The sequence below is a fragment of the Leuresthes tenuis genome, unplaced genomic scaffold (assembly GCF_036924035.1).
Source record: "Leuresthes tenuis unplaced genomic scaffold, fLeuTen1.0.hap1 SCAF_21, whole genome shotgun sequence".
NCBI classification, from domain to species: Eukaryota; Metazoa; Chordata; class Actinopteri; order Atheriniformes; family Atherinopsidae; genus Leuresthes; species Leuresthes tenuis.
Genome location: NW_027325375.1, coordinates 21,692,347 through 22,269,062, shown reverse-complemented (window position 1 = coordinate 22,269,062; position 576,716 = coordinate 21,692,347). Strand labels below are relative to the sequence as shown.

Sequence of the window (576,716 nt, the reverse complement as noted above, 5' to 3'; positions counted from 1 at the left end):
CTCCAGAATACAAATATTTCACCTCGGTTGACATCATTCAAGCAGCTGTTCAATATTTAAACCACCAAATGATATCTCAGCTGGGTATTTTTGTCTGGGAAAAGTAAAGCGACGATGTCACAATATTTCACTGAACCTTTAATGTTTTGTGACACGAGATCCTACAGAAATCTTCAGAAATAGGTGTGACTTCAAATAGTGTTTGTAGAGCTCAAAAGCGTCTCTGGTTTAATAGATTTGAATAGCATATAAATGCTAAAGCTTTTCCAGTCCTCTGCCCGAGAAGGTCTCTCCGTAGCGGGTTTGGAACAAACATTTCCTTGTATTATCGTGCAGAAGTGGACGTATGGGAGACTCGGATCTGAAATTGCAAGTCCTTACAAGAGCGATGGGGAAATTCTCCGACTCTCAAACAGCTGTGTGCCTCAAGCTGCAGCTCGCTGCTTTCAGGTCTCGGTCACAATATTGTGACAGAGCCTGTTTGTGTTTGTGCTTGTGCTGACCACATCGCTGTCTGCGTGACAGTTTGTGTGTGTGTGTGTGTGTGTGTGTGTGAGCCGAGCAGCTGTAGTGTCACTGTGGGCGCCTCTCCATTCGAGCCTCTGTTTTTTGGTTTTGTTGGGTTTTTTTTTGTTGTTGCTGCCTGTCCGTATGCGTGGACTCGTCTCCGATGACTGGCAATTTCGTATCAGGGGCTATCTCACTTCATAGGCGTTTGCGCGTGTGTTTTATTGTGACACTACAGTCCACATTACAAGACAGTGGGATCGCTACAGTGCGTCCTCCACCACGGTCAAGCAGTTCACTGCAGTGTGTGTTTGTGTGTGTGTGTGTGTGTGCTGCTGGAAAAGAGAAGAAATTGATCAGCACGGGGAGGAACGTGTTCACCAGCAAAGGCTGGGTGGAGGGTGTGTGTGTGTGTGTGTGTAAGAGAGAGAGGGAGAGACAGAGCGAGGGCTGTCGCTGCAGACTCCTGCTGCAGTATCTCACTTTGGCCAAGCAGCTGCAGACAGGGAGAAACAGACCAGCGAGACAAGCAGACAGGTACAGACCTGGTGTGATGGGAGGGGATGGGTGGAGGGTGGGTGGTGGGGGGGGTGGAGATAGTGATAGAGGGCTGTAGAGGCAGGACTTGGGGTGCAAGGGTCAGGTGGGGGAGGGGTTGAGTGCAAGGTAACGGGGTTGTGGCATCGGTGGCTGGAGGAAGCGAATGTTTTTGGCTGTTTTTTTTTGTTGTTGTTTGTTCAGTGATGGCAGCACATCGTGTTGGACCTGTGAGGATGTAGGAAAGAAGGAGAGAGAGGGGGGAAATAAAAAGTAAAGGATTTAGATGCCAGTGTCACGACATGGCTGATGTCCCAGTGTCTGGAAAAGAAGGAGGAGGAGTTATGGTAGTGGGGGGCTAAGATGCTGAGATGGAGCTGACAGCGCAAATGGGATGGAGCAGTACTCTGTGCTGAGGGGGGGGGGCGTCCCACCTCATTGACCTGCGTTTGGCTGCGGCTTCCCGCGGACTCCTCAGCTTCAGCACCCCCCCCCTACCCCCACCCACCCGCATCTCTTTCTTTTACACCTTTTTTTTTTTTTTTTCTCTCTCGTCTTCCAGCGCTGCCCTTTTTTCTTCCCCCCCTCTGTCCCTCCTCATCCTCAGCTCAGAGGCGGATAACAAAAGGCGTAGTCGGTGGCAGACAGAAGAGTGAGCGTGCGAGGCAACGCGTCAGGTGGCGCGGAGCATTCATTTCCGGAAGCCTCCACTTTGCCTGGCGTTCCCTAGAGAGATGGAGACAGTCAGAGACATCTATCCGACTCCTTTTTTCTTTTTTCTTTTTGGACTGGGTGGGAGGAGTTGTGAGGTTGGTGGTGGGGTGGGAGGGTGGGGTGGAGGGGGTGGGGACAGTCAGTGGTGTGTTTAGGGATACGATAGTCAGAAATTACTTTTCCATTATGAATTTGATGATTTTTTTTTAATCCACTTTGGCACTTTATGCCAGATAATATCTGGATGCTTTGGCTCAGTCTGTGTTGCATCTTATTTAAGTAGAAGCTGTTTGATATCCGACTGAAGCTCGTCGCCTTTGACACTGACAACTTACTGCGTGCCAAGCTTGCCGCCGTGGCTGCACAGTTGGGCTGGCAGGGTCTGGCGCTAAGAGTAATCGAAAGAAAAGTGGGAGGGGGGGGGGGTCAAGTTTTGGAGGCAGCTTTGCAAACCTGAGCTGGAGACGAGACCTGCTCGTTTCTGCACTGGTTTTGCGAAAAGCTTTCTTTTTATGTGGGGTTTTACCTGCATTCTGCTTAAAGCCGTGCTGCCATGGAGCAGAGCATCAAAGCTGTGATTCGTTTTGTTTTATTTATTTTTTATTGAATATCCAGCTGAACCTGTTTGTGCCAGCACCATTGATGGAAAGCCAGAGGCTGAGGCTGCTGTGTGGCTATCTGCACCCATCAGTCAGTGTAAACGGATGGATGGTCCTGCTCCAGCCATCCTGGAGGGGAGAAATTTTGACTGGTGATCAGCTGACGCTCTTTAGGACAAAGAGGCGAGCCCGGCTGCTTGGCTGGGGGGCTTTTTTTTTTTTCCTTTTCCAGCACAAAGGCTAGTTAGCACAGAGCAGGCAGTGCAGGCTTGTCTGTTCGTCTGAGCCTCTGCCTCCGTCTGGAAGCTGCGATGAAGATCATTTAAGTCTGTCCGTCTCCGAAGAATTTACCGCTTTGTCCAACAAATTTCGAGTCATTTCTGCACAAATTTTCTGCCGCTGTTGTGTTTTTTTTTGTTGGTATCCTGTGCTATTGAGTGTTTGTAAGCTAATGTCTGAAAATGTTTCTACCTTTGCATCTCTTTGTCCGCACAGGAATCAAGCTGAGCCTTCTGAGCACAATAAGTTATCTGCAGTGGAGGAAAGGAGGGAACGTGGGATCGTTTTTCAGAGGAGAAAAACCTTCTTTTTTTTTTTAAAAAAAAGATTTATTTTATTGCATATCGATACATTTTGGCAGTGGGTGTCTGTGGGCCATAATGGGGTGCTTGTAAGCTGCAGTGGTTTTGCAAGAAACCATATTTGTGCATTTGTAAGTGAGGAGGAGAAAAGGGGGGAAGGAGTCAGTGCCACTCACTGCCCTGCAGCTGACTGCGGCTCCTCTGTAGACTCTGTCGTACTTCACCTGCTCCCTGAGACCCTAACTTGTGAGCTCTCCTGATAAAAAATCACGGGTTAGGCTCTTGGGACGCGGGCGGAGGGCACAATCGACTTTCTACCAAATGTTCCAAGGGTGGAGTCGGAAAAAAAAACACAGGAGCTGATTTACTGTACAAAAATGTAAAGCCAGTAGGGACGATGAAGAGAAAAGAAGGAAAAGTTGACACATTAAAAAGATACAGCTGAGAACCTTAAAGAGAGCGTGTGTGATGGTGTTTCATCAGCCCCCCCCCCGTCATCATTCATAAAGTGTTAAACACACTGCAGCATTTCTGAAGCTGCGTATGCAGGAATGTGCTTGTTTCCGCCTGAAATTCTAGGTTTTTCCAAAAATTCGTGGAGGACACCATTCGTAATCGCAGCAGCGTCGTCGCCACAAAAAAACCGAAGGACCGGCGGACGCTCCACTGCTGTCAGCCAACACCGTGATGACTTCTTTGTGTCAGCATACCTGCTTGAAATACCAGTCTAATAACTCACAATCGGATTAGAAATGGCAGGATAGTTCGAACCAGCACCAGCCGAGACTCGTGCTGATCAGCTCCTGTCACCAGCTCGCCATAGTTCAATGTATCAGATGCTGTAAATTTGTGAACTCCAGCTTGATTCAGATGCTGCAGGAGCATGCAGACACTAATCCCTCTGCTGCTGCTTTCAACACTGTCAAACTAAACACTCAGAACATACGTTTCACTGTTTTCTTCTTTTTTTTTTTAAGCAGTCCACTAACTTATTCCCTTGCCTTTCTTTTTTTTTTTTTTTTACAGTCCTAATCATACATGTTTGTTTTATAATGTCATTTATGGTTCATATATTGCTGCATATCTAAGTCAAGTTTGAGCCAATATAATAAATTAAATTGGAATCATAAATATAATATATGAAACATAAAATATTGATTTTCAGAAGCAACGTCAGAAATGCACCCTGTGATAACATTTCCTTGAAAAACAAACTGAATAAGTCGCCAACGTTCTTGTAGTTTGTGAGCCAAAAGCATCATTTTTTGTAAAATGTATAGTTTATTGTAGGAATTCACTCATTTAATAAGAACTGTATTGTGCACAATTTCACATATACTCCCTTCATGGTTAAAACTGATCTGAATAGTCGGCGTGTGATGTAAGATATTGGCTAATCGTCGACGTAAAAAACAACTGACCGGCAGAGTCAGGACGCAGAAGAAAGGTTTTTGTGAATTATATAAAAAAAAGAATCACTGTGCACACGTTTTATGGGTTGAATCAGTTCCACAGGAATTGTGAAAAGTGCCATCGCTGTGAGACGTCACAACCAAACTGGCTCGTGACCCAAATCAATAGCTTAACCTGGAGGCTGAAGACGACTCAGACGCTGCACAGCAAGACTGACTTTTCAAAGGAAGAAGCTTGAACACTGACTGTAAGATGAAAGCTTAGTCTGCTCTTTTGTGAACTAAAACAATAGAGGTGTAATTAGAATATATTAAGCCTGCAAAAGAAAAAGTTGAATTCGTTTACCATTCCAGCTTGACCTGGTTTTAAACTTAGTTTTTTCCCAAGGCAACATGCTTTTCTCAAAACCTAATTTCTGCTAAATTACTCATATTAGGAATGCAGTTCAAAACAATTGATTTTCTCTGTAATACTCGCCCCCAGTCTCCTTCTCTCTCTAATTATGTTTTTTCTTTTTTTTTCTCTTCCTGTACCCCCATTTGGTGTCGTAGTGAACAATGCCGATGCCATCTAATCAGTGTGTGCCTATGCCACAGAGGCCCCAGCAACAGCTGAAGGAGTGCCATGCCCCATGAATACCAAACAGCCAGGCACAGTGCGACAAGTGCTGAGCAGACAGACACAGCACAGCCAAAATGGAGCTGGTGCCCACAAAACAGCCAGACAGTTTTATTAGGGTCTGTCTGACACGCAGCGAAGTCTGGCAGCGCCCGAGCCCACTGATGAAATCCTCACGCTGCCCCAAAAGTAACAAAGCAGCACGCTCAGAGCAGTCCGCCAAGGATCCAATAAATATCACCCCGTAAAAATCAGCTCCCGGCTTGTTTGTTACTCCGCTGGATGGGGAATACGAACTTTGTTCAAAGTCAAACAAGTTAGCACCGAGCAGCTGCTGGATTAATGTTGTTTGTGCCTCTAAACAGCATTACTCTGACAGAGCCGTCAAAAAAGCGTTTCATCAGTTTGGTAGATTTTTTTTTTTTTGCCTCTTGGAGCTTTTATGTCAGATTCATTTTAGCTTTTTTTTTTCCTGTTAAACCGATGATCATTCTTTGAGGAAAAAAAAGCAAAGACGGAGCAACCGGCTTGATTCCCCCAAAATGGTCTGACGAAGAGTGCGAAATGGGAATTATTTAACAGCATGATGGGTTCGGTCAACCAGCACTGGTCATTTAACCTGATTTTGAAATGCTTTTCAGTGGTTTACTGATGATGCAATAAGATGCAGTTGTAGTAGAGCTGAAAGTGTTTGCTGAGGTTGAACGACACAACGACGAGGCGCAATTTACTTTGTCCTTCAATAGAAGTGCTTCATCAGGCCGAAACGAAAATCAGGACAGTGTGCAGTAATGTGGCTGCGTATGAAAGGAGTGACAGAAAATGAAGCTTTTAGATGTTATTCATCTACGACAGGTCAAAGGCTGAAATCAGGACGCAGAATCTTTTGTGCTCGGGGGGGTGCAGCGCCTCAGCTAGAAGTAGAATGTAAACACGGGGTAATACGCTTTCATCTTTACCTTCCATAAATAAGCTGCCATCAGTGTGCGGTTTGTGTTCTCAGGTTTCAAGTTGGAGAGTTGGACTCAGACCTTGAATCGGTGTCGACAGACTAAAGGTTCCTGCTGATGAACCCGTGTGTGTGTGTCGCAGGGATTACGCTCCATTGTTCAGAGGTGGTCAAGCAACACGCTCAGCTGCCGCAGCGCTCCTTAACCAAAGGGATAAAAACAAGTGAACATTTATCTTGGGAATTTCTGGGATTTCACCTGGAGCTGACATGGAAGTCGGATAGTTTTAGAGCTTTTTTGTCTTAGTTATTTGCATCTATTTTCAGGTTATCAGCTGAAGCGGCTCAGTCTTCGGTAGGTCTCTTATCACAGCTGGGTGGAGGAGGAGGCGCAGGTGGTGGTGATGGGCGGGGGGGGGGGCATCAGGTATGCTCAGGATGGAGCGACGTGGGGGTGCGGCGTCTGCGTTTCCAGACACTGCGGCAGGAGGGCAGACAGTCACCTGAACACACACACACACACACACACACAAAAATGTGCTGATGACATGGCAGACATGCCCCAGTGCAAAAACACACTGCATTTTATACACAACCAATTCAATTTAGTTTTTAATTCAATCAAGGAGTATAAATCATAGTGCCACTTGAAATGCAATTATCCCCATGCATCGAAAGCACAAAAGTTTCTTTATTATTCTCAGGGCGACGGGGATGAGAGATAAACTCCATTAACTTTTAGAGATTACGGTAAGTGCTCGGGGAGATAGGAGTGTCTGTGGAAGGGACAGTCGGGCGGCACTGAGGCTGGAGGATTTTCACAGCAGGCCTGTGGGTACGGAGCGGGAATCTGAAAAGTGGAGCTGATGATTGAAAACCAAACAGCAAAGCTCAAAGGCCTTGGCAAGACCAGAGGTCTTAGCACAGCCAACTGGAATATTCTCAGACGCGCTTTGTTTTTGTGTGCACATATGTGTTTGCTTTTTTTATTTATTATTTCCTTCAGGTTGTCTCTTCTGCCCCGGCTCCCTCCCAGAGTCCCACATTATCTGCCCTTCTCTCTCTGATCCTCACTTCTTAGGCGTTGCCAGGGAAACCTGGTATCTGGCTAGCAGCTTGATGGAGTTATTGAACTGTGGCTGGGATAATTATGCTCTGTCTTGCAGGTTGGCTGTCCAGTGGCTTGGACACGAGTGTGGCCCATAGCTGGTTGCAGAAGGCTTTGAACCCTTTGGCCTCCAGACTTTGGCAGAGATGTCCAGTCCGACTTTGCATTTTGAGCCTCCCTTTTCTCATTCTTTTTGTTATGATGGATATTCAAAAGACCTGACTTCTTGTTGAACGTCTCACTTAAACTCCTTCAAACTCATGTTCAGCTCACCTAATCACATGCTGACACTTTACTTTATGTTCCGGTCATAACAGGTCGTGACCACGGTTTTCTTGTGTTTCCTCATTTGTATCTGCTGATCCGCAGCACCGGGGAAATCTTGGCTGCAGCGTGTTAACTCGCAGGGATGTTACAGATCAATTCAAGCAGCATTGTCGTATTTAAGCTGAATTTCTGTCATTGTCGCTTCTCGTTCTGAAGCCCTGGAATAGTTTTTCTTGGTGCTTAAAGGTAAGACAGAACAAAGCTGGCTGAGAGACGCTTACATCAAAGTTTTATGTATGGGATTTGCGCAGTTAGTGGGCAAGAAAGGGGAATAGTGTCTGTTTGTGCCTTGTTTTGTTTGCATATTTTCAGAAAACTTGTAAGTCAGTGAGTGTCAGACTGCGGTAACAGACGGCCTGTGCAGGATAATTAGCCCGGAGTCATTTGGAAACGGCTCAGCTCTGCCCAGGTGCCCACTGCGCACAGAGAGACCAGACGACCTTTTACTCGGCTCCGTCCCACTGCAGTCACTTAAAACAGTGATGGATGGCTCCCCCTTTACACCCTGCTCCCCAGCGGCTCTCGCTCTGCTTTCCTCTCCACCCGTCCCTCCCTCATCCTCCCACCCCAACACCTCTCTCGCCTCATTTTGTCCTTCTCCTCCTTGTTTCTCCACCATTCTTTGCCTTTTACAGCCCCCATTTTCTCTGTTCCTCCAGAGTGATGAGTGGGAAGAGGAAGAAGAAAGGTGTGGTGTGTGTGTGGGGGGGGGGGGTTTAAGTGAAGTGGCCGACGCATTTACTGCTCACGAGAGAGAGAGAGAGGAGTAGAGTCAAGCGCCGCACCCCCGCCCCCACAACCCCTCATTAGTATGCGCAGGCTGTCGCTCAGGTGACATGGCCGCTGGATTCGGTCCCGACTGCAGGAACATCAGCAGTGTGGCGGAGAACAGGACAGCAGGTAAGGACAATGAGAGCAGGAGGGAGAAAGGGAAGGGAGAGGTATGTGTGGACAAACTCCCCAGGACATGCACCCTTTGCACTGCTGCAATACAAGCATTTCATACTTAAGCCCAACTATTGCTCTTTGCTGAACTGAGGTGAAGTTAGATTATTGTTGGAAAACACACGTGGGATTGAGCCATTTTATCTGTGGTTATTATTAAAATATTCTGAAAGTAGCTGTGAGATGTTTCCACAGTTTCACATTCATTCACAAATGATTTCCCTTGTATTGTATGTGTTGGCATGAAATGATTTGCAGATGTTACTATAGCTGCTCTTCATATTGTAAAGAGTGATTTCAATAAATCTCTATGAATGACTATGTCGTGTGTGTGTGTGTCTGGTTATTTAGAACTATAATGTGATCAAACAATGCAGAAATCCTGCAGTTTCCTCTGAACATTTTCATTGTTTTCACTTGTGAGGCTTTCATTCCCCTTGATATGTAGGATATTGGTTTTGTTGCCAAAGGCAACAAAGAGAGAGGTGTATTAGACAAATATTCATACACTCAGTGTGTGTTAGAGGAAAATGGGAGGCAAGAAAAGGGAAAGAAAGAGAGGAAAGAGTGTGTAGGCGTGCTTTTGTTTGCTCTATTTCTCTGTATGCGTAAGAACTGGAGACAGACTGTGTGTTTGTGTGCGTTGGGGGAGCAGTGCGGCCAGGCTGCAGATATCATCCATCTCCCTGTCACCGGCCCAAGGGCTGCTGGGAAAGTGGCAGACAGCTCGCCGGCTCTGACAACGAAGGCTGCATCCTAATTCTCTGACAGAGAATGCTTGAGAAACCGGCGCCTCTCCTCCCCTCACCACCCAGTACGGAAACCCATTAACCCCGCGATCTGGGAACAAAGCCGCCGAGCCCAGCCCAGCCCAGGCCAGGCCAGGCCACCGCAGGCTCAGAGTCCTATCAGCTCCCATCATCCGCCAGCCATGACGGAGCAGCAACCCTCTGCATGAACTCGGCTTTAAAAAGCAGTCCGAGCCGCATTCATACAGCAGACACACTGAGCACAAAATGATATTCCTTCAGTCGGATCTAATTAGGTGGGCCTATCACGGATTCTTGATGACAGTGCAAAATAAAAATCCTTGAAAACGCCGCTCTAACTGGATTACATGGTTTGTGGTTAGCTGTGACTAATTGCATTGTAAAGCTGTTTTTCAGACATTCTATAGCATTTTTACTCGTGTTTTCTACAGTTTATCTCTCTGGTCCTTGGCATTATATGATAATTGGCATGAGGATTAAATGCTTACACATTCATGTGTATCGTGTGCAACTGTCAGGGACTCTTTTAGTCATCTGGCGAACCAGAAACTCAGTTAAGATGTGTAGTTTCACTTTGTACTGAACTGCAACATCTCCACCTTCAAAGCCTGATGTGAAGTCTTTACTGTTCACTAAATACCACAGAGGTCAGAAATATTATTTGATTCACTTTTAATTGATTACAAATGACAACATTTCATTTTCCAACACTGATCTGTTTTTTTAAATGCAAACAGTTGATTGTTGGAAGTGGTGCACTAAAGACTCTATGATGGGAATGTTAAATCTTTTTGTTTTTAAAGCCATTAAAACAAAGTCCTGAGTCACAATTAGCCGATCCTTTCAAAGCATAAAAAAAAATCTTCATATTCAGGCAAACTTTAGATGATAATGACAGCGATGCAGGATTGCACCTCATGTTGTAATAAGTCGTTAGTATTCAGCGCAGCGCCTTTTCATTCTGAGAGCCTTTGCAGGTGGAGCTTTATTTAGTCTCAGATTAGGGCTGAAAGTGTGCAGGAGGAGCTTTAAAACCTCTGACTTTTCTTTTTTTTTCAAAGACCCGAGGACAAAGCCTGCATTAGATCTTGGCTCATCGTTAACAAACGGTAGAACATGCTGGTGAGATCAAACGCATTCAGTGGTGAACAAACCGTACACATGTTGAGTGGGAGGTGGTGCTGCAGTGGGACTGCACTCTTCTGCACATCTGTGCATGTTCTCCAGTTTGTTCTAAATGCTTTGAAACGGGACGTAAGTGGTGTATGAACAGGTGATGAAAGACAGTGTGGGATATGTAAGGTTAGTGTGATGTATTGAATTAGTTTATATTAGACTGACCGTTTTAAATGTGTTGGAAAGGTTTTTAGATCATGTGCCTTTAATATGCTTTACAACTAATATTTGTCTAAAATAAGGCAAATTCTGGCAAAAAAACCACATTTTTCCAAACACATAAAGTCATGTTATAGGGTAACTCATTGTTAATAAACTCTAACACTGATTGTTATCTTTAAAGGCTGAAAACAGCCCAGGTAAGTGGATTAAAATGACACTCACTGCAGCAATGATGCTGCATTCAGGCGATGTGGGTTAAATACTGCAGGAGTGTCTGACTGTCTCACCAACTATAAACTGGGCCTATGATTAGTCAAGTGAATTAAACGATACATCCATCTAAAATAAAGTAAGCCAGAAGAACTGCGTGACCTCAGTCTTTTTTTTCCCCCTCCCTGACCTGAAAAAAATAGCACTGGAGCGCACAACTCTCTGGATTTGTCATCTGCGGTTTACATTTCTATGTTTGACTCGCTGTAAAACATGAACTCCCGAACTAAGTGCACATGTGAAAGGGCTTAATTTACAGACAGCTGCAATCAGCGTGTCACTGCAGCTTCAAAGCAGTTCCAACACGTTTTTGCTTTTTATACCAACAAGTCATTTCCTCAGTTACTGGCACGTGACTAAAAGCACAGTCTCGGCCTCTTGTCCTTTGGCATTCTCACACAGGGATCGTTTTATTCAGGAGGTGGTGTCTTCCTACCATAATGCTTCTGCCTCTTTTCATGTGTCTGTAAGGGAAATGTAAATATCATTAGCACGTAATAGATAAACTACTGTCAAACACCAGCGCCCCATCCCCTGCTCCGTTTAGATGCATCACTGCAGCATTTGTCTGTGGAGTGTGGAGGCTTCGGGAAGGAGCTTCCCGGTTGTTGTGAAGGCCCTGTGACAGTGATTCAGCTGCAGCTTGGAAACGCTACGCTGAGCTCTAAAAGCCCTCTGTGAAGCCTGGGAATCCAACCCCAGCGAAGCACAAAGGCCACTTTGATTTCTGATGGGTAAAATAAACATCATGCTTGTACATGTTATCAGAATCTGCTGACTGTGTCTTTCTAAGTGGCCTCTGGGAATCTCACACAGAGGGAGAGAAGGGGAAAAAAAAAAGTCTAAGTTTCTTAAAATGTTGCCAATGAGCCTTGAAAACACATAAACTCCCCCAAAGAGTACGTTTTAAGGCATGCGTGTTTACAGCCCACAAACTTCTGTGAGTGCGACTGGTGGTTTCAGCAGGAAACCTGACAGCATTTCAATGTACACACTTTACAGTTGTGCTTCTCAGCGTTCAAAAGTCAAGGAGAAGGACTGGGACCTTTTTACATTAGTAACAGAACCACAAAGCAGTAATGTGTTCTTACAAATAAAGGTCCTGCCTTCAGAAGTGATCAAATCATACATAAAATCAAATCATACATAACAATGGTAAATTAACCCACTCTCCAGAATTTATGAATATAATTGCATTGCAACTGTTGCTGAATTACAAATGACAGAGAGAAAATATATCTACTTAATTTACTACAAATATCACACTGTATTTATAGCCAATACACTATAAATTTAATATTCAAAGTGCATAGAAATTCATATGTGACTGGCAGACTTATCAGTACATCATCTAAATTCCAGCCAATCCGAAAACTGTATAAAACTGCAAAATAATAATGATAAAAAGAAATAACATGATTCAAACAAATAAAAGAAAGAGTGGCAGATCTTCGTAAGTGAGATGCTGGTATCATGAAAGTTTTGGCATCTTTGTTGTTTAAAAAATAATGTTTTATAATAAAATGATAAGTAAATTAAATAAATACCACAACCTGAAAGTTTGGCTTCTTTATTTACGCCTCTTTGTGTTCTTGAATTTTCTGCAGGATGACTTCAACATTAGATTTTAGAAGTTATTTGTTACTGAAGCTGAAGAGTAAATATATATATATATATATATATATAAGTTCAATAGTTTTGCCCTGAAAGGTATTTCAAGAGTAGTTTAAAAGTATTCTGCTGAGCTGAATTTATTTTGTAGTTTCTCTGTATTTGATTAAATTGTAGAAGGAATGACTGGAATTTTTTATTCCAATTCTTCGCTTTTACAGCGGGTTTTTACAAAATGCCACGATTCCACAAATTCTAGCTGTTGGTTTTTAATGCTTCACATCATTTACAGACAAGTAAACCATGTTTTAAAAAGTACTAAAGCTTTTGTTTTGAGAGAGACATTTTTTTAAAACACCACTTTGGTTCAAACTTCGAGGTTTCAACAACTTTCAGCCATTCATGTTCCACTGAAATTGACTTCATGGTCCTGAATTGTCCTTAATTTAGTGCATTAAGGAGCCTGACATTTTTGCTTTTCAGTCAAAAACAGAAGTTAAAAGAAAAGAAAAGAAAAGAAGAATGAATAAATATGGGTTTGAATTGATATGAACTTTAGTTATGAATGAATTTTTTGATAGTTTCTTAACGTTCTATATGAGGCAACAGTCATAAGGAAAACATTTCCAGTAACTGGTATATTATCTTTAATTGCATTTTTTCATACACATGGTCAGTTTTGATTTATAGTGAATTTGTAGCTTTGTGTTTTTAGCTGGAAGTGACATAAACAAATGGAAACACTCATGAACTTGTATTTATCAGTTTTTACTGCACATTTGTTGTTTTCTCTCTACGTATACATTATACACTGTATATATGTATATGTGGACATTTCTGTGATTTAAAGGAAAAAGCCATGTCCACAATTATCCTATCCTCCATCAGCAATCAGTGATAAAGAAAAAGATTTGCAGTCACAGCTTATTTTGGACCACTCCTCTTCTATGACGATCTCCAGGTCTTCGAAGTTGGAAGGTCTCCCTCTTCATCAATCTGGTTCATGTCTGAACTCTAAAACTCTGACACTGTTTTCTGTTAAACCTTTCTTTACCACTTTGGCTGCAAGGGTCTATTTCTACACAAGGCCAAGTTTTCCTGATATTTTTTGCCTGAATCTTAATGTCCATACTGTATATAAATACACAATTGATGTATTTATACTTTACTTAAATTCTTTTCATGCCTCTTTAAACTATACAACAAGTTTTTGTGTTTAGCACAAAAAAACCCCACGCAAACACAAAATATGTTTTATTATCAACTGTCATCAGGCAGCACTTAATTTACTTGTTATGGTGATTTTCATAATTTTTTGAAAACGAATAACCCAAAACACTTAATGGATAAAGTAAAAATTAGATTAATGCACAATGATAAATGGTCATTAGTGCCAGTTCGGCATTAAATTGTTCAAAATGAGCTCCATCTACAGTTATAGTTTACAAACTCGGCTTTCAAACTGAGTAATCAGCAGTGAAAAAGATTTGGAGCAGCAGCTGTGTTCAGGAAAATAAAAGACTCGCTTTACAGAGTAAATAAGAGAAGTAAAACCTTTTTTCACAGCAGTTAAGCTTTAAAGCTCTAATAAACACGTCCGCACAACCCTACGGGAAAGTGCCACATCACTGAATAGTTAAAATGGTCTTTTTAGCTTTGGAACGTTTTGAGTGAAATGAACCAGAATGATCTGAGTAGCAGCCACGAACCGAGCTGTTTGATTTTCTGTTTGAAGAGAGGACTACTCTGCTGCCTTCATGGTCTCCTTTAGCATAAGAAACAATGGAAAATCCTTTATGAAAGCAAAATTTGGACAGTTCCCTTCCACAATTCTTTGGGGCTGCAACGGTCATAATAACGCTATTGTCTTCATACAGATGTACTAACTAGAATTCATCTAAATAAATATGAGAATATGGTTCACTTTTGTGGCTTTTTTGCTCCTGTTTTGAATTACTGACCTTGATGATGACGCACTGTTTCATATAATATATCTCAGTATAGTAAGATTATATTATAACATGGCATCAGTAGAAGTACCTAATGCCCTTATATGGAATTTCCTTTGAACAACTATTTTCTTGGACAACTGAAAAACTGCGGTTTCAGTGCTGTGGACAAATCCCAACTTAGTTTTAAGTTTGGTCAGACACTCGCTGCATCTTTTCCTAAGGGTTAGGTTCTCCTAACATCTTATTTCAACAGCATGGAGGCTTACAGTGAACCAAGGAAAAGTGCTCAGAAAGAGACGACAGGGGGTCATTTTTCAGACCATTCGACCATATCCTCTGTGTGTGCACGGCTCAGTTTCAACCAAACAGCCAAACAGAATGAAGAAAGGAGAAACAACTTTGAATTGAATTGCTACGTGCTCATAGTCCTCACACTTTCATATTGTGATTAGCTGGTGTATAAACACACTGTGGCCAAAAGATGCTGCCAAAAAACTTCACAAATAAGAAGAAAGCAGGAGAATACAAAGCAAGAAGTAGTTCTGCTGAGAGATACACCAAACACACACACACACACATACACACATACACACTTCTACTGAACAAGAATGATATATTTAAAAAGCAACTCTACAATGTTCCCACTTGTTTAAACAGTGATAAGAAAAGAACAAAAATGCAACAATCACCTGAAGATTAGACTGAAATTTTGACATCTGCTACTATGTTTTAAGCACATGTACAGTCTACAAGCACAATAACACACACACACCCTTATATATATATGTGTGTGTGTGTGTGTGTATCTGCAGGATATTGATTCATCTTTATTTCACAGACTCACTCAGCAATGATGGCAACCACAGCTCACCACGCAGCCAGGCGAGCGTGTACCTCCTCTTGTCCTGCCATGCAAGCTGAGCAGCACATTGCAGGAGCAGAAAGCTCAGATATACAGATGTCTCCATCCTTCACAGGCTCAGCGGTGCCTGCACACAGCACCGCGGCTTCTGCTGCTCAGGCAACAGCCCGTCCGACATTCGTCCATCAGTGCACCGACAGAAAACACTGCCGTTTCACCGCGGCTCTGTCTCGATGATGTATATGACTGAAGAGGACAGACTTAGTGTCAGAATTAGCTGCTGGAACAGAGAAGACAGAGCTGATACGCTCTGTGTCTGCTAAGGAGATGGTGCATCATCTGTGCTCATGTTTCAGCTTAGAGATGGACACATTTCAGGCTGGGAAAGCAGCTGACAGCTCCTCAAACCAGAGGATAACTGATAACAGATGTACAGTTAGTAGAGCGCTTAAAATAGATTTCAGATGTTGACTAGAGCAAATGTCCTCCTCAGATGTCCCTCAGCTTCATGCAATAGCAGATTTAATGGAAACAAAGACTCAATGACATTAAATCTCTTAAGTCAGATTCTCATGCAGACTGCATTGTCATTGGAATGGATTAAAATGTGCTGTCTGTTGACAAAAAGGAGCTCTAGCACCATCTTGTGGCACAAATGCAGGCATCGACATTTAATGCTGTTTCCTTTTCACTCATTCCCAAAAACGTAGCATTGTACAGCATCCATGAACACAATTTATCAGCTCTTATCTCACAGCTGCAGCAACGTATGCAGAACTGCCAATACCCCTGAAAGTTTGCTCAGTTTTAGGTGTTTGTTGGCATTTTGTTCCAGGAGGTAAAAATAATGATTGTAGAAAATGACTGAGCTAAGGATCACATCTGTGCATGTTCTCCAGTTTGTTCTAATGGAACATGGAACAGTTTAAAGCAGTAGAATTAGCAAAGGACTCGTGGTTTTGGTGAGATTTATGCTGGTTGCAGGACAGACCATATTGGTGTAACCTGAAAGATGTGGATCCAGTGGATAAAATGCAAGACCGATCCCAGACACGGCAAAGGACACACAACCCTCAGAGAGGCAGCGTTCACGCCTCTCCAAACACCACTGCAAGACACTGAGTTATGATCAGCTGGGGACCAATGTGCTGTCAGTCAAGCTTCTCTGCAAAGTTGTTCAAAACTCTACTCACGAATTTGTCTGATCTGATGCAGTGACTATCTTCTCTGGCAGAAATTTAGTCTGAACCTACCACTGGAGCAGACACCATGACTATCCATCAAAGAGAAAGCTTGAGCCAGCAGCTGGTGAGCAGCAGCTTCACAGAAACACTGGAAACAGATTTCTTGGCTCAGTCCAAAAAAAACTAAGACCTGCTTTCTACTAAATGTGGTTGGTTTAATCTGGATATAAACAAAATGGGACTGCCAGACTGTTTCCTGGAAGGCACTGTGACATGTTGCAGATCGAATAATAACACTATTTCCTAACTTTTTAAATTCCAGATGATAGTGAGAGTTTTCTCAGAATTCTGAACTAAAGCGAACAGCTGCTCATAAGAGAGCAACCAGGAGAGCAACTCTTTCACCATCTTGAACAACTTAGCCTTAAAGATTTCATAACGGTTTGAGCAAATAGTGTTTCTTACATGGTATGAGATAATTAAGAGGGACTGGCTCCATGTGACAGTACTAAGCCTAACCAGCAACGCTGACCGTGTTACACGGGACATGGAATGTGTCGCAAAATGTAAAAATGTAAATGTAAAATAAAAAAAAGATGTACTGACAAAGCAAATAACTAAAAATCTAAAAATCACAAGATAGCATGGGTTTGATCCACTATGAAATTCTTAAATTTGAGGTTTTTTTTTCTTTTATGTAATTCCTTCTTCTGTGACCCTGTTCAGATGGATACAGGAGCATTGAAGAACTTTTTTCCTGTTACTCACAAACATGAAACAGAAACATTACACCAAATGCTGGCTTACAATCTCTTAGCAGCATTTTTTTGTGTGTGTGTAGGCGATAACCAGGACTAGCTCTTTCTCTCCGACTCCCACACCTGAGACCAACTTTTTCTTCTACCCTGCCTGCTTGGAGACTTGCTTTTTTCACAGCGCCCCCTGGTGGCAGAAACTGCACACGAAATCCAAACTTTTCATAATTGACATGTAGAATCCGATCATCGTGAGTCATCAACAATGACTGAACTGAATTTAACGTTTACCCTTTAAAATGAACTCAGTGAGGCCTATACTTTAGTATAGGTCCCTGCATTAAGAGTAACTGGGCAAAAAGAAAAATAAATAGTGAGAAAAGAAAAGCAAACATCTTGTGACTCACAACATGTTGACAGTTCTGTTTCTCCTCAGTTAACACTGCAGTGCTTTAACTCAGGCAAGCAAACACATGTTTCTGCTGCACACAAAACATGAATTGAGTTCCAGTATTAAATGTGGCAGCGAGTGAACCATCATGGTGGGACTGTAACCAGCTGTGGGCTGAAGGAAGCGACCGCAGAAGCTTAGAGATGTAAATGAGCTTAATGTGCAGAACCAGTGTGTTTACAAGCTCCGGGGAGGAATGAGCTCCTCTCGCTGCCACACTGTCACCATGAATTAGTCTGACATTGCTCTTCTCACACAGATCTACCAGCAGGTGACAGTAAAGCACCTTTTTACATCTTGACAGACTGCAGGGTCCTTTGTCACTGCAGCTGGGTTTAGTCGGCCGCTTTTCAGAAATACCCTCTTGAAGAGCCGGCCCCCTCACTCAGCCCTGTGGGGTGTGTACGCTCACATGAAGATGTATTCCGTTAACTTTGTGGTTCATCACTGAGGAGCACGAAACGGCGCGACCGTCTGGAAATCAGCACGCAATCAGCACAACACTCCTGGTAGAAAGTGCAAATGACGTGAGCCGTCACCTTACTGTTTACTCAAAGAAGTAAGCAAAGAGCTGCTCTGAGGTAGCTCAAATACTGAACCATCCTTAGCAAATTACAATGGAAAATATTTTCCTGGTATTTGCAGTGTGTTTGTATGAAAAATGCCTGCAGCAGAATGACAATGAACGCTGAATATTACAGCGCATTTCTGGATTTTCTGCAACAGTTCTGTTACATCTCAGATCCTGAGTGATGAAAATCCTCATAAATATATGGTGATCAGCCTTGCATTCCCTCTGATTCCACTAACAAGCCAGAGTGAAAGGCAGCGTCTTTGAGGCAAAAAAAGGCTCGCATTTGACGACGTATCTGCGAGAACAGCATTGAACTGTTTCAGAAGCAAGGTTCTGTAAAGGAATTATAAAAGGAGATCTGTCATCTTTTTTTTTTTTAGGAGCTTGTTTAATGTGTCACATTCAGTGAAGAGTCACTATTTTGTGTTACTAAAGTTGAGGCAGCATTAGTTAGCCCCTCTCTGGATATGAAGGGAATAAGAAACTGAGAAGAATTTATTATAAATGCATGAATGAATGAATGAGGCTGAAAATGCAATAAACATATCTAATCTATACAATACAGAATAGACAGATAACAACAATTCCAACAAAGCCAAACTGCAGAGATAGATCTCAACAGTCTCTGTTGCCCTCACATCCTCAGGAAGGCTGCTGCAGAGATGTGGGTCCTGCATTTCCATAGTTTTCTTAACGTGTGGATTGGCAAAGTATGTTTTACATATGAAAATGGGTCTGAAATTGTTCAGATTTACTCCAGAAGTTTGTTTGATGGTTTGCTGTATGATGTTTTAAGTAGAAGCGGCAATGATATGAATTGTCAAAAATGTCAGAGGGTCTGAGTCCTGTTGAGGTTTTAGTTCTACCTGTTTGAGGTGGGAGTGTTTCTTAATGGGCTGATTTTCAGCCCTTATTTTGACACATTTAACCATTTGACAAAAGAAAAGAAGAAAAAAAAGGAAAATTGTGTGAATTAGAGCAGCTGTACTGGGAATGTGGCTGTATTAATACGCACATATGTTTTACCGTTTTCACAAAAAGATGCAAAATATCCTTTGTGGTTATTTTTTTATTGTTACCAGCTTCTTCTTATTCTCTCTACACTGGACAGGAACTGTGGCATGTACATGCAGTAGTGATTCCATCCCCAACCACATAACCTGAGTGTCTTATTCTGATTAACATACACTATATTGCAAAAAGTATTCGCTCATCTGTCTTTACACGCATATAAACTTAAATGATATGACGTTGGCCAACCCTTTGCAGCTATAACAGCTTCAACTCTTCTGAGCTTTCCACAAGGTTTAGGAGTGTGTTTATGGGAATTTTTGACCATTCTCCCAGAAGCGCAGAAGCGAGAAGGCCTGGTTCCCAGTCTCCACTCTAATTCATCCCAAAGGTGTTCTATCGGGTTGAGGGCAGGACTCTGCAGGCCAGTCAAGTTTTTCCACACCAAACTAGCTCATCCATGTCTTTATGGACCTTGCTTTGTGTACTGTCGCAGTCATGTTAGAACAGGAAGGGGCCATCCTCAAACTGTTCCCATGAAATTGGTAGCATGAAATTGTCCAAAATCTCTTGGTATGCTGAAGCATCCAGAGTTCCTTTCACTGGAACTAAGGGTCCAAGCCCAGCTCCTGAAAAACAACCCCACAACATAACCCCCCCCCCAACAAACTTTATGCAGTCAGACAAGTAACCGCCAAACCCAGACTCATCCATCAGATTGCCAGATGGAGAGGCGTGTTTCTTTCCTCCAGAGAACGCTTCTCCACTGCTTTAGAGTCCAGTGGCAGCGCTTTACACCACGGCATCCAATGCTTTGCGTTTTGGTGATGTATGGCTTGGATGCAGCTGCGCGGCCATGGAAACCCATTCCACCAAGCTCTCTACGAACTATTCTCGAGCTAATCTGACGGCCATTTGAAGTTTGGAGGTCTGTAGTGATTGACTCTGTGCACAATGAGCCTCAGCATCTGTCATTTTACGGGGCCTACCACTTCGTGGCTGAGTTGCTGTGGTTCCCAATCGCTTCCACTTTGTTATAATACCACTGACAGTTGACTGTGGAGTATTTAGTAGTGAGGAAATTCCACGACAGGTGGCATCCTATCACGGTACCACGCAGGAATTCACTGAGCTCCTCAGAGCGACCCATTCTTTCACAAATGTTTGTAGAAGCAGTCTGAATGCCTCGGTGCTTGAATTTTATACGGTGAACACATCTTCCAGTTCTCCTCCAAGCCTTCCTCTTCCAATTCTACCTCTCTCTTCTCTCTTCTCCACCTGCACCTCCTTCCTGACCACTTCTGACGTGTTAACACTCTTTTTTTCCTTCTATCTACTGGCATCTCACCACCCACTTTCTGTCTGTTCCTCCTCCATCTTTCCTCTGCCAGCGTCACCACATTGACTTACACCTCTTCCTTCCAGACAGCACAGTGTCTCAGTGTTTGGCACTGCAGCCCCACAAAAAACACCTGCACCTCCACCTAAGCCGCGTTGAATGTTCCTTCCATGTTCTTCCTTGGGTTTCCGCCAAGATGCTCCTGTTTTCTCACACAATTCAAGTGCATAAATGAAAAAATAAACACAAAATAAAAAAATATTAATCATATTTATGTGTCTGCTTGTACTCCACATAGTTGTTGGGATGAAGATTTAAATATGACTAAAGCTCTACTGTGTATTATAGCTACTGAATATTGTGTAATAAACAACATTATAGCACTGAATATGACTCAAATCACATTATGTAGCTGAGACAAAATTTTATTCAAATAAAAGCAAACATATTGCCAAATGAAATCTATTAAAGCACATCAAGAACGCAGTGTTTCCAAGGAAGACTTTGGTGCAGTACACCAACAGAGAGGCAGATGGTGCAACAGATCCCCAAAAATATCCTGAATACACGCCGGGGTGGGAATTTGGTGTAGAATCCTATCGGGTCAACCGGAGGCAGCGTTCAAGCTCAAGGAGTAAAGTTCAGAAAAATGCAGAAAGAGGGAGGCTGAACAAAATGTATCTCTGTATGCCTTCAAATAACATCTGGAGATATTTTAGTTGAAAAGTTTTGTACGCTGTAAAAACAGCTCATCAGTGATTGTTGGGGTTTGTGGATTTTCAGTTTAGTTTGTGATTTTTGTTTTGGATTTTCATTTTGGAGTTTTTAATCTTCATTGTCTCCTTTATTCTTTGCTTTTTTAGCTTCTTGATTTTCGTGTCTTGCCCACTTTTGCTGTCATAGTGTCTGACCTTTGTTTTGTATTGTTTCTGTGAGGTTAATTAATGTATTTTTTCTCTATTTTTGTGAGACAATATTTTCTGTTTTATCATAATTTTTTTTTTGGTTTCTTTTTACTGAGTTTTGCTTCATGTGTTGACTGGTTGGTATTTCTGTTCATGTTTTCAAGAACTTGTATTCCCCGTGTTTCCCTTTTAGTTTGTAATTATTTTCTCAGTCCTTCTTGGTTCAGTTTCTAGTTTATTCTGTCTTATTTTCCAATATTCACCAGTATTTGTCCTCTGTCCAATTTTGTCTCTTGCTGGTCTGCTTTTGGGTCTAAATCTCTCGACAGAGAGTTTAACAGTTAAACAGTTAAAATGGTGTTGTTATTGTTCAACTCATTGCAGAACTCACTTATGTGATTCCACTTGTTTTTTTTAAATGTACAAAAACTCTGATACTAAAACATCTTTTCATTTTTTTTTCAAAGCCTACTTCTACCTGCATGCTTCCACAAGTCCCTAAGATTTTTAACCTGCAAGTTGCACTCGATAACAAACAAAAAAATCTATTCACTAGACCTGTTTCTTTTTAGAAATGTAATATTCTACCCTCTGAAAAGTGTTGTTTCACCTTCCTCACACCTCAAACACTGCACTCAGGCTTCCTAAAAAGTCATTAATAGAAGTATATATATGACTCATAACAGTGTCCTGTAAAGTGCTGCCCCTACAAGAGGCAGAAGGGAACTATGACTCATGAGCAGACGTCAAAGACTTTCATTTAAGAAGCCAAGGTGACTCGCAGCACTTTGAGTCATACGCTTTTGTGTGACAGGCGATTGAAGGTGTTATATGACATTTCACATCTGAGTTATAATCAGTTAATACGACAACACCACTAAAACATCTTGATTTTGGTTATGGTTAAGACTAAACACACTCTTTTTACAACACGACAATCACACTCACGAATGCCATTTTCACACTTCATGTTGCATATTCTCCAAACACAGTTATTGGTTGCACCTGCCCGTCTGGACCTATGACCCACGAGCGTGTTTTGGCGAGGAAGACCGACTCGTTTTAAAGGTTATAGGAATGACAAGTCCTCTAAAAACAGACTGTTCTTTCTTTGGTTGCATTTGCACTGCAGATATGAACACCAAAGTGACGTAAGGGACAGCCAGTGGGTGGTGGATGACTGAAGATGTAATTCTGCATGGCATACAGGCTCAGTTCAAGACTTCACTCTTCGTACAGTCCTCTGTGTTTTGTTGAGGATTTTAGAGGCTAAGATTAAGAACCATTGTTTAAATAGGCAACTTTTTACAGCTGTTTATATGTTTTTTGTATTGGTTCATAAGTCCAATCATCTTGTAGTTGCACCATCTTCATTATTCACTATACAGTTACATCACAGATGTTTCTACTCTGAACCTGGAGCTGAATATGACCCAATGAAAAAGGAGTTCTATGAACACGATTGACCACAGTTCCTGCTGTGCACACACAAAAAGTAGAAGGAACAACCTTCAATACTTATGAGAATTATGAAAAGGTGCCAGCAGTTAGAGCTCAGCTTGCCAGTCAGTTTCGTGGAGAAGAAAGTGAAATGCTAAGCTAAAAATCAACCAATAGCTCTCTGTTTTAGGAGTTGTTATTTATAAAGTGTGTGGCGGAAGAGTGGAGAGCAGTAGTGATGGTATAATTTGTGGTTACAATGTTTTGGTAGCACAATAAACCAGGTTTGATCACAGAATTATATTTTCACCTAGACTGAAAGTGTTAATTACACTGATATTTATTTTATCAGGTACTAACAGCTACTAACCTACTCTTGACCCAATTGTACTGCCAGTGTAGTTCTATTCAGGCCATATTAGCTGATTTTAATTAAACAAATCAAAGGAAAACAAACCTCTCAGGAAAGGTGTTGGGTCACCATTTGTCACAAGTCTGTCGGACTCTACTGGATCGGTGTAACATCATCCTTCCAGTAGACATTCCCTTGTTAGGTGTTCAGGTGTCGATAGTGGAGAGCTTGTTCTCTGAGATTCAACCAGAACTGTCAGCGCGGGCTCATCTAACTTTCTGTGAGTGAATGAGAAAGAAACAATATCTGCAGTCTGCCTGAATCTTTCTTTTCTCTCATTTGTCCTCCAGTGGAACTTTATTCCAGCACTTTTTTGCACATCAAATTATTTTCATGTTGACTTCTCCAGTGGGGATCAAAAATCACTTCTGACATCACACACTGTTGAAGCAGATGGTGCTGGGTGTCTTAATTCAAGTCAGCCTAGCTGTCAGTCCACACTCTGTTGAAGACAGATACCTGACTGTGAGGCCTTATGGCATTGTTTCGCTAATTAAGCTTACTTTGAAACTTTCCATCCTCTGGGAATAAAAGACCTGCTGAAGACAATCAACATGATGGGCCATGTCAATCATCCTCCGACAAGCCACTTTTAGCTTTATAGCTGCTGCTTTAAATCACTAACACCTACAATCTTTTTTTTTTATGATCGCATGCTACGTTTTTTACTTTCCTTGGACCACTATCCATCTCTGCTGGAAGCAACATGTGAAGCTAATGTCTTTATTTGGAACACAAAATTAATTTCATTATGACTCGTGTTTACGGCATCTTGATCAAAGTCCAACATTCAATCTCTTTTAACCCTGGTTTTGTTAGGATTTGTGGATTTTCTGACTTTGGATTGTTTTTTTCTTGTCTTTGTTTCAATTTTGTTTTATTTTTTGGACTCTTCTTGTCTTGAATTTTTGGTTTAAATGGGTATTTATTCAGTTTGTATTTGTCTTGTTTTGTCTTTTCTTTCATGATTGCTTCATGGGTTTTTGTACTTTGAGTTTCTGGTCTTTTCTATGGTTTAATTGTTTCTCAGTTCTTTGTTTTACTCTTCTGTGTTTTTTGTGTCAGGAATTTCTTTGGTTTGTATTTGTCTAGTCAATAGTTAGTTAGTCTCATGGCTTGTCATTGTAGTTTCACTTTGGTCAGTTAGTCTTGTCTTGCCTCAGTTCTGTTCAGTTTCTCGTTCTACCTTCACACCAGAAGTTGTCCTCAGTTCCCCTGATTGGTCTCTGCTTTACATTCACTTGTATTCATTCAGCCTCAGTTGCTGTCACTCACTAATCAGTCCTGCCACAGTATTTATGCTCCTTGTTTGGTCACAGTCTTTGTCAGATCCTCGCTGTCACAGCCCCATGGTTTTCTCTTGTTGCCTTGTTCATGCCGATTATCATTGTCAGCTTTGTCGGTTCTTTAGTTTTTGTTTCTTACTCAAGTTTAGTTTCATGGTATTCCAGCTTGGCTGCGCATGTTCTTAATGTTCTAGAATAAAATGAGTCAAGTTCTCTCCTGCTGCCTGTTTACTCGGTGTCTGCATTGGGGTCCTATATTCACTTCATCTTCACAAACTGTAATAGTTTTAGTCTCTCTCAACTCCTAAAGGGTCTAATTTGGTTGTTTTTCTACCCTTTGCTATGTTCTCTGATCAGTCTGCTGATGCTGAACATGCAGTGTACAGTTGTTGTTTTTGACCTTTTTAATCTAAAAAACAAAGTATGCTGAATGCCATGAGAGAAAGATCCCAAACAGTCCAAAACCCCAAAACACTGAGCTTGAGAAGACCCGAAAGGAAATCCACAATAAGATTCTACAACTCTAGTTTCTAGGTAAATTGGGATAGAGTGTAAAATGTAAAAAACAAAACTAAATAAAAACAGAATGTAATTATTTGTGAATCTCATAAACCAAGATCTCATACATAATGGAAGAGAGAAACAAATTAAATGTTTTGTGAAAAATGTTAGCTCAAAATTAACTCGATGGCAGCAACATTTATCAAAAAAGTTGTGACGGTAACATGTTTACCACTGTATAGCATCCCCTCTTTTTCTAACAACAGTCTGTAAACATCTGGGAACTGAGGAGACCAGCTGCTGGACCTTTGGGAGTGGAGTGGAATGTTGTCCTATTCTTGTCTGATATGAATTCTAGCTGCTCAACAGTCCTGGGTTTGCTCATGTCCTGCTGTTGTAACAGATGCAGCATGTGGTTTAACATTGTCTTGCTGAAATATGCAAGACTTTCCTTGTATATAAAACCTGTACATGCCTTTTAGTACTGATGGAGCCTTTCCAGATGTGCAAGTTGGCAGTTCCAAAGACGCGACTGCAACCCCATACCATCAGAGATGCAGGCTTTGAACTGAGTGCTGATAACAAGCTGGATGTCCATGGGTTCCACAACTAATTTTTCACATTTTGATCCATCTGACCACAGAACAGTTTTCCACTTTGCTTCAGTCCATTTTAGATGAGCTTTGGCCCAGAGAAGCAACAGTGTTTCTGGGTCATGTTCACATTTGACTTCTTCTTGGCATAATAGAGCTTTAACCTGCATTTGTGGAAGTTACGCTGAGCTTTGTTCCCAGACAATGATTTCTGGAAATGTTCCTAAGCCCAATCAGTGATTTCTACAACAGAATCATGTCTGTTTTTAATAGTGCTTCCTTTAATTTTGCATAAACTACCTCACTTTCAACATTTGATGTTTTCTATGTTCTGCTGTGAATGGAATATTGCTTTATGAGATTTATAACTCATTGCTTTCTGCTTTCTTCCCTTTATATTAAAACAGAAAGCATTTATTTATATTTGTTGTGATGGGATGTTGCTGTGAGAGCGTACATTTTATCATCATGTCTGAGTGGGAGGAAATTGTCAGATGTGTTTATGGAGCTACTTACTCATAAACTTATGGTATATGATACTAAGAAACGATGCTGACCAGGCAGAAAAAGGTGAATTTGACAATCCAAAGCTACGCACCAGCTGTCTTTACTATCTTTGTAACAGAGTCGGTTTTGTTCTTCAGATGGATCCACAATGTTTGCTTAACTTATTCCAGCTTGAAGAAAGCGTTTAAATCAGATGAAAATATGTTTATGATAATGATCCAGTTCACAGAGAGGGTGCAAAACAGCTTATAAAAGCAGGGATTCATATCTTATCTAGGGTTTGGATTTGGCGTAAAAGTTGCTTTGTTTTGTGCTTCAGTCTTGCAGCTTATTAGTAGAATCAGTGGTTTGTTGTGATCCTGTGACAATGAGTAAACACAACAATTACAGCCCAGCAACAGATGTAATATTTGAGGAACTTGTCAGACCAGAGACTATGATATTCCACAGAAATATATTCACGTCCAAGCGTCCTTGATATTTTATTTAAACCCAAAATATTAAGTCTCAACCAAAAGGTCATAGTCTAAGCTACAAAAGGGTATTCATTTTTTTCAGACAACTGCAATGAATATAATTAGTTTTTAATTCCCCAATGCCATCACATGCATAATCTGACTCTTAATATTGTCCTAGTCTATTTCTCAAATTGCATCTCTGTGTATTCAAATGTTAATGGAGAACCCTGTTCAGAGTGGTATAGATTTCAATCATTTTGTTCTGATCGTGTCATTGCATTCTTAAATTCAGAGCTAATAATGAAAATAGATTAGCCTTTGTTCCTCTTAATGTATTTTCAAAATTTTTTACATATTTTTATTCAACCAGCAGGTGACACTGTTTTTCCAAGTGAACATCAGGTATGTTTAAAAGAGCGACCTGCACTTCCACAATATTTGAGTTCTTTGCTGGCAGGTTCACAGTGACCACAAGTGTTTGCTTCGTGCCTCCGTTTGGAGTCAAAGATTTTAAGACTGTGGGTGCACAACACATCTTAACCTTTAAATGAAATGTGTTCTGATAAATTGCAAGCAGCTGTATACACAACCTTGCTGAGATCACCTTTGTCAGCTGTAATGGTGAAATACATTCAGGTTATGCCGAGGTACACAACTTCACTCAATTCAAACTCAATGCGTTTAATGGAATAAAATGGTCGTAGGATTTCATACACAGTTTAGAGATGTTTCTTTTTGTGAGCATATTTTTGCATTCAAGTACAGTCAAACTGGCTGCATGGAGAGTCAATCTGAAGATTTTATCCATCATTATCATAAACCCTTTAATAGTGCTTCTGTGTTTATCATCTGTGTTAGTAAGGATATTTCTATGAAGATGGATGTATGATAAAAACACAATACATGTACTAAAGCAAATTTATAAAGAGCCAGAGATAGTCAATCCTGTATTTACACACTTATATTTGTGCAGTCGGGCACTTTGCTGGATTATCCAAATTTTGCAAGCTGACAAATCATGTCAAATCCTCTCTGAGTATTTGTCATATTTGCTGCTCTCAGAGAGGTGGTCAAGGCCGTGAGGCTTTCATGGCTGTTGAGGGATTTCACAATGAATTGTCATGTTTTTCCTCTGACCTTTGATGTGTTTCCATGACCCCACGGCCACACATGGTGCCTGGCATGTCAAAGAGTGAGGTGGGCCTCTTACATCAGTCAGCCTATGTCTCTTCCCTGCTGAGAATTTGGTGCAAAACTTCCCTCTCTCAAATCACTGCTGAAACAGTCATTTCAAAGATTACCTGTAGGACATTTTCAGATCATCATCTGGGAAGGTATTCCTCTGGAAGTCTGCTAAAGTTCCTGCTTTGTAGTGCCTGATCAACACTTTGAATGTATGAGTCAATGATCTGTCTCATGTCAGGAGTGAACGGGTCAAAGGAAGGCTGCTGCGCCCTTGAGCGCTTGAAATGCCCGTCCTGGTTGCTTTGTGCACATAGAAGCCTCTCCTCAGTGACTGTGACATTTAGGAAAGCTGTGATGAGACGGAGCTGGGGGAAAAGAGCTCTCTGCAGATCCTCATAATGCACTACCAGCAGACGCTGTCCAAACTTCAGCCAACTTAGAGCATGAGATGCCCACCACGGAGCGTAGTTGAAAACAAATTCTGGCCATTCTGCAGGGAAAAGAGGGCACCTTTTAGGGTTATTTACTGCTAGTTACATCAGGTATACTTGTTAGATTTTAAGTGTTTTTTTTATGAACTATCTTCTTCTGTTAATGTTAAAAGATGAACAGCATACAAAAGTTTGATGATTAACAATAGAAAAGACATCCTCCAGTTTAAGAATTGTCTAAATTGAATGTCTTTCAGTTAAGAATCCTGATTTCAGGGGCACTAGGGACATTTCTTGGCAATAAACAATACAGTACAGTGTTATTGTCCTATTTTTATCAGTATGATGCTGCAGCAGTAGTTCAGCCTGCAGTCTGTATAATTTGCATAGTCTACAGAACAGTTTACAGATTATTTATTTGGTTGAAAACTGTACAAAAACAACATGTTATATTCCTTTAAATTAAAATTTTCAGTGTTGTCAGCATTAGTGATATTTATTCCTGCATCTCCATTGTTCTTGGATGAAGGCAGAAGGTTATCTCAAAACCTGTGCAAATCAATCCCTAAACTTTTTGCCAGGCATATTGACTTAGATCAATGCAAACAGATCTTGTAAACACTCAACAGTCTTTTGGTTAGTTAAAATGGTAGATTTCACAAAATGGGGGATTTTATCTGTATCAAAGGTTAAAAGCAGACTCCCGCACACATACGATCTTGCAAAGATACATTTATATTTTGTTGCTAGATGTTTGAAGAGATGTTAGAGGTTTGGAGGGTTGGATATGCTGTCAAAAAGTACGTTTTGTTTTGCATGGGAGTCTGTTGGTCACTTTTGGTCTTATCATCACTCCTCCACACACTTGTCTCACGTATTAGATGTGCCAAGTGTTCCTCTCTTCAGATTCTCTGTGTAGGAAGTATAGTTGAATTGATGCCGAAGTCAATTGTATTACAAGTTAGGAAAAGGCCTCCCAGGTTCGGCTGATTAAAAAAAACTAAGTCTTTATCTCTTCAATAGAGAATCTTTCACAGAGAACAGTGAGAGATTGTAGTCGGTGTGACCACAGTATAAAAGATACCAGAAGTGCGGGCCTCATTATAAGAACGTCTCTGCTTCTCTGGTGATACTTTACAGCACAGAAAATGACTATTCTGTGACAAAGCCATAAACCACTTGACTCTATGGGAGTGCATTACCTTTACTGTTCCACTGTGCATCTGAGGCATGTCCCAAATGTCCGGCACACTTGCGATTGAATTCAGCCATCAAGGAGCGGTAAGGGTTTCGAATCAGCAGGATAGCAGAATCAAACATTTCAATGTCTTTCTGACCACTTTCATGGGTCTTTACACAGATGCTGCGGCCGCTCTTCCAGTAGTCCTTCTCTCCTTTGAAACCTGGTACCAATGAATAAATGAAAACATAATGGTCAGCTCTTTTGGAATAATTCACCAGGCACTCAAATGCTCATTACAAGAAGAGAGCCCTCCCTACCCCTGTTGTACAGAGTGCCATCGAAATAGAAGCTGCCAGTGTAGTAGCCTGTCACGAGCTCGATCAGGTGCCGAACCCAGGTGTTGCCTGCGCCAGGAAAACTAGAAAGGGCCACCAGGGAGGCAGATCTCTGAGGCAGAAACATCCTCTCTTTGCACCTGGAGTCTAGAATAAAATATTGTCTGCTGTATCTACACCAGTTGAGAATCTGACGTGAAGCATGAGTCATTTTCAAAACAAGCAACACAAAAAGGCCCGTGTGACACAAATTGCGGCATGATTGCGAAAGCAATTAAATGGATCAGAGTTGAGATGTCAGGAAATTTGGGATGAAGACTGCTTTCAAGTGTAATTTCCTCCCCTGTCATTCACTTAATGGTGTTCCCAAGAAAACAGAATATGGACTACTGTCATTGTCATCACAGGCTATTCTTATTGGACGTTTTATAAACTGAAAGCATGACTGGAGCTTTCAGTTTGTGATCTGTGAAAATGACAGACATGGCAGAAAATGATGGGAATAAAATAATCAAGTATTTATTCTACTGTCCTATCACCATCTGTTAAACCAATCATTACAAGGTTCTACTTTTACCCTGTTGCATGCAGATAAATGACAAAAGTCTCACCAAGCACAGGAGTATGATACACCTGGTAGTAGTCATCCTCTGTTGGGACAGTGGGTGTGGAGGTGGGGGTGGTGTAGTTCGGTCCAGCACTCTCGACACATTGCTTGTTGTCTGACTGCTGGTTGATGCTGAAGAGAGATGACGTCCACATACATAGACAGTGGGGCCTCTTGAACACAGCCAGTGGGAGCTCCTGCCAACCAAAAGCACAAATTCTCCATGTATTTCTCTCACTTTCCAAACTGATTTCTCTCTTCAGACTTTCTATTTCAGCTAAGAGTGATGCGTTAGCTCAGTTCAGCAGGACAGTCTGCAACGTGTCCCCATTACCTGCCTCATTTTTGTTCATTATTATTTCTCACTTTTCCAGTCACAGAAGGTCACATTCAATGTTGAAGCGTGGGGAGGATGCAAAGTTTTCATGCATCCGCACACACTTCACGATGAGAATGAATCACATTGCAGTCAACACCACATCTTTCCACCAGCTATTTCTCTGTTTTTGGAGGAGCTGCAGCCGCTAACATCTTAGTACTGGATTCAGAGAATCTTTTTCTCATTAGAGCCACATAAAAGCTGAAATATTCAACAAAATCCTAGGAGCTCTGCGCTCCCACATATGATCCCATAGGGGTGGAAACAGCTCTGTGAGCTGGCCTATGCTGTCTGACGGGAGAACGGCCTGTAGGCTGACTATCAAACTTCTAATTTCTAAAAGAGTCATTCAAACCTTATCAGTGCAGGTCTCAATGCAGGATTGTGTGGTTAGGTTCAGTTGAAAAGTGTGGATGGGGAAGGTGCTGATGGCGCTCTTTGTCAGCTTGAAGCAACCACTGTAGTGAATGTTTCTGACTGGGGACAGAAAAACACAAGAGGATGTGATAACTGCTGAAATGGGACTGAAACTGAGTAAAAGACAGATTTTCAGAGACATGTACATCCAAAGTATGTCTGCAGTAATTATTTTTCTGTACTTGACTGAATTCTGCTACACTGTATAATGTATTCATAACTCTACTGCTAATCTCAAGAGACAGTGAAACTTCCAATCATGAATATTAATACTGTTTATGATTATGAACTCCTTTTATAACATATTCGTCCTTGCCAACACCAGGAAGGAGGTGTATTTTAAGAAGCTGAAAACACATTTTAAAAGAGCAAACAATGGCCTTTCAATGTTGCAAAGTGGGTCATTTTGAAACGGGTTACAATGTGCTTTAACCATAAGCATAAACATAGAATATGCTAGAATAACCACGTCTTACGTCGAAAGACTTAAGATGGAAAACATGTGGAACATACAGGTTAAAATCATGGTGTTAGGCTTTAAAACTCTGACACACACGCTGAAGCAGCCACACTCCAATCAAACATGGCCAATTAAGCTTAAGTCAAAGATGCATCTGTTTAATCAGCATACTAAAAACCTGAGTGTAGTCTCTGTCAGACAAATCAACGCATCTTCTATGCTCACATTTTTGTCAAGAAAAAACCTTGCTGTTGTGAGAATATAATATAAAAAAAAATTGTAGCTGGATTGAATTCTTCTTATTTGCAAACAGGAGAAGAGAAAAACCACAGGTTTCAGTGTATGATATCTTACGCTCTCTGCTGCATGTCTTTTCATCTTTTCAGTCACAAGCATTAATTAACAGCTGGGCGCTGTCGTGTACAACGACCGTTGATTATTCACATTTAGTGCTCTGGTGCAGTGGTTCTCTAAGCATACAACTGATTGTTGCTAGTTTTGTGATATGAGGCTGCATTTACAGTGGCTCTATTTTCTAATGACAGTTTCGAATGGATCACAACAGCTTGACGTTTATGCATTTTTGACGTGGCTTAGACTGCTGATGACAGCTCACAGACGGCTGTCAAGAGTACTGTTGCGCACTCTCCGGCACATGAGTTTTTCAGGTGCACATCAGGCAGATATAATGACTGTCAGAGCTGTGATGGAAAGACGGGAAGACTTGTCACCTAAAAGAAAGAAATGCTCACACATCTCAGTATATGTGAACAGTTTACAGATGTAAGGCTTGTGGACAATCTATCTCCAAAACTGTATCTGTGTAATATCTGCCATGCCAGATATTATGGCGAAGTTTGCAAGGGAGGAGTTAGTGAGTAAGGGTCTAGAGTCAATTAGAACACGAGAGACGAGATGAAGGTAAAAAAAAAAAAAACGGAAAACAGGAAAATAACAAACAGAACAAGAGTGCTGAGCAAAAGATAGAGGACAAGCCTTGATTGGGTAAGCAGAATGAATGCTTCGAGAATGGGGTTATTATCACAATCAGCCCGAGAGTAGGAATATCAGAGACTGAAGTGTATACATCTCCACATACAGATGGCTTTCTGTTAGATATCAATATGGCAGAGAGTGGGAAAGTAGATCTATGGACAGCTTTTTCCAGCACATGTTAGAGAATACTATTCACAGTACACACAAGTATATATAGATGGGTAAAAAGATCCAGAGCTTTGCACAACTGGGAAAGTATTTTCACTTCTTCATAGGCAGGTTGTTGCAATATAGGGCATTTTAAATCATTTACGGATTTACACAGTAGAAATATTGTCTGCACTCCTGGTCCTACAATGGATCAAAGAGAAGAGGCAGAGAAATACTCCAATAGGCTCAGACTCTGTTTGGGTTCTCAAAAGCTAAGGGCCCTCCAACTCCAGTTGCGAAAATATCCTGAATATAGCATTACAAGTACATTCCAGACTCATTTAACAAGGTATGTCTGAAGGGGCCTGAGAAGAAAATTCACCAATACAAGCACTGCATAGAAACACCTTAGATCTTATTCAGTCAATAAGAAGTCAATGCATGCTTTGAATAAAGTGATAATAGAGTGGCAAAGGCAATGGAACAATAGTATGAGGGGGCATCTTAATAAGAAAGTTACTATAACCGCAAGAAAAATATGTTGGCCAAGTAAGGAGGAGGTAATGGCTGACAGAAAAATGCTCAGGAATTCCAATTCAGACATTACACAAGAAATAACAGTAAAACATCCAACTGATTTAAAATAACATTGTCAGATTGTGGAAACATTCACGTGATATATGGACTCATACAATGTTTAAACAATGTTTAAAACAACAGTTAAACTATGTTTAAGCATAATAAAAGGGATGCAGCATACGGTAGAAGTTAGGAAAGACAAAATAGAACTTACATTTGAAACTTTAATGAATCTGTCCTGTCTCATGGCATGAATACATGAATTGTATCTGATTTTATCAAACAGACTGGATGAATAGACAGGATCTAGGCTTCCACACTCTGGAGCAGAAGGTGGCAGTAATGCAACTGACATGGTAGTTGCCAACTGCTATTGAAAACCATAGAAGAAGAACAGACAAACAAACATGGTGAAGACTTCTCAGGAAACTGAGCAGAATTTGTTTAATAGTTGGCGAGAGCACCCATGCCTCTGCGATGTTTCTTGCATGGAATATCGTGACAGACTCGAGAGAGAAAAGCGGGAGAGAGAACTTCCCTTTTCTTTTCAACAAACAGGTGAGAAAAGCAGATTTCATCAACAGGTGCTACTTGTATCATAATGTAACATTAATCATAAGAGACAGACTTGTTTTCATGACAGCTGGAACTGACTGATAAAGATCAGTCAAATGAGTTGGGGGTTAAGTCTGGGGAAAGATCTTGTAGTATCAATGTAGATCTTCCTGATCAATAGAAAAACACGCCATGTAGTGTGAGCACCACAACAATCCGCGCCATTGAAAATATTGTGGTGTGAACATGTCTTTACAGACAGCGTGAAATAAAAGAAGGAATACCTACATTTATAATAACGCTAAAAATATGGAAAAAGAATTGTAAAAGCACATTTCTAAAAAATATGTTCGGTGACCTCTGAGTGAGAATGAGAATTTCCAGGAAATTGTGTATCTGGGATTGAATGAGAATGAGCTACAGTGTCCATGTCATGGACCCCAGCCACACATTGTGGCTGTTTTAGACCAATATTAACCTCAGAGAAATACGATGTGCTGCGTGAATCTGTTTTTACATCTACGTCTTGAATCCATAGTGGATTTCTATTCTTTATTTTGGATTTACAATTAAAAAGCAATGGTGGATGTCTTCAGATGTGTACATACATCCACAGTGCAGTTTGTGCATAGTATAAATGGCAAAGAGTACTGTGTCATCATTGAGGAACATTTACTCACATTTTCTGTGACCTGGCGGCTGCTCCTCCACCATATAAATGGAGAGACGTCCCACACCGCCACAGGGTGACCCCCTCTCACCACGGCACACCAGATTACAGTCCTCCTCCGGAGCCTTTTGGCTACTGATCCGGTTTCCACAGTGGCACTCCGTTCCATACTCAAGACCTGCGAACTGGTACCCACTAACCACACACACATGCACACACACATAGATAGCAGTACAGTTATTGGCTTAGCCAAGGACAGTTCATTTCCTTAAACTGTTAGCCTCAGGCTAAGCCATCCTATAGGACACAATGAAGGATTTCAAGCCTATCCTTCAGCTCAAACTTCCCAGCTTTAAATTCACTGTTTACCATTTTTATATTTGTTAGTGCTTCTCCCTCTCCACTCATCTGACTACGTAAGCCCCGTTCTGGCTGAACTGCCATCACCTCTGATCTGTACTTTACATATCCAAGCAATTGTGACTCATCCCACCACCCCCTCTCCTTTCATCCTGCCTCCTTGGGAAAGACAGAGACCTCTTCAAAACTGACCTTTTCATGTATGTCCTTTGAAGCTTCCTCATAAATTGCCTTGACTTTTTACTTTTGCTCGTCGCAGTAATTGGCCCGCTCAGGTAACGAGTGCAGCAGCTTCCTATAGGGATGGGTGGTGGGCGGGCTTCTGTGTGCACTCAGTGGGTTTGAGATGTAAGCAACTGACTCTAAGTCTGACTGCATCCATCAGTCCTCTTCTGCTCTGTTTTTGTGGGTCTACACTGCTGCCTTGCTGTGACTTAAAAAGGAATATTCAAGCGGGTCATTCCTTGAGTTTGCTTTGAAACATTCCACCTGCCACTTTGCATTTCCTTGCAGGTTTATTAGAAAGCCATACCAATGCTGCTTATTTAGCTCACACTGACCTTATTGGTGATTTTCAAAGCATGGCTGCAGAAAAAGCACATTTCAAACCGCTGATTTATTCACCAACTGCTATAGTCAGCTCATTAAGCTTTCTACCACATACACACGCATCCCTTTTCCCTTCTTCTGCAACTGATCAAGCCTTCTGTCCTGGCCCGCTCTTCATTCTCCCCTCTCCCACCCGCCTCATCTTTTACTGTCACCCAGCCACCTGGCTCTCCACTAGCTCCAAACACAGAAGCCATTCATGGAGGAGACTGAGATCCAAAGCATTTACTCAGACAGCAAGGCCTCTGTTGTCCCTTCATACAAGACAGCCGTGCGTGCATTACCTTTCTGAGCAGGTGTCCTGACACAGAGAGCTGGTCATTTTGCGCAGGTCATAAAGCATGGTTCCTCCCAGGGCTCGATCACTGGCATTGTGCAGGAAGCATCCCATGTAGGTTCCTGAATGTGTCAAAAAAGTAAGATTAAAACTCAGTCAGGCTGAAAAGTTTCTTGTTATGGCACTCAGAAAACATCCTCAAAAGGCAGAGGCTCTGAGTAAAACTGAACTGATCAGTGATCCATGAAAAAAGTAACCGACAGTAGCTTCAATAATGCCTACTTTCAAAACAAATTTCTCCATTTTTCAGCTTGTCATATGTGAGAAAGTACTCTTTTTCTTTCTTTTTGGCAATGTTTTTGGGGTTGTTGGACAAAATATGCCATCTGAAATTGTCACCTTAGACTCTGGGAAACAATGAAGGAAATGTTCTCTTAGATTTAATTGAGTAATTAATTAACTGATTGAAAAAATAATAAACTTTTGAAGCTCTGATAATGTGACATATACCTGTCATCAGTTTTTATTTTGATCTGAAATTAAGCAAATTCCCTGAATCTTAATAAGTTCAGGACAAACACACAACATGCTTGTTTCACTGTCTTTGTGGGGACCGTTGATTTAACAATCCATTCCCCTTGTCCCTTACTTTATACTAAACCATTGCAAATTATTTCTGAATCTTAACCTTTACTGTACACCTAACTAGCCATAAACTAATTTGAACCCTAACCCTAAAAAAAAGTCTTAACCTTCAAATAAATGGTAAATGTTTACAGAGAGTCCCCACAAGCTGACCTCCTATCTGTTAGTCCCCATAATGACACAAAAAAAACCCCAAAAAACAATAACACACACACAGTTAGCTGTATATGCTTCTTAACACTCTCTGTTGATTTGATTTGGACATAAATCAGCCTTGCAGTGTCTTTAGTTTGACTCTGGACACATTCCCTAAGAGCAACAGCCCCAAAGCAGTCTTTCCATCATCACTTACAGTAAGAATGCAGAGCAGCATTTACTGTCAGCCATAATTCCAAGCTAATTCACAAGTGACGTGACTTTATTTATTTTCTGATTATTCTTAAACCTACAATATATCAAGCCTTCATACTTTCTCTGGAATAGAAATCCCCCTTACAGAGAAAAAGAAGTAACACATAATATGCTACAGAAGATTATTTTGATGTCTTGACAAGATCAAGGCGCCATATAAAATGTCACCCAAATTCAGTCTTTGATGTTATCCTTTTCTTTGCTACATCAACCTCCATTCAGCTGATGCATAAAAGCCTTCTTTATGAATGCCATTTTCTGTGTGGAGGGTAGCATATGTATTTCTTTTGTCTGCAGACTTCATTTGCATCTTTTCCTCGGGTCTGAGACCAGTATATTTTTAGGTTACGTGCTAAATGCTTTTATTTATACAGAAACTGTATACTGTGAAGGGGTTGACGTATGTCTTTTAGTGCGTGGAGTGCATGCTGATAATTCCGTAGTGTTGGCTTTTAGGTTTAATGCACAATTCCTAGATTAGATTTGTATTTATAGACTATTTACAGGTTTCAAGGACACAGAGGATTTGGCTTTCGATGTGAAGTTTACCCCTTGCACTGAACGGACTCATGCCAGCAGCTCAAAAGGGGGATTTTAAAAGTGTTGGAGGAAATACATGCCACTGGGACTGAGGAGATGTGGCAGCAAGGTGCGCAGACAGAATGGAAGCAAGCAATGGACTGTGAAATCTCTGGCAGCCAACCATCACCATATCGAATTCATGATTCAATCAGTCTGCGATGTCCTCTGAAGCCCATCCAGCCTGTTGTGCCGGGGGAGGCTGAGCCACCAGCCGCCTGTGCCCCAGGAGACTAATGCTGGAGTATACCAGCAGTTACTGCTTGAAAGCACTAAGAGGCAGGGGCTGCCAAAGTCGGTGGAAAGAAGTATCTCTAGAGACATCACCCAAGGTGAGACTCCCCTTCGCCCCCCTAGCCCGTCAACAGGGTAGGTCATTGCTTTAATCAAAGTGAAGGAGAAGCCCCAGGCAGTTGCAGCTGAGGGTTAATGGAGGGAAGCAACCTGAATTCTCACACATGATAGAAATGACTACACTTAGGCCTGACACTGTGTGGCTTTTTTAGACACTAAGACAGATGGCTGTGCTGGAGCCGATTCCTCCCTGCAGGATTGGATGGAGGAGGCTAATGACAGGATGGCCAAGTATGAGGACGTGTGCTTCTGCCAAACCTAGCAACTGTGTATGTTCATTAAAGTGGGCGCAAGGAGGATTCACAGTGATTCTGCTGGGTTTTCGATATCTCCACAATTGTGAGAACAAGCATCAAAAGCATAACTGAGGGAGTCCGAATGCATAGAAGGCTGACCTAAGACAGAGTTAGGGAGGGTCATCTGAACAGGATTTCAGTTTCAGTTCTTACTTTGCCACCTCTCTATTCCTAACTGGTGATACATCTGCACATCTCTAGGTGTGATATACTTGTGGAATGCACATTTATTTTTTAGGGAATTTGTGACTCATCTATGCAAGGCTAAAAGTCTCCACTAGCAGACACAGAATGCATATCTCATTGTTATTCTAAAATGTTGAAATGAATAGGTAGAGAGACTGAAACTATGAATATCTGGACCCCCAAAAATGCATGAGGGAACCTTTCCACAAGGCCGTGTAATATCATTACTGTGGCATGCTCTGTATGAGCTAAGCCTCTGAACAAAATGGGGCAAAAGATCAAATAAAGATAATTCTTTTAGGTATTTTTCAACCTTATGCTTGTCAAGAAGGGAGCCTGACTGATGTCAACATGTCACAATCAATAAAGCACAATTGTTTAAATGTTAAAACCTCAAACCAACAGGTCGGTCGTTCCAGTTGTATACTCATTATGCATCCGTTTTTCTCAGTGTTATCGTTGTTTCCACATCATGAGTCTATATGCGTGTCATCATGACACGGTGTGGCCTTAAAGACACTGCTTTTTTTTAAATGTAGTTTACAAAGCCAATATATGTATTCAAGTCTATCTGAACTATTCCAACCAAGCAGATATCTATAAGAAAACCTTAGAATTGTATAGCTGACACCAAAGTATTGAGCGAGTTCGAAGATAGATGTGGTAAAAGAACTACACAGGTTTAATCCCTTCAAAAGAAGGTCTCTGGTCAGCAAGATTATTTCTCTTACTTCTAGTTGGTATTCTGAAAAAAAGTCATTCACAGTTCTTTAGTGAAAGGATTCTTATGTTTTTTTATTATATAATCAAAACAAACAGCGGCCAATTATTTTTGATGAGATTTTTTTAAACTCATAAAATAATCAGTACCATCTCAAACGTTTGGGCTCTCATCCAGGGATTTCCGATGTGAGATTTGGATAACGAGATTGTGTTGGATGGATGAGAGCTGTTAAATGACAGCAAAGCTTGGCTGAGTGCTCTATAATAGTCCTTACAGTCCATTGTGAGTGCTAAGGAAGCAAGTGCTTCTTAAACCATTTAAGATGTAATTCCACAAATGATGAGTACAACCAAGACAGTTATTTTCATATTGATTTATCTCTTTCTTTTGATAAACTATTTTGCCACGCCGTCAACTAATTGCCTCAGTTTTTTGTAGGAGGTGACCTCTTCCAGTGACCCTTTGGTTGGAGAAACTGTTCAAAACACAGAGATAATCAGTTGACATCTCATACATGTCAACATAGGATAAACTGGTACCTGCAGACATTTAGTTTGACATTATGGTACTCATGCTTTCTTGACACAAATAAGTTGAGCAGATTGATATAACACTCATGTCTGCATGCCAAATATGAAGTTACAGCAAATTAACTGTTATCTTAGCATGAAGAGCCAAACTTGTGGAACCAAGTAGCATGGCTTTAAGATGTGCACCGTGAAATGCCTCTTTAGTGCGACAGTTAGCATATTAAAAGCTATTTGTTTCATACATCCAAAAAAAAGACTTCCTCGTTTTATGAGATGTGAGCTGAAATACTTTTTGATAAGAAGCAGTGACAGCTGTGGAAAGAGCGAAGCTAGTCGTTTCCACGCTAAAGACCTGCTGGCTGCAGAATAAATGCATTTTCTCGACAGATGTGATCGTAGTATCCATTTACATTTACTATTTACCGAAACAATTAACACATTTGCAATTGGGAATTAGATGCTTGGAAATCTACTTGATTGTTAATTTGCTAATTGTTTTAGCATCAGCTGAAACCATTAAAAAAAAACAGGTTTACTGTTCATGGTTAAATACCACAATTAGGAGGCGCTTAACTTTTCAACTAGTTACTTCCAGGGCAAGTGCCACAACAGACCGGAGTAATTGCATTCTGTGTCCAGAGTAATTCTTTTAAAAGCGAGCCTTTGGCAGAAGGCTCTTACTGAAACTGATCTCATTCCTGCTGCCAACGTTTTTCTTCAGTATAACCCTATTTAGTGACTGAACGGTCATGTAGTGTCTGTTTTTAAAAAAAAAAAAGGATTAAAAGCTCTTGTAGGATGCTTTTTAAGAATGAGCTGGAAGAACAAACATTTCACTGGAGGAAATTCTGATGTATTTATCATTTCAACAAAATCGCAAAAGCACTGACAGACACTGTTTAACAATCGAATAAATCTCAAGGGATACGTCTAAGTACTTCAATAATCATGATGGCTACTTGACAAAGAGCAAAGGCAAGATACTGTGTCATTTTTATCTTTGTGGTCACTCATTTATTTTGTAAAAGTTACTTTGGCTTTTGAGAGAGGATTGGTGAGCTCTTCCCCTCGTCTACAAGCTCTGAAGCGCTGACATTAAATGTCATATAAATGTATAATGAAGCTCTTCGAAGTGTTCCAGGGTCATGATTATCTGTTCATAAATGTTGCGTAGAAACTTGTTGAGAGTCCTCTGTGAGCATTACGAGTCCTGAGCAGGGAGTGCATTTCCTTGGCTCCCGTATTCTTTATGAGCATAAAAAAGTAAGGCACAGAATAGAGGATAAACTTGTATATTTGCTGCTTCATATATTATTGACCAAGAAAATCACATCTCACCTAGCACAAGATATTTCTTTTTCCTCTACCTTCCACTTTTCCGTTCCAGACAGCAAGAGTTGTCGCACATCTTTTTTTTATTTTAATCTCCTTTAGTTTAATGGCAAAAGAGATGTACAACCTTGGCTTCACACTTCCAAAAGCAATTAATAATTGGTAAAACTACACACAACCGTAGGCCTGCTTTGGAGGATACATTACAGTAAAAGTATCTGACTTTATAAATAGGAACCGATTGAACTGATGAAATAACATTTCTGCTATTTTCAACCAAATTTATTAGGCTTGCCTCTTTTCTGTGGTGTGAAATCCATCACATTTTGCATTCGCACAATGCTGGTGAGTCTGAAAGTGTCAGGAGTGACACTTGTGAAGTTAAAACTCCCCTGCTTTTGATTTGCGAGCCAAGCTAAGCACACGGCCGTGTTTCATATAGAGACCAAATTTATTCAAAGACTCAGCTGAAATATCTGCAGTTATTTACCTTTGTGTTTGCTGTTCCGATGCAAAGATACTTTTTGTTCTGGACTTTCTGGCAACAGATTGTGAAACCAGCGGCGGTGTAAGTGCTGGACCCCTAGGCTTCGAGAAGCTTGCCAGTATTGCCCTGCCTTGGCTCCCCCTCCGGACACAGACTGAATAGTGGCCCATCTGGAACGTGCCCTTATGCCCAGGCCCGTTGTCCTGAGGGCAGTTGGAGGTGCTGCAAGAGACAGCAAGGGTGGCAGGCTGGCAAGGTTTGGCTGAGCCACTCTGATGCTGGAGCGCTGCAGGAGCAGGATGCTGCCTGCCATCAGATAGGCGATTCCCAAGCAGAGCAGCAGCATCTGAGCCCTCTTCAAGAGGCAGTGCAGCTTGCAGAAGGGTGCCCCCATACTTGCACAGTTCTCTGTCTCTCACGTCAGTGAAAGTCTCTTTGATGAATTAGGAGCTGTACGAATTTTGCAGAAACTCGCAGCATCCGGCTGTGGCGTACACATCCATCCATTATTGCCACACAGTCCAGCAGCAGTAGTGGAACAATGGATGTGTCACAAAGAGGGGGCGTTAATATCCCAGGCTGCGGACAGTGACTCCAGGAAGATATCTGAGGGAAAGCTGGGGGACAAAATGGAAAAAAGAAAACCCAAGCAGATGTATGTAAAACACAACCATAAGTCAACATATGTCAGTATATTTAAAAGGACACAAGTGTAAGGCTGGTGGAACAAATGCACTGCTCATTTTGGGGCATGGGCTTGTGTTTCTGTCTTGCAGCATTTTCCTACACATCCTTTGGGGGTCTGCAGCTTCATTGTTTTCATTCCTACCATTTGTACTCAAATAAAGAACAACCTTGAAGTTGCACCCTGCTATTCCTGTGACCTTTCTGTGCTAACAATATTTAATGAATAAATAAAATTAAAAATTGAACCAAACCTAATATATTTCTTTTTAAATAAGGGATAACACAGGTTTTACGCTACCAGATTATGTGTTTTGACCATAAATATACCAGAAATATCTCTGAGCCTCATAATCTAGGTCTTGGTTTTCACAGAGAAATAACATGAAGTGATAAAACCTGTCTAAGAGGGCATTATGGGCGCTCATGAAATGGGGATTATGATAGCAGCATGCAGACCAACTCTGGCTTCATCCGTGGATAAGTGATAAAAACATGCAAAGATGAGATGCCAAGGCTCTCTCGTGATTAGGATGCAGAGCACCCATGTGTTAGCAGTGTTTTATGAAGCTTGACACTTTGAAAAGAGAAGCAGCGAAGTGAATATCCTACTATATCCATTCATGCCTCGTTGTCTTGGTGGCCCTCACTCTCCGTCATGCCCTTCAAGCTCTACTTTTCCTGATGGGGCTTTCGGGACAGACTGCAACACCCCACAAACAATACCAGGGGTGCGGTAGTGCTCCCGAGGACAGAAGCAACAGTTTGCACAATGAACAGTCTCCGATCAAGTCCGGATAGCCAAGTTATGTTCAACTTCAACGTTTTTACTAATAAAACAGGCCTAACTCACAAACGCTCATTCTATTCCTAAACACACACGCGTGTCTGATTTGGTTGAGTGGGATGGATGGCACGATGAAAGACAAATGAGTGTAAACACGCATCACCTATTTAAGAAGCCGAGGTCTTCCATCTTAAAAAAAAGAAACCTCTCAGTGTGCCTCCACCATTTACAGTAGAGGGGGTTTGAACGTGCGGCTTACCTTTAGTGGTGGAGCGGTGCGCATCCTTACGATCACTCATCAGTTTGCGGCCGTTATGATCGCTGTTTTCCCCGCTTTGTTGACCAGTGGCAGTCTACTCGGCTCTCCAGAATTTCCCAGAGCTGGTGTTATATAAGCTCCGTCTTTCTCACGCAGTCCAACTCTCTCACTCTAAAAGAGCCTGCGTTGCTCTCCGTCGCTCCGAAAAGGCTGCCACGGTGATATAAAGCACAGTCAGTATGCGTGCGTGTGCGTGCGTGCGTGTGTGTGTGTCGGAGAGGAAGAGGAGGTAATGGGGTGGTGGAGGAGGAGGGGTAGCCGGGCTCATTTGCATTGGTGATCTAAACGCGTCACAGCTCGTCCACTGTGCAAAGGGGAGAGTCGTGTCCAGCAGTACGCAGCGTGTACTGTTCATAATAAAGCAGCGGGTGCCGCAGCTCCTCATCTATCGTCCTGTGCTGGACAAACATATAAATGCATGTAAATCTAAAGTTCTATCCGGACTCACGCTCCCAAAACTAGATGGGTATAATATTATAATATAACTCAATCTGGAAATCCAACTGTCGGGTAATTTGCCATCCTGACCGCTTTATTCTCCTTATTCATGGTAGCCTTTACTTTAACCGAAGCGCGACATGAATTGTCTTGATTCATGCATGATGCGCCATTCAAGAGTGGTTGTTGACCCGTGACTTCAGCACCACGAACAGAGCTCTGTCACAGCCCTGAATGCATGACTGTTGTGTTCACGGGTGCAAAGAGCCAAAAGCACAAGCATCTGCAGTCCTTTAGATGAGCAGTAGTGCCTCAAAATCTCAATTCTGTTAAGGTCTGTTTCACAGAACAGCAAGGAGATCTTCAAAAATGACTTTTTGGTGTCCTTTAGTGGATTTGAATTCGGGTAATATGGGACAGGTTTGGCAATTTTGACTTCTACAGCTCATTCTGATTACTAACACGTTAGACCAACACACTAGACGTTTCTGAAATCCGTGAGATGTATTTTGTCCACTCATAAATTGTATTTATGAGGAGATACGCCACACCTTTTTGGATTTTTGCTACAAAAAAAAGCCTTGATTTACAATATGGGAAGGTTCCCTTTGTAGTGTGGCACACAAGTTCCATAATGAGTGCCAAGATATATCACAAATCTATCTAACCCTTATTATAAAAGAATACTATAGAGACAATAAAATCATTCATAAACATTTTCATGGTGTTAGTTCATATAGAGCATACTGTAGTCAAACTGTGTGGCAACTAAAACTGAACCAATAACTAGCAAAAAGTGTATTAACCTATCATGTGTTTGGCTGTTCAGTTTAAGTCATCTGATCCATGTAAAAAAAAAAAGATAATTTACAGCACAAACTATTATTTGAGGAGTGTGAAACATTTACAACACCGTGAGACTTATAAACATTGGATATCTGTGTAGATATGCAACTTCAACAATTCCACAAATACTATTTTTCCAAATTTTCAATTACTGAAAATGACCCAAACCACGATGTCCAATATTTTCAATCATATTTGATAAATGGAGACAGCTAAGACTATGATTAAAAAAAAAAAAAAAAAACTAAAACACATTTTCAACATTTTGATGATCATTGTGTTGCTTGGATAGACCATAAACATAACTGTATAACAGTTATCTTTTTAAAATGTCTCTAAGATTGTCATGTGCTTCTGAGGGGAGCGTTACAATTGAAAGGTGCTCTAAATCTGACATTTTTCCTCACATTATCCACACCCAACCTGTCATTAAGGTTTTGGTGACTTGATTATAAGGCTAGAGCTTCAGTGTACCACATGAGTCCACACATACAGTCCATTTAGAGCTCTCAGGTTGTCAGGTGGTGATTATCTGATGGGAGACACTATGAGATCCAGATGCCAGCTTCACAGAGACATCTCAGACTAGTCTGTTCTGTCTGTGTTATCTAAATCTACTTCTTACAAGTCAGACAGTTTTACAAACAGGTCTGGGCTTTTGCTTCATGGAAACAAACCAAAGACATTTTCTAAACAGTATTTACTGGGTGAAATCATGACAGTCAGGCAAAGTTGTTTGGAGCATCAAAGTCCATGTAGGGAGGGATTGATAAAACACTGGGATTTAATGTTAAGACACTGCTGCTTGCATAAAAAGGCACCTCACTCAAGGGATGTGTCTAAATATAACAGATAACTTAACAAATAGTATCTTTAGACACTTTGTTACTAGCAGCCTGTTACAAAAACACCTGATTTATGCCAATTTATTTAGTTGCATCTCTGAAAAATGCAGAAGAGCACACATTTTCAAAGATATAAAATAGTATCTTTGCACCAACGAGGTGATTCCCAGCTGAAAACGTGTGATATCTCAGCATTGTGTGCACTGTGTCCTTAAAAAATGTGAGGAAAACGGACAAAAGGAGTGTCAGGTCTAAAAGACTATTTACAGCTGATGAAAAGTATCTGAAAGACACGTCCTTCAGAAATAGAAAAAAAAAATCCAGCAAAGACCTGAAACTGCACCTGAGAGATGCATCTGTGTCATGGTCTGTGGGGTTTGTTGTGTTTGGAGCTGTAGTTTGTTATGCCCCTTCTGTTAATTCCAGTTAGTTTTGTTTACTCCACTTGAGTTTCAGGTTTTTGTTTCTGCTCTACATTAAGCCATTTCTTCCCTCCGTGTATGAGCTCCTCGGTTTGCTTTGTGCAGTGCAAGATCTTTGCCATGGTTTGCTATCTTTGTTCCACTGTCTTTGTCAGTCTATACATATATTACTACATAAATAAATGACAAGAAAGCTTGTCTGAAAGGGTTGTGTCGAGGGACAAAGGTGGCCATGCCAAATATTGACGTTCATATTCATTAGAAAAGTACAAAAAAACCCTTCTTTGCCTATATACTGTGTTTCCATAAATCTATGCTGGTTTCAATAAATCCCTGCACTCATTTTCCATTTTACTGTCAATAAGGAATAATGAGAGGCTCAAGATTTTTTTCACAGTACCTTAATTCTACCAATTCTTTTTTTTTTTATGCAATCCAAATCAAAATGGCTGGTTTGGGCAGCAGTTATATGTTGTCTCTTATATGGAATGAATCAGAAGACAGGAACAAATCATCTATATGGTAATTTCTTTATTTTTTTTTCATTTTAGAGCATGTAGTACTCTTTTGGGAATGCAATGACTTTGTCAGTCACTTTAATTTGGTGGTTAGATTGACAAGTCAGAGGAAGTACTGAGTCCTGCCACATCATGAAGCTAGGCCTCCACTGACGTCTCTTTCAATTATTTTTTTGTCTGAATTTTCAAAAACAGCCATCCTAAAGGCCAAATCCCTTGAATGGTCTGACAGTATAAGTTAAATATATAAATGTTTGTGTCGGATGGTTGCGTTGGTTTGTCAGAGGATGGATGGTTGTAATCTATTCTCATGTCACTAGCACTTGAAGGTAAAGCTAATTTAATAGCCCTGTGGTAAAATGTTTTATGTAAATAAAGTATCATTGCTTGGCCTTAAAACCACTGCGTATTGTGTATTACTGTCTTGGTTTGTTATTTTACCAAGTGGGAGTAAGCTGTAGAAAACCATTAACTTCCTGTTGCCCCCAGTTGACAGGTGCTTTGATGAGGTTTGTTGCATATCCAGTATATGAGGAGCAATACTGCCTCCCCCACTGAGCTTAATAGCTCTGTTATTCTTCCTATCTACATTGATATTGCTTGGCATTAACTTACACCTACACAATAGGGTTGCAACCTTTTGTAACTCGTCCTCTTTGCATGAACAACAGCGCAAAAAAAAACAACAGGCAGCTCATCCACAGCAGTGGAAGGACACAGGAAATCCTTAGCACTGTCTCTTTTTCTGTCTACGCTCACTCCCCGCTTGCTTTTTCAGAGGGACAGGACCATCCGTCCCTCTCGTTGCAGTCAATTTAACCTTTTTCAAACCCTTTTCGGCCAGCTAGTGCTCAGAGCAGTGCAGAGACAGCAGGCCTGAGCTGTCAGTCTGCAGTCTGGACAATAGAGCTCATCTCTTACGTCTCTTCTTTTCTGTGCCGACATTGATCACCTCAGACTAGTCAGAAACACTTGCTGCTTTCGCCGTGCTGCACAATCCCTCAGTCTCTCCTCCATCCTGTAATTCTTCTCCTGTCTCCTACAGTAATGCTCTTCTTCCTTCTAAAATGGAGAGTCATGCCACTGTAAGTCTTAAATTAAAGAGGGTGCTTTATGACCATAGAGTGTCTGTTTTCCAATGCAGCTCCTTGCAGAACAGTTGGATTTATTTAAATGCAAACGCTTTGGCCGTTCCTGAAAAATGATGAATATGTGCATGGAGACAACACACATATAGTTGAATCTGGATTAGTATTTGATTTTTTACAAAATAATCAGTCTTGATTAGTCTCTATGATTCAGCATGAACAGCACTGAGATCTGTAATGAGCAAAGTCAGGATATGGGATTTTATATAGTATGGCCAGTTTCATGCACTGATACATAATAAAACAGATGCACTAAGCCTTTTGTTTTCTTTTCATGTTTTAATCTCCAGTGATTCTTGATGTTAATCTTCAAAAATCAGATTATGGCTGAATAAGGCAGTCTATGGTTTCGCATGAACAGACAGCCTTGACACGATACAGTTTTTGCCTGTTATTCACTGACTTGAATCCACTCCAATCATAGCCTTGGTTTCCCAATCTTTTCATTATAATGAAATCTTTTCATTCATGACTCCTTTTTTATGAGTTCCAAATGGATCTTTTCATTTGTGAAACCTACAAAAGTGTAAACGGAATGCCACTAAATGTAAGTTTTCAGTCCACGAAGATGTTTTCCGGCAGCTTCATGACCTCCCTTGATAGAAACACATGTTATTATGGCATTGCATATAAATAACAGATCAATGTGGAATGTCAACACATTGATTCGGCATGGTTTTCGTGCCAGGTCCTGTGAATTGAAATGGACATAAATATGTAGTACTTTTCATGTTTTCTTTTCATTGTGATGTGATGGTTAAATATCTACGCATTAATTAAACCTTCAGATGAACGATGAACTGGACTTTTTTACTCTATGCTTCATGAAAGGGAATTTTTACTATATTTATTGTTGATACATTCACATGGGTTGGACAGTTGTATATGAATGACACAGCTAATCGTATTATGTCCTGTTTCACCTCACTACAGTGTACATTTGTGTAATTATCATTACCAAAATATTTTTATGATAATGTTTTTCAGCTTTTAATATTACAAATATCATTCTCTATGCATCTAAAATTACCATCCCAAAACTTGGCAATATTATCTTTAGCAACAAAAAGTAGAAAGTCAGTCTCAACTCAAAATTCAGAAGAAAACACGCGTGAAATCATACAATTTCTGTAAAAAAAAACTAGCTTCTGTCTTTTCGTCTCAGGAGTTATTTGCAAATCACTTAAACTTGTTGTATAATTCAAGCTAGCTCAAAGACATCAGATCACATTTAATTTACAGTTAATGTTTGCCAGAAGGTAATCAAAAAAAGGAATGCGGAATTCGGAAACGGGCGGTCCTCTGAACCAACGACACCAATAGGCTTGAATGAGAATGAGACCAAGAGGCTTGAATGAGAATGATGGGGGAGTGAGGAAAGCATCCTATCTCATCTATGAAACATGGAGGTGGAGGTGTAATAGCCTGGGCATGTAAGGCTGTCACAGGAAGCTTATCTTCATCAATAATGTAACTGCTGGTGGCTGCAGCAAAGCAAATGAACTGTATTGAGACTCTAAACATACAGTTCGAGCAACAGAGGATAAAAATGGAAAGAAAATTTGCAATGACAGTCTGCCATTTTTACCCCAGTTCTGTGAATAAAGCACAGGAACAAGCAGGATATGATGATGATGGCATTTTAGGCCTGTCAGAACATCACCAGATAAAAAACTACGCACCTGGTGATGTCTATGTATTGCAGGTTACATTAGTCACATATTTATGACACAGTCCAAACATCCCTTTCCTCTTAAATGATGGCGCTGAAAATAATAAGTGCTGTAAATTTTGTTGGTGAAACCAATTCTGTGTGCAAATATCCTCAAATGAATTCTGGAGAATATGTTTGAATTACAAAATTTAGAGAAGCAGTCCATACACAAATGATGTCCCACCTACAAAAGTTCATCTGATATCAATTCAGATATTAAGAAATTATTAAAGGAAATTAGCTTTAATCTGTGTGGGTAAGAAATATGATAAATAGTAATAGATATGCTAGTTTGGACTTAATTTTAAGTTTTCAGAGCTAGACTTCCATTTTTATCTGGGATTATAAAAGTGTAGAGAAAATGTAATCTGAAAAAGAATCTATTAGTAACAGAAGTCTGGGTTTCAAAGATGACCTCAACGTAAACTGCTCCTGCTTTGAAACCTATGAAGGCTCCTGCCATTTTAGCTCACCAAAGATTTCTCGAGATTCAAAAACTCCCCAGGCTCTGTGCTGTCACTTAGATCCCCTGGGCTACAATTCTACTGCTGCCTCTCTTATCCACAACTCTGCTGTCAGATACTGTACCATGGCTATGCTGACAACAAAAAAACTCTTCTCCCATGGACACACATTTTGAGCCTTGTACCTCTGCTGACGTCTGCAGCTGGATCTCTGCCATCCACCTCAATCTTGACAGATCTTTCTTTTTCAAATCTTTCACTTAGAACTCCTCACTGGTTTCTGCTCAGACTACCAAGAGTCTTGTTGAGAACTTTCAACCGCAATTATTTCCTGCTTCTCTGCTATCCAAATTTCAGTTATTGCTTGTCTGTACCACTACGCCTCTCTCCTGGCTTGGCTCCCAACCAACCTTTCCTCAGCCTCTACAACTGATGTGGAAGGCTGCAGCCCGTCTTATTCTAATCCACACTCAATTCTTCGATTTCATCCCCTCCTCGCTCGCTCTGTGGCTCCTCATATTGAATTCCAAACCTGAGCTCGCTTCTTCCCTGTTCCCAGTGGTGCAATGACCTCTCCACCCCTGACAGGACTACACAGTTGATTTCTGTCTCTATTTCTATACTAAAAACTCTGTCCAGCTTGAATATTTCAAACTCATCTTTACTTCACCCTTCTTGAAAACCTGTATCTGATGTCTCTTTAGAAGGATACACAAGGGACCTATTTCCCTCCCCTACATTTCTTTGCCAACATGATCCTCTATACGTGAACAATCAGCATGCATGAATATCAGAGCGTGGGTAAGGCTTTAATGTTTCTCATCTGCACTGCAGAACGACCTTTCAAACAGTACATATATAAATTGTATTGTTTGATATACATTCATGAAAAAAGAAAGTATATCTTATTTCAGTTGAAAGCTGTTACATATCTGTACATGATAATAATTTAACAAACAAAAGCGTTGGTTCTTACAGGGTCTTAAAGATAATTAAATACAACTTCAGATGATCAACAACACATGACATATTACACGGTGCCAGTGCTATTTAATAAAAATATCTAGCAGCAGTGTGTGAAAAACCCTTTGTAAGTAAACCCTTTGTGTTCCCATAGTAAAGCAGCAGCCTAGCGCTTCGAATCAAATACACCTGATCAGTTGAACATCAGCAAGCGTGAGCACCCCTATAAAAGCAGATGTGTTGAGAAACTGTCAAGGAGGAAAGACATCAGAAATTACCTTAAAGAAGCAATTGTTGCTGCCTATCAATCTGGGAGGGATTATAGGACAATTGGCTGTCCATCATTTTGACAGAGAGAAAGATTATTCAGAAAACCAAACACAGCATATCATCACAAACACCTCATACCAGCTGTCAAGCACGGTGGTGGAGGTCTGATAATTTGGGCTTGTTCTGCAGCCACAGGACCTGGACACCTTGCAGTCATTGAGTCCACCATGAACTCCTCTGTATACCAAAGTATTCTAGAGTCAAATGTGAGACCATCCGTCTGACAGCTAAAGCAGAAACTGGGTCATCAACAGAACAATGATCCCAAACACAGCAACAAATCTACAACAGAAAACAAAAAGAATCAAGATGTTCCAGATGTTCCAGTCACAGTCCAGACCTCAAAGTGATTGAAATGTTGTGGTGAGACCTGTGCATAAACCACTGGTGCAAACTAAAGCAACGTTGCAAAGTAGAGTTCCTCCACAACGAGGCGAGAGACTGATAACATCATACAGAGAATTGTTCCTTCAAGTTATTGCTCACTAAAGGTGGTTTTACAAGCTGTTGAATCATGGGGTGTACTTAGGTTTTTTTTTTTTTCACTTCTGCATTTTGTCTTAGTTTTATAAAATAATGAAACTGCCATGTCCTGTTGCTCAGCTGAGGTAGTTTCTACCTAATTTTAAAACATAGAGAAGACCAGATGATTTGATTTCTATTCTGTCCTGATATGTAAAACCTTAAAATTAAAAGACGATATACTTTCTTTCTCACAGGACAGTAGATTTTGCTATTTCTTGAAACAGGCAAAAAATTATCAATGCAAAGCTTCTTTAAATCGTTTTGCACAAGAAAGCCTAAATGTTTCGCCTGGACAATATTTACATTATAGCAGAGGGTCCATTTCATGTAATTACCAAAGGCATGCTACTGCAAACAGCTTATGTGTAAACTAGACACTCAGAATAAACCAGTATAATCTGAATAAACCCAGAAAATACCCAGACTTTTCATCTCTTGTGATCCCCATTTTCTGTTCTACCTTTTCAAAGGATTTTCTCAGCTGGAGGAACCTGTATCATGAAACGCAGTCGTGGTTACACGTTTAGTTGCCTGGCTCCTCGCTGAATGTTGGATCAATGGTTGACTTGTCGGTATATTCAACATGCAGCACAAGAGAAATGTTACGCTGAATCAGACCATGGCCAAAAGTAAGATGAGGTATGTTAAAAGAAAAAATGTGCCAAAGTCAAAGAGCTGTAAAATGATGTTTTTTAACCATGAAAGATCTTTCTTTCTAAAAACATGATTTCTCACGTCACACTATCATTAATCTTTAAAAAGTTTATTCGATAAGCTTTTTCAATTTGTAGAAGATTGATATGCTGACATAAAGCTTTCATACTAGAAATAATTCTTAGACAGATCCTTGGGAATCTCTCCATTAGTCATGCATCTGGGGCACCAGCGCGGCACCCAGTCAGGTGAACTAACACCCTTACAACACAGCTATAATGTATTCTATCCCTGATCAGTTGTTTCTATTCGACAATTTTTTTCCACAATTTTATTGCACACATAAACACATCAATTTTTTCTGCATTGATTACAATAACTGCAATTTCAGTCAAGTCATCAGACCTCAGTGTGGAATAGTTAAAGGGCTCTAAACCACTCTGCTATCTTTGTTCTTTGCACCATGCATGATTTCTGCCAACAAGGGCCTGTCAATCAAAAAAAACAACAAAGGCAAAGAGCGCTTATCATTATGCTAACAAGTCTCCTTTGCATTTGTATTGCTTCTTTGCATCTTAGCTTCTCCCTGCAAGGATGTGAGAGACCGAATATAAGTGGGGACAGAAACGTCAAAACAGCCTAAGGAGAAATTCTTTGTTTCACTGCATCAGATTAAAGTGTCAAAATGTGTGCTACACGTAGAGTCGTGAGACTTATATGTTAGGCTAACTAATAAAAAGGCAAATGTCTCCAAAAAGTGGATCATTAAGAGACTGGAAATTCCTTGCAGACCCTGGAAGGATGTGATTTCTTGGTCGTGGTTGACAGGAAGTGACGAATCGTAAGTTACTGTCAGAATTTTCTGATCAGTTCCACCAAGAAATAAATACCCACTCCCATGGACACCTGGCTATGTTGCTTAAATTGGGGGAGAAAACTTGGCAACTGTCAGTGGGTCCTCACCAGAAGAAAAGAAAGGTATTCAAAAGAAGTTTCCAGCATGTCCATCTAACCAGCTGAGTTAAGCCAAGAAACAGCCACCTGCATCAGCCAAGTTTTGTTAGCTGGAATGTGCAGTGGAAACTAGCAACGCTGGAGAGGAACTGATGGAAACTGAGAACAGCCATGCTTGAAATGATTTCATTAATGTCTATTTCTCGACATCAAGGTTTAATTATCTTACTATCTTGAGATGATAAAGCTCGTTTAGATGTGATAACACGTTAATTTATGCAGTCTCGGTTTAATAGAAAAGTGTTTGTTCAGGATAAGAAGTTAATCATGAGAAAGCAAAGAGACTTCCCTTTTTGGTTAACAGGCATGAGGAGTACCTTGTCAGAATGCATGGATCCTGTGTTGACAACTGGAGCAACTGATTTAAGCTGAAAATGTCAGATAGCAAAGAGGAATGAATGGCCTTATGTCTTCAGCAGTTACGTCTGATGTCTGGTATATTTGAACAGCTGCTGGCTGAAGGAAAGAAGTGGAAACTGGTCAGTCTTATATTTTCCTAGTATAAGAAGACAGCGTCTGTCTTGGTAAATTGCAGTAAGACTACACATTAATGCCATGATGTAGTGTTCACTTATGGATCACCTCCAATTCTACCGATCTGACTGCAAAAGCTGAAGTCAGTGTGAGCAAAAAACATCCACTCATTTTCAAATTATTCAACTGTTCAGTGATCTTGTTTTCATGACACTGCTTCCTGAACAATCTCACAAGGAAATCGGATAAGAGAAAATTGAATTATTGAGTATTTTTTTTCTTGAGACAACAAGAAATTAAATTTTTGCTTTGTTATCTCAATAACATTCAAATAAAGGCCTTCAAAGGTAGACTGTTCTCAGCTTCCACCGGTTATTGTGGTATTTCTATGTCGTATTTCACATGCTAATTATATATATATATATATATATATATACATATATATATATATATATATATACATATATAATATAATATATATATACATATCATATTTTGAGCTCTACAAAAGGAGGGGAATGACTAACTTCCTGCCGTCTTATTGTTGCAGTGTTCAATAAGGTTGCTCTATAAGAAATCACCGCTCTCAGCTAAGAAACTGCTAAACATATTACATTAAACAATTTGAATTAGATTAAAGTAATTACATCAGCTTTTACGGTTGATTGGAGCTGCGCGTGGGTAGATTTGTTTAACTGTAGGCTACCTTTCAGTCTTCGTTCTAAGTTAGGCTAACTGTATATTGATATTACTGAAGTCACGATTAGTCGAGAGGCGTCTCGTGGTGTTATTATTGTTAAGCACTTTTCGGTTACAACACCAGTAACATTTCAGTTCGGCAACACACATACAGAATCAAGCATGTTGACTGGTTGAATGTTTTACAAAGCCTGGTCTCCAAGAGGTTGTCGGTGGACTGGAAAGAATTCTGCTTCCCCCACAGAGGTCTCAGAATGGTTGCAGCAGGGAGACAGAGGGGTGATGAAGCTTGAAATCATGACAGAATGACTAAAGCTGTAGGCTAATTGGAGAGTAATTATCCTCAGCAGCACTGCAGTTAGCAAATACGCTTTGTGAGTTAAAGTCAAATATCGAGCTGCCAAATGGTACAGAGTTGTAACCGAGGAAATTAAACTCTTTGCAGTCACACTGCTTTTTCTGCTCCTATGTACCCTGCCTGCTGTTCATTTCAGCCTTTCTGTCACAACATGTCCTGCGATTACTGTTTTGTGGGCAGACTGTGCCTCTTTAAAACTAAACCATCAATGGCAAGTTCTTCATGCAGACGATTCCTCCATCTTTCCACTGTCTACTGGGTTATTTGCCAAGAGCCTCTCCTTTTCTTTTGACAGAGCATAAATCACTGATGATAGAAATCATTTTAATCTCTAAGAGCATTTTTCTCAATAGGATGCGTTTACTTTATCTTTCTGGTATTTCACCACCCCTTGTCCTTGAAAGAAAAAACTACAATGAATAAATGGCACTTTGCTTCTTCACTGAGAACACTATTATTCTGCATATTGTGTCCTAATGAAAGTGTTACTGCAGTATGCCAGCTAAAAACACAACATACAACATACAGACTTTATTTCATTTTAAATGCAAAGACTAAAAGTTGTAAAACTGTCAATGTCCTCCTGACTGTCTGATATGTCCGTATAACAATAGCACATCCTCATCCCAGTCATGACGGTGAGCCTATTTATCAGTAATAAACACTTGTGGTTCTGATATGTTTGGACCAACCTCCCTAATGAACCAGCTCTGACAGACCAAAAACTGCAAATAGGCCCTGTTCACATTTAGTGCTAACATACATCCTGGGTGATCCAATCGTAAGTGAGCAGCTCTAAATATGTGTATTAACACCTGACATTTCAGTGCAGCCTCATAGAAGATAGTTCTGAGCACCACTTGTTAACGGATCTCAGTTACCTGCTCTTCATGCATATAAATGTGCAGCTTACGTCACACAGTCAAGACGTGAATGTATTTGGCATTTTATAAAATCCCGAATACATTCAGTAACAGATTAAACGATAGTACCTCTGAAAGGCTCTTGCTTTTTGCTTTGCCATCATCATCAAATCTCATAAATAGTTATTTCGTACACTGAACTAAAAAAAAATGAATAAGTTAATAATGGTCTACCAGTACTTTCTAAAAAAGTTTTAATATCTCAACAAATTAGAATTTTAAAATTTGTTTAAAAAAACTTTATTTAATATTTTTACTAGATGGAAGTTAGAAATTTCAATTTCCCAGTTGTCCTTGAATGGATCATTATTACAGCATAGGTACTTTTTCCAAAACGAACATCAGTGAAATATTGGCCATAGAAGCAACAGTTGTTAATGTTTGCCTCTAAGAGTTTATGGAGCCGATGTGGGGTTGGAACTGTGATGAGTTGTCAGGAGTGTTATTTACTCACAAGCGGCTATTTTGACCTGGACTGTTAGCAATTTGCGACAGTTTAACACGACTTGCTACAAGATTGTGCTTCAAAGAGGGATTAAGGGACCTACCAGCTGTTCATGGTCCAACTGTATTGAGGGAAATATAAGGATTTGACAATAAGATTTTAATTATATTTCAGTTTGGTGTGCGGTCTGAGCTCTCAGTACTGTATGTTGTTTTTATACCTAAATATGTGCTCCAATCATCATCAAATTGTACAGATCTCAAAACAAGCTGACCCTGAGGAAGAGAAAAAGTGGAATCGAGTGGGTCACTCTGCACCCTAAAATGATCCCTACTGATTGAAGTGTAAATGAATGGGTGAAAAATGAGCTGTTGTAGTGTCACTCTGTTATTTTGACCACAGACATTTTAATAAGACCTCTGGAAATTGTGTCGGCTCATAAAAGAAAGACACAACATGTCTCCTTTAACACGTTGGTTGTTGGTACACATGCAACATACTGTTGGACAACTAAGATTTTTTCTAACCCTTGCATTAGATAAATGTTTCCTGGACTCATCTGAATTCAGCCTGAGGGATGGGATCTGGTGGCAGTGGCAAGGAAAATAACCATAAAGAATAAAGTTGGTTTGACTCTTTGCAATTTAAGATTTACCTTTTACCATGCTATTTTTTTCTAAATTTGTATTAAATGAGTTAGGCCTTAGAAAAAAATAACTGTATACATTTAAAGTTTGCAGGCTTATCTCTCAGAAAAAAATAGAATTAGTACAATGTCTTTAATACAACACCATATAAACAATACAAGTGGAAAGTCAGTCAGCCACTTTGTTCAGGTGGGCCTGATTAAAGAGGTAAAAAGACTGACCAAAGTCTATATTTGGAGGGAGGAGAAGATGTTGGCAGGGCCGCACAGATGCATCCCTTTAAGAAAGAGACCCAGTTTTGAGTCCATTGTGGAACCAGTGTTCCATTTTCTCACTTTTCAATGTACTAAAGACTGTTGTATGAGTGAGTATTGAGTTGTATTTACAGCTGCTGTGTAGTTTTAGTAGTTTTTAATTAAACCTCCATTATGTGCTTTAAGATTATTCCAAAATAAACCCTAACCGTAACTTAGGACAAGCTAGTGTTAGCTGACCTAAAACATGACAAAAGCTCTCAATTTTAAAGTAAAAGTCAAAACCACCACATCAATGTTATTAATATGTATAAAAATAAAGTCATTACAATTTTTATTGAACTGGACATTTATTTATCTACCCAATTTTTATGACATTCTGTTAAAACTGGTCAAGACTGAGAGCCAAAAATGTCAAAATGCTTGTGAAGCAAGAAGAGTGCACTGAAGTCTGGATAACAAATTCTCAAAGGGCCATGAGACACTGCGATGAAAATTCATAGTAATTCCTTAAATCAGTCTATTGATTTCCCTCAGTCTGGACCAGAGACATCTATTGACTGAATGTCAGACAGAGCTATGTCATAAACATAGCTAAAAATGCCAACATCAAAAAAGGAAAAACATTGTATGTCTAATTGATGAAATTAAGCTTTTCTGCTTCTAGGTTTCTCACCTTTCTGCATCAATCTTGTCTTCCGATGACACAGCTACTCAGGCTCCTGCTTTCTGATTTAATCAGCAGGTTCTAGTTTTAACGAGAGTCGTTTTTTTTTTTCAGGTGTCCATCTTGTTGACATGGTTCTGCCGTAAGATGGCCAATGCTAACTGAGCAATCTTGTTATGTGCTTGCTCAAGGTCACTGAACAATCAAGAGATTGACTATGAGAAAGCACACTTTCTTTTTTTTTTATCTCAAAGGGATAAACTGGATTAAAATATTGTGAGAGCTATGCAGTTAAAGCTTTAGAGATTGAAAACACAACCAGCGTGTCTCTACATGCCTTCCTTCTTTCAATCATCCACATGCAATCATGGCATGGATGGAAACCCCCATCCCCTTTGCAGATCAGACAGAGAGGAGACGGCAAAATCTATCATCTTTGTAATACGTCTCTTACGGGCTTTGTGTGCATCTGAGTGGATTCACATCTGCTCAGCTCAGTTTCCATAATAACACTCAGCAGATATGGACATTAAAACTTAATCATAAGCAGTGAGTCATCCAAAATGTGACACTCTGTCAGTATTAATGTTAAGAGCAATAATCTAGGATATAATTAACCTCAATATAAATATTGCATGACACATAATCCACATCTGACTCTCTTGGGTGTTTAAATGTGTGATTTAACATCACGCATGAATGGAGCCACTACATTATTTCCAGTTGTACTGCTCCACCTGTCTCTCTGACTTTTTCTTTCAAAGCCTGTTTAAGGAGCTTCCACTGAGATTTCCATGTAAAACGAAGATTTTCTATCAAAGAAGAATTGTCATCATCAGTCAATTTAACCTGTTATAGATGTTGAAGACGGTATAGAATTTTGTAGGACAAGCACATTTTCACTTTCAAGCAGTCTGAAAGTAATTACCATGTCTCTTATCTTGTTTTCTGAGGGAGAAATCATGTCATGTTTGCCTACCAAGTATATACGTACCAGTCATCAAAAGTGCAGATACAACCAAGGGACACCCCTGCGGCTCATTCGTCTACCTTTGTGTGCGTGCTGGAAACATTTTTTCTCATCTCAGCGGTGACCCATTTTTACTTTCTGTTGTGCACAAGAGTCTCTTCATGTCAGACATGTTTCAGTTATAAAACTGTGTTTGGAGCCAATAATATTCAGGATACCAGAGACTCGTAAGATTCTCAGTGTTCCTGTGATGTCTGTCTGTCTGCAGCTGAATTTAAGCAATCTGTGTATAGGCAAAGTAGAACAAAAATTTCCCCTTAATGTAGAGAATAAAGATATCTGTACAAAGCCCTTTTGCCACTGAACAGTAGAGTCTGATACCAATATTGGTGGCTTATAGTTCAGACCATATCTGCCATATTGCATTTGTTATTTGTAATTTCTCATGAGCTGCTCTACCAGGCATGCGCTCCATTTACCCCTGCTATCTTTTCTATTACATGACTTTAATCAGCACGGCATTAAGAAATAAGTAAGATTACACAAATGTGATTAAAGGGATCACAGGAGTCACTTTTTTTTTATAGTGCTAGCAAAGTAAATTGCAGAATAGCATGCTAATGTTAGCACTTAGCTGTGCCAAATGGGTTAGGGTCATTTCTACATAGCTCTGTGTATGTCCAGTCCATTAATTTCTATTGGAATCCCCAAGATATCTAATGTGCAGAACACAGCCTGGAAGATACCACAAGTATGTCAAACATTTTTTGGAATAAAACAAATTAGCCAACAATTACCTGCTTCACTTCGTTGACGGTCATTAATTAATTTTTGAGTGATATATTAAAGACCATGTTTAGCTAACACTGGTACATCATTTTTATAAATTGCTAGGGTGCTATGCATCATACAGACAGCATGCATCTTTCTTTAAAATATTTTGCAAAGCTCGCAACACACATCTTAGTAATATGCAGTTACTGCAATGCTACTTTTGGTCCTGTTTTTGTCATGATAAAGATCTGTTTGCATATTCCATGAATAGAAAAGATGAGAAAATTTCCCAAAAACATCTCCTTATGTTGTACAGTAGGGCCATAACAGCCACAACATAACCTATCTCAACCCAGTCACACAGCACAATAGTCAAGAAACAGAAAACTTTGTATTCATGATGATACAGATAAAGTCTTAATTTTTTCATGTCACCCAGCACAACTTTTAGAGTTTTCTGTATGGAGAGGATGGGTCAATGCAGCCGGTAAGCTAGAAAAATTGTTTTGATATGATATGTTGTAACAGTCTCTGTTTTAATGCAAGCCATGATGTTTTCTTAACATTCATTTCAAAGTAAAGTTGTTTTAAAACTGATTAAAACTAATGATGATTTGAATTTGCTGATTTTTTTTTGTTAATCTTAGACCTAGTTAGCTTTCATAAAATGTTCTTTTTTATTTGTTTGTTTTACTTGCTGATAAATCTTTTAGAGGGAAGAGTAATACAAACTCAAACTATCCTTCAGAAAGTTCACTTCATATTTTGAGCAATTGAAGAATTTAATCAGAGCAGGTTTCAGGGGAGTATTTCTTCTAATGGTCTGGTGCTTCACAGGCTTAATTGTTGTCAGTATAGGAATATTGACGCCATCCTTTAGAGACACCAAACCAGACTCAAGGTTGAAATCCCTCTGTAAACAAACTTTAATATCTCAGGTAAAAATAAAAAACAAGTGTGTAACCCTTGGTAAACCACGGCATTTTAATTTTTTAGTTTGAGTTTTTGATTGTTTTGCAGCATAGAGGACAAAAAGTTCCTGAAGTACAACTGGAAGTATTCAAAATTTCCTACAAACGGTGAACGCTTTGTACGGGGCAGTTTATACCGCAGTGATTTAACAGCCTTTATTTTGGAGTTATGGCAGAGGGACCTATTTGGTGTTCAGAGTCATGCCTTGACCTCTTGGGATAAAAGTAGAAGGATGTGTTTTGATGTGCACAGTCACATCTCTTTCTTTGAGGCCTTTGCTCTTTCATCGTTGTTGCACTCCGCTCGTCAGCCCATCTCTCACGCTCTCTTGAGCTGCAGTGATAGCCTCCAGTGTTTACGTGTCATACCGCATGAGTTATACATGAAGAGGCTGCTCTTTATTCATCTTTGGGACTCCCACAGAGTAAACGCGGCTCTCCACCGTCTGTATCACTTCAGCTGTTGTGTCTTCCCTAACCTTTTCATCTTTTCGCATTTACAGACTTTAACTCGACATGCACTGAAACCGAAGAGTCTCTGGGAGACCCATGGAAGTGAAAAGGACAGCAAAAGCAGCTGCCTTACACTCTCTACAGTTTAGATTTTAAATGTGTGTTTGGTTTATATAGATTATTTTGAATGATTGACAGTTTTCTTGAGGTTTTTTTAAACAAACTTGACATGCTTGCTGGTGTATGGCACCTTGATGTTCTACATCTAGTTGCCATTACTGAGAACCCATGGGTCAGACCACAACAATTGCTTAACAAACTGAATACAAACGCTGCACAGTTGTGACGGTACTGTATTGGCAAAATATGTCCACTGACAGAAAGATAGACAGACTAATAAAAAATAACTTACAACTACACATTTGTGCTCTGTCACACATTATGCTTATCTTAAAATATTCAATTCCATAAGTCTGGCAGCAAGGTCAACAAGAAGTATGACGTTTTTTTAAATTGGGAAAAAGTGTGCAGCATTTCTGACTGCACCAAGTAAGAGAAGACATTCCTTACTGTAGTGGAATGTATTTCAGAGTCATCTGCACTATTATTAACTATGTTTTCACATGTTTCTGCAGTACCAGAATCATTGGCATTCTTCAAGGTTTCGTTTAAAGCTAAATCTCTTTAAAGAGACCTGTCAGTCAGAGGTCCTGCTGCTGCCTTGTCATAACATTATATAGTTTGAACTGGAAACATGATGCATAACAAGTCTTTTTACCTCATTTCTGAGTTGCCACTCCACAACCAGCTTTTTTTGCGGGACCTTGGACCTTACAGGTAATACAATCTATTAGCTCTGCTGATTCCGGACAGTGCAATGGATTCAAATTAGTGTCAAAGTCACTTTATAGAATGAAAGAAGGTGTCTCTCAGGCAGCAGAAGGCAGGATGCCGTGGACATATAGGAAGTGTTGCAGAAGACAAAGCTTCACTACAGGTTGTACCATCAGCAGATAAAAGAAGTGACTGACATCCAGAAATCCTACCAGTGGCTAGAAAGACCAGTAGGAAGTACAGCACAGATCATAGGCTCTGATCATAGCAACATAACAGAAGGTCCTAAGTGACAGAGCTATAGAGGCAGGTCTTTACCACAGGAAATTGATGCCCCCTGAAACTGTACAACATATGGTAGCAGGATGTAAGATTCTATCTGAGAAATGTGTTCTTTTTGTTTGCTAAGCCGATTAAAGCAGGTCTTTGAATCATTCAAGGATAAAAAGTCACCGAACTCCAAGGATTAGCCATCCTTCACATAACAGACAACTTCTCGAATAATCTATTTTACACTGTAACTTTTCACACACACAGATCATCTTCACAGAGAACGCAACAAAAGGCAGCCACCATCCAAAGAAGAGCTTTGGGATGTCCTTCAAGAAGCCTGGAGAAATATTCCTGAAGACTACTTAAAGAAATGACAGAAAGCTTGTCCAAGAGGGTTCAGACTGTGTTGGAGAATAAAGGTGCTCACACCAAATATTCACTTTAAAACAAACTCTGTTTTTGCTTCATATACTATATTTACATTTATTTTTACACAATTAATGCCTATTTCCTGTTTTCTTGGCTATAGATAAAAAAGTGAGAGATGTCTCAAAACTTTTGCACTGTACATAAGCAACTACAACAGATGTGGAAACCCATAAAGTCCCCTTAAACTGAGATGAAGGTTTCAAGAGGTTCAGGCTCAGTTCCAGTATAGCTAGGATACTCTGCAGTACCTCACACCATTCCCTCAGGGGAATAAAGAGGGACATATTTTCTGTTTATATCATATTTATTGTTTCTTCCCCCTCTGGCACAGTGATATCTTTCTATAAATTTCCATTACATTTTTACATAAAGGTTCACTCTCAGCCACCCTTTCTCATTAGAGGAGAGTTCAGACTATTGATGAAGAGTGCATTTAGAAAATTATCTACCACAAATACCATTAAGACCGTCTACTTTCTTTTAATCAACAATTAATTTTGGTTATTTTCTCTTTAATCTACTGTAATGCTTCTTCTGTGAAAACTTGATCAATATCATAGCTCTAACAGTTTTAATGTGACTTATCCTTCTTTTTGAGAGGTAACAGGGTTAAAAAGAGACCCGTCACTCCATATTTCTTATTTGATTTCTGTTCGTATCTATCCATTGTGTTAGTTAAATGCGAAGAGGAAACTGTTGGATTTGCAGCAGTGAGTGGGCATTTTTTGCTGCTGCGATTGATTTATTTTGGTCACAGCTGGAAATGCCATTTCACAAGTAAAATTTCCAGTCAGACCAAGAGAGCTCTTCAGCATACTTACATCCATTCATTTAAGTAGGTAGTTGCTGCAACTACAGATTTCCTCTCTTGTAAAGTTCAATCCCAAGCTGTTTTCAAAGGTGGTGATTTGACTTACTAAAAAGCTTACTCCAAAATCTATAAACCTAAAACAGGGACATTAGAGAGGCTTGTTTTCTGTTGAAGTTAAACTCAAAATGGGATCTTTTCCCTCACAATAAACCTGACAAACATCCAGTTTAAGTCAGAAATATGCAACAACTAGCTGAGTTTCCATTTGATGAGCACATTCACTTGTTATCCATATTAAAAATAATGCACCAATGTCTGACAACGCCACCTTATTTGTTTTATTCACTTATTTAAAAAAAAAAAGCCATTTATAGAACATTTTTAGTATGAGAAGTCTAAAGTGATTCATTTTAATTTGGGGCTGTATCTGCTCCATCTGATATGTTTGTTTATCAGAACTACACTATGATTAATTGCTATTCCTCTTGCAGAGAACTTAATGAGACCTCTGATGAAAAAATTAGTAATGCACTGCAGGAAGCGTAATTCTTAAACTCCCGCATGTTATATAATTCTATAATGATCTTAATAAGCTGTTTGGACTTGTTGGATGTTGCCTCAAAATATAATCGTTATAGAAAGGAGCGGAGGATGAAGATGAGAGACTGCAAAACCAAGTGCATCAAATGTTCATAGTCAAAAGGCCTTTTTGTCTTAGTATTTTCTCAGAGAATTATATATAACTCTTTTCTCACTGAAATAAATTAAGCTTAGTTTGGGGGAAATCAAGGCTAAACTTGTAGAGAAGACAAAGGCACAACTCAAGATTTCATCATCAGCATTAGCTAATGAGACTACTCACAAAGCAATTAGTCTGATCTAACTCTACCCTCTCCTCCCCAACATGTTATTAGGCTACACTAATGGGCTCATAACCCTCGTTACATAAAGGCTGTGGAGGTGCTCAAAAGTTGAAAATGTTTCAGAGCTGATTACACCTAATGAGCTCATTATATTTGGCAGTGTAGCCTCACTTTTGAGTTTCAGTATCTTTGAAATGGATCATATCATATCATATCATATCATATCATATCATATCATATCATATCATATCATATCATATCATATCATATCATATCATATCATATCATATCATATCATATCATATCATATCATATCATATCATATCATATCATATCATGGCTTCAAAACCAAAGAACATGTGTCCAGCAGAAGAAGTGCGAAATGGTATATTTGTCCCTGTCTCATTTCCTGAACCTTCTCTGATACACTCTCCTGTGCTCTGTCTGATGATAGTCCTGCTTTACTGTACCTTGACAAACAACAACAACCCAGACCGAATTTCCCTTGACACTCTGAGAGGCTGAGCTCAAAATGTGCCTCAATTTTATGTCACTGTTATTACTGCCATAATTTGTTCTCACATAAATTGCCTCACACCTGTGTGCAGAGCTCTTGCACGATATAAGCCTTGCTATTTTTATCTGCAGGTTTCCTGTCGAGAATACCAGATTATACCCCTGATGGGGCCACAGCTTGTGTGTACAAGGGGTTATTGAGGTCTTTTACATCAGTAATCTTATTCATGCCTGGGGGTCAGAAACACGGAGATGATATACAGCAGATTCAGTGAATCATCGCAGGGCAACAACAGATTTATTTTTCAGCGTTTTGCCAGACTGCAATGGAAACTCATTTATGTGCTGTTCTTTGCAACTTACTCTGTCTTTACCATCTGATTTGAAACCATGTGTTTTTCTAAATCAAGAAACAAAGATAAGAAGAAAAGGAAAAAAAAAAAACATTTAATGTGTTGCTTTCACAGCTTATATAAGAGCAGAGTTGTCATGGTGAAAGGAGCAGTGGAAGTGGGTTTCCAGGGCCCGAACACGAACAACCGGAAATACAAGTTTGTTCTCATTTTTAATGGTAAATCATCAACATTAAAGGTGAGCTGTTTGTACACCTTTGTAGTTGAGTGACCAAAAATACTCTGAAGGGGATACACAACCCGACTCTCATGGTAAAAATAGACAGTGAACCTGGCACAACTTTCAAAGTAACATGTTTTAATGGAGGTGTCTTTCCTTCCTGCAGTATGTTAGTGTCTTTCGCAGATGAGGCAGTACTTTTCTCCCAGTGAGTCGGAAAAAAAGACATTTAGATCACGGAATACATTTTTAAAGTGTATCTAGTGCAAGCCGTGTGTTTTAATGCCTGTGTCTAACCAAACAAAGTAACTAATGTTTGAACCAAAGACAGCCTCAGGTCTACTGGAATAAAGTCACACTATTCTACTTGTGTCGTGCATTCAGGTGATCTGAAATGATCACCTGAGTGTGAAAGGAAACTATCTGGACATTTTCCGTTTTATTGTCTTTTTCTTGTTTGCGTTGCTGTCGTTCTTGCTTGTGTTAGCTATGTTAGCTATTCAGAGATTCATTATGTTGTCTCACCAGTTGAGCTTTCAGATCTGTCATGCCACTGATTTATTCCGTTGATGCGCTACAGACATTTGTCCAATATTCCTTCATTCTTGTAAAATCCAGATGATTTCTAAATGTTAGTTTTAATGGTGCATCATAAACAGTGTAAGCGCTGAATGTTAAACATGTCTTTCTTTTATGATAAGCAGTGGTAGTGGGCGTGTACCCTACTTACGCTGCTAAGTCTGAGTGGGGCATCTGGCAGTCGACTGATAAGTTGTTTGAATGGTGGGAAGACTCTACTTATTTGTCTCACCTCTGATGTAGGAATGGTCCACTGACATTTTTCTCTCTGACGCCAATATAGAAATCTCGCTTTGAGACTATTGGGCCATGCACCAAGCTAATTAAATCATGTAAAAAAATAAACAAGTTGAATTAATCAAAATGTCATGTTTTTCTTTATAATGTACACAAGTAAGATGAAATATTGGAATATAGAAAAGAATGTGTATTTCTTGGGGGGGAAAAATCCCTTCCGTTTTTGCTCGAAAGCACATATTTGGGTGTCTGAAGAGACTACCAAACAAAAGAACTTCAATATGACATAATCCTGTTACTTTGTTTGGCACTGACTAGGTCTGAAAATATCTCATTCAGTGAGCCGTTCAGATTTGCAGCCTAAAGTTGGCCACAGCAATGGCTCAGAATCAATTTATCCAGCCTCCCCATTTCTATCTTCACCCATAACATCACATCAAGCTGCATTAGCTGTGCCTCAGTAGTATAAAGTGAGTACTCTTTTTTTGTTTTATTTTCCCCTTTGCTCTGAACAGAAGTTTCTCATCAGCAGTTATACTGTTCACGTTATGTAATGAAGAATTGTGCTAATGCTCTAGTAGTGTTTTTTTTAAATGTTTTATTAGATTAAGAATAACAAATCAAATTTTGTGTTTACTTAAAAAGCTATCTTTTTGTTAAAATGACTTAAAAATCTAGTTGGATTAATTAACCATACCCAACAAGGAACTCTTAGCATTTTCTTGGAGTTTTCTTAAATGGAAGTTGGAAATTCCAAGTTCCTATTAGTGAAGTAAGCCTCTAAAAACTTCAGACATAGAAGACTGGACAGATAAAACCCAGAATTTAAAGAACCTGTATGTGGGTGGACATGATTTTGACTTGTCTGTTACCCGCTCACTGACCATTTTATTACTTCAGCATTTCTATCTGTGGTATAAGTTCAAAGTATGAGTCGGCACAATATTGTGCTTAGTACTAGCTATCCATGGTCCAATAACTGCTCAGGACTAAAATGTAAGCATTAAGTATTTTCAGGCTGATGTGTGGTTTGCTTTGTGCTCAAACGTTAGTTTTAAATTAGGCTCTGTTTCTAAAAATGTGCTTCAGTGGTTACTGGATGTAATCTAAGTTTGGGTGGTAGTGCAAGACTATACTACAAATCTCAGAAGAGGTGCAACCCATAGCTGCTATGAACACTTCTGTAAAGAGTGGACTGAGAATAGTGCTGTTGAACTGTATTCCTACGGTACATAAGATCTCATGTAAAATCTATTAAGCTATAAACTGCATTTTAATTATGGAAAGGCATTATATTTTCATGACTCAGCAATTCTCCTTTTTTTCTGCTTATATGCACATCTAGTCTCCCTTAAGACTCCTATTACCTGTAACAAGTAATGCAAAGGAGTTATCGATAGCTATTCATCTCCATACATGGAGCAGCATTGCCTTTTGCAATAATATTTTTTGCTGAGCTTTTCTGTTTGAAAAAAACAAAACAAAAAACAAAACAAGAAATGGCAAAGGGAGAAAAACACCACTGGAGGAGCTGGGAATAAACAGATCCATAGATTCATCCCTTTTTTTCTGGTCTATTTTTATGTCCTGGTCTGGATTTTATAGCTGTCTCTAAATCACCCCATGATCTTGGACTACAGCAGCGTTTTACTCCAGTAGACATTTTAATTAATCAGCCAGGCTCCAAAGCACAAGAGGAGGGACAAATGTGGAGGAAGGTACTACCTCAGTATTTTTTCCTTTAGAGTATCAGGTGCAAACTTTGTCAAATAGGTTTTGCCTTTTGATAAAGAAGCAGAATTGTCATTTGAATTCCAATTCTTGGTAATACCACAATTGTCTTAAGACAAAGCTTTGCTGTAATTCACATGACATCCTTCATCTCTATTAAGTCTATGTTTTATTCAACCTTGGGCACAATCTGCCTTTGCTCACGCAGTGCATTAGCTGTCATTTAAGAGCATAATGACTCACTATCCACTGTTCCTCCAGGCACCATCAAAGGTCATCCCTTCAACTGTGTCACAGTCACTCATCGGAATACAAAGGCTGCTGCAAAAACATATCTCATCTCCTTTAACAGGTGCCTTTTCTTATAAGCTATGTCACAGCAGTGGAGCATTTTATCAATCTCTGCACAAAATGCGGGTTCAGACAGAGACTCAAAAACTGATCCAAACAGTTCTTTGTTCGAGGACATTTTGAAAATAAAACCTTCCACTCCCGAGAAGGAGATAAAGACACCCACTGTGGCAAAGACACCCACTGTGCATGCTTTGAAGATTATAGAGACATGTGGCAGTGTCATTTAAATGAGAATACATTTTTAAATCTATCGTTATTCTTTTTAGCCTGTCATTTTTCCTGTTAACAACTGATGGTGGATGGTTCTGAACAAATCGACAATCACTTATGTAAAATGTAAATCAAAACAGAATGAGCTAATTGGTTATTCTCATAAACCAATAGTTTATTCACAACAGAACACATCATACATATCGATAGTGAGACATTTAACTCTCTATGAAAAATATTAGCCAGTCTTGATATTGATGGCAGCAACATGTCTGCATGTTTGCAAGTTACCAGTTCCATTAGCACAACTGCACCTCCAAGCTATCAGAGATGCAGGTTTTTACAGTAAGCAATGATATGAAGCCTCCCTCTACTCTTTAGTTCAAATTTTCTGTCCACAGAAATGGTTCCACTTTGCCTCGTTTTTCCCTGCATTTTTCCCTGAATTTTTGTTTTTCTCTGGAAACAATGTTGATGAACAGATTAACTGAAACATTCACTCTGTGCAACTGAGTCACGCTTATAGACCTTGATGCTTCTGTAAGGCTGCATCAAAAGTGCAGACTTGAACCCAAAGTACCTTTGAGCACAAATTGTAAACATCTACATCTACTAATATCTACAGTTACTGACAGAGTTGCCTCAGACTCAAGCTTTAGGTTTGTTTTATGCAGGAAGACAGATACCAACATCTGATTAATACCACAGAAGAGTTACACGTCGCAAACAACGGGGAATTTTTCATCACAGAGTACATGCACTCTAAAGCCAGCAAACAGATAGTTCTGCCTCATGTACAAAAGCTAAATGATAACCATAAGTCAGAGGCAGCATTTCATTGAACAGAAAGTCTTTAGCGCTCATTAATCTATGAAGCTTTGCATACATCATTCTGCAAACCCTTGTTTATAATATGTTATTATCAGTAAAATAGCATGGTAGACATTCTCTGATGGTAAAGCTACAGCCTTTCTCAGAGGGGGTAGAACATATCTGTGCACTGTGGCAACTGGAAATGTGTCTCCAAATGTCAAAAGGAATACTTTGTCTGTGAAAAACGTTTTCAGTGAAATGATAAAAGGTTTCTGCAGGATGCAGCCGAAGCAGGAAACCATTTTTTCCAGCTGATGCGCGCACGCACAGCAGCCATTAGGCTCCAAAACTTGAGAAAAGTAAAAAGTTAGCAACGCTTACACAACCAAAGATTTTACTACTTCTCCATTTTTACGCTTTGGTTTTGGTCAGTTTGAGGGCTCAGGACACAGAAACACAGGCTCGGTCCATTTTAAAGCAACTTTGGCTCAGAGAAGACTTTTCAGGAACATATTATACATGGCTTCTTCTTTGCATGATTCAGTCTTAACCTGCATTTGTGGAATTATTTTCAATTCTATGGTTGAGTAACATGATTCTGAAATAGCTCCACAGTTTGAAGATGCAGTTTTTTTGCATGTAGCTAACCTTCTGCCCATCTTTACTTCTGAGAGACTCTGCCACTCTAAGGTGCTCTTTTTATACCATGTCACATGACTGATCTATTGCCAATAGGCCGAATCAGCTGCAACATATTCCTCCTGCTGTTTCTTTTTAGTACAACTTTGCAAACCTTTTGTTTCCCTCGTTTAAGATGAGTTCATATTTTTCATAAACTTATAAAATGTCTCACTTTTCAGTATTTGAAATCCATACAATGCTCTTTTTTCAAAATAAGATATTGGTTTATGTTATTTGCAAATCATTGTGCTGCTCTCATTTACAACTTTTTTGGGAACTGGTGTTGAATAAAAGGCTTAGAAGTATTTGAAAAATTCAAATTTTTGCACCAGTTAACTTCTTTTTTACATTCATTTTCTGCTCCGATTCAGTCAGCTCATTTACATCAACACTCAGCAGAGCTGAGGATCCACGTGCCAGCTTCAAAGACAGTTTTGGTCCCAGAGGAGCCGTTTTGGAGATGGAGGCTGAACAGACTGGGTGCATATCTGCTCGGCTGCTTTCACTCCCAAACCACACAACCAGCTCATCTCTCCTGGTCTCACTCTGCCTACTGTGCTTTTCTACAAGACAGCTAAGAACACTTTGTACTGTATTCCTCTTTGTTCTTTTGAGACAGACAGAAGACATAAGATGTGAAATACAGGGATTTCATCCTTTTGACTAGTGTGTCCAGCCTCCCACAAAACACCTTCTTTTGTCAACATGTTTATTTGCAATCCACCAATTCCACCTTTTGTAATGTCTTCTTTGATTCCTGCATCAATCACTCAGCTTTCCTTAAGCTTGGGCATTGCCCACAGATTGATTACCTTTCAGGAGTTCAATGTAATGACAGGGGGCCAAGCTAATTTCTGAAGTGATAAATGGCAAGCTAAGTGACTGCAATCCACTGGGAGCAAATAATCATCGGGCTGCTTTCTGATGGGATTCCAGCTTTGTCTGAAATATCTAATTCCTTATTTTGAGTATAAGGAAAGATAAAGACTGCCACTAAACAAAAATGGAAGAAAAACAAAGAGATAAAATCAGCCAGAATGAGATTACCTCTTCTTTCATTTTAAGCTTTCAACGAAGAGGCTTTAAGGCCAGATATGTAATGGCAGAACAGTGAAAACTAATGAAACGTCACATCAAGCATTGCTTCAAGGGGATATGGGATTTTAGTGATAAAATGTTTATAATTGCAGGAATAAACCAGGCCTGCAGTCGAATTTGAGATGGAAAAAGTGCATTCAAAAATTGGATTTCATACCTGCTGCTGTCTTACCTTCAGGTGAAGTAGTTATATCCCAAATGTAGGATGATGTGTTCACTCTGATGTTCAAATATAAACAAAATTCTTGTTGTTTTCTTTTTTTCTATAATGTTTGTGCCTCATGGCCGCCTCTCATTTGTGGCAGAAGGTTTGTACTTTCTGAAAATGAAAAGCTCCATATGGCTGAAGAAGAAACTAGTTGCATCAAAGCACACTCAACTAACCTTTAAGATGACATCCCTTATAGACTTTTAACACTTCCAATACTGTATTCTGTTTTTCTTCTGCCAGCAGTCTGTGAGTGAAGTCAAATAGTTCCTGCTGTGCATAATACCAGCTGCAGCTTAGCTGACTACCAGCTTACATCTTAATAAGCTTTCTGATTATTCCCCAGCTCCCTTCTATGCTTGCAATAAACGATAAATATTCTAAAATGCAGTAATTGATTTTCCTTCACATGTGTCAATTAACGTTAGCACAATTTACAGATATGAGACTAGTTTGTGATACAACAAACTGCCTTGGCATACTAAGAAAAAGGTAATAACTTAAAAGAAAATGTGTTCAGCTATTAGTAATTTATATTCACCTATTAGTCTTCTTTTAAGGAACCAGCTCCCACTCTCTGTTGGGGTCACTGTTTGCTTTTGGGACAAAGCTTAAAACTCTTAAAGAACTTATTGTGACAGTGTATTGTCTTTTTAACCATTTTTTTCTTTAGTTTAACTTTTTTATTTGATCTTTATCGCTGTTTTTATTGTTATTTGGTAAATGTTCACAATCTATACTTCATTTCAACATTTATCTGTTTAAGTTTTGCTATTTTGCACTTGGGGCTGCACTTGAGCTTGAAAAGTGCTTTATAAATGAATAAAGCAAAGTCAAGTTTTCCACACTTTAACACAGTGACTGAACAGAGTCAAGCCACACGGTTTGTCTTCACCCATTCTGGTTGTACTTAATTCCTCACTGATTATATAAATCATGCTGTCTACCAAAGTCTCTCAATTTTCAGGATAGTTTATTTAAATTCTTTGTGGCATTTCAGTGGATCCACTGTTAATTGATTTGGACTGTTTGTTACACAATGTTGTCAGATTTCCCTATCATTTATGGACAAAAGACTTCTTCCAGCCTCTTCCTTTATCAGGAGTCGCCACAGCGAGTCAATCTCGCAACATCGATTGGCGATTTACGCCAGATGCCCTTCCTGACGCAACCCTCACCATTTATCCGAGCATTTATGGACTGAAGACAAACGTGGTTAAAAAAAGTTGCTCCTACAGTTACATTTTCTCTAATTCTAACCCAGTCTCACTTGAATATGTGCTATTGGAACATTTGTCTCAGTGTCCAAAACATAGTTATGTCTTAATCCACAGTAGGAAATTGTGAGACGGTGACGTATCCCTGGGCTGTTGTTTAATGCCAGGCAGCACTCGCATGACATGATGAGAATCACAGGTTATGAATTATAAAATGTGCAAGCCCGAAGCATGTAGTTTTTTAACATATAAACAGCCTGCATTAATTCTAATTCTAACCATCAGGCCTGTCACAAAGAGCTGAGAGGCCTGTGCTCATACATTTGCACGCACATGAATCACAGTAACTTGGACAGTTGCTCACATTATCTTATTGCATTACAGAGAAAGTATGCCTGCTTTAGATTTTAAGGTTTTCTGTATAAGAATATAATCTGAAAAATCTGAAAAATCCTCTGGTTGTTGTGGGTCTTAGATAAATTCGATAAATACAGACATGTTATATTTATTCAACAAAAAGTAATTCATACGTAAAGAACTAAGAACACCTTCTTGTGTCGTTTGGCATACCTCAGCCTTTTCTCCCTGTTTATCTTTGTTAAGAATGGCTTCTTGACAGCCACCCTTCCATGGAGAACATTTCTGATGAGGCTTCAGTCAACAGTAGATGGATCAACTAAACGTCCAGATGCATGTCTTCGGTCCTGTGTCAGGTCTTTGCTGGATTTGTTCCCCCTATTTCTTCAGGACATCACTTCTGGACACTGTTCATCTGCTGTAGATAGTTTTGTCCTCCCCTTGTGCAGCTTCCTAAAATTTTCTAAGGCCACACTGCACACAATGTAGAGATATGCATAGTTTTTATCAGTCCTTAGGTGCCTTTTTATGCTTGAATGATTGCCGTCAGTGTTAAGAGGCTTGACAAACACAACAAAACACATTCCTTTGACTGAAAATGAGTGAAAAAGCAGCCAATGTCCAAAGAAGAAACTTTGAAAGACCTTCAGAAAGCCTGGAGAACTATTGCTCAAGACCACTTGAAAAGATTACAAGAAAGTCTAGCTGCTTGGAAGCAATATACGAAGAAACAAGGCGTGGCTCAAGAATTTTGCACAGCACTGTACATAGATTCAATAGAATTGAGACAGCTATTGTGCATTTATAGGGAATTGCCACAGATACCTCAAACAGAGAGGGGAATAGAGGTTTAATTTGAATTTTAGTGCAAGTTCTTTTGCTACATGTGCAAATTAAATGTTTGGTTTGAAAAAAAATAAGGCAGTTTTACTGTTGTCATGGTAGAGGTCCATCAGTGATGCCCAATACCTATGAAAGCGTAAGTGGGCTGGTCATTATGTGCATTAGGAGCAAATTAAATAGATTAGCAGTGAGTTCCATTCCCTGGGTCTGTCATGCTCTCTATCTGCCTCTGCTCCATGATAAGAATAACTAGATATTGTAACAAAAAAAGCTCAATTTTCAAGCAGGTTTTAGATTTTGAAACCTATCTTCTAATGAGGGTTGTTGTTGGACTCAAATAGCATTCTGCTAATGGACACGCTCTCAGACGGCAATCTCTGTTGACCCACAGTCATCTCAGTCTCTTAGCCTGCTTATCAGGGTAAGTGTACAGCACATGCAGGCAGGTACAGAAGCAGAGCTCATTCTCCCAGTTTTCAGCACACAAACTCATTCTGCTTTAATGTCGTCTCCTCCTCGTAAATGATTTCAGTGCATCCCAAGTACTATTCAAAAAAATCGCTTCTAATTTTGTGTGACAGGAAATTTAATAGAACCGTATTTCTTTAATATGCTATAAAGTAATCTTTGGCACATGCTCCAATTAAGGGTGCGTGACAGGTGTCATTATTTATCATTTTATAAATAATTTCCCCCTTATTTTAGTTATATCTCATATCATCAAAAAAAGAGTTTTTCTCCATGCTGTCTTATTGAAAAAGTAGTCTACATAATTAGTGTAACTTATTATTATTGTTTCTCATAAACTGTCTGCAGCCTCCAATAAACCTCACAGTAAATTCATTTGACAAGCATGAGAAAAAAATGAGAAAACGTTGTTTTCATTTGTAATCAGTACTGAAAACAGGATATCTAGAGTTACAGTTAAGGCTTACGGTGTGTAATCTTTTCGATTCCAAGAAATTATACGCAGACCATCCGATTAAGAATAACTCTTTATTGGAATATTAATTTACCATGATAATGCACTTCCCTAAATAGTAGCGGGGGCCAAAGAGAAACCTTTATTCACTCCTTCTTCATTACAATGTGCAGAAATTTTGCATTTGTGTGAGCTCATGCTGCCCACTAATTAACTGCCATTCGTCGAACAAAATGATCCATTTCTTCCTCCAAGAAATCAATCACAGATATTTTTGTACAATGAATTGGATCAATGCCCTTAATTATTGGAGTGAATTCTGCTTGCTGATTTGTCTCTTCAGTTTTCATTAGGTTGCTGAATCATGAGCACAAGTCAATCTTGTTCATTTCAAGTAATTTCTAACAAACAAAGCAAACTTTTATGACAAAATGTACCACAAATATGGAAACCATAGTATGATTTGGGCGCAAAAATAAAACAGTAAAAATCTCTTCTACAGTAATGTATGTAAAGAGTTTTGCTCACAACATCCAAACAGAATAACTTAGGAATATAGTTTTATAAGCATATATTTATAGCACTCATTGGTGGCTCTAAGCTGTATACTGCAGCGACACAACACTATGCCTGCATGTTAAAAATAAATCTGCTGTTATTTTCACTTTAGCTTAAATGGTTTCACTGGTAAAGAGTTTATTCTGTATTCATCACTGTAATGAGAAATAACATCTTTGTGGTTTTGATAAGTGGTCATGCATTGCATTAACATTGAAAAACATCAAATTACACAAACGCTCATTAGATGTGAGTCAGTTTCACATTTAACTAAACTCACTGGGTTCCAGTTCACATCCATTTCTAAAAGATCCAAAGGAGCTTGATGAGCCTCTCTCAAGCCTCAACACTTGATCGACTGTAATTTTGTGCAGACCTCTCATGATAAGGTGTCATGTTTCTCGCTGACTGAGAAAAGACTTTTAGAAAAGACTTTGTCCGGACCAGATAAGATCAAAGGAAGATCCTGGTGTGATGCAGTGCACAGTTACAGCTTGTGAACTTCAGGTTAGGCCAACTTGAAAAAGGGATTCTACAGCATGATATCCATTTGAATTGAATACATCAATGAAAAGCCAGAGAAATGAGAAAAAAAAATCAAGGATAACGTTGACCTGCGCTGAGAAAAAAGGCCTGATCACTGCCGTGTATCTTGAATCTGATATTTTATCTTTCACTAGAAATCTTTAATCAATGTCCAGTAAGTCGTTAATTCAAAACTCGTTCATTCATTAATTTCCTTTTACTCACTTTATCCTGTTCAGGGTCACAAGGGGGATGGAACCTGTCACCTTAATTTAGAATAATTTATTTTCAGTGTCATGATCAAAAAGACTGAGCCTTCTTCAAACATAAAATGTAATGGAGCAGCCTTTGCCATGTACAACATTTAATTATGAATCTAGAGGTTTAGTCAAGTTGGAATGAGGTAAAAGCTGAAAACTTTTGCCTGGAGTGCAAAAGCTTTTTTGTGGGCTTTATTGGGGCTGTTTTTCTGTACTTTTAATGGTATGTTATACTGTATAAAAATAACTTTTTGAAACATGTTCAGAAGAAGTTTGTCCCACTTCAGAATTTGGTAACTTTGCTCTTTCACTGCCCCTGTAGTTGTGGGATGTAACATTAAAACAAGTCTCTGCACTTGGACACCTACACACTAGAATTTGTTGTTATGCTTAAGATTCTGACAAAGACACCACCAGAAGCCACCAAAAATGTCAAGTGACAAGGTAATGTACCAGGAACTTACAAGAATTAGACTGCGTGTTTTATGTCAGTGGTGAACAATCAGAAAAAGACAAAAAGAAAAACAGTAGAATTAAACATATACAAATCTTTGATTTCCCAGACTAAAAGGGAAGCAAAAAAACACTGCACACAACAAGCGAGCTAATCGTTTATTACTTACCAACAGCAACAAGTTGCACAATATTTGGCATGACATCCGCCTAACATCCTTCTTTTTTCTTTCTTTGAGCTCTCTCCAAAACATAAAAGTCAATCTTGCTGACTCTTGTCCTCTGGGACCTTCAAGGCAGTATGAGGCCCAAGAATGTGTATAACGAGCATCATTGTACTTTAAAATGAGTCCAATGCACATAGTTTGAAGGTTCACTCACTTGTCTGGTTTTGTAGTTTTATTGCAATAGTTTTAAAAAGGTTTTCTTAGGGTCATTCTTCTCTGAAAGATGATGAGGGATGAACACTCATCAGCCATAACATCATGACCTCTGGCAGGTGAAGTGAATAACATTGATTATCTCTTATAAATAGCACCTACCAGTGGGATATATTTGACCACAAAAGGACATTCTGTTCTGGCAGTTGGCGTGAAACAGAAGAAATGCGCAAGTGTAAGGTCAAACTGTGATGGCCAAGCAGCTGGGTCAAAACATCACCACAGTTTCACAAATGGTCTGCGGTGGTCTGACTTATCAAAAGTGCCAAGGAGGGAAAACCAGCAAGAGGATAATGGACGGTCGATACTCATTGAAACACTAGGGATAAAAGGCTGGCCCTTGTTGTCTGACTGAATAGAGGAGCTACTGTGGCTCAAACTGCTGAAAACATTTATGTTGGTTCTCATAGAAGGTGTCAGAACACACAGTGACTTGCAGTTTGTGGAAACAGTTGATAATAACAGCAGTCTCAGTCAGCAGGATAATGTGCCCCGCCACGCTGTAAAAATGTCTCAAGAGTGGTTTAAGAAAGACAAAAATCAGTTTGAGGTGTTGGATTGGCCTCCAAATTCTCCAGATGTTGAAACAATCAGGCATCTGTGGGATGTGCAGAACAAACAAATCCAATCTAGTGAGACCTCACAACTCGCAGGACTTCATGGATCTGCAACTGACAGCTTGGGGGCAGGTGTCTACGGTACCAAGTCAAGCCTCAACAGATAAGAGCTATTTTGGTGGAGACAGGAGACCTACTTAACATTTTACAGGTGTTTAAAATGCCATGGCTGATCAATGGATATTTCCTTGTACAGTTGATATTTTGGATTTATGCATTAAGAGGATGACCATGATGATACCAAGAATATCTGATGATATATATAATCAATAATGTCGCAAATTCCATGATGCAAACAATTATTACATTTCAACCACAGGTGACTGTCAATTTTACAAAGCAGATCATGAAATGAAATGATGACACAATGGGATTCAGGAATCATAGGGTTAATCATTGCACTCTGATACTGTAATAAGTTTTTCAGTTTCAAGCAGCCTTCAGACTCAGCTGAGACTAACTCAAGTGACATTGCTGGAAGCCTTTTATCAGATTGTGTGCAGTCAAGACTTTAATATGAAAAACTGTGACTTTACCTTTAATGATGCAACAAAGCTTATGTAGAGTTTCTAAGTACCAAGAAACAAAAAGTAAAACCTAATTTTGGATTAGCTTAATCATAGAATATAGATTTTTGTGTATTCTGTTTAGGATTAAGTTACATAACATTAATATGACTTGGTCATCCTTTTTTAGACATTGCACTGTTGCTGATTAAATCTAGAAGTGTTGTTAAGAGAACAACGAGTGTCCTGATGGCTAAACTCATTGAAAAGAAGCATGTTTTTTGCAAGCCCACTGTTTTTTTTTATTTTTCATTTAAAATGGCGACAACAGTCCCTTATGGTCATTCCATTAAAGGCCCCATGACTTCTGGGACTGTTATGCCTGTATCTAACTGTTACTGTGTCATATTACACAAGGGTTTCTCTGTCTACAGCCCTAGCAGTGACAGTAGAGCTCAAAGGACCCTCTCTTTATGTCGGGCCTTTTTGGGTGCTCTATTCATCTTTGAAGAAGACAAAAAAAAAAAAAAAAACACCAATCCCTGTCCCTGCTGTTCAGCAGCTCCTCAAAGATCAACTGCTCAACTGTCACAGGGTTCTACTGCCAAATGTGGGGGCTGATGGATACTAGCCTCTCCTTCAGATGGCTGTTTAGTCTTACAGTCTTACAGGCTTTATGGCTGACTCTTAGCTGTTAAAAACTATAAAAAAAATAAATATTTTTTTACCCCTTTAAGTGCTGTCTGCACCATTTTGGATGAAATTCTTGAAAAGGAACGGTTTCTCTTGGACTGATTTAAAGGCTGACCACCCTGCATCCAGCACATTTGGAGGGTTTTATTGAACTGCAGTTAAAAGTGCAGCTCTCCAACTTTTGAAGCTGTTCCATTTTTTTAATTAAAAAATGTATTCAAAAGCCAGAGGACACACTCACATTAGTAGAATGCCATGACTAAAATAGTTATTAATTATTGTTGTTCATTTTAGTCTAATGGAAGGAAGATAAAATGCTAAACTAATTCCTAAATCATAGAGCCCTACTTCTAGTTTACCTCCAGCTCAACAAAATTAATGAAAAAAAGAAAAATGTTCTTTTATTTGGATGAAATTTTCAGTGCTCAAAGCAATAACTTGTGGAGCTGTTAATTGAAAGTTGTACAAATACCATCTGTTATGAGGTGCAAATGGCGATCGCCCTCTTCATCACAGGCCCAGGTGTTTGCTGTCCGCCACTCCACCTCCCGGTGACCGGGTTCAGCGTCACCGGAATAACTCACAGACTTTTCCTTGCTGGTTTCTTGGTGGAGCTATTTAATGTGCCCCCTTTGCTCCCCACATGTGTGTTCAGTCCCCAAATTACTACAGTCTGTACATATCTTTTTTTACCAATCAAGCCCACATCAGCTCCAGCTTTTACATCATTCCCAGCCATTTTTCGCTCCCCTCTCCACCCGTCTTTTCTCCATTTAAAGGGCTCCCTCTCTTAATTAAACTCCTCCCCCATAATCATCAACCTCCGGGTAACAGGTGCTCCTTATCACCTGCAGCCGACATAGATTCCCCCAATACACAAAAATACTCATACACAACCACCAACATAACAGATTTTAGATTAGCACCCATCAGTGCCAGTGATGTCCCAGTCTCCATACTGATCCAACCCCAAACCCACAGACTAGTAGGTGCGCACCCCTAATAGCCTGCAAACTATAGATCAGGTCCTGGGAAATGAGGGACGGGGTCACTCCGTCACACCATCCTGATTCCAAAAATTATTGGGAAATAATATGGATATCTCATGAAACAATTTTGTATTCACAATAGATCATCCAAAAATTTGAAAAACAGATAAAAAAGAAAGAGAAACTTTTAATTTCATGCAAGATTTTAGCTCATATTGAAACTGATGGCAGCGACTCCTACAATCCATTTTTGGAAAAGATTCCAAAAATCCAACATGGGATCTTCAGGGCCTCAGGCAGCACTGCATTGAAAACAGACCTAATTCTGCCATGAAAGTCACTGCATGGGCTCAAGAACACCTTCAGAAATCATTGTCTGTGAACACAGTTCACCGTGCTATCCACAAATGCAGGTTAAACTCCTATCATCCAAAGAAGAAGCCACATATGAACCAGATCACAAAACACCTCTGTCTTCTCGGGATCCAAGCTCATTTAAAATGGACTGAGGCGAAGAGGAAAACCGTTCTATGGTCAGACAATTCAAAAGTTTTAATTCTTTTTAGAAATCATGGACACCATGTCCTCCACCCAAAAGAGGAGGGGGAAATTATCTTGCTGATTATCAACACTCAATTCGAACGCCTGCATCTCTGTTTGTGTGAGGATGTATTAGGGCCTATGGAGCTGGTAACTTGCACATCTGGAAAGGCTTCATCGATGCTAAAAGATATATAGCAACATATGCTCCTATCCATACAACATCATTTCAGGGAAGGCCTTGGATATTTCAGCAAGACAAAACTAAACCACATACTGCATCTATTACAGCATGGCTCATAGTGGAGGAGTTCAATTGAAAACTTTTGGAACATCATGAAACACAAATTATGACGAAGAAGACCCAGGACTGTTGAGCAGCTAGAATCTTATATCAGAGGAGAATGGGACGACATTCCTCTCCCAAAGATCCAACAACAAATCTCCTCCGTTCCCAGATGTTTATGTGCTGTTGTCAAAGGAAGAGAGGATGCTAAACAGTAAGAAACAAGGCTTACCCTGTTGAAAATGCACATGCACAGTGTGTTTACAGCCTTTTTGACAGGACTGATCTTCACCCTTCAGTGTATGGGCGAAGCAGCTTAGCGACTGCAACAACAATGTCTGGGACATATGACAATCCTCTCGCCATTTTTCAATGACAAGCACTTCATTCTCAAAGTTGTCCCACCATCTCAAGGTCTGACCGGGCTGCCGTCAGGTTCTGTGTTGAATTTCTGTGGCAGTGTGCTCCGTAGTGCATTTTCATGCCTTGATATAGTTTGCAAATAACTGTAAATTTTTTTCAAAACATGTAAAAAGTCTTGTTAACAAGTTTAGCACCAGCTTTATATTTATATTCAATTTAGAGAGAGATAGGGGGGGGAAAAGGGAGGTGCGGGGGATTAGCACAGTTGGGACTTGAACTGGCAAGCACTGCAACTACCCATTATTCTCATATTGCTCCATCTGGGTTTGGGTTTGGAATGTTCTTTCAGCCACAAAGTTTAACCAAGCTTGTTTTTTTGTTTTTTTTAGATGACAGCAGTTACTGAAATATACGTCCAGCAGAAAGATGGACATAATTGATCATTTACAGCATTAAATTGTACCCACAACCAGTCTCCCATACACATAATCACCTTTCTGGGCCTCACCCATGAAACACAACAAAAGTTCAAATACATCGCAAAAGAGCAGCAAACAGAGATGTTTCACTATATATTTGAGCTACAAACTGTACATGCTGATGCTGGCTAAAAGAGGGACACGTCTTTACATTGCAGCAATTTCTATCTGATTAAATCTGATCTCAACTGATTGTCATTTCAAAGTCTGATTGATGTTTTCCATTAATTAACTTGTCTAACTTTTTTCCACACACACACAGACACAAATGTAATTCCTTTATGGATGCCACAGCCTGCTGTGTTCTACTCACCGCTTTGATATCCTTACTCAGCAGACACATCACTCCTCATAGTGTATCAGCTTGTACCCTCAGTACCTGGCAATTCATTTACTGAGTCGATGAGCTACAAGATTAATCTCTCTCTGCACCATCTTTGTTTCATCTGTTACCTGAAAATAACATTAAGCACAAGATGAGTTGCAGCTGTTTGACTTATAGATTCAACTCAAATGGTACAATTCAATGAGATGGGAAGACCTATCTATCTGTAGATGTAAGCAGATGATATGAATGTGTAACACTTTTCATGGTCCCATTTCACATGGGTGTACGTTTACGTTTTTGGAGTTACTTATATTGCTGACTGAATATTTATTGTCATCTGAGAGAAATTTTCAGGGCCTTTGATGGCCACTCAACACATTCGACTTTACAGAGATATATAGATAGAGATAGAGATATATATCTATATATATGTACTTCAATCTGTCACCTGACCTTTTCCATTCTATCCTGTCTTGTGGTGTTTTCAGATTCCTCTCTTCAAGCATTTATCACAGTGTGTTACTTAGCTGACATGAGTTAATGTGCTATTTTAAGCCAGATGAAGCTCGCAGCGGCTGATAACACAGTAAATTGTCCTTGTCTTAATGAGCCAGTTATGCGCTACATTGTCATGGACAATCTATTATCTTCAGAGGCTTCAGCATCCTCATTAGTGTCTTGTGCTTTGTGTGGCATAATTTAAAATGAATACACCAAAAAGATTGCCTGGGGTGATGCAGACGTTATCTTGCCAGTTGTAATCAATTAATACAGCATCTTCTCAATAAAAGCGTCTTCGTGGCTGGAACAAGGTATATATGAAATCCTTTTGTCTTATATTATGACTGGCTAATTTCAGTTTTATGTTTCATTTCAATTCTTTGGCCAGTTATTAATTAATTGGCCAAATTAATTTCTCTTTTTGGATCTTAAAATTCCATCTAGTGTGTGTGTGTGTATGTGTGTGTGTGTGTGTGTGTGTGGGGGGGGGGTTACAAGAATTCATCCATTTTTCTTTATAGGGTTTGTCTTGTCAATAAAGCCAAAGCGATATTTTCTAAAAAATCCATATCTTAGAAAGAGGACTTGGTATTAAATCTTATAGATATCCTTCTTTAACAGAGAAAGCCTGAAGCTGTCCTTATTATCAGCGCTACCTATGAATTGTCTTTCAGGATCATTGACCAGCAAGCTTACTCTTTCTTCAATAAAACAGCTTGACATTTCAATAGAATCAACCAAGCAAAGTACATTAGCTCTGCAGAGTGTATTCTTTTACTTGCAAGACAACAGAAGCAGAAAGAAAATTGATGGTGCCGGAAATTTTTCCCACTTGTGCTGTTAAACATAGTATGTTAAGGATTGTCGAAGCTTGACATTACAAAAAAAAAGATAAAAGGTTCCTTTAAATTTATTGTACTTTAATGCACAGCACACAGTACTTCAAAGCTGATTTAGCAGCAGTGTTAAGTGCAGTAGGGGACTCTCACAGCACAAATTTTGAATAATCATAACAGATAGAATTGTAAATAAATAAAAAGAATGAATTGATTATATTAACAATGACCCTGTGCCGTTCAATTTTCCCAACAAGCTGCTGTAAACCATACTGGCAGAATAGCGGAAAGGACTTTGGTTATTAGCCTTGTTAGGATGCCGCTGTATGTAGGTGTGGCGGGTAGGGGGGCCTATGACGGAAGCTACAAATGGTACCGTTTAAAGTTTGTCCGATACCACCACCTGGTTTTTTCACCCTCAAGAAATTAAAGATAAGTATAAAGCACCCAGGTTCAAAAGCCCACCAACAGACGTGATTCCAGTGTAAGGTGACCAGACGTCCCCGATTTCTGGGGACAGTCCCCGTTTTGGGTGACCTGTCCCCGGTCAAAGCTGTCCACGAAAATGTCCCCAAATTCGACACTGAATGGGGGAAAATGCACGCAGACTCAAAGTAATACCAGTTATTACGGTAGTCATTTAACGCATCGCCAGAGAAGACATCATATGACGTACAGACGTAGCAGCGTCAACAACAACAATCTTGAGCAGTGTTGCCAGGTGTACGATAATTATCTTATATGTACGATAATTTTGCCCAGTGTACGATGTACGATCAATAATCCCAATGTTGAATGTGTGGTTGTTATCGGTTGTAATCAGCCTGTCGCAACTGTCTGTTGGATTTTTTTATCATTTCCCTTTCCATGAAGTCATTTCCATTTCCATGTGACAAGTTTCAAACCACAACCAGTGTTGTAAATTCACCCGTTCCCAGCCTCGGCCAGTCATACAGACCACCCCCGCAAACGTCTTCTCTGTCGTCTGGCTTTTTGCAATTTAAGCATTTGTTCTTCAATATTTGTGAGCTCCAACTGCAAATACAGCTGCTCCACCTCGTTTGCCATTGTTTACTGTTGTTAACTGTGACCGGACGAAAAAGCAAGGATTTGGCTATAACCCCTGAAACCACACAAACATACAGCCACACCTCCCTACCGGCATGATGAATTGCAGAACAACGTATTCCCTCGACACAGAACTTCGAATGCTCAGTGAGGTGTGTGAGGGATGTCTACAACAGCTGGTACATCGGGAGAGAGCTCCAGAACGACTGGAGAGACAGCTGCTGCTACAGAACCAACAGGTTATGGGCCCAGGCATGCCCAAAATGCACACATCTACGGACGCGAATCGCCGCCGCGGTTTGACGGAGATGAAACCAGATATCACATCTGGGAAGCTAGATTCTTAGCTTACCTAAAAACGATAGGCCTCAAAGAAACTATGCTGGGAAGGGACCCAACTGATGTAGCAGCCACGGAGACTGGTAAGAAAAATGAACTTGCGTATGCAGAACTGTGTGGTTGCTTAGACGATAAAACACTAATGCTAATCCTCTACGAAGCCCCAGATGACGGAAAGAATAGTTTAGAAATACTGAGGCGCCATTTTGAGTCACAAGAAAAAAACGCGAATTGTTGGCTTATACACAGAACTGACCAACATGCTAATGGCTGATGGGGAAGAGCTAGTTGACTATTTGGCCCGCTTTGAGAAGATAGTCGTGGCGTTGAATCGAGCAAAAGATACGCTCAGTGATGCACTTGTGGTGGCAATGGTCTTAAAAGGCCTGACGGATGAATATAATCCTTTTTCGGTGCATGTGACTCAGACTAAAGAGACGTTAACCTTCACAGAGTTCAAAACTAGGCTGAGGAGCTTTGCACACTCTGCTACCGTAACAGACCCCGAACCGATAAAGTGATGATGGCAAAACACAAAGTGCCCCGACCGAGTATTAAGCCAGGATGAGAAATACTTCAACGGAGAAAGCTTCATCTGTGAGAAAGTGGGGCAGACCTAAAAATGTGGCATGAAACGTGGCATGAAATAATGGGTCACTGTAATTATGGTGATGTACTTGAGTCTGTAGTAGATGGCATGAAAATCAGAGAGAAAGCGAACAAACCTGGTCAGTGTGAGATCTGTCAACAGGGAACATTTACCCAGACTAGAAACAGAGAAGGAGATGTAAGAGCTAAAGCTCCATTAGAGTTGGTACACACAGACCTAGGAGGTCCAATAATTCCAGTGTCATTTGAGGGGTACAAATATGCCATTACTTTCACTGATGACCACTCGGGTACCATTTATGTGTACTTTCTAAGAAACAAAAACAAAGCAGTTGAAGCAATGAAGCAGTTTCTAGCAGACATAGCACTTTATGGTAAAGTGAAACATCTCAGGTCAGACAATGGGACGGAGTTTATTTCTGAGGAGTACTAGTCACTACTGAGAGACAATGCTATAAAGCATGAGAGGTCGGCTCCTTACTCCCCCCCATCAAAATGGGACAGCGGAGAGGAACTGGCGTACATTGTTCGAAATGGTCAGGTGCATGCTGATCGATTCAGGCTTGCCCAAGGAGTTATGACCCTATGCAGCCAGGATGACTACAGTGATAAGGAACAGGTGTTACTGTAAAAGAATAGGGGAGACACCATAGTTCCTATTCACTGGTAAGAGACCAAATCTGTCTAAAATGAGAATGTTTGGTTCAGTGTGCATTGTGTATGAACAAAACAAGAAAAAGTTGGACCCAAAGGGCAAAAAAGGGAATTTTTCATTCTCCAGCAAACCTGTTTTTCCCAGAAACCAACAAGGTCCAAAAACACAGACTGATACACTTCATCACAAAAGAAAGAACAGAGAGTTATACAGACTGACACAGAACAGGTGGGAGACTACTACACAGAGTGGGGGACGACACTAACCGAAGCAGTTCAGTCGCAAACAGAACAGATAAGAACTGATAACAATCAAGAGACAGACCAAAATGCTGACATTTTTGACACAGCCGCTGCGAGAGAACCAACAGTTTTCATATCTGTCATTAGTGAAGCTGTAACGTTAACATTAGCATGAGATTACCAGGTGATGATATGTTTTTCTCATGTTCCCCTCTGCTCTTATTCTACCCAGGCTCCTGAGGTGGAGGTAGATGAATGAGGAGATAACTGTAATGTCACTAATTTTTATTTTATTTTTATTTCCACCTTTTGTGTAATAAAAGATGGTTAAGATACATTTTATTTCATAATGATGATACTTGATGATTTTTCATCACTGCAATGAAAATGTCCCCAATTTTCATTTCAGAAATCTGGTCACCTTATTGTAACCTATATTACGTTTTAAGCTCAGGCTGTTGGGTGAAAGCTTTGAGCCTCTGAGAACGTGGAAACTATGATCACAGGACTTTTAAAGACTTTTAAAGTTTAACAAAGATGCTCAGGATTATGAGTAGGTGGTTTCAACTGTGGAAGCTCTGAGACTGAATGATTTTTCATCCGAGGGCTGGATGGAAAACGTGGAGTTGATTTCATTCTGCTACGGCCACTGAAAAGATCTGTCCCTCCTCTCAGCATCAAAATTGAGCTGTTTAATGCCCAGTCTATCGCAAACAAATCCTGCCTCATTCACGACCACATACTGGATAAACATCTGGATTTTATGTGCATCACAGAGACCTGGCACCAATCTTTTCCTCCTTAAATGAGAGCTATCCCCCAGGATATAGGTACCTCCAGAAAGCCTGCAGGTCGTGGTGGCGGTCTGGCAGTCATCAATTGCTGCGATCTGGAGCTATCTCTGCAGCCATTACCCAAACTCTCTTCGTTTGAATGCCTTGCATTCAAGTCTAAGCCTCCGTCCACCGTGCTGTTCCTCCTGATTTACCGACCACCAAAACCAAACTCATCCTTCATCCCTGAGATGTCAAACCTCCTCAAAACTCTTTGCACATGGTCTGCAGATGTTATCATACTAGGTGATATGAACATTCACGTTGACTCCCCTTCCTGCCTTTTTGCCGCTGAATTTCTTCAATTACTGGACTGTTTCAATTTCACTTGTTGATGCCCCCACACACCAGAGGGCACACCTTGGACCTAGTAATCACAAACTCTGCCCTCTCACCAACCTGCAGGTGCATGACCTAGGTGTTTCTGACCACAAGGTTGTTTCTGTGGAGTTGCTATCATCACTTGGAGAGGTTCTCCAAGCCCAAACGCAATATCTGTTTTAGAAACCTCAAAAGGATAAACCCAAAACACTTGACAGCAGACTTTCAGCATCTTTCCACACACTTCTCATCACCCGACGAAGCAGTGGGATATTACAACAGCCACCTCAGTAGCCTTCTGGACCACCATGCCCCTGCTAAATTTACAGGTGGATTACAGATGAGGATGAAGGCAGCAGGGCGGATCTTTGAGCGGCGCTAGAAGACCTCTGGTCTCACTGTTCATAAACAAATCTACTGGGAGCATCAGCAACAATATTCAAAGTCCTTAAAAGAGGCAAGGCCATAGTTTTACTCCAATGCAATCAGAAACAGCCCAGGAAATTCCAAACAGCTTTTCTCCACCGTCAACCATTTTCTCAAACCACAACCCCTTCCACTTATTGGCACTACAGCAAAACAGGGCAATCTTTTTATGGACTTTTTCACCACCAAGATATCACTCAATCGCTCTTCTCTTTCTGATCCCCTCACCCAAACCGTTCCTCCAACATCCGCATTCCCCCAACCCCTGAGCTCCTTTCCCCTGGTCTCTTCAGAAGAAGTACAAAACATCATCAAGAAGATGAAACCCACCACCTGCGCCCTGGGTCCCTTCCCAACTTCCAATCTCCCCTTCATATCTAAAGTACTTGAGAAAGCAGTGACTAGCCATCTTCAGAACCATCTAAAACTCAATAACATCTATGAAAAATTCCAGTCTGGTTTCCGCCCCGCCCACAGCACAGAGACTGCTTTTGTAAGAGTCACAAATGACCTCCTGAGGTCATCAGATTCCGGCTCCCCCTCCCTCCTCATTCTCCTGGACCTATCGGTTGCATTTGACACTGTCGACCATGCCATCTTATTAAACCGCTGGACTCACTGACACTGCCCTCAGCTGGTTCCATTCATATCTCACAAATCGGACAGAATACATCTCCATGGGCCACTCCATTTCAACCCCCCACACAGTCACCTGCGGTGTTCCCCAGGGGTCAGTTCTTGGTCCCATCCTCTTCATCCTCTACCTCACTCCCCTTGGTCAGGTCATCAGCCATCATGGTCTTTCATTTCACTGCTATGCAGACAATACACAGGTCTATGTCAATGCCACTGCTGCAGCCCCACCCTCATCATCTACATCCTTCCTGTCTCAACTCACCACCTGTCTGGAGGAGATAAAGGCATGGATGGGGTACAATTTCCTCCAACTCAATAGCTCTAAAACCTAAGCTAAAACTCCTCACCAAACCAAATCATCACCAATAACCAGCATCACCTTTTATGGCTCCAATATCCCTCACAAATCTTGGCGTAAAAATCGACCCCCGACTCACCTTTAAATACCATATCAACCATCTCTGCAAGACCTCCTTTTATCACCTCCGAAACATCTCCAAACTCCATCCCATTCTCTCCCTCTCAGATGCTGAAAAGCTCTTCCGTACCTTTATCTTCTCCAGACTGGACTATTGTAATGCACTTCTCATCGGGATCCCTAGTAAGAGCCTGCAGAGGCTCCAACACATCCAAAACTCTGCAGCTAGGATCCTGATGAGAGTGCACAAATATGAGCACATCACCCCCATCCTCCACTTACTCCACTGGCTTCCTGTCTCCACCAGGATTGAGTGCAAGGTTTCCCTCCTCACACACCAATGCCTCTATGGACATGCACCCTTCCTACCCCAAAGAACTCCTCCACCTACAAAAAGCAACCCGTTTCTCTTGCTCCACTCTCTTAAACTTCCTCTACCCACCCAGAACCAAACTCAGGACCATGGGAGATAGGGCATTCTGTGCTGCTGCCCCACGCCTGTTGGATATCCTCCCTGACACCCTGAGGGCACTGACTCTTTTAAAAGGGGCCTAAAGACATTTCTTTTTAGCAAAACATGTGGTCCCCCCTCTTAGATGTCTGCCAAATTCTTTTTACTTTTATACTGAACAGATTACTTGTTTTTATTTCTTTTTTTTAAACTGTAGCCCTTGTGGACCACCACACTGTAGCACTACAAATAAAATGTATTATTATTATTATTATTATTATCCAAAGAGTAGGTCACCTGTCCCCCAACCCCAGCTTAATGAACATATGGTCAGAATTTATGAGCAGAGCAGGCAATTAAAACAGTACATTCCTGAATTGGGTTAAAGAAATTAAACATCTAAACTTGCAACACATTCTCCAAATGAAAATTAAACAAATAAACCCAAATACAAGTGAACACCAGTTCAGGACTTCAGTACCGAGCAGTGCAAGTACAGATCCTCCAATCTTACTCATAGCATATGGCGAGGTGAAGGTATTACTAATGATATGATCAATGGCTCTGTTCTCATTGTTAATATTCTTAGTAACACTTGGGCTTTTCCAATTACAAAAATTCCAGGTATTAGCCACAAATTTACAAACAGCACAGTTGTTGAAGATTGAGTTTGATACCATGTCTCGGTCATGGTCTTGGTATCAAATGTATGTATTTGCTTGACACCTCAGTAGCTCTGTGTTGACCCAAGAAAAATTATTTTTATTCTGTTTGTTCAGTTTCTTACATTTACAGTTCATGCCATGCTGTTCTTTCTGCACATCCACAGAAATGGATTTTCTTTTATTATTCTGTTAGAGTTTGTGGATTTTTTTTACTTTGAATTTAATTTCCTTGTCTTAGTTTTTCTGTATTTGGTTTGATTCTGTTTTTCTTGTTTGGGTTCTTTGTGTTTTGAGTTATTGGTTTTGAATTAGGACTTGGTCTGTTTGTTTTGGTCTATTCTTGATTTGTCTTCTTGATTATAGTCCATCTTATGGTTTGCCTTTGTTGCTATTCTTGCCTTTGTCTGTACTCTTAGTTTCATCAGGCCTGCAGTTTGCTGTCTACATTTGGGTCCTCTTACCTCCACCACCTCCCAATCGTAACACTTTCATGTGAACTATTTCATGAATAAGAGTTTTTACAAAAAAGCTCATCAGAATTCTAAAGAGTGCTGCATGAATTTTATTTTGAAGCAGAACTATATCAACAAAATTATAGTGTCAACAAAATCGTTTTTTTTTAACAATCCTTATCACACTTAGTGTAACACTGTAGAAGTAAAACTGGGACATCTGAAACAGAACAATCTGAACCTTTAAATGAGCATAATATCAAATGGCAATTGTTTCCCACTGACATTGAACACACAGTTTTGTTCCTTAATGACATTGAACTCGGCATTCTCTTGCTAAACGTCACCTCCGCCACATGAACGCGCTACTTTATCATATAATCCTCGGTCTCACACTGATTCAGTGATATGAAGGGTGAGTTGAAACTGTTGTATTCAAATACATGTGTGTATAATAAATTACATCAATATTTGTATAAGTTGAGAAATAGCTTTGTAGTGTGCAGCTGTATCAATATTGCAACTACCCATGTACAAACTAACTTATATAAAAACACCTGTTGTGGCTGAAGCAAAACAACAGAGATCGGGATTAAAGGTATACTTACCAATCAATTAAAAATCACCTTGACGGAAATGAAGTGTACAAAGTGATCTGATAATGATCATCAAGATCAGACCTCAATCTGATATCTGAGATTGGATCATGACATCCCTAGCCATTACACAACATGATTAAAAAACAGAATACACAGAATCAGAAGGTGATAAGATTAAACAAATGGAAAACAAATCCGCCCCAAGATAAAACTAAGCACTCAAATACCGAAAGCCTTAGATCATGATGCAGCTAGCATCCTGCACGAGGGAACTTCAACAGTAACTTTTCATCTACAAGCTTGACATGTTACACAGAAGCTGTACACTACATCAGTGGAAACATACCATGAAGCATGGCAGTCTGGAGCTAGTAACCATGTGATTTAACGGGATTTTCTTGCCTGTTGAGCATCATAATACTCCTCAGACATCTCAGCCGTGATGTGGCTACTCTCCTCCTCTGTCTGAGTGGCAGAGTTCCTGATATTTTTGGGGCAATATGTACCAGAACCATATTTGAATCTTTACTTTTTCAGTCTAAAGAGTAGACATGTCGTGCGAGCTACAATATGGCCACCATGACTCTGAAAACAGTTGATGACCTGTTGCAAGAAGCTGCAGCCCATGATTAGGTAGGTGGACACAGCACAACAGCCGCAAGTTATAGGTACGACCAAATTTGTGTCATAAAGTTTTATGTCAGAGTTGTGAAGAGTTTTGACAAATACAAAGTCCCCTCAACCAATAACGACAAACTTGGACTGCACTTCACCTCAGGTTTGGTGTACATATCCTGCTATAGTTTGTTTACGCGTCACGTCTTTGAATATTTGATGCATGATTACAAGGCACCGCTTCATTCAAGCACTGTCTGAAGCACATCAGCAGCTTGTTACCCCATAGTGAGTCCTCTCTATAATGAACACTAAATAGTGAATGAGTGTACAATCTGAACACTGCCTACAGAATGCAGAATACAGAATACAAACTTGCTAGGGGCGATGCAGGCACAAGCAACTCATTTAATGATGTGGAGTAGGAGTTTGATAGATAGATGAAATATCTGAATGAGGGCAATTCACCTGAGGGATGACTTCATGTCCAAAAATGATTTCACAATATCATAACCCACCTACTCATACAGACAGAGAAACCAGATGGGACTGAGGGTCAATGGAACTTCCTAAGTCTGTTAAATTATAAATGAGCTACTTTAGTCTCAGCGTTTTTTATAACGGGGGTCTTTGGTTCTCATCTTACCTACAGTTCATTCATAAAAACAAATACAGTGTGATTTGCAGAAAACAACACACAGCTGGTAAACGACAGCTGTATGTAAGTGGCAGACCCTGTAACTGTACATGTTTTGCTTTTTTTCCTGATTACGGGCAGTGGAAATGGAAAAATAGCGAATATAACTTTTTGAAGGCAATCTGAATAACAGCAGTAATTCATAAACTTTTGATTTTACTTATGAAACCATTTGCACTCCTTGAAGAAAAGCCTGACTCCTCTTCAAAGAAGATGTGAGGAGTATTACGGTTTCTGTGGAGCCATTTCAGGGTCATAATGTATGTTCATTTTGAACAAATACTAGAAATTGAAAAAATGTGTTTTGAAACCCGGAGTCCAATGTTGAACTTGAAATTTGAAAATCAAACAGATGTCTACAAAAGAAAAAGAAGTACAGCAAAAATAATTGTATTTTTCCTTTAATTAAGTTGCATGCATTTTTTTCAAAATATATTTTTCTATTTCCAATTTTCCCTTTCATACAATTTGTCTCTAACGCTTTAGGAAACGTGGAAACTGCAAGAACTTGTTTGACACCCCTCATACACGGTATTAATGGGATTCCTTGGATGCATGTATTCTTGTGTATTTGTGAGTTTCAATTCAAAGTACACATCGACACAAGAAAACTCCAAAAATATTTGGATGTGCAGCTTAAACGCTCTGCCTACACGGAGGAGGCTGCTGACTGCCTGGTCAACGCGAGTCTACCCACCAGAGTCATGTGAAAATTCTTTGACAAAAATACACACCTTTAGATACCAAAACAATTTATGAGGTCATCATCACCAGTGAGGAGAAAGAGAGATACTTTTGTGTGAGGCTAAGTAATCCTTTTTAAGCATTCATTTGATTTTCTTTGACTGTAGGAGAAGCTTTTTGTCTCCCTGGTTTTGTCCTGTAGCTTTCTGGTAAAGCTGTCATGGTCATTGTTGCGAGTACTGAAATGCCTGCACATAAAACTACATCTCGTAAAAAGGTTGAAAACTGGAAAGCTTGTCCATGTTCTTTCTTAAGTTTTCATTCAAATCCGAAGATGCATCAGGTAATTTGAATTTAGGATTTGCGTTTGAAAATATATTTATGGAAAGGCTAAAAACTGCAATAGCTACTGTTGAATCAATCAGTTGATTTTCAGCAAGGTATGATGATTTTAATCGTGGACTGACCTTCTAGCCTTCACAGACATGCATGGCTGCTCTTTATCCACCATGAGGTATTCATTTGGGGCTTACAAAATGCTCTGTGGTCACACATGTTTTGTTCTACTGAGTGAAGTACAGTACCGTGTTTGATACTTATATTGATTTCTGAGCCTGTCAGACGGCCAGCTGATTATGAGAAATAGCTAAAGAAACTTTTGAGAGCTTTGTTTTGCATCTGTAATTTGCACAAAAAAAACTTTCAATGCATATTAGATTCTCTTATATCGGATAGCTTTATACTTCTTATAACTATTTGAATTTTGACAGGAGTGACTCTCATTTTCCCAGGGGTCTGGATCCCCCAAAGAATATTGCTGGCTGAGAGCATATTTTCTGGATGAAAAGAAAAATTGAAATCATACAATAAAAGCCTCATGAATGCAAATGAAAACCTATGACAAGTGTCTTTGATCAGACATTTTATTCATTTTTAAGCTGTTTTTACACACTCGTAGATTGATATTCTGTAGAGAACAGCTTTATGCATGCAAGCTAAAGCTTGACGTCATATTTGGAGATCATTCCTTTCAACCACACAGTCAATAGCCTTTTTAACTTACCAAAGCAAACAAAACCAATCGGTCTTCTTTTGACAGTCGGGGTTCAATTCTTTACCCTTTTCATATTTTCTATTTCAGTAATTGTCTTTTCTTCATATTTCTCTGCCTCAGTAAAGGGAATTGATTAAATTGTAAGTCTCAGGGGTAGAAAAAAGGAAAAAAAGGAAACCTCATCCAAAGAAAAATACAGTAAATCCCCCTAGGCCAAGTAAGTCTGGCATATAATGCATCTTTATCTATGACTAATGACACGACTTCTGCAGTATTCTCATTACTGCGGAGTCCTTTGTTATTTCTCTCAGAGGACCCACATTTGAATGAGATTGTATGAAAGTGTATGAAAATCTATGTTGCCCTAAAACATCAACTCTCATCCTACCCTCATTTGAGCAAAGGATGTTGAAGTTCAGTCAGTAATGGGAATTTTCTCTCAGGAACTGGGATGCATGAGTTTAAAATAAATGGGAAGAGGCAGATCATGGATTGCAAGCAACTGTTGGAGCCTGTTAAGTTACAAACATAAATGATATTATATCATATATATCAGTATATTTACCATACTGTTTCCCTTCATGTCTCCACTGAAAGGCTTTACCACCTGCTCCATCCCCACGTTTCCTGCTGCCTTCTCCTCTTACAAAAGGGTTTTTAAACCAATTTCCCTTAAAAAAAAATCAATGACTTAGAGGTGGATTCCCAGACGAGGAGAAAATTAAATAATTAAGGTTGTAGCAGTTAAAGTAGCCGCCGAAATGAGCCTGTCCAATCACTTAGCAAAGTGTCGTTTTATATCCCAGAGAGGTGGCCATGTGTCAGAGTACAGATAATCTTTAAAATACCAATTTACTTTTCACAATTATTTAGACACAATCTCTTAACTAAATTACCAACTTTAAGCTGTCTGGCATTTGTGACACGGCCTGCCAGGGAACTTAGGGTGGACAGGGAGTAAAAATTCTTTACCTTGGTACATTCATCTTAAATTGTATTACTAAAAGTAACAGCTTTTTAACAAAAATATTCTTATTTAAACTTATATAGATGCATTTGTATGTGATGAAATGAAACATAAAAACAATGAGCTAATAAATGTACACCAATGTCTGACATGTCTGACATCTCTCACTGCAAGTCATTTTATTTTTAGCAAACTGAGTAAAATAAAAGCTCCTCATGGGAAATGCTCACAGCTGAATGCATCTCACATCATCTCAGTGAAGGCTTGTATTTACTTGGCTTTGAGTGAATAGGCAGTGGATTTTGGGAAAGAGGCACCCTGACAAGCTGTCCGTTTCAGTTAAAGTCTGTTTGTTGTATTATTAGGTACCTTGCAAAGTCTCTAACTGGCTGCTTACTTTTAAAACGCAGTGTGGAATTAGCAGTCGCAGGAGAATATCTTTTAAGTGAACACACTCAATGTTCGATGTGTTTTCTCATTGACTCTCATTTATTTCCCCAAGGTTTCTTCAACATATGGCTCAGAAGGAAATGGGTGCTTTATTGACACAATCCATTCATTTCGCCTGGCATCCTTACTGATGATGTTCGCGGGAACATTGACGAAATAGCATCTATCTTCAAAAGAAAAAAAGAATTAGGAAATCATGATCCTTACTCCGGCTTCCTCCCACCATCCAAAAACATGCATGTTAGGTTAATTGGTGTCTCTGAAATTGTCCTTAGGAGTGAGTGTGAGCGTGTGTGTGGTTGTTTGTCTCATTTGTCTCTGTGTGGCCCTGGGATAGGCAACCCGACCGACAGATTAAGCGGTTATAGAAAATGGATGGATGGAAATCATGATCTTTTGTGTATGTCGGTAAAGAACAAATAATTAATTATTGTGTTTGTCTGACCAAGACCCAAAATCTAAACTGCATGCAAACATGTTAGTCACTTGCATGTACACACTCAACAAGACTTAAATGGCTTTAGCTGGTCTGTAAATGCTCCAAAGTTTAATCTTTTTGTGAGTTTTTTATGTAAAAACAGCTAAACATAAGTATAAATGAATACAGCTGAATTTCCAATAAAGCAGCTGTCATTCAAATTCTCAAGTTTCTTTTATCAGATAGCTCAACACATCAGAAATGATGACTGAAATTCCACCCATTAAGGCTTTGTTCTAATAAAATCCTGATTTCATAACCGCAGTCATCTTTAAAGACATCGGTGCTGTGAATTTGGCTATATTTAGAGTATAAGAACGGTGATATCCCACAGAGAGGTAGAATATGTTGAATATTATTTTGGACATTTCACAGCATTGCAGCATACTGAGTTTAATCACTTGATTCAGGCCAATTGTGTGTGTATGCTGGAACAAATAAGAGCAACAGGTCCAGTTGATAAGCCATGATGAGCTGAAGCCGTGGTCAACTCAACTGTGGATGTCAGTGTGGTTTGTAAACCAGGCAAAAACGCTAAGGCTAGAAAAATGAATATGATGTTAAAAAGCATATGATTCTGTACAATGCAACATTGGTTAAAAAAGGTATAGTCAGAGGCTCAGCAGCCTCTCTGTAAAAAGTGTCGTTGAAGCCATGTAAATGGACCTCAAGCTCAGCAGTGACACAGACATAAGAAAGAAACCTCAGCATGGTACCTGCAATGGTAGCCTTAGATTTCAGGCTAGGCATGTGGAATTTCCGCATTCTGTTTTCGCTGTGCACTGGATAAAGCCATCTTTGAGTACAAACGGGTCTCAATAGCAGGTTGCCAAGCATTTGTACTGAATGTGTTTCCACAATAAGGATTCCAGTCACAGAGCTCAGAGGTTGTTTTTACATATCTTTTTTGAATGTGAAGCTCAGAGAAAATGAAAAGAGATTAGGTGAAACTGCTTCTGCTCCAGAAAAAGAGCAACTCTTGTCGTTTGTAATTACATTCATAACTGAAAACACTGAATATGTTTTTCTAAATTTGTTATATGTGTTTCTGCAGCTGTATCCCTGAATGAATTCTAATTTCCCATTAGCCCTAGACATCAGGAATTATTCGCCACAGCTGGTTTAATTTTATAAAATGCCAATCATCGCTTCAAAAAAAGGATTTCTTCAAATACAGCCGACAAACTAAAACACAGAAAACCGAACACAGTAAGCGAAGGCAGATACAGTAAACCATCCATCCATTACTTTGGGCTGGAGCCCATCCCAGTTGACATTTGATGAGAGGCCCCCAGGTCAACAGTCCATCACAGGGCTAACACAAAGAGACAGACAACCACTCACACCCACATTCACACTTACAGCCAATGTAGAATCATCAGTCAACACAACATGCATGTCTCTGGATTGTAGGAGGAAATCAGAGCACCCAGGGAACACCCACGCAGGCACAGTGTGAACATACAAACTGCAGAGAAATGCAACAGCTTATTTGAACTCTCTCAGAGACAATGAAACACAGCACCACCGGATTGTCGGGCAAGTACAGTAAACAATGGAAATCTAGCTTCCAGCACACAGAGGTTTTAAGGGCACACATTGTATTGTCAAACTGGCAAATATGTTTATCAGTTTGATGACCAAGCCACTTTATTGAGCCATCGTAACCAGTGCAGTAATGTATTAGATTAGTGTACTCGCCAATACAGTTTTCCTATTTTTTATGACAGCTATTAATAACAAATTTCTTATACTGTGTAGTGCACACAGTTGCAGCTTTTGCTGGGAGACCTCAACACAGAGCTGTAGGCAGGAGTTTTGATGTTTTGAAGGATGCCCCGTTTGTTTTGTTTTGGGGGGTTTTTTGTTGTCAGATTCTCTTAATCTTTTCATGATGGAGGCTTAATTGAAACAATCTATCCACTGAGCTGAATCTCAAGTGAATTCACTGGACAGTCTGAAGGAAATGAACAGAATAACACAAAGAATGACTGACAATGCAAAAAACATACTTTAAAGAAATACATAGGCAAGACTGAATGAATAGACCAAACATGTCACAAAGCACTCCTCTGCAAGTATGTGTCTCCCAGGTTTAGTTATTTCTTCCTGCTGCATATCAACTAAAGACCAAATAGCTTGCTCCCATCTCAGGGCAGATAAACAAGTCATTCCAAGCAAAGGAGACATTTTACTGAAAATGCAAAGTTGCAGGTCATAGGACTGTGAGAAACCAAAGCTAGAAAATGCATTTGGGATGAGGCTACATTCATTTTACCTATTCATGATGCAAAGGCCTCTGCACCGTGATGCTGAATACAGCCTGTCTCATCTCAGAGCCAGAGCTGCCACCCTCTATTCCCAGCTTATCCCCATGTCTCTGTAACCTAAATGCCTGCCAGGCAAGTTATCCATGGTGGATTGGGAGATGTGTCATCTTGTCAGAGTGTCACCTTTTTGCTCTCATGCCACAGTGTGCTAAAGCTTAGCTTCACACTTTCTGCAACTGTCTCTGAGGCATACATGGTCCTTTTACGGTCTCTGTTTTCATTGCTTACCTTGTCAAAATCCTAAAGACTAAACAAGTTCTTCTCTCATTGTTTAATAGATGCATGCAAATTTAACTCCATTGCATTCAGTTGTCCCTTTCCCTTCCGTTTCATGTACCTCAAGAAGTGGTTAAAATACCACAGGGACACAGTACAGCAGCTTTCTTTTCAAACATGTTTGTACAGCTCTGTTCATCTGTTCTGAGAGCTCACACTAGCATACACTGAAAACCAAATTTAGATTGAAAGACACCAAGTTGATAGAAAAATATTTGAGAGACAATTTTATGCTCAAATAGTAGCATTTTCCTCCATCTGAAGTTTGGCAACAGACTACTAGTAGTGGTCGCTCTCTTAAGCACAACCTCGCTCTGACTCATGAACTGATCCAGGTTTTTGTAACACTGCACCACAGATGGAAAAAACATAATAATGTTGTAATTATCAACTTGATAAATGGGGAATAAAAGTTTTAAAAAAGAAAAAAAATCAGATTTCCTACTGGTAAAGCATTACTAGCTCATTTCGTTCTTGAGTGACTGAACGAGAAATAACGTTTAATGGTAAAAGCGTACTTACTATGCACTCCTGAGATCCAGCAAATACAGTGTAATCTGAAGCTGAAGGTGGCTGGAGATGCACATGTGGAGACTTGATAATTCTACTCTGAGCTGGTACTTTGATTTAAAAATCCTGTGCAAATTTTAACAGCTCACTGAATGACATATTTTCAGCCGTTAGATGCCCCAAACAATGTGACTGGGTTGAGTCATGTTTCTGAGCTTCTGAGTGCAGGTCTCTTCAGAAACCCAAAGAAAAGCTCTCTGGCACAAAGAAATTGATAATATCATGCCCCGTTTAATGCACTCAGAACAGTAGTTCTCACAATCTGAAAGCCCTACTTTCTTCCATTATTTACACTTATTACAAGAGAAATACCATTTTACTCTTTTGATAAACATTTTTGGAATTGAGACTGACTTTGTCTTGCAGAAACTACTGAGCATCTTTTTTTAATCAAATTCATAAATCTTTGATGAAAGTATCTAAATTGGTTTATGTGTTTCATTTTAGATCAATTTCCCCAAAATATAACCAGACATGTTTTGGAAAGCACTGATATTTTGCGTTTTGTAGAAATAAGTAGCTATCCTGCTGTTATATTTCAGTGCAACCTCTTTGAAGTTGTAGTCAAACAAATACTCTTGACAGATGCCTGTGAGTACAATGTACTAGTGTTTAATGTAACAAACATGAGATTTCTGTGTTGTCCCTAAACAAAGATATGAGGTAAGTTGAGCAAGCATGTCAGTGTGCTCGCAGATTAGCCACCCAAACCTTCGTTGATTTGCATCCTCAGATTCACACGAAACTATTTGTAAAATTCACATAGAGAGATGCTGCTGTGATCAATCTGAGGTTTGTCTTTGTTTGGCTGAATGATGGTTCTTTGTGAAACCACTGTTGTTTCAAATTTGCATGGCATACACATACTGTGACAATTTTAAATGGTGGAGGGCTCGCTCTGTTGGTACTCCCAATAGGAAGTCCGTGGTAAATCTACATTAAGTTGGTGGTGCAGTTCAGTCTCACAGCATTAGTAGCATTCAGCACAAATAGCCGAAGACGAGCCCTGGAGCAGCAGATGTGGCAAAACAAACCTTGTAGCCTTCTGCTGTTTTAACTCAGCAACAAATGCAGTTTGGTCTATGGAGCCCACAGTGGGGATGTGGCAATACATATCCTCAGGTTTCAGAACTAACAGTAGAGGACAGAAGTACAGGATGAGGAAATATCCCACCAAGTGTGATATTTTTTCAGCGGGACCATGATCCCTGCTGTCCATGGAAACAGTCTAGTGCTCTCTTAGTAAATAAAGGGTGTGAAATCAGATAATTCTTTTGTTACATTTTCAAAATTTAGAACCAAAAAGCTACACTCAGGGCCAATCCTCTTTCCCTCCTTGCCTGTACAACTTATTTTCACTTTATTGTGGTAATTTATTTTTCATTATAGAGCATTTGTGAATGTGAAAATAATTATCTAATTTAATTTTGACATATGATACTTTCATATTCAACCTCATTTGATTCCACTAAAAGATCTCAACAGCCAAATACAGCAAGATGGTGCTCAAGCAAAAACTTATTGCATCTTGTGTGGAGGGAGAATCTAGATACAAGGATTAAGAAAGAGTAGATGGGTAAAGCAACAATGCCTTTCTAGGAATTTCACCCAGGGAAAAAATTCACAGTGGTTACACCAACCACAAGCCACACAAGCTTGTTTACATAAGGCAGGAGGGAAAAGGAAATTTTATTAGAAAACCTAGTAACCACAAGAACTAACATGCATACAGGGATAAGGTGAAATGGGGGAGGGGATCCTATTCAGTGCTGAAGCTTACCAGTGGGAGAAATGGGTCCAAAGGGGGATGAAAAGTCCCAAAAGAACAAAACAAAATAAAAGGTCACCCCAATGGCAGATACAAAAAACCTGGGGGAGACACAGCACAGGAAGAGGGGAACCACCAGCTTTGGCTATCAACAACTGAAAAATATGGAGAATGGGGATTAGTGGGGTTGCACTCAAACAAATCAAATTATGCCGCCAAAAATTATCTAAATTTACAATTCAGAAAATCAACAAAATAATCAATTACCATAATTACTCATGTAAAGAAAATATGAAATTGCCTAAATGAATTAAAACAACAAATTTATTTTAATTAACGTGCAAATTGAATGATACAATTTAATGTCAGACGATACACAAATCATACAACTTCAATAAATCAACAAGATACTGACATGAATTAAACAAAACAACATCCTAATTACCACAAATTAACCTTATATCAAATTTAATCAATCTAACAACATTCCAACAAAAAATAAGAAAAGGCAAACTTAATCCCAAACCACTCAGGCATGTTTGATAACAATTGTAAAAAATAAATTGTTGTGTCACCCAATCAGATCATGTTAGTTCAACTAAAACTGTATGAAACTCAAAAACCAAACCAACACCCGGATAATGTATCATCTCGATTTAAATGAGGTGTAGTGCATCTTTTTTTGCAATTTTTTGTAAAAACAGTGAAACTGTACCAAGTGCATCTTGGTACAGTTGAATTACCAATACAGCTGCTCTCATTCACAAATGTTTCTGTTTCTTTGGTTAGACTGCTAAACAGAAAATATTTATGATAAAAAAAAATAATTCAGCCCACTGAAATTACATGTCAACTCACAGTGACTTAAAGCATTTCTAGACTGTCACTCTGCTCTAATAAAATCCTGATTTTAGGACGAAAGCATCATCTGACCAAATTAATATAATTACAGACAGCAAATGTGTAGTGAATTCAGCTGTACTTACTTGTGTACAATGATCTCCCACAGAGAAATTTAAAAGTGGCAGAATGTCTTGCACATTTTATCATGCAGTCCACATTATTGCGGTGTTGGACATACATCAGTCAATAACTAAATTCTGCTCCCGTGTGGACTGGGACAAGGACAGTGGTCCAGTTAAAAAAGCCAAATCAAACTCCAGCTGTGGCCCGATTCAACTGTGCATGTAACCGTGATTATTGTCCCCAAGACTGTGACATTTTGATGTATCAAAATAATCAGGATTTCTTTTTTAATAATGATATTTTTCCTAGCACACTGCATTATAATACTGTGATTGGAGTGTGGAAAATGTTGTGAGACAGGCCTGAGGGTGTTTGTGAGGGGGCAGTCGTAGGGCAAACTGACATAGGTGGCTCTTTTCTGTGCTCAGCATTTGGAATTTGGAAGGCTTTCAAGTGGAAGGTGTCTGGGATTCAAGGTGACTGAAGGTGCAAAATTTTCAACAAATAAAAAAAACAATTTTTCAGTTTGTCCCAACCTGTCTAATGACTGAGCACCCTTCACTTTATACACACACAGCATCATATGGTGCAATGGGCTGAAAAACACTGTCAGATATTCTACTTGTGGTTGTAAAATCATAAACTATCTTTATTATAATTTCAAACTATTTTAGGACATTTATCGTTACTTTTAAACTCCCTGGTGGTCAGGGCCAGCTGCTGTATATTATCTATGATAATGAACTCACATGAATAACAGCAGCATTTTTATTATGAAATGTGAAATAAACAGTGTCAGGCGTTATTATTGCCATCAGCTACCAGATAGCTCTATAGACACATTTGGGCCATATATGAGCTGCTTGGCAATTATGGCTCAGTTATGATACTGAATAGTGTGAATGTGTGGCTCAAATGTAGCTCATATGTGATAAGTAGGGCCAAACTCAGTTATGACAACTGGTGTGACATTCAGATTTGGCCCAAATGCCCAGAGAAAATGCAGATTTGTGCAACATTTTGGGGGGTCTGTGGATATATTCAGTAGCCTTTGGTCATTCAAAACCAAAGGGAGGCATAAGAAAACTGTAGATGTGGGCCCAGCTTGGGTAAAACATTCTTTCCCCTCAGTGTATGAGCTGAATAAAAATATCTCGGGCATTATGTACTCTGTGCTCTATGGTCTTGCTTCCATCTAGTGCTCACAGGTAAAACTGCACACTATGACTCCAAATGCAACAGAGCAAACTATATATTGTCTCAATTTTCAAAAGAAAGAGGAAGAGATAACACTTTATGAATTAATGGGGAAGTTTTCATATTCAACAAAGATGATGTGAAAGTAGAAGTATAAAAATGAACACCAGAAAATGTGTAGAATTTACTTTTACTAATGCAACCTCTGTCAAAGGATCAAAGGTTCTAAGATGGTACAATTTGTGAATCCCACATTCTGAACTTATATTATTTTTTTCTTGCTATGATAACTTGGTTGTGATTTGATGGGATCAGCCTCTGGACACTGAATGTGTTTTTGTACAAAAGCAACAATCAAATAAGAAAGTGAGTAATGAAAGGCAGTGATTATTGTGTTGTGACTTGTGGGAATTATAGCTGTGTGTTATCTGTGTGTGCTGTAACTGTGAGGTTTCCTGGTGCTTTCATGATCTAAGGCTAACAATTACTAACAATAACAAGGCTAACATTAACAATGTAAGTGTTCTTGCACCTCTCTGTGTGTGGGTTATGCAAGTCAAGCTTACTTAAACAATGGCAGCTGGCTGCAGCTGACAATAAGGAAATAACAAAGAAATGTAGTCATATATGCAGTTTCGTGATAGTGGGTTTGTTAAGCAAAGTCTAACAGATCATCACGCTGTGTGATTATTTGCAAGAGTGAGTTACGTAGGCTCCCCCGCAGGATCTGCATCAATCAGGCACTGAAGCATAAATTCAGCTAAAAGTATGTAAAGCTCAGTCAAGAAGCATGAAAACCGGTTCCAACGCCTGGGACTACAGTGCACAATGGAATTGCAGCAATGCATATTTCCACAAGATTCAGATGCTTTCTCCTGACTCGAAGCCACAGTTGAAAGCTGCTAACACTAAATGTCTCACCTACTTGTGCAACTTGAATGACAAGATACACAAGTCCAGAAATATTTGGATGCTAACACAATTTTTATTTAATCTGTTTAGCAAAACACAATCAGGCTACAGCTGAGTGAATATAGGCTAAAATTGCAGAAGAGGGTATTCACTTCCAAACGGATGGATTTATAAACTGTAGCTCTTTAACTCATTCAGACTGGTTGCAGTATATGTGCGTATCTCCCTTTCAGACCTAGAGTGACTGGGCTTGTTTTAATTTTACAAGAAATGCAAATAGTGTATCTTAAATTTAGTGGTTTTACTTTCCTATTTATAGTTTCCTCAGCGGTTCAGACATAAGTTTCTTAGTGGACTGTTTTTTTCAGAAAGGCCCAGGTTTAAGGAGGCTTTTTTTTCTAAAGCAGTGCTTAGATTTTTGATTGATTTTTTTCAAATTAAGTCTTAAACATGCTTTGGTAAAATGTGCACTGATTATACGCCTCTGTTTACTGGATATAAGTATAACAGGAGAAGTGTGCATCATGTTTTGATCACTGCACGTCAAAAATAGCCTCTTGGAGATCAACAGTAATGCTCAAATCACCTCATAATGTTGTTTTCAATTATATTTCAAAAAGTCTGCGCTGTAGCTTTTAGCTAATCACTTTAAACCAACTCAAGGAAGGACAGGGACACTGTTTGCATTCGCCTTTACTGTCACGTCACTTCTGAGACACCGAACATTGTAAATATTTAGATGACACTTTTTCTGGAACCTGTGCCAGTCTGAACAACTAATGTCTGATGATGAGTGATTTAAACATCTCTGTCTGGACAAATTCCTCCGCAACATCCAGCCTCCCAAAACAGCTCATCACCACATTACAAACAATGCCATCTTATTTAAAGGGGAGGCCTCAGATGGTAGAGTAATAGTCCCCTCGGATTGACTATTTATGCATTTAGAAATCTTTCATTTAAAAAGATTTGAAAAAGCTTACTAAACATAATAAAGTTGCAATTTCCCACAGAAGTCACCATTTATTATGAATGATCATTTACCTACGTCTTCCTGACTTTTTTTTTTTTTAAAATAAACTTCCTTTGATGACACATGTTTATAATTGAATTTTACACTCTGCAACAGTCGAGACAGTAACTAGTAATTTAGGTTCAGCCGTTGCACGTCATGGGAACAGCGTTAAGACAACGCCTTCCCTTTTGGCACCTGCAGAGGAGTCGCAACACTTTTACAAATTACATCGTAAAGGTGTTGATATGCACATGTCGTGTGCTGTTTGTGTGTGTGAGTGTGAGGGATCAACATCAACATGCTTCTTGAAAGCTGACTCATCCCCCATATATCACACAAACACTGTGTCTTGACATCATTTCTCTTGTGTTTGCTTGTTTTCGTTTCCATCTGAGTGGCTGCCTGGATGTCGAGGAGGCAGAACAGTCTGAAGAAACGATGCATCACTGGCAGGCTCATGTGTTGTAAGTTGTTGATCAGTGAGGTAAATCCTCAGGTGAGTCATGAGCCAATGTCGAAAGTTGACCTGTTAAAGTACCCTCTGCAAAGAAGGATTTTCAGACTGCGTTGAAAGATCTGTTATGACTAAGTGCTTTCATCCAAACTGCTACTTGTTTGCTTGATTTTTTTCCAAAATATGATTTGATTTTTCTTTTTTTAATTTTGTCTACAAGGTGTTTGCAGATTATGGAAAATGTCAGTTACTGTTGGTCAACAATATTTTTCACGAACTGAAACACAAAACAAGTGTGATAAATGTTACAAAAGTTAACAAAAAGCCCTGCTTATCCTATTGAATTATTGTTTAATTATGCAGTTTTCACTTGTAGATTAACCACAAAAATCCAAGTTGAGCAAGAATCAGCTATTGTTATGTGTACCTTTACTGAAGTTGTGGGTGACCTTTTAGGCTGGAGTCACAGTGCAGTATCTGATTCCCAGCTCTCCCCACATGTTCAGTTCAACATGTTGCTCATTGTTATTTACTTTTGTTGCTGAGTTCAAAAGTTAATAGAGAGCCAATAAAATCCTTTTAGTTCATCTGATTGCAACTCTTTTGTAAGGGAATTAAGGGACAGTGTTTCCTGCCTGGTGTGGATATATTCTGGGAGTTCTTCTTCGTAAACAAACTCAAAAACACCAGACAACAGTTGCTGTTTTAGCACGGTTGCATGATACCATCAGCCTACTTTCACTCTGGAGTATCATGAAGACCCCGATGGGCATCGGAGGGAGTGAAGATGAGCTTTTGTGCCAAAAAGGGAGGAGGAAGAGACATGCCGTCACCGAATGCTCTCAACCCCACTTGTCTCTCACTGGTGAGTCAAGGCTTCCCAGTGATTCATGTCTGTGCTGAGGCTAAACAACAGGCTCAAAGTGTTGTCACTCTTCTTTTTCTCACCATCTACATCCTCCTCTTCCTATTATTTTGCTCCTCCTCTCCATTCATCACTTTATCCGTCTACCCTCTCCTTCCTGCCTGCTAATTGCTGATGTACCATACCAGTTATTTCTCCAATGAAGTTCTCCCTGGGCCAACACTTTTCAGCAGCGTCTTGAGGCGCTTGCTGTTAGACCTCCAGGATGTTCAAAAAACCCATAACACACCCTGCTCCATCTGCAGGCCGGTGCAACCCAACAGGGGATTTCACCGTGCTGATGACGGGGCACTTTCTTCCTTCCTGAACCCACATAAATCTGTCGCTGGGTTCTGTCCTGTAGTCTAATATTAAAGCTGTTTTCCATTACATGCTGCTCTGCTGGGAAGGGAAAGCTATTGTTGACTAACATGATCAAGTATGGCCAGGGGGATGGGCTGTAGTTAGAACTCACTCTTCTTTGTCACAAAAAGACTCTCTGAACCTTTTGTTAGAAGTGAACGCACTACTGCTGATGCATTTGAGGAAATGCGGTGGATTTGAGAAAAAAAAAAATGCACTGTTCATACTGCTGTATTGCTTATTAAATTTTAGGTTAAAATCCTGTCAGTGATGTCCTTCTTGCTATCTACTAATGCTTATATTTAGCTGTGTGTAAATAACACCTCGACTTCGCCTCTCAGAAAAATGACAAGAATGGACTTGTAAGGACATTTCTCAACTGAGTGAAGGACCTCTGTCATCTCACAGAATGGTAAAGACTACCATCCTTAGGCTATAATCAAACACACACCTCTGCAGGCATGTGTACACACATGGACATGCATGCACTCATTCAAGTTTTGTGTTAGCTTGATATGAGTGATTTGAGAACCATAAATCAAAAGTAAGTTGTTTTTTTCTTTTGAATAAAGGAAGCATCGCAAGAATCGCACAGTTGTAACATTTAATGTCAAAGTTTATAGAACTGAAATGAGGCACACACTTCTTAAAACGTAGAAAAACAGCTGATGCTTTTTATGCAAAAAAATAGAATAAATACATTGGCAAATGTTGCACTTTTGTACCAGATCCTAGTCAAATGCTCTTAACATGCATGTTCTACTACATTAAAAAAGTAAATCAACAGTTCTCTTCATTTTCATGGTCTTACATTTTGTAATGCAACACAGTTTTCAATAATGCAGATTTTGCAGAAGGCCAAAAACATGACAATTTTATGACTTAAGTACAATCTTGGAAATAATCCACTGCAGAACATTCTTGAAATGCATGATGAAAAAATACCTTTCCAAGTGCATGCAACATTATGCAGTCTATTTGTGTGTTAAATTTAAATAGCTCTGCTCTAAAATTACAGTGGTACTGTAACACTGAGTCAAGGTAACAGCTAAAAAACCTCACATCAGTGTCCTTTCTGAGACTCTTGCTGTTCTTCAGTCTTCAGGGCTCACAGTGCTGAATTTACCCTGTCACAGTATATCAGAGCACAAAGGGAGGCTGTGCTCCGGCTCCTGCAGGTAGCTCACCTGCCATGGAAGCCCAAGAGTGGGTGATGGGTCCATAAAAGTGTCCATGTATCCCTGAGTGCAGGAGGCCCACATCCCCGGCTGGTACCCCATTGCCTCGCCAACCTGAGGGTATCGCACTGGACTGGGCGGATGATCACGGGAGCTGCTGCAGTGTCCATGTGAGGTGTAAAGCTGTCCCTCAGTTGGATAACAAGGGTAGTGGGGTGATGGGGGACATGATGTCACGGTATTATCCATGTAGACATGTGGATCCGTGGACAGCCTGTGCATGTGAGGTTCTTGTTGTGGCTGCATCTGTTGAGAAACGGATGCATGCCAGGGGACATAGCTCTGATGCTCCACACGAGGAACAGTTACCCTGGTCTGCTCAAGGCGAGATGCTCCCATCACTGCTGACCCCACAGATGACCTGTGACACTCCCGGTGAGTGCAGGGCTTGCAAGGAGGATTAGAGCTCAGGAATACGGAGAGAGCAGAGATGCGATTGATGGCCCTCTGAAGAGTGGCAATCTTGGATAGCCGTTTGCCGCTAAGGTCATGATTCAGAGCAACACGAAGAGCATTGAAAGCTTGGTTGTAGTCCATTATGCGCTTTCGCTCGCGGACATTAGCAGCCATCCTTCGAGCTTTGGAGCGTACAGGTCGATTGCGCTTCTTGGTGTGGCCTTCCTCTGGGTCACTCGGGCTGCTGGTTGAACTCTCGCTGTCTTGGAAGGATGGTTTGGGACTTCCTTCGTCTTCGCCTTGTCCCAGCACGCCGAGTTCCAGCTCTTCCTCAGAAAATTCTGAACCTGCAACACTGCTGCAACTCATTGTGTCAATGAAGCAGACCTTCGTCAAGTCAGAGCAAAAGTCTCCTTACTACCACTACTGTAGATCTGTCACTGTTACAGTGACGAGAATTTGTTGGTAAGATGAGGCCTGCACGGTGTGCTGTGTTGGCAGGCTCTTAGCCCTCCTCAACACACTCCTTGAGAGCCTTGTGGCTTGTTCAGTGGGTCTGTCAGTATTAGTTGCTGTGCCGACAGCCCAGATATTCTCTGCCTCTGACTCCTCTGGTGCTCTGCGGTTACTTGTACTCCAACAAGACAGGTTGGCCCGCTTTTTAAAGATGTTACAGTCACATGGTACAGTCACCTGTGTGGAATGGTGCACTCTCTCTCCCTTTCCAGGTTTATGGGTACCCTCCAGGCAAATGGCACTGTCACCTCCTCCTCCTGCTCTGACTCTCCCTCACAGGATCTTACAGAAAAGTTTTAACACTCCTTGTCTTTGTGAGGTATAATCAAAAGACTCTGGACAAAATATTTGCAAATAATGTATAACCTCACACTTTAATATGTTTATATAGGATTTTATTTGGGTGGTTATCGCTGTTCGACAGTTCTCTAACTTTCTGCTTTCTGCATTCATGTCCTTTTACTTGAAACGTTCTATTAATATGAGCTGTTTTGTAAATTACTGCATGGAAATTCTTAGTCTTTCAACTAAATTTACAAATAACATATTCAGAGAAAAAGTAAAAACTTATTTTGCTGTATTTCATGTTCCATCTTTTACTTTTTACAAAAATGAGAAATTAAGGAATATAAATGTCAGTAGATACTCCATAAATATTTGTCTCGGGAATATCTGTGACAAATTGTACACTTATCCAAGTGGCCTAATCTGTTATATGCGTTTCCCCGTTTGTCAAGAGTGGGAAGAGAGGAACCCTCTTATCTCCCGTAGGTTAGATCCATCCTGGCAATTAGCCGTCTCTACAGTGGCGATTCTTCCTCTCGCTGTCTCTCTTTGCTCAGGTTTAAGGGCCATGTAATTTAGAGTAGCTGCCCTGGAACCCATCCCCATAAATCAGGCCTGGGCAGCACCTGAGGACAAGAGCAGAGCAAGCCAGAGACTTCAAAGAGAGAGAAAAACAAGGGTAAATATTTCACAATTAGGACCTGTGATTGCTGCCGGCTTACATTATCGATCTTTCACAGTCTTTTGCTCATGAAGATGAGGATATATTTTGATGGAAATGTAACACTATCTGTCAAGATACTGAATTAGTTTCACTTTTGGATTAATTACCCTGTAAATAAATTACTTACAGGTAATGACTAACAAATGACTGTTAGATACACTAGAGAACCATCATTTACCATACTATCTCCTTTTAACAGAAAAATCTCTTGATTTCAAAGATCTGTGTCTCTTGAGCAAAATCTTGTTTGAAATATTAGAGCCACCAATGCAAGGTGATTCCATTACATTCAGTCAGAGTTGTGACCAGGTTAACTAAAAAGCAAGCCCTCAGACACTGAACCGGGGGGGGGGTCGTTGACAAGCATTGCTTCCTTCCTGCACTCTTCCTTTTATTGTATGTGTAGCACTCTGAGACGGCAACCTTTAAAACAATTACAGTCCAGAGTTTCATTCATGGGAACATTTTCCGAGCCTTGTTACTGCTGTATCCAGGAGTTCAGTGTGCACTTTAATGTACAAACTGCCGGATGTGTAGACATCGAGGATCAGTGAAGATGTTTTGAACAACTTTTAATTTCTTTAACGACATGAACTTATCTGAAAGTATTCAAGAACTGTAGAGAATTTACACTTGTAGTAAACTCCTTTAAAAGAAGCAAGGACAAAATGATAACTTTTTACTTTGAAAATCTATACCCCTGACATGGTCAAACGTCAACACTGCATTTAACTTTATGCTTGTATTTCCAAATTCAGATCTAAATCACAGTGCTAAACCCATTTAGATTTATAGGCAGAATTACGTTCATTTTCAGTGGCATTTAATGCTCGCAAGTTCTAACTTGAATGATACATCTAAGCAGCGGAAAATATATCCATCAGTTATTTCTTGCATCGGATTTTTTTTTTTTGGCAGGCATCAGCTAAAACATTTCTTACCAATTGCGTGTTGAAGCAAACGTGAAAATTTCCGACGTGAACTTAAGATCATTGTGAGTCAAAAGTGCTGTGGTTAAAGTCTCATTCACATCCACTAACAATTGAATCTGAGAGATGTTGTTTAAGCATTTCAATATTTGTCTGTCTGACTTTATGATGTTCCATTCCTGTGAAATCATAAAGATACCACTTACAATTCTGTGCTTACCACACCTATTTTGGATACTTTTATAGCTAAAATTGTTTGAAATGTTTCAGCCCATGTCACTCAGCTCTAAGGAGTGCATAAGCTTGATCATAGGCTGTGATTTATGGCTTCACAAACATGTCAGATTTATTGCTGTGGTGTAAAGAGCATGAAGACTACAGCCTCGGACTCTCCCTGTCCATTCATTTTTGACAAGTGACAAGACACCGGTAATTATCAGCCGCCTGGAATAAATCACAAGATTTTATCACGCAGCTTGCCATGCCCTTGATGGAATAACCATTTTCAAGCAGGGGGAACTTATTCAACGCAGCTGAACCTAAGATTTGTAAATCTCCTGCTCAAGCCCCCATAATGACTGGTTGTTAGCCGTTTGTTATTAGAGGTCTGTGTGCCAAAAGTTATAGATGTATATTTCCAAAGGGGTAGTTACGGGTAATAAGTGAGTAAGTCCAGGTTCGCTAACCTTGGCTTTGCAGTGGTATGTTAATGCATGTTTTTGGTGTCTGCCACGGAATTTTCTCACCTCAATAAACTGGTTCCTGTCAACAAAAAAGTGGGATTATTTAGAAAAAAAACTATCAGCGCATCAAGTGAATACCTCTATTCTGTGGTCATTTCATGGCAGTGATGTTATCAGAAATACTCCAATACATTTTGTTTCTTTTTTCCCTTTATGATGGAAATTTCCATTTTGTGTTTTCATGCACCAGAAATACTATGTATTGGAGTAAAATGGACACAAATGTACACTGTTTTGAAGTTGCAATTGGTAATATTAGTCGTTGGATGGCTCTGATGAGCTGATTCTGGTACCGAAGCAGTCGGTGATGACAAATCAGAAGGTGACCACTCATTCAAGCAAGACAATAACTCACGTGTCTAATACAGCTACTCACTGGATCATCTATTGCCTTGGCTGGGCTTTAGCATGTCTAGGCTAGGAACTAACATGCCAAGACTGTCAATCTACTAAATGTTCTACTGCTTTAGGAAATAATATGTTGAAGTTAGTCTGCCAGATCAGTTGCTGGCTTTGTAGGCAGAAATATAGCCTCAACTAAAGGTGTAATGCCTCTGCCAACTGCTCAATTGTCTGGATTTTTTTAACCTCATAATGCACCATGTACGATGCACCGTGTACCACAGCCTCTGCCACCTAATGGACTCAGCATTGTCCATCTCTTACAGGTCACGTCTAGCTCCAAAAAATGCAAAAAGAGCTTAACAGCTTATGCAAATAATGCAAAGACCTAAAACTGAAGCCCACAAACCAATAGCTCACATGAAGTTGGTTATGGTTAAGTTTTATATAGTCCGTGATCCCCTCATCCTTTGCACTTTGTGAGTAATTCACCAGATGCAGCAGTGCAAGACGTTCTCAAACTTTAACGTATAAAAGAGTCCAATGTTGTACTACCCTGCTCCTGTTACAAGTCAAACAACATTATAATACTAAATTAGTTTTAAAAAACTCTTGACCAGATTAAGCCCTTTTAGAGTGTTGTCACTCTGTCATCATATAATATTACTACCTTGACCTACTTACTACCTCGGTGCATTAGTTTTCAATCCACAGTGTACCTCTTAAGTGTAATTTCTTTTATGTCCACGGTCTTCTGAACTGCTAACAGTACAGTTGCTGGACTTGTTGCCATGGAAACGTGGAAAACGTTGATAAGGCTTTCTAACCATGATGCCAATGCACCGTTTAAGGGATAATTGTGCTCGACACATGAGACACTGCACCAGCAAATTTGTCACATTAGCAGAGCGCCATGACTTTTTATACCAAGGTTTTAGGTATACTGGACTAATGGCAGTCTACAGCCTGAACAGGGGGTGTGGCTTACATGAATAAAAAGAAGCATCCGATGATTGACCAAGTTTGGATCCATATTTTTTTAAAGTTGATCACATATTTTATGTGTAAAGTAACAGGAGTTGTTGCAGGACTGCAAGCTGCTCTGCAGATCTTTGTCAATTTATCACTTTCCATCTTTGCTGTCAGCACTTGATGTTGCCTGGCGTGTCTGTCTCTAAAAGAGATGATCGTCCTCTTTGAGACACAAAGTGAGACCTAAAGTGGGAATCCTTTGAACATTTAGAAAAATAAACAAGTTGTCACATTGGTGTGAGGAATGGTCAGATTTAGTGTCAGCTGATCAGTCAGCTTGTATTGCAAAGGCATATTTGAGTGAAGCACTTTCTCTTTTCACATGACTGTATCTGCACCAGAGATCTTTTCCAATATGTAAAAAAAAAAAAGACAAAAATTTAAAGACAGCAAGTGTGCTGACACAACGGTAGTGAATCATCCTGTCTGAAATTACTGGCAGTTACGTGTAGTTGGCTGTTGTAGCCACTCACAATGTGCACACTAGCTATAAAATCTCAGTTGTCGGGTTGAAACAATGCTCTATGTATGTAAGCACGCACAGCTCTGCACTGAAAGTGTTATTCACAGAATATCTGTCATCTCCCTGTTAGCTATTAATCACAGAGGCACGTTGAAGTTTATTCTGAAACATTAGAGATGTTTCCAGTGGTTTACAACTCTGAGATCTTGAAATTGCTTTGATTTATGTGGAAAATAAACCTTAAATGGGATACAAGGAAAGAGAATTAGAACGTGAGTAAGGCTTATAAATTTGTTTTTGGGGATTTTTTCCACGATGTACTTCATCGTGCTAGGGTACTGTCTGCTGGAAAACAAACCGGCAATCTTCCATATCAAGTAATGGATCTCTGTACCTTACCTTGAACAACTTGGTATCTATTCTCGTGTCAATATTGATCACAAGTTCAAGTTCAAAGAGTAGAAAACTGATTAATGGGTTATTTTTCTTGTTTGAGTCAGGTCATAAAGGCAGGCTGGTTGCCATGTGGAGAAAAACAGCACGCTTAAGGTTTGGGCCACTAAAAATCCTGGAGTCTTTAATTTAGCCATAAGCGCAGCGTTACTATAACCTTTCCTCTTAGTGATTTATATTGTGTAGCAAAACCATGCAAATCTGTCAGCACTGATGTCATGACATGTCTAACAGTTTCCTCCACACTGGAATGTCAGTACATTTCCTCCCCTGCCCTAAATACTTGAATCATGATATGAATCACTCATTTTTACTAGATAGTATGTAGAAAAGTATCATATTAACAGCAAACTGAAGGGGTCGCTGCGAAGAAGTATATTTATTGGGCACACATTAAAGTGCTCACTTAAATCATGTTTCATTTTGTGACATGCACATGCTGAAATTCATGTTTTCTGCAGTTTTCTGCGCTCAACAAAAATGCGCAAAAAGGCGGCGGTGTGTATTCATAGAGCATTCCTTCCGAAGAGAAGTCAGTCATTACTCTGGGTTATCATTAGAGGGTCCGTTTGCAGTGTTGGAACATGTGGTCAAGGTTAACTGTCTGTAGGCTAGTTCCCACACAAACCTAAGCACTTAAAGTAATGCCTCCTGACCACTGAAGAGGTAACAAAGCATGGCTGTGGTTAAATGAGTCTAAAAAGTTTACAACACTCTCTTTGTGCAAATTGTTGTATCAGAGACGCAGGGATTGGTTGACAGTTTTTAGAATTCAGAAGTTTGATAAAGTGAGGAGTTACAATGCAGTGTGAGTGATTGTGAAAATGAATAAGCAACAAATCAGGACAAATGTTGGCAATGACAGTGAGTCTATTTGTTTAAGACCAAAGGAAAGTTACAATAATTCTGTCATTACATGGGCAGTGATAATTGTAGCTTTGCTCTTCAGGTCAGTGGGTCATAACATTGTCTTGCCTCTGGCCAAAAAACTCTTAATGCAAAAAGCTACAAACCCAAACTACAAATACAAAGCACTACAAGTTTATGGATGTGAATAAGATAGCTTTGCTCTTTCCGAAAAGACTCAAATTTGACATTGACCACATCAAATTTAGCCTTGAAAGGACTGGAAACTCTGTGGCCATTTTTTCCTATATTTTTCCTATACCAAAAATACACAAATGTAACACTGACTTAATCAAATTTAGACAACACAAACATCTTCGCTATGTTCCTTTATCCTAAAGGTAAAATTATTCCAACAGGAACTGACCTTAGACCTTAGTATACTGAAAGATTAACATTTTCTGTTCTCTTCTAAAACAAATGCAGACATTGGATGATCTCTGAAAAATACTTGCTTGCTTTAGTCATTCTTCTGCTTTTTACTGGCTGTTTAAAGCTTAGACTGTTTTGTTCACTACATATTTAAAGCTTTGAGTGTGTCTTTTGACCGTCACATCGTAGGTTTTTCTTCCACAGGTGAAGTACTTGGGATGAATCTGATTGAGAACTCAGTTTTGTCATGATTCTGAAATTTATTTGACAACTTTCCTACAAATAATTGCAGTTAAGGCAATATTTGTCTATACTTTTAATGCCACCATAGTTGTAGAAGCCCACTTATTTGATAAGACCACATCATCTGTTTATCTCTTAGGCTTTCTGAACAAAAATTGCATATATCAGATATGCCATGTTCAAGGCTGAAAATGAGTTGCAACTTATTGACATTCTTTAATTCTTTAAAGATGTAGATGTCAGCTGGTCAGTCGACTCCACCAAATGTCATTATTTATGACAATCCAAAGACTTTTACTCCAGTTGGTGTAGTGTAACTTGCATTTTTTTGTTATTTCCACCTTGTCTTGGGTTTTTTGTGGTGAATTCTTGCAGTCAGTGAGAAGAAAAACTTGGGATGGTACCAAATGGCAAAAGCAAAGATAGGGGAAAAAAACACAGGGATTTTTACATTAACGTTAAATCTTATGCAACTGTAGCAGTATGAACCTAATGCACACATTTGTTTCCTCCCATCAACTACTTAACTCGCATCTTAGTCTCTCCCACCAGAGATATGGAAGAAGACGTGGAAGAGAGTAGTTGAGGTTAGAGACATTTAAGGAGATGTCAGATGAACATTAGATATGTTCATGGTAAAGTAGTTTAAATTCAATTCGGATGTTGCAGGAACTGAAAATAACTGCCCCTGCTTATTGCCGTGGCAAACCTCCTCTCTCTTTGATACTCACCTCTAGCTGCATTCTTGGAATTGAGACATCCTTCAAAATATTTGTCTGAGAATGATTTCCAGTCCACAGGCAGGAGGACAGAGGAGACGAGGAGGCTGAAATTAGACAAATGAGCCGTTGGAATACTGATTGGTCTGAGCACAATACACGATCCCACTGTGTGATGGTCCATCACAGATGCCACTGAACCCAGAGAAGTCAATGCTGCCTCTGGGCAAGGTTGACTTGAGGCTTTTTTCTTTCTTTCTTTCTTTTTTTTTTGCACAGTTAAGTTTTAAGTGTCATTTGTGAATGTAACTCCTTATCCTTGTGCTTGATAAAGATTGCCCACAGTAATGTGGTTATATTAGCCCTTGCCCTTTGCATGATCCTGAGTCCTTAATTTGTTTAATATTATGCACTGTAGAGTGAGAAATATGCAAATCCCATCCATTCATTCTCCCAGGAACATTGTTTTCAGACAGTTCAGTGATTTTCTCGCAATTTCTTGACAAATTGGAGATCCTCTGCCTATCTTTGTTCCTCATAGCGTCAGTCTTTTGTGGATTCTGCTTTAAACAAGACAGCAGCTGTATTTGTCTCTTTATGCAGCGAGACAGTTTAACAAAAACAACTTCTCTTTCCGCTTCAAGACAAACCAACTGCAACATCTCTCCATCTTTGTATATTTTTGACTGGTGATCTAAAGTAAACATCATGACACACAAGACATTTAGCTGGTATACAGCAGAGACCGGGCCATCACAGTAATTTGTCTTTTATATAAAAGATGAGCTCCCGTAATCATGCTCCTTGGAGCTGAGATCCTCATCACAGAAGAAAGGTTGCCCTCAAGTGGCAAATAAATCATATAGACAGCTGCTGAGCTCCAAGTCTTTAAAAGTATTTTCTTTCCGTACCAACAGATGACAAACAGAAAACACAGTAAAGGCACTCTTTTAGATCAGCTTTGTGGATGCCAACAACCTGCAAATCACTTGCTGCTTGGACCCCAAAACTGGCCAACTCAGACTACTTTACTACCCCAATGAAAACCTGCATGTTAGCAGTCCTTTTTACATGGCCTGTGGTGTGCTTTGTACAAATTCTTATAAATATATATTTTTGAGGAATGTCAACAGCTGAACTGAAAACATTTATCATCTTGAGTTACTTTGACACGTACTGTATTACGCACCAAAAAAATGGCAGCAGACTAAGCTTAGTTTTCAAAGCAATGGGACTCCGTGACACCAGTGGCCTTCCTGAGCAGGACAGGACGGACTTCACAAAGTGCCTGACCTGACCTGCAAACTCTCCAGATCCAGATCTGATCAACGGAAAGAGCGATGTGCCAAAATCTGATTCACAGAGACCTGAGCATTCAACCCACAGGACCCAAAAGACCTGCTACCAACATTCTGGTGCCAGACAAAACGTTTGGCACCAAAGCCAGTTTGAGACAAAGGCTGGTGTCTCCAAACAAAGACAAGACCAAGAGGTTTAGGGGTGATGACCGAGTTAAAGTTAGCACCACACTAATAAAAATGTTGTCCTTGGAATCTATACATGAGTCCACCGTCCCTTAGGACTTGAAAAAGTGACAATTTTTCACTGTTTTTTTTATTAATTTTGGGGGCGTTTTATACAAACAAATGCAAACGCTAATCAGTTGAGAATGAGTGACCCTTAAAACAAGGAGAATAGGGATGCCCTCTAAGATCCGGCAGTCATGCCGAGACAGATCAGAGTTGTTTCAGGATGTTTTCATGTCATGTCATGTTTAAGTAACAAAAGAAACTGAACATAAATCTGGAATCTTTTAATGACCAAACAATATTTTATATGTTTGTTAAACATTCTCTATACACTGTATTTACCTGAACACAGCAATTTAGGCAGATTTGGACCTTTAAGTTGTGTTGTAGCTTGCTGTATCAACTCAATGTTTTTAGTACAAGGAGACGGTGTTACTATTTCTGGCAGTAGGCCAGAACATATACGGGGAGCTCTTCTTTTCAAGCAATAGGATGCTGTAATGTGCTGTAATGACACCAGATTGTTTTGTCAGAATTTGATACTACAATCTACAGAAATGGACAACCAATGATTTCGTTGTGGTTGTTGGATATTATTTATGACATTTTGGCACTTGTTTAAACTGGTTGTAATTATTTAGTTGTTTTGGGGTTTTTTTCAGGCATGATGATTAGATTTTGTGAAGATTAGATTTAGGAAGTGTTTGGCTTCAATTTAGATGGAAAATGTTTCTGGCAAGTGAGTAGAATTTCTTAATCCCTGAAGTCCAGAAAAGCATTGATTGACATTATTTTCTTTACTATTAAAGTGCATCTGATAATGTGTATAATATCAGCATAGACCTCAGCAACTGATCTATAACTTCTGGAAAATTGAAGAAAGTGGAACGAAAGACTGAATTTGTTGGTGAGACAATGCTCAGCCTGTCCTGTAGATGGCGCAATTGGGCTACATTTGCTTTGTTTGATTTGACAGATAACTGGATTCTACCTCTGTGTGACGCTGATATTGCCATTGAAATAAACCATATGGCAAGTATGCCAGTAAATGATTAGACCTAAACACAACTGCGATAAGATTGTTGTTGGTCTTGGTCTGTTTGCAAACTATGCAATTATGCAAAGTATTCAAGGCCTACAGAGGATTGTTTCGCAAGATTAAAAAAAAAACTGACTGGTAAAGGTCTCAGATAACAAGTTCTCAAAACCGATTAAAGGTGCTTCGAATAATCATGCCTCTTTGGGATGAATTCTCGTTTATTAACTCCAACTCACCTTTTGGCACATCACTGTTTGTGTGCATTTAAGTAATGTTTAAACTTCACATATATGCACAAGCGTGCATCATCATCATGTCCTGCCTTAGAGTTTTCCCACGACAGGTTGTTGTGTTAAAGTCAAAACCACCTTCTCTGAGACTGAGTCAGTATTTTAAGGTAGTGTTCAATTTATGTCCCTTGCATGTAACTTAAGAGTTGATAAATGATATTTGTAATTTCGAATCATAAAACAATATTTGGGATTGAAAAATGGAGAAAACTTGCAGAGCAAATGTTATTTCTGGGGAGATGTGTTTACCGGCACATTGACCCCAAGCCATGAAGTGATATAAAAAAACATGATTTTCTTAAGTTTAGTGATACTGATGATAGTGAAGTCAGACTTTACTCTTTAGATTCCTCATTAATACTCAAAGTAGTTGTCTCTTGGTGACATGTAGCTCTTAAAACTGGTCTAAGTGTTCTACTTTTTTTTTTCATCATGAGGATTTATGAGAAAATTTGACTTAAAAGAAACAATTCATCACTTTTTATCAGTTAACAGTGACATGTTAGTAGATACCATAAAAGTCTTTAACAACAACAGTTCTCTCAAAATACTATAAGATTAATCACTTTAACACTTAAGTGTTCTTATGGCCAAGCAACACAGTTTATTTAATAAGTATATTTTTCATAGGTGGGGAGGCACATTACTTGGTCTTCACTCTGCTATCACATCTCTCGTTCTCTTACCCGGGGGAGGAGGCTGTTTGTGGAGTGAGTGTTTGTGTTTGTGCTGACATATCCTAACACTGATGGGCTTTTTTTCACTTTATGTACCTGGCCTGACCAAAAACAAAAGGTACACACTCATATTTTGTTGGCCACCTTTTGCTTTGATTGTGGCAGGCATTCTCCATTGCATTGTTCTGATAAATGTGTGCTGCATCACAATGTTTATTTCCATACATACAGCATGCGTTCATATTTCTCCAAGGTCTTGTTTCCTTGTATTGGTGATAGGAGAGTCAATTGCTTCGTAAAGTCTTCAGGAGCACATTCCAAGGTTTTTCATGAAAGTTTAAGGTCTGGACTCTGCTCACTCATGAGTGAAAATGAAGTCTCGTCTTCCCTGAAACACTCTTTGTGATGAATCCTAATTTTTTGGGCCAATAATGTAGCTGAACCTAGACCTGACCTATGGAAGAAATTCCTGATCACTGCGCTCCGTCACAGGCTTCTGCGTTAGCTATGACTATATGATTTTTTTCATGCTTCCAAGCAAACTGAAACCTTTTGTTTTCAGCTAACCTCACTGATATGTGGATTTCTTAAGGCTACAAATGCCTTGCAAATATCTCTTTACAATTTTGCCCTGAGAATAATGGCTTTTGAATTAATTGATGATTCTCAGGCCAAGTTTGGCACATCCTTGCTTGGATGCTTGTGATGCATCCTTGCTTGGAAAGACTAAGCCTCAGGTTGATGCTCCTTTTATAACTTCTTCTGACACCCACATCTGTCAGCAACTAATCTGCTGATTGTAGAATCACCCAGTGTGAAACTTAATTTTCTTAATCCTCATCTTAACTATTGTTGCACCCTTCTTAAGTGCCCACTGGTTTGGATTGACAGCTTGTAGGAAGCTGCTGGTGGTATGGTAACTAATAGCACCTTAAACATTATTAGGAATAACTGACTTTCATGGATTTCTGACTTTTATCTTTATCTGGCATTACTCAAGTTGAAAGTTCATCTATGATACAGTGTCGTTGAATTCTGTTTGGTTCAATTCCATTCAGCACAATGCAGTTCATATAAATTATCAGTAATTGATATCCAGCTGCTGAGAGAGGGACTTTGGTGATCAGCAAATTAACAAATCAATTTTTTTATACAACCAACATTTTGAGTTCTCACAAATTGTCACAATTTTTTGTGTAGCAGTGGTGCATGGTGGTAGTGGTGGACAGGTGGTGGACAGGACCCAAAGACCAATTACAGCACAAAGAGGCAGAAAAGAAATATAGATGATTTATTCTTAAAAGGCAGGAAGTCCTGATTTACTTTTTGTACTTCAACACAGTCAAGATTAACTAAGTAAACTACACAACATAACACAAAGACATGGATCTGGTGAGGAACAAATGCCATTGACTATGTATAAATTAATGCTGGTGTGATAATTGGAAACTAGGGCTAGGTTTGTATGGAGAGCAGAAGGCAAGACTAATTGAGAAAAACAAGGAATGGACTCTGAAATACAACACAAGACATGAAAAAGACAAGGGACCGTAAAACAGAAAAACTCATCAGAAGCTCAGCTAAATCTAAAGCAGAACCCTTAGACCAACACACAAATACTATCAGAACTGATTAAAATAATCCCAGCGATAACGCACAAAAGTCAAATGGGAAAAGTTTCACACACATGCATGTTTGCATGTCAGTATTTTCATTGTTGGCATGTAAGACTCAGTTCCCTTAGCAATGACCTCACTTGACAGCAACTTCACAGAGCCTTTTGCAGGGCCAAGCAGAAACTCTGTGGCTCCTCCAGTATTATTCAATATCTAACATTTGTTACTGGATTATGTGATGACTTGTGAATACTGGACTTTGAAAAAAAAAAATTCTTTCCTCAAAAATAATCACAAGAGGGCAGTATTTGTCCATTCCTATTCAAAATTAATGTATTCATTTTTACAGCTTTACTGGGTTTTTTTTCGACCCTACACTTCATATCATAAGGTTAGCTCGCTATGGATTTCACCCTATCACTCAAATCATCGTTGATTACCTGCTGAAGTTCATATTTACATACCAAACAAAGGATACTCAGCAGCACATCAGTGTGTGCTTACACAGCAAGTTACATGTTCTGTGTCATATTTCAGTCTTGTACCACCCAAAAGCTGCCTCTTGTGAAGAAAGCAACACCTATATTTAATGTTGTTTTGGCTCCTGTCCTATCATTTTGTATCAGTGCTGCTGAAAGGGTTTTTTCAGTGGGAGGGGACCAATTTCTTTGTATGCTACTGATAGTGCCTGCCACTGGTCCCTTCTTATGACTCTGGGGGGGAGAGTAGACACTTCAGTGACTCGTGTCCCATCTAGTGGTACAAAGTGGTATCACAGGAAAGTCTGGTCTGCCCATAAAGTTTTATACCTCAGCTGCATAGTACATATACATTTTCATATAACGTCACAGGCATCACTTTATCCAATTCTATTGATATCTGTAGTTAAATATTTTATGTTTTAAACATGTTTTTTTTTTCTACGAACAGCAACTGTAACTCATACTAATCAATTTGAGATGTGATAAAGAAAATCTAATCTAATTGGTTCGGATGAAGTTTCTTTCACATCCAGTTAAATATTTTAATCGTGCCATCTGTATTTGCATTTTATCAAAGCTAAAATAGTTTTTTTCTATTTTTCATCATGTCAATCACTTATATTGTGCATGGATTACATCCCATGACCATGCAGACTATCCGTCCATCCATTCATTTTCTTTAACTGTTTAACCCAACTCAGGGTTGCTGGAGCCTATCCCAGCTGCCATTGGGTGAGAGGCAGGGTACACCCTGGATAGGTCGCCAATCCATCACAGCAGACTGTAAAACTAATAATTTGATGTTGGGCTCTAGCAGATAAGGCTAAGTACGTCTTTATGCTGTGAAAAGTGAAATGTTTGGAACAGAATCCAAACTTACAGTCACTGCAAATGCATGTATGTTTTGTAATGCTGTTTATGATCCTTTAAGTGTGAACATTACTGTTTTTTGTAAACAGAAGGCACAAAAACTTAATTTCAATAATAAAAATTACTATGACATCAGAAATGGACTTTTTAACTCCAAGTACCTACAGCATGAGCCAAATTCTTAATTTATATATTTGGGATATATGTTTAGAATTACTTGTAATTTATTGTTTCTTATGAGTTCTGATGACGCTCTGCTGCTGTGACTGTAGGATAAAATTCCCATTAAAAATGTTGATGTTGTAGTTATCGTGATACATTGTGTTGATGATGTTACATATAAAAGGTAAGAGATTTACTGGTTCAAGAAACTGCAGAAAACCTATTAAATTATGAACTAAACATGAAAAGTAAAAGAAAATACACAGCGAGCCTGAACACCAAAGCTCTGTGGTTGGAGATAGTGCTCCACTTCCTCATAAAACTTTGATCACCACTATGCCATGGTGATTCTATTTGTAAAACTGGTATTTTTAAAGAACAGTATATAAATAAGAAATGTTTCCAGAGCTGCAGCACAAACCCAGACCTAAACTTAAGTCAAAGACATTTTTGAATACATGGAACTTTCCGTATTTACCCATAATTTTGTTTCTGGGGGATTGATATCCACCTAAGTACATCTTAAAATGTCTGCACCTTCAGTGCGAAAATGATTTATTTGCAGCAACAGCATCACATGCAGGTTTCCTTAAAGAGAACGAGTGATTAGTGATCTGAATCAGTCAGCTGCACCGTGGCCCATGTGTGCATGCGTCCTTCTTCCCTCTCATTCAGCTGTTTTAAAACGACACCTCCCCCCCTTCCTACCAAATCCTGATCCTGCTCCGAGTGCAGTCATTTCTAGTGCAGAGAAATGTCCCTGGTGACACTGAGGGATGACGCAGACTCTCTCTTCCTCTTGCTGTTTCACTAACCCCCCTCCCTCTCCTTCCAACTAACACCATTTTTCCCTCTTTTGACTTGCTCTCCCCCTTTTTTTTTTTCGCCTTGGTACTACCCCTTTCTCCATTTCCTCTCCCAGTCTCCCCTTCTCCTCTTATTGCCTCCCCCCTCCTCCTTGCTCTCTCTCTGCTCCGGCACTGCAGTGCTGATTGTGATTGAACACACTTTCATACACACACTCACGCAACCACACACACATACACACACACACGGGAGTGTTGCTGAGAGGGAAGGACTGCAGCAGCATGCAGCAACCACGGCTGAGCCGTTCGGGGACTCAAGGAAGGGGAACTCAGGAGAGGAAATAGTGTGCTATCTCAGACCAGCCTGCGTGTGCATCTTTGCAGAGGTGGGAACGATGCATTTCAAGAGCGGATGGCTTATGTTATCAAGCCTCCTCTGCACTGCCTCTGCATCCCGTTCACCCTGCTCCTCCCACTCCAACTCTTCCTCCTCCTCCTGTCTACAGCATCATTAGACAGGACTACAGATTGACCGGGACTGGCGAGTGGTGGATGGCCAGGTTTTGCCCCTGCTGAAGGATTCTTCTGTGGCTATGCTACATCTACACCCTCACTGTTGGCTGGATTGTAAATGACATTCGGAGCCAGAAAATAACCCCTAAGACACACGGAATCTTGGATCTGTATGCCGTTCTTTACTAGTGTTGTCACTGGCGCATTTCTTCTTTTTCGCTGGTTGTTTTTGCCTTCTCTGTGACTGGCTAGCAGGCACTGCAGCATCAGGACCGCAAGATCCATGAAGTAGTAGGGCATAAGGACCCAGGGGCGACCCTAAGGAAGGGCTTGAGTACTTCCACTGCTACCACTGCTGAGGTGCTTATCTTGATTTTTTTTCCCCAGAAAAGGGTGTCTGGTCGGGGTTGGGGAGGGTGGTGACAGCACAGGTACCAAGGCCCCTGCAGAGCCGAGTGGGTGGCTCCTGCGTAGAGGAGGCAGGCAGGACGTCCTGTGGGAAAGGGGGAAAGAAGGGCTGGCTCAAGCATTGGGCTCCTGATGGTGGCTATTTTTGTCTCCCATAGCTGAGTGATTGGGACAGCGGGTGGAAGAGAAGATGCTTATGGCCCGAGACACAGCGCGGGATGAGGCTCAAAAGCTACACAGGAAGTGGCTGAAGCACCAGGCCTTTATGGCAGAGCTGGCCCGCAATAAAGAATGGCTGGCCAAGATAGAACAGGTGAGTGGAGGTGACCCGCGGAGGCAGGGTGGGGGAGCACATGCCAAGAAGAGCACATGACTGAGAAATAGTGTTGGTTGTGGGTGTGGTGGCAGTATAATCGAATTGGTAAAATTAGGTGAAATGTCATCACTCAGCTTTCATTTCATCCCTTAGCTCAGGGACATCCTGTTACACTCTCAAGGTTATATTGATAGAGCAGCAATGTTATTTTCAGTTTCACATGTTGTGTGATCCCTGTGGTTCTTTGGGTCTAATTGCACTAAGGTTTGACTAATTGGAATTTCATTTGATGGCTACAGTGGATCATATAGAGGACATGTAAACCTTGCAGCACTGAAGGCCAGGAGCACAGTATTTACATATTGTATGATATCTATAGCAGATGTAAGGTCAGTTCACATCATTAAAACATTCTCTGGTTTGCTTTTTTCTCATTCCCATCATGCTTTGCTACCCAGACAGAGCAACATCCCATCCACACAGAATGTTCTCCATACTTTGACACAGTGAAGCTCAGGTGGGCTCTTGACATGTGTATCAGTCAACGAGTCTCCCATTCTGGTAATTGCAGAGTGAATTTTGCCAGTTTAAGTCACATTTATATTGCTGCTGTTATTTAGGAAAATAATCCAAGCTGCTGACAAGAAATACAGGTAAAAGCTACAAAGTTTGCATTAACCATCGTTTTTTGCGTATTGGCTTTTTAACCATTTAAACATATGATGTAGTAATAGACTCTGAATGATCTTTAAAAAACTACGATCTGGATTAACCAAGAGGGCCTTTTTAACTTTCAGCCCCTAAGCATAATGTGAATGTTAGCAAAATGTCAGACAGAAACCATTTTTGCAGCTGAAATCTCATAATTCCACCATTTTACCTTATACATTAATCAGGATTTTCTCAGGAAATTAAAGCTGCTAAACGTCCTTTTATGCATCTCAGTGGGAAAAAAGCTTTACCGCACTCCTAAATTATTGTGTTAAAAGCGTTCTGTCTGCAGTGTTTTGTACCTTTTAAAGTTCAGGTTGCTCAGACTCCTATCAGTTCTCCATTTATACTTGTGCCATAGGAGGAGAAATGTTTCAGGCTCTCTTCACTGTATTTGTATCTCTGATAACATTTGTTGACATTTCCATGTGTCGTAATTATCAATTTTCATCATATACATTTAAAAATTCATTGAACTCTATAGATTTTTACACACTATTGTAGTAGCATGTGCTGTATTATAAAATATTCATAGGACAGTGAAACTAATTTTAACCACAGCCCCTGAGACAACCTAAACACAGTTTATTACCTAATGATGAAATCTTCAGTAGCCATCTTGGTTGTCCATGTGGGAAATGTGTTTTAGGGTTTATCATGTTGTCATCTCAATGCTCTCCCCTTCTCACCTTCACACCTTGATTTTGTTCAGTCATAATGCAAACAAGGTATAATCTCGCTTGTGATATGCTTGTGTTGCTTCGCAGTCTAGGCGCATTTTTGTGCTCAGAGTATGCAGACGTATTAATTTGTGTTCTCAAGAGTGACATATGCTGTGATTTAGTTCCAGAGGATTCTGTCTTTCTTTCAATATGTGTGATAATGCTCTCTTTTATTCACTGGAAGACAGAAGGACCTTTCCTGCTTCTTTTTAGCTTCATATATTTATTTGGTCTGATGGTTTAACAAAATAAAAAAAATATTTCCATACAGAACCAGTGAAATATCTGAACACACTATCCATTAGAAATGAATGGAGAAGACATGAGGGCATGTGACAAGTCCAGTCTGGTCTCACAGAAACTTTGTATTCATGTGGTTGACCACCAAATCTGTATTTTTTAAAATGCAACCCTGCACGTCTTTGAAAGTTATGTATTTCAGCAGGACATTTGATTCGTATATTCAGCATCCTTCGTGTGTTGATCTAAGGAGTCAGTAAAGAATATTTTGATTCGGTGGTCTCCAAAACTAAACCATATACCTTTTAATGTCTAAATTTAACTAAGTAGATTTTTATGTGTAAAAAAACAACTAAACTAAGTACGAAATTACATTTTGAACTGTGTAGCTTGTGACTTTAACATGGCCTTCTGACTGATATTTGTGTGTGAAGATCCAACCCTTCCGACCTCTAAATACAAGTCTCAAACTGCCTGTGGGTCATATGATCATGCTGACAAATATGGCCAACAGTTGTGTCTGAGGAATATGTGACCTCTTGTGGTCGTGAGAGCATCTGCATGTAAATTGTAATACCGTAGTTGCATTGTGTGTTTGTGTGAGTGCGTTTGAACCCAAACTGTGATTATTTTCTCACTCTATCCAAGTAATGGTATTGTCTAAACCTAACTAGGAAGTGACAAAAGTGTTGCCGTGCCATAGACTGAAAGTAACTCAGAAGTGAAAGAATAGTTTTAGTATTGGTCTCGATATCACTTCGCACAGAGACCTATGGTTCAAAGCACTGCACATAGCCACGCCATCAAAGTGACACATCCTTCCTATATGGAGTTTGTTTTGTGTGCATTAGCATGAAAAAAGAGAGAAAAATAATGGCTGAGGACAAGAATCAATCATTCAAGTTTCAGGACTACTTCAAGTTTTGCCGTACGTCAGGATTATCAGCTCAAAGGACGTCTTGCTACTTAGAAGCTCAACAAAGAATCGCTGTGGGGAGTCTGCAAACTTTGGTACAGATAGTAGAAAAAAACAGCTAAGGCCTTTAGAGCTTCAGGCTAGCCTTGAGTAATCTTGAATGGTGGTTTAAAGGTCTATCATAAACTTCCACACTGCATCATGTATGAGTAGACAGGCAAAGACGAGAGAGAACATCAGTATTGACAGAAAAGCACACAAAGGCAACACCAGTATTTGAAAACAGTTACATCACTAAACCACTGTCTTACTGGGACGATATTTCATTGACAGAGGAACCAGATAAGAGTATTTGGGAATGCCATGCTTTAGTTCATCTATAAATGTTTAAATGAAGCTCACTTCGGTTGAAATTGAATTTTATGGAAGTCCTATAATGCTGTGGGCCTGTTGCCAAAGTTTCTGCGGCCAGATATCAGTGAATGGTGATGGTGGTTGTGTGTGGAGAACAATTTATTTTCTATTTCTTTAAACTATATGAAATCCTATTCATTTTGTTCTTGTTTAGTAATTTTGGACATCTTGTCTAAATATTTCTATGCATTTCTATATCTTTTTTAAGATATACAAAAAAAATTTGCCTAAAAGAACAGAGATACCAGTAATTCTGTCCAGAACTGTAAACTGTACAGTACGTTTGTTTGGAATTATTCACAATTTTAATATCTCTTTAAAAGATTATATAAATTAGATTTGATATATTTGAAAACTTATAAGGTGAGGTCATAACAAAGATTTACCATATCTATGTAGAGGGACCTACAGACAAAGCATGCACAGTGAAACGGGTGCAACACTTGACAAAGCTTTTGGACCAGGACCTATTTCAAGTGTCCTTTTTCAAAGCAATAACTTTAATATTATTTCTCTCATGTAACTCTACTCAGGGAAATATGGAGAAACCCTCTACCACGACATTTCAGTTTGAAATGAAACAGGACACTGCTTTACTTCTAAATCCTCAGCACAATTGTTCAACCTTTAATGCCAGATACCAGATACTGAGTCCAGAAGATGGCTCACCTGTGCTGACCCGCACAAGTCTCTGTGTTCGTAGACAGGTAGTTAAAGAGACCATCATGTCTCCATAGCCCTGCTAACATCTCTTAATATACCCAGCCGCTATCTCTGTCGTTACCTGAGAGACAGAGAGAAAAGATGACACCGCGCCCAGCCATGATCTGAGAACTCTGCGTCCTTTTGGAAGGGTTCCCGTCGCGGCCCGTTCCTCTGCTCTCTCACAGTACTTACTCAGCACATGAAGCCACCCGCTCAGCCCCAGGCCGACTCGTGCATGTGGAGGATCCGTGGGTGCTTCTCTGTTACAAGAGGGCTCACAGCTGACCTTGTGCCAAGCCTCAATATGGATCAGGGATCAGCACTTTGTAAAAACATAAACAAGCCACCTACCTTGAGCATGTCCTGTGGATTCGTATAAAACGTTATTTAAATTACTCAAAATGGCTACTTATTGAATTAGTCATCAGTGTCTTAGGAGTTGCTGGTACCCAATACAAAGTCATCTCAGTGCAATTTAATTGGAAAATACCCAACATGATTACCAAAAGGCAATAGCTTTTGTTGTTACAGATTAAGCTGCAGTTTTGCTGCAAATAACAAATCCCACAACCAGACCACCTAAGATATTTTCACATGTCATAGTAGGAAAAAATGGGAAAAATATTTTACTTTGTCATTTATTTATTTATTCATTATAGGAAGTGATCTTATATTAGATTGATTGTCAGTGGCAAACGTTTCAAGATGTTTTCTTGAGTACATGGTGTAAAGCCCTGTGTTGCAACTAAACATTTACTGTAAGTGTTGATTAAGCCTGATATTAGCTTGGAGGAATTTCATCCCGAGAACTTAAATTCTTGGACGTTGGTGGGTATCTTCACGTCCTGGTTGATGCAGGTCCCTCCACAGATCAATATTATTGCATCAAAATTTGGTCAATCCAAAACATAATCTCTTCAGGATTAATTCAACTAATTTCAATTTTATTTTATTTGTGCTGCATAAATAAAAGAAAAAGTAAACCCGGGTCAATATATATAGAAAAGACAAAAATGTTCGTAGAACAACTTGTGTGTTGTTGTCTTCCTGCAAAGCACACTTTTTGTTGAGCTGCAGACAGATGTTCTTATATTTATCTTTAAGGTTTGCTGGTATAGTTCACAATTAATTGATCAGTCAACAATATTGAGACAGCCTGGCCCAAATGCAGGAAAAGGTTTGCTTTTAATTCAGCCTGTTACATCAGCACAGTCATATAGAAACTGATTTTCGTCACAGGACACAAATCTCAATTATTTTGTGCTTGTTGATATGACGGTGGCTGAGTGGAAGAATAAATCACAGGAAAAAATATTTAACAGGCTAAACTGTCTGCATTTTGTGGTCTAGTGGTGGTTACACACAACTGTCAAGAATGACATTTGAGTTTATCTATCATACAACCCTATGCTTTCTACTCTTTTCTTTAAAATGTCATTTTTGTTTTCAGTCATTCTTTGCTTCCACTTTCATTCACAAATGTTATATTTTGAAATACAGAAGTATGGTATTAAAAAACAACACTAGAATTTGATTCCAGCAACACACAAAAAGTTGGGAGAGAGGCGAAGGAAGACGGAAAAGTTGATAGAAGATACAAGCAACAATATTCTGGAATATTCTTCAATCAGAAGAATAATTTGGAACTGGTGAAGGTGTTAGGATTTGTTGTAAAGGGTTAGTCTTTCCAAGCTAGGATGTGTCATGGCTCACCACTTTGTACATAACTCAACTCAAAGACAGTTCAAAACTATGAAGGAAGGGAAGGAGGAAGCTACACTTCAACTTTAAGTGAGAAAACTGCAGTCTCTGGACACAAGCTCATCCCAGAAGGACAGTGAGCATGTGTTCTGTGGTCAGATAAGTTGATGTTTCAGCTGCTTATGGGACAAAAAACTGATGTCAGATGTTAAACATCTAAGAAGTAGTTAAAACAATAAAAAGTGTCATCATTAGGAATGGTGATGTAGCACAGTGGTAAACATGCATCATTTTTGTGTTGTTGACATCAAATTCTATATTAGTTTAAATTTTCAAAATACAATCAAGTTGATAAGTGAGAAACTAGAATGAATTTCCTTTGGATCTGTGTCTGTTAAATGAAGTTGTGAATTAATTAACAAAAAGTTCCCAACTTACCTGTTTATGGCATTTGTACATTGGTTAATTTGAAAGTCATCCAGTAAAGCAATATAGATTAACTTTAATATAGCAATTAAATTTAATTTTATCAAATTTACTTGCTATAGAACTGTTATAGTTATGAATTGAAAACAAAATAAAAAATAAAAAGGAAGTTTTAAGTAAATCAGAGAGAGATGGATCATGAATGGATTTGGGTGTTGTTTAGCTGATGATTTCACACACAGCGTTGGCAGGTAACAGGTGAAAATTCTTCAACGACATGGACAGGAACTCGCAGCCAGCAGTTCAACATCTGGCGTTCAGAGGCACTCCTTGGTAACATATTCAGGATTACACCATCTGTTTTTAACAAACACTGCAATCTATCATCTGCTACCTCTCTGTCTGCAGTTTTGATTTTCCCATACAGTCTGAAAGTTGGATGGAAAGGTGTTAAAGTAATTTCTGCAACCATAATATTGCCCTCCAGATGTTATTCCTGCTTTATTGTCAGGGCTCCAAGCTTGTCCATTTTATCTGCCAGTAATCTTACATTTCCCATGGGAATCAAGGCAAGAAACTGTTTAAATTTCTTCTTCCTTTCTCTCCATTTTGTTTCTACTCTGTATCGTTGACATCTCCTCTTCCGCTCGTTTGGATCACTTATTCCAGGCATTATTTGGGCTTTGTAAAACTCAGTCAGCTGCTCCCACATGTAAACAGCTTTCCTATTGACATGGTTATTCATAGTAGATGTGAAAAAGTGCCTGGGTTACTTGCAGAGATCATTCCAACAGAACAACATCCAAAAAATATGTAAAAATATTGTTTAATATTATGTGTTTTCACAGAAAAAAGCTCATCAGAAAATATCATTAAGATATAAAGAAAGACACAATATGTCCAGAGCTACTGCAGTAGGCTGCCATTCAGAAGTCATGGTGACTGATACAATAAAAATGCATCAAAATGTTGATAAATTAATGTATTTCCAAAATACGAATATTTGGTTTAAACACTATTTCACATTTTGCCATATCACTGTATATATGTAAAAGCTTTGTCATGGTCATTTGATCAGTCGTGTGATGCACCTGCAATAAAAAATCTACCTATAAACATCACTACAACAGTATTAACAGTATTTGTAGTTGAATTCTCAGTTGATTTAGTGACCTGGTGACCACAAAGACTCAGGACAAATATAGAGTAAATATTATAGTTTTATGCGACTTTCCAGGTGCATAAAATATTGCTTCAAAGTTTTTGAGCCAAGAAGAATTTTACATAATTCCCGCACATATAACATGAAAACATGATCAGATTTTATCTCACAAGTAGATAGAACCAACCTAAATGAATATTGACAAAAATATGATAGAATTTAAAAATGACAGCAAGGTAGAAACGTGAAAGAGCTTTAGAAAATGCACGGATGGGTGGCACTCAAACTCAGATCTGTTGCAGTCTGTGCATTGATGCTACCATCCATCCCCACCAACCTTCTTACAAGGGATTTTGTGGATGTTAAAAGTGATAAATATGAATTTTGTGACAGTTTCATATAATGCAAAACATCGACATGTCACTATTTAAAGGCAAACGTACCTATGCAAGAACTTTGAAATTGTAGGTATTTTTTAAATGATGGGATTTCATTGTAAAACTGCTACATTTTCCACCGTTGACCAAACGTAGCTATTACATGTTCATGAGTGAGACTGTGTTGTTTATGTACATATTTACAAGTCCAAGCTCTACAACAAATGATTGTGGAAGTGTAAAATGGCACCATTGAAAGAGGTTTCCTGATGAATTTACTGTCATTAACCTCTGCAGGAGTGGTTGCTGAGATTACTCCAACAGAAGGCGTGCATTCCTCTAAGATGTACATTTTTTTTTTCCCTCTGTTGGTAAAATGTTTTTTCGATGGATGAAACCAAAAGAGAAATGTCAGGGTTTGATGAGAAACCTGATATTTTTGGAGGTAGGAAAATACTGAATCCCTGAAAAAATATTGCTCCTCTGCCAGTGAAACACAGCAATGTTGATTAGGTTTGGGGCTGTATTGTTGCATTTAGGCATGTGCAGTTTGTTATCATTGTCAGAACAGTGAAATCTTAATAATGCCCAAGGAATTTGAATGGGAACTGTCAAAATATCGGTCTATATATAAAGAGAAAGTGGGTTGGGATGTAACAGTGCATGCACTCCATGAATATTATCATGTGGAAAATGGTAGGAAGATTGATGAGTGTAGTATGGATGCAAATTTCACGAGTACAGGTGCTAAATGGAACATTATGGCAGTGCCTATTAGATTCCCGTAGTCTTTTCTTAATCTCCTGCTGGATTTAGATCTTTACCATTTGTTCCCGTACATTCTGACTGTTCGTACACTATTTCATAGATTTCTTGTTATTTTTTCGCACTCTCTCATCTTCCATTTAATGTAGTAAACATGTTCACAGCAGAAACAGTTGTCCACGTAGGGCAGTCAATTCAATTCAATTCAATTCAATTCAATTCAATTCAATTCAATTCAATTCAATTCAATTCAATTCAATTCAATTCAATTCAATTCTTTGGTGCCAAATTACAACAAATGTAATCTCAAGGCACTTCAAAGTTGCAATCCAATTCAATCCAATTAGAATCCAATCTATTGTAATACAATGATAATCAAATCCAATCCACTAAATTCCAAATTAGTCCAATTCATTTGTACAAAGTCAATTAAAAAAAAGTAGCCTAGCTAAGGAAAACTATCAGATTGCACCGAAACTTCTCTTCGATCCAATCCCCCATCCTGAGCGTGCACGTGGCGACTGTGGGAAGAAAAAACTCCCTTTTAACAGGAAGAAACCTCTGGCAGAACCAGACTCAGAAAGGGTGGCGATTCAACTCGACCAGCTCGAATTTGACAGGACAGGAAAGAGGGAACAACAAACACCATAATACCAGACGAGGGATTCCTGGTGAGAAAGTCAAACACAAGAGTCACCTAGTTTTGTGTTGGTACTGTTATGCTCTGCAAGTTGTATAAAGCAAGCTCACTAATCCCACCCACTGTTTCACTATGCTGCATCAGCATTGTAACAAAGCCTGCAGAATTTGGCAACACAACGTTGCCATAAAACTACGATTTCTCTGTGGTAGACTTTAAAATATCGCAGGACAGCCTCAGAAATTCACGTCATAAGTGCCTTTTGGATCCAACCGTTCTCATGCAGTCACACAGCCCAGCACACCAGCAGCCTCATTCCTGTTCCATAAACCTTTTATTCTCTCCCCTTTTGCTTTCCTTCTTCCTGTAGCTTGCCTTTTCCCTCTCTTCTCTCCTCCCCCTCTCTGATTGCTTCTCCCTCTGCTTCACACCATGTGTCAGTAAAGCCAGGAAAGGGAGAGACTTGCTTTCTGCTGGCTCTGCATTATGAGAGGGAAAGCGAGGCTGAGGAAAGATAGCAGCCAGAGAGGGATGTGAGAGAGTGAGCACCAGCAGCAGTTAACAAGAGAGCTTGTGCCAGGAGAAGGAATGCAGCACTGCATTATGAAAGCCATAGGATATAGGTCCAACTCTGTGAAAGATGAAGGAAAGAAGCAGGATTTAGAAGATACAACCCATCATATGCATGGTTGCTATTATGATACAAGCTAAGTAAAAGCTGAATACATCTCCCACCATCATATAACACAAAGTATAAATTGTTGTTTCTGTAGATATGGAAAAAAATGCAACATTTCCATTTCTTCAAATCCATGTCGATCTTCTAAAACAGATGCAGAAATTCTCTGAATCCTGTCATAGATGGAAACCACCCTGTTCTTCCTTCCTCGTTACTGGAGGAGACCGGAACGAATCTATCCCTTGAAAAAGCTTCATTTACACAAAGGAAAATGCTGCAAGCTTTGATCTTACTGCATCTTCTCATCCCGATCACATTATAAACAAAGCCAGAGATTTAGTGAGGGAAGAAGAGCAGAGAAGCACAGGCGAAGGACAGAAAGGGGGTTTATTAGACGTAGTGTGCATGACTTTTAGGTCAGCCCGAGGCCAAACGTTGCTCTATACACCTGCTTCTCTGCAAACAGGGGGGCTCCAGACTTAGCATGAAGATCTGTTGTGCCGAGCTATTTTTGGGACGAGCCTGAATTTAGCCACTCACTTTTTTCACATTGTCTGTTATTCTCTCAGCTCCTTACTGAGATGCTGGGCTACATACAGCATATCGAAAAAAGGTCTGCAGGTTTATGGTGCAGTGTAGCATGATGTTTTTACAGTATACTCTTGGTGCAAGGGTAGTGACTTGAAACTGGGCTGTTTTCTTGAGAGAAAATTGTCTGATAATGAATGTCAATGTTGAAAGAGTTGTACCTTGTGCTTTAAATCTAAAATGGTGGACAGATATGCACTGAGGCAGCAATCACTTCAGCCTATAAGAACTTACCCTCAAAGCAAAACCTGACATTAAAGCAATATATGAGTGGAAAGCAAATAAAGCATTCAGCCAAGAAATGACAGTCCCTCACATAATGTCATTTTAAAAGAGGATAGACTTAACACCTGAAAAACAAAAATTCACAGTAAATTAATGTCGTGCATAACTGTGTTCAACAGTGTTTTATCAAGTGATCATAAACTTTCACTTTCTCTATCCAGGAGGGTCTAGAGCTGATCCAGGAGAAGCCGGAGCTGCGTTCAGTCGTGCAGCAGAAGCTGGTGGAGATCAGAGAGTGCTGGTCCGACCTGGAGACCACGACCAAGGCCAAGGCCCGTCAGCTCTTTGAAAATAACAAGCCCGAGCCTGCGGTGAAGAGCTACTCGGACCTCGACAACCAGCTCTCCCACTTAGAGCAGCAGCCGCCCCAGCTGGAACAGGCACACCATCTTCCCACCTTCAATGAGCAGCTTCAGAAATTCCAGGCAAGTCTCAAGGTCCTCCTTGGTCTCTCTGACAAACTGTTGGTTCTATCTCATCTGTTGAGGGGGCCCGACAGAAACTGAAATTATTCAAAGCTGTGAAAAATCCTCATATTAGCTGAGTTACTGCCACCGATTGGTTGTTGACGGACGTCTGTCCACCTTGCCAAGCATATTGTCCTGCACATTGGCACATTTGCACTCAAGTGGGTAGAAACATTGATTAAATAGTCTGGCTCCAATTGTGGTATATTTACCCTTTTAATCCAGTGCAATAATTCTATAAATACAGTTTAAAAGTATCTTGTTTTTCTTCCCCTACTCTGATATTAGTACATAAACTCAAGTAATTTAAGTCCATATGTTGTGTAGAAATAGTGCGTATTTTGGATCCTATTTTGGAGATTTAAGGATCTCAGCAGACAAGGTTAGTAAGCTTGAATTGCACGTTATAAGTGCAGGCTGAAATGATTTTTTTCTGATTGTCTAACACAGTGTAAAGGGCTTAAATGCTCCTCAAAATTGTAACCAAAGTACAACTTGCAGGTAAATAAACGAGTGACTTTAACTAAAGGAACATGTGGCAAGAACTAGCTTCATCTCCATATCTGCATAACAATGATATTTAGAGCTTTAGTTTAGTAGTATCGTATGTTTTAGTATTTTAGAATTTTGTACACACAAAAACATAGCTCAGCAGTCATGTAGCCTAAGGCAGGATGAGTTTAACAATAAACTCATAACAATAAGATAAATATGGATCCATGCAAGAATTTTGATATTGAAGGGATAAAAAATGTGAGTGCACAACTATATGACAGACCCCCCGGCCTTATAATTATGGGTCTAAGAGGCGTCAAAAAGACAAATAAGGACAAGCATTAGGAATAATATTGGCTATCTGAGAGAAATTAATTTAAGGTGTGGGAAGAACTGATGGAGGACTGAGCCAGTGTTCAGCTTAGTTAGCGATGTTAGCTAATGATTGTTAACATTGTTTTCACTGTACTACAAAGTTTGTCCTCACGTGTCAGAGTATTACAAATCTAAAGGTAGAGTAGGCCTATTAAACAGCACCAAAACCAGAACCCAGTGAGCAACTGGAAAGCTATTAGTCTCATCACACACTGTATAACAAGTGTGTGATTTTTTAGATGCCAGAGATGTCAGAGTGAGAAAGGGAGGATAAAGCAAGAGAGAAAAACAAACTATCAAACTGGAAAACAAGACTTATGTATCTCAGTATTTTCTCGTTGTCTGGTTCTCTACTTGGTCTGTATGCCTAAGGAGACACACAGCAGAGAGAGCTCAGAGTGAACCATTGTCTTTTTTTAATCTCACTGGATTCCGGCTTCTACATGCTACCTGGAGTGCCATCAAACCTCGGGGTACATAATCCTCCTGTCCAAAATGAACGCCACACTGTCGTGTTTGTTGTTACAGCTGAATCAGTGAATTCCTGTCTGTTCATCTGCACAAAGTGAACTCTGGCAGAAAAGCGAACCCCTTTAGGTTCTTTAATTTAGAATAACTGTGGAGTCTGTGTGCCTTAAAAGGCTGGAGTTTGTGCAACCTGCAAGAACAAATATTCATGGTGACGAAAATTGAAAAAAGATCAACTGACTTTATTACACCTTTAAAAAAAAACACGGTCACCTAGACTGTATACACTCACATATGTTATGTTAAATGGTGCGTGAGAGAAAAAGGAGAACAAGCTTTGCTCAGATCAGCTGCTTTTTGTCGTAGTTTTTTTTCATTTGTGTAACAAGAAATGCATCAAATTGACAAGTAAGTTTTTTTTTAATTACACATTTCCACAAAATATTATGTATAAACTTTGGGAAAAACTTTAAGAGCAGTGTTTGTCGGAATCCTATAAGCATTGCTCTCCTTAAATATTGTGTAAAAAGAGGGAAAAAACAAGTTCTGCTATTTTTTCTTGCTCCTCCCTTACCTTTACTTTATCCAACAGGAATATTTCTCTTCCCACATGAGAAATGTCTGTATTACCACAGTGAAATGCTCTAATTTGCCTTGATATAACTAATGTTTTTGACAAACTATGCAGTTTAGCTTATTGTAGTTGATATCATTTTCCACTGCCCTGTCATGTGTCCACAGCAGCTTCTGTAATGGCTTGTGACACATAACATTACATTGCAGTGGCATTAACGAATGCACCATATGCCATTTTTTTCTTTAAGAGATGCAAACCATTATATAACCCTGAAAGATTCTTATATGGAAACAGTGTTTGTCCCTCCTTCATGTCTATAACATGACATTTTGCTTCCCTCCGGTGCAGGCTATGGAGTCTCAGATAGGAGACTTTTACAAAGATGCGGGAGAGCTGGGAAGTTTCCAGGGGCTCTGCCTACCCCAGCAAGGCCTGATGGCAGGCGACAGAGAGGGCGGCGAGCAGTCAGGCATGGTGGAGACCCGCATCGTCCGCCTCATTGAGCCCCTGAAGGAGAGACGCCGCATCTTGCTGGCCTCCAAGGAGATGCACCAGGTTGCCCAGGACCTTGAGGATGAGATAGTAAGTTGTACACTTAATTTCTCTAAATTCCCTATCCGTCATGTTAATTTTGAATATTTGCTTTTCTTTTCTATTGGCCAGAGTTAGTCCTGGTAATACAGATCTAAGATACATGATGTTGAATATCAAGATATCTGATCTTGCATTTAGTTCTCTTAAATATAATCCTAAGAGCTGGAGTAAGGGCAACTGGACTTCTTCTTGGTTCTTGATATATATACATATATGTATATATATATATATATATATGAACTAAAAAATACTCTTAAATGTGCATTCTGAAAAATGTAATGACCTGCTTGTGATTGTTTTTGATAGCTGTGGATCCAGGAGAGGCTTCCATTGGCCTCCTGTAAGGATTACGGAAATAACCTCCAGAGTGTACAACAGCATGTAAAAAAGAACCAGGTAAGTGTCATGGATGACATTTGGCCATGGTCAGCTGAAAGATGATCTAATCATTGTCAGCCTTGGAACTTACCTCTGATTGGTTCTATAGACACTCCAGAGAGAGCTGACAGGGAGGCGGGCTCGGGTTGAGGAGGTTCTAGACCGGGCAAGAATTATTGCTTCGCTGAGAACTCCTGAGGTGGACTTTGTGCGTGAGGGGGCGGGGCACGTGCGCCAGCTGTGGGAGGTTTTGCAGCTTGAGACTGAAAGGAGGTCTGTGATGCTGGATGCTACGCTACAGTCACAGCAGTACTATAGTGAAGCAGCTAAAGTGGAGTCCTGGCTGTCAGGGCAGAAACTCCATTTGGCCAATGAAGAAAAAGGCACAGTATGTACAACTCTTACATTCATGGAGGTATTTTCTGGCAAAAATCTGCGTCACAGTAAGCAAGTCATAGCTAATATGCCTTGGTATTTTTTCGGTGTGGATTTTTCAGGATGAGGCAAGCACCCTGCAGCTGCTGAAGTCCCACCTGGCTCTGGAGCAAACAGTGGAAACATATGCAGAGACAGTGGGCATGCTATCCCAGCAATGCCAGCGTCTGTTGGAACTAGGACACCCAGAGAGGTGGGGCTTGACCCCCTCGATAGATAATGTTTCATTTTTGCGGAAACTTTCAATTCTAATAATTTACATATCAGGACACAATTTTTTTTCATATGTCTGTGAGGATGGACTGTCAGTAATTGTTTGCCTGTGGTTGTGTCATTGTGTGTTCTCTTAATCTTAATCAGTGAGCAGATTACAAAGCAGCAGTCCCACATAGACCGACTGTATGTGTCGCTGAAGGACATGGTGGAGCACAGAAAGACCAAGCTGGAGCAGCAGTACTGGCTCTATCAACTCAACAAGGAGGTAGAGGAGTTAGAGAAGTGGATCACTGAGCGAGAGTCCGTGGCCAGTTCTACCGACCTGGGTCAGGACCTTGAGGACGTGACGGTCAGTTATATCAGGTTTTATTGTCTGTTTTACATTTGTGAGCCAGCACCATCAACCGCAATTCTATAATTATATTGTTATACTAATTCACTTCAGGAAAATCTTAAAGTTGCAGTTCATCCTTTAACCGTGTTTTCAACATAAAACACCAGCCATTATTATTCTGAAAAATTGCGGGATTACAAAAATAAAAAAGTAGTTCTGTTCATTTGGCCACTGGACTTTATCTACAACTAAAAATGCGTATCAACCAAGCGCACTGCATATTTAATTAGCTTTTTCAAGGACCTCAAAGATTATTTCTGAACTGGGCCTTCTGGATTTCCACTGAGGCCCAAGACACACAGTAGATTAGTCAAATTAAATCAAATAAAATGTAAAAATCCTAACACATTTGCTAGATTATCAAAAGTCTGCATGTAAATTAAACACAACAAACACAGCTGTCACACACAGAAGTGCATAGTTTGAATGTGTGTTTTGTAGAGCACATCTACAACTGGGTATGAACAGTTGACTCTTCAGTAAAAACTGCATACCTCATTTACTTTCTCCAATAACACAAGTTGATGCAGAGTCCTGACTCAAACATCACATTGTGCAAAGACAAAACTATTCATATTCAGTACAAAGTCGGGAAACTGTATAACAGGGAGCGACAACAATTTCAAAGAACGATGAGACAGTCTAGGGGAACTGTGTGCATGTCTTCACACACACAGAATTACTCTGCACCAATTTGCACACTGATTTACTATGAACATAACTCTAAAAGATATTAAGTCTTGGACCTCCACATTTCCAGCCTCAAATAGGTGTAATACCTTGGCTGTGAAGATATACTCACTCACGTCAGTCTGATTCATCCATTCACCCATCCATTCATCCATTTTCCATACCCACTTAATCCAGTTCCGGGCTACAGGGGGCCTGGAGTCTATCCCAGCTGCCACTGGGCAAGAGTTGGGAGCCATTTTGTGGATAGTAAAGAGGGGCCTTGCAGGATAAAATGTTGGGAATAATTACCCTAAAAAAAACCCTAGTACCTGGAAAATATTCCTGCAGTCAAAATGCACCTTTATACATTTAAATTATGGCCACAAAAGTGCCATATTGTAATCAGCAGGTCTCTGTAAGTGTGTTCTTTCCATTCTGCTGATGTGGTTCCTTGCTTCCCTCAGGGGGGCCTCCCCCACGTCTCTTTGCTCCATCCTTTCCTCTAAACCTTGACAGTGTGTTATCATGTTTCATTCATGAGTTGTCTGTCACACACATTCAATACATTTCATATTATAGTCAAATTAATCATTATTCTCCACACAGATTTATTTGCTGGTTGTTTTGTTTATGAAATTATTAATAATTTTGGCTGTAAGAGTGCCAGCAATGTCTTCAGTGTAGTCAGATTCTATTAGATTCATTAAACATACAAGATATTGGAACTGGAGACACCTGTGACTCCTCTCCTGTGAAATGGGTTGAGGGATTGGAACATCATTGATAGCCACAGACCGAAGCTGCTTTCTGAGTTAAAGACATAAACAAATAAGAATCGGGATGGAGGAAAGCCTCCAGTAGTTAACAGAATGAAAAGCATCCACTGTGTTAAGAATCATGACACAAGCTCCACAAAGGAAATATAGATCACAGTGCTTTATAAGTTCATGTCCATGTGCACAGTCCTTATAGAGTTGTTTGTTTTCTGTGTTCCAGGTGCTTCAGGAGAGGTTCACTAAGTTTGCCTCAGAAACCAACAGCATTGGCGAACAGCGCATGGAGCAGGTGAACAAAATGGTGAATGAGATGATCGACTGTGGCCACTCGGATGCAGCCACAATTGCCGAGTGGAAAGACGGTCTAAACGAGTCATGGGCCGACCTCCTGGAACTAATGGAGACCCGTAGACAGATGCTGTTAGCGTCACACCAGCTGCACAAGTTCTTCACTGACTGCAAAGAGGTACAGTGATAACAAATATTCGGCTTTGCCTCAGATCTACTATGTTCTTCATCAACCTGTTCAGGTAGACAGTCTGGTCGTGATATGCGGCTTCTATTTTAAGCACTTGTGATGACGCCGCTTTTCCTGTGTTGTAGGTCTTGGCTCAGATCGCAGGGAAGATGAAGCAGCTGCCAGAGGTGAGGGCGTGCCAAGCCAACATCACCAATCCGGCCACCCTGCAGAGACTCATGCACTCCTTTGAGCATGCCCTTCAACTGCTAGTTGCACAGGCAAGCGACAGAAGTTCTCTCTTTGTATCGGTTATGCTATGTACTATCTGCTCAGGAGGAATAAAATGAGTGGTCTATTTCTGAAAAAGTATTTTTCTGAAAAATCGTGTCTTTTTCCCAACCCACACACAAAACTCTATTCTCAATAAGTCCACATAAAAAAAGGACTTGTTTATTCTATTTTCATTACACAAAACCCAAAATAAATAATTTTTACATACATTTTTCTACAGTTATTCCTTCGAATTTATTGATTTATTAATTCTTATTCCAGGGAAACGAAGCAACTAACTGCCACCATACTATCTTGCTGCAGGTGAGGCAACTACAGGAGAATGCGGCCCAACTGAGGACCATCTACGCTGGCGAGAAGGCTGAGGCCATCATGGTGAAGGAACAGGAAGTGATGGAGGCATGGAGGGAGCTACTGAGCTCTTGTGAGGCCAGTCGTGTCCAGGTGACCTCAGTGACCGACAAGGTGCAGTTCTTCTCAGTGGTGCGCGAAAACCTAATGTGGATGGAAGGCATCATGGGCCAGATAGGATGGGACGAGCCGAGGTATGAAAGCATACCCTTGTTGAGCTGTGTGGCGTCTTTTGTTATGAGATGTAGAAAAACCCTGGTGTGAATATTCGGTAGAACAAGTTTAGAAACTGAGTTTTGTACATTAGTACTCAGTTAAACTGTGGTCTGTGTGGTCGTTTCTGTGATCTTGTGTAGTTCCTGTAGACAGCATTCATTATGTTTAGAGTGGAATTAGGTGCTCTTTGCTACTCGATTACTACCTTGCCCCAGGACACTTTAGCATGAGATTTGGGGACGTTAGGGACAAATCAGCAATCTTCCAAATGAAAGACAAACGCTGCACATCCTGATCTACAACCTCCTCATATTATTTAGTCATTTATTTCTTATTTTTGTTTTATTTGGCGATTCATTTTGTCATTTTCCCAAATCGGTTCCACTCTGCTGCTTGCAGCTTGCAACATATGGCTCAAAAACTTGTAGGAGTTCTTGATATTAACATATTCCTCAGTCTTTTGACAGAAAAGTAATTAGCTAAGATTGTGAAAATGTATTCATAACTTCAAAACAACTCATTGGTAAAGGTCACCATGAGCTGAAGGAAAATGCAAGTTCCTACACTGAGCATTTCACTGGTTTTTTTTTCAACTAAATCAATTGATTATTCATGAACACATACTAATTATCAATTATAAAAATATGCATTGGTTTCAGCACAGCATCTGTTCTTAGCTGTCTTAGCAAGTGTATTTTATTAACTGGTTTACTTTCCTCAATTCAAGGGTTGTCGTTTTTTTTTTTCAAAATACAAAGATTTAGAATTTATTATTATTTCATAGATACATGAATCAGAAAAAAACATTAACTTAACAAAATCCAAATAAGTGACAAAAATTGTTTTAGAAAATGTGTGAAAACATTAAAGTAGCTGTCAAAAGACTGAAATATCATAACCAACATCAGACTCTAGTCTATCAAAAGTTATTCTCAAGAACTTCTACCAAGATGTGAGTTTTATTAGGGGATTTATTAGTTCTGTAATCACAAACGGGACAAAAACTGCCAAAGTAAAAAAGTAACAAGAAATAAGTTAGAAGCAAAGGACCCTGCTGAGATAAAAAAAAGAAAGGGTTGGATTCAACCAGCAGCCAAAACTGGCATCAACGCACACGTCACATCATTATTACGGCAGAACATCTTGTACAGTTATTTATTGAATCCACAATTACTGTGAAATGAAATCAAGCTTTGTGAAATGATCAGTTTTGTTTTATGGTAAATTATGAGGTCTCTTTTCCAGTTTCCACCTTATATCAGGATTACATAGCTATAAAAATGTGTGTGTATGGACTGTAAGAGTTGCATACATTCTCATGACACAGTTTTTTCTTTATAAATACCTGTTTGTGTGAAGCAAAAGACGTAGACAGGTTTTTTATGTGTATGCACTGTTTCTGCATCTGGCGCTATTAGATTTCTTGTTTAGGCTTTTTCTCATTATAGTCATAGATTTGCTCAAGCCATTTGTATGGTGATGGTAGAGCTTCACACAAGTCAAAAGATCACAAGCTATCATGATTCGACACGCAGTATTCTGCATACAACAGTGTTAGGATTCACTAATAGCATTTAATTAATCTCATCCTCATAAACTGATGTGTCTCTCCGCAGGGATTTGACAGCTTTGGAAGGGATGATAAAACAACACCAGGAGCTGAAAGCCAAAATAGATGGACGCAGCAAGACCATACAGCAGTGTGCGGATCTCGGCAAGATCTTGATAGCTGCAGGCAACCCTGCATCAGAGGAGGTCAGCTAACAAACTTCCCAACTTTAGTGTCACACACAAAGCAGGAGAGCAGTTGCAACCCTCATTCAAAAAATGTTGGGACAGTGTGTAAAATATAAACAAATGGATGCACAAAATGGATTAGCTCTTCTTGAATTTTATAGCAGCAACATGTCTCAGTTTTAGGATGGAGCAAGAAAAGGATTAAACTTCAGCGGTACTGAAAAGAAAGAAGGTTTTGTGATCATGTTAACGTGATTGGGTATTAAATGGGCACCTTGAAGAGGCAGAAACTCGAAGTAAAAATGGGCAGAGGTTCAGCACTATTAAAAAAACTGCATCTACAAACTGTAAAAATGTAGATTTGTGAAGACTTCATCTACAGTACATTATGATAATATAATATAATACATAATCATGTCAGTTTTTAATGGCGTGCCACCTGGGATGATCACGGGGTTGATCACGGGGTCCAGAGTTGATTTTCTGCCATGTTCCTTGCACAGAGATATCTCCAGATTCACTGGATCTTTTGATGAAATCACTGCATGGGCTCAGGAACCCTTCCACAAATCATTATCAGTGAGCACAGTTCATTGTGCCATCCACAAATGCAGGTTAAAGCTATATCATGCAGAGAAGATGGTGGTTATTCTGGATCATGTGGCTTATATGGGAACATGATCCAGAGACATCATCATCTTCTCAAGCTCATTTAAAATGGACTGAGGCTAAGTGGAAAACTGCTACATGGTCAAACAAAACTAAATTTGAAATTATTTTTGGAAATTATGGAAGTTGGGTCCTCTGAACTAAAACCGTACAACTTGAATCCTATATCAGACAAGACTGGGACAAAATTCCTCTCCCAAAGGTCCAGCATATGGTGTCTTTAGTTCCCAGATGTTTATAGACTTGTCAAAGAAGAGGGGATGCTACACAGTGGTAAACTGTTACTGCCATCAAATTCAGGATGAGATAATAGTCTTCATTCAATTGCAAACGTATATTTTCAGCGTTTTCTGTTTTATTGTGAATAAAATATTTGTTTATGATATCTGTTTTTATTTACACTTTACACAGCATCCCAACTTTTTTTGGAATTGGAGTTTTGTAAAGTCACAGAATTACTTCCTTAAGATGTTCCATTGTGTTTTGGTCGTGACAACAATCTATCTGTCCCAATAGATAAAGGAGAAGGTGGACTGTCTTCTGACGAAGCAGAAGGATCTTGTTGAAAAATGGGACAAACACCAGGAAAAGTTACTGCGCAGTGAGTAACAGGATGATACTTAACACATCACTTAGGTTAAATGGGAAATGGGCAGTATTCACTTTGTACTGTATTGAGCTGTTAATGTATCATAAATCAATGTATGAATCTTAGCATGTTTGTTTGAGCTAACATCCCATATTCACTCACAGATGACTTCAGTAGTCATACCAGCTATGATCTGACTCATAAAATCAAACTCATAATGCACTGACCTTCGCGTAAATAACAGATTTCTACTTTAGCATACATCAGATGTAAAATATGGTGAGATGGTAAGTATGCTATTCATATACTGTCACCTGCAGAGCAAGAGCATTTCAAGTTTGCCCAGGAGACAGTAAAGGCAGAAGCCTGGCTGAAGGCCAAGGAACCACTGATCACCTCCAAGCAGCAAGAGGGAGGAGAGGCCCATGCCCAAGCCGATGAGGTTGAGCAGCTCATACTTCGCCATGAGGCCTTCCGCAAGGCTGCTGTAACCTGGAAAGAACGCTTCAGCTCCCTCCGCCAGCTTTCCGCAGTAAGCTTTACTGAAGATAAATGTTTAATCAGTTCGGTTGAGTCACAATTTAATGCTGCTATGGAAAAAAAAAGTGACCTTAGGATGTTGTGTTTGCTTTGCAGACATCTGCGCATGCCAGCAGTTGCATCATCATAAGCTCAAAGCATTTTGAGATGTTTACTGCATGTGTACACCCACCGCACCTATTCTGCCGTCCATGCTACACTGTTTAGTAAAGCGTAAAAGTTGAATGCACATCTTCCCTGTTTATTTGTTATACCATCATTTTATTATTCATCACCTCATATCTGGTTGAAATTTGGTCATGCTATGAGTTATTTATCTAACTGTCTCTATAGGCTGAGAAGAAAAGAGAGGAGGACAAAAAGACAACTCCCCTTTCCAGTCGAAGGATGTTCCCACTATCTTGTCTGACTCCCAGTGTTCCCTCAACCAGTGCTACCTCCTCTTTCCTGAGGCAGACTATACAGGCTCATATAGAACCCAAACCCTTACAGACCACTTTGGAACTGGGTGCAACCTCTGCAACCCAGCGATTGTCTTCAACACTAGCCAGCTATAACCCAGTTATAAATGGATCAGGCTATCACGGACCGGAGCAGCAGTCTGTTGGGAAGTTGGTTAACACCTCGTACCTTGGGATGAACCAACAGGCAGCTGGAGGTGGCAGTGACTCTGGTTTCTCTGCGTCACAGAGTGGTGGAGCAGACTCCTCAACTTACCATGGGATAAACCATCAAACTGCTGGTAGTGCAGAGAGTTCTGGGTACTTTGGAGTGACTGCTGGATGTGTCGGTGGTTTGCAAAACCATCTAGGGAGTGGCAAGTTAGGAAGTTCAGGAAACGTAGCTCAGCAGCCAAGCAGTGGAGGTATGGGAAGTCCTGGCTTTCTGCCGCAACAAAACATGAGCAGTTCAGGATATCTGGCACAACCACATAATATGGGGAGCTCTGGGTATCTGGCACAACAGCCTAATATGGGGAGCTCTGGGTATCTGGCACAACAGCCTAATATGGGGAGCTCTGGGTATCTGGCACAACAGCCTAATATGGGGAGCTCTGGGTACTTGGCACAACAGCCTAATATGGGGAGCTCTGGGTACTTGGCACAACAGCCTAATATGGGGAGCTCTGGGTATTTGACACAACAGCCTAATATGGGAAGCTCTGGGTATTTGGCACAACAGCCTAATATGGGGAGCTCTGGGTATTTGGCACAACAGCCTAATATGGGGAGCTCTGGGTATTTGGCACAACAGCCTAACATGGGGAGCTCTGGATACCTGGCTCAGAATTATCAGGGCAGTGGTGGATTGGGAAGCTCGGGCTATCTGGCACAAAATCATTACAGCAGTGGAAGTTTAGGCAGTTCGGGTTTCCTGGCGCAGAGTGGTGGCATCATGGACCCTAAAATGGCATATGCATGGCAGCACCTGAAAGCTGACTTCATGCAGCCCAGGATCAACCACATCCACAAGGCTATAAACCCCCTCCTTGAGGCCAGCAGAGTGCAGCGAGAACAGTATGGGGACATCCCAATGGCAGACATGGTGGGGCCAGAATCAGGACTGGAGCTCCTCCATGGCCGTCTTCAGAGGGACCCCCGCGGCAGTCGCTCTGATCCTCAGATGGACCATCTGAGGCGAGAGAGGGAGTACAAGCTGGGAAGACAAACCTCCAGTGAACAGGAAATCCAGGCCAGGCTGAACGAGCTGCCCTTGATTGTGCGACAGGAGCGCTACCGGAGGCGCGTGGAGAGGCAGTCATCCAGTGAGCAGGAGGGGAGCAACAAGCAGAGGCTCCAGAGACAGGACTCGAGTGACCTGGAGGGCTCTGTTAAAGATGGCTCTGACAAACGCTCAGGGTATGTGAACAGTCCGACTGTTGAGACTGAAATGGAAAATTATCTTAGAGACATTTTCTTCACAGTTTTCCTAATCAGTACTTTCCAGTGGGATCCTAATGATTTTTAGGGTTCCGTGATTACTTTGGTTGCTGTATGAGTGATTTGTTTCTGTTGTCCCTGAAGGGAGAAGAGATCTACCATGGCAGAGATTGTTGAACAGGTCCAGGAGAGAGAGGCAGCAACTGTACGTTATCTTACATACATAATTTCACAGTGATACAGCATTGCAGTGGATTTTTATCTGAAATAAGGCCTTAATATGTCTTAAAAAGTGTTACATTTGTGTTGAAAGTCTTATCATTTTGATAACTAGTGGATCTAACAGCACTTCTGTTTTCAGAGTACGATCACATATGTTGGCAGCTATTGTCATCATGAGAGATTTGTGTTTGAAGAAGTCTTAAATCTTGCTTGCCTTAACCTGCAGAAACCCTGTGGTGTTGTGTTAATCTTTGATCATATTCTCTCTCTCTATTTAAAAAAAAAATGGGTTTCTCAGGCACGGGGAGAGCCTTATCGGCCTCCTAGCAGCCTCTCAGCGCCTGTGACTCGCTTTGATGGGCGTCCTCGTGCCCGAGATCGTCCCAAACCAAGGAGGCGGCCCCGTCCAAAGGAGCCTGAAGAAACTCGCCGTTCTCGCTCAGCCCCGGCAACTGGTGCCCCAACAACACCCCAGCCACCTTCACACACTGCCCAAAATGAAGGCTCCCTCTACCGTAAAAAGGCCACCAGCACAGACCTTGAAGCTCAGCAGAGGAGCCCAAACAGGTACAATCATCACTGACAAATCATATTATTGACAGACCTTTTTCTAAACCCCACCCACAACCCAAAAAGAAATAAAATGTATAGTGGTAGAATAGAAAGCGTGATTTATGAGTTTATGTGGTTCTAACAACAGTGAGTCTTTTCAAAACCAACAACCCAAGAGGAAACGACTGAAGAATGAATGGATCAAACAGTTTATGTACTCTAATGAAAGACTGAAATGTTTGTATGTCTAGGGAGCGAGCGAGCAGCCAAAGCAAGGAGCACATCATGAACAAAGTGAAGTGATTTATGGGGTTACATGCTGTATAAAGAACATGGCCCCTTCTGACCTGAAAGCTTCACATTGTCTGTTCTGGAGATCAGGCTAATGATATAAACATTAAACTGGTTAAAGCCTAAAATCTTTCTCTAAATGTGAATTAAAGTATGGCAAGTCCTTTAGTTATGTTTCTTTTAATACGCCACCTCTATCTAACAATGCCACTACCAGTCTTTATTGCCCTACTAGATCCATGGATCGCAAACTTGTGAGGAAGCTTACTTTTCAGTAATTAAATGAGGCTTTGGCCTCTGATTGAAATTCTACATATGGACATAAACACTTTCTCAGCAAACCGACACAGCCAACCTTTGGAATGAAAGCCAAGTTGTTCTAACCTTTGAGCAATAGTTCTAACCTTGGTAATAAAAATTTATTGTCCCAAGCGCTAAACTGGAAGCCTGCTTCAGACTTACCTCTGTTTGAGAGGTCAAAGTTCCAGTTTGAAAAGTGAGTCCGAAATTTGGTGGCAAATCTGCTACTTTTATGACTGTAAACATGTGTGAAAGAACTGAGAGCTCCACATGTATAGCAACGGTGAAAGGGGGCAAGAGTTTAGCAGCCAACACAATCATTACATTTCTAAATCTTTTGCTTGTTGTTGTAGTTTTCTAATGACTGTTCTGTAGAAATGTTGGGTGTTCTGTCCATGCACTGGTGTGAGTAATGGAAGTGAATTAGAGAAAACTTTACAACGCGTTTCAGTCTACAATGATATACATGATGTGATGTCTTTTGGATTTTACAGCAAATCTTGGGTGAACGTATATTGTGTGCTTAAAGACGGAAAGTTGACTTTCTATAAGGATGCCAAGAATCAAACCACAACATATAACGGGGAACCTCCTGTTGACCTTGGTGACTGCTCATTTGATCCCTCAATGGGATACAAGAAGAAGAAAAATGTCTTCATTCTTAAGTAAGAACTACTCTATTGTGGCAGTAACTGTGATTTTAAATTTAACAACGAATGTTTGCGTTACATTTATTGAAAGAATATTAAACAATTGTAATATTTTATGTATCAGAAATGTAGTTAATAAAATACTTGTGATGTACATTAGGAATTGACTGCTGCTTTTTTTTAAACTGATCCTTCTATTTATCTTTTTGTCACAGAGTGAATGATGGAGTCCACTTTGTATTCCATGCAAAAGATGAGGTAAGAACATTTTGTACAAACATATTTCATATATGTTTAAGACGTGCAAATAATGCACAGTTAAAGCAGATTGTTGGGTTTTTTTTTCTTGTTTTTTTAAAGAAATCAACTTTTAAGACACATTTGTTGAAACGATAGAATGCCCCGACAGTAACACATGTGAGAAATAATGTGTGAAAAATAACTGGTTCAAAACATTTTTAAACATATCAATATACAGTAAAGGCTTCACTTATCAGAATATGATAAAATTATCCTGTCCTCACCAGATCTTAAAATTAGGGAAATACAACAGCAGATGGCATATTACACCATGTCATTACTTCTTAGACAATAACAAAGCTAGAACCAGGTTCCACTCTTACTGCTTCCATAGGAATTAAGAGAGTAAGGGGTTAACAGCCAGGTGTTGCTAATTAAAACAACTTGATTAATTGATCATCAGTAAGTGTGAGCACCTCTATAAAGGCAGAAGTTTTGGCAGTTTGCTGGTCTGGAGCCATTCGGAGACATTAGGTCATGCGTAAGGACGAAAATCCTAAACACAGCAGCAAATATACAACAGAAGGGTGTTTGGAGTTTATTGGACTTGCTGAAAGCTACATGTTCTTGAGTATAAGTAAATAGAGAAATAAATAGCTTATTTCTTACTTGTTATTTACATATTTACAGTAAATTTTGAGGAGGTACAATACTGCCAGAGCCCATTTACCACTGGGTACTAACACCAAAGTTAGTTTGTCCCGTTGACTGAATTTTTAACTGTTTTGGTAAGTTATTCAGAATTTCTGTTGCAAGCTTGGATTTTGATGTAACAATAACAAGCATCTCCAAAATCAGAATACGAACAACATGCAAAAGAAGGACATTACATTATAATCAGATTCCGTAAATAGGCTGCCTGTCTCATGCTGACCTCTGCAGGAGGACTTGAAGGCCTGGACTTCAAATATCACCACCTCCATAGCTGAGCATGACGACATGGCCAAGTGGGACAAGCCAGGCACCTCGACCATGGACCCCGACCGCTCGGAGAGGAAGGAGAAGTCCGAGGGAGACGCAGATGCCAGGTCAGAGAGGTCTGAGCTCGCAGAAGGGGAGGAGAGGTCTGAGAAGGAGAGGTCAGAGAAAGGAGATGGCTCAGAGAAGTTAGACACATCTGAAATTGCCGACAAGTTGGAGGGTGGGGCCGGGGGCTCCAGCACGTCTGGAAAGAGCAAATGAGGAGTCCCTTTGTGTTTTAACATTATTCACTGACAAAAATCATAGGAGGCAGTGGATGGGAGGGATGGATGGAGAGCATGTTTGCAGAAACTCAGTCACAGCAGCTGAACACACTGAGGCCACAGTCCTTGGACAGATAAATGTAACTGTGACAGACTAATCTCTCAGCCCCTTCCCTTCACCCAGGCAATACATCAGTGCTTGCATTGTGCCACCTGCTGGTTGATACGGAGGTTGGCCCTGACAGAAAAGACTCCAACAAATGGTCCCAAGGAATTAGTCACTGTCATGTTCCATTGTTGATCGTTTAATCTCTTGGATTCACAGCATCTTTCTGTATGTATCTTTGAAAATGTAATGCTCTGTCTATCAAGACAAACCCAAGAAGTGGTGAATGACATGTTTCACAATATTAAAAAAAAGAAGAAAAAAAAAGGAAAAAACATTTTTTGAAGCAATATACTTTTTTATTTTTTTCTCTTTGTTAGAGAGACAAAGGGGGGAAAGGAAACAAGAAGTAATGTAAGAAGCAAATGTAATCTCTATGATTTGTCACATTCACTTCAGCTTACCCCAGGCAGTTGTGCACCTTAGACACTTGACACATCTGTATAGTAATCATAGTGGCATTTAATCCCATCACATGGCAAGCTTTGAATCATGTTAATATAATGGAATGCTGGTGTTAACACCTAACCTCAGTGGTGTCAATGAATGCACATTTCTACAGTTTCTTTTTAGTTATTCTTATTCTTATGATTATTATGAATATCATTATTTTTTGTACATGCTTATCCATGTCCACAAAAGAGCTTTCCAACAAATTCAAACCCATAAACCCGAGGTGTGTTCGACGTGACAATGCTCTAGTAACACTAAGCCTATGTGGCACAATGCCTTTGTATACGTGACAAAAATCAGAACATTGCATGAAATAGTCTATTAGTGCACCTGTTAAACTTGCCTTTTATTTTTCTGTTCTTGACATAAGTTGGACCGTATAGAAATTGCAATAATCTAATGTGAGTGGGGGAGAGGAGGGGGTGTACTTTGCTATCTTGGTCCACTTATAAAAACCCAGGGGGAAGTTTGACAAAGCAGGGTTGTCATCTCTTCACAGTAAGCATGAGAACAAGAGGCTGCTTCGACAGGAGAATCGACTCCTCTTTTATTTTCCACAGAATGTACTGATTTCAGCTGTGAAATGTTCAATCACCACCAGGTTTGTGGTGCCCCTAAATTGTAAAACCCCCGAAGCCGTACCCTGAGAGTTAAACCTCTCTGTGTGCCCTTGTGTCTTTCATTTGAAGCTCAAACCGATTGGATGCGCTCCATCAAAGGCGAGTTAATTGTAAAACTGTCATGATTAAAGTCATGAATTGTATATACCTATCTTTGTATGTATACCAATAAATCCTGTGCTCTAATAAAACAATACTCTGATCTAAAATGGGTAAAAGCTAAACATTTGTATTAAGCCACAAATAAAATACAGTCATCACTCAGATATATTGATGTTTATTACATTTAAATGAAAAATATGCAAATTAGGAGTCACTATTAATTATCATAGTGTGTGTATAAGTACACCAGTATCTAGTTATATTCAACACCTTTTACCAGGGAAGAGCAGCAGGACATACAGTAGGTATGCTTGTTGTATTTTTATATGCCTATATTTATTCGTATCAGATTCAGAACTTGTCCCACAGCCCCAATAAGATCCTGTTACTATAGCTGAGTTGTCAGTGTGTCTGTGAAAGATGTGCTAAATTTATGCAGACATGACAAAAAAATCAACTAACCTGAGCAGTTCAGTACATGCTGCTCCAAATAACCAAAATACAGGTGACTAAACTAAGATATAGTGTGCTGTGATCACGGAGACGAACAGGCGTCGGTCCAATTATTGTTTGTTTGTCATGCAGGTGATTTTTTTGCACATGTGAGTACAAATACACTTTATGTAATGTCTTAAAAATGTGGTAATTGCAACATTTCACTTATAGCAATGAAACGGGAAGTAAATGACAGGCAGGAGCTGAGACTCTTCCCGGATTCATCGGTTACGTTGTTTGTTCCATTTCATATTTCACCTCACCTGTGAAAACGACTTCTTCCGTCTTCCTTTTTAAAAAAACGCCAAAAGCACTTGTGAGATGCAGCACTATGACTTGAGGATTGTGGTGACAGAGGGCTGCGTCTGTTTACAGCCTTCCAATAAGAAGAATGAAAAGCTGTGTCTCAATGTGAATGTTTTTATTTGTCAGTCACTGTTTGTTTTTACATAAGTGCCATGTCATGCAGTTTGCTGGAACAGTGGTTCAGGAGTGAAAACGCTTGGTCATTTCATTTGAACTGACACTTGTCTGACAGTGAGCCTGTCATCGCAATACATATATTTTTTTCCCACTGGATTAGGAACTACAATATTTTCCTGTGACTGTAATTGTCCTGATTCATGGCAGATATTTAGACCGCGTCGCAATGTGCATTTGAAATGTTTGCTTCTCATCACTTTTATGAAACACGCGGGGGATATTTTCCACTATGTTATAACTTAAACAGCCAACATTGGATAGGCAGCATAAACCGTGAGTGAAGAGAAAAATATTGTGCAAACATTGTTTCATTCATTGATGGTCTTACAAGTGTGTATGTCTTTGTTACTTTACATTACAACTTGCTGCTATGACATTAAATAAACCTCCAAACTTGCTGACGCTAACTTGACGTGGATTTGATGTAGAGACACATGCAGGTCACACCTCATGAAATGGAAACTTTGCTTCTCATGTTTATTTCAAGTACAACCCCAACATAAGAGTTGGAATCCTGTCCATCCTTCCATTTTCCATACCCACTTCATCCTATTCAGGGTCACGGGGAGGCTGGATCCTAACGAGAGGCAGGGTCCACCACTCCATCGCAGGGCCACCACACAGACAAACAACCATGCATGCTCACACTCCCATAGTCAAATTAGAGTAATCAATTAACCTAACATGCATGTTTTTGCTGTGGGAGGAAGCCAGAGTGTCTGGAGGGAAACCCTCACATGCATGGGAAGAACATCAAACCACCACACCACTGTGCAGCATCGGGACACCATGGACAATATGAATAAACACAGAATGCAATTATTTACAAATCTAACAAACCAATATCTTATTCGTAGTATGTTGTTTAACATTGTCTTGCTGAAATATGCAAAGCCTTCCATGAAAAAGATGACATCTGAATGGGCTCTTTCAGCACTGATGTTGACCTTCCAAATGTGCAAGTTTCCAGTTCTATAGGCACTAATGAACCCCTGTACCATCAGAGATGCAGGCTTTTGAATCGAGAGCTTATAACAAGCCGTATGGTCCCTCTTCTCTTTAGACTGAAGGACTCAGCATCCACGATTTCTGAAGCCAATTTCAAATGTTGATTCTTCTGACCACAGAGCAGTTTTCCACCTCTTCCCACACCATTTAAGGGAGCTTTCGCCCAGAGAAGACAGCAGGATTTCTGGATTATGTTCACATCAGGCTTTTTCTTTGCATGATAGAGCTTTAACCTGTATATGTGGATTGCTCGATTTCTTGAAGTGGTCCTAAGCGCATGCAGTGATTTCCACGACGTGTCCATCGTGTCTGTTTTTAGTGCAGTGTTTGCCTGAGGCCCGAAGATCTGGGGCATGCAGTACTGATTTTCATCTATGTCCTTCGCACACAGAGACATCTCCATGTTCTCTGAATCTTTTGATATTTTCTGACGATGATTTTTGCAGATTGCTAATCCTCTGCCCATATTTAAGTCTTAGAGACTCTGCCTCTCTACGGTGCTCTTTTTATACCCAGTCATGTTACTGACCTGTTACCAATTAAACTAAGTAGCTGCAAGTTGTTTCTTTGAAGTATCACTTACTTTTACAGCCTTTTGCTGTCCTGTCCCAACATTTTTTAGATGTGTTGCTGCCATGATATTTTTCATGAAATAGATAAATGTCTCTCTTTTAACATTTTTTAACATGTACTATTGCGAATAGGATATTGGTTTGAGAGATTTTCCAGTTATTGCATTCTGTTTTTATGTACGTTTACACATCCTCCCAACTTTTTTGAACATGTGATTGTACCAGATAAGGGGTTCTGCATCTAGTTGCACATTCGTAACAGTGGCAGTCACTTCTATAGTTCTGTTAGACCTCAGCTGAAAAATACATTATAATCAAGACACAGCAGCAGCACTGATTTACACATGTTCCGATTAATAAACACTCAAATATCCCAATCCTGCAGAATAATGTTGTAGTATGTATAATACAAACATAACACCACAGCAGGTGTTAACACATCCAGTTTAAACACTAATCCAAAGTGTCTTTGAAAGTATCTTTTTGTTGAGCTATCAGTACGTGTGTATCGAGTGCCCCCTGGAGAAAGAACTGAAGCAGCCTTCAAGTACTGACACCTCGCTGCACAACTGAATCCCTGCTCTAACTCAGCTGGAAGGCTGGTATTCTGAAAATTGTGCTTGTGTCGCCTCTTCAGATCTGTGCTGTTTGCCTCTGTACAGACAGTAAATGTCCCCCACGACAACGTCTGATGCTGGATTTGTAGCTGTTCTTACAGCCACCAGTGGAAAAATATCCCATCCAGACTGCGTGCAGCCCTGTCTAAAATAAAATGTGAATGGACATGTCAATAATTCATGAATAAAAATAAAGGTTTATGCTGTTTTTGTTTTGCACTAAAGTACAGGCTCGTGCACTGTGTGAAACAACAAGTGATGCAGGGTCTATTCTGTCGAACAAAAACATGCAGTGCTGCACAACGTCTGCACCACTTTATGTATGTTTTAGGAATGTACATTTTAACTATGATTTGTTTTTCAAACTGAATAACATCTGCCAATATCTGTCTGTGGAAATATAAGATATGGGATTGTCTCATAAAATCTGCTGATCCCTTCATTTTTCCATTGTCTTTTTTTCCTCTCTGGCACTTTCCAGCGTTTGTTATCAATCCAAATGAGATAAATCTTAAAAAGCTCCAAGTTGGATTTTAGTTTGACATGCAGTATATTTCGGATGTGGATCAGACATTACTGATCAGTTTGTATGATGAATCTGGGTGTACTTAAAGAAAGTGATAACCACAAATTATTTAGAGAATAGTGGCCTCTACAAACAATTCTTATTATGAGATGACTGGACTAACTTTTTTTTTTTCCATGCAGACTTTGCATCTCTTCTTTCACCAGATACTGCAGATATTTGCCAAGTCAGAGTTAGACAACAATTACAGTTCAGGGATGGTTAAACAAAAAAGAAGGAAATAACGAATTGTTATTAAAGCTTATGGGGTAGTCTGGAGTGGTTTCATAGTTTTATTTGAAAGGGTAACATCTATTGTTCCGGTAAAATAATTGTAAATGACTCCTACTTGCGAAATACAGAATGACTTTGAAGATCGCTGCTGAGCCTGCAGGAGCACAATTCACAGGGATTGAATAGTCTATTTTGCTAAGCAACCATCCTTACTGAGTGAAATAACCCGGAAGAGTCTGAGCAGCAGCCATGATAATAGCTGTTCAAATTCTTCCAATGCTAATGAGAGGAGCTCCAGTGCTTCCTGTAAGACCTCCTTTAGCATAAGACATCCTTTGTGAAAAAAGGAAATAATTCCATTTTACAATGCTTTGCAGCAGCAACTTTCACAGCGATGCGTGATTATTTTCATTTATTAGTAGCATGATTTATGTAGATGAATTTGAGAACAAGAGAGTGAGCAACCTTTGACAATAATTTTTTACTTCTTAAATCATTTTTCCTTCCATTTGTAATTACAAGCCTTTATATTATCTCCAATACAAAATATATGACATAACATTTGTGTAACAATGTGACAAAATTGCATTAGACTATTTATCTGAAGTGATTTTTATAGAATATTTATTGGACATATTCAGTGCTACAAATCCACATCAGAACTTAATGTAACTGTGGTTAAATTATCATTGCAGTGTGGTTGTCCTTTCCAAAGTTCTTTGGAATCTTTCCTACCACCTAAACATCAGGACGTTTTCTAGCGAGGAGCTGAAGAAGGATAGTGGCTTTGGATAAGATTATAGCAGATCTTGTTCTGATCTTTTCAACCATTCAATCGGCTCCCAGATGTGATGTGTTTCTGCTCTGAGTGCTTCCTGTCTGAATGTCCTCATGTGTCCTTGCAAGTAAACAACTCCAGTGGCTTGACATGTAGGAACAAGGGATGCAGAGATCATGCAGCTCTGTGTGCTCACTCATTTTTCAGTTGTCATATAATATACCCTCTTATAAATCTAGTCCTGATATATGCATCATATTCAGTATTTTTTTGCTGAAGGTCCATTTTTATTTAATTAAAACCTGCACATCTCCGCCTGTCAGCACCCAGTGCGAGTCACCTTCATTTGATAGGTTGTTTAGATTCACACGTGATATTGAACCTATTTTGTGCTAATGCTTTCTCCCTGATGTCAACAATTAGAAAGCTCAACTAAATATAGAAAAGCACTCTCACATGTCATTGTTTGTATCACAAGGTGTTTCTTCTTTTTTCGCTGAGTGGATGCAGTCACACCGTGTACCTCAGATCGCTATCAGAGCTGACACATGACTAAGAGTGTATGGGCTTATTCGATCCCTGAGGAAAATTAGAAAAACAACCTGTTTTTAGAATCAGTATCAGCTGTAGCATACATGACGGCTTGTTCTGTGCTGAGGCGTTTCAGCCATTTAACCTGAAGATGTCCTAAAAATTCTGTGATGGAAGCATTTTGTATGTCAGTTAACATCAGTGCATGGAACAGAAAAACCTGAATGAGATGGCTGTCGTAGGGACTCTTTGCCTGTAAAACAGCATCGTTCTCCCAGGCAGCTCTTGATCCCAGGCGCTTTGTGATATGGAATCAGAGCACTTTTAGCTCTCTTTCACCAAGTTTAGCAAGCTGGGCTGATAATAGAATCAACTCTCATATAGAAACTTCCTAGAACAGGTTTGCTTTTCCACAATCCGGAGAGCCAATACAGATTCACTTTATTGTGATACTGTGAATATTTTTTAACCCTGGACCATTTTTTTAATCTCACCTTCCTGCAGCTATTTATGTCCTGTAAAAGGAAGGTTTTTTTTCTTTCCACCATCACCTTGTACATGCCCAAGATTGAATCAAAGATAAGTTTCCATGCACACCTTGGCTTGGCAACTTTTTATAAATTGGCTTTGCATGTGGAATTTAATTAATTTGATGTGTTTGGATCAAAATTCTATTACCATGAATTGTATTGTAATTGGCTTGAATTGAACTGCATCTTTTAAGTGCCTTGAGATGACATTTGCCGTGATTTTGCGCTGATTCTTCACGAATGAGCAGCTTCAAAGCAATATTAAGAGTTTACCCACCTCTCCAGGTCAAGGGCTTGTATGCCCGTTACATAAGAAGGATGAGGAAACGTGATGCCCCCAGAGAAAATACTCAGAAGACACATTTTTCAAAGAAGTTAAGATACATTTATACATGACGTTACATGAAATACATGTTTCCAACAGTTTACGTTTTGAGATTAACTTTGACCTGTTAATCGACCTCTGTTTTTGTTCCGTTTTTTAATAACATACAATAATAAGTATTATTTGAAACATATCCTTCAAATGTCTTTATCCTTGAAATTTTTTACAGAAATAAAGGATGACTAGTATATTACCAAGGACCTAAATTCATCCATAGGCGTGCCGCTAATGTTGTTCAGGCTGTGGGACATTTGGTGCTAGATTGGAGCGGCCGTGTGAGCCGAAATGGGATTGGCTACTGGAACAAAGTGGGAGGGATGCTCTTCTATGATTGGCTGTTGGCGAACCCATTCCGCAGGTACGGAAGCCTTTGCCTTTGAGCGACGAATTAGCTAATAATCGCTTCCTGAAAATGGCCAGCTGGGGAAAGTTCGCCGCCTTCTCGAGGAATGTTTTGAGGAGCTCTCGCACTCTGAGAAGTTTTTCTGTCCGTCGTGCGGTCGGCCCTGGTATTTTGGGGTCTGTCATCGGGACTGGGGCTATCTTTTATTACCAGTATCATGCTAACAACAAGACTTTGCCCTTCGCTGTTCATGCAGAGGAAGAAAAAGTGAGTGCACACCGCGTAAAGTTTCTGTCGTCATACCAAAAGTACTTCACAACTGTACTTTTACATGTTTTCACTATTCATCTAAAGTAACGTGCTGCTACTTATAAGTAGACATGAATATTGATGTTTACAAAGAGGGTGTAAACGCTTGTCAGTTTGTTTCAAACGACGCCCCTTAGTGGTCACTCACTGAAAATGTTAACATTAGCCCTCTCTTTATCTTCACTGTTTGCTTTTCTATATGTTTGTGTGCATGCTATTAAATATTATTCAAAGTTAATCAAATCTTCCCCAAAATAAGTTATTCCCCATCTGATTAAGGGAAAGCAGTCCAAAAAAAAAAAATCTGTTTGCGTTTAATCAGGCCATTGAGAGCTGGCATGAGTATGTTGTTATTAAATTTGTTAATGTCCTTTGTGTTGTAGCAGGAAGTTACAGCTCCCGTGCTGTCAGCCAGAAAGATCCGTTTCATCCAGTTTGCCTCAGTGGTGTATGAACAAGAGCCCTACATGACCCCAAGAGACTTCCTGTACTCTGTGATGCTGGAGAACGTGGATCGTAAGCAACATTAGTTACTTGTAGTCTCCTTGTGCTCACTGTAGTCTTATCAATGGAAATAATTGTATGTCATTAGTGATAATGTACAATAATAAGTGGATATTTGGTGAGGACAAAAAAGTAAAATATTATAGAGGTATGGATAAAGTACAAAATTAGAAATTGTTTACAGTCATGTGAACAATCTTTGTACTTTCTGGGTCTTAAAATGAGGTAAAAACTTGTTGACCAATCATTGATTTAAAAAAAAAAAAAAAAATGTTGTTTCTCTAACTCAAAGGCCTGGTAAAGACATAATGCATGCTTTTCTGTGTGCCTCACCCCTCAGTTAAAGTTTTAATTTAATGCACAGGGATTCAATCCCTGCATACCTTTAGGCAGGTTAAACCAACTTTTAGAAGATTTTGTGTTTTATGTTGTTATTTAGTTCTGAAGTCGCACATTTCTGCTGTGTTGGTGACACATCCCCTCTATTTATTCACATGTAGGAAAGCTGCAGAAGAGAATTCTAACAACAGAGGTGTGTTTCCATCCTCACATTGTGTAAACTACTCAGTTAGAGCACAGAGATGGGGACTAACTGTTTATTTCTGAAAACATTTCCAGGAAGTGAACAATATGTTGATCGTTGCCCAAAAAGCTCGACCTGGTAGCGATCTGTTCAGAAACTTAGGCGACAGTGGTAAGTTCAGTCATCCACATTGTTTTGTTGGCAGAAGATTGCTTTTCATGAACAGTCAGTATGTCTGTTGCTTGATTGAGTTTTAAAGTAGAGTTGCGTGAGTTTCTTTGTGTGTTGCAGGTTTGATATCCTACACGGAATATCTGTTCTTGCTGACTATCCTGACCAGTAAGTTTCTTCTTCAGTTCCATTAACTGCATTGTGAGGTATTTGGTGGACAAAAAATGAATTATTGTGTCACTCCAACCAAAACCGGACTTTTAAAATGCATGTAAACATGTTAGTCTGACTGTAATTGTACAAAGTTGAGCTTCTCAAAACTGGGTTAACGCACCCAGATAACACCTTTGGAAATCGAATTGCTCCCCCATGTGAACACTCAGTTAGACTCAAATGGGACTTAGTTCTCTGCACCATGCTTCCATCTTTTTTCTGAAAATGTAATTGAAAATCAGCCCATTAAGACTACATGTCACCTCAAAGTGGCTTAAATCACCATTTGAGGAAACTTAAAGACTGTCTGTGCAGTGAATTCAGCTGTACATGTATAGTGATCTCCCACAGGGAACGCTGGAAGCAACAGAATGTCATTCAGTAACCTTGATTCTCCTCTCGTGCACGTATACTGAATGAATGGCCCAGTCGAGCTGCTCAACTGTGCTTTATATCCATGCTGATGGATATTATGAGTGGATTTGCCTGTGATATCGTGGCTTAAAATGGAGCTTGACAGTCTATCAGCACAAAGCAAGAGTCAGCTGAGATTCTCTGAATGACATAATTGTATTGCTGTTGCAGAGCCGCGAACGGGATTTCATATCGCCTTCAAAATGCTTGACGTTGACGGCAACGAGCACGTCGACAAAAAGGAGTTTCTTAAGGTAAGGCCTGTGACGTTTCTGACAGAAATCTATTGAATAAACAACCTCTAAAATCACAGTAAGATACATTATTCAGGTTTGTTTGTCCAAATGTTTGTGTGCACTCACTTTTAATGCTGTCGCAAGCGCCGCTGATGTCTCTTCAGCAGTAAGTATGAACCGAGGCTCCATGCGAAGGTGAGGGAGAGCCGCACCGCAGCCGCTCGACTCTGTTTTTCGTCTTCTGTGTGCTTGCCCGAGTCAGCCCTCCGCTTTAGTCGGTTTGTTTAAAGTCGACTTACAATTTTGTGTCTATTCCAACCGGACTTCTCCTCATTGAAGCCTGGAGAAGTCGCTCGTGCACTCGGCTGAGCTCAGGCCTCAGCTAGTTATCTTTCCAGTAGACTGCATGTCGGCACGTTTTGCACCTTGTGTCATCTTTTCATGTTGCAACTTGGTGCACAAGCCTAAAGCGGGTAGCAAGTAGGGAAGTAAAAGTGCATGGATTCTCCTCTGCTCCTGTCTGCGATGATAACATCAAGGTCCTGTCAGATCAGTGAACTGCACTTCTACTTCTGTTTTGACTCTTCATGTGATAGGCCGGGAGGGAAAGGGTTAAATGCAACCACAAAAATCCAACTTTTGTTGATTCAACAAGTGACAAGTAGTAGGTTGAACTTCTTTTTATGCCAACAAGGCGGGAGCAGAGTTGCAGGACATGCGATTTTTGCTGTTTGGCTCTTTGTTTGCAAGATTATAGAAAACCATCAGAGCCAAGTTTCATTAAACTTGATGGAAGGGTGGAGCATTTTGGTAGGGATGAAGGTAGTTTTTTGTTCAAATGAACTATATGAATACTCCTGTTTCTGTTTTTCCAGTTCATGTTTTATCAATTCCCCCTTTTTTTTTTTTCTGCCTAAGCTCAAGAAAATCATCGGCACGAGTAAAAAGAAACGCGCCAAGGAGCCTACAGAGGTGGGTCTCACGTTCCATTAAAAGTCTTTATTACAATGAAAGTTCTGCCCCTTCTCTTTGAATTTTAACAGTATCTGTTCCTGCGCTGCATTTTGACTGGATGATTACAGATGCCAGCGGAGGAGGGCGAGGGCGTGAACACATCACTACAAGCTTACTTCTTTGGGAAGAAAGGGGACAACAAATTGCAGTATAAGGAGTTCCACAGGTAAAGATGCTGCCTGCGTTCATCTGACACACTGTTGAAAGCAGTCTTCTGAACAGCAGCGGGACATTCAGAGCACCAACCAGAGATGCAAATCTCTTTTTTCTTCATATTTCTTTCTCCAAGCAGCCAGACTTTGTTTGCAATCTTTTAAAGCAATAGTGCTGCCAGATTTCAATGTTTTTTGTATGTTTTGGGGGATATTGGCTACTTTTCCTCTCATTTTCAGGCCAGTCCATGTATCTGACCATTTTCTGGGACTGATTTTTGTTTGTTTGTTAAGCCCCTTCACACTGACCTATTAATTATTCAGTGCATAAAAAAGACAGTTTTAATTTCGAAGTTAAAGGGGAACTTAACTATTTTTAAACCAAGAAGAGTTTGGTGAAAGTCGGCGTCCTTTGGAAAATATTAACATTACTCGAGATCCACGTATATCCATATAACAGGAGAGAACAGGTTATTGACAATACAACCTTTAAATAAGACATTATCTGTCTTTATTTCACTAATACTTTAAGACGAATGAATGAATGAATGAACATGTACTATTTCTGTTAGCTCATAGCTGCAATGTTGTTGTTATTGGCAGCTATCGGGGGGCCTATAGAGGGCTTTCTACACACTTGTCTACTGGGATGACATCATCAAAGGACACAGCACAGCACAGCTCATTTACTCTGTGCTCATTTAGCCACCAATAACAACAACATTGCAGCTATGAGCTAACAGTGCAATAGTACGCGTTCATTCATTCATCTTAAAGTATTGGTAAAATAAAAACAGATAATGCCTTATTTAGAGGCTGCTCCATCTATGGCCCCGTTCACTCCGTTATATGGATCTTGAGGAATCTAAATATCTTCCTAAGGACGCTGACTTTCACCAAACTGCTCTCTGTGAGTAGATGAACATATTTCATGCCAGAAATAAGGTCTAGGTTTAAAAATACCGGAGTTCCCCTTTTAAAGGGCTTTAAAAGCATCTGTTGAGATTTTAGTCCTTACACTTCTCAGTTCAAACAACCCGCTCTTCTTATGATTGAAGCGTCAGGCAAGATGGGTTTTCTTTTGTGCTAAAGAAGTGTCAAAAGCCCCATTTTTGTGACTGTTCACAAAGCCTAAAGAGGAAACTCTGGCGTACAAAGAGAGATCAGAATCACTGTCGCAGCACCTGTCATCTCTGAGAGGATTTTTAGCCTCCTCGAAGACACATGACTGTGTTGAACTTGCTTCACTGTAAGCCCCTCACACCTGTTGGATATTGTTCTGGGTTACATCACATCCTCAGACCTATACAGACACCTGCTAGCATGTTTGCTTTGACTGCACAGTCACTGAACCAATTGAAGCAACAGCCTGCGTAACATCACCCTGGGTTTCCTCATCTTCCATTACAGAAGTGTAATTTGTGGTTTAGCGATGTACTGCTTTGAACCACCGCATTCACATTTAAAACCCCAGCTTGTTGATGCAGTGCAGTGTTCTGCTGGGAAACGTTTACCCCCGGCTTTCATGTGGAATTTACTTTTACACTTGCCACATGACTAAGTATGCTGCAGATCAAGTGAATACCACTTCTCCCACGGCAACAGCCACAAAAACTACTCCGAAGCCTTAGTTTTTTTGTAGTGTCACATGCCTCCACTTCTACAGTCTGTAAGGGGAAATAGAGCTTTTACTGCGAGTTCCTGTAATTGTCTTCTTGTTGTTCAGGTTTATGGAGGACCTGCAGGCTGAGGTTCAGGAGATGGAGTTCCTGCAGTTTTCCAAAGGTATGGACACCATGAGAAGGGAGGACTTTGCTGAGTGGCTGCTACACTACACCAACGAAGAAGACAACGATGTCTATTGGGAAAACATGAGGAAGAAAATCCCTGCCGGCCAGGTACAAGGACGCCTGTTTCTCCTGTCAGTATAGAGATTTAATGTGGCCTGGACATGATCTGCTATATTTTCCCTCCTAGAGCATCACATTTGATGAGTTCAAAGCTTTCTGCCTGTTCACCAACAACCTGGAGGATTTTGCCTTTTCAATGAAGATGGTCTCTGGGGCCAACCGTCCTGTAGGAATGGGTAACACCTCCCCGTCGGTCAGAACCGAGTAGTTTTCTCCTGACTATGTATACGCTAGATGACTGCGCTTGTTGTTTTTGTAATTGCAGCCCAGTTCAGGCGAGCTGTGAAGATCGCCACGGGCCATGACCTGTCAGAGAGCGTGCTGGACACTGTGTTCAAACTCTTTGACATGGACGGAGACAACTGCCTGAGCCATAAGGAGTTCATTGGAGTGATGACAGACAGGGTGCTGCGCGGCCTCAAGGTAAGACAAGATATGTGTGCATTTAATCGTAAGCTTTGCACAGTTCTATAATGAAATGGAGGCTGAAAAAATAAAAGAAAGACAGCAGATCTGCGAGGACGCACATAAGAGTTTTACCTTTTGTTCCTCTGCCTTTGTCCTGACTTCAGGTGCAGCCTCACAACAATATCCTTGGCTACTGGAAGTGTGTGAAGCGAGAGACGCTGAAGGGAGCTCAGGAAGCCCTGGGACACACCGGCTGCCCCATCTGAACCACTTACGTGTTCTTCAACACATCTGGCAGATATTTTACATTTTATATATATATATCATATACTTAAGCAAGTAGCGTGAATTATACAAGTATACACATGAAAAGAAACATAGGATATATACCACTGTCTTGTGTGCTTATATGTTTACATTTGATATTGGGATCTGTGGGTTTGGTTGTGGTGTTTACATCGTTTAGCAGTTTACATCGAATGGCTTTTCACCTTCGCACTGTACTCCTCTTCACATCCACTTTCAGATTCAAGATGTAGTCAGGCCTTTCCAGAAAGCAGATTCTTAAAAACTGCCATGAAGGTAGATTAAAAACCTCCAGTTGTGGAACAAGGACATGGATTTCTGAGCTCAGGTTCTGAGCCTGCTTTTTGCTCTAATTCTTTATGGGTTGACAGGTGACACCGAAGCTCCCTGATTAGTAGCATGTGGACGATTTAAAAAGAGAAAAAAATTCAAAAATTGGGGGCATTCCACCTGTTGTTCCACTTCCTAAACACAGTTTTGTTTCTTAGGAGTCAGATCACAGAATAAGCTCTAAACAGGTTTTTCTCTCTCTGTAATCAGATCATGTAAGTGCTTGTAACCACTGTCAGTAGCTCAGTGGAACGGTGGTTTAAGGGACACTCGCTAGTTGACACATTCACTGGGCTGGTGTGATGATTGCTGTGGGTTTTTTTTTTTTTTTTTTCATGCTCTTGTCAAAATGTTTATCAAATAAAGTTTTGCAAAAGCACATCAGAGACTCCCGTTGGTAACAAAAGAGTACGGCAACTACAACTATGTTTTCATTTATTGTAGAATTGACCTGTTAAGATCACATACGTATGTGGGGTTAACCATTAAAGATCGTGGTGCTAATTATCATACCATACATATAATTCAAAAAGTAAATAGACAAAAACAAGCTTACATCTGTGATAAGTGGACTAATTAGTGACTGATGCCAAGGTTGTCAGTGAATACAGCATACACAGCTACAATACAATAAAATTACACTGAGCATGAAGCCATCTTTGGTCTTCTTATCACTATAAACAAATACATAGAAATTTGTATTGTATCAAAAATAGAAATTACATAGCCATGTTGAAAGTAAATTCACATTTTTGACATAAAACATGAGGAGAATACCTAAGAGACGTACTGTGGGGTTACATTTTTTTTTCTTTTTTTCCTCCAACTCCTCAGCATTAAGGACCAAATGGTTTCTCTGTTTTCTGAACATTCGTTTTTTTCCACGAGAGTTGCATGATTTTTGCCTGGCTGTCAATCAGTGTCGCTGTCCTGCATCATATGGAACAAAATGCAACATTTATACCGAAAAAGAAAATGGAAATAAAAGACAAATTAAGATTGTCAAACAAACAAACGTGTGCTTTCAATCCCGGGTTGTTGTTTTTTTTTTAAAGTTTTTTTTTTTTCTTTCTTAAGAACGAGGCCTCTGCCACACCGGACAGAGAAAAGAGGGAGAGGTTTGGTCGGTACCGAGCCAAGTGCCGACGCACAGATGAGTCCCTCTGCGAGCGGGCGAGTCTTCAGTAACCAGTCTTTGTGTCGTGGTCCTCCCGGGGTTCAGAGATACTCTGCTCTTGGAGGCACACATGATAAAACTGCAGCCAAAGTGGATCTCTGTTTGAGATAATAGGGAAGTGCTTTCAAAGTGTTTGATCCACTGTGGAGAGAAGAAAAACACGAATGAACTTCTGAAACTGACAATGAACCGCTTTGCTTTACATCCGACCACAGATACTCTGAGCAAACGCCACCGATCGCTCAGCCCAACAGGACGACTTCAGATTGTTCCCCCAGCGCAAAACCAGAGTGAAAATTATCCAAACCAGGAGCCCTGCAACAAATGGTCTGAAGCACATATCTTCCCCCATCTGAATGCTGTATAATCCCTTTAACCCAAAGAACCTCCAGTGCTGGTTAAGAGCTGGCGCTAAAGCCATTTGACTGTTCCCCCCCCTCCGGCGTACTCTGAACTTCTGTCGAGGAGCACGGTTCATCTTCACAAAAGATCAGCGTTTGTCTGGTTTTCCCTGCAAAAGGATATCTGAACATTATTTGGAATTCATTTGTTTCTCAATATTTATTTCGACATCATGGAAGTAGTTTTTCCAAATAATTTTTTCTGGGCCAATTAAAAGCCAAGAAGAGCACTAATTCTAACCCCCGCTGGTCATAATAAATGGATCACAGAAAAATGTCACCTGATGCCATATTTCAGTCTATTTTTCTATCCACGACTTTGTTGATGCTTTTTTCTGCTTGTATTTCTACCATTTACGTTTCCATTTTCATTAACCTCTTCTTTTACAGATGTTTACACTCTTCTATTATAGTATAAAATATTTGATGTTTTGCTTTTAAGCTCGTTTGTGTAACTGTGAAGGAAAAAAAGTCAGTGAGATACACAAACACACACACACTTCCTCCTCATCTTACCATTCACCATAGCAGGATGGAGACGTCAAGGATCACTCTCCTTCTTTACTGTCACATCTCCATCTCCAGCCAGGATGGTTGAGATCTCTCCCTGCATGAAGGCCCAAGGCACGGTGGATCCTGCCAGGGGGCAGCGCTCTCCGCTGGGGCAGTACACCTCCCCTCCTTGACCCTGGCTGCGAATAAATCCTCGTGTACAGGGGAAACAGAACTTGTGGTGTGGGACAGAGGGACACTGGACAAAGTGCGTGTCCTCCAGACGCTCTCTACAGAGGGTGCAGCAAAGCAGGGTGCCCTGTGTGCCGCTCGTAGACTCCCCCGCGTTGGTGTTGCTGCTCTGCCCCACAGCACTCAAACCCTGCCCCATGGCAGCCTGGGAGACTGAGGTGGAGGCAGTAGATGGGCTGCTGCTGGTGGAGCGCCCAGCTACAGACGAGTGGGCTTGGGACATGCTGGGGCTGTCTCTGGCCATCTGACTGGAGCTCAGGCTGTCTGCGACTCCCATGAGTGCTGAGATGGGTGAGGGCTGGCTGTGTAGACGTGGTGGACCCTCTTGGGGAGCTGCCATGCCGGGAAGGGGTTCGATGCTTGTATAAGGACCTCGAGGCCAGGGTTCTCTCGTTAGGTGATCAGGCCTCCCCTCGCTCTCTCCATTCTCTGAGCCTGGAGAAGCCTTGCGACGCCTGGTGGTGCCCTTTGCTGGACCAGGGCGTCCTGCAGCTGCCAAAGGCAGCACTGCATCTGGCTGTGGCAGAACCTCTGGGATTGGGGGCTCCTTAAACATCCGCACACCATCATTCAGCAGCTCAGATAGCCCACGCCAGTCTCCTGTGCCTTGCCTCTTCTCATATTCCACATAGCGCAGCCCAGAGTTCACTGCTTTACCCGCATCTTTGGCCGAATCACGGAACATCTGCCTGACCAAGTCTGGGATTCCTGAGAAGATTATTCCAGAGCCGGCAGGATACTCCACAAACACCTTCAGCTCAAACTCTGGGGTTGTGTTGGCATCGAAGGCCAGCACACGGCCCATCAGATTATGGTCTTTCCTGAAGCGCACATTGAAGGGGATGCAGCTGCTGAGAGCTATGAGCACATCCCGGACTGCTTTGGGACGGTTTGGCCAACCCTCCACCCTGCTGCGAGACACCTCACTAAGTTCAGCCATCATTTCATTGTTCCTCCACAAAGCTGGATCTATACCCACAAGAGCAGAGGTGCTAGCTCCCACACCAAGAGACACAGCCTGTCTTCTGCCCACATCACCCATTATGGTGCCAGCTGAGACTGCAATAGGTGTGGCCCCAGCTCTGGAGCCTGATAAAGGGGTTAAAAGACCGTGAGGGGCTGCTACTAGCCCCTGAGCTATCAAGGCATGGGATATGGTGCCATGGAGGCTGGGGACTGCACCAGCTACAACCCGACGGGTGTTCGGGCTCTGACGGCTACCCTCTGACAAGGCCACATCTTCAGGTCTGTGCAGCCCGTTAGGGAGGCGAGAAGACACCCCATACTCACCCCTCCCCCTGTCGACACGCTCACCATGCTGCCGCCCCGCTTCAACGGGCCCAACAGAGCTCGGTTTGACCTGCTGTGGACCCGGAGACCTGCCGTCTAAAACTCCGTGCGTGCTCTTTAGCTGCCTGGCAGTTTCAATGAGGAGCTCTATGCGGTCTGCACCGTCGTAGTTGACACATCCCCGGCACACCGCTTCGCTGAACTCCCACAGCATGGCCCACGGCATCTTGGGCAGATCGCAGAGGTAGCACCATTGCCGTCTAGAGGAAGACTGCGAGGCGGAGGACATGTTGTTTACAGGCCCTCGACCAAACTTTCTTCAGAGGCCTACACGTTACGCTCTGCGTTTTTCAACAATTATTCAGTCCTCAGATACCACGAACCACATTCCGCGGATGTCCTGAGAGAAACTAAATAAAAATTATGCTTTTAACGTAAATGTTGACGGCAGTATGTAAAACTTAGCAACGTCTTCGTTCTCGATTTGTTCGCGTCGGTCTGTGTGGAAGGAAGTAAAATGTTATAAGACACCGGAAACACCTACGCGACAGAGGCCAGGTGCATTGTGGGAATTGCAGTGTCGGTAGTACGACGCTCTCGTAGTGAGTTATAAATTGTAGAAAGCTGAACGTGGGCACGGAGTAGACCTATCAAAGCTGCCGTAATCTACAAACTTCCAAATTACTACAGTATAGACAATGGCCTTGTTAGCACAACTCTTTTTAGTGTGTCCGTTTGTAAACGGGAGGTGTAATGCAAATACATGAACATGACTAAGAGCACAGTTGGGCAACAGGTTCTGTGGTCGCAACTGAAACCTTCTGGTTACAGTTGCAGTGTGCGGTACAGTACTGTGTGAAAGTCTCTTACGTTTTAAATGAACACTTGGACAGCTAAATGTGGATGAGAACTAGTCAACCTGAAATTCTATCAAGTGTCAATGAAATTGTCAAATTAGGCTGTTTTAAAATAGCAATTAGATTAACGTTAAACTACATCTACGTAGACTTGGTTTAGCAATTAATCTGGTAACTGTTAACCTTGGTTACTTAACCAAAGTCCTTCCCAAATTTCACAGGCTGCTGCAGATATATCAGTAGCGCTGTGTTGTGAACAATGAAGCTATAATCTGCACATAGTTTACAGCACTGTTTACTTTGGTTAGTTTGCTAGCTGTCGATACGCACTAAATTTCCCTTTCGCATTACACGGACTGACCTGTCCTTCAGGTGCCTGATGAAGTTCGGCATCATTTACCCTGATATCACACACTTTTCAAGTGGCCGTTCGCTTGCTTGCTGTCTGCGTAAATGCTTTATAACCAAATGTGACAGCATATGGCACAGTTCCAGATGAGCTTGACGTTGCCATGGTTACAGTAGTTTGATATCAGTGGCTGCACGCATGCGTGAAGCTCCGTTGCGCTCAGCCTGCCACCAGCCTTCATACATAGGAATCAATTAAATAAATATGAGAAACAATAATTTCATGAAATGAAGATTGTGTACGAGTCCCAAACCTCGAGTCCAAGTCAAGGCTCATGTCTTTTGAGGGCAAGTCTGAAGTCAAGTCTTGAGTCTTTGTTTGTGCAGCTTAAGTGCGACTCGAATCTCCATCTCTGGACAGCCGCTGTTACGCCTTAACCTGCGTCAACGTTCACTGGCGACCAGAAGAGGACGCTAAACTGTGTGTGTCACATCGACATCCCAACGCTGCCATGTTTGATTGTAATGTGGAGTGTGGTCAGAGTGAGCAGCCACGTCCAAGAAATATGCAAGAGACAAAACCTTCAAGAAAGACCAAACTTCTGTCGGGAAGAACAGCTCTGGCTGTTAGATATCAGCTTGGGAAGGCAGAGGGACTGAGTTTAAGCCTTTACCATGTTCCACTCAATTTTTCTCAGTCTTCAAATTTTGAAACCAACAAGTCAGAGACATTATCTGGCTACAGAGCATGAGACAGAACAGTCCCAACCCAACACCAAGCAGCTGAACACACCAAAGAAAGTTGATGAGCAAAGCTGCTTCACAGGAAACATGTTGGAACACCAAAATATTTTATATTATTTCATTTCACAAATCTGGTCACCTTACTCTTTCCAGTCCTCAATTTCTTTAAATTTTGCTTCAAGGGAGCCACACTTTGATCTATGAATCGTTCAAGCATTAAAAAAAAAGAAAAGAAAAAGGCACCTAACTCAAGGGTCTGGACCACTTAAGAGATTAACAGACAACTAATGAACCTACTTTAAGTAGTTTTCTTCAGCTACTTTGATACCAACACTTTGAATTTGTTTGCATCTATGAAAATGACCAAAGCTAGTTTAAAAGACATTATGTTTGTATGTATGTACCAAGTTTGTTGGTACCAACAAGGTGATTCCCAAAGTTCTACTGACTGAAAACGTGTACAAGAACTTGGAAATTACAATTAAACTTAGGATTCGGCTATGTTAAAGAATAACAATGGCCATACCAAATACTGACTTTCAAGCTGGTCAGATATGTACAAATGCTGTTTTTTTTTTATTACTGACACAAGACCTGATAGATGAATCTGGACCTTCAGCTGATCCATCTACTGTTGGCCCAAGCCTCATCAGAAATGGTCTCCATGGAAGGATGGCTGTCAAGAAGCCATTCTTAAGGAAGGGAAACAGGGAGAAAAGCCTGAGGTATGCCAAATGACACAAGAAGTGGACTGAAAATCAGTGGCAACAGGTCTTATGGAGGGATGAATCCCCATTTGTATTTCAATAAATCATTGTAAATATTCCCTGGCAATATATAAAGAAGTGTGTGTTGGCTCAAGGCTGATGCAAAGTATTGTATAGCAACAGCAAAACAAAATTTTACCCCATTTTCAGCAGGAAAGCCAACCTGAGCTCTCAGGTGGTGTGTGACCCTCACCAGCTGATTCTGCGATGCAAATAAACCTGATTTCACCTGGCGATGAAAGATCACGAGAAGCAACTCACGTGCGACATAATTTAGCTGTTTTTCAATTTTTTTTTATTATTAAGTACAATATTAAGACACTAATAGCAACTGAATAACAAAAAAAACAAAAGCAAATGCATAATTCCCTCCCCAAGTACCTGTCTAATGTATTTAGATAACATCCAACTTCATATTACAACCAAATATACTTAAATAGGATAGTCAAAATGTCTCATAGTGGGTAGTTCAATTTATTGAAAGTAGCACACAGAATTGCTTATCGGAAGGAAAAGACAACACTATTTACAGAACTCCTGCAATTCTTTCCATTTCTCTTAAATACATGAAGGACATTCTCACCATTTTGTTAGTAGCACTGATTCGGTGCTGGTTGTTATTCCTGTTAAGAACTGTAAAAACAAAACAAAAAAAATACAATAAAATAAAAAAAATCACTGGATGTTTGCTTGGGAAATCACGACGCTGTACATGTCATGTGCGATGATGTGAACAGAAGACAGATCAGTACTCACATTAAGGTTACTGTTAATTTTATTTAAAAACCAAATACTGGGGTGAGGGGGGGGGGGGGGGGGGGGGTGTCAAATCTTGTGTTGTGAACATACAAAATTAACAACTGATTGAAAAACATGTCAAAGTCAAATTAATTAAAAAAAAAAAAAAAAAAAACATAATTTAAGTAACATCTTCTAAAACACATTAATCCTAGTTTTAGTCAGTACTGTTAGAACTGAACGTGACAAGAAAATGCAATACTGAATGCAAAGTCACAGAACAAACAGCTCGAGGGTTTAGTTGGCATGGTGTGTAGTTGAGAAACACAGCTTCAGCGTGTAGGGGTAAGGCCCACCTACAAGACACGAAAAAAAGAACATTTTAAGCATAGAAGTAACAAACATTAAAAGGATTCAAATGTGCAATCTGGAGTAGAACAGAGATGCTCAGTTAATGTGACTAAATCAAAACTTACTGGGGTTTTTCATTTGATAGTGGTTCATCATAGCTAGGGCCTCCATGGCGTCATTGATGGATTCCCACTCCAGCAGGCCAGATGAACTTCGCTCACCTGTTCATGAACACTTTATTACCATATTACACAATACTCAAGTGTTAAAAAGCACTGAAAGCAGACATTTATTTAGAAGTGGAGCTTGGTTTGATTATCCAACACATGGATCACGTTTAGGACCCAACTCGCTGTTTCTGTGGAAACCGTCTGTGTGTTGAATATAAAGGCACTTTTGACCATACAGTTCCAGGGACTCTGAGGGTTAGGAGGATTGGGTAGCTCCAACAGGACAACATGCTTTTCTCGCCGGTTTCATTTGCAGCGCAAATAAGAACACTGAAGTAACATAATAGCCAGGTGGGAGAGGCGATCAAATGACGCTGTACTTCCTTTATCACGTATCAGTTCAGCAAACCCTGAGCTTCTCTTTCAGTCAGGTCCTTTAGTCAATCTCTCTGCATCTTAACTTTTTAAGATCTAAGAAGAGCTAAGTTAAGGTGAACGATAAGAGCTACTGTTTACGGCAGAATCCAGCTCTGTGTTCATATGTTCAACAAACACTTGTGTTCTTTGAATCAATCACTGTAAACATAACTCATAAAAGGTTCTCCTCATGATGAAAAAAAAATAATAAAAAAATCTAGAAATTAGTTCAACAAATTACGATTGGCCACAGGACAGGACTGGGTTTTTCTCCAACGGTTCCGGCCATCTGAAAGCCCCTTCGGATAGTGAGTACAATCGAAGCTGTGCCTCTACTGCATTCACTGATCTGAACCTCGTCTCTGTGCTTTAACGATACAGAAATACTGTCAGCGAAATTACTCATAGTCAGACTTAACGACTGTTTTCTGTTCCTATTCGCAAACAGCCTTCAGCTGCTGCTCAGCGTAAAAAGGAAGAGACGAGGCAGCAACTTTGCAGATGGATTATCAGTGAAAACATTTACTCAGTTTCAGTGACGTTACCTCCCAAAGCCCAAATAAGTGCTTCCACGCCTTCAACAGGTAGCACATGTGTGACAGACAGAACTGTAAAATATGATGACACTTTGTGCTATGATTGGCTGTTATTGCCAAATACAAAGAAACCATTAACAGGCAGAGGGCAGTTTCTCTGCAGAAAAGCACACTGTGCACGTTTCTACTATGATCCGGATGGATCATGTCATTAGAGAATATCCTGTTTAGTTTGTCTTCAACTTGATCAAAATCAAGATGCCAGAATCCACATTAAGAATACATCTCTTATGCATAAAAACTTAAGTGTTTATTATGTTTTATGTGTAATATTTTACTCACTCTTTCCAGTAAAAAGCTTCACACTTGAAGGAGTCTTAATTACGAGTTCATCACAGACCTGATTGGACAGAGACCAGTTTCAGTGATAATGAGATTGTTTTTATTGTGCCCACAGGAGGCGGGTTGCTCTCCTTACCTGGTTGAAGATCTCTTCAGAGATGTCGGGCTGGGCGTTAAAGAAATGCAGGACGTTACTGGGGTGCTGGATTCGGTTTTTGGCAGCCTGCTCTGGGGAGGTGAAGCGGTTGTTGCGGGATCCGTGGAAGTCCTTGAAGCTGCTGGTGTTATCCTCTAACTGGTAGCACTGTCCTGGTACGATAGCCTGCTGCTTGGACACACTGCAGGGAAAAAAAACAAAACACCAGAGGGGTTTCATCCCTACAGTTAGCACTACACTTTGTTTTTATTCAATAATCAATGCTTCCGTATTCTGAACTGTTTAAAGCTAATTTTTTTACCAAACATTAAGCTTCTGTCCAAAGAGGAAGTTGTTGTTGAGGTGAGTAATAGCCCTGTCCACCGAGTAACAATCACCCATCTCCACCATTGCGGCTCCAGGTTTACTTTTCATGAACTTGACCTGAAAAAGAGAAAGCATAAGGTTTGACATGATGTGTGTGAGTATTCTGCAGCTGTTTTCCATAAAACCTTTGAGATTCCACCATATTTCATTGATTCGTTTAATTTTACAGCATATTTCTTAAAACACAACTTAATAAACTTTAAATCTATTCAACCTTACAGAGGAAAAGATGAACATCGACTCTAACTTTAGGTGTCAAACAGCTTCACCAAGGCTCCAAACATTATGTGTGCGGCATTATTTCACTCACCCTCTCAACATTGCCATAGAGACAAAAGATGTTGAAGACCTTGTCAGCATTGATCTTAGACGGCTCGAGGCCATACACCATAAGAACTGGGGAGTCAGCATGAGGACCATATTCAGGAGGTGGTGGCCCGTATCCAGCTCCATACCGCTGGCTACCCCGACCACGGCCACCCATACCGGGCCCCATGCGATGAGGTGGAGGGGGGCCATAGGCGTCATCGTTATAGCTGTGATATCCGCCTTGTGGGCCAGCTGATTTAGAGGGAGAAACAGAAAAAAAAAAATCCAGATTTAACAGAAAGTATGCAGAAGAGACCGGTTGTTCTACCCATCATTCCAATATCCCAACGTGACATTTACCATAATCAGGTGGGTGGTCTCCCAGAAGAGCCGGCTGCCTCTGACGTTTGTTAGGGTTAGCATTGGGATCTGAAAATGGTAAAGTCCAATAGCCCCATTAAAACTGGCTGTTCAGCCACGTGCATCACATATGTGCCTCACACGGGCCACCACATGCTAAGGGACACGTTTGTGAACAACATGCAACAGAGGGGCCAGATCTCTTGGTTTTAAAAGTGTTCAAGAAGTCTGCAGGCTTTATTTTGCTAATCTAACAGATGACATAATGGAGATTTTTTTTTCAAGTGATTTTAGCTGTCAAAGCACTTATACAAATCACTGCCATCCTAGTACAAACACACACACACACCTTGTGAATTGTTCCAATTGCCTTCACCATCAGCATCTGTGCAAGTACACATATACACATGTCAAATCCAAATTAACATTGAAAATTAATCAAACTGGCAACACTGAACAAACATCTCTAGACATCCTAAACATTTCTATATTACGGACACATTCAGGAAGATCAAAGAGTAAAATATGCATCAATGCAGTGAAGAGCACCTGCCATTTTATTGAAAACTATGAGAACAGTTGTTACAAATCAGGATAAAGACATGGGTATAACACATCAGGAGTGAAAGACAAAGCACTGGGACTAATTACACTGTGGAAAGGAAAAATTAAACCAGACCTGTAGGCTGGCTTAACTTTGCAAAGAGAAAGAAAAATTGGAGATTGATACTAAGACAATTTGGTTCTAAGATGCTTTCCTGTGAGCTTCATTTAACAAAACTTAGTCTGCGTTCATCTGTTCTGTGAGCAACACTCTCCAACACCAGATCAACAACATAATTATGAATATTCTCATCAAAAATGTGCAGTTTGTCACAGAGGCAGTATGAATAAAGCTAAAGTTTTGAATGCAAACTGCTGGCAGGGAGGATTCTGTGCAACATCACATGATGTTTGTGAGATTTAAGGCCAGCCTGCTTAAATTGATTCCAAAAGTGTGAATAGGCACCGGGTTATAAAAGAGAGAAAAAATTACTTTCTGTACTTTAAAAATGCTTCTTATTATGCATTTCCTCAAATCAACTTAATATTTGAAGTTGTAGAGCTGCCACTGCCAAGATAACCTTGGGTAGTGGCTGTAGCTCAGCCAATTTTTGTTTTTCAGCCAATTCTTACCCATAAAGTATCCGTGGGCAAGAAAGTAAACCCCAAACTGCCACCAATGCGTTCCTCTCTTGTAAGATGCTTTGGATAAAAGCTGCAATAACCACAGTATTAATCAAAGTAGTGTCAACGACAGACTGCCACTTTTTATTGTATACTAACAGATTCATGGGGAACAAATGATCATTCGGGTTAAAGTAAAGCTGATCAGTTACATGAAAAAGATAAAAAAATATCTGATATGCAGGGATATATGCGCACTAGCAGATAGGATTCAATTTCACCACAGTGTGATGTATGGCACTGAGGCAGGTGTGACAGAATAGTTGCTTGTGATCAGTCTTGAATGACAGACTGCCAGTTGATTGCATGTCTAAACAAAAACACCAAGAAGCAAGTGAGGATGACTGGGAGTACTAGCTAGATGGGGAACTCAATGTTCCAACAATCCATACTTAAAATAGTTTTAAAAATGACATATAATCTAAAAATAAATTCTATTTTAGTTCAACACAGTGAGCAGAATCTAAAAATCCCATTATGGCCTTCCTTAAGCAAACAAAACCTATGACAAATATGTCACAATGTGTCATCAAGGGTGAAAACTTAAGCAGAGGTACAAAGCAGAATTGATAGCAGCTGTTAAAACAAAAAATCACATTTGGAAAATAAAATTCTGTCTTATCCGATACGACATGCCGGTAAATTAAAACCAACTGCTGCCATTACATAGATATTATCTAATAAGCTGCTGATGGATTCTGTTGAATACCAGGGGGCTTCGAAATCCAAAGCAAAGAAGTAAATCAGTCATAAATGTAGCAGATTCTTTTAAGGAAAGAAACCTGTCAGAAGAAATAAGTGGCTTTGCTGAAATGTGACTTTAAATCAGGAGCCAACAGCCAAGTTGTTCTAAATTCACATTCACTTTGAAATGTTCACCATCAAGTCAGATCATTCATTCATTTAAGTACTTACAGCACCACACATGAAGCATGGGACACAGTGGGCAGTCTTCAGCAGGGATGCTACCCGCCAACCTCTGCCTCCAGCCTCAACTCATTCTCCCTCTTCAGTGTTTTGTTTCTTCTTTCCTTCCTTGCATCCCCACCACCAGAGAGAAAAGTACATCCACAAGTCCATTGTTGGTTTTGGCTTGCTGCCACTCTGTTTTGAAAGTTGCTATTAGAGGCTCATTTCCATCTTACCGTGCTCTGACCACAAAGCAGGGCATTTGCACCATTTGAGAGTGGGCTGTCAGTCCACAGACACACTGAGCCAAACCTGCATCACACGGGAGGCGTTAAAGGCATCACTATGGGCCAGTGCAAAAAAGGGAAAAATGAAACAACGCAGAAACAACACAAGAACAGCACAGAGAGAAGAAGGGAAATGGGGAGGAAGGTACAGGGAAAAACAGAACACCAGTCCATAACTTCAGAAAGCTTTGGGAAAGGATCTGTAATCTGTTTGCCTCTGTGCTTGTATGCTTGACAGGTGTCTGATGGTTGTGTCTTCGTAGGCCCCCCTGTGGATATTTCTTCTCATGTAAAAATGGGTGCTCACATGATGCTTGTCTGTTTGGTTTAATAGATGTCAGCCACTTGCAAAGTGAAAAAGCATCTAGTACTCGACAATAAGTCACCTGGAATATCTGCATGACGATGTGCGGTCGTGGCGGCTCAGCTGTGTGTGGCCTCGGATATTCGGCTCGTTGTGTTGTCATGTTGTGTTCAGCACAGGAAGGTAGAGACGAGGAGTATTAGCATCTGACAGCAAGTGTGGCCTCTTTTTTTGTTTACTGCCCCAGTATGTGGTGTCATCTGTTCCCTGGTCGGGCTGAGTGTGTCTGAAAACTCCTCTGTTGCTCCCTGTGGTAGTGTTATGGCAGGCGCATCCCAAGAGCAAGGAGGTGTGACTTATGACCACACACTTGACTCCCGCCCTCATGATCAATGTGTTGTGTCAAAGTGGTGACTCCTCAGGACTCTGCAGATGCGATGTGCTGTACTGACAAAGAGGCTGCGGTAGATGCTTATCGACCTATCAACGTCAGACTGTGGTGGATATGCGAGGTGTCTGTTCGCATGACCTTGGAGAATTTCTGTCCCTCTAAATTGAAACGGTGGCTACTCTTTGCCACCAAAAATAAAATGATTCCCACGTCAGGTGGTGAAGATATGGGTGATGATGAACTTGGGATAAGGAAATGCCAAGTTGAGGTTTTGTTCCAGTATTTGGTGTCCCGCTGTGTCCGATGTGTGCCACAGAATTTACATTAGTTGAAGCCTTGATTGCTGTTCTACTGTAACTGTAAGGGCTGCTGTGTAACTGAAGTAAGCCCGAGTTAAACATGAGTTCGTACAGTAAGGACAAAAGGAGTACCTTTGGGTTGTTAGGTTGTACAAACTACAGAATACCAAGAAATCTAATAGGAGGACATTACGCCCAAACACATGTATGAAAAACCTGTAATGTTCATGTTGCTGTCCTGGCTGTGTACAAGAAACCTACGACACCTGTCTATAGTGTCTGTAAAAAAAATAAATAAAAGGTTCCAACAGACTACTGCACAAAAGTAAATCATGTGTCTGTAATGTCTAAAATACTGGGAAAAAAGTCTTCTCCGACAAGCAGCAAGTGCAATGAAGCCTCTGGCTTGATGAAGAAGAGTTATCTTACCAACTGGTCTGGTTGGCATTTAACAGTAGTTTTGTCATAGGGGGACTGAGAAGAATCTGTCACTACACAATAAGTGGCTTAAGTCCTTTTCTATAATTCCTTATCATTCTTAATGTTGTAATTTCTGTCTAAAAACAGTTTTCACCCCCATCACATCTTGCACAAAGTGATAAATGAATATCAAAACAACTTCAATTTGTAAACACTACAAATACTGATTTGAAACTATGTAGATGATACAATCAAGTGTATAGTTGTATTATACTGTAAGTTTTACATTAAAGGTCCAATGAAATGCTACAACTATGGTTCAGGATCTGTGGTTTCACATATATATGTTTCTATAAAACTGCACAACATTGAGTACATACATATGTGAAATGTTCATAACAAAAAAAACTGATGACAGATACCATCCAATGCAGTTTTTATGCAAAAAGCAGTGTTTCAATGTGGTTTAAAAACAAAAAACAAAAAAAACATGTTTACACCTGCTAAAACAAGCCAATTACAGCCTTTCCCAGTGTGAGTAGTTGCAGCTTCATCATCAGTGCTCTGAAGGCAACAACTTACTGGTCCAGCATACTTATATCTTCCAAGAGAACACAGGGGTCCACTGTTATAGCAATTATGATGTAAAATCCAAAATCTCCCAAGCACTGCTTCTAAGGATGGATTTACCACTAGTTTGCTCTATCTTTAGTAGAAACTTAGAAAAGAAGACTGGCTTGTTAAACAAAGAGTTTACCAAAGTACACTCAGTGTAACCTAAACTCACTCTGCTGAGATTAAATCGCTACTACTAACAGTGGAATGATCATGTTTTATATTTTAGTTTATAGTTGTATATCCTTGTTAGTGTACACAGAGTGTCTCCCACAATTAAAAATTATTGAAATTACTTGTCCTGTGTAATGGAATATAAAACATATAGAATAACTTAAGTATCATTGAGGCAAAGTGGATAAGTTCAAGTCAAATCAAATAATATTAGAGTTCAGTTTAGTGTTGTCAAATATTTTTTTTAACCTGCTGCTATAATCAGTGTGTGGCTAATTACCGTAAATTCCGGACTATAGAGTGCACCCGAATATAAGCCGCACCCTCTAATTTTAAAAAGAAAATCCATTTTGTACATGTATAGGCCGCATTGGATTATAAACCGCGGGAGTCCATATTGTAACTTGAGATATTTACACAGAAAGATGTTATACGTAAGGATTTTTAAACTTTTAATTAAATGCATATGGTAACATAAACAAATACATACTGCAAATGCTTTTTTTTTTCCTGAGCACAAATGACCAATTTACAATAATTTAGCAGTGTAAGTGTGTTTGCTTTATCATACAATTTCATTGGACCACTGTGAACTATCCATTAATTTTATTAGTCTAATGTTATGAGGCAAAAACATCTATTAGCTGCACCATAATATAAGCGACGGTGCTCAAAGCCTGGGAAAAAAAAGTAGTGGCTTATAGTCTCTGCGCATGACTAACTGAAATTGCCAACAATTAGCCACAGTTGCTAATAACCTCTGAACCTCAGGGAGAACGCTGATGCAACTCGTTTGACAGTAAACATTTAATATTTGTGACCACATATCCCTTCACCCAGATCAACCCGTTGTTAAGACCAACTCAAACACAGCGATACATGAGCATTTCTGCCGGTGACAAACATTTGAGATCTCACAGTGTCATTTCATAGGACCTTTAACTAAAGGTGTGTCTTGTAGCCGTACAAGGCAACTGGGCTGAGTAGTGCAACATCCAGTTTAAGCTATGATCAAATCTCCACCATGTTTAACAGAAAACTAACTACGGTGTGATATACTCTGTTTTGTTACCTGGATTAGAGGAGGCAAGGATGTGAAACTGTGCAGCTGTGACATGCTTTACAGGGAATGTGAATGTTTGTGAAGAATAGTGCATCGGCATATATTACTGTGATGGGTGCTCTGTACTTGTCACATGCATGAGTCTGTAACTCAGGTTGACCGCAAGGTTGCTCCTCATGCCCTTACTTTGCGCCTGCTGTGTGGTGAGAAAAATGCATGAAGACTGTGATGGCACCTCAGGAATATTGCCTTTGAGCACTGAATCCATTCATTTGTGATCAAAGGTAATATCCCTGAAGGCAAAGAACCCTAAACATCCCATGTAGTAACAGAGGAAAAGAAGAAGAAAAATGGAGAGGGAAGGAGTGGGGGCTGCATGTTACCTTGGCCACTCAGGTTGGGGTTTGTGTAATCCCATGTGTCCTGGTCGTTCTTGAAAACATTAAGGCGTGCTGGCTGTGGAAAGGATTACATTGAAAAAATGATGTAAAATTTGTGTGCTGCTGCCGACATCTGATGTTGATCCTTATGGTATACCATCGTAAACTCACCTTTGCATATTCAATCTTTAGAGTGCAACAGCCAGAATAGATGTCTGCTCCATTTAAAGAGGCTTTAGCCCTCTGGGCGCTTTGGACCGAATCAAACGTGGCCACAATGAGTTAAGGTGAGGTCCGATTAAATGAAAACATCTGAAGCTCAAGTAAAATCTCATTTAGTATGTTAAAATAAAAAAAGAACGTAACAAACAACAAGACAAATATTGAAAAGGATATTCGACCATGGCTTGAACACCATTCTTTCTGAAGATGACAATCCTCTGTACAGGACCACAGTTGTTACAAATGGTGTAGAGCACATCCTGGAAGCACAAACATAGATTTATAAAATACTCCGGTTCAGCATTAGCATGAGTCGCAATTTAATTTCAAACATGCAAAATCAGTGCTACGAATCCTGAGTCTTAATTAATAGAAGGCAGCGAGGAAAGAATAGATACTATTTGGGTGATTTATTGGCAATAGAGCCTGTGACTACATGGTAGTTTGTCAGCACTTACTGACAAAACTGATTCACTTTACTATTCATGTGTCAATCATGGATCTTATGGAAAGTCAGCGATTCATGTGCCGTAATCTAATGAATGCACGTGTCTGGATTTGTGATAATCCATTTGGGACACACCACTACATCAATTATGCTGACATATTATGCACATTACCGTGGTGATAGGATAGATGGGGTTTATGATTGTGAGCAGCAGCACATTGTTGACGCTCCGGGTGTCATCTGAGTCTCCTGGCCTGGAGATCTTTTGACTAGTGGAGTAATTGATGAAGGCGGGATGGCCTGCAATGTAAACTTGGTTCTCTGCTGCGTAAGTAACAGCATTACAGGAGCCATTCATGTCCTCGTACTCCACCAGGGCCTGGCGCTTCTTGGGCATCATAACCACATAACTGTAAAGACATTATTCCAAAGAATTAGCACTCAAATAAGCTACTCTTAGTTAACTGACTTGGAAGTGCAAAAAAATTAAAATAAATAAAAAAAACAGGTTGTTGCCTTTAAGAATGAAAGAAGGATTGTGGATCTCCCTGAAACATTGCTGTTATGTTGGTGCCATTGTATAAATGTAATTTGATCGAGTAATGCAAGGACCTTTGGGAATAACCAGGAAAACCAGTTGTCAGATACTTTCTTTTGATTGGTGTAGCTGAAAATGCTGCTTCACAGTATCTTAACATCCTTGCAAACATTTGATGGCTTTCTGTCAACGATTGTGACTATGTAATTATCAATATTAAAGAAATGGTTACATAATGATACCTGTATAAATCTGTCTGTTTAGCATCGACAGCTCATGGGCAGATTGACAGCTGTCTTTAAGTGACAGTCCAAATCAATAAAACCTTTAGCTCAGCATAGCCAATCATGTTTTTTACTCTTTACAGACATGCTGGGTATGTTTAACATAATTTGGAGCAGGATGTGGGCATAAATTCATCCAGGTAGCAGTTTCTGGCAGAAAAGAGCACTTAAATGTTTGTGTGTGTATGGAATTCTTAAGGAGTATTGTTACAAGATGAAACCTCCTGTAACTGAGGGTGGAGGATCAAAATAATTAACCGCCAGATTTATTAAGCAATCCTGACTTAAATAAATAACTCAACCATGGAGTCAACCAGTGCATTTTAGGATGTGTCAACTATCATCACAACCATTACCTTAAGACAACAGTGGTAAGGGTGTGATGTGTGAAAGGCTTTACCAGACTATTACAACGGTTCCTTCAAACTTAAAGAATGTCAGTCACTGAAACGAAAACTTCAGTGCATATGGTTAAAATTAAAAACAATCATGGATGCTCTGCTGTTACCTGATGGCCCCAAACTCCTGCAGGGCTTCCACCAGGTCAGCCTCCATGACACCGTCTACCAAACCCCTGATGTGCACCACCGGGGAGGGCAGCGGTTTATGAGGGTCATCGTAACTCTCCTGAAACAGAGACACACAATATGACGATAACACACTGATGTTGTAGAAATAACGTTATTAGCACTAGAAAAACGGTTTGAAATAAAAGGTAGTTAAAGTAAATGAGCCGTTTTCTATGTGGGGCGTTACAACATTAATATAAACATTAAATGTTAACCTAGAAAGTAAGACACTTTGTGATTTGACTACATAAAGTTATACTTTGCACACAACTGAGTAATGTGTTGCAAAATAGCTTGTCACTAATAAATTAACTACACTATGTTACCACGCACAAACCTAGCTTATGTTAGTTAAGGCTAGTTAGCCTCTTCGTTTTAGCTAGCTGCAAGATATCCCATGTTTTTTACACTAAATTCTGCTCTTAGACCAGCAAAAACTAGCATATTTTAGTCCAATGATACACTTTCTTCAAAGGCAATAAGGAAACCCTCACCGTTGTCATTCCTCCGTCTTCAGTTTTCTGTCTTTTCGTTGCTCTGCCGCCTTCTCCGTAGTATCGGCCCGCAGCAGCAGCCATGTTGTCCTGTCCCCTTTGCCGGGCTGTTGCTGCGTTCCGGTTGCGTCAGGAAAATCGGGTACACAGATGCATTATCCATGGCTGTACGTCTTAAATCTCAATTTACTTTAAAAATCTAATCAGTTCTCCAGATAAGCGGAGAATATAAATAATCACACAGTTGACTCTGGACTGAATTGAGCGGGTATAGCAAACGGGTAGATGGATGGAAACGGTATCTACCTACCGTTGAGTATTAATTGTATTTTTTCTCATGACGGGCAATGAACGCAGCAAGGGAGCGTCACACAGTACACGGGTGACTATTGGTCACTTCACTCTGTCAGTTATGTCAGCGATGCAGGGCATACATGGGGCAAACTAGATCTCGTTTGAAGGGAGCCAAATCTACGCTTGATCACTGGCAATACCTGTATATTGCGTACAGGTTGGATTTCTGTTTTCTCTGAATTAATGAATATATATTTTTAACTTTTATAACATATTTGCAGACCTTGCTGATATTTAAAAAAAAATCTGCTGATATTACAGCTGAAGTAGACTTTAAATACAAAAACCTCATGTAAATGAGAAAGATTCTTAAAATAACTATTGTACAAGTACGAAATCTGCTTCTTAGTATGTAAACTGATTGGGTTTTTGCTAATTTTTCAGCGGATTTTTCTAAAGCTGCAAACTAACATGATGCAGATTTTCATGTATAATCCTTTTATATGTACATATAATGGAGGCTGAAACATGAATACCAGATCACCTGAGTAGAATGTAAACAGCCAGGCTACGGAATGAATACAGGTTTACACTGTGCACAGATATGGGTAGGAAATATTTCATGAAAGCAGAATTAGACAGCTCTGGGTGTGTGTGCCTCAGTGACTTCTTGTGAAGACTGAAGGTTGCTGGAAACTTTACATCTTCACTATAGTTTTCCAGAAGAGGCCACTGGGTCACACCAAAGACAAATAAATACTATGGACATCTGGTCATTTTAAAAGTGGATACTGTAACTTTGGTCCTCAAAAATTCTCACCAAAAAGGGAGAGTTTTATCAGACAAGGTGTTTATCTCCATTTCTATTTATTTGATTAATTTCAAAGTAGTTTTCTTTCTTTTTCAGCCTACCGAGTGACAAGAGGTGGGGAGGTCTTTCTATTTGCTCTGTTGCCTGTTGGTCATTACTGGATCCTTATCAAGGATACACTAAGACTAGCTTTGATTTTATTGCTCATGTTGTGCAGGCCGGGTACAAGAACACACCAAACTTTAGACGTGTACAGTTTACATTATACAACTTGGTTTTTCTCACATACATGGCAGCAAAAACATTGACGCTGTAGCCCTTTTCACACACGGGTTCTGCCTTATTGGCACAAAAAAAGACATCCTTGTTAATCCACTGCTGTTTCTGGTAATTCACATATGCCAAACAGTGCGGTTCAGTACTGCATCAGTGTGTGCTTCCACAGCTAGATGTCGTCACTGAATGAGCTAAGAAAAGTTTTAGCTACATGAGCTTAACTTCATTACAATTTTGTGTACTTGCTGCTGAACACAATTTATTTGTGGTAAGGAGGGGTGGTAATGGTAATTTTCGCTAACTTTTGTTATAACTAACTAAGTAACTTTTGATATTTTTAACATTTTCCCTTCTACAAAGAGCACCTTTAACACAATGACATCAATGATCTTAGATCTTACTGACCATAAATCGGGGAAGAGTTATAAGGCTGTTTCCAAACTGTTTGAAGTCCATTATTCTACAGTGAGAAAGATGATCCACACTTAAAGACAGCTGTCAATCTGCCCATGAGTGAACAGCCAAGCAATTCACCCCAAGGTCAGATAATGCAGTGCAAAGAGAAACCGCAGAAAACCCAAGTTCTGCTCAGACTCTACTGGCCTCAGTTAGCATGTTCAGTTTAAACTTTAATGACAGTACAATTAGAAAAAAAAAAAACTGAACAAATATAGTTTGTTTGAAAGGGTTGCAGGAGGAAGCCTCTCTCTAAAAAGAACATGGCAGCACAGCTTAGGTTTGTAAAGTTACATCTGAACAAACCACAAGAATTCTGGAACAATGTCCTTTGGACAGACTAGACCAAAGTGGAGATGTTTGGTCATAATGACCAGCAGCACACTGTTTGTATTATAAAACCTGATAAGGACTTAAAGAGCTTTTATTATGACCTAGCACTTAAAGCCTTCCCTTTCTTGTGTGAAATCACATCGACTTCCTCTGCACTTATGAGGATGTAACACAGTGTGGGTGATGGATCCAATGGAGTCACAGTCACTTAAAATTTCAATGTAATTATGACAAATTATAATAAATTACAATGCACATTTGTCCATATCAGCTCAAAAACATTACATTAGAAATACATTAAATTACAACATTGATAAATAGACAGATTACACTTCAGGGGTGAATGAATCATCTCTTTTTAGCAGTTGTGCTAAATGGCAGATATTCTGTGCTTACAAGAAATTCATTGCGCCATGATTCTTTGTTTGTTCGACAATTCAATATTGAGCCAATGTTGTGTAGTAACGATCATTGCTATTATCGATAGTAGTGAGATCCAATTCAGTTTCTGCCACGCATTACACCAAATAATGTGTTATGCCACGTAATCTAACAGTGAGAGACATTTCACAGCAGCAGCTTATCTCTCCAACAGCAGACTGAAACAAAGCTGTGTTCAGTTACCTGCAGAAAAAAAGGTGCTCCTGATTGGCTGCAGGATTCTATTCAAAACCAATTCATGCTTACTGACGGCTAATTTACTTTCAACAAATGAAAGACAGTTTGAACATGCTTTTACTTTTAGCCTGTTATACATGGCTACAGTATAAGCAGGACAGTTCACTCAGAGATGTCCGGAGAGACAAGTATTACAAGAATACAAAGTAGTGTTCCTCCATTGCTGATTTCCGACATCAGAACAACTTATCGTGTATTTTCACTTACAAAGCTCACCTTTGCAAAGCAGCAATCATTGATTATCTCATTTAAAAACTAAATTAAGCTGTACTAATCAGACCTAGGAGACAGGTAGACAGTCTCAAGCATAATGCCTTTATCATAAACAGTCCATTGCCCATTTTATTCATCAAACTTAAAAATAAATCTATCAGTTTTGTCACAATGAGTTCCACTAAGTGGATCGGTCCTGCAGTGGGTGTGACATACAGATTACGTATGTGACTCTGTAGTGTGTAGACATTTTTCATGAACCATGGCAGCGGTGGTCAAGTGGTGACATTGATTGATTCCCAGTGGTAGTTACTGTAACAGCACTGTACAGGTGAATGTCCTGGTGTTGCGTTTGACATTGTGCTCTCTCTCAGAAGCCTTGTATATGGCAATAAGCCTCCAGGCTGGAGAAGAGGATGTAGAGGAACCAGATTCCAAAGAAGAGAAGTGAGGTGAGGATTTTGGGGACCCGTGGGCCTCCTAGTTCACCACCTACGGATGGCCTTCGACGTAGCATTAACACTCCCATACAAAAGAAGGCAAAAATGGTGAAGAGTGTGACGGAGAAGGCCAACGAACCGGGCTCCACACGGAAGACCTTCCCTTTGACTTGCCAATATATAGCAGCCACAGACCAGGCCAAACCTATACCCAAAAACACATTAACCGCATTGCTTCCCGTCACATTTCCAATAGATGCATCAGCGTACTGATCCTGAGTGGCCGCCACTTTACTAGCAAAGGTGTCTGGAAAAAACAGCAAAGTTTGAAAAAAAGGTTATTCTGTAAACATCACATTCAGTATGTTTGCTTCCTATGTGGAAGCACAACTGCTATAACAGTTTTAAAAAAAGACTCACGTACCAGGAACTGAAGTCCCAAGTGCTACAAAGACCACAGCAGTGACAGTGTCCCTCAAGCCAACAGTGCAGCCAAAATGGGAGGCAAGGTCTCCGATAATGGCTGTTAAAACACCAATAACACCGATTGACACAACAAAGCACGCCCAGCCATTCCAGTACTGGGTGGGTGGGATGAAAGCAAATAGAATCTTCCAGAAAATGCACAGTATGTGCATGAAATAGTCAAAGCAGTTCGGCATTCGCTCCTCCTGGCCCTCCTCTTCGTCTCCATCGCCTGTTTTAAAAAGACACAACAGTGAATCAAAAAGGAAAGCAAATGCTGCAATCACACTTTGAGCCAACTAAGGACAAGTCCATAGCCTTAAATTGACTGTAAACAAGAACAGAGCACGTTATCAATGTACCATCTTTTAATTAAGTGACTTGCAAAATCGACACATATAAGAAAGTACTGTATATAGAATGGGGTTAAGATAGACAAATTCTTATCCTTAATGCCCACATAATCATTTTGTACCTCTGTGTAACTGCTTATGTTGTTAGAGTAATAGCTGCACTCGGGATCACTGTCTGCTTTAAGAACAGAGCGTCCCACAGCCTTGGCAGCATTAACACCACTATCTGCTCCCAGCAGGACAGAAGGAAATGTCTCATGCAAAAACGCAAGCATCCATCTACTCTACCCTATAAAAGCTTCCTGAGAACTCTGTATCTTTGAACATTTGCATCACAGCCTCTGTATGTAAATGTGTCATTGCTGCAAGATAATTAAATCTCCTGAATTTCAGACAGTATTCTTATTAATTTTCCTGTAACTTTTCTTCTTCTTGTGGTGAATTATTATTAATTTTTTTGGTGAACACTGAAATCTTCATTAAACAGCACCGATCACATTTCAGGTGGGACACTTTCCATAAATTCTATGTATATTAAAGCTGGTTAGATAACAACAACTTGTGTCCACTGGGTTGAGTTAGTTTAAGTTGTTAGTTAATATTTAGCAGCAACTTAAAAACAGCATAAAAGAAACTTTGTGGGGTGCTATATATTTTTTCTAATATGAAGTATTCAACTTAGCAAACAACAAATTTGTATAAACTAACAGCTGGTTGACTGATTCCTGGGGTAAATTATATTATCAGTCTAGACAGAGAACATTATCTAGAATATCCATTAATCTAATATGAAGAAAAATGCACAAAATGACTCCTGCTTGTTGTTGCAATAATGTGAACTCACTGACCAATTCAATAGGGGCCACTTAATTTTTCACAAGGACATTTTGTTGGACTAATCGGGGCTGATAATAGTACTGAAAAGTCATTGAGTAGGTGATAGTTTTACAGGCTGAAAGGGCTTTTGAAGCAGTTTGAAACTGAAAGGCAACAATAAAGGTTGGTTTATACATCTGTATGAAATCATTTGTGCTCACTCAAAGATAATGTGATGAAGGGCTGAAATACAAACTATCCCATTATTTTCTATATTGCATAGTTTACTGTTTTACTGATATCGGCCAAAATACTATTTCTAACAGCAGTATTGGCCCACAACTTCCCCCAGGGTAGCCAGGAGGTGATTCTTTTTCTCTGAATGGTGATGTAGATAGAAAAAGTCAAACACCTCATCGGACTGAGTGAGCATGTTTGCTTCGTTTCTTCACCTGGAAGTAACAAAGTAACTACTCAGTGTAAATGATGAACGTCAGCTGGTTTTTATGAAAGATGTAGAGTCGAATCTAAACTAAGAAAACGGACATCTTTGGAAACTTTTGGTGACATTAGATTTGAAATGTTTATTCAACCAGTCTGAAAAACCTGTTCATTTATTCATGTCAAATGTAAACCAGGAAGCTCACAAAAGGGCACAGTTTAAATTTTATTTATTTTTGTCACACATATATATATATATATATATACAGCTGATCAGCATCACCTCTAGAAATGTGAGAAGATGCTTTAGTATCTATTTAGAATTTACACAAATAAAAAAATTCCTCAGATCAAATCGTGGTAAATAGCATTTAATAGTCACTGACCTCCACTGACTGTGAATGCTTCAATGAACTGCTCTCTCCAGGAATGTGTGCCAATCACTACAGCTAGATTTGTGTCCTTGAGGAGTTTGTCCACAGTGTTCTGTTCCAACAAATGAAACAGGTTAGTAACGAGGCAGAAGAAATCATTGCTCACATGGTCACATGCTTCAGATGTGTGACATTTCAACCCCTTTGAGGACTTTGTTTGTTTTTAAGTTTGGGTTAGTTGATATTTGACAAACAAACAAACAAACAAAAAACCCTGCAGATATTAATAAATTGCTGTATTCCACATTCAAATGATACACAGCACGACAACATTAGGCATGAGCGGCTGGCCCAGAGCTCACACAGCACACACTGATACACACAGACTGCCTCGGTGTATCTCAAATCAAGGGTGGAAAAGTTGAAAAAGGACAGATGCAGGTATGAAACCGGCTTGTAATCACAAGAATATTCATGGAGGTTTAGTTCGGAAAATAATTCCCACCACACATCACATGCTGGTAGAAACTGTACCTGGTCTAGCACTCCATTGGGAGTCTGGGGCACAAGAGGGCACCATGCTGTTAGTGACCCAAAAAACCCCTCTGAGAGTGGAAAGCTTGCTGGTTTACTTCTAATATAGAGTAATTGGTTCTATCAGGCACCTTAAAATCACAGGCCTCTTGTATGATGACTTCTAGTCTGCTGTGCTCCCCTAAAATGGGTTTGCCCATTTCAGAAATCCTCCTGGCCTCTTCCTCCTCAGGGGTGGGGGCGCCTGTAAGGGAGCGCACACGTTAATCTAGAATGTCAGCTATGTTAAAACACACAAACACACACACACTAAATCTCACCATGGCTTTGGGCTCAAGCCTTAAGTAAAAAGCAAAAAATAACAAATCACACATGTGTACACACATAAAGGGTAAAGCATTTCAAAGGTGCTGTGTGTAGCATTTAGAGGACATTGGTTTCAGTTATTTAATGCTTGAGTGACCTAGAAACTCGTCGGTTTTGCAAAGTTAAGGTACCTTTAACAACTCTGCTTGTGGTTGGCAGACATTTTTGGGGGCTGTATCAGTCCCACGAGCCTGTGAGCAATATCTCAGAGATTACAGGGTTTCTTTCTGTTAAAAGATAGTTTTCCTCCCAATTGTCGCCTCGTGCACACTCAGAATGGAGAGAATATTCAATGTGTTCTGTTGGTTTCCTTCGCCAACGTATTTGGATTTTTTTATAAATTGGTTTGAACTAGACTGTATCTTTGTGTTGAGATGAATTTAATTGTGAATAGATCTCAATGTTTTCACGGTTGCCACCAATAACTTAAGACTAAGACTTTTAATTGTTTTGTTTTTGGACAAAACCTTTTTCAAGGTAACGTGGACCTGTTTTGAAATGCTTCAAACTGCACCTTTAACAAATACACCTACAGTACACCACAACAATCTTACCCTGGTTTAGTAGCAGTGCTGCGAATAAAAGCAGATGATGATTAAAAACAGTATTCAGAACAACTTTTACGTAATGGGGGAAAAAACTAACTTTCTACACTCAGCGATTTGACACGCCCACTCCCCATTGTTAGTCTTTACTTCTACACCTGTACAAACGGGTGTAACTGAGTCCTTTGACCTCTGCTAACACGCAGATATCCAATTCCTCCACCATCCTTTGACACATTGAGGTTACCGGAGGAGGCAAGTACTGCAGACTAAATTCATAATTGGCTGTTAGGACTGCACCTGTATTGCACACACACAGTAGATAAGTTGATATTGGATACAGCTGCAATCTGCTTGGGGTATATTGTCTTTATGTAAATGAGAGAGAAAAACCTTGACTACTGCACTTCATTACAATACTTCATCGCCATTATCGTCCAGTTACTGACATTCAAGATGAATTTTCAAATGCTCATAGACTTACCAGAAAGTCCTCGCTTCAGCCACTTGGGGTCCTCGAGCCTGATGAAGAAGTTTTCCTGCTTCTCGTACTCCTCCACATTTATAATGCGCACCTGTAATGTCTGACTGGAGGTACTCAAGCAGATACACACACACACACACACACACACACAAACTTCATAAAAACACATGCTTTGTCAGAAAAAAAGACAACATCCCCTCATCTTAAACATTTTCTACCCTCTAAATCACATCACAAATTGAAGTGACTTAAATATTTAATAACAATGAACCTTTAAATAATTCAGTGCCCTTGCTTCTCATTATGCAAGAGGGTGCTAAAGTAGTTAACCCTAGTTAATCAGTGTCTGAACTGTTAATTTGTAGAAAAAACTCAGCAGTAACACTATACTGCCTTACAGTTAAGTACCTATCAATTTCCCACATTAAAAACAGTCTTTCACTAAGTGTACAAGCTGTCTATGTTCAAACACAGCTTATTCAACCTGAAATTTTAATGGGGAAAGGATCTGTCGGTTTAGACGGGGTGACAGGATTAGCTTGAGGTGTCAAGTCATCAGGTGTTTCTGTCTAAGAGGACCTCCTGACGTGTGTGACTGCTAACCCACAGTAATCTTTCAGTGGGGTCTGAAGGTCCAGATGCATCTCTCAGGTCCTGTGTCAGGTCTTTGGTTGGATTGTTTTCCCCTGTTTTAAGAACATCCTTGTCAGATACTGTTCATCTGCTACAGATAGTTTCTTAGGCCTGACACTTCTTCTTTTGTCCTCCACTTGTCCAGTTTCCTCAAATTTTTGAGGACACACTGCACACCATCTTGAGATATGCTAAGTTTCCAGCTAACAGCTCTTTGGGAATCACCTTGTTGCTGCAAAAAATACTATTTTATGTCTGTCATAGTGTGTTATCTTTGGTATTTTTTTGTAGATGCAACGAAAGAAATGGAAACAAATTATGTCTCTTTGTGTTGTCTGTTATGTGTAGACTCAACACTGGTTCACCCCCCGGAGAACTGTTGCTAAAAAGATTATAAGAAAGTCTGGCTGCTTGGAAGAAAATATAAAGAAATAAGGGCTGGATTAAGACATGAACAGTATTTTACCAAATCTGTTTTCTTGCTTATTAACCATCAAAGACAAAAGCGATAGTTTTTCAAAAAAGGATCGTTGTATGCAGGATTTCTAACAACCGGACAACACCCATCTGTGTGACGCCTTCTGACTGCATCATGCACAGTTCAGACTGACAGACAGATGTGAAACACTCAACACTGGCTTTGTGGGTGATCTTGCTAAATAAATTTTCTCTAAGATTTTCACAATGATTGCAGACACAGGCACATGCATACAACACCACAGGTTGGGCAGACTTCACTGACAGTGCCCTGCATTGCTATTCCAGGTACTAAATGGTGCATCAAATTCCTGTCTGAAGGTAGACCTGAAAAATATTTAATTCTTAAAAGAACATCCCCTTCAGACAGCTGTTAATATCATTGAGGGTTTGTAGGTTATTTCTAAAGATGTATGTCTTTGGTAGCTGGTGGGTCTCAGGATGTGTGCCAAAAGCAGGGAGAGGATTACAGGGAGTAGTGAGAGAACATGACATTCTAAGTAAATGCATCTGTAGAATGCAGTTCTTATAGCTTTCCTTTGCATCCCCGTCATTGCCACGAACTGTGCCTCACCTGGTCTGTTCATTGGTGAATTCCAGCTCCCCTCTAGCCTCCTCATAGTCCACTCCAGCCTTTGCACTGCCATCCTCCGTATGGTACGGCACGACAACTGTGCCTCTGGAGCCTGAGTTCCTCACCACAGTCACTGCGAGCACACCGCTGCTCTCGCTCACTCGCAGCACCCGCTGCCCAAAGGTGAAAATTCCTGCATGGTCATCGTCCAAGATAGTGATGGTGGCAACCAGAGGCTCCACTAGTCTACCCTTCGGCGGAGTTCCTGTCCCTTCATTTTCTCCCTCTTCTAACCTAAGCTTCTGAAGACGCACAAAGAAATGTTCATCCTCCTCGAAGATGTCATCATCCAAAATGTTCACCTGGAGAGTGCAGAATATCGTGGGGTTACTCTCCTCGCTGATGCATAAGACTTTATTTGACTTTTTTTGTCTGAATACAATGCTGACAGTTCTGACTGGGACTTTGCACTCATACTGCCACGAATATTATGTAAACATTGGGCTTTAAGTGTTGTACACATACATCTTCAAAAGACAGATAGATAAAAGATAAAAATCATACAGATATGATATTATGATGTTAGTGACACGCTTAAAGTATCTAATGATGTATAATTGCTGAAAAAAAGAGGCGCTAGTATGAAAAAAGAATATTTGAATGTGCATTTTTTAGTTCTAGTAATCGTTTTAGAGTTTTTCTTTTTTTAAACAAAAGAAAATCGATTCCAAAACCTGATGAAGAGGGAACTTGACTGTAAATCCTTTAATTCAATGAGAAAGTTCAGCATGCTGGGAACTGTGCCAGTAGCTACTTTGCCCAGATCTGGAAGAAGAGGAATTGGCAGAAATAATTTCAGCAGCAGAGCATCCAGACTAGCACAGAAAAACGGTTCAAAAGTCAAACGTGTTTTCACAAAAAAAAAAAAAAAAGAAGCTATTTAGAAAACATAATATGTCTGGAACTACTGCAGAAGGCAGCTACGAGTGCAACGCCTTTCGAGAATAAAATGTCACCCTCGATTGAGTAAAAACCAGTCGGGGTTGTAAGGAACTGAAAACTGCACCTTTCACCTCAACTGCAGTATGCAACTGATCAGATGGATAAAGGGAAAACCCTCTCGGCAAAGGTTTTATGGTCAGATTTGAAAAAGATCAAGGCCTACTAGACCTGGTGTATGTTTGTAATGAAATGACAAAAAACCTTCTGGAGGAATGCTTTATCGCCATTTGAGACAAAGAATCACGAGTTGGGCTAGATGCGTGTTTAGGGTTAGGGTTAGAATAGGAGTTTAACCACCAGAATTCTGCACCAGATGTTTGTCATGACGTGACCAGAATTTTGCTCTGAAGTTATTTTACTGCAAGTGTGGAAATGGTAGATTGCACAAAGCGGAAGCAATGATCAGTTTTGACATAACTTGGTGTTCGAACTGGAAATGACCCACGTTAAAACTGGTTCCTGGATCCAAGTCAGCACAAGAACAAATTAAAAATTCTAACAAGAACAGTCGTCAAATATCCAACCAGAATTCTGGCAGAAGCCAGTCACAAGCTACTAAAAGCATCTGGTCAAGGTGCAACTACCCAACCCAATTTTAGGAGCTCTAAATCTGTATTAAATGTTTAATGTTTAGATGTCAGAAATCCCTAAATGAATCGAAACATCCAGATATTTATTGTAAAATCAATATAATGCAGAAAAAGTAAATAAATAAATACATTCAAATCAATGAAAGCTTTAACATTCCACCATTAGATGTATGTCAACTTCTGACCAGAATCGGATCCCAAAATATAAGAACTTTGCATCAAATTAACTTTGCATGGTAGTTTTTGTCTTTTAATTTTGAAAAAAAACAAGGGGCCCAAGTTTCAAAATATTAACAAATTACACCAGTTAAGATATATTTTCACCTTGATTTCTTTACGTGTTTCCCCTGGTTTGAACACCAGGGTTCCCTCCGTGAATTCATAGTCTGATCCTGCATTGGCAGACCCGTTTTCTGTACAGTAGTCCACGTAGAACGTGTTCTGGCCTGTGCCACCATCAAGGCTCACCCCCAGGGTTAGAGAGCCACAGTTCTCTGTGCATTGGTACTGGGCACTTTCAAAACAAATGTGCGAACACGTCGCTTTATCGGCCTCCTCTCGTCCTTTGCGTCGTCTGTGATCAGCCGCATGTCTCTTTAAAATGTTTCCGGCACCGATCATCATGCGTGTTGCCTGGACGCGGTAGAAGGCGCGGCTCTTCTTCTGGTGGACCAGGGCAGAGTAGTTGGCCATTTCAATCAGCTGGTCCAGGTCTTTGTCTGGATGTTTCTCCTTCAGATCTTTTAAGATGCGGACCACCTATCCAAGAGAGTAAACTGGTTGTAACACGAAATATTGTAACTCTAGGAATCACTATGCTGCCAAATGTCATGTAAAATACCATTACAAACACAAAAATAATCATCAGGAAAAACTAGGAGATGCTGCTGCTTCAAAGTGATAAAAACATTATAAAAAACACTGCATCTGACAGGCTTGTAGCCTATTTAAATTCAAGAATATCCGGCTATTTAAGACAGAATGAACACGAAAACTAACAATAACGGTGAGAAAAGCTTTACAATATTCTGTCTTCAATACAGCATTTCTACTTGGAACACGTCTTACCTCATCTTTATTTTGGTCTAGATCATTGCCTGTCTGCACAGAGACTGTCACACTGGATGAATTTCCTGGGCAGGAACTGCCATCTGACAACTTTCCATCCATAATTACATCAATGCCTTTAGGGGAAAGGTCCCCCTCCATTTCCACCACGATGCCGTGCCTTTTGTCAGCGCGATACCGCTTGTGAATGTATTTGTAGAAGAGCATGCGACGATCAGCGATCCATGCCAGGATCACGCACACCGGAAAATAAAGCAGCGTAACAATGGCTTCCCACACCTGGAGATAAAGCCGATATGACCATTTGATCATTTATTCACTTGATGTATTAGAAATACACACAAATGTATAGTTTTATGTAAAAGTTGGGCACCTCTGGGGAAATAACATGTTTTGTTGCTGATCCAAATGTCAAGCCACAGAGCCTTAACCCATTGTGGATCTGGATCTAAATCCAGTTTATACAGACATTGAAGTTGCACTGGTGCATGACTCCTTGCGACCAGTTTCAACTCTTCCGTTTTACTTCTTTGTGTTTGATGTATTTTGGAACATTTGCAGTGGGTTTTATGGGTCCTACGGATGCCTGCAGATATGGACTTACGCACACACTCCTCCTTTACAGATCTACCATATTTAAAATGTGCCCATCATGCAGCGTGCAAAAGGGTTACAAAAATCTGGAGGTGCATCACTGGCCAGAATGACAGCAAAGCACAGCATGAATTGTGACGTCAATTTTGGCGCATGTCGCCGTTTGCGATATGAGATATGAGAGCTCTTCTGCTTCATATGGGGGATTGCTGACTGATCACTGAAGCTCTGCTCCAATGACATTTAACCCTTAGGAGTCATATATGTAACATAAATGTCAGAGAAGGCTGAAAAATCAATAAAACAGTGGACAAAATATGCTTTTTGCCCAGGAGTGCCCAAACAATGAAATTCAGCTACCATGAAACCCACCTCGACAATCCCAGGTGAAATGACAGCCAGTATGAGGTAGAGCCAAATGTAGGCAAAAATGCTCCAGAAAGCTGTGATAAAAAACACCCGTAGGTGTTTGATCTTGCGAGTCTCTCCTTCAGGGATCACCCACACACACAGACCAACTATCACAAACATATTGAAGGCGGCACTTCCCACGATGGTGCCTGGGCCGAGCTCCCCTGCGTCAAAGTTGTGACCGCACACCTGTCACAGTGAAACAGGGAGTTAACCCAACTTTTAATTTACATAGACGCGTATGAATCGAGTTCGTTCACCTTGTAACTAAATGAAATAACTTGAAGTCAAACATGTAGGTAAAAAGCATCTGTATCTTTATAAGAAAGAAATAAAATACCTCAATGAGAGAGAGCAGGATCTCTGGTGCGGAGGAGCCCAGGGCCATGAGGGTGAGGTTGGAAACAGTCTCGTTCCAGACCCGTACTGTCATCACCGTGGTTTCACCGTTGGGTTTGGTGATGGTCACTTCTTTCTCCTGATTTGATCATTTTTTTTATATGGTGTTTACATGGAACACAGACAAATCTAGTTAACATGTGCCTGAAATACTAGTGGGATAGGGCTGTCATAATGGAGTTCAATGATGCAAAGTAGTAAGAAAACCTTATGAGAAGGGCATCCTTATACTGCTTCTGTGTTGCATCTGAGACGTTCGTGAGACCAGAGGAAACAGCTGTACAATGGGCAGGCTTTGAAAGGATATGCTCAGTAGTGGGGAATTTATTTTCATAGCTGCCATTGCTTGTGCAGACAGTCTACAGTATCAGAAACTGGGTCGTTTGCATGCAGTACGATTCTATTTTCTCCCAAAGTTTTCCTCTGAATGTCCTATTAATGATGTTTCCAAACTGGTATAAAGGTTTTTCTATATTTCTAAAATCAGGATGATATGCCTGAGTGTGCAATTGTGTGATTGGAGGCCAACTTTGACTTCCCAAAGGCACCAATGAGCCTTGGTGCTCATGACCCCCTCACTGGTTCACCTTTATTACTAATCAAATATATGCTGGAAACATCACACAAAATGCATAATTTTGGAAATGCTGGAACCCAAATGCCTTGTCAGCACTTTTTGTTCCCTCTCAAAGGCTCTCAATGTATTACATTTGCCCATTTTATCTATTTATAATACATAAACTAACTGTTCACTGGCTGACAGGTGACAATTATAACGCCACAATCAATGCCAGATGTTTATGATATTTCTAACATATTTATGTTAAGTGGTTAATGATCCCACAACATTTCACGTTAACACTGAGCTTACAGTTTATGTAGGTTAGATATATACTTTAGGGTCTCTTTTTGGATGACGACCGATCATTTATCATCAGAGAGCAGAACGGAAGTAACACACTCATCAATATTAAACCAAAATCAATCAACATTAAATTCAGAATGAGCTTTTTTCATATGGAATTAGCAAACATATAGATACCTGAGAGGTTATGACCTCTATTGATGCCATGAAGCGGTCTGCGATAATGGACACGCCCAGAAACATGTACATGAGACAGACGAAGTAGATGATAGCCCTCCCTGCCTGCTGCCCTACAGGAGGGTTGAGTGGCATCCATACCGGCAGCAAAATGCCGGGTCTACACACAACAACATCCGTACATGTTCGCGTTCCAGACTCTGTAGTGTTACCAGAGGTCTCGGGCTGTTGGTGGTCAGATGCTCGTTCCATAACCTGAGGCCTGAAGGAGGTGCAGGGGTGGAGCAGGAGGAGGAGGGAGAGGAAGACAAGTGGGGATAGGTGACCAGGGAGGGGCCCCATGGTATCCCTGAGTCAGGAGGGGGCCTCAGGGTTGGGGTTCACAGGGGGTGCCGCTGAGTCCAAAGACTGTCTTGAGAAGCAGAGACAGATTCTTCTAGGGAGGAGATAAAATGGGGAAAAACAGATTAATAGTGCAGCTTAGTTTTCCCTGTTTCTAGGAAGAATTGACTAATTATTTATATCAGAACTAGCTCTATCCTATCCTGAAATCTTCTTAAAAGTTACTGGATGGACTGTTATGGACTTCGGGTTAGGGTTAGGGTTAGGGTGGTGATCTTGTAAACCAGATACAACCAAATATCAGCAGAATTTAAGACACTCCAATCAGTCTAACACTTAACTTGGTCTTAGTAAAACACCTAATGTTAAGCTCTGAGTAGCAAACATGACGATGCAAACATTCTGAAACAGTTTTCCAGTTCTTAACTCATTTAGAGAGTCCACATATTTCAAGTGCAGACATTCAACCCTGAAACAGTACCAAAACAGCGTATCAAACTGAATATTTTCATGGGAAAATTTAATCAAAAATAAACTTAAGATGGTGTTTGACTGTTCGAAAAATCTGGTTAAACATTTCTCAGCTTTAGAAAATAATCCATAACTAAGATTTCAGGGACTTTCATAATCTATTCTTCTTGCAAACAATAAATAACAATACTATTACCAAATGATGACAATGCAAATAAATCTCTGTATGCAAGAGGCAAAACTGCACTGCTATGATCTGTGACCCTCGTCGTGTTTTAAAAACAGGTACGATTCCGTAGTGGAAATCACTGCAGATTTATGTGATGTTATCTCTGGCTGCGTTTAAACAGAAACATAAAAAACTCCAAAGAGTACAAACTTTCAAGCCTCACTGTGCACAAGCCTTCCAGCTATATTTTAGTCCAACATAAACCTGCCAAACAGAAGCTATTGCACCCTGCAGCTCACTGACACTGAGCGTGTCCAAAAAAGCCGAGTTCTTCCCACAACAGATCAGTTTAACCTTCATACCCAGGCCCCTCGTGTCATGTCATCCATGCTTTCTCTCCCCTTTGCCTCTATTGACTACCAAGCAAGATCCACATTAGTGCAAATATTTATAGAACCAGTAAAAGAACCAGAGCCTATGTCAAAATGTTCACCTCCTCAGCTTCTTGTGCAAAAATAAACCAAAAACCTAAGATTTAAAACAAGTCGACAGATTTCTTTTTCCCTTTTCTTTCTATCCGAGATGTGTGGACAACCAATATAGAGCTCAACATCACTAGTAGAATCAGCTTAAGGTTAATAAGTCTTTAAAAGTTTAACTTAGAGACATTGACACTAAGACACAAAGTAACATGCTTAACTTTTCAGGCAGAGCAGCTAACTTGAAACAGGTGAAAAGTTCCTCCCCATGAAGCTCACATCTGTAACAATGTTGGTGTTGTGGAGATGGAGCCAAATTACTGTCAATTTACAGTTTCACTTTATAGCTTTTGACAAAACTGCAGATAAAACATTGTCATTCAGTTAATCACCAGTTCCGGCAGCTTTAGAAGTTGATGACTGTCCTTACAGTTTGATTATAAAGTGAAAAGGAAAAAAAAAACACAGCTCATCATTTGCACAGAACTGTTATTTTTAGCATCATATCTTGACAGATAGAGGTTATATACATAACCCAATGCTCATGTTGATCTTAAACATAGCACAGTGTACTTGCCCAAAGGGGGAAGTGGCTGAAAAAGCTTCATGTCAAGGCTTTCAATATTAAATATTCTACTATCAGTGCTCCTTCTCTTCACTCTCACATTGTGATACTATATAATACAAAGCACGTGTGATGAGACACATTTTGCGAGACACAACTATGTCCAAAAAAGTCATAAGGTATCCTCAGACAGGACGCAAGCTGCTTGTTTTGAGACTTGGTAAACGCGGTTAACTGTAAACTGACCCGACTGGGTTATCTTAACAGCAAGATGACCTTTCTGAAGCACTAAAGCCCGACCGTTAAGCCATGCAGCTTCTGTGGTTTTCATTATCCCACATTAGCCACTGAACCCAGATGGGAAGAATGACTAAGCACTCACTTCTACTGTTTGTGGCACATTCCCAACATCAGTATGAAAGCTTATTGAGGGCTAATTCGAGGTAAAACATCTTAAAATATATATATATAGTTTACTTGAATTCATTAAATACAAGATAATAGTGAAATGCATTCTTATGAACCAAGAATGTCCATATTAAAACATTTTTTTATCAATAAAATTTGAAAGAAATGTTGCATATTTTTCTAAATGTGATAAAAAATATGCTTAAATGGTTCTAACACGACGCCTCTAAGATTTATGTTCAGCTTTATCATATTAAAGTACAGATATCAGCAGAGCAGAGTGTAGCTGGCACAGTCAGTGCAAGCTCATCTGAGGATGTATGGATGTGAGTAGTGTCAGTGCTCCTCTGAAGCCACAGTCTCAGTTCATCCTAACCAGGAGACATTGTGTGTTGAAACAGATACTGAGGTGCTGCATCTTTGATGCTGCCAGAGCTCAGCCAGCTCATTATGAAGTTGTGATTCAGAAATACAGCCCAGAGGGCCCGCTGCATCGCATTTCACTTTCCAAGGTCTGCTATGGTTACCACGACCTCAGACAGAGGGCCACGTTACAACAACAAGTGCCGGAAGGTGGGTGGCTCGCCAAAAATAACTCCAAACGACAATAAAGCCCAGAATAAAATGATCTGGCATAAAGCACGAGGTGGGAATAGTAATAATAATAATAATACTCATGTACAGTCCATTCTCCTGTCACATTAGCTGTGATTTCACAGTTTCATATAAAACACTCACAACATACAAAAGCTTCAACATGTTATTAAAACCAGGGCTACAGGATTCACAAAGTGTAGAATTTCATGTGAAAATGCAGATATGTTCTGAAAAGTGGTGCATTTTCCTCACTAAAGACCTCACTAAAGACTGGCAAGCTGATCAAGAAGCTGCTACTGTAAAAGCTGGATGCATTATTTATCAATACATCCACCTAAATATAGCAGCAAATCTTCTCCCTTAATGTCAACTACAAGCAGCTCTGTAAACATTCAGATGAGTGGACTAGTAGATTTCTCAGTTAGCCATAAATGGAATACTTCTAAATCTTTCCACATGAGAAGTTTAGTAGATAGGTAGATAAATGAGCCCACTACTGCTGCTCCTTTTCCCTCAACTGAACAGATCAGGGATGTTCTCTTCAGGGACACAGATTAACATCTCTAAGGTCAATTCTTTTCGATTTTTCTCCAGGTGTGATGTCCTTTTATAACTCCAATATTGCATTGTTTAAACATAAAAAAAAAGACAAGCTCCCTCTCGTGTCTGGTGGGGCAGAGGTCGCGGGGAGTTGATAGATGTTCCACTTTTCCTCTTCACGCACAAGAACAGTGAGCTGGGTGACAGCTCATCTCCCCTTACCACCTCTGACACAGCGACTATCTGTCAGCACCACCGATAAGTGATTGCCTTGGGTTATCTTACACCGATAGGAGTGCCACAGAAAAGGCAGTTAGCACCTTTAACAGTTTAATATTTCCTGCTTGTACCCCAGCGTTGGGTGCAGGTAGATGAAGGATGTTCTTTCTGGCATGCAAAGCGCTCAGGCCTGACACGGAGATAAAGTATTCAAGCATCAATAACGGTAAATAAATGAATGCAGTTTGACTCACGGTAGCAATTTTGGGCGACTCCAATGTCTTCTTCACCTCTGGTAATCCAATGTCAGCTCAAAACTACAACTCAACGACACGTCATCCTGTTGGTTTAAGTCGAACTGTCAGGAAATGAGAAGATATGTGGGGCAACTTGTTGCTTTAAGCTGTTGTGTTACTTGCTCATCAATGGATGATGCATTACTGTCAAGCACCTAGTAGTCACCGTGTGGTGAATCTTTGCACAAAAAAAGGTAACCATCATCTAGAAAACGAGTGGAATCTGGACATAATCATCTTGTGATTAATGCGCTCGACTTCAACATTGGTAATATTTGCTAAATTTAATTTATTTTGAGCAAAAGAATGGATAAATATATCCAAAACACTACATGCAGGGAGTTCACAACACCCTGCTGGCACATATTCAACAGTCCATCAGAGACAAAGAAACTGCATTCCTAAAACAATCACATATGCATACTGACACCATACAGGGATGGAGGCTTACATACATAAACCAATAATATACCATGTCTCAAATTCCCTGCAGGCCAAGTGAAGCTTGAATCTGGACACAAAGCACAAGGCGACACTCATCAGTATAGCATAACTTCTGCTTTCTAACAATATATATCCCTCCTAGCATTTAAACTCCCTGGCTAATGTTGTGTAGGTCCATATTGTGTCGCCAAACAACTCTGAACCATCAAAAAACTTGACCTCTGGGGGTGCTCTGCTACTGAGAAGCAGGCCAAGCCTTATTTAGGTTTTGTGGGTTGTGGGGAGGGACTTTTGTGGATTGAGCTTGTAGTATTGAGTCAATAAAGAGTAGACGTTTTAAAAGTGAAGTGTAATAAACTTAAACACAGAGATAAAAGGAAGATGACAGGCAATTAGCAGTTTCTGTGTCAACTAGAACACGAGCACTGGGTGACTTGAATTTAATCCTCTGCACTTGTCTGCGAGAGTGTACCGAGTCCGCTCTGCAGCTGAGGGCATGCAGCCAAACATTTGTGACCAAGGAGACTGAGCGCATCATCTACACGTGTGCCTGGATGAATCTCCATTTTGAAAAGTAAAAAAAAAAAGAAGAGAACTCCAAGAAAAACATCTATGCTTGTCTTGTTTTGTTTTGAAGTCTGTGTAAGGACGAATGGTCAAACACTGCCATTATACACAGAGGTGTATTGGTTGCCAGTGGACCAGTGTTTGCATGTTTTATGGAACTGCAGGAAATTACAGCTGTGCAAACAGATGACGGATGCATTTTTCATTTAAATGCCATACTTTGCAGACACGTTTACGCTTTACTATGAGATCAACAAGTAGATGTAGTGACAAAGTGGACTATAAAGCTGAAAAAGATCTAAAGTTGAGCAAGAACAAATTTACTGCATGTATACAGTTTAGTTTTGCTGATATTTATGTGTAGTTATCAGAGGAAATCAAGAAAATCAAATATTTCAGCCACGTACTGGCTGTACTAAACTTGCTTCTTTAAGCTGACTCAGTTTCTTCCAGAACACATACTAAAAAGTTTGTATTGCCAAAGAACAGGATGTTGGACCAAGACTGTTTTTTAAGGTGGTTGGATAGCCAATATGCAACAGATTTTTGTTTCCTGTTGCTTTAAATTTCTTGGATGGCTCGACTACATGGTGACTCTATTAAAAAAAGAAGTACAACTATCTAAACTGAATTTGTGAGGACATTGCTTCAAGAGAGATAAATTGCTCAAATGCACCCAGTACAGCACAACATCATCTGATCAAGTTACCGACAAATCAAGGCAGTTAGACAGTCTCAGGGTTCGATTGTCTCTCTCCATTTGGAGCTGTGGCAAAGAAAGGAAAGGGATCCGTCCCTTTAATAAGTAACACAGGGCTTTGGCTTGTCAATGAACCAGATGAATCAGAGTGTAAGATAATCCATCTGGCCACACAGGCAGTGACATAGTCAGACAGGCAGAGTGAGTCAAATCACTAATGTGGCATTAAATGTATCTTGTGGATGTTTTTTTGTAAGCTTTTTGTTCACTTTCAGTGTCCCTGAATCTCTTTTTTTCCCCAATGGACTGTAACAATGTTACCTGGTGCTTAAACAGCAACACGGCTGAGCTCAAAACAGCTTCTTGACATAAGTCTGGCAATTTAGAAAAAATCTAAGTTGAGTTTAACATGTGTCCATTACTGAAATATGCTTTTGATTTGGGGGTATCTATCCAATTTCCCAAACCTAAAACGTGCCAGACACCTATCATCATATGAGTTTAAACCAGAGAATATTCAGATGTGGCAATGCAGCCTTTTGATGAGTTTAACATGTCTCCTTCAAGCTGAAACCTGTGGCTTGAAGGAGACACGAAGTACGTGTATGTGGTCCCCAGCCTGCCCATGCAAAGCAGGCTGGGGTTTGTTAAAGAGTTATCTCATTAAGTTGTTTCCATTGCATGAAATTTTCCAGAGCAGCCTCTGCAAATGTTTAAACGAGTTAAAAACACGTTACACACACACAAGTCCGGGGATGTTTGCCACTGGGTTCAGGACTGGATGTAAGATTTTAAGTTTGAAAGAGTGAGGAAGCCTGACCAAAAGATGCAGACATTAGAAAGTAATGTCCTTAAACTACCAGATACAAGGGAAACCCTTTATGGTTATGCAATTAAAAAATGTAATTGGCCAGGTGTCTTTTTCTTCAGCTGACATGACCCTGTAAATTAAGCCCAAATAAATTATCTCAAAACCTCAATTTCTAAGGCAGATGGAAAGACATTGTTCTGTAACCTTCTCACTTTTCTAACCATTTCATATGAAAAATGATTCCTCTCTCTGCGAAGACTGACCGTAATGCAAATAACTGGTGTACAGTTTATTTAAAACTACATCCTACGCATCAACGGTTTACATCAGGTTCTATAGAAATATGAAGTTAATCTTCTACGATCTTCCAAGACGCTTTCTCTCAGAGTGCTTTGTAATAGATCGGGACAGAGCGTTTAAAATTAACAACGCTCGCTCAATCAGTACCACAGCGGAAATAATTGGTTTCTGGGAAGTCAGTGCTCACATGCCGCATCTGTTCCCTCCATGTCCGCTGGGTCAACATTATCATCAATCTGGACAGCAGCACTGCAAGCTTGGCTGAGTACAAGGCTTAGTTTACAGCATGGCAGGCATGATGCATCAATGTACAGTTCCTCTGTTTGGTGATCTCCTTTCAACCTCTATGCTTCTATTTCATCCTGAGCATGCTGCCCTGTGATGTCTAACACTGAAAGTAATTATATTTTAAATGTTTGCCCAACACTATCTATCTTTTGCTATTTCAACAAACGGTTACTTTGTGAGAATTGTGAAAATATAATCATCTGTGATAAATTGTCAGATTTTCAATAACAAACCATTGAATTGTTTAACCTGAACAAATTTTACAATTTTGATGGATTTCTTACAGATCAGCTATTTAAAGTAAGAGTTAGAATTGTCCCAATGCCCCATTAAGCACTGAAAACATGATTGGGTGTGAGCCCTCTTCAGTTATTAATGACCTATTATTTTCTTTAACTGTTACTTGATTAATTGCTGCTTCTAATATATTGCATGACAAATGAACCAAAATGTAGTGTAAATGTCAGAGCATATATCTCAGATGAACTGTAGTGTCTGCTTGTGCCAGCAAGTAACGGCTCTCACAGTTTAGTTGTAAATGTAATGGAAGGTAACAGACAGATGGATCAAATACCTGCAGCCTGAGTTGCATAAATTGCAAAACAAGCACAAGTTCCTGCTTTCATGTATGTAAAAGTTTATCATGATGAGGTTCATGAAGAAAGGGAAACTATACCCACTAAAGCAGCTATTTAGGACTGATTATGTCGTTCCAACAACATCAAAACTAAAGCGATGAAGTGCAGGGTTTTGTACACAATATTAACACTTGGGTGGAGTGTTGAAGTATATTAACAGCCATCCGAACATCTTTGAAAAGCCACTCACTAATTTTAATTGTTCTTACTTTCCAAAGTAGATAAATCTATCGCATTAAACTACATGCAGCACTTCGATTAAGTTATCTTTCCCACACACACACTGTACATCAGCCCGTCCCTGCTCAACACAAACACACCGGATCAACGCACATTCCCAATGGAAACGCTCTCTACTGTCCCCAAGCAGGGGACTGTATAATGACTGTATAATGCTGCACAGTAAAATCTGTTAAAATTTCACGTTGAAATGTCATCTTTTGCATAATTTTTGTATTGCATCTTTTGTTTTGTACAATAATATTGTATATATAATTTAAAATCTAAACTGCCCTTAGTACCCTGTCTTTTTGAGCTGCTATAACGGTGACCTTTCCCCACTGCGGGATCAATAAAGTTTTATCTTATCTTAATTTTAAAATGAGAGTGAATAAGCCTTCCTGTTGCTATGTTACTGTAGGTAAGAGAGGGTTTTACTGTGAAAATCTGATTAAATAGGCCTTGTTCTCGGTATATTCCATGGACAACATGGCGAAATTCAACTGCATTAATGAAATCTGCAAGGATATAATTCTGAAGAGAGAAAAAAAACTTTTTTTCTATTCTGTCCATTTATAATTCATGTTACCTGGAATTGACTTCATGTTCTTCAAAGACCTTTTTGTTATGATTATTACTTGTGTTCTTAAAAATGTTTGTAAATGATGAAGGAAAATATCCATTGAGGAAATTGTGTAGAATTTACAACCTTTCTATTAAGTGTAATGTGCCTGTTTAAAGAATGACTGGAATACTATAAAATATACTGTGGCTAAAACTGAAGGACATCAGTCAGTTATTTGTCAAGTTGAAGGATATACTGGAGCCTTCTGCAGACATTTCTGCTCTCTCTATATAATATAGGGGACTGAATGGTATATAACTGTAGGGGAGAGAATACAAATGAATTGATTAAAAAAAAGATTAAGACAGTTAAAACTTCTATAATCAAATGTGTCAATTCAGAAATCAATAAATGTTCCAAAATGCTCATGATCATGACAGAATGACTAGATGTAAGATGTGAACAACAATGGCGTCCTGCTTGGCTGTGAACTGTCACTGTAGCTACATACCTCATTAGCTAACAATGTTGAACTATGAGGACGATTTCAAAGCCTATTTTGCTCAACTGAGCTGATTTACACCAAAGTTTACAGACATTGAACTACCACAAGTGGCAGCAACATGGCTGCCACTCACCCAGGGCTGCTGCTGCCAGGAGTCACTTCCACACCTGCCTCCATATCCACAGCAGGTGCAACCAGTGGCGTTCTTTAAATAATTGAAGAAAAAGGTCACGGTGCATTATTGTTTTCAGCTTAGCTCACTGCCAGCTGCATTTAGTGGGACTCTGATTAGTGTGCAGACGAGAGGGATGTAATTTGTTGTCAGATTTTGGAGTCTATGCAGACACATCTGATGCACCCATTACAACCTCGAAACCACAGAGTTCCAGATTTTGGGATGAACTTTCCCTTTAACAAATTCTCTTACTTTTGGATAACCTGATGCACAAAGAATGGTCTGTTACACAGAACCATCTGGGAAGTTGTCACTGAACAGTGTAAAGAAAAGAGTCACTGAAAGGTATATAACTGTTTATCATAGGGTAGCTTTTCAATCAGGAAAAGCCTACTGCAGATATAACAGATAATGCAACAGCATTAATGATAACCTCCAGCATTGCCTGGCGAGATGGGACACCCTCGTGGTCGTGCTTTTGGAAATCCTGTGTGAATCCAGCTACCTTGCAAAATAAGCTTTTGTATACTCCATGCAAAAAACTCTCTCCACCATGCAACTGCAATACGACTATTTCAATATATGGACACGTGACAAATAGACCTCTATGGTAAGAGAGCTCTAATTGCTCTGTTTAGTTGTGTGTGGCATTTTGCTGGAATTTTCTGGATTCCCTTAGAAGGATTAGATTAGATTAGATTAAATGTCCCTTTATTGTCCCACAATGGGGAAATTCTCATAAACTTAAGGAAGGCTCACTGCAAAATAATACAAAGTTGTTTCTTCCCTGTTAAGAGTATCTCTTCCAGGATGACACTGCCCCCATCCATTGGACACAAGGGGTCACTGCATGGTTTGATGAATATGAGATCAATGTGAATGATGGCCTTTGTGGTCACTAGATATTATCTTACTGAACACTTCAGAAAGATTTTGAACCAACATCTTAGAAAGTGTTTTCTCCCACAATGATCAAAACACTACATGAAGGATAGATAAATCAATTTCAGAAGCCTTTTAAGAGTCAATACCACAGCACATGAAGTGTTTCTGGGAGCACAAAGTCATAAAGTTATTTCTAATTTTGTTTAAATTCATATAAAATCCTAAACATCTATTAGAACCTGCATTTTTCCAGGATCCTAAAGTGATGTTACTGGACACCAAGCAGAAAAGCTCCGCTAAAACTGAGAACCGATGATTTATGTCAGCACTGTCATAAGGAGTCTGTAACAATGATACACATGCTGTATGAGTGCAATATGGTTAAAGAATTGTGGGAGAAAATTCTGTCCTTTGTAAATGTGTAAATGAACTTTTCAATACCTCCCTGACCAGAAGCCCAGCCATATATCTACTGTGAACCTTCAACTAAGTAGTTCCAACAGGCTATGGTGCCGACTGGCCATGCTAACAGGATGCAGAGTCATTGTGAGACAATGGAAAGCAGCCACACCATCCTCATTTCAGGACTGAATAGAACTTATGTGTATTAGAAAAGGATATAAGGAAATCACATCCAGACTTTCAGGCAAGCAGGACTTTTTCTTCAAAACATGGAGTTTGGATTAGATCAGCTAATCGTGATTATCATTGATCCCCTATTGAATGCACTACTCACAGCAAAGTGCTGCCAAATGTCACTATGTGATTATTTAAGTACATATGTGTATGTTACGTTTTATTTTTGATTGATCTAATCTCAAAATAAGACATTTATGTTGTACTCCCGTATTTCAAACTGTTCCTCAGCTGATCTTTATTCTTTTTTCCAACATCATTTCCCATTAGGGATTAATAAAGTATTATTCCATTCAACTCAGTGTTGACTGCACAGTACATCCCATAGCTGATGGATACTGTCCCAAAAGTAATTATATGCAAAGAAACAGACCTTCTGATCCAGCTTCACTTCCTTTTCTGAGGACAAAAAGGAAAATATTTCTGCATCGCCCAACTAACCTCCATAGATACATACAACTATGATTTTACATTATGTGCATTATTTACTGTAAGACTGCATTAAGAGGCCCTCAAAACCTTAAGCATGTTTAGGGAGTTCCTCATCTCTCTTCCTCTTCGATCAGGTTGACTCGGACATAAACTGTCCCCTAAGCCATTCTCATCTCTCGTTTCTGCCACTTGAGTAATTCCGCTTATGCTAAAAGCCCCACGCAACTCTTTTTCCTGATCCCGAAGATCTCCAATTGAGCCTCATTATGAACGGAAAGAGACAGGTGGACATAAAGAGGCTGCATGGGGCCAGAGGTGAGACGGACAGAAAGGGATCGAGAGGCAAGTGCTGACAGCCAGCAGACAGCAGCTCCTGAGGTTTCCATTACCTGAGACACTCTGCTCAGTCACTGCCGCCAGTGACACCTTAGAAGGAACAGCATTCTCAGCTTCACGATGAACCCAGACAGGGACACCTGTTATGCAATATTCAGTGTGCTGTTAGAAACATCAACAACAGCCAGAATCTGCAAATTACTGGCTGTGCATGGTAAAGTGACTAAATCAAAAGTATAAACACTGCTTACACTTAAGAGTCTATTCAAACTGATCCTCCAAGACCATGGCGAGAAATCCCTAAACTAATAATGCTTTTCCCTCATGGGACTTATTAAGGAGTCAAAGTGAACATTTTACTGCTAATGGTCATAAACAGTATGACATCCCATGGCGGTGAAACCTCGAGTGTAACGCAGATGACAGAAGCAGAAAGTCAGCGAACCACTAACAAATGTTTGTGTTTGAAAAGGGGCCTTTTGTATCAGTTTACATCACTGCTTTAATCCACTGCAATAATCTTAGTTTAGACCAACAAAATGTGCAGAGGCAGCCAGCCAGCTGGGACTTACAATAGATTAGGGAGTCAGTGAAAACAAAACAGACCCCACAGGTACTAACTGTCCTCTTCCACAGACCAAAACGACTGGTAAATACTATACATTACAGTATAGTACACTACTGCAACCCAACGCTAAATAGGTTAACTGTTAAACTATCAATAAATTAAACAGAAATTAAACATCTCTGAAAGAGAGCTTGTACACAAAGCTACATCCTGATTCTAATTTATGCGACTGGGGAAACTGGCACTCATTGCTAATGTAGCATTAAGCATTAATAACTAAATGAGGCAGGCGCAATCTAATTGACTCCGGATAAAGCAGGTCCATCCATAGTTCCCAACGTCCCTAAATCAAGGAGACTAAGAGGTGGGCAGGTCGGATAATCTACACAGTTTTACTGACTGACTGTGTAGGAAATGTGAGAGAAACGTGAGGTGTAGTATGGCCCATTGTCCCATGGCACCCACAAGTGATGAGCCTATTGGTATCTGAACACAATGCAGCAGCATTGGTTTACTGGTGCCATCACACACATCGGGGAGAATTGCAAGTGTCAGTGTCAGCGAGCTGATGCGGTGGACTGCTTGGATTTAGCTCCCGAGGGCCAACACATACCATCTTCCTTTAAGTGTCGCAGCAAATGGGATCATAACTGTCTTCTTGGGGAAAAATAAAAAAATAAATAAATAACGAGCTCATAACTTTCTTAATCTGGATTAAACATCAATTCTTGTTAGAATTATTCAAAACTTGAAAATAAAACTGACATGAAATAAAAAAAATAAAATAAAAAGACATATGTTTTGTAAAAGGTTCCCATTTCCATGAAAAATGTGATCAAATTACCAATGAAAAAAGATTAACTTGACTTAAGAGGGTGTTACTAGCAGATCGTGGGCATTCGTGCTGTAAAAGGGCTTCACTAAAGAATAAACCCAGCTCCTAATTAGTTGCTGCAAGTTCTTAATAGCTCGTAAAATAAGCTTTGCACAAGCAAACAAAGCCCATTCTTATTACTTTAATAGCTGCTTTCTATAACTTTGCCTTTCATTACAAACATTACGACTCATTGTAAGACACATGAGGAGAAAAGAGAACCGCGTGTGACAAAGTTAAGATAACAATTGCGCTTTTGTATGGATTCTTATCTAAAAATTGATCTAAGCAATACCATCTGCCTAATCAATATAATGGAGCAGCACTGAGGGAGTGCATCTGCAGTCAACACTTACTGTCTTATGCATCATCAGCTCTGAACACGTCTATGGGCATCTCTTGTGGACAGGAGACATGGGGGAGAAGGGTTATTGTATGTGGCACAGCCAATCTGCTTTAAGAATAATGTTTATTCCATCAGGTAAAAGTCAGCTCTGGAGTTCAGCCAGGGATATTTGACAGGGAATTTATAATCAAAATGAACAGGATCTTCCAGGTGTGCGTCAGTATGCACATTCTATTGCCACATTCTCGTTGAATATCCTTAAAACAACTTAAACAGATTGTCTTCAAGGAGGTTGAGGCCTCATCTATTTTATCACAAATAACCAAAGTCTGCTGCACTTTTATTCCCATGAACCAAAAAACGTTTTTAATGAAGATTATGGATTACACTTTCCATTTGTGTCTAGATCATAGCTCTACAAAACGATCTCATATCTCGCATTCACATTACTCCTGTTACTGTATGCATGCTTATGCCATGACATAAACATAAATATCCAAGGTAAACCTGGTGGAAATCATAAAGACAGATAGTTTTTCAATTAGCAGGTCGCAGCCATATTTAACTTTGAATGTAAGTAGAAAAAGTTTAAATCACTCGCCGCCAGCTTCCCGAAGTGACAGTCTAGCTCTATAAACCGTTAAATCAGCAATAATGTGATATAACCGTTTATATAACATATTCTATATAATAATTGTTTGTAATATTTCTTATTACATCCACAGAGGGGTCCCGAGGGCGTAGCCTTTCAACGTCTCACAAAACACACAAGTTTGTCCGCCGCATCGGCGACCCTAACCCCCCTTCCCTCTGTGTCTTACCTTCAGCTTTGAGGCACAGTTCCGCCGAAAGCTGCCATTGTTTCTGAAAATGTGGAAACTCACGCCTAGTATAACTTTCCCCGCCTCGATACACCGCTGGACTCACAGACTGAACTTTCCCGTTAACTCTCATTGCCGTTAACTGTTACGATGATGCTGAGAGCCCAAGAGCCGGATGACATGCTGCCTTCAGGGTGCGCTCGGTAGTTCATTATTCCGGATCTGTTAAAAAGTAAAGATGACAGAAATTGAAGTATTTGTGACCGGAAAAATAGAAGACACTTATTATATACTATTATTAAAATTCTAACGTTGAAAAGCAACTATTTTTCCAGTAGGAAGTATGAATGACTAAAGTCGGAGTTATTTTTGAAAGCACCTGAAGGCATCACAGAGCGAGTACAGTGCGCATCTGCAAAGTTGACCATTTTTCTGATGAATTGACAGCCAGTGTATTCAAAACGTAAATAATGAAGTCTGGTACAATTATGCAACAATTACGTCTCCTTTCATCAAAGATATCTGTGGGGGCAATTCTTATTTACATATTTCAAATTCTACGAATGTTGTGGTAAAACAAAATCAGTTTGCAGGACCCTCCAAAAGTAGGCTGCCAACTCAACTTCTCTGTTTTAATGACAGTTGCATCAAGGGATGCAAAATCTTAACATAACAAAGCAAAAGAGCACCTGGTTCAGTGCAGGCGTCACATCTGTGACTCATCAAAACAGCAACATCAAGCATATATTGAAGTCTAATAGTTATTTGTTGAACAGCTTCACAAGTCAGTTGCAACAGGCAATATTTTCATCCTGCAAAAGCTTTCTTCAAAATACATCACAAAAACTGATGGACGTGGCAAGAAGGGCATAAATTGGCCAAAAGTTAGCTCTCAATGAGCTGCCAGCTCAACATCTGGTCATAGGACCACTTTAAGCGAATGGCTCTGCAAACTTGGACATCATAGTGGCCAGAAAAAAAAGTCATTGCTTACGGAATAAAACAAGAAAGCATTTGGGAGTCTCTCCATGCATGTAAAAGTAGTGAAGCAGAATGTGAAGCAGTTTGGTTTTGAATAATGGGCAGAAATCCAAGCAGATAGATACAGCAAACTTGCAGAAACATAACCCATAAAACTTACAGCTGGAATCACCGCAAAAGGGGCTGTAAGAAAAAAAAACATTCTTTTTCTTTGATGTTGTATTTCTTTGTTTCACAGTTTAAGAAATATTACACTTTCAAAGTGGTGGTCATGTTGTGTTGATTAAATGATACAAAACTCCATGAAAAACCCATCTTAATTCCAAATGGTACAAAATTATGGTCTTAAATTTGTCAACTGCAAATGCCCAGAGGGTGATCTGAAAATATGCCTTGAGTTGCACACGTTTTTCTGCTATCCACAAATACAAATTTCCTATTTGTGGCTTGTGTGTTGGTTTTTACAAATATATGTGTATTTGTAAATATATAATTTTCCATTTGTAAAACGAAAAGCCATTTGTGAAACTGAAAATTCTGTTTGTGAATCGTGACTCAGCATTTGTGAATCACCAATCACATGTTCGTATTTTTGAGAAATTCTTTCCGCAAATCCGCACAGATCCACAAACGAATAGCTCGTGATTCACAAAGCACCATCCAGTAGATGGCACCGTTGTTCACTGATGTATCTATGGCTCGGTTTAAGAAAGACAAAGAAAGAAGATTGTTGATTAGCAGTAACCATAGTAACAACATTGACAAATCAGTTGGCTGGGTATGTATGTGATCAAATTTATGGATGTTTGTTGCTAGTCTATAGTTTTAAAGTTTTAGTTTTATTTAAACCACCTGTGTTTTGTTTTCATTCAATCAGCATAAAAGGTGAAACTTACCTCTGCAGATCAGAGAGATGGAGTCAAAAGAAGGAACTAGGACTGGGCTGAGAGGGAAGGCCAGCACCTTCCCTGTGTTTTTTCCAGGGACAACTTGCCCTTTTTAAATGGGGATACAGAAGTTGTGATCATTTGTGTGTGGTCACCCAAATAGTTTCTATTGTCTCTGTTTGAAGCCTGTTTGATCGCCTCTCATGGGGCACCTTAACCCTGAGGAACAGAAGGATAAGGCCGAGTCAGCGAAGGAGAGGAATTGGCATTTGGAATAAATAGTCTCTCAGAATCAGATGCCTTTTGTGTCTTGTATGAATGTAAACAATGTACATCCTTCTGTTACTGGGCTTATTCACATCTTATACCGAAACAAGGCCATGTTTTAACTACTTTTTAACAATTTTTCCTTGTTAACCATTTCTTAAGTTTAGTGACGCCACCTTCATGACAGACAGATGTTGTGCTGCTGGGGTGGCTGAGTGCGCCTAAACATCACATTTATCTCAGAGACCCAACAGTAACTGCTCAGATGTTGTCCATGAACTGAACTATCATATAAAAAAATGTCTTCGGTGAAGGAGAGCTGTCCTTGTGGATCTGAGCGTATCTGGAGTGTGGGACATGAGCTGAGGCAAGAAAGGAAAACTATTCAAGATTCATGTCTTCTAAATAATAACTGCACGTAAAAACAAAACAACCAACATAAAATATGTGAAATGGGAATATCTTATATCCAAAAAATAATAAATTTCTCAAGAAAAGTACGGTATTATATAAATAAATATAGGACTTGAAAAAAAAGCGTTTACAATTATTTCGGAGGCTTTTATTCTTTATGTCCTCACCAGAAGTGATATCTAGTTACGTAGCTGCTAGCTTGACAACCTCTATGCATCTCTCTATACCTCTGGTGGTCATAAGCTGCAACTACATCCTCAAAGTAAGTATAAACATTGAAATGTGGGATATCTTTATAAAATGAGGTCCAGACAGACAGACAGACAGACAGACAGACAGACAGACAGACAGACAGACAGACAGACAGACAGATAGATAGATAGATAGATAGATAGATAGATAGATAGATAGATAGATAGATAGATAGATAGATAGATAGATAGATAGATAGATAGATAGATAGATAGATAGATAGATAGATAGATAGATAGATAGATAGATAGATAGATAGATAGACAGACAGACAGACAGACAGTTAGATAGATAGATCGATTGATCAGAGCTTGGGCTTTCTGTCAGAGAGGGAACAGATCTTACTACAATGAAAAGATGGAAAGTAGCACCTGCACAGTAACTGATAAAAACATTTAAGGATGAAACTTCTCAACAAGATTGTTGTACTTTGTCAGTTTGAATGATTTACTGAAAGCATTGTTGTCCCATTGTGTCTGAAATGGGGTGAAATCTATTACAAAGTCATATGTTCATATCATTGTTCATATGATGAAGGCAACCGGCTGCATTCTACAGACTCAGTCTTAATACTGTGAGCAGGGCGTTTCTGCCCTGTAGTGGCCACAAATGTTATCTACAGAAAATATATCTAGAAATATTACAAATGACTGACACTTCTGGTAATACCTTTCAAAATAAAATGCTATTAACACGCGATATAAATCTATTTGATCTGATAACAGAGCGGAGACTTGTTTTACTTACGAGTGACTGAATGTAAATAAATACTGCTTAGATGTTGTCCATGAACTGAACTATTAGATTAAAAAATGTCTTCGGAGAAGGCGAGCTGTCCTTTCCGGATCTGAGCGTATGACGGATTCACGATTTATGAGTTAGGTCCATCTCAAGAGGAGCTGCTGAGGTTTCATATGAATCAGTTCCCGTTAGTTTTGGTACAGTTGGTCTGCAGACTGCCTGTGCTCATATTAACTATTGTTACAAATGTTGTACTCGTATTAAACTCACTGTTGTTTCTGTTTTGTTCTCTGATGTTTGCAACAAATAAGTGTCATTTAACTGAAGTTCAACGGCAGACACAGATACAGGATTTAAGAAGGAGCTCGTGACTGAAACATTTTCATGCTTAACTCTCAAAGTGAAGAGTGAAATCCTCTCAGACCTTCAGGATGTTAGATTAATTAACCAAGATGTTCGTTTTTTTAAAAAAGGACATGTTTCAATCATTTGTTACAGCTTGTAGTTGATGTTGATTAAGTTTAGCTCAAATTAGCTTTCACTTATAGTGCTCCCCATGAGGTGCTCAGTATTTTGTATTTCTGATAATATTTATGTAATTTTTTATACCTTCATGTCAGACAAGATATTTTATGCGTTTGACCTGTTAACCATTTCTTGAATGAGATGTCTCTTGAATGCCTTGAGGGAATTTCTTGAGATTTGGTTAAAATGTTCAAAGAGTAATCCATTTCTGACAAATCTGTGCCCATGAATTACTTCAGATTTTTCTCTACATGTGTTAGATGGGTCTGAACGGATACAACTGCAACATGTGGTTGGCAAAAGCATACAACCACAAGGCTGTAATTCTGTTTTCTTTTTACTTTTATCTCAGTATAGACAGGACGAACCCAAGATTTTCACATTTTATTTTATGTTAACTTCAGTTTATTTGTTAATTTACAACTAGACCTACAGTTCAAGCCTGCATCACATTCCAAAAGAAAGATGGACACTCAGTTCTCCTGTCCTCTACAATTCCTAATGTCACTAAGCAATTCAAGGAATTAGGAGGAATTGTAGTGCTTTATGGACAACGGCGCATGCAAAAGATGAACTTCTGTGATCTCTAATCCCTCAAACAGCACTATATTAATTCCTCTAGTTTGAACATTTCATGTTCTCATAGTTTATGAACATCTATGAACAAGTTTCCCCACTTAAGAATACAGTGAATAATTAAGTTCCTTATTATTTTCTGAATATTGTCAACAGACACACAAACTGAAAGCAGAAAACCTGTCAATGTAAGCAAATATGACATAGAAATGAGAAGCACATACTGCACATTGTGTCGCCAGCATGTCTGCATATTAATGTAATACGGTCAGAGTAATAAGTGGCAACACAAATTGTTTTTGCAGGGGTTGGAGGGTGAGAGGCGGATGGGATTGCTCAGTAGGGTTCAATGAGGATTTCAGGCTGAAAATCATCCAGCAGCTCGTCCCACAGTCCCTCTGCTTTCAGGTCCCCAACTTGCTCCAAGGTGAACCAGTTTAGGACAAGAGAGCAGTCAAGAGTCTAAATCTGACCCTAATGTCTCCTAAGAATGAAGTGATTACTTACTCTATACAAAACTCTTTTTTTTCTTTCAGTTTTTAACAAAACATGCAGAGTCTTTCTGTCTCTCCCCATCGGGCTGACCACCTGGAGGAGGTCCAAATGTGAGATTTGGTTTAGGTGGAGGGGCATCCTTACTCAAGCCTGTGCAGGGAACACGACAAACTGCTTTTGTGACAACTGTGCAAACACCGCAAAGCAAAAAAAAAAACAACCCATATCTTTCTGTCAGTCATTGGGTGTGTTTAAAAACACAAACTTTTTGAGCATTAGTCAGGATAATATGTTCACAACAACAGAGACACACCTCAGCTTTAGCTGAACAATTAGTCAGTGTCATAGATGCCTTTGAAGTTAGATTCCTAAAAACAGAAACAAGCCATTCTACTTTAGAAGACTTACCACTGTTTTACTTATTCCTCACCACCTTGTTTTTGCCTTACAATGTAAATGTAGGTGTTACAGACAAAAAGTCTGTTATGTACATCGAGGACCCAAGCAACAAAATGTAAATGATTGATTTTTAGTCATAAAATCAGTGTCATCACATCATGGGTCATTGTTGTCCTATATGAATTGTTTCTATATGAGTTTTAGAAAAGGTGGTAAGAACACACAACAGTACTCAATATATTAACAACCCAGACTTCAACATATTTCTACATTTTCTTTTTATACTTCCTCATTCGCAAGATTTTCACACTCTATTCCACAAAGGTGCTCTTTATAGGAAGGCCGTGCTTAACTGGCTCAGTTTTTACCGACGTGGCTGTGGTAAAGCAGTCATGAACATGAACAGCATGCAGGATATTTTCTCTTGAATTACTGGTACGAAAACACTATTTCAGGGTCAGTCTTACTTATTTGTAGAATCTAAATTAAACAGTGAAACTAGCATTAAACTATAAACTGTAGAATTCCTCAGTCACTGAATTATGACATTAGAATATGATGAATCATTACTGAACAGAAACATGAGTCATATTTGCAGCAGTAATGTGTTACTGCGGAGCAATGGGTTCTTCAGTAAGTTTCTTCCCTGTGGCTTGGTTTCACACACGGACTTCCAGTCCACACTGTTGGGCATTGGCGCGCCCTGTAGACCCCACTCAGTCTCACATCTCTTCCTCCATTCAGCAGTAGACATGAAAATGCTTTGTGATCTTGAACTAAATCTGATCCGACCAGGGAGACTTTACTCTTAGACTGCACACCTCGTTGTAGCAATACATGGCCTTATTACAGTTATCACTATTATTATTTTTTATCATTCTTGACAGTAACAGTAGTAGCTGTAATAGTACAAGTAGTCTTAGTAATCTGATTTAATTGATTAAAATGTTATCTAAAATAAATACAAAGCTATGTGCTTTCACTTTAACACAATGATCAATGAAATCTCTCTTATTTTCATATTTATCAATAGGATAATACGTTTGTTCTTTTTCTTTATAAGCTTCTTCAGACTTACTGGAACAGTATAAAACTTTACTAATAATCTTTGGTCTTGATGACAGTGAAAGTTTTTTTTTCTTTCATCTAAAAGGGAACAACCAAATTTGAAAGTCCTTTTTCAAATAAGCCTTTTAAAAGATCCATTAATTGACCCATTATTGTAATTTAAAACGGTCACAAAATTCATGTTTGCCACTTTTAAGATCCACACAAACTCTTGTTAGGAAGTAAGAGAGGGTGACTGTTGGTGTTACTCTGCAGACTGTTACGTAACAGATTTAAGTTTCAGCCTGTTCCGATATCTTTAAAAGTTCTTTCACTTTTCTGCTTCAGCGTCAATCACGACTGGTTTAGATTTAGAAATGTATAAATACATGATTGGGGTTTGCAAATGTGTCACGTGAACCCTGTCCCATACCTAACAATGAGCGACATAAAAAGTGGTGATTTCACAATTTTTAAGCCTTTATAGTGATAATTCTTAACTTTTGAACTGTGAGGCTTGGCTGGCAAGTCAATGAGCCAAAGTACACCGTTCGGCTGTGTGTGTACTGTATGAAACATGGCCATCGCAGCCACCCAACCTCAACTCAAAGGGTTCAAACTGTGTAGGAAATGAATGCACAACTGCACTGTGAATGCCTCCAAACTGTACAGAGATTATGGAAGTTACCTTGAAGAACTCACATCCAGAGTGGCCAGAGTCTGCAGAGCTGCGATAAAGCTAAAGGAGGCTATTTCGACCAATCGAAGCTCTAATGTCTGGAACATCAAATTTGAAGATAATGCAATGTTTCCTTCAGAATTTATGTTTTCATGTCCTGATTGTGTTTTACCTCTCCAAAAAAATTATTTAGACCAAAGCTGTGCTGCTAAACTTTCCTTTTTTTTGGCCGGATTCATACTTTATGAAAGAGAACTACCCAATATATTGAATTCACAGTTAGTGGGAATATATTCAAACCTATTTCATCAAAGAAATCATCAACTTCCGAAACAAAAAATGTATGCTATGTTTTATTGCGGCACCACAGCAGTGTATCAGTTCTTTTGAACAGCAAATCTTGATTCATTACAACCTAATTAAAGCTAATGCACCATTACTTTAATTTAATTTAGAATCAACCCCCAAAACATAGCAAATTAAATCAATCATACATTCAGTTATGTTTCTTCTTTTAATACACAGTCTGAAAGCGAATAACTGGTTAGGTTAATTGGCTTAACAACCATGTCTGAATTGCAGGATTCAGCCTATGAACTGCTTTTGACTGGTCTTATAATTACTGAGCTGCCTGTGAACAACGTGGGAAAGAAGTCATTGAGGAAGCTGTTCTTCAGTCGGTGCAAGAAGTGGACATATCTCACCCCAGGTCCATAGCCAGAGAACACGTGTGACACCTGCAGGCCAACACACATGTGTACAGTGAAAACAGGCAGGATACAGGCAGATCATTGCACCAGTGACAGTGTCAGACTCAGTGACTCACCTCCTTCCAGTTATGAGAGTAGGTGCTCAGTTCCTCCTTGGGGTTGACAGCGTGCTCGGAGATCACTGTGCTTTTGTCAGTACCCAGTAACTTCACATGCAGCTGGTAGATGGACTTGTGCAGCTGACTCTCCTCGTACCTGACAAAACGAAACACAAGTTACTTGTTATTGCCCGATAGCCTCCGTGATGTTTTCAAAAGGAATTTTGGTGTTATTTTAAGGCAAAACAGTCACATTTAAAAAAAATATTTGACCACATATGAGTGCCATATATGGCACATTTTTAGCCAAGGCACCCTAAATAACATGAACTAAATCGGGTCAAAATCTGATCAGCAGTTGCTTAAACGCTGCTAAGATGGTTTGCAGACCATTAGTACAAGTTTTGCTTCTTTTTTCCATTCCATAAATAAATAACTGCTGCCTTAGTTATCTGGAATAACAAGTTATTTTTATGAAGATGCTGGCTTATCAAAATACTAATTTCAGATTCCATCAACTTTTCCATGGACAGCAGACTTCAGACGGCATTTCAGTAGAACCTCAGTTTCTCAGTTGAAATGGAAGACAAGATTATTTTGTGAATAATCGCCAACAAACCCGTAAATTTATACCCATATGATACACAACTGTGAAACATGTACTGTGCATTCAGCAGTTACATGCAGAGTTATGTCGAGCTACAGTTGCAGGTCAGCTGGGGTGTTTAACTGGACCACAGTCCACAGCTCCTGGTATACATGCAGGGGAGTGGAATCGTGTTATTAAAAGAAGGAGGTCAGATGCCAGGATGCTGGGGACTGTGTGACAAAAACATCCAACACATTCTGGAACTTTCGCTGTGGGAGATATGTAATTACAGCGCAATGCACTGCACAGTTGTTTTCTTTAAGTTACTTAAATGGTGACTCAGTCAGCTGATGCTGTGGTTATAAAATCAGGATTTTATTAGCGACAGACTGGAAATGCTTTAAATGAAGTGACACCTTGTTTAAATAGTCTGCTTTACAGTCACAATTTCAGCCTCTGACAAAAGAAACAATAATATATGTGAATGACAGCAGTTTTAAAGGGAATTCAGCTGTATTAATATATACATGAACTTAACTGTTTTTACAAGAAGATGCAAAAATATGTAACTATGGAGCATGCATGGAGCACCGAGACCCATTTGAGTTTAGATGAGTATATTTATGAAGTGATTTGCAACGGTGGAGTGGGAGGATGTGCGCGCTCAGTAACCCACCAGTCTTGAATGAGGATTTCAGGCTGAAAATCATCCAGCAGCTCGTCCCACAGTCCCTCCGCCTTCAGGTCCACAACCTGCTCCAAGGTGAACCAGCTAAGTACAAGAGAGCAGGCAAGAGTCTAAATCTGACCCTGCTGGTACACATGCTGTTATCAAATAAGAATTTACAGATAATCTCTTTTAAAACCAGGGTTGATCTCCAGTAACACCTACCTATACTGAGGTAATGCACAAATCACAGCACCTGCTGGGATGCCACTGGAATCATAGGGCAGGACTTCTGTGCTCGTGGTCCAGCTAGTAAAGTCACCTAAGAATTAAAAGATTAGCAAGACTATACCAGAGGTTGCAAAAGTACACACTGACTATACTGAATTACAGGTATCTATGCTTTTATATACAATTAAAGACTCTGATAAAAGGAGACGTATTGATTAAACTCATGCACTTGAGAAAAAGGCTTTGAAATGTCCTATAAATATAAAAAGTTTAAAAAAAAAAGGAAGCCCTTTAAGGGAAACTTGGACCAGCTGTTTCAATGCAAAGCTAACTGGACCTAACACCATGCAATTTGAACAATATCAAACTTTCTTTTTTTTTTTTTTATTTAATCAAGAATAATATACTGAAAAGAATAAAACTGACTCAATACATTCTTAGAGTTGACAAGTTTAAACAAGGCCATGACAAATAACTTGCTGCTCTGAATCTGCTTTGTCTGCAGTTTTGTCTGCTTCAATTTCCACCATGTCGCTGATTCATGAACATTACACACAAGTATCACCCTTGTTTGTTTGGTTATGTTGCTACCTGTCGTTACTTCTGTTATATGCTGATTAATACAACAAGGGTGAACACTTCTAAAAGTTAGGGTCCCATCCATGTAGCTTGAAGTCAGACCTATTATTGGAAAGGCACACAATGATATGAAATAAAAGATCATAGATTATTCCCCATCTTCTAAATTCCAACTGAAGAAATGAGTCTTCCTCCTCTGAAAACACGAGTAAAAAATACAGACATTTCTATTGAAATGTAGCTAGTTAAAATAAAAAGTTGACTGAAAAATAGGCACTCAAGGTAAATGACAAATATCTTAAAGGACGCCATTTGAAAAAAAGTGTATTTTTTAGTCTTTAATCAAAACGTGCTGATCACTTCCATCGCTTACCATCAGGCTGAAAACGTGGAGGTCCACCTCCCGGTACTTCAGGCAGCTCAGGCTCAGGCAGAGGAACATCCTTATTCAACCCTGTTTAGGGAATAGGACAAACTAATGCATACTTTTGCCAGTTACTGGGTGTGTGAAAACACACCGTCTAAAGCTTTGGTCAGGATCACGCAACCACAACTTTAGACACACACCTCAGCTTTAAATAAGCCTGTATTCAGTGTCACAGGTGGGTCCTCGTGCTTCCAATGCTTGTAAAAACAATGGCTTTTTAGATCATAAAAAATTACCTCTGTTTAACATTTTTACCTTACAGTCATTCAGCGGACCCAAACTCACATTGGTGGGCAATGTGGAGTTTTCTTTCACTGGAACTTTGACATGTTAAATAAAGACGTTGGGTATCAAAACCAACCTTAAACTCCTGGTCTGCATCCTGAGCTACAGCCCCACCATGCTTTCTACTTTGTTTCAGCTTCATCTCAGTACAAATGCAGGCGTTACAGCCAAAGCAAGTGCCCAAGAGGACTTTTGGTAATAAACTCTGTGACATCATGTCCTGAGTCAATGCCACATTATCTTTTAAATGGACAAAATAAGTATTTTAGCACCATGGCACTACTTTCACAGAACTTACATCAGCACTAAAAGCATAAAGATATATTGCAGGTAAGAATTGATCGACAGTGGGGTTTTTTCTCCTGCCTCACACCTCTCTTTAAGTGAGGATTTGTATTCGGTCCAGTTCGCGGTTAGAACTGCGCACAGCCTGTAGTAAAGTGACTCACCTGCTATTCAGCGACTACAGCTGAAAAGCAGTTATTCCCACGACCAACACCCGGGATGTCTTAATAATTGCTGGTATTGAAACAAAGAAGTTTAGTATTTATGATTAATAGTGAATAGAAGCAACAGATGTCACTGTTGCCATGTGTTACCGAGGGGCGCAGGGTTCTTCAGTAAGTTTCTCCCCAGCGGCTTGGCTTCACACACGGACTTCCAGTCCACGCTGTCGGGCATCGGTGCGCCCTGAAGACCCCACTCAGTCTCGCACTTCTTCTTCAACTCAGCTGCAGACATGGTGCGCGCAAATGCTGTTTGATTTCCTTAGTCTGATTCAACCAGGAAGCCTGCCGATGTTTTAAGTGTACGCCACACCCCTGTGTTGCAATGTAAGCAGAGTAATTCATGGAGCTCCCTTCCCTCTTAAAGTCACCGCAGTTAAGTGAAGTTTACAATAACTGAGGCAATACAGGATTATTGTTATGATTATTTCTCATCAATATGACTCCATGAGTCCACAAATGGAATAATGTCATTTAAAAATCCTTTTAAAAGCAAGTTGCCATCTAAAACTTGAACAAATTTAAAGTCTGATTCCATCGCCCCTTTAATGATGAGCTCAGAGGCGAAGTGCAGGTTCATCACATGGAAAGCAGCCGGTCAGTGGTTCCTGCATCTGGTTTGGATGTTTCTGGATTCCTCCCAGAAGTCCCAGAGTACTCAGGACATGCGGGTGCGATGCAGAACGAACGTTTTTGGTCAGGCAGCAGTAATACATAAAATACAAACCAGCATTCGGTGCCAATAAACGCTGGCTAATTAAATGATAAAACAACAGAATAAAAAAAGAAACTATCAAAAAAAAAACCCAAAACACTTCAAGTTGGTTAAAAGCCCAACGACAGCAGGGACAAATGCGCTTTAGTCCTACATTTTGGCTTATAAATTTATCGAATTGAGGCAGAGTGGAGGGCTGAGGTCTGTCAGGAGTGACTGAACATTCCTTCAGGACGCCACTTATAAAGATGAGGAAGACCACAAAGAAATATTCCATCAACTCTACTGTAAGCCTTTAGGTGGGCAGCAGGGAGAGGTCAGAGAGGATGGAACAATATTAGAAATATGTTACTAATCACCCGATGCACCAATCATGTTGAAATGTTTTGTAATTCCTATAATTTTGCTATGAAACACTTGATTTATATGAAGCATCACTGTTAAAAAAAAAGAAAGAAAATAAAAAAATCCCTTACTTTCTAGTTTTAATAGTAAGTAGAGGCTTTTATTGCATCTTTCCAAAGATAAGCGTCCCTGTACTATCACTATGGTTGCACAACATTTGCCTCTGACCTTTACAGATACGTTGATTAATGGACATTGGCAAGGCAGAACTTCACATCCTAACATGTTTAATATCAAGATTAAGATTAAGACTTTTATGTCATGTAGATACATGTAAATACACGAAATTACTCCTCCGCTTTTAACCCACCCAGGTTGACACCTGTTGAACACACACATGCACAGGGTCACACTCATGGAGACAGATGCCATATACACCGGGGAGCATGGGGGTATGGTGCTTTGCTGCTACCCCTCCAGCTGTCAGTTCACCAATCTTTTGAGCGGTGAGAGTGGGACCCGCCAACATTCCGGTTATTGGACGACCACTCCAACCACTGAGCCACGGCCGCCCAATATTAATAATAATCTATAATAATACCAAATATTTCCGAGTTTTACATTTACAAATCTTATTCTGGTAAAACGTGTAGAGGAACTCAGTCCCTGGAGCTGCCGAGGAGTCATTGCGTTGTTCAAATCATTTTTGCAGCACATGGCACATGGACATGTATGCTTTAAGTTAACGGCTAATTGCGCGTTGAACCTGCTGAATCCACTGGCGCCCACAAGATGGCGACATTTGTAAAGAATTGGGTGAGGATGATGATGTCTCAGGATGTTTCACAAACATGTGCGACACAAAATAAGACAGAATAAGCGAAGCGAGTTATTTACAGACTTGCCAAGGAATCTCACGAAGGCAATAACTAAAATAATAAAAAAAATATTACTGCGACACAGGATTTTCAAAGCTGCAGATGTCATAATCAGATGATACATATACCAAGACTCCATCTTGTGTTTAAATATATCAAGATTAGGTGGAAATGTATGGCTGCATGTTAGTTTTATTGGGGAAATAATCACCACCTTTCATTTTTGTTAACAGGGCTGCTGCTGTGGTGTACACTCATGTTCTGTTTTACAAAAAGTTTAATGACAGTATATTCTCCTTGGCTGAGTCAGTTCGTGGAATTTGGAGAATTTTCAAATGCAGCCATTCAAAATGGACTCATTTTGAGATACAGAAGCGTTGTTACAAAGTGCTTTACAAAACAAAGTGGAACAGTAAAAACTGTTCAAATAAATATAAAAGCTGAAAAAACCCAAATCACCAGAGCTTTTGACGTGTACAGCATAGGGGAAATAGTTCAGATTCTGCCCTATTTTTAGGCCCGCAATCAAGCCAAGGAAGATTAGTGAGCATGATCAGGTTACATTTGTACAAAAGGTCAGATGCCCTTGAGCTGCATCCTTCCACGGAAGCAACATTCAGATGGCATTCAGGTGAAATTCACCTAAATATCAGGGGTTTGTTGGAACAAATAAATCCACAGTTGGCATTAAAGCAACAAGAGCAGCAGACAAATGGATTTTCAGAAAATAATGCCCATACACTGCGAAAATGCTTTTAACCCTTTAGTTTCCTGCTGTACCATTTGATCGCGCATATCTTTTGGTGAATACACTGTATCTCATAGAAAACATTAAACCTAAACCACTTCTAACACTCGGTTTAAGTATGTCAGGCTAAAAGAGAGCACAAGTCGTTACTTTTACTAATTTTGATACTTTTACCATAAAAAAAGGACACATTTTTCATTTGCTTTTTTTTTCTCAGTGTGGTTATTAAAGGCTTAAGGACCCTTCTTGAATAACCACCTGAAATAAATTTACTTGCGTGTAACTGGTGTAACTGCATTTAGCTCTTTATGGAACATCTTCTGACTTGGTTGTGAAATCTGCTGACAAATTAAGTTAATTTATCATTACATTTTTCATTTAATCTTTCATTCTGCATTTAAACTGTTAAATAAATGCACAATTACCAGAAAACCGTGCTTTTCTCATAACACGGTGGCACATCCATATCGCACAACAGAAAAACAATTAGTGCCCGTGTATTTTCTTGGATGCTGTAGATGCTTTAAATACAGAGAAGCCAGATGGATGCTGGACATCAGCTGAAAGCAGCATACTTCAGCTGATGGTGACACAAGAATGACTCAGAGCAAGTAGGGTTTGCAGCTGGCAGAGAGCCAGAGATGCAACAGAGGGCAGCATATGCTCAGTCGGCAGTGAGCTGCTGCAGGGCAACGCTCCGTGCAGTAATGTGGTTCCAAAACACACTTGTACTCCTCGAAGACAAAACAGGCGTTAGGATGTTTAGGATGTTCAGAGGTACATGGAGTCATTTGTAAATGATCTTCGGGAATTAATAGATACATTTAAGGCTTCAAGTAATCAAAATTTAGAGTTTAAGCGTCAAATAACAAATATGAAGGGAATTTGCGTTTCAAGGAAAACATGCTGGAAATGGTGACCCGTCAGACATGCGGCGTTGTGAAAGAGACATGCAGGGTGTGATAAGTTGCACACCTGGTCAGGTCTGTAATACAGTTGACTCGTGCAATTTACCCTTGAGCCCCAGTGCATTGTGGGTTTACTTAGCACTGTGTGTCAGAGGTGAACTCTGGCTGCCTGATAATTCATTAGTTAATCTCTTCAGGTGGTGAGTAAGTTGAACAAACAGATTTGCTCTTTAAAGATCACTGACATGGACATTAGTTGTGCTTAGATCCCCTCTAATATTGTGTTGTTAACTCTGGCTAAAGGGGCATGCTGCTTTTACACATCAGCTTGTGAAGACAGCATATCCTGTGACTTTAGAGGAAGTCTGAAAAAATAACTCTTTGGCAAAACATTTGGTAGTGTGCTTAACTCAACCCAACACAAAGCTTGACGGCAGCCAGGATTCACCACTTTGTTTTATTTTTCCTTTTTTGGCTTGACTTTATGTATTTCACCAGTGAATCTTTTATTGCCAATGTTGTGAACTACAGAGAAAAATCAAAGCATAAAAAAATTGAGTACTTTAAGTACAATATTACTGTTCTTTGTCCCCTCAAAGGTCACACTCTCATGCCAATTAAGGATTGGCAAATTGTGTGAATTTGGGAGTCAAACTTCACATAAAAGTAATTGTGATGATTATATTGCAAATTAAACCCCAAATTCTGATGCGACCAAAACATTAAACCAAGCAGTGATATTTCACAAAGGATGCTAATCACAAAATTAAAACACCCTTTGAAGGGTGAGGACAAACAGAATCACTCCTGGAGACCTTATGAAAAACAAACCTATGTAATATACCTAGCTGTGCGACTTACACACTATAAATATATTTCCCCCCCAAGGTTTTGCCTCCGAGCCAGGTGTAGATGCATGTCATATCACACATTACAGATTGTCATTTGTGGTTACATCATGTGTGCAATGATCCGTGGACACATAATGTACTCGAAGCCTCTGGAATGTTGACCCTTTATTCATTCAGATGAACTGACACACATTTGCAACGCTTAAATGAACATTTTCCCATCAGAGCGCTTTGCATTCATGTGTTTTGGTCCAGTTAATCCTATTGAGAGAGTCACACCTATTTGCATAGCAACAACACCTGCATGACTCATTTGTTAATGCTGTGAAGGGATGAGGTGGAGGACAATTGCCTCATCCATAATCTCACTTCATCCACTGTTTCTTTACCAGCAATGAGTCTGGAAGAGTTTCCTGGGAGTGTTTAGGCAAAGCTAGGTCCAGGCTGAAATGAACAGAAAACTGACTCAATGAAATTGAATAAGGGTCCTAGGTGGGCGGGGGTTGCTGCTTGTCAGGGTGCAGATGGACCAGACAGGCCTGGTATAATTATAGCCTCCCCCTGACCATGATATGTAACATAAGTTCCAGTAGAGTAAGACTAAGCACTGATACTCCATCGAGCACTGCAACAAATTTACAACTTCAGGCCCACAAAACAAAAAAATCTCACAAAATATTCAAAACGGTGACGTCCTCCTTCAAAACACATTGGTTTTCTTTAAGGCTGTTGAGTTTTAAGACTTTAAACAGTCAGAGGATAAAACACATTATTTTATTTCTGCCTAAACACCAACATTTGGAAAAATTGTGGTGTTTTCGTGAAAGAAAGCAAATATTCTCCCCTTTGCATGATGTGCACCTCCAGGATGGCTCCCTTCAGACAGGTGCTTGATGGACTGTGACAGCTTTAAATATAGTCGGCCATAATAGTATTATTTATAGAGCCTTGGTACATCATTGTATTAAGTTGCTGAGCACAAACGCAATTTTTCCAATCATATTTCATTTAAAAGAATTTCTAAGGAAAAAAAGGAAGGAATCCCTACTTTTGGCAGCGGTATCAAAAGGCTATATTTTCCCCATTCTTAAACCACGTGCAATTTGCTCTCACCTAATACTTAAGTGCTGCAGTGGACACAGCTGCAGCTTGACACCATGCTATTCTGACACAGGTCAGTGCAGTTGGCATGGATTCCTTTCAAAGAGTCACACTGCTTCAAGAAAGTGTCCTGCAAGGCTCCGAACTACGAACTGTTCACTCTCACTCTCTCTGACATCCTCAGCGGGATAAGAAGACGCTGAGATTCAAGAAACACTTTGTCTGTGCGTGCCGTGACCAAATCACTTCACTAGATGCCAAATATTTTACTCAAAACTATCATAAAACTCAACACATGTCATTATATCATACAAGCTCAGTAACTGGGTGACTATTTCTGTGGCCTGATCGGTGTTCCAGACTCTTGTGAAGTTGGAAGAACTCCATTGCCACCATCAGTTCAAGGAGCATGATTCATATCACCACCTAGTTACATAACTGTTCTAGACTGGCATTATTCAGTTGCTGGGAGCGAAATGTCAGCAGTTAGCCACTGTGTATGGTGTCTAATTTGCAGGCGATACTACTCTACTCTGAAAATGAAACCCAATTTTTCCTCCTATAAAAAAACCCCACCAAGGAATCTGTAATGCACCAAACATATATTGGGTGTTGCAAGAGGTAAAGGGGAAGATTGGTGCATAGAGTGAGCCGAAACCCGTTCTTATTTGGTAATCTCTGACTTTGGGTAGGACAGGCATGTCTGCTGGGTAATATGAGAAGTGGTTTCAGGGCAAGGGCACCAGCAGACGCCCCTATCGCCTGCATACCTGGACAGTGGCAGTAAAAAAGTTAAAAAAATAATTTTTTTTTAAAAAGGAGCAAAAATTAAACAATACAGAAGCAGAGTTGGAGAAAATAAAGAGTGGAACATAAAGGGCAGTGAGTGTGAGGTATGTAGCATCTGGTAGCATTGAACTGGATAAGTGGGAGGGGGGAAGTAAGCTCTGTGGGCTGGGGTTACACACAGGGGTGGTTATAACAGGGACTGTTAGGAAGGAGCAGGTGTGAACCAGGCAGCTGTCTCTTGGACATTGGGGGACACCCCACGACAGGGCTGCATGCTGGGATGCCCCATGCTTGGAACAGTGCCGGTTTGAATACTCTTACAGCTCCCATGTTTAATTGCTGATAAACTTAAAAAAAAAAAAAATTCTCTTCACAAATATCCAATACTTTGTGATAGTAATTTCAAGGCAACTGCAACTAGAGTGTAACTAGATTTAGATTAAGTTACAATACCGGTAATTGCATTTCAATTTTTCTTTGACTGCAGGCGAACAAGAGTAGCGTTCCTGATACAGGGGTTGTGACATAACTAGGCCAGAAAATTTGGGAAGACCATATGAACAAAAAAGCTGAATCAAATTTACTATTATGATTTGAAAGTTTGTCTGAGTTAGGGCGGTAAAAGTCTTTAATAATTGAAAATGTAAGTCTATTTTCTGCAGCAAAATAACAAATAATGATTTGTAGTTGTCAGTAAACTTCTAATTGACTGTAGTCAATTGAAGTGAATTTAAATTCTCAGGTTGAATTTTATGATTTCAGCACAGGGTCAAAATTATATATGCAGGGTCAGAAATATACAGAATCATTATTAATTTAGGATGCTGAAAGTCCCAAAGTATCTTTTCACTTGTCAAAGGCCAAGGTATCTTCACGTCCTGTTACATAAAGAGGTTTTTGTTTGACAGCACTCACTGTAATGATCAATGAACACTACCAATTAAAAGTCTAAAGACAACAGAGCAACTCTAAAACATACGTTTAAACAGCCATCTATACAAACAAGTTATCTGGAGGTGTAACCACTTTGACAAGGTCTGGAAAAAGACCAAAACTGTCACCCTCAGTAATGAGGAAGTAAGTTTGAATCGTCAGAAACTATCCAATAACCATCAAGGGTGCTGGAACCAGAATCTGCTGAAACAGCAGAGTGAAGTGGGATTTACACTGCCATGGACGCAGAGGCTGCCAAGGAAGACGGCCCTGCTGCAAAAGTGACACCTTCAAGCTTACATTTTGAAATTTAATACATGGATGAAAGAAAGAAAAATCTTAGAGGAGGGTTCTATGGACAGGCGACACAAAGATCGAGGGATTTGGTCCCATTAATCATATGTATGTTTGCAGGAGTGGAGTAGAGGCATTGAAAGCCAAGATAATGGCAGCATTATGTTCTCAGCCTGATTTGCTACCAGTTTTGCTGGTAGATTGCAAAAACAAGAACTACCATCAGCTGGAGAGGTGATATTTGAACATAAATGGGTTGCAAATGACAAAGCTGGTTGTGGAACCAATCAAGCCAGTTAACATTAAGCTCTTAGAAAGCCTTTCCAAAGGTTCTGACCTCAACCCCATCAACAACATGTAGGCTTTGTTTAAAAGTTGGATTAGTGGTGGGAAAATTAGAAATTTCATTTAATCCAAACAGATTTCAGGTGTTTTATGACAGTTACCAAAACTCATAATTGTTAAGCTATATTAACCAAACATACGTTATAAATATGTACATGTACATTAAAACAATGTCAGCTTCTCTTTGGCACAGCAAACTTTTGAATGAAATACTACCATCCGCATGCAAATTAGAACACCAAGTGCCAACACTACGTCTAATGTGTGTTAGCATGCCATTTGCTTTTAAGCACAACTATTTGATGGCAGCACTCATTGTGATGGAAGTTTCCTTCAAATGACATCGGATATACTACTTATCATTCCCCACATCAAGGGAAACCTGTGTCTACCATCTGATGGATAAACAGCCCTTCTGGACAGCGTTTGCTGTATAAACGGCTATGATTTGAGAAGTGAAAAGGAAACCAACTCTTTCTAACACTCACACCTAACACAAGAACCCCTGTTCCTCATGGCGTACTTGGCAAAGTGAAGCAAATTTTTTTTCACTTACTTTAACACCCCCCACCATTCACTCTTACCCCCCAACACCATTACTGCTATGACCCCTACTCCTACCCCCTCAGATACTTCCGTCATCCAACTGGACTATCTATAGGCCTAAGGGAGGTGGGGTGAGGGGTGGTTGAGAGGCGTGAGGGTACAGCTGCAGTAACCGTCTTGGACAACAGCGATGCAAAGGCGTCCCTTTCATAAACTGTTTGGAGTATCAGTACAGAAACTTTGGCCAATGAGGGCTCAGCAGGCACTAAAATGGCCAAACCAATGGCTGAGTGTTTGCCCAGTATATAAACAGGGAGCAGAGACCTCCTGAGTTGGGTGACCCCTATTTTGGCTGTGGTGAACAGGATCTGATCCCCAGGACTGTTACCTCTGTTCTTGTCTAGTGTGCAGGTAAAGAAATATCAGATATAATTGTTCTTTTTGTGATACTGTTGAAGGAGAAGACAGGGAGATTTGGATGGCTTTGGCACAATATCCAAACATTTAAAATGTCACAAATTATTACAATATTTCACAGAGCTTTCTGTTTACTGCAATGAAGGATTTTGAACTAAAATGTCCATAAAGAAAGGAAAAGGTGTTTTAGGATCCTTAAGATGCATTCTCTATGAGGAGTCATCGACTTTTTAAAGATTTTTCTGAGTCCTGCGTATTACTATTACATGTTTACTTTGATTCTCTGCATCTTTTTTTTTCCTGCAAAGAGTTTCCCTCATTTGGAAATGTGATTCATGTGTACAGGTGCTTTACCATTTGATACATATATGGGAGACAGCCTGAAGACCGTGGATGCAATTTCTTTTAGCCATTTGAGAGTATTCTTTTTGTGGGCTTTTTGAGCATTAACCTTTAAACTGATCAACTCAAAGGGATCACTTTTCATTTGACAGAAGAAGTGTGTCATTGCATCCGTAAGATTTTTATACTTCATGCGATCAGCCTCTCAGATAAAATCTAAACAAGACAGTTTTTTGCAGGAAAATTAATCTTGGACTGTGGAGGATAGACTGGTGGAAAACCTTAGCTCATTAGGAGTTTAGCAGGGTGACGACTTTAAGTGATGCACTCTGTGTCGGATTTTGTAAATGCAAAGACGCAGTTTGAGTTATCAAAAGTTTGAACCCATCTCTACTATTTCAGTTTAAGTGCTGCTTGTGTATGCTGAAGACGCAAAAGATATGTAGTCAGATGTGCTGTTGCTAAAAATACCCAGAAAACATATGTTCCTCCCCTACTCTATTTCAGCGGGACATCTGAGCCTTTGGAAACTTAGTGACACTTGTTACCAGGATTCCTCTGTAGATTTAAACTTTGCAGCTGTTCTGCAGAATATTTCACGTCCAAATTATCAAGATTTTTTTGACAGGTGTTCACATTACTTTCACAGTGCCAGATTACAGTGGACAGTTCATGATCATCCCAGGGTGCATCTTAAATTTTATCCTGACATATTTCTTATCTCCATGTTTCATCTTTGCAGTGTTAGAAAGCAATCATGCCTTTCGGAAACACCCACAACAACTTCAAACTCAACTACAAAGTTGAGGAGGAGTTCCCAGACCTGTCCAAGCACAACAACCATATGGCCAAGATCCTGACCAAGGAGCTGTATGGCAAGATGAGGGACAAGCAGACACCCAGTGGCTACACTCTGGACGATGTCATCCAGACTGGTGTCGACAACCCCGGTGCGTTCCAGAGACACTTCACATGAGATAAATCTGTTTAAACATTCCCAGTATGATCACATAGCTATTCTTTATTTGTAATACCTCCATCTTCTCATACTTGCTCCTGCTCTTCAGGTCACCCCTTCATCATGACTGTTGGCTGCGTCGCTGGTGATGAGGAGTCCTATGAGGTCTTCAAGGATCTGTTTGACCCCGTCATCTCCGACCGTCATGGTGGATACAAGCCCACTGACAAGCACAAGACTGACCTCAACTTCGAGAACCTGAAGGTACAGTACTTTTAGTTTTTCCACAAAGAGTAAGAAAGCAAAATAGTTGACCTGTGAAAACTGTTCGAAAACATAACTTTGTAAGACGATACGTAGTATTCAGACTTTGTCCCTTTGTCATTAGGGTGGTGATGACCTGGACCCCAACTATGTTCTGTCCAGCCGTGTCCGTACTGGTCGCAGCATCAAGGGATACACCCTGCCCCCCCACAACAGTCGTGGCGAGCGCAGAGCTATTGAGAAGCTGGCCGTTGAGGGTAAGCTATTTTTAGTTTGAGTACATAAAAATGCAAAGGGTTTGGTAGAAACCAAATCCATTTAATGATAAATCAGTCATCAACGGCCAATAACCAAAAGCTTTTAATTCTCACCATCCTTAAATCTCCTAACAGTAAGTATGTCTTTGTAGCTTTGACCAGCCTGGATGGTGAGTTCAAGGGAAAATACTACCCCCTGAAATCCATGACTGACGCTGAGCAGGAGCAGCTGATCAATGATCACTTCCTGTTTGACAAGCCCGTCTCTCCCCTGCTGACTTGCGCCGGTATGGCCCGTGACTGGCCCGACGGCAGAGGCATCTGGTGAGTGTGACCAATTACTGTCAGTAAGCTCGCTTTGGAAACACTTTCATTTGTTATTTCATAAAGCATTAAATAAATTCCACGTTCACATCTGCTCTCAGGCACAATGACAACAAGACCTTCCTGGTCTGGGTGAACGAGGAGGATCACCTGCGTGTCATCTCCATGCAGAAGGGCGGCAACATGAGGGAAGTCTTCAGGCGTTTCTGCGTTGGCCTGCAGAAGGTACACAATTAAACATGCTTACGCCTACACATGGTAAACTGTGGGGATTGTTACGTTGTGCTCCTCTAACTCTTCCTCCATAACTCTTAGATTGAGGATATCTCCAAGAAGCACAACCACGGCTTCATGTGGAACGAGCATCTCGGCTACGTCCTGACCTGCCCCTCCAATCTGGGTACCGGCCTGCGTGGTGGTGTGCACGTCAAGCTGCCCAAGCTGAGCACACATCCCAAATTCGATGAGATCCTCACAAGGCTGCGTCTGCAGAAGCGTGGCACAGGTATGTACAGATGCTCTCATGTTTGTGCCATCTGATTTCTATAGAGAGACTACAGAATTGTGTGTGGGAGGATGTGATGTGCTATCAGCATCTCATCCCTTGCAATTCCTTTCAGGTGGTGTGGACACTGCATCTGTGGGTGGTGTGTTTGACATCTCCAACGCTGACCGTCTGGGCTCCTCCGAGGTCCAGCAGGTCCAGCTGGTGGTTGATGGTGTGAAGCTGATGGTTGAGATGGAGAAGAAGCTTGAGAAGGGAGAGAATGTCGACAGCATGATCCCTGCTCAGAAGTAAAGAGGGACAATCCTCCGTTTTTCTCGAGACCATTCATGTGCAATCGAGCCAGCTGACGGGCGTGCAGAGGAAACAGCCGCTCACCTAGAGACTCTTGACTCTGCTAACCTCTTTTTCTTCCATCCAGCTTTTTTTTCTTCTCTCTGTCCTATGTCATTTTGTCACGTTCTCCTGTGTTGGTTGGTAACATCCTGGAATCAGCCTCCACTGAGCTGGCCTTGCCTGACAGATGTGGCATCACTTTTTGTTATAAAAAGTAACAATTAATGAAACTGTTCAATAAAAACAGGGCCCCATAAAAATGCTTTGGAGTCATTTTGGTCTTTTTTTGTTACACCTTGAGGAATTAACACTTACGCCAGACTGTTTGGCAAAGCTATGAAAACAAGACACTGGAATAAAGGAAAAAAATGCCAACATCAGTGAATTTTATTCATCTTCAGTTCCAAGTACTCCTCAAATACCACAACCACTCAATCTCAGTTTACAGTTTTCTTCTGAGAGAAGGGATTTTACAACAGAGCAGAGTAAAATGACTCGTACAAGTCAAACTGTGTGTGTCTTCAGTCTATTTTGCATATAACATTTACTGGTTCCAAAATCGGTTTTGAAATGACGGTGCATGTTAAATACCGAGCCCCCTGGGGTCCTAATACTGCTTTCTTGCACACAACCAGACCAACGTACAGTATTTCAATAACACTCAGGTCAACAAAATCTCTTTTCAAGAAGTTTTCACAGTAGATTCCTCCTCAACACAACGTTCCATCCACCTTATACTATCAGGGTGAGTTCATTTTTACATTTCCCATTAAAAATTCTCACTGAAATACTCAGTGAACAACCTGATTGATACATAAGAACAGAAGACCATAACATAACTTCTCTATGGCTTGATTGCATCCCAGGGCTTTTCAACGTGTCATGGAGTTATCAGGATCTGTTTAAATTCAAGTCAAACTTCTATCCTCCAGCAACGAGGTGGAGTAAAGTCACTTTATCTCACCGGAGCCCTTCTGTTTGTTTTTGTAAAAGGGGGGGGGGGGAAGGATCTGGCGCTTCATTTAGCATGTCTACAAACTGACAGTGTCTGCATTTCATACAGCCTCCAATTCTAGGTGTGCGTCATGTTTAATTTTTTTTCCACTAAAACCCACACTCTGAAGTCATGCAGGATTGCAGGTTGGTTCTGTTCCCCATTGTCACTGACAAAAACTGCTTTAATCTAGTTTTACTTCCCTTGCTCTAGCTATAAATAAACCTTGAGCTCTAAGATATATACTATATTCATATACTTTATATACAGTCATCAACTGACTGATATAAATCCTGTTTTTTAATGATATTATTCTAAAAAATAAATAAAGTACCTGTGCAAATATCCACAAATTGAAGTGTTTCACATTTAAGACATTGGCACCCTCCAGTGGCTAGTTCTGGGCATTACCTATATAGGTACACTGGAAGGAGCTGGTTCAAGTCAAAGCAAAGTGCATTGAGGTCTATATTACCTAATGCTAATATACACCACAATGATTAAACGTCCAGGGAGAGGACAAGGACAGACTCCTGGTGTCCATTTTGGTGACTGCTTCTGAACCTGAGGGGGATGGCAGGTCAAAACGAGCCTCCCCTGTTGGACTCCATGAAACAGCACACACCAAACAGGACTGAGAAGATGTCACACAATGTGAGAGAGTGGATGACGACTGAGAGTTTCCCCGTGGGAAACAAAGCCAAGCGCGCATTGTAATGATAGAAAAAAGCTGTCGGTGCGTATGAAGGCGGCAGACAGATGAGGTTGGCATCACTGCTAAATGTAGGGAGATGGTGAGTGCATGATAGTTGGGAATGGGACAGGTGCAGGGAAAGGATGGGTCGGTTCGTTAGGGCCACCATGAGTAAAGCCACAACTGAGAGATAGTATTAACAGTAAATCAGCAGCCAAACAATATGACCTCTGTAGCCTACGCAAATATCACAGTACATTATTCACTAAAAACAGGGAGGGAGTATAGAAAGCTTTCTTTTTTTTCTTTTTACATTAAATATGTACTGTATGAAGGCGCTGGGGGCTGTTCACTTTAAAGGCAACTGGACTAACAAGAAGAAAACATTGTCCACACTGCCTTCATCGTGCCTTTCTAAATGCAGAACACTCCCCGCTGATCCCCCACAGTCATCAATAATGGACAGAGCAGTTTATATACTGTGCCACAAGAAAAAAGCAGTGGACATTTGGGAGTGTACATTGCCTACGGTGGGTGTGTAATCTGAGAGGTTTTGCTGCTTGGCTGATCCGCTTTTGGAGTTTCCCACCGATATGAGATGATAAGTAAGGTGAGATCACATGGCACAGAATAGAACCAGTAGAGGAGTTGCATTGCATTGAAAATACAACAGAATTACAGTGGCATCTCTTATTTTGTGGATGGGTGAGGGGGTAAGGTTTGCATGATATACTGTTAGTAGTCGGTGCTTGAAAGATTCCAACAGTTGAGGGCTTTTGGTTATAGAAAGTTGTTTTGTTTTTTTTATGGTTTATGGTTCACCGTATGCTGTCGTTTCATTGAAAGAAGGTTAAAAAGGGTGAGAGGTTTGGAAATCTAAATGATTAGTCCTCCTGTCAGTGACTGGGCTGACAGACAATTAATCCAGCCAATCAGAGTGCAGCAATCATAGTTTATAAAGAAAGGATACCAATCTGATTTAGTCAGTTTAGAATTAAGATTAAAACATTGTTTTGTTTTTCAGAAAAAATAACTATTTAAATTTTTTTGCTCGTGCTACGCCAAGACACTATTATGATAGAGAGGCCACAATACCATGAGTTCATGAAGTTCAAGATCTCACTGGCTCCTCAGTGTCAGAATCTGTCACCAATTGGCTATGTGTGTTCCACATCAGCCTCTGATTGGCTGTTTAAAAGACCCATCAACTCCCACTGACCTTAATCCGGCGCAGTCGTCACTGCTGTATGTACATGAATCAAAGCAATGCAACACTCCGCAGCTGCTCATTGGCCCATCTTCGCGTGTGTAATATTGTCCCCCAGGTGATGAAAAGTCAGCCGATAATCATTGGTAAGGAAAAGAGAATGAACAGTGTATGCAGCTGACATACAAAGGAACAGTTTAAGAAAGGACTCGGTGGTCAGTGACGTCTGGTTGACAAGAGATGTTCTTCTGTGGTGACGAAAGTGGCTGTGGGTAAAAACAATGATCAGAGAATAACAAAATAAAGAGTCATTATGGCTAAGAGTAGCAATAAAAATATTCAACTAGATTCCATCTGATCCAGATCCAGTGGCTGCAGTAGCTCAGTGAAGAAGCTGACTGAGCTGGGTGGGGTGATTGGGTGGACGGAGGGGGTGCTTCAGTCTGCGTTACTTTACGGGTCAGTAGTGTGCGTATCAGTGTGTGTACGTGTGTGTGTGCAGGGGGGGATAATTCAAAGAGACAGAAAGAGAATTTTTTTCTCTCGGGTCCAGCCCCTTGCCCATTTTTTTCTTCTTCCCTTTTAAATTCCCGTTGCACACACATACACACACCAGCACTCACACAAAAACACACACTCGTACGCAAACACACCCTCTGGCTCAAAGTTCAAGGTCTTTAGAGATTTGGGTGGCAATGTCCCGAAAAGCTAGCGGTGCTCCCCAGAGTCGCGTGTAGCGTACCCCGTTAGAAGTCTCGGAGGTGCCCGTGGAAAGATGGCATACCTCGGCCTCAAAAGCCACGCGGCCCCCTGCCACGCCGTGGGTGCAGGAGAGCAGAAAGGGGCCGGAATGGTGGACCTGGCAGCCACATCCGAGCGCTGCCTCCCGCAGAGCCATTACCACCTCCGCAGGGTCCCGCCGCCCACCTCCTCTCAGATTCCAGCCACGTCCGACGGCCCGGGGCTCGGACGCTTTTTGATACCCAGGTAGATGGCAACTAGAGAAAATGGAGGAGTGGGAAGGGCAGAAAAACGTTCAGGCACAAAGCCCTGACTGCTCTACTAGTCTATGTAAGCAGCTGGAACACAAGTACTCACCTTGTGACCGCAAATCTCCTGATTCCCTCAGATTCATTTGTGACCCTGTAGAGCAAACAGAGTAAGAGATCATCCAGCAAGGTACAATGAGCCTTACATCCAATCCACAACTGTCAGATGAGATGGCACTCAACAGTAAATACTACACAGTGCAACCAAACAAGCTTCAGCAACAACAAGCAAGTGATGTGCAGAACACTGTGTGCTCATCTTACAGGAAAGCACTTCTCCAGTCTTTAACTCACAATCCTGATGGCATGCAGATATTTACGCTGTCCTTCGTGTTGCTTCTGCATAGCAAATTTCTATTAATTGCTCACACATGGAGTAAACATTAATTATGTTTCACCCACTAAATTACATAATTAAACACCTTTTTAAAACTCAAATTAATATTATCTGATTGCAACCATGCTTGTAACCGCGTATGTGGGACCTAGAAAGAATGAAAATTTATTAACAAGGCATGCAGGCAGGCAGGACGAAAAAGTCAGGCATACTGTGACGCGAGTTTATACCAGTGTGGCCATGCAGACGGATGGGGCAGCACAGGCAGACAAGAAAGAAGCGAGAGACATGGGAACTTACTAACTGTTTTTGATCCTTGTGGAAGAGTACAGCCCGAGACTGATTTGTTTGAGCCCTGGCGCTTGGATGGGTCAAGGTTGACCCTGATGCCATAACAGCGGGAAAGCAGAAGATAAAGATGGAGAAAAAGAGGGCAGGAGCAGGGGGTTGGGGGAAGGAGGGGTGTAAAAGAGAATATAGTTGAATCACAGGACAGAAAGTGGTGAAGAGGAGTGCAGCACGGGAGCTGATTGGCAAGGATAAAGCTGAGGTTTGATAAGATTAGACATGTGTGATTATGACGACTGGGAGGCAGAGGGGAGCAGCGGATAATCCAGGGCTACAGAAGGGCTTGCCAAAAGGCCTCAGTGAACACGTTTTGATAAAACATGGACCCAAACCCAAGCGATGCTCAAGCTGAAAGGCAGAACTTTATGATCTTGGTGTTATATGATTTAATTTTAGAGATCCGATGCTCTTCTGTTTTACAGCCAATGAAAAAAAAGCAGAAGTTGATCGTAGTGACACCTAAAGCCATGTCTCTAGTGACTGTAAAGAATACATACAACACACCCTACTTCAAAAAAGTTGGGATGCTGTGTAAAATGTAAATAAAAACATAGGGATTTGAAATTCTCAGAGGTCAAAATATTTTGATAAAAAATATGAGCTCATCTTGAATTTGATGGCAGCAACAAAGCTGGTACGGGGGCAACAAAAGGCTGGAAAAGTTGGAAGTGATGTTGTGTAGCTAATTAGGTTAACTCGCAACAGGTCAGTAACATGATTCAGGATAAAAAGAGCACCTAACAGGCAGAGTCTCTTAGAAGTAAAGACGGGCAGAGGTTCAAGCTTTGTGCAAAAGTCTACAAATTGTAGAGCAGTTTCAGAATAATGTCTCTCAATGTTAATATTCCATCATCTACGGAAACAAAATATCATCAAAAGAATAAGAGAATCTGCAGGCATTTCTGTGTGCAGGCGGCACTGCATTACAAACAGACATGATTCTGTCATTAAAGTCCCTGCATGGGCTCAGGAACACTTCCAGAAATCACTGTCTGTCAACACCGTGCCATCCACTAAAGGAAGCCATATGTGAACATGATCCAGAAACACTGCCGTCTTCTCTGGGCCAAAGCTCACTTAAAATCGACTGAGGCAAACGGAAAACTGTTCTGTGGTCAGACGATTTGGAATTCTTTTAGGAAATCATCGACACTTCATCCTCCTGACTGAACAAGAGAGGAACCTTCCAGCTTGTTATCAGTACTCAGGTCAAAAGCCTGCATCTCTGATGGTATGGAAGTGCATTAGTGTCAATAAAACTGGCAGCTTTTATCTTGAAACACTACATCGAGGCTGAAAGTTATAATCAGATTTTAAAGCTACATATGGTCCCATCCAGATGATGTCTTTTTTCAGATAAGGTCTTATTTCAGCAAAATAATCGTTAAACACATACTGCATCTATTCCAACAGCATGGCTTTGTAGTCGAAGAGTCCGGGTTCTGGACTGACCTGTCTGCAGTCCAGACTTTTCACCAGCTGAAACTCAAAATACAACAAAGAAGATCCAGGACTGTTGAGCAGCTAGAATTCATATCAGACAAGAATGGGACAACAGTCTTCCCCCGAAGGTCCAACAACTGGTCTCCTCAGTTCCCAGATGTTTACAGGTTATTGTTAGGAGAAGAGAGGATGCTACACAGTAGGAAATATGGACATGTCCCAATTTTTTTGAGATGTGTTGCTGCCATTAATTTCACAATGAGCTAATATTGTTCAAGTAATAGTAAAATGTTGATGTTCAAATCCATTCACCTAATATAGCTAACTTCTATGTCTCTCTATTTTGATATAGTTTTCAGTGTAATTTTCAATTAAGACAGCTGGGATCTTTAACTGTATTAGAGAAGAAGTTAGACTGAGTTAGTGATGCTAATCTTGGCAAGACACTCAAGATTAGCATCACTAATTCAGTCGATGTTACAATGTGAAAAATGGGGAGGATCTCTCAATCTGTTCTTGAACTATGGTGTTGAATAATGGACAAAAACAATCATCCTAAGCTAAGTGTCTCCTGCTTCATTCATATTTAACACATCCACATGGAAGTTGTATCAATCTTTTCATGTCTAACCAGTAGTTGTAAGACAGATCGAAAACTATTCAATCTATCTCACTATTTTGGCTCCAATACACTTAACCAAAACTCATACAGCCATAAAACTGGCTACTTTATTAGCACGAGTTGTTTTATTCCTCTTGATACGACATGTGACGTGCAGCGAGCATTTACCTGCGAGTGAGTTTCGAGGTCAGCTTGGTGAAGAGGTTGGAGGTTGCCCTGGTGCGGGCATGAGGGAGTGGGCTGGCTTCATGGTGGGACAGGGTCGGTGATGTGGGTGGAGCAGAGTAGACTGGTGGTCCACGATCCCTTAGCTGCCCCCCGTGAAAGGTGCTGCGGATCGTGGAGCCTCGGGTCAGGCGGCATCGGTCCGAAGAAGAAGAGGAGGAAGCGGCTCCAGCTCCAGCCATGCTGAGTGTGGAGGGAGAAGCTGCAGGCATGCGGTGGCTCAGGGAGCTGCAGGGATGAAGAAACATGGGCATTTTGTCTTTAGCCACCTCAGGCATTTAGTTATTAGTAAGTATTTGATGTAAAAGGATGAATTTATTTTGTTTAAAACTTCCACTTTAATCCGTTTTGTTTAAACGACTGTACTTGCCATTTTAGCGAAAGACCTTAAACATAACAGATCTTTTGCTGTCAAAAACAGCTGTTCTCCACACACAGCTTCATATCCGGTCCATAGTTTTATGTACATTTTCTTTTATGACAGACATATAAAAACAACAGAGTTTGTTTATCTCTTTACCATTGCCTTCCAACTGCATCACAGTAGCTTGTGGTGCTTCAAAGCCAACATGAAAGGCAACGAAAAGTAATGGCTGCTTGTTCATGCATTTTTAGCTTTTGCTTTTTTGCCACAGGTCGATTTAACTGTGAGAGGCTTCCAAGGGTAAGCAGTGAACAAGACCCACACAAAGTAGTACCTGTTGTCTTTGCCGTTCTGCAGCAGAGAGTGTCTGTCGGCGCCCGAGCGGTCTGTGCACACGTAGGTATTCCGGCGTGTCATGGTGCTTCCAGGGATGTTATTCTACACAGAGAGAGACAGTTTAGGAGACCGACATTAGCTAAGATTCTTAAAATACTCATAGCTGGACAGTTTTTTCTGACAGTGCAACTACTGTACCAGAAGTGGAACACAAAGGTATGGTATGATCTAAATATTCATCTGTTTATTTTTTTGATTTTCTGTTTTGGAAAGAAGAATGTTGCCCACGCTTCTTAACATAATCAACAAAAGTGCATATCCTTTACACAATGCTCCAATTAAAATGAGAATGTCTTCAGCCAGAGACGATTAGGACCATTAAGGATCAGTATATGAGGTCATTGCTGCTCACTGCAACAGCCTTACATGACTCCCTACAATGACTACTCGTTTTTTTCCTTTGGGCTATTTACTTGATTTTGTCCTATAACACATTATAGCACACTGTAGCGCTCTGGTTTCACTTTGCAATACATCAAGGAAAACAATTACAAAGATTACAATTACTGTTTCTATATCACAAGTCATGCAAAATTCTCCATTTCTGTCATCTCTAAGGTCGTTTAAACACTTCATATCTAGATTTTAATCTCCTCAAAGAATACACAAAATATTTGATCATAAACTATGTGTCGTCATTTATCATATCACACAGCATAGTTCCTATTTGAATCCTATCTTCAGAAAAGAAAATCAATGAAAAAGATGAGGTTAGATCAAATAAATTCAAGACGTTTAAATGTAGGAAAACACTAGTTTGTGTTACCCAATATAAAGAGGTAAAAAGGTTCTGCATGCAGTGGGGGGGCAACATCAAAGAGTCTATAGAGAACGATTCAAATTAATAATAACACTCTCATTTTGTATGTACTTTTTAGACAACACCTGCCTTCAGTTTATCATACAGTAATGCAAAGATAACACAACAAGCATTACTGAAGCCTTATCCAGCACTACACAGCCAATCTGATGAGAGCACTGAGGATGAAAACCAATTAATGAGTGCATTAACAAACTTGACCCATATCAGAGTTTTTGTTCATATTTAGGCTAATCTCCATTAACCCATAACGACCCTGGAGCGACATGCGTTTCTTTTTACAACAACCCCATCTATATTCATTGATCAATATGCAAACCAGAGCTCCCCTTCTCAGAGAACCTGGTGTGAACAGCCTGAACCCTTTGCTTTGAGTTCCAGCTTTATCCGCATGAGAAGGATTTGGGTCACTGACCGTGGTGGCGGTCATGTCTTTACGGCGGTCCGGGATCTCTGACTTGTTGGGGTTGTTGGCACTGCTGACCATTGGGCTGGAGGGAGGGAGGCTGTGGCTCCCCATCACGCTGCAGCTGGCTTTACGTGAAGGCATCCGCCCCTCCCGCAGTTCCCGGTCGCCCGTGCTGGTCGGGCTCCGCTTGGGGTGCATGACGGGCATGGAAGGGCCGCCTTTGTTGTGGAGGACAGCAGGGGCACAGACAGACAGAGACTCATATAAGGAATATTCTGCGAATGACTTATACAAGGAATAAACAGTTAAGTTACAGTTAAGTTCACATCGATAACAACAGCCAACAATTTGTATAGTGGAAAATCTGCATTGAAACTTCCCTAAAGGTTTATCAATCATGGAAGTACAATAAGATGGCCGCTGGTATCTACTTCAATTACTTTCAATCATAATATTAAACATTTTAGCGCCGCATTCCAGGTTTAAGTTAATGTATGACTCGGAAAGAAGTCACAGAGGAGAAGAGACTCACAGAAGTCACTGTGTCGTCGCTGCCTGTGGTAGGTGGAGGCACTGCGCTGGGTCTTGCTATGCGAGGAGGAGGTGGAGGAGGAGGAGGAGCCAGTGGCTGAGGAGTGCTTGTTGGTCCCGTTGGTGATGGGGCTCGGCCGTACCCTCGCCAGGGACAGGGTACTAGCAGTGCGGGCATCACTGCTCTCCTATGATGTCCCACAGGAAAAAGACAAGAAGGTGTCAGAGTGCAGGGAGTTTGAAGGGTTGAACGTGAGGAGGAATGTGGAAGCTGTCAAGCGTGAAATGTCAGTGCAGATTCTAAGTCTTGCTTATTCATTTATCATACAACATATGCCATTTTTTCTCCTTCTAACATATATATATATCTTCCTCTGAACTAAACCCAGATCTACAAACAAAGAACTTAAAATGAATGTAACATGAAATGAAACTTCTGAAAGTGAAAATTTTGCCGTCTCAAGCGGCCTCTACCAGCTCTCCAGCACCTTCAGAGTGGTCCCTTTTTCTTATGGGGGAAAGTCCGTGGCAGAATTTTGCATCCACAGGCAGACTTCATTCAGTTTTGCTTGGTGCACAAATGTTCTATCAAACAGACTCATCAACCGAGCGATAATATAGAATTTCTCAATATTCATTTTCTATTTACAAAAACCTAAAATTGTGATTTGTTCAATAGTTAAAACTTTCTTTAACAGGCCTAAGGACAAAGGATCTGATTTTCAGCGTCTTCACAAATCAACTTCATTGTACCTACAAAACATAAACAAATCTAGAATTTATTTTTAAAAAAAAGCATGTTCGCCATTGTCTTACATCACCCTTCCTTTTGTGGAACTTTGTAATGTTTGCAAACTGAGGACACATACAGCTCCAGTTTTTCACAGGAACCCATGTCCTTTCTCACTCGATATAAGATGTCAGCTGCTCAACAGTCCACGGTTGTTGTTGTCTGGATCTCATCTACATGATGCCGCATAAATCTTCAATAAGATAAAGATGTGGGATGCTGGCAAACACTCTGTGCTTGGCTGGTAGATCCTCCAGAACGTTGTTGCATGTATAGTCTATAGACTTTTCCATCTGTCTTTGCTCTCTTATGTAGCTGAATCAAATTTTTCATTCGTTCACATTTTTACAAAAAATGGTCAGTAAAAACACAATGAAAATGATTTATTTTAACTTGTGTCTGTTACATAAATAAGGGTTTAAACAAATGAACACATTACTGATGTCTGATTTTTTTTTGTCATTGCCGATTACTTCCTAACTTTTCTGCAAATCGGGTTTGTACATGTTATATATAGAGGTTTGAGGGAGATGTCGTGCATAGCATAGTGCATAGCAAAGTATTCCTTATGTATGACGGCTACCTGTATTGTTTTTTTTCTTTTTGTACTTGGCTAAACATGTCGATGAGGGAGTTGAAAAGATGAGACAGAAATATTCTGTCTCTTAACTTTAGTGCTGTCGATTTCTTTTGAGACGACATTAAAATCACTGTTTGCATTTAAAAGGCTGTTTAAAAGGGGAAAAAAGCCCCCCAAAAAGCAAGTTTGTGAGTTACTCTGGTCTGGATTATCAGTGAATACAAATAAAGCAAAAGCAGATGAACTCACATCGCCTTTTCGGCCCAGCAGTAAGTAGGTGGCGGTGACCTCGTTGTATTTCTGATTAAGCAAAGAGTCTTTGATTTCCTCCGAAGTGAAGCCCATCCCGACCATCACCTCTGTGTAAACGCACACAACCGAAAATGACAGTTAAAAAAAAAGAAACTGTGAAGCCAAATAACTGGCGTCACGACCTCATTAAGCGAAGGTGACTCACCTATGCGAGCTGGATCACTGTAGTCTTCAACAGGTTCTATATGGGGCTTCAGGTCATCCCCGTCATACCCTGTGTTTATCCACTTGTCCTTCATTACTTGCTGCAGAGACATAAAGATTGACAAGCCTCATCTGAGTTTGATTATCACAAAAGAAGCCTTTGTAGTTTTTTATGGAGTGGGTTTTACGCCGCTTACCTCAAGGGTGCAGCGTTTGGAAGGATTGAGCACCAGGAATCGCCGAAGAATGCCCTCACAGTCGGTGGACATATAGAAGGGCACGCGGTACTTTCCCCTCAGCACGCGCTCCCTTAACTCCTGTTGACCACATGCATTAATAAGCAGCGAAAGAACAACTGTTGAGGTTTAAATAACGTAGATGACAAAGAGACAACTTATTCATTGTGTATTAAAGGATTTCAAACAGCTATTAAGTTTGCTGCCAAGTTCAATTGGATGAAACAATAGTCTGCAACTGCCTGTTGTGTGGACACGTAAACCCCCACATCCTTCACTGCAGCTTGTTGTCAGATACGTGAGGGATTAAATTCACTTTTGTCTCCACCCGCTGGTAAAGCTTTGAGGGGTCATCCCCTGCCATGTGCCAGAATATGCAGAATAACTCCACTTTGTGATATTTTTAGCTGCAGGTCCCACATCACAGTGAAATGACATTACAGAACACAAGCAAATACATAATTATGGATGACACTTCAATGCTTTAAAGATAAATGAAGGCGACATCTGAATCTCAATGGTCAAGACTTTTGAACAACGCCATTGATGTGAAAAGATCACCAGAGTCCACTAACACACTGAGACAAAGCTGCGTGAAGAAGGTGAAGCCACATTTATCATGATGTCTGCTCTTATGTGAGCGTGCATGATCACAGGATGGATACTTGAAGGCCTTTACTTTAGAGCACATACACAGACACACAGCCTATATAGCTTTCCAATCATGATAAGCAGCTGATTTAGGGGAAGCAGAGGACACAGCAAGCAACGGAAACCCAACTACTTGCTCTTTTTAAAGCTTGCATACCACAGATTTTCTTTTTTTAAGTAGCTTTAGAAAATCTTTGAAGTTGCCACAGGAAGTATGTTTTCCTAACAATGGATGAACAAATGACAAGTGCAGTTCCCATCAGCTCTTTAAAAAGTGCTTTAAAGGGCATTTCTGCTGATTTCAGAGAAAAGAGTGGCTCTGATAAACCCACAGCGATCAAACGTCGATGAACAGAAAACGTTTGTAGCTAATCAAAGTGACAAAGTGGTGAAGAGAAGAAAATAGCTCTACTCAAAATGAATGTAGGTGCATGTGTGCAAAGTGTTTGAGGTTTGTAACATACAGTACTGTGCAAAGGTCTTGGACAACCCCAACTTAACACTGATCTTTGAATGATTCAAGCATTAAAAAGACACCTAATTCAAGGGACAAAGCAGTGTTCTGTCTACACATAACAGACAATTTAGCTTATCTTTAGGCACTTTGTTAGCAGCCTGTCACAAAGACACAACATTTGCTCTCATTTGTTTAGCTGTGTCTCCAAAAAAATACCAAAGAGAACACAATTCGATAGACTAGGTCAAGATGATTCCCAAAAAGCGATTGGCTGAAAACTTGGCATGTCTCAGCATGGCGTGCAGGGTGTGCTTAAAACATTTGAGGAAACTGGAAAAGTGGAGGACAAAAGAAGAAGTGGCAGGCCTAAAAAACCATCTACAGCAGATGAACAAAATCCAGCAAAGAGCTGACACGGGACCTGAGAGATGCATCTGGACCTTCAGCTGATCCATCTACTGTTGGCCCAAGCCTCACCAGAAATGGTTTCCATGGAAGGGTGGCTGTCAATAAGCCCTTCTTAAGGAAGGGAAACAGGGAGAAAAGGCTGAGCTATGCCAAATGGCACAAGAAGTGGACTGAAAATCAGAGGCAACAGGTCTTATGGAGGGATGAATCCTCCCCAGAGCCCAGACCTCAACATTATTGAAGCAGTGTGGAATCATCTTGACAGAGAATGGAAACAAAAGGCAGCCGACATCCAAAGGAGAGCTTTGGGATGTCCTTCAAGAAGCCTGGAGAACTATTCCTGAAGACTACTTAAAGAAATGACAGAAAGCTTGTCTAATAAGGTTCAGATGTGTTGAAGAATAAAGGTGCTCAGCCCAAATATTGACTTTCAAGGTTGTTAGAACTGTACAAATTCTGCTTTTCCTTATACATTTAATACTGCCTTAAATACTGCACTTCTAATAAATCACTGCATGTATTTCACATTTTCCTGGCAATATATCAAAAATGAGGGCTAGCTCAAGATGTTTGCACAGCACTGTATATTACAAATCTGTAACAGATGGATAACATGTTAGTCATTTCTATATTTTAGGAAAACACTGTTCATGTAAAACAGATCAAAAGACAGAAACTCTCTTCAACTTGCCTTCAGGTTCTGCCCATCAAAGGGCAGTGAGCCGCTGACCAGAGTGTAGAGGATTACTCCCAGACTCCAGACGTCCACCTCAGGCCCATCATACTTCTTTCCCTGGAAAAGCTCAGGCGCGGCATAGGGTGGCGAGCCACAGAACGTGTCCAACTTGTTTCCCAGCGTGAACTCGTTGCTGAATCCGAAATCGGCAATCTTGATGTTGGCGTCAGCATCCAGCAGAAGGTTCTCCGCCTGAGTGTGTGCATGCATTCAGAGGAAGTGGAGTTGATGGACAGGGAAGTATATACAGACAAAACATTGAGGGAGGAAGAGAGGGAGGGAGGGAGGAGCAGAGAAGAATATTTATTGAATGGGGGAGGAAAGAAAACATGAGATAAAGAATAAAAAGAAGACACCTCCAACAAGAGAGACAGGGAAGGGGATATGCATGTTGGCTAACATCACAGATACTAGACATGACTCACACTGTATATATGTCAACGTTTGTTTCGGCTCTAGCGTCTTATTCAACTGTGATTAAGATGCTAAAGAGCCATTTTCAGTGACAGATTAAGACTGGTCCCAGATTTTGCCTTTCATTTGAAGATAATCTGTCAGTGCAAGAAATGTTCAACTCTTGGACTTGCCTTAATCCTCCAAACACTTATCTCTGTAAGATGCCCAAAACATCATCTGCTGCGTCTCACCTTCAAATCTCTGTGGACAATGTTCTTCATGTGGCAGTAGTGGACAGCAGAGACAATCTGTGAACACAGGGACGCAGACAGACCTGAAGTGCAGACCAAGAAAAGGAGCGATGGGTGCAATGTGGACATTAGAAGGTTAAGAGATTCTACCTGTCGAAATTTGGCTCTGGCTTCAACCTCCCTCATTCTCCCATGTGACACGAGGTAGTCAAACACTTCACCTGTAAGCAAGCACATCACTCAAGTAATAAAGCCACATGCATTATTTTTATAGTATTGGTTTATTAAATCCTGCTGATATACACAATCATTTTCACTAACATCAATTCCGATATTAATATTTGATAAGGTGCAGCTATCAGTTTTACTATTCTCAAAGGAAGACTGCTGTAAAACAGAATTAAAGGAGTAGTTTAACATAATGGGTAGTGCATCTTCTCGCCATGAGTTTGATGAGACGATCAATACTACTGTCATATCTGTCCACACAATTCAAAGCTGCTGCCTGCTTACAATTTTAAACACTGAAAACACTAGAAAGCAAGTCTTGGTCTGACCAAAGGTGTCAAGGTCTGCCTACAAGAACATCTTAGAGCGCTTGAATTTGTGTCCTATATAGATAAGGCTATTTTTGAAAGGAAGAAAGAATATGCTCAGTGGTTTTGCTGCTACAGTGAAATTTGGTTTGGCCCGAGCACAAGCTAATATGGCTAATATTAGCTAATTTTAGCAAAGTTTAAAGTTTAAAGTTCCTAAAGTTCACAAAATAACTATAGAATAACTAAGTAACAAATTCATATTTTAATCTCTTTATACAGTATTTACACACTTTTTATTACAAGATAAACTAGGGAAGAGCTGCTGATTGGTCAGCTCTGATAGTAGGACCAGGCTCTGCCAATCACGATGAAAAATCTGATCAAACTCCATCCATCCATCCATTTTCTATACCCGCTTAATCCGTCGGTCAGGTCGCGGGGGGGCTGGAGCCTATCCCAGCAGTCATCGGGTGAGAGGCGGGGTACACCTTGGACAGGTCACCAGTCCATCACAGGGCCAGATCAAACTCAAAATTCAATAAAGTCTTTCAGTGGATGCAAAATTAGCTTATGAACCCAAGTGCAGCATGAGTCATCAACATTTTTATATGTTACTGAGAATCACAAACTTTAATTAGTAGTCTTATCAGAAACCAGTATACTGTATATGAGCTAAATTACGCAAGACACAGTATATACAAACACTGACACATCTGATTTGATATGATTGGCCATTTATGACTGTGTGACCCCCCCCTGAGGCCATTGTGGCTTTCATGCAGTTCTATTCTGCTTTTGATCAGTTTTCAATAGCTACTATGATGAAAAAAAAGAAGCAATGGGCAGCAGTAAGAGAAATCATGACTATAGCAGGGATCAAAACACAACCCCATGACGTCCCTTATGGGCTGATCAGCTTTTGCAAACATCGGAAACATCGGCCCCAGCATTTTCTGCTTTCCACAAAACTGTGGAAAAAATCTTATGCGTTAGCATTAGCGGCAAGTACAATTTTTTAATTTGTTTATGCACCATTGGTCCCACCACGGCATTCAATAAGGTTGAGGTCTGGGCTTTGACTGGACCATTGCAACAGATTCTTTTCTTTTTCAGACATTCTGTTGTAGATTTGCTGCTGTGTTTGCGATCGTTGTTCTGCTGATGACCCAGTTTCAGCCAAGCTTTAACTGTCAGACAGATGGTCTCACATTTGACTCTAGAATACTTTGGTATACAGAGGAGTTCATGGTGGACTCAATGACTGCAAGGTGTCCAGGTCTTGTGGCTGCAAAACAGCCTAAACTCCTCACCCCTCCTCTATTTTGCTTGATGGCTGGTATGGTAAAATGGTAAATGGACTTGTACTTGTATAGCGCTTTTCTAGTCTAGCTGACCACTCAAAGCGCTTCACTACATGCCGCATTCACCCCACTCACACACATTCATACAGCACGTCTTAGGATATAACTACGTGCTTTCTAAGCATTCACACACATTCATACACCCAATGATACACTGGGGGAGCAACGTGGGGTTCAGTGTCTTGCCCAAGGACGCTTCGACATGTATCCTGGGGAAGCCAGAGTCGAACCACCAACCTTCCGATTGGTGGGCGACTGCTCTTCCTCCTGAGCTACAGCCGCCGGTATGAGGGGTTTGTGCTCTCCAAACATGGTGCATTATGACCAAATGTCTCCACTTGGTCTAATCTGTCCAAAGGACATTGCTCCAGAAATCTGGTGGTTTGTTCAGATGTTATTTGTAGTCTTTTTCTAATTGTACTGTCATGACCTTTGACATGTAACATCCTAACTGTGTCTGAGATGTAGCTCTTGGGTTTTTTGCAGTTTCTCTGACCTTGGAGTGAACTTGCTGGGACATCCACTCCTTGGTAGATTGACGATTATCTTGAAGTTAGATTTTAATTGGTGGAAATAAGGTCAAAATCTCTTCAAATTGAGGTTGAAAAACCACCTCCAGTGTGCATATCTCTCTACCATCTCTACACAGCCTGTCATCGTGTTAACACCTCCTTTTGACATCTCTTGTAATTCTGTGGGATTTACATAGTTAAACTCAAGTTACACCCTCCTTCACATTATACCCTTCAAGTTCCAACATGCTCTTGCAATCTGAACATGAACTCTCTATCAGTTGGGAACATGCATGAACAGCGGATAAGCTGCAAAATATAACCATCAAAGGAGTAACTTCTCACAAATATGGATTCAGAGTTCCCGTGAAAAGATGAAAATATGTGTTCTGAACTTTTTATCTGAAGTGTAATTATTGGGTTAGGGACAGTTGATTCAAAAGCTATCCCTATTCTTCTCTGTTTTGTGAAATCCCAGGGCTTTATCTGAAAATATGCTCTTTTGGCTCTGATGTGGCTGCTTCTTTCTGTCTGTAAAAACTGCAGTATAAAGGTGAATACAGTAACAATAATAATACTGCATTTATACAACATTTTCATGGTCAAACTGAGTATTATTAGCATAAATTATTCAAAGTACATCAATTCACTGACCTTTATTTATCTTTTAACACTATCTAACTTTAACTATCTTTGCTTTTAGATTCCGTTCGCTTAATGTGACATGGATCAAGATTAGTGGGTTAACTTACCAACTACCACAGCTAGAAGTAGCAGTTACTAACTGGTAGTAAACACTAGCTACTTAAAAACTGTCTGAGGGGGGTGGATGAACCACAACAAAACTGGATGAAAATGTTTCTTCCACTATTATTCAGTGTCAGAGCTATTTCATTTATTTAGTTATAAATTAACTGTTAGTAAAACTTTAAATACCCTTTGGCAGAGGCAGGCTAATTGTTGCCCCCATTTTCAGTACTTTTGCACAGCTGTTTTAAGCAAGAGAGTCATGAATTATCTCATTAAAGACACACAGCAAAGAAACGATTTGCAAAAATCCAACACAAATATATTTACACTGTGAAACTAGTAAAAAGGACAAATACGACTCCAAAAACAACTCTTTAATGTTTCATCGATGTCTAATCATCGGTTGTTTGCATACACCGGTGAGGTTCAAATTCCTAATGCTTCCTTATCGTCTTTATGCCTTAACTTAAAATAATATAGGCTGTGATATTCTCCAAGGCCACAGTAGGTAAATGATCTAATCCAAGCCACAAACAGTTTGGTGATAGGACACTGACATAAAATGCAACATAAAATAAACAAGACATCAGACACAGTGTGTTGGCATTACTACTGAAATTATATTTAATGTATTTTTACACAAAAGCACAGTTATTGCAGAGCGGCTGCTCGGTTATTCATGTTGTGGTTCCATACTCTTCATTAAAGATTCTCTTTCATATTGGAGATAAAACGCTGACCATTTTTCAACTGTTTTTACTGTAAATTCTCTCAATGTCTTAATCTTTGCAGTGTCTCAATGAAAAATAATGAAAAGAATATGACTAATTCATTAAATCGGTACGTTAACAGAGAGGAAACACTGTTTATGTTCGAGAAACACGAGAAGTAGTAGAAGTAGTGTACTCACCTCCACTGGCATACTCCATGACCAGGTAAAGGGTTTTATCAGTCTCAATCACCTCAAACAGCTGCACTGTAGCCAAAAAACAAAACAAGGTTAGACTCAAATGTTGATATTAATAAATAAATAAATACATGCACAAATCCTGCTCACATTATATAAAGGAATGCAGCCATCTGCCCGTCTGTCTTATTGCAGAGGGTTTGATTCATGTGACATTTCAGCTTTGGAATATCCAACCTCCTGACCTCCAGGTGAGGCTACAGATCAGTCAACAAATGTATACTGATGTACGGCTTAGTGAAAGCATCAAACTTCTCTCTGGTCGCACACACACATGCATAAACGCATAGACAAACATAAAACTTGATCATATGTATGCAAGTGTCTTACCTATGTTAGGGTGATTCAAGCCTTTCATTATTCGTACCTCCCGAAAAAGCTGGAAGAAGAAACAAAATGTTATTATCATGATGATGAATGAGCCTCGTGTCTGATCTGATCTCATCAGAAGAAATGTACTTTAAGAGAGACCTGTCGCAGTAGAGCTGGAGCTTCTTGGCATTTTGAAGCCATGTGTCTTAACATGATCCTAAAGGGCTGTCAGGGTTACATGACAACCTGACAGCTGTATTTCCTTTTAAAGCTGATTATTCTTTATTTGAACAGTTGCTCAATCTCAAATCATATCTAAGACTTTTTAGCCCTGGACAACTGGTTATAAGCTGGGAATATGAACTTGAGCTGAATTATAGGAAGTATGACGACATATGTTTTGAAAACAAATTCACACAACAGATCGAAAGAATACCTTCATCTCTGGTGCACACATTTGAAAAACATGTCTTTTAAAAGTCTATTACATGTATGATAACTAATACATTTAGTCAATGGAGGACACTTGATTCAGTGCCAACATAGCACTGCACAGTACTATGTGGAGTACTGCAAAAAAAGTCTGAAGCCTCCCGTCTTATCTTTATATATTGCCATAAAAATGGGGATGAGTGCAGCTATGTATTCAAACATGTACAAGAATAAATGGAAAAACAGCACATAAAGGCAAAGAGTCTGTACAATTCAAACTGGTTAGACAAGCTTTCTGTCATTTCTTTAAGTAGTCTTCAGGAATAGTTCTCCAGGCTTCTTGAAGGACATTCCAAAGCTCTTCTTTGGATGTCGGCTGCCTTTTGTTTCCGTTCTCTGTCAAGATGATCCCACACTGATTCAATAATGTTGAGGTCTGGGCTCTGGGGAGGATTCATCCCTCTATAAGACCTGTTGCCACTGATTTTCAGTCCACTTCTTGTGTCATTTGGCATACCTCAGCCTTTTCTCCCTGTTTCCCTTCCTTAAGAATGACTTCCTTAAGAATGACCATTTCTGATGAGGCTTGGGCCAACAAGTTAAATTATTATCAGTCAATTCTCAAGTTAAGCCTATGAAATCTGTTGGACATATAACTTCTCAAAATCGTTGATATACCGTCGTTTGAGCAGCTGAAACTATACTTTGACCAGTGCAAGCACACAATTCCAGGCTTAAATTAACAGTATCCGTTTGAGAATTTGTGAAATCCTCATCTTTATTAAAAGAACCACAACAAGAAGCCCACGCACAACTGTGATGAATCTGCAGCCAGATTCTCCTCCTCTGAGCACAGCTCCCATGTCTATAGTGAGAGATGTGTTTCTACACTTGTGTCAGAGCAGCAGAGGGGGATTAAATCTGAGCCAGCTCCCTCGATTTCATGTAAATAACAGCATGCTCCATCAACAAAAGGCCATCACAGAAAACCTCATCTCTCTCATCTCTCATCTACGTTGTCCAAAAAAACAATAGAAAAAAAATTAAAAATGATGGTGTGATGAGCTCCTCTTTTCTACCCCCCTTCTTTTTCCAGAATCCCCCCCTCTATTCTCTCCTCCTTTATTCAGTTCTTCTAGCAGACTTCTTCTCTAGCAGTGCCTGACGTCACTGTTGCCATAGCAACCCAGGTATTAAGACCGGGCTCTTTCCCAGCTTTTCCAGCTGTGCTAGAGGGAATCTTGGGATACGTAGTGCTGAGACATCTTATCATCCGGACCAACTCATTAATTCCCTGCTCGCAACGGCCACACTGAGGGGTCAAGATGTGTCAAAACAGCAAACAATCCCCTGGCAACATGGTCGACCCTTTTCATCGGCACCGACAGGACTGCACATGCTCTGTGGCACTAAGGCTCCTCTTGCAACTCCTGGCTGGAATTCAAATCAAGGAGATGGTAACAAATCCCATCAAAATGGAGGTTTTTGTTTGGATGTGTGTCTTTAAAACAAACTCAAAAGGGATTTAATCTAATTTCTAATTGATATATATTTTCGGGTTTTAAAGTGCAACTCGAAATCTGAGAGAAATCCTCCTTCATGGATGTTTAGTTTTGATTTTCTCATTTGCGATTTCACTTCCCTCAATCTATGTCATGCTCTTCTAACCCATGCAACAATACACCCCCTTTTCCTTCTCACATCTACATACATTACTGTCCAGATTATGCTAATATAGTCCCTTTCATGTCTTGAGTCCTGAAGATTTTCCCCAGCCCACAGGCACATAAAGAAGTCTGCTATCTTCACTGGCCAATTGTAGCGCTTTCTTTCCAATCAGCGACCAACGCTTCCTCTGTCTTCCCATAATTCTGTCCTAGATGTTGCAGCTAACTCTCTCACAGGAGAGTCCAAGAAAAGCACCGGGCAGTAAGATGGGATCACATGAAAGTACGGATTACACTTCCTGCAAAGCGAGTTACACCCGAGCCAGGTAAGGTAAAGAAAATCCATTTTCCGTCCTAATATAAGACGCATAAATACAACCAGTCAAAGTCTCAGGTTTACAGGAAGCCAGAGACCAAAAGGGCAAAGGGATATAAAAAAAATTGCATTTATGTATAAAGCCTTGACAACAATGTAACAGTGTAAGGTCACTGATATAGCTGCAATAGAAATTATCTTCATCTGCTTCAGACATTTTCCTGTCAAGCAAAGTCACATGCAGCAAACCCATATAGAAGCTTGATTATTCCTTCCCTGATTTGATCCTTGTGGTCTGTTCACTTCTTCATCACAGCTACAGGAGCCTGTGAAGGCCAAAGGAGGTGAAAAGAAAAAACAAAGAGGAGGAAGAGACTTGTGGCTAAATGCTAGTGACACTTGAGCTCGTATAAGCAGCACTGCAGGATGTTTTTGTCTTTCTAAGCTTCCCCTCACATGTACTCTTCCACATCACAGTTCTTTACCTGATAATGTGCTGTGCAGCTGCATGAGGTGACACAGTGCTGAGTGTGATCAGCTCATGATAAATTGTCCTCATGTGTCTGGATATCCTAAACAAGTTTGCTGCTCCAGTTGTGCCAGAAAGAAAACCAGGAGCCCAAAAGTGCCACGTAACTGACAGACACCGCTCACCTTCCCACATGAACAGTGACCAATCACATCTCAGTCAGCCTCTGCACCGCTGCAAAAAATCACAGCTTCTTTTGTTATCCACAGACACGTGTGTCCAGGGATGACAAATTAAGAAGACACACACACACCCATAAGGGAGGAAGCATGGGTTGGGTGACCGCGGTTTGCCGAGATGAGTCACCCGCCTCTCAGGGCAGAGATTAGCCAAGAGAGAGACGAGAGATGATATGTGGAGCAGAGGTGTCCCCTCGCTCCCATCCAGTCCTTCGCACCTGCCAAACATCATCACATCCCACGAGCCCTTTCTCCATCAGCTGTTCTCCCAAATTCGTGCCCCTTCTGCTGAGGAGAAACCTGAACCCCCCCCCAACCACCTATTGGTGTTCTGTTCAACTCAATCACAACAACAAAAAATAACAACGGCTCTATTTCCATGCCTGAAAACCCAACACAGACATTCCTCAACAATCGATCAGTAAAGAGGAAAACTCACCTTTTGTAGGCTGGTTGGGTTCAACTGAGTTTTGTCAATGATTTTTATTGCAACCTGGAAGAGACATGAAGAAGACATGAGGAGACATCACCATCCAACCATCATTCAACCATGAAATATGGATGGATAGAAATGCCACAAAAAGAGTAAATCTAGAAAAGCAAACAAACAAAAAACCCTCTTCAAAAAGATTAGAAGCATCTTCAAGTATTTTCATATTATTTGTTAATCTAGTGCGACATACAGATAGACCAGTAGACAGGTAGCTATCATATGCTTTTTTTTCTTCTTTGCATTTCCCTTTTTTGTTCCCCGTTTCTTCAGCAACCATCACTTTAAAAATCAGTTGGGTTGATGATCAATACACAAAGTTTTGGCCCAACAGAATAAAGGAATTCAAAGGTAAATGAAAAAAGGCTCTGTGAGGAGCCGGCTTTGGATTGGTTTTTCAGCTGCGTAGTTGGAAAAGAAGCTGGTTCAAAGCTAGATGCCAGATATATTATATATATGGCAAAACTGAGTACTTTTCATGCAAAATCGGTCTATTTAAATTTTAACTCATCATATTATTCTACACCTTAACTTTATATGAAGTTAATACATGATGATACATGAAAATGTCTGGAATCTTTTTTTTTAATGTGGTTCTTTTATGTATTTCTGTATATTTCTAATTTTTTTTTTGTTCTTCATATTTATTCCTCTCAGTTTTTCCTTTGCTATTTTTTTTTATGGCTAATCAATCATTCCATACTGAAGCACTTCCTGCTGATGGCACTGATCCATATCTATTTTCTAAGCATTCAACAAAGTTTAAAAATATAATTCAACACAGAGTATCTAGATCACACTCTAAAGCAAGTAAATGTTGACTGAGGACAACTACATCTGAGGGATCTGAGGGAGCGGATGCCGGGAAAGTGGTTGTCTTCAAACCTGTAGTCATGTGTGTTTAAGTGGTTTTAATCCACTCTGACTTTAAAGGGTGCAGCTCAGACTATTACCACAAAGGAAAATGCCCTGGTTTCAAACTGGTTTGACCTACCTAAAAATTATTCTTTCACTATTTAAGAAAATCTACCGTTTTTACATTCACTCCTCAGTGTGATATCAGTCGTATCCATTTGTTTACCACTTTCAATCAAGCCAAAAAGGGTTTTATTTTGAGAGTTCCGTCCATACTTGGTAATAATGCAGCAGGAAATTTCAGGAAGTCACACAATACAATCGGACATTATTTTAAATTATCATCCAACATTTTGTTTTTGATGGCTTGGAAGTGATCTATTAAGTTTTATCAAACATTTTCTCCAACATTTACATAAACATACATATACCAGACTGCTGGGATAGGCTCCAGCCCCCCCGCAACCCGACCCACGGATTAAGCAGATATAGAAAATAAATTTGGATGGATACATATACCAATAATACGAGGCATTTACATTGTGGTGAAATACTATTCATTCTATTCAGTCTTATGAATTTATTGTGCAATGCCATTGATGGTATTGATGGTATTTCTTTTAAGCATAACTTGGATTGTGTGTGGATGTGTCATGATTTATCTTTTTCCGTATATTTCTGACTCTGTTTTAGGCAGTGCGCTGAAATTCATTGTGTTCTTTACACAATGAAGTTTTTCATCCTATTCCTCTACATGCAGAATAAATACTTAAATACTAATAAATACAGTATGAATTAAACATACTGAATGTATGTATAATTCAGAGTTAAGATATTGCAAAATATAACTCGTAAAATCTGCCTCTTGAACATAAAGTACCAGCCGATGAAATCATGAGGAGGTGTCCAAACGTTTCACTCACACTGTGTACACTTCCTTCTACAACAAATATCAGTTTTTCTCAATCATCTGTCTACAACACCTCCATCTCCTTATCCCCATCCTCTCACCCTCCTCTGCCCCCGCCTCTCACCTCCCTGCCCGTCAGGATGTGGCGGGCCAGCTTGACCTTGGCGAAGTTTCCCTTGCCAATGGTCTTGAGCAGACGGTAGTTGCCGATGTGTGGCTGCTCATCGGAGCAGGAGGCGATGGAGTTCCTGCACCGGGCGCCCAGAGAGCGGCTGGACTGGGTGGTGGCCTTGTCTGAGCGACTGGCCCCCAGTGACACATGCTGGAAGAAAAGAAAAAGGAGCGGGGTTAGAAAGAAGAGAAAAGGGATCTCCAACTATCCCAACAGATGCATGACAGTGCAGCAGCACCAGCAGCTGGAGGAGGACCTCTCTGACTTTCATTCTTGTGCATAGGTTGTCTCTGCAGCCTGATCATGAAGTCTGTTCAGTAAACAAAATGAAGAAAGTTTCCTGCTTCTACACAAAAATAAAACTGTCTCTCACTCTGTTGCATTTATAGAAGGGACTGTTAGTTAGTGCGTGCTTCACAGATGACTTTATCACTGGCATGCTCTACACAGGCATCAACGCTTCCAACACCCAACCCGGCTTTGTGTATAATCTACTGGTGGGTTGAGAGAGAGCTACACGTTGGTGCAATCACTCCACCATATGTTCAGCTCTTAAAGACAAAAAGGAGTGATGCTGAGTTGAGCTTCATGTGAGTACAAGCCTCTGGTTTCTGGGTTAACAGCTGTTGTCCAGCACATCAACATACTGCTTCCATTTTGGGTTCAGCGTCATCTTCCTCAGAGGTCTGCTACTTGACTGCTTAAGGATGCCTTCATGCAGTACGACAGACAAGGAAGGTTATACTGTTGCAGCTGTGAGCGGAAGTTTTCAAAGGCCTGTTAACAGTTTGCCTCTTGACTAAAAGGCTTCAGATCATCGCTGTGCAGTGCTGATAGTCCCAAGCTTTAGCCACAAATTGGACAATACAAATTTCGACAAAGCGTCTGCAGTAGCATCTGGTCATGTGACAAATCAAGATACAGGGAAGGAAAGACAAAAGATGGGAATTACATGCCAGATATGACAAAATCCAGCTATCTCCAATAAAAGGGACAAAAAGATATTGCTGGAAGATATAGGATAACTAGTGCAAAGAAGCATGTCAGAGGAAAGAGTAAATAAAGGGAGCAGATGCCGGCACAGTAGTCCCTGGCCAGTCCCAGGACTGGAGGCATCACACTTCCATCCCCCCAGCATGTCATCTCCACGAAAACACTTACAAACACAACCATACAGCCTTACGCCCCACCATCAGACACTCCCTCCTCCCCATGCTTCCATTCCTGTTCCCACACCCCAACCTATAGTACAGACAGTTTTGGACCCCTTCTACACAATCTCCAACTGGTCCCGGACAGCCACACTGGAGGCGCACACAGCAGGCAGCAGAGCGCATTAATCTGCCAGCAACAGCACGTTGCACATCAAGCCAAGTCTCACCTGTGCCATCATGGCAAGGTAACATTTTATCAGCTCAATTCACTCATCTATCATCATCGCTTGATTGCAGAGGAATGACAGACAGACAGACACACACACACACACAGTCATCAACTGGTTTAACCACCCCGGTTATTGAAAGCTATACTAACAAACAGCTGGGGGAGACTTGACTGAAGCGTTTGGAGCCTTGAATTCCCTGACAGAAAGATGGCTTATATTCTAAACCTGTCTTAGCTTGTCCCTTTCCTGAAGGCCGCAACTGTTTTCTGAATGTATGGCGCTGTCTGACACCCACTGGCTTTGGGGTTGGGCGCTTTTTGTAGGTTGCGCAGCAATGGACTGCACATCATTTTACGCAGTAATCCCCGATCGCTCCCAAACGAACAACCCTGCTATTCACTATACCTATATTTTGGCCTCCTGTGCTCTCGTCCTACTCATCTGATTTGAACGGAAAGCGCGCACACACACACATACACACAGTGAAGCAAGCAAGGAGTATAATGTGACATCACTATCTCTCCCCAGCGATATAACAAGAGGTGACGGCTGGTTTTCAGGCTTCCTGCGCATATTCGTATGCAGATGGACTAATTCCGGGCTGCCCATCAGCTCCTTCCCTGCACACACACTCAAGGTTAGCTCTTTTCTGAAGAGCCTGCTCTGCTTAACTATCCATCCACTGTCACATCCAGAGTCTTTCCGTCCACCGAGGAAAAATAGCACCATCTAACCCCCCACCCCCGCCGCCTCATCCCCTCTCCTCTCCCCCTGCACCGTGAATAAAACCAGAGAATACCAAAGGCCACGCATCTTAGGGGGATCTTTGCTAAGACATGCACGATTTATCATTTGCATGCACACAAACACAGTATTTGTACTTACATGTTCCCCTGTGCTCCTGTCGTTTCCAGACGGTAATGCAGATCGAGAAGACATGTTGTTTCCTTTCTCCTTTATGTTTTCCCTGAGTAAGAATCACGGTGCGTTTGCGCGGATGGTATTCACAAGCTCCACAGACAGAATAACATCCGCAGATGCGACCCACCGTCCCAAATCAATCTGCCTCTTCTCCAACCGACCGACGAGCCGTGCTCGAGAGGAGACCTCTGCCTGTCATGGCAGCGATGGATATGTGGAAGGGGGGGTGTCCTCAAACAAGCTGCATTTTCCACCATGCACCTTGCAAAGATAGAGGGCCGATCAGCGATGCAGCGAACGCAATTCAATGCAAATCCCGAACATGGAAGAGGTGCTAAAATGCGGTGATGTTTGGCCGGAGCCCAGCGTCTCTGTGGCGACTCTCCACCCCCTGCCTCATTTCACCATACAAAACAAACACGGCTCCTACTGGATGTGTGTCATCTCGGTTGGTCATAATACTGACCGATATAATCTTTCACTTGATCCCCGCGGCGCCAATGCAAACAGTTCCGCTTTGCAGCCGCTCGAAGGGAAACACAGCCTACGGTGCAGCGGGGGGAGAAGGCCGAAATGTTCAGAAATCGGTATTCCCGGTCGGTCAGATGCGCACAACCATCAGACTCCCCAAAACACACAAAGACGAGTCTTCCGGTTGATGGTTTGGTAGTAAAAGACTTGACACTGCAGTAATGAAGCCCTATAACAATAACTCATTATCCTATTTGATTCATTTGAAGCCAACTGGTTGTAATTTAATCATATTGTGCTGAATTTTCTCCAAATGAGCTGATTTTATACACATTTTTTCCCAATACTTCAATTTTTTTCTGTTATTACAACAACAGCATTGATAATTATAATACTAATCCTTCTTTAATTTATTTATTTTGTTGCTATTATTATCATAATCGTTATTATATTGCTAATTATTCAATAAAAGCTGCTACGGAGTAACCACAGCTATTATCATTATTCATATTATTATCATTAAATTAATCAAAATCTAGTTATTGTAAAAACAATTTTAAAAAAGTTAATGTTACATAACTACAACAATTACAATTTCTATTCTTAGTAGTAGTATGAGTATTAGTATTGTTCTTGCGATTCTTATTATTATCATTAATTTAGTTGCTGTTCTAGCTTTGCAAAATGCCTTAAGAAATTAAAAATCTGTTCTACTGTGGTGACAACTTAACTCCAATCACTGTCAGAGATCAAATGAAACCAAAAGTACACTTTCTTCATAAAAGGAGAAAAGAGTAACAAGTTTTCTGTTTGATATAAGTATAATGCTTCCTTTTGCATTTTATTGTGTGCTTGTTTCCAGGGTTTCATGTTTGTTTATTTTCTTAACTTTGCACGTTCTTCTATGTATTGTATTTGCCCTCTTATTTGTAGTAATGTACTGTGATGTACTTAAAACCTGTTTCCCTTTTAAGTGATCTTCGGGGTGACAATGAGGGAAGAAGAACAAGAAAATGGAGAGTTGGAATCACCTGATTGACAGACAGTGGATGTATGGATAAACAGCTCTCCAGAGCGACAAATCTTACCCTTTATTTTGGAATCCGAATATCACAACTTCCTGTCTTCACCAGCTAATCACATTAAACTTGATGCAGCTGAGATGCACCACATCAGAGATGCTGACATGTCTAACACAACTCAACCCCATTGCCGGTTTTATCAGCGTAAATTTGTGCGTAAATTAGTACAAACTCTCCAAAGATGGCCGAAGTACGGAGCTTCATCGTCCGAGTCTCTAATTCATGAGGCAGTCTTCTGCTTATAGTCATGACGGGTGGTGTGGCAGGGGCCTTCTCAAGGAGAGGGCCAGTCACTGATGTGTCTGCCAGAGCTCTTAACGCAGATAATTTAAAAAGCCAGACCATACCCTTGTTGGACTAAATATTTTAAATCTAGCCTGAAATTGACATATGCTCACATGAGCTCTTGAGCTGTTACAGTGCACCTAGAAAAATAATTTTGCAGTGCATTCCATTAACTCCTGAGCATCTTAACTGACCATGAAGTGCTTCCTGATTCTCAGAGGTCTAAAGGCCTGCTTTGACCTCCCAAAGACATAACTGGGGTGAGCGGAAAGAACACACATGCACTCACCATATGAACTGACTTGGGTGCTGCTGCATTAGAATGAGTTTATGTATGTGTACATTCAGTTCTGTACTCACTTACTTTGTGATTGCAGGTGTTAATCTTGAAATATATATTGGAAATATATTGAGAACATTTGGAGATGTGAACATACGTGGGGACAGTTTGTGTCTTTTGCTGCTTATTTGTTTATTAAGTCATGGAGCTCCTTAAGGACATATCTAAAAACATCTGTCTGTAGCAGTGGGATTCAAAGGCCCGACCCCAATTCCTCCCATGCTCTATGCTTTGGTTTTTCATTCTTGAAAGTAGGATAGATGGCCCTGTTCTTTTGGGGAATCAATAAGTAGGGATCATCTAGCCATATAAATGCCCCCCATGCCCCAGCTGACTGAATAGATGGCCACTTTTCTTTGATCCCTAAAAGAAAAAGGAATAACTTTTCTCTGCAAAATAGAGGGACAGGGACAACTGACGGGGCCAAGAGGGGAGCTGGGATTGGGTCATAATGTTAATAGCAAGGAAGTCATTTAGCATGTTGTGTTCTGTTTTGGTTGTCTCTTGCAATGCACATGTTGAATGTTACATTATAACATCAACTCCTCCTCTTCTGAAGGTGACACCCATAAATGAAAACCTCTCAATCTAATCTTATATCCACGAGCCATTCGAACACTTTATTTAACTGTGATCTTAGTAATAACAGGCTAACATTAAAGAATGATTACCTCATACCCATTTTCAGACTTTTCAGACCTTTTAATCCTTTAGCTTAGCTTTGCAGCTCTTCTTTAGTTTAGCTCCTTGTGCAGGAGAGTCCATACAACAGCATACTTTCTGTATATATGATGTAGCCCTCCTGTCTGCTCTCCTTTAGGAGGCTCCTCCAGTCTTTCATCCAACTACCACTCTAGATTATCTTCAGTAACGGATGGAAACAAGGACAACTGTGGGCACTTCAAACCCATAATTGTCCTCTTGTAGAATCTAGTTCATCAATGCCAATAGATCTGCAAGAGAGTTAGCTACCGTATATGAAAATATATTGTATACATCTATATATCGTATACATCTATATATGAGTCTGAGTCAAATTGCAGATTTACCACTGAAGCTTGAACTGATGATGGGGTTTCTAACAATGTTTCAAACTATAGCTTTCGAAAATACATACATCTGGTTCTTTGAGTACACAGGGAGCTAAATGTTGAACAATTTTAACTTTTCATGAAATTACAGCAACACAGAAATGAGAGAGGACGTTAGAGGTCATGACCTTCATAAGATCTTTAACCAACTGGGACAATAGATGGACTGGCAAAGCTGTTAAAAGATGAAAATGGCATAAATTACCAACAACAGCACCAACACAACCAAGAGCAGCCCACAGCTCAGCTATTTCAGATACATATGATATAACATCTAGAAGTGTGTTTGCAGAAGCTGTGCCGATACCTCAGTGAAAGTACAACTGGGACTGTATTGCATATGGAACTGACAACTTGCACATCTGGAAAAGCTCCATTAATGCTGAAATATATATACAGGTTTTAGAGCAACGTTTGCGCCCATCCAGATTATGTCTTTTTTAGGGAAGGCCTTGCAGATTTCAACAAAACAATGCAAAACCACATATGTATCTATTACAACAGCACGGTTTAGTTTTGGAACCTTTCACCATTTAAAAACATTTGAAGCGCCATGAAACACTACAAAAAAGACCCAGGACTGTTGAACAGCTAGAATCTGATATCAGACAACAATGGGACAACATTCATCTCCCAAAGGTCCGACAACTGGTCTCCTCAGTTTCCAAATGTTTACAGACTGTTGTAAATATGGCCCCGCCCCAACTTTTTTGAGATGTGTTCCCGCCATCAAATTCAAGGTGAGCTAATATTTTTCATGAAATAGTGCAATGTCATGATTTGTTTTCTATGTTCTATTGTGAATAAAATGTTGGTTTATGACATTTTCAAATTATTACATTCTGTTTTTACTTCAGTTTTATATACACACACAGCATCCCAATGTTTTTGGAACTGTATAGTTGTCCAACAATCGGGTAAGAACCTTTAATGAGAGCTTTAAGATAAGCTCTCATGTCTAGACCAAGTTTATTTATCTCTGTATGGGTTAAATAAACTCTGTATGGGTTATTTATCTTTGTATGGGTTCCAGCCACTAAGTTTCATCTGCCATATTCACAAAAATACTACAAGCTACAAACTATGCACATACATTTTGCTTGCAAAGCAGTGAACTGAAAGAAAACACTATCCAATTGTGGATTTCCTTGTTGGTAACTGGTAAAGCTTTTCAGCCCCAACTTCCACATTTTATACCCAACCAGGCATTTTATCAAACAAAGACCCTGCAGGATACATACATACCCTGCAGGTAATGACATCCCTTTATTTTGTCGTAGTTACAGGCTTGTTCCCATACCAACTGAGAGCTAAAAGTCACAATGCTTCCATGAAGTCCTAAATATAGATTTGCACAGCGCAATTACCACAATGATATTTTTAAATAACATGTCATGCAGTGCAAAACTATGCGGTCTAGTACTGTCTTTCCATTTTTATTTTTTTTTTAGAATTATTTGTGTTGAATGGGAAAAAAATAGTCAACAACAAAATAAAAACAACTAAACAAGAAAAGCAAACAAACAAAAGCATGAAATAAAATCCAAATCAAAACCAATCGCACAAGTAAGTAAGTAGTAAACTACCATGTTGTGTTCAATTAGTTTTATTTCTGTACTAATCTGAAGTTGCCAGAGGAGGGCGTGGTTGTATCTTTTTCTCTAAATAAAACCACAGAATCAATAATCTTTATGTATTGTAAGTATTCAAGTGCATATTCACAACAGTTATGTCTTGAGTGATCTGTAAATACTTCTAATAATCTCATTTTACTCAAGTGCAGACAAATTGTAGCTGGATAATATCATACTTTACAGAATTTTTCTCCTAAATCCTCTTTCCCTTAGTCATAATCTGACAGCAAATATGAAGTCAAACAAACTCAGTTTCACACATAGAGTGCAAATCCAGAAAAAATAAACGAGTCTCGTGGCTATTTACATTGAAATAAAAATATTCAAAATTCAAATCCCCTCTTAGCAATCACTTGAAAATATGTATGAAAGGTCAGTCCCCTCCAGGTGGAATGTGTTTCTGTTAGTGTTCCACTCATGAAGTCTTACCTGACATGAAAGGAACCGTTTCATGTACAAACAGTCAGTGTCTGGTGAGCTTTGAATGAATCGGATTGTAATTTTGTCAAAGCCGGGAAAGAGGTAACTGTTGGGTTTGTGAAAAACACTTGAGGCCCTTTCTGCTCGTCTATGGAAAGGTTGAATCTGTTGTTTTTGTCTGTACGCTGCCTGATAGTGTTGCAGAGCTGTTGCATTTGAGTAAGATGACAACAGCTGAAAGTCACATAAACTTTATCAGCTCTAATGCTTAAAAAAATGCTCTTTTTTCTCCATTTTTTCTTTTTTCTCCTCACTTCATTCATGGCTTCGTCTCTGAACTTGTTACAATAAAGTTAACTTCGGTTTTGTTATGTATTGCTTCAGCAAAGCCACAAGAGGGAGATGATTTATAACTAATGTCTCCATCAGTTATCAGGATTGTTGAAAGCTGAAAAGCATCAGTACACCCTCAAAATCAATGCATTCATTGAATAAATAAGTCCGCATTTCCCGATGAGACAGTAGATAATCTTGTTTTAACAATAGATACCTCCAGGGGTGTGTTTTAACCAAACACGTGCCCTGCTGTCCCTCTGCTGAGGTTTGTTATGATCCACACAGTCAGTGTACCAGGATGACCTGGTGTGCCACACAGACAGGAGAAAACACAGTGTCCCCTCACAGCTTCACTGATGAGCACAAGAAAATCTGAAGGTTCACGTGTCAAAGGCTAAACGGACCAACTGTTAAGCATGAGAGGGCAGGTTTGCAATAGCTCACTGTCAAAGGGCAAAGAGGATGTGGAGTCATTAGTTTCAAACTTTATCTCTGAGCTGATGAAAGATGGCGGAGGTGGAAGTGGGGGTGGAGGGGGTCACGAAGGGGTGAAAGGCAGCTGGGGCTGCTTTGTGTTGTTTGAAGCTTTTAGATAGACTGATCTTACAATGTAAATAACTTCATAGTTTAAACAGCATCAATAAAATGATTGTAGGTTTTATAAATTTTCCAATATAAAATGTGGCAGTGTACTTAAAAAGTCTAGAGAGTAATGCTTTTAAAAGAAGAATTTTACTATCACAGCAGCGCTTTGTGTTGGGATGAGTAATGAAATCATTACGTGTCAAATTCAATAACACCAAAACAAATTACTGAAGTTTCTATTCAAGTGTTATTCCTTAACAGCTGCTAACTTCAAGTCAATGTTGGAAACCGCAAGTCCACCCTAAATTAAGCTTACTCTGCTGGATATTTTCTGTTTTTCAACCCAGTATGAGTGTTATCTACTGTCAGTTAACACGAGTAAATTAACTGGTAATTTACATGCTCGAAATGTAAATTTAACTGTAATTTACAATTACTACGAGTTAACATAAGATACTGTTGTAAATCCAGCGCAGATTCACAGTAGTTTGCAATATTTGAACAACAAGACTTTCATCTCCCTGCAGCTGAATTATTCTATACCCCAAATCAAAGTGAAGACCCAGAGTCAATGACGGGGCCCCGTGCTGGTCTCCTCGTGTCACTAGCATCTGATAGCAAAAATTAGCACTTGAACATGCCACAACGTCTATTTGTGTTCATCAACAAGTGAAACCGGATGACTGTGTGGATGAAAAGCTTTTTATACCACCATTGTCTTCCCCTCACCATACAAGTTGGCGTGATGTTCCAAAATAAGGTTGTGGGAGTGGCGCTGGAAACACTTGGTGCAAAGATAATTGTTCTTCATCTTCAATTTCTTTCTGGAGAAAGCCACTCAAGTGTTTATTTTTGTTTTCTGCCTTCATCTATCCTGAAAGTGTTTGGATCTTCATGTTTTTCTTTCTGTAATGAGGTCGATTCTGTTTCCATTGCTTGTCTTGCATTACTTTATGAGGTACGATCCTCCATTTCTCTAATGTGAACCGTCAAACGTCTCTCAAAACAACATGTACAGCCACTGATTCCTCTGCTTTATTCTTCTTCATCATCAGAACAGTATTCTTTTTCATGCTCTGAGTTCACATGTTGTTATTATTGCACTGCTACTAATTACATAATCGGTTGAGATTTGAAACACGAAACGTGCTGAATTAAAGTTGATATCTCTAAACCACATCTATTCATTGGCCTTGATGCCCAGTTCACGTGATTCCTGACAAGCAGGGATAGGATTCTGTGGCTTTAAATCCCTGTCACATAACATAAGAAAAAGTCAACCTAAGACAATACGAATAAAATTATACAAAGTGTGTCACATGGTAGACTTGACTATAAGCGGTGCAATTGCTCTCCAAGATGAAAACCTGCTTTTGAGAAGATGTGAGTGCTCAAAACTGTGTAAAGTGAATTAGTTTTTGCCAAATGTGATATCACAACTACTGCATGAGTATTCTTTACTCGTATTCCTTGCTTTTTATTTTTCATTAATTTTAAAATCTTTGCAATTTGATTAAATGATTATTCAATTGAAATTTGATATAAACTAGGAGATAAGACTCAACAAACTAAAGAAAAGGCATCAGAATTAGTTGCTAAGTCATCATAAACAATAGACTGAGTATTCAAAATGCAAGTCTTTTACATCTTCTGGTCCCTTTCTTTTTCTCTTCCGTTTTACTTTTGCTGTTGAAAGTTTAATGTGTACCAAAAGCTGCTACATGGCAATTTGTACAATCAAACACAAAGAGCAGGTTTTGCTGTGAACAGTATGACCTGCCAACAGTGTGGAAATAACACTGCCTGCAATCAAATTCAGTGAAGTGAGTTTCAGGCTCCCTGTGGATCCCGGTGCACGGGTCACACTTTTGTTTACCCTTTCTCTCACCTTCCTCAGAGATCAGATAAGCCATCTTTTGGGGTCTAATGTTGTGAGTTTACTCTGAATCCGAACTCAGATTTGGGTTTCCTGCAACACCTCTTCCTGATGGGGTTCAGGACACAACCTGCTTACGCAAATAAGCCGAGGGAGAAGGCACATGGAGCCAAAGGTGAGACCCTTCTGCCATATTTCATACGAAGAACCATTGTTTTGCTCCAGACTTATTCCTCGTAATGCAAAGTAGTTTCCGCTCTTGCAAATGGCCTGAGCCAATAAATTTGTTGTTAGCGGCAGGAACAGACAACTTTCTGGCAGGTACGGAGGCTCGTGACAAAACAAAGCAGGGGAGGCTTCTTCATGAACACTCTCAGCTGGACAAACAGTGTTTCACCATTGTTCATGGACAGAAACGTAAAAATGTTATCATGAGGAAAACATTTTAGGGCATGTTCACACTAACTGGCTGATTCATGCATTTATCCGTTCCTTATTGTTTTATTCTTCCTACATGAAGTGATCAGTGACTTTAGCACAAAGCTCATTTAACTTGAGCACACCAGCTGAGGATATCAAACGTCAGCTGCTGCCTCTTCTCGTTAAAGGAGCTGCAGTTACCATCTTTGTTTTTTGGAGGGTTACAACAGCAGAGAGTGAGGGTGAGGGTGGACTTAAAAAACACAACCTTTAAGGATGTCCGTTTGTCCACCCTATTATCCATGAAAGGATTTTTTAACTCACTGTCATCCCAATTCTTTCCTCTTTCCTTTGCTTCTCATCTATTTTTTACCTCATGTTTGTGTCAACTTTTTGATGGATCTACAGAGACTGCACTACCTCCAACAGGAAGAGACTCTCACTATGTAAAGGAGTTAAAATGCGGAAAGTTTCAGGAAGGTTCTTTTTCTATTTTGGTGCGCTTCAAGTTTTGATCTTTTCGAGTTTATCCCAGCCGTCATTGGGCACACAGAGACAAAACGAGACAAACACCCATCCACCCTCACACTCACTGCTAGACTCAATTTAGAGTCTCCAATGAACCCCCACACCCTGGAAAAACACCCATTCAAGGAAACATAGAAGAAAATGTATTGCTTAAAACAGAGTGCAACTTTTTTTGGGATGGTGTTTTTTCAGTATATCACAGAAGTGAGCTCAGCCGTGTGCGCCGTCACTTAAATGTCACATGGCTCAAAGCGGCATCACATCTCAGAAAACAGATTATTAAGTTCAGTATTTCCCTGTTATGAGTGTTCGCAAAAAAAAACTTTAGAAAACTGAAAACCTGGGACCTGAGGACACCTAAAGAGGCTTTTACTCTCAGTATCTGTCCCAAACTGTGAAGGATGAAGGCGATAATGTGTTTATTTTTTAATTTTGTGTGACCACTGGTAGTGTTGTCTTTCAGCACAATAACACGCTGATTCACTCAGCAAAAATAATTAAAGCACTTTCATGAAAACCACATCAGTGATGTGGAATACATGGATTAGGCCCCACAGTCACCAAATCCTTAACACAATCATACATCTCTGGTGTGTTCCAGAGCAGAAAATAAAGAACGGCTAATGAACAGCTTTCAAAGAACTGGAACAAGTTCTGCTAGAGGAAGTTTGGATTTTAGATTTTGTACTTTTAATGCAGAAAATGCAAACTGTTATTAAACTGACAATATCCTGGAGTCTTTGTAGGGTTTTGACTCTCAAGACTGCTGCACCGGATGGACAAGGTCAATACATTTTACCAAAATCCAAAAATTAGAGGCAATTAACTGGGCAATCAATGCAGAAGCTTTATGTGGGAGTTTAATTAATATCAGACATGGAGTCTGGCCAATAAACAACTCTAGAAAAATTAGCACCCATTCAGACCATCCACATCCAGCAGAAAGAAAGACTGAGCTCCCTACAAACACACAGTTTGTTTAGCTAAAAAGCTGACTAATAGTTTTGAGGTGCTTCTGTTTGATCATCACCGCCTGGAGGTCAGAGGTTGTCCATCTTCTTCTACCGCTGTATCATTGCTTGATTGGCATTGATGCTGAGCGTCCTGCTGTAATGAGGCCAGGTCTGTGAGGCCAGGGGGATGTGCTCACATAAATACAGACAATCAGGACCAACAAAGCCTCCTCCTGTTTTTTTCTCACTATTATAGAGACGTCAAAATAGTTTAAACAAAGGAAAGCAAATAACTCCACAGGTTGGGATGTTTACAGTGTAAGTGGCATTGGGCCAGAACAGACCTGAGAAAGATATTTATATCCACCCACACTGAGTAACTTTCAGCACAAATCAAATGAATGAACATTTAAGAAACTAATTCTGATGCAAGTTTTGTTGACGTGTTTTAAGACAAGGACGCAACGATATTGAGAAAGTTTACTTTAGATAAAGTCCCTGCTTTCAACAAAGGTGAGCTTCCTCCAGTCTGCCTGTTTGTGGCTGAGAGCCTGAGAACGATCATTTAACATGACGGCTGATAACGAAACAAACAAGTTGACGTGTCTGCTCGGCCCGATCTGGAGTTGAGCGGGCATACGGAGGCAAGGCCCTTCTCCACCTCGATGCTAAATAAAGATCCAATTGATGGATATACTCAGATAACATAAATCAGGATATCCCATCAGGAGTGACGAAGTGCACCATTGTTTTGGTTCAAGTGGGCAGCCATCCTGACAGACAGCGCATTCTGGACATGGGAGAGGACAGAAGGTTCTCTCTCTATTGAATCTGGCCCTGATGGGTCATGTCAGAATTGGACATTCATGTGTTGTTATGCAATGTGTTGCTTAACAGGGTTAAGGCTTAACAGGGTGTTGTATTCCGCATGAGGATGGTTACATGCATTTTTATTATCATTATTCTCACTGTTCAGTGATTGGAACCAAATGCTGGCTGTAGATTTTGTTGAGATGTGTTTGACCAAATACTTTTTTCTACATAACGGCTGATAGAAAAGTCTAGAGCAAATTGTCAGTGATACAATAAAGATATAATTTCAGCGTGACACACATTAACAGAGGCATTCCTTTCAATATTTTGACAATAATTAAGACTTATCATTATTCCAGAAAAATGCAGCAGTGGGCTTTTGTAATGACAGAGATCCTTCCTGTCTCAACCCAAAGAAAAGCTTAAATTGCAGAATTAATTGCTGGAGTGTTTTAACTCTTTTCTTTTTTCATAAGTTTTTGCCTGCATTTACCTCCCTTTTGCTGATGCAGTTTGCATTTGGTATGAATTCACAGACCTCTTCAATTTAGAGCTTTAAAAAAAGTGTCTTTGTACTTAATTTTCACATGACTTCATTACATTTAGATTAATCTAGATCGCTCCAATAAACCCAGAGTTCATTTTTTTCCTCTGTTTTCAGTCATTTTATCATATTATTTTATGTCTACTCGTGTTGTAAAGTCACAATGACATGGCATTATAAGGGACCTAAACTGTGCCTGATGGGACTTTATTTTCTGTGCAAAATAGGACTGCATACGAATTAATCTTTAATTGAAGGATGTTTTATGTACCCTCTGTATTTGTTTGTATCTACTTTCGTTAAGGCATACCAATTAAGAACAGACTTTAGACTTGACTCTAGAAATTTTTCAACTAAATGACAGGGCTATCTACGTGAATGATAAAATTCTGAAAAGATACAGAAAAGATACCAGCCCCACCAATCTTATCTCATTTATATCATATGTACAAAAAGTGAACCATGAACCTTAGAGTTAATATTTGTGGTCATCTACAGATATCCATTTAAACAACAAGCCGCGTCAAAATCCATTGGAAAATAACAAGTTGTAGAAACTGGTATGTTGGCCTGTTCGTGGCGTATCATAGAGGCAGTTTGTTTTTCTTATAATAGCCTGGATAGTCTCATCTTTTGCAGTCAGATCCTGACATCCTTTTTTGACCAAAAGCAGCTGAAATGTGGGATCTGAATACAGAACTAATGTCCTTTGTCCTTCTATATTTCTGGATATAGAGTCAGACTATGTAGCATGAAAATGGTTTTAAAAGGTATCTGACCCCTATACTCCCTATATGTAGCTATACTCATCATAGCAGCATGATGGTTTCCCATCCAGTGAGAAGTCAAAGGTGACTGTGATTTCCCCAGACTCCTCCTCATAATATCAAGCACTATAAATGTTAAAAGGCCTGAATTATTTGCAGTGTTGCTTTCAGAAATATTCTTTGGGACTTTTTAATGACCCTCTAGGAGCACACAGTGATGTCGGGGTTAGCGCTGTTCACTCACAGAAAGGTTTGAATCTCAGCTGGGAAGTTTGCAAGCGCTCCCTCATGCCAGTGTGGGTTACTTGGCAATTCAGACCTGAGCGTAAGGGTGACTGTGTAAGTGTAAATGTGCATGATTGTTTTCCTTTGTGTTGGCCCTGTGACAGACTGGCAACCTGTTCAGGGTGTACCCTACCTCCTGCCTGATTGCAGCAGACACAGGCCCCAATCCCCCAACCCTAAATAGGATGAAGCAGGTATGGAAAATGAACAAATTATTATTCTCTGATGGATTTTGCACAAAGTGAGTAACAAGCTCATTCTTGTTTCTTGCTCCTTTTAAGCGCAATCTTGACACTCTCAGCTGTCACCAATTAACCTGCTGATTGCAGAGTCTTACTGATATATTCTAAGAAACTTGCTCTTTCTGTCGCAATGCTTTTAAAACACTCAAATCAAATAAAGATAGTCAGTTCAGACACTGAAAATCTGTTGGATAAAGTTCAAACCAAGTAACAAATTTGAGATTTTAATTTATTTTTATTTAAAGAAAAAAAACTCAACCTTTCCTGGAAATAAGACTTATCTTTTCTAATACATTCATGTGGAAAAATGCAGCAGCTTTTCGGAAGCTAGCTTCAAACTAACTCACCAATAAGAAAAAAGGAAGTGGGGAAACATGTTGCAACCAACCAGATTGAGTGGTAACAGGTCAGTAATATGAAAAAGAGGTGGGGTTTAATTGGGATTGAAGCTGTTATCTGTTCAACCTTTTATCTTTCACTGATAGTTACGTACAATAACTTTTTTAGACTTTTCAGCCTTTGTGTTACCTTGATTTCATGACTTGTTTCTGGTGTTTTCCTTTTTGATCAAAATGTCTTTTAGAATTAGTTAATCTTAAATCCAAATGCATACCTTTAAAACTGCAAAACATCTGTGATTTCTAAAAGCTGTATTACTATTGGGAATCACTTGGCTAGACTAAACAAGACCTCGTGCTCGTAACTGACATGAAATAGGTGCCCTTCTCAGCCACCACACAACCTCTTGAGTACTTAATAATACACAGAGCGCTGCACGAAAAACAAACAAAAAAGAGTGGAAGCATGAAAAGTGCATGACAGTGTGAACAAAGAAGGGCACGGCTTGCTTCCGAAAACAAACAGTGAATACAGCCTGATGGATTTTCCATCGCAGAGCAGTGTTAATGAGAGGAAGCAGGGGAGTGCTTCCCAGGGATTGCATTGTGATACTAAGCACTGTTCCACCTCTAGCAGCTTGATCGAGGGAAACCTCCAAGAGCTTGGCCCTCATTCCAATCGGTCCTTCTCAGTTGGGGATGGTAAGTCCCCACTTGGGATACTTGGAAAACTGCCGTCCAGCATCCGTCAACCGCCTACATTATGAGATGATGTCTGAAAATGCTCTCAGATATACACATGACTTAGAAGCCACATTGCCAAACTTAACATTCACCTGATGCCAACTTTACTTATTGTTCTTCCTGTTCTGTCCTACAAATTCTTGGAACATATTAGAAATTTCAAAAGAAAAAAAAAAGAAGTGCACCGAGCAATCCAGGGTCAGAGAGATATGAGACATGTTGTTGTCAACCGGGAAAATCTACACACTGATGTAAAATATATAGACAGTGCTGCACCACCCTCCATGCAGTCACCATGGATACTGATAAATCTGATTTGAACTATTTTATACTGGCAATGCATAAGTACTTAAGCATAATAAGTTCTTATACATTTTTGATTATTTCAATGATCAGATATATCAGTAAATGTAATGTAATGTAATACAACTGGTTTATGTTTGAATGCCAATTAACTGGAAGCATGTGACTGAATATTACTGTTAAATCTGAATTAGCTTGATTATCCAACCACCACCTGTAAAATCCCACAACTTCGCAACGAATCTCATGACTGATACTGAGAATTCAAAGCAGCTAGTCTGTTATTTAAATTCAGATATAGAGAGGTCGGCATGCAGAACGACCCCTGCTGAGGCAGGTCAGCTTTGTTTGGGAAAGCCCACGAGCACCTCAGACATGAAAAAGCTCCACGGCTGCAGCAGAGGGGAAGTTTCCTCCTAGTGCATAACGTAAACTTGGCTCCAATAAAAGCATCCGTTGTCACCTCAGCGGACAACAGGATATCTTTGTTTATCAAAAACTATCCCGTTGTTGGCCTTGGGGTCTATGACCCCTCTTGTTGTGCACTGGCGGGATTGTAGTTGTGGCGGAGACTCGTATTTCAAGATCTGTTTACATTACAAAGCTGTCATGTCCTTTAGATAAACAACAAAAGCATAAAATATGTGTGTATATGTAACGGCTGCATAGACTGTGCGTCAGTCTGTGCAGTCAGGTCAAAGTGTTTCTTGTTATGTACTGTTTAAGAAAGGAGTAGACCAAGTCTCACAAGGGTCACAGCATTTAACGTTAGAAGCTGCCAGAGGAATTGTACAACAGCATATCCATTCAAATCTATAGACATGAAATTTATCACCAGCGGAACAAAACACAACATTTCAACCCAAAATGACAGAACATTTGAATCTGTTTAGTCTACCCAGTCAATGGGCTTTTATTGTGATTCCAGCAATGGATCCATTTCACAGTGAGAGTTCAACTCATTTTCATTTCCTCTCTTTAGGCACCAAAGCAAAGTGAGGATGCTCTCAAGAATAAAGCAAGTAATAAAGCAAGTAATAGTTTTTATTCATAAAGTTAACTTCAAGCAAAGTGCAGTAAATAAAAAATATATATAAATCAATCTTGCCTTTAAAACAGCACCATGTCTAATTGGTACATTTGTACACAACTCTCGCTGTTCCAAGCTTATTGGAGAGCTTGCCACAGTTCTTTAAAATATATGGTGAACTTAAGCTTTCTCCTTATCTTCTGTCTCTTCATAAAATCTCATATTGAATCCACGATGGCTCTGAGGGGTCCAGCCCATCTGTTGCAGGACTCTTAGTTCTTCTTTCCTCTAAAGAGAGTTTTTTTATGATTCTCAAGCTTAGTGTCCTGCTGCAGAGTGAAGTTAGATAAGATCATGTTGCAGATGGTATTGCGTTATGGATAAGAATCTAAACACGTCTGTAACTGTTGAACAGTACTATACAAATGCACTACATACCAGAGAATGAGGATATACAGTCTGAATTGGTAGATAATTATTGCATTGCATCTTTTAGAAGTTATTTCTGCAGTGTTGTGGAGGAATAGAACTAAAAAAAAAGATATATTATGACAATATTGTATACCACTTGAATACTTCTCTATATGTGTTGGTCAACGTCAGAAATTTATGGTTTGCATTTCATGGTCTGTTTCACATTTAAGAAATGCATCTGTGGAGATGGAAAAATGTCAATGAGCATGTAAAGTACAAGCAGTACCTGAGGTCAAGTTTCTCTAAGTGGCTGGTAACAATATTTGGTATCAGTGATGTGACTTTTTGGTCAAGGTGCATGTACATCTCATTAGTATCTTCACAGTATATCTGTGACTGCTCTGCTCACACAAAGACCTACTCTTCCATGTGAAGTTTATTTATGTCTTCCATGTTCTCAGCATGCTGAGTCGTTGTGTTTCTGGCATTTTTCCTGCCGTTTCGCCTCGGCCGGTGCTCTGAGAACCAGTTGGAGATTTTCATGGCAAGTCGCAGGAAACCCAGGCTGATGCAGTGCACCTCGGACGTGATGGGGATGTCAGAAAAGAGGGCGTGGTCCCGGCACATAAGGACACCGCTGCATTCAAAGTCTTTGACAATGTTGAGGATCTCCTGTCGTTCCGCCTGCCGCATCATGCCTCGCACATTCAGCAGGGTGGAGACATGCTTCTTCCTGTGGAGTGGAAGAATACAAGGAGGAAAAAGGCGTTGAATGGTGTTAATGGAATTTTGGTCTGTCTGGTGTCGTCAATGCCCATCAACACTCTGAGTAAGAGTCAGCTCTATCCGTGTCATCTGTGGGGTGACTGATAGGGCATATTTGATGATGACGAGTTTTACAGAAACTTATAAGGACAGCTTGTTTTCAAATAAAAATATAACCATTTAAATCCAACTTTTTCTGATAGATTGTGGAATGGACAGTGTCAAATGGAAATAAAAACAATCTCACAAACCATTATTTTGCATGTCGAGGAACATGTTGCAACCAATTAGGTTAAGTGGCACCAGGTCAGTAACATGATTTGGAATAAAGAGAGTATCTTAAAGAGGTCTCTCAGAAGTAAAGATGGGTAGAGGTTCAAAATACTGGTTACAAAATACTGTGTCAGCAAATTGTAGAGTAATTCCAGAATGATATTTCTCAACAGAGAATTGCGAAGGCTTTATCTACAGTACATAGTATCATCAAAAGATTCTGCAAATCCGGAGATATCTCTGTGTGCAAGGGGACATGGCTGAAAATCAATATTGGATTCTTGTAATTTTTGTGCCCTGTATGAAAAACAGACACAATTCTATCCTGGAAATCACTGCATGGGCTCAGGAACACTTCCAGAAATCATTGTCTGTGAACACCATGCCATCCACAAATGCTGGTTTTCATGTAAAGAAGAAGCCAAATGTGAACCTGATCCAGGAACACTGCCATCTTCTCTGAACCAAAGCTAAATTAAAATGAACTGAGACAAAGTGAAAAACTGTTCTGTGGTCAGATGAATCGAAGTTTGAAATGATTTTTGGAAAACACGGACACTGTATCCAACAGGCTAAAGAGAAGAGGAACCATCTGGTTTTTTATCAGCACTCAGTTCAAAAGCCTGCTTCTCTGATAGTATGGGGGTGCTTTGTGCCTATGGAACTGAAAACTTTCGCATCTGTGATCAGTGCTAAAAAATATATACAGGTTTTAGAGCAACATATGCTCCTATTCAGACAATATCTTTTTCAAAAAAACTTGATGAAGCATGGCTTCATCATAAAAAAGTCAGATTTCTGGACTGGCCCGCCTACAGTCAAGACTTCACCAAATTAAAACATTTGGGCACATCATGAAACCTATAATACAACAAAGAAGACCTAGGACTGTTGAGCAGCTACATCAGTAAAACAATAGGATTACATTCCTCTAACAAAAATCCAACAACTAACTCTAACCCACTTTTTTAAAATGTTTACGCTGATATTTCTAAAAATCTGTGGTAGATTGGCTGCATTTCACCTAACTATTTTTTTAGCCTATGCCTATTTTGTCCATTACCAATTGAACCTTTCAATTCTACTCTTATACTACTTTTATACTCTATCTTCAGGAATAAATCTATCAAATCACCACTTATGCTAATTCGTTAAATTAATCCTTTAATATGACACATATTTGGGAATGACTTTACAAAATGAGGATTCAAAATATCTAGTTCTGGCTCTTTACAAATCATTATAAAATGCTTTTGTCAGTTCAGACACGTGACTGAATAGTGAGGAAATTTGCAGATTGGAAGGACTGACATGTGTTTGCACTGTCCCGTGTGCAGGAATGTATGCTGCTGCAGTAAAATGTGGCATCCATAAAACTCAAGGAAGGTCGGCATGCTTTGATCCTCTGAATTACTGGCCTGGGATACCATTCAGTAAACAAAAGGGGGAGTCTTGCGGTGAGTTAGCACATGTACAGTTCTGAAGTGCTGTGTTTGCTCTCCTCTTCCACACCTCCCCATTTTTAATTCCAAGTGTGGCACCAGTCTGTCTCCTGCAGGGTGGCAGGAACAGGAAGTATTCGGCAGCAGCTTCCTGTCTGTTCCTCGGAGGGTAATGCGTCATATGCGGTTATAAGTTGCCAACCGTCACCTGAGTCTTAATCTGTGCACAAACAAGTTGCGACTACCCCCCACCCTCCACCCCAGAGGCCTCTCTGCCTCATCCATTCTCAAAACAGAGTCTCACTGCTCTCCAAAAATAGCAAAGTTAATGCAGATATGTTTCCGTGCTCCTTTTCCTTGTTTTGATCCATTGTGACAAAAAAAAAAAAACGAAAAAAAAAACATACATGGTCTTACGTTTTCTTTTGTTGGCTCAGCGCCAATAACAACACAGTGAATGTGTAGCAATAAGCATAAAATAAAATAGGACCTTTGGGAGAGCATTGCACAGAAGATCTGTTTTTGTAGTTGCTTCCTTGTATAAAATTATCATTTTACCACTGTTAATTTGTGACTAAGCCTCACCTTATGTCTGGGAACTCTTTCACCAGGACAGCCACCTCCATCTGGATGGAGGGAGTGTCCTCCAGGAGAATGATGTCAGCTAGGTGGCAGATGATGCTGTCCAACCAGGAGGAGTTAGATTCCTGATGCAGGCAGATGAAAAAGAATTGTTAGTGTGTGGCGAGTTCTTAAAACCTTGAAAACATTAAACTGCTTATCATGTTTGCTTAACTAAACGTGAAGCGTGTTGGTATGTGTTATGTCCAACTGCTTATCATCCAAATGTCCTCTTCTTCAGTTTTGATGGATGTTTTCCAGATAAAGCATGACAAGCAGTCAAAGAGCACACATTCAGAGGAAACGCAGATTAATGCCTCTACAGACCAGAGGCCAAACTCTTAATTCACTCCACAGGACTGTTTTCCCAGTTTTTTGTTTTTCTGTCAATTTCTCAGGAACTAGAAAGCAGAATTCTTTGCACTGACATTCACTAAAAATAATATCATTGTTTTTAGACAGCCATTAGAAACTCATCCTCTTGCTGCCTCAAAGTTCCCAGTTTCCAAAGAAACTCTATTCCGCTCCTTGGTAAGAAAGGCCATCAAGGCCATCTCTGAGCCACATCAAAGTCGGCCAGCTGACAGGAACAGGAAGTTCCTTCCAAACACAGCAGCTTCCTGTTGTCAGCCGAGGTGACAGACACTTGTTTGAACTCGCACACAGAATGGGGGCAAATGCCACGCCGTCAGTCCAGGTTGTTATACACTCTCTTCCCTTTTTTGGCAAGTGCTAACGTAAGCCTGGTTCATCCATCTCCATCTCACTGATGGCAACCATTTTTCATTGCTCACTCCTGTATCAACACTGTCTGGGTTATTCCTGACCTAGGAAGTTCAAGGGTCAGGTTCCATTCATAGCCACCAGACTCTTCATTTCCCTGATCAACTAACCTTTGTTTTTAAGAATCAGCAGCTTGAGGATTCTTGGATGCTTTGGATCCTTTTTTCTTCAGGCTCTTTGTTGCTCTAAAGAATGTGGGTCTAAATCAAAGATGTAAAGGCCAGACTCACCAGATCCTTAAAAAGTCCTTTCAGCTGTTTGGCCTCATCTTGCAGGCGGAAAGCCACCCTCTTCCTCATCTTTGAGGATGTGCAAATGACCCGTCCTCGCATGATGGCTCGGACATACTCCACCAGGACCCGCCTGTGCACCTCACCCACCAGCGTCTGCCAGTCATAACAAAAGGTAATGATCTGCCACATTTAACCTTCAACCAGTTCCAGCAGAGTGCTTAAACATGTTAGTCACCACCTTAGTTATGTCAAACTTTTTAAGCTTTTTACCTGATATGGAGGAGGATCCATCCTTTTAAACTTTTTAAAGTGTTGTTTGATGCTCGCTTCAATTGCCTCAAAGGCCTCTGTGTTATTCAGCCATTTTCTCTTTATCAGTTTGTCGAAGAAAGGCTGCAACCACAACAGATCATGATCAGATAACAGTATTAGTGCAATGTGGTACGGTACTTACATGATTTCATTTTTCTGCAACACACTGTGCAAAAGTTTTGAACCACCCCTCATTTCTTTATATCTTGCTTCAAAAGAAGCTAAACTTTCTTTTGAAGTGGACTTTTCTCTCATTTTCAGCTTGTATCTGACCTTTCCTGAAGACCTCTTAAAGAAATTAAAAGAAAGCTTCTCTAAGAGGGTTCAGGCTGAGGTGAAGCTTGTTAGAACTGTAACAAACTTTGTTCTTACCTGATGTGTTTTCACCTGTTGTGTTTGCACGTTTCAATAAATTGCTGCACCTATTTCACGTTTCCCTGCCAATATAAATATATCTATATGCAAAGTTGTTCCAACTAGAATTGCTCATTTAGCTGTGATACTGTTCTTCTCTCTATTATGTGTATTGGACCAGAGCAATACATAAATGCATATTTCTCTGTTACTTTTACAAGTAGGGTTCATGTTTATGTGTTTATGTTAAAGCATTCGGTAGACGCTTTTATCCAAAGTGACTTACAAATGAGGATATAACAATGCAGCTAACTTTAACTTCAACGCTAACAATAAGCTAGTGGGCTGTTGAAAAAGTCACACAATTGTATATTTTAAAGCTTTAAGAACTTAGATTAAATTGGTTTACTGACCCTGATATGCTCAAACAGTCTGTCAGTCAGCACCCTCACTGACTGGTTTATGATCCTGTCAAGGGAGGAGTTGGCTCTCTGCGCCGACTCCTCGCTGCCCTGTGGATCACACTGCCTGCAACGCTCCACGAAGGTCCTGTAGGTTACAAAAGAAATATCAAGTGCAACTTTTAGTTTTTTTACTTTCTAATAATCTTCAGATAAATAATGTTGCCATTATTATTAATTGACCTGAGGGGAGGGCAGCAGTTGACCAGAGCTATTGTCCTGGAAACGTATCCATCACCTCTGTCTCCAAATTCTGCCTGAGTGTCATGAAACATCTCCACCTTTCTCTGGAAACTGAAATCATGCAGAATCAAACATTTTGCAAAATAGATTAAACAGAGCCATCAGTGCCAAATTACAGTATATTATATCTATGGTGCATTCACACTTCGGAGCAAGCAGAAATTAGTCCTTGTCCACACCAACAGATGCCTGATAAAGAACTTATGGAAAAGGTCCCAGCTTGATTTGATGGCTTCTCTGATGCCATGTGTTTTGTTGACGGAACTTACAAGCTTCCAAAACAATGATGTATGTTGGGATAATGTGCTTCCTAAATAACTTGAATTGACTATATGGAAGTATTTTTTTTACCAGGTGACATGTCACAAGAAGTCTAGTAACGTATAAAGTCAAAATAGCATAACGAAGGCCTGTGTTGCAAACACAAATAAAGAAATGCTGCAAGCTAACGGTGACTCTGACTCCCGTACCAAACTGTAATGACCAGCACAGCTCCTCTCATTAGTTAGATTAGATAAGGTTTCAGTAAAGAATCAAATATTTGTCTCTGCCTTTGTTAATATTTCAACTGAACCTCACCAGAGTTCGTTATCATTTATTCTAATGATCAATCAAATGATCTACATTATTAGAGCAACCCAACAGGGTCCATTACAATTAGAATAAACCTCTCAAATGTGAGCACACCCCTAATGTCACCATGGAATAATCACTTCATATCTGAACATGACTTCAAACAATGCTCGCAACCAAAGATTATCTGACAATTTTGCCAGCAGTGGAATAGAGACACAACCTTTATTCGTTTTGCATATTTTGAATAATACAAACTGATGGACTTCTAAACAAACTAAATCGCAATTTATCCTGAACTACAGTACATTTTAAATTCAAACAAACTGCTTTCCTTTCGAACATGCACTCACTTGTATAGAAAGTCAGCCAGTCCAATGAGACTACAGCGAGCCACTCTTGCACCGAGAAACTGACTCACAGATGTGGATCTGTCCAAGTCCACCTTCAACCTCTGAAAGTGTTAGATATATCGGTAATGATGGAGCTGTACTTTCATAGGAAGAAATTCAGCCAAGTTATGGTTGAAGTTTACAAGTGGCTGTGAAACTGTACCTGAATCACTGAGCGTGCTAATAGCGACTGATACTCTTCTATGTGTAGACTCTGCGCCCATCGTCTCTCCTCTTCATCCAGAACCTGGATCAGCTCTGTTGTAACGTTATCCTGAAAAGTAGAGTTTACATCGAAAATGATTCCACCATTCAGGTTTTCCGAGGGATTGACATGTAAAAGCTCATTCTCTCACCCTGACTATACTGATGCAGTCTTCTTCCAGCCTGTCCACCGTCTCTTGAGACAGAATGGGGTCCAGTGTAGAGTAATTAATAGGTGTGGCGGTGCCAATTGTTCCCAGGACATCCCTTATAGAGAATGAAAAATAAATGTGAAATGTGAGGCAATGTTATTATTGTCTTGGAGCGTTTAGTAAATATTATGTCATCACCAACCTATTGTAGATGTTGTAGAACCAGTCCAGCAGTGAGTAGACGTCTGTGATCTGCAGCGGCCCGCTGGTAATGGTCCGAAGACGTTTGCCAACAGCTCGATGGTAACTTTCTACATACACCTGGAAGGCAGCAAACTCCTCTGGGTAAATGGATACAGCATTCCTCCTGGCTGCATCCAGGTCATCCACCATCCGACACCTCAGCCGCTCCAGGTATGAGGCCAGCTGGCCTGCCTGGGTGTCCACCTGATGAGGCAGGCTCCAGTCCGCAGCCTCTGCCACTGCCTGCCTCCACTTCTTCTTCAGCCATCGGGGACGCTGGCTGGGCTGGATGCGAGGGATCTCTCGCTCCGGCTTGGTCTCCTCTCGCAAAGCCCAGGCAGCATCAGCGTGCTCCTCCTGTTGGATTACTAGCACCACCAGACCAAGGTTGGGGCCAGCGCTGGGCTGGCGGAGGGACTCACGTACTACATCCCACATCTCCTTTTGCAGGGCTTCATACAAGAGCTCCACATCCTTTGCCTTCCTCCTGCTTGAGTCCAGTGTTGCATTGGAGCTGAGGGACTCATCTAGTGATGAGGATGAGAAAGGAATCAGGCCTGGTGGGGTGCTGGGACACAGGGGAGGGGTAAGGGTGGGAGAAGCTGCAGTCGGTATCAGCGACAGCAGCTCACATTCTCGCTCCAGCTCCTGTATGTGCGTGTCAGCCAGGAGAAGATCCCTGTGGTTGACCAGCTGTAGGATCTCCAGAACTGTTGGTAGCAAGTACAAAAATGGAAAGCTTTACTTTAAACAGTCCCAAGACGGATAGTTCAGTAAGAAATGCATCAAAGGGCATTTTCTATTCCTATGGCTCTTGAGTAGCTGTTCCTGTGTATGACCAACAAACCAGGCTATTTCTTGCACATTCTGTACATTCCTCTGTTTCTAGTAACGTTCCCTGTGGGAAATGTGAAGAGTAGCCTGGTTGAACTTTAAGAGGCAGGAGGAAGTATGGTCATATCCTGGTTTGCCAGTCTGCTGGTGAGTGACCATAGTAGCACAGGCATCTGGGGACCTCTAAGCCTAATCAGAGAATTGTCTTGGACTGAGAGGAAGTACAATGTAAGCTTTACTAGGAAAAACAAAATTCTCTAAAGTAATGGAAAATTTTCACAAAAATTCTCTTGGCCAGCTGATAAGTAGACATGAATGGGTTTTTTTCTCATGAACATTACCTGAGAGGGGCTCTCTGGTTTTGACCACTGGTTCTTCTTCCACAATTTCCTCCTCTGCCTCTTGGGATCCCTTGTCTGAGATGGATTCACACTTCAGCTTGCCCAAGCTGACAATTCTGAGGAAGGAGGCTCGCCTGGATCCATCCACCTCGCTGACTGCGCTCAGATCCCCACAGGGCAAACTTTCTCTGCGCTCCTCCTTACGCCGACCGGTAAAGCTGCACAGCATTCACAGCATCAATAAAGAAGATAATGATAACATTATTGAGAGTCTCTTCAGGGACTTTGAAAAAGAACAGGAATAATCAGGCTGCACTGGGTTTGTATTGTACTGTACAGAAAGCTAGCTTCAGCTATGGATGGAATGCCACACACATCTGCAAAACTGCTGTAGAGAATGGCCACCTCAGATAAAAATAGTCCCATTCACTGAGCACAGCAATTACACAACAAGTCTGCGAATAACAAAAGAGGTTCTGTAGATCAACAACTTGCCATAGCATATTACATAAGCCCTGAGGAACCAAGCAAAGAATATGCAGATCTATTACAGACCAGAGAAGGGGAAAAGAGATTTTCTGTTATTCCCCCTCTGCCATAGGACTCTGGGGACTGAGGGAGGTTACTTTGTTGATATTAGCACTATAGTTTTATCATCATAATAACCTTTCCCCACTATTTTATTTTGTTTTATTGGATGGCTCAATGAATGGATGGGTGCTTGGATGTAGCGGAGACCTTAACAGAAACAATATTGTTCTGATAAAAAATGTATAAAGTATTTAATTTCCCCTTTTTTTCACATTATTGTGGCCTAAATGATCTATAGTCATATATCAGTAGAAAATTTGAAAAATGTTTTGCAGTTTTCCCCTTTTCTGGCTGTTAAATTAAATTCAAACTTTAAAAACTTTTTAAAAAATCCTGCATTCAATAATGTTTTAATCTTATCAACTGGGATACAGTCATGATATTATCATATGTATAGAATCAACACAATATTAATATGTCCTTTCAATACCAAAATGATCATCAACACCAGGCTAACACAACACTTTGACACTGTCTTAATCAAAGGTATCATATTTTTTTCTGTCCACACTCAACAAGAATGGCAGACTTCTAAATTCATTAAATTTCCAACACACATAGCAGTTAAACTCATGCAAGATACACTCTTCCTTTTCCCCATCCCTCCTCACCGAAGCAGGGTCATTATCCCCTCAGAGCTTCTTCGTAGTCCTTTCCTTTTCTCCTTCTCTGCTGGGAGGGTATTTGAGTCTCCAGACTTGTAGTGGGGGGAGTTGTGTCCCCACACATTTCGTCCTGATATGCGAAGCCCCTTCCCTAGTTTTCCGAGGGTTTTCAGTGGTGACACTCCACAAATCCTCTCCAATGTCCCCCTGAGCGGCTTCCCTTTAGGATTCCCCGCTCCATGCCTCTCTGCATTCACCTCGTTTTCCTCCTCTTCTCCATCACGGGAGGACCTGAGCTGGAGATTACCTCTGACCTCCCCCATGATGAGGTCCATATCCCCTTCGTTCCTCTCGTCTTCGTCCAGGTCCACATCCTCAAAGGGGTTTAGATTCTTGTTCAGATCCTTCAGGTCATTCAGCTCCTTCAGGTCGTTGAGATCATTCAAGTCTCTTAGGTCCAAGTCCAGACGGGGAAGGATCAGTTCACCATTCACCCTGGGAAACTCTTGGCAGCTCTTGGATCTTCCTGGCAGCTTTTTCAGAATGGGCATGATTGCAACAGATACTTTAACAAACTGCAAAACAAAAACAATGTGTAAGATGCAGCCGATCTGTTCAGACAAGCATAATTCATATTATTGTTTAAATTTCAGACATTTAGTTGGTAACCTCTGAATTAATACATTTTTTCTACTTTTTGGTACCTAACAAAATGTACAATATGATTTTGTAATACTGTTATTTAAGAAAAGATATAGCTACAATCTCCTGAGAAATGTGGCTGATAATATAACTAATGAAATTATTGCACTCAGATGATTTATGTAACATAAATCCAAGCTTCCTATCATACGCTGGTTGCGTAATGTCCTTCACTAAGAAAACAGGAAATATGTATTCAAAACATCACTGTTCCATCAAATGATAAACTTCAACTTTCTATAAACATTATGTTGTGAAAAGAAAAATATTTGTGTCGACTAAATTCACCTGCTCCTGACAGACAGGATATTATCCACAGCAATGGCACTTCTTTGTATGTTTTTCCCTCTGAATGATTTGAATTAGATGTTTTACATGAAAATAGAAGCAGGATGTTCTGTTTCTAAGTAAAATGCAGTGATTCTGTAAGAATTCTTTGATGAGAGGCTGATCTTTCTGTTTTTCTTTCTTTAGGTTAATATGCAGAGATCTGTTAAACTAACCTATCTTGACAAGTTAACAGTCTAAAGTCTATTAACACGACCAAACCTCGATTCATCAGCACGAGCACAAAGAATTGTGCTTTGCGACTACTTCATGATTTGCCTTGAGAACGGGCTGAACACAAAGGCAGACAATAGGGTGCAGACTAGCACTAATAAAGCCATTTCAGAATCACCAATTAATTCAACATGCTTGTATTTGGACTGTGGGAGGAAACAGGAGCCTCACAGGAAACTCACACAGGCATGCAAACATGCAGACTCTACACTAAAAGGTCCAGGGAACCGTCTTGCTGTGAAGTGACTTTGCTAACCAACAGCTGCACCAAAAAAAAATATATATATATTTTTGAATCACTCTTTGTTATAACTTTTTGTTATAACCTAATTATTTCTTGGCTCCTGACCAGCCTGTTGTTTTCAGTATGATATAATTAATTACCTGTTGTCTAATTAAACAAACAATGCATGTCCTCTGACTGACTAACAACTCAACATACCACTGGGTTCACACGCTTCCATAAAGCATCAAGAGGGAGTGATGCAGACCTCAAAGGACAGATTCGGATATTTTTAGTCCATCAAAAACTAATACCCACACGCATGCATGTACACTGAGAGGCCTTTTATTTGCCCTAACTTTATTTTTCTGTGGCCATTTCTCCCACAAATAATCTTCCAGAGCAAAACAAGAGAGATGCATCTCATAATAGCTTCAAATATATCTTATACATCTTGCATTAGATATGAAACAAGGACATTTTGTCCTCATAGATTAAGGTGGAAGAACAAAAGAAGGGCGCTGATATGAACAGGAAAGGGAAAAACAGTTTCAGTGATCAGTTTCATATGGACATCTGAGACTTATCTTTTCTTCTGAAGAAAAACAGTGTTTAAAACTTAATGCGACTTAGGTTCAGTAAATGAATTTTGACGTCATCTAAACCTGAAAAAACTACAGATGTGAAAAGTGAGTTTTATATAGAATTAGCTTTAATATATTAAACACAATGACCATCAATATACTAATGCCCACCTTTGTGATATCACATTTAAGCATTTAAGCAGCTGTATCACCTATATTCTTTTCCTTTTATGTTCCACAGTGCTTTATCTGCATTGTAGATATGTATGCACACCTGGAAGCCGACTTGTATAACCACACATTCCTCTGCTGCCGTCAGCTGAGAAGCCTGTTTCAAGATAGTCAGAATAACTACTGGCCTCTGTGTTGTATTAAGGAAGGCAATCATTTTCACTTCAATAATTCAGTTGCAATATAGAAGCAGAAATATGTCAATGACGAACCAAAGAGACACAGCTAATGGAAATCATCTGTTCCTAAACTATTTTGTTGAAAGCTTAAAGTAAATGTTACGTATCGTTTTTGTTTCCGACTTTGTCACTGATTTGATTCAAACGTTGAACAGCGTATCATTAGACTTGTTAAATGATCATACACCTTGAATCCATGAAATTTTGAGGTGACAAAAGATCTACATGTTCTCCATTTTTGTGTCTTTTATGATGTTTTGTTTGTTAATGTATCATATTATCTTTTTTTTTCCATGTTTTCTCATGTTCTTCAAACTTTCCTCTTTTCTATCAATCAGATATCTCACATGGACAGACAGCAGTTGAGATGAGCAGCTTTCATTAAGGTCATATAATATACAGTTGAAAAACCAGGATGGTGACTAACTATCCTTCATCCGAGTTTTTTTAATTGATATAACAAAAAAAGTGGTAAAAAAAGTGGTAAAAAAATATGGCTTGGTAGAAAATACTGCAAATATTAGTTTAAATAGACAGGTGTAAATCATACAAACACAAATCAACCGTCAAAAAATAATTTTAACAAAAATATTAATCATGACTGAACCAAACAGTTCACTTGATTGAATAAATCAATTCTCCCAAATGAAAGTTAAAGCATCAATGAGAGCACAGACTTACCTGATGATAGTGCCTTGCTGCGTCTCAGTACAATGTCATCCTGGAGTGTGCTGGCTGTGTGAGCTGCCAGGCTGTGAAGTGTGCGCATGTGTGTGTGTGAAAGAAAGAGACTGATGAGGGTGAGAGTGTGTCTGAAAAGTACTGGGTGACTCAAGAGAGCAATGTGGCTGCCTGCGGTTTCCTGACGCTCTCTATTGTGGTGGAAGGTGATATGTTTTCCTGAGGAAAGGCCCGTCCCGTCCTCCCCCCCCCCAACACCTCCACCACAGACTCTAGGCCCCACCGCTACCCTGTCCTGCACCCCCACGCACACACACACAGACACACACACCCGCACCCAAGGGAACCTTATAATTACACTAATTGCATCAATTGTGCAGAGAAGGAGGACAGAACATTCTTCTGCAGTGTTTTATGTTTTTATCAGCATTATATGCCATCTCTGTGTTTGTGTGACAGATTTTTGGTGTAAAAAGAAAATAAACTATGATGATGATTCACTGTCAATAGCCTTGAGTAGAATTTCCATTCTTACACAATCGGCAGTTCATTTTTCCTTAGCGGAAGACTTTATATGGACTGATCTGACAATCAGGGCTGCTGCAACTATGTTGTCTTTGGTTTAATGCAAAGCTTCAAGGTCAGAGCAGCCACAGCAGGGCTCTGATGTCCCACAAAGAACATATGCATGTGAATACAAAAAGAGTCTACCAAAGCAAAGCAACACATCAGCAAGGTGCTCCAAGACATTCCTGTCTTGACTGTGGCTCCCCCCTGACATCCAGCGTGGAGAGGCGGGTAGGGCAAAAGATGGTGTTATGCTAAAGAATGAAGGAGCACTGGAACTCGCTGAATATGTTTTGCTGTTTTCATTGGTTCAAACAGAATAATGTTGCAACACAAGTGTGAAAACACAGTAATATCACAAATAATATCATTATGGAACTCTTCACTCTTTGAGAGTCTTTAGCATGATTGTGTGATACATCACACAATCACCTAATCAAAACTTTTATTACTGTAGTTTTGTGAACATCTGTCCAACTGTACATCTAACTCTTCTCATTCTCACTTGTAAAACAAGCAGAATGAAAACCAGGAAACAAAAGTGAAACTTTCTTAAACCAAAAGCTAAACTGAGGGCACCACCAGATTGGTGAATCATTTCAACAGCTGGGCACAAAGTCAAGCTAGACCGAATGGGCCTCTCATAAGCAGCAGTACATATGTAGCAAAGGACAAAGGAAACCAAGAAGTATAAGTCCTAGGAGTTGTGATTAAGAGAGTGGATGCAAGAGAGTTAAAGCAATCAGGGTGCTGGTGGTGTCATGATTACCTGAAGACTACATAGTGTAACTGAGGACATCTAGGAATAATGATGGGAAATAACAGATAATCTAAAACAGACACAGACTAGAACCAAGAACCAGATACTACATGGAAGATGGAACAAAACAAAACATCAACTACAATACAGAACAGGGTCACAGGGAAAGTCTAACTAAACACAAAAGAGGAGGGTAGCATAAAACCAAGGACGGAAATAAATAGGAGAACATGACATCAGTTCAATAACCAAAGAACAAAATCCAAACCCAAATATAACAAAGCCCAGAATCCATGACATAGTCAGTTCTCTTTTAATCTTTGGATGTTGGTTCAGCTGAGTAGCACCTTATTCTGCTGAATGCCTTAGCACACCTCAGACATGGATACAATGGCAGGGACAGTATAAAAACACTTACCTATGGCATCATGTTTGAGTGCTTCATTAGGGTCTGAGAATTCCTCCTGTCAGAATTTCTCTTTATCAAATACATGATTAGTAGCTTCACCGCAAACACAGACTTATTACTGCATGAGAAACTCCTGTAGAACCAGCGCATAGACTGTATATTGTGCCATTAAAAGTCTCTGCTTGACATCTTATTGCTCCTAATTTTGTGATTCAGAGTCCTATTAGTACATACAACTGAATTCGGCTAAGCTGTTAAAAGGTTTCAGCAGCAGAGAGACCAGTTCCTAACCTTTATTTATATATATGGAAATTCTCTGCTGAGACAATAAAATGCTTGAACCTGAGATATAAACACATTCATTGTAAGGTACCAATAGAGAATCATCTTTCCACTGCCATTGCTTCAGGACATAATTTTAGAGAAACAGCACAGGCACAGGGAGAGCATGTAAATGTGCACAGAAGCCTTATCTGACATTCAATACTGCAAGGCAACAGTGCTAATCATCCCATCACCATTCAATCAACTTGCATTTAATCCTTCTAATGTCAGGATGCTGACGTCAACATCTGAGAGTTCAAAGAGTGTGAGAATGACTTTTTGATTTTTCTTTTTTAACAAATGCAAAATCCACATAAATATGTTTAATCTTACTTCAAATATCCTTTAGATTTGGTCACTCCAGTGGTAATGTGAATATCAACTTGACAGTGCACTCTGCTGGGCAAACTATGTAATGCTTCCAAACATGCATTTTGTTAATTAGTGACTGATACTGCTAAATCTGCAATGAGCACCAGTTGACATGTATATTTATCATTCTTTAGTTACATTCTGCATCATCCTCTGTTCCATAGTAGGGATGAATCACAAATGAAAAGCAAGGAATGTGAATAGGAAAGAATGGGACCAAAGTTTGTGGCTTGCTGTTTCAATATGAAGTTGACCAAATAAAACTTCCTCGATTCTCTTCAGTCACTCAGGCAGTATAGTCAAAATCACATTTAAAGAAAAATCAGTGAAGATCCCAAACGGCCTATGGACAAAACAAGATACTAAATCTTCCCACAACTGCATTATGTTGTATTTACTTTAACGGCCAAGTTGTCTGGGAAGAAGAATTTACCCACAATACAGTTCAGAAGGTGCCTTATATAAAGCAAAATAGTGCTTCACTTTCATCTATGTGTATAACTGGACTGAAATTACAGATTCTAGCCAGCTTAAGTGGTTTAAAAAATTGGCTAAGTGGTAAACTCCCTCAAACTGCCTCAAATCAAAATGAATAGTACTTCTTTGTGTTCATTATTCAGGTTCATCCCATGAGGGTCAGACAATATTATGAACTCTTTAAAAAAAAAAAATTGGGTTCAATATGCCAACACCAGTCAGCGTGTGTGTGGTCGTTTGTCTCTGTGTGGCCCTGTAATGGACTGGCGACCTGTCCAGGGTGTACCTCGCCTCTCGCTCGTTAACTGTCGGGATACGCTCCAGCCCCCCCCGCAACCCGACCGACGGATTAAGAGGGTATAGAAAATGAATGGATGGATGCCAACACTAACTACTATGAACTCAATAATCAACATGAAATTTAAAAGACACTGTCAACAAAAACTGAAATGCTAAATCTCAGAATAATTAACACCCTTGAATTTAAAGAACTAAATTCTATACATCTTGTTTTGCATTGTCAGACTTAAGTTTCCTGAGTGATTTATTTCAGGACCCTTTTCCGGTCTGTTAAAAGTCCATCTTTTCATTTACAAACCCGTCTTTTAAGTTTTTGGATGTTCTTTTTGGCCTGTTCTGATAATGCGAAACACATTTCTGATGCACTGCATCCCCAAATAGCTCTACTGACGAAGATCTAATAAGTTTTGACAGAAAAACTATGGCTTCATCATGTGTTTCTTTGTCGATAAAGCCTTTTTTGGTTAATTGTTAAGTGTAAAGTCCAAATTTTTCCAGGTCAGTCAGAAGCTGTTTAGATGTCTTTTCTCCCCAACACTGTGCGCCAACCCTCACAGACTTATCTTGAAAAACAGGAAAACAGCATTATCCCTAAGTGTTGGTGGATGTTTAGCAATTTTCAACATAAACTGAAAAATGAGCATACGATAAATAATTGAAGAATAGCTTTACAATTTAGAAAGGTCCAGATAACTTAATTCAAGTTTTGAATATATTTCTTAAGAATATCCATCGTGTGAACAGTGATAGTTGGAGAGATTCATGGAAGTCATGGAAGTATCCTCCTACGTGCCCAGCTTTGTTCTTCTGGCCGGTACCTGTGGCATGTCGCCATCGTGAGGTTGCCAAAGACAACCAGAGACACCATGTAGGAGAACACTTCATTTAGTAAACATTGGAGCTGCTGGTGGGTGGATTCTGAGGCATCTGGACAAAGCAAGGCCAGTTGTTTTTGCTCATTTTTCATTTAAACAAACATTTTAACACTTCCACTGCTGCTGATATTATCTGATATCTTTCAAATAACTCATGTCGTCTCTACTCGTCCTAAACTGGAAAACAGTATTTAAAAAAAAAAACAAAAAAAACTACAAAATGCACGAACATTGACTGAAATTATTTTATTAGCAGTACTTTTTAATAATAATTTTCTGCAAAAGACTGATATCTCTTTGCAGCATCAGAATTTTATGAATCCACTGACGTGCCTGGAAGTGTAACACTATTAAAATTAGAAGGGATGAATGACAGTGACATATGATTAAACGCTACAATGTTTAAGCAGTGCAAAATTAAATTTCCAGTGTCACATCAAACAAATGTGTTGGATCTATGTTCATGTCCTGTAGTCATGACAACAGATAAGTACCATATTTTAACAGGTGTTAATTAAGTCATAAAGGAATGTGCATCTGAACTAACAGTCTTGCTGAAGTGCTCAGTGGAAGGTGGAACATAGTGTAACTGTTAACTAACACAATTCAAAATCTATCTTTACCTTAAAATGAAACATTGCACATCAGTGTTTTTATTCTACTTTCCTTCTTATACATTCATCAGTTAATGTGAGGAACCTTTATAGCCAATTATAATTTCATGGAGTGACAAAAAGACAGAGTAAAGCAGTGACTTTTTTTTTCCAGTCCAGTAAAAGTGAGAGTCACATGTCTCTTTAATTAGAATTAGGGGGAAATATTTTTCTACGCTGTTAAAGAGATAGAACTAGTTAGCTTTGCCAAGCAAAGTGTAATGAGAAAGAGTGAATAGTGAACCTTCCTTTGACAAAGTAAAACTACAATAAATCTGCCTACCAGCACCTAAAACTCACAAACAATAGGTAATCACTAACTTGTGTAATCCAGAAACAAAGATTAAAGTCCCCCGGCATTAAAAATTCAGTTTTAACCTTTTTAACATGTCCATAACACATGTGACAAGACATATCAGTAGCAAAATTAGCCATGAATGCTAAGGCTGGGGGTTCTACTTTGCTCTGCAGAGGACCACCTACAGTCTTATAAAACTGAGGTCAGACAGCCCAAATCTTTTACGCAGGATATTGGAGGAACCAGTCCTGGTTTCTTGCCCGGTGGGACTGTACAGCTATTTTGGATGTAATGTGGCGAACTGAAGAAATGAGAAGCTAACAGCATCTATGAGAAGAAGTTAGCCAGGGGTTGGTGGCCGACCAACCTGGCTGAGCGATCAAGCGGTAGCCACCAGTTGAGTGAGGCTTCAAGTCACATGCCGTGGTGTGCTGTCTAAGGTTACTTTTTGACCAACATAGAGATGTGCTACTGTCCTGTCATCAACATGAAGTTAGCACTCAGTGAAGACAAGATAAAGCGTTCATTTGTGAGCTTAAAAGATGCTCTTGGATGGAGATTTTGTGTCATCTAAACAGGGCAAGGCTGGCTATTTATCGTTTTTCAATTTTTCTTTAACCTTCTATAATATCAATCACCTAATTCTCAGCAGGAGAGCAGTTCTTTTTGAAGTGTTGCAGTATATTCAATCCTTCTCTGACCTTCGCCTCACACAGGCCAACATGACCTACCCTTTTTGTTTTCGTGTCCAACAGTTTATGTCTGTGTGTGTGTGTGTGTGTGTGTGTGTGTCTTTAAGGTCAGTGGGTGACATCAGAGCCTCTGGTTTTGGCCTTGGGTGGGGTGGAGGTGCTGCTGTGGGTTGTTAAAGTGGTAGGGCTCATGGCGATGATGGCTGTGGCAGATGACCGGGTGTTCGATGCCTTCAGTCTGCAGCTCTTCTTCCTTGTGGACTCCCTCAAGCTTTGCCACCAGCTCTTTGATGAAGGTCTGAGGATGAACACAGAAGAGCAGGTGACACATACAAGTCTTTCATATTTGTCTGTTCAGCCATCATTTAAATGTAGTTTTTCTGTTTTTTGTCTACATTGTTCATTTTTGTTTTGTTTGAAATTCGGTGATGCTGAAAAGCTTTAGGCTGAGTTCAAGGCTTGATTAGTTCCCCTGGTTTACTCCTTATGATCAGGCCTTCATTCTTTGCATTATAGAAAAAAAGGAAATCTATACCTCTGGACACATCCTCCATTGTTTATATTTTATATCTCACATTAAAAACATAAAGACGAGGTTCTTTCATTTAAGGAATATTGCACGAGTGCGACAGTTCCTCTCTCAGACCAATGCAGAGATACTGATCCACGCTTTTATCACCTGTAGAGTAGATTATAATGCTCAGTGTTACTTACATTTATTTCCTTCTTAGTCTCTTACATTATAACTAGATTTATCATTTTCTGTTTGTGTTTTGCCAATTTATTTATTGAACACAATTATATTTTTGCACTATTAATGAATTAGTTTTGATATCTAACCCATGTCTTTCATACAATCTTTTCCATTCCATTCTTAGTGTTTTTTTTATTCAATTTTTATTTAAACTTCCAGTCTTTCCCCAATACTGTCAATGAGGGTTAAGACAGGGCTTCTAGAGAACATCATACTGTGTATATTTGTGTGCATGTGTGTGTATTATGTGGGACTTGTGGTTTGGGGAAATGGATGGGTAAAGTGGCCGTTTTTTTGTTTGTTTTATATGTATATATATTATTAGCTATGTAAAGTACTTTGTGTCTATTTTTTGTAAGAAAAGTACTTTAGAAATAAAGTTTTGTTATCATCATTATTATAATTATTATCTTGTTGCCAGTATTCTAGAGAGATACTATCAATACTTAGTTTCAGGAACTTTACGTTGAGAACATTAATTATAGAGTTAATCCAGAATAGGAAACAACTGACTCTCATTTCTTTATCGAAGCTCTTATTGTTTGTGACCAGAGGAATTTACTGGCCAGTTTAAAGTTGTTTCAATGAGCTTTTCTCATACTTTCCCAGGCTGAACGCTGTTTTATATTTCACTTTCACAGCAAAAGTGTGTTTGCATTGTGAGGCATTTTGGGGACATAAATAAACTGTAGCCAGACACGACAACAACAACAATTAGGCTGAACTTCCCACATCTGGTGGAGACTTGGTTAAAGTTAACTCTGCTCCTCTGATTCATTTGAATATTTGAGTTTTGTTATTAATAGCAGCAACAAGCATATAAACACGTCATTGAGTGAGTGTCCTCTTACTGAAACAGTAATGTTGTGTGTGCGCGTGTGTCTGTTACACTTTTTCAAGAAAGGGAGCTGGAGCCTATTCCAGCTGTCATCGGGTCGCTAGTCATAAACAAAAGTTATTGTGAATTATTATCCACCCTCCTTAAATCTGGTTCTGCTGGCAGTGGCTTTCTGTTGATAGAAACATGCTATTGTTTTTCCTCAAAGATCACTGTTATTTTCCATAATACTTTGAAAATGGACGTTCATTTTTATGTCTTATACTGTACGTATGCAGAATGTAAACATTTTTTTTCAAACTATGTTTTAAGTCTTAGTTTTTACATGTTGATCTCTACGTTGCCATCTTGGCCAGATATCTCCTTAAAAAATAGTTTTTGTATCTCAATGGGACGAGGTGGTCAAATAAAGGAAAATTAAAGAAATCATCTGAAAATGCCTCTGCTACGCTACCAACACCACTAAAACCATGCAAATAGCAAGAAAAGCTGTTATATAGCTGTTCTGTTATATACACTGATAACATTTGTGTGAACCCGTTTATCCACTCTATTTTATACAGAAGCATTTGGATTCACTCTGCTGTGAAAACTGATCAAACGAATCCGTATACCACCACTTTTGTTCCAAGACCAAGCATATGTCCCTCATTAAAATGTCAAACAACAAACGGCATTAGTTCTTAGGTAGTTAGAAATAGTGCCAAATAAATAGAATAAATATTCATTCTTCCACTTGTACACGTTTATTTATAGCCCAAAAATCACAGCACAGGTCACGTCAGGCTCTCAGTAGGGTCAAGAACTTCCACAATAACAGGCCCAACAATTCCATAGATGGAGGACGAGGACCTTTAAGAGTGTCCTGGGAGACGTTTTTAAATAACACATCTCCCCTCCACTGTGCCTTACATGTTCGGCACACAGGGGTAGAATCAAAGCAAAGATTTGATGTGACCGAATAGCTTCCTGAACTATAAAGAGAACAAACTGGGCTTAATTACAATTAATTTGAATCTGGCTGAATTACAAAATATTGGATAAAATATTAGGACTGCACCTAATGGAACTATTCTCGGTTTAAAGTGCCTTGAAATAACATTTGTTTTGAACTGATAATATATAAATAAACTAAATTAGACTGACATGTTGTTTAACTATTGGACTGCTAATAGTTCATCATTGTGACATTGAGACCAGATGTGTTGTAGTAACAGTACAAACAGACATAGACAAAACAAGCCGCCCCATCAATCTATGCATCCATTTCATAAACCTGCTTAATCCAGAACAGGGTCACTGGGGGGCTAGAGCTTATCAAGGTAAGAGGCAGTAAGAGGCAGGGCAAGAAGTCCCAGTCTTTGATAAATTCTGACCGTACGTCCTTATGTGAATAAGACATTAGTCTGCATCAATGGATTTTTTCCAAGACTTTTCTAAACATTTTTCATAAGAAAGGGTGAATATTAAAGACAGGTTCAAAAAGTTCAAGTCTGTCTGAAAATCAATATTCCCTCAGCCACATATACATTCAAGCAAGTTTTGCTTGCTCTAATTTTAGGTTCAGACTCACTATTCAGTTTATGTTCTAATTCAGTAGATGGAAGATGAAATCCACAATTCTCAGAACATCAACCCATATGATTGTCTAATAAATCTGGTATAAGTATGAAAAGATGTTGCAACACTTTGTCTTCATGTTTTCTTTCCAGTCATTGAATCTCTAACCAGGCCATAGCAGGGCTGTGGTCTGAGTCCAGAAAGACTCATTGTTTCTGCATTGAACTGGAATAAAAAAGGCAAGAGAGCACAGAAAGTCATTGTTGAGGAGGTTGGAAGGACTGTTGGATGAAAGATCAGATACTGCAATTTCAGTTTGGCTGTTCACGCTTGTGTATGTGAAGATTCAGGATATATGTTTGCTTATCAGTAATGTGCATCATCAGCCAGTTCATAGGAATTTGGAAAGGAAAGGTTTTTGTCCAAACATACCTCTGTGTTGTTAGTGCACTTTTGAAGAAGTCCCTGTTAAAAAAATGATAGTGTTTTACCAGACTTGCAACATATTCACAGATTTATCACCAACATTCTGTCATTATCAGTTAAATAATACATTCTAGTGACAATCTCAAGGACTGTGTAATGATTAATGACTCTTTCAGAGCAAAAGAAAAAAAAAAAACACCAGCGAATGCAAAAATCCTCAGAAAAGAGATGAGGAGTACAACAAATTTTTTTTACCTTCAACTTTCGGACTCGCTCCTCATCATTCGGCAGGTCGATCAAATCGTCAATGTTAACCTCGTCTGGCATGTCACTCTCCTAAAGTCAAAACAGGGACACGTAAGAGTTGAAAACAAGCGCCCACAAAAACGTAGAGGAAGACAAGCACTGCCTTATCAAAAAAAAGAAAAAAAGAGAAGTCACCAGCTTTAACTGAGCAAATAGATGATGGCCTCCCACTGGAAAAGTCTTTAATGATCATGATTGTGAAAGCTATGGTGTAAAACTGTTGCTTATACTGGCAGTGTTTCACAGATGTTCACATTTTGTTTTTGTCATGGTAGTTTCTCGCGTTGCACTTGTGAGTGCCTACTGCTGCTGTGATTAATGAATAATGAAAAAAAAATATAAGAAATGCCAACACGAAGAAGGGTTTACTTGTCAGGACCTTGTGTTTGATTTGTTGACCACAACATTCAGATTTCAAGTCAAGCAGAAAATCAGTTTATCAAGTAAGAATGAAATATTTCATTTGAAAAGCGAGGTTCAACTGCAATTGGGTGAGAGGTGAGGTACGCCAGTCCATTGCAGGCCAACACAGAGACAAATGCAACAAGTGACCATGCATGCTCACATTTGCTCTTACAGTGGATTTAAAATAATCAATTAACCTAAAATGCATGTCTTTGGACTGTGGGAGTACCCAGAGATAACCCACATGTGCACGGCCCCACCCAAGATTCACCCAAATACATGTTATTTTGTTTATATGTTCCCTTAAAGTCACAAGAAGAGAAACATAAATGTGAACCTGCTTCTATAAACTGGTTCAAAGATCGGCTGAAGTTGATAAGAATTTCAATGTACAAGAGAGACTGTGACCTGGTGATGTCCCGAGACGAAACAGAGTAAGAAGAGAGATATCGACACAAAGGATATAAATAAGTCCAAAATTAGTTACTTACCTTGTACTTACCTACCCCCTCTATCTTTGCACTTTGTCTTTCTGCACTTCATTCTATGCCTGCACCCTATCTCTACCCTGTCACCTCTGACAGAGTCAGACTAGTGGGTTCCTTCTATGTAGTTTATTGTTAGCTTTTTATATCGCTTGTTATATCTTCATTTGTAAGTCGCTTTGGATAAAAGCGTCTGCTAAATGCATAAACATAAACATAGTTAGCTGTGACAAGGTGAGTGAAGAGTTCTTCTGGCGTACAGTTTCTGCACTGCGTCATTTTTGAGTTTTACAGAGACGCTCTGAAACAGTAAAATAACACTCTTAAGTTAAAAGTGTTGCTGAAAGCTGCTGCATATATTCACTTTGCACACATTGTAGGCAGTTCAGGCTCAGGAGGCTGAATAGTAATAATGTTGGCATAATACTGCAACAGTGGCCAGTTCTTTTTGAACAAAAAGCCATTGTACTAGCTGAGAGAAGGGACAGTAGCCGCAGCCACCCACACCACAGGCAGAGCGCCTGTGTGATTAGGCTCTTGTCACGCCCAGGACTACAGCTCCACAGCTTCATCTTCATCTTCATACACAAAAGACACGAACATCTCACCTAAAAAAAAGTAGTCAAATCTGGTGTGCAGTGTGTGACTTGACTTAATGAAACAAGTGGTGTCATGGGGCAGGTGGCATTTTACTAAACAAAACATTAAAATGGCCACTTGCCCCTTGAGCAGGTATTGCATGAAACACGTGTTTGGAACTTCAGTTGCCTGAATTTTGTTTATCTGCACATTATTGCAATAAATGACAGCGTTCTCCCCTTCCTGAGAGGTTCCAACCTCCTGACAGCTACTTCAGCAGTCACACTGTTTACCTTCTTCCTTGGCTTACAACAGTCTCCCCACCCCCACATCCGCTCCTCTTCCACTTTTCCATCATTCAGCCCTCTCTCTATTCCACGCTGCCCATGTAAGGGCAGCAGGCCACAAGACAGATACTCATCTATAAGAAGGAGATAGACTTGGACGCTGCGTACACAGAATGCTTGGCCTTGTAAGGAGAACCAGGCTGCTCCACCTAACCCCTCAGCACCTCGTACATCACTGGAGACATGAAGATAAGTCTCAGTGCTGTTACAATCTCAACCACATCCTTCACAAATATAACTTTCATATTTCTACTTTTCTGTCTCATGTCATTTGTTTGATTTTAGAGCTTCTCTTTAATAATAGAAGAATGGCATATTTTTTAACCGTTTTGATGGAATGCATTGGGAGCACAAGATTCAGAATAGTGAAACACACATGAGCCAAAGCAGTTTGTTCCTGCTGCCTGAGGGAACGTCCACCGACCTGACTTTTGAACAGCCGGTCCAGGCTCTCGTCGATCCACTTCTCCACGTCGAGCCGCCTCTGCAGTTCCTTTCTGTTGTACTTCACAGTAACCCGGGCATGTCTCTTCGGGATGTTAGACCCGTGATCTTGAAACGACCCCAAATCGGATGAATGAAACTCATCACTTCCTTCAAGCGTCGTTCGTGTGCCGTCGGCCGCCATTCCTGCAGTGGACTGATCCGACTCGTTTGGCGTGTTTTTGAATCACAGGGAGGAGATGAGCGCTGGGAGGCGACGACGCCACAGACGGAGGGACAGTTTGCTTTTTTTTCCTCCCATCTGGAGTGTTTATTTGCTTGTCATCTCTCCAGATGTTGGAACTTTAGAACTTATTTTACATACATTTTTAACTTGAAGTCACTGTGTCGCGCTTGTGACAACTTGCAACCTAACTGTCCTGCTCTGAAAATTGAGTTATAGAGATCTTCAGGGTGAGAAAAAAACAAAAACGTTTGGGCTTAATGTGACTGCTTGCTAATTGGCGTTTGAAGCTGATAATTCTTATTCTTCCTCTCCTGAAAAGTCCTCATATTAGCCCCTGCAATCACGGCATTTGTTTTTTCCAAGAACTTTCAAAGCTCTTCTTGCATCTCCTTCTTTAGTCGACCAGTTTTTTGCCATATGTCAGTGTCTTTGGGTGGAGAGGAGCCAAAAGCTGACGGGTAAAGGAAAGCTACCTTTACTGGATAAAACAAAAGGTACTGCAGAGGCAGGGAATCCAAATCAAGAGCAAAAACTGGCATGGACATAAATATCAGCAGAACATAACACACATGAATACATAAATAAAACAAAGATTAGGATCAGAAAAATGACATGAAACGTGGGAGCTTATATACTGAGAGAGGTAATGAGTGACATAGGGCAGGTGTGATCATTAGCAAAGTGAATTCAGGTGTGAGGGGGAGAGCAACATGCAAAGTTTGGTCAAATAGTCAAAAACAAAAAATGCTCTCATCACCTTTTCCTAAATTCTTTTCCTTGAACTCATTGAAAAACGGCATGAAGTCAAAAAAAGATAAGAGAAATTTGTAAGGGCTAAGGAAAAGCTGGCCAGACTGCGACGAGAATCCAACCACACTTACACTAACTGAGATGTGTCTGCAGCACCAAGCTAAAGCTGTTCAATGGCTAACCTACAAAAAAATATTTACATATATATATATATTGCATCTAATGTTTTATGGAGGCTTTATCTTATTTGTATAATAAGTATTGAAATACTCATTTCAAGGGGGGGCACAAAAGTGAAATACATCATTGTCATAGGCTACTGACACTTACCATCCTGTTCTCATATGCATCTGCATAAATCAGTATGACTGGATGAATATGATTGAGCATTGCTTGGAAATTTGTGGCTGCAAAGAACTGTTGGATGAGATCATCTGTCCAGTGTTTCCTTTATTAACCAAGATAAAGGAAGCACAGAAGCCCCTTTCCTTAGAATTTAGAGAATTTAAACAACTCTTATCATTGGTGCTACTCTCGTCCTTTTGGGTCATTTCACACAGGTAGGATCCTTCCTTATAGCTAAAAAAGCACAATTCAATAAGACCAAAACTGCGTCTGCAGAGAGTCGTCTGGCCGTCCTACAGAAGTGTTTTTGCGGAAGTGTGGAATAAATGTTATGATACAACCTCAGGTTGAATACTGACAAAAAATTATCCTGAATATGGATTTGCTGCAGTCGTTTTTCTGTAAAACTGAAAACCTTTCCAAGTGTCCACCAGTGTTAAGATGAAGATTGTGTGCAAATCTGGCATCAAGGAAATGATAGCTACTTTTTTTTCTATCTCTCTACATAATAGATCATTTTCAGCAATCTTCTACAGTCTGTAAGCATATCTATTTATAAATTAAATTGTTTATTGTCACAATTTATTAAGGCAAATGGTGGGATATATCATTCATCTCCAGCTTCCCAAATCAAATGTTTACTGCTTTTCTCAGTTTTGAATATATTGAATAAATTGAATATATTTAGTAAAATGTTAATATCTAAGCTTTAAACTCATAAGAACACTTTAACCAAATAAGCCTACTGAATTTGACCTTTGCCATTCAAAATATGACTGTTATGAGCACAGGGTTCAAGCCTGTGGAGCAGACACTTAAATCCAGAATCATATCAAAGTGAAACTTTTATTCCACATCACAACCACAACAAAATGAGCTTAAATAATATGAATGGAAATATGCAACATAACTAAAACTTTGGCATGAACATAAAATGGCACATGAGAGGGCAACGTGATCAGTCATAGATCATATACATGTATATGTGTACATCTATATATAGATATACATATATATGTATATCTATATATCACTTACAGTAATGGCTGACTTTGTGATAAAGTACATTTTTCCTATATCCCCACACAATAAATCTTTGGGATATTTCACACAGCCCATTATACATCCAGATACAACATCAAGCATCGGTCTTCATTCAGCATCAAATAAATATATATATCTACATCTGTGACAGTCAAAGTGAAGCCTTAAACACAAGTTTTCAAATAAATAAATAATATAAAGAATAAAAAAATGATGGTACGCACAATAAGGAAATAATGGCCAAAGGAAGATTGAAAAGCAAAACAAAACTTCTGCGTTTAAAAAAGAAATAAAGTGAATATATGTAAGAGAAAAGCCCAATAAACATATTTATGGGCCCAATTTCCAAAGGTGATCTGACTATCGTGTCTCTTCCTGTATTTGGTTAGTGTTGTAGGTCCTATGAACAGTGGGTCATGTTATTAGTCTCTTTGGGTCTTAAACATGAAAGAGCATAGCCCCATAAACTTTTTCAAAAATCTTCGTAAATCATCTTCATCAGAATAGTTCATTTGTTAGAACTGAGCTTTTTACATTGACATTTCTACGGGTTTATGCATTTGCTCGTCTTTAAACTCTGTATCAAGAGAGAGGAGCAACAAGTGCTAAAATGTTTCTTCCCCTGTTTGAACATTTATGTTTTTTATCCCTGTTTCATCTCAGCGCTGCTCCGGAGCCCAGCACTGCTTCGTCCCTCCACATGAAGTCCTGACGCTCGGCTCTGGCCAGACTGCTCTCCATGGGGTTGTGCCTGTATCCGGACCTGCCATCGGGGCAGAGGGAGAGGCTGAGGCGAGCTGTGCTGTTGCTGATCTTGAACAGCCCATTGGGACTGAGGAAAGCTTCTCTCTCGTTTCCTCCCAGGTTGTTGACCGTCTCCAAGTCGTTGTAAACTGCACTGTCGTTCAGCTGCTTTCTTCCCTCCATTCTCCTCCTCCTCCTCAGGAAAAAGATGGCTGCTACCAGAACCAGCACCAGGATGGCCAGAAGGCAGGAAATGGTGAGGGTGGTAGAGGAAGGCTGAGAGGAGGCCTGGCGCAAAGCAGGCTTGAAACTGGGCTGAAGTGTGAACTCGCAGCTTGGACCCATAAAGCCCTTGGGGCACTGGCATACAGGTCCAGTGAAGTGGGTGAAGCAAGTGCCACCATTCTGGCAGGGTCGGGCACCGCAGGCATCTGAGCGCACACTGCAGTTCTTGCCAGTGTACCCAAGGGTGCAGGAACAGGTGTAATCATTCACACCATCTTGGCAGGTTCCAGCATTCTGGCAAGGACTAGAAGCGCAATCATCGATGTTGTCCTGGCAGTTGGCACCAGAGAAACCTGCCTGACAGCGGCACAAGATACTCTGGCCGAGGTCCAGGCACTCACCACCTGCAGAAGGGAGAAATACTTAGCTCAGCATCCAATAGATAAAAGGTGTCCAATCATTTTTTAAAAGAAGGAGTGCTAATTGGATGATATCCTGCAATCATGCAGGAGTGCAAACACAAACACTTACTCACTAAAGAAAAGTCATCACACTGCTGATTGGAACTTCAGCCACAAGATGTCACCAGAGGACAAAGCCTCTTCTGTCCACTCACCGTTCATACAGGGCTTATTACTGCAGCGGTCCAACTTCTTCTCGCAGTTGGAGCCGGTGTAGCTGGGAGGGCAGCGGCAGGTGTAGCCTCCGGTCAGCGTCTCCACGCAGGTTCCGCCGTTGAAGCAGGGACCATCTGCGCAAGTCATGGCAATGATCTCGCAGTTCTTACCGTAGAACCCCTGCGGGCAGGTGCATGAGTAATCGTTCTCCAGGTCCTGCGCAAGGAAGACAAGCTTTCAGGTCAAGGAGGAAAGATATAGGAACTGTGTACAGTTTGGCAGGAAATGTGATTTTTAGTATGTGCACTTTATAAAATTCAAGGAAAGTCAGCTGAGGTCCGGAAGTCTATCACACTGCCAGGTGTAACATACTTTTTTCCAATTCCATTTCCGCAAATGCAACTTGAATTATCAACTTAAATTTTATTGCTTTTGCGAGTTACTCTTAAAAATATGTTGGTGCGCATCTTGTCTATAATTTATGAATTCATTTTGTTTTCTTTTGCCTCAACCTCTGTGATTGGGACACTTAAAACTCCCCAGTGTGTAATCACCACTCACATTGCAGCTGCCTCCATTCTTGCAGGGGTTGCTGTCACACTCGTTGGTTTCCAGCTCACAGTTGGTGCCTCCGAAGCCGGGCCGGCACGTGCAGGTGTAGCTGCCTTGACCCGTGTTGGTGCAGGTTGCCCCGTTGGCGCAGGGCTTGTGGTTCGTGCAGTAGTTGAGGTCCTGGTCGCAGAAGAGGCCCCCCCAGCCTTCCTGACAGTTGCACTGCCACGGCTGGCTGCACGTCCCGTGGAGGCAGCCAGGGTAGCGGACGCATTCGTTACAAGAGGGGCCCTGCCAGCCCATGCGACACGTACAGCCCCCTGGGGCCTCGCAGTAGCCATGCTTCTCACTGCAGTCCGCCGAGCAGATGGCTGGGGAGGAAAGGGAGGGGAGGGTGTGTGATTACAATGGGTACGACTCCTCATGCAAACACACACACATGTATAGGGCCCCCTGTCTGAACCCAGCCCTGTCCCAGACTTCACTGTTGGTTAAGTATTAAGCCAAGCAGCTGGTAGGCACTCTGCTGAAGAAAAATGCTTTCTTTTATCTCATTTCCATTACACTCACTCTCTCTCTCTCTCTCTCTCTCTCTCTCTCTCTCTCTCTCTCTCTCTCTCTCTCTCTCTCTCTCAGATCACCTTGAGAAATGTGTGCGTCTAAAGGGGGGCCACAGCTCTTTCTCTCATTGTACCAGAACAAAAGGCAGATGGAACACCAGACTGTCTTGCAAAAGACTCAAACACAATCCCACAGGACATCCCTCAAATAAAAGAAATGTTCTGCTGGCTCTGAAAACACTCCTGCAGAATATCAAACATCAACAACAAGCTGAGTAGTGACATTAAAACACTATTCATCTACACCTTTTCAAATCTTCAGTCAGATAATTTAGGTAATGAGAGAAGAAAAGGTTTCCCTGCAAATTTTGTGTTCATTTAAGCTATGTTTTGTAACTTAGAGTACAGTATGTCGCCACACATGCCATCAGTTTCTTTGTCTATGTTAAGGACGACTTTACACTCAAGGGACCTCCTTTAAGATATAGATAAGCAGTCTTTATTTGGGATATTTGTAATACTTTTTATGTTCAGTATTAGATTCTGTCCTTATTCTGCACTTTTATTTGTCATATTTAACACAATTGTCAATTTGTTTTCCTCATCCCATGTTATAATTATTTGTCATTTAACATTCTTTTGAAAGGATCTCGATTCGTTTTAGACTTAGACTTAGATTTAGACTTATTATAGATGAGCAGATGTGATACACAATTGCTGGAAGGCCATCAGTGTACTTAAAATCTGTGATAGCACATGAGTTCTTTGCACACGGGCCCTTCAATAGTACTGTACACTCACGCTCAGAACAGTAGTTTCCTTTCCATCCCTGCAGACAGATGCGGTTGCCCTCCTCATCGCAGGTGTAGTGGCCCAGCGTGTCGTCCCTCGGCCTGCAGTAGTCAGCGCAGCCGTCGCCAAAGTAGTACTCGTCACAGAAGACGTGGTAAGAGTAGCGCAGCTCGCTCTGCTCGCCGAAGTGCACGTCCTGCGACCAGTCTTCGCCGATGGCAAGTCTCCTCCTGGTCGCCAAGCGACTCACAAGGTTGTTTTGGTTGTCTGCAAAGGAGATGGTAGTTTAGGATCAAAATATCTCAAAATACATAATTGTATCCATTGTTTCATTCACTGATGACTCAAACTGCTTTCAAACAACCTACCTGTGTACTCAGTCGGAGATTCTGCGTTCCAGGCTTCAATAATCAACGAAAATGTTCCCTGGAACAAAAATAAAGGTGTTCAGAAGTTCGAAATACAATTTTTACCTATGTGGAGTCATGTTGGTATTTTAAGCACTTGTCTGCCATAAACAGATTAAACTAAATTCCCTTTACTATTTCTTGTAATACTTCAAGTTTTCATTTACCGGCCATTTGAAGTGGAAAGGCACTCTGATGGGAGCACTGCTGGAGATCGACGTGTGATCTGCCCTGATAACGTTGGTGTGTCCGGTGCCAAAGGTGCAGGGAGGCTCCGCTGAGATCACATCTTCTGGGTGTTTTAGGCAAATTCTGAAAAATATATGACAATCTCTGTGTCTTCTGCAGATCCGTTGCGCCGTGTGGAATGAATGAATCTTCAGCTCAAACACGCCGGAGGACAAAACCTGCAGGGACAGAAAAGTGATGATCAAACATCAGGTGCGCAAAAACATACTGAGAATGTTGTTTAAGTGCAAACAGAAGCCAACTCACAACGTGCACCAAGGTCAGAGCCAAGAGGTATCTCAAGTGTAGATGTGCCATTTCTTCTTGAGGTTTACGTTTCTTTCGAAGTGGATGTCTTCATTCGCCGTGTGCAATGATATTCCAAAAATAAAAGACGACTCAGGAAAAAATCTCTTGAAAATATTTAAAAAGTCTGAAAGTCGTTATCCTTTTGGAGTCTCCTAAATCCTCCAAGTAGTCTTCTTCTTGGCACTTTTAGGTTGCAGGCACTTGTTTGGTTTCTGGTGCGTAAAGGCTCAGTTTGGTTTTATACCCACTCGTGCCACGCGTCACAGTCAGAGAGGTGGAGCGTTAGAAGACCTCAGGGGAGCAGCCTGACACGCGAGCGCAGCGTGGGGATTTAGACAACCCACATTACATCTGGACCAAATTCTTAGGAATATGCATGAGAAGCTGGCGTAAGGCAGATATGCTTTGCACTACTGTATGATTGCTAACTACCAACAAAAGTGCAAAGTGATGCCGATAATGCGCTGGTCCGTCTCAAAGGCTTGATGTTTGCCAGTTTCATGAGGGTTTAACAATAAGTTATCCAAGTTTGAGGTACAGTGGAATGAAATGTTTAATCTGATTTCGTGAGATTTCATTTAGCAAACAACAATAAACAAAGAGATTTATCAGTTTTCAGTTTGTGAAATTTGTCAATGTATGAGTAAGATGTTCTGCATGTGTTAAAGGGAACCGAAATGTCGTTTTCTGTGCTGTAGATCACTTTAGAAGGAAATGTTCATTATTGGATAGTACAAATTCTAAACAAAGATCAAAAGACGAGGGGAAGAATAGCGGGCAACCTTTCTTTCTTTACACTCAACATCGTAATTGCTCTGACGCGTGTGAGGTGACAAAGAGTGGGCAGGTCCCGGTTAAGACCTTATTGTGCGTCTAGCGTTTATTCGGGACTCCCCTGTTGTGTGTTCCACAGCCTGGCTGGGGGGGAGCTTCTGAAAGAGGGGGGTCCTGGAGGGTTTGCGCTATCATGTTGCCTTTGTCTGGACCTCATGCGAACAGCTGTATGGTAATCAACAGCACATGGTCGACTTTGCGGGACTCCAAACTCGGCTATTGTCTCACCCGAAGCGTCTCCTCACAGTACACACACACGCGCGCGCGCTCACACACCACACAAGCGAACAAACCGCTGACCCCTTATTGATTTAGGAAGAGCTGTGGTTGGCTGTCGGGTGCAGCACCTGTCGCTGGCAGGCGACGTGATACAGAGTAAACACACCTAAACTGTTTACCTACTCATACAGTGGAGCTGATCCAATCTTCCACCTTCTGGACCGACCTTTATCAGCCAGTTTGATAAAACAACAGCCTCAAAGTTAATGTGTCATGATAGAATAATATTCAACCGACTATATTGTGTTATTTATCTCAGTTAACCACTTTTATTTGGTTTCCTAAATCTTATTGTCACCGACATCAACGTAATAAAGAAATAATGAAAACTAAAGATTTAACGTGATGAGGTTAAACTAAGTGAAAGTTTTCATCGTGTCCTTTCTTAATCATTTCGCACTAAAAACATGTTGGGCTATGTGTATGGTGATTGGAGTTTTGGGGGGTGGGGATCTCTTGATATTCAAACGAGAAAAGGGGGACGCGTGCCTGAAGTGGGCCCCTGAATATCCTGGCACGCTTTCCTGCAGAACAACAAGAACAATACAAGTAGGAAGCAAAATCTCAACAATGCGCACATAAAGTTAGCAATGAAAGACAGCTTGAGATGTATGATGAGTGGACCAGCAATTCTTCAAACATTTAGTTTCTAAGGCATCAAAAATTCAAAGTCAAGAAGCCCGTATCTATAGCTAAAGTGGGATCAGAATCCAAACAAGGGTCCCCTACAGACTACAAAGCCAGGCACAGTGAAGCTGAGGAGGCAGTCCAGTTTAATGATATATTCCCTTACTTTTAGGCAAATAAAATCTCACAACATGTAACTTAAAACTGTCTTTGCTTTGTTGCACCCACATTTGACATGCAGTTTATTCAATCAGCTATCTAGTTTATCAATTTGTTCAGGAATTAAGAAACATAATTATCTCCTTTCTTTTACAGATGATGCTACAGTGTTTCCTATGCTTAAGCAGACATTAAAGGAAACACTTAAGCTCCTTTCCTTTGCATTTAGTGGATTCAAACAGCTCTTATCATGTTTGCTGCTCATAAACTTCTAGGTAATTTCTCTCAGTTGGAACCTTCCCCACTAAAAAAAGAATGTTTTTCCAGACATTGTGTCTTATCTGCAGTAGGCAGCTTTCAGAGCTTTTTCAGTTTGGACACTCAGGAGGATTTCTGTCTGGCAAGCTAAGGCTAAAAGCTACTCAGATGGGAGCATAAGAGAAACTAAAATTTCACAACCTAAAACAACTCAAATACTCGGTTCAAGTGAGAACTGCGTTGTTAACTTTTACTCCCCTTCATCTGAGACAGTTCATCATCAAAGTTGTATAAGATGGGGAGATTGTCTCTTGTGGCCAGCAGTACTATATATGAAAAAATCTGAGTATCCCTTTAAGGAGATGGAGGTGACATTAAACAAAGAATGTATCTTAGTCTAAAGCATGGTTGTTTTCTTACCCCAACTAAGTAATGTTAATGCTTAAACCCAACTGGTGACAGTAGTAACAATAAAGAATGATGTCTGCGCCAATATGAAGCACTCGAAAGATCTGTATTTCCTGAATATAAACAAACAATCCATTTGGTTTTTATTGCAGGATTCGTTGAATATTTGATATTAAAAAAAATCCTAGAAAGAAAGAAATAAATAAAACCTGAATCTAAGATGAGAAAAAAGTGACAGATCCACCACCTTCCAAAAATTTCTCGACGATATGAAAAAATCCCCCAAATGTCCTTTCTTGACACAACAGGTGTGACAATATTTTGATCACACAATTTCATCACTTATCTTTTTTTTGTCTCTGTTTCTTTAACAAAAATATTTGTATGCAAAACAGTTTGACACAGGTATAAACTGGTGAGTACACACGTGAGTTCCACATCTTCCTATATGTCATCCTACAACCTTCATGTCAAACATGATGTCCATCGTCCTTCATCACCCACAGTGAGACAGACAGGCTCATTTTAAATGTATATACAGACAACATCTACTGTGTCTGATGCATCTCTCAGCAGAGGAGCATGTTTGGGTCTTTGTGTGAGGGGAGCAGATGGACACTGCACCCTCTCTGCTGTTATCATCTGTATTACTTGCAGAAGTGTGACACAAGCGTGCCACGGGGCATGGGAACGTAAGAGGAGTCATGTCCTCCCCCACTCTCCGGACCTCCCTTTACTTTGAGTGGCCGGCATCTGCCTCGTCTTCAGCCCCACAGCAGCTTGGAGGTTCTTCTCCCCAAGGACACCGGGAGAAAGAGAGGGGAAGCTGCAGCAAATCTGACCCAGGCGGGCCCTCGGGGGAGAAGTCGGCCTGTTGTGGGCACTTCTGCACTTCCAGCCTGCTGTCTGCCTCTGGGACAAAAGGAGGTGTGGAAGAGATGTCTGGTGGTGGTGATGTGGTTGTGTGTGTGTGTGTGCACAGGCAGCCTCAGATTTATGCACATCGTTTGGTTGATTGGTAGATCTCATTAAGATTCTGGATGCTCGAGCACCAGAAAATGCATACAGTCCTTCCATGTTCACAATGAGGACGTTTATGGCTGCGTAAATCACTGGCAGATATTTTGTATGTTGGAACCTTTTTTTTTTCAAACAGCCAGTAGCAATAAAATCAGCATTCAGAAACATTTTAGGTCTTTTTAGGCCTTTGTTTCTTCTGGTGATAGTGACAATCTTAACTCTCTTTACTCCCCTTCCCATCTTGTATGATAGCTCACTTACAGTATAACAGATAGGAGTACTGTATATTCAACATCCCCTGTCCTAATCTTTTTAAAGTTATGAAGGCCTGCTTTTTGTGTTTTAAGGTCATTTTTATACTTGCTTTGTCAATGTTCTTCTTGACTTTGTAGAGCCCCTTTCTTGGGACAGTATATTCATAAGCTTGATACATACAGCCTCTGGGATATTTGCCCATTCTTCAAGGCGAAACAGTTCCAGCTCCTGAATTCTGCTAGTGTACAGGCAGCTCAGTCACTGGGAAAATATGCTGGTATTTTAAGTCTCCGGAGACCAAACTTACTTATCATATTTACATTTCTCGGCCAAAGAAGCCAAGTGTGTCTCGCACCGAGTGACACAGTTGAACAGTTTCTGTGAAACTCTCTGGTTAAGTAAGATGTGTACCTGACGTAAAACAATGTTCTCTAACTAATCAGGTATTTGACTTTGTAACTTGCATATGTATAACCAAAACAGCGATAATGAAAAATAAACAAATTAATAAATAGATAAAAAAGTAAATGAAATAGGGAAAAACTCAGTTCTCTCAGGTTGCTGCAGATAAGTCAGAGTCAGCTGTCACCCCACCTTAGCCCTTATTAAAAGTTGGTGTGTTGACTGATGAGTCTTGGATGTGTAAAAAACAAAAGAAGTAAAAATAGCTACATAAGGAATGTAAACATTGTGAAAATTTTGTTTTTTCCAGCTAACTCTCTGAATAACCTCAGTGAAGGCGATACACCAGTATAAATAAGCATGCCTTGCCTATTACAAGCTGATCGTATATTCCATACCCGCTTAATCCAGTTTAGGGTCGTAGGGGGGCTGGAGCCTATCCCAGCTGTCATTGGGCGACAGTCGGGGTACGCCCTGGACCGGTCGCCAATCCATCACAGGGCCACACAGAGACACACAACCATGCATGCTCACACTCGCTCCTGGGGACAATTTAGAGTCACCAATCAACCTAACATGCCAGAGAACCCGGAGAGAACCCACGCATGCAAAATGGTATGCGTGGGTTCTATGCAAAATGTTAGTATAAAAAGTAACTTCTTTATTGTTGGTGCACTATTATCTGTGGGTTAAATAATCCAATAAATAAATGATGCTGGAGCAAAACATTATTTTTTACATTTTTCCAATATAAAATACATAAAACCCAACAGATATCAGAAAGGAACTTGGCCTGCTTTTACCGTGCACAAAGCTCATACTGATGGAAGATGTGTCCGTTTTTTTGGGAACAGTAACAGTCTAATCTACTTAAGCCTAATGGCCATATATGTTTGGTTATAGCTCACTTTTTCTTTTATAGCCAAATGTAGTGCCTCATGGAGGCTCTAAAAATGACAGCAACAGCTTGCATATAAAGAGGTCGCGAACCTGAAAATGACATTGTAACTCAATGTATGAAACTTTTATCATTGATTAATTAAGAATCACATTCTTAATAGACCAGAGAATCTGTAAAGCGATTAGTTACCAGCATTCACTTGTTTTTTTCCAAGTGTGCCGGTTTCGACAATTCAAAGACTCTACTCTGACTTTGAGTGAGCGTAGTCAAGGTTGTCTGTCTGTGTCAGTCCTGTGATTGGCCGACAACCTGTCCAGGGTGTGCCTCACCCAACACTCACCGTTACAGCCCTTAACAGGATGAAGCAGGTGCAGACAGTGAATGGATGTTATTCAGACTAATGAGCTGATAAAGATGATGGGGTGAGAAGAGTCTGTAAAATAAACCAAAACCATTTTTATTTGCAGCTAGATGAGGTGGAGATGTTTTAAAGCTGCCATCACTGTCCGTTTTTTAACGGTAATGTATTACTTACAGATAAATGATCAGTTAGATCTGCAGCTTTATGAGTTTCAGTTAATTGTTTTAGATCTTAGGCTTTTCTGGTTTAACCTGGCTGGTCTCATATCACTTTTTTTTTGCTGCAGCTGAAGGCAGTTCCCAGAGAAAAGTAGCTAATTTTTCTACAGGAACTCCAAGTAACCAAAGGCCAGTTGCATTAAATGATTGATCCAATTTCCAACCTGTGGGTTATCTTGGCTCAGAACTTTTGTTAAAGGAACAGAAAAAAAAGGTAATCTGAAAAAACATCCAGTCTACAACAACTGCTAACTGATCATGCCTTGAACAATAATGAAGTGATTCTTATCTAAAGTAGGTTATCATATGTAAACAGTCAATAATCTACATTCAGCAATAGGTGAGGTGTGAGGACACTTCTGAGTGAGGCTGAAACGTAACAACAGTGATAAAACAGTGTTACAATTAGTAGTGCGGATGTACGTAGAAACTTACGGCTCACTGAGTTCTTAATATAATCTTTTTCTGTCATACAGATTTAGTCAAATCAATCAATTAAAAAGTCCGCATTTACCCATCTATAAACATTTCATGATTAGGAGAATGTATGTTGAAACTATGCTGTATTTTGATTTCCATCAAGCTGGATGACTGGAAATGTTTTTAGTCAGGTCTTTTAAAAACATCTTTCTGGCAACCTGAATTCATCCAAATTCACCCAACTATGACAAAGAAAGGTGCACACATTACAGCTCCAAGTGTGTCAGAAAATGACTCTCATGTAAGCCGCTGGAAGGTTAGAAGCATTTAACTACTCTTCTGATTTACCTTTGTTGTGTTTGTACAGTTTCTTATTTTCTTATAGTTTTTAAAGTATTTCTAAGCTATCTATCCAATGCAAATATATCAAATCCAACAAAGAAACTTGGCTTGCTTTTACTTTGCACAAAGCTTGTACTGATGGAAGCTGTGTCAGTTTTTTTGGGAGCAATGACTAATCTATTTAAGCTTAATGGCCACACATGTTTCTCCAGATGGATTTAAATTGGTTTCTCCAGACATAAGAACTGCAAGGTTTCTCAGTCTTGTAATGGGATATCAAAGTGGAGCATATTTTTCATCAAACAGCAATAAAATACTCTGGCCAAATCTGTAACTTCGTACTCTTCACAACATCGAAACCCTGTTAATCAGAATTCTTACAAGTCATAGACCAGTTCTGCACAATCCAAAATAGTGCAGAAAGAAACATTTTGTATTCTGGTCTCCCAAGAAAACATTTATTTAGGCCTTGATATATGGCACAAACAAATCTGTTTTTCTGAGTCACTGATCAAGTCACAAATCCTCCCCAAAACAATGGATATAGTGAAGTAAATAAAACTGAACTCTTTGGCTTAGCAGCAGATGCATAATAGCTCTTTTGTCATGACACAAAAAGAGCCAAAATAATGATTTAATCCCTTCCAAGTCAGTCTGCTTTCCTTCAAGCCTACCTTTTTCAGGCTCTCTCCTCCAGCAGCCTCAGTGGCAGATGGGAGATGAAAGAGGGAGCTGGGAGGAACGAGGGAATGAACAGGTGGGGGTGAAAACCAAAGAAAAGGAAAGGCCTCATGGGTCAACAGGGCAATAGGAAGGGGGATGAAACTTACATATAGACTTGAAGAGGGACAGATCGATGGATAGATTTTTTCACTTTTTATTGTGTCTCTAAATCTGCTCCTGTTATGCCATATGTTCATGAGAAAAATCCTAAAAGGGTAGAATTTGGAGAAAAAGCAAAGTTTGTGGAAAGTATAATGTATGTAGAGGCTTCATTTATTTATTTTTTTCCAACTATTTTGATCAGTCATCTGGTTTTATTTCCCTCGTGTCTATGCATCATCTGTTGTAAGCCAGTTTCTTTCAGTGAACTGTATTTTATCTGCCTGACACTAATGCAATCCTTAACGTTTGTTCTGGCGATGTCACCTGAATGTAGTATTAACTGTGAAACAGGCCAGAGAACAGTAGCCTATGAAGGTATTCCAGTATCAAAATGCAGATTTGGCAGAACGATTCACTTTTAAGAGCGAGGAAGAAAAAGTTCAATTTCATTCTGAGCCGTGGACAAAGGTTTGAATAGAGCAGCATACAGTTTTATAGGGACGCCACAATGCCTTTTCAGAAAGGCTTAAGCCTCAGGTTTAAGGGCCCGTAAAGAATTGAAGGTAAAAGAGCTGCTTACAATGTGAATACAGCTGCCTATAAGGACCCCAGCCCCCCACCCAGAAACAATAATGCTGTCCCCTGCCATTCTGCCATTCAGTTACAGAGCAGAACCCCAGCAGATTGTTGAACTTCTGCTGGACAGCACCCCCTTCCTAACCACCCCAACCCCCCCTTCGCCGCACTTCCTTGGCAGCTGTTTAACTGACTGAGTGAGGCAGAAGGGGCTGCAGGGAAACAATACAATTTGATTTAACGACCCCTCTTATATGTGTATATTCTGCTATGCAATTATTAAGACAGGCGCTGCATAGATCACACTATCTCCAACAAAACCTCCCACAATGCTGAGCTGTATATTCATGACAACATGTGGAAACATCATTTGTCACCTACAGTAATCTGTCAGTGGGAAAACAGAAAATCAATTATTTTAGTTTACAACCCCAAATTCCAAAAAGGTTGGGACGCAACTAACTAGGTTAATCAACAACAAATAAGTGACATGATCAGGTCCAAAAAGAGCACAGAGAGAGACAGAGTCTATTAGAAGAAAAGATGGGCAGAGGTTCAGCAATCTGAAAGAAAACTACATCTATAAATTGTGGTGCAATTTCAAAACAATGTTCCTCAATTTCTCAGCATCTAAAGTAAATAATGTCAAAAGAGTCAGAGAATCTAGAGACATCTCTGTCATCTCAAAGCAAAAAACTGTTCTGTGATCAGATTAATCAGAATTGAACATACTTTGACACAAAAGGCGAGAGATCGTCTGGCTTGTTATCAGCACTCAGTTCAAAAGCCTGCATCTCTGATGCTGTGTGGGTGCATTAGTGTAGGTGGTGTTGGCAGTTTGCACATGTTGGAAGGCACCATCATTGCTGAAAGATTTATACAAATTTTAGAGCGACATATGTTCCCATCCAGGTGACGTCTTTTTCAGAGGAGACCCTGTAAGACATTGATGAACTAGATACAGCATCTAATACAACAGCAACAGTAGAAGAGTCCAGGTGTTGAACTGACCTGCATGCAGTCCAGACCTTGACCAGATTAAAACATTTGGAGCCATCATGAAACACAAAATACAACAAAGAAGACCCAGGACTGTTGAGCAGCTAGGATCCTCTATGAGACAAGATTGGGACAACATTCCTCTCCCAAAATGTCCAGCAGCTGGTGTCCTCAGTTCATAAACTGTTAAAAGAAGAAGAAGAAGAAGCCAATGATGATACAGTTCATACAAAATGATCCATGTCTTCACCTGTTTTTCTACTTTTGGACATTACAATCTTATCTCTAATTGAACAGATATGTTTCTTGCGTTCAGCTCAGAATTTTTTTACGGTTTTATTGAAGCACCCCTGAACCTTCCACTATTATACAAGATTAACTTTTACTGGTCATGTTTCATCATGTAAAATATTAGCTAAAGGCACTTTTAACGAAGCACAAGTTAAAACACGATGGAAGCATGACTCATACTAATGCAATCTAGTCTTTCCTGATGAGGCAGCTCAGAGAAAAACGTGTGCTGCAAGCAAATGACAATAAGAACGCTGAAATGCTATTTTTTGAGTTCCCATAAAGTTTGCTGCAAACTTTTGCAAAAAAATACAAAGGAGCGATGGTTAAGGTTTCAGATCAGCTTTATATCGGCACACTCTGGCCTGTGAGAGTGTACAGCAGCGCCCTCTACTGCCTTTTCTGTGGCTCTGCAAAACTGGCAGGACATTTCTCCCCATCTGACTCGATGTTTTTCACAAACCAATTTTTCATATCATATGTAGTTTTTATATTCAAAATTACATTGTGCTTCTTAGAGAGAACGAAACTAGGCGCGTGTTCTCCGCTAATGTCTAGCTAACACTTAATCGACACCTCAAGGTATACAATGGAGAATTATTTCAAACATAAGATATTTTGCCACGTTCAATATTATGAGGGATCAAACATGACTCATTCCTTTGGTTTGGAAATTAAGCTGTGATAGAAACATATCAGACTTTATAACAACAGGTGACTCTCAAAAGAAGCGTGCCGTTATATTTGATCAATTCATCCTTCTTCTTGACAATTGGAAATAATTAATATTTCAATTTCAAACTTTCTAGGACATGCATCAATCAAAACAGCTGTAGTCTCATAAGTCTTAGTGTTGTTTTTATTCTACTTTAAACCATCACGGTTGTTTTAAGGTTTCCCACATTTTTCCCCATTCAGACTTTTAGCCCACGAAGCAGGAAACATTTTTATTTCCAAAATAAAAATGTATTTGAAATGCGCCGTCAGCAGTGAAGTGCAAAACCGCAGCTCCTCGGTGCGCACTAGACTCACAGCTGCGAAAACGAGCTCCGCTGTGTCACGACATCAGGGTTTATTCCACATTTTAAAGAACTTACTGAAACCTTTATATTCAAGTGTTCATGTTTGTAATATAAAAAAAACAAAGATCAGACAGTCACGATTTCTTCACTTACAGTATCTAACACACCTTGTTTAGCTCAGACATAAAGGACCATATAATGGTCGGGTGCAGATGTCCACTCGACCGTCACAGTACACGTGGTAATCTCCAGACACTGATGCAATAGAAAACTACAACAAAATGACACACAAGTGGATATTTCAAGACTTTCCAAAACTAAAAACTCGTTCTTTCCAGAATCACATTAAAAGACCATAAAGGCTTTAAACATGGTGTTCACTTAATAAAAAAAATGTGGTAGGAGTCCCACTTTCAGTAGCGAAACAAAAGAAAACTGTCCATGTTCTTTCATTATGGCTAATATTGGTTATTTTTCTCAATCCACTTTCATGTAACCACACAGAAAGCAATTCCATCAAAGCAATGTATCTACCAATAAAATTTTAAAATATAACCACAGAAAATTTGTTAAGTACTCTCAAAAAGTACAATATGCAGAGGTGGTGTCCAACAGAGTGTAAACGTGTCCCTGCACCTGAGGGCCACGTCTGAAGTCAGTGATACAACTCAACCCCTCCATCTGACACTGTTGTTATAACGCCGGCCGTCCGTTCAGTTTGTCATGCATGAGAGCGATGGCTCCACCCGTGAAGTCTCTGAGAACTTGCACCGTCTCACGCTGGAGCTGCAGCGACTCGCGCACAAACTCCTGCTGAGTCTCTGCCAGCTGCTGCACCGACTCCGACAGAAGCTCAAGGGAGCGTGAAACAGTCTCAAGCAGGATGTTGGTGGCATGCTGCTCCTGGAGGCTCAAGGATGCGTTTTGCAGTATGCCGTCCCTCGTGTTTTGCGAGGGCTGACCTGCCGTCGGAAGCGTGGCCGCTGAAGCTGAAGGTCCAGAGGATGTCTGAGGTTGTACTTGTTTTTGGATGCCGTTGTTAATTTGATGATCTTCCGTTGGCTTCGTTGCAGGAGTCGAAGACAGCACATCTTCCCTTTGATCATCGTCTGAATCGCCAAATGTCGTTTCAGCATCTTGAGACAAAGAAAAATTTGCATGTCAGCGATTTTTATGAATCGAATGTTTTAACACTTACTTGTATTGTATTGAAAGGTTATCAAATCACCTTCTGTTGGAGGTACTTCATATTGCACATCAAAAGCTGGCTGTGACGAGTCCCCTGCAACATTCAAAGTAGTTTTTATGCATTTTCCCTCAAAATATGTACTTTTAGTTGTTGTAACTTTAAATGTTTCATGTAGAAGACTGAAATGTAGGAAATATGTTATCATTGTTGCTACCTGACTGTGCAAGTCCACTCATTCTGTAGGAAGTTGTTGGAGGCATAGACGCCAAGTCCATCCCACCATTAGGAGAACTCTGCATTCCAATCATATCCTCCTCCTCCATTTCCTCTTCCTCCTCTGGCACATCGTCATCATCCCCCAATGGACCAAAGTCACCAGTGCTCTGGTCCTCATTGTTCATCTCCAGAATCTGTAGCACTATTTTCTCAGTTTGATTAAGGTCGCGGGAAAGACGCGAGTTAAGGCCCCTGTTCGGCACTGTCCCTGATCGCATGGCAGCCACTTTCCGCTTGGTGTCACACTTTAGATCAGACCATTTTTTGATGACCTCAATGATTTCACGTTGGCACTCTCCAATCTCGTTGACACGTGCAGTAATCTCTGCCCATGTACGCTTCTTCATGTCTGTTGGCACTCCACGGTTGAATTTGCCTTTAGAGGAAAACAAACACAAAAAATAAATAAATAAATAAAAACAAGAGAGAACATTTTTGAAGGTTTTCGTTCGCTTCTCTGGTTTGCAGACACAGAACCTTTCAGCACAATCTTTTCATCAATAGATATGATAAAATTACAAGCAACTGATAAGCAGACACGTACCCACAACAACCATACGATGCTTCCTCACTTCATCCAGCAGTATGTGGACTTCACTGAAAGAAAAACGAGCTTTTCTTTTCTTGAAGCGGGTAACACTGTCTTGGTTGTAGTATATTGATGAAGACATCCTCCTCCCACGCTGTCAAAAGATATCCAGCTGCTTTATGCTTCTCCAGCTGTGTCTGGGGAACAACAGTCTGCTTGACGGCAAAGTAAAAGAGAATTCAAGTATAGATAGTAAATGTTATAGTATGCAACTTATTTATTATTTTATTAACAAAAAGCTGCCTGATCTACAAACTGAGTTTATGGGAAAAACACATCCTGACGAACTGGTGAAAGCTGAAGTTAGAAGTCGTGGTACAGCTGAAGCTCAACAGCTGAGCACGTCTAATTTGTTAATTAGCTAGGTTTGATTAAGAATTAAAGTTACATTTTAATAGTAACGAATGCACATATCTTACAGTTTGTAGGAAAATGCCGCAGGAATACTGTTCAGACAATACTGTCATTCCTTGCACTGACAAGAGTGAATGAACAATGGACGATATGTGGTCACTTAGTTCACGCAGTTAGCTTGCTACATGCAAACCCCTCGTAACTGTTTTAAGAGAATGTCTTTACCTAACCCGTCAAAAAAAATTACACGAGTGTGGACTACTTCGTTTCATTTACACATAACAACATACCCTCAGCTAGCTCTCGTCTACTGTTACACAACAACACCCACTATGAAGGCTAGCTCTCTGCATCACGGCTACATTAGCTAATGCTACGTTGAGAAAAGGCTAATGAAGCATTTCACTCACGCAGTCACACTTCAAATGGTATTCATTAATGGCAACGATAGCTAAGGGGACAGTGAGCATGCCCCTAGAAAAAAGGCGATACGTTTTGATTCAGAAACGTAAGGTTAAACTTCCTAATCGACAAGATAGCAATAATCAAGTTAGCCTATATGATGCTAACGTTGAAGAAATTATATCCGGTTGACGTTAGCTCGATTGGAACAGCAAATATTTTATCACTGTTTACGTAAACAACAACATTAATATGACAGGACGACATTCCCTTGTAGTATTAACTTGTGCAGCTATCGTAACAAGCCTTCTCACTTTGCCTTTCTTTCGTTTAACTCACAAACGGTGTGAATTGTATTTCCTACGATCATGTTCAAGGCGCCTTTATTTTTGAAGAAGAAGATCTACTTCCGGTGTGATATGCGCAATAACAAACACAAACGTTCAGTGTGGATGTCACACGCCGAGGTGAGTCGCGCATACTCAGATAAGACTTGCGTATGCGGCATAGTGAAGGAGACCTCTCCTATTCTTACACTGAATGTAAATACAAAAACATAGGGTTCTTTTTTGGCAGCTGATGTACATTGCCACCGTGCATATGGTCTCCAAAAATCAATTTTAACTTGACTAATTCTTCATGGGTTTTCATTCAATTTTGCTCATTATTATTATTTCTCATCTGAACATTTATCTTGTATTTTTGCTAGACAGTTTCTCCACATATGCATAATTATATACCATATTTTTGCTTGGAAATATCTTTCATAAGTCAATAAAACCTTTGGTGAGGATAAGGACAATAACTAAATCTGAACACCCTGAGACATTATAATCCTCTCATGTGCATCGCATTCAAACTTATTCCTCCATGCACCACTGCACCAGTTTTCAGGTTATCCAAACTGGATAATTGTATATACCCTTTTCATGATGGGAGGTATTGATAACATACAATAAAAGTGGTTTATATTTCAAGTTGAAAACTAATCAAAGATTCTGAATGGCCTGGAGGCAGCCTTCACTTCAGCTTGAGTGAGAAATTATTAGTCACCGTTTAATGTTTCAAACTAATCATGTATTCATCACCAGTTTGTCAAGAACAAGGCCGATACTATATATTCAGTGTATGGTTTTTATTCCAAATATGGCACAGACATTTATTTGACATAAGCACTTTCAGTAACAGTTTAGTGGCTGAGACTACATGGTTAATACCCTTAATAATAGCATCTCCACCTTTAGCTGCATGCAATAGTGGCATTTACACACAGTATATCATTAACTCACACATTGTGCTGACGTTGTCTGGGGCAAACATTTTTCCAAAGCATAAAGTAAAGTGATCAGTAAGCAGAGACAGTTTAATTCCCAGTGCAGAACATGAAATGGCACAATATTAAACTGCCTAAACAAGCACGGCCTCTTGTAGATTTGTATTTGTATGCAGATGTGGCTATGCTGATTACATACTTAATATAATATCAAGTCAGTTCTGAGCATGTACAATAACTCATCAGGTTACCTATTTATTCTTTAAGCAGTGTCCAAGTCTGGTTGGTCATCTCACACCGTTGTTTTAGTTAGTACAAACCTCAGGTTACTGCACTTAGGGCTAGTTTTATAAAGTCACAGAATAAGACTGAAGTTTTGCATGCCAGATGGGAAAAGTCACTCTTAAGGGTTCTTTATATAAAAGGAGACTTCAGCTGTGTACACCATCCTACACAACAGGTCTAACAGGCCATTAGCAAAGACACAAAGATGTCACTCAACCAGTCCAAGCACACCCATACATTTCAACGAGGGCTCTAAACAGGTGGAAATAACTGTGGGTGGCCATTTGTGCTGCATCAAGCTGCCATTTCACACTTGATCTCTACTCACTCTGCAAGCGAGCGCCACATGGAAGATATTTTTGCAGTGATGACTAAAGGAAGCTTTTCTCATCTTTGCTAGCATGTGATACTGAGTTGTGAGAAGGTGTAAATATTCCCTAAAGCTTTATATTTTAGGGAGACAAAGTGAATTTTTGTTTTAACTGTAAAATGCCCAGTGTTAGCATGAAAACAACGGAAGAGTAAAAGTAAGATTGTCAACACTCTTAACACAATGGTCTTTGTAAAACCAGCCACAGAGCAATACTACATCAGGTTTTTCACAAATTGACACGTGTTAGGAATCCTGAGCTTGGTCTGTCTCTTTTCATGCTATTTCTGACTTCAGGGAAAATGCCTAAACAAGCTAACCAAATGACACATATTCAACAGACAATGTTTACACAACCTCGTTCATGTGAGCTACATTCCTGTCCACACCTTAAGGGAGCATTTAGTTCTGATCCTCAGCTGTGGGTACCATTCTGCGTGCAGGTTTGCAATTTTCTTGCTTTTCTCAATTCTGACTTGCACAACTGTGAGGCACAAAACCTCTCTTGCATAAACTATAAAAATAAACAAAGGGACATTCTGAGTAGCAGAGGAAGCCATTTGGATTATGGATAAAAGAGTTTGTACTATGTGGTTTAAAGTGGTTTCATAAAACAAGTAGGGGAGATTTCACCGGGGCTCAAGAGTACATGGTCAACTGAAGCCACTGAAAGGACACAAGAGCAGAGATGACTTTAAGAAACCGCTGAACCACACAAATGATTCTGCAAGTCTGAATTCAAGACAAAACATTTGGAACAACCGAGATTACTTTACCTCTTGAACATTGACTTTGATAGTCCCATTGTTATCCTTATCCAAGGTTTTGAAGGCACCTGAACAGGATCAGATATTACACCCTTAAGACCATAGTTTTTCTCACTTTGGTAAAGCCTTTTAACATCAACAAAGACCCAATTAAGTTAGAGACTGGTCTCTGAAACTTACGGCACATGGCATCAAGCCGCACGAGGCAGCCGATGTAGTTGTCAAAATCCATGTTCCCACTTTCGTCACTGTATCTGCGAATGATCATGTCAAAGAGCTGATCATTGAGAGGGAACCCTGCGGGAGAGATATACAGAGGGAAACGGTCTCCGTTACTATTAAGTAGCACTTATAGAGGTTACATACGTATACTGTAGGCTTAGGGCAGAGCTGCACACATATTAAAACAAGTGGTGTTAAGTTTGAGTATTCACAGGCCATGACAATGTGATAAATCATCTATAAGGACCTAGGACAAACCTAATCTATGAAAGTAGATTCCTGGTTATCAAATTGAATATTTTCTACTTTACAAACATGTAAATCCCTTCACTGCACCTATAGATATAGCTTTACTTGTTCTTACAGGTGGAAACTGTATATGGGAGATAAAACAAATCCTCACCAGCAGCTCTGAAAGCATTTGGCAGCTCATCTGCTCCAATGGTACCGGAGTTATCCCCGTCGAAAGTCTTGTACACGCCCTAAACGGCAACAATACAAGTATTTCAAGTAGTTATGCCATCTGAGAGTTTGTACATTGTAGAGGCAACTACTTTGGTCCACGCTACATGAGAAATTCCTTAAAATGAAAATGACCACATATGGTATTAATCTTTTACGAGTTTCACTGTGCACCCGGGACATTTATGTAAACACAGTATGCTGATCACATTTATGTCTATTCAAAAACACAGCCGATACTCAAATTAAGGAAACGCTTGGCACACTGTATATTCAAATCAGCTCATGCTTTGTATATTTTCAGCTACTCGTTCTTCTGTGTTCACTGTTTCTGTAGATAATTAACACAGACCGCAGGAATGCAACTGTGCAACACAAAAACAGATGTGTGGGACCAAAGAGAAAAAGGACCTGCAGTACTTACCTGCCATTTTTTAATATTGTTCCAGAGATGTTTGAATTCATGGAAGCCGAGTTTTCCAGTGCTGTCACTCTAAAACAGTATTAAGGACGACAAGCAGCGCTTCGTTCCCTTTGTTTTCAGCCTAATTAAACTGTTGTATTACAACTGGATACCTTCTGTTTGCCTATGGTGGATTTCTACGTGCATTTGTGGCTCATCTGGCATAGTCAGCTCATCAGTCTACAACCTCACCTGGATTACACAACATGTAAAGACCACAAATGACAGAAAGGATACATCCATGACTGCCACCATGCTCCTGCAAGACTCAATGCTGAAACCATCTGTCTTCAGGTTTCCGTCTAAAACACAAGTCAATCACTGTGAGTGTAAATCTTTAAAGACACACTGACATGAGAAAACTCAGTTAACAACTGTGTCACGGTAGAGGGAGGAGGACAGAGTGGGCTGAAAGGAATATGTCAAGTGCAAACAGATCTTACGCTTTCCGATGATTCTGTTCAGGATGTTCATCAGCTCAGCTGGGCTCACTTCCATGTCCTACATGACAAAGATGTAACAGAAGAAGAAGCCTGACAAAAGCTGTACAGGAATAGAGATGACGATTCTTTGCAAGGTTAAAACAGATGTTCTGATATCAACTGAGAGAAATACAGATTGTGTAATCACTGCAAACCCCCTCAGCGTCAAAGAGGAGTACCGGTGGGAACTCACATCTCCTGCAAGTTGCTGGAAGACTCTGCGGAACTGTTTCTCCTCTTCACTTTCATGATGCTCGGCGTATGCAACGGGCCTGCGTGGTGGAGGCTGTGGGCAGAGGCATGAGCAAATATCACAAACAATGCCATCATCCACATTTAGCACATCGGTGGCAAGCAGATAAAGCCGCTCAGGCAATGGATGACACTCACAGGGTCAGAGGGCACGAACTGCTCGGGGTCGATGTTGCTGCAAAAACAAATTTAGTGATGAAGAGATTAAACCACAAACCACCTTCAGCGTTGGGTTAAATAGTTGATTTGCGCAGATTCTCACCTGACAACATCTATGATGCCGCTGATGAATTTTTTGGCAAAGAACATCGTCAGTCAGCTGTGAATAAAAGAACATGAAATTTAAGCTTGGTTTCTGGCTTTGAGCATAGCTCCACATTTCAGAAATCCCAAGAAAACACTCATTAGAAAATGTTAGCTAGTTTGAGCCACTCCAGTTGGGCTTTGTATTGTAGTAATATCCTGTGTTTTGTTTTACAAACTGTAATCAGTGGCAGACACACCCCATAGACCCTTTTAAATTTGAAGAAAAAAAAAAAAGAGAAAATCACACCGCACCCTAGTAGAGAAATATTTACCAGCTTTTTTAAGGAAAGGATATCAAGGCACATCATTGGTTTATAACGTCATATTCGCACCTTAACGCAAGTTAAGTAACATCAACATTACTGTAAAGTTTCCATGTTTCGATTCTCTGACTCCACGCAAGATATAGTGCTGTCATGCTCAAAGCTCAGCAATTTATCTGGTCACCTTGTATTCTGGGAAGCTGCAGCTGTTAGGTAGCATTAAAACCGTCTATACTGTGAAACCTACTAGTGCAGCATTACAAAAATTAAGACAGGACGTACTTGCCGTCAAGCAGCCAATTAAACTTTAGCGTTAGCTTCCCTGTCATTAAGCTAACTTAGCTACGTTATATTCTAATTTAGCTAAACCTGGCGCTACCGAATCTAACAATGTGATCAAAACTGACGCTTGTGTTAAAGACAAATCTCATTTAACAAAATTCGACATTTAAGCTGTATTTACCGTGTGGCAACTGTGCTTTGAAGAGTTAAACGTTGGATGTTTGTCCGAGCCTGCGGGAGTTCCACTAAACTCGACTGGTTAGTAGGAGGGTCCCTGAACACGCCTCAACTGACGCTGCAGAGAAAACTGGGCGGCGAGAGGACGCCTAACTTATTTCCGCTTATGTTTTGGTTTACAGAAAAGGAAATGTATAGTTCAGTGTGCTGCAATACAGATTATCATCTCTTTATACTGTCTGGCCACATTGATAGTGGTTTAAGAGGTATCCTCAAGTCGAAAATGTGAACGTTGGGCCCTTCGCAGTTTGTTTTGGGCACGCGCAGGGTCATACTAACGCAAAAACAAACACATTTGTATTACGAAATATAATATATTTATCTATTTTTTAATAGATAAAGGACTGTACTATTTGCAGTTAGTACAATTGGCCAAATTAAGGTCTATTTTTTTCAGTTACTTTCATTTTGCTGTGCAAGGCAAACACTTTTTAATTTATCTTCCTTGTCCTTGTCCTTGTGGTATTTTCTACCAAGGTGAACAAACAAGTCTTTTGGAAACAAAACAAGATGCAGTTAGACTGCGCCTTGTATTTTCTTTTTAAAAACATTTTAAAAATCACGATCTCTGTGTCCTAAAAAGATAATGCAACACTCAAACTTTTCTTACAAGAAAAGTTTAGAAGTCATGGTAGTCAAAATGGCATGTGCAAAGACAAGATCTTAATTTTTTGAAGCAAAGATAATTAAATATTCTTTAAGCACAGAAGCAAACTTGTTAAAGGCAAAAATCTAGAAAGAGGAGCTTTGAAATATATAGCAGCTCTCGATCAGATTTCACCAGTGGGACATCATCAAACTCCCACACTTCTGTTCATGTCCTCTTCAGAGCTTGTTGCATTTCATATTTTATTTCCAAAACTAATGTGATAACAGAACAATTTCAATTTAAAAAAAAGCAACCTACAAATGTGGCAACAGTTTTGTTGAAGAGATACTAAATGAAAAAATTAGATAGTGTTCTCCAAATATGTGTTTGTGTGCGGAGAGCTCAAAACCATTCAAGAGGGTTATGGTTTGTTCTGAACCATTCAAGAACAACTTCAGAACAAACAAAAGCAAAAATGTACCTCGTTATCAACGTGTAACCTTTGGAGTTTTTTAAAAACGAGGACAGCTACATCCAGACGCTGAGCTGGAGACAATTACAAACAAGTATACTGATCATTTTTTCAGATGCTCCCCAGGCGTAGAAAAAAAATTTCCAATTACTCTGTGGTATAAATCACAGCTATTCGTTCCACTGTGTCAGCTATCAGTACCTGCAACAACAGGATAATTGTAGTGAATGTAGGAGCCATGTTTCATTTCTTTTTTGTGAAGTTTTACCCGCAGCCACTACAGCGTTGCATTTCATGTGTTGTATTCTGTCTGAGGCTGACGCTGGCCTGGGGTCATGCTGGGTTATTTAAGGTCAGCTGTCATGTTACTCAGGTGTTGCTAATTGTAAGTGGCAAACAGTTTTCTACTGTGCTGATATGCTATCAAACTCAAAGGAGGAATCTCTTTATCTTAATCTGTATTTAAAGCTGAATTCAGGTAAAAACAATGCCTAACAGCAAACAATTAGCAGCCAGTAGAGCTCCAGTATAGGACTAAGTCGCTACATTAAAAGTCCATCCATCCATTTTCTATACCCGCTTAATCAGATGGTCGGTTCGTGAGGGGGCTGGTGCCTATCCCAGCAGTCATCGGGCTAGACTAGTGCAAGTTATTCCTTATAATTAGACATTCAATTTGACTTTACTTTATGAATAAAACATGTCTTTGGAGAGGAATATTTTCATGCCCGTTTTAACTAGAGTGTTGTTAAAAATCTCCAACAATTTCTCTGAAGATTTGCCTGTGGCGTTCAGGCAGGTTTAAAAACGATCGTACCCCATACTGAATAATTAAAAACGACTTAATGAGAAGGGAGAGACAGTCATGTTTTCATTTATTTTGACAAAATCCAATTCTCTGTAATAAAATTATTTAAGTAGCAATAAGGCCATAATTATGTGGGAGTTTAGAGTCATATTTAAAGAGGAAAGATGGGCAGAGGAGCACTATTTAGTCAATAAATGTGGTTGAAAATCACTGAAATGTTAACATGCAATGTCTCTGAACGACAGACTGGAAAGGATTCACATATTTTTCCTCTACATTCAAAGAATTTCAATGCTGGACAAGTTGGACAGCTTTGCTCTCCAATCACTTAGATGGAACTGCCATCAAAAGGAAAGACAAGTTTATTTGAAGAGCACAATGCGTACAAAAGGCAATTCAAAGTGCTTTCCAGCTACATAAAATCATAAAAGGCTAATAAAAACATTCCATTGTGCTCTTTTCTAAAGATGGAAATTGAACTGTCCCGACAAATATGTGTACGTGATTAAGACTGATCTTAGCATCAGTGGGTTGTCCAGACTCTTGAAACCCCCTGGTTGAAAGAGGCTGCACCCTATTTGGCCAAATAGTGAGACTTGGTCTCTGACTCTGTTTGATGATTATTGCTGGCTATTGCTGGTTGTTCATCCTAGTTTGATTTCTTATTTTGTAATAAATTCCTTAAATCTTAGGAGACTTATTGTTGTCTTTGCTTCCTCACCACAGAGCTAACAGTTTTTGCCTCTACACATAAAACATCAAAATAACCAGCAGGAGACCGCTCCCTGAGGTTCTCAGAGTCCGTATTGGTTAATTTGGGTCTAACATGCCAGAGATATAGATGGCGCCAGACTATGAAGAGACTTGCACTCAAGCAGAGCTATTTTAAAGTCTATTCTTTGAGTGACAGGAAGCCAGTGCAGAGACCTGAGCACTGGACTAATATGGTTGTATTTCCTGGTTCTAGTCAGGACTCGAGCAGCAGCATTCTGGATGTACTGCAGCTGTCTCACAGCCCGTTTAGAGAGCCCAGTGAGCAGGCCGTTACAGTAGTCTAACCTGCTGGAGACAAATGCATGGATTAGTCTTTCTAAGTCTGGTTTAGACGCTATTCCTTTGATTGTGGCAATGTTTTTCAGTTGGTAAAAAGCTGCTGATGTTATTGATTTAATGTGGCTGTTAATGTTCAAGAGCCATCATTTATTAACCAGGAGAGATCCTCTGAGATGTTGACCTCCAAGACCTTGTAGAAGGACACCTTCTCCACACTCTCATGTTCTATGATGACCTCCTTAGTTTTATGGCCGTTCAGCAACAGATTGTTTGCTGTACGCCACGCTGCCAGCTGCTGGACCTTCTCCCTGTAACCAGTCTCATCGACCGGGATAAGTCCAACTACTGTGGTGTCATCTGCAGACTTAAGGAGTTGGTTGGAGGGGTTGGGGGGTGTGGAGTCATAGGTGTGCAGTGTGTACAGATGTGGCCTCAACACACAGTCCTGTGGAGACCCTGTGCAGAGCGTGAGAGGGGAAGAGATGTGGGGGCCGATTAACTTCCTGCAGTCTGTTGTCAGGAAATCTTGTATCCATGCACAGGTAGAGAGGGAGGAGTGTAAATCCAACCGTTTATTTTTCAAGATGTCAGGTATGATTGTGTTGAAGGAGTCTGTCATAGTTTCCTGGATGCTCTAGATGTTCCAGCGTGGAATGGCATGTGATTGAGAAGGCATCCTCTGTGAAGCGGTTTGCTCAGTAGGCAAACTGGTGTTTGTCAACTGCTGGAGGGAGAGAGTTCATCAAATGCAGAGAGACCAGCCTCTTTATCACCTGAGAAGTAAGGGTGAATCTTTGTCAAGTGGTAAGAGTTACATTTACAAATACCACTTAAAACTTTACAGTGAAAAAAACAATGTGGGGCTTAGGGGCATCTGGGATGGACCATCACACAATGGAAACATGTATTATGGCCAGCCTGATTAGTATTCAAGATATTTTTTGGGAATAAATGGATGTTGTGTGGTCTTGACCAAAGACGAAATGGACCATCCAGCAATATGTCCAAAAGCCAGGCTCTGTGGTGGTGTGGGGTTGTATTAGTGCTTGGTTTAATGCAGAGTACATTGAGATTTTAGAGCAACGTATGTTGCATTTTTGGCATCATCTTGTCCAGGGACATCTGTGTATATTTCAACAGGACCATGCTGAACCACATTCCGCATAGATTAAAAGGGCATGGCTGATTAAGAAGAGGGTAGTCTGTCCTGCCTGCAGTCCTGACCTGCTGCCAACAGAGAATGTTGAAGAATTTCTTTATGAAAATGCAAAATTACACAGAGCGAAACACATAATTTCTTTTTATCTTCAATGCAAGAACATTTTTAAAGTGCCATGAGAAGGAATAGCAACATTACAAAGTGGTGAAAGCTGTACTGTCCCAACTTTTTTTGGAATATGTTGCAGGCCTAGCAAAATTGGAATGAACATTAACTAATGACATGAAGAAATTACATGACAATACATTAAATATCTTGGGTCCATACTGTCTGCATTGGAATAAAAGTCAAAGTAAATGTAAGAATCACTGTATTTGGTTTTTTTATGTACTGTTTTATCGTTTACATATTTATTTATTTTTTGCATTTTCCATATCGCCCCAACTTTTTTTCTGATTAAAGATTAACCAGTGAATAAAGGTCTAATCTGTTTGTGACCTTTAAATCTCTAGAAAGATGTAGTTCTACTTTCCAAAATATATGTAAACTAGGATGAAAAGTGTTGGAGACTAATTATTTTAATGCTCTAAGAATGCTGCATGTAGGTGCAGAATAACACCATTAGGTGGGGTCAGAGAGCGTTTGAAGGCTGAATTACTGCACACACGTGTATCTTCTGCATCCACCATGCAAATATTCTGGGTGCACGCCATGTACATAAATGTAGATCTATCTCTAATTATCTAAATATAACCACTTTTGCATGGTTGAGATGTCCTTGCTTGTTGATGGTAACCTGCACTGCAACATGTCACTAAGGCTAGTAAAGCTCAGCATAAATCTTTTAGTGGACTCTGGGCCACAGCATTGCTAGTTGAATTACAAACTGTGGACAGGTGTTCATAGTTTTTGTTATAATTTGATTAACAAGCTGATATTCCAAACACCTTCTGCAATGATATTGCTTAAATTTCACGTATAACCTTTAAAGTATTATTCAGTTTCTGTTACACTGAAATTAATTACATTATCTTGACACATTTATCACAGTTTGTTTAAATAGGTTTTACACATATTTTTTACTTTTATTTTACATGTTTATCTAGAGATGTGTATTCTGACTTTCTGACTCACTGCTGCGTCTTCTCTAAGAGCTTTTATGTTTTTAAACAGAACTACTTCTCTTGATCACCCACGGCCAGCACTGTCATGGTTGCCTTGACAGTGTAGACACTTCGCCTGCTCCCTCTATAGCTGATAAATCATGGTACTGCCGTCTCTCTGCTCGAGCAAAACACAGAAAAAGGCTGTTCTTAAATACAGAGGGAACACATCCATGAATCTTTCTATTAAAGGCTGGTAACAAAACCTTATGTGATATAAAAAATATATAACTATTGATTTTTATTTTTCAAAAAGTGCAGATATAATCTGCAAAACTGTAATCTTGATTGTTTTACTGGTTCATTACTGGTTACTAAATTATATATACCTTATGGACGGTCTCCGTCTCACTTTTACTCTTGCACACAAAAGCCCCATATGTAAATGTTTGTGCACTGTGTTGCACTCATGGATGTCTTGTCACCCCACACTTTCCAGTACAATAGCATCTGAACATAAAATTTTAACTCTGACACGTTTAGAGTGCGTGTGCTTCAGAGTGTAACCTGATATTTAAGATGTGATAATAGCTGATGTGGAGTGGTAGAACAGTGACATGTTTCCTTCAGATCCCACTCCAGCTAAAATTACTCCATCCATGAAATGGAGGTATCCATGGTTACTTCAGGAGCTATGTTAAAGGGCGCCTCGGTGTATCTGTTCTCCAGCACTTTCCACCCTCTTCTTCATTCATCATTCGAAAGAAATCACTGTGTCACCTCAAGGTTTCCGACAGCTACAATTGAGTTTTTGCAAATGAGATTTGCAGTGAATAATCTGAATTATATTGATGAGGACAGATTGACTATTAAGTATCTCTGAATTATGAATGCAAGGCACATTACATCTGCGGTTACCTGCTTGACTTCGTAAGAGTGAAATGCAGAGCTCACACAGCTCAATACTCCAAAGGCTGCATGGTGAAGTATTGTATAGGAGCATCCCCAATACGGCATATTCGCAGTCTTCAGAACAACCTGTTACCTTGACAACGCAATTTTATCATTCAAGCCCATTGCTACCTTCCCTCACAGCAGGAATCAAATGTGCCTTAAATGTATACCGCTGCAGGGTTTTACTCCTCATTTCAAGGCAGGAAAGAGCCATCCGCTGGGTTGAGATGTGCGGAAAATCTTGAATTATGACTTCACTCCATTGCTGCACAGTCGAAAATATGTGACTATATTCTCCTGCCTTTACAATGTTTGGAAGCTGCTTCTGGTCTGAAATGCTTCAGAAAAAGTAGAATGAACAGTAAATGATCAATACAGGTAGTGGAAGATATTACTATTCACATTGAAAATGCTGCTTTTTTTTTTTTTTTTGTAGATTCATCAAATGACCAGATGGACATTATCAGTTTACAAGATATTTTCTATTATGACCTGGTATTATGATCAACTGTTGAGGATTAAAAAGAAGAGCTCACTCATTCAAACTGCCTAACAAATACCGGTGACCTCAGGTTGGTTGCTGTTCCAGTGACTTACTTGTGCAGGTATATGGAAATGCCAGGCAATATTAATCAGGTTAATCAGGCATTCTGATAATTGTTATTTAAGCTACATGCAAAACTTTACACGAGGCAAGTCCATCTGCTGTTGCATCTTCTTCACTGAATTTTACATTCAGGCATCCAGAAGGGAATTTAGAGATTTTCAAGAACCATCTACATGTCAAATAAAGCAATAGACTTTCATTACCCTGGAAAAAAAAAGAAAGGAAACACAATTATGTCGTATCAGAAATGGATACTCACACATTTTGGTAAATCCTGTTCAGCATTATAAGATCATAAGTATAAAAGTTGCTGTAATAAGTCTACTTTAGATGAGTATTTTCACTTGCAGACAGTTTTGACCATACGACATAACTGGTATAAATACATGTATATATATATATATATATATATATATATATATATATAATCTGTTTTTTCTTCATCATGGTAATAATCTGATATTTGTAGTCATCTGTTTTCTACATACATTTAAGGGTCTGTATGTTCTAACAGCATTCTAGTTGCAAATAGAACAACATTCCTATTGAAAGCATTTCTTCATTAGATTTTCTGGTCTGAAACGATCAAATTCAAAAGATGCTAATTAAAAGCTTTGTACTGTTTAGTATGTAGAATCTGAAAAGAAAAAGACTGTGCGCATCCTCTCACTAAAGCTTCAGCACGTAATATATGTGTGTGTCCTTCTGAATGTGCTTGCTTGATAATGAACAAGGTCAAACAGCGTAGGAGGAATAGCTGTGTGCCGGATGGCTCATGGCTGTCAATACATAAAAGTCATGATGCAGAAGTTGAACTGTACTCAAATCTGAGGCCAAACTGCGTACACACAAGCATGATTGTGCTGCCAGGGAAGTAAGTGGAATTTTATGGCTATAGCACATAAAAATCTTGAAGTAAATCAAAGAAACTCATTTAAAAAAGGAATCTATAGAAAGGCACGCTGATTGTATTACAACCAAGATTTTTCATATAGAGCACTAAATAATCAATTTACAGTCTAAAAGACATGCAAGAATTGTACAATTGTTTAGATTTAGATTTGGAAACTGGAGCTCTGATGAAGGGATTGGGAATGTCAGAGTTTGATTGTAATTTTGTGGAATGTAGTTTAATAAAATAAATGATTTAGCAGTGCTTTAATTGTAAATAAACTCATATTTTTTTTTTATCAATAAGCATGCATAAACCTTGTTATATTCCAGCTGAAGTAACTACATGCAGCTCATTTCCCTTTTAACAATAGTTAGATTAACAATGGTGTATTTGGGTCTTGACTTAAATTACTGGTATCAGCTTACACTGTTTAACTGCATATTAGTGCCAGGCTGGAGCTTTCTCCCTGATCAGCTTGATCGAACAATAAAGGTCTATCAGTTCCAGAGCTGATGTATTACCATATAACCCAAAGAGCTTTTTTTTTTTAGCAGGGTTTCTTTTCTTTACACAGTGTTAGTGAAGAGTTGGAATGAACTATGATTGCCCACTCACAGGTTTCTGCTCTGCGGAGGTAATTACTGGATTTCTAGCCATGTTTGCTCTGTGTCTGTGTGGATGCCATCACCAGTCTGTCCATTGGATCACCACTTTGATCTGAAATGAATAAATCTCAAATACTGAACTGATTTCAGAGAAACTGTTTTACTGGATCGATCAGTGGCGGCAGCTGTAGCTCGGGAGCTAGAATGATTGTCCTTCAATCAGATTATCGCTGTTCTATCACCAATTTCCTTCGATCACCAGTTTTTCCACTATCTTGTCGAAGTGCCCTTTGAACCCCACACTGCCCTCCAATTTGTTTCCAAATGAGGAATTGATTGGCACCAAAATCCATGAGATCACACTTGATCATATTCAAATCGTTCCCAACCTTGTTTATAAATATAATAAACAAAAACTATGCTAAACACATACATACGTTGCTGCATGTTACCTTATTAGATCTGTTTTCCGGCTGAGATATGTACTATATGTGTTGTCCTGAAAGCGTAACCCCATCAGTCTGTCAGGCTAATCAATTTGTCTGAATACAGACAAAGAGTTGTTAAAAGAGTGGACTGGCCCTAAAATCTGAATTTCTCAATCTTTCAGTTTCTTTAGCTCAAACTGAAAGTATCTCAAATGTAATCACAGAGGAAGCAAATGTTTAACACTTAACCGGATAAAAGTAAATGTTTGTTGATCAGCTCTGCCGCAGTTGCAGTGTGGATCAACAACACAAGGAGTTACTGACTGGAGTATCTATTATCTTACAGCCTGCTCTCCCATCTATATATATATATATACCAGGTGTGACATCTATGTTGCCTTTTGTCGGATAATTGATGCACCTTAATCTCAAAGCTCATCATGTGAGCACTGTGTCCATGTAAACACATCCTTGTTCACACTTAATATGAGCTCAGATTCAGCTGTCCAGAAACTGAACTGGTTGCGCTTATATGAGCACTTCACTATTTACTCATGTAAGACAGAGCAGAGGGATGAGGTGGAGAATAAAAGGAACAGAAGACAAGTGATGTTAAAATGAACATTTATAATGACTCTTTGTTGCCGTCGCAAAAATAATCTTTAAAAAACAATTCAATTATTAACACTGAAATGCTGACTTCACTGGTAGTCCACGAGTCATAAAACACAACTCACTGAATTTCTTTTACAAACACATTACTACAGTTTACATTAAATAGTCATTACCGTTAAATCTATTAATGAATAATGTTCAAATAAACTAAGAAAAACAATGACACTTAAAATCCTCTCATTCCCTCACCATAGTAGCTGTTTTTTTTTTTTTTATCAACAGTGTATTGTTTAGAAAATATACTGCTTCTAAGATGTTTCTGACAAAAGCAGAAAACAGACTGGCAGCATAACAATAATGGTGCATGAGCTCAAACGTCGTACGATTAGGGTGATGTTTTTCAAGGGGAGTGGAAATGGGACATAACCATTCCAGTGATCTAACAGTTATGCAGGCTGGCTGCCTTTTGGCTCAGTATGGAATTATTTGGCACTCTTGCTGACAAATATTTGCCATGAAAAGCTTTCACACTTTTTTATAGAATGGCACAAGAAGGCATTTTTCTTTCTGAACATCTTCGAAGGACTTCTTCTTTTCTGTTTTTTGTTTTCTTTTTTTGCCATTTTAAAAGACATACAAATGCTCTCCTAGAAAGCCCTTGAAGTAGTTTACACTGTGGACTTTCAGATTCTCCTCACTTGTCAGAAATGAAAGACAGAACTGTTGTCATTACTGTCAAAGAGAAATATACCCAATCAACAAAACATCACTTTGAATACGTTGGAAAAATTTGATCTTATGCTGTCAGTCCATTTTTTTTTTCTGAGATGAAACGAACAGAGGTCAAACAGCGTAAAACCGAACCCCGAAAGAAAATGGCATGAGTCTATGCAAGGTACTGGCATGCTTTCCTCAGTTTACACTTAAGCAAGCGATCAACCTTGCAGAATAGTTCAGAAAACAAAAGAACAGTCTTGCAGAGTTTGACAGTAAAATCTCCAACACATATATGAGTTCTTGGGGATGAAGAAGGTCAACAAAGTTCATGGGAGGTTCAGAGGGTCAAAGACAAAAATGGCCTCATGTGTGGTTGGCAAAGAATCCTATGTTTTCTCAGACGCAAGAGCCGAGAAAGACCTTAACCCGTTTAAAGGGTGGACACAGTAGCAGGTGCTCAGTGTAGGGAAACACAAATTGTGATACCGTGTATACTGAGAGAGCAAGACTCAGGTAGAATTGGTTTAAATAAAGGAGCGAGCAGCCTTAGCCAGTTTGTAGCATTTGTAACCAGTTCTAGCCTTCTTGTGAACGGGCTCCGTGGGGGTGGATGAATGTCCAGAATTCATTTGGAGTGAAAATAAAACAAACATGACAACTTTCGGAATGATCATCTGGCATTCAGGTGTGAAGAAGTAATTGCAACGACAGGGATTTGAGACACAAAACAATGGCACAGATATATCATTCATGTAGCTAGGCCTTAATTACTCAGAGGTTTCCTCTGTGGTTTTCATCATGATGAGGTGGCAGAGGCATTCTTCGTTTTGCTGGTGCCGATCGTGTCTCTCAGATCTGATTGTAATATAAGCCAGACCTTGAACCTTCATCGCTCAGTGCTTCATTACCAATTTGCTAGCGAAATGAAAAGAATATCTAATTTGTAATTTGAAAAGAAAAATGGACAAAGTGGCTTCACATGTTGGTTCAAAACAAAGCACTCAGTGATTGACACAGACCTCTGCTGCAGGGAATGTGACAGAAGCCTTTGAGAGAGGAAACGGGTGCTACTTTTTCTATTTTGTCCGAGACTCCAGCCCTTTCCATCATTCTTGAGACCCAACAGATTCAGGGAATAATAAATAAACAAACGTAAATTCAGATCAACAGCAAAGGATGGCGATAAAATCAAAAACAACTCAGCTGCGGAAAGCCAACACAGTTTGCTTCATGTCACACCCAATATGACCCACTGATCAGTAAAGTGCATTTTTGCAACACCAAACAAACAAGATAATGTTGACAGCGAATCGGAAGTTGTGTTAACATGTCTGGTTCATGACTGTGGCCGTGTGAGGCCTACCTGACTATAGCTGAAGTATGTTATTGACATAGATATTAACTCTACATGTATTCAACATTCCTGCCCTGAATTTACATTGAAGACAGATAAACATTCGACAGAACTTAAAAAAAATTTTTAAATTAAAATAAAAAAAAAGAGAGTAAATGGGTACATTCATATATTAGATCTGGGCTTTCAAGCTGTGACATATGAAACATCTGAAACTAATATGAGACAGGTTATGTGAGGTTCAACTTGCTTGTAAAAGTAATGCTTGCCTGATATCCTAAAAACACAAGGAGCCAATGCACTGAGTAACATTTTCACGTTTGCTTGTTTCACATTTTTAATACTCCTCACTGGACCTAAAAAGCTAAAATAGCTTTTCTGACGATGGCTCGAGAGATGAACTTGTCTGATGAGAAATTTGATCTCAGATGTGTGTTTTCGTGTGTGTTTGTGTCTTTTTTTTTCTTTTTTTCGGGCCAACATGACAATAATGAGCTCCCTCCCAACTCAAACAATTAAAAACACCAACAACATTTCTTTAACATGAGGCGAGTAAACTTAAGAGCTTTACATTTGACCGCATGCAGTGTTATGTCTTTGAATGTTGCGAGAGACCTCGCAGATTTTTATAACTTTTTTTCCTCCATAATTTACTTTGATACCATGCAATAGAAGACGTGCAAAAAGATAACACCTAACTCCACAAACACATTTTTGATTGTTAATGGCTATGTTATGAATGCTTATAACATGTTATGCTTAGTCCATGCTGGCCTATAGAGACATTTGTGAGAAAACAGCAGTACTTAAGCCACAGGTCAAACAAACACACAAGGGATGCATGGAGTGTAAAACAACATGGATCCATAAAAATCACAATCTTTAACTCTTACTCTATGTACCTATGGGATAAAACAATGCACAAAAAGTTCTTTGTCCTTTGTTTTCTTAAGTAATGTATTTGATTATCTTTTCTTAACTTAAAAGACAGTGTTTGATTGGCACTTGATCAGCACTTCTAAACATGTTATTGATATCTAACATTTGATCGCACATCTACAATTTCAGAAGCTGCGGAGGTCTAGTTTGGCACAGGTCGTACTATGGAGTCTATTATTACTTTTACTATCTTACCAATACTGTATAGTATTCTATACACCTCGTTTTATGCTCCATCCTTTTAGAGCATGTCTCTAATCAACAGACCAGACATCTTTTCAACTAAAATATTTTGTATAGTTTACTTATCAAATAGCAGCATTTTCATAACTTACAAAAAGTACATGTAAACCTATTCATTCAAAATCTTAGTAATTTCAAAGGTTCATACAACAGACATAAAACACAAAACAGGACGACATGCTACTATATTGCTTCCAATATTCTTTACATTTTCTTACTGTCAAACTAAATCATCAATGACAGAAATATGGACACCACCGGTCGATGATGAGTCATCATAATGCACAAACAAATCGCGAAGCTAATCTTAATCAGGCTTAGTTGGCACTCTCATCATCCACACAAATATAACATAGTTTCACATTGTATCGACAACGCTGGACTGCATTTGGACTACAAACTAGAATAGCTACAATAAAGTACATATAGATCATATGACATGACATATTGTATTCCACAGAAATGATTTCTAGTCATTTTCAGATAACAGGATATGCATAAAGGATGTCGCTGTTTCGGCTTGAGGTCACAAACAAGTTCCCACCTTACTCTCTGGCTATCTTATGCATTCTGTCCAAACCATGCTTTGTTTAGATGCTGAAACTTGAGCTCAGCCATCATATGAATATTATTTTAACCAAGATTTGCCTTCTTTTGGAAAAAAAAGCCTTTTCTTTTCATTTAAAAAGGCTAAACCTGTCTCTATCTTACTTGTTCTTCTTATAGAGGGAATTTGACACTTTGAGCTAACGTTGCTGGTTGGTCTGGTGGGTGTCACAGTTTTGGAGGCAGGTGTTTTCTGTGCATTTTAGCCTTGTGAACTCTGCGGCCTAGGAAAATATTTTCACATCCTTACGACCTATAGTGCATAACTCCCACCCACAGCACATCCAACACACCACCCATGAGACGAAAAGACAGGAGGAAGGAGAAAGAGGGGGAGAGCACAGTGTAGGAAGAAGCACAGACAGGGATTTGGGCACAGGAGGAATCCCAGAACAGAGAGAACATGCAGGGGAATAAAATGTTGAGAGAAAGAGGAAAGTTAATGAGGGGCAGAGAGAAACAGCATTTGGCACGATGTATTGATCAGAGAGATTTTTGAAGAAGAGCTCTCTAGAGTCAAGCAGTCCAGTTGCATTGATAAAACATCCCTTTGTTTTGTGCTTGTTTCTTATTATATGCTAAAATATTGGGCAGTAAAAGGTTATCTTAAGCTATGATTTCACTGGCGGCCAGATTGTTGTTATGGATGATTGCGAAGCCTTCCAAACACATAGTGAAAGGAGAGATTTCAGCTCGTTAGAAAGGCTCACTCATTGCAGTTGCCACGCATAATGTTCAGACACAAATACTTGTTTTAAATGCTTTAAATCCATCTATTTTCAAACGTGAATTCTGAAAATGAAAAGGCTGTCCATTCAATTTTCCTAAAATCGAAGGTGTCTCGGATTTTCTTGGACACTGCTCAGCACCAACCCTCACAGCTTTGTATTACGGAAGCCGATCATAGAGCTTGGGTTGATGGGGACAATTGAAGATGTTTTTAGAGTGGGAGGGGAAGAGCGATGAGGTGGTTATCAGTTTGCCGATCAGAAAAATGTACGCAAATTTTAGTGCAGCGTTTTGATAAACAGACACATCACAAGATACTGGAGTATAAATGCTCTTGTGGAGATATCCCCTCTGTCAGTATTGGTAGGTCTTGTGTACGTGACATAGATGTGCACATTGAAATATACTCACATCCCCAACAGGGACAGACACGCTTTACATTGTGTTCTAAATGTCTCACAGTGCAGTCTTCAGAGACCCAGTGTACTCAGGATGAACGCTATGGATAGCAGCACAGAGGGGAGGCAAGATAATCTTTGAGTGCTTGGAAATGCTCTAGACATTTTTTCTGCCTGCATTAGACGAACAATTACCTATAAAAGACAACAATGCCAAAATATTTTATGCTTTATTAAATGCTCCACTCGAGGCTTTAACATGCTTTTGGAAGGATAACAGCCAGCCTGGATGTTTGTCTTTTTTTTATTCTTGATGCAAATTGGGAAGGATGGTTCACAGAAAAGTGACTCCACACCTTCTTTTCAAGTGTCATTCTACTTCCCTTTCATTAGTGTATGTCTCACGATTATTTGGTACCCTTAATGTAAAGGCGATAGTTTCTTTGTTCACAGATATTGGTTCATACAGTTTTTCTTATCAAAATACTTTTGTGGTGCTGAACTATTCTGACACTGCTTCAATGTAGTCAGAGCCTTAAGTGTTGGGAGTTACAAGAGTCAGGCTAAGGCAAAAAATTATGTTCGGTAATAGCTATGACAGGATGTCTCGTTTATACAAGAAAAAAAAGGGGGGAAAGCCTGCATTGGGAATGAAAATGGACTTGACTTATAAAGACTGGATTGCTTTTCATCACGAAACGCTGAAATCAATCATTTGTCATTAGGTGAGAGGCTGGGTCAGATCCAGTGGGCTACAAATGGCTGGTCGACACGTCAGCTACTTAATGTCAAGTAACAAGTTAAGTCGCCAGAGAGATTCTGATTTCATGGTAAAGGAGATATAAACCTAATCTTATAGCACCAAGAAAGGGTTAAACAACTTTTTTCTTTGTGTTTGTAGCTGTGACTGAATATGCTAATATGTTTCAGTGTTTGTGCGTTTGTGGGAGCATTATCTATGTGTGTTCATGTAAAATGTATTTATACATTCCTGTGTGTCTCCTCTGTCCTCTCACATTGATTATTTAACCCCTGAACTATACTTGCAGACAGCAACAGCGAAGTTCAGACTGGGTTTGAGTTATACATTTCTTTCACTGCAACACAATATTTGATCCCTGTAAATAAAAAATAGCAATAGGCTAATATTGTTTTTACATTCAGATCAACCTGCATTCACAGGTTTAAATAATCTATTTGTGTTTGAATGAGACCGTGTCAATAAATAAAGAATGAAAATATAAAATACCCAAATTTAGAAACTTCAATTATGATATGAGCCAGAATTCAACATATGTCAACATAGATATGATTTTTTTTTTTTTTTTTTACGAAATTATACTCAGATTGTTTCCCCAACGACTGAGATGAGCTCAGGTGCTTGTCATAAAACCTCTGCCCTGTTAACAATGCCTTCTGCATTGTACACAAAGAGCAAGGTTTGTAAAACAGCTCTATTAGCTGTCTGGATCTCCATCTGACTGGCTCAGCTCACCGGGAGCTGAGGCTTGAAACTGAAATTAAAACCAACAAAACCAAACAGAAAGAAGGAAAATAAAACTGTTATGAGGTTTTGGAGGAGGGTGAAACCCTGCGGCCTCACTCTTGAATCTGCAACTTGGCAGTGGACCAGTTCAGCTTACTCTGATCACCATTGTCAAAAAGACTTGACACAAACTTTTAAAAAACATCAGGACGTCAGTCCTAAAAACACACTCACATATCACACACACTTATCTTGGCTGTCTCCCCCACCTCCTCCTTTGTGATTCTCTCATTTGATACTGAAATATTGAACAGATATTTGGACATTTCTTTTTTTTTCTATTCATTTTGACTCTCTCAATTCCCTTCTATCTCTGTCTTCATCCTTTCCTTCTTTCTCTTCTTTTTCATTTTAGCCCACCTTTTGTGGGTTGGTAGCGCGCACGCCCTGCTCGTAAGTGATCCGCTGGCTGATCAGATACTGCGCTGCTTGTGTAGCGGCCGGCGACCCTGTTATGGTAACTTTACGGTTCCGAGTACCAGGAATGAACTCTCCTTTTTTGGAGATCTGGATGCGAGCTCCTGTCAGCTCCTGGTACTCTACCAGCGTTTTCCCTCCTTTCCCCAAAATGGCACCCACCAGATTCTCGGGCACAGCAATTTCAACCACGTCCTTGGCCCCATCTCCCAGCTTCTCTGTTGCCAACAAGGATGAAGCCATCAAGGGTGATGAAGCATTTAGGTAACCATTGGAAGCCCCTGTAGCAGCTGCTAGTGAACCCAGGGAGAACCCACCGAGGCCTGTAACAGGGTGGCCAGCACTGCCAGAGGCATCGTTAGCGTAGGAGGCCAATAGGTTAGCCGCAGCAGCAGCAGCTGGGTTAGCACTAGCCGCAACTGCAGCAAGGACTCCAGAGGCAGCTGCAGGGTTGAGACCCAGGCCAAGGGTGTTAGTGTTGTAGCCGTAGCTGGCCAGCGTATTCAGGGCTGAGGTGATGGCCAGCAGATCATTGCCAGAGAAACTGGACATGGTGGCAGGGAAGGCACCCATTCCTGTCAGTCCGGCCTGACCTAGAAGGCTGGAGGCAGTGGCAGCTGCTGCGGCTGCATTGGGCAGCACCTCAGCTGTATTGGCGTAGGGGGAACCGGTGGGATTGGAGTTGGCCACTGGGCCGGAGACGTTGGAATAGCTAATATTGAGGCAGCTGCTGCTCTGAGGGTCCTCCTGGATTTTCTGCACTATGATTTCCACAGCCTTACGGTTCTGTTCAGGTTCCCCACTGATGGTCACCACTCGCTCCTGCAGGTTGATGCCTTCTGGCTTCTGGGAGAGCTGCACCCAAGCCCCGGACTGCTCCATCACCGCTTTCACTGTGGCTCCACCTTTGCCAATAATCAGCCCAGCTGTGCTATTGGGCACAATCAATTTGGCCTGCAGAGAAATAGAAAGATTTTGGTAGCAAAAAACACGAAACATAAGGAAGATTTCAAAGCATAAATGGTCAATAGACAGAGGGGTATCTCTTACTGAGTCAGAGTACTTTACCAACCCCCACTTTACTCAGCGATTTGTTAATCCCAGGGGTTTAGGCTGCAGCTGCCACATGGCTCTGTCTAGCTATGAAAGACAGTAGGTAAAAATAACCACATACACTCACATTTTCCTGACCCTACCAGACCATGGGTTGTGGCCCACAGAACAAGTGAGATTGGCAACTAATAAACAAAGTGTACTGAAAGTGAACTGCTCTTTATCATGACAACACACCTTAACACTCCTGTTTGTTACTCCTTAAGAAGCAGTTTAAAAAAGGGTGGCTGCTTTAAAAAAATACTCATCACTTGATTGGATGAGCCATGTGTCTTTCACTGTCTATAATGGGCCAGCTTGAACCAATCAAGAGAGTGGTGCCTGTTGGTAAAATGACGCTCCGAGGAAAACCAACAGGGTATGAGCAAAAACATATTTTCCATTGACAAAGCCTTCAGAGTTATTTTGTCCTTCTTTCACTGAAGTAATATTCTCTGTTGCCATAACAGCCTACCTGCCTGTAGCTACCAGTTTCGAATGCTGATCAGGCTTAACTTGCCGTTGCACATTTGGCAAGGTGGATTTTCCTGTCATTGTGAACTCGCAAATCTCATGAGAATCCAGCTGCACTGCAAAATTAAATGATTCTTGTGGCTGTGGAGAATCTCACCTGTTTGACGCGGTCAGGGTTAACCGTGGTCTGTGGTTGCAGTATGCTGACTGGTTCTGGTTTCTGGGCGCTCTGGGGCATCTCGCGGACTTTCTCCGCAATGAAGTTGTGGACACCATTGAGGGCTTCAACAGTACCCTGTATCAGGCAGACTCTTTCTGTTGTTCCTGTGGTGAGAGGTGGACACGTACAAGAGACAGGTTACTCTAAGGTGCTCTCAGTGGATACTTCGTAAAGAGATTTGAGGGACTATATATTGACATCAAAATGTCTTGTCAATGAAAAATGCTCTTAAACATTTCACAGAGCTATTGTTTGCTTCCTCCTTTCACACAATCATCAGACAAACAGCTGAAAGACTGAAGATTGCTTAGTTAGCGAGCCACAGGGGGGAGGAGGATTCCTCATAGATGATGTAACACTTACAGTGCAGTAATGCTCAGGCCGTCCTTGCCTTGCAGCTCTAATAGACTAAACACACATTTGTTCCTCCTGGAGGCTTCTTTCTACGCCCACATTGACAACCGAACTGGCATTCTGTTGCCATGGTGAAGGGGCCTAGCCGTGGAAACAGGTGATGCAACAGTGAGTCCTTTATACTGGCTTTAAAACACTCTTTCTTTTGTATGAACCTTTCTGCTTTGCTTTCTGGCACCATTTGACTTAACTCTGGTAGAATCTGAAATATATCTTAATTTTTTTCTTTGTCGGCTTGACACACGCCTTTATTTGAGTGCTGACTGAGAGAAAAGTCCCATTTTCTCCACTTAACTGAGTAAAATGTGTAGATGGAAAGACCGGCCGGTGTAATATTCCTGAATGATCCCACTATACACGTCTGAAACTGAAATGCTAAAATAAATCCAGTGAAAACTCAATCCTTGTCAGACATGACTGGCTTTATGGCACAGATGTATTAAATAATAGATACAGACAGTTACTTGGACATTTCAGCAAAAGTGATAAGAAACTCTAAATGGGCCAAATTACAAGGTTTATGAGCTGAATAAGACCTAGTTTTCTTTCTGAGTTCTTTATATTAGACATATAGCACTATATCACACATAAATAACATTACATATATCTAAAACAACTTAAGATACTGTAGGTGCCAGCATAGTTAATCCTTTAGACTTTCATATTATTTCTACGAACTGTATATAACCGGTTACAATTTAAAAAAATCTGAATGTTAATCACACTTTAAAACCAACAGCCTATAAATTAAATCTTTTAGAGTTTTGGAGGGAAGCACACTTGGCATCTCTTGGTGTAGTGCTGCCCCTGCCTGTCACTGTTGATGTGACAAATTAAGGGACCAAAGCTTGTGAGTACAAGCACTTAATCTTTCACAGTCAGACTTTTTGTTCATCAAGTAAGTTACTACCAATACTGACACAAGGCACAAATGTTATGCAACACATATGCATAAAGCTCACTGGATATATGTTCTTTCTAAAAGATATCCAAAATGTACAGAGTTAGTCACTGGAAAATGAATCAGACAAAATAAACAATAAAAATGATTTTGTACGAAGCCTAACACTAATATTTTCCATCTTGTCTACTGATGGCTATGCTGGAGAAAAAAGGAAATTATTTCTTGATCATGAGCTACTCCTGCATATGCAGCCTGGATACAAACAGCATGGACAGGCTTGTGAAAAAGAGAGTACTCCCGCTTTCAGTTTTTGAAACAGAACATTGTAAAAATCCTCCGGTTCTTAACAGGTCTCAAATTAATTGAATACAACCTCAGATGAAGAACAAGGACATATGCCACAGTGTCATTATCTCTTCAACACAAATTAAGCCAAAATGCAGAAGTAGTAAGTTCAAACTACGTACATCCCTTGTTTCAGTAGCCTGCATGTCCATCATTAGTAGCAGTAATAACTTTATGTAAGATGTTATCAGGATCTTACAGGTTGTGAAAAAAAATTGACATTAATCATTAATTTATGCACAGCTCTCTTAAGGTCCCACCACAGCATTTCAATCAGGTTGAGGTCTGGACTTTGACTGGAGATTTGCAACACCTTGATTCTTTTATTTTTCTGACATTTTGTTTTAGTTTGGGATCATTGTCCTGTTGATGACCCAGTTTCAGCCAAGCTTTAGCTGTCAGACAGATGGCCTCACATTTGACTCTACAATACTTTGGTATACAGAGGAGTTCATGGTGGACTCAATGACTGCAAGGTGTCCAGGTCCTGTGGCTGCAGAACAAGCCCAAATCATCAGCTCTCCACCACCGTGCTTGACAGTTGGTATGAGGTGTTTGTTCTGATATGCTGTGTTTGGTTTTCTCCAAATGTGCTGCTGTGCATTATGACCAAACATCTCCACTTTGGTCTGGTCTGTCCAAAGGACATTGTTCCAGAAGACCAGTGGTTTGTTCAGATTTTACAAAGAAGATTATTGCTGATGTCTTTCGTGGCATTTTTAATTGAATGCTCCAGACCACCAAACTCACAGAAATCTTTTTATGTAGGTGGTCACACTTGTTGATGATCAATTAATCCAATGTATTGATTAGCAGCATCCAGCTGCTACTTACCCTCTTAATTCCCGTGGAAACAGTAAGGGTGTACCTAGTTTTTCTACACACTCTTTCTGCATATTGGCTTAGTTTTTCATCTCATTATGGTACACACAGAAATAAAGGAATGAATGAACAAATAAACAAATATAATCTGTGACTTTCAATAATTTCAATTTACTCGGTTGCAGTTATCTTCTAATAACTGAGAAGCCTCTTTACTAGCCCCAGTCAGATGTAAAAACATGTGAACTAGGCCATTTTTAGTAATTTGACACATTCTTAGAAGACACTGAGTAATCTTAATACACTAATCTCCAGTTAAACATGTCTTTCCAAAGACTGACCTCCCAGACAGTAGGACAATTTCTGCTAAAGTTCCTACAACCTGTGTTGTTGGTGTGACACCACAAAGAGGACATAAAACTATCTGAATGTTAGACTTAACTCCACCCTTCCTAAAATGCTGGCATCAGTTTTTGCCTCTCATCTTCCTTTAGCAATAATGAATTTTCAAATAGTAGTTCCTTGCTTTGAGTCACAGTCAGGATTTGATCATTCTCATACTGACATGAGGGGAGAAAAATGTGTCAGTGGTGCCCCGGAGAGCACACTCTCACTCTTAAGCTTTCTCCACAACACCAGAAACTCATGTCTTCTATCTTGATCCCAGAGTACGGAAGTTTCTACACTTCTCGGTATTGACTGAACTTTTTAGAATGACAATCAGTCGTCGTAATAGCCTGTCCAAATCCTCTGCCTGAGACTGTCAGCATTCCACTCATGAAACATCACCCATAATTACTGTCAACACATCAACAGCTGCTCTAAGATACAGTATTATCAACACTACAAATTGAGCAGAAACATTGTTGGAAATCTCTGTGCTGACTGTATTCATCATGTCACATTAAAAGCCTCTCTAAAACACAAACATCGATGGTAAATGTGGGGATCTATTGTACTGATCTGTTTACATCCAGGAAAATAAGAGGAAAAAATTCTCCTGCAAAACCTTTATACGACATCTAACCTCAGTCAGAGGTTCGCTTCCATCCATGTGGCCATCTTTGAACAAAGCCAAAAAGCACACCCCACTCATCATAGTCTTCTTCTGGCATTTGGTTAAAAGAAATAAGTCAATAAATTACAGATTTATTTGCTATTTGCACCTGGTTCTAGTGCTTCTCACTTGATAAATTCTAACTACGTGGACAAAATGGAATTCTTTCTGATGTTATGGGACTGAAGTAATAAAGGATCTGATGTCAAACTGTTCACAAACTGTACAAAAGAAATTACACTGTTAAGTAGTCATTTGATCAGATCTTTGATCAGAAATTAAGCAGAATTTTTTATCAAACACTGTTATTGTAAAGTGTCACTACTCTGTACTTTCTGACATTTCCATCATGTTGATGGATAGTCTCTTATGTCATAAAACGGTGGTCACAAATATCTAAATACTTTTTTTTTTCAGAAATAAGGTCAGTTGTTTTATGAAAACACATGTTCACCAAAGTTACTGTTGACCTGATTGCTGGGATAGGCTCCAGCCCCCCCACGACCCACAAACCTGACGGATTGACGGTATAGAAAATGGATGGATGGATGTTCACCAAAGTTTTTTTAGCAAATAAAAACAGAACCGGTAATCATAAACCTGTAATCCCCTATTTTTTCTTAACCTTTTCCATAACCTTTAGCCAGTAGGTGCATTGTCTTTACATGTTGAAAGTCTTCATTTGTGAGAACTACAAAAAAGTGGTGATCAGCTGAAATGCTGTCTCCTTCCTCTTCTTGGCTCCCTGCACTTGTCCACATCTCTGCACACATGCAGGCTTTCTTTTGGCAGGATTTTCACAGAAATTGCGGCAGTTTCCTGTGGGGTTGTGTGAAACCATACAAAGGTGTAATCATGTTTATTTGTGCTTCAGAAAGTAACCACTGTGATTCTGATTTACTTATTTGCTCTACGACTGGCCCAAGCCTGTCTCCTGAACCCGAGCACAGAAGGAGAAGTGTTTAGAAAGACTGGCAAAAAATAGTAGCTTAGTATGAATTTAAATAAATATTATACTGTTTGCTGATCTAGTCTCTCTCCCTTCCTTTCCTATTTGTTAAATTTACACCTATTGCATGTAAATTGGCAGTTAATTCTGTCACTTGTCAAATAACAGAAGACAACCTTTAATTTATCAGCATAAAACAGTATTCCTGACTAACAGACCCCAATTACTCTCACTTACTGACACCACAAGTGTAGTTAATCCAAGCACTGATGATGAGATATGCTGACACACATTAGTATTATTAAATCAATAATATATTAGTGAAGTTTGGCGATGAAAATAGGAAACAACCTGCTTGGAAAACTTGATTCTTGAGACGTAAAATGCCAACACATCAGCTTTAAACCATAAAGTTAAAATAAATAGAATAAAGAGTAATGTTACTGCATAATGTTGAGTAATATCAATGGTGATATTGATATTAGAAAATCTGTTAATATTAGTAAAATACTGGCTTCTCCCTGACAGTATTTTACTGTTATTAACACATTAATAATGAATGCGCTCTCTGAGTCTCACTCTGCAACGTGATCGCTACTGTACTGATTCTCGTTGACACGCATTTTGTGTTATTCTATACGACAACAAAATGGTGACGTTGAACATTCATCTAAACAACTGCACTGCCAACAGTAGAGACAGTGTATATTAGCTGGTAGCTGCATAAAGCATGGATTTACAATAGAGCTTGCAGTAATTAAAAGACAATCAGGCGTTTAGTTTGTTTGCAAAGAACAAGTTACTGGGAGCATACAAAAATGGTTTGAATTGCACAGTTAGTCTAACATTACTCAAATGACATCAGCAAAAAAGATTACAAGACTAATATTGCAATGAGACAGTGATTGTTTCTTTAGTGGATAAGAGAAGCAAAAAAAGGTCAACAAAGAACACGCAGAATAAATTAGGTAATGCGAAAGTTATGTTGGAAATACTAAATAAAATCAGGGGTACTATCACATAGATCTCAGTCTCTGGAGATGTGACCACCAGAACTGACTAGCATTTGGCAGTGGGCGATATATCTCCTTCTGATGGAGAACCATGATCCACAAACAGAGTCACGATTCTCCCTTCGATAGCATTTGAAGTTATGTGATCGCGTAAATAGTTGTGCATAACTGCTTGGATAAAAAGTCTGTAAATTCAACTCAAGGCACAAGGCTTAACTAACAAATTTCAGTATCCTTTGTTTGCTCAGATTTTTAGTGTGAAAGTTCTGACTGAAAGAGGTGATTCATGTCTCCACAGTTCTGAGTCCTCTTTGAGGATGTTGGTCTGCTCACTGCTCTGTTTTCTCCAGCATGCTGTTGTCTGATCACAAAAATTACACCCCCAAGATGTGTAGCGTGTCAAATTAGTGTGGTTTGAATTGTTTCTTCGCAAATCATGCTTTTGCTCTGTTTTTGTAAAGCAAGGAGGATTGGACAGCACAGCCCTTTATTTAATAACTGGATCTGTTCTATTCCTCTAAAAAGTAGATCATATTCAAAACCAAACTTTGTCCAAAGCATCATAATATCTACCTCCACTAGAACAGCTGCTGATAACAAGTAACCATCAGGTGGAGCATACCAACACTGAATAGTGAAAATTATACTAAAGACCAAAAAATAGCTACAGCAACAGAGGCAAAGACATCCTAACTTTAATTTTGGACATATGGATTATCTATCACTGTTTCAAACTCCACAACCCCAATTACAGTGGAGGTCTTCTGCTTGTAAATCTTCCAAGCCCAAGCTTTGGAAGTCATTTGCATTACAACTGCTACACATCTAACAAATACTATACAATACAACATGGTACAAGACGTTACATCACAATACGATACGATAAGATACAGTACAATATGCTTTAATGTTCTCTTAGGGAAATTTATTTTGGACTCAAATGCTGCACACATTGTAACACGCCTTCACAGCCTCAGTCAAAGATAATCACAGTAAGAAATAGCACCACTAAAAGTTCCCAATGTTCATACAATCTTTCACAGCCGTTATAAATAAAGGCTTATTGCAAATGCCCTATATTCAAACACCTATGACATATTTCACAGCCCTTTCAGCCTCACACAGATTTGTTTTAAAGTTTAGTAGAGGGAGGAACAAAGGACACACAGAGGCCAAAAGCTTATAGTCTGTGTAGAGGATATGTGATGGGTTAGTCAATATCCTCTGAGCTTGTTTGGGAACAGATTGCTCATAAATTGAGTGGAGGGACTTGTTTTCAGTCCTCCCTAACACCTTTATGGTGGATTGTACCAGATGAGCAAGCTTAGTTTTTAGCTGCACAGTGAGATTGCCAAACTATGCTGACATCTCATATCTGACTAAGCTCTCTAATACAGAGTGGTAAAATAAAAATATAATCCTCTGATCCACAGCATGCACTCTGAGTCAACGTGAAAAACGCAGTCTCTGTTGTTGGTGAGAACACAAACCTTCAGCAGGGACCCTCCAGCTGAAGGTGTTATCCTAATGGATACCGAGATATTTATACGAGCAGACCAAATCAATGTGTACCATGTTTTCTATCTCTAAGACATAAGCTGGTGGATGGTGGTGTCATCAGAAAATGTAAAAAGAAAGTTCCTGTGATGGCTATTTGTTGTGTGTAGCGTTATTTAGTCTTATAGAAAAGAACCAGAGAGCTGACACAACCCGGCAGGGTGCCTGTGGTGATAGATTTGGATTCTGAAGGAGCAGAGTTGACTCTGATGTGATGACTTCGATTGGAACACTGTATCTGAAACTGGTGGAGTGCCCCTTTAATCAACTGACCTTTGCCAATCACAAAAAAAAACCTGCAGCAGCTGTTTACTTGCTGTGTATTGGAAATCTCTTGGTCGCAGATCAGGTCAGCAGAGAGTCTTGCTCTTTAAAACAACATATTGGCATCATAAAGCAGAAAAATACGAGAGAACTACACTGTAACAACTGTTTCTGATCTAAGTTGGACTGTTATTCACTGGAGGCACAGATTTAGATGTGGGGAAGTAAAAGCTCTTGTTTCAGTTGGTCTGAAATCCCCATCTATGATGTCATCCAAGACAGAGCTGATACTGTCCAAAGGGGAGCCACAATATAGGCTACATATGGTGATACAATCAAAGTACATTTTCGTGTCATCTTTGAAGGAAATACCCCCACCTTATACCCTGTGGAGTAGTGGTGTTCATTGACCTAAGGTCACAGATGTGACTGATATCTTATGAACAGATAATGGAGCGCCTACATTCTGTGTTTCTATGACATTACAACAACTTCATCTGTTTGTGCTGAACAAAGTAACTCAATACACATACTTGGCTGGTGGCAAGCTGCATGAAGCAAAGTTTTATTTCTAAGTTTAAGCTCAAATCGTGAACTCCCAAAGCCCTCTTTGCAGCTGCTTAAATATGTGGATGTGTGTAAGTAGGAGTATGTAGTTGTATGTGGGCGTGTGCGAAATGCAGATTACAAGTGGGTGAATGCATAGCAAGCAGCGTTTACAGCGTCTCCAGTAACTTGGCAATGGAACGGTTAAGACAAGCTCTAGCCACATAAAAACAAATCAAAGTCATCACCTATGTGTAGGAAGGAAGCAAGCAAAGAAATTTTAAAGGAGGTATGATGTCATCTTATCTGGCTCAAACTCTCCTAACTACCAGGAATCAAATCTGAGCAAAACAATGAGTGGGGAGGAGGAAAGAGGAAACTTGGCGTGTGTTAGAGCAGCTTGAGTACAGCTGGGAGAGGGGTCATGTCCACAGAGAGAGATTGAAAGAGGCTATTTCTGGGCCTGCCCCCCTGTCCCCTCATTCTCATACAATCATGCATCATCCACACCCTTCACTACCACTCATCCATCTCAGTCACAACGGGACTCAGTTGCACAGGTCCCCATTAAGACTTTGAATTCATGCTTTCATTTCTTCCTGTGACGGGGGTTGGGATTCTTGGACTGAACCATCACTGAGAGAATGCAGAGGAAAATGGCTGTATTGGTTGTTGCTCCTTGATTTATCTTGTATGCCATCATGAGTGAGCTCGGTCTACCGCTGGATGACAGATAAGAGCGTGAACTGTGTATGGTGTTAGCATGCTATATTAGTCCGAATTGTAGCTGATTCAACACTAAGACAGCAAAGTTTAGCCTCCACTGACATCTCCAAAAGCGGTACCCTCAGCAGTTGTACAACGTACAGTAGCAGTCGTTTCATGCAGTCGGTTCATTTTACTTGAGTTGGACAGAACAACTGTCCAATCAAATTCTTGCCAGCACCCTTTCCCTGAACTCCTCTTCTCACTCATCACAATAATGAGAAGGGGGATGGGTAGAACAGGTGGTGGACCACGAACACATCTCACAATCTCAAGAAAGAAATTAGGATACATAGTATTCCTTTTATTAGTTCAGTAGCTATTCAGTAGTTTAGCTGTTCAGTATTAAGTCATTCCCTCAATCATAGCTGACTTCCTGTGTGCAGAATCTCAAGCTGTGCCCTCCGAACATGCTCATAAGAAACATAGTGGAAGACAAAGTACAGGAAAAATATTTGCACATCCTCCTTTTCCTTTCCCCCAGCTCTCAGTAAATCTTTGCCACGGTTCAGGCAGTCCAATATATCACATGTAACAGCGAGAAGAACAAGCTGAATTCAAAATGTGTAGTGTATTTTTCCTATAGGTAGAGCAATATTTTTTCTTTTACTGCTGATACTGCAGAGGTCACAGGACAGAAACTCTACTCAAAGCAGTCATTACAAAGGAAATTGCTTTCTCTCATAACAGCGTCATTCTCCCTTTGCAGTGGTACAGTTTTAAGTGCTCAAAGCAGTCAGGGAACTCTATAATTTGAAAACATCTGGAGTATTTCTCAAATTCATATCCTGTGACACACATTACTACCTCCTAATTCTGATCTTCAGAGGCTGTTTTATGTTCTATATATACATAATGTAAAAAGTCTACTACTACGTGAGGGGTTATTTGCCTGGATCAGTTATTGCAGAGAACATCTGGACCTAATAAACAGCGAGACGCTCAGCACCTGTTCTTTTCAGCAGGTTGGAGCCTCCTCTGAGGCATGAAGGACAATCAGCCAGGCTCCTCTACGACTCAGCCGTTTTATGTTTGGAAGATAAGATGGTTCATCTATTACCTCCATATGAAAGGGGTCACTCAGCTGCATGAGCATCTTTCTCCTCCTGACGTCAGCTTTGAGTGACACTCCCCAGCACAATTAATATTTTGGATGTACGCCCGTAAGTCCTCTGCACCACATAACTTGCGCAGCTTCTTTTTCATGAGATAAAGGGAATGAAAAGGCCTTCAAACTCTTTCGATTGTCCACAAATGTGATGCAGCTTTTGTATTGGCATGAATATCTTGATGTGAAATTGCTGCACGTCCTGGAAACCTGATAATTGGGGTACATGTCACAAAGTAATATCTTCCATGTGTTATAGGTCATACATATCCTACTGACTGCAAGCACCTTCTTTTTGAGTTGCTAAAAGCATTGACACTGGCAAAAAGGCAAAAAAAGAATCAAGAAGACTTGTCTGCAGCATCTGACAGCATTCAGTCAACATTTACATCCATGTTCAGTCTCTCAAGGATAGGAGGATGATTAAATTCAGTGTTTATGACCACTGTATGATTAAAATGGCCTGGAATTATTCCTGAGAAGCCAAATGATGAGGCAATATTAAATGATGTATTTGAGCACGGCATCAGTCATTCATTCAGCTGGTTGATGAGTGAGATGACTCCTCTCATGTACGGTATGGTGCAAAAGTCTCGAACCACTGCTCAATTCTTTATATATTGCCAAGGAAACTGCAAATAGGTGCTCTGATTTTTTTTATGTGAAATGTAAATACAGTATATTAGTAAACAGAGTTTGTACAATTCTAACAAGCTTGACAATCTATATTAGGCATGAGCACCTTTATTCTTCACACCTAGTTTCTATAAGCAGTCTTCAGGAATAGTTCTCCAGGCTTCTTGAAGGACATCCCAAAGCTCTTCTTTGGATGTCGGCTGCCTTTTGTTCCGTTCTCTGTCAGATGATCCCACACTGCTTCAATAATGTTGAGGTCCAGGCTCTGGGGAGGATTCATTTCTCCATGAGACCTGTTGCCACTGATTTTCAGTCCACTTCTCGTGGACGCCAGGTCTTGACTGCTATCCTTCCATGAAGACAATTTCTGATGAGGCCAACAGTAGATGGATCAACTGAAGGTCCAGATGTATCTCTCAGGTCTTGTGTCAGGTTTTTTTATCCTTTTCTTAAGGACATCCCTTTTGGATACTGTTCATTTCCTGTAGATAGTTTTTTTTTTTTTTTTAGGCCTGCCACTTCTTTTATACTCCTCTTTTCCATTTTCCAAAAAATAATTTCTGACACACCGCACACCCTGCTGAGATATTCAAAGTTGAGCTGATACCTCTTTGGGAATCACCTTATTGGTTCAAAAATACTATTTTGCGCAAATAAAGTCATGTTATCTTTGGCATTTTTTGTAGAGATGACCAAAGAAATTAGAACAAATTATGTATCTTCGTGACATGCTGCTAGTAACAAAGTGCCAAAAGATACAATTCAAAATTGGTTCTTTGCCAAGTGGTCTTTTATGTGCAGACAACACTGGTTGGTCCCTTGAGTTGGGTGCCTTTTTAGGCTTGAATGATTCAGTGTTAAGGGGCTTAACAAACAAAAAACACACATTCCTCTGAAAATGGTCAGACACAAGAACTGGACTGAAAATGAGTGAAAAGGAAAGCCAGTGTCCAGAGAAAACTTTGAAATACCTTCAGAAAGCCTGGAGAACTACTGCTCAAGACCACTTCAAAAAATTACAAGACAATCTGAAGAAATGAGGGCTGACTCAAGACTTTTGCACATTACCTTTTATGAGCCTTTCTTTCTTTCTTTCTTTCTTTCTTTCTTTCTTTCTTTCTTTCTTTCTTTCTTTCTTTCTTTCTTTCTTTCTTTCTTTCTTTCTTTCTTTCTTTCTTTCTTTCTTTCTTTCTTTCTTTCTTTCTTTCTTTCTTTCTTTCTTTCTTTCTTTCTTTCTTTCTTTCTTTCTTTCTTTCTTTCTTTCTTTCTTTCTCCGTTCTTACCTGGGTAGAAGTCTTTGGATTTGGACAGCTTAATGGTGGCACCCGTCTCTTTCTGCAGTTGTACGATGGTCTGGCCACCCTTGCCAATTATAGAGCCGGCTGCATAGCTGGGGATCAGCACCTTCAGGAAGTACTCACCCTCCTCTGGGGGAGAGACACACAAAGTGGGAAAAGGCCACATTATGTACAGCAGTTCCACACATCGTCATGCCGAACATATATATACTCAACCCCCAATACCTACTACAAGCAAAGAAAATCACAATGGAAGAAAGTAATTAGAATCACGTATCTACATTCTTCTGGTGAAGGGAATGTATTTTTATGGAGATTTAGCATTCTGAGCTTGACCATTTTGTAGCTTTAAGTGTATTCACAATCTATTAGAGATTGGTGGTATATTCTGTGTCCTGTCCCAGATTTCTTGTGGAGTAAATGATGACCTCCTTTCCAGTTTGCAGAGGTCTAATTTTAACCATTTTCAAGGAGTTTTAGCAACCTCTGAATAAATACCCAGCCAAGCTCAGTGTTTAGTAATCCTCCTCTACACGTGAATCAGAGGAACGTAGAATTAATCTATTAATCTGAGCGTAGAAATGTGTCCTGAGAAGCAAAGTTACACTCAGAGGACTAGACACAAACATGTGAACTCATAATCCAAGAGGTTCATGAATGCCAATATGGAATTATCCTTTGTAATTAACAGACATGCGGAGAACATATGGGAATCAATCCTGCAGATTTGCTCAAAGGGTATACAGCCAAAATGTTCTAAATCTCCTCCATTTTGGACGGGGCTTCTGTAATTTAATGTGGCTTGCAGCAGTCGGTGATTGACAGCATGTCAGTTTGAAAAATTTGCAGCGGAACAAGGGCAAGAGCTTTCTCCTACAACCTCAATTAAGAATTAATCAACACTAAAGTGGGTAAAGTGTCCGTCCAAGAAAACCCTGATCACATTGAGTGTGTAATCTGAGAAAAAGCAATCAACCACATATGGAGCATGCAACAAAAAAATTAAATAACCTGACATCAACGCATGGAAGTTTTATATTCATAGACGTACGGCACCTGGGATCATTTCCAAATATCATCTTGATGACATCATTGAAACACTTAATACAGGTGCATACTTGTATTGGAGCAGTGATACAAATAATCTCCTCTGCATGCTGATTTGGATGCAATGACGTCATGTTCGATCCTTTTCAGCTGCCAAAAGGGTGACATCAGTGGAGCGGGCAGAGATGTAAGAAGCAACTATCCATTTTGGTATGATGAGATTTCTTTTGCGTTTTGTCAAGTGCGGCATGAGACCGATTTTCGATGGCAGTCGCCATGTCACATTTTATGCCTTGTGGAGGATGTCGAATGCGGAGGCTTGACCGGTGTGGTGGAAACAGAGGATGGAGGTGGACGGAGACCAACCTGTTGCCTCAGTACTGCACTCATTAGACTAAGATGTGAATGAACATGGCACTGTGACATAAGGGAATTTCACAGCCCACATGTTTGCTCTTCTGTTTATTGCATTAATATGCCTCTCATGTTCCATTGAGATATAGGCTTGTTTTTGTGCACATAACCCATAACCAATGGCTCTGACAAATACACAAATATTCAGTGACGTGATTGTTGATGCCATTTCACTTTTAGTCTCGAATAACTAGTCATCTGTACTGAGATATCATTCCTACATCTACATGAAATGACAAACATGGACATTAACTAAAGATAGTAAATATGTCAGATCACGGTAATTTTTTAGAAACAAATCTCAAAATTCACATCTGATTATTTACTCTAAACATCTTGGGCTTTTTTAGATGTTCAGGATTTTGTTCAATGTTACAGTCAGCTCGCAGCTTTTCTCATAATGTAAAACATAAAATGACCTTGGTGAGAAAAACAGCAATCATTCACGGTCGCCGAAAAGCTTTTGAGCCCTCGCTTCTTTCAGAATATATCTGATACCCACACGACAAAAATTAATTTGATGCCGATTACAGGATCCCAATATCCAACGACCTGTTGTTGGCAGACAAGCCCAAACCCACTGCGTAACTTTCTAGTCATCTTCAGCAAGAGTAAAGCCAGCAGGGAAGGAAGCCACTAAGATTCCCTCCATCGCCCTCACAGAGACGTTTGCTGTCATTAGTCAATAATTAATTCCATCCTAGTGTCTGAGATCACAGTAACAGGTTTTAATGGCATCATGTGGTAGAGTAAACATGGCAATCTGTCGCCAGAAAACGGGAGCAGTGGGGCACATTGGGAAGCTCAGCCAGTGGGGTGTTAGTTCAAACCCTTGCATCCAACACTAGAAGGATGGCTTGGAGGAGAGACATAGTCTCTGAGCCAAATGTGTTTAGTTAAGTCACTAGAGGGGGGTGGGTCAGGAGGAAATGCCTTGTGACCGTCCTCCCTCCTTCTCACAACCCTTCCAAGTACCCATTCTGCATTTCAATGGACTAACCTACTCCTGACAGGGAGCAAGGACGATGGAGCAAAAATGAGCAATAATGAACAAAATGGTCTTTCGATGTATGAAACTACCCACAGTCTAGCATGATGGATAAATTCAACAAGTCAGACGAAAAGAGTTTGAAGCTTACCCATTCTGAGATCTGCTGCTTCTCAAGTCCTCTGTCAGATCGCCATCAATGCCGGGACACAATCTCTAAAGGGGATCTTAACATTAGCCTAGGCATAGGTGCAATGGTTGTGTTGAGGAATGCGGCCAGTCGACCTTTTTCACCGAGGTCTTATTCATCAGTAGGTGTAGAAAAAGAGATTTCACCGCAGCATCCGAGCCATGCCTGCAGCTGGCCAGAGCCTCAATTGTCTGAGAAAATGCTAATGCAGGCTCTCAGTGTTTTCAGTGAAAGACGGCACGCATTGTTCGAGCCTGCATCGGTTTGAAGGGGGGGGTCTTCCCTGCCGCATCACCCTTTTCACTGCTCTCATCCATATTCATCGAGTGGCCTGTCCGTCTGCAGCAGCATGCAGGACTGACACCTCGCTGAGCCAATGGGAAGCCTCTTATCTACAAAACGTCATGTCCCCACCCCCCCGACGCCAGTCCCCAAAAACTGAATTTTCTCCCCTACTCCGCCTCTTTTGACGCAGCACTATAAAGTATAGCAGCCCATTCACTCACTCTTTTTAGTCAAAAGTGACAAAGGTGAAGTGGCTGAGGGAGCGGGCTTGAGCGCTGAATGAGGAAGCTTGTGGAATGACCTTCAACAGTGGCTGAAGAGGTGCATGGATAATATAAACAGATGATGAAGGAGGTGGAGGAGGAGTGATCTGAGACGGCGTGCCTTACGCCACCCATCCTCATTTCCTCCACTCCCCCACCCCACAGTCCCTTAGACGGCCATGTTTGAGAGGGCGGAGGGGCTCGTCAACCATTGCAAATGGCAGTGCCGCAGAATGGTGGAGGGGGGTGATGAAGCCAATCACTACGCCTATAAATCTTACACCGAGAGGTATCTTAAGTGAGTGAATGTGTGTAAAAAACCGCAAAGTGCTTGTGCGTAAGTGTCCGTGCGTGGACACGGGGGTCCAGCTACATTTAATAGCGCTTTCCAGGGAACCTATAAAAGATAAACTCCTCTTTTCCTGGATGCTGATTAGTTTCATCCAAAAATCAAATATCGTGGCCCATTTTGGTGTTAGAGCGAATGCCTTCCAGAAAATTCTAAGTCTCATTCACTGAGTAGTGCTCTACTATATAGACACAGCTTCCCTGAGGACTCCGCTCTGTCTCACAGGGTCTATCTATCTCTCCTTTTCTCTGTGCTTTGCTCTGTCTTCATTTCTATCGCTCTCTCATTCTCTCTTTCGCTGCCACCTGGCAAATTCACAGTCCACTCACGTCACATCGCTCTGCAAGGGCACCTGTGTCCTTCCCACCAAAAAATTAAAAAAAAGAAAAAAAGAAAATACAGCTCGCATTCCTCTGCCAGCCTTTCCATTAGCAACATAACAAGATCATACCTAATCCTCCACAGGCACACAACCTTTTGGAAGGTGCATGCTTGCCAGCAACATGGACTTTTGTGTATGAGTAAAGAAAAATTAATGAAAGATGTTCATTTTGTGGAGAGAAGGACAGTGCTGATAAAAGAGGAGTAATTTCCCTCATTCAGTGTCCGCAGCTCCTAATGCACATCGAGGGGCGCAGCTTTGAAAGAGAACAGGCTTTCTTCTCTTTGTTGTAGCTGCCAGTCATGTTAATGATCAGTTCGGTAGGAATAACGTGATCAATATCAGACGTAGTCAAGGGGCTGGTGATTACAGGGATGGCTGAGGATTATCAGGCTGTCTCACACTACTGCCAGGCGGGCTGTGGGCTAGCACTGCTGCATAAATGTTATTAAAACATATGACACAAAAAGCATTCTATCAGAATATCTATCGAACATTTGGCCCAAATATGCACTTCAAGTATTCGTATATTTTTTCTCTTAATAATAAGCTCTACAGTAATAAATAGTAAAGGGCCTTTAGACAGTTATTACAATGATGCCGGTGACCATGTAGAGGTATAACTCGATTCTATACTGTTAAGATTAAGCCGTACATTAAATACAAATCTTAGTAATTTAATAAAAATGAATGTGGCTAATGTGGCTTAAAATCAGTTTAGTGCTTTCCACTACAGGCTACAGTATGTAACGCCTGTACTTCAGTTAGATTTTATAAGGAGAGAGTTTAATTCATTTTAGACTCTCTGAGGTGCAGCCAACAGCTAAGCAGAAGCAGTTCGTCCATTTTCTATACCCACTTCATTCCCTTTCAGGGTCATCAGGGGGCTGAAGCCCATCACTGCTTTCCAGGGGGGGAGTGGGAGGGGGGGGGCAGGATGCAATGTGGACAGGTCACCAGCCACACAAGTAAAATTTTCCATAATAAAGCTTGCATTTTCTTTTCTAAAACGCTGAAGGTATTGTGGCCATATGGGGACGTGATAGTAGCATCAGCAAATGGTGTCTTCTCATTAAAGGCAACACCATCTCTGAAGCATTTCTCTGAAGCGTTTCCAAATCAGAAGAGATGCAGGGCCCCAAATCACTTTGAATTGTATATATATGTAATATATGACAACTGTTTTTTCACTTCTGAGATACGTTAAGGCAACAACATTTCACTGAAACACATTTGTCACTTCCTGGTTGGGTCTGGACAAAAACATCCCTCGGTTAGGGTCAGAAAAGGATTCTGATTAAAACTGAAAAACATTCTTTTCACAACGCAGCCATCATCCCCATTGTGGACACCATTTTGCCGGTTGCCTTGGTTACATGCAAACACAGCCCACAACAATGAAACTTTCTGGTTGGCTTTTGAAAATAATATCACTTGGGTGGAGCTAGAAAACGATGATGGTTACATTCTTTTTATAACCCTCACCTTTGTGGATGCCACTTTTACATTTCAGATGCAGTTGCATAGTTACAAATCTAACTACTTTATGTTGAGAGCAGATTCAAATGTTGTGTAACGCTTATTGTGGGCTGCACGGTGGTGTGGTGGTTAGCACCGTTGCCTCACAGCAAGTTTCAATGCCAGCTGGGGCCTTTCTGTGTGATGTTTGCATGTTCTCCTTGTGTATACGTGGGTTCTCTCCAAGCACTCCTTACTCCTACCATCCAAAAGATATGTCGGTCAGGTTAATTGGTAACTCTAAATTGACCCTAAGAATGAGTCTGAGTATGCATTCTTGTTTCTGTTTGGCACTGCAATGGACTGGTGACCTGTCTAGAGAGTACCCCGCCTCTTGTCTACCTTGAATTGGATGAAGCAGGTACAGAAAATGGATGGATGAACGTGCAGTTGCCCTTATGACCACTACAAGCTACATATTCTTTGAATGTAATTATAGTTCTATTCTGCCTGCATGAACGTCAGACCCTTGGGCACATTTTGGCCAGTCCTGTTCAATATTACTGGTCGGCTGGGGCGTTCCTGTGAGGGATTGGCACGTTCTTGATTGGGTTTTTACGGGATGCTCTGGTTTCCTTCCAGAGTCCAAAGACATGAATACTGAGCAGATAGACAATTCCAAACTAGTTGTAGGTATGAACATGTTTCGTTTCCTGTATCCTTGTGTGTTACCCTTATTAATGGAGAGGCAAACCATCCAGGGTGCATCTGTTAGCATCTCCCAGTGTCAAGGGGCTACTGTCAACAAGAATAAGTGGGTTTAACTTACAGATGCATTGATTTCCTCATTATTTTCCTTGTTTGGATGCAATCGTCCAAAAACAAGGCACTCTCCTCAGAGTTAGCCTGACAACAGCCCACAGTTAATTTTGCAGCTGCAGATCCTGAATATATGGTTGAGCTGAGATGCTGTGACAGAACATGGATTCAAGCTGTTTAAACAGTGTAAAACCTTCACAGAAATGACAGCAGTAAAAGTCAGAGAAGTCTGTGTGAATTATGCTTTTTTTTTAATATTCATGAAGATATTCCAAATGTAATCTCACACCATCTAACATTCATATCACTTGGATATTGGATGAGATAGTCCTGGTGACGCGACAAATAAATGGTGAAAACTCTCCAATAGGTGGGAGCCCCATGAGATTGTCCTGTTCTATAGTGGTTTTAGAGGTGCTAATAGAGGACATATGGGGCTTGAACATGCTCTGAAATTCTGTCAGAGGGTACGAGGATCCCTTTGTGCTTTAGTGAAAATTCATTCCTGAAGCGCAGTGAGGTGCAGCAGAGATGTGCTCATGCTGTCAGAAATAGGATATAATGCTGCTGTCACTGAAGTGGAGAGGGGTAGTGACTGAAACATAGAGATAAATTTCAGAAACATATGGTGAAGGAACTGCCTATTCACAGCAGACATCTAATTAACATTAAGTTGTTGAGCGAGTGTTCCCCGTGAGCTGCAGACCGTAACAGTCACCAGCTGAAATAAGATGTACAGTATCAGGAATCAGCCGTCTCCTTGCCACGACATCTTACTGATAAATCATAAAGCATTAGCACACGCTTCTGCAACATGATTCTCACTCTTCCCCAACATCTTCTGCTCTGTTATTATGCTTAAAAACAAATGAGTGCAGTTAGAGTCCTATATAGTGTCTCCTTTTGTCAACAAATACGTCATCCGGCTCTTTTATTGAGTTCTTATGTGTTTTTCATGAACATTAAGTGCCTCACAGGGCAACCTAAAATAACCTTGTGGTTTGTATGATTTTCACCTGTTAGGTTTCCTGATTAGTTTACTATAAGGCATGTATTTAAAAGCACAGTGTAACATTCTCTGCATTAGTATACACGAAGAATATGCCACTAAAATCCCTCAGGTCACTCACACCAGCTTCTTTCTAAGGTTAAAATAAAAGCTGTGCCATTTATCTTGCTTGAAATACTAGAAAAAAATTCTTATTTTGAAGTTAAACAGAATAAAGCTATGGCTTATTGGTTCAGTGGGAGATGTATTTACAGGGGTTTACAGGTGAGTGACTCCTCACTAAAGGATCTGATCCCGTGCCCAAGCAAGGCATTTGATTCACAGGCCTTGCTATGAGGTTATGGGTAAGGTTATAGACTGCAATTCCATTTGATATCATTACTTTTTTTTATCCCTACTCTTTCGGCTCCTGCTATCTGTCAACAATAGTTTTTATTCATCGTGCTGCTCTGACAAACATGCAGATCTGTCTTTGGCAGATGAACAAGAAAGGATTAAGGAAACCCTGTCTGAGTCTACTACGGGAAGAGACTGGTGCAATATCATGGTGCAATATTAAGCACCTAGATAAACCATCACTTTCTCCACTTCGCAGCATACCTTCAGCTTCCACATGTGGAGCAGAGAGGTAATTGGGTTCAAATTCAAAACTGACCTGAGCTGAGCAGCGGAGGCCGTTCACTCTTACATGCTTACTGCCCTCCCTGTAGGGATATGCAGCGTGTGAAGTAACAGCCATAAACACAGTGAGTCTTCCCAAGTGCACAGGTGCTGCATGTAAAAGCCAACACTACTTCTATATGCTGTTTCAGTGCATGCAGCTGGCTGATACAGGGCGTCCACCACTACATGCAGAGATTGGTACAACAGCGTTGTGGGGGAGACGTGGTGGATGATCTGATTGTTGTTGCGTTTCACTCTTACCTCCAGTGTTGGTGCGTTTGGTACAGCCGGCCTCCTCAGCCGGAGTTTCCAGCGGTCGCTTACGGGAGTCCGGGTTATCAGTCTCCATAGGGGGCTGCTGCAGGCTGTGGAGGTTAGGATTGGAGTATATCCCGTTATGGTCCACGGCAGCTCCTCCACCACCACCATCACCACCGGCCATCATCATCTTTTCACCGAAGCTGGAGATAAATTTGCGCTGTTCCCTCTTCAATCTCTCTCTCTCACACACACTCACGCACACACACACACTGACACCACACGCAGCGCCTTCACGAACACATAGCCTGGAAACGCGTACCGCGAGTTTTTAGGGGTGTCGAGATGGTCTCAAAAGGATCAAAATGTTAGACAACACCGGGATTATGGTCTCCTCTCTCCGCTGTGAAGCTGCTCTCTCACGGAGCTAAATATAAAAAACATCCATTGAGTGAAAGGCGTTCGTTTAACTCGCTCTGCGTCCCTCCAGCAGCATGTTCCTGTATTGTTGACGCGCAAAACAAGCCTGCGCCTTAAAATAAAGCAGATCTACCAAAAAGCCTTCGAAGGGGCAACACGCTGAAAAAAAGGCTTTCTTAACTTATCTTCACGCCATCTCTCTCTTATAAGCCCAGTGTGATGAGTGCAGCTGTTATTATTGTCGCCTTTGTAGCGCAAGAGGGGAGAATTATTTAGTTTGGGGGCTTGGGAGAGGACCACAGTGCCACTGACCGGCCAAATGACGGGACCAGCAGATGCAAGATTCAGCTGAATTAGTTGCCTCTCTGCAGCCGTCCGATCTCGTTTGAATTATTTTTAGGAGATTTCTAATATTTAAATGTTTATTAAATATTTCATATTACATACAGTATGGATAGTTTATGGTATTTGTGTAAAAGTTTTGAGCCTTAATATTTCAAAGTGGTCTTGAAAAGTAGTTTTTCGGGCTTCCTGAAGTTTCAGGCTTCCTTTCAAACCATTTAAGTTTTTTTTTTTTTAATCATTCAAGTTTAAATGACAAAGACACCTAACTGAAGGGTGAACTAATGTTGTGTCCATATACAACACACAACTTTGCAACGAACCTATTCAAAATGTTTTTTTATAGCCACCTCTAGCTAAGGCACATGAACTGTTCCCATTTCTTTGGTTGCACCTAAAAAACAAACAAATCCTAACATAGCAAAGCATTATAGACATAGAATAGTAATTTTTGAAACCAACAGGGTGATTCCCAAAGAGCTGTTAGCTGAAAACTTGGCATAAATCACTGTGGTGTGCTGGGGGGAAAACATTTAAAAAGTGTAGGACAAAAGAAGAAGTGTCAGGTCTTTAAAAAATAAAACTATCTACAGCAGACGAACAGTATCTGAAAGTGATGTCCTGAAGAAAGAGGAAAGAATCCAGCAAAGACCTGACACAGGACCTGAGAGATGCATCTGGACCTTCAGCTGATCCATCTATTGTGGGCCCAAGCCTCATCAGAAATGGTTTCCATGGAAGGGTGGCTGTCAAGAAGTCATTCTTAAGGAAGGGAAACAGGGAGAAAAGGCTGAGCTATGCCAAATGACACAAGAAGTGGACTAAAAATCAGTGGCAACAGGTCTTATGGAGGGATGAATCCTCCCCAGAGCCCAGACCTCAACATTATTAAAGCAGTGTGGGATCATCTTGACAGAGAATGGAAACAAAAGGCAGCTGACATCCAATGAAGAGCTTTGGAATGTCCTTCAAGAAGCCTGGAGAACTATTCCTGAAGACTACTTAAAGAAATGACAGAAAGCTTGTCTAAGAGGGTTCAGGCTGTGTTGGAGAATAAAGGTGCCTATAACAAATATTGACTGATAGGATCATTAGAATTATTCAAACTGTTTTTTAAAATAAGTTTTAAACATTTTTCATCTGACGACAAGAGGGGTGACTCAAGACTCACACAGTGCCACATGCATATCAAGGGGCAATTACCAAAGGAGAAACTATTAATCAATCATCTGAACTCTTAAGACAGAATTTTCCAAGAGAGCTCTGAAAACAAGAAAACCTAATCATGTTAACTCAGCTGGGGCAGAAAACAAATATGAGTCACAACAACATTAAGTAGGAAAGTCATTAAAACGGCCAGGGTTTGTGCTTGATTTGCAGTTCAAATGTGTCCCTCAGAAATACCTACAATGAGTACAACCTCTTTAAAATCCCATCCATCCACCTCCCACACCTGCTTTATCAAGCTAAGGGTTGAGTGGGTGGGCAACGGCTGCCAGAGCAGAGGCAGGATGCATCCTGGAGAGGTAGCCAGTCCATCACAGGGACACACACAGAAAAACCACCATGCGTACATATCTTAAATGAAAGAATTCAATGCTTAAGTGTTCTTTATTTTCCAAAAAGAATCCCTTAACCTGTACGTCAGTTATGCAACAACTACTGAAAGGTCATTTCATAGGTGTTCACGATGCTGTTTGAGTCCTTGTTATTTTCTGGAAAACAACAAAAAAATATTAATGATTCTTGCATCACATGGGGGGGGGGTTGCTCAATATTCTCTGTTTACACAGTACATAAACTTAATGGAAGCAAATAGCTATCTGCTGGGAAAAGTTGTGACAACTGATGTGTTGCAGAGTGTATGAAACAAGTCTGAATAAGAAGAGATTCGAGTTATAAACAAAGAGTAAGTTGAGGACAAAATCTGTGGCCTTCTTTTTCTGGTAGAAACTGGGACTGATTCAGCAGACCAGTCATCTGAGCTCTCACTGCAAGGTGACACTGTCCCAACAAACAACAAAAAAAAGCAGAAACAGCAAGCATGCAGACATCCAAATGTGACATTTATTTTCTGTAAAGTACTTTACATATTCAACACCTCATAGTCTCCTGCATTTCTTTAGGCTACAGAACAGTACTTCCATGTTTGTTTAACCCACATCTGTAGGTGTGTCTGCTGAAAGGCAAAAGTGATGTTTGATTCTCTAATCAGAGTCTGCCATCAACTTATTTAACTAGTCAGGAATGCCGTATATCCCAGAGAAAATCTTTTACACTGCAGCTTTGATGCAGACAAACTTGCCAATCGGAGCCACTGGGGCTAAAACAAGCAGACAAAATTCAATATCTTTGCTAACACGATGGTGTCTGAGTGATAGCCTCCTGGATCTGAGCCAGAGGATTGTTCTCCTCAGTGTCTGAAGCCTTGGCCGGCTGTAGTTCAGTGACAGCTGTCAACGCCGACACCCTCTGGGCGAGCCTCTCAAGGACCAAATGAGCAGTGCAGGTAAGACTGTGCTGAAAACACAAACAGCAGTTCAGAGTCTGTAAGATGGCAGTTGTGCGAGGGTGACAAAGCTAAACAGCACGAGATATTTATTGTTTGAGAGCAGATCGTAGTCGAGAATGATTAAGGAAGCTGGGAAAAAAACAGAGAGCCTGTAAATGTGTGAGTTATACGGCAGTTTCTCCTGGTGGCCAGTAGAGATCAGTAACTACAACTCACCAGTTCGAGTCTGAAGAAGAAGCGTTACTTTAATATGCAGAACAACAGCAGAGACACACTGACCCTGAGAACTGTGTGGCACCACTGCGGGCCACGGTCACACACCTGTAAGATATGCAGTCCCTTCAGCGTGAGGACTGCCAGTTCTCTCAAACCATCCCCGGTCAGGTCTAAGTAGATGATGGACAGCAAAGGGCTCTTGAAGCTCCGCCTCCACTGCAGCTGAAACTGTCCCTCTAGTTCACTATCTGCCGGCTGGAATTTATAGCAAAGAAGTTCCTGCATGACAGAAAGGTGAATAATACCCTTACCAGATGAATTAAAGGGACAGCAAGCACGCCTTGTGCTGTCACACACACACACAGTCTGGTTTTTATTTTACATTGCTCTTACTGTCAAGAAAAAAAAAAAAAACCTTAAAAAAATTCCACGCATGCCTTGAATGTGCCCTGTTAACAACACTGTGTGTATTTGATTTATTCCTCTGTGCCTCAGGCCTCCATTGTTGTTCAAAGTGCTGCAGAGGCTGACATGTGCGAGATGATGAGTGCAGCAAAGAAGAAAAAAAATCTGCTAAATGATAAGAAAAATTAATGAGGGAAATGTATACAGAAGTTTCTAACTGTTGAACTGTAATGACAAATGAGGGGAGGAGCGCTCTCATTTGTTTTTGTCATGTTTTAATGCATATATTAAACCCCTTTATTCAGAAATTAATGCCTTTTCCTCTGTGTTTATTTATGGAGCAACTTTCAAGATAAAAATCACAAAGAGCTTCACAGAGAAATACAGGAAACATAAAACATAAAAACGTTTTTTTAGTCTTTAATTCTTCTTTTCCCTTTGGCATTTTTTAAATGTCCCATTGCTTTGATATTTTCCTTTTTTTCCCCTCACTTTTCATCTAATCCAGTCATTTGTAAGTCACAGTCGGCTTCTGCCCCTCGGTGCTCTGAGCCAGTTGGGTTCTTTTTTTATTATTATTATTATTATTTTCTCTTTGTAGTTCCACATTTATTCATTTATTCTCGCATTTTTCTAGATATTTATTCTTTTTTGTGGGACTCCTATAATTCCAGTGACACATTACAACTAATATCAATTTAGATTTGATCTCACTCGCAATGTCCTACAGCTGTATAAGCTGAGCACAAACGTGCACACAGGCACTTATTCCTTCCGTTTGAGTAAAGTTTGTCAAAAACTACAGTAATCTGCTGTTTTAGGGACTGACTGAGCCTTTCTCTCAAGAAAAATACATCTGGGAAATAGTGAGATAGGGCCTGAGAGACTCAAAAAAGCTGAGGTTGTTGGTTTTTGTTTCTTCTAAATGACCCGGCAGACTATCATCTATCCACCAGTGAAGAAAGGCTCCAACCTGTCCATATGTCCCCAACAGCACCTCCTTCTGCCCGTCAAAATCCAGGTCAACGACCAGCGCACAGAGCACCGCGTCCCACTGATCACTTTCTGAGAGACGCGCTGACCATGAAAACCCACGCTCCTGGACATCTCTGAGCAAACAGAAAAACACAGGTGTAGCACAGCTGCCTTTTCAGAGTCTTTTTAGAACTACACAATGAGTGTGTCACACTGACCTGTATATGACAGCCATCTCTATAGTACTAGTTACAAGGAGGTTGTAGCTCTCCACTTCATCACCTTAAAAAGAAGAAAAAAAAGTGACAATCTGGAAGCACACTGCAGATAAACCCAAGGAGAGCTGTGGCTTACTTTTCACACTGCTGGGCTGGTTGGATTTAGTTTGGCAGCTCAGTGGGAAAAGCAGCACTGTAGAGATTGGACTGTCGAACTGTACCTGCCAGCTCTGCAAAACCTCTTATTAAAAACACACACAATGAAACACACACTGCTGCGGTGCATTCGGGATAAATGAATCATGTAGTGACAGATGTAGAACAAACGTTGAGGAAAGCTAGAAAAATTCCCCTACCTGGTCCAGTCTGATTGACCACAGCCAGTCCGACGCAGCCATTCTGACAGCCAAACGCTGAGAGCCGCCGGCCACCAGCTATACTCAGCATATCCAACCATAGCACACTGCATGGAGGAGGGGGACATGTCTACGTTTAACTGAGGATCTGCTGACTTTATCTTAATTACTGCCACTCAGACACAATCAAACTGCAACATAAAGAACAATGATTGCTGAGAGGCTCAGAATAACTAACTGGCTGGGCAGCTGCTGCAGCTCAGGGAACAGTCTCTCCACTGGTTGCTCTTCAAACTGGTGCAGAGAGGCGTTCTGTTGGACACAGAAGACTGAAGCTGAATGACGCTCTGATGCTTGTATAATGAACCAAAAAAAGGACGTCTGCTACAAGTATGAATCTCACTGTCAACAAGGACACGGTTACATTTAAAACTTAACTTTTAAGCCACTTTAGGGGTCCCGTAGGTGCCCAAAAACACAAGCAAACATAATCATCGACTTTGAAAGCAATCGTTGGAGAACGGCTGGAGATCATGTGATTAGAGTAAAAGCTCCAGAGATGTTTATAATGACATCAAAAATAGAAATCAATCTATAAACTTAAATATCTTTGGCTACAGTTTCCACTATCTAGTCTAAGAATTAAATAAGAAGAAAATAAAAAAAAAGGCTTAATTCTAGGAAGCAAACTGTAGCAACAAAAATAATTAAAGACTACATTGAGAGCACAAATGTTCAAATTTGTCTAAAGATAATAACCAGCTGCCCATATGAACAATGAACCAGGATTTGCCAGCTGTGACCATTCCTCCTAACCATGCTGGGGGATTACGAGATCCCTCCCAGTATGAGTTTTGTTGCAGTCGCTACATCCTGATGACAACCAAGAAAAAACAGCAGAACTATACTTTTTAAATGGAAAAATAGTTTTGAGAAGAGCTACTGAAGGAACAGAGAACAAATAGATTTCAACACCTGCTGTTAACCAACAGTTAACTGACCTCCTTGTACAGGTGGATCCTCTGGTCGTGACCGCTGAGCAGAAACACCGTCTCTCTGCCTCCATCAGCACACTGCACTCTGACAGAGGGAGAAGAGCTCAATGAACGGAGGACGGAAAACCATTTATCAACTCAGACGCTGTCTGAACTGAGGCTGCCTACAGGAGACGCTACAGCCTTAAAGTTACTAGAATAAAATCTATTCCTGAATACGTGTGTAATCTGATCAAGAATTGCTGACCCTCTGTTTCGAAAAGAAACACTTTCCTGAATTGTTTGACAGATTTGTTCCTTTGTACATGAATTGGTGACCCGGTGCTTTCATGTCTTTCTAAAGGACAATTTGAGTTTGAAAGGTACTATACACATTAATTATTATCATTACTACAACTACAAAGACTGTTGTTCTTCCATTCACTTTGACTTTCATTTCAACGCAGCAGCTATGAATCAAAGATGTTTAATGTTTTGCTAACATACCATTCAACCATTTTTGCTTTTCAGGCCTGTCAGACAACACATGAGACTTTCTGACAATGTGGATACCAGGAGATGGAGAGTCGTTTGTCCCATTTTTCTTGCAAACACAACTTTTATGTTGCCTTTTTTTGCGGGGGGGGTTTACCACTTCTCCACACATTCTCTGTTGGGACTCAGGACTGCAGGCAGGCCAGTCCTGTATCCACGCCTTTGTAACATGTGCAGAATGAGCTTTTACACTGCCTTACTGAAAAATTCTCACCATGAGAAGATGGGGCCCTGAAGGCAGCATATGTTGCTCTAAAATCTCTTCTGCAAGTGTAAATAAGCTTTGCCAAGGCACTGATACCACCCCCGTTTTGGACTGGTTGCTGACAATAATCAGGAGCACACAGTGCCCATTTCCCTCTAAAAGAGATCTGGAATACTGATTTGTGTGACCACAGTAAATGTTGCCACTGAGTGACCATCCATCACACATGTCTCAGAGCCCAGAAGAGTCAACATGGCTCCTGGACAGAGTTAGCATAAGAAAACTTTTTGCACAGTAAACTTTAAAGAGAAATTAGTGAACGTAACTCCACACTGTTATACTCTCTTGTCCGTGTGATTCTATCAGCTATTGATATCTGACAGCTCTCAATGCAGAGCCATCTAAGGGATCAGAGATCCCAGGTGTCTTTGGTTCATAATGACTGCAATCCAATCATGGTCCGTGACCATGGTAACCATCCACATCATTAACTCCTACATACTTACTCGGTGTGGTAGAGCTGGAAGGGAGTGAACTGCAGCTCCAGATTCAGGCAGCTTTCTGTTTAGAAATACACGCTCCCATCATCAGTATATCGCAGTGTTAAGAGTGGGCATCGTGCACATGTAGACGCAGCTTCACTCACGTGCAATAGACTCCAGGTTGAACTCTGAGCCGGGTTCATAATCGCAGTAGATGTTCAGGAACGGAGTGGCTTTGTCACCAGAGTCCTGCAGGAGATCAGTAGAAGGTTTTCACACCCCTCACGGTAACATTTACAAATGCTATGGTTCATAGATGTTGGTTTACAAATACCTTTATGAAGGTAATGCCCACCACCAGGCCTCTTTTGGGGGGAGACTTGTTAAAGGCATCAATTGATACAATCTCTGCATCAACTGGATGAAGAAGTCAGGATCAAATCTTTGCAGCATCAAACGACCACTAACAGAACACAACCCTGAAAGCATATACATGTGCCCTCCCTGTCTTGTGTTGAGTACCTGGTATGTAGGTGAACTGGACCTCCTTGGCCACCGGTCGGACTTTCTGCTGCAGCTCCTGGTACCTGAAACACACCACCTTCCCTTTGAGAGTGGCCGCTAGCAGTTCCTGCTCTCCGGCCTGACACAGACCATAAATGTTACTCTGCGACGGTAAACGACTGAAGCTATCCTCCACGAAGGGATACGACTCTCGGAGCATCCTTCACGATACAAACAAACGCTAATTTCAAGAAAAAGTATCTAAACGTTGACTTGAATGTGTTTGTTTAGCGACTCCTTATTTTCCCTAACTCCATTCTCGGCAACGTCAAGTCAAAACACGCAAATTGCGGGTGTTAAAATATAACCCCAAATAGTTGATTGGCGTTTCATTAGTCAGAGTTAACTGTTTTAATTTCGAAGACATATATTTTGTAAGTACGAGTGTATGTAAATATTCTGACCAGGTTATCAAAATAATGCATACAGGTTTGGCTGTTGCTGCGTTCAAAGTAGAGGATATATAGCTTTCATTGTTTTTATCAATGCGACGTTGAGGAAAATGACACTGACACAACAAATGTTTAATTTAAATCCAGAAGTAATAAAGCTAAAATTGTTTTGAGATACATTTCTATAAATTGAACAGAATGAAGCTAGTTTTTTATGTTCAATCTTAAAATCCATTCGACATAGCAGCACTTCTGAATATATACTCAATTTACCCACCGTCCACGATGTCATTAAAGCAGCACAAGGCTTCTTCGCTGGATTTTGTAAATCGATCCGCACCGCTGCTGCCTTCTAGCGGTGATACAGCTTAAATGATAGCAAGATTTAATTGTCTTTATGGAGCTTGTAAAAAAATGCTCTATTTCCACTTAAATGATTATAATTGTGACTCAAGAGTTAACAATCATAATACAGCTTTAGGAAAATTGAGTATAGTAGGAGATCAGATATTGTATGTGTTCAAATTAATGTAAAAAATGCTGCTATGCATCTGGTATTTTATTATCCAATATGTTCTACTCACATTAGAGAATACAATCCCGTATGTTGTTTTGTCATGTTAGCTGCCCAGTTAGCAAATTTTACAATCTCAGAAATCATACAGTTGACAGTTTTCCAGCAGAGGTCAGTAAAACCTCACTCATCAAGTTAAACTGTAAGTCACTCTCATGCGACTGGTTACCTGCATGCCCAATAAGATGATGGAAACAGAAAACACTGATGAAAAAAATTTACATTAATAGTGTAATTAATACGTATCTTTTTTTGTTGTTGTTTTTGGATGATTTTTACAGCAATGTTCCTTCAAATAAGATAATTATTCAGAGAAACAATGCTTCTGTGACCTGAATATTGGCAAGTTGGCCACTTCTTAAACATAACCTGATTTACCAATCAGCACTTATATACCCAACTGATCTGCAGTCACCAACATTTGATAGAATTACTGAAAGATAATGGTGACAAAATGAAAATCTGGCTCCCTCTTCTTAAAAAAATAACAGTAATTTTGATGCAAATGATCATAAAGTGAACTATATTCAACTTTTCAGAGGTTATGAGCTGAATCCATCTAGAATCAACAAGCTAATAGCAAAGCTGCTTTGCAGAAATATGATGTGCTATCAAATTGCAGAAGTTTGATAGCACATCATATTTCTGCAGGTAAGAAAAGAATGTAATGTGGAAGAGAAATACGCATGTAAAAAGCTTCTCCGACTGTTTGACATTTCTCTAGATCATGGTCATATAATATCAGCATCATATGAAGAGTGTCTTCACATGGTTACTAAATGAATGACTTCCCTAAAGGTCAGATAGTCCCTGTCATAGGGTGGTTTTAAAGTGAGACATGAAAACAAATCAGGCTGCCCCTCTAATGCATAAGTGATGGAATTTGTTCAATGAAAGAAACACATTTGAAACCCAAAAGAGACTCAAATAAAGACTCATAACTTTGTCAGTACAACAGCAGCACCACTGTTATCATTATAGCTAATTCATCAGTTCAGCGTCCTTTGTCCTTATTGTCTGACACAATGTGTTACAGTGTCCCGTACATGTGTTGAAGGGGTGAAGCAGACGGAGGCCAGGCCCCCCCGAGCTGCCGCTCCATATTGTTACAGTTCAGAGGTGGTGGAGTGCTACACCCCCACTTCTCCTAATGCCACCTGCTAATCCATCTGCAGGATTACTGTCCACTGTAATCACTCATCCTCAACAGTGACACACCTCACTTCACATAGCAACTCCTGAGTCATTTCACTCACACACACACATACCTTGCATAAGGAAAAGAAAACTGTAAGTTTAACATCACTGTGCAGTTTATCAATTATTAGCTTTATTGGGTCATTTCATTCTGCAGATTATCAGGGAAAAGACTTCACGTGTGCAGCGACTGAGCCTAAAGTGATTCACAGCACAAAAACATTTTGAACCTTCACAACATTGACATTAACTTGAATATTTTATGTGATTCCACAGAACAGATAACAATGACAATAAAATCAGTGGTTTATCAGCACCATGTATACAAGTTTAAAGGTGATAGTTCAGCAGTAGAAGAATACATTTTGCTCTAAAAAAGGAATCAGGTGTTTGAAAACATCAAATAGGAGTGTGTTTATGGGCTCATGAGGATAGATTGGGTTGGTGCTCCGGCTGTTCTTCTGGCTCCAAACAGTAGCCAGAAGAACAGCCGGAGCACCAACCCAACGGTCAAAGCCGGACAGGAAACTGACCTGTTATGAGGGTGTTTTGTGCCTACAGAAACAGAGAAGATCTGGGAAGTATTTCAAAATGCAACTAAAACCTTCCTGAAATCTGTATTTTGTACATTTGAATCTTTATTTAACAGACACAAGATCAAAGGAAATAACTGTGACCAACTTTGTTGTGTTATTATGCTTTAATAATACAACAATGCATGATGCATATTTGATGCACCACACTCAAAAAAGTGGTGATAGAGTCATGTTTACCATCCTTTTACATCATCATTTGTTTTGTTTACACGTTTAAATCCTTTGGGAACTGATGATACAGGAATTGTTGAAGTTTTGCTAGAGAAATCTGTGCCATTCTTCCTGAATACATGTTTTCAGCTGTGCAAGACTCTACGTCTGATTCTCCTCTTCATGATGCTCCTCACGCACTATATGTGTATGAAGCCACGCTGTTGGAAGTCGTGCAGAATGAGGTCTGGCATTGTTCTGCTGAAATAACCACTGACCTCCAGGGAAAAGCATCACCTTGATGGTAGCATATGTCTCTCCAAAACTCCAACATCCACCTCTGCATCAGTGGTACCTTCACATATATGAAGTCATCCATGCCGTGGACACTGATGCACCCCCCATACCATCACAGATGCTGGTTTTTGCTCCTTTCTCAGAGAGCAGCCTGGATGCTCTTTCTCATCTTTGTAGAAGCACACGTGAGTTTTTCCCAAAAATAGCTGAAACAAGGACTCATCTGACCACAGAACACGTGTCCACTGTCTTTCTGTCCATCTGAGATTAACTCATGTCCAGGGAACTCAGCCATGTCTCTGCACAGAGTGGATCTATGGCTTCTTCTTTGTGTAATACAGTTTCAGATTACATTTCTGGATACAGCCATGGACTGTGTTGAGTAAAAATGGTTTACCAAGCTTGTGTTGAGTAAAAATGGTTTACCAAGCTCCTCCTGAGCCCATGTGTCTGTACTGATCATGGTGGCATGACAATTTCTCCTCCACTGATGACTGAAGGCTCGAAGCTCATCCAACAGCGGTTTCTGTCCTTGGCCTTTATACGCTCTCCCCAGACTCTCTGAAATTTTGATATTTTTGATTCAATATTCTGCTTTGTAGATGCTGAAAGACCTGAGTTCTTTACAATCATACACTGAGAAATATTTTTTGGAACTTGCTCTTGATTCACTGACTGAGTTTGAGAAAAAGTGGTGAGCAACAACCCATCCATGATTGGAAAGTCTAAACCTTTGTTGGATGCTCCTTTTATACCCAATCCTGACACCCTCACCAGTGACCAGTTAATCTGAATATTGTTTAATCGTCCACAGTACTGTTATATGCATATTCCAGAAACTGTTATTTATTCATTTTTTTGTGTGTGTTTGTGTTGCTGCTTTAAATTCAAAAGTTGTGAATATTTTCTAAATACAACAGAGTTGGTCAGCAAAGAAAGTGAAAATGATTTATTTGGACTTGTGTCTGTTGCATCAAGGTACAAACCAGTTTTTAAAAAAATGCTTTCCTTTTCTTGTAAATAACCAGCTTTTTTATAAAAGTACATCGTAAAACGCTTTTAACCTCATTAAAAATCATATAAAAATGTGTGTACCTGTCTTCAATTCAATTCAATTCAGTTTTTATTCTATATATGGCGCCAAATTACAACAAATGTCATCTCAAGGCACTTCAATAATGTCACCCAATTCAAGCCAGTTGGAGTTAATTTCATTGTAATCATAAACTAATCAAATCCAAATAATTGAATTATAAATGAATCCAATTCATTCATACAGAGCCAATTCAAAAACAATTTCCTTGCTAAGGAAACCAACAGATTGCACCGAAACCTCTCTTCGGTCCAATCTCCCGTCCTGAGCATGCGTGCATGTATCTTAAGTCACTCCTGTGACCTCTTGGACATAAAGCCATGTGCTGTACTGTTTGAGGCTTCTTTTATTTCTACTTTCAACACAGTGTATATACTGACAGTATGACTGTGCTACACAGTATATGTTTCTATCCTCCATATAGCTTCTTAATGTTCTGTTTAATTCGTGTTATACATTCATTTTATTACAAACTAAGTCATTAACTGTTGAAAGGAAACAAGAGCAAGGACTGGAGCTGTCTGATGAAACTGACATGTAAAGTTATCATCAGCATAACATGGTATCCGTCACTAATGCTGAATAAACAGAAGCTTGTAAACAGAAAATCTAACGTCCGGTACACTCGAATAACGACTTATTCTTACTTATAAGTAATACACAATCTAATTTAGTTATAGAACAGACACACTTTTCTAAAGGTGTAAAAGGAATCTTGTTTTTTTGCACAAGAGAATAGCTTTCCTGTTTTCTGGATTTATACGCAACCACAGTGAGATTTGTGAGACAGTATGATATATAAAGACGAATCATCATAAGATTTGATGATGGAAAACACTAAAAACAGCTTCAAAAGACGTTTTTAAACTTGAAGTCGATCAATTTATCAGGTGTCTTGTCAGAAGTGAGATGCCATTCTCCATTTCCATTTTTCATAACATCTCGCATTGAATTTCTTTCTACGTTTTTACTTCTTTACACATCAAATACTTTACTCAAACTAAATGTTCTCGGTGAATTTGAGCTGGAGGCTTCATGTTTAAACATCAAAGAGGCTCACAAATTAAACTCTTACAATCAGAAGCAATCAGCAGTGGGGAAGTTGCAGGTCGCGTTGCCCTTCCTGAGCATTTGATTACATGGGTCTCAAAATGCTAAAGCTAACGTAGGAGCACCTGTGGCTCAAGAGTTATGATGGCTGTTCACCAACTGGGAGGTGAGAGGATTCAATCCCCAGCATCCCATTTCCACATGAAAAACTGTTTTTGGCAAGATGCCGAACCCCACACAGCCTCAGAAGTGCTCATCAGTGCATGTAGAAATGTGTTCGGCAGGAAAGCACTGAATGATTGTGTCTTAATGCGATTGCTGTGTAAAACAAGAAAGTTATACTGCTTCTACATCTTGGAGGTGTAATCCAGCAAAGTGGTGGCGGCAACTTAGATCACATCAATATAAGTGGAATTTGATGGTGGCCAAGCAAAAGGTCAGCTGCAACATCATCTGTGATAGGGTCAGATTCAGTGACATAGGGCTCCAAAGTCTGCAGGTCATATTGAGATTCATGATGACTCAGCAGACTGAAGCTGCGGCAATACAGATCTGTCAAATGCTAGCACGGAGATCACCTGTCAGTCGTCTGTAGGTTGTCCCGTAATATCGTGCTTGCTGTCGTAGACTTTTCTCTGTGCCCGACAGAACGGACGTCCGACTGGTGTGAGTCCTAACTGGGCTGGAAAGGGCAGAGGTTAATGGAGGAGTGTGCTGAGCTGCTGGTAGCACCTGGTTTGCACAGAGGAGATTATTACAGTGTGCGTCTGTCCGTGTGTGCGTGTGAGTGCGGGGTGAGTGATTGAGGCTGACAGCAGCCTCTGTATTGCTGGCTGGCCTGCAGATTTAGCCGACCTGTTTTAGACACTCTAATCTGGATTAACTGCAGCAGTGTGTCAGTGGGGACGAGGACCGGAGCCCTCCCCCACTCTCTGCCCCTTCACCTACACCCCCCCCCCCCCCCCACCCCCACATTCCCTTCACTTACCCTCCCTGTACCCGCCTCTTTCCTCTGTCCCATCCCTGTATCCTTCCATCCACCTGGCTACCTGTTCTCCATCTGTACAGCCTGTCTTCCTGAGTTTCGGGCCTCGGTCAGCCCACAGTATGTCGATCACAATCTGAGCTCGGTCTTAAAACAAAAATGCTTGCTTGCATCATTCTGAACGTGTTGTGAGTCCAGTTTTATGGGGGAAGGGCAGTTGAACAGGGATTAAATCTACTCTGTCCTCTTGCCTATTTCCCTATTTGTTGTTGCAGTTATAAGATGAGCATTAGATTGCACTGCCATCATTAAGTGGGCAATGTTTATGCGACAGATGGGATATTTTTCTACAAAGAAAAATAACTACTATAAAAAAAATTGCCAGCTTCGTCAGGGATTGTAGGGCCTTGCGTTACTAACTGGACAATACAGTGACGATGTTTGAGTCTGAGAGGTAAAAAGTCCAAATAATACAGTAATAATACAGTAAAAGCATCATAGTTTAAAACTTTTAACACACGGTTAAGAGTCAGTTTGTTAAACATTTCAAAACTTGATATAAACCCATAATGTGCAGAACAGTGAATGCACATGTACAGACTTCCCACTTGGTCACATTCATACACACACAGATACACCCCACAGATGTATGTCAGACTCACTTCTGGGCAAATATTCCCACACTTGACGATACCCTGGTCCACAGAAACAAATTGGGATGACAGAAATGCTCTCCATCCTCATGTGTCCAGTCCCCCATCAAGTGCAGCAGCTGTCTCTTGACTTTGACTCATCCGCCCATGTTGCTCTCAACTTTTCTCATCCTCTACCGTTTTCTTGTCTTTTCTCTCTGCTCGGCCTTCTCACTGACAGGTCCATTTCCCTAACTTTGGTGTGGCTGCTGCAGTCCCTCCAGCCTCTTTCCAGCTCCACCACTGACAGGATTGCTCTGTCTTTCCTCTCTTTATCTGGAGATAAGATACTTACTTTTCAGATAAAGCATATTATGATAAATCAAATGAGCTTTGTCGCTTTCGTGCATCTGGGTGATTTTAGCAAGTGTGCAAGCAGCTGTTATATAATCTGTAAGTTATGTGTGAAGGTGCATTGGATGTGCAGCCGGCTAATTGATCAGGAATGTGCAGGAGGACAGGCATTCTGAGGAAGGTAAAAATGGGCACTGATGGGGAAAAAAAAAAACAATTTATAGACATTATTTATCATGAATAGCTATTTACTTTTGTTTGGAGTTCAACTGTAAATTTTTCCTGTATTTTATTTTACATATATTTCTATATTTATTCATGTTTTTGTCATACCAGTGAGAAAGGATACTTCATATCGGAGGAGAAACTCAAAGACTTCTCTGCTATGACAATAAGAAACCGTGCAGACCTGAGCACAGCTTGGCGAATTATTCAGCCTGTTGCTGTGGTTTTCCTCGTGCGCCCTTTGTGCGCGTGTGTGTTTGTGTGAGTGTGGGAGGGGTTTGCAGACTCACTGGCCGCCTCTAATTAGCAGCGTGTGCCAGTAAAGAAACTCAGTGGAGCGACTTTACCAGGGCGCAGAGGAATTCGGGGGCCACTCCACTTGTATGTGATGACTCTGACCGCCTGAGATCTGAGTCGTAGAAGCGGTCCGGATGCTCAGCGCGCCGCTCTCTGCTCTGCTGCTAAGCTGAGTTTAAGCCGAAAGTGCAGTTTAGAAAAGAACACTCTTTGGCGTTTCAGCTGCGAACTCCGCGTCAAGCCTCTCTGCGCAGCGGGTTGGATCGGACGCATCGACTTGTTGCCGCCGCTGAGCTTTGAGGGCCCCGCGGTTGTTGCGTTGCGTTGTCCGACCCACAAGTCAGCGACAGGAATTAAAAGCCTGCTGTAAAGATGATGTCCTACATAAAGCAACCCCATTACACAATGAACGGGTTAAATTTGCCTGGCCCCGGGATGGATGTCCTTCACACAACCGTCGCTTATCCACGTAAGTACTATCTGACATACACTTTTTTTTTATAAAACTCTTTTTAAAGATTATTTTTTTGAGTATATATTATTATTTGTAAGCTTATTGCGTATTTGTTTCCTTTTTGTCCTCGTAAATGATCGTTTCAAGTCTGACCCAAATGATGCGTAAAAACGCACAGGCTGGTGCGTAATGCTGCAGCCAAACGAGAAAAATCTCATCAAGTAAACGGGAATAAATGATCTGTTCTGTCAGATTCAGAATGTTGACAACAACTTTGGATAATTATGGTGAATATATGTGATCGTGACTGTGTTGTTGGTTTAAGAGAGTAAAATAACATTAGGACAAACTTTTGTGTTTTTTAATAATTCGATTTAAAGTTCACCTTATTGTTTCAACACTATACTGTCGTGAATACGACGTGTTTGTTCATAAGGATTGGCTGTATACACTATTCAACCTTTTTAACCCCTCAGTTTTTATGTTTTGCACTTTTTCCTTCAAACGTTTTCACATAAACACATAACACATAAAACATTTGGACGGAGACTCTAATTTTGTGAAATCCCAAATTCCCGTGAATGCATCAAACAGTTATTCTTGTGCGTATTCTACTTGTTCTGATACACATACATCCATTCGTTTTAGGGCATTAGGAGGGCAGACAGAAAAACCTTTAACTGGACTCAAAGTATAACATATGAATGTAATATATTGTTAATATATTGATAAATAACCTTTGTCTTCATTCTGTTAATTAATATTTGTATCTGCATGTATTTATATTTATATCTGTTGTCATCCTTCCTTATCTGGAAAACAAGACTAATTTAAATGTTTTTTCTCTAAAGAAAAGCTTCTGAGTTGAGTTTATAATTCATGTCACCTTTCTGATAATGTCTATCTGTGTCCCCTGGGTTGGCAGCCACTCCCCGGAAGCAGCGCAGAGAGCGCACCACCTTCACTCGGACACAGCTGGACATCCTGGAAGCGCTGTTCTCCAAGACCCGCTACCCAGACATCTTCATGCGGGAAGAGGTGGCCCTCAAGATCAACCTGCCGGAGTCACGTGTGCAGGTACTGCAGAGCAGGCCACAGCAAAGACGGAGGACAGTCTGTTTAGTGTTTGTGGGTTAGTCATAGTGGGACAGGATACCTGAAGAAGCTGATGGAAAAACAACAGTGTTCTTCGGGTTGTCTCCTGCATGTATTACACTTCATCTAAGAGACAGTCGTCCTCTCTAACCCACATAAGTGATTTTCAACTCTTTTCAACTCGCACGTTCTGTCCGTGAATTTTCTTTTGTAACGTGCCTTTTTCTTTGTATCTTCAGGTGTGGTTTAAAAACCGCCGTGCCAAATGCCGCCAGCAGCAGCAGCAGAGCAGCGGTCAGTCCAAGCCCCGCCCACCCAAGAAGAAGGCCTCCCCGGTTCAGGAACCCAGCGCCCCTGATCCCGTTCCTAACCCCTCTGGCTCTTACAGCCCGTCCTCAGCCCAGTCGGGCCCCGGCCTGGCCCCGAGCTCCAGCACTGGAAACACCGCTGTGTCCATCTGGAGTCCGGCCATCTCCCCCCTGCCCGACCCCCTGGCCTCCTCCTCAGCGCCCTGCATGCAGCGCCCCTCACCTTACCCTATGAGCTATGGCCAGCCATCAGCCTACACCCAGGGCTACGCCAGCACCACCTCCTTCTTCACCGGCCTGGACTGCAGCGCCTACCTGTCCCCCATGCACTCGCAGCTGTCAGGCACCGGTGGTGCTCTCAGCCCCATCACTGTGCCCTCCATGGGGGGCTCTCTGAGCCAGTCCCCAGCATCACTGTCTTCGCAGGGCTACAGCACTGCCTCCTCCCTGGGCTTCACCTCTGTTGACTGCCTGGACTACAAGGACCAGCAGGCCTGGAAACTGGGCTTCACTACAATGGATTGCCTGGACCACAAGGACCAAAACTCCTGGAAATTCCAGGTCCTCTAGGGGGTAATAAAAAATGTTGACGTGTGTGTCGACATGTCACACATGTCAGACAGCCCTGCATGAGATAATGTGAAGCAGTTCTCCCCCAGGACTAGTTATCACTGATTCTCAGTTTCATGGTTGTAAGATTATGTTTGTTCTTTCTTTCTGTCTGAGAGCGACCTCTGTAGAAACGCGATTACTTGGAATGATTTTTGAGATTTAAGGACCAGTGACTGTCATCGATGCTGCCTGACTCCAAATCACGTCTGTTATCCTCCCCGCTATGTGAAGTGAGAAAACTAACGCCTTTGAAAAGTCTGTAGGTAAAAACTGGTATGGAAGATTACTGAGCCCATCACACTCACAGATTGTACATTTCTTCATTTTCTTTTAAAACTTGCATTGTGATAGAATGGAGGGAGTGCCGTTCTGAAATGAAGGAGCGGTAGCTGTTAATCTCCTTCAGGGTTACATTACTCTAAACTATTTATTATTATTATTATTTTAGGTCAGTCATTTGGTTTTATTTAGATTTTTTTTGAAAGATTTGTGTTATGTATATTCAGTGTTAGCCTTTAGTGTTTATGATCCTGATCTGATTGATGGATAGAAAAGATTTTCTGTTTTAGCTGTTTGACATATTAAAGAAATCTATTATTTACCCGTTTGTGCGCTGATGGTCATTAACACGAATAGTAGTGTGGAAGTTTATTGCTTGTTAGGGATTTGTCTCATCCACAGTCAGGGGTCAGTGTCCAGCTGGGATACAGATGTAAAGTTGTTCTGTTGGGAGTTCAGTCTGGACCTGTCATGTTTGTCATACGGCCTGCATGGCTCTCACTGGTCCATCTTGGTTATTTTAGCTTATCTGATTCTGGGAGTGTCCCAATCCTCTTAGCCTCCCTTCAGCAATGCCCTAAGTGAATTAGTTAGGATTATTGCCCTATCCCCCTCTGTCTCTCACCCACCTCCACCTCTGCCACTCTTCCATTCCTGGCTCTCTTCTTGTGTTCCCTCCATCTTGTCTATCTTTGTCCCTTTCCTTATTTTGCCTCTTCAGCTCTGCGATATTTCTATTTTCTCTCCTCTGCTTGTCTGCTTTTTTGACACAACCGCGGTCCATCCCCCCAGTCCTGTGCGCAAACTCAACAAAACACCCGAATGACTGACAACAATGCAGTTGAATAAAGACTTTTTGTTACTCTTGTGTTCATAAATTGTTCCAGATTTCAGATCTCTATCTGCCCAGTGGTTCCCCTACCCCCCTCTTCCTTTCGCCACAGCTCCTCTGACCACTTGGTAATCCCCACATGACCTGATTACTGTACTACGTAAACTTAGCCATGACATCAAATGCGCGGAAAGATTTTTACACAAGTGTGTGAAGTGCGTGTGGCAGTTGTTGTTGACAGTAGAGGGACGGTCAGCGGAGTCATTCTCGTTTTTTTTTTAAGTTGATTTCCATTGCAGGCTCTGTTGTATCTTTAAAGTGAAATTAAAACCCTGTAGCTCAGCAATAAAGAAAAAAAAAAAGATCAGTAAACATAATTTAAAATCTTGACATGCGACTGTTTACGATTGAGCTAAATTAACAGCAGTGAAATAAAAACTAATTCAGGTTATTGTTTTTTTGACTCACATCTGATCACTTTCCTAAACCATTAAAACTCTACCGCACTGGGAGAAGTAAATATTTAGCGACAGACATTTCAAAGCACTTTTCTGCACTCATCACTGACCTAATCCCACTCTGTGCCATGTTTAATCCCGCTGCCCTCCCTCTCTGTGGAGCGATTGGTTAATCCCTCTGTCCGTGAGCCCTGATTGGTTAACCCCCCCATCGGAGGGTGCAGTGCACTTGTAATCTCCCCCCTCAGCTCTGTGTTTCAGACAAACATTTGCACTGTAATCCCAGGAAGGAGCAGATGTGATGGGGGATGGAGAGCACTGAGCAGACCTTGAGGAAGGTGAACACAGGAAAAAAAAAAAAAGAAACCACAGCATAAAGGGGCGAGAAGGAAAGGTTCGGCCAAGAAATTGAAGAAAGACACGTTTTCAGAAAGCTCAAACGTGACTCCAATAGATAAAGTACCAAAAAAAAAAACCATGACAACTTGTTGTTGTTTGTCTTTTTAAAAGGGCGTGAAAGTTAAAAATCCAGTTAACTAAACTAATAATCCAAATCCGCGAGGTAGCTTCTTATCCACCGATATTCAAAGACACTAAAAAAAAAACCCTGGCCTGGAATATTTGCATTGTGATGATCTAAAAACAGATGGCAAAGACTAAAGGGAAAAGGGGGAATTGTTGTGACCATTACTTCTTGGAAAAAAAGGAATATTTCCAAAGTTTAGCCTCCAAATATATTACTCAAAGTGATGGTTTACATGGTTAAATTCAGATAAAATGGATGGCTCAAAAAAAAGCTTTTCAAAGCGGCTAATTACTTTGGAATTAGATATTTTTGTAATGGTCCATGTTAGTTCAATGTAATTAATAGTATTCTAAAAATACTAACTATACTATTTTAGAAGGTTATTTCCAGCAGGTTCACCCCAAGGTCAGACGGGGCAATGCTCAGAGAAACTATAAAAACCTGAGAGCTACATCTCAAACTCTACAGGCCTCAGTTAGCATGTTAAATGTTAAAGTTTGTGACAGTACAATTAGAAGAAGATTGAACAAGTATGGCTTGTTTGCAAGGGTTGCAGGAGAAAGCCTAAACACAGCAGCAACTCTACAACAAAAGAAAAGAATCAAGGTGTTGCAATGGTCCAGTCACCTGACTGAAATGCTGTGGTGGAACCTTAAGAGATCTGTGCATAAACCAGTGCTGCAAACCTCAATGAACTGAAGCAACGTTGGAAAGAACAGTGGGACAAAACTCCTCCACAGCCTCCACGAAACAACAGAAAATGATTCCTTCAAATTATTGTTGTTAAAGGTAAACATGCCGTCAAATGATGGGGGTGTAGTTCATTTTTCACACACTGCTTCTCCGCTTTAGCTTAGTTTCTGCTCGATAAATGACAGAATGTCAGAAAAGGTGGTGCACTTTCTTCTTCTCTGACCATAAATATCAGATTATTACTGACAGAACGGTCCTGATGCTTTAAACGGTTTTCTAAAAGCTTAAATAACGTCATGTACATGAAGATATCTGATCACTGCTGCGGTTTCAACTTGCCAGTCGGTTCTCCAGGGAAACTGCACCTCCTACAGGAAACCTTACGTCAAGTTTCTGCTGCTAAAGGTGGGCCTGCGAGCTGTTAAATTATGGCATGTATTTAGATCTATAACATATTCTTGGTAATCTGAGGTTGTATTTACCTAACTGTGAAACCTGGCTGAGGACCAGATGATTTTGTTATGCTGCGTAAAACCTAAGAATTGACAGAGGGTGTACTTTCTTTTCTAGACAACTGTACATGGTTTCCAGTGGGAATTGATCACAAGTGGTTACTGATGATGTGTAAGAAGCAGCTGGATGAAGTCTGAGGTATACAGGGATATGTGATCTACTCAGATTCAGACAGTGGAAGCTAATTTGATTGAAGGAACTTTATAGTATAAATGCACAATGGCACAAAACATCCTAAAAATACAGTTTAGGAAGACTTGTGAGCAAAAAAACAGGAGGAGGAGGCTGCACTTAGGCCTGACAGAGCACTCTTTTTGCGGTGAGGCCTTTTGTTACATTTAAGCCTATGAAAAAGAGGCTTCTCTATATTAATGAGCTGTAACTCCTAAACATTTCCTAAAAACTTGATTAATAAGTTACATTTTCAGCCAATTTTCACTTAAATTAGTTCATATATAGATAAAAAAAACAGTGTTGATTGGCTCAGTCTACTGCTGTAATCATCTGAGTCACTAAAGTCCACATTATAGCTGAAAGGGATAATGGAAGAGAGGACATTTGGTTACACTGGTTCACCTCAGCGAAATATTACATTTATCTTAATTAAAGCGCTGACCTCGTCTTTTTTTTTTTTTTATAGGGTTCACAGTTCCAGCTCATTCAGACTTGACAAATGATTTCTAGCTGTAAAACAACTTGTCTGGTGTCTGTTTTTAGATTTCATGTCCAAACTGTTGTTGAAAACCCAGAAAAATGGCACAGATACAGAATAAATTCCACTTTTTGAATCACATGTCGTCTCTGTGGTTTGCAGCCTAGCTTAAAGTCTCCCCCATGTGGCTAAAGGTTTCCACTACACCGCTGCTCATGTGCTGCCTTCCTCTCGGTAATACTGCAGGAACAAAGGACACGCAGACCAGCCGCAGTGTTTTAACACCTATTTATTACCACCATAATATGAGAAATTTGGAAAATACAAAGATCAGCTTATTTATACGTCTGAAAATCTCAAGGAATAAGAAAAATATAAAAGAAAACAAATATGAGGTTATATTCTGTATCACAAATTTTTGAGAAAGGGAAAGTTTTGAATGCTCAGAGACGCAGAGCCTCAACATGCAGAGTGTAACTTTCACTGAGTCAATTTAAGCTGTGTGACGAGTTTAATGCCTATCTGTGGTGAAAGGGAGCAGCTTAAACAGGACGTGTGATTACTGATGACAGTGACGAGCTGAACAGGCCAGGAAACGGTCAACTAGCGCCCCCGTGTGGCTGCCATTACACAAGAAGTTTCCTTGTAGAAAACACAGGAGCCTTTCTGGAGTTTCCACTGCAAAATCAGATCGCTGTGAAAGAAAACACCTGACAGTCGTGCTCATAGAATCAATTATTTTTCCTATTTTGATCATTTAGGAAGTGGTAAAGAAGAAGATGCTCCTCCGTTAATTATATGTGTAAAAAAAATAGACACCGTATCCACAACACTGATCAATTTTAAGCAAGTTTGGAAGATCAGGGCTCACGTGTCCACACAACCAGAGCAGCGGTCCAACCCCTCCCAGAGCAGATGACAAGTGAAGGGGCTGGGGTGCAGGGGACACACCGAGTGGGAGGGGAGGAGGGTGCTCAGAGGGGCCACAGGCTTTGGGACTAGTTTTAATAGCACCCTGCTGTGGAAGTTGCAGCTCCCCTTAAGCAGACTAGCCCCTGGGCCGTGTCTCTCTGCTTCAGCTCTGTTTGCCAACGAACTGCGTCAGCTGACACTGGCAGCAGAGCTCATTGGTGGGCTTCATGATATGAACCGCCACTCAAACCCACACATGCACGTTTGATTATGTGTGAACACGCGCCTCCGATCTGCAAAACCCTTTACATGCACAGAAAAAGGTACCCTAAAAACATCCGATGCAGACAAAAAGAATCTATGAGAGACCAGACTTAAACGTATTTCTATCGGTTCATAATCAGGATTACCCTAATGTCTACTGAGAGGCTGGGGGAGGAGGTGGGTGGGAGGGAGAAGACGAAGCGGTGAATACAGGGACGGGCAAAGAAAAACAGGACTGAAGTCAAACACCAAGACGCCTTTAAGCACGCTCCCCACGGATGCGGCGTGCCAGCTGGATGTCTTTGGGCATGATGGTGACACGCTTGGCATGGATGGCACACAGGTTGGTGTCCTCGAACAGACCCACCAGATACGCCTCACTGGCCTCCTGCATGAACAAAGGGGAACCAGCGCAGGTCAGGAGAATGGTTCTGGTTTGATGTTACACTGGTGCAGCTTTACGGATATGTTTTGTCCACACACCTGCAGAGCTCCAATGGCAGCGCTCTGGAAACGCAGGTCGGTCTTAAAGTCCTGAGCAATTTCCCTCACCAGACGCTGGAAGGGCAGCTTACGAATCAGCAGCTCGGTGGACTTCTGATACCGACGGATCTCTCTCAGAGCCACTGTACCGGGCCTGAAACATACGACCAAGATAAAGATCAAGTCAAAAAAATAACAGTGGATTCACCATGTAATTTGCATTTCTGTCTAAATATGCTAATTAGTTTGCAGTTAAAAGACAGTGTTTGTGGAGCTTAACTAACTGTTACAGGAAACATGGCTCCAACAAGAGAGCTGTCATTTAAATAGGGGATTGGACTATAAAACTACTTCCAGATGGTAATCCTGCACAGAGCAGTCATTCCCAGTAAGCTGCACATAAGATGTGGAGCAAGTACAAACAAAATGTGAAGGTTGTCAAAAAGGACGCATCATGCAGGTCGAATATCAATCGAGTTCAAATTGATGGTAAAAACTGAACAAATGGTCCACGACTCGGCTCCATCCTGTAAAGCTGATCTGTCATCTGCTAAATCAGACAGTCTGAACCTGATGTTTTCTCTCCTTAATCTAAAAAGAAAAATCTGTATGAAAAGAATGGTGATCACATATTTTTTTGCCTGGCGTTGTGTATTTGTGAGCTTCCTGAACTATTCCCTGTTACGATCATGATGTGAGAAATAAATACCCACGTGTTTTTATTGAACAAGTAATTATAGACACACACACACACACGTAAATATTGACTCCTTGACTATCCCATCCATTATTGAGACTTTGTTGAACACGTCAAAATCACATACTCACAGCGACAAGACATTTATCTGACCCCAGATAAGTGTTACCTGTAACGATGAGGCTTCTTGACGCCACCGGTGGAGGGGGCACTCTTGCGGGCCGCTTTGGTGGCCAGCTGCTTACGAGGAGCTTTTCCTCCAGTGGACTTACGAGCTGTCTGCTTGGTACGAGCCATCACGACAAAGTATCACCTGAAGGGAACATTTAATAAAGTCACTGGTCAGAAAACAGGAAATCAAGAAGATATAAGACAGAATTTTAAACAGTTTATTTTCTAGTCTGTTCTGTGCAGACACAAAGGTCAACTGTTAGGGGGCTTAACAAACAAAAAAGTAAACATTCCTCTGAAAATGGTACTGGAAATGAGAAAAAAAACACCCAAGAAAACCTTAGAAAGACCTCCAGAAAGCAATGATAACTTTATCTAAAGAATAGTGAGGTGTCATAATATTCTGAAGATTTTTTTTTAAATATTCAGGATGTTTCGAGTTTTGTTTTCTTTTTCCCTCCATCTGGCTGAAAGTCTCCTGTGAAAACTTTCCCTCCTGGTAGGAAACTGCATAAACTCCATGTACCGACCCAATTGTGACACTGCTGGCTGCTAATCGCACCAATCACAATGCTGAACAGGCAGAATTATAAAATAAACCAATCGGCAGCGTCTCTCCCGTATTCCCCGACCAATCATGTTTTAGGCCGGAGGGTTTTAGGGCGGGGCATGCAATCCTAACACCGCCTCATACCGCAGGATTATGGCCGCAGACTGAAATGAACCTACCTACCACCGTAGAGCCAACGGACAGGACGTAAACTTTGACGTTTTGCTTTAAAAACACAAAACGCCTAAATATGAGACTATCAACAAACCATAGAAGACAAATACAGCTATCAAAAGAGCGATATAGGTGGGCGAGGCGAAGCCGTTTTAAAACAGAAAAGCGGGGTAGAAATTGCCGCTGAAAGTGGAGCAGATATTTACACGGGAAGTACTGAGCCGTTTTTTCTCCCTGCCTGGGTATCGAGACAGCTGCTTTTTCTTCTCACCAAAGCGTCGAATTCACACGCTATCCGAGCTCAAAAATAACTTCACCTGTCAAAATTTCACCTCTAAACGGTTAATTATATACTAAGGTTGAAAAAGTATGTCAATTTTTTTACTCACCAAGGGCGGATTTAACGCTTTTACTTCGCAGCGATTCAAGTGTGTTGTTGGTTGTCTGGCAGAGTCAGATATTTACTATCTTCACACAATGGAAGCGGAGCAGCGGCAAAATGGCGCCGGTGTCAATCATCTGTCTCCCATAATGCAATGCCAACATTTGTAAACATCCAAACTTCGTCTCCTCAACTTTTTCTCTCAAACATTAAGTCGTAGCACAAGAGAAACGTGTTTAACTTGCGCTGCGTTAGTTACGTTATAATTATAACGTTCTTATATAAGTTATCATTAAAAAAAATCTAGAAATATATAAAACATACAACAAAAAAAAATACAGAAAACAATTAACTAAAAACAAATAGAAGATAATTGTACAAATAATGGCTATTGACCCGAATAATATTGCGCGCGTGGCTCATGAGAAAATAAAAATAAGATGTGATGTGAATTATTTTCAGAAAAACAAAACGTGGAGAACGTTTTCAAAAGTAAAAATAAACTTTTCAGTATAAAATGTTAAAACCATGACATAACATTTAATTTTTCTATCCGTGAGGAACAGAAAATTAAATGTTCAACCCGCATTTTAATTGGATAAATATGACGCATGGTTCCTTTTTTTTTAAGCTACAGTTTAAAGTCAGAACTAATTTATGGTACATTCCCCACTTTCCTTTTTTGAAATACCGAAACATTTCTGTGTGGAAGGGAAATTGCTCTGACTTAACACCTTTCTTTTCGATCAGGTGCATTTTTTTGGTTCAGAACTGTTCAGTTCGACTTCTTTTTAACTTCTATAAGATTTTATCTCTTGCATACTGTCATTTTCTTTTTAATTTGAAACCACAGCCAGTGTTTTGGTTACGATTTTAATCTATTTTTGTGTGAACATGTGATTGTGGTATGTACGAGTTAATTTTCCCTCTTTGTTGATGACAATCCACTGTGTGAGGCGTTTGTCTTTATGTCTGTCGTTAAGGGGCTAAATTAATTTATCCTTTGAGTAAGTTCAGTATAGAAGAAGTGTTCCTTCACGAATGCCCTCATTCTCTGGTGTTTGGGCTCTGGTGTTGTAGTCTTCTTGCCGGTTCCTTTTCGAGTCAGGGGTCCTAGCATATCCCCTTTCTTTGTTTATTTCACCCCCTACACAGAGATGATGCATCCGAGTCTAACCACTAAATATAAATAGTTTCAAATTTGACTCTTTCACGTCAGTAAATCCTGTTATATCTTTTCATTTGACCTCTTTATTCCAATAAAACTGAAGTTTTGTAGCAGCGGGGTCTCAGCTTAGGTGAGAATTCAGAATTCTGTATTCTTATGAGCGTTGGTGCAGACTGAAGCCAGTTCAAGCTTAAGTAGAAATATTGTGCTCTGCAATGTTTGGAGGTCACTTATTAATCCATTCAGGCCTGACGTAGCATACAAGTATATGATTTTCCTCAGGTTTCCATGGTTTAAAGTCATTGTAGTTAACACATGGAGGACTTAGTTACAGTTTGGAAATCGACTGGGTTGATGGATTTTAAAGGGGGCTGTGGTTCAGCCAGTGGCTTCTGACCTTTATTCAGGACATCTGGTTGTGGTGCCACTACAGAAAGGGTCATTAAAAGGTCAACATTGGTACAACAATCATCTGAGAATAATCTAATGGTGGAGGTGTGGTAGAATTCATCCGATTGCTTTCCCTGGTTAAAATGGGATGTATGGGAAGAGGAAGGATGTCAAAATTTAAGCACTTTATTTCCTAAAAGCAACAGTTTAGGGCCAAATCACAGTGATATCAGTCACGGCTGAAGATAAACGTAGTAGATCTAGGATTAAAAGCCCCTTTTTAGAGCCGCTCAGTAAGCTGAAACCTTTACCTTTGACTTGTTCCTCTTCACTGAAGTGCCCCACTGAAGCCAGCAAATTTAAAATAGAATCGACAACATATCAAAAGCCATAGATCTGAGCTATTCCTGAACAGTTTTATTTAATATCCGACTTTAGACACCTCTAGTTTGAGACAAGTGTTTTCACATTCAAGTACACAGTGCCTTACGTCAACACCCCCATCTGAGAAGGTAGAGGTTTTAGATAAGGCAAGAGGAGCAAAACCTGCAAGCGATATAGAAGTCAAATGGTTACAGAGTAGAACCTGGTTTGAGACATATTTGAAATATACCGTCTTCCATAGATTATGCTGAACCCAGAAGGCTTGTAGTATAATACTAGATGAATGTACTACACATGTATTTCCAGCATTAAAAACAAACTGGCCCTAAAATCCCTTTCCTCGTGGTTCTAAACTCAAAACCAGTTTGATACCAAACTAAAACAACCCGAGCAAAACCAAATCACCCGTCACCCCCAAACTATCGAGAATCATTTCAACCGTTTGTGCATTATGACAATGGACTCGACAAAAATGGTAAACAAGATAGGGTATCCAGGAACAAAAATTTAAGGCTAGTTATGAGTTTTGTTTTTTTTTTCCCTCGCAAAGCAGCGGCAACATGTTCTTCATGTTGTTTGAGAGGATGTTATTTCAGCTTTATTCAATCAGTCCAGTTTCTGAAAGTACCATCAATTAGAAAACAAACAAAAAAAAGGAAACAAAAATAACCTTTTACATTATTTCAGAAGCGACGACAATCATTCACCTTCCCATCTTTATCCCGTATGTGCAAGAAATGTGCCAAGTCTTTGGTCCCTCTTCCAATGAAGAACAGACAAGTACCAAAACATTCCATTAGAAGTCACTGAAATCTGTTTATAACAAAGTTACCTTAAAAATGGCACAGTCACAGAGAGAATAAGACATTTATGACCACTGTATCAACTCAAAATAGCCCACTGCTGCTCCTTATCAAATCTGTCATTCATCAAAGCAGACATGGACACACTGTACCGCCTTCCTGTGTGTGTGTGTGTGTGTGTGTGTGTGTGTGTCAGCGGGAGGGCATGGTGACCCAAATGTATCCTCCTTCATTAACTTGTGCTGTAACATCGAGAAAGAACGCAACGGATAGAGAAGTACACAGAACTGTTCTGTAAGAGATAGAGAGTGCATGCATTTCTAAAATGCAAACCTTAGTCCCAGTTCATGTTCATGCCCAGCGTCACACCTAAAAAAAGAAGGAAAAACTAAAAATCCCTTTTTACTAGTGATTCTATCTGTATACATACATACATATATATATATATGTGTATATATATGTATGTATATAGTATATATTTTACATTTTTGTGGTTTGTGTCAAAAGTCCCCCACATCTTTCTTATCATACATATTTATGATTGGCTACAGTCTCAATCAATCACAGCATGACCTCGTGGACAATAAGTTCCAGGTACATTCAGGACTTTCTGTAAAAAGTCTGACAATATTCTTTACAATTCATTAAAAATACAGAGAGGCAAAAATATTGGTGATGTAACAGTCCACTGTCCTGCAGAGGCTGCTCAACCGTAGCTCGACAGTTTTTCTTCTACACAGATAAAGATAACGTCCCTTTCATTCTGTACAAATCTCAGCCTCTGGCCTCTGCAGGCCCAGGTCAGTCTGGATGAAGGCTCCCTGGCCCAGAGCCGTGGAGTACGCTCGGTTGCTGTGGCTCACCGAGAAACCCGTGGCTGGATAAGAGCTGGAGCCTCCGTGTTTTTGAACGGGGGCTTTCGGCTGAGGTACTGGGTGGTAATCGTCCAAGTTGTCGTAGTGGGACTGCACCGGTTTAGTGCTGAGTTTCTGATAGGCGTAGTCTCTGTCTGGGTCCGGTTTGCTCTGGCTGTAGTGCTGCTCCTCTCGGACACTGTGTGATCGCTCCGGTTTGGAGCGGGCATGCTGCTCCCTGGGAGCTGAAGGCTGCTCGTCTGTACTGTGGTAGCCACTTGGCGTTTTGACTTTCACCTGGTGGTGCTCAGAGTCGGGGCACTCGTAACGAGGTTGGACGTTCCTTTTGCCTGGAAACTCCTGCCGGTGTTTGGACCGGCTGCCGTCCTCTCCAGCTTCGTACTTGGCCTCGTGCCGGCCGCTCTCCTGCTGATGGGAGAGACTGTGGCTCAGAGTGGCAGGAAGGGAGTGAGAAGATTGGCCTTTTTTGGAAATGCTTTGCTTGGAAAGTACATCTGACTTGTCGCCCATTCCGCTGCCATGGACATGCTTGTCAGTCTCCATGTACACAAGGACGTCGGGGTCTGACACCATGTGTCTGGGGAGGTAGCGGCCATCTTTGCTCTCGGATGCTAACAGTACCCCTTTACCAGGGTCCGATTTACTCCGCAGATGCAGGCTTTCATAGCCCGATATATCTGCTGGTGTGAACAAGCCCACGTTGTCGTACTGAGAGAGGACCGGGCCTTTAACCTTCAGTCTGGCCCTGCTTTCCCTGCGGATGGAGTGCATGCGCAGCCTCTCTGCCTCCTCTGGATCCCACGCCAGGTAAGCAGCAGCTTCCTTGCTCCCGTGACTCAGCGGCATGTCCCTGCTGACAAAGCTATGCTCCTTGCCAGGAGGAAGGACGTGGTGAGCAAGGTAGTGGTATCCAGTTGCCTTTCCACCCGGTCGCCCAGCAACAGCGCCAGCATCTCGGCCGCCGTAGGAGTGGAAGTGCCTGACTCGGACAGTGCCATAAGGGTCTATGTCGTAGTAAGGCGAGTCCAGAGGGCTTGAACCAGAGTACGGACTGTAGCGATACTGGACCCGTCCGTTTTCAAAGTAAGGCTGCAGCTGGGTGACGTGGTAGTCGGTTTGTGAGGACTGCTGTGAGGACTGCTGTGCGGGCTGCTGCGCGGGCTGCTGGTAGGATTTACACTGGTATACAGGCCGGTGGTAGAAGAATATGTCGTCGTCTGGGGGAACTTCAGTTCTTTGAATGGGAACTGTGCGAATGGTGGAAGGGACGTGGAGGGAGTGCACTCTGCGGATGGTGGGATAGCCGTGGGTTCTGTCATGGCTGTAACCCTGATGCCCAGGCCCTGGAGATACATACACACTGCGGGGGTTTCCTCTCAGCTTCATGGAATGGTGGTAGGACCTGGGCCCTAAAGTGCTGTATCTGTTATCAACTCGAGCACTGTAGGGTATCTGAGGCTCAGACTTGGACACATAAGAGTGTGGGGTGACGCTGTCTGGTCTGTAATGGTGTGGAATGGACTGTGGACCCAGAGGAACAGGCCTCTGGTGGTAGTAAGCTGCTCCTGGCGGTTCAATTAAGACCGGTTCTCCTTTAGCATGGTAAAGGTAGGCAGGCTGGTGTGCGGAGGATTTACGAGGAGAATGAGGATGGGGTGGCACAGGCTCCCCCAGGTGGCCAGCTGGAGAGCCTTCATCGAAGATGTGGTAGGAAGCTTCACTTTGGCTGAGAGCTGCTGTAGCCAACTTGCTTTCCATGGTGCGGACGGGAGGGGCTGGAGGTTTGAGTCCAGGACAGTCATTATGCTTTCCAGACTCTGTGCAGGGCTGTACGGGCTTAATGGCCTCCCAAGGCTTCTCAACAGGCTCGGCGGATGTGGGTGCTACTCTCGCGCTGGCCTTTGATAGATGGGGTTGGGAATGGATTTGTGCGGGAGGCTGCGACTGTGCATGAGGCTGTGCTGGGAGGTGGGACTGAATCGGAGCTTGGTTCTTCGGCTGAGTTTGTGTTTGGTGTTGGGGCAGGGAGACCGCCTGCTTTTTGGGTTTCTGAGCTGTTGGAGGTGGCTGTTCCGATGGTTTTGGAAGGACCGGGTGTGGTGCAGCCTCTTCTACTTTGACCTGATTAAGCAAACACACAAAAAAAGACAAGTTAAGATTTGTTGCTGTGGGACAAAAGGTTTACCAGCCCCACACATAACACCTCATCTACATGCTGATCTGTGTCTAGTTTGGTTACAGAGTTATTCCATAAAGCCGTCCACGATCTCTGTTCAGCTACTGAGAGTGGAAATAGCAGCTTGGAGGTTAGAAAAAAGGAGCTGTGTTGAGCTTCTCATATAACTATCATATTTCCTTAAATGATTAATGATCCCTTTGTGGCTATTGGCTGATGGTATTCAACAAGTTATTTATTATTGATGGGACTGCTGTGAAGTGCAATCCCACTTCATGCTGTCTGCTTCATCAAAGCTCAAAACGATGGGCTCGACTGTGCAGGAGTTCATTATCCATGTGTGTTTTTCAGGATTTTTAACATTAAATCACAAAAAGCGACAGAGCGAATGCCTGGAAATGCTTTAAGTGAACATTAAAATTTCTGACTCGTTTAGCCGTTTGTCAAAAGAAACTGAAACATATGTGAATGAGAGCAGCTTTATTGGAATTGGGCCGTATTAACGCACAATTACACTTATCTTAAAAAAAGCAAAAATATGGAACTTCGGACCATCTGAGGAGCTGAGGAGATGTTTTAGTCTGGTTTGGAGAGGTTTTCGTACGATTTTAATTGGACAAATGCGATTATTAGTTTCTTTTACACTCTTTCATGCAGCTAAGCATCTAAATGACAAGAATACCACCCAAACTGCCAAACACAGACCCTAATAAAAAGCTAAGAGGAGAAATGTCAGTGAACAGTAAAACTGACTTTTTCTTTACTGGAAATAACAGATGTCTCTTATTTCCAGAGAGAACAGTCATTTCTTTGTCTTTACCAGAGTAAATTGCTGTTACCATCACTGTGGCATCCTGAAATGAAATCTGCTAAATGCACCTGGTTGATATTTGGTGATTCTTTATCTAGTTCTGACTGAATCGTGCTTATTGAATACAAAAGCAATGCATGCTGACCTCAAATGTACAGTTTACATACAAAAATTACAATATTTACCTCAGCAATAGACTTTGGTAAGACTTTATTGTCTTTGCAGCTGCCACTGGGCGTGGTGGCTGGAGTGGGACTGGATGAGCTGGTGTGAACTGGAACCTGACCCGGGACAGACAGCTTTCTTTCTGGACTTTTCCTGGTAGGAGAAGTCAGGTTGGTTGAGCTGGGAAGTGGGACGCACTTGTAAAGTGGAGTGTTTGGTGGGGTGGAGTCTGTTTCCGGCCGAGTACGAGGCGGAGTTGTAGAGGAACTGGCGCTGTCTGATGGCTCGGTAATCCTGCTGGTTAACCCTGGTTGCTGTGGTTTGACTGGAGGACTGGGAATGGCCGGATAAGATGAGGCTGTGGTGACAGTTGGAGCGGTGATGTTGGGTGGAGGGGAACAACTTCTTCCTGCTCCGTCCTCAGAAGCACTCTGGGAACGTGGGAAGAGTGAATGTGCCAGCTCCTGAAGGTTGGAGGCCTCCTGCTTCTGCACAGGGGGCACCGCTATGGGAGTGTCTGCAGACTGAGAGGAAACCTGCTGGGCTGACTCAGCCAGGGCCAGGGCCAACATGCGGGCAGCATTCTTAGGAGGTGGAGGGGGAGGAGGGGCAGAAGTAGGAGCTGTAGAGCTGAGGGAACGAGGGGTGAGGTCCTTGGAAGAGTCTGGAGTTATGACTCCTATCGGGAACAAAAAAAACAAAGGAGGTGCAGTTGAACAACACGTAAGCAACAGAGCAGTTGGTTGAAGTGGGAGGAAAGTTTTAAGGTGCTTCAAGAGAAAGAAAGGGGTCAGTTAAGGATGCTGCTTTGGCAAGACAAGAAAAGATTTATTCAAGATGAAACCTGCCAAAAAGAAATCTTCAAATCAACATATTTTAAATCTAAAAAAATATATAAACAAGGCAGTGAAGCAGTCAGAAGCATGCCACACACTGCAGTTTCTGGTTCATACCTGGGTGGTCCTGGCTGCTGGCAGCTGGTACCTGCTGTACGCTGTCCTCTCCACTCAGGTCTTTACTGTCCAAAATGTCAAAGGCTGTGAGTTTAGAGTGCAGCTCCATCTGAAAAGCTTCACTAAGCGACAGCTCCGCTGCCCTCAGCAGCGCGCTGCCCATCAGGGGAGGCGAGTCCTTGCCTCTCGGAGGAGGAGACAGAGGCTGCGAAGAGACAACCTGTCCAGCTGGATTCTTGTCAAGTGTCTCTGCAGAGAAAAGCTCTGAGGTGGCAAATGGTGTCAAAGTGGTGGTCTTTGCACATTTGATAGGCGAGACGGCCTGTGTGGGTTTATCGGTGTAAGCGTAGGGAGTGGTCAGTTTCTTGCTTTCTGCCCTCCCTCCTTCAGACAGGCTGCAGTCTGCGGACGCCAAGGGGGAGGTTAAGCCGCCACGGAAGGAGGCAGAGATGAGGTCAGAGCTGTTGGTCTTGCCACAGATGGTGCCAGGGCTGCTCTTTGACGTGGAGCCCTCGGCCCCAGCTGGCAAGTCATCTAATGGGAAGGCATAAGAGGTGTCGGGGACACTGCACTGGAAAGACATCGGGTCAAAGTCTAAGGAAGCCATGCCAATGTCTGGCGGGCTGAGGTCCACATCTTCACCTGCTGAGCGGGGAGGTGAGATGAGGGCAGGCACACAGATGGGCCCGTCGTCTCCGTCGCTGTCCTCCGCGGCATCAAGGTTATCGTACGAGTTGCAGTGCTGCCGGCTGTCCAGCAGCTCGCCGTTGAAGGATGCTGACAGGGCATCACTGCTGGAGCGTGGCCGCCGAGGACGGTACACCTTGGACTCCCCTAAAGGAGGAAAAGAGCCTAATCATAAATAAAACCCTCTGTTTAACAGCAAAAGAGCGCATGAACAATAATGCTCTGAGCTTCGCTGACATATTTAGCCAAGTTATGCTGAGTCAAAGTGCGGTAGAGGACAAATAATTACCTTCAACGTTGTGCAGGGAGCTCAGTGACTCTTCGCTTTTGGCTGACCTTAATGTTGCTGTGTCTCCTCTGCCTCCTGAAACAAATCAGCAACAAACAAATCAGTCACGTCTTCTAGATTGAGCTCTGCGAGTTCATCTTGGTTGTGATGGGAGGACTCACCGGGAAGAGCCATAGACTTCAGCTCGTTGGGCTCACTGGGGTTGCGGTGCAGCTTGCGCTTGGACATGGAGGAGGACTTGCCCAGGTTGAAGAAAGAGCGCCAACTACCCACAGGAGACTTCTTGGATTTAATTGGAGGCCTTTTCCTAGGAATTGATGAAGACAGTCGTTGTGATTAACAAGACGAATCCCAAATAACGATCTCACAGAAAGGAGAAAATAATTAATGATTCGGTTTCTCAACCATTTACTTAAACTTCCAGGACAGCAAAGCTTTTAAGCTGCTGTAGGAGGAAAACTGTTCCAGCAGAGGGAGACAGAATACAGGACTTTTATCTTTTCCAACATTTGTGTAATATTGTTGACAGAAGCAACACTAAAATAAAAGTCTTTAAAACCGAACTTTACATTTTGTTTTTAAAAAGACGATCTGGAAGTAAGACGAGTGAACAAACCTCTCTGTGGGAAACTCGATGACTGTATGAAACTTGCCCTGCAGGGCAGCCGGACCTTCGCCCACCTCAATGTACTTGCTGTCTTCCGTGACAGGAGAGTTTATCTGAGCCTGGGTCCTGGCCTGGGCTTCCTCCAGACTCAGAAGCTTTGTGGAGGGCGATGAAACCAGCAGAGACTTGGGCCGTGACAAAGAGTTGTGACCTGGTGATGAGGCAGGAAGGATATTAATGTCTAAAATCTATATCCAGCTGACAGTGTGCATGCAGCAGTCTGATGCCTGTGCGTACCTGCTCCTTCTCTTATTAGTGAGCTCAGTTTTGTGCTGAAGAGCACATCGACGTGGTTGAGGATGAACTCCACCACGACGGACTGGATTCGTACTTCCATGAAGGCTGCTGTACCGCTGAAACATGCAGATTCGATCTGTTTGGACCTGAAATAACAACAACGGACAAGGAAAAAAATGTATTTGTTTAAATAAAGAGCTCTCGTAAAAGTCAGAGTAAAATTTAGTGTGAAACGGTTCAACATAGTCTTCGGGGATAGTTCTCCAGGCTTCTTGGATAGTTTTTTTTTTAGGCGCGTCACTTCTTTTTTGGTTTTCCACTTATCTGGTTTCCTCACATTCATTAAGAACATACTGCCCACCATGCTGAGATAGTTTAAGCTAATAGCTCTTGGGAATCACCTTGTTGGTGCAACAATACTATATATAATTGGTATTTTCTATCAATGCAACCAAAGAAATCGGATCTCATGCTGTATCGTTGTGTTTGGCTGCTAATGAATTACCAAGAGATACATTTTAAAATTGGTTCTTTGAAAAGTCGTTCGACAACAATTCTTCATCCCTTAGTTGAGTTTTTATGCTTAAGTGATTAATATGTCTGCGTTAAGTGGCTTAAACAAACAGACATTCCTTTGAATGTAGTCAAGTACAGTGAACTGGACTGAAAATGAGTGAAATGGTAGCTAATGCCCAAAGGAATTCTTTGAAAGACCTTCAGAACTGTTGCCCAAGACCACTTCTAAAAGATTACAAGAAAGTCTGGCTGCCTGGAAGAAAAATATAAAGAACCGAGGGGCTGCTCATTTTTGCACGGTGCTGTAAAACAGACAGTAACTGAGATCGTCTCAACGCTAAATATCCACAGCCAGCTAAGACAACTTTAAGGAGATCACCAATGATGCATTCCTCACAAAGTAAAAGATAAAAAGAAGATCTCACCTCAGCAGGTTGGGCGCCCAGACGATGGCCAGGTTCTTACTGTGCATGTTGGTGATGTAGCTGAACGCTGCCAGGTGGGAGAGGTGTCTCATAAGGAACTCCAGGGTTCTAGGAATCAAAAATCAATATTAACTCAGTTTTAATTGGCTCCCACAAAGGACGTGAAGCCTAATATCCACAGCAGAGCTACTTCTTAAGGTCAGTGTCTCACTTGCAAGCTAAAATCCTTTGGGAATCACATGCAAATTTGCTTGTGTGTGTCTATACAAAGGCCGGATATTCAATTAATCAAGGCAAAGTTCAGCAGATGATTCCACTGTGAAGAGTCTCATCACATAAAGCGGTGATTTTAACACAAGCAGACGTATGCAGTTACTCTGAATGTGCAGTGCATCTGTAAGTGGCCTGCCTGTGGGGGGCAGTGTGCTTCCACACTGACCTGTAATGCGGCGGAGGAAGCTGCTGGATGACGTCATGGATTTTGATGAGGCGTTCTTCGTCCGTCGCCGCTGACACAGCGTCCTTTACAGTGGAAACAGAGCGAGAGACGAGGAGATAGTGAGAGGGGAGATACATAGTGGATCAACATCAAACTCACTGTTGTCACGTCGGAGGTGCACAGAGAGGACATCAATTTGAACTCATAAAGCCCCCTCCTCTTCCCTGCTGCCATAACAACCGCAAAACATTTACTTCACCCTCAGGGATGGCTCAGTTGTGCTTGGAGAAGGTTTCTTTTCCAAGTCACAGAAATGGTTTGCTGCATGTGTAATGACAGGGTGTGTCAAGCACAACACAATTATTTTAGGGGTGTCTGTGATTTACAGCGTGTGATGAATTGGAAGAATTCCTAAAAGACCAAATCTGGGGAAATTTTGTTGCTTATTTTACAAAATAAATGAGGTCATGAGTCTCAGTCTCATCGAAAATCACTCTTTAAGGAATGTTTATGGTCAAAATGTTGGACACAGAAACATCAACAACCCAAATAAGGGTTTGCAGTTATGTCAACATACATTATAATAAAAAGAAAATGGGAGTCATGGTGGGGCTTTGCTTACAGAGAACTTCTCATAGAGCTGGTAGGTGAGCAGGGGGTTGGGCAGCTCTCTGAAGTAGAGCTTACAAAGCGATCCAACACAGTGGATGTCCTGGATGTAAACATCTTTGGTCAGGTCGGGGATCTGCTCCGAGTCAAACTCATGCCTGGTGGAGGAGACAGAGACATGCGTTCGTGGATAAATTCTCGATTTTTAATGGACAGATGGAGCCAGGACACGGTTGGAGTCATCGATTAGAAAACAAACAAAAAAAGAAAGGTGATAAAATCAACAGAATAGTCTGCATTTGGGGTCAGTAACTTCATGTTGTTTGGTTTCACAACAACTGCAGAAATGCAGTTACTGGTCTGCAGTTTCACTGTATAATCTGAAGAAAAAAAACGCTCCAGAGAGAATAATGTGCAAAAGTGCAAATCATTGCAGAATGTTATAAACAGAACAGCAATACCCACCGAGCAGAGTACTGATCAAAAGTCTTGATTCACCCCAGTTCTTTAGATTTTCCTTCCAAACAGCCACTTTCTTGTAATCTAAGGGTAAAGTGCTCTTGGACAACAGTTCTCCAGGCTTTCTGCAGCCCTTTCAAAGTTTTTCTTTGGACTTTGGCTGGTTTTTAACTCATTTTCAGTCCAGTTCTTGTACCTGACCATATTCAAAGGAATGTTTTTTTAAATGTATTTATTAAGCCACTTCACACTGGCTTATGAATCACTCAAGCATAAAAAAGGTGTACAAACATTGTACAACAAATTGTATCACGAGGGACTTTGTTAAAAGCAGCCTGTCACAAAGATTAATAAATTAAATGAAAACGTGGCATGTGTCAGCATGGTGCGGTGTGTGTCTTTAAAATAGAAGAATAGAAGAAGTGTTGGGCCTAAAAAAAAAACTACCTAGCGCAGATGAGCTGGTCTAAGAGGGTTCAGGCTGTGTTGGAGAATAAAAATGGTCGTACTTAATACTACCAAACTTGCTGGAATTGTTCAAAGTCTGTTTTACTGCACCCAATTCCCGTTTTCTTAGCAATATATGAAAGAATGAGGGCTGGGTCAAGACTTCTGCGCAGTCCTTTATATTTGGATAAAAACGTTACTTTGGAAACTCCTCAGACCATCAGAGCAGCACAACAACACGTTCACATTATTTTACATTATTTTCAGAAACAGGATCTGCCGCACAGCTCTGATTAGCAAAGTGACATCATTCAGCATTTTAAATCTTTCTCGTGAGGAACAACTGGTGTCATTTTGCTCTGTTCTTTTTCTTTCTCTTTCACAGATGGAGTTGGAATTCACACGTTATCATCTTTTGGATGAAGGCCACATCTGGATGAAATGTGTGAGCTCCTCCTAAGACAGACCAGCGGGGAGATCACAGAACCAATCTGTGAAGTCGGCGTGCGCCTCCTTACCGCAATTTCTGGATATTTGAGGCGATCCCAGAGAGCCGGTAGATGCCGTCCACCACGCCATGCTTCTCAATGAACTCTGTGCAGCTCTTGAGGACCTGGGGCACTGCCAACAGAAAACACAGCATGTCATCCCTCTCAGCCTCACTCATGAGCTTTTTAATGCAAAAGGACATTTGAGACTTCTGGATACATTCAGTCCAGAGATAACTCGTCTTTGAGTGAGAGAGCTTATGACTTACACTCTGTTTTAATGTCTTTGATTGTATGTTGAAAATGGACGAGAAAAAAAAAAAAAAAAAAAAAGAAAAACCTCAAAAACAAGAGAGCTCTTCATTCTTAAGCAACCACGAATCATAGAGAATCCCAGTTAAATGGGAGACAAGGTCAGTGTGTATGTGTAGGAGGAGGTTCCCAGGCCTCCCGCCATCACACATCATTCAGAGGGTGATAGTGAGTGGGACATTCGCTGAAGCAGCTGTTCTGACAAATTCCACACAACGCTACAAGAGAAAACGCGTAAACAGGCTGGTTTTCTCCAGCAACGGAGAGTAACGACTCGTGAATGCGCAGACCTCCAATTCAAGGACACACTGAGATCGATTAGACAAATAAGATTCTATCCATTGAAGCGTACAAGAAGATTTCTAACTCTATGAAACAGAAATCCAACGCTGCCTGTGAAATCACGAGTGGCTTTCTCAGTCAAATATTTGGATCTAAAAACCAAACTGCATTGAATACGAGCTAAATTTCAAGTAATAGATAATCTCCTCAATGTTATTTACTTCACTTATTCAGGGTTTAAATGTTGAAGCGACTGGTGGGAATCCTGGAAGATGGATTCAGCTCACGGGGAATTGAAGCTCCTGGGTTGTGCAGCTCAATATTCATGCATATCAAGATTTGCTCTGGCCTGCCTGTGCCACTCTGCTTGGTCCACAGCACTGATGGATTAGATAAAAAGCTCAACGATAAGAAATCTTATTTGTTGGTTGTCGTCTCAGCTTAGTTTTAACGCTCATTTGTAAAGAGTTTGATGGTTTAAACCCTGAACATTGTGACAAATGCCTCACTGCAACATTTACTGAGGTGACAGATCAGCCATTACTGATCTGTGACCAGAGCTCGTTTTGAATGGACCTGACCCACCGCGAGGTTATAAGATGTAAGATAAGCCCACACACAGAATACGATCAACCAAAACGAACAAATTAAATGTCAACATGAACTGGAGTGGCATCATTGAGATGATCAGAGATGTAACAGCAGCCTCATGGGACTCCATTCTCCCCCTGCTCCGCCACGAAGACCATCACAGCGTCTCACCTGTCGCCCACCCGGCCGCAGAAAGCTCAGATTAACGTGTAAATGGATTTTATAGCGGCACACGGATTAATTACAACCAGAAAGAGTTGGTAAAGCATGTGAGTGCATGTAGTATTTGTTGCTTTCAGAAAACCATTAGCTTACGTCTCACCTCACAGAAAGCTGATTTTTATCCTCTTTAACAGCTATTATCCCCTGCTTCCTGTCTTAATACTAAGCTAAAAAGCCACGGGTTTGTTGCTTTCCATTAGTGACATAAATATTCTTATGTCACCAATTGAATAATCACATCTGTTTCAACGAGACGCTCGTCTTTAAACTATATACTCGGATAGATATCAGGAAGACTGTGGTGAGACAAGAGGTACGCAAGTACATACAATCCAAGCAGTGTTTTTGGAAATTTTACAAAAGAAAAAGTCTAAACAGAAGCAGGAAATACAGACTTTTGTTCACAGGCAGCCAACGTAATGCTAACTGGCCGGTGAAGCCTTTTTCACACAAGATGCACAACGTAACAGGTTCCATCAGCCTGTCAAGGCTTCCTAAAACACCTAAATAGCACTTGAACACACCACAAAGACTACTTCCAACCAGGATGTGCATCCTGCACTTGTGCAAGCAGACGTAGCTCGCCACTGCAGACAGTGTGCACGTTAAGACAATAAAGGAGAGTGGAAGACCACGTGAAAACAAAACAAAAAGCAGCTTGTGCTTTGTGGTTAGGTCAAACAGTGCTGCTCTCTGCTGATGTGTATAGTAAGCGATATGTTAGTTAGCCAGCTAGATTGTCCAAAAGGGGGAAATTCTTTTTCACACATTTGTACACATGTCCTAATAATTGAGAAAACATCAAAATATACATTTATAGCATCTTACTTACAATACTTTATTATGGCAGAGGGAATCAGGCTGCCTTGTTGCACCTTAGTGTCCCGCCTCTCCTTCCAGAGGGAAGGATATCATTTATTGGTCACTTTACAACTAACCTTTGTTCAGTAATGATGAAAGTGACAAAAGAGCCACAGTGCGCCCATGTGATATTTATGGCTTGCACGAGATTTCACGGTGCATGAAGTCCGGTACAATATAATCTTTATGAATAATGAATAATGAATGCCGGCGTGCCAATCACACTGTGGTTGTGTAAAGCTCAGCAGCGGTGGATGGAAACAGGTGAAAAAGATCACAATTCTTTCTTAGCTTGTTTAAAAGTCAGGGCTGTACTTGTGAGGCTTTAAATCGCTCTGCAGGAGCAGCAGAGTCATTGCCAACTTGTACAACCATACAGTTGGTGTTGCAGCTGCTCGTCACTGACTATCATGATGCTGAGTGACGCTCACTTGTTACCAAATCCAGACCCAGTCAGACAGAAAAGGCACCAGGAGGGTAACTAGAACACAACACAGACACGTTAGCTGCCGCCACTTTAAGCTCGGAAGCGTAACTCACCATCATGTCCTGAGTTGAGGAGGTGTTCTCCCAGATCGCAGCCAAACACCCTCTCCCGGAGGATGCCCCTCTGCTTCAGCTTCTGCTTGGTGGGCCTGGACTTCATGAAGGAGCGCAAGAAGGTGATCAGTTTTCCGTGCTTCTTAGACACTGAGGAGTCGGAAAAGGAGGGAGGGACACATCTTAGATACTTTTCAGAAACGGTTTATTGCTGCACAGTAACAGCAGGCTTGACACTGACTCACAATTCACAAAAGCTCAGTCCATGCACCAGAAAAAGGAAAAAACACCCCAGATAAGTGGCTCAAAAGCTGTGCCATTGTGCACTTCAGTTTCATTCTAATGCAAACGCTTCCTTTATGCATGCGTAGCTTCCTTGAAGCAGTGGCTTCGATCTTAAATACCACCTCCCTGGCAACTGGCAAAGGAATCTTCCACATCGAAACACCAGCATGGTCCGCTCCCTTCAAAACAAAAAGGCGAACGGGCCTTCCTAAAAAGAGAAAAAACCCAGCCCGTGTTAATCAGATATCACGACTGGGAAAGGTTGTAAGCTCCTTAAACTTCAGCCTCTGCTCTGGAGGGACGCGGAGAGTGAATCAAACGATCTGCATATTTCCGAAGGAGCGAACAATGAAGCTGGCTTTCACCTCGGACATTTGTTCAATAATCTGCCCCGAAAATCGCACACAGTAAGCCACGGGTGACATAACAGCGGCAGAGTGAGTGCGTTTTTGCACTCAGGGGTGAGTTTACGCGACTCAGCTGTGCAAAATAAATAACTTGCCAGGATCTATTTGAGCCGAACTCCTTTAAGTCTCATAATCTACTCTTTTCTGTTTTAAACGTAGGTCATCACAGAGCACGGAACTATTTGCCATCTGATCTCTGCGTCTGTTTTCTTGTCTCTGCTTCAGTGAAGACATTCCTGTGTCAGGTTTAACTCTTTTTAATTCTCTTTGATCACATCACACTGACTGAGGCCATCAGCCCTTCAGTACAAATAAAAGAACACTTGTGAGGACTGTAATAAAAGCTGTGTTCTTCCTTCTTGAGATTTTTCCACCAACATCTCCTGCTTGAGTGGAAAAACTGCTCTGTCGCATCATTTAAAAAAAAAAAAAAAAAAAACTCCTCCTCACTCCAGGGCACATTCCTCTGACTGATTTTAAACACAGTCACGATCTCAGCCCTTCCACTTCTCTCTGTGGCAGACCTGACATCACATTTATTATACCTGCTCGAAGCTTCTGACCAGAACAAATGAGCAGGCTGCGATCCAAAGACGAAATTAGATCAAAAGGGAACATCGTATTAGAAGAGATGCAGCTTTCCCCTTCGGTCTCCTGCCAGGATTCACCTCAACTACAATAGAACTGAAAGCAGGCCACCGTTTACTGTAAAAACAAGACAAGCCAAGTAAAAGAAAGCAAAATAACAAACTGCGCGTTTAGAAGATAATGCAATAATCTCTCTGTGTGAGACCCTCTTTTCCAGCGACTAGTAAAACATACAGAGGCCTTCTGAATGGCATGTCAACCAATGCAACCAAGATAAACTAAGTAAGAAGTTAGTAGCGAAGGTTTGAGTGGGATAAGGCCCAAAAAGAATGCCCAAAATAATGTTAAACGTCTAATAAACTAATATCTAATTAATGGCAGTTTATCAAAATGCTTCTGAAATCTATTCTGTTAGTTTCTGTTTTCCTAAAATAAATAAGTTCAGCTAGTCATTGTGTAATTACCTCCCTCCATCTTGTAAGATAACTCACATCTGACACTAAGTTTGCCATCCCCAGTCTACCGTGAGCCACAAAGCAGCACAATCATCTCCAAATCCTCAGCCGGCCTCTGGGCCAGCGTCCGCAAACACGAGCCGTCATTCCATCTGCAGGAAAAGCGGAGCTTCAGTTCTCCCCTCAGGAAGAAATTCTTTTAGCGCTGCTGTAGCCGCACACAAAACCGCTGAGGCAGCTTTGTTTACTTACTGTTGAGGCATCAAAAAAAGGGCCTTCAGTATCATGAAGGGAGGGAGGAGGAGGTGGGAGCTGACTGTGCAACTGTGGCTTTTACTGACACGTCGCAGACTGACTGGAAGACGACGAGGAAGAGGAGTTCAGTGACTAAACATGCCTCAGAGGATGTACTGAGACTCCTGTCTGCTTACTGTCTCAGAGGATGACAGCCCGAAGGCCGGGAACACTCAGCCCTGAGGCTGCCACGGACACCAGCTGGGCGAAAGGCTTAAAGGGACTAATGGAGGCTAAGCAACTTTATGTGACATTAATGATGACATTTACAGCATGTGGCAGTTAACATCACATTCCAGCGGTTCTGGATTACAAGCAGGTGCTGAGATATTCTCACTTTTCTGCCGAGTTTGACTCACACTGAGGGTTGAAATGTGTTAAGTTAAACATTACAAATTGAAAGTTCAAAGTCTTCCATGACTCCACATCTAAAATACATTAACATGGCTGAGAGTGGCAAAGCGGCCCTCATAAGACAAACAGGATATGATTATTTGCAATGATGACAAAGGAGGAAGATAAACAGCAGATACAGAAGGGTGTTACGCAATATTTTACAGCACTTTACAGCTGCATGACCTCACGACCCGGCCAAAAAATGAGTTACCGCCTGGTTTTAGCTGAGAAAACAGGGAAAAAAAAAAATATTGGAAATGTGCTGCAGGGGTTGATATCACGACAAGTTGGTTCATCCGAACTGATGCAGCGAGGAGCTTCTCATTCAGTAAACAACCATGTTGGAAGACACATCCTGAGGTCGTGGAAAAATGTCAACTATGACTCATTGTGTCGTTCAGCAACGCTTTCTGCGCTTTCAACCCACACGTGCACTGCTGTCTCTTCCAAACAGGAAGCTGTGGCAGAGAGTGACCATGGCAACGAGGCGATAAACCTACGGTACAGTTGGACTGAACAAAAAAGGACGAGCAACTGCATGAACGTCTCTATGGTATTTTCATCTCCTTTGGACCGCGACCTGCGAAAAGCTGCTTATCGGTTGGTAAGAATTTCCACCAGGTGCATGATGGGAAATAATCTCAGAGAATTCTAGCTGTGGTCTCGCAAACAGTGATCCTGCAAGATCCTCTCTTTGCAAAATCTGTCTGTGACTTAAAACCCAGCGACATTGTCTCTGGATGTGAGAGAGAGAGTCTGGCTTTTTCAAGTTTTCCCCCAAAAAGGCTCAAGAAGATGACGAAACTTCTAAAAATCAGGTCAGGAACTGGTTGAAATTGTGAAAAAAGTCGTTCAGAGAGAAAGAGATTTCATTTTCACACAGGGATTGTACACCACTGAGTCCAGACCTTCACCCTGATGAGAATCTTTGGGATGTGCAGGAGGAAACTTCCCACAGTGGTCCAACTTTCCCAATAATACAAGATGCAATGCAACTGTGGACACAAATGGTTCCATTAGCTCACTGAAAAAATGCTTAAGGTGGTCCAACTTTATATAAGTGTGTTTTTTTTTAAATCAAAAAGGTAGAGCATCAGAGTGGTTTAATAGTTTTTACAGTTTTTATAGCCTGAATCAAGACCTGAACAAATAATATATCTTTAATATCAACATTAGGACAGAATGGTTTCTGTTTGCAAGCAGCATGAAATTTGTTTTGACGTGTGATGCTGCAGAAAGAGGTGGGGGCTCAAGTGTTTACAGTAAGAGAAATGAGAGCCAGCATCCCACGCCTGTCTTTTTTTTTTTGGCATTTTCAGCAGATAAGACCCAGAACAGGAAACTAAGAGCAGAAGGATGGGTATAGCGCCTGAGGAAGATTAACAGGCTTCAGTTCAAGCCCTCCGCCGACCGTCTCCGATGAGGTTTTTCCCCATGAGAGGCTGAGAGGAGGATATGACCATGAAGAGGTGAGCGGAGAGGAGACCAAGCATTACAGCAGGAACAATTACAGACGTACTGGTGAGCATCATGCTCTTTCCAACCCACTGCCTCATTCCTTTCAATTAGCCAGGAGCTTTTTACAGTCCACAGACTGAAGGAAAATTCCAGCTTTACAGCTGCAAAACTGTGTCACGGCTTCCTAAACTAGAGCAGCAATACCACAGAGGCATTGTGCAGACTCTAGACTACAGTATTTGATTCAACAGCTGTGAGTATCAACGCTCTCCTGAATGCAAAAGCACTGGTAGGCGTGGCTGCGGCTCCCTGAAATTGCAAAAATGCTCTCATCGCAGTCTTTTTTCCCCCCTTCAGCCAGCACATCATGGAGGCCCAACAGACACCACACACATCTGGAGGCTGCTGAGAGGGAAATTCAAACCACCTTCAGACATTTCAGCCCCCATCATCAGCTGTCTGTGAATTGTCCAAGAATATTAACTATAAAGTTATCGGTTCCAAAAAAAAAAAAGAGACGACGACCGCAGAAACTGTGTTTGCATTACTTCAACTAACAGAGCATAACAGTGGGACACTGTTTACATCTGCTGAGACGGCTCCTGTTGGTGTTTCTGCATGGTGTGTTCAGAGTGTAAACAACAGAGCGTCTGTCCATTAAGACGCAGTCATGACTGACAGCGACCTCTGTTTGGACAAAAGAGCCCAAGTGTGCAACGGCAGCTAAATGTCTTTTTGTTTCATCTCCCTTTCTGGACTCAAATCCTTGTGCTTCGTGCCAAATAACCACACAGCACGGTGCCAAAGTCTCGAACCAGCCCTCGTTTCCTCATATAAGTAGGTGCAGCAGTTTGTTCAAACATGTACAAATATGAATGGAAATGCAGTTTATAAAAGGCAAAAAACAGAGGTCTATCTTCAGGAATAGTTCTCCAGGCTTCTTGAAGGATTCATCCCTCCATAAGACCAGTTGCCACTGATTTTCAGTCCACTTCTTGTGTCATTTGGCATAGCTCAGCCTTTTCTCCCTGTTTCCCTTCCTTAAGAATGGCTTTTTGACAGCCATCCTTCCATGGAGACCATTTCTGATGAGGCTTGGGCCAACAGTAGATGGATCAGCTGAAGGTCCAGATGCATCTCTCAGGTCTTTGCTGGATTCTTTCCTCTTTCTTAAGGACATCACTCTCAGATAACGTTCATTTGCTGTAGATAGTTTTTTAGGCCTGACTCTTCTTCTTTTGTTCTCCACTCGTCTATTTTCCTCAAATATTTTAAGGACACACTGCAAAGTTTTCAGCTAACAGCTGAATCACCTTGTTGATGTGCACAAACAATTCCATGTGTGTCAGATTTTTAGTTGATGTAATTAAAGTAATGGGAACAACTGCTGTGTCTTTGTGACAGGCTGCTAGTAACAAAGTGCCTAAAGATACAATCTCAAATGTCTGTTATGTGTAGACACAGCACTGGTTCTTTACCTTTGTTGCCTTTTTAAGATTTTGTAGGTCAGTGTTGAGTAGTGACTAAGCAAAAAAAAACACACATTGCTCTGAATATGGTCGGGTGCAAGAACTGGACTGAAAATGAGTGAAAAAGCAGCCGATGTCCAAAGAAAGAGCTTCAGAAAGCCTGGAGAACTGTTGCTCCAGACTACTTTAAAAGCTTACAAAACAAGTCTGGCTGCTTGGAAGAAAAATATAAAGAAATGAGGGGTGAATCGAGACTTTTGCAAAGCGCATGATGTATAACAAAGCTTGTTTAAAAGGAACACCTTTGACATCAAATGTAATCTAATACAACAGCTCTTCCATTATCAGAGTTTTTGTTGACAGAGAGAGAGAAAGGGGATCATCTTTCACACATTTGTTTTTCAAGCTGCCTTTTCATGCATATTATAAATGGCTTGATTGTAAAACACATTCACTTTCCAAATAAACATAAAAGGGAAATTATAAGGTATCCTAAAAAGCCCATAAAACTACTTGATAAGCTGGAGACTTCCATACTTAAACAAGGACCAAATTATAGATGACTGTTTATACCACAATGGATTCCACAAGTGCCCTTTATAAGGAGCTGGGTGCATCTATACTCAAATTTCAGTGAGGGGAACAAAGCTGGCTTTCACTTATCTTCATCTCCTGCTTTAACATATTCAAATAGAATTTCCACCAGATGAAAATCATAGAAACGATAGCCTTTTCTTTTGCTTTAAGAAAGCTATCAAATGTGAATATAATGAACATATTAAATGATGTGTAAACAGAGAAAGTGAAGGGGAAAAAAAGAAAAACAAAAGAAATGCGGTCACGAATCCACCATCAAGCATCCTAATCTCATCATAAAACAGCGCAAGATGTGAATAAAATAGAAATCCATAGGGAGACGCAGGATAAAAGCCTGGACTCCGCACAACCGAAACGTTACCTTGGCTCCATAAAGCTGGGCTTGCCCTCAGACTTTCAGATGGGAGCTCAAAAGGTCCAAAGAACAACTTCACGTCACTTTCTTCCACCGACTTTACACCTGCTCGAAACAACAACAGAACCTCTTCAGAGGGCGACGCGGATCTTTAAAAAAAAAGATGATAAAAGTTGAAAAGTCAGACAGACCGGACGAAGCAACGCGTGCAGCCGTCTGAGTCCAGTCAGCTCGTGTCGGCAAAACGGCATTCGCTTCTGCTGCCTTCACGTGCACCCGGAAATATGACAACTACACTTAGTTCTCGCGGTGTGGGAGAGCCGAGAGAGCAGCTAAAACACACTATGATAAGAAACGACGAAGCAAGTGTGGATCTAGACGACAACATTTAAACCAACCCAGTAACGAACACCGTTTATAATTGATTGTCACCTTGAAGCTCCCCCATTAACAACGAGCAGCATTAGAAAGCTTGAAATGACAGAAGATTAAGCGAGCTCAGCTGCACTCTAAAAAGACGATTCAGCTTGAATTATGTCAGTTTATACACACGCCCACATTTTCCAGGGTTCTTTCACCTTTCCCAAAGTCAACTTCAAGCACTTTCAAAGTGACTTTTTTCAAGTTGTCCCAGCACCTCATTAGCGTGATCACCTAAACCCAAACGGCACGTTTACTCTTATGACATCACATAATTTTTTTTTTAAAAATCTGACGTTTCAAGCACTTTATCCACAGCTTGAAAACACCACATTCAAGCATTTTCAAGGACTTCCGGAACCTGTAAGAACCTCCATATTCATTACTTGTCATCAGTAATTCACAAAGCATCCGTAATCTCTTCCTTTAAATTTCTCACCACCCCTGTCTGCACTTTATGACTTGCAATTCTACTAGGTTTCAATATTTCCGACAACATTTGAAGGCACCATTGGATCCTGTACAAGCTCTCCCAACAAGTTGCATCCCAACTTTTATTCTCTTTGATACTAACACAAGCTTCTTTTACAGAATTGTAAAAAAAACGAGTCTGATCAAATCTCAAATAAAAATTAGGACAAATCTTTGAGTCTTGATGAGCCGATCTTGACAGTTTATGCTGATTTAGTTTCCATACGAGTGGAAGGAGTGTGAAAAATCCCTTCCTGTTCATTATTTTTCCCTCTCCCCTGCATTATCTCCCAGTGGCTGCAGCGAGGACTCCCTCCAACAAGCTCCCAGACAAACAAACACAAACACAGTTCCAACTAGTCTGGTGTCGCTGAGGAAGACAAACTCGCTGGCCAAGTCTGGCGTCAACAACATGCAGAGACTCGAGCTTTTACTTTAAGTAAGTTCTCCCTTTGGAAGGACCTGCTGGGCCCCAGAAAGCTTTATCTTATCAACTCATTAGGCAGATTGGTCCGTAAGGAGACACGCTGTGTCAAAGTCAAACTAATTTGTTGCTGATCCAGAATCACAAGACTTCAGTCAGTCTCTACAGAACATTTAGTACTGTAATAAAACATCATTTAAAAGTTCTTAAGCAATTTCTATACACACACATTCATGCGACTATACACTTGCACTCCACTACCGCTTGTTTTAATTCGTGTGATGAGCTCATGAAATATGAAATATTACAGGATTCTTTAGAAAGTCAGCTCATCACTAAATTGTGACCATATATGTAGTTGCTGCGTGCTGAACTGTAAGCTGGAAGTAGTAAAAGTTTGATATGGTATCTTCTGCCATATAACATTATAAGAGCTGTGTGTTGGATCAAGTACAGGCAGCAGGTATTTTGCATAGATACCAATAAACTATTTGACTCCTGGGAAGTGGAAAGAAGGAAGAATTGTGTCTTGCAGAACAGGAGCGGAACGCAATTGACTCTAAATAATTAACATGGCAGTAAATATGATTTCCTACCAGCTGGTTAAATGCCTGCATGTTTTGCCCCTGAAGAGGAAGTGTGAGAGTCTGTAATGTGGCACCGAGTCGGCTGAGTGTAGATACAGTGTAATGGTATACAGATAGTTACGGTATATAAGTCACAGTTTAACAGTCAGTTTACGACAAGGCCGGAGTTGTTAGTAAGTAATCAAAAGCAGCCTCCGCAGCGCAGAGATGAAATGACAGCAACAGTCACTTCCTGAAGCACCGGAGCGGCACGCTACACAAGGCATCTTGCATAGTTTCACAGCATCAGGAAATGATCTGAGATCCTTGGGAACAGGAGGACAAATCGTACTCTGTCTCACACATTCTCTCTGAATTTCCCTTCCTCTCTGCCTCAAATAAGCAGCTGCCTTGGCTCACGTACGCTAACAGCTGCCCAAATCACTGGTCCCCGGACATGATGAAGAGGGGAGCAGAGGAGAGTGGGCTCTGCATCTGGGTCAAGTCTACCGGGCTGTCTGGGGAGGAAAGAGATCCGACTGTCACTACTTATCAAAAGTTCACAACTCTATTTTCAACTTGTTTCGAGCGAAAACGGTTTATTTCAACAGCGGACTCCAATCCCATTTTCTACTGCACAATGACTGCAGAATTAATAGTTTAGCTTTAATGGTCTTGATTTTAACTGGAGCAGTGCTGCACGTTAACAATTTCCATCCTGCAAAGGTTAGTGGTGAGCAGAGCGAGGATATTTTCCAGTGCTGTGTGGCTCCCTGTAGGAATGTGCTCTTTCAGTCACCATGGAGAAGGAGACAGAGATTCTAACTCTTGCAGGACAAAGCTTAACGCTCTATGGATGGGTTTACAGGCCCCTTCATTGTAAAAGGATTAAATAAATCAAGGCCAGTCGAGACCTAGCACCACAGAACTCCTGCAGCGGCCTTTCAACTTCAACCAAACACACACACACACACAGCTGGCCTTCAGTCCACACACAGCGTACAATCGGCAGCTCGGAGTAATGCTGTAGTAACCTGGCTCACCCCCTCAAGTCATTTGCATACACCTTGAGGGGCCACGACAGAAAAAAAGAACACAAGACCGGAGGGGTAACATTGTTCTCTTTCAAAGGCAGCGTTCTGGTTTTTTTTGCAGACAGATGGCAAGCAAAACACTCAGGAACATTCAATCAGACAAAGCGAAAACGTGGCCGTCACACACGCATGTGGTGAGAAAAATCTTACGCTGGAAAAGACAAAAACAAGAATGATTTTATGACAAAATGCTTTGGGGAAACCTGAGTTTTGCACACTTCCACACCGAGCCACCAAATGTGGCTGAAGGCCTATTAGGCCTCTTGTGTCGACATCGTGTTTGTTAATGAGAGTCGATGCTTTTTCTTTATTGCTCCCCAAGAGGAGAGAGCACGTGCAGCCGCCTTGTGTCTTTTTTTTTTTTCGCTCTTTTTTAAGAGAATGAAAGAAGAAAGGAAAAAAAAAATAGCAATATTAATAATGTGAAGCGCTTCGCCTCTCCTTCAGGTAACAACAGATGCTTCCGTGGGATTAAATGTCTGCCTGAACATCAGGTCTCGGCACTGCCAACCCTCTGAAAGTTCCACACAAAACTTCTCCTTGTTAACCAAAAACAAGCCAGGAAGCTCCCTGATATCCAATGAGCCGCTTTCTTCAACAAACTGAGCCACACACCAACGAGGAAGAGTCCTCCGTTTGGTGTTCATGGTGGAAAAGCAATGTTAAACAAATCGACTGAGAAATAGCTGAGGTGGTACAAAGTAAAGGAGTAAAGCTGGTTTACAGCAGTAAAGGTGAAAATGTGTTGTTGAGATACAGTTGATGGAAAAACAACACGAAAAAGCTCTGCGTCAGGGCTGTTTTTTTCTTTTTTTTAAATGAAATGCAGGCAGGAGGCGTTCCCAGAGAGGAGCACTGTGTAGACACGGGCCCTTCGCTTCCCATCAGAGAGAGGATGTGATGGAGCAAGTGTGCTGAAAGCCTGCAAGGTCGTGAAAGGTCCAATCCAACACCAGAAAGTGCCCGCCATTTTCTCCGCAGAGAAGCTCCAACCCAGCTTAAAATACTGCTCGCATTAGAGTCACACAGTGCAAACACATCACTCAGGGGTGAGGAATTAGGGTTTTTTCTGTTAGGAGGTTGTAGTACAACGCACCGAGGGTTTTTTTTGTCTACCTGAACTTAGGCTGTAGTGGTTTAGCGGGTCGGCCACCCATGCATTGTCCTGCATTACACTCTCCATCTCCAAGTCTGCATGCATTCCCACGGACAGATGGACCAACAGACATTTGGATGGATGGATGGATGGATGGTGGAGGCATGAGAGAATCAGAGGGAGAGAAGCACTTCAAGTTAGAGAACAAAGCAGAGGTGTACTTTTGGACTTGGAGTAAAAGGTACTTAAAGAAGGCAAATACTTAGACATAAAGTATTGTATTCTCAAAAGAAAGAAACTTTCCATTAATCCAACATGACAGAACTGTAACTTTAAAGTTGCATTCTTTCTCTTCAGGGTGTTTAAACCCATTTTCTTTGTTAAAAGATAATAAATGTAAACATCTGCCACTCAAATCACAGAATACAAAAGTCATCTACACATAAAGTAATTATTCTACAGTTGTGTGTGTGTGGGGGGGGTGGGGGGTTGAATGAGTGTGCAGAAAGCAGACAGGCAGGTGAAGTGTGTATACCAACACGCACAGGGGGGGAAGAGACTCCAAGAAGCAGGCTGCAGGCCAGAGCAGGGGGAGGCTGAGGCAGAGGAGTCACAGTCAAATCAAAACACATGCTAAAATTTCTAAACATCACAGTGCAGTGAGACATCATTATTAATGAAGTACCAAGGCGGTGGAGAGCGAACAATGCAAAGCCCGACAAAAATGCAGCTTTAAAACAGAACTCCATGTGGTTATTTATATATATATATATTTTTTTTTTAAATCAGAACATATCAATTATCAATTATTACTTTGTAAAGAAAAATGCGTTACTGACAAACAAGGACGCATGCAACAAAAAAAAAACAAAACAAAACATCAACAAGCAATAAAAGCAGGGGGTGGCCAGGCAGGTGAAGTCACACCTTGGACTGAGGAGTGTGCTGTGGGTGCACTGCAACAGTTAACTCACTAATATTCATTTTAGCTCAGATATTTGTTTTGGCAAATCAGATAACACGAGCGCATGAAACCCCCCCCGACATCCTCCTCCCCTTTAATTGTGCATTTGGTGGGATTGGGGCATCGATTTTCTGTCTTTCTTTTATGTTCCTTCATCATTTCATCCGGGCCGCGGAGCCTCTGAGGTTTCACCATGGTTTGGCAGCTTTGGGTTACACTCACCCGCCCTGAAGCCAGCAGGATGGCTGTGACTCTGAGTCATAGGCATGGATTTGAAAGATGTGACACGGGAAAAACATTCAAACAAGCTCGCTTGCGACGTGAGGCACCGTTTCTTTTTGATGGCAGCTGCATCGAGTGAGGGCAAAGAGCGTGTTCAACTCAAGTCTGCAGAGTATTTTCTAAAGACTCCAAAGTGTTCTCTTTGGTTTTGAGCGGGTTTTTTGTTCAACAGTCACACTCAGTTATTTGCTGTAGATTTCCATAGAGTTCAGTCAATATAACACGATTAGTGGGTTATCTAAGGGGATGACGTGTCAGAATTATGGGTTTCCTTTCACAGCAACATGCACATAAACCGAGTCATCTTTATATATGTTAAATATGGTCACATATAAGAGAGGGAAAGACCTCTATAACAGGGCTCTGGATATCTATTTCCATCTGCAGGATGAAACATATTTCTAATGAAGCCATATCTATCCTTCAACTGTATTTCCCCTTTTCTAGTATCAAATAACTAGATTACGCTGCAGCACAGGCCCGTTAGACTGCCTCACACCTCACACAGACACATATTCCAAGCCATAAATTCATCACAGAGCTTCCCTCTCCCTGAAAACACAGCTGTATGCAGAAGACATTAACCACCATCAGTAGTAACTCCCCCCCGCTAACATGTCGCCTGTGTATGGACTGAGTGAAGAAGCAGTACCTGGTTTTGGCACCGAGTTGGTCATGGACTGTGGCACTTTATCATTTATGAGCTCCACACACTCGCTGGGAAAGAAGCCAACCTGGAGAGAGAAGAGCATGTGAAGAGACGAGGGGTGAGGGGGGCAGCAAGTAGAGTCCTGAAGAGACGAGGACCGAGACAGAACGCTACGGTCATCGGTGTGTGCTTTACAACTCATTTCAATCGGACATCTTTATCTTCCTTCGAATAACTCAAATTCATTCTGCCTCTTTGATCTGGGTAATTGTGGTTAAGAGGCGTGTTTGTACCTGAATGCAAACAGTATCTTAGTTTTTTTGCTCTCAGAACTCACTGCATGAGTTTGTTCCCCACAACATTCATATCACAGTTGTAGTCGGTCTTTGGTGTAAATTTAGAAAGCAACATCTCGAGACATTCAAAAGTAGTAATTGGGCTTTGCTTGTGTTTCTATGATCAAAAGAAGCTCCGTAATCCAGCGGGGAAACCGACTGAGTGCACCTGCCGACTGTTCATCTGAAATTTAACTGAAGGGATCGGTGAGAGGTTGCTGGGTGAAGATCAAAGCAAAAACCCAGGCTTAAAATAAGATTTTTGTCATGTTTAATTTAAAAATAGGAAAAAAAACAACACGTTGCAATAAAAATATATAGGAGCCGTAATCTTTTTGCAGCGATTTTGAGTGTATCATACGTTGGCTGAATTTTAGGAATATAGCTGCTATTCCTTATCATTTAATGCCTCAATAAACCCAGGGCCTGGGTAACTTTACGGTTTTTGTTATGTACACAGTGTTTTTAATTGAACTTGTGGCTAAAATTCACACAAAACTATATTCTGATTGACTTATAAAGATAACTGTGGTGTCAGCTTCTGGACTGACCTGATGCTCACCTCATTAGGAGCATTAGCCTGAAATTAAATCAATAAAAGTGAGCTTACAATCAAAACAAGTGTATTTATATGTCGTGTGTCAAGAGGAATCTTTGGACAATGTGTCTCCCTTCCAGAGCTCAAACTTCAAATCAACTTCAGGTATTTCTCAGGTAGTTCTCACACAGAATGAAGGCTGAATACAATGAAATTACTTTCAGGGGGCGCCTGCACAGTGTGGCTTCAAGGTGCCGTACAGCTAAATCTGCGGATTGATTTTTGGGCACAAAGCGTCAAACCTGTGCCTGTGGACAGGTTTGACAGGTTTGTTCGGACCAACTTCAACCGTCTGTGAAAGCCCCAAACCATCGTTCACTTGAATGGAGCCAGTCAAAGCAGAGCACTCTGGGAGATAATGCTGAGGAATCTGGCAAGTAATGCAGGTCTGCCAGGCAAAAAGCCAACGTAACATTATCCGAGCAGGAAATGCCGTGGTCAAAGACTTCGAAGGGCACATTCCAGACTGATCCCTCTGTAATATGAATGTTGTATTTGAGTTGTTTAACTTGTCGATCAAAAGTCAATGTAATGATTTACAAATCTCATAAACCACACAATGTAGCACAGAAAACATATCAAATGTTAAAAGTGATATATTCAACTATTTTATGGAGTATATTGATGTTTCCCTCTATGTGGCATCCCCTCTTCTTTTAACAACAGTCTGAAAACATCTGGGAAGTGAGGAGACCAGCTGCTGCATCTCTGCTGGGAGAGGAATGTTGTCCCATTCTTGTCTGGTGTAGGATTCTCGCTGTGTTTCAGTTGCTGAAAGGTCTGGACTGCAGGCAGGTAAGTCCAGCACCTGGACTCTTCTACTATGAGGTCATGTTGTGTGAATAGATGCATTCCAACAGATGTGCGGTTTGGCATTGTTTTGCTGAAATATGCAAGGCCTTCTCATGTTCATGTTCATGTTCACACATGGCTTCTTCTTTGCATGATAGAACTTGAACCTGCATCCGTGGATGTTACGCTGATGATTTCTGGAAGTGTTCCTGAGCCCATGCAGCAATTTCCAAGGCAGAAAATTGATTTTTAGTCATGTCCCTTGCACATAGAGACCTTTTCAGATTGATATCATGTACTATAGATGATGGAATATTCAGGTTGAGGAACAATTTCAGAGACTCTGCCTCTCTAAGGTTCTCTTTTTATAGCCAATCCGTTACTGATCTGTTGCCAGTAAACTCATTTAGTTGCAACATGCTCTTCCCAGCTGTTTCGTTTTAGTAGCACTTACTTTTCCAGCCTTTTGTTGCCCGAGTCCCATCAAATAGCTGCCATCAAATTCCAGATGAGCCGATATTTTTCACGAAACCGTAAAAACGTCTCACTTTCAACATTTAATATGTTTTCTATGTTCTTTTTGGAAATGGGGTTATTAGATTCTGTGTGATCCATTCCAAACGTTAGATTACTGTGTTTCAGCACCAAAATGTGGATTGTAACTCAAATCCAGTGCAACATCAGTTTCAGTCTGCAAACCGTGGAGGAATATGAATCAGCATTACTGGGGAGACGGGTGCATCCAGTAATCTGTTCAAAAGCTTCATATAAAGGAGGATTTGTAGCTCGCTTTGTTTTTCTGCCATTTCATTTGAAATCTGCTTTGAAAAGCAATATTCTGTCCTTTTCCCGGGGCTTCAGAGTTATTTGTGAATACCTGAAAGCCGTGCTTGCCCCTCCACCACGTGGTGTCTTCTTTAGGGGGCATATCAATCACAGACACAATATCACCGACCTGCCAGGAGAAACAAACAAGCAGAGACATTAAAGTTGCTACAGGTTAAAGTTGTAGACAAAAGATACCAGCGGCTGCTTAATCTGAAGCCGTTACAGAGGTCAAAGGACTGGCCAGAGAACACATTCGGTTGCCATGTTTGCTTGTTATAATATTTATTGCTCCAGCAGTTCTTTTTCACATTAATCACTTTCTGTATGTTCAAAGTTACAAAATCTTCATGCTGTAAGCAAAAACACACGAAGAAGAATCTGCCCAGAAATCTCTCTGCATATTTTGACAAAGAGGAATAGGAAGTGTTTGCCAAGGTGGCTGTTCTTAGGTTGTTTTTGCAAAAGTGTGGGTTCAATGGCAACATGTAAAGATACCCCTTCGACAGTTCAATTGGAAAGAGTTGCCTTTTCCGCTTTGGGGACAGACATGTGGAATTCTTTAGTCAGAGAACTGAAAAATAGATCGGGACACGGGTCGTTTCACAATCCAGCTGAAATTGTTTTTAGAAGAGGATCAATCATGTGCTGCTGCAATGAATAAACATTGAAAGTAAATGGCAAGAGCACATTTCGTTCTTTTTCCAGAGGGACAGATGAAACAAAAATCTGAAGGAGAGGTTGTACTGAGTCACCGAAAATGGTGGAACAGAGATGACTTCAGCTCCGTATGCGTGTCATATGTTGAATGTGTTCGTGCAGCGTAATCACTGAAGAAAAAAACGCCTTTTGTTGTCACCTCGAACGACAGCTCGTCAGAAGCCTGTGCAATGTAGCGCTTAATGACGTGGGCAGCGGCAATAGCTGGCACGTTGATGGACGACTCTTCGTGAACCAGCAGGTGATTCCCCTTATTGTCAACCTGCAATACACAAACTGCATGTGTGAGCAAATACAGAGGAACATCTGCAGGATTGCTGATCAAAGGAAAATTAATTCAGCAACTTCCCATATATGTCAGTATACTAAAGTTAATTAAAAAAAAAAAAGGATGGCTGAGAGGGCCACATTCAAACTTTTTTATGCATATTTCCAATGTGCAGCAGCATTTACACGTGACATTTCCTTAGTGATCACTTAATATGAGCAAATATGAGTAAGAGAAAAACAACTAGCTCTTAGCAACTATCTCTCAGACCTATTGAAACCATGTCTATGCTCTCTGAGCAGAGTGCAGCGTTACCTCCATCCATGTGAGGGCAGGCCCACAGTTAATCTTGTTGTCAGCAATAGCTGAGAGTCGCGAGAGATAAGCCAACAACATCTGGGAAACTGACTGGGAGGGAAGAGAACAGAACAGTTTGTCATTACAGCGGAATAACCACGCTTGGAGGAGGTTCATTCAGTTGTTTATCCTGTCGAATAAGCATTCGATGAAGCAGAAAAGTAGCGGCATCCCCACCGAGGATCAATGGCGAACCAGTTGAAAGAGTCGCTAATTTCAAGTACCACATAGACTCAGAGACACACTCTTCACTTTAAACCACTTAAATACAACTGAAAAACATTCAATGACTAATTCTTACAGTGGTCATTTACTTATAACAATTATTTATGTCAAAGTCTCTGCAGCACTCCACACTTTATTCTGATATTACTGAACAACTATTTCCCCACCGATAAGACACCAAAGTATTTAATCTAACATCAAAAATCACTTTGTTGAACCTCGTGTGGCTGTTTGAGGGATGGACTTTGCTAATTAAAACAATATTCTTCATGAGTCAGGTTCCAACTGTCTTGTATAGGATGGAGACTTTTCATCGACCGTGTCTTTATTTAATTTCCGCCATAAATTTTCAGTTGGACTGAGATAAAAACTGTTTGGTGTTCTGTTTTCAGTCACGTTGCTTTGAGTTCTCCATCCTTCCTTTATTGACCTGCTCCATATTTTAGACGGGGCTGACTGGGAACCACCAACATCTTTTGCCACACTCCAAGCTGAATTACATTCTGGAAGGAGTTTTACAATCTTTGCCGTTGTTTCCACTGACAGCTCACTTTTCGGGACCATGTTTCCTGTCAATCAGCCAGCTGAAAAAGCTTATTGGTGGTATTGGTGGTGGGGGTTCCACCAAAGTGCTTTCAGTACTGGTTCGGAGCCAGAGTCTAACTTAACATTAGTTCTTTCTGTTTCAACCACCAAAGCTCTGGCTGCAGCATAAAAAAAAAAACAGTGCTGCACACACACCAAACCTTTGCTGGGCCAGAGAAAAGAACTGTTTAAGAAGAAGGCGAAGGGCAGAGTTAACCATCCTGAACAACGAAAATATTCTAACCACCATGTTTAAAAAATAAATAAATAAATCAAGAGTCAGTGCTGCGTTTAATTTGCTTAATTCAAGTCGCTCGCATCAGTGGCCGCTGCCCAATGTGACTTATGGAGCAGCATATGGAGACTTATGGAGCCGCAGTGTTTCAATAAAGTTAACTGCCCTTCGTAGATCCCATTTGACACAATTTGTATATGAATCCCATTTGTATTGGCGTCCATTAGCTTTTGGAAACAGTCAGTCTTGCAGAGAGCATTCACAAACACCAAATCAGCGTTTAAAAGCTCGACTGTCGATACTAAGACATCCGTTTGCAGGGATAATGAGACACATACTGCGCTCTTTTCTTGCTTTTGTGAGGACAATGTGTCCTCGTGCGCTGTGGACCTCTAAAGAAAATCAGAGTACCCTTGAGGAAGGGTCAAACATGTGCTGGAAGAGATGTTTAATGTGATGTAATGACATGAATCAGTTGTGGCTCTCTGGCGGTGGAAAATCAATTCGGTTATTAACTAGAACCAACTTAGAACTGGCTCTAGGAGCAGCTCTGAACCAGCACTGGCACCGATTTGGTCAAAAAGGGGTCATTTAGCTCCGAAAACACTGTCTTACAACTGCAGACTCAGGAAAATTATTCATTATTTGTTGTATAAATGGAACTTTAAGGTAATGCCATTAACTTTTCCTTGATTCAACAAAGAAACATTTGTCAAGAACTAGAGCAATAGAAATTAATTTAACTTTTTTTTAGGTATTATTCACAAAGTCTGAAAGTTCAGCTGTTAAATTAAATTGTTGAGTTATACTGTGATTTATCCACTTATCTTTTTCCAAGGTAGAGTGGTGATTCCATCCTTTTTGCCTGGTTTAGTATTAAACTAACCATTAAGCAGGACATTTCAGTCACAGCCTCCCCTGGAGGTGAAATGCTCCACTTTTTCCACAACAGCACATGACTTATTCGGGTAGATAAATGGACAAATCTTTAATTCTTGCCTCCGACTGATCGGTCAGACTGTCCAAGCGAGGCAGCTCAGGCAGCTGTGAGAAGCGTCGGTCGTAGATGCAGAGATGCAAGTGCTTGTCCAGGACACGGAAATCCTCATAGCTGCGCTTCACGATCCAACTCCGACCCTTCAGAACGGCAACAGATACACACAAAAGCAATCAGCCAGGAAATGCACAGAGAACACAGGTCTGATCGTTTTAAGAAAAGCAAAAAACAGTAACTGATTCAAAACAAATCAAATTAACTGGCAGTGACATTCACCACGATCACATAACAAAAGCCTTTTGAAGAGAAGCTGATATAGTCCAGGAATCCCTCAGTCTACGATTCTTTATATTAAGTGTTTCCAAAGCACACTTTTAAATTCAACATTGATGTTTGAAGTTTTGTGTGAATGTACAATAAATTCAGCAGAATACAGTCAAACTAAATGTGCTGTAAAGCTCCGAAGACTTTTTTTCAAAGGTTCAAAATGGACAGTGTTATGATTTATTTAAATGTTTGATATACATTTACGCTTTCTTTTCTTTGAAGGGAAAAAAAAAATCCCTTTTCTTGGGAGCATACATCAGGGTGTCTGAAGTCACCAACAAGTGAAAAAACTCCCCAAAAACACAACCACGGCATTTCTTTTTTCGGTTATGTTCTGTTATTCAGACAATCTGCAGCAACCGCTGTACAGGACAGTTTATTACTTAGTAATAAATGGCACACATGCATAACTACGGCTTACGCTGTGCACATCTCTGGCTGGTTCAACTATAAGCTTCATTGTGTTTGCATTTATCGTACTGAATTTCATGCCAGATGTCCATGTTTTGAGGACAGGTAACATAGTAAATACACCGTTATACTGGGAGGGGCTTAGTAGCTGCTGACCTCACCAGAACAGCGGGGATGGGGGCGGGGTTGAGCACTTGTTCACTCTCCACGCCTCCCACAGAGACCGTTAGCAGAGAGGTGGTAAAATAGTGCTGAGAGACGCCGGGTCGCGGGTCAAAGTCTGTGTCAAACATCTCAGGGAGACCTCAGAAAATTGTGTTTAACAGTTTTTAGAATGTGCCTCCTTTAGCTTTTATATGTTAACCATGTTGGTTTAAAAGCAGAAACCCAACATGGTTACTTTCTGCACCGCCCATGTTTTGCTTTTGTATCTTCCGTTTTTTCTCCCACACAGACTCACTTCTTTTTAACGCCTCTGACACGACGACGAACACCGGAACGTTGAAATCATGATTCCAAAATGCGAATATCTTCGGAAATAAAAGAACATTAACGGCTCACTCAGCCCTTCCAGGGAGAACGCAGTGGTTAAAGTCCAACAGTGCAAGTGCAGACCGAGAGTTTGACCCTGAACCCACAAACTTTAGTAACTTTAGTGCAGGAAAACAAATCTTTGAATTTGTTGGGTTTTTTTGATCCATTAAAAAAAAAAAAAATCTAAAAAACCTCAAACCCGGCTGAGAAAAACGAGTGGTGGAAAAAGTCTTTTGCTTTGATTCGCTCAAGACGGATCCGTCTGAACCGAGGCCAGGGTTTGTGCGACTGGAACTGCAGTGTGCCGCTTAGCCCACTGATTCTAGTGCTGTTTTCAAGCATTGGCAGGGAGAGACACCACTGGGAGGGCTCTGTGGGCTCATGCAACTCTTTATGCTTCCCTGCCCCACTTTCAGACGGTGCTCCTGGTCGCTCCTCCTTCTTTGGGTTTGTGGCACTCAACCAGTGAGACTCCTTGTGCTACTTTCTGAATGCAGACCTCAAGGCCATGCCTCTGTTATTTTTTCTTACCCAAGTAGATTTATCAGTTTTCCAGTGGCTGCAGAAAGTTGGAATTCTAAAGTGCGGGACCACATAACCTGACTGGTACGATATCCGTGCACGGAAATCAAAGATGTTGCTGGAAGAGACTGAAGCAAAGCCTCTGAGCAGCTGGTATGTATGTGAGGACTAATTAATAATCATACAAAACTCTGCATATGTTATAATAAATAATAAATATGAAAGGAATTTTGCATATGATGAAGCCAACTGTTTCTATTTTGACCTTTTTTTAATAAAACTAATAAAGCAACGCACAACTGATGGAGAAATCAGCACTATAATAACTAAATATCTTTCAGAAAAGGTACTTTGAGGATTGGCAGCTGCAAAGCATGGCTGGGAAACATCTTAACACATCCTAAAATAAACGACAACATGGTTAAAGTGCACAGTGAGAGCTGAAGAAGAGAAGGAGTCAAGCTTTTCTCATTTCCAGCATAACTTGGATTTGAGGCAGGTGTTTCAGACAGTCTCTGAACAGGTGGACATATGTATCTTTATGCATATTTTAGAGGGATATTAGGGAAATACGTGTGTTTGTGTAGTACGGCACCATAAACACTGGGAGTTCGTCACCTTACCTGGCAGTAAATATGAACTAAGTACACCAGCTCTTTAGTCTCATAGCCGTTCCGTGTCACTTCACACTGTTCATCTCCGAGTGTCAACTAAAAGAAAAGAGAAGAGAAGAGACAGGTTGGAGCGTTAGTGTTTCTTTAGCTCAACAAACAAAGATCAGATGGTGGTGATTAAAAGGGACAGACTTCAGCTTTTTTCAACCTCACGAACCTCCGACACATCCTTCATTTGAAAACTTCTAATTGAACAGACACAAAACTGAACTTATGTTCATCATTTATTTTTTCATGAAGCCAGTCTGCAGGCGTGCATAAGGCAAGAGAAAGATTTATTTTCACTGAATGACGCAGCCTTGACTCCTCAGCTGCAGCTTCACACAAGTGCTGGCAGAATATCTAAAATAAGGAAGAAGTATGTTATTAAGTTTGAAGCCACACTCCCATTTCCATAAAGGTTGGGAGGGCTGAGTAAAGTCTGCATGCACCTGGTAGAACATCAAATGAGGCTAACTGAGAACAACTGAGTACCACGGCATCATAGAGAGGCTTTCAGAAGTAAAAGAGGTAGGAAGGGGCTCATATGTCTGTAAAGAGTTCACAAATTCAAGGTTTCTCAGTGTGAAACTTAAAGAAAATATTTCATCGTCTATCTAACCTGGAAACACGAGACACTGACATCACAGATTCAATGACAAGCCTAAAAGCCAGTATTGAATATATTCAGGCCCTAGAGTCAGAACTACATTGATAATGGCTCCAGCTACATGAAGGAAATCACTACATGACACAAAGCAAGTTGAAACTCTACCAAGCAAAGCAGAAAAACAAGCTCCAGAGATGGTGCCGCCTCCTGGACTGTGGCAAAGAGGAAAACCCTGCTGTGGTCTGATGAATCAACATGAGATATTTGGGCAGCTTGAAACGCGTCCTCTGTGCTGAAGAGGAGAGAGAGCGTCCGGCTTTTTGTCATTTCAAAAGTCGCAGAGTTACTGTAAAACATTAGAAACAAGTTTTAAAGCAACACCTGCTGCCATCTAGTCATCTTTTCCAAGGAAAAAGTCATATTTTCCAATGTTCTACTGCTTCTAACTTCCTCTATGGGAGATTATAGCACATGTAAGCGCAGCTGGATTGTCAGATGAAGTGGCCATTATAAAATCTGGATTTGTATTAGAACAGTGGCAGCCTGGAAATGCCTCAAGTGACCTCGAGTTGACACACAAGTTGTCCCAAATGTGCCGTTTCTCAGTCAAATCTCTTTATTTAGCCGCCTGACAAAAGAAAAAGAAAAATGGGTGACTGAGAGCAGCTTTCTTGGGATTTCAGCTGTATTAATTTACACTGAACTCTTTTATTCAAGCAGATGGAACTGTGCAGCACAGATAAAAAGATTCTTATCCTTTGTGCATTTTAAAAGTCTGGTTTTTATCAGACTGACAATGTTTAGATTTAGTTATTTTTTTGTTGTTTTATCATGTAAACATCTTCATTGTGGATCCTTCCCCACATCTGAAAGTGACATTTATCTTCACTTCATTCTTGTTTATATTGGTCTACTCTCTTTTTTTCTTCTATCCTATCCCATCTATTCGATAATTCTGCCATCACGACAGCAAACGCGGCCTTTTATTTGTTCCACAGTTCCCTCAAACTACTATCATTTGGACAATGGCGTGATGTAAATGAGGGAAGACAGAAGACAAGGAAGTGATTCTGTTCCCATGTATCCAGGCCTGATTTATAGACCACTCCTTATGGTAGAGATATAGTAAAAAGAGTCTCCACACAACAATATTCTTTGTGGTCGTGTCTCCGCTCTTAAGACACAAAATAGTACTGTTTGACAGCGAATGAGCCAGTTCAACTTTCTGTTGTTTACTATCAGCTCTGTTTTGTGGTCCATGGACAACTCGAGGGCTTTCTATTTACAGAGAAACCATAGCAAGCAGTAAAGATCTAACTAGAAGCAGGCATTTAAGCAGAGTGCAGCTTTCTCCTATTTCACTGCACGGGTTTATGGGTTTGGACCTTTAGTCCAGGAAAAACCAGGACAGCAGCGTGATGACAAACTGCGAGTAGGAAGACAAGAACAACTGTTTTTGCTTGACTGGGATCACAGCTCTTGCAACAAAGCTTAGACATCTTGTGGAAAAACAGACCAACCATTTCTGTTTCAGAGTAGAACAAAGAAAAAGTCGGGAGAGACTGCATCTTTACAATCCATCTTGGATGGAAATGCACAAACCAATGCAAAAGCGGTTCAAGTCGCTGAGTTTGAGCAGTTGTAACCCACGTGTGATCACACAGCAAATAGATGGTACCTTGACACACACGACCCACCAGAAGGGTCACGCTCCACCACGGCCACATCACATCCCAGTGGCAGCAGCCTCGGGACAAAATATGTGCTGGCAAACTGAAAAGGTGTTTATGAACAGCTGGAGAAACGCAACCAAGATCCTGGGACGCCGCCTCCAAACTTCCCTGATCTGTTGACATGTGAAGTAAAAAGCCCACAACATTCGGGACTAAAAGAGCCTGCATAGACACAACGGACACCTAATAAAGTTACATGTCCACATCCAACAGAGGATGGACCAACAAAGATATACAGTCAAGTTTCCAAGTTTTAGTCCCTCCACACAGCTGGCAGAGTTTCCCCTCCTGTCTGTTTGATAAACAGACCAGATGATTACCTCACCAGACTACAACTTGTACAATCGTATTCTCTTTGTATCAACCCAGTAAAATGTCAACATTTAGAGTATTATCCTATAAAATGTGCCGAGTCGTATGAATGACAGAAGGTTTAGACATGCACACGTCCTCCCATATTTCACCTGTCTGCCTTTAGAAAAGAAAGATGACATTTACTGAAAGTCAGAAGGTGGGTGAGTAACAACAGATCTGTTGTTCCAAAGTTAGAACCTGCAGACTCACCTTCACTGCCGCAGAATTACAAACAAATCACACGCCCGCGATGACCCACAAACAGAGATCGCACAGTATTTTTCAGCTTAGCGGGCCGCTCCAGCTGCTCCAACACAAACAAATTCAATTTCTGTCAGTCCGACCATAACAAGACTTTTACAGTGCATGAAAACATCAGAGTACGCTCAAAATCTTACAAAAAGTAAGCTCTCAAAAGAGAACAAACTAGACTCAAGTCAGCCGAGGTGCTGTCCATGTGTTCCAAAGTTCAATCCTTTTGCAACCCAAACAATACAGCTCAATTCCCAATAAAGCTCAGCAGAATTGGTGACTGAAAAGAAGCTCATTAAGAGTGGGTCGCTCTGCTCTAATAAAATCCTGATTTTACAACCGTAGGAATCTCCGACTTAAAATCGCCATCAAAATAACTTAAAGCAGACATCTGTGCAGTTCTAAACTAACACATCCTGAACATGCTTGAGTCAGCAACTCGATCCTCCTCCCATGCATTTGTGTTGGGACTACGACGGTGGTCAAGTTAAATGGTGGAGCTATAACCGTGCTGCTGTAGCGCCAGCATTAGCAAAAGCATCTGCACTATTTTCAGCTCTGGGCAAACTGGATTTTCTTAACAATATAAACAAATGTAAACAGTTTGTCTAAAACACAACGGAACACCAAATATTCACCATTAATTATATACCGAGTTTGAGTTAATATTCTGCCCATGGTACCAAGGGAATGAGATGAAGGCAGCGCATAAATCAAGCTATATATAGTCCTAGTTGAAAAAAAAAAAATACACATCAATGGATGGGCTGCTTTCTTCATTGTTTACATGGTTGGAGAAGCACGCTCATGAATCCCTAATAGTGGGGAAAAAAAAGCCCATCAGAGGTGGGAAATCTCCAAAGACAGCAACTCGGACACTGGGAGACGTCAAACCGAACTGTTTTAAAGGTTGCGGAGCAGACTGAAGCAACAATATCTTATTCAGGGAGTCCTACAGGCACACAGGGACAAGAGGGATGCTTTTGCTTTTATAGCTGCAGCAGCAGCAGCAGGACCTCCTACAGAAAGAACCAAACAGAAGACTTGTCATACTTACAGTAGGTCAAGTGTAGTTTAAACTCCTCGCTACAGTTTCACTCCCCCCCCCACGCCGAACAGCTTCACGCTCAGCTTGCCCCTCCTTATCGCTGCAGCACCTGTCCCCGCTCTTGTTCTGATCGCGTGTTTCCCAAGTGAGAGGATGAACACTCGGTCCTGTTTTGCCGCTCCAAACCACAATCCTCCTCAGCGGAACATTAATGTCAGCTCTCCACTTTTTCAGGTACGCCGCAGATTCTCCCAGAGTGGGAATCAGAGAACACGGGGGGGGCAACAATATTCCCAGCGGCTGGTGTAAGAAGATGAGAGGCAGTGGTGCTGGTTTGGTGGATCCCTCAACGGGACGGCTTTCATCTCCATTTTAGCCTCCCATCTCACCATTGTGTTGCCCCATCCTCATTTTCTTGCCTTCTCTCTCTTGATGGCTTCTTTCCTCTTGTTGCAGGCGCCCAACACAACTTTAACTCCCAATCTGACCAGCAGCACCAAACAATAAGAGAGTGCAAACAGAAGAAAAACATGAAAAAAAGGCAGTTTTCTTTTAGTTTTGTTCCTCTGCTGACCTCACCGTCTGCTCTCCCTGTCCCTTTGCCACATGCTATTCACTCCGTTTTTTCCTCCTCTCCCGTCTGACATGCTGGCTCACCCCTCCCCCCCTTCTCTCCTCCTCCTATTCCTCTCCGGTTGGTACATTCCCAGGACAAAGAGAATGATGGAGGGAGAGAGACGACAAAAAGACGCAGAGGAGAGGGAGAAAGCAGGAAGGGGGGGTGCACATGCAGGAGAGCAATTTTCCTTCCTTCCACATGTGCAGTCCTCTGTGCTGTCCTCAAGCACAATGGCATTTTACTAAAAGCTCTCTGAGGAATCCTGCAACCCGTCGGGAAAGAATAATACTAACCGAGGCTTTGCAAATGCAACAAAAAAGAAAGGGAAGCAACTGGAAGTTCAGCAGAGTGAGCCCTGCATTCGAAACTTAAAAGACAGTCACCGAAAATATAACCTTAACTTCCCTCTGCTCCGGGGTTCCAGCCCAATGCCTCAGCCAACCACAAACAGGGAAAGGATAGCAGGTTGCATCAGCTATGGTGACTTTGTGTGCGCCACCTACACATGACATAGATTAAAGAGACGTACCGCTGGAGAGCCGAGCGTAACGAGCAAACAGCCCGGCTCATTGAGGAGGACATGCGGGTGCCAAGAGAGGCCGCAAAGGCTGCAAATCCCTCCCTGTGCTGCCTTAAAAACACACGCAAAGCCATCCAATAACAAAACAGTAAAAGCTCAAACGTCTTTTAAACTCACAGTTTCAACAATTCACTTAGTTTCCACCTTAACATAGTTTCTCTAACTACAAATGCAACACTTTCCTCCCAGTTAGTTGCAGTTTCTACTGCCCCAGCACAGCTTCAACTTATTCCCTGCTACCTGAATATCAAAACGATAATGCAGTGGAAACCCAGTTCATTCAGGCCTCTGCTCTGCTATAACAGTGACAGATTGGACACCACATGTGGGGATGACTGACGCTCCAGGAAATGTTACAGGAGCCAACGGCATAAAGACCGATAAAGAGGGTATAAATACTTTGCCTCATTACTCATTAACAACATCTGTAGCTGGATTACTCAGGTGTGTCGAATGATGAAAATCGCAGTATTAAAAAGTGTTTTTTTTTAGTTTATTATTCAGTGGAAAATAAAATTTTAGCTAATTTTAACCTATCCAACAGAAACAGTGGCTACGTGTTGTTAAAACTCGAATGGCAAAATTACACGATATTCCAAACTCAGGCAAAGTTAATGTGGTTAATGAAGATACCCACAGTATGATCCAGATGATTCCTGGCCAATTCCAATCATGTTGTTTTAATCGCTCTAAAAGATGAGCAGCAGCAGCTTTCACTACATTCCCCACGAGGCACCTCCTGCTCTGCTACAACTCCGGCATAAGAGAGCCGATGATGTTCAACTGCACACTAAAGAGAAAGAGCTGTTCTAACTTTTCAAACCAGACACCGGCTGCGCTGTCACAATTCATCCGTCGAGGCAGCATCAATGCGAGCTCATCACAATCCATCTAATAGACATTTCACTGAGAATCTGAGGCACATTCATCATTCCGGTCTCAGAAGAGGCTGCAGAAAAACCAGCTGACACCAAATTAAAACCGGCTCAGGAGGTAAAACAGGATGTAATGGTTATGCCATATTAGACAAAAAAAATTAAAATAAATATTGATAATTCACAACTAAATTGTAATAATCACTCGTGTACATGTGATGAGAAGTTAGAGTCCCATAATAATCAGTTCTTTTCAAAAATGCAGGGATGGAAATTTGCCAAAAAATGGAAGGTAAACATCCATCCTCCATTTTCTCCACGCGTTTAATCCAACTCGGGGGGTGAGATCTAGGGCCTATCCCAGCTGTCATTGGCCGAGAAGCGGGGTACATGCTGGACAAGGCCCAAGTCCATCACAGGACCACATAGAGACAAACAAGACAAACAACCAACCACGCTGGAAGGTTAACATCGTGCATAAATATAACAAAACGCTCTCCCATGATCCCATTTTCACACTGTGGTATTTTTGTCAGACTGCAGAGCCGGGGGGGTGGAGGGGGGGGATGCAGGATAGCTGTGGGGCTTTGCTGCAGTACTTCAGAGGTACAGGAAGTGTGAAGGGGGCTACATCTAAAATCATTACTGAAGCTATAAAAATGGATCTGGTATGAGACTGAGGAGTGCAATAAAATTTAGTTACAGAGAGGTTGCTGAGGGGATGAGATCATGGCTTCAAGCACAAAACAAATCCCATACACTGAATGAATGAAAAAGCACAATCAAATGCTGAATAACCCCCAATGAAATGGATTTCCACCTTGGTGCAGAGGGTAGATTATCAATATGTGTGTCCAGCTAATTTAGGCCATTCTGCACACTGCTGCCATCACACCGTGATGTTAGCAGACACACCATTACAATAACAAATGCCGCTTAGTCAGATAATGTACAGCCAGGGCTTCAGTCTAAACAGGCCATAAATGTGAGAGCCTTAATGGACATACGACTGCTAAAGTGTTCTTTGCAATCCAGTTTGACAGAATAAGAGGAATGCAGAAAACGCCAGAAACGTCCACTGTCAAGAGGCTTTCTTGATCCACACATCATTTTCATGAGGCCACAGTGGGGTGTAAAAGCGCTCCAAACAAGCTTTACGTGCTTGGAAGTGAAGCAGTTAGCAGCCAGCTCGGCAGTTAAAATGTTCCCACATCCCAGGCATTTGCCCCACCGGAGGCCCCACCCCCAAGGTCAGACAGGAGAGGAGAGCGCGATTTGTCAAGTGTGAAGGAGGAAAGGGAAATAAATCAGTCGAGCAAAGCCTGAACCGAGCTGCAAATACTATATCAAGACAGAGTATATGGAACAGGGGGGGGAGAAAACCCTTAAAATAAGCAGCACTCTGGGAACATTCACAGTTAATCTGTATACAGAGGTGATATCATCTTGGGAAGAGCTGAGTGTACCGTCTGATTCTTACTTTTTAAGAAAGTGATTTCTGTCAGGATTTACTTTTTTTTTTGCTTTTAATCAGTCTCTGCTTATATGTTTTAGCTTTCTTTTCTCAATGTTCTGTGGAGCACTTTGGTCAACTGAGGTTGCTTCATGGAGAGCATCCTTACCAACTGTATTTCAGTCTGGTATGGGTATCTCACAGTTTGCCCCTCCTGCCCTCTGGGTGGCGCTACAGAAGCCTCCAGACTAAGACCACCAGGTTCAGGAACAGCTTCTTTCAAACAGCTGTCTCTCCCTGCTGAACTCTCTCTGCCCCGGTGACCCCTCCCCCCTTTTCATCACCACACACACAAGATTGTGCTGCCATTCATGCAGCTCTGTACTGGGATCACTGCACTTTTTCTGTATTCTAATAGAGTCTAATTGCACTACTGTACATGATAAATATCAATTTACTGCACCCTACAGTAGAAATGACATATTCCCCACTGCCTGCTGTATATACTGCACATTTCCCACTAATAACCTGGACCACTGTACATACTGTATGATTGTACTTACCATATATCTATAGTCCACTGTACATACCTGCACTTTTACATATATCCTATCATACTACAATGACTGCTTATGCACTTCAGGTTAGATGCAATCTGCATTCCGTTGCCTGTACCTGTGACATGTGCAATGACAGCAAAGTTGAATCTAATCTAATCTAACATGGACACCAACTGGCCAATGCAGGCCGTGTATACGACACAGAAACTCCTCCAGTCTGAGGTGTCAATAAGAACCTAAGAAGGCTGGCTTTATTCTTAAATCCCTCTACCTGCCAAGACCGTTTACACGCCAGGTTTACTGGACTTCACCTAAAGGAGAGAGGGCTTTAAAAATGTGGCACGGATGCTGGCAATCTGAGGTGATTTACATCTTTCAGAAAAATATCAATCAGTGGGTTACCGGTAAGGCTTTTTGACGAGTTGCCTGTACATTTTGATGACATCTGCTGTGGTCACCATATTGTAAAATATGACCGCCATTGCATGGCATTGCAATCTGCATCACGATCCTGAAAAAAAAAAAATGCCTCAAAACTAAAAACCACCCAAAATGCTAAAGTTTAACATCCTTATCAGCATGCAGCATTGCTGTTGATCAGTTTTTGCTGATGATCAGTTTTTGCTGAAACAGGTAGAGGTTCGGTGCTGCTTTAAGAATCCCTCGAAGATGCTTACCTCCAAACAACAGAGGAGGTTTGTGTGTGAGCTCTGGCTGGTCTTTTGTTTTCACTAACAAGGGCAGCATGAGTCAAACAGTTACATCATCCTCAGCTCAAGTGCAGTGGAGAGCAGTCCTCTCAATGAACACGTGATGGAGGGTTTGACATCATTTCTCTGGAGGACAAGCCTACCACTTTCAGGAGAGACTTATCTGAAACTCCAGCAAGTCTACAAATCAAATAAATCGAAGATTGAGATTTTTGTTATCGGCGCTGGGTGCTAAGGATTTCATCCTTATGCAGGAGGGGGGGGGGATGCTCCAGTCACCGGTCTGGATCGGGAGCAGCTGAGAAACATCAGCTGAACAGCAACACATGGAGTCAGCCTGAAAACGGACTGAGGGTGTGCGGCGGGCTGCATTACACGGGTGGCTGCTCGCATACATACAGCCTGCTGCTCCCATTCATCCCAACGCAGGAGTCACACACTCTCTGCCTGCATGCACTGTTGTCAACATGAGGGGGCACTCCTTCACAGATGTTAAACCCTGATTCATTGTCACGATTGTTGTCCAACAAATCCTCACTCTCACGCAAAATGTTTCAGGCCACTTATCACACGTTTATTACCAATCTATCACCACATCTGCAAAAACATTTAGGTAGTGAAATCCACATTTTAAAACACAATGGGGCAGAATTTAGTATCACTTTGTGCCTCGTTGATGTAAAGAATAAAATATGATCCAAATATGATTGCTGTTAAAGTGAATAAAAGGGCGTTTCCATCCATATTTAAACTGATCGGGTCATCAGAGTCCTGCTTATGTGGCCCGTTTGGAAGCAACACCAAACAAGCTGTGCCTGAAGCGCTGGTGAACCACAGCCTCCTGATTATTAAGCGGTCAGCCTGTTTGTGACTCTAAGCTAATTTGCGCTGCCCTTGGTAGACTGCACAAGTCATTACTGAAATGTGCCGGCTGCTCTGTGTTTGCACAATCCCAATTCTTTAATTAGCTCTTAAATAGTCAGGACACTGTCCAAAATGGACACTGGATCTGTGGGAGAGGTCCTGGATCAACAGTCCTGGATCTTCTTTGTTGTATTCCGTAGTTTCAGCCGGTGAAAGGTCTGGACTGCAGGCAGGTCCGTATGTTGCTCTAAAACTTGAATATACCTTTCAGCATTGATGGAGCCTTTCCAGATGTGCAAGTTTCCAGTTCCATTTACATTTCTGGAAGAGTTTCGGAGCCCGTGCAGTGACTTTAATGACAGAATATTGATTTTCTGTCACGTTTCTTGCACACACCAATGTTTTCAGATTCTCTCGCTCTTTTGAATGTACCGTCGACGATGGAGCAACCAACTGAGGAAAATTATTCTGGAATTGCTTCAAACTTTGTAGATGTGTGTTTGTTTGTTTGTTTCATTGCTGAACCTCTGCCCCTCTTTACTTCTCAGTGACTCTGCCGCTCTAAGGTGCTCTTTTTATGCTCAGTCCTACTGCTGATCTGCTCCTAATTAAACTCATTCTTTGCATCCATCTGTTTCTTTTTAGCATCACTTCGGTTTCCAGACTTTTCAGCCCCTGTCGCAACTCTTCTGAGAAGTGTTGCTGCCATCCAATTAAAAAGCGAATATTTGAATAGAAATAGTAAAATATCTCACTTTCAACATTTTATATGTTTCCTATGTTTTATTGTGAATAAAATATCGGTTTATGAGATGTTGTAGATCAGAACGATTGAACCGGACACTCGCCTCGATGCTATTTATGATTTGCAACCACATACCCATTTGCAGGGCTTAGTAAATCTGGACATATGTCACGAAAGGGTCCATAATCAAGTTGGGATGTCTTCAAATGACCTCATACCTCATAACTGGAATTTAATGTGGACACAGGAAAAAGTTCCAACTTCTTTTTTGAAGTTTTGTATTAATCTCCGCAGCTCTGAGATCTGTGACGCTGTGGACCAACCAGGCCGTGGTGTCCGTGTGGTCTATGTGCAACAAGGCAGAGCAAATGTTAGGTCTCGGATCTATTATGTAGGAGCAGTGCTGACTGGCAGAAGCGATGAAGTCGACACATTTGTTTTGCAGGTGTCTTTCATGCAGTCACTGTGTTGCAGGGCTGTGGGAGAGCTGAAGGGGACGGAGGCGTCAAGGAGAGAAAACTATTTGTATAAAGGGGAACAATAAGGGAAGTTCAGACAGAGTTCCTCCTTTATTAGATTCACATGCTGGTTCAGGAAAACAGCCATCGCCCTGCAACAACAAACTGCAGGGCTGCACCTCAGTACAAACAACATGAGGACAAGGTTAACCAGTTCAGCTGCTGCGACCGTAGACAGCAACAGTGTCCAACTTAAAGAACCTTAAATGTCATATTTGTTTGTTGCCAGATGCAGCCGGTCCATCGTATCGTAAATATCTTCCCTCTAGCAGTATTTATACAACACAGAGAATGATCCAGCAAACCTAAAAAATAGAAAAAAAATTCATAAAACATGCAGTCCACAGCAGCAATGAGCCAAAACACTGTCGGTGTGCCAGGCCAGAGGAGTTCCAGCTAACAGGCACTTTTAAAAGAAAATACTTTCCCAGTTACATTGTTGACATAAATGTTGTCACTTGCTGGACTCCACTGCCTGGCCAAAATAAGTTTTACTGCTAACTTTATTTTGGCTGCGGACTTTGATTACAGCACCTATTAGTCACAGCGTTGCGTTGATAAGCTAACACATTAATTCCCATCCAGTTGCATTCATTTTTCACCGAGATCTTTAAATAGTGATGTAAGAGTTGGAGCGCTACGTAAAGTCTTCTCCAGCACATCCAATAAGACTCGCAATGTGGTTAAGGCCTGGACTCTGTGGTGGCCAATACATGTGTGAAATTAATGTCTCCCTCAACCACTCTTTTATGGTCTGAGCCTGATGAATCCTGGCATTGACATCTTGGAAGATGCCAATCCCATCAGGGAAGGAAAATAAATGTATTGATGGAAGAACCAGGTGGTTCGGTCCAGTCAGGCTGTCAGCTTTAGGGCGCCAAACGTTGCCGAACCTACACCTGACCAACTGAAGCAACCTCAGATCAACCCTTTTTTTCCCCCCTTTCAAGCATTTTAGCAGCACATTTCTTTCTGAATGAAAAATGTACAAATGACACGATTCTGCCGCAGGTGGTCAGGCCGGATAAATGGATGGAGTCTACAAAAAGCACGAGTGTCTCATCATAGACTGGAGTTCACACCCAGAATGTGGGTTAGGTTTAGTCACTTGTGATTAAGCTCGGGGACAGAGGATGGTTTTAGATAAATGTAAATAAACCCTTAGTGGATCTTTTTAGTATTAATGAAGACGTACATCATCTCTGACGGGTGTGAAAGACTGACGGAGAAGTAGAAATGTGGGAAGTGTTCTTTGGCGGATGTGCAGCCTGCTTTGACAAAGATAATCAATACATGGAGTATAGTAACCCCAGTTAATCATCTGTGTCTTTATCTGTGAGTGGTTACTTTTTGAATCAACGCCGTATGCGTTTAAGTACAGAAAATCTCAAGAAAGCTACAGAAAACAACTGTGCATTCAGTTCTCTGGTGTCCTCACCACGAAAGGACAGCTTCAGGTCTTTGAAGATGAGGACTGAGCAAACACATCAGCATGATCACATGACAAAGATCAGCAGGGGCCTGATCCCTCACTTCAAGTGTTTGAAGTGATTAAATGAAACAACTTTAAGGTTTACACAAAGTTAATCGATACCAATTCATATACTTTTTAAAATCCAGTTTAATAGGGTTCTAAATTTTGACATCTAATAGATTTTTATAGTGCACCAACAACACCGGGCCAAAATCAATACAGACTCCCACAGCATGATGACCTAAACATCTTTCTTAGTGCAAACTGAACAGCAGTTTTTCAGTGTGTTGCCGGTGCAAAATGACCACTAGCTCTGAAGTGCAGTCTGCCTGAAGCCAGCTTAATTAAAAGAAACCTTGTCTGACTCATCCTGATAAGAGCTAAAGACAAACCAACCATCTTTATACTCCTGGTCTCTCTTTGCTCCATCGTGTAAATGTCAGCTGAATCTGATGAATACAGTTCTGCAGCTATAGGTGGCCTCGGCTCTGCTAATGTCACAGATGCGGTCTTTAAAAGAATATATCAATCGATCAACCACATTATTAAGTAAAAGAGACAAGGGGAAACGCGTATGAAAAATTATAGGGGCAGTTTAACACCAGGCAAAAGCACACACAGAGCACAGATAAGCCATAAAAGCAACCGTATTATTAGGATGTAAAAAGAAAAGAAAGATAATATCATTATGTAATCAGGAGATTTTTTTTTTTTTACAAGACCTGAAGGCGCTCTGACAGAAGCCAGTAAAAGCTGCAGCATAAAGTGGCAACATTAAGAGTATCACTCAGCTTTGTTTGTACCATCACGGTCAGATTCTATCAGTTCATACAGTCCAAACACATGTCTGACAGTGCGAGCGCACGTGACCTCAAACGACTCATAAAATAACATGTCTGCGCTGGAAATATGGTGGCCCTAACAGGAGCTGTCGTGTGCTCTGCTGAGATGACAGCATCACAGGATGTAAGCATACAGCCACAGGGAAACTTTAAATGATCCTGTTCAGTGTGAAACTTCACCGAGAGCGAAAAAAAAAATAAAGAAATAGCTCCACAATTCCAGGGATCAATCAGTTCTGAACTATGTGATTTTATCGTCTAAACATATATAAAGTAGGGATGAAAACAAATACCTGTTGGTTACTGGATGATTTATAGATCGGTGACAAGAATGTCTTTGGTCTGGAAGACATTTTCCACCCAAAGCTAGTCATTTATAATACCTGTACAGGTAATATAAGCATTGAGCTAGGCTAAAAATGAGGTAAATTAAAAACCAAAGGCAGAAAAGCTCTTAAATATTTGTATTTTAGTGCCCATTTCCAAACTGACAACTGCAGCACTGCTGTGATGCACGTGAAAATAACAAAACGCACTAAAAAAAAAAAAACCTTCTCGCCTTTAAAACAAGTTGTCAAAAGATCCTTGAGTTGATCATTTTCCAGATCCTCATTTGTCACTGATGTAAAAAGACAACAAAGAGCTAAAGGTTGACGAACAGAAAGGGCACTCAAAGAAAAGACGAATATCTCATACGATATGTCAAAAACTTGGGATGTAAAATGCAAAAACAGAAAACAAAAATGCTCAAAAGAAAAATATTCAATCTTAAATACGAACTAAAAAAGAAGCTGCCGTGAATGCGCTGCTCTAACTGACTTGTGATCTCAATGTTTGACTCAAAATGTCCTTTGATTCTGTTTTTTTTTTTGTTTTTTTCCCCCTCCTTCAAATCACAGAAGCTAAATAATACATCTTGCAGCAGAGAGCCTAATGCCAAAAATAAGTCCCTCCACTAATTTAAAACACTGACGCTCTGGGTCTCTATGCAGAAAATATGCCAACTTCACTGGTTCAATCTACATAAAGATAGAAAATCCTGTAAGAATAGTTGAAGAAGACATAAATTGGCATCAGGCACCAGCAGAATATTCTGCTACTAAGTAGCAATCTTTTCCTCATCAGAGCAGCTGATCTATTCATGACACATCGAAATCATTCCTGAACAAATTAACAGGATGCTCATAAAAACAAGCAAACACGTTTGGCTGAGGCAAGCACAGATATGAAATATATGAACTGACACGACAGAATAATTAATCTCTTTAAAGACGCGGGTTTCCGCGGGGGTTCCGTTTGCTCTGGGGAGAAATCACCCTCATGAGACAAAGAGGCAGATACTTGAAAGCAAAATGAAAACAACAAAGCTTTACCAGAAGGAGCAGTCAGCACACACAGCTGGGACAGCAAAGAACCAGTCTGTGCACTACAGACTGTTCAAATCATGCAAACAGGTTCCTTAATGTGTGCAGTGGGTGCACAAATGGATTCTGCAGTGTAACACGAGTTAGCTCAACAAAGGACCTGCAGGTAGAGTAGATGGAAGAGCTTTAGCAAACTCTCTGGCTTGGCCTTGAAGACAGAAAAAAGTCATATATCTAGCTGACTGCTGACCCCTACTGGATTCTTCACTCATGACAAAACAGTCTGGGAGCAGCAGCTGTGATCATCAGAAACTCTCAAATGCCTATTGAAACGAAAAATAGGCTGAAGACGCACAAAGATGCAGACGATTCACCTCTAATTGTATTACGTATCCAAACAGAAATGGGCCCAATCCCAGCATGCATTTAGTGAAAGCGAGAGAACAACAGCTCATTTAAAATGACTAAACCATTCAATTTTATCCCTGAATGCAAATACATGTTGATCAAACACTGAAGACAAGGAAGAAGTCTGTCCCATTTGAAAAGACACTCCAGGGATGTTAGCCTTGTGCTTTCAAAAAGCTGCAACAGAATCAAATATTTTCTCTATTTTAGCTCCTTATGAAACCCAAAACACTGGACCCAACATCTCCCTTCATGCTGCTCATCAGCAAGAGTCATCAGACGCTCCTAAATGTGTTATTAAAGTGGCAGGCCTGCTAAGATCACCCTGAATATGTCATTGTGTGTATGTTTTCAGACTTGACAGCTTTAACTCTTGGAAGTTCTTCAAAAAATATGCACTCCCTACGATCGAAGTGTCGTCAAAGAGCAGAAACGCGATAGCAACATTCGTTTTAGCTCTGAAAATAGCATCTTTGACGGTAACAGGCGAATCACATCCAGGCCTCACCTTCAGCCTGCATGTGTCATCCTCAAAGAAAGCAAAAAATAAGAATCTGATCTTATTATAGAGCACAATGGAAATATTCATTGCACACACCAAGGTTAAGCAAAGACGGTCTGAAATGCAGCTCAGCCAATGAGACGGCACCTCCTCAGATTTAAGCGCTGAGCCATTTGCCCGCAACAACCATCCCTCTGATGTGACAGAAAAAGAATTCTGCTTGACCCTCACTTGAAATAGATGCGAGTCGTACTTCTGTCTTTACAAACAGAATCTCTTCATTTCTTCCACAACGCTGCAGGGAAATGACGAAAGAACACGAGTTCGTGCTCAAAGCCTCTTCCGCACCATGACTGACACCGGTGCTGCTGTAATTCAAACAGACACCTCCACCAAAATCCTACAACCCCATGCTGCATCAGTGCTGCTCCAGCTTCAGCCGCTCAGCACTTTGGATGCACCCGATTAGATTTGACATTAATGCAGGAAAGACATTTTTAAAAAGCACGACGACTGTACCTGAATTGTGCCAAAATCCACATTTTCGTAGTGGAAGTGAGCGCACTCTGCCAGCTTCGGGAAGTGGCCCTTGGTGAAGCAGAGCCTGGAAACGTAACACACACACACACGTGCACAGTTTATTTAGCACTTGGTCGCCGGCGTATGACTAGTTTAGGAGAGCGAGGGCAATGTGAAAAGAAGGAGTGAAGGGTGGAGGAGGGCATAGAAATAGAAGAAGCTCAAGCAGGGAAAGGGAGGCAGTAGAGACTAACAGAGACGTGAGAGGAGTGTGTGTGTGTGTGAGTGTTAACTGCTCACTTTTTCACATTCTTGACCTTCATGCTGGCCGTACTGCTGCTGCTCGAGCGCATGAGGGGCTCCGTCCTCAGCTCGGGGATCTCTGCGCTTCTCGCCTAAAAACCCCAAGCACACACACAAATATCAGCGATGCGGCTGGCACATACAAATAAATCTCTGGCACCGTTCTTCAGATGCTCTGCGGCAACAGTCACGGACCCAACAGGATTCAAACATCAGCACACACATCGTTCACGGCACCGTCTGCTTCGGCTGAGATGAAACGTCCCTCTTGGTCTACGTTTAGTGAAATAATCTGACCACAGCAGTTACAGTGATGCTGTTTATTTAGAGCAATGTCAGGATAATGATCTAATCAGGAAGCTGAAAAAGTTAAGCTCATAACACAACCGTGTGCCATTCAATCAGCCAGTGAATGGAGGGGATCAGGTTGCATTGGAAAAGCAATGAGGCCTTTTATTTATCTTGTGTAACAGGTGCTGGAATGAATCTACGTCCACAGGCTTGTAAGCTGAAGCTGTGGCTCACTGGACAATCTCATGGCATGATGAGTACCAGCAACCAAGCTCTTTCTCAGTTGTTTAGAAGATTAACTTGTCCAAAGCCTGACTTGCAACCACACAAACAGGGACTGGAGCCACAGAGCGGCTCCTTAAGTCGGTTTCATTCCCAATAATAAGGAACTGTACTTTACTTGGGCTTGCTTTGATACAGTGTCTAACTGGTCCTAAAGTTGCATTCTCAAGGTAAAAAACATGCTGCTTGCAAGTCCACTCATGAAAATGGCAACGTCTGGCCAAGTATTACCACAGTATTAAAGGCGATTTGCATTTAGAAGACTTGACTGAGAAAAGCTGAACGGTCAAACATCTGTACAGTCATCTCATTGAGAAAACTTGCTTCATTTAGTTCTAATCTGTCCAAGGTGTTAACCGCACCGGGGGGGGGGGCAGCGGCTGTTTAGCTGCAGCACTGATTTCATATGTTAATATCTATGGCAGACGCAAGGATTATTAACACAGTCCCTTATCTTCCTGAGATCCTGTGTCCTCATATAAGATAGAAGCTTAAAAATGAGGACATTTGAGGACAGTTTTTTTTTTTTTCTAATATTATTTAAAAAAACCTCCTCCTGCTCAAAGGCAAGGGCTTAGGTTTAATACTTAAATGGAGTAAAATGGATGCATACAAAATTCTCGGTAAATATCCTTGAAGTTGGAATATTATATTTTACAACTTCTGAGAGCATGAATTAAGAGCGAATGCAGACAAAAAAAAACAATCCGTGATCTCTGATTTGATCACATCTGTCCTGAGAAAATACTCTGCAGCTGAGCTCATCGTCATCATGCAGGGATTTCTGAACGTTTTGTTTTCAACACGGAATATAATCCATCCCCCACAATGCAACAGGACGTTATTGTGACAGCTTACGGTAAGTTGCTTAGTGCTTCCCCTCAACCTCAGACATACATAATGCAAAGCAGCCCCTCTGATATCAAGTATTGAACAAAGAGCAGCAGACTTTCAGTATGAAAAAGCTCCACCTCTGTGATCAATATTCATCAGCTTGGTGAGATTGTTGTTTCTCTTTCTCTACGTCGCCCGATCGAAGGGAGCACTCGCGATAGGGCTCTAACCGCGCGCCGACCGCGGGTGGCTCGGCACGTTACCATGGCAACGGCCTCATTTTCACTGCGCTGTTGATGCAGGATGTAATACCCGCACCAAAAAGAAAATAAATAAATAAAATAAAAATAAAAACAGGGGGAGAGGAAATAATGAATGATGTATTCTGGTGAATGGGAGCGGTGTGAGAGACGAGTCCACAGAGCGACCGATCTATGAGACGAGTTTGAAGAAGCAGGGTGGCGTTCAGACGCCAACGGTCACCTGCATTAATCATGAATGCGCGATGGCGTTTCGGGGAGCTGAGAAGATGCATCTCATGAACCCGCCGGCCGAGAGGCAGAGACCGTGACAGACGGTGAACGGGCAAGATCAGGATCTGACACGGTTCGGTTGACCTGGAAGCATGATGAAATTCAGTTTCATAATATTTTACAAAACAAACACAGATGATGCTGGTGAAACGTGTCCTTTCTCCTGCAGATTGCTCACATTTGTCACATCCTCTGTTAAAAGATTCCCAAAAAGTCCATTAACTGAGATTGAAAACTGGGACGGGTCTTGCTGAGAAAGAGATTATATCGTACATGTGTTTTAATTTGCATCTTTCATGCTCGCACTGCAGCCCAGACCATTTCTGAACATGTTCAGAGGCTGAACGCAAATCTTCCTAACTCGCACCTCAGATATTTTCCACCCAGCACAAAATGAGCGGTGCACCCGTGTATGAAAACAGCAGCACTGTGTGTTCTGATAAATGTTGCCGCTTCATTTGCTTTTCTACCCACCTGCATGTTCACTCTGAATATCAATATCAGGGATACATTCAAGTCCACCTGGTATTGATATTGACAAAAACAAACACGGCTGCACCATTCTTAGATTACTGGATCCGAAACACTGACTCCTGCAGTGAACTTTGTGCACAGTGTCCTGCCTCCTTTGCTCCAGTATTTCTCGTGCTTTAGAACTGTTCTTCATCAGTCAGTCGCCTGCATAAACCGTGGTTTTGCTTTTCCTTTCGGATCCTGCGAGGACCTGGCATCTCTGCTCCTGCTGTTAATACCTGAACCCTGAAATGGACTCGCTTTGTAACGCACCGTTACCACTAAGCTGCGAGCAGGAGTCACCTGGCTGGAGGACGTTTGCTCAACAGGTAACTGTGTGGCTGTGTTAGTGATGTTTCTGATGAAAAATACATGGAAACAGGGGCGTCTCACCATGGCACTGATAGTCTCCTCCCAGTCAGGTCTCTCTCTGGGATGGATGTAAGCGAGCTCAGGCACGATGTCGTCGTCCTCCAGGTGACGTCCAGGCCTCAGACTCCTATAAGCAACACACACAATTCATATTATTATGAATATTTAGAATAATATATTCATATTGGGATACGTTTCACACTATATCCATAAAAACATGATGAATATCATTTACATGTAACATGTTACAAAACATCTTACTAAAAAGACAGATAGTAAAGATACACACACACACACATAATATATCAAGCATGATTTTAACTATTAACTACATGAGTCTACCACAGTGGAGGACAATGAGAGCAGGAAAGCGCTCAGTTTCAGAGAGGATACAACGGTGGCTGCAAGACGGCAGCAGAAAGCAAACGCTGAAACATCTACTCAGAGATTATTGGATTTAAGGGCCAGGTTCCAGAGTCAGGAAGAAAAGTTCAGTAATGAGTTGGTCCCTGCACTAATTTTTCTTCCACATCCCTTTACACTGCTGCACACTGAAGTTCCACGTGAGCCCAGAGTTACACAGACGATAGAGGACTGTATCTGTATGGGAACAGTTTCCAGTTAGGATTTACCATCCAAAGGAGAAACGTTAACAGTTCAGACTAATAGAGTAATTACTGTAAGAACACAGGACAGAAAGGACGGCTTGTCGGTGAGAAAATAAATCCTGCATCGGTTTCATGAAGCCTACATGAAATGCTGCACTCTTCCCAGTCACCTCCTCAAGCTCTTCCGAGGGGGACGCCGAGTCGTTCCAAAACACCTCACCGGGGAGGCTTCTCTCTCAGGGTGAGCCCAGCGACCCTTTAAAGGAGGCTCATCTCATTCTTTTGGTCCCTACTCACAACTCGTGACCATAAAGCAGACGGACTGGCAGGTCGACAGAGCGGTGCAGCGTCCACATCACTGCAGACAGTCCAACATTTCCTTCTTCCACCCTAAATCTCCCCCTCTTCTCACACAGTGCCCGGTTTACTCCACTTCTCTCCTCCTCGTGGGTCTTCCTTTTTTTTTTTGGACTCCGTAGTAACTCAATAACCCTTGAAGCACATTATTACCACAAAAAAAAAAAAATGCGTACAGTAAATAGATAGCTGAGCAATCGCAGCCCAAACTATCAGTCACCAAACTGACTGTCAATTTTATTCTCGTCTGCAGTTGGGCCGCTGATCGTTCTATTCGTCACAATCTCACTGCGAGCGATGCACCGAACAGGCCCGAGCTGTTAAATCAACTCACCGCAGAACATTATGGCCAACCATTAGGTTTATGCTCCATCCAAAATTCAACATCGTAATTCCTGATTTTGTTCTTAATATGGCACCTTTAAGACCGTCTCCTGCCAGTGGTTCCTGTAAGAAAAGCTACTTTTCTACCACAGGACGGCATATAAGGCTTTAAGTGTCCGTCTGTAGCCGGTTACAATTAGCCACACTATAGGGGAGTTTGTTTTGAGCAATAAAACCAATCGAAATATATGTAAGAAAAAAAGAGCAATTACATTTTGCAATCAAGGATCCCTTTTGGTCACTTGTTGAATTTGAGACAGCAGAAGAAGAAAAATGCTGAGCATGTTTTCTAATATCTTGCATAAATATCAGTTATCGGCTTTTTTTATGGTGTGAGCTACTTCTTGGACTACCAGCGTCGTCAGAAAACAAGCTAAAGACGTCCAAACAAACTTCCAAAGGGAATTCAAAACAAGTGGAGTTCAGACAACTCTGAATGTTTTCACAGCTCAGCAGATTTCTCTGGGGACTTTCAACTCCCACGCTCTCCTCTCCTCCAACATTACACCCAAATTAGAGCCCTCATCCCCCACTTCCCTCTGCTTACCTCCAGGCTAGCTGTGGGATGAATTGCTCAGTTTGGAGCCACTTTAAAAATCATTCGTTTTAAAGATTCATGATCAACTCTTGTCCTGTGACAGCTTCCCATCTGAGAGCGGTCCAAGCTGCCTGGAAGTGTGAACTCCTGCGGGATCTAAAGGATAACCGGTGGTATTTCTTTAAATAAAGAAAGAAATAAAGAATAAGAAGGCACGGTTCTGTTCAGAGATTCCTATTAGAAACGCTTTGTGGAATAGTATAACAACACGCGAGGGCACTGAGCAAATGTTTACAGAGTGACAGAAATAATTCTTTATGACCACACAGAGAAATTATGAGCTGTCTTGTAAATGTCCTAAACCATAAAGGCGACAGACTGAGGCAAACAGCTGATTAGAAAGCCGTCTATCCTGCAGCAGAAAGCCGTCTTGTCATCATCAACTTGCGAAAAGGAGTCCAGAGGTTCTGACGTCCCGCAGCCACGCTCGTCCTAATGACATGCTTCCAGGCACCACTTACCAGGGAGAGATGAGACCCAGTGACACAGCGTCAGCCACTTTCAGACAGCGTCACCCTCCCAGAATTCTCAGCATCTCCTGATGAGGAGGCATGTCAGCAAAACTGCTCTTTCTACCAGCCCAGCTCGAGGTCTTTGCTCATCTCCAGCAGCGTCCTCCCCCTGCTTTCTGTCCACCTTCAGCACAACCAGAAGAAAGAGAGACCAAACCGGAGACTTCGCCCAGTATCCGTTAGCTCGTAGCCTTCTGTTCTGACTCTTCACCCTCTGACTTTGCAATTTTACTCGCTAAAAGCCCAATTTTTCCACTCTGAAATGAAGGCAATGAATCCCCGTCTGAATTGGTCTTCAACCACCACTCCCTACCACTGAATGTATGACTCAACACGGTCAATAATTCTAGGTTTACATCATCAACCGGTGTGGAAGCGAAGCACTGAATGCGAGACCCCTCTCAGGAGTTGGTGATTTGAAACCAGTAAAAACCTGAATCAGCATTCAGAGTAAGCAACAGCTATTTGACAGGTAGTTTGTTCCAGAATCTTGGAGAATTTGCCGCAGTTTGGCTGCAGATGTTGAGGGACAGACCATCTGTTGGCAGACTTCCTGTCACTGAGTAGAGTCTGTGTTTGGGCTTGTTGCTCCGCTGGCTGAATTAGGGATGCCTCCTTGACAGCTTTGAGTGATGGATAAGAATCTTACACATCAGAGGTACTCCTGGAACTCGGAGCTCAACCGAACTCCTGTCTGCCTTTTATCATGAATGAGTCTAGATGCAGATGAAAGTTAAAGTCAACCGAGGCTCATGCTGGAAGCTTTCGCTTGTGAACGACTGTTGGTTTAAACAGAAAAAGATTTTAAAAAGTCCACCGAGGTGACGAGAAATGAATCTGTGATCACTGTTTCTGAAAGCATCTCTGCAGAGCAGAGCTGGACTGAACACACATGGAAACACGCCACTTTTAGCACTGCCAATGATACCCTCCAGAGAATATTATGGCACTGGTCTGATGAAAAAGATACCCACTGAGTGGGGGAAAAGGGCAGCGCCATCAGCCTTTTGTTAGCTTGATATATGTGGTCTTTTCTCCACAAATACTTACCTTCAGAGTTCACTTAAATATGCAGCTTTGGTAGTAAGACATTTAAAATGTCCCAAAAGTGACCAAAAGAAAGCAACTGATCGCAAATCTGTGCTGGATGTACGTTAAAGGAAAGGCCAGTGAAGCAGAGTTTAGGAAGCTGCTGCGATGTAACAAGATGTAGCAAGAGAATCCTTTGGGCCCGGAGGCTTGTGGAATTGGATCTTTGTGGCCATCAGATGGGTATCTGGGGAGTTTGGAGGCTGGGTGAAGACCTCAAACTCCTTCCTTAGTCTTGAAATATAACAGCCCTTTGCATAACTGTAGTCTTGTGTTACTGCTCAAGGAAGAGCTCTGCCAGTGTTCCTCCCTTATCGGGCTTTCTATTTGGGTTTCCTCTTCCCTCGCAGCTCGTCTCTCTCCCTCCACGAGTGTCTGATAAAAGTAGTGCGGCAGATTTTATCTTGGATTTTCCAAACTGTTACATTTCATGGCGGCTTCCTGCCTTTGTCCTCAGTCGGCAGCGATAAATCCAGTCCGATGGCTGCTATTTAAATCCATTTTGTTTGGATTCTTTGCCTGCATTATTTTACAGGAAAAAACGCGAGTAGAAGCCAAAATAAAGGCAAACAAAGACTTGTGCGGATGGAACAAGCCATCGTCTGGTCGCTTTGGTTAAAATCGAACGCTTTGTTGAATGTTGAAGGTTATTTTGGCTGCTTGCGTGAGTCAAACTCAGGGAATGTCACAGAAGCAGCTGCTGTAATCACATTTCTTATTATGAGTCGGAGAATCATCCGTCTTAACAAGCTGTGGAAAGGAGAAGGATTTAGCTGACAGCTGTTTACTATCACGACAAATAAACAGTGAATCTATGAGCTGGAGAGAAAGAAAAAAAAGCCTGGTTTATTATCCTCAGCTTTGAATGATGCCGTCTACCTTTTAGTCAAAGGCAGCTCAGATGAAGCAGAGATGCCATTTTCAAGTTTTCTTCTTGCAAATGAATCATCTTCGTCTTAATGTCTCACTACGAGAAGCAGGAGGTGCCACAATCCCACTGAACTGAGGACTTCATCGTTAAACGGCTACATAGTAAAGCTGTCAACTTCAGTCCTTTTACAAGGTTTTTCCACCTGAATATCTTTAAGCAATGTCAAGTGTGCCTCTAATTGAACAGCTCAATAAATCTGAACAAAACAGGCCAGTTTTCCTAGCAAAGTCATTACTTTAGCATCAAATCATTTAACCTCATTTGATAAAAGTGAGCAGGTGAAGAGCATCTGCGAGTAAGAGGCTGTATATTTCATTTCCAGTATAAAGGAAAACCTCAACACTGAGAAGAAAAACAGGGAAGCCGTTAGTGGGTAATGCACACTATTAACACCTCACACGTGCTCTGGATGCCATCCACTCTCTCCATCTCTCTAGTCATCCAACAGTTTAGCTCCAATCCTACTGAAGCCGGTTATCTGTCCTGCATATGGCGCCACAGATGAGACTTCCATCCACATTTTTCTACAGACGAGGGGAAACAGCCCAAACAATCTGCTCTGGCACGCTGCGGCGCTTCAGTTGTTCTTAAAGTCACCATTTCAACTCCGACATACAGTATGACTCCATGCAAAACCTCTCCACTGCGGATGTAGATTTACAGAAAGCTTTGAACGCTGCCAGCGAGATTTTCTCAGGTTTTCTCTGAGGAGATCTCCGGTGTGGTTTCCAGGCAGCTGTACAACTGACCGTTCGATGTTAGCAGTGCGGCTGCTGCGTGGCACTGAAACCAAGACGTGAAAAAAGCTGGATGGGAATCAATTTATTGAACAAAAGCCCTCACTGAAGGAACATGCTGGTAAACGGGAGTGAAGTGACACTCAATGATTAAGCCGTTCAGACCTAAACGTTCCAAAAGTTAAGCAGCCGACTAAAACCCGAGGGGCGTTTGTGAAAAAACTCCAACAAAACTCCAGTAAAACCGTCATCCATCACCAAATAAACTAAAACAATAAAACAACCGTGGAAAGGATTAACTTGTTGGCATGCGCCTAAATTAATTACAGATACAATGAACGATAAAGACGATCTCACACGTCTATCTAAAATGACTTCAAGCTCTGAAAGTGTTAACCTTGAACAAATGAGATAAAGTAATGAGCTCTATTTGAACACCTTATCATTGAATCACTTTACATTGAATTACAATTAAGTCCTTTTCTCAAAAATCTTTTTCTAAACTGAGCAAAGTGTTTGTATTAAGAATTAACAACTTCATTTTTGAGGACTGATGTCTTTACTTGATACGATGATTCACAGAAGATTCTCCATCACTACAGTGACAGAACATAAATGAGAGTTTAAAATCTTTCATTGTCTAATGTAACTGGGGGTTTTCCAGCCCCAGTTTGACAAAAAAGTTGCCTTTCATTACCTTCAGAGACTTAAATTTACAGCCACGTGATATATTAAGTAACATAACTATGTTGTCCAGTGATCTGTCTGACTGGATTATGGGATCACTGAACAGGATTTTTGCCACATTTGTCTGTGTCAGCCTATGGGGCCCCTTGTCCCCAATCCACCCGCCAACCCTCTGATCCACTCCTGTCCAGCAGGATTTATCAGACAACTTCTATAAATCACGAGCAACAGCCGAATGCCCTTCCCCGTTTACCCTGGGACTATTTTTCACCTTCTTTATCACAGATTCGTCCTCAATTGTAATGTTGGACTATTGTCTAACGTATGCAAAGCTGCTGCTGCTGCCATGGTAACCCCAATGCAGGATTTTGACCCTGGTTTAGCACTGCCAGGGTGGTGAACTAGGGGTAGGTGGAGGGGCTGAGCGGCTTTAACCGTAATCCCTGCCACCACCCTTTGAAGAAACAGATAATATACAGCAGCAAGCATCCGCGCACCACAAATCCAGCAGGAGGAGAGGCGCTACAGGCTACCTGGTCGGATGACAGGGGATCATCTGGTGCGCAGAAGTGTATTTCAAAGATATCTGTCCAAAATGTGCGGTGACTAATAGAAATGACTGCTTAATGAGTCACTGCCTTAATTTCTGTCTCAATGTGTCAAAGGAGATCCCCGGGAGGTGATAGAGATTAGCTAAACCTCACTGGCAGAAAGCGTAACAACTATAATGTAGAGGAGATAAATGATGTCCCCCGCAGCACCTGCTAGCTGATAAGATAACTCACCGTGGAGGGGAAGCGAGCCGAGGATCCGTGAAACAGCACAGACTGAGAACTGTTTGTTGTGTGTGTGCGTTTACTGCCTGCAATGTTTGCCATAAAACATCCTCTTGAATCAGAATTTCTCGAAGCCAGTCCATATGTGTTTTGTGAATGTTAATGCATGAGGGAAGGCACGTATGTGATGACACTGCACGAGCTTGTTGGAGTGGGTGTACAGCACTGACGTAAGTGGGTGAAAGCTGATCCACTCAGCCCCTTGGTGGAGGCAGTGGTTGCTGGAGCTGGGAGCTGGGAGCTGACTGACTGTGGCTGAGGGAAATCTGAATGAGAAGTTTCCAGTGGTGACGATTAGAGATGGCTGTCGTCCAGTTGCTATGGGGGCTGATGGGCTGTGTATGTGTGTGTTGGGAGGGAGGGGGGGGGGTTAGACTTATCAGGGGGTGGGGTGGTGACTCTGCAAACTCACCCTATCAGCTCAGCTATAGCTCTCAGGCACATCTATACCTCAGTGTCTCCCCCTCCTCCTTTGCATGCGCATACCTTGGTGTCATTTCTCCTTGAGGCATAGAGGAAGCTGAGTATCATCAGCACACATTCAACCACATATATTTGTGCACGCTCACAAGCACAAACTGGATTCCTCCAACTGAAAAAGCCAGGGAATTGACCAATAACAATCCAAAATGACTCAGAGGGAGACACACACATGAAATCCTTAAACACACACTCTTCATGCACATTCTCTGACTCTAGGCAAACTAGCAGGCTCACTAAAGGTGTGGTCCTTCTCACATGCACACTTAACTCTGATGGAGGACGTTCGGGGTGGTCTGCTCGTGAGGGAGTGCTCCAGCCTCGTAATTCTCTCTTACCTGTCCAAGATGTCATGGCTGGACGTGGCTACGGCTCCCAGCAGTCCCAGTGCTGCACTCCCCACCGCTGCGGCAGCCCCGCTGCCTTCCTCCATGATACTGACTCACCGCAATGAGCAGCCTGCCAGAGAAGTGTAGAGGGAGGGACGAGGAGGAAGAGGAGAGGGAGGGAGGGAGGGAAAGGATGTGAAGAGGTAGATCAGGAAGGAGAAAGCCGAATGAGATGAAAAAAGAAAGATCACATGTAGAGACAAGAGGGACGATAACGAGGAGGAAAAAGCAGACGGTGGGAGGAGTGAGGGGAATAATGACAGGGGACACAGAACTGTGAAAACGATGTGTGGTGAAAGAAGTACAGAGGAAGATAAGAGGGGGGGGGGGGGAGAAAAAAAAATCATTAATTGTAAGCGTAGACTGTAGATCCAGTGAGTCATGAGCTTTGCAAAGCAGGGTTTCACTTCGGTGTCAACACATGGAGATTCTAGCACACACTTGTCAGTGTGAATAAACAGTCAAACACCAACATCAGCTGCCCTGCCGCCCTGTGCTGTCTGACGTCTCCTCCTCAGCCCACAAGTGTAATGGTCAAAATCTGTCTTTTCACAGCCAAGCCATTTTCAAACTCTCACGTCATCTCACTTATCATCTGAGTTATCAGACAAAAAATGCAAGCTCGGTGGAATTTGAGGTACAGACTAAATATCTAAGAAGGACGTAGCCGACGTCGTGTCAGTTATTGGCTTTCAGTTTAATTCCAATTCCTTCGCTTTATAACAATTACAATCCAGTTGTGGGCTATAGATTTGCAGCGTTATCCGGTTTATGCCATCTAGGGCTTTGGGGTCAGAAATGAATGGCGATCAATCACCGAGTAGCAGAAACGGCACGAAATTACAGAATTTAAACTAGCGAGTTTTATTAAAAGTCACCTTCTTTACCATTTGTCCCCCACAAATGGTAAAGAAGGTGACTTTTAATAAAACTCACTAGTTTAACAGTAGAGCAAAAGTTTGAGATATGGCAAAAATAACAAATGACAACCTTATAGTAAGTAAAATGCATAAAAGAAGTCTACAAGAGACCGTTTTATACAGATGATTTGAAGTAGTTTGGAGCAGGAAGAAGCTGATGGCTAATAATCTGCCTCCATCTTTATTGAAAATCTGCATCTTTTAAACTGATAATCTTTATTTATTTATCTATTTTTTAGGATTAGTTGAAGATGACTTGGTATTCCATCTGGTGATGTAGTTATTCCGCGATTAAGTTGTCAGCCTCCCTTTTTTTTAACAAGCTCCTGTTTTTCTTAACGCAGCCTCCACCTAAAGCCCCTCGGGCACTGCCAGCTGCGCCGAACGGGCAACAGAAATAAGCTCCAAAATGTAGCACTCGCATAGTTCATCAGAGCACTGTCTGTGGTGACAGCTGTGAAATCCATCCAGCGTGCTGCAGATTAGTTCAGCGTAACGGACAGCGGTGCGGCTTCCTTTTAGACGTCAGTTTCTCGTGTTGCTAACATGCAAATGTGTGGCTGCCAACGTACATCCATCCTCTGGGATCTTATCCTCACATGTTCTCTTATGTGGTGTTTTACTCTGAGCACCTTCAGCTGTTATAAATGCAGTTGAATCATGAAAACTCCACTCATTACGAATGAAACATTACCAATGGGCCACATACTCTTGACACATACTTCACATATGCTTGACCTTGCCTGGCTTCATGTGTTCCCTTTACTACCAGATGTGGGTGAGCAGCTGTTAGGCAAGGAGTAGTAGAATGAGAAAGCTGCTTTAGGAAAAACTGGCCTAACGACTTCACCTTTGCCATCAACTGTGTGGAGCTCAAAATACTTCCTCAGGTGCTTTGCCGCCATGATTGCTCGATGGTGAAGGCGTTGAAGTGTCCTTCACTTACGGAGCAGACAAACATTAGCTTAGTTTAGGGAGAGGTTAACAGGGATGACTGATTAGGGTGCTCTCTGCTGAACCTGTTGAATCACAAAGCAAACTGCTCACGGATTCGTTGGTGCTTTGTGAGCGTTTTGAACCGTTCACATAAACCAGGTTTTTAAGTTAATGTTCCAAACTTTTACAACTCAATCAGCACACGATGTGGTTTCTCAGCTTACTGCTGGGTGTAGAAAATGTTACAAAAGTAGCTTTAACATCCTCTAAACTATTTCTTAAGGCCAAATGTCTTTTTTTATGTCCATGCAAAGTTTCAAAATCCAAGTGATATTTTCAAATGAGAACGAGGGAAGATGGAGAGGGGTGAGCTAGTTTGTTTTCATTGCTCTCTTTTGGGAGCTGGTGATCAGATCAGATAATGAATAATAAGTCTTGCTCTACCCTTAGAATCGGAGTGCTTTCAGGGTTAGCTCATCCGTCTTCAGCAGCAGAGCAGATTCAGACCGGATGTGTGATTTGTGGTGATCTGTTTGAGACGGGCTAACGCTCGCTGAGATGTTTTCATAGCACATTAGCTAACATAAAAGCCTTTTTTGTGTGCGTGTCATGTCATTCTTGACATTGATAGTCTTCATGTTGATTAAATTGCCGCAGCCAAGACATATTTCGTACATAAAATAAATCACTGTATATATATATACATATTTTGTACATTCTCCTGGGAAAGAGCTGAATGAGGGTGACGTTGAGACCTGAGGTTGCAGTTAACATTCCTTCTCGTGTTCGGACTAATTTCAACACCGCGCACTCGTTCTAATCTCAAATTTTAAGTGCTTGCATCCCATCAAATATCTCATTATTGTGCTGTAATGACGGCAGAAAGCCCCCTCCCAGGTATAATTACTATAATACTACCGACGAGATGACTAGACTTGGTCAGCAGTTGAGTAAACGGATGATAAATCCTGTTCTTACAGGCAGATTTCGGGGGGAGAAAGGGAAGCTGGGACAGGAGGAGGTGGAAGAGGAGAGAGTGTGGGAGGAAGAGGATTTTCACGGGCCACACGGAAGCAGCTGGTCCTACATCTGAGGAAGACGCTTCCCGGGGCGCTTTGGTGGGTACTTTAGGTAGCTTATAACATCAAATAAAGACAATTCATCCATTCATTCTTTTATTTTATTTTACCAGCTTTATCAAAACTAGATTTGCAGGGAGTCTAGAGTCTAACCCAGCTGCCAACAAGAGGCAAGTGTGCACCCTGAACAGGTTGCCAGTCCATCACAGGGCCTAAAGATGAGTCACTCATGTTCAAAAACAAACATATGACAGAATCGACAAGGATGAATAAGTTTGTAAGTTTGTTGGAAAAGTAAGAAAACGAATCCATGTTTTGTCCTGTGATTAATGCGACACTCTGGATGCAAAGTGTGGCTCTGCATGTGTGCAATACAGTAAAAAAAAGAAGCCTGCGTCAAACCAAACAGCTCCAATTTATTCTAACACAGACAGCTAAGATGTAGAGGGGGTGCGACACTGGCCCGGGGCACCGTGGACACACAGACACAGGCTATATGCTGACATTCATCTCATGACCTGAGCAAGTGCAAACTCCACAAACACACACGCACACACAGCTGAAAACTTTGTGTTTTTTGAGTGTGTGTGTTTGTGTGTGTTTAAGCTCCTGCCTGCACATGCTGTGGGTGTGGAAAAGCACATCTCTTTTTATACACACAGGGAATTAGATGTGTGAATTGGTTCAAAGAGAAAGTGCGTTTGTGTATGCTGAGCAGGCGGCCAGGCAGGGCAAAGCAGGCCGAGCGTCCCACCGACACCTGATGCAGCAGAAAACACAGAAAATGGCCGACCTTGACAAAGGACGGAGCTTCGTCTCATCTCAGAGATCAAGCCACGACGGGTAAGGTTCTGCACGGGAAAACAAACCGAAGATGAGTCCAGAAATATTCAGCCCAGTCACACGGGATCACAGTTAACAACGGGTACAAGGTTCATATGTATCGTAACCTTGTTCCCAGACAAGGTGGGATGCTGAACAATGTAAACAACACAGAATAAGACGACTTGCAAATCATTGCTGAGAATTGAGAAACCAGTCACAAGCTGTAAAAAGAGTTGGGAAAGAAACGTTGGGCAACGCCACTGAAAGAGCAAACAAACCTTAAACACCTGGCGCCAGATGTGGAAACGATGAGAACAGGCACAATGTGGAAAATGTGCACACCTCGTGCACTTTTTCAGGCCAGGATTTTACACCTTCTCAGACCAATTTAAGTCTAATGTGAACACAAAACCAAACCATAACTTCCCCAGAACACCACAGAACGGTGATCAGAACGGCTCGGTCCCTGTCTGTGTGTGCAGTGCAGCGTGTTTGTTGTTTTTAAGGATCATCATCAGCGAGGAGCTACAGCCGCCGAGAACGCAAGAGACGAGGTCAGGGGACACGACAGGAAAATAAAAACACGATCCCGGACATGGAGAAGGAAGTCTGGTCTGCTCAGACATCTGAACCAAACATGGCAAAACATTGGTCAGAACGCCCGGCCCCTTTGATGTCTCCAGCTTGAATATCACCACCGACTTCAAAGAGGGAAGCAGCTGAGAGAAGCTGCAACCTCAACAACCAGGTGTGCAAGCAGATGTGCAATTAACCTTTTTACTTGTAATCCAGCCTCGTAAAAAGGTGTGTGAGATCCCCAAATAAAACTAGTTTCTTTTTCTCAACTTCGCCGACGAGTGTCTCATTTCACATTTGGTCAAATTGCACTTCTCATGTCAACAGGCTGGTGCGTGTAAGTGACGTTTCTGTAAGCAAACGGCTAATTATGGGAGGGTGTGCAGAAAATCAGGTCTGGCTGCAAGATCTGGGGAAAATTGGATGAAAACCAACTATTACAGAGGTGTATCACAGCCACGGAATTGCTGTGAAATTAATTTTGTACAACGAATATTCATATAATGTCATTTCGACTGAGATTCTTAAAAAAGGGGGGGAGGGGAGGGGGAAACCAGAATTTAAAGTAAACCCAGTCCTCAGTAACATAACTGGGCATAAAAGGAGCATCCCAGAGAAGATGAGTACATCATAACTGAGGCGGTTCATCGCTGTAAAAAAAAAAAAAAAAAAAAAAAAAAAAAAAAAAAAAAAAGTCATTATGTTACTGAGGATTTAACCCTTAGGAGGTTCTTTATGATCCTAATTCAAACTAAATCCCTAAAACTGCTGTAAAAATACTTTAAACGACTCAATATTTTACAACTACTTCAGCCTGACATACATATTGAATATCAAATTATATTTTAGGGATTTTAATCCTTTAAATATCTGTATGCTTACATAGCTTCACTGTTTGTTTGTTTGTTAAATTATATTTAAAAAAAATAATTAAATTGTTTCCACAAAATACATTTCAGTCAACATGTGCTTATTATTTTTATTAGGTCGATGACTGGCAGCAACATTGATTTTCATGCATTTTTACTTACAAAAAACGGTTAAAAGTGGGACATTTTGCTGCATGCTTTGAATGGTAAAAATCTGGTGGATGAATATAAAATAAACACTGAAAGCTAGTAGTTCAACATTAACAATATGGGGTCAAAAATGGTATTTTCTATGATTTTCAATAGGACATCTTTTGTCATTGGGTATCGTGTCATTTTTTTTTGCGTAGTTAAGCCATTTTGGCTAATTTGAGGAACTTATTTAATAAATAATCTCTGGCAAAATTGAGCTATATTCATTCAGCTGAGCCGGAACGGCTTGAAAATACATACTGAATGGCACAAGATGTCCCTCGGATCTCCAAAGCTGTTAATCATTTACAAAACATGATAGTTCCTGAAAGATCCTGTGCTCTGACAAATGAAAATTAGCTCATTTCCGAATCATAGAAGCATCTTTCAGGCAGAAAAGCAAAGGCACGATCCGACTCTGTTAGCACATTGTTCAAAAGCCAGCGTCTGTGACAGTCTGAGGGCGCATGAGCGCACAATGCAAAGGTAGAGCGAAGACGCCACTGATGCTAAATGATGTGTGCAGCTTTGGCGACATGATTGTTTATCTAATCAACAAAATAACGATCATCATTCTGCATGAGTTGCAACAGCATGTAAGAGACTGGATGCTCGACCTGCTGTCAGCACCTGCCAAACGCTGCATTACTAAATGAAAAAAGGAGACTCTGAGCTGTTGATCTGAAACGTTACATCAAGTAAACGCCCTTTCAACACTGCCTCCCTTGTTGCGTCACAAACGCTGCCAAAGTGCGATGAACAGTGTCCCAGTTTGTTGTTATTCATTTTATAGCATCTCTACTTTTTTTTTTTTTTTTTTTAAAAGAAACGGGGGAATAAATAATGGCATGCCTGTTAGCTGCATCAGTGGAAATGACACAATTTTTAAAGCAAATGAAGAAGACAATCATCTGTTTGTAAATATGATGCAAAAGATTAATGCCTGGAAAAAGGAATTCACCATTGTTCCAATGCAAAGTCTTGTTTTCTGTGTTTTTGCGGCACAAAAGTCTCTCCTCTCGCAATCCATGGACTCAATTCAGCTGTTACACAAGTGTCCCGTGTAGCCTCCTTCCCTCATCTGAAAGAACAAGCCATTCAAACATATTGATGTGCAAATTAGCCATGACGTCAACGTGGGCCCTTCTGAAGCGGTTCCTGAAGGACTTGGCAACAGCATTCAACTTCCCACTCTTTTCTCCATTCTTGTTTTTTCCTTTCCGACAACCTTGCTGAACTTGGTGGTTTCCATGGACAGAAAAGCAGCACTTTGTAAAGAATGTGTAACTCACAACAGAGCCTCTCTGCTATATCAAACCTTTAAAACACTTTGGATCTCAAAAAGTGACACAAAGAACTCTCCGATTTGCTCGAACCCGGCAGGCATCAACATTTGGAGGCAATGATAAAACAGCGTGTTAAAACTAGTAAGCTGAACTTAATTTTCAAGTCAATGATTCATAATGACACATGAACATGCGATTCTGAGCTCAGCAGTACACAGGGCACTTCAGTTCATCCTGCCCTATATATGAGTAACATATTGCACCACCTCACAGTGGATTTGAGTTTAAAACAGAACCTCAGAAGCAAAGTCAGGGCTGGTCTCGCTGCAGCGGTGATGGTGGAGCTGTAAATGACTGACAGCCTGGGCACTGCTGCAGCTTCAATCATGAAACCAAAGAATGTAAAAAAAAAAAGCCTGCGTCTATGACAACTTAAAGGGAAAACTTGACTTCAACTCCCAAGATGCATTTCAGCAATCAGCTATAATCACTGAGCCTGAAGTGGTCACACGGGCAGCCCTTCCGCGTCCTCTGATGGAAATTCAAAGACGAGGTCTGAAATATCTGCGTTTAATTAGACTTTTCTCCTCTGCCCATGACTCCAGTCAGAGAGTTGCATTTTCTTTAGCAACATCATGAGAAAATATCTCCTGTATCAGCATGCATCACCTTGGGAGTAATGATCTGTAACCGTTTGTCATATCGAGCTCCTTCCTCTTTTTTTTTTCCTTCTAAATCGCTTCAGCTAACATGTTCCTCGTCCAGACTCGCTCTTCTTCTCGACTCTGCCGTGCCACTTTTGCACTTTGACGTTTAACAGTGACACCGAGTTTGGCTTAACGAGGCTGGAACTACTCAACATTCCTCCAATTGTGCCCAACTCCTCAACACCAGTAACAACCTTGAGCTCTTTGGCTGGTATCGTCACCAATTTACTGGAGAACAGGGTGGATATAAATGCCCTTGTGCAACTCTTTAAAAGGAGCGGGAATGTGATAAAACTGATAATTAGAAAATGCGGAACTCGCAGACAGACTGCAGAAGCACAGGCTGTCTTCATCCGTCCTTGTCCTCAAGTAAAACAGCAGTACAGCCTGCTAATTAGAGTGAAACCGTTCAGAAAGGTTTGCTCTTTGAGATAGCCGTGTACACTCTGCACCTGAGCAAGGAGCCGAGGCTCAGTTTAACAGCAACATCTCAAGTTTCTAACATGCAAGCGTGTAAAAATCACACGTAGAACATGATTTCAGGGGGTGACTTTGCAATTCTGCAGCAGACAGATCAGTCACGTGGAAGCCAGAGAGTGTGACCTGCGACAGAAAAGGTGTGCGGGGCCTTTTGAGAGGCAAATATGAAGGAGTTATTGGGGCCAAACTACACAACAGCTGTGAAAGTGAATGAAGAAGAGAGTCGTGTGGATCTGTAACGAAGAATGAGAAGGTTTTTCTCTTCTGCCTCCAAATACCCACAATGATACCCTTAGCCTACAAAACAGTAGTCCACAGCCTCCGGTTTGGGGGAGGGAGGGGGGAAAAAAGTTTGCAGGAAAGTTAAAAGGCCCTCTAAAACGTAACAAAAACACACCATAACTCAAATGCTTACTCTAGTGAAAAATAGAGACACTGTAATCCATCAGATGAGCAGCACACGCCGAAGCACCGGCTGGGTTCCTGCCCCCTCCCAACGAGACGTCGCGTGTGTCGTGTTTTAAAACAAAGCCCAACTAACCAAACTAAAGAATGATTACATTTGTGGCAGAGACAGTTAAATGGCCATGAAGATAGGTGCTAAATCAAGGCTGTCACTTTTAGCCATGAGAAAGATTTCAGTTGGAAGTTGCCTTGAAACAGGTACGCCTGTGCAATGTCGTGCACGTGTGTGTGTGTTTGGTTAGAAAACCCCTGTTAGCCATAACAGCTGATTTTATAGGCTGGAGCCCCAGGAGACGAAGCAGAGGATTTGATGAGCCAGACTTACTGGGTAAGCATCAAAACTAATCTCACAGGCAGCAGAATGAGTGAGCCTGCTGGCAAAGGACGGAGGAAACCACTCTTCCACCCAACTGGTGTAAAGGAAGGAGGCAGGAGTAACTGTGGCTTTATACATCATATTTAATGTCACAGGTAGAGAGAAAAAAAAGCAGCAACTCAACTGTGAAAAACATTTTCTAGTCATAAATCGTTAATGATCTCCAAAGCGAGGAGCAGCCATAAACCATTCTTCAACAGTAAATAAGTACAGCTGCTGCGCAGTTTACTGACAAACTGATGCAAAAACTGTGAAAACAACAATAACAGATGGGACGGCTGCAACAAGTGCAGTGGTGACAAAAACAAAACACTGTTCATGGAGATATTTAGCATTTAGACTTGGCTGAATGGTGACAAGCTGCTGTTTGCAGAGAGGATTTGGGTCCTCTGTAGAGAACGTTAGCTTCTCATCACAACGTTCACATCCCAGCAGTCTGAATAATTCCTTGACGTTTACTTCTGTGCGTGAGAGAAGGAAAAAGAGGGGAAAAAAGGCGTCACCTTAAATATCATACTAATGGATTAATTGCCAGACGATTGCAGCCAAGCTGCCCTTCATGACAAAAGTCTATTTTTGCTAACTGACTGCAGAAGTTCAGTGATGTCGAATGACATCAAGAGGCTGTTTTAAACCCCCGCGGAGGCGGACCTTATCTCATAGTCAGTCATAGTCAGACTGCTGTTCAACAAAAGTATGACTCACAGATGAGGTTGAGCTCATTAAAAGCTGAATTTTGTCTCCAGTGAGGGTCCCTTCACGCATGCACAAAAGTATGCAGAGGAACCCATAAAGGAGACAACCCCTTTGATTGAATTCTATTTGATTATGGAGGCCTGGCAGGGACACATTACAGATACGAGTCACTTGGCTCGTCCAGGAGCTGTATCCACGTGAACTGAATCTAATGAACTAAACCAGCAAGGAGCGGACAACAGACGACCGACCTTGAAGCTGATTCAGAAGCCCGAATACAGCCGGATGATAAACCTTGTCTTGACAATTAGCGGGCAAAAATCTGATAAGATACTGACTCACAACAGCACACCACTGGGTGAGCACACTCAGCAAATTACCAGAGAAGATGATACAATAGAAAATGGGATGGAGAAATGAACGACTGAGCTGAGAAATGTGCAGACAGAAGGAGCAGAAATAACTCCGATGGTGTGGCTGTTTCCACTGTGAGGCAGCAGTGGTTATCTCAACCGTCACTTCAATATCTATGTCTAATCAGAATGAGCACATCTCAATTACCAGAACTGGATTAAGCGTCAGTCCCGTCAAACAAAACTCTTGCCACGTTTGCTCCTCAGCCTGTCGACTTCCGCTGCACTTAATTTACTTAATTTGCTCGCAGTGAAGTGCAAACAAAGCAGTGAGAGAGATAATCAAAAAGAGCTTGGTGTATTACAGCGTTTAGCACGAGCAGAAGGCCCTGAGTTACGGAGGACCGACGGTCTGTCGGCACAACAAAAGGTCAGTTATTAGCCGTCCGCCTGCAGACAGTTACTCATTCCTCCATTTAGACAACAACATCATTCTGAGCTCAATGTGCTGACAAATGTGCATCACCTGACACGATGACCAGCACAGGACACCGTTTACAGTAAACGACCGTCTTGTGCTCTCCTCAACTTCCTCATGCATCAAGAAACTAAGTCAAGAGTTCACGTAAACTAAAATTAAGCATTTCAACATTTCTTTGACATTGTCTGTCTGTCTCTCTCTCTCTCTATATATATATATATATATATATATATATATATATATATATAAGTTAGGAAAAGTTCAGACATGTATGAAATTATGTAAGAAGCAGCTCAATAACTCAAAGAAGTCAAGTGGAAAAAGGAGCACCTTCTAAAATCAATACTTGATCTTAGCAGCATTGTGACTTTAAATGTAGCTGCATGGTGAACAAGATGAAGGGAAAAACCTAATTATGCCATTATAAGTTCTCTCAGTTCACCTTCAACGCAGTCCCGCCCCACATCCCTCTGCATCAGCGAGCAAAGAAACACCAACTCCGTCACAAATCCTCCTCAATTACACCCCCTTCGCTGCCATCTTCTGTTGTTTTCAACCAAAAGAGTCTCCTGGAAGTAATTTCCCAGACAACCTGAAGCTTTGTCTTCAATCCACTCTCCTCGATGAGTGAAAGCGGTACATCAGTCGACCCGAGAGCAGTGAAGTGGGAAGCGTGAAGCCTACTTTCTGTCTGGGTGACGATTTCACGTGTGAATGCAGCTGAAATCACTGCAGAGTTGTCTAGAATTGAACCACAATTCTCGACATATAGCCAAGAAATCATGCAATAGGTGCAGCGATCTGTTCAAATGTCTACAAAGATATAAACATAACAGACTTTGTATAATTCCAACATGGTTGACAGTTAAAATCTGGTATGAGCAGTGAGTTTCATTGCATTGGTAGTTTATTTTGGATCATTATCACGTAAAGAATTAGGCAATAAGACCTAATCAGACCAAATGACTGCACACCAAGCCCACATTTTGTCAACACTTCTTTGAGAATCTCACTTTGTTGGTGCAGAAATACTACTGAATGCATTTTAAGCTGTATAATCTCTACAAATTACATCTACAACACTGGTTGATCCCTTAAATTAGATGCCTATTTTACGCTTGGATGAGTCACGAAAGTTGGTCAGTGGTTTAACAAAAACTATATTACTCTGAACATATTCGGGGACAATGACTCGACTAAAAAAAAATAAAAAATGAGTGAAAAGCAGCCAGAGTCCAAAGAAGAACTTTGAAACGACCTTCAGAAAGCCCGGAGAACTATTGCTCAATAACACTTTAAAAGATTAGAAGAATGTCTGGCTCCTTGGAGGTAGGCATGGGCCAATTTCCAGTTTCATGGCATGCCGCTGTTTCAAAAGTCACTGTTTAAAAACCACTAACGTTTTCTGTCATACTGTCCTGCGGTAGGAGCATTTTTATGGCTTGTTAAAGAGAGAAAGTGCAGGAAACCGCCAATTTGTGTGCAGGGTAACGGCCTCCCTCCCCCCTTCAGTTGGTGTCTCTGTCTGAATCTCACGCTGGCCTACTTGGAGACAAAATGTAAAGAAATGAGGGGGTGGATCAAAGCCTTTGCAGAGCATTGTATATGTGCTATTATGTATACTATATAATCATTCAACCTAAAAATACAGGGACATGTTTTTGGTCCTGATTGCTCAGAACCAACCAACACCCTTTAAGCAATGTCTATAAATTACAACACTGTGAACAAATCATTTAGCTTGTGAGACAGTGGAATCCTATTCGTTCACATAAGACTTTAACAATCCACTCTGCAACTTGACTGGAAACTATCACTTTACTGCTTGACTGACTTTGAACAGCTCTCTGCTTTAACTACCTGGCAGTTCAGAGGCAAAAACAGAGCGGTTAAAACTGCGCAATAGCCTGCGGTGGAATAATTCTGTCTGACATGAAGCGTTTTCACCACCAACATGTGGAAGGAAGAAGGTAGGGCTGCTGCTGCTGCCCCCCCCCCCCCCCCCCCCGCATCGCAGCATGCTGACTCACAGTGACAGACACTAAATAAATAAGTGATTTATCAGGGCACCTTTGACATAAATCTCCCAGAAAGCTGAGCTGAAAATGCCGGTAGGTTCAGCTGAAACTAATCCTCCGTCCAAATGAGGCACCTCTCCTGTCAGTTCACTTTGACAGCATTTGCAACAACGGAAAGGAACGCTGGAGCAAATCCACGGCTCGCTGATTGGATGCAACCCTGTGTGTTTTGGCTTCATTAGCCTCTCCTCCTGCTCTGATTAATGACACAGCAGTGGCCTGCCGGTGCTCCATCCTGACAGCACAACTCCGACACTAACCAGTGAAAAGAAAAGAGCCTCATTTTCCAGCTACGACTTTCAGCTCATTAATCAAAAGGCACTTCATTTATATACATATTTCTGTAACGCCAACAACAGACATTGAACAAAGTGTGACAGGCTGTCACGTACGACTCAATTTTTTTTTTTTACAACTTGTGCAAAAATCCAGACAGCATACAAATTAGAGCCGTCCCGCTGCAGTCCAAAATGTGCCCGAGATCAACAAAAGAAAGCACCAGAAAAACTCCTTATCTGACAGCTTGTAGCTTTCCGTGAGCTAATGCAAACTCATGCATTCTGGGTTTGCATTTTAAGGATGTCTGCCGGGTTCTCCTCAGGTTTCTGGAGGGGTTAGGCGCTGTTATGTTGGCGGGGGGATGGGGTCGGGGAGTATTGAAAAGGCCTTTTTGAGCAAGTGACAGCTGCATTTGTGCCGACTCATCGAAATTATTTTCCTCTGTGAAAGTAAAAAAAAAAATAACTAGAGCCCACACAACTTCCAGCAGTTTAAATTGAGCCGACCCAACAACCTCGGTGACATAAAAAAAAAATAAAGTTGAAGTGCTGAGAGAAGACTCTCAGAAATGAGATAATGAAATGGTTCCCGTCGAGACAACCAGGCGAGACCAAACGTGCTTAACGGAGGTAAACATTTGGAAAGTTTCATGATGATATCTGCATGTTTTACCCATTTCCTCTTATCTGGAGGGTTTTCTTGCTCAAAAATGTACAATCGTTCGTTTTCAGACGAGCTGTGACACCTTTCAGCATTTTGATTTAAGTCAACAAGCAATTTAAACTTCATTCATTTTAATTGTGAAGTCATGTCAACGTTCATCAAATCCTGCTCTCACTTAACTCCCACTTAGATTAAAAAGAGACGATCTCACAAAGTAACAACCCAAGGTCAAATATCTGTTAGCTTTCCACAAATATTATTTTCTCTTCAAGGTCAAGGCCCATTTTTGGCTAAGCCACGCAGAGTAGTTCACATCCAAACAAATGGGCACGCTGCTGTATTGAGGCATGGTTCAGTTAATCCAAGCCTTTATCAGCAAAGGGAAACCATATTTAGGAACCTATAGATGGAAGTGAAACATACACTTACCTCATACAAGGCCTTTTGGATTTGGCTCTAATTTTGGACAGTTTCAGTTTACAACCTTATTCTACAGCGTTGATTGTCAACCTGGGATCGAGTGGAGTTACAAAGATCATTTTTGGGGGTTAAGAGATATTTGTACAAAAAAATATGTGCAAGCGAATATATTTTTACTACAACTTTTCTGCTGAGATGTTTCACCCAAATGACCTTCTTTGCAGGCCGTCTCAACTCAAAAGAACAGCACAGTTAAAACGTGACGGTGCAGAAGTTGTGACTTTTCACTCAACACAAGCATTCAAATGGATGAGCACTGTGAGGTAAGCTGGCAGAAAGACTTCAGTAAATCAAACAGGGACAGGATTTAATGTCTGTGTGAAGACAGCTGGTACAGCTCTGCTGAAGTTACAGCATCACATGTGCAGTTTCATCTGTTTGGGATGGATTTCTCAGCAATTCAGACATGCAACACCTCTTTCTTTTTTTTTGTGTAGTAGTTTCAGTGTAACCAGCCGCCTCCTCCCTCAGGGAACAATGCTGATGAGAGGAGTGAGAGGTGTCTGGGTTAGATTGGATGAGAGACTGGGTTGAAATGCGAGAAACACTGCTGCAGTTTGGTGGGGGAACTGTTTGTTCGGGCTGGCTGTGTTGTGTCGGGACAGGAGTCGATCACCACGAGCGCTGCGGTTTCCTTCATCGTTTTCTACAGTGAGGCCACAACAGTTCATCTCACAGTGTTGTTGGACTAATCAACACTGCCTTTATGGGTACCCAATACAGAGTGTTTTGGTTTCAATTACCAGCTTCTTTTCCAACTTTTTCCAAGATGCGTCACCGACAACCTATCCCTCCCAACCAACCAATAAGAATGCAGCATGGCATGAGGTGTTGATACTTGACACTGGAGCGGTGTTGTAGAAAGCAATTAAGGCCAAACAAGCTAAACTTAACCTGTGGACTTCATACAAAGAAGTAAATCTGGTTGAGTTGTGGCAACAGAAGTCTCATCTGAATGATATTTTCTCTCCGGCTCTTACAATGACCACGACAAAGTAATTACAATTCCTAAAGTAGGGGCGGAAATCTCTCAGCAGCTCAAGATTTAATTTAAGTTCTGTGGACTGTGACGTGATCATAAAGCAAGTGCAGATCCATCTGGACACACAACGACATGGTAACAACAATCGATAAGCTAACAGGAAAAGAAAAGCGCACCTGTAGCAGCATAGATGAAGTAAAATAATACAGACGTCAGCATATTGTGAGTAACTGACAAAAATAACGGACATCCTGCTGTTATGTGCAATGCGAGCGCTCATTCACTGACTGTAGCAAAACTGTAGCAGGAATCACATGTCAGAGCTTTCTTAAACGACTCCATTATTTGCGTTTTCGTCTCATTGTGCGGCGCGAGCATCGCCGTGTCAGTAAAACATCTTCGAGGTGGGACGTCATATCTCGAGCCCGATGAAGTTTGGAGTACGTCATGCCCTTTAAGCTTTGCCAACGGTTGCTCGATGGTCCTCTGGACAAAAGCAAACACGGCCAGGGTTTTTTCCATCCTTCCCCGGATGGAAACGTGTGATGTGGTTTCTCAAGTTTGTTGTGTTGCCAAAACATTTTAGCTCAACTTCAAAGGAGCCAAAGTGCTTCCATATGCTAGCTCTTAATGCAGACGGTGCCGGAGGTCAAATGACTTACTTTCCCCTTTTTGTACATGCTATAAACTGTTCAGGCGCTTCACTTCCTCTTGTCCAAGTTCCTCCTTTTGTGTTCCGTCAGCATTACTTTATCAATTAACACACAGAAAACCAGTGCGTGACATTCTTTAATCAATTCAGCGTCTTCCACATCCACATCTCAGTGCATCTAAGATTTAATTATTTCCACCTCCACTGCTTAGTGAGCAGCAAACCAATAAACTTAACACACACCTCAGAAACAGCGCAGTCACTTTTCAGTCCGTCAGCTCATGAAACGTGTGAATCCATGTTGCTCTCGACAGTCGCAGCCCTCTGTGAATCAGCAGGTATCATCATCGCCGTGCAATCTGCATACATCACACATGATTTTGCTTGTTCGTAAGGTGCTACCACACAGTGAGGTCTGCAGAGAACTAAAGCTAAGAATCAGACAATATTTAGATGCCTTTACAATACGATCCTAATGCTCAAAACAAGAATCTACACCTCATTTATCAGTTATGCTCCTCAGTATCTCGGGTGCCCTGCAAACAGTTTAGGTGTCCTCTGTTCCGAAACCAAACACAAAGAAAACTGAAGGGTTTTCCACTCGATAAATAATAATTCTACATCCAGGATAAGTAACGTTCTTTCATGGCTGACACAAACCTGTTGTCTCCGAGTACAACATTAAATATCTGACCTTTTTCTTTTTTTTTAGTGACCAGAACCGGTTGATTACAGCATCCCCATCATCAAAGAAAGTGGGTGGAAGGAGTCAAGGTCCCCCTGGAGCATATTGAGTAATTTTTGTCTTTAATTTATGCTTTATAAAATAAATTAACATGAACTCAATTTATGATGCGGCAAACACTCCTTTATTAGCATTATCATTGTGCACCTCATTCAGACATGTTCTCCACTGGTGAAAGTCAGATTAGTTGGTCAGGGAATCTTGAGATGACTTTTAATTGGCTAAAATGCTCATTTTAGTTCATCTTAGCGTCTTATTTAACATTCTTTTCAATTTGTATCGAACAGGAAACCAGTATTTACTGCTGAAAACCCAAAAGTCCCACAAAAGGCAACTATTTCTTCTAGAAACCTTGCAGCGTTGGTATGAAAGTTTCCTTTTGTTGCTCTGCTCATACACCAACCAGCGCGGTATGATGCTGACCGCACTGACGAGCACTGGCCCCAATTCCTTCAGCCTGCATATTCATGGGGTAATTTAGAGCTTTAAAGAAATTAGGCCATGACGAGGCAGTCTGCTGTGCCTCCTTGAGTGATACCACCTCCATGTGGGTTTAAATTTTAAGCAGCATCCAAACACACAGGCAAGATTACGATACTGTTAGACACCAACTGGAATGACAGTTTTATCTCCTACTTCAGTCTCTCGGATTATTTTTCTGATGTATGCCCAGGAGGTAAAAAGTCACACAAGGCTGTAAAAGGTCAAAATTTAAATCTGGTCTATATGTGAATCCATGCCCACAGCAGTTAGCTTGTCGGCAGTTTGCTGGCACAGAGGAAAATCTACACAAAAATCAATGTGTGACGTAGTCTTTCCAATTCCTATTCAACACGGGTTTTTTTTTTTTTTGCCCTGTCATCTGATGCCCTTACTTAAGTCTCCTCTCTTCGACCTTGTTGGACTGGACATCAGTTTGCTCTGAAAGATGAACACAACTCTGCCTAGGGAAGGAGCTAGGTATCAGAGGCAGGCACTTTAGGAAACAAAACAGCTACAAATAACAGCTTTTTGAGTGTCCAAGAGACCCTTGACAAGCTTTAAAAAAAAGTGTCTTTCAGCCAATCTCAACACAGTTCACATTGAAAGCATACAAAGATACAGACTGCATGGCAACTGCAAAGACTACGAGATAAAAGAGAAATCTAAAGTCATTTTAAATGTTTTAAAAGCAGATTCAGTCATTGGTACCCATTGGACATTTTACAATGATGGACAATGACTGAAAGCATCAGTCACACTCAGAAACTAAAGAGTCTCCACAAAAGTATTGTCCAGTATTTCCAGCAAACTCTTTTTAAAGTTGACAGCTCAAGAGAAGCATGCTTTGCAAAAAGAACCAACCAGAAGCAACAAAAAAACAAGCATACAGCTAATCGACAAAAAAATAATCAAAACAGTTGTGTTACAGTTCTGTTTCTTAACCTACTTACAACAATATACACACAACAACACAAACTGTGCTTTAATAAATAATTATCTCAACTGAAAACACAGCTGCATCTCGCTACAGCGATGAAGCAGAAGTCTCCCCTATCCCTGCTGCTACATTACTGCACCATTAATTGAATTTTAATCCCAACCTGGATTTTGACAACACAATCATTCGCTGTTCCCAGCGTGGCGCAGCTAAAAGAGTAGCGTCATGAGGACAAGAACAGAGAGCAGAGTGTGGAAACAAAAATCTAATTCCTGGCACAGAGGAGGGCAACAAGCTTGTCCCTTGATCCGAAATACTTTGATGATGTTAGCCAAGAACAAATCATACGCAGAGTGCTGTCGAGTTGTGTTTGTGCCGCAAAGCAACACAACTACCTTATTCAACCATCTGAAAACACACTACAAACTGCAGCATGATGGATGCACGAAGGCCAAGATGAACTGTCCAATGGTTGTTGATTTGAATGATCCATTTTCCAGATGTGTTAATCATTTAAACACAACATGAAAGTGGAAACAATGCCCTGTTGATTTATTTTGTCAAGTTTTGGTTCCGTTTCTTATTCACATAGATTAACCGAATCCATTTGAATGAGGCTTCCCCGTTTTATTTTCACGAGAAAACAAGACTTGTACATGAGCAGGAACGTGGGACAATGTGGATGTTTTTTTGGCCGTAATCGTGCAGCCCTACCACATAATCCTCCTCCTGGGTCTTTATCTCTTCACGTGCACAATGCAGTCACAGTGAACCATTTCCTCCTTTTCAGCTGCAGCACTTTTTAGACTCTGAATCTGTGCAACTTTGTTACAGATTTCTCACACACTGAAAAGCGCCCATGCGCTCTCGACCTCCGTCCTTGAGCTGTTGCCTGGCAACCAGTGCATCTATCTCTTCTTATAGTCTTCTTATCCTTTGTCCCATTTTCCAGTGATATTGTGTTTTCTTTAGTTTTTCTAACAAACTGGAATGTGAGAATTACCTCTGTGCAGTACAACATGGTACCCCAGCTGTTCACTCCCACAATCCTACCTGACTGGTGAGGTTCTCCATGGGAATAAACTGAATTGATCCCATTCACAGAGTCTGAGTTGACCGTAAATGCCTCCCATAACTTTCTTAACTTGTCCTTAAATTGCTCCGGCTTAATCTCAGGAATTCTTTGGCAAATCAACATTTGCTATCTATCACGTCACAGTTTCTATCAAGCATGACAGAATTCACGTCATATAATTTTAAGGATAAACATGCTTGAAGTCCAAAACTATCAGAATAAGACTCTGCGTTGAGAGAAAGGCATGCTTTTAGATAAAGATTTAACAAGTATCTAGAAGACTGCAACAGATGAAGTAAAATGTAAAACAAACAGCATGTTTGAATAAATCCAGTTTGGTGTGATTCAGTCCTCCAATATGGCTCTAAATGATGATCCTGACCCGATTTAAAATATTGTATGTTCAGAAATTGGAGATGGGTATGAACTTGACACTATGGATACATACAGTATATTTTTTTTTTTTTTTTTTTTTTTTTTTTTTTGTTCTGCATTTACTGACGGCAAAAAAATTCACAGAAAATCACAGAAAAGTATGATTTCCCAGCAGCTATAAGGTTACCTGCAGTGCAGCCGAATATCATTACTGTAAAGAGCGAACAAGGAAATAACGTCAAAAACAGCCCAAGTCACGGAGTTCAGCTTTCACACATTGTGAAAGCAGAATTGTGGACATGGAAAACACTCTTTACAGAGTTCAACCACTCATGCGATGAAAATCCTAAAAGGAGGAGATGACCTACAGCAACTACATGTAGACTCCACTTTGATAATAAACTCAACTCCTGCGAGATCTAAATTCTCCTGCTAAAGTCTCATCAAAAATCCAGCCGTACATAATGAATGAGCTCTCAGTTTAACAGAATTCTTTTGTCAGAGTCGTCAAATTTCAAAACTAAAAAGGAAAATCGGGACATAATTTCCCCAGTCGAGCCATCACACAAAAGGTTCCAAAAGTACCGATTCAGACAAAGTTACCACAACGCTTGGTTATCGACTACACGAGTCGAGGAATATGTGAAGGTCCTTTGCTTGCTCAGAGAAACTTGTGAAAACATGTCAGGTGAATTTGACCTTAATGCACTCAGACAAAATGACATCCATCAACCTAATTAGTGGAATGTGGGGGGGGGGGCTCTCCAGTGGACGTACAAGTGTGACCCACAAGACGCCTCAGCTGTAGCCTCTCTGGGTCTTTGTGTTGTCTGGAGCCCGAAGGCTTTACCGAGTCCTGCAGCTCTAAATCATGACTGAAAACCCGGCTACAGCATGATCAAAGTAAGGGTCACAGCACAAAGAGCTACGAAATGATTAACATCATTGAAAACTGTAAGATCTCTGTAAAATTTACGGGTTTAAACCTAAATCCTCTAAAATACCGCTCTTCCTTTGAAAGTGCTATGCTGTTCCAGCAGGTATGTTTACAATGTGTCACAATGCAGGAAGTGTAATGTCAAGTAAGTCATTGCACACATCATTCGGTGCAAGGGCTGCGCGATAAAATTAACTCAAAATTAGGCGACATTTTCAAAAGATCCATCTACATGCGCAGCCGTGTATCCCTCAGCACACTCCAGTCCACTAGTGGGCAACAATGTGCCTCTAAGCTGGTTGCTAACCGCCTCGAAAACCCAAAAGGGAAAGGAAAATATTAAAATTACAATGACCAACCAGGAAACTGAGCGGAAACAATAGAGTGAGAATGAGTGTAGCCGAAGAGAGTCACGAAAGAGGGGTTGAGACTGAGACCGAACGCACGTTATCTTCCCAAAAAGGGAACGACTCATTTGTTTAATCACCTGGGAAGGTGCGCCAGGTCATCATTTGCAGCTACCACCCTTTATTACAACAGCTGTTTCACATGTCACTTATCTTTGGTTCATAAACTCCGCTCCAAAGTTGAACTACACTTGTTTCGTCATCATTTGGATACTTTTGAAACCGACAGCTTTACCAAACTTTACAAATTGAGCACAAGACAGCAGAGTCATTTTTCTTTCCAAAAGCATAACAGGCTGCAGAGGTTAGTCAATTTATCTAACCTGAAGTGAGTTTCCTGTCAGATTTCACTTAATCACCCCCAGGATGACAGTCAGGAGTGTCTCTGGTAGCGTTTGGTGTGATAAAAGCAGAACTGCAACACATTTAACTTGAAGAGGAGATGGTTTGCACTCTTGAGAGCCAAACGCATTTTCAAATAACTTTACATTCTTTGCAGATGCATTCCTCTACAACCACGACACCAATTATTCCTCCAAACATAGCAATGTGGTGAAGATTCTTGCATTCGTGTTACATACTGTAATGTTAAATATCAGTAAAACAAAGCGACAGAGTCAGATTTCCCTGTTGTTCTGCTGACCTAATTTGACAGCAGAGGCCTGTGTTATTAACACAAATAAGGCCAGAGGAGCTTTTATAACTCCTAACATAAAACCCCATTACCTCAAAGGAGCAAATAGCAAACATTTAGGGTTTCAAGTTTAACCCGGGACCTATTTTGCCCCACATTTATATCTCAGAAAGCAAGAATAGCTGCACACGCTGGCTTGTGTGCTTGGAGAGAGACAAAAAAAATCTAACTGATTGCATGAACAGCGCGAGGTGTGGAGTGGGTGAACAGGCGGTATTTAGATCCCCCAACAACAACAACAACACGAAGGGCCTGTCCTCACACTGCGAATGACCACAATCGCCACCATGTGCTCGTGCAGCTGAATCAGTTATTTACAGAATGCAGCCTCTAACAGCTCGGGGGAGATTTCTGAATTACAAGATCAAACTTGAAATGAAACGGGGGAAACATGTCCTGTTTTAATTGTTGCGTAGCTGCCCAAAAGCCCCTTTAAAGTGCACATTTCTGCCTACTGGACGGATAACGGAGCGGTATCGTGTGACACAGGTCAGTCTGGGCCTGAGTCGGCAACGTAACAGCTGCACACAGACTCATTTTACACATGCATCAATTATTGACAGCAGTGATGTCATGGCTGTATGACCTCTAAAGCTCTATCCCTATCACCCTCATAGATGCAATACACGAGTAAAATTCGCCATCTTTTTTTATCCTTTGCTTTAACTTTATTGTGTAAGCAACACACCCACACCTCTTGTTTCTAACCTGTTTTTAATTTATTTTGTTAGATTTTTCTCTAAACTTTCCCCATCAGTAGCCAGGAGATAACTTTGAAGTTCCCAGCACCCACAACTAAGGTACAATTTCTTGCCAACTTAGTTCAGTTCTGTTTATCAGTGTAGCATCAATTCATAGCAAACAAAACTCTGCAACAGCCGGAACCCCAAATGTTGGATGTTTTAGAGTTTCTTATCTCTCAACTGGAAAACATCACGTGAATTTTGAGTGTTTTTGTTGGGTGGACTTAGCCGAACTGAAATAGTCGTAAATCTCATTATCTTTAGGAATTATTGCACAATACACTTTTAAAACTCAGCCAAAGCGCTGCTTTATCTTCAAAGTTTCACTTTATTTTATCTTATTCGTGTCTTCTCCTGCTTTTTCTTCCAAACTTGCTCCTCTTGCCTCTGTTCTCTGCCGCTATATGACACACTCTTGCCCTCAGGCATCAATGATATTAACAGTTTTAAGCCTGGAAAACCTAGGGATTATATATCTCTGCAGCAGACACCTTACTCCAGTCACTTTAGCGAAAAGCGCCTTAAACTGCTGACAGAAAGCATAAGTGAATAATCTTTTAACTGTGGTACACACAGCTCTGACAGCTTCCAGTGCTTTCTGGATGCTTTCAGCGCCTTGTCTGAACACTCTGTCGAATTTCCACTCTTTCAATAAAACAGCAAGCTCAACTTTCGCCAACAAGGCCTGCCCGACATCTACCAGAGTGCTTTCACGCACCTCTTTGCCAGCAGAATCCTGAATGAGAACTCCATTTTGCAGATCCGATCTCATTATCCTCTGCTGGGTCGTTGTTGAAATACCCTGGCAGCTCACTAATCAGTGCCTGTGTCAATGCCAAGATTGTTTACGGGGGAATGGAATCTCTCTTGGGAATGTCACTGCATCCTCAGACTGCGCGACGAGCTCGGAGCGAGACGCTTTTTCAAGCTTAGAAGTGACTGCGGCTTGGTGAGCGCGTGGGGTAGGGCCTGAGAACATTGCATTAGGCATCATCAATGAACATACAGAAAGGGATAACAATGGATGCTCAATCCCGCACGATGCGCAAGTATCCAAGGCTGGGGTCAGAGGTCACGTCTGGCTTTGTGCGTGGCTGTCGAGGACAGACACAAACAAGGAGACCTTTGAGTGCGCAAAGTTTCATGTAAATAACAAGAAGACAAAAACAAAGCGGTTGGTTGCATAACGAGAACGAGGGCAGTCGGGCTTGCACGTTGCTTTGAAATTTGATTTTAAGGCACAGAGCTGAATTAAATAGGATGACTTGTTACAGCATGGATTCCACTGGTATTTTTTCTTTTTTTATCTATCGAGGTAAACACGCAGCCAAAGAACTTATTAAAAGCAAATGTAACTCCAACACATCTTCTATTTCAGCCATCTACAAAGGGCAGTATGACTGGCACTACAAGTGATTGTTATAAAAAGTACATCTCGCCAGAGGCACCACCCACTCCTAAAACATTATAAGGTCATCACAGGCCTGTGGAATAGTCACTGATCAATGCCCGAGACTCCCCGGTCAGGTGCTTTTCCACTATAATATCAGATTTCAAGCGAAACACGTCAAAGAATCAAATTTCTACCTGCTGGTTCCCAAGCAAAAAAAACAGGTTAGTCCACTCCACATTACTGCCCTCTCTGCGAGAAACACACAGCACTGGATCATCAAAGAGTGAAAGTTGCCAAAAGAAAAATCAAAGCGGAGACAAACAATGTTATTTCTTCATATAAGAAACATGAACTAGAGCAGAGGGCTGGATCAGACAACACATCAAGCACTGACACGCTGGGAATGCTGGGGCAGCTGCACAAATGAAAGCGAGAGTTTGCTTTCACAAATACACACACACACACAGATGGATAAAAATGCTCTGAGCCGTGACCCCGATCGCAAAATACCTAATGAACCATGGCTTGTAAAGTGTTCCAGCCAGTCATGCTGCAGCAATAAATGCCATAGGTTTTGGAGCTGTGCTGCAGCAACTAATTAGACACGCTAACTGTGAAACGTTGCACAAGGGAGATGATCAGAAAACACTTAGTTATCCTGTGGACCCTGCGCTCAGAGCGCCCTTCAGCAAGGCATTTCCTCCCCAATTGTTGCTGGGGTGGTCGATTGCTGCATCAATTCGTATCCAACCTGTCCCGGATGTTAGTATGTGTGTACCCATCCCTGTTTGCAGTTGGTTTGTCAGGTTAAATAAGGATTAAAGTCTTCCACGCATGCCTTATCACATCGTAATCTAATACAGGGAGTGTAGCTTCTGAGGACCAATAGGCACCCTGGATCAAATAACAAGTTAAGGAGAGAGGGGCTTTCAGACTCTCCCTTGTGGAGGAAACCTAATTAAGGATTCAACATTTTATATTCAATCACTTTTAAAAGAAAATGGCAAACGGTAAACGCTATTTCTTTCTAACAGAAGCCTTTTTATTTGATTTCTATAGGCGATACGATACTCAGCAGACGAATGAAGTGCGCTTAGACCTCTTTCAACAGCGTTTTTATCACCTTATAGATCAAGTTCTCATGTGGGGAACGCCAAAAAAAACAGATTTCCATTCAAAACTTGAGCGATTTAACGATTTCTCTCATTTAATGGTTACCATGAAGGTCTTAAATTTACGCACGATAGTCCATAATGAGTCGAAATAAACGCCGGTGAATGCGGCATCACCTGGTACAACACAGTTTAAATAGATATTATAACAAACTGTAATGCAAATGAGTAGACTCAACCGGGTACGTTATCATATTTGGTCAATTATTTAATAACCGAACAAGGACAAAAGATTTATAAAATCAATCAATATGGTTGGAATAGTTGAGTTGGGATATAAATTTGGATTTTAGGGGAAAGAATGTAAAAACACTTCTTTCTTAAATGAGGGTCCGTACAGAATTCTGTCCCCGCGTTACGGGAAGACACTGGTCCGCACCACGCGAGCCATGACTAGCTGGGGAGACATTACTCTCGCTTTGGTCATACCCCCGTCACATATACACACACACGTGGGACTCAAGCCGAATTCAATACAGCTCTACGTTTTATCTTGAGAAGTGACGCTAAAGAGTGCAAAACACATTTAACCAGTCCATAGCATTAACGTATCAAAAGTACCTGGTGATTGTAATGTGGGGCTGCGGTCGATGACCACCGTCGGTTGGGGTGATGAGCTTAGCTTTCGCTGTCTCCGTCTGGCGCTTCACCGCTGTTTAATTCCCTCCTCATCACAGCTTAACCCTTCACACTCGAGCACGCCAGGCAGAAAGTATCGGAGGATATTTTGCGGCTACTCTCCAGGCTGAGGTAGAGCGCGCCGCTGGTCGCATTAGCAGTGAGTTCAGTTGACTCTGAACAACAAAAACGGCTCCCCCGGGACAACAAGGCGCACGAGCGGCGCTTCTCTGTCACTTACTGTTGTATTCCCGGCGAGGGAAAAAAATCAGGAATGCTGTCTCCCCCGCCAACTCATTGATCCCCGTGAGACACAAAAGTCGGAGAATATTCGCCTTTCCCCGCTGGCTCACGGCGATATTTCCAGTTTAAAACTTGCCAAAAGGATGTCCTCAGTGTGGGACTCCGCGCGGAGAGCAGCTCGGGGTGGATACAGACCGGAGCGGAGGAGCAGAGCTATCTCTACGCTGCCTTCACGGGACGTCGGAAATGTTGCACACCAGCAAACCACAACACTAAAGCGCGAAGAAGAAAGACACCCTAACATCCAGGACGTGGTGTTGTAAATTAGATGTTTGTCTGTAATTCAAAATGTTTTATGGAAGTCCTATAATGGACCGATTTAACGTTGCTTAGATGATTTGGCTGAAGTGGGTTTTCTCCACTTTATGTGCTGTAGGCACGTCTTACAAGTGTCCACATTCAAAATTAACCGGAATAAGATTTGCTGCTGACAACAAGACCAAGATCATCAAAATAACCTCTAAAATATTTTTAGAAAATAGACTTTGAAGAGTATCAGTTAACAGATAATGATCAAGGTTTGGTTGGTCTGTAACCAGGCAGATTCAGTATATAAATTGACAGTATGCTTTAAAGTTCTTGCTATACACTTATTGCTTCTGGCTTTAAATATGGCGGCCTGGGGGCATATTACAAAGCCAAAGACAAACCAAATGTTAATCATGGAATTAGAATCCCGTCAGATGTACTTAAAGGCAGCACAGAAATATTGAACAGAACAGGAATCCATTTTTGTTGAGAATGACTGATCCATCACTTCTAGTATAGTATAGTCAAGAAAAATTACTCTTTGTTAGACATAAGGGCCGTGCTACATCAGGGAAAAGCTCATTTATCAGAATTTAGAAGAATAAAAAACACTTTTTTTAAAAAAATTTCTTTAGATATTGCCAGGAAAACAGGAAATGTGTGAAATTGATAGAAATGTGTTTCTTTGGATGTTGGCTACCTTTTGTTCTGTTCTCTGTCAAGATGATCCCACACAGATGATCCGGGCTCTGAGGAGGATTCATCCCTCCATAAGACCCATTGTCACTGATTTTCAGTCCACTTCTCGTGCCATTTGGCATACCTCAGCCTTTTCTCCCTGTTTCCCTTCCTTAAGAATGGCTTCTTGACAGCCACCCTTCCATGGAGACCATTTCTGATAAGGCTTGGGCCAACAGTAGATGGATCAGCTGAAGGTCCAGATGCATCTCTCAAAGACAAAAATACTATTTTATGTCTGTCAGACTGTGTTGTCTTTGGCATTTTTTCAAAACGGCAACTAAAGAAATGGGAACAAGCGATGTGTCTTTGTGACAGGCTGCTCGTAACAAAGTGCCTTAAAGATACAATTTAAAATTGGTTCTTTGCCAAGTAGTCTTTTATGTGTAGACACAACACTGGTTTGTCTCTTGAGTTAGGTGCCTTGTTTATGCTTTAATGTTTCATGAGTCAGTGTTAAGTGGCTTAAGAAACAATAAAAAACATTCCTCTTCAATTGATCAGGCACAAGAGCTGCACTGAAAAACTTTAATCGACCTTCAGAAAGCCTGGAGAACTATTGCTCAAGTCCCCTTTGAAAGATTACAAGAAAGTCTGGCAGCTTGGAAGCAAGATAAAGAAATTAGGGGTGGCTCAAGACTTCTGCACAGCGTTGTACATCTATTCACATTCTTTCCTCCTCAAATGATACTCTTGGTTTTGATGCTGTCCTTAAGATTAACGAGTAGTGAAGCCATGTGGTGGAATAATAAAAGTCAAAACTATGAAGAGAAACATGTCACTTTAACCAGAAATAGTCGCTGCTAATGCGTTTTGTCATGCTGTGTGAGATGTTCTAATCACATGTCTGAGAAGTGAAAGGATTTTGAGGCTGTTTCACAGTGTGATCTTCAGAAAGTGTTGCGCTTCTCCTCAGAAGAGGATTCAGAGACAATCCAGCTGAGCCTGCTGTGGCTGTTGGCTTAAAGTTTCACCACACCAGTCAGTGTGAATCACACTTTAAAAATGCATATCTTGAAATGTCCAGTGACCTTAAGCAAGCCATTCAAGTGAGATGTCCCCAACTGTTTGTGATCTGAAACAGCGTTGTGAAAGATGTCCAAAATAGAGATTTACATGCACATCGTATGTACTTTAAAGGTTAGAGGTTCAGTCTGGGACAAGCGGTGGAGTACCTGTGAAAAGCGGTTAGCTATTGAGGATTATCAAAAAAACTTTCACAGTTCCAAGAAGCTACCAAAGGAGAATGAAAAGAAGCAGAAGAAGACATTTAAACCTGGCCCCTAACCTCACCTCCTTGCTCCTCCAAATGTTCTTCTCGGACAAACGATCCCAGTTGGTTTTAGTTAATTTCCCACCTCGGCTTCAATGACGGACTGACGGTTCTGTCAGCAAGAAGAGGAATGACCTGAGGCCACCAGTCGAACGCTGTCTGGGAGCGGATTCTTGCATCTGAACTTCCAAAGATTAAAGGGACTGCTATGACATGAGTTGGGCCTTTCATTTCAAGCCTCACGATACAGAAGACTACGCAATAGATTATTAAATGATCTGAATATGCATCTGTCCTTGTGTTCACAGTTTTCCAGTCTGTCTGAAAACAACACTCACAAGCCCATATGGATGCCAAACAGGCTCTTAATGATGTTAACACTGTAAAATGTCCCCTCTGGATGTACTCCGAGGGTGTTTTGTGTCTTTGCTTTCCCTGCAAGAGTACCCATTAATGCTGGCCTTTATTTTCACACATATTATCATGCTATACCCATGTGTACGTCAGCGTGCCTCTGCAGCGTCAAAAACTGGTTGACACCTTTTTATAGCTGTGCTAGGCAGTATAGGCTTATAGCAGCATAACTGTGGGATGTTTCGGGGTCACCTGAGCAATCCCTAACTATAAGCTTTGTCAAAAAGGAAACTTTAAAGCCCAGTCTTAAAGGCAGAGAGAGGATGTCTGCCTCCTGAACACAAACTGGCAGCTGGTTCCACAGAGAGGGGCCTGATAACTGAAGGTTCTGCCACCCATTCGACATTTAGAAACTCTAGCTCTAGAAACCTGCAATCTGAGAGCAAAGTGCTCAAACAATGAGATCTTTAAGATATGATGGAGCTTGGTCATTAAGAGCTTTATATGTGAGGAGAATGATTTTGGATTCTATTCTGAATTTAACAGCGAGGCGATAAAGAGAAGCTCAAACTGGAGAAATATGATCTCTCCTGTTAGTTATCATCAGAACTCTGGCTGTAGCATTGTGGATCAGCTGGAGGCTTTCCAGGGAATTTGTGGGACAACCCAAAAATAAAGAATTGTCCAAACAGTTGTCCAATCCTGAAGTAACAAAAGCATGGAGTAGTTTTTCTGCATCACTCTGAGACAGGATGTTCCTAATTTGGGCAATATTACGAAGGTGAAAGAAGGCTGTCCTAGAAACAGGACTGCCTGAAAATATTAACTTCCTTTCTGTTCAAACAGCTTTTTAAGAGGTTTCATATTCGCTGAGATCACAAACAAATTTAATCAAAACCTGACCTCTAGTGGCAGCCTTGGTGTTTATGTTGGGGATTTACTGTCAGGCCACACATCACATTTGGCATTTACTGGGGACTGTCATGGTGGATTTAAAGTCTTGATTCTATCACCACAAACACAATTTCGCTAAATGAAATTGGTTTTTAATGCACTGTTCAGGCTGAACAAGAGTCCCGGTACATTAGCATAAACACAGACAGTCATCCAATTTATTTAGTGGCATGCAAAAGAGTAGATACGCCTGCTTAAAAACTGCTCTCACTGTGAAAAGCCAAGAGCGTGAAAGATGACCGGATTTCCAAAGGGCATAAAGTTGAAGATGATTCAGCGTTTTTATCTTAATTTCCATCTCTTAAAGTTATAAAGCAGCCAAAGAGGACAAGAGCACCCTGCATGGTCAGTAGTATATTACTCACCTCCTTTGACAGTTTGTTAATGCTTTTTGCCGCCAGCTAAGAGGATTTTAGCTCATTCCTCCTGGAAAATGTCTCTGGGTCTCTTTGAGGTGCATCGATCATTAGATTGTGTTGGTTTTATTTTGAAGTGCGATGCCATGTTTGAGATCCTGTCCTCTTTCAATCCTCAGACTGATGTTTGCTCCCAGAATTTGCTGGTGTTGGACAAAAAACACTTTTCCCTCTATCTGTGAAAAGTTTCCCGTGGCTGCAATGCAAGTCCAAAGGAAGATCCGTCCAGCTTCAGGGCCCAAGAGTTGGAGACGTTCCTCACATTTAAACCGTTTTTTTATCCTCCAAACACAAGCTTGCTCATCCCAGCCGAAACATTTTGCTTCCACTTCGCCTTCCCACAAGACTCATTTCCAAAAGTGCAGCTTTGATTAAATAGTTGTTTTGTTTTACATTCAATTCTGCAGTGAGGAAGCTGGAAGGGTTTTCTTCTGATGACTCTTCTGTGAATCTACCTGAAGCCCTTTTGCAGTCAGAGGGGGATTTTGAGAGGTTCTCTCTTGTCGTCCGTAAACACAGCCCGACTCGCACCATTCCCATTAACTTAATTCCTTAATGTCATTATAAACTGAGGAATCTGCAGCCTGAAAGCACTTTTCTCTCTCATGGCGTTCCCCTGCTTTGTTGGCATCAGTTTTTTTTCCTATTTTCTAAGTGCTTTACAGCTGGCGAGAGCAGCACGGCTTTTCTTAAAAACCCTATTAAGCTACAGCTCTAACAAGCTGATTAAGCTCCGAGAGCTTGGTATAACATATCTGAGAGCCTAAATCTCTCGAGCAGCCCTGATTAATTTGTGGTGCTTCCTCTACCCCCCCCCCCCCCCCCCCCCAACTCTTCACACTGTACACGAAAATAACACACAAATAGGGTTTAAAAAGATTAAAAGAATGCTTTATTTTTCACTTCTAACTGAGATAAGTTCATCTTATTGTTGATAGTTACAGAAGTTTTCTCCAAAGTTTCGCACACGCCACTCTAATAGCATTTTTATGTACAAATAATATCATCTTCTGCAATGATTACAAAAATATTTAGGATATGTGCATCCACATCATGATAAACTCCTTAAACTATGGACTCAATCCGTCCCTCACAGAAAAACATTGTTTCTGAACACTGATGACATGTTTTCAGCTACTTCCTTTTTATTCAAGGAAAAAAAAAGAAGAAAAAAAGCTGATACAAAATGTTTAAAATCAACATTTACAGACAGGATGACGATAAGCTTGGACCAAAAGATGGCTACTTTTACATCGTGCTCTAATGCCGTACACCTCATCGTTATTTCTGACTTTCATCTCCGTTTACTCTTTTTTTTTTTCCCTGCAGAATCACAGCCACATATATAAAGACAGAAAAAATAGAAACTAAATCTGAAATTTGAAAATAGAAACTGTACCGAGTTGCACAGAGAAATGATGACTTTTAACTTCATGTAGGCTGGTTTCTGGGATTAAATGTTCTTTGTATCAAATGTGCTTTATAAGTAAAGTTGGATTTGACTGGATGTTTGCATAGTTAGTGTGGACTTAATCGCAGCTCATTTAAAATGACTTCTTACTGGTTTTATAGGTGCAAACTGGACAGTGTTTGTCTTCTCCTCCCTCATGTAGGTTTATGAAGAACATTTTTAAGGAGTGAGCTGGAGTTGACACTTGAGGACACAACTTTAAGGGGTTTGTGGTTACCGAGGGGTTCCAAACAGTTCCAACTGACTCCATATGTTACCGATGTGAGACGAACTGCTCATTTAGTGTCAGCCACTCCAAGTTTGGGGAGATTAGGTGCGTTTAGCAACGGGCACATTGGGAATAGGAAGTTCCAAGCAGATAATCAAACACTGGGAATATTCAACCCCTATTTATCCACAATGTGGAATGGGTCACAAAGCAGTGATATCTGACACCATTAAAAACAAACACTGGTTAAGGAGGCATCCCATGTACAGATGCTGTGTTTCTTCAACACAGTGGTTCCAGGTTCGAGTCCTGGCCTCATGTTTCTTTCCTGTCTTCCCTCTGTCTAATAAAGGCTACTAGCACCCAAAAAACCCTTTAATAAACAGGTGAAAAAAATGAAAAAAAATCAGAGAATAAACACGCTGAAATAAACAACCAACAGCAGCTTGAGGATTCTGTATCACATCAGCAATCAGTTCAGCATCCAGGAGTCTGTGGTCGACTGAATAATAAAAAACTCTCACCTTACTGCCTGGGAAGCTCTGCAGTCTAAACATGCCTAAGACTTCATATGATATGTGGGGGGACTGATTTTGGAAAGCTGCACTGACACTTTATGCTCACTAGTGTGCTCTTTTTTTTTAAGTCCAGAAAAAAAAAATATATATCTTAGAAAAAGAAGAAAGATTTAGAGAAGAAAAATCTTTATGCTGGACTTGGAAGCGAAAAAAAAACAAAAACAAAAAAAAAACAAGAAAACATAATTAAGTTTGGCTTCTTTATTTGAATTAAGTGCTCAATAAAACAGAGCTGCCTTTCGGGTACATTCAAAATAATACGATCTGACACCAGTCTCGCTTTGTGACGTGAAAAGACCGTAGTGTAAAAAGTTCTGAACACAGTCGACATGGATGGAAAGGTGCCGTGGTAACTGCTTACTAGTATGGTGCCGAGAGATTTTGGCACTATACTCTTCCAGGCACAAAGCTAACTAACCAGCAATCGAGGAACTATCGGGGACTTTAAGCAGCGACATTTTGTTGATTTCTGATTATACATCGATACTTCCTGTCATTGTAGCCCAAAGGCCCACCTGTTGTCCAAACCTGGTAGGATGTGAGAGACGCTGTCAACAGATTCCTATTGAATTAACTGCAGCTGATTTTAGTGATCAGAAATATGATTTTAATCTAATTCCATCCGTTTTGTATACACGGCCCGTCCGAAAAAGTAAAAAAAAAAAAGAGTCACCGCCTGGATTTAACTGAGCAAACAGGTAAGTGCCTCCCATTGGTAACTGGAAGGATAGTGGGGAACCATTATCTTCGAGGAAAGAATGATCGTGATCGGCGATTCCTTAAACGTTTGGTGAAATCGAATCGTAAAAAACAACACCAGAAGTCACGGCTGTGTTTAATAATGAAAGTAAGATTATTTCCACATGCACAACGCAGAGGGAACTCAAGGTATTGGGACTAAACAGAGGTGAAGCCTGTTGAGTTCTGTCCTTTTTTGTTAATTTTATGCAAATTACAGTGTGCAGGTACCAAGCGCTGATTGGCTAAAACTTCAAGAGCCCGGTACGGATTGGCTACCGGGGAGTGGACTTCTTGATAAAGACCTGGGATGATGACAGCAGGGGGACTCGTCTCCCTCTCCTCCCAACCAGCCACAACAAGTCCTGTTGAGTCGTAAAAAGAATTGTATCTTGGAGTTTGTAGGGGTGGGCTGCCATATTAGTTTCTTGAGTTTCTCCTGTTTTTTAGTATAGGGAGGTAAGTGGTCGTCTTCTGTTTTGAACTTGCTTTGTTTAGGTCAGATTCCCTCTTGAAGATAGTTTTGTTTGCTTGTTGTTTTGGCCTTGGTCCGTCAGGAAGCCCATTAGTTTATCTCCAAGTGGACATTATACTTCTTATATGAATTAAAAATAAACTTTTATGTTAAATTCTAAATAATGTCTCTGTGGCTGCTTGAGGGTTGAGGAAAATGAGTCACGTTTACGTTGTGCCTTGGTTACCCCTGGAAGGGGCATAACAAGCCTTAAGAAAACCACTTATCAGTGAGACTAATCGGAATAAAAAGGCTTCAATTTGTTAGGGAGCATAAAGATTGGACTCTGGAGCAGTGGAAGAAGGTCCATGTGGTCTGATGAGTCCAGATTTACCCTGTTATAGGGTGATGGGCACAAGTTCATCAACATTATGAGCCCAAAGAATGAGGTCAGCTGACTACCTGAATACACTGAATGACCAGGCTATTCCATCTGAGTTTTTTTTTTTTTCTTCTCTGACAGCATGATCCAAGATGACAATGCCTGGATTCATCGTGCTCAAATTGTGACAGAGTGGTTCGGGGAGCATGAGACGACATTTTTTCACATGGATCGGCCACCACAGAGTCCAGACCTGAACCCCATTGAGAATCTTTGGGATGTGCTGGAGAAGACTTTGAGCTGTGGTCCGACTCTGCCACCATCACTAAAAGATCTTGGCGAAAAATTAACGCAACTACTGGATGGAAATAAATGTTGCGACACTGCAGAAGCTTATTGAAACGATGCCACAGCGAATGCGTGCTGTAATCAGAGCTAAAGGCGGTGTTAGACTTTTCCTTTTGGACAGGCAGTGTATTTCATGTTATATTGTCTACCGTCCGTGAGACAGATCGAAACTATCGAATCGATAATTCATGCTTTACAGGACAACTTAAGTGCTTGTTTTTGTTGCCAAAACGCCGTTTTCCACAGCTAAAGTAGCCATCACAGGGGCTGCGATGTTCCTTTGCGATGGCTGACTTCCAGTAGAGCGGCAGTGCTCTGAAATATTTGGTGTCCCGTCATCGTCTCTGCTTAAAGTCCCTTTTAAACAGGCAGGACTCACAAGCAGCTATGCTACACAGCCTCACTCACATGTTCAGGGCCTGTCGTCTCATTTCAACGCCATGGGAGCACCATTAAGGTCATTTTTTTTTAAATGTCAAATATCAAAACCAACTCAAGCCCACTTCTAGAGTCTGGAGTTGGTCAACTGAAGCAGACGAGTTATTTTTAGACGTGATAAACACGGATTTGTTGGCTTTCCTTTTACTTCTGTTTTTTACTTTTCACTTTACTAAATCTAGACCTTAAGGGGTGCCCAACGCTTTGAAATGTGATGGCAGAAGTAACTCGTGACCAAGTGTCAGTATGTGATGATTTGGAGCGAGAACACCCAGCATTTTGCTTTAACTAAGGAGTAATACTGTCTTTATTAGCCTTGAAGCGACGACTTTGTGAGCCCTGCCATGACATCACCGTGTCTGTGAAGAGAAGCTGAAAGATGTCATAGTGCAAATAAGAACTACAAGACCGTGGCAACTGTAACGATGATGGAAGAAAAAAATACGCCCCAAAGCGCTCACAAGTGCTGCCCCGTCTGCTTCAGCGGAACCTGACAACAAGCCTCAACTACCTGCTGCGTAAAACATGTCAAATGTTGGTTAAAAAATATGGATTTTTGTTTAAAAAACAAACACTATCACCACTTCTCTTTATGATGGGAGCCCTGGAATGTATGGAAAAATATCTTGAGCATCATCTTATACAAATAACTGTAGTCCTTCATATGGAGACTTTTAGTCATCCAAGAGTCTAATCTTTAAAATCAAAAAGGCAAATCTTTAAATAAAAGCACACAGAGAAGTATACCGTAAGAGCTATAGTTTACCATCTTTTTATAAACGTATAATCTGTGACTATAGGCTCTGCACAGCTTCATCTTACAGCCATGTAAATAGTTTAAAGGAAAGGTAAAGTTACAAATACACCCGAGGTGGATCTGTGCATCATGTCACACACTCATACACGAAAATGCTATCTGCAAATGATATTTAGGTGCATCTAATGGGTGGATTTCTCCCCAAATGTTTGCCAAAAAGGTTGAATTTATTCATTTCAGTGATTGCTGTGGCGTTTTCTTCGTGCCGGCGCCGTCTACTCACTCAGAGTGTAGTAAACTCCATCCAGTAGGTGATTCAAGGTGGTTAAAATGAAAAACAATGAGGATTACTGGATTTGAAACTAAACCAGTCTGGGGCAGGACTGAAGCACATTCTCTCATATTTCAAAGCCTCTCGCTCGTTCAAACACCGCAGCGCATTCGATCTCAACGCAAAACAAATGATTTTCACATTCAGAGTTCAGACTGACATTTCTGCAGCTGGGAGGTGAAGTGCAGGCTGGGCTTTAGCTGTCGTCTTCCTCGGCGCTCTGGCTCGGGATCCTCTCTGGATTGAAGGAGCCCTCGAAGCGCTGGGAGGCAATGGCGGCTTGATGAGACATGCTCTTCCTCACTATGTCACCCTTCCTCCACAGAGTGATCTCCTGCAACAACATAACACAAGACTAATGGAAGACGAGGTGATATACGATGAATTGAATTCCAATTGGCTTGAATTGGACTATATTACTTAAGTGCCTTGAGATGACAATTGTTGTAATCTGGCGCTATATAAATAAAATTGAATTGAATTGAAGTTCCGGCAGCAAAATGTGACCGAAACCCAGAAGTCCATCAAATATTTCCTCACTGTCCCGATAGCTGCGCCTTCAGTTGGGTTTCGGACCTCGGCTCTGTTACAGACTGTGTATAAGGTTGTAAAAGCAAAACTTTCAGGTCAACAAAGGAGGACGTTAAAGTGTCAGGACAGAAAACTCAAAGCAACATGTCTGAATATGCTGAATGCAGAACTGCATTTTGCTTGTAAACCAGGCTGTTTTCCACAGAATGAAACCCAACAGGTGATCAGACGACCTACAGATCATTTCCGACTCGACGCCATGAGGCCGTCTGTGTACCTGCTGTTTAAAATAGCGTCTTTCCTCCTCGTCTATGAGGACCAGGTTGAGGTAGTACCGCACTGAGAACTTCTTGTTAATGTCCCTCATTGTAGGCGCCATCTCATAGCCGGCCAGAAACAGCCTGATGGGGATGGACTCTCCTGCGATACCAGAGGACAAAAAGCAGCTTTAGACGACAACAAATGACAGGAACCGGCGGCGGAAAGGCTAAAAATCACCTCTGACTGGAGCACCGTCCATGATCTCATACTTCGCTATGGTATCGTTCTCGTGGTAGACGTTAGGCCCTGTGCCGGTTGTCTCTCGCTTGATGATGTCGATCTCCATGTGTTTGATCTTAATCCTGACCAGCAGGAAGTAAATCTTCCCTACAATCACATCTTTGAGGTGATACCTGCAAGCAGACGACACGATCCATCAATAAGTTCCACCGTCTGCAGCTTCCAGGCAGTTCCCATGTGAAAGAAAAGAGTCACACAGGTTACTCATACTTGGACTTATTGTACTCGAACTCGATGTGCAGACAGTCCTCAATCCCCACTTCCATCTTGATGGAGGAGTTGAGGTCAGGGTACGAGCTCAGCGTGTGAACCACGATGTCGAGCTCTTTGCTGATGTCGTTCAGTCTCTTGCCAACCGTCGCCCTCAGAAAGTAACTGTGAGCAATAAAATCAGACGAGAAACCTTAGTTACAAAACCAGATGTTGGTAAATGCAAAGCTGCAACATGCATAAAGTAACAGATTAAATGTTTAAAATGCGTCGTCACGTTTGGTGCAGGGAGGAGCGATTAAAAACGGGCCGTTTCTAAGGGCCGAAGTATGCGTGTGTGTGGCTCAAATAAAACACCCCTGCAGAGCAAGAACCTCTGATGTATTGAGCTCACAAAGCTAACACGCTAATCTGTATCCTGTCCGCTTGCCTGGAGGAAGATAAGCTGCAATCTCGCTCAGAACAGCGCGAGATAAAAGTTTTCCCAACGAGAAAACCTTCAAAGCGAGCTGTGATAGATGGGAGCAGCGGAAAATAACGCGATATGGTCGCACAGCGGCGCAGAAACACAAGCTGCAGTTTTCTCTCGTTCATTTATCTCAAGGCTCAACGCTTTCGGCTGATGACGCAAACTGCTGGATTCCTCCAAACGGGAGATCATATGCCTGCCGTTTATTTGTCATACAAATAAGTACCTTAAAGCAATTCATTTATCTTGAAGCAACTCTCACACTGTGGGTGCATTGAGATAATAAAGACGTGTAAACTCTGTCTTCTGTGAGGACGATTATGGGGCCGTGATCACAGCCACCTCAAATAAATGCAGCTCCACAGTTTAACTGTTAACTGGGACACGCCTAACATGCTCTGTATTGTTAGCAGTAGTAGTTTCTTTGCAGCGGCTCCACCATTAAGGCCTGATTCAGTCCCCCTTCCCATTCAGTGTTGAGCTCTCTCTTTTCCTTCAGCTCTCGGAAGCATCATTCTTGGCTCTAATCAGAGAAGCAGATCTTTTGACGGCTCTCATCAACTTTTCGTGAGCAGCAGGTGGAACTCGGGGTCATCTTCTGATGAGAAGATCCATAAGTGAGCTGGTTTTACTGCAGCATAGTCGTTTTTCAGACTATATTTTGAAGTTTTCTGGTCTGACTGACCTTAAAGTAGTGACGGACTGCTGTTTCTTACTTTGTCATGAGGTCTTTGCCCTGAAATGAAAAGGTTTGTCCAAACTTTTGAGTGGTAATGTGTCTGAGGGGCTGTTCATCAGTGCAGGTAAAACAAAGACAACACTTCGCTCGCGACTAATTCTTCACTTTCCAGCACTGGACGAATAACACGAGCCCTTCAGCGAGCTCGCACTCCACTGACGGGGCGAACAACGGGGCGAACAACGGTGCTTACCGTAATTTGACGTTCTGACCGGTGTAAGACTCGTACGGTTTCTCCACGTGCGTGAACTCGAAGTCAAACGTCTGCGACTGCGTCAGCTCCCCTGGTCGAGCCAAGTCTTTCACCAGAGACACGAACTCGTGGTGGTTTCCTCTGTCGTAGTACAGCTCTGGAAAACACGTCATTGTCAGATCATTTTGACCCGTTTTACAGGAGGCAGCGACATGAAAATGAGGCCGTAATTGAATCATAACGCAGCATCCTCTGCAGCTCTAATCTACCTCACATGACTGACACTTATGATGGGATTTGGCTGTGTCTATATGACCTCAAACTAACCTAATGTGAAACAGTTTCTATACATATTTTGGCTTCTTTTGCAACCCCCAAACCTAGATGCATAACAGTTATTCTTGTGGATTTGAATCCAAATAGCAGCGAAAGAGAAAAAAGGAGAAATGGAGGAAAACTAATCTTCCATTCATGCTTTAAGTGGATGAAAAGGACAAAGTAAGAGGAAGTCCCCAAGGCTGTTGCTCACTCAGCTAAACTTGTGTAAAGAAAAAAAATTAACTAAAACTAACCAAACAAGCTGCAGCAGGACAGAACAAGGGTTTCTTTTCTGAATCTAAGGGCCCTTGGGCTTTATTTACACTGTTCCTTCTTTTTCTTTTACAGCCCAGTTGATCACGTAAAGAAGAAGTTCCTCTTCAGTGACGCACACTGCCTGAAAAATATACAAACATGTGCTGTCATGAATTTCATCACTTTCAGGTTTGGGCTCAGCTCATTGGGAAAACGATCCACCGACTGCAGTTGGATAGATTAACGTTTTCTTGTTGACGGATCTTTTTTTATTTCTATGATTTCACCAAGAATGATGAGATAAGGCACAAGCATAAAGCGTTTCCCTGTTTATCTCTTCTGTTGTGGTAGAAGCCTTCAACAACAATCCCTCCATCGGCCACACTTTATGACTCTGGGAAAGCCACTGACCTTCGTTCTCATTTATTTCGTTGAGTTGAGGAAAAAAAGCAAAGAAAACACACTGTGACAGACTGATTCCCAATGAGCTGTTAGCTGAAAACTTGGTATATCTCTAAAAAAAACTATCTGAAAGTGATGTCCTTAAGGAATGAGAAAAAGACCTGAGAGATGAATCTGGACCTTCAGCTGATCCATCTACTGTTGGCCCAAGCCTCATCAGAAATGGTCTCCATGGAAGGATGGCTGTCAAGAAGCCATTTTTAAGGAAGGGAAACAGGGAGTAAAGCCTGAGCTATGCCAAATGATGCAAGAAGTGGACTGAAAATCAGTGGCAACAGGTCTTATGGAAGGATGAATCCTCCCCAGAGCCCAGACCTCAACATTATTGAAGCAGTGTGGGATCATCTTGACAGAGAATAGAACAAAAGGCAGCCGACATCCAAAGAAGAGTTTTGGGATGTCCTTCAAGAAGCCTGGAGAACTATTTCTGAAGACTACTTAAAGAAATGACAGAAAGCTGGTCTAAGAGGGTTCAGGCTGAGTCATAGCAGATACTGACCGTCAGGACTCGTTAGAAATGTGCACACTCTGGCTCGAACGTGTTTCAGGAAATTGCTGCACCCGTTTTTGTTTTCCGTGCAATTTGTTAAGACATCAGGATTTGCTCGTGACTTCTGCACACGACTAAGTTGTAAATTTTGTTCTGAGGTGTGTGTGTGTGTGTGTGTGTGTGTGTGGGGGGGGGGGGGGGGGGGGGGGGGGGGGGGGGGGGGGGGCAGATCACTCTCATGTTCGGATCATCGTGGCGTCTGTATTTGATGTCAGTTTACAGGGCGGGTATTATTATCCTTCTTGGCACGTATCTGTCAGCGTTGTTCTAAAGATGCTTAAACCAGCCGAGAGGAAAAAAAAACAGATATCAGTCTGGTGCTGATCAGAAAAATAAATAAAAAATAAATCTTAACAGGCTTCAGAAGCTGAGAAATTTCCCTTTATTACACATAAGACGCAATGTTTCACTTAGTTTTTACAACTGTGTGAGAGAGTAGCTGTTGTAGTTTGAGGGAATATATTCAAACGGGGGTCAAAGGTCACAGAGACAGCTCGCCAATGGCTGATGTGTCAGCTGACGGCAGTTTACGCCCACAACTGTCATGAGACCCGACACTTCAAAGTGACACTTTAGCGGCTTGTTGTGGGCCGGTGGGGACTTTTAACTGCTTAACTTGTCACTTTGTAGCCTCTAGTTTAATAAACCCCCTGACGTGGGTTTAGTCGGTGCTTGTAGCTGCTTTTAAACCACCTCATGCCACAGTTTGGTGACTTCTCTGTGAAGCACAGGCCTGCCAGCTGCTTACCGATCTGCCCGATGAACTCGATTTTAATGCCGTTGTGCTCCAGCCGCTTTCCCGGGTATTTCAGCGTCACGTTGACTTTTCCCGACACCGTTTCCCCGTCGTAGAAGAGGAAATATTTGTCCTTCCTGCCGTCTTCGCTCTTGTGCTCGGCTTTCTTTCTCGTCTCGGCGTCGTTCAGAACTATATCGATCTCCGCACTTTGGCCAAAACCGAAGAAGCTCATGGCTGCTGGTCCGTCTCTGTAACCGGATCCTGCAGGGAAATGCGCCTCTGTCCCCACGAAGCAACAACCCGTTCAGTAGTTTCTTCTCCTTTTGCTGTGCGAGCCGCTTCCAGATTATTGAATATTCCGAGTTACAACCGGGTCACTGCGCAGGCGCCGACCGTCACGTGAAGGAAACCTGTGTCATACTGTTGTCTTCGTTTCGTTCGGTGGTTTTCTATCCAAAGTCGGATCGCAGCTCTTAAAACTAAAACAGGAAGAAAAGCTCTTCTTCTGCAGCTGTAAATGCTGCCACTTCCCGTGTAGTTGGAGACCATTTGCGCTTTAGTGGCGCAGTAACACCGGCCATGAATACAACGAGAGTAGCGTTAACCCAGAGTTCTGCCTGACAGGCTCTACTTGGTAAAAAGAAGGGAGCAAATGCATAATTCTATCACGCGTTTTTTTCTAACATGTAAATACAGCACTCTGCAAAAGTCTTGAGACACCCCTCATTACTTTAGACTGTCTTTTGGTCTTTTAAAGTGGTCTTGAGCAACCGTTCTCCATTCTTTCTGAAGGTCTTTCAACGTTTTCTTTGAACATTGACTGCTTTTTTCACTCATTTTCAATTCAGTCTGAGTATTCAAGCCTAAAAAAAGACACCTAACTCAAGGGATGAACCAATGTTGTGTCTACACTGCATTTTGTTGCTCACAAAGACACATTATTTGTTCCCATTTCTTTAATCGCAGCCATCAGACTCAGAAAGTCTTTATTGTCATTGTAATTAAATATAACCAAATTGAAAAGCCTTGGTGCAAAAACCATTTTTAAAAAAATGCATCTTAAACCTCTGAAATAGTACGGTAAATGAATAAAAAAATGAAAAGCTTTTAAAACAGTCATCGTTGGGAACATTCGAGCACACATGTTGCAGCAGATGAAAATAACGAAATGATCCATAATTTAATGCCAGTGGCATGAAAACTACTTTTAAACTTATTAGTTTTTGCTCTTGGAGTCTTGAAACATCTGCTCGAGGGCAACAGTTCAAACACGGACTGGTCCCTGAGAATGTTTTGAGAATATTTCGACATCCACACACACACAGAGGCAGAAAGTCAACATGCTTTCTATGGAGCAACGGTGGAAGGACACCGGCAGTCTTTGTGGGAGTGGGGTTGTTCCTGAGCACTGTCAGGAAGCAAAGCCTCTGCTGTGCCTTCTGCATGACAGTTGTGGTGTTAATGCTCCAGGACGGGTCATCCTGAATGTGGACCTCCAGAAATGGGAATTCTGAGACCCTCCGCATGCAGTTCCTTCTGATGAACAGGGGCTGGAGGTCTGCTTTCTTCCTTCTGAAGCAGTCAGTTAGGAAGTCCTTAATCCTTTAATAGATGGTGTGGGGTATTCTCAGATTTGTGAGTTTGGTCACCAGTCTGTGGGGCAGGATGTTATCAATGGTATATGAAGTCCACAGAGAGCAGCCAAGTGTAGCTCCCAGTCTGCTCAAGATGGGACAAAGCAAAGTGAAGCGCTTTGGGTACTCCATCCTCTGTGGACATGTAGGGTCTGTAAGGCAAACTGGTCAAACCTGAGTGCGATGTGTAAAAATGACCAAGGTCCGGGACCAGTTTTTTGAAGCACTTCATGATGATCGGAGTAAGTGCTACGGGATGATAGTCATTAAAGCTGCAAATGTTATCTATAAAAAATACCAAAGATCACACAGTTTGACAGATGTAAAATAGTATTGTTGCACCAACAAGGTGAAAATTTGGCATATCTCAGCATGGTGTGCAGTGAGTTTTTAAAACATTTGACAAACTGGACAAGTAGAAGACAAAAGAAGAAGAGTCAGGCCTTAAAAACTATGTAATGCAGATGAACGGTATCTGAAAGTGATGTCCTTGAAAGAGGAAAGAATCAAGCAAAGACCTGACCCAGGACCTGAGAGATGCATCTGGACCTACAGTTGATCCATCTACTGTTGGCCCAAGCCTCATCAGAAATGGTCTCCATGGAAGGGTGGCTGTCAAGAAGCCATTCTTAAGGAAGGGAAACAGGGAGAAAAGGCTGAGGTATGCCAAATTACACAAGAAGTGGAATGAAAATCAGTGGCAACAGGTCTTATAACATCGAAAGAAGAGCTTTGCGATGTCCTTCAAGAAGCCTGGAGAACTATTCCTGAAGACTACATGAAGAAATGACAGAAAGCTGGTCTAAGAGGGTTCAGGCTTTGTTGGAGAATAAAGGTGCTCATACCAAATATTAACTTTATTTGATATGAGCTTGATGAATATTAACTAATTTTTTGCTTTACATACTATATTTGTTCTCTCCAACCCAAAATGCAGCAGAGTAGCCTACTGTACAGTGACTTTCTTTTTCTGTTGAAGTCTAAAACCTTAAACCAAAACGAAAGTTAAAAGTTGAACAAACAGAAACTTTTGAAGGTTTTCAAAAATCATCACAATGAAGCAACAAGTTGTGTCCTACTGTATGAAAACTGGTTTCATCTGTGTTACATCGACTTCGGCACGGTAAAAACCTTCAACATTATGACATTTCCAGAATTATGCAGGACGGAGCCATCAGCCCCTTTTCACCTGACATCTGGCGTGAATAAGCAGAGTTCTTTGCAGTGTCTGGAGCTGCTGCACTGAGTGAAAAAGAGACCTTCTGCACTCAGTTTTGCGATGCTCGGCCGTGCCTTTAGAGGGCAGAGTGACGCCACACCAGCAGACGGATTAGCCTGAGTGCCCTCCTCTATTCAACTCCTGTAAGGAGGGTTTGTGCGTTTAAGCTCCAGATGTTTTGTGCCATCATTTAGTATTTAAAGAAGAAAAAAAATTCCATGCCATATTAAATCCCCGCCCACATTATAAGCTCAGCATTTGTTGTGTCTGTTTTTTTTAAAAAAAACATCTGATAATCCTTTGAAACTTCGAAAAAGGTCCCCTCCGTCAGAGTAGAGCTACAGTTTTCGACGTCAGTGAAGCAAACACCAGAGCTTTAAGCAGCATGTTTCACTCACACATCAGTGTCTATAACTAGTGTATGAGTATTTCAAATGAAACGAAATGGCTTCAAATGATGAAGTGTGAGTGTTTTGCTTCATCTTGTCACCAGGCTCCTCTGGGAACAGATTTTCCAAACGACCTAATTAGTTCTGGAGGGTTTTTTTTTTGTAGTTTTTTTTTTTTAATGAAAAATGATTATGATTCTTCGTTTGGGAAGATTTTTTAAATGTCTTTTATTATCCAGCCAACAGTTAAAATGGTCCCCTGCTCCTGAGCTCCAACAATCTCCTTTCATAAAGCTCTCTTTCTGTTCTGAAAAAGGAAAAAAGAAAAGAATAAGAATGTCTGACAACAGAAATCACAGTGAAATTCTACTATTTCCTCTCCTGTTCTGTCAAATGAAGCATTATCCATCCGAAAAAAACAACTGAAACCAATGATTTTAGGTGGGACTGTAGCCCCTGACTCAAAGACAGGGCATATCTCATGTCAGTGTGTCAGTGCATCACACAGTGCTGTGATATTTTCCAAATAGGCAACACCCTTCTGTCAGATGGATTTTCTGCCATCTGTTCTCTACCCCTCGCTGCGGTGTCTGCTCTGCCCACACTTCAGCTCGTGTCTGCGGATGTTGGAAACAGTTAAATTAAGTTCAAGTGAAAGGGCTTGAAGGTAAAAGAGTGGGAGCTGATGAAGAGGCGCTTCCTTCCTGCCTTTTTAAAACTTGTTTTGAAAAAGGTTCATAATCGTCCCTGATGCTGATATACTCATACTTTATTCAAATCCCCTGAATAAAGTCTTCTCCCTTCTTTCATTCTGTTTGTGACCTGTCAGATGGAACTGTGAGGTGATTCTTTTGCATTTTTTATTCTATTTCACGAGGTTATGAATCTCAAGGCTGCAAACACACAAGAGGGACTTTGTAATTAGGTCACTTGTGTCAATTAATTTGAAAAATGGAAAGTTTCTGCATTCATGGGCTGTCATGGAGTGTTTTATTGAGTTTGTTTTCTGACTTGGGAAGTGAAATGTTTTGTGAAAGGAGAAGCTAACTCCAGTCAGTGTTCTGATGTATCCAAACAGATGGAGAAGGGGCTATTTAGGCTAAAAAGTCACTGGTGACATGTTCATTTGCTTTGGACAAGTATGCACTGGTTGATTGTTCTGCAACAATAAATCACATCAACAGTTGCTGCATATTGCAATTAAAAGCTGCAGTTAATTTGGTTTCCAGCCGCTAAATACAGTTCTAAAGAAAATCCACTGATTTAACAGCTGTGAAATACTTTGGTGTCCGGGTAGTTGCTCCAGCATTGTTTCTAGGTCGTCCTGAGGGCGTCCATTTTGTTTGCTAGATAAATTCCCTGTCAGTATCTGGGATGAGGGGGGCTGGCCTGCACTCCCCCCCACCTGTTCCTCCGTCTTGTTCCTGCCTGACACCCACGGTGTTTCCTTTTCAAATTGGAGTCTTTCTTCGGGCTCTTTAGACAGCTCGTTAGCTGCTCCAGTTTGTAAATGGCTCTTGCGTTGGCATGGCAACTCATGATAAGAAATGTTGGAAAGTGTCAAAAATACGAGGAGAATCTACTCAAACAGCTCAGAAAAAGTCTCTAAAATGTAAACAAAACTATCGGAGCAATTTACTGCCGGTGCACAACTTGTGATGTGAAATTATGTTACGGTAGAAGAAAAATCTAGTAACTCAAATGTGGTGCCAAAAGTAAAGATTCACCATCTGTCACAGCAAAATTCTGACCTTCATGCGAAACTCTGTGAGGTAAAATCAAGTTAACTTAGTTAAACAAATATTTTTGTACTACGGTAATATTACTTCCCTTTAGTATTGATAAAGTATAATTAAACTGAACCATATTTGTTCAGTTTAATTATATCACAGAGTCTGATTATCCCAGAGATTCTTTTCCCTCATGTTGCTCCTGTACATAAGCTAACTCTCATTGGGTTTGTTACCACAAACCAAGCACACCACGGTGCAGCGACCATATTGAACAAATCTATTCATTTAATTTATTTTGAACATGTTGAAATAATACAAACAAACTAAACAAAGCATAAGGAAGAACAAAATAACTAATACCATGTTCAAAAGGGAGTAGCAACAAGCATCAGGTTATTTAACTGCACCTCTTCTCCACTATTCAGTAACTAATAATCATCCCTTTTTCTTCCCATTTATGACCTGTTTTATCATTAATCCTTCCTACTTGGTCCTATGTACATATTTGCTCCATATATTTGTTTTTTAAACCCCGTAAAATGCCAAAAGATAGTCTTTACAGACTTTTTATGTGTGCAAACATGCACGTTTTAACTGTATCCCGCCATCTTTTTTAGAAATCTGTTTTAGGCCGTCAGGAAGTAGTTCGTTTATTGCTTCCCACGCAGTTTGTGCAGTGCGACAATGAACCAGATCGTTTGAGTATCTTTGATTTGAAGAATAGTGGCTTTTCATGATCTCTGGAACCAGTATTGTGGATCATCCTATTACCTGAAATCTCTGCATTGAAATACGGTGATGTGGGGTTCCTCATGTTGTTCTGCTTTGCTTCTTTAAACTTTGTTACGTGTGCGTTTTCTGAGAGATTTCCAGCTTATTTTCTTATCTATTGTCACACCAAGAAACTTATTTTCATGAACTTTTTCAGCGTTCTTCCACAATTCCTGACTAACGTAGTTAGTCGTAGTTACAAAACATCCAGTGTACCTGAACACAACACAACCTGTTGTTAAAGTTCATCGGCTCATCTAAGTCTTGTGTGTCCGCCTGCAGACTTTTGAACTCCAGAAATGTGTCTGATCACACCTGGTTCTACTGATTTCATCAGTCACATCTTCTCAGATCAACAAAAGTGCAGTTTTGTGAGGAATTCAACTACCAAAGATTTTATCGCCCGGCTTAAACATCTGGTGCCAGAAATAAACATTCAGGATCCCTTTAAAGTTCCAATATGTTGTTTAATATGTTGCATTCAATTTCAACATTTAGAATTGAGTTTGTTGAGTTTCTTTACAGTTAGTTTAACATTCACAATGAAATCCGCTTCCCAAACTGCTCAACGTGCGTTCAGTTTTCTCAGTTTTGGAACGTTTCACATCCAGACACCCTGCTGCTCCGCGTGGTCTCATTTCGACGCCTCTTACTTTCTTCTTGCTGTTCAGCCTCAGGAAACTAGCCTGTTTTCAGTCTGTCGTTGGTAAAATCACACAAACGTGCCTCGGTAAGACGACTGAAACTGTAACTCTATTCTGTGACAATAAGTGGACACAGATGTGATGACTTTGCAGTTTTAACAAGTCATCGATCTGTCCAGCAAATGAAAAAAACCCTTTGGATGGATGAGAGTGTCATTTAGTAATATTCTGAGCTGGAGTCTCCCTGCTTCCTTGAAATCCTTGAAAGATAGGATTCTTTTTAATCACACGTTGAGTGATCCCTGCTGAAATTGATTTTCCTGTAAATTAAGTGTCCAGTGGCTCTGCTGCGTTCTACAATATATGAACCTCTCTGAGCTCATTGATTATAGTGCTCTTTATCCAGGAACGTGCTGCCAGTTGGCACCGTCACCAGAAAGGAACAAGAAAGCTGTTTTGCAGCGTGGAGAGTGGAAATGGCTTAACTCCCACTAATAGATTATGGCTTTAGATCAACAAAGATGCCGTCAGTGGGATATTTGATGGACGTTTGTGCTCAGGAGGATTTCTGTGAACAGCTGGAGTCCTTGGGGTTGGAATCAGAGGAATCATGAAAAGACCAGCAGGCAGCGCAGAAGAGGAAAAGAGGAAAAGAAAAAGACAGCAAGCACAAACATATCTGGTAATATGAGTTTTATTAATCACAAATAGTGGCTCTAAAATGAACAAAAGCAACCCCAGCAGGCCCCACATTGACATTCTCCTGTATGCACGTTTGGTTCTGGGAGTCATGATGGACCGGTCAGCGCCTCACGCTGGGAACCATCCTCTACAGATGTAAAGATCGACCATCTCTGCAGGGGAAATGAAACTGTGCCCGCAGCTGATCGACATCACTTCCTGTTTGCAGGAGCTCAGGTTCAGATCCGCTGAGTCGGCTCTTTGTTTGGCCGCGTTATCCGGAACAAAGGAATCATAGAAATGTCTCCGCTCTGGGTTTTAAATATCATGTTTCTAAGTCATGGTTATTTGTTTTTGTTTGTCCTGATAGTGCTACGTGTCTTTACCAAAAATATGTCCCACTATATATATATATATATTTATACATATATATATGTAGGTACTAATATCTTAAATTTCTACTTCAACATAGTCTACACCTTCAAATCTATGAAATAAAAACAACTAAAAGCTATTTACAAAAACCATCAGATATGTAAAAGAGGGAAAGCAGAAATCTGCAGTAACGTCATTCCTCTCAAACGCCACGCTGGTGGTGAAAGAACTGAGAAAAAACTAAAAAGCCTCTGAAGGTGTGGAGGGAAGGTAGGCGTGACGGAGCACGGCTGTAGACAAAATGCTCTACTCTGAAGGCAGAAGGCACTTAAGAGGAATGAACTTTTTACAAACGAGGAGGGAGAGATTTACTCATCAGTGTACTGTGTTGGATCTCAAATGCTGGGCAGATCGTCTCTACCACGACTGACGTTCAGGTAACATTTCACCTCGCTGCTGATTACAACAGATTCTTCGGACGTCTTCGGGGGAGTTTTTTTTGTTTTTATCTGATTGTAGCTTTAAAATACGATCAGTCGAAGCCAGAAATAGCAGAGCTTTGAACCTGAGAGATATTTGCTCTGGATCCTGCTTTAAAAAACAGACCCCGAGAAGCTTTTAGTCCATCTGGTGAAATGTTAACTTTCCATCAGCCTCACAAATGGAAAGAGCTTCATATCGCCTCAAATTTCCTTCTTTTTTTTTTCTTCTTTCATTTGTCACAAACTTTCAGAATCTTTCGAGAGAAAAAGAAGAAAAAAACAAAAACACAAATACTTATTTACAATTAGTACAGCTGCTAACCCTCCAGACCCGTCCACTTCACGTCACCGTGGCAACGATGCAGGGTCGCTTCGGAAAATATGTTTTAATGAAACTGTCAGGCTGGTTTGCACCAAAAGGAATAAATAAGTTTTTTAAAATCCAGATTAAATCATCACTTTCAAGCTTTCTCTTTACTTGAGGCTTTTCTCTTGTAAAGTCAGACCGTCTAAACCCAGATCTCAGTTCAATACGTCTCCATTTTGCATGGATAACGTGCTCATAAAAAAAGACGAGTCGCGGTCATGGAGCCGTCCAAAAGGCCCAGAATGCTCCCCGTGAAAGGCTTTGCGTCATCATCTGAACCCAGCCAGGAAGGAACACTTATTTGCTCCACCCAGCTTCCTCCATCCTCTCATCAACACTTTCTGGCTTCATAAACAATAAAACCTGAAGAAGTAAGAATGAATGAAACACTCATATTGAGTCATATGTTCCCTTCTGCTGCTTGTCTGGGTGGTGCATCACAGGGCGTCCTGATGAGTCACATCAAATGACTCAGGACCATTTCAGTAGGAGGACTTAACAGTAAGGTCTGACTGGCGGCCGTGCTGATTTGGATCTGGACTTCACCATTTTAAACCTTGATATGCTGAACTCTGATGAAAACCGTTAAAGGATTCTTTGTTGGTGCAACCAAACCTCCATGATTTTTCTTTTCATTTAGTCAGAACTAAAAGCTAGCTGTAGAGTTTGGTTCCTTTAGCATCTGTAGTTTAAACAGAGGTGACTCAATAGAACTAATCCTTGATTTATCTATTTCGTCGCAAAATAAAGGTTTTTCATTAGTACATCTAGCTTTTTCCATCTTTTGGGTCTGGAGGGTTAACTTACAAACCCTGTATTATTATCACTCTTAATGTTATAGTGTAATACTGGACACTGACTGTATGCATGACAGCAAAAACTCTATCCTGACAGTAACTGCAATATATACAAGATTAAGCATAGAAGGACACTTAAAATCAAGAAAACCAAGAAAACGCAGCACTGATCGTGTACAGTGTTTCACAGCATTTGACTGGCACTCTTCAAAGCCTCTCACTAAGACTATCTACAGACATTAACATGGAAGTCTCTCACGACAGAAACTGGGTAACCGCGGCGGAGATGTTCAATATGTAAGACGCACATTCTGATATGCAACTACAAGCCTTTTTTTGTCTTTCTTCCTCCGCACGGGTGGTAGAGCTCGATGCAAAGTGGTTAAAGTGTTACTTTTTTTTATATATCCGCAACCAAATAAAAAAAAAAAAAAAAAACGAGGAAAAAAAAAACACCCAAAACAAAACATGTTAGTATTTTACAAATATTTAAAAAAGTAAACCTTTATCTATAGGCATTTTAAAATATATTCCATCAAAAATAGTCTGACAAATCTCAACAGTAGAAAAGAAATGTTATACAAATGACAAAAAGCTTTGAAGCTAAATGTTTACAGTAGAAAGTCGCCTGCAGAGGAGGGAACCTCCTCTTTTTTTCTACCTGGCAGAACAAAGAGATGCTTCCTTTCCTCCACCTCAGTTAGTGTTTAAAACCATGCAATAACTGTAAAGTAAGAACCATAATTTAGCAAATGAACTCAGCTGAGGGCGGTAAGTTCAATTATTCCCAGTCCCCCCCCCTAAGCATGTACTATTTTTACATATTGTTGTCCTGCGAGCTCCTGTCACCTTTGGCAAATGTGAGTAGTTGTATTTCAGTCGTGCTGCGAGGCTCAGAGCGTGAACTGTGGCGGCTCCGTGGTCCGACAGCATGGAGGGCAGACCCCCACGTCACGCCCTTCCGCTCGGCACGACGGCCCTCGTCGTCCTCTCTTCGTTCAGATGACAAACGACGACTTGTGCCGGAAGTCCCCCTGCAGGCAGCAGACAGCCGAACGGGAGCAGTTATTGACAACAAATCTGACTGCAGGTCTGCTTCACAGCTAATTTGATAACAGTCACGGCCAATAATATCAACCCACCTATTCTCCCCGAACATAGCTTTGCTTTTCTCATGTTTCATTAAGTCTGATAATATTTTATATGTATCGATTTGCCAGTTTAAGTCATTTTCTAGAATAACAAATTCTTCACATAAGCAGAACAAATATTTTCCTACTTATTCCTACTTATTCTCCATCTTTACAGCCGACTGATTTAAAGTCGATCTTGTGTTCAGTCCTTCGCCTCACATTTGAAAGGTTTATGTTGTAGTCACAGTCTGGCTTAACGTTATATCAGAGCACACGGAGGTTGAAAGCTGTGCTCTACGGTTTGTTTTCGGGCCTTTAAACCCGGACGTAACAGAAGGCAGTCGGCAGAAGAAGATGTCGACGGTAATAACTCATTTGTGACGTCACATATAAACGCGCAGAACTTGTGAGGCTGTTCAAATCACCGATCAACAAGGTACCAATTTGCCAGCAGCTTAACTGTTGGTCAGTTATTTTGGTCGGGGAGGTGACAGGTCGACTAGAAACAGCCACACAAGCTGAAACGGAGCATATCAGCACCTATCTAAGAGGAGTCCGACTCCCCTCCAAACTGAGCTGTGCATGGAAACCTGCTGACTGTTTGTACTGTCCTGAGGTGTGTAAGTCGAGGTTTGACTGAACTCTATTGTCCTAAAACATGCCTGCAGATCAGATGTACAAACCTCATCCTCCGTCCTGACGTAGTCCACTCCGTCTCCTTTAGCGGGAACCTTGTAGCTAACAGACACAAACCAGAGCACAGCGTAGTGAGGGGCTGGTAGAAATGTTGCGAATCAGAGGTGAATCTGCTGATCATGTGACGAGGCGGCTGTGTTCATGTCTTACTTGTTCCCCGTCTGTTTTTGGGTGGAGAAGTAGCCTTGCTTGTATGCGCAGCAGATCCCCACCGTTATACATAAGAGCACCACAACCACCACCAGCACTCCCAGTACGATCCCCACGATGTCGATATCATCTGTGGAGTTCAAATGAGAGATTTCTTTAACGATCTAAAGCATCTATCCGGCAGCTCTTCATCAGCTGTGAGATTTCTTCCAACGGTGCGGCTGCGGCACACTTACACACTTCCATCTTCTGAGGTGGACACTCGGCGTTTCCTGCATCGTTCTTCGCTCGGCAGAAATACTCGCCCGCGTCTTCTTTTCGGACCGCAATGAATTTCTGCCCAGGACCAAACAAACAGCAGAGGTGAAACTGAGGCCGTGCAACATTAGGTTCATTTTTCTTTTTCCAAGATAAAAGTGAACTGCACTGAAAGCTTCTGTGAGCAGAGAAGCTGCGACATTCAAGCCGCAATTGAATTGTTTAGCAAATCACATGTTCTTTTGGGCCGATTTTAAGAATATTGTCAAATTCAATATGAAAACTGAACAGACTTCATAGCTATTTGCTTGTTTTCTATTAAAAAATGACAAAACGTTCAAACACGAACATTAAAATCATGACTTTAATCATTGCTGCTAGGTTTCTTCCCTTTTTTGCACCCCATTTTTCCTTCTTTTCTTCATTTCTTGGTTCTATTTCATCTACAACTTGTCAACACCACAGATTATCATTCAGTAAACAAGACATTGGGGGGGTTTCTGATTGTTTCCACGTTCATTCTGCAGCAGTACAATGATCCAAAGCACAAAGCCCGGCGTCATAAAGAACAAACTCGAGACACAGGAGGAGCTGAGAGTCCTGGTTGCAGTTTGGGGTTAAAAGACACTGAGACGGCCCAGAACCACAAGCGTGGAAACCTTCACACTGTGAAAAACTGTGAGCAAGTGAAGAAGCAGAAAAAAAATCCTGTGGTGTTTGGTAATGTTTGCTGTCTCTGTATGAAGTTAACTCGCTAATTAAAAACTATTCATGGCTTTGGCTTTGAAAGAATGCTCTCTTCTCTGTTAGAGCTGGTGAAATTCATCACAGTAAAAACTGTGTCAACTACGCATTTCACACCGTATAAAATACAAAGCCACCACTCATTTCTTGATAAATTGTCAATTTGTGTTTGCACATTTTTCAATGATTGCTTGCACATTATTGAAACTTATTCACTACGAGCAGCTTCATTCTCCAACACATCTGAACCCTCTTAGACCAGCTTTCTGTCATTTCTTCATGTAGTCTTCATGAATAGTTCTCTCAAAGCTCTTCTTTGGATGTCGGCTGCCTTTTGTTCTGTTCTCTGTCAACATGATCCCACACTGCTTCAATAATGTTGAGATCTGGGCTCTGGGGAGGATTCTTCCCTCCATAAGACCTGTTGCCACTGATTTTCAGTCCACTTCTTGTGTCATTTGGTTCATCCCTTTAGGTCAATGACTCAAAGGTCAGCGTTAAGAATCTTAAACTTAACTTAAACTTAAAATACATTCCTCTGAAAAAGCTCAGGAACAGGGACTGGATTAAAAATGGGCAAAAATACAGCCGACGACCAAAGGAAAAGATCACTTTCAAAGAGTACAAGAAAATCTGGCTGCTTGTAAGCAAAATATAAACAAATCAGGGGTGGCACGAGACTTTTGAACAGTTCTTTATATGGTACCACTGTCTAAATAATGCAACGTAAAGCAATGTTTTAATTCAGAGCCTTGGCTTTAAAAAAAAAAAGTGTATGCTGAAGCTTTTCTGTCCCAGATAATATTCTCTGGTGCAATGTAAAAATCACTTCCAGACTCTCTCTCAGTCGGCTGCCTTACTTTCCCATAAGAATAGCAAAGAGGAGTGCTAAGTGTGTGTGAGAGGTCTTAAACGTATAAAGTGGAGCAAAAAAAAACGGCTCAACACGCATCCCTCGCTCACAGATACGAACATGGTTTACTGTGCTGTGTCACATCTGAAGGTTGACAGGAGAGCTGTGCTGGAAAGTAAGCCTGAATTGAGGAATGTGCAGACGAGGACAGCAGATTCCCCTCGTGGCTCAAGCCCTCTCGCACCATCAACTGTCTCCCCAAAATATCCACCCTCACCCCTGGGCGTTAGGCCACCGTCCTCACGGCCCCGCCCTTGTCACTCATGCGTGTCCTTGTCCAAACACATGTGCATGCATACTGACCAGAGTTCCTGTTGCTCCGCTGAGCGTGTACGAGGAGTTGAAGAATTTCAGGCTGCTCTTTGGGTCGTTGGGAATCTCCTCCTTGTTCTTGAACCACTGGTACTGAGACTTGGGGAAGCCCTCCTCTTCCACGCAGCTCAGCTCAGCTGACTTCCCGAAAGGCACCGACTTTGGAACGCTGCATTTTGGCACCACCGGCTTTACTGCGGTGGCACAGAACAGATGATGGGAGTCAGTGCAGCGAGCGTTTAGGTTTCTAAAAGCATCTCAGTGAGAAACAGACTGACACGATTCCGCATGACGCTGCTGGGCTTAGAAGCTTAAAAAAAAAGAAACACACACAGTGTCACTGGACTGACACCACAGACAGGATCGGACGGGAGCGCGATTTTTGGGCCATGCCAGAAAACGCCACCAAAACACGCGGCACTTGCTTTCTTTAGCGCTGCAATTCAGAGCAGATGCAGTTTCAGAGGTTTCCTCTTATAGCCCAGAGCACGCCTTTGCAGCTGGGCAGTTCTGGTCATAACGCATCCTTGTACAGTATGTATGCCAAAGGCTCGCTGCGACCTACAACGTGGTTTCATTTTACAGCATCCAAAGTGTGATTCACTAACCGAGGTCTCTCTTTTGAGGATGTGATAATGGCTTCTTTTTTTTTTTTTTTGGAGTTTCTCATCATGTTTTCACACCAAAACACAGCTAAATCGGTGATAAAAGCAAGTCAGGGTACCTCTTACAACAAGGTCAATCACAATCTCATCAAATGACTTCTGGTCACCAGCAGCGGTCACCTCACAGCGATACTTGGCTGTGTCTGATCTGGTAGCGTTTGTTATCAATAATGTGGCCGGTTCTCTGATCACAGCTCGATTTTCCAGGTCACCTGTCAGAAGAAAAAGAGAAAAAACATCACGGGGTAATAAATAACCAGCAGAAACCCACCAGAGGCTGAAACTTGCTTTTGTCCGCCGAGTTTATGAACTACCTGAGATCTTCTTGTCAAAGTACACGTAACTCGGCCCCTCGTTTGTGATCTTCTTCCATTCAATCCTGGGGTTTGACGTGGAAATGGACTCAATCAAACACGATAATTCGATTTCTGCAGGACAGAAAAAACAAACAGGGAATGAATTCAAAGCTGATGAGTGTTCTGGCATCTTTTTCTCTCTCTATATTTATATTCACGAGCTCTTACTGTCAAACTCATCTGTCCACGGGAACTCATTATCCGTTTTCAGGACCACTGCTAACACGCTGAAGTAGCCTGCAAAACAAGAGGAAGTGGGCGATATCAGACTCTCTGGAGCATGAATTTTCATGATGCAGAGATGATCTCATACTAAATCTACAATACCGGTTGACATGCACTGATGTTGGGCTTGTTTTTACACCTTCCTTGGGGGGGTGTCTGTAATGCGTACAGTCATGTTAAATCTTACAAACACATTTAAGGGGAAAGTAAATGCCAATCCTGTGTCAGTGTAACGATCTGAACATGCAGATGAGTTTGTCCTCTTTCTGCTCCCGTCCTTCTTCCAGTTTTAGTTATGTTGGTTAAACCATTGTGTGTGTGTGTGTGTGAGTGGGAGTGTGAGTGGAGGGTGGGGGTGCTGTTTCTATGCACAGTGGATAATTGTGCAGGGAGGCATGTGCCCTTTTCAGGGCAAGCTCACCATGCCAGTAGTTCAACTGCCTGCCGAGCCTCTATCTCTCCCTCTCTGTCTCTGGGCCTGATGCTGTTGCCCATGTGGGAGTAATGGCGCAAAAGCACCCCAGAAAGATCTGAGGGACAGGGCCTTGGGAGGGGGCACTGCTGAATCATCCTGACAGCCTATGGTCCAAAAACAAATCCACGAAAATTGCTTCCACATCACTGTTAACTAAGAAAAATGCCCATCAACACTCACACCAAGTCAGGTCTAAAACGATGCTCTGGCTTCACTGAAAATCTATTCTTACCCGATCTATTTTCTACTGGACGTTCACGTCAGCAAGAAGCCGCTCTCACATCGAGGACATTTGACTTGCAGCGTACAGGCCGCGCAAAGTCACGGCACGGCTCGGAGCTCCAGTGTATATAAATTACAACATCAAGGTTACCTCGGTTATGTTAAAGTGTAACGCAGCCTTCACTCTCCCAGCCGCGGTTACAAGGTGAGAGGTTATTATCAGCATCGCAGATGCATTCCTGAACAGGCCCACCGGTTATTACAACTGACACACAAAACAAGCATTGAGGCAACTTCTCCACCCACTCACATGATTAAAAGTCACAAAACCCACCCCACAGTGGACGCAGTCAGCAACTCTTTCACGGTGGAGGCGCTGTTAAGCCTCTGATTCAAAGAATACTGTTAAAACGGGGATAACCTGACCTCCACCAACTGTCATCTGGACCCAGCACTGTCTAGGGTCACCTGCTAAAGCAGACAGGGTAAGCTGATTAGCCCACGGTCTTTCTGGAGATCATAACAACATGGAAGCTTGTGCTTAGCTGCAACTGGCAGTCGTTAACACTGCATGAATGTAAGAGGGCAGTAATGCTTACAATGATCATGTGTGCCTCATGATCGCACTTTATCTGGCTTTTCTGGCATACTGAGAGGCATTAAGTTGGCAATATCTGTTTAACAGCCAGTTTTCTTGCTCAAGAGCTCATCAGTTTCATATGAGAGCATGGATGGAATACTTCCTGATGCCACTAAGCACGCTGGTGCTAAGCATGAATAAATCCTTTCAGTTCAAAAAATCTGAATCCAGATCAGCTCCGGGCGCTGCTCTGCAGCTCGCCCTGATCTCTCAGAGGTGGTGGCACCAATTACAAAAGGACACTTTCTCTGGAAGGATTAAGTGTTGTAAAATCACATTTGAAGCTGCTTGAGGTGAGATAAAGTTCACCAGCCCAGCGATGTCGAAGATAACAATAAATACTTCAGATGAGTGTCCCACAACGAGCCCTAAAGGAACCAAAAAATCCTGAAAAATGATGAGAAGTTTGGCTGTTTGCTGAAATGTGACATTCAAAACACAGCAAAGAAGAATGTGGAATGTGGAAAGCCTTTCAATTCCCACACTGCGACTAAAGTTTGTCGTCTTTTGATGAAAAGTGACTGTAAAGGTAACGTTTCCTTCATCCGGAAAAGGTGCAAATATAACTGACTCCATATATAGAATTCATGGATGTGCTATATTTACCGTTTGTGACAAAAGCTTTTCAAGTGAGGCATGCCAGTAAAAAATCTCAGAGTTTAAATTTCAAATGCACCCCATGTACTGTGTAACACAATACCAAAACTAACTGGGCCAAGTATGCCGCCACACTAAAGCATCACAATATGCCGTGTTAAAGTACAGTCAATAAATTATTCCAGGTGAATACTTTTTGTGTGAATTTCATCTTTGGTGTGACAGAGCAAATGGAGATTCCTCCCAGTTCCTCTCCTCCTTTATTCGGTTAGTATAAGAGCAGATTAGGTGCCTAAGTGAGTTTGACGTAGAGATAAAAAAAAGGTTAAGAGGTCAGCTGTGGAAACAGCTGTCCAGGAAAGCCCATTAAACCCCCACTCAAAAAGACTGGGCTCTGGTGTTGAGCTACGTTATAATGCTGGCAAGACAGCAAGGGCAACAAATTGCTTGTGAAGTCAGAACAAAAGCAAAAAAAAACTAAACAACAACCCCAACACCATTTACTTTAAAGTTATCACAATCGCGCGCGGTGTGACATTCTGTCTCCTGATTAGAATATCTTTGGCCTCCTCTGTAATTTGAAATGAGAGGAGAGAAAAACAGCGTCCCAAATGACACAATATTACACCAGAAAGCACGGAGCGGACAACTTATTTGTACGTGAAGTCACCTGTACAGCTAAAACAAAAAGGTATGTGGTGAAAGGAAAGCGTGAACGAACAGATGAAGCGACTTCTAATAAATACCGAATACAGCCACCACCCAAAAGAAGCCCACATGAACTCCCTCCGTTGTTACTAAACCGATTGGTACCTAAACATGCGAGCAACCCCATTTATCAACTGCTTCCTCCTGGGTAACATTTGAGCAACGGCCAGCATCTTCTTCCAACTCTATAACAATACCACACAGCTGGACAGGCCAGTAAAGTATCAGGAAGTGCTGACTGCGCGTTATGAGAGCAGCGTTTCCCCTCTCTCCTCCAGTCTGTCAGACACATCCTTTCCTGATCATGTCAAACTCATCCTGTCTGTGTTCTGGCCTCCTTGAATAGCCTCTCAGATCTCACCCTCATCTGTTCTGTCAACGGCACCAGAGATATGACACAGGTCTGTAGATCATTAGCTTTTAAACCATGCAGGTGTTCAGTGACCTACATCAGATTTTTTTTCTTTCTAAATCTTTGTTGGACACAGATGTGAGAACTGGTAATCTGCAAATCTGCGTTAAAGTTTTTTCTTTTTTTCCTTTTAATCTTCCTTGCCGCCTCCAATGGCTCAGGGTATTCTCTGTAATCTTAGTGTAATGCCCTGAATGCCCACCCCCCCCCCCCTCTTAGTTTTTACATCACTGAATAATACAACGGGCACAAAGAAGCTGGATATTTCTTAATGCCCGCGCTGTGTAATGAGCCCTTTCTTGTTTTGTAGTTTCCCCTGCGAGGACCGCACTTGTCTCCTGTATCCACTGAGATGATGCTGTGTTATCATAAATAGAAAGGTTCAATTAAGCAACCGCTGATATTCCCCGTGGAGCATCCACGCCTCGTGCCTGTGGAGAATTTCCCACACCCCTACAGAAGCTCACACATCAAAGTACACGCACACAGTTTTACATACTATCAACAGCTGCTATTTAGAAACTCGTCACATGCTCGAGTCTCGTGTTTTCACATTTGAAAAATATGACTTATGTGTCGTTTTATTCACTCGGAGCTGATGGATTCATTCGTTTCCGTCAGGTATGTTCAATCAGTGCACCTCATATTCCCTCTTAGTCTAACAGAAATGGCTGTTATCGCAATAAAACAGCCTCCTGCCCTCTGACCGGTGTTGTCACGTCAACCACTGACATCTCCAAGGCCATGTCCTCCAAATGATATAGGCTATTTTCTAACAGCAGTATCGTCTCGTAACAGCATGAGCGAGAACTGTACGTGTGCTGTCACCCCTTCCTGTAAGCGAGGTAGACTGCTTATGTACGTCCGAACCCACGTGCAGAGCCAGCTGCATGGACGGGGGAGCACACAGTACTTGATACTTAGCTAATGTTACACGAATAACATGGCCTACATACCCCTGATACATATTCAGCACCTCGTTTCCAGTTGAAACATGGGTAAACAACCCACCTGAGGGACACTGGCGGGGGAGCAGTCGAAGCTTTATTGCTGCGATGTAGAGATTAATGGACGCGCAGAGGAAGACTCTACTGAGCACACAGGTTCATCATTCTCAGGTTTAACTACAATAGTAAAAACGTCACCCTTCGCGGTCGGTTCCCGAAAGAAAAAACTAATGATCTAAGCCACGTCTCTAATTGTTTCCGGTTGCTCCTTCGGAATTTAATTTGTGAGCAAAAAAATGTTAAAATAACTCAAATAATCGAACGAACCGTTTGCATCCTATCAGGAAAGTCTGACAGATGCATAGAGTCATCTGCTATGTATCAATTATTAATACATTTAATGAATGAATTCAATCAATCTCCAAAGAACAACTCTGAACAGGTATATTCAGTCTTCTAATGCCATTCAACTCCACTGCATGTCATAAGAAAACATTAAAAGATAATGAACTCACACTTAACTTACTATTAAATACTCAGCACACAGTAAATTAAGACACCAGGAACTTAGTTTATGACAGAAAAGACATGATTATCATCGTCTATTCCACAACTATCACATCTACTATGACCTACTACCACCTATGCTACGTTTGAATCATTTAAACCATTAAGCGACTGTATGAAGAAAGGAGAAAATTGGATAAAGTTGTTTTCTAAACTTATTTCGGATGCGCTCCAGCTCAGATTGGATATCTTTTCACGCTCATTAAGCACTGACAAGCGCAAAAAAAAACAAAAAAAACAAACTGCAAACCATCAACAAAGACCTTTTTATTTTTGGGGCACCAGCGTCTTTTTTTCCCCAATTGTTCCCAGTGAAAAGCGAAGGTATGCGGCAGGTGTCGTGCTTTTATGGGACGAGCTGCGAGCCTGTTGTGAGCTGTGCAGTCAGCACTCGTGTGAAAGGTGAGATATTTCTGCCAGAGAACAAAATCCTAAGGAATTGGATACAGCATATTTTCACAATTGTACAACTAAGAAGAAGCCTGTCCCAATTCTAGCGCTCCGTTATTTATCCACCTTAAATGATCAGACCCCTTGTGTGCATTAATAACAGCCTGCCCTGACAATTTATGCCGTGTAAGGAGTCTCCTGAGGGGCTCTCACTTGGAGTCCCCGCTGGAATTTGCCTTCTGAAAGCACACAGAACAGCTTTTAAGGGGTGTAAATGTTCCGGCTCTCCAACAAACTAGCTAAGTGTTTTCAGCACTGCACACGTGGCTGTTCCTGGTCACCGTGTGTGTGATAGTTCCGAGAGAGCGAGAGAAGAAAAACATCCTGTTTTATAGAGACGTTTGTGACGCTGATTGCATCATGACGGCTCAGTCGATTTTACACATATACAGTAGCTACAGCTCCAGGCAAAGTCTTTAAATGCAAAATTGTTTCATGCTGAGCTATAAACGAATGACTTATTTTGTTTTATGTTGCCTGACTCCCTAGAAGAAGAGATCTTGTATCTCAGTGGGACTTTCCTGGCTAAACAAATAAATACACACAACAACATGACTGTGAATCATAAGCTTAACAGCCTTATAAATAGAGATATTTAAACCATGAACTGTAACGCTGGTGATCTGACTGAAGGCACTCGTGTCTTGCCTGCTGCACCATGAGGAGACTCTAATGTTTATTTGATAAGTCTATGATGTCAGCTGGGACACAAAGCCTGACAAATTAATTCATAAGAGCATTGCATATTACCATAAGCTTCTTTCTGAGACATGATTACAGCGAGATCCCAGCCAAAGCGGGCTCTGATGCTTCAGTTCCCATAGAAACATTGGGGAAATTTCCATAATAACTGGATTCTTTCTCTTTCTTTAGTCGCCCACCAAACGCACCACTGATGACCTGCGCAAAACAAGGTCCCCCACCTGTTTTGGTAGCTGTGGGGCAAAGTGACTAAACAGATCTCAGAGGGCTTCTCCAAAACTGTAAGCTTGTGTCATGCCGACGACGAGAGAAAGGTTTTAGAGCTGAGCTGGCATGGAGAGTGACCCCAGGTTGTATTGTCACAGCTGTGGTCCTCCAACAGAGCTGTTCCCTCCCCATCTCCGCGTAAACTTTCCTTTCCCCACTCACACCTCCTTTTACCTTTCTGAGAGTTCTACTAAGCCTCATGGACGTTTCACAGTCCCACAGAGTAATAGTTCTTCATGTAAATAACACAATGTTCGGTTTTCTGGCTGCGTAATCTCTTTGTTTGGTCGGCTGGGGAAATCACTTTTTGCTAGCTGGAAAGAAGAAAAAAACAATTTCTTTCAAAAAGCTTTCGGTAGCAGATGTTTGTTCCCCTGAGCTTGAGCCAGAAAATGACCTGTAAAAAGGCACAAGCATAAAGCGTTTCCCTGTTTATCTCTTCTGTTGTGGTCGAAGCCTTCAACAACAATCCCTCCATCGGCCACACTTTATGACTCTGGGAAAGCCACTGACCTTCGTTCTCATTTATTTCGTTGAGTTGAGGAAAAAAAGCAAAGAAAACACACTGAGACAGACTGATTCCCAATGAGCTGTTAGCTGAAAACTTGGTATATCTCTAAAAAACTATCTGAAAGTGATGTTCTTAAGGAATGAGAAAAAGACCTGAGAGATGCATCTGGGCCTTCAGCTGATCCATCTACTGTTGGCCCAAGCCTCACCAGAAATGGTTTCCATGGAAGGATGGCTGTCAAAAAGCCATTCTTAAGGAAGGGAAACAGGGAGAAAAGCCTGAGCTATGCCAAATGACACAAGAAGTGGACTGAAAATCAGTGGCAACAGGTCTAATGGAGGGATGAATCCTCCCCAGAGCCCGGACCTCAACATTATTAAAGCAGTATGGGATCATCTTGACAGAGAACGGAACAAAAGGCAACCGACATCCAAAGAAGAGCTTTGGGATGTCCTTCAAGAAGCCTGGAGAACTATTCCTGAAGACTACATGAATAAATGACAGAAAGCTGGTCTAAGAGGGTTCAGGCTGTGTTGGACAATAAAGGAACTCACACCAAATATTGACTTTCAAGCCTCTTATCTTATTCTTTGCTCGCGTTTCAATAAACTGAAGCACCTAGTTCCTGTTTTCCAGGCAACGTGTAAAGAAACGAGAGGATACTTAAATGTGGAAAGGTTAAAGAAACAAGAATGAGACTTACTCTGCCACAATGAGGTGTCAGATGTTCCTTCAGCTGCTGGCCAAATGTCACCTCATTGGAGCTGAACCCGGAGCAGTGCGTCACTCAGGCAGCAAACTTCAAGTGAATTTAAAATATGCAGCTATATTAAACCTACATATAAGTGCATTACATGCTGAACATGGGTGGAGCGGTCCACTCAATTCGAGGTTCGGTGTGGTATTTGGGTCATAGTTTAATATTTTCCTGTAAAGTCAGGAAACGGGTTTCCAGCTTCCCTGTCAGATGGAATATATCATCACACGAGCTATTTAGATCATCTCATAGAGACGGTTCCACATTTCTGGAAGTTGGCTTATTTGTTTTCTGGCAGGACAGGACTACTTCCAGTTCAGAATTTGACTCAAAGGCGTTAGGATAGGGTCGAGAATCGAACTGCCGACCCTGCTCTAGAATCTGACCCGCAGCCATAATGCACTTATTCTTCGGAATAATTTATCATGATATGCCAGAGAGGTTTTTTTTTGTCTCTCTGTGAGTTGGTGTCCTTGTATCAGGAGTTAATTCAAATGCATCCCATCTATTCCAGGTGTACTCCAAACACGGATCAGCTCTGCCTACGAGGGCTTCTTGTCTATTAATTTATTCTACATTTGAATATTAGACTGCCGCAGGTCCTGATCTGTGAGCCCGGTGAATGCAGAGCAGCCCATGTGCCTTACTGCTGGTGAGCAATCTGATCTAGGAGGGTCAAAGACTCGGCCAGAACCAATGAGAGGATGGAGAGGGTTGGGGGGGTTGGGGGGGGGCTGAGTAGCTGATGGTGTCATTGAATGCCTGGGAACATGTCACTTTATGTCAGTGTTAGCGTCTACATCTGGCCTGTTCTCACTTTAACCTAAAGCTAAGCATGACTAACTCACAGCACTAGATCACAGAGGAGAAAACCCAACTTTTTCTTTTCCACCTTAAAAGCAGCGCCTTTAACAAGTCACAAAGCTGGTCCCTGCACTGAGCCACATCAGGGTGGCTGCACAGTCACTAAATGACTGTCACGTATCTTCTAACTATCGTCTCGAGGCTCAGGTCGGACGTTTTTTACCTCTTCACTCAATTCATAACATCTTGTCGACGTGTTCAGAACAGGACTGTGGGCTTTGAGGACAAAAATGATATTATTCAAGATGCCAACAGATGAATAAAACACAAACTGGACAGCACTGGGTGTTGCACTCTCTAATTAGTCTTTGTTGTAAGTTGCTCAGGTCCATAAATAGATAAAATAATCAATACACGCCGAACAATCTTCACTGACAGCATTACTTATTCATTAGGTCATGTAAAACATCTTGGCCCTGAGATAATCAGATGGTTGTTGTGTAAAAACAGTCCGTTTGTTTGGTGTCAAACTGCCTCTTCACATGGTCTCAGCAGCCCTGCGTGCCAATGGAGACCTTTGTTTTGTGACACAGTTTCAGGCTCCAGCAGTGAATGAATTCTTAATTAAACACAGAACAATGGTCACGTGGTATTGTGGCTGGGGACACAATAACCATCAAACAGACATAATATGGAAATGCAGGCCTAAATCTAGTGGAAAAGAAAAATGAAGCCATCAGATCCTCATGGAAAATATGATACGCCACAGGGTTATATTTGCGATGCTGTGTAATTTCAGGACTGCGCCCCCTCCTCTCTCTGTGTGAACCTGCATCGTTAGCTACAGAAATAAGCTTTCACAATTGTAACGATGTCCATTTTGTTTCATGGAGGTAAAAAACAGAATTGAAACTCCTTTACAACATTTTCCCAGCTACAGTAAACAGTCCTTTTATTGTGTTTCAGAGACTGAAAGAGGCACCATTCACCGTTTTTTTCTTTTCTCGTTTTGGTATAAATTTATATAAAGAGAGCCAGTGGAGCTGGGTCGCCATTTTCCAGAAAAACACAGTATAAAGTCTGAAGTGCACAGCACCTGTTTGAAGATGCTCAGATTAAAACGTCCCAGATCAAGTATTCATGGGAAAAGTTGTTGTAAAAACACAAACAAGTCCTCATTCCTGAGTCCTGCGAAACAGCTCTGACCTAATTTTCATCGACACGAGCCGTGGACTAATAACTTTGGTCTCTGCTGTGAGATGAGCGCACAGGGAGTTTCTCCAAAGCGCAACGACAAAACAGCAACTCCGCTATCTTTCGCGTCAGATAAACAGGGAAGTATTGCACTTTCAGCTGAACTGATTTGCACAAAAATGTTTTGGACAAGAGAGGTTTCGAAAATGTAAGTGTATGTGTTTAGAGGGCAAGAAAACGCTAATTACAGCTTCGGTTTCCTACAATCAGGAGCTGTTCTTAAATAGAGTGAGAACAGGTTAGTACTTAAATGCTCAGACTATTTATAGGCGTTGTCAGCAGCAACCAGAGGACCATCGGCTTGTTAATTGGGATCCCTCCCAGGTAGGGAGCATAAGCAGAAGTTGCTCTTCCTTCCCGTTCACATGCACATGGGGAAACCGTGACCATACTTTATGATGAAATGATTGGCTGTTCATTTTTCAAGCCCAGGTCAACCTCTTGAGGGAGACAGTGAGAAAGCCTTGTCACTACAGATCGAAGCACAAGAACAAGAGCCTGAGCGGGTCTCCCCTGGCGCAGCATCTCTGTTATGCGAACAATCTGACATGCTACACATATTGCACGTCCAATAGAATTGGGGAGCTCCGTGGCGTCAGCTCAACGGAGAGCTAAGAGGAGGGGCTAATTTAACTCCCAGCAAGAGTTTTTTGATACAAAGTCATAGTCCAAATCCCTTGCTTGAACTGGAGCTGCTACCACAAAATCTGAGTTAAATCACGCCACGCTCAGTGCCAGAATTAGCTCCTCACCACAGTCTGCACAGATGGCAACAGCGGCGCTCGTTGCAAATGCTTCACATTCTAGCCCAGACTGCCTAACCCTTTCCTTAATCCTAATTAGGAATGCAATTTCAGCACAGGCCTTTTTAAGCCACGATGAACACAAACATTTGTATGGCTATGGAATTAGCCAAGTCCGGGGCCCTCTGATCACCACAGAGGGGTTTTTCTACATGGCTGCAGCTACTGTCCACAAAGTTTCCTAATCAACAAGACACAGGTCAGATAAAAATGCATGATGCTAAATCCCTGGATAACAATCCACTCCAAAACCTTCCCTAACCCCCCTTACACCCCCCCAGACATTTTCTAAAGCTTTCCATCCGTGCATCACAAAGGTTTAACTCCACAACATGTAAAGACCTGAAAACACTCATATGTGCAGACAGCAGGCTAATCTGAGTGCTGAGTTCCTAACATGGGTCTTTTTTGACCAGCCAGCAGTTCCTTTGCCTAATAATGCCCGATGTGGCCGGCACAGTGACAGAGAAATGGGGGGCAGCTGATCCACTCTGCTACTGCCGAACAGATAAGCGCTCATTGTTGAGTGTGTGGACGGTGAGCAGAGCCGACCACGATGAGTTAAGGCTCAACTGACAACTGAACAATAACACAACACCACACAGCAGAGACATGTTGACATAGCAGGTCCAAAAGGTTTAATCTGCCTCACTTCCTACGTGCTCCAAGGATGCCTGCTTTGGGTAAAAAAAAAAAAGAGTTGGACTGAAAGGGTGATTTTTGCAATTTAAGCGTGAGGTTTCCTCAACTTTTTATCACCTCGCTGGCTTTTATATCTGTTTTCAGATGTGTATTCCCACTACCTGCGCTCTGTCCGTCTGTGACGGATTCACGGGACTGTTCTGTTTGAGCCATCGTGTTCCCAGCTCCACTGACTCATCTGGTCCAGCTTCACTGCAACCAAATAACAGGAACCAACTGAGCGTAAACGCCACAGACAAAGGTAACAGTGCGTCAAACCCACAGTAACACTTGTAGTCGAATGCAGTCATGCTTTCAGATTTTTTCACAGTTCTGCACTTTTATGTTGCTCAGACTAAATTTATGAGATGGAAGCCAGAGGCTTTTTGACGTCTGCCTCCCAGCAGAGTTCAGCTCAGTCATCAAGATGCTATCGACTCTCAAACAACCGGTCCAGGACAAAATCCCAGTATTTCTAAAGTCTACTGTTACAACAATGGCTTCCCACAGGCCGGGCTATTAACTGGCCTTTGTTTTCACTCCTGAACAAAAGCCATGTTGTGTTGCGGAGACCTAAATACAGGAAAAGCGCAGCAGTTAAAGTGACATGATTTACGTCCGATCGCTGATGGAAACAATGACGTTACAATCACAGCTCGCAGTTTACTGGAAATAAAATGTGTTGTCAGTGCTCCACGTCAGCGTTTGCAAGGTTTTGGGTTTTTACTCCGACTTCAACTATTTATATCAACAACAATCCACAAGCTGTTTGAGGCTACGCTGATGTGCTTTTTTTCACTTCAAGGCACGGCAAACCTTCTAAATCAGCCCAAAATGGACAAATGTCAGACACTCTGTAAGGATTTACAAAGACTGAGCATTTCATCACTGCTAACTTTTTACATGTTTAATGCCAGATCAGAGGAAGTGTCAACTGACTTGGAAAATAAAAGCTAAAGTCAAGAGGAATGGCCAAGGGTCAAAGGTCAAACGTGCTCCTGACGCAACGATTCACTCACTGACAAAGATTTCCTTTACAGCAGCTCCTCTCACTCTGTGGCAACTGGCCCGCATGTTGTATAACGCTGTGGGAGGCGATTCGGGCGACTTCATTCTCCCTTACTTAGCAGCAATGAGGAGTAAACGAAGAGGAGTGCAGAATGCGAGGTCGCCAAAAGTGTGTGACTCTGTAGGGGATGACTGGTCACGTGAACTGGGCTTTGACAGGCAGGTGCGGTCGAGGGGAGTGGGTTCACTTAATGCCCCCGCATTTTCATACCTTAAATGTCACGAGGCTGTGATCATTTAGAAGAAGTAACACAACGTCTTTGGAAGCCTCTTTCTACGAGCTCACTGAATCCCACCGCAACACAATACGTGACATAACTAAGTGAGTAGTAGCTCGTTTGTGTATCCAGGAGGTTGGATTTTAACAACGAACACAGAATTCGATCCACACAAATTGAAAACTGTTACGAAATAAGTTCTAATTAAAAGGGCGGAGACGTCAGCTCTCAGAAACCACATTCTCGAAACAGATAAATTCCATTCAACCAGACACATAAGCGGGAATGAATCAGGGCTGGTTTTCATTTAAAGTGACAGTTGTTTATGAACATTCTGTGCCAACGATACAAGAAAAAAAAAAAAAAATCAAAGTGCATCAAAGTGCAACTCAAGCAAGAATTTGCCAACAAGCAGCCCACTCAGACAACAAGTGTGTATAAAGGCATACTCTAGACTCAAATAGTTTGCACAGGCTGGCTGAGCTGTGGGGCTGAGAATGTAGCTGAAACAACAGCTGGGGAGGAAAACCATCTGAGGCTCCTTCTGCTGACCCACCCCACGGAGCCGCACTTCCATCACCTGCTCTGGGAGGAATCCCTGATGGGTTTCCGTGGGAAATACCAGACAAAGGCATCAGACAGCCAAACCATCCACCGTTTCATGCCACTCATTCTGTTTCCATGTGAACTATGCCATCACGTATGCGGTCACACAGGAAATAAAGGTGTGCGGTACAGTTACAGTGCAACCCGCTCACCTAGGAAACAATGGCTAAGCTCCAAAGCACTTTCATGGTAAGAATAGAGGACAGCTGGCGACCTCTTCACCCGCTGCCTTTGCCTGCGGTAAACCACGCTGCTTTGTGGTGCTCTGCATGCTACAGCTGAGTATGGCTAACATGCGCCGCCCTGTTCGATACAGGGAAATCCCGTTCTTTGGGTCAGTCAAGACAAACCTGAACGCCACACGTTTTAAGATATATATTTTCAATCAAATTTCAAATAAAAATCAAATCATTTTTTCTCTATAAGTAAAAATGCAGAAATGTCCTTCCGAGTGGATCATAGTTCATTATCAGGTGTTTAAATGTAAATATAAAATCAAACACCTGCCATATCTCGGAGCTTGATCCCAACTCTGATATTCAAACCTGATGAAACGTATCTGTGTTCCACTCAAAATGTTACAAATTCGGCTCCTTTACATGCAGCGTTTACATGTCAAATTGTTAGATTGACTTAACATGAGTCACATTCATGAAAACTATCCGTGAATTAGACTCTACAGCCCCATTCGTGTCCTTCGGTAAGAAATATCCAGCCTGCAGTGAGCTCTGTGAAGTGAGCACAGAAGGCCCTGCCCTGATAAGCTCTGACTACAACTGACTGGCAAAGCGCCAGGCTCAATCTGCTTAAACGCAACCATCTCTACGAGAGCAGAGAAACGGTATAAAAAGCAGGCAGAAGTGGTTAAGTGCCATTCTCACAGCCTGTTATACTGCGATCTGACGGGGAGCCAAAGGGTAGATACCAGCACATCACAGCGTATCTGCAGAGCTCACCCCGCACCGAAGAACTGACTAGTTCTCACTGAACAGCATTAACATCGCCCCAAAGGAAGCCGCCCACAGATGTGAACGCTGATGATCTTGAGTGTTGGTGATTTGAGATAAAAAACGGTGCAGTCCCTCAGTTCTGCATGACTGCGTCTGTGCCAGGAAGGGAGGGTAAAGTGGGAAGCCATTTTTGAGAGGCTCAAAAGCGCGTACACGCAGATTCTCCGTGAAATTGAGGCGAAGAGCTCATGAAACCATGAACTCATTGTTCTAGCTCAAACCAGACCGGGCCAGAAAAAATGACTGCGAGGGAGCTGTGGGTTCAATTTTTGGGTGGAGTGAGGTGAGTGCAGAGGTTTGTGGGGCCTAATGTATGTTTACCCTCAACCTCACCTCCCACAGAAGGTATGCACACATGAAGCCAGCTGAACAAATGGCTTTTGTTCTCCTATTTTTTGCTGTTGTTCTTTTGATTTTCTCAATAATTCATCTGCCGGCTCTTTGCTTTTGTATGTTGAATATTTTAGGAACCGTACGACTGTGCTCTCAGTTTCCCCAGGTTGAAGACGATGAGTGTGAGAAGTGCTTTTGCTTTCTGGTACGCAGCTGCGACCTGAAGAACAGAAAATGTGCCAGAAATCTAGAGTTGCTGCTGTCTGACAGCAAAATAATTCAAATTATATTCGAGTTTTAAATTCGAACCTCAAAAAGATCCATTCCACGTGTTTTACGTTTAATCTGAAAAAGATCAAATCAAAACCTAGAAAATTAAACCTCATGAAAGCCATTTTTCCCCCCCATTTTTTTTAATTTTCAGTTGTATCTTTCCACATATTGAGAATAGCTTAAAGTCTTGCAAATCCCTCCCAATGTAGTGCATGGCATCTGTATGGGAAATGATTTCGAGTTACTTTTTTTAGCTCGGAAAATGACCGTTGTGTAAATACGTTAATCTGATTTTTGAAGAGGAGCAGGCTGGTGATAGGAAATGGGACTGTAGATAACACGGCTCGTTTTGGAAATGACTCTGCTCGAACACGGGATATGAGGTTTAATGAGTCAGGTCTTAAAAACTGACAATTTAGTCAAATTACAACCTTAAAATACAGGAAATCCCTCAACACAGAAGGGCTGTGGAATATCCACATACTCATCATCTGCCTCTATCTAATTTCTTCTCTTTGTATTGTTTTTCCCTCTTGTAGCTCAGGTTATTACAGCGTCTCAACTTAATACCAAAGACTGTGATCAGCTTTGAGGCTGGAGCAATCTGTTACAATCATGAAAAAAGCCAAACAAACTATTGAGCCACAATGAAATCCACCCAAATGACTTCCTCGTCCTGCCCCTCTGTGCATTTCTATGACACAAAGTCTGAGTATAGCCCCACATGTAAAGCTGCCTCTAATGGAGCTCAGACAGGGACCTGCCACCATGTTACAAACTCGTTGCCTATGTTTGGCATCCGGACAAATATCTGAGGCACTCACTTACCCAAAAGTATGCCCTCACACACATGTGGGAACAGTGCTGTGTATGCTGAGCTTCTACTAAAGCATGATTCACAAGGCCAAACTGCAAGGCCTAAAAGGTAAGAATAATATGGGCACCGGTGATCTTATCTGACAGAATCAGGAAATTCCATTAATGCCCCTTGATAGTAACTATGGCAGCTCTCTTTAACAATTCATTCCTGTTCCATGCAGCAACACTTCGGGTGAGGGCAGTTTTCCACGAAGCTGATGAGGAAGTTTTTTAGTTCAAACAGAGAAAGAGCGCTTAGATCCACGGTCAGCTGAAAGTGTAAGAGATCAATACTGTTAAGATCAATTCCATTTGGATTGCCTTCTACCAAAAGATATTTCAGTAAGCTCTAAAACTGCTTTACAGAGCTATCAGTTCAAGTTTCGTCAGGCAAGTTTCCCACTAAGTAGCCCTGAAGGGATAGTCCTCGCGCCATATGGCCAGATGGTCTGATAACAATCTGTCTGTCCGGTCAGCTGAATGTAAACTGTTCTTCTGTCTGGACTGGTGGCCGCTCTATGGCAGCAGACATATTGATCACAGCTGTAAAACGGACTTAAAATATTACTCATATAATTCATGTTTATTTACACTCATTTTATAGGGGTTTTTTTCTGTGTCATTTCTGTTGTTGTATAAATAATTTTCACCTGAGGCACTGGGCAAGCTGAAAGAAAATCAATTGCTCACACTTTAGTTTGGGTTGGTTTGTTAGGAAATTGATTTAAAAAAAAAAGCTATTAATTCAACCAGAGCGGGAGGCATATTGACAAAAGCCAAGTGAAGCTAATAAGATGAAGCAGTAAGTTAAAAGAATATTTTGATCTCTGGTAAATTCTGGTGGACAGTTTCCAAGGTAACACAATCCACAAACCAGTATCTTTAAAGTTCACCACTTTACACATTAGATCTTGTTTGTTTACAGTTTGACATTTTCCCGCGGGTTATATGCCAAAGTATTTCTTGGCCCCGAGCTGCTGCCAACCAACAGGAGAAAGGTACCGCTCCGAACCGAACTGGAGAAATGTTGTTTTTACAAGGTGAGTTTAACAGAAGCTACAAAAGCAAGATATGCTTTGTAAATAAAGAGGTTTAGATTAGAGTCTCTAGTTTCTGGAGCATGTTCACATATGGCTGCTTCACGCTGAACTACCAAACCCCCAAAACAGAACCGCGCCTGTTATTCAGCACAATACTGCGAGAGGATCCAAAGATAACGGACATTAAATATGGATTTTTGTCCCTCTATCACATGACGGTATATTTAAATTCTCCACAATTTGAAGATACTTTTTTTTTTTACAGCCTGCTGAATCATCTTCACCTCTGAGAGACTCTGCCTCTCTAAGGTGCTCTTTTTAATCATGTTACTGAACGGTTGCGAATGAATTTTTCTTACCTTTTCAACCCCCCCCCCCATTTCAACTTCTTTTTCAGATGTGCTGCTCCCATCAAATTCAAGATGAGCAAATATTTCACTTTCAACATCTAAAGTGTTCCGTGGCGAAGAAAATATTAGTTTATTAGATGAGGAAATCGTTCCGTTTTCTTTTACATTCGACACGGCATCCCGGGCTTTGTAGGTATGGTGAGTAAGTTTGTTCCTGAAATGTTGGAAGCCCTCTAAGTGTAATTAATTGTGACTTATCAAAGATCGCCACGGCTACATCTGAATTCCCTGAGGTTTAAATACTACTGACAAACACAGTTGCAGCAAACTGATACGGTCTAAATCTAATTTGCGATTTATTTTTGCAGTCAGAAGCATCCCGCATTATTTTAAGATGAACTTGAGACGGTGCAAGTTTGACGGCAGATAACTGGATGCTGGGCTTTAAACTCACTGCACCTTCGTGGGAATGTCTCGCTGAAGCGACGATACTTCAAATCACAAATTTAGAGCAACAAGAGAGTTTACAGAAGCATCCTCTGCGGTTCAGTAAATGTTTCAGTAAAATAAATCTCCAGTGTACGCCCCCGATAATCATCACTAAACACTTATTTGGATGAGCACCAAGATTTCTGTGTCATGTACCCCGAGCACTCTGAAATCCCCTTTCTGCTAACTTTGACATTGATTTTTTAACCACTAAGAATATGATTTATACTGCTGTAATGCTCGTACTTGCTAAATCAAAAGGATGTGACAAGGACTTATTAATTCCCGAGCAATACTGAGTCCATCGCTCTGCCAGTGCCGGGCTTGCCAACATAAAATAAATAACTTTCTTGTTTTCATTTTTAAGTTGCCGACATCAAGGTCCAGGTCTCGCTCAGTGACCCATTTATCATTTCAAGGCCGTGCTCCTTTGAAGTCAAATTTGCACTGACTCCCAGAAGAAGACACAAACTCACGTGAAGTTTTAGCGATCCAACGCAAAGCACAAGCACGAACTCGTATCAAACAGCATGGGGATTGTAGCATTTGCTCCTTATTAAAAACAGACTTCAGCACACACTGCTTTGGTTTTAATTTTGATGCCATGTATTGGACAGGTGCATCCACTCCCACAAGCTGCCACCTCAATACGCAGGCCTGAGGTGAGGCTGGAGGTGGTGTAGAGGTGTTTTAATTACTGACTACCAGATGTAAGAAAAGCAAATAAGCCTCAAGCGAAACTGGTCCTGATTAGCAGCAGGAGGTCTCGTGGTAACACTGTCAAGTGTTGTAGCTCCTCAGATGAGTACATATACAGCAGCCTGCCTGTGACAAATAACTACTACATGATGATGCAAACAGAATTGAATCAAAATAAGAAATACACTGCATGTGTAACAGCTAAAAAACATATTTCATCAGCTTCCTGCTTCTGTATTGTGAGGCATGACATCTCGTGACACCTCTGAGGTCTTTGGGTGGAGAGGTGGGGCCTTTTCTCAACAAAAGCACACATACACACATACAAATGCAATCACAGCTCCCTCATTATCTTCTAACTGTCACAGCCATGTGCCAATGCATCATTTCAAAGATTTACAACAAGATTCGGAATATCTGACCATGAGATATCTTCTTTGACCAAAAACAGATGATTAACAGCTTCTTTACTCTCAACTCTGCCAGGCCCACAGAAAACGTGAAAACCAGTCATGTCCAAGTTTCATTTCAAAAGTGAAGGCACAGCCTTTAGTCCACCTCTGTCTACGTTGATTTTAATATTTAAGTTTAGATATCAGGGTTCACCTAAGTCTGTATCTTGCTATTATAGTCCTTAAAACCCCATGTGGCTCGTAATCATCCTGCAGAGAATTAATGTTATTTTATCTCCATCGCAGCAGTAATTACGAGTCATTTGCAAAAAAAAAAAAAACTTTCCTGCAAATTGAGAGAAGTTTTGTCCACGATCATTTCGAATGAACTGTGATCTGACACCTGAGGTTGTCAGACGACTCCGACTCGTGGATATTTTTAGACAATAATTGCCCTTTTGTTACAGCCTGGTAAACAAAAGATGAATCCGGAGCGATTACATGGTTATGGCTCTAGCCTCAAGCTTTTTCCTCTCAGAAAAGCAGCTCAGCTGCATCTAGTTCATTGCCTCAACTGTCATTAGTGAAAACCCTAATTATTTCACCAAGCTGACAGCATCCCGATGTTTGATCGATGACAGTCTCTTTTGACCTATTCTACCAGTATCCAGAGAACACACAAGCAGCAAACTTCCATGGCACTTCCTCCCTCCAGGGACCATGTGACCACAGATAAAGATCATCAAAAAGAAACTGGTCTTGTGCTGTACAAAGCCCAGACAGCCAGTAAGGAAGAATCATGCAGATTATCCTGGTGATCTTAAGTGGCCTAAACACTACATTATGTCTTGTCAAAACAAACAACCGATTTAGCCTGTTATTGAGGAAGGCCCACCGTTTCCAAAAAGTCATTACCCAACAATTGCTTTCTTTTTCTCAAGGCTTTCTCCCTTCTCTTTGCTGGAAAATGTAACCAAATGGAAGGTCAAAACCTCACAAGAAATACTCTTCTTCCACACCTCGGTTCTGATCAATTTTCATTCGGAGTTTTTGGCCAGCGCGAGCTGCTTTGCGGCTGGTTCTAATTTATGACTGGTGGTTCGCTCACATGCTCGTCTTATTGACATTTGAAGCACGCGCATACCGTGGCCATTTCTGGAACGTGAGCATGTCAGTGTTTGCCTTTCAACCTCAGCACTCATCTACGGAGAGAGAGACGGTGAAAAGGAACGGGACAGGGAACTGAATTTCTCTGTGTCAACTCATAATGGATTCCTGTCTCAGGAGATGAACTGACACACCCTGCTTGTTTTCTGAGCGCCTTCAACTGCCAATACTGCTCAGCTTTCTGTCTTCACCCCCCCGTCTCTTCCACTCTGACCTCAGCCAGCTCATCAGCAGGCGTCTCTTTTATCTTTTTGGAAAACAGGTGGTTATGATTGTTAGTCAGTGCTCATATGACGTGAAGGTTTCTGCCTCCATGTGTTTTCAATCTGGAATGCTGCATTTGCTAACACGCACAGTCAGGTTTGGGAGGGACGCTGCAGATATTTCTGGTTACGCCTGCGAGGCTCCTCAAAACACCACCACCCACTCCTGCTCAGCTGTTTCAGGTCATTCCACAGCAAGGGCCATGTGGCACTTTGACTTCATCCCACAAAAGGACTAAAAAGACTGTTGTTACATATCTATATTTCAATCTGCAACAATTACATAGTGATGTTGACGAAAGTTCTCAGAAACCCCCCCGGTTAGTTAATCACAAACAGGACACACGAGTCCTTTCTATGCAGCTGACACCTTTCACTCTGGGTTGTGTAGAAAGGAACTCTTAACTTGTAGGAAACAAATACTCAACAGCGAGGGACTTCCTTATGTTTTTCCTGCCCCTGATTTACTCTGCCATTTACTGTCTCTGCAGGGAAATGTCAGACTGTATGTGATGTGCCCAAAGGGGCTGAACATGCCATTCAGAGAGTGCTCTAAACACTTGCTCGCAAGCTTTGGGTGGGCAGGGAAACATCAGACAACAAGCACCTCCTCGGGGGACCACTATCAGCAGTTACCTCTGAGTGCCCCGGCTCCTGCCACGCCAAACGGCTGTGCCACACACGCCAAACGTTACCAAAAGTGAGGATACTTGGCTCGAGAGTATCGGGTGACAGCATCTCTGGTTTTGCGTGGGTTAGCGGATGCTCAAAGCTCTCTGCGAGATGCAATGACTTATCGGCCCGAAAACACTCAGAAACACTCCGGTGGACAGCTTTCACGCTTTATCTTATCCATTCAGATAGCGACATGGGGCTCAAATTGGATCAGGCTGACAGCCACGAGCGGAAACAAAGATAATGTCAAGTCGTTAAAATGTCAAATGTCAATTAAAAGAAATCCTTCCTATACCTGAAGTGTGAAATACCACGAAGGGAGTCTCACATAGAATTGGAGTTTTGAGTATCCTCTTTTTCCAGGCTTTTGTTTTGCGAGAAAAAGGCAGCAGCGATGTCTGAAATGTATCGCAGTTCACAGGTGTTTCTTATAAAAGTAAAAGCAGTGATCTCAGAGTTTATATCTGCTCAGTACTAATCCACTTTGAGCATCTTCCAGCTCCCACATATCTTGGCTGTGCTGTTGGCAAGAAGGTTCTGGCAGATGTGCTCTGATAGCAAACAGCACCACTATCTTTGTCATATTTCGAGTGAAATGGCTCAGGTGAGGCCAACAATGGAAATTGTTTAGGCGCATTCCATTAGATGAGATTGGAAAGTCTGTTGTAAGCAAGTGTACTTTAAATAACAAAGGGGCCTCGTGTTTTGCTCCGATGACAGATGACTGAGCTCATATTTGCAGCATGCTCAGTCGTGCTGGGTTTAGCCTTCACTTGGAATGAGTCCGCAGCCATTAAAATGATCGCTACCCTAAGAATGCCATGAACTGAAATAACAAGCTCATCTCATGGACCCAGAAAACGAAACGAAAGTAAATGTAACTGAGTTTGGCCTACAGAGAAAGTAGGGAGTCCATTCTTCTCGGAATTTCTGACTCACTTTGTGAAAGATCAGAAACTAAATTTGGAGCGTGGCTTTCTCAAAATACAAGAAGCATTCTAATTACAGTCACTGCCTGTTATGAATCAGTGCCTATCAGCGCCAATTAGTAATTCATAGCGCAGCTAGTGGCCAGCTCCAGTCTAGCTACATTTGTCCTGTTTCTAAAGACAGTGGTGATGCTGGCCGGGGTCCAACCGACCACATGGCTAAGGCCTGTCCCCAAAAGACAAAAGAAATTCCTAAACCTTTATCAGCTTGCCACCCCCTCCTGATCACAGGAGGCTGTCACAGGTTTACTCAGGAAAACATCATTAAGAGAAAAGAAAATAATAAAAAATCTCGCAGCCTGAAGGTATGTCAAGAGAAACTAGGTTGAGAGCTCAGTAACATATTTCAAATAAGCTCCACTGTCATTCCTAATTAAAGGAAAGAGAATAAGCCTCCTCACACACGTGAGAGATCACAGGAAAGACTCTTATGTCTGCACTTCCCTTTGATCTGTTTGTCTGTCCTCTCACATCTTAATCCAAGGGTAAAAACTCCAAACAGTTTTCATGTTGACAGATGAAATGGACAAACAGAAATGCTTCCTAACGAGATCTGTTACACATAAAAAGGAAATAGTTTTACAGTAACTTCCCTGCATTCATTCAGCAGACGCTTTTATCGAAAGTGACTGAAAAGAGGAATACATTTCGGGGGAATGTGGAGGTCGGTATCTTGGCAGACGACAATTCAGCGTGTAGGCTGGGTAAGTTGAGTTCAAACCAACACCCCTCCTATTAAAAGACGACCGCTTTACCTCCTGAGTTATGGACATTAACCCTTCAATATCCTCTCTGAGCCAATCCGAACGCCATTAAAAAAAAAACATTTCCATAATAGTTTGAAAGTATTTCAGACCTTTACCACGCTATATTTGAATAAGCACAAATACATCCAACAAATATTCATCAGAACTGACTTTTCAGCGCTTGCGTGGCCCCAATTTTTTTTTTAATTTTGTGCCTAAAGAAATGAAATGTCAACAAATCTCATCAGTTTCAGGGCAAAGTGAATGTCACACAACCAGGACAGACCAAATATTTATCAGTCACAGCCATCGGCTGATGTTATTCCGTTTGCCAAAAGGCCAATTTGAGTCAACTAGGCCAATATATCTGTGCATCCATAATAATTACAATCAATCTGTTTGTTGGATTCACAAATGCTTGGGGCGATGCTTTATGGGTATCATCTGAAAAAGCAATGCCAAAACATGTGCCCGCTTGCAGCATTACATCCCCATAACTCGTGGTAGAGATGGCTCATGTCGATTTACTTCACAAAGTAATGAGATACAGTCCAGTGACCCAAAATGTGCTCTACCGAATGGTATAACTGGACATATAAGGGTAAATTCAGCCCATCGAAAACCTTTCACAGCACAAGGCCTGGCATGAGATGTACTGTCTCAGTCAGGGATGCAAAATGGAGCAAGTCGGAAGACGCTTCTTTTAATCCTGAGGAAAATGAGTTAATTTCAGATCATTTATAAGCGGCAACAAGTGTTTTATTTGTTCTCAGTGGCACATTTAAACTGAACGAGGAAAGTAAGCGTTTGTCATCTCGAATATAATAGGTTTGAATAGAACATTTTTTTCACAAAATATATTAATCAAAAAAGCAATTGGGGGGGTGGCGGTTTAGGGCTCGTGCATGAACATTTAAATAAACTGCTCCGCTCTTACAGGTGTCAGTTTATCGTTTTCAGCGAGCGAGGCTGAATATACAGCGCTGATATACTGAACTGCTGTCTGTTTACCAGCTAAGCGGTGGTGCGGTTTTAAAACGGTTCAGCAGCAGTGGAGGAGAAGGCGGAGGAGGATGAGGCGGGGGTAGAGGACACTCACTGGCCTGCCCGCTCGGCTGGATAGCTGGCTGGATGGCTGGCTGGCTGGCTCCTCCCGCGGACAGCCTGCTTTTATTCCGCCGCAGGAAAAACCGTTATCTCGCATCACCACATCTCTGCGATCACCGCGGCTCCATGGCGACGGTTAAACTGTTAACTGCACGAGCTACGAAGCCACATTTAAGCACATTTTAAGCCACGGACGAAAACCTTAATTCGAAACTTGGGACAAACTTTTTTCTCTGTGAGCAAAAAAAAAAAAAACCACACACACACACGCAGACACACACGCACAAAACGTGGTGGCTTGACCGGACTGAAGTGTGCTGCTATATTAAAGTGCTTAATATTAAAGCTAACGGTCCTGCTATGCTAATAGAGTCACATACAAGTAGTTTGTTATTTAACGTTCAGCGGTATTATAACGGTAAAAACGTACGGTGTAAGCGATGGATTTGAGAAACAATAGCAGCTTGATAGCATCGCTTAACCCGTAACGCACTGAGTTGTAAAATAAATGGAGACTACGTTGATAATTTCGCTTAAAACATTTCTAACTCGGTTATATTTACTTTACGCCGATAGACTTAGCTTGCGGACAGTCCCTTTTGAGTTTAACGTTAGTTGCGTCCAGATAGTTGTATTAAAAACCGCTTCCCACCCAAACGGTGTAAAAATGTTGATGAAACTGATGCAGGAGTAGATAACATTTAACGGTAACCCTCCACGAGATAACAGAGAGGAAAACAGCCGCTTAAACTGATTTGTTTTACTACTTACAGTGAGTTGAGAGGAGAGTCAGGAGGCAAGCCAGACGTGTTCTCGCCATCTTGGTGTCGATGCAATGCTCGGGTTTACTGGCCGTACATGCGCAAAGTAGCCTAAACAGCTTTGGTGAGGATACAGAGAGGGAGAGAGGCGGGGGATCTATTATATTAGGTTTCTATAGCTACCGAAAGCATCACTCACAGAGACAAGAATTTATAGTTGACGCGATGTGGGAGGCTTTTACTACTGTGGCTTTTACTGTAGGCAGGCAGCTAGCAGCTGGGAGTTTAGATATGAAAGCGCCAGCCTCCAGTTTTCTATGTGCTGTGGGATAGAAATAAGATTAAAAGCAAATTAGATTTAAAAGAGAACTTCCCACTCTTTCTTATTGCAATGGAAATAAGGGAAACGTGACAAGGTGGCTGCTAAAATTGCACAGACTATTAGTGAAAACCACAAGTGATGTGTAATAAAACATTCATATGTAGCTTAATTATGACTCCAGGCGTCTTTGACCTCCATAGAAATGTGTAATATGGTAAAGATTGAGCTTGGCACTGACTGCTGTGACAAATAGCATATGGTAGCCTAGGCTTTCATGAAATATACCCTAATCATTTCTTTAAACTGGATGTAAATCATAAGGACCCAGTCATACAATAAGTCTGATCCCCAAGACAGGTTCTGCAGCCCTATCAAGCCAGCCCTCTCATATCTTGTTCACATGAAACAACAAACTGAATCCCGTTGTGCCCTTTCATCACGTCTCACCTGATATGGTCTTTTTGCTTGCTTCTGGTTATGGGGACATGTACTGCTTACATCAGACAGTTTTCTCTCACAGTGCCCTGCTATAACTCTGTGATGACAGCTGGTGCAGCCCAGAAAATTCAACCCAAAAACATGCATGTAACAGACAAGTCAATAACCTCTTGTTCAGGAGCAAGAAAAATAAGCTTACCTATATACGAACAATCATGAGGTGCAAATAGACCTCTTATCTGCAACTGTTAGGCATAATCCACCAGTGGGTGGGTGTCGATAAAGAATGAATTCTGCTTTCATAAAAGTCAAATTAGAGACAGCTGTAATGAGCCCTGCATACTTCATTACTGTAGTAATTATATCTAAACATAGACATATGTCTATCTATGCTTGGAATGCGTATGAATTGTACTACATAACCCATGTAAAGCTGTGATATTCTAATATGAAGTAGGTGTATATATTAACCTACACTGGCTTTCGATGTTCGTACAACCCAAATTCAAAAATAGTTGGGACGCTTTGTAGAATATAAATAAAAAAGAGTGGAGTAAATATTATCACTTTGTGTCATAACTTTAATTAAAGTTTTCAGCTCATCTTTATTTTGACGGTTGTGACACATCTCAAAAATATTGGAGCAACAAAAGGCTGAAAAAGTAAGTGGTACTTATAATATAGGGATGGAGATTTGTGTGTCGACCACATAACTGAGCCAGTGAGAGAATGTAAATGATAAATAAAAGAGGCCCTAACACTGAACCTTGAGGAACTTCACATGTCATTTTTGTCCAGGTAAATCATAAATGATAGGTAATCATCAGATGTATGATTTCCTATAGGCACAAAGTCGTCTCTGTCTTTTATGTAGGACTAGAACCAGTTTAGTGTTGTGGAAGAAAGTCCAACCCAGTTTTCCTGTCTGTGGAGCCATATGTTGTAATCGACTGTTTCACTGAGATCCAGCAATATGAAGGCCGTAATGTTGCTGTTGTCTGTGTTTAATTGAACCGTTGTTTATTAGTTTTACAAGAGCAGTCTCAGTTTAAAGGTTAAGGTCTACCATGCAAAGAAAAAAAAAACATGGCTAAGTATGAACCAGAAACACTGCTGTCTGGGTCAAAATGTATTCAAAATGGACTGAGGCAAAGTCGAAGACTGTTCTGTGGTCACAAAAATAGAATTTTTAAGTTAATTTAAGAAAAAAAAAACAACAAGGCTGCGTCCTTCAGACTAAAGAGGATGGAAACCATCCAGCTTGTCATCAGAACTCAGTTCCAAAGGCTGCATCTCTGATGGTATGGGGGGTGCATTAGTGTCTATGGAACTAACAACTTACACATCGGAGGTGGCTCCATCAACGCTGAAAGGTATATACAGGTTTTAGAGCAACATGTGCTCCATCATCATGCAGTCCAGATGTTTCACCAGCTGAAAACATTTAGAATACAACAAAGATGGCCCAGGACTCCTGAGCAGCTAGAATCCTACATCAGACAAAAAAACGGGTCAATATTCATCTCCCAAAGGTTCAACAGCTGGTCTCCTCAGTTCGCAGATGTTTACAGACTGTTGTTAAAAGAAGAGGGGATGCTACACAGTGGGAAACATGGACCTGTCCCAACTTTTTTCAGACATGTCGCTGCCATCAGATTCAAGATGAGCTGAAATTTTTTTCATGAAATAATAAAAGGTTTCAAACAATGTTTTATATGTCTTTTACCTTCTATTGTTGAATAGATTAATCCAGAGCCAATGTTTTCTTCAGCTGCAACATGTGTTTGGTAAAAACAATGAATGTGAAGCTAAAAATCAGTAATAGTAAAAAACACAGTCACATAGAGTAACATTATCTGCTACTTCAGTAGCTAGACAGATAAAATAGCATTTAGCATTGCTTGTTCCATTTACTTTATCTTTTATTATTTATTAATTTTGAAAGCTTAATCCTGTAGCTGTCATCCTGAAACATTTAAAATGAAAAAAAGAAATCCCTTATAAAGCATTAATACCTGTTGTTACCACAGTTTCTAGCAGTTGTGCAGTGTCTCTGGCCTTAAATGTATCACACAATATACCAAACATTTTAGAAGATTGCAATTCTACGTGCATGATATGCCTTTTCTTATTTACAAATTAGGTTTGCAAACTCAAAACAGTATAGAAATAATCACGATTCTTTGCACTCGCATATAATTCATTATTACCTCTGGTGTTAGGAAAAAGCAACAAGACCCTTATATATGAATGTCTGCTCTTTATAAACAGTGTTCGATGTACACAGACTTTATCACGGTAACATTGTGGTTTATTAGTAACGCTGAGCATCTCATCTGTCGCGGTTCCTTGTAGACTCGTTCGCCTACACCTCAGTGAGGCAATGTCTGGTCTTTTGATGCCACATCTCTGGGGAAACTGGTGGAAAATAACTCTGCATGATCATGGAAGTGTTTTCCCCTCTTCTTGTCAGGGAAAACAGAATTAGACCAAAGGGCTTTCATGTTCTCTCCTCCCACTGCCCGCGGGGAAATGACGTTCAACTAAAAGAGCTGTTTTTTTCTGCATGTGTTTAAGAATGATTATGAAGGATGTCAAGGCAGAATCACAATGAAATTAATTTACTTTTGTCTGCTTAAATTCATTTCAGCATTTTTTTCTGAATTCCACTGCTTGCTTAATTATTTGTGAATAAACTTTTACCTGTATGTGACTTCAACATGTAGTCCTGGCTGAGTGTCTTTTAATTACATTTTTTGTGTCATATTGTATTAACCTAGCTGTAAGATGGATCATATTTATCAAAGCCCTTGCATGGTTGGTGTATCTCTTAGTATTCAGTCATCCATGGATCAGCCAACCAGATGGTAATATCTAATGGCATCCCAATGGACCTCTTTTATTGCTGTCATGCCAAGTTAATCCTGCTCTATAAACAAGCCATGGCAGTACCTTCAGCGTCTACAGCACAATGAAGCTTACAAAAATGCACAGCTTGTTTTTAAAATGCATGTGGAAGAATACATTTACATTGTGTAGTACTGGTCAATCAGATACAATTTAGATTCATTTAGTTCAAAGCATGAACTCCCAGGTTCATTGTACAAATCAAGGACCGGTTAAGCTAAAAAAATGTGCTGTTTTGAGTTCGAGAGAGAGAATACAAATGCATGACACCAGAGAAAGTTTGGAAAAAAAAGAGATTTATTAGTGATAGCTGATACAAAATGGCAACAGACTAAAAATAAGTGCACGTTCTTTCAGTTCAGAGGTTTCACATGTCAGGAAACAAATCATCTGTCAGGTCTTAAATTTAGGTAAACATGACCTCAGATAAACAAACGCACATGACATTTTAGATTGTGTAATTATTCATCTAACAAGAACGACGCCTAAAAGTAGAGGGTTTGCGGAAAAAAGTATATCCTCACTGTTTTCATAGGAATTGCTGCTGATCAAAAGCGCTTGATTAACTGATCATCATCAAATGTCAGAACCTTTATATAAGCAGGAGTTTTGGCAGTTTTCTGGTCTGGAGCATTTAGGTGTGTGAGTCAGTAAATACATCAACAATGACTTTACAGAAACAATTGTTGCTGCCCATCAATCTGGGAAGTGTTATAAGGCCATCTGTAGAAGATTTGGGCTTGCTTTGCAGCCACAGGACCTGTGCACGTTGCAGTCAGTAAATCCACCACGAACTCCTCTGTATACGAAAGTATTCTAGAGTTAGGAAGAAACTGGATTATGCAACAGGACAATGATCCCAAACACAGCAGCAAATCTACAACAGAATGTCTGAAAAAGAGAGCTGTGCATAAACCAGTGTTGCAAACCTTAATGAACTGAAGCAATGTTGGAAAGAAGAGTGGGCCAAAATTCCTCCACAACGATGTGAGAGACTGATAACATCATACAGAAAATCATTACTTGAAGTTGTTACCACTAAAGGTGGTTCAAGATATTTAAAGTGGAGTGTCCTTCATTTTTGACTTACATTTTGGCTTGGTTTTTGTTAATATGTTGATGTTCCTCTAAGGCTGTTTTTTTAAATGAAATTTAGGCCCTGTTACATACCAGATGATTTTCTTTAATGACCTGATAAATAAAACATTACATTTGAAAGAGGCTGTGCTTTCTTTGTACCTTGAATGTAAATTTCTAAACCACACGGAGCAGGTTGAGGATTATAAAAATCCAGGATGGATTGGATACAAAGGGCAATAAAAAGAGTTCAAAACCTAAACAAAAAGCAACCTGAGAACATACAAGGCATAGCACAAAAACAGAGGGGAGGTGCACATGCAAACTGACAGCTGACAAGGTTAGGTGGACTACAGTGCATGAGGAGCTGTACATGGCATGACACTGGGAAAGGAAACTACTGTAAGGAAGAGCAAGCAAAGAGCCAAAGAATAACTGAAGACACAGCAGTGAGCGCAAAAACAGAAACTTTGCAACTATTTGGCAGATCTTGGCAGCCATAAAATTCAACCTTTAGGCTATATTCAGACTGCAGGCATATGAGAACTGTTTCACATCTGATCCTTAGGACAGATTATCCTCACTATTATTTGTGTTTCAACTTGTGTTCAACTTGCAAGTGTCGCAGAAGACTATTTGATATTGTTAAAAGGGCCAAAAGTCAGACAACTGCAAAACAGCGTAGATTATAGCTGCTGAAGTTAGCTACTGCTCTGGCCAATGATACGGTGACACTGGTAACTCTTAACCAAGCGTCGACAGCTTGTGCATCACACATTGAACTGATGGACTAGATCCTCACCCTTTACATGCCACCTCAACAACAGGCATGTTAGTAAGTGGAGTCGGCACTCCGTTCAATTACCATATTAGCTGGCATATAAATAGGCTGATATGCTCAGTTTGGAGGAACGGGTGTATAGAGTGTGCTGGATTTTGCTGTGGAAATCGCTGATGCAACTTTACAACACAGTGGAAATAGCAGATGAGGTTCCTAATTGTGTTGATGTTAGTACTACATGTGTCTGTACGTATCAATACAAGCAGACAGCAGCATACAGGTTAGCAGACAGGACAAACTCTCACTAGCACACACACACGTGCAAAACAGCACCAAATGCTCCAGAACATTTGGTGACACGTCATACATTGTTTCACATTGTCTTCTGGTGACTTAACTTGGGGATGAGTGAAAATCTCAACAAGAAGTCCAGAGCAAATGTTGCAGGCATTTTCACATACCACCGCTCCATAAAATCCCTAATACACCACACAGGACTCCAGCACGTGTGTGAGAGCAGCTCTTGATCACTCCAACTGATTGCGGTTGGTTGAATATTGACCCCTCCTCATGCTGGCAAGCATGTTTCTCCCCATATAAAAGTTAAACTCCTCCCTCCTGGTCGTCATCACCTCTATCCAGCTCATGCACCTCATGCTGTTCATACTGAGCGGCGTGTTTGTCTTCTATTAAGGAGATTTGAATCCATTGAGGGTTCACACAACATGAGCGATCTATGGCAGCGGGTCACACACTACAAGGTATTTTGTCAGACACAAGATTGCTAATTCAGTCTGTTTTTGTCCACTTGGTTGTTGGAGAGACGGTGGCACTTCCTTTCTCAAGTTTGTCATATCACTGAACTGGAAACATCAGCGAAGCATGGATGTTCTCTGCAACATTCAAACAAATTCTGTTCAGTTTCCTGAGCAGAGCGTGTTAACTTCACCTTGCTCTCTGCCATGTTTGTTTGTCTGATCAACCCCCACTGACTGGCAAGAATACCATGTGTGCTAGTTATTAAGTGACGAACTAGGTATAGTCGTCTTTGAAGACAAGGTTAATGCTGATTTTTAAATGTAAAATACCTCGGATAAAGCTTAATCACCTCTGCAGCTCACAGCCATGTAGTCAACTGAATGTACAGCCACTGAGCAAGGATGGAGATGCAAGGGTGTGACCGGTTATGTCGAGCCTCTTCAGTGGACTGTCAATCAAGCCACTAGATTTGATGCTGCTTTTTAGAATAGATACTGAATCAAAGTTCCTTAGTTGTCAGTAATGAGAAGGCAAGCCTTATGAGCACACAAGGAAAGACGAGGTTCAAATCTGCGAGAGAAAGACTGCACAAACTGGCATGACTTTACAGAGGGAAAGTCATCTAACACAGCATTAGATTATACTGTTATAAACTGTATTGTCTTATTTAGTAACTTTTAGATTAATGGCCCAGCCCAATGTTGTGCTTAAAAAACTCGAGATTTTTAATTTGATATTTTGTCCGCCTCTTATAAATGATCACATGACTGGATTTGGCCCATGAGCTACTGTATTCAATAGGTCAATGGGGGTTAAAAGAGCTTTGAAGACTCAATACAAACATGCAGATCTGGGGATTTGCTGTATGGAGACCATCCATGGGATTGTCTCCAAAGAGGTGATTATGACGAAGTGGGAGAGATTTTCTACAAAGTGAGTTTAATGGTTTCTCTCTTGTTTTAATTGTGGCACCTGTGCTTTTTCCATACAGATGTTTATATAATTGTTACACCCCTACATTCATGTAACCTGGTCTTCCTATGATTGAACAGTGATATATTGTGCAGAAGAATCATCAAATGACATAAAATGTCCATTTTGTGTTAGCGTGCATGGAGGCTGAAGAGGAAAGTCTGACTTAAAGATTTTAACCACTGTTTTAGTACCCCTTGTATGAGATTTAGATCTCGTTAAGTCAGCTAACACAAAGAAATTGCTGAAAGTTGTTGGACTCATAAAGCTGAGTCACATCTGTGTGAATGGGAGGACAAAGCAGAGCACACCGCATGAGAAACCTCTGCTGTTATCATGCCTCTGATTCTGCAAACCACACGTGCTGTTTGAAAGCACACAGAGATGCCACCTCTGCTTAATGTGAAAGGTGATTGAAAGGTGTTATGTGCAGCGTTATGGCATAATCTCCGTGTGAAAAAGCCTACAGATTCAGTTATCGGTCAAATAACCTTAAATTAGCATCCACCTTTTATCATTTATAATTATATGACACTTTACTTTAGTAACAAACAGGCTATTATGTTAAAAAGTAAAAAAAAAAAAGAAAAAAAAGAAGATTATACAGGCGTGTGCAGTCATATTGTACAAACGGGTACTGTACAGCACAAGACATTTACATAACAAGCAGACATGATTACTCTTGTGATACTTACACTTCAGTTACCTCAATAAAACAATAACTCCTCATCCCAGAGTGTAGACTGACATATCACATCTTAATTATGCACCAAATGCATCAAGCTTTCATCTATAATGAAGGAAGAAGTTGACACACACCCATGCACATGCACAAGAACAACTCTAAGCACACTACACTGCATCTTTTGTTTTCATTGTGTTTCTCATGCCTATTGAATAATAGAAGTGGTTAGAGACTTATTGAAGTCTCAGATTTACTTTGAGCACTTAGAACAACACTCCCATTTTCTCCATTCACTCAAACTTCAAGGTGCACTAAGCCTACATTGTATTCACAAATGTATTTTAGACTTCTTTTTCTTCCACCACTTGGATGATGGCCTTGAAACCTCCATTACCTTGACTTATGCTCAAATACCTCTAAAAATGACTTTGAGGAGCTTCAACTGCACAGTTTTGTGATGAGAAAATGTTACCTTGCTACCATGTTTGCTTGCTGGCAACCATATCGCTCTGAATATGTGATATAAGCACAACTACTTTAATTCTGCATTATGTGGTGATATATTAAACACTGCCAATGGAAAGTTAAATATCAACTTTGTCATGATCTGCCTATGAACCTTTCGTACATATCAAAGTCACATGTGAGGTAGTATAAAGTCCCACAAAATTCCACTTCTGTGGTCAAGGGGGGTGTGTGGTGGAAGAATGGTGCATCTGCTGCTTATTCTTTTTAGTTTGGCTTTTCAGTCACTGCTTGGTTGGGTTTAGCCAAGTAGTTTTGACTTTCACTTTCAGTCTTTTGGGGGTAAAAATTTGGCAAAAAGAAACTGTTTGGTTCTGTTTAGCCACCAAAAACATTTTGTTTAGATTTGAATCTTGTTTGGGCAGCTTTTCAATACCCACAAGCTCAATATCCAGTGTTCTTTAAACAAAAATCATGGATAATTTTAGACTTTTTCACAAAGGTTGGGTGTCGCCACCATTGCCCCTGGTGGGACTCATCACTCCGCCAACCAGGTCAGTGAAGGAGAAGCTAGTTGCATTCGATGAGCCTTCAGTTTGAACACATTCAATGCCTTATCCATACACCGTTGTGTTAAGGGGTTACACTAATTTCATATACTTCAGAGACCAGCTCAAATCATTAGACATAAGTGTAAAGATCTAATCCTAGTTCAATCCCTTTGACCTATCACTCTGTTTTTCTTTCTTTCGGTGAGGTTAGGTGGCCCTTTTCATTTGGGGATTTAGATGTAGTGGTCATCTACCCATCCAAATTGTCCCCAGTGCCCCATCTGGAGGGCTAGATGATCACTACTCCTTCACCCCTTAAAGAAAAGAGACCCCTTTATTCTGCGAAATGGAGGATTAGGGCCATTTAGATGGGCCAAGGATTTTAACTGGGATTGGGCCAAAACATGTATATCTGCCTCTGTCTGTGTTATCCCTGTTTTTGGAATGGTGACCTGCCATGATGTACTCTACCACTCATCCAATGACAGCTGGGATAGGCTTTAACCGCATCCCCTCCCACGACCTTGACCGGAAAGAGCATTTATAGAAAATGGATCTGTACCCAAGTTCAGCCTCACAGGACTTTTGGAAAGACTGTAGATTGCTCATTCTGCATACATCACTGATAACAAGTCCTCCAACCTTAAAAGATCTACATAAATATATACTGTATATTCGTGTATATGTATATATGTATGTTTTACCTGACACCTTTTGATTCTCTTATAGAAGCAGTTCCTAATTCAGACAGCAAACATTGATATTTGCCTTGTTTCTGTATGGTTAATGCACAAAAACAACATCTAACTTTTAAAACATAACATTTATCAGTCGAAATGGACTGATTTGAAGTATCACACTCTTAAAGGTAATTATATGGTGTGTTTAATGATCACAGATCCATTTTTCTACCTTGAATTAAAAGCAGCATAAATATATAGAGCTAGATTTGCAAGGTGAATACATCAGGAAGTTAAATTATGTGCCATCACAAATGTGTTCTGCAGGCTGCTTATGTTAACTGATAACCTGGAGAATGTAAAAATTCAAACATTATAGGTGTTTAATAGATCTGAATGGGAAAATACAAAATGCTTACTTCTGAATGAACTTACAATTGGTTGCTATAGCTTTTTGTGACCTTGTGGTGCCACAGCCTCTATAAACACTCACACTGAGACTCTGTGGTGTCCTCATTAGAGCCAAAACCAGACTGTACCATCAGACTGCACACAAGCAAAGCTTTCTGCTGCTTTATCACCCCCAGGCAAGCCATTTGTTTCTTCTCTCACTCTAGCTTCTATCTCACAGCTCTTCTTCGAGGTTCCCACAGTGATCAAATCCAATATTGCAATATTTTGACTGCCCCAACAACTCAGATGTTCGGCTTTTCAGATACCAGATGGACACAGGCCATTTGCAGGGAAAAGAAGTGAAATCCACTCAGCTTGTTTGGCTTAAGATAGAATCAACATTTACCAGCACTGTAGTATCTGCAGTAAACATCTATGTTTCCACAGGATCAGGGAGTTTACAGTTACTTTTGCCTCTAGGTTGAGAGTCATTTCAGAGAATTGACTCTACAAAGCTGAATTACACAACAATCTTAATAAACTCAAAAACTCTGGGCATTTGTTGTAGCTATTACCGCAACATTACGTCTACATATACCTAAATTTGGTTAAAAGGATATGGTTAATGTTATCTTCTGCTTTTTCACAGTCGGATCTTCACGTTGAAGGTGAAATATCACAGTGACATTGATGAAGATAAATAAAAACTTAGAAGATCCCCCAAACTTCTTAATTTCAAAGAGACAATGGATGAGTGCACAGCAATTTGTGTTTTGTAAATGATGAGATAGTTTAAAGGATAATTAGAATAGTGATAGAAAAGGGAGTTGGTGTTGCAATGTGTAATTGACGTTGAACTAAAAATGTTGATTGTGACACATGCTCACAAACTTGACCGAACATTTTACAGAAAGTATGTCACCACTGACATGTGCATATAGCCTATTCTGCCTGATTTGTCAGGCAAGGAGAGGGAGATATTGTTAAAGAATTAATTTCACCATCATTTCCCATTTCCCCTGTGCAGTCTGTGGAGCAGACTGACAGGATGATGCATAGATAAAGTGAAGGCCTTTTCAAATATGACTTTCAAGCCAGGACTGATGTGCCAGTCATCAGCATCATGCATGTAAGTACAGAGGCGGCATGGGGGGCTAAAGTTGAACTTGCCAATTTAACCAACGACGCTGTCATAACTTAGCTAATTCTACAGTGAGGCTTGATATGTGTAAGCACACGTCGATGTGGGGCTGAGTCACCTCAGTCTGAAGGGTGAGTTAATGAGGACATCTTTTTTGTGCCTATAAGGCACAACCGATATGTGAAAAGTGTTTTCAGATTCCTTATAGTTAATTAATTTATGTTTTGCTTGCTAGTGCTTGTACAATGGGTAATGTGCAAACTTTTAGCCTTGTCAGTGCCTTTCCTGCTGGTCACAGGTAGGTGACAAGTTAGATGTAATAGTTTGTCCCTACTAGATTGCATTGCTTCTTGAAGTCATATACCACCAAGCCTACTTTATTTCATTATCCATTTTATATACCATTACTTTATACCATAGAGAACACTTGGCATATATGGCTCTTTCTTTGTATGCCTATGTTGTCTCTAAAAACTCATTTGCATGTTGCTATCTCCTGTTGATCATCATGAATTAGTTCTACTATCACATATTTTATGGATGTGGAGCCATCTATCTCTGACAACCTTTATCTGACCTAGCAGAAGTCTCTGATTGTCTCAGGTGCTTTCTGTTCATATTATTGGCATTTTGACCAGATATATGCCCCACCTGGAGCAGGGGTTTGGTGTCTGTATAGAAGCTAACCCCTATATTTGCAGTTGTGACACAACCGCGCATCTTATCCCCAAAACAATGCTCTGAGTCACTGGAGAGCATCAGCTACCACTGGTATCTCTCCTAAAGTGTTCACAGCCAATAACATGAGTTTTATCAGTAGAATCAGGCATCTTATTGGACATTCTCTAGCTGTTTAATCTTTAATAAAAGTACCCCTGTCTTCTACTCCAACACAGAGCTAAATAATGTTCAATTACTTGTTTGTGGTATCTGTAACCAAGAGGCATGATTTTGGTGCTACAGTTTTTTGTTTATGAGTACATAATTTGAGTAGTTTTGAGTAATTGTGTATTAGTGGGCATTGCATGCAGGTAAACTGTCCATCTGAAGAGCTAAAGATATTTGCTGATATTGTAAGCAAACCCATTGGCTATCATCTGCTTTTAAACTTTTATAATCTTTTAAAAAGATTTATTGGCTTGAATATTGGCTGGATATTGGTTGTAGTGTTGTAGGGTTCACAAAAAGAGAACAACAGCAGTTAAATACACATGTGGTCAAATAATGCTAAGTGCTTAAACATAATACAACTGGTCCTCTTTTGTTGGGTCATAAAGACATTTAACCTCTCATCTGAAAGGCTTCTTCAGTTCTAACTGGGTCACAGACATTCACACTTAGAGAGCAGTAGAGGTCACACGTGTGTCATGTGTGTCTTAGCTGTTTACCTGCCTGACCAATGTTTTGCTCACAAGATTCAAAGTGGGAATGGTTGTGAAACTGCCTGAGGAGAAGAGTGAAGGCTGCATTGTGCTCAGTAGGTCTCACCTGAGGCCACCTTCTACATTAAAAATACATTTTTCCTGCTTTTTTTGCTCTTTTGCTGTTTTTCATGTCCAGACTGTTGACATTTCCATCTTTAAAAGAATATCCCTTGTCCTTGAGGTGTGGGTGAACTGTAGATTCAGATGCTCAGTGGTCTTGCTGCACTGGACTGCATGCACATCACTGCTCAGCTTGTGTTTGGGTGTTTTATCCTTCAGCTGTTATTTCTTTCAAGATTTCTTTGCTGACCTGACAAAGACCTAGTTTGGGTATCTACCTATTCAAAGTGCTTTTTTGATGAGATTTGTCTATGTGTTCCTTTTTCCTTTTCTTTGTTTTAAAAGGAAAATGAGCAGCCAAATAATGAAGAGCTCTGATGATGTCCAGTTTGTGTTCTGGTTGGTGGTGTGAGAGCAGGCACCGGTATGTGTGTGTATGTTTCGAACATACTTCATTTTAAAATATTTCTGTCTTCCTCAACGTGCCCAACACAGTCCAAAATAGGCAACTTGTTATCCATCACGTCTTCTTATGTGAAATTGATGTTCTTGTACACTAAATTGATATGTTCAGTGAAGGACTCTATTTGGTGTTATCCTCATATCTCAACCAGTGACTTGTTGTTGTTTCCCTGAGGGAGTTTAGTACTCTGCTTTCCACTTTCACAATGTGGAGATTGATGAAGTCACTCCTGTTGTTTAAGCACAATGTTGTTGCAGCCATTTCCTGACTGTGTCTTTGGCCTAGGATTTTGATATATATGAGAAATAAAAAGAGGTGACCTGTCAGTTAGAGCTGGAAAAGCCTTTCTTTGAAAAAAAAAGGAAATTCTTCCAGAAAAGGAGTCCAGTTGCGCTCCATTCTAGCATTCAGAATTACCATGACCTGCATGACTGAGAGTCCACACAGACACATGCATCAATTAATCAACTTTATGTGAGGAAGCCAGAGCACCTGGAGAAAGTGAACACAGCCACTAGTAAAAGTAACAAACTCCACAGAGAAAGGCCCCAGCCAATCAGCAGGTTCAAACCCAGCACCCCACTGTCCTCATTGCAGATGCATGAAATATTCAAAGATGTCACATTACTCAGTTCATCATTTTAATAATTTTCCTGTGCCCGTCCAGAGTCAGCAGTGTTCAAGTGTGTGACAAATGAAAGGAAACCAACTTCAAAAGTTGATTCTTCAAGTCAGTGGAACTCTTCTGGAGGGTTTGGACACCATTTTTCCACAAGATTTTCCTTAATTTTGTGTAATTTAGTTTTCAGAAATCTTCCAATTTGAGGTCTGGTGACTGTGACAGCTATAGTCACAAATTCACATAATTGTCATACTTATCAGACCAGTCAGTGACCACTAATGCTTTGTGGTTGGGGTTAATTGTCATCCTCGGCCTAAAGGCTAACTCTTGGACTGTCTACCTCAATGACCTCCATCCCAACTCACTCAATCCACACCAAGCCAAAAAGGTAGACTGATCTGATGGTAGTGGGGCTAGAAATGACAGAATTCCAGTAGATGAAGATCCATTATATAATGTTTCATTTCAAATCCTTCTGTGTGCCAGCTTGACAGCAAAGATTCAGCATCTATGAAACTGATCAGCTCTCTTTAGTGGGTTGTTGCTGAAGCTGCTAGGATCCATAGCTCAGATGGAACCCAGTGGAGCAACAGAGATGATTGTGGGACAGAATCAGATCAGGTTGCTTTAACACTGTATGACACTGATCTAGTCTCAGCAGAGTAAATAATCTCAGGCTGGTTAAATTGATGTTCACTTGTCAGTAGTCTATGGCAGGAATGTTTTGAGGTATCTCGTCAGATATGTGCAGAAATTTCCATGAAATGGCTAGTGGTGCTTCCATATATCTAGATCATGTGTAATATGCATGAATATATATAAGAACAGAAGCTAGTGAGCTACCCGACCCTCCAAAAAACCCAGCAGGAGTATTCATGGTAACTGTTGGCCACTGCAAATGTATTTTACTGTTCTGTTTATGGATATTTTTTTGGGGATAGAGTAATAAAGATTTGAAAAGTCTCAAAAAGAAGCATTGTTAATGGAACAGAAAGGTTCAGGGCTCCAACATGATTGTTAAAGTCCTACACGCAGCATTTGACTGTTTGCGTTAGAGAAACCACTGACATGAATAAAGATGTCTGAGACAAATCCATCCATTCATTTTCTATACCCGCTTAATCCAATTTAGAATGGTGGTGTGGCTGAAGCCTATCCAATCTGTCATGTTAAATTATTTCCCTACTCTGAAACATGCACCTTAATGATCTTTGTGTCTCTGTCTTGAGGTCGAAGCACAAAGTCTTTCTTGAAGCAAACAAGTGCAGGAAATGTGTTTCTACAGACTGCATAAATGAGCAAATCCCTGAGGCGGTGATACAAGCCTCTAATGTTGAGTTGTTATTGATTGGTGCCCCTGCAAAGCCATTGCAATGCTAATAAAGGAGCAGGCAGCAGCAGCAGCTGCCAAAGCTCTGTGGACTTTTACGATCCAGGTCGCACAGCCAGAGAGCCTTCTGATTGATAAAGATTCTGCTGCTGAGTGGTTCAGTCATATGTCAGCTTTGGCTGTCATACTTTTTGAAGAGTTGTGGTCTCATTCCATCTTTCCTAACCTGAGAGGTGTAGTGTGCGATGTGTTTACTCCTATATCCTACACCAAATGTGCCAGTCGACAAGCTTGGTGGTGTGATTCATTTTCTAAATTCTTGGCTTACTGCTCTGACTCTGAAAGCATGCTGTCATTTTGCACCACACATTAATAGTTAAGGACTTTTATTTTTGCTCTGAGCAAGCATATATTTGTAAAAAAAGAAACTCTAGGTGTATGCCCGGGGGAGTGAAGCTGTCGGTTATCTTTCTGATCTCAGTTTAATTTATTGCTACTCTTGTGGTTTGCTAGGGATTTTGTTGCAGAGTGTATTGAAAAATTTATAGTTTTACATATTACGTGATGTCTCTTTTTCCTACTTGTATTGTGTCATGATATTTTAAGGTAATTTGATGAAAGATGAGCTGAGACAGGCGCATAATGATACAGAGGAAGCCTCTTGGGTGGTTTAAGCTCTTAAAACAGCAAAGAGGGAGCCACAACAAGTGTAAACATTTAGCTTCTTGGATAAGCTTCAGTGAACAGGTTTGACTAATTCTGCCCTGTAGACCAGAATAACAGAGGAGCAGAAACTATAAAAAATCATGTAAAGGTGTTGAGATGAAGATCCCTGCTGACACCCTCGCCTTTAGTAAATTAGATGACTCACTGCAGGTTGCTTTATGTACCAACAAATCCAGACAACATTGTACAAAGTAGGGATATATTTTTATCAAATATAATGTTGACAATAATGTCAGTTTAGGTACTGCTCTCTTTGGTAAGGTGGCTTACCTAAATCATAGGATGCTCCTAGGTTAATGTTTCCTAAATATTTATTGTGCCATCATATCCTGTGGAGATACAGTACTGTGGAAAGTTCTTGAGCCACCCCTCATTTCTTTATGTATTTCCAGGAAAATATGAAATAAGTTCAGTAACTCATTGAAACATGTACAAACATAAAAGGAAATACAGTATCCAAGGAAATATCAGTTTGTACACTTACAGCTGTAAAGAGCACCGTTATGCTTCTACACAGCCTGAACCCTCTTAGACCAGCTTTCTGTCATTTCTTTAAGTAGTCTTCAGGAATAGTTCTCCAGGCTTCTTGAAGGACATCCCAAAGCTCTTCTTTGGATGTCGGCTGCTTTTTGTTTCATTCTCTGTCAAGATGATCCCACACTGCTTCAATAATGTTGACGTCCAGGCTCTGGGGAGGATTCATCCCTCCATAAGACCTGTTGCCACTGACTGACTGAATGTCCAGTTCTTGTGTCATTTGTCATACCTCAGGCTTTTCCCCCTGTTTCCCTTCCTTAAGAAGGGCTTATTGACAGCCACCCTTCCATGGAGACCATTTCTGATGAGGCTTGGGCCAACAGTTGATGGATCAGCTGAAGGTCCAGATGCATCGCTCAGTTCCTGTGTCAGGTCTTTTTCTCATTCTTTAAGGACATCACTTTCAGATACTGTTCATCTGCTGTATATTGTCTTTTAGGTGTGCCACATCTTATTTTGTCCTCCACTTTTTAAATGTTTTAAGGACACACTGCACACCATGCTGAGATATGCCAAGTTTTCAGGCAACAGCTCTTTGGGAAACACTTTTTTGCTGCAAAAATACTATTTTATGTCAGAAAGATGCAATAACACAAACTATATCTCTTTGTGACAGGCTGCTAATGATAAAGTGTCTAAAGATACTAATTTCGTGGCAGTGAATTTAACAGTCGCTATGATATTGCCCTAAAAAACTTTTTTGTTTTCCTTGAAAATTCAAGTGCAAAACCAGAAATCCTCCACATGTATATAAAAATAATAAATGCTACTTATAAAATGACCATTATCACCCAGTCATCACAGAGGAGGAGTTTTTTTTCCCCTTCTAGCCTCTGGTTCCATCTGGGTCACTGCATCACTGCATGCGGCTCAGTTTGTTTGTCTACACTGCCACAACATTTGTTTGACCAGTGGACTGCACATGGATGCAGAGAGTGGACCGAGCATTTTCACGCGTCTCCTAAAAGGTAGAATTCCTGCCGTTTCACTGATTCATCCCTTTGTCTCCTTGAAGATGTAAAAGAACACGGACAAAAACAATACTACGTCTGTGGCTTTTCTCATTATTTCACAGTGGTTGGTCAATTTGATGATGATGGAGGCTTTTGCTATTTTGAGGTCCTCATCAGAGTCACAAAGTGAAAAACACTCCTAGCGCCCAGGCCTCCATGAGGGGCCATGGGAAGCGGGCGGTGCGCAATGAGATGGACCACGTGGGAGAGGGTTGCTGAAGGATGGAGACAAGGGTATCTAGGCAGTGTATTTATATCCCTCATGTCTCACATCTTTCAAATTGATAGACAGGCAAACTGAGAGCTTCTGTCACACAAAATTCTCCATGGCAGCATCTTGCCCCAAAGTAAAAAAAGCCCCTGGAAATAATCTGCTGCATGGGGCCGAGTCTTGAATTTATTTGGGCTAATGAAAGTCTTCCTCCAGTTGCAGTTATTCCCACTCAGGCCGTGTAATGTCACGTTTGGGGGGAATTAAATGATGAGAAGAAACAGAAAGCGTATGATAAAATTCAGGAAAAAAAAATAGAATAGTTTTTCTCAAGGGGACAGATGTGTCTCAAGCAATTATTTCTCATGCTTAGCAAACCTGTCATAGGAACGTCAATAATGATGTCGCTCTGAAGTTATCAAACAGTAGCTTAACTAATACATTTAGAAATATTTACTCTACGATAACCTTCAAGGGAAAACCTTCATCCGCAAGGGGGGAAAAGTCATGGCTAAAATTAGACCTGCAAACAGAGTGTGAAGCGGTGGAGCTCAGCATAACAACCCTGCCTGTTTTGTTTAAAGGTTATTTTCATGCTGGATTGGAACTACATCAAGGCACATCAAGGCTCTGAATTTATCCATTTTTTTCGGAAATGCAAACATAGTTGGAAAGTTTTCAATTTTCCCTTTTTAAATCTAGGAGTGAACATGAATATTTATGGGCTGATAAAAAATTAATCTACACACAGCTGTGTGCTTGGTTTAATTACATGGCAAATACACAGGCACACTGCTTCTTTGGACACAGAGGTTTTCCTACGTTTGTTTACCTGTCAAAACAAATGAATAAATACAGAGTGGTGAGTGATGTGCGCCCAGGATCGCTGGAGGCTGCCGCGTGGGATGAACGATGGGATCGATAAATCTTGACAGACCGGTGTTCATGGGTGCAGTAGTGGAGAGCTGCTTCTCAGCTCAGGTTACTTAGACAGTCATGCATTCACACATGAACAAGCAAGCACCTGTAGAGAGAGAGTGGGCATTGGTTGACAGAAAAAGGGTGTGGGAAGTGGTCATGAGGATGAGGAGGGTAAAGCCCTCCTTGTAGGTTTACACGGGCTCATCCAGGAGCACACACATTTAACCCCTCACACAATAGAAAAGGGAAGAGTGGACACAGCTGTACGTCACAGAAATGCTAAGTGTTAAATCTATATCATTGAGCATGTTTCATTTTCCAACATATTTCAATTCACAAATGAAAAGTGTCCCAAGCCCGGATAAATGGTGTGTTGTGTCAGGAAGGGCACCCTTGTGCCAAACCAATGATGCGAGATCGACTTGCTGTGGCGACCCCTGATAAAGGGAGAAGCCGAAAGAAGAAAAAGAAATGACAAGAAGTGCGCAGACGTATCAAAGTAAAAGACCAGTTTAAAGAGTTTTTTCCCAGCTTATCGTAGTATTAAAATCACTTTTGTTGATTCAATGAACACTAGTTTCAAATAAAAAAGCAGCTGTTACTTCACCTCAGTGTACCGATATGAACGAAAGGCCCCTGCCGTGTCCCCTCATGTGGCCAGAGTCTGGGTAAACAAAACAAGAACACACCCCAAATATGGCCTCCAACAACTGGCCATGTGCATCTGCCCAAGAGGACAGACCCTGCTAGTGCAGAAGTACCAAATGTCATACAGAGCTGGTGTCTCTTGAATCATGATTGTCAATTTGTCTTCAGTTTCTTTACTCCACATGGACGTGTCATTGTGAAAAGAGATTGTGCGACATGTAATGTTACCTGTTGGCAAACTAGAATAAAGTGAGCTTTCGCACTGACAATCCTGAAAACCAATTCTACACTTTGAGTCTGACATCGCTGATGCTGTGCGCACATTGAAAATAAAGAAAAACAGACGCTCACCAATGGTCCAGATGTGTCTGGTGGCCGACTGTGGAACCTATTCAAGGAAAAAGATTTTTTTTTTTTTCAAAATCGGGGCCCTAAAACCCATTAAACAGAGATAGCCCAAGCTCCATAAGTCTCATGCGGCGCATGCTCAGGTAACTATGTTCTTTCCTGACAGTTCATGGACCCCAGCAGTTCCCAACTGCTGAGAAAATGGAAACTTTGGCCTGTCACCTTCTGCGCACACGGATTTCTGTGACAGAGACCAGAGCTGGAGACAGTCCCAAAATAACTTGCACAACGTCAAGTATGCTGCTCAAGTTTAGCTCGCTCACATACCGAGTCCATCTCTTTATCGGAAAAAAAACGCTAAAAAAAAAAAGTATTCTTTTACTACATTTCCTGTTTATATCAAACTTTAACTTTGTAATAAGTTAATGACACTGGACAGTTTGACGCCCAGTTTTAAAAATAATTTAATTTTCAAAATCAACTCTTTAAATTTAAGACAATTGTATTTTGTTAACTGATGAGTTCTTTGACAAATGTTTTAAAAAAAAAGAAAATGATGATGATTTCAGTAAATATTCTCTTGTTTATCATCATTTCATATAAGAAATAGAAATCCAGCAATTACAGTTACTCTTTTCCTTTAATCTAAAGTGAAAAACAGTCATTTCTGTTACTTTTTGTACCATTAATACAGCTGGTCTATATTCCAGACAGGGAATGTACCTACTGTATATTCACAGGCGCCCGTGTTCCTCATTTCAATGTTCTGTTGACACATATTAACCCTCTTTTTGTGCTTGGAACCTTGTGGTTTATTGGCAACACAACCAGGAAGCACCCTGCCTCTTCCCAAATGTCAGTTTGGACAGTCTCTGTATGAGCTCCTTGCAGCAAAAGGAGTATAGCTAAAGGATGCCAAAGGATGACCCATCCATCCATTCTCTAAACCCATTTTATCTTGCTCAGGGTCATAATGAGCCTGAATCTATCCCAGCTGATGTGTTCAGGTTAAACCTGGACAGGCCATCGCACACTCAGTGTGCATCAGCATCCTATTTGTCAGTACAGAGGTAAGCCATCAACAGAGGTATTCACAGAGCTGAACTGGACTTTGTATGACAGAAAGACATTGTATGATGGAACAAATATTGTAACTTGTAGCTTACTTGTAATCACACATTGATGAGGCATTGGATTGATTTTGTCCGTTCTAGACAACCAAAAGGGATCAGCAACATCTTAACAAGGCAGATTTTTTTTATCGTGTTCATATAATGCTTCCACCATGGAAAAACAGCCACCCATGCATGGTCAGGCCTTTAACTAATTTAGAATCATTAGCTAACCTAACATTTATGTCTTTGGACGGACGGAGGAAGCCAAAGCACCTACCGATGCAAGTTAAAGTCCATCCATCCATTTTGTGCTGCTCGTCTTGAACTGGGTTGCTGCGCAGCAGTCTGAGCAGAGACCAGCAGACTTTCCTTTCCTCAGCTACCTCCTCCAGCTGGTGGAACACAAAGATATCACTTAGGCAGCCAAGAGGTATAATTTCTCTATAATTTCACCTCGCCTGGGAGGCATCTGTAAGACATCTTGATCTAATACCTGTACCATGCTCCTTTTCCCGTATCCCTAAGGGAAGGCTCAGACACCATTGGGAGGAAGTTCATTTCAACTGCTGATCTTCAGCATCTCATTCTTTTGGTCACAATTTACAGCTCACGACCACAGGTGAAGGTTGGAGAGTGGATCAACTGGTAAACTGACAATTTAACCATACTTTCACCTCTCTCTTTACTATTACAGACTGGCACAGTGTCTGAATCACTGCACATGCTGCCACAACCCACCTGTTAATCTCCCAACTCCCACAGACTCTGTTATACTTAAACTACTCCACTTAAGTCCCAACCTGGAGAGGACAGTCCTTTTACCAATGAAGGATCATGTCTCTGGCTTGGACATGCTAATTGCAGAGTTGTTGCTGATGCTGTTGACGCTGTTGATAACCCAGAAAAACAGTTACATGGGTGCCGTTGTTTTGGTTTCCAGAGCATTACACAAAGAGTATATATGTGCAAAGAAGGGGAAGAGACGCCCGAAAGCTCAGTTTGTTGGGTATCCACAAATACAAAGAAGCACATACGTTGAAATAGAGGACCGTAGGACCCTAGAAATATGAATCATACAAAGGATGTCAAACTGTGCAGGAGGAGCAGATAAAGAAATGAGACAAGACTTAGGTGAAAGGGATAGGTATATGCAGGGGTCCTAAACGCTGTATGCATTTTGAAATACAGTATGTCACTAATGATTATATATATTATGTTTTGCCATTTTACCAAATATTCCTTCTTTTTCCTCCTTAACTACACACCAAGAACTAGGTATTATGACTGTTCCATTTCTACAGTAACTTAATATTGAACACATATATTAACTTGTTGTGCACATGGTTAAATATGGTCAATATTTTGTTAATCCAAAAATGACAGAAAACCACAAACTGTCCAGTACAAAGTATCATCATCACAGCGCATGTGATCACAATAAGGATATATGAGAAGAACTGACAAGAATTGGCAGTGATATTATAAAGTTTTGTATTTGTTTTGTTTTAAATGTGAAAGTTGTGAAGTTATATCTGCTGGGATATAACACTTAGCTGATCAAGTTGTTTAATAAAACTTAGCTTTATCTGGATGTAATAATTATTTCTATGGTTCTAAGCTCCTCTCTGTATAACGTCTGGAGGAAATCTGCTTTAATCTTCATGAGGAAACAAGTCAATTTATGCAAAAGTCAGATTGCAGCTTACAAAAATATGTCTTTTTGAAAGCATTTGCTCCTGCTTAAGTATTATGAAGTGCATTGTCTCAAAAGATTTGTTCTAAAATTGTATCACAGCTGCTGTGAACTGGGAAGCTTTTCTGAGGGTCATTGAGCCTTTTGTGCCAGATAAATTGTGTCTCATCACAGAGGAGCTCCACATTTGTTCTCAGTGAAAATGAAAGTCAGATATCTGCCATTCCTCTCTGCTCCCTGAGCTATCGCTCTCAGGACTAAAGACATTTCAGTATTCAAGGCGAGGCTGTAAATCTCACCAAAGCTGCACGTAAGGCGATCTTTCATCATCAAAGTATTTTAGGCTCAGAAAAAGAGGCAAAGTCACTGCATCAGAAATAAAACAATCTGCCACTTGCATTACCTTTACTGTGAGCAAAATTGCACCAAAAAGTCAGAAAGTCCTCAGATAACAACATACTTTTTAACTCAACAAAACTTTTTCCTTTTAGCTGTAAATGTAACTGTTTTACATCTAACATCTTGTTTTTTATCTTATTGTGGCTACACCAGCATGAGGTAGAAGCTGAGGAGTTAAACAAAATGATCTCACCATTGACACTCACTCTTTAGTTCCAAAGCTCTTGTATTCTTACAAAAGCTGTCATGAGACACTCTAAAATTTAGGTCATTTTCTAGTAGTTTCTCTGCTATGTTAATGGATATTAATAAGCTATAATCCATTTGACGTGACAGGCTACTTATATTTCCTCCCATGGAAGGAGGGATCATTCTGCCTCGGGTACTGAGGGGAGAAAAATCACTATCAATTATGTGATTGAAGCTTTTTCATGCCTGGTAATACAGCACATCCGGCTTCATGACACTTGGTGTTGTGAAGAACGTAAATGCATCTGAATAAATGTCTTTATGGATCTCAGACCAGGATGATACAAGGTCAGTGAGCCCAGCAGATAAAAGAGTTTGAGGCACAGTAGCTTCTGTGATTTTCGTTTGCCAACACTGAAGATGAAGCCACTGTAGCATGACAGATCTCATGAATTAAACAGTGATCATATTAGCTGCAGTGTATCACAGGAGCTGGCTTCCTGCATCTGCCTGTGATCTGCTCATTGCCATCTCTCATTGTTTTATTAGCCAAAACAACAGTTTGACCACACGTCAGGGGAAAAAGAGCCCCTCTAAGCCGGATGGCATGAATAAGAGTTGCAGTGTGGGAGAATGGGGGGAGGCTCAGAGGGTATCTCCACTAGGAACAACACACACACAAATACACACACACAGGCCAGATGCATCTCAATTCCAATTAGGTAATGGCAGGCAGGCATGGCATGAGCAAACCACACGTGGACTCTGAGCCACAGAGTGGAGGGTAGGATGGATCTTTTCGAGCTGTTTTCATTTCAGAGGCTCCTTGACCAAGAGATGAGGACAGGTGGTTGTACTAGAATCAAAAATTGATGGTGGCGAATCATATCTGGAGGAATTAGAAATGTGTGCAAAGTACAAGAGAGAATGAATGCATGTAAAAGTGAGAAAGCTCAGAAAAAGATGCCAGTATGAATGACAGTTCACAGCTGATATGGTGCAAATGAAAGAGAGGGTGGGTTAAAGGCGGAAAGTAATGAATTACCTGGTTAAGGATTTCCCTCTTCTATCTTTAATTCAGTAATAATGAACCAGCGATGGCCACACACAAGCAAAGTTTTGACTGAATGTGGCCGAAGCCCATAGGCTTCAACTTATAAAGGTGCATGAGCTGTGCACAGGCTGTTATATTGAAGATTTACTGTTAGAGATAAAATGTCAGTCATGCAGGAAACCGGCCTCTCTGTCTCTCCCCCTCTTTCACACAAACAAACACACACACACACATACACACACAGTACCACGGATAACCCTGAGCTCACAGACAGAATGAACCCTGCTAATCTGCTCATAATTTTAGTCATTCAGGCTGCCTGATTTTTGCACATCTGTTATCCTTACATCTCGTCCTATCTGTCAGCACAGTTACATATTAACCACTTATTCTTCTCTTGATCAGTATTGTGACACAAGGGCTGCAACACTTTCTGTTAGACTAACGTGCTGACTCTTGCTAGAGTTTGTCTTCCACCTACAGTAACCTAAATCCCTGCTATTGTGCTCAAATATCTGATTAGCAAGCATACAGCGAGACTCAGGCCTGTGAAAGTCACTGTGAAATGCACATCTGGATGTCTTGTACTAGGCACTGAGTGTGCACACTATATATGTAACATGTTAAACTTTAGGTTTATTAGGATTTAAAAATATATATAGAATATATATGTATATATAGAAACTGTTGGCTCAGTAACTCGCTAATGAATGGGAGCTCTGTGAACAAAATGTTTTTTTTCTTAAATCATTGTATACTAGTTTAGGAATTTAGGAACAGCAGGTTGGTCCCTATTGAGTGTTTCTGTTGCAGGTCACCACACCTTTGTAAGGTTCTATCCCTCTGGACATGATGCCCTTGCTCTCTTTGGTCTTCTCCCCTTGGCTACTCGCCAGCCTACACAGCTTTCTAATTTTTCCTTTTACAGTTCACTGTAAAAAATTTCCAGTTCATTAGCGATTAAAGACAAAGTCATATTTTGTTTCCGGTCGCACCTGTCGTGCCCCTGAGGTCCTCCATGTGAATAATCTGGAAAATAATCCTCTCAAGAAATACTTTGCAGGTGATAGGATGCGCTTCAAATGCACAAATGCTCTGCAATCAAATTTCCTTTTTTTAAAATAAATTATTAGTTACAAAAAATGTACCAAGAGGCTGTCTCGGTAATGTTACCTAGTTGCTGACAACCACACCTTTCCAGTGCTTCTTTACAACTACTTGCAAATTTCCAGTTCATTCATAGACAAAGACAAACCCAAACAAATATTTTTTACAACATATTTACAGAGGAAAGGTCCCACGCAATCATCTGGCTTCTGTTTCAGGGCACCCCAGTCATATTTAATTCACCCATAAGAAGCAGAAACATCAGATCCTTCAAGTAAACCATTAAAAGCACAACTTTTTCTGGGCACTCCTCGCAGATGATTGGACAAAACCATCTTTCTGTCATTGTATTACGAGCTAACCTTAGTGACTCAGATTGACAAAGCTCCATGTTGCACAGCCAGTCAGTAAATATGAACCTCCATTTCTGCATGTGCAGAACACCCAAAGCCAAGTTCAGACTACATGATTTTCCGTGTCCTCACGTCATTGCGTTGTACACAATATGCGTTTTTCTTTTGTAAACGAGTGTTTTCAGGCTCTGGTGTGTTCACATCACATTGCAGGTCTCTAACACGGGGTCAAACTCTGCAAGATTTTTCACCAGACTTATCTCTATCAAGCAGTTTCAGCTGTCATGCAAACAAGCTACTGTTGGTTATTTGATCTGTTTTGCTAGCCCGGTTTGTTAAAGGGAAACTGGCAATTTCTCTCCACAGCCTCTCTTTTGCTCATGTCTGTTACGATGTTTCCTGCTGGAAATACTATGTGGACTCACTTGTGATTGTGTTCTTGCAAATCTTGTTCAAATCCAGCTGGTTATTTATTTGCAGTTCATGGAACAGAAAGAAAAAAAAAGAAAGATCTCAGTCAGATGACTCTGGATTGACAGTAAGGGCTATTTAACAGCTTAAATATGTCAGCGGAACAAATAGTAAGGGCTGCCGGGTCATAAAAATGTGCATTTTTATATGACAGGACATTGCTGGTCAACACACCGCAAAGCTGTGGATGAATAATTGACATGGTAGCATGATTTGAAACAGTTAATGTCAATCAGCTAGTTTCTGTTGTTGAAGACTGGGAAAGTGTTTCGTACAATGGAACTGGATTTTTTAAATTCTTGTGTTGCAGTGTCCAAAGTCAGAATTTATCAGATATAACTCAAGTACCTCTCCAGTGAACTACATGTGACTGTGAATTCTAAGGATTTTCTGAATGCTATAACACAAATTTTCCTCATTTGTGAATCTGTGGACCTTACTGTATCTTTCTATTAAATATTTTACTCACCATGGAGTGATTTTGCTGTGTAGTGGTTAACTTTACTCCTCTTATCTTGCACCACATCTATTTAAATAATTTAATAAGAAACCCATTTGAGGGCTGGAGGTGACAACTGTGCCAAGTCACATGTTCTGTTGGGTCAACGCTTTTGCTGTGGGTTTACTCTTTTCAAGCATCGACATGCAGATAACGTACTGATAGGGGTCATGTACTAGATTTCTGCATGATGATAATATGTGGCTTTGGCCGACTCAACCCCCTCACGCTTTCAAGTCTGAAGCGGATGAGCTGCGCTCCACCTGTTCCTCCTTTCCTGTTGCCAAAACTGACTGAATGTCTAGTCTCTGCCCACAGCTGTCACAAATCCCAGAATGCCTGGCATGAATAGTACACCAGTTAAAAGGGCACTCAGGCCAACAAACTGCCTGGTCGTTGGATCGCAGCGAACACATCTCAGGGAGTGAGAGCTCCCTTGGCACCTCCAACGTAGCCTGAACTCAGGGGTTATTTGGTCCAACTGCCTCTGCCTGTTGACCTCACTTATGTGAGTCTAATGTGCCAACATCTGCACAGAAACATTACTCAAATCCAAACATGAGCGGAAAGTCAAGAGATGAACTGGCCCTGTGCCATACTTCCAGATGCTTTGCCACAACATGCTCGGCTCAGTATCACCTCATTGTGCTTTACTGTTTCAGCCCCAGTGAGAGATGCTCACTGAGCTAATGCTAATTTACATGGATTGGGACTCAACAGCATCTGGCTTGTGATGCTGATCGTTATTTTATCAAAACTGATAGCCCTTTGAGGTATTCATCAATTCTTCCTGGTACGTTCCTCAGGCTGTTTTCATAATAAAACAGCTATTATATGCTGACATGGCCTTATACTTATCATGTTAGAATGGTGCTGCAGTCCCTTCTGTCATCAATCAGTTCTCTTTGTTACACATACTGCTTTATAAATTGGGTCACCATATAACTTCAGATACTTCAATGTCCAAATAATACACTATTCTTAAACTTTATATTGAAGCATCTCCTGTTGTCTAAAAGGACTTGTTATTAATCCAGTCTCTTTCAGACACTCCTCCCAGAAGGTCTGTTGGATTGGTTCTGAGTCAAAAAAAGTCAGATTACAAGTGCTCATTCTTTGTTTGATGCAATGCCGAACAAGCCGTGATGCAGTTGGTATACAAATCTGTTTCTTTCTGACGTCGTTAGGTAATGGAACAAAACTTGAACTACAATCAAAGCATTTTTAAGTCAAATTCCTTTGGTGTGCTCCATCTACAAAAAGCTATATGAAATACTGACAGTATACTTCTGACAATGGAAAGAACTAATAAAACAGATACTCTCCTCTGGCTTCTTGGCAAAGTCTCTTACAGCCATTCAGTTACTATCAGAGCAGAAATATTCATGCAAGAAACTATAACCGAACAAGATGAGTGTTTAAAGATCGAAATGATTAATCCCCATATTCAAAAGTAGATAAAACAAAATCAAGCTGCACATATTGTCTCAAGCCTATTTAAAGGTCTCAGACATATTTGAAATGCTTCCAGTGAAAAGCACTTTCTGTCTGGATCCATGCATGTGTTCAAATTTGATGAATTCTTAAGGCCTTGAGGACTGGAAGTGAACCATCAGAGACGTACAGTGCATTTTTAATCAGTCACAAGTTCAGAAAATTAGAGAAGAACGTTAATTAACTTTTTACATGTTGTATATAAATTAGATATGTTACATAGTGATATTATGCATACAAAGGAAGTAAACTGTCCCTTTAGGAAATATTTCATTTATTCAACACACCATCTGCAGATACTGGAATGACTTTGCATTGATTCTTATTGGCCTGGAAAAAGTCACACTTTCATGATGCTGATTTTTCAATTATGGACAAACTGTTTTTTTTTTCTTTTTTAGCAGATCTTGTGAAACATGTTATTCAACTGAACTTCAAAGTGCCAATTCTGTAATGTGTTTTTGAGCACAAATCTCACCATAACAGAAGAAAATAGTTACATTCAACTATTTCTTTGGCTTCATCATTGCAATCTTAACTGCGGTGAAGGTCCTGCCGTGGACACAGAGCCAATAAGCTGATTTATTACCACTGCTTTCTGATTTTTGTTGCTGCTCTATAGCAATTTGAAAATTAAGCAGGTTTTGCCTGGCCTAAGTAAGTATGTAAGCATCTTCACGACTGTTCGAACAGTTTGTGGTTGCACTCTAAAGTTCAGGATGTCCAGATGCTTTTCAAACTAGTTTTTATTTTCTGTGGTTCAATTTTAAGACTCTGATAAGTCCATTCACGTTCTCCCCCTCTGGTTCAGCCTTTTGTCTGTTCTTAAGCGTCTCATCCATCCAATCACTGGATGCTTTCAGCCCTTGCACTTTGTCTGCTCTGATTTAATGATATACAGTTGAGTCGAACTAAAGCTATGGACTGTGTCAAGAAACATTCAAGACATTCTGCTGCTTCTGACTTTCTCTGCAGGAGATCATTTATAAGTAAAGATAAATTAACTAAACAGACTTTGTCCGTATGGCAGTTGAATGGTGAATTGATCAGATGATGCCGCAGTTTTAAAATCACACAATCTTAATGAGCTGCATTTCAGTGACAATGTCTGAGTTTAGCCATCTGACTATATAAACAGACAAATATGTGAATGAGGGCAGCTTGATTGGATATTCACCTGTTTTTACAAAAAGATGGATGCGATCCCTTTTGGTGTGGGAGTTGTGACGCATGTACCGTATGCTGAGGCTCATTTGAGTCTAGCTGAGCATTTTACATGCACAAGTGATTTAACCCCCAAGTGTAATATCTGGGTGTGTTAGTTTGGTTTTTATTTCAAACTTTTTTGGTTGGGCTAAGATGTTGACACATACTGTAAAAGTCTGGATTTAGATGGACTAACACGATAATATAGTTGTTTTCCGAGGAAATGTTGTCTGTGTACCTCTTACTTATCACACCAGCACTCAGTTAAATTAAATTAATTAAATAAACTGTTCTGTCTCACTTTTGTGGCAAATTTTTTCTAGTTGAACCATCACTCTTTAAACTGTTACTGACTTGTGTTTCTGGAAATAAAGTCCTCATCCGCTCTCGCCTCCTGCTCTGTTGTCCTATACACATCTATGGCTTTTTGTTATTTTTCCCCTCTTTCTGACTCACAGGAGTGTCTGATTTTCACCTTCTCCTTCTTTGTTCCTTTTAAGGTTTGACTGACCACTTTGCACTATTGCATGCCTCGTTTCTGCTACAGTTCCACCATATTGTCTAAATGTTTGTTGAGACTGGACATCATATGAAGCTTAGGGGGACTGGAGACCAGTCCAAGGTGTTCCCAATGACAGCTGGGATAGGCTCCAGCCCCCTGCGACCCTGAGTTGGATTTAGTGGGTATAGAAGATGCATGGGTGGATGGGGTTAAGAACTGGCAGTTGCCTCCCTTTTCTTCAGTTTATTTTCCCTTTTGGTGATTGCTCTTTCAACTCACCTATGGCTCATTACCTCTCAGCGGCTTAAATTCCTCAGCCTGCTCCTCACTCATTGCTAGTTTGCATTTGTGATACTCTGTAGGCTTAACTTTTTAGTCTCATGCTCAATGAAGACTTTTTGCAGTGTTTGGTATTTAGTCCTCTGATCTACTGAGGATTGTGACCACTGAAGTCCGTTTTACTTAAGTGGACGACTTACAGTTAGGCTCTCTGCCTCAGAGTCCTGCGCTTGGACATTAAGCAGCTTACCACTTCAGAAATTACCCCTGCAGAAGAAATAATCACCACACCATGAGAAACTGTTCATGTCTACTCACAGAACCATAAGGCATATGGAGATTTGCCTTCGGAGCCTGAAAACATTTACCTGTGAACCAACTTTTGAAACTACTTGTTATGAGTCTGTCCCAAACCATAACGGCATGTTCAACTCTCTGTCTTGTTCCTTGAGCCAAACATACTTAGATATTTGGACATGTGTGTGCACAAATGTTTAGGTTGTGCACAAAGAAATATGAATCTCATGTTAAAGAAAATGCAATATAGCGTTAATAACACAAACAGTGGAGGAAAATGCAATACAGGTTCACACAGGAACATGTACTGTTGGCCTGAGAGGAAGACGCAGTTTTAACTGACCTTGGGTCTGCAAGCAGCTTAATTCAAGAGAGCTGGACCACAGTGACTGAAAGCACCCTCAGCAGACTTGGATCTAATTCTGGGAACAGCTAAAAGGTGTGCACCTAATGATCTGAGAGACCTGATCGGGTTATAGAGCAAGTAAGTAAGAGATGTACTGGGGGGGCCAAAGTATTAAGAGCTTTAAGAACTAGTAAGAGGATTTTAAAGGTGTTTCTGTTTTGAATTAAGAGCCAGTATTAATACTGGAAAAACTGTTTTAAGAAAGCAGATTTAGTATAATTTTCACTGAATAACACAGTACAGACAGTGCAGAAGATAACCGGTGTCTCCTCGAAATGCCAGTTAGATTAATAACATTTATAATAACATTTGTGTGCATCTGTGTCAGCCTTGGAAGGTAAATAAGATTTTTCTGTCAGAGCAAGGCCTACCTCCTCTCAGGAAAGTTCTTTCTCATCTGAAAAGACTCCCTGCCTGAAATCTGAAAGTGGCGCACCAAAGCACTGCCGCTTTGTTGAATTCAAAACAAATCCACAAAGTCTCTTCTTTCAGCTGCAAAAAAACCTGAAACTCAACAGTCACACAAGCTGAGACAGCAGCAGGCGAGTGCGTTTGTGTGGATCTTTTCAGTCATATGAGATTAAAGCAAACAAACAAAAAAACCCACAGTGCTGATACCCAACCAAGAAAAGTGGGAGTATGCTGGGAAGGGGGGGCACGGAAAATAGAAGGCAACCAATCACAGGGCACCCTCAGATCACCAGTAGGAGTTAGGGGGACCTACTTACACTCATAGATTGTGATGTCACCTGTTGTTTTGTGAGCTTGTGCTTTGGTCATCTTGGGCATTTCCAGAAAGCGGAGACTTACACAAACCTAATGCATACCCTGCTTTACTGTCTTTTTCAGCCTAAACTGAACAAACATAACTCCCCAAATTGACACCAATGCTCAAATCGAGTGAGAGCTGTTCATTTTACTGTACACTTTTATACAAACTGACCTCTTTTTGCAACTGCAAATGTCGCCCCCTGCTGGTAAGTGGGGAATAAAACGGGTCTAAATCAGGGTTGTAGTAGGAGGAGGAAACCGTGTCCAGAGAGGTTGGTGACACATAAGATATGTAACGCTCAGGCAGTTAAGAAAAATAGGCTTTTTGCTCAGAAGAAGGTTGCTCTTTTGAAAAACTTATACACTGTATTCAGTGGATAGGGACTGTTCAGAGTTAAACAACCCATTTTTTCTTTAAAAGATGCTGCAGGTAGATTTGAAAAATGATGGATTTGTTTTAATAAGGATTATTATCTATAGGCTAATGAATCTGTGAGTCCAGAAGCAGATTCGTCTTTGCATATAACCCAGTATTGTTTATTCATAGGTGACTTTTGAGGCATTAAGACTATTTCTTGTAACTTTGTTATGTAGTCTTGTTCAGTTAAATAATACAAAGCAACCTATATGGTCAGTACAATGATAATAATTACTATTGTATAAAAGCACTATTTCAAATACATTTAACCCATCATGACCTGGAACGACTATATATTGTTTGATCTTACACGTTTTGCTTTTTCAAGACATTCAAACTGTTTTAGTCTTTTAAAAATACTGATAAACACGAGGGGAAAAGTCTTTTGGTACAACCTCTCGTGTGTTTTCTTTTTAATTTCACGCTTCTGGTTTCCTAAAAAGTATAAACATTTTTCGTGGACAGTTTGTAGTTTTCCAGATTTCAGAATTCTGCTGTAAATAAAACCTTAATAGGCTTGAATGTGTTAAGCAGCAAAACTGAAGTTTTGTTGTAAAGATCCAGAAAAAGAAGCATCTTAATTTTTCAGAGGAAACATTTTTCTAAAAATAATAAAGATTCTCTCTGAGTGTGTTTTATTTGCAACAATTTCACTGTAGGATTTTGTGTGCGGTGGCTCAGCCTTTCACTCCTGGAGATTAGACAAGTCTACATAAGATCGTAATGACATATAAGAATGTGCAAATAATGAAGATAGGTTCTCTCTGTTTGGTGTGGAGGTGTGAAGACTGCTTGCTGCTGTTTGATGCTTCAGCTCTGTAATGAAGAACAGCAAAGAACGATGACATTTATTCATTGTGACACCGACTCTGAAAATAGACATCGAGATGAGACAGATTCCCAAAGTGGCTTTCAAGATCTGAATGCAATTTGGTGACTGCTATTTAGTGGGAATTTAGGATTTGGTCATGATGAAGCTCTATTCCTTCAATTATATTCAACCAGCCTCTAAAATGTACAACAGCAGAAATTTGTTCCCTAAAACTTTGTTAACTTCTAACTACATATCTGCAAGTTTGTGTTATTATGAACCGTATTAGCACACTATTAATGGAAAAACTTACACTGTACAAATGATTTACAATAATACACAAATCAACTAATTTTCAGTTTACAGTTAAGTTGTGTCACTTCTGTGCTATAAGACTGAACTGTAAAGAGAAATTAAACTTATTAATTAAATCTATATGATATTTGCAAGGTTTACAGCTAAGTAGCCCCTCAGAGTATCCCATAGTTTTAATCTAAACTGTTAAAAACAAGAGCAACAATATGTGGCAGCGTGTGTTCAAGTCTTTGTCACTGACATGTTAGTCGTTATATGAAAGGTTGGACACCCCTGAAGGCTTTTTTTTTTCTTTTAACACCAACCTCTCCCCCATTCCTTTCTATTTCTGTCCCCAGATTTTTACTCGCTCCACCATGACAGCAAAAAACAGGGCCTTGCTTAGTTTGGGAATCTATCACAACACATAATATCTTTCAAAGGACAGTAACCCAAAGCAGAAACAACGAGTAGCCTGGATTTTACGTGGCTGAGCGTTGGTGGGTTGGGCGGAGAGGCTGGAGATGTGTGATGGGATAAGAAAGAGGAGTGTGAATGTGAACAAATGTTGAGGGTGTGTGCGGGCTCGAGATTATGGAGGAATGTCGGCGGTCCAGGCCAGTCTCCATTGTGGATCCTGAAGTCAATTTTTAGCACCAGACAATTTGAAGCGAGACCCCGTGATCAACATGTCGCTACACGTTCTGAAACGTTCACCGTCCAACAGGTAACAAAGTTACTTCAACTTTTATTCCCACAGGAGACTGTGTCTGGAGTCAGGAGTTGTCAAACATTGTTCAGATGACAAACCGTGGAAAAGGAATGTGCAAATTTACCAGACGCAATATAGTTATTCTACAAGTTTCAAACAAAGAACACGTGTCCATTGTTTTAGATGATCATAGTGTATCATATTGTACTATAACAGGTTTGTAAGAAGTCTTTCTACCAATGCAAATCTTTGAAAATGTACAAAACATAGTGATAAAATACAAGAACCTTCCTTCTCTCTTGAACTAAAGTGAACAACCGTGGAACTTTATTAGGCCACCAACATTTCTGGTAGAAGGATTTAATTATTTCACAGAAAACTGGTGGTGCATCGGAAAATTTAACATCGTACATTAGATATGAGTGAAAGCAAAATACAAATATTTAAGAGAGACTGGAACAATAAATGTACAGTGATTCTGCTACCAACATAAAGTTAATTTTATTACACATAAGTAACAGCTAGACAACTGTCACAAAGTAACATTTATATATTCTAGTCATTATTTGTCATTTTTTCTTATGTACTCTGTTGTCCTTTTCATGACTAGTTTAGTGTTTCTGTACTTTTTCTGTTGGATTCTGCGTTGTGGTCCTCCATCTGTGATGGAATGTGACGACGATGTTTATAAAATACAAATCTAAAGCTCTGGTAGTTGCAGCCAAAGAGGCAATCACAAATAAATTGGGAAGAGATATGTGATATTGAAATAATCGCAAGTTTCCAGAATTTAACAGTCAATCAAAAGTGGGATATCTATGCAATGGATGGGTGTAATATTTTCAGCTAAAATAAAGCAGATATGAATAAAATCAGTCAGCTTTCTCCGTTTCCATACACACAACATGCTATAGCATCATCATTCATGGATCATCTGCTGTCATGTGGTACCATTTCCAAGCTCTACATCTCGACTGTATTAAATATAAGCTACAGATCAAAAGGTGCAGGGTTGGAGCCAACACATGGCCTTAAGCTCAGTTTAACCCCTTCTGTAGTTACAGAGTCATGTTCACTCACCTTTTTTAAACCTACTGGCATAAACCACTGACCTTTAGGGATGGAAAAGTTCAGCTGTTGGAATTTGCTACTCATGATGCATTGGAATAACTATAATTTTCTATTTAAACACATAAAGAAGTGTGCTGGAATAGAGCTATTATTGTAAATGTGCTCTAAACTGTTTTAAACGGGACCTGCCTCCACTGTGAATACTGCACCCATGTTGCTGTGTATTATTTATATATGCGAAAGAGAATCACTGCCTTTTGGGCACGGCTGCGTTTTCAGAAAAATCCCATCAGTAAGGCCACAACCCTTCCCTTAATCCACTGTTTTCAGCCTCTCGCTGCCTGGATGCCAGAAATCAATCTATGCCACCGCTCCCCAAACCCCCCCACTCTAAGCAGAGAACACGCATTCTCTTTTTACTAAACGCTTAAATGACAGTCTTAGCTTACAGGCGTATAAATAAAAATCCTGTTAAAGTGATTTAATTGCTCTGTCAGATCCGTGGAAGCTCACAGGTACCCGTCTGAGCGATACACCTGCAATGCGCAGCCAAATCAGTTATCTGTGAAATGAAACAGGGGTGGTGTGCATATATGGGGGTGTCTGGGGTTTAAAGGTGTAAATTGGCCCTGACAGCGAGGGGGACTCATCGAAGAAAAGAGCTGGGCTGCAGTTTACTGGCAGCCAGTATTTGACACAGTGCTATCCCTCCAGATTGCTGCTCTCTGTTCTTTTGCCTCTTAAATATTATTGCCCCTGCTCCTATGAGGCAGCGTCTCACTTCAAAGGTGCAGGTGAACCACATGAATCATTGGGTTTTCTCGCTCACACTCACCCCTCTAAGGTCATGCATTCTCCTCACAAGGACAAGAGAGCCTCTGATTTATTTATAAAGCTTTGACTTGACCCTGGAAGTCAGATAAACCTGTGCTTACCTCTTACTCTAAATTCCACATTTAACTATAAATTAATCAGCATGTCACTGATTTCCTACAAGTAGTTTAAGTTGTCATCAGGTCTCTTAGTTTACAGTGTTTCCAAGAGCAACCGTTTGTGGTAAAACACTGTCCTCTGGTGGTCGGACAAAACCTGACGCTTAACCAGAGCATTGAAAAGAAAAGTGCATTGATTTTTCATGTAGTTTGAATTTTCTTTCAATCCAGATATTCATTTGCTTTGCCTTGTCATTTCATTTGTTAATAAACATCCATTCAACACGTTCCATAAAAGATGGGACAATAAAAAGATTTATGTGTTCCAGGTGTCATTTTGTCCCCTTCTTCCTGCAAACACATCTGAAAGTGAGCAACAGTGCAGGGTTATTGTTGTTCTCAACCCCATACCACCAGAAGAGCCTGAGTTTTGCTCTCATTGCTAATGACAACGAGTGCAACGAGGGATGGTACTTTTTGTCTTTGGTTTGGAGCACACAGCATTGGGCCTGGACACGTTTCCAGGGCCGAGTTCTGGGTCTTATTCGTGAGGGTGCAAAAAGTCTGTATTTGATCCATTTAAAGATTGCAGTTTTTTAACTAGTCCTGGTCTAAAGTGCTCTTCACGATCTCTGTGATAATCTAAGAAGTGTGGTTTTTCATCTGCACCTGGTCTGAAGTGGTGTAGGTCAGAAAAAGCAACAAAATGGCTCTTTTTTTCTTCATGTTCCCTTCCTTCTAACTTCAGGATTATATCCCTGTCTGTATTGGGTGGTTACAAAATCTGATTTGGGACTGAATTGGTCGGTACACACAAGAAACAGACCTTGGGTTCTGTCCAGTTACTGTTGTCCCTACCTTTTCAGTAAAAATTACATTGTTTCATTTTGTCTTGCGTTGCTGTGTTTTACACAAATGTAAAAAAATGGGCAAATATAAGGTTAGAGAGTGATTTATTCATGTCCAGTTAGCCTATTAGCTTACGTGTGTGACATTATTTCATTTGACACACTCTTTTTTTTCTCTGTAAGTTAGTACAAAGAAAATATGAGAACATATATCTAATCATCACATACTGTGATGTGTGTGTTGTCCTTATATAATCAGGAAAATGAATGTTTTTTTACTTATGGTGTCGTTGAACATATTTCTGGTAAGAATATTTTTGGTTTGGAAGGGTCAAGCCCTCGATCAGTTATTGATGAAACTGTGTAGTTCGGCTAAATGTAACCCAAACACAAGCACCTGCTACAACCGAGACAAAGACGATTGACAATAAAACATTTCAAAAGCGTACAGGAACAGAATGTTTTCATGTTAACATATCTTAAACTTACTGTCCTGCGGCAAGTTGTCAACAAAGGCATAAATGACAAATATGTGTTGCTTAATGTTGGGTGATTGCATGTGTATTAGGGAGCGGGTCTGACTCGTCTGATCCAGGGGTGCCGTATAACTCAGCTGGTTAAGCAGCTGTACCCATGTACAGAAGCAGTAGTTTCTCAATGAAGCCAGCCTGGGTTTGAGTCCTGGCCTGGGGTTCTTTTGCTTCATGTTTTCCCTCATTCTTTCTGTCCCTTTTCCTTACTGTCATAATACGGCCGATAAAAAAACTTGGCTTGTGTCTTAAAAAATACAAGTGGCATACCCGTTGAGGGCTGCGGTCCGCCACAGCAGGGTCAGCATATGCAGCTACATCGAAAGTGCTATATCTTTAACCCCTTCTAGAGCTCTGCATCTGTCCCTGATCCTGAGAATCACAAATTCACACCCATGAGGAGTAAGAATGGCCTATTCAGTGTACTCTTGAACTCCTGTCTTCAGCACCTTGAAGCGGTACATTGAAGCAAAACCCTCCCATGGTCCTTACATGCTTGAAAGAATCTATATCTGGGGTTTCCATGCCAACAGAGAACATGTAATTCCAGTTAGATGGGAGCAGGATGGGAGTGTGTTTGAGTGGGCTCGGTAAAGCCTTCGACTCAATTTGACCCCAAAGACTCTCTGAGGACTCAATGAGAACAGCATTGAGAGTCCTGCACAACATTTCCATTTTAACGGTACCCGACGGATGTACACTTATCAATGAAGTCCATTAACCTCTGTTGATACTCAGGTGGAAGTACATGAGTGTTGACAGAACTTCAACCCTAATATGTGAAGCTCTGGCACAGCTTAGTGGTCAAACCAAAAAAGTACTTCTATTAAATGCTTTCTCCTGCTGTATGATTAGACTTTTCCACTCTTCAGAGGGTAGCGCTGTTCTCCTACCTCACAACATGCATTTTTTTAGTTAATTAATTTATCAATATTACTGTGTGAAGTGCTTCTTGTCATTGTGCTGCAATACATTCTGCTTTCACGGCTCATATCCATGTGCTTTCCAGCATTAAATTATCTGAAGTAAACCTAAATACATTAACAATAGATTTATAAATCTAAGGCAAAGGCATCCTCTTGTGATAAGATGCATTTGTGGTCATTTTTGGACATTTTACATAAAATGCTCATCACCAAATCACTCAGTTTGCTTTAATTCTGTTTGTTTAGTTGATTCAATTAATATTGCCTTTGCCTTAGGCAGCCACCAGTGGTTAACAACCATGACTACATGATCCAAATACAAATCATGTGGACTTAATATTCTAAACCCGGAGTTAATTTGAATGTCTGATAATAAACCCCTGAAATGACAAAGCTGCACACACACATTAACATTCTTTGTGTGGTGTGTATCTGTTATACTTAATTTATATCAATGAGTTTGGACAGTTTCAGTTTAACACTACTAATGAAAACCATCCCTCTTTCATTCAATCCTCATTTACTTTGGACTGTTTGAATAAGAGATTTGCAGCACAGTGTTGATCATCAGTTGAAACATAATGAAATAAGCTTTTTCTAAAGAATACTCATTGAAATATAAATGAGTTCCAGACAGACAGCTCATGTACGATGTAGGACTTTGAAAAAGCTATGAACCAACTGTCGAATAAATCTGAAAGTAATTTTTCTCTTTTCTTTTGCTTTTTTGAGAATCAGTCAGTCTTTTCAAGGTCGTTCGGATGGGAAAGTTTGAGCGTTTCGGTGTCCTTAAATCTCTGATGGCAAACTCATAACTCAAACTCTTCAAGGCAGTTGTGCCAATATGCAAAAAAGTTCAATATTTTCACCACCCTGTCAGCAGAAAGACTATCAACATCAATGTCTTTATTACTTAGAAAACAAAAATGTGATCCATGTGGCAAAGTAAGTGAGACATTACGTTCTGTCAAATCACTGAACACAGCAGCTCCATTAAAAAGACTTTTAAATTGAAATCATAGATACGATACGATAAGATAAAATAAGATAAAACTTTTTTTTGTCCCACAGGGAGAAATTCCAAATGTTACAGCAGCAAAAGAGTATAAAGCAGCATATCTTACTGAAAATTGGTGAATGAAAAAGAAATAACAAGCCATGAAAAATGGTGTAATTATCAAACTGCCAAAGTAAGAATTATAAAAACATGGAATATATTACATTATCCGTAATGTTAGTCAGATGAGGGGTTATTATTGCATTGTTTTGTGTTATTCTCTGAGGACATCTAAATCAGTGGGTTTTTGTAGCACTCTTATAGTGAATTTTGTATCTAAATTGTGTATTCTTGGATGTTTTACTGTTCATCATAACTTTTAGGTGGTTTTTATGTGAAATTTTTGAGGATGTTTCTTTTATTGTTTGTCGCGTTTTATTTCTCATTTATTTGATTTCATCTTCACTTTGAATTCAGAAGACTTAATCCTCTTTTCTTTTTCTCATTTAAAACTGGGGGAATAACTTGCTTGTAAGTATCTAACCCACACCTTTAAGTCTCCAGTTGGTTGTTCATTGTATAAACTTCAAGTGCTGCTGAAGTTCAGACTTCTCTAGCTCTTCATGATTAAGCAACTCGTTCTACCACCTGAGCCACTAAAGCCAAACATGTCAACAAGGTTTAAGTCAAAACTAAGTCAAGTAAGTAACTCTTTTCTTTCTTTAAATTGGTCTGTAGGCACTATTGAAAATGTATTTTTCTTTTAATCCAAAAGGGAAATTAAAATGCTGCTGTATGTTTTTCCTATCAACTATGATAAGCCATGATTATGCGTGGTTACTGCTGCTGGCTGGGATGACATCCTGTATCTCTCTGTGTTGCAGCGTAGCTGAAGAAGCCTCATACTGATCACACTTTGTTGTTTCAACACTGATAGGTCCAGGGGCCCCTCTTTTTTAAGTTTGAGTTTCTTGGAGTCACTGACTCTGGCTCTAACAGAGAACACTCTGTTCTATCCCTGTTTATTTGTCTCTGTGCTGGTTCTATGATGACCTGTCTGGGTGTTAAAAAAGTATTTGATCATAACCTCACAGTAGTAGCCCCTTGATCCATACTTTGAACACAGTGGTGCTCGTACGCTTTAATGAATTAAATTTGTCTTGTTTAATAATGCTAAATATGTCAGATATTTATACATTTATATTTTGACTCCACCCTGCCGTCAAATTCAAGACGAACTGTTTCAACATGTGTGAAATAAATTCTATTTTAAATAAAGCATTGGCTTATGAGATTCATAAAAGGCAACAAAGGTTGCCTGCTGTCTTTAATTTACATTTTACACAGAGTTCCAACTTTTGTATAACTAGGTTTCCAAATCCAATCAATTCTAATCTAATTCCATTCAAATCAGCCCAAGTCATTATGGCTGAACTCATAGAATGCCAGTTAATAAAAAATAGCTTAGCTGAGGAAGACAACTTGATCGCACATTATCTTTACTTTGATTCAATTCTCTGGTTCAACAGCTTGTCCAATGGCTCATAATCACCTCTGTAAGGTAGTTTCTTATTTGCCTGCCTCAGTTAGTTTCCACTTCTACCCTGATGATGGCACAGTGTTGCCGGGACGTTGGGCTGTGCATATTTAAAGCTTCAAAATTCATCAGTGACCTACAGTTCTCCTTTTTCTTTAAACGTTTGCTGACTTCAGTTAAGAAGCACACAACTGAGTCGAATACTGCTGGAAGATATGCAAAGAATCCTGCTCTTGTGCTCCATTTGAGGTAGGAATTAACCAAAATCGGCTTTTGGAAGTACTAAAATAACTGAGCTTCCATTTTTTTTGTCAAGTTCAGGTTGAGTTGGAATAACCCTTTCACTGACCAGTGGTGCAGATGTATCTCTTTTTACACTTATTTCACATGTCTGGACATGTTGAGGTTGCTTTTTTGTGCTTTGAGGGTGTAGCAGAATTCCATTTCACTTTGTTGTGACAGTGATTCGTTCTCTACCTGTCTTCCCTTGGGTACTGCTGCAGAGCCATAAATAAAATCAAAGCAGAAATATAAACACGGCCTAAAACTTTCCTGACATTTATCATGAGAAAATACAGAAACAGAATTCATTGCAGCAGTGATTGAAGAACTTTATTGGCTCACAACATGCAGTCACAAGAAAGAGACATGTCTGATAATCACTTACGTAGATGAGCCAGTAGCTATTTTTGGACGTTTCTTTAGTAGACTGTTCATTGTGTTGTATCTGGTGTCAGCTTCAAATCTGGCTTTGAACAGAAATCTTTTAGTCAGTGAAGACATAGTTTCTCATCAGAGTTGACAGATGCTAAAAGACTCGTTGGTCGTTCAACCTGATGTCCAATCATCTTTAAAATCAACATGCTTGACTAAATGTAACTTTGATTATGTCGTTGCAATTAAAAATGGAATGAAAAACCAAACTGGATACAATCTGCGAGGAGTGGGATGAGTAGATGACCTGTTACTGTTGTGTACTGTAAATAAGCACGTAGACATCAATACACATGTGTGCGTAGAGTAAACATGTGACATAATAAATCTTGCAAATGAATTATTACCTTGGAAAAACTCCTGATCTAACCAATTATTCTTATGTCATATTTAGCAGACAAACTATCTGTTAGTTGGTAAAGTCTTAAAGGTGCGTTACTAAAAGCATGTGTTGCTGGGAAGTCTTTGAATTAGTTTTTCACAAGTAAAAACAACCTTAGACACAATGTTGATCAGACAGCCTCCCTCAGTACAGTCAGCATGTGTATGCAAAATAACAAAGTTCATGGTTTACAAAGTACTGAGTCCCAGTTCCAACAAAGTTGGGATGCTGCATAAAATGCTAATCAAAACAGAGTTTGAAGAGTGAGAAATTTTAGCTCACCTTGTATTTGACAGCAGCAAAAACAAAAAAACAAGAAAAGGGTGAACTAAACTCTTGAAAGGTCAGGGGTATCAAAGGAAATACATGGAAAACATGGTGAAACTAATTAAGTTAACTGATAGCAGATCCATAACATGATTGGGTATAAAAAGAGCACCCAAGAGAGGTCGAGTCTGTGAGAAGTAAAGATGGCAGAGGTTCAGTAAACTGTAAAAAAAAGCTGTGGTAATTTCATGTAATTTCGGAATAATGTTCCTCAATATGAATATTCCACCATCTACAGTTTATAAAATCATCAAAAATATTCAGAGTATCTAGAGGCACCTCTGTGCATATGAGCTCAAAATTAATATTGGATTCCTGCAATCTTTGTGCCCCGAGGCAGCACTGTATGAAAAACAGACATAATTCTGACAAAGAAATCACTGTGTGGACTCAGGAACACCTGCAGAAGTCATTGTCTGTGAATGCTTTTCACTGTGCCGTCCACGAAAGGCAATTAAAGGTCTTTCATGCAAAGATGCCAGATGTGAACGTGATCCAGAAACACTGTGTTCTTCTCTGGACCAAAACTCATTTAAAATGGACTGAGGCAAAGTGGAAAACTGCTCTGTGGTCAGATTATTTGAAATTTGAAATTCCTCTTTGGAAATCAAATATGCTGCAATCAGCGCTCAGATCAAAAGTCTGCATATATGATGGTATGGGGGTGCATTAAGGCCGATGGAACTGGCAGTGGGCGGATCTGGAAAAACGTCATCGGTGCTGAAAGATGTACACAGGTTTTTTTCGGGGAAGGCCTAGCATATTTCAGGAAGTCTACGCTAAACTGCATACTTTATCTGTTCCAACAGCGTGGCTTTATAGTAGATGAGTCAGGTTGCTGCACTGACTTGCCTGCAGTCCAGACTTTTCACCATCTGAAAATTTAGAGCATCATTTAATGGAAAATATGACAAAGACCCAAGAATGTTGAGCAGCTAGAATCATATATAACAGACAAGAATGGGACAACATTCCTCTCCCAAAGGTCCAGCACCTGGTCTCCTTAAGTTCCCATATGTTTAAAACCATCATCACAATCTTGCACAGTCTGGTCTTACAGAGTATATTGTACAAAATCCAAATCAAAGCTTCCAAATAAGATTTCAAGTCACAATAAAATAGGGAGTTTTTACAGTGCAGAAAGCATAATTTAACTTCACATTTTAGCTCTGTTACTCCCAAACTGGTTTAATCTCAATCCTCAAACCTTTATCACTTAGCTGCAGCTGAAGGAAAAATTGTTTGCATCTGACAGGTGTCTTTACAGTGACTCAAGCAATGTAAAAACCCACATTTAAAGGACGTCAGACCAATTAGCCCTGACAACTGTATGTGACAGACTGAGTTTCTCACCAAACATGAGGCAAAGTGCGTAGGTACTGAACCTGTGAACACATGCTCATTCTGGCACAACCTTTTCCATGGTGTAAAAACAGTGACCGCAGCCACCTGCTAGATGCACTGTTAGGTAACCAACACAGATACTTTCACTGATTCCTTACTAATGTGTATTGTTGTATTGTTTCCAATGTATTTGCTGGCGTTTGGCAGCCTGAAAGCTAGTGAATGATCACGAGGAGCAATCCAAGCTCAAGTGGCTTGGTTCAAAAATCACCATCACACTCTGTCAGGGGCCAAGGAGACTGGGCATCTGAAGAGAAATCTCAGATGTCGTTCCTGAAATTATCCTAGTTTGGGGGTAACAACATCTTGTGCTTTGATCACCACCGGCATCACTGTTGCC

The 576,716-nt window shown here is 40.9% G+C and overlaps 23 protein-coding genes across 32 annotated transcripts; 4 read left to right on the top strand and 19 right to left on the bottom strand.

Moving 5' to 3' along the window:
• Positions 1 to 27,182: 27,182 nt before the first annotated feature.
• On the bottom strand, positions 27,183 to 43,264 carry wscd1b (WSC domain containing 1b). The gene is made up of 9 exons (XM_072375521.1): positions 42,985 to 43,264; positions 41,258 to 41,871; positions 35,718 to 35,832; positions 34,475 to 34,659; positions 30,993 to 31,114; positions 30,263 to 30,455; positions 29,634 to 29,798; positions 29,336 to 29,536; positions 27,183 to 28,192 (listed from the first exon to the last, which is right to left on the bottom strand). Exons 2-9 carry the CDS (start codon positions 41,646 to 41,648, stop codon positions 27,840 to 27,842), a joined length of 1,725 nt encoding a protein of 574 aa, XP_072231622.1. The 5' UTR covers positions 41,649 to 41,871; positions 42,985 to 43,264; the 3' UTR covers positions 27,183 to 27,839.
• Positions 43,265 to 107,027: 63,763 nt separating this feature from the next.
• On the bottom strand, positions 107,028 to 107,900 carry bhlha9 (basic helix-loop-helix family, member a9). Its single transcript, XM_072375778.1, has one exon. It carries the CDS (start codon positions 107,898 to 107,900, stop codon positions 107,028 to 107,030), a length of 873 nt encoding a protein of 290 aa, XP_072231879.1.
• A 15,925-nt stretch (positions 107,901 to 123,825) lies between these two features.
• On the top strand, positions 123,826 to 150,809 carry sptbn4a (spectrin, beta, non-erythrocytic 4a). The gene is made up of 19 exons (XM_072375376.1): positions 123,826 to 123,963; positions 134,459 to 134,722; positions 137,028 to 137,261; positions 137,580 to 137,669; positions 137,761 to 138,039; positions 138,149 to 138,279; positions 138,447 to 138,651; positions 140,365 to 140,610; positions 140,748 to 140,882; positions 141,199 to 141,440; positions 143,079 to 143,217; positions 144,385 to 144,469; positions 144,778 to 144,989; positions 145,331 to 146,856; positions 147,022 to 147,082; positions 147,398 to 147,666; positions 148,737 to 148,907; positions 149,108 to 149,150; positions 150,075 to 150,809. The coding sequence occupies exons 1-19, from the start codon at positions 123,841 to 123,843 to the stop codon at positions 150,372 to 150,374; spliced, it is 4,755 nt and encodes a 1,584-aa protein (XP_072231477.1). The 5' UTR covers positions 123,826 to 123,840; the 3' UTR covers positions 150,375 to 150,809.
• A 7,473-nt stretch (positions 150,810 to 158,282) lies between these two features.
• Positions 158,283 to 165,763, top strand: micu2 (mitochondrial calcium uptake 2). Its single transcript, XM_072375754.1, has 12 exons — positions 158,283 to 158,525; positions 158,954 to 159,083; positions 159,572 to 159,603; positions 159,690 to 159,765; positions 159,886 to 159,933; positions 160,564 to 160,646; positions 161,547 to 161,600; positions 161,711 to 161,808; positions 163,521 to 163,692; positions 163,772 to 163,880; positions 163,970 to 164,127; positions 164,277 to 165,763. The coding sequence occupies exons 1-12, from the start codon at positions 158,328 to 158,330 to the stop codon at positions 164,376 to 164,378; spliced, it is 1,260 nt and encodes a 419-aa protein (XP_072231855.1). The 5' UTR covers positions 158,283 to 158,327; the 3' UTR covers positions 164,379 to 165,763.
• Positions 165,167 to 168,949, bottom strand: LOC140280415 (interferon regulatory factor 2-binding protein 1-like). The gene is made up of 2 exons (XM_072375753.1): positions 166,843 to 168,949; positions 165,167 to 166,066 (listed from the first exon to the last, which is right to left on the bottom strand). The coding sequence occupies exon 1, from the start codon at positions 168,647 to 168,649 to the stop codon at positions 166,868 to 166,870; it is 1,782 nt and encodes a 593-aa protein (XP_072231854.1). The 5' UTR covers positions 168,650 to 168,949; the 3' UTR covers positions 165,167 to 166,066; positions 166,843 to 166,867.
• A 2,582-nt stretch (positions 168,950 to 171,531) lies between these two features.
• On the bottom strand, positions 171,532 to 183,627 carry hnrnpl (heterogeneous nuclear ribonucleoprotein L). The gene is made up of 14 exons (XM_072374319.1): positions 183,447 to 183,627; positions 182,892 to 183,010; positions 181,734 to 181,971; positions 181,288 to 181,373; positions 181,063 to 181,159; positions 180,895 to 180,967; positions 175,172 to 175,207; positions 174,823 to 174,891; positions 174,464 to 174,714; positions 174,089 to 174,210; positions 173,767 to 173,968; positions 173,631 to 173,688; positions 172,291 to 172,386; positions 171,532 to 172,170 (listed from the first exon to the last, which is right to left on the bottom strand). Exons 1-14 carry the CDS (start codon positions 183,528 to 183,530, stop codon positions 172,112 to 172,114), a joined length of 1,590 nt encoding a protein of 529 aa, XP_072230420.1. The 5' UTR covers positions 183,531 to 183,627; the 3' UTR covers positions 171,532 to 172,111.
• A 2,110-nt stretch (positions 183,628 to 185,737) lies between these two features.
• Positions 185,738 to 212,390, bottom strand: slc8a2a (solute carrier family 8 member 2a). The gene is made up of 12 exons (XM_072375457.1): positions 212,312 to 212,390; positions 198,116 to 198,551; positions 197,015 to 197,152; positions 196,636 to 196,863; positions 195,670 to 195,948; positions 194,926 to 195,360; positions 193,010 to 193,371; positions 191,326 to 191,429; positions 190,062 to 190,174; positions 189,409 to 189,508; positions 187,372 to 187,644; positions 185,738 to 187,254 (listed from the first exon to the last, which is right to left on the bottom strand). Exons 2-12 carry the CDS (start codon positions 198,455 to 198,457, stop codon positions 186,878 to 186,880), a joined length of 2,751 nt encoding a protein of 916 aa, XP_072231558.1. The 5' UTR covers positions 198,458 to 198,551; positions 212,312 to 212,390; the 3' UTR covers positions 185,738 to 186,877.
• Positions 212,391 to 219,907: 7,517 nt separating this feature from the next.
• On the bottom strand, positions 219,908 to 223,947 carry nccrp1 (P1, F-box associated domain containing). The gene is made up of 6 exons (XM_072375282.1): positions 223,760 to 223,947; positions 222,822 to 222,902; positions 221,864 to 221,960; positions 221,648 to 221,743; positions 220,401 to 220,539; positions 219,908 to 220,311 (listed from the first exon to the last, which is right to left on the bottom strand). Exons 1-6 carry the CDS (start codon positions 223,899 to 223,901, stop codon positions 220,165 to 220,167), a joined length of 702 nt encoding a protein of 233 aa, XP_072231383.1. The 5' UTR covers positions 223,902 to 223,947; the 3' UTR covers positions 219,908 to 220,164.
• Positions 223,948 to 232,422: 8,475 nt separating this feature from the next.
• ckma (creatine kinase, muscle a) lies at positions 232,423 to 235,782 on the top strand. Its single transcript, XM_072374656.1, has 8 exons — positions 232,423 to 232,530; positions 233,621 to 233,828; positions 233,946 to 234,100; positions 234,225 to 234,357; positions 234,510 to 234,681; positions 234,783 to 234,906; positions 234,997 to 235,186; positions 235,302 to 235,782. Exons 2-8 carry the CDS (start codon positions 233,636 to 233,638, stop codon positions 235,478 to 235,480), a joined length of 1,146 nt encoding a protein of 381 aa, XP_072230757.1. The 5' UTR covers positions 232,423 to 232,530; positions 233,621 to 233,635; the 3' UTR covers positions 235,481 to 235,782.
• A 98-nt stretch (positions 235,783 to 235,880) lies between these two features.
• On the bottom strand, positions 235,881 to 262,836 carry mark4a (MAP/microtubule affinity-regulating kinase 4a). 2 transcript variants are annotated; one of them, XM_072374241.1, is made up of 18 exons: positions 262,183 to 262,836; positions 259,866 to 260,063; positions 257,926 to 257,979; positions 254,382 to 254,430; positions 253,995 to 254,060; positions 250,073 to 250,143; positions 249,923 to 249,979; positions 249,231 to 249,467; positions 246,985 to 247,104; positions 246,789 to 246,888; positions 246,581 to 246,690; positions 244,963 to 245,149; positions 244,437 to 244,648; positions 243,140 to 243,243; positions 242,385 to 242,669; positions 240,104 to 240,186; positions 239,516 to 239,560; positions 239,267 to 239,415 (listed from the first exon to the last, which is right to left on the bottom strand). In XM_072374241.1, exons 1-18 carry the CDS (start codon positions 262,234 to 262,236, stop codon positions 239,351 to 239,353), a joined length of 2,097 nt encoding a protein of 698 aa, XP_072230342.1. In that variant the 5' UTR covers positions 262,237 to 262,836; the 3' UTR covers positions 239,267 to 239,350. The 2 variants fall into 2 exon arrangements, with proteins under 2 accessions (XP_072230341.1, XP_072230342.1); XM_072374240.1 differs by lacking the exon at positions 240,104 to 240,186 and having other exon boundaries at positions 235,881 to 239,415.
• Positions 262,837 to 277,159: 14,323 nt separating this feature from the next.
• Positions 277,160 to 290,503, bottom strand: exoc3l2a (exocyst complex component 3-like 2a). The gene is made up of 13 exons (XM_072375507.1): positions 290,303 to 290,503; positions 287,148 to 287,716; positions 285,946 to 286,163; positions 284,730 to 285,480; positions 284,528 to 284,642; positions 284,335 to 284,445; positions 284,133 to 284,233; positions 283,147 to 283,257; positions 282,916 to 283,051; positions 282,107 to 282,229; positions 281,834 to 281,989; positions 280,785 to 280,906; positions 277,160 to 278,452 (listed from the first exon to the last, which is right to left on the bottom strand). Exons 2-13 carry the CDS (start codon positions 287,690 to 287,692, stop codon positions 278,137 to 278,139), a joined length of 2,805 nt encoding a protein of 934 aa, XP_072231608.1. The 5' UTR covers positions 287,693 to 287,716; positions 290,303 to 290,503; the 3' UTR covers positions 277,160 to 278,136.
• Positions 290,504 to 295,967: 5,464 nt separating this feature from the next.
• Positions 295,968 to 302,393, bottom strand: ppp1r14aa (protein phosphatase 1, regulatory (inhibitor) subunit 14Aa). Its single transcript, XM_072375220.1, has 4 exons — positions 302,154 to 302,393; positions 299,863 to 299,943; positions 299,614 to 299,646; positions 295,968 to 296,327 (listed from the first exon to the last, which is right to left on the bottom strand). Exons 1-4 carry the CDS (start codon positions 302,355 to 302,357, stop codon positions 296,151 to 296,153), a joined length of 495 nt encoding a protein of 164 aa, XP_072231321.1. The 5' UTR covers positions 302,358 to 302,393; the 3' UTR covers positions 295,968 to 296,150.
• A 1,867-nt stretch (positions 302,394 to 304,260) lies between these two features.
• On the bottom strand, positions 304,261 to 309,168 carry dlb (deltaB). The gene is made up of 7 exons (XM_072375489.1): positions 308,931 to 309,168; positions 308,603 to 308,842; positions 308,397 to 308,454; positions 308,038 to 308,295; positions 306,686 to 307,047; positions 306,124 to 306,340; positions 304,261 to 305,911 (listed from the first exon to the last, which is right to left on the bottom strand). The coding sequence occupies exons 1-7, from the start codon at positions 308,979 to 308,981 to the stop codon at positions 305,193 to 305,195; spliced, it is 1,905 nt and encodes a 634-aa protein (XP_072231590.1). The 5' UTR covers positions 308,982 to 309,168; the 3' UTR covers positions 304,261 to 305,192.
• A 9,771-nt stretch (positions 309,169 to 318,939) lies between these two features.
• LOC140279994 (uncharacterized) lies at positions 318,940 to 322,171 on the bottom strand. 3 transcript variants are annotated; one of them, XM_072375239.1, is made up of 5 exons: positions 321,634 to 321,975; positions 321,179 to 321,375; positions 320,573 to 321,010; positions 320,398 to 320,451; positions 318,940 to 320,305 (listed from the first exon to the last, which is right to left on the bottom strand). In XM_072375239.1, the coding sequence occupies exons 2-5, from the start codon at positions 321,303 to 321,305 to the stop codon at positions 319,863 to 319,865; spliced, it is 1,062 nt and encodes a 353-aa protein (XP_072231340.1). In that variant the 5' UTR covers positions 321,306 to 321,375; positions 321,634 to 321,975; the 3' UTR covers positions 318,940 to 319,862. The 3 variants fall into 3 exon arrangements, with proteins under 3 accessions (XP_072231340.1, XP_072231341.1, XP_072231339.1); XM_072375240.1 differs by having other exon boundaries at positions 321,643 to 321,975; XM_072375238.1 differs by lacking the exon at positions 321,634 to 321,975 and adding an exon at positions 321,988 to 322,171 and having other exon boundaries at positions 318,941 to 320,305.
• A 928-nt stretch (positions 322,172 to 323,099) lies between these two features.
• capns1a (calpain, small subunit 1 a) lies at positions 323,100 to 327,699 on the bottom strand. The gene is made up of 11 exons (XM_072374243.1): positions 327,588 to 327,699; positions 326,818 to 326,874; positions 326,694 to 326,730; positions 326,497 to 326,589; positions 326,265 to 326,322; positions 326,059 to 326,123; positions 325,783 to 325,851; positions 325,300 to 325,378; positions 324,855 to 324,971; positions 324,684 to 324,742; positions 323,100 to 324,573 (listed from the first exon to the last, which is right to left on the bottom strand). The coding sequence occupies exons 2-11, from the start codon at positions 326,862 to 326,864 to the stop codon at positions 324,547 to 324,549; spliced, it is 651 nt and encodes a 216-aa protein (XP_072230344.1). The 5' UTR covers positions 326,865 to 326,874; positions 327,588 to 327,699; the 3' UTR covers positions 323,100 to 324,546.
• A 9,224-nt stretch (positions 327,700 to 336,923) lies between these two features.
• Positions 336,924 to 366,144, bottom strand: nova1 (NOVA alternative splicing regulator 1). 2 transcript variants are annotated; one of them, XM_072375126.1, is made up of 4 exons: positions 365,473 to 366,144; positions 357,330 to 357,473; positions 345,604 to 345,770; positions 336,924 to 344,834 (listed from the first exon to the last, which is right to left on the bottom strand). In XM_072375126.1, the coding sequence occupies exons 1-4, from the start codon at positions 365,657 to 365,659 to the stop codon at positions 343,815 to 343,817; spliced, it is 1,518 nt and encodes a 505-aa protein (XP_072231227.1). In that variant the 5' UTR covers positions 365,660 to 366,144; the 3' UTR covers positions 336,924 to 343,814. The 2 variants fall into 2 exon arrangements, with proteins under 2 accessions (XP_072231227.1, XP_072231228.1); XM_072375127.1 differs by lacking the exon at positions 365,473 to 366,144 and adding an exon at positions 359,945 to 360,306.
• Positions 366,145 to 368,291: 2,147 nt separating this feature from the next.
• Positions 368,292 to 374,131, bottom strand: kptn (kaptin (actin binding protein)). Its single transcript, XM_072375271.1, has 12 exons — positions 373,652 to 374,131; positions 373,464 to 373,546; positions 373,294 to 373,378; positions 373,154 to 373,208; positions 371,915 to 371,993; positions 371,152 to 371,225; positions 370,914 to 371,020; positions 370,694 to 370,798; positions 370,558 to 370,621; positions 370,338 to 370,473; positions 369,065 to 369,238; positions 368,292 to 368,751 (listed from the first exon to the last, which is right to left on the bottom strand). The coding sequence occupies exons 1-12, from the start codon at positions 373,851 to 373,853 to the stop codon at positions 368,587 to 368,589; spliced, it is 1,329 nt and encodes a 442-aa protein (XP_072231372.1). The 5' UTR covers positions 373,854 to 374,131; the 3' UTR covers positions 368,292 to 368,586.
• Positions 374,132 to 381,805: 7,674 nt separating this feature from the next.
• crx (cone-rod homeobox) lies at positions 381,806 to 384,455 on the top strand. The gene is made up of 3 exons (XM_072374836.1): positions 381,806 to 382,004; positions 382,915 to 383,066; positions 383,324 to 384,455. The coding sequence occupies exons 1-3, from the start codon at positions 381,908 to 381,910 to the stop codon at positions 383,960 to 383,962; spliced, it is 888 nt and encodes a 295-aa protein (XP_072230937.1). The 5' UTR covers positions 381,806 to 381,907; the 3' UTR covers positions 383,963 to 384,455.
• Positions 384,456 to 388,228: 3,773 nt separating this feature from the next.
• On the bottom strand, positions 388,229 to 391,711 carry h3f3c (H3 histone, family 3C). Its single transcript, XM_072374244.1, has 4 exons — positions 391,598 to 391,711; positions 390,483 to 390,626; positions 389,617 to 389,770; positions 388,229 to 389,521 (listed from the first exon to the last, which is right to left on the bottom strand). Exons 2-4 carry the CDS (start codon positions 390,608 to 390,610, stop codon positions 389,393 to 389,395), a joined length of 411 nt encoding a protein of 136 aa, XP_072230345.1. The 5' UTR covers positions 390,611 to 390,626; positions 391,598 to 391,711; the 3' UTR covers positions 388,229 to 389,392.
• A 1,834-nt stretch (positions 391,712 to 393,545) lies between these two features.
• On the bottom strand, positions 393,546 to 423,602 carry arhgap32b (Rho GTPase activating protein 32b). Of its 5 annotated transcripts, none has more exons than XM_072374238.1 (18): positions 423,510 to 423,602; positions 423,066 to 423,188; positions 422,259 to 422,336; positions 419,660 to 419,741; positions 418,307 to 418,357; positions 417,782 to 417,856; positions 407,387 to 407,536; positions 404,609 to 404,711; positions 403,198 to 403,342; positions 402,576 to 402,658; positions 402,137 to 402,244; positions 401,196 to 401,341; positions 400,908 to 401,109; positions 400,453 to 400,598; positions 400,292 to 400,366; positions 399,316 to 400,149; positions 398,383 to 399,041; positions 393,546 to 397,331 (listed from the first exon to the last, which is right to left on the bottom strand). In XM_072374238.1, exons 1-18 carry the CDS (start codon positions 423,588 to 423,590, stop codon positions 395,094 to 395,096), a joined length of 5,379 nt encoding a protein of 1,792 aa, XP_072230339.1. In that variant the 5' UTR covers positions 423,591 to 423,602; the 3' UTR covers positions 393,546 to 395,093. The 5 variants fall into 5 exon arrangements, with proteins under 5 accessions (XP_072230339.1, XP_072230336.1, XP_072230337.1 ...); XM_072374235.1 differs by having other exon boundaries at positions 399,316 to 400,167; positions 423,510 to 423,598; XM_072374236.1 differs by lacking the exon at positions 418,307 to 418,357 and having other exon boundaries at positions 399,316 to 400,167; positions 423,510 to 423,598.
• A 596-nt stretch (positions 423,603 to 424,198) lies between these two features.
• Positions 424,199 to 470,537, bottom strand: LOC140280270 (rho GTPase-activating protein 32-like). The gene is made up of 8 exons (XM_072375575.1): positions 470,425 to 470,537; positions 454,756 to 455,080; positions 447,220 to 447,325; positions 444,371 to 444,465; positions 444,071 to 444,155; positions 428,011 to 428,097; positions 425,596 to 425,733; positions 424,199 to 424,279 (listed from the first exon to the last, which is right to left on the bottom strand). The coding sequence occupies exons 2-8, from the start codon at positions 454,848 to 454,850 to the stop codon at positions 424,199 to 424,201; spliced, it is 687 nt and encodes a 228-aa protein (XP_072231676.1). The 5' UTR covers positions 454,851 to 455,080; positions 470,425 to 470,537.
• Positions 470,538 to 484,916: 14,379 nt separating this feature from the next.
• On the bottom strand, positions 484,917 to 495,287 carry vps26bl (vacuolar protein sorting 26 homolog B, like). Of its 2 annotated transcripts, XR_011909344.1 has the most exons (7): positions 494,789 to 495,287; positions 492,456 to 492,612; positions 491,055 to 491,219; positions 490,782 to 490,957; positions 490,561 to 490,703; positions 488,754 to 490,086; positions 484,917 to 488,718 (listed from the first exon to the last, which is right to left on the bottom strand). XR_011909344.1 is itself a non-coding variant. In XM_072374744.1 (6 exons), the coding sequence occupies exons 1-6, from the start codon at positions 495,009 to 495,011 to the stop codon at positions 489,949 to 489,951; spliced, it is 1,002 nt and encodes a 333-aa protein (XP_072230845.1). In that variant the 5' UTR covers positions 495,012 to 495,287; the 3' UTR covers positions 484,917 to 489,948. The 2 variants fall into 2 exon arrangements, 1 of the variants encoding a protein (XP_072230845.1); XM_072374744.1 differs by having other exon boundaries at positions 484,917 to 490,086.
• A 9,018-nt stretch (positions 495,288 to 504,305) lies between these two features.
• Positions 504,306 to 533,275, bottom strand: LOC140279174 (junctional adhesion molecule 3B-like). The gene is made up of 9 exons (XM_072374242.1): positions 533,175 to 533,275; positions 509,267 to 509,335; positions 509,057 to 509,170; positions 508,802 to 508,954; positions 508,069 to 508,271; positions 506,087 to 506,186; positions 505,851 to 505,980; positions 505,688 to 505,742; positions 504,306 to 504,905 (listed from the first exon to the last, which is right to left on the bottom strand). Exons 1-9 carry the CDS (start codon positions 533,221 to 533,223, stop codon positions 504,870 to 504,872), a joined length of 909 nt encoding a protein of 302 aa, XP_072230343.1. The 5' UTR covers positions 533,224 to 533,275; the 3' UTR covers positions 504,306 to 504,869.
• Positions 533,276 to 576,716: the final 43,441 nt, after the last annotated feature.

Bases quoted from the DNA above. Each gene is read 5' to 3' on its own strand.
- nova1 (XM_072375126.1), bottom strand. From the start codon at position 365,659: ATGATGATGGCCGGTGGTGATGGTGGTGGTGGAGGAGCTGCCGTGGAC. The intron at 357,474-365,472 runs GTAAGAGTGAAA...TCTCTCCCCCAG, and splicing joins CAAACGCACCAACACTGGAG to AGGAGGGTGAGTACTTCCTG. The intron at 345,771-357,329 runs GTAAGAACGGAG...CTCTCACCACAG, and splicing joins ATCCAAAGACTTCTACCCAG to GAACAACAGAAAGAGTCTGC.
- LOC140280415 (XM_072375753.1), bottom strand. From the start codon at position 168,649: ATGTCCTCCGCCTCGCAGTCTTCCTCTAGACGGCAATGGTGCTACCTC.
- LOC140280270 (XM_072375575.1), bottom strand. From the start codon at position 454,850: ATGGAGGAAGGCAGCGGGGCTGCCGCAGCGGTGGGGAGTGCAGCACTG. The intron at 447,326-454,755 runs GTAAGAGAGAAT...TGTTGCTTATAG, and splicing joins AGCCATGACATCTTGGACAG to GAGTCTGAGGCCTGGACGTC. The intron at 428,098-444,070 runs GTACAGTCGTCG...CTTTTCTTTTAG, and splicing joins TGGATTTTGGCACAATTCAG to TTGACACTCGGAGATGAACA.
- LOC140279174 (XM_072374242.1), bottom strand. From the start codon at position 533,223: ATGGCGAGAACACGTCTGGCTTGCCTCCTGACTCTCCTCTCAACTCAC. The intron at 509,171-509,266 runs GTAAGAGCTCGT...TCTGTCCTGCAG, and splicing joins GTGGACAGATGAGTTTGACA to AAATCGAATTATCGTGTTTG. The intron at 508,955-509,056 runs GTAGTTCATAAA...TTCTTCTGACAG, and splicing joins CTTTGACAAGAAGATCTCAG to GTGACCTGGAAAATCGAGCT.
- ckma (XM_072374656.1), top strand. From the start codon at position 233,636: ATGCCTTTCGGAAACACCCACAACAACTTCAAACTCAACTACAAAGTT. The intron at 234,101-234,224 runs GTACAGTACTTT...CTTTGTCATTAG, and splicing joins TCAACTTCGAGAACCTGAAG to GGTGGTGATGACCTGGACCC. The intron at 234,358-234,509 runs GTAAGCTATTTT...ATGTCTTTGTAG, and splicing joins TGAGAAGCTGGCCGTTGAGG to CTTTGACCAGCCTGGATGGT.
- mark4a (XM_072374240.1), bottom strand. From the start codon at position 262,236: ATGTCTTCTCGATCTGCATTACCGTCTGGAAACGACAGGAGCACAGGG. The intron at 254,431-257,925 runs GTGAGTTTTCCT...TTCTTCTTCCAG, and splicing joins ACCCAACCAGCCTACAAAAG to CTTTTTCGGGAGGTACGAAT. The intron at 249,468-249,922 runs GTGAGACGCAGC...GCACACACTCAG, and splicing joins TTGTCCACAGAGATTTGAAG to GCGGAGAACCTTCTGCTGGA.
- dlb (XM_072375489.1), bottom strand. From the start codon at position 308,981: ATGGCACATCTACACTTGAGATACCTCTTGGCTCTGACCTTGGTGCAC. The intron at 308,843-308,930 runs GTGAGTTGGCTT...CTGTCCCTGCAG, and splicing joins CTCTGACCTTGGTGCACGTT to GTTTTGTCCTCCGGCGTGTT. The intron at 307,048-308,037 runs GTGAGTGTACAG...TTTCCTCCCCAG, and splicing joins AGGAAACTACTGTTCTGAGC to CCATCTGCTCGGCGGACTGC.
- nccrp1 (XM_072375282.1), bottom strand. From the start codon at position 223,901: ATGTCTGCAGCTGAGTTGAAGAAGAAGTGCGAGACTGAGTGGGGTCTT. The intron at 222,903-223,759 runs GTAACACATGGC...TTCCCTAAACAG, and splicing joins GAAGAACCCTGCGCCCCTCG to GGTTGAATAAGGATGTTCCT. The intron at 221,961-222,821 runs GTAAGCGATGGA...TTTAATTCTTAG, and splicing joins TCCACGTTTTCAGCCTGATG to GTGACTTTACTAGCTGGACC.
- micu2 (XM_072375754.1), top strand. From the start codon at position 158,328: ATGGCCAGCTGGGGAAAGTTCGCCGCCTTCTCGAGGAATGTTTTGAGG. The intron at 158,526-158,953 runs GTGAGTGCACAC...GTGTTGTAGCAG, and splicing joins TTCATGCAGAGGAAGAAAAA to GAAGTTACAGCTCCCGTGCT. The intron at 160,647-161,546 runs GTAAGGCCTGTG...TTTCTGCCTAAG, and splicing joins ACAAAAAGGAGTTTCTTAAG to CTCAAGAAAATCATCGGCAC.
- bhlha9 (XM_072375778.1), bottom strand. From the start codon at position 107,900: ATGAGTTGCAGCAGTGTTGCAGGTTCAGAATTTTCTGAGGAAGAGCTG.
- crx (XM_072374836.1), top strand. From the start codon at position 381,908: ATGATGTCCTACATAAAGCAACCCCATTACACAATGAACGGGTTAAAT. The intron at 382,005-382,914 runs GTAAGTACTATC...CTGGGTTGGCAG, and splicing joins CACAACCGTCGCTTATCCAC to CCACTCCCCGGAAGCAGCGC. The intron at 383,067-383,323 runs GTACTGCAGAGC...TTGTATCTTCAG, and splicing joins TGCCGGAGTCACGTGTGCAG to GTGTGGTTTAAAAACCGCCG.
- arhgap32b (XM_072374235.1), bottom strand. From the start codon at position 423,590: ATGTTGTTGGCTTATCTCTCGCGACTCTCAGCTATTGCTGACAACAAG. The intron at 418,358-419,659 runs GTACTGCTTCTT...CCTCTGCCTCAG, and splicing joins CAACTCGGTGCCAAAACCAG to CCTCCCCCTGCTCTGGCCTG. The intron at 407,537-417,781 runs GTAGACAAAAAA...CCGACTCCTCAG, and splicing joins CCACTACAGCCTAAGTTCAG to TGTCTAAGAAGCACGGAAAA.
- exoc3l2a (XM_072375507.1), bottom strand. From the start codon at position 287,692: ATGCCCATTCTGAAAAAGCTGCCAGGAAGATCCAAGAGCTGCCAAGAG. The intron at 285,481-285,945 runs GTAATGTTCATG...TGCTACCAACAG, and splicing joins AACCAGAGAGCCCCTCTCAG to TTCTGGAGATCCTACAGCTG. The intron at 281,990-282,106 runs GTAAAAAGCTTA...TATGACTGGCAG, and splicing joins TGGATCCTCCTCCATATCAG to ACGCTGGTGGGTGAGGTGCA.
- LOC140279994 (XM_072375238.1), bottom strand. From the start codon at position 321,305: ATGTCTTCATCAATATACTACAACCAAGACAGTGTTACCCGCTTCAAG. The intron at 320,452-320,572 runs GTAGCAACAATG...TGAATGTTGCAG, and splicing joins GAGTGGACTTGCACAGTCAG to GGGACTCGTCACAGCCAGCT. The intron at 320,306-320,397 runs GTGATTTGATAA...CTTTGTCTCAAG, and splicing joins TGAAGTACCTCCAACAGAAG to ATGCTGAAACGACATTTGGC.
- hnrnpl (XM_072374319.1), bottom strand. From the start codon at position 183,530: ATGGCTGCTGCTGCGGGCCGATACTACGGAGAAGGCGGCAGAGCAACG. The intron at 173,969-174,088 runs GTAAAAAAATTA...TTTTCCCTGCAG, and splicing joins GGACAGAAGCTTAATGTTTG to TGTGTCCAAGCAGCAGGCTA. The intron at 172,171-172,290 runs GTAAGTTTTGAT...CGTGTCTTGTAG, and splicing joins CTATCAAATGAAAAACCCCA to GTGGGCCTTACCCCTACACG.
- ppp1r14aa (XM_072375220.1), bottom strand. From the start codon at position 302,357: ATGGCGGCCGACGGCACACGAACGACGCTTGAAGGAAGTGATGAGTTT. The intron at 299,944-302,153 runs GTCGGTGGACGT...TTTTGACTTTAG, and splicing joins ACCGGCTGTTCAAAAGTCAG to GAGAGTGACATGCCAGACGA. The intron at 299,647-299,862 runs GTAAAAAAAATT...TTTTTTTAACAG, and splicing joins AGCGAGTCCGAAAGTTGAAG to GGACTTCTTCAAAAGTGCAC.
- kptn (XM_072375271.1), bottom strand. From the start codon at position 373,853: ATGCTCCGAGAGTCGTATCCCTTCGTGGAGGATAGCTTCAGTCGTTTA. The intron at 373,209-373,293 runs GTGAGTGAAGCT...ATTTCTAAACAG, and splicing joins CAACCTGGAGTCTATTGCAC to AAAGCTGCCTGAATCTGGAG. The intron at 370,622-370,693 runs GTAAGCCACAGC...CTTCTTTTTAAG, and splicing joins CCAGCCCAGCAGTGTGAAAA to GTGATGAAGTGGAGAGCTAC.
- slc8a2a (XM_072375457.1), bottom strand. From the start codon at position 198,457: ATGGGGCCCCTCCCTGGTCACCTATCCCCACTTGTCTTCCTCTCCCTC. The intron at 197,153-198,115 runs GTATCTATATGT...TGATCAAATCAG, and splicing joins TAGAGGTCATAACCTCTCAG to GAGAAAGAAGTGACCATCAC. The intron at 193,372-194,925 runs GTGAAAATATAT...TGCACTCTCCAG, and splicing joins AAACACGTAAAGAAATCAAG to GTGAACATTTTGGATGATGA.
- h3f3c (XM_072374244.1), bottom strand. From the start codon at position 390,610: ATGGCTCGTACCAAGCAGACAGCTCGTAAGTCCACTGGAGGAAAAGCT. The intron at 389,771-390,482 runs GTAACACTTATC...CGTATGTTTCAG, and splicing joins AAGAAGCCTCATCGTTACAG to GCCCGGTACAGTGGCTCTGA. The intron at 389,522-389,616 runs GTGTGTGGACAA...TTGTTCATGCAG, and splicing joins CTGCCATTGGAGCTCTGCAG to GAGGCCAGTGAGGCGTATCT.
- capns1a (XM_072374243.1), bottom strand. From the start codon at position 326,864: ATGTTCTTTGCCAAAAAATTCATCAGCGGCATCATAGATGTTGTCAG. The intron at 326,731-326,817 runs GTGAGAATCTGC...TTGTTTTTGCAG, and splicing joins GGCATCATAGATGTTGTCAG to CAACATCGACCCCGAGCAGT. The intron at 326,590-326,693 runs GTGAGTGTCATC...CTCTGCCCACAG, and splicing joins AGTTCGTGCCCTCTGACCCT to CCTCCACCACGCAGGCCCGT.
- wscd1b (XM_072375521.1), bottom strand. From the start codon at position 41,648: ATGGGGGCACCCTTCTGCAAGCTGCACTGCCTCTTGAAGAGGGCTCAG. The intron at 35,833-41,257 runs GTAAATAACTGC...TGACACATTCAG, and splicing joins TCGGAACAGCAAACACAAAG to GAACCTACATGGGATGCTTC. The intron at 30,456-30,992 runs GTTTGAATGACT...TTTGGTTGGCAG, and splicing joins TTGAGACCTGCACTGATAAG to GAGCTCCCACTGGCTGTGTT.
- sptbn4a (XM_072375376.1), top strand. From the start codon at position 123,841: ATGCTTATGGCCCGAGACACAGCGCGGGATGAGGCTCAAAAGCTACAC. The intron at 123,964-134,458 runs GTGAGTGGAGGT...TTCTCTATCCAG, and splicing joins GGCTGGCCAAGATAGAACAG to GAGGGTCTAGAGCTGATCCA. The intron at 143,218-144,384 runs GTCAGCTAACAA...CTGTCCCAATAG, and splicing joins GCAACCCTGCATCAGAGGAG to ATAAAGGAGAAGGTGGACTG.
- vps26bl (XM_072374744.1), bottom strand. From the start codon at position 495,011: ATGAGCTTCTTCGGTTTTGGCCAAAGTGCGGAGATCGATATAGTTCTG. The intron at 490,704-490,781 runs GTGATTTTTAGC...CTGGTATCGCAG, and splicing joins GGACGGTGCTCCAGTCAGAG to GAGAGTCCATCCCCATCAGG. The intron at 490,087-490,560 runs GTACACAGACGG...ATGTTGTTGCAG, and splicing joins GACGCTATTTTAAACAGCAG to GAGATCACTCTGTGGAGGAA.